Raw genomic sequence first — 533,776 nt, 5'->3', positions numbered from 1 at the left:
GTGGGGCTCAAAGAAAAGAAAATGACCCCCGCTAGTTCTGGTGCTCGTCTGAGGACAGGAATTTAGCGCAAGACAATCCACTGCAACACGGACTAAACCCTGTGCACTGCAGATAAGATAGGATTGTATCTTACAACGTCAAGGCAAACCGTTATGTTCAACCGTCATGCTCATCACTTTAAGCAAGTTGGCTTGCTTTTTGCCTCGTTATTATACGTAAACATGCAGTATAACATAGTGAAACGATAATTTGAACTTTATTAATTTTATTTTTTGGGTGAACTATCCCTTTAACTATGATTTTATCGATGTTTATCTGTGTTATTGATGTATTTTAAATATCTATTTATTACTGCTTATTATACATGTTCATTGACATTTTAAAATGTTTTTTTATAATATAATATTTGAATTAAATTGAATATTTTGGATACAACTATTAAATTATTGTTTTTATTATTATTTTACTGACTTTAAGTGTCAGCCTACTTATAGACAATGCCTCTCTTGGCACTGTGCATGTAAAACACTGTTTTGTGGGCACTAACAAGTGAAAATAGTTAGGTTAGATACGTTTGAGTAGGTCTGTTTTGTTAAAAATCGATAGCTGTAATGCTTCTGTGCAGAAAGAAACCCGTGAGCCACGAAGGCAAGTTTGCGAGCAGATTAGACTAATTTCCACCTATTAGACAGCCTAATCAGCTTATCGTGTTTTGTATTGCATCACTTATAGCTCTTAAACCTTTAAAATAGAGTTTAGGAAGATGTATGTAACTACAGTCATTAGCTTTGGTTAACTATTGAAGCCTTTTCTCTTGTCAAACCCAAGGCTCAACGTGACCGCAGACTTTATTGAACACTGCTGGCAGCAGCGACGTCTGTGTCCGTACCATTCTTATCAATGACAGCATAATCTCGTATCTCCCTGCTCCGTCATAAAGCTTGTATCTCCGATAAACGTGACTGTGGGAAAATGTTGTGTTAATGTTGGTACACAACAGTATATGGTAGCAATATATGGTATAATAACAACTTTAACGATACAACGTTTAATAACTCAAACAAATACGCGTTTTTTTAATTTCCTGAAAAATAATGGTTTTGGAGATACGAGGATTCCGCCCGACAGCGACGATATGTGTGTGTATATGTATATGTGTGTGTGTATATGTATATATATGTATATATATATATATATATATATATATATATATATATATATATATATATATATATATATATATATATATATATATATATAATATAATGTGTGTATATATGTATATATATATTTACATATATATAATATAGATATTTACATATATATAATATAGATATATATAATATAGATATATAGATATATGCTCACCGGCCACTTTATTAGGTACACCTTACTAGTACCGGTGTGGTCTTCTGCTGCTGTAGCCCATCTGCCTCAAGGTTCGACTTGAGTGTTGTGTGTTCAGAGATGCTCTTCTGCATACCTCAGTTGTAACGAGTGCTTATTTGAGTTACTGTTGCCTTTCTATCAGCTCGAACCAGTCTGGCCATTCTCCTCTGACCTTTGGCATCAACAAGGCATTTGCGCCCACAGAACTGCCGCTCACTGGATATTTTCTCTTTTTTGGACCATTCTCTGTAAACCCTAGAGTTGGTTGTGCGTGAAAATCCCAGTAGATCAGCAGTTTCTAAAATACTCAGACCAGCCCGTCTGGCACCAACAACCATGCCACGTTCAAAGTCACTTAAATCACCTTTCCTCCCCATTCTGATGCACGGTTTGAACTGCAGCAGATCGTCTTGACCATGTCTACATGCCTAAATGCATTGAGTTGCTGCCATGTGATTGGCTGATTAGAAATTTGCGTTAACGTGCAGTTGGACAGGTGTACCTAATAAAGTGGCCGGTGAGTGTATTAATTTTTTTGTATATGTTAAAGACCGTTGGATTTGAGATCAAATGATTAATTGATTAATATGAGATGATGGATCAGAATTTCACTTTCATTGCTTTTCATGTGGTTGCTCAGTGTTTAAGGACTTGATCAGAAGGTTGAGAGTTTGAATCCCAGGACCACCAAGCTGCCACTGCTGGGCAGACCACCCAGTTTTTGGATTAGCAAAAGTATAGGAACAGGTAGTCTTAAAGTAATTAGCACTTATTATTTGGTTGTACTAACTATATCAGGCCAATTATCCACTGACAGCATCAAGCTGTCGCTTTCTTTTTATTTAATTTTTTATGATGTCATGTTTGATTTCGGGATTTTTCTTAAAACTCTGCTGTTCATCTGTAGATCTTTAGCCCAAGTATTTTTGGTGTACAGCAAAAAAAATACATATAGCCCAAGCACTCATTGTGTATTGCAAAAACTATACATATACATATCATCTGTAAGACATTTCCACCTTCAGAACAGCTGATCATGGGATGTTTCTTGCTTGTTTGTTTATATACAATTCCCTGTAAATTTTAGAGACTACTGTGTGTGAAAATCATAGGAGGTCAGCAGTTTCTGAAATACTTATACCAGCATGACTGGTACCAACCTCCATGCCATTGTGAACATCGAATAGAAGCCTTTATTTTGTCATGTACACATTACAGCACAGTGAAATTCTTTCTTCGCATATCCCAACTTTGGAGGTTGAAGTCAGAGTGCAGGTTCAGCCATGATACAGCAGAGCGGGTTAAGGGCCTTGCTCAAGGGCCCAACAGTGGCATCTTGGCAGTGCTGGGGCTTGATCCCATAACCGCTCAAGCCACCACTGCCCTCAACGTCACTGAAATCACATGCATATGTTGTCCTGTTGCCACATGATTGACTAGATGACTACAGGAACTAAAATACTTCAACTAGCACTTCTTTCCTTATCTTTCGCATTTTAAAAAAAAAAAAAAAAAAAAAAAAAAACACCTTTGACACTTTTTCATTGTAACTTTGAACAAATGTTTTAAACTCATGGTATCTTAAATATGTAACTTAGTGAGCCAGCATTAATGTATTCAATGTTAGAGATTTAAGCACTTATGTACGTCGCTCTGGATAAGGGCGTCTGCCAAATGCTGTAAATGTAAAATGCTTAAAGGGGTTTCTAATAATGATGACCGTTATCTTTTGGAAACTACATTCACTCATGGAGTGATTTTATTCATGTTATTTTCAACTGTCACTGTGATTATTTTTCAAGCCAGTGCATTATTTTGTTTATAGGTTCTAGCATTTTGGCAACAAGGTATTTGACTAGGTTTTGCTCGGATGGTAATTGTGTTTCTTTATGTGGGAACAGGAATACAGAAGCTTGTATTGGAGGGTCGTGTTGGAGAAGCCATCGAAGCCACACATCAGCTGTACCCCGGACTCCTAGAACGCAACCCAAATTTACTCTTCATGTTGAAGTGAGTTTCTACACACACAAGCCTTTATGTCTAGGTGTCTCTTACTTTTGGGGACATTTACTGAACTAGTTGCCCTCAGGTCAATGGCATTATAATAATGCAGAGGCTGAGCATATGTTAGCTTGGCTAATCTCTATATCTCTGTGCTTTTTAATGGTATTATATAAGCGTTTAATTCTGTCCTAACCCACAAATGAGGGCCGTACAATATAAATAACATCATTCCTGATTTTTGGAATTGGATACCTTGCATATGTAGTGTTGTTTCAACAATTAATTTCTACTGGCCAATCAAATATTAAAACAAAACTAGATTTGTAAAGTTCGTCGAGACAAACTTTGATGTTGGCTTTGCACAGTCAAAGCCAACATCAAAGTTTGTCTCGACGAATTGGCTAGGGTGCCAATACTTTTGGAGCGGACATGAGCATGTGACATGATCCGAATACCCGTGAGGCAGTTCCCCTCATTGTGCTGAGTGTTTTGATATGTCACATGTCCATGTTGTGCAAATTTTTTAATTTCACGTGACATCACGTGACGTCACGTGACGTGGCCAGAATACACGTGAGGCAGTTCCCCTTATTGTGCTGAGTGTTTTGATGTCTCACATGTCCATGTTGTGCTAATTTTTGATTTCGCTTATTTTGGGGACGGGGCTATACACGTGACGTCACGTGACGTGACCAAAATACACGTGAGGCACTTCCCCTCATTGGGCTGAGTGTTTTGATATATGACATGTCCATATTGTGCTCATTTTTGATTTCGCTTATTCTGGGGCGGGGCTACACGTGACGTCACGTGATGTCACCAGTATACCCGGTGGGGTGCCAATACTTTTGGCAAAAAGTGGCTACTGAGGGTTTGGACATTTCATGTCAATACTGCAGTCATTATGGGATTCTACTTATTATTATACTGCATAGAACACAGGAGAGAAGCCGTGCCTGAGCTCTGTGCACGCTGCGTGTGTGAAAGCTTAGAGGAATTTTAGGAATTACCCATTCAAGTCTATGGGACGTTCCATCGTCGACTACGGGAAAACCGAAAGTTCCGTCAGAACGCCGAGTCCGGAACTTTGTCCGGAGTAACGTCCTAAAGAACCTGTCCGAGTTTGGTGTAAATCGCTCAAAAACTTGCCGAGTTATAAACCTCCAAAGTTTATAATGGAAGTGGATACGAAAAAAGGCCACTTTGAGCTTCCGTACCGGGAATGCCGGAATTCCGATCGCTTAGAAAAGTAATAGCAACAAACTTCAGACCAGGGTCTACGACATATCCGAATTTGGTGTATGTGGCTCGAAAGCCCTAGGACGAGTTACTCTTGATAAATTTGTGGCTAAGAATAATAATAATAATAATAATAATAATAATAATAATAATAATAATAATAATAATAAGCTTATAAAGGAAATCAGAATGTTGGCTTCTACAAAGCCAACATAATAATAATAACTAGATTTGTAAAGTTCGTCGAGACAAACTTTGATGTTGGCTTTGACGGTGCAAGTATTCGCAAAGGCCGGTGCTTTTTGGAGGCGAGTGGACATAAGGGTTAGTGTTACTTTTGGAGGCAAGTGGACAGAAAGATTGTGAAAGCTACTGGACCGCTAGGGTGCCAATACTTTTGGAGGCGAGCGGACATGAGCATGTGACATGATCCGAATACCCATGAGGCAGTTCCCCTCATTGTGCTGAGTGTTTTGATATGTCACATGTCCATGTTGTGCAAATTTTTTATTTTCACGTGATGACACGTGACGACACGTGACGTGACGTGACGTGACCATAACACACGTGAGGCACTTCCCCTCATTGGGCTGAGTGTTTTGATATGTCACATGTCCGTGTTGTGCAAATTTTTTATTTTCACGTGATGACACGTGACGACACGTGACGTGACCATAACACACGTGAGGCACTTCCCTTCATTGGGCTGAGTGTTTTGATATATGACATGTCCATGTTGTGCAAATTTTTGATTTCGCTTATTTTGGGGGCGGGGCTACACGTGACGTCACGTGACGTGACCAAAATACACGTGGGGCAGTTCCCCTCATTGTGCTGAGTGTTTTGATATGTCACATGTCCATGTTGTGCTAATTTTTGATTTCGCTTATTTTGGGGGCGGGGCTACACGTGACGACACGTGACGTGACCAAAATACACGTGGGGCAGTTCCCCTCATTGGGCTGAGTGTTTTGATATATGACATGCCCATATTGTGCTCATTTTTGATTTCGCTTATTCTGGGGGCGGGGCTACACGTGACGTCACCAGTATACCCGGTGGGGTGCCAATACTTTTGGCAAAAAGTGGCTACTGAGGGTTTGGACATTTCATGTCAATACTGCAGTCATTATGGGATTCTACTTATTATTATACTGCATAGAACACAGGAGAGAAGCCGTGCCTGAGCTCTGCGCACGCTGCGTGTGTGAAAGCTTAGAGGAATTTTAGGAATTCCCCATTCAAGTCTATGGGACGTTCCATCGTCGACTATGGGAAAACCGAAAGTTCCGTCGGAACGCCGAGTCCGGAACTTTGTCCGGAGTAACGTCCTAAAGAACCTGTCCGAGTTTGGTGTAAATCGCTCGAAAACTTGCCGAGTTATAAACCTCCAAAATTTATAATGGAAGTGGATACGGAAAAAGGCCACTTTGAGCTTCCGTACCGGGAATGCCGGAATTCCGATCGCTTAGAAAAGTAGTAGCAACAAACTTCAGACCAGGGTCTACGACATATCCGAATTTGGTGCATGTGGCTCGAAAGCCCTAGGACGAGTTACTCTTGATAAATTTGTGGCTAAGAATAATAATAATAATAATAATAATAATAATAATAATAATAAGCTTATAAAGGAAATCAGAATGTTGGCTTCTACAAAGCCAACATAATAATAACTAGATTTGTAAAGTTCGTCGAGACAAACTTTGATGTTGGCTTTGACGGTGCAAGTATTCGCAAAGGCCGGTGCTTTTTGGAGGCGAGTGGACATAAGGGTCAGTGTTACTTTTGCAGGCAAGTGGACAGAAAGATTGTGAAAGCTACTGGACCGCTAGGGTGCCAATACTTTTGGAGGCGAGCGGACATAAGCATGTGACGTGATCCGAATACCCATGAGGCAGTTCCCCTCATTGTGCTGAGTGTTTTGATATGTCACATGTCCATGTTGTGCTAATTTTTTATTTTCACGTGACGACATGTGACGACACGTGACGTGACGTGACCATAACACATGTGAGGCACTTCCCTTCATTGGGCTGAGTGTTTTGATATATGACATGTCCATGTTGTGCTAATTTTTGATTTCGCTTATTTTGGGGGCGGGGCTACACGTGACGTCACGTGACGTGACCAAAATACACGTGGGGCAGTTCCCCTCATTGTGCTGAGTGTTTTGATATGTCACATGTCCATGTTGTGCTAATTTTTTATTTCGCTTATTTTTGGGGCGGGGCTACACATGACGTCACGTGACCAAAATACACGTGAGGCAGCTCCCCTCATTGTGCTGAGTTTTTTGATATGTCACATGTCCATGTTGTGCTAATTTTTTATTTTCACGTGATGACACGTGACGACACGTGACGTGACGTGACCATAACACACGTGAGGCACTTCCCCTCATTGGGCTGAGTGTTTTGATATGTCACATGTCCATGTTGTGCAAATTTTTGATTTTGCTTATTTTGGGGGCAGGGCTATACACGTGACGTCACGTGACGTGACCAAAATACACGTGAGGCAGTTCCCCTCATTGGGCTGAGTGTTTTGATATGTCACATGTCCATATTGTGCTCATTTTTGATTTCGCTTATTCTGGGGGCGGGGCTACACGTGACGTCACCAGTATACCCGGTGGGGTGCCAATACTTTTGGCAAAAAGTGGCTACTGAGGGTTTGGACATTTCATGTCAATACTGCAGTCATTATGGGATTCTACTTATTATTATACTGCATAGAACACAGGAGAGAAGCCGTGCCTGAGCTCTGCGCACGCTGCATGTGTGAAAGCTTAGAGGAATTTTAGGAATTCCCCATTCAAGTCTATGGGACGTTCCATCATCGACTATGGGAAAACCGAAAGTTCCGTCGGAACGCCGAGTCCGGAACTTTGTCCGGAGTAACGTCCTAAAGAACCTGTCCGAGTTTGGTGTAAATCGCTCGAAAACTTGTCGAGTTATAAACCTCCAAAGTTTATAATGGAAGCGGATACGAAAAAAGGCCACTTTGAGCTTCCGTACCGGGAATGCCGGAATTCCGATCGCTTAGAAAAGTAGTAGCAACAAACTTCAGACCAGGGTCTACGACATATCCGAATTTGGTGCATGTGGCTCGAAAGCCCTAGGACGAGTTACTCTTGATAAATTTGTGGCTAAGAAGAATAATAATAATAATAATAATAATAATAAGCTTATAAAGGAAATCAGAATGTTGGCTTCTACAAAGCCAACATAATAATAATAATAATAATAATAATAATAATTATAATAATAATAATAATAATAATAAGCTTATAACGGATTTCAGAATGTTGGCTTCTACAAAGCCAACATAATAATAATAATAATAATAATAATAATAATAATAATAATAATAATAATAAGAATAATAATAAGCTTATAAAGGAAATCAGAATGTTGGCTTCTACAAAGCCAACATAATAATAATAATAATAATAATAATAATAATAATAAGCTTATAACGGATTTCAGAATGTTGGCTTCTACAAAGCCAACATAATAATAATAATAATAATAATAATAATAATAATAATAATAATAATAATAAGAAGAAGAAGAATAAGAATAATAATAAGCTTATAACGGATTTCAGAATGTTGGCTTCTACAAAGCCAACATAATAATAATAATAATAATAATAATAATAATAATAATAATAATAAGCTTATAACGGATTTCAGAATGTTGGCTTCTACAAAGCCAACATAATAATAGGAAATCTTACTCACAGCAATGAAATAGTCCACACAGCCTGTTTATTATTAGACACTTGGAATCTACCAGTGTATTTCACTTGTTGCCATGTTTTTTCATTTGTTTTACTGAACAACCACAGTAGTATTGATTTAGCCTCAAACATTTAATCAGTTGTGTTGGTAAGATCCATGAACATTTTAATATCATTTTTCCATAAAATTTCTTGGTAATTGGATTGCCTTCTTGTGAAGCAATAGAAGGAAACCTGATTACCAATTACAGCCTCCAGTGCAGCACTAAACTCAGACCCCATCCGTAACTGAGACTGTGTGTTGCTTTTCCTTCACTTAAGTTAATCGGTGAAAGTTTCATTAGGAGTTATCAGGTGGTGACTTGAGTAGTGAAATCCTGCTCTTTTTCGTCTCTGGATCTCAGACCAAAAAGTCTTTAGTGTAAAGGAAAAGCCGTAAAATACAACTAATACAAATAAAAAAGGAGCTTCTGAGGAACAGAAACACTAGCTCTGTAATTGAGAGCTAAGGAAGAAAAAAATGATTAGATGATCCCAATAGCCAATCATGACTGTATGCGAGCTCTTGTACAGTATGTGGAAGAGAGCAGATGGTGCAGTTGCTTTTGTCTTGCGATGCATAAACAGCAGATTAAAAGAATGAGGCTGGCTGGTTTCATGTACATTCTTTGTTATTTAGCAAACATACAGAGATGTTTAAGTGCTGTTATTACCAGGTGATGTTAAAAATGAAAATTTGAAAACACAATCTGTAGCTGAATCTAAAATATCTTTCTACGCCGCTTGTGAAGGCTTGATGTAGCTCTATTATGTTATTATTTTGCATGATGGGTGGGATGTGGAAGCTTAGTGGCATGTTTCTAAGGTGTTTGGCTATTGATCGGAAGGTTGCGAGTTCGAATCCCAGGTCCACCGAGCTGCCACTGCTGGGACCCTTAACCAACCTTTACGTACTGCTATAAAATGAGAATAAATGTAAGTCGCTTTTGATAGGGGCTTCTGCCAAATGCCGTAAATGTAATTTAAAGTAAGTAATTTAAAAATTACCCCAGAATATGGCAAATGTCAGACTTTACTTGGACATCATGGAAGGAATCAATTAAACAAATCTGTAATCTGAAACAATAGATTGCTTTAATGTTAGATTGCAGTTTGATTGCAAACTGTGATGATGTGTCTCTAGGAAAAGGCCTTTTGGAGAGAGCAATGCCCCATTCACACTTAGCATAAACATCCATTGAATCACAAGTGGACGCTCAGTCATTCACACCCGGTATTATGAATCCATCTTCAGTGATCACGCTGCGTGATCAGACGACTTACATCGTTTGCGCTAAAGAAAGGCTGTCAGTCGCAGTTATTATGTCATTCTTTATTTTCAGGCTTGTACATGAATGAGAGATAAGATGCGAAATGAAAATGAACAGCAGCTGCTTTCGTCTCTGCTGTTATAGCATTGTTTTTAATCCATTAGCCTGCTGGCAGAGAACTGTACTGTTCCAAACAGTCTTGCTATAATTACAAATTTTCCAGCTTGGGCAATGACTCATTCAATTAGTTCTTCCTGAAGTACTTAATTTAGGACTTAAAGAAATAAAGCTCCCTGTGTGCTTTTCTTACTGCTTACCTCTCGACAGAGTTTTTAGACTGATGGTATTCTTAGTCAGTGACCTAGTTTTAGGCCAGTGGTGGCTCAAGTGGTTAAGGATCTGGGTTGTTGTTCGAAGGATTGGGGTTCAGGCCCCAGCACTGCCAAACTGTTGGGACCTTAACCTTCACTGCTCCAGGGGCACTGTGTCATGACTGTATCATTCTCTGCCCTCTGACCCTGAGAATTTTACTGTGCTGTAACGTATACGTGACAAATAAAGGAATCTGTCTATCAGTATCAGAATGTAGTTAATGATTGTTCTGTAAATCACTTCAGCAAAGGATGACTGTCAAAAGCCAGAAATGTAGAGACTCATTTGACGCCGTTCACACCAGTACGTATTGCTGACCACTTGTTAACCCGATCACCCAGCACATGTATTAAAGGCACATGTGATCAGGACCTAAGACTCAGATAGTCACTACTAGACAGGAGCTCAACCAGAGGCATGTGTGTTTTTGTGATGTGTCATTGGCAAAAAGACTGCTTCTTTTAGGATAATGTTGGAGGAATAACTGCTAAGCTATGTGAGCTGGTTCTTTTTTTTTATGTAGCCAAGCTGTTACAATACAGTGTGGCTTAATCATAAAGCTTCCATGGAAACATGCTTTCAACATCTGAGCTGTTGGATAGTGCGAATGGTGAGACGTGGGTTTGAGTCTCAGCTGTGCGCATTAGACATGATTTTGAGGATCCACCTGAAGATGTACTGCATTTATTAAAGGAGCCAATCAGTTATCAGAATAAGAGAAAATAAATCTTTTTAGTGAAGCTTAGACAGATGGCACAATAAGATTGATGTAGCGAGCCAGAAGAGTCAGCTGTTATTAGGGAGCCCAGGCAAGTGACTTGGAAAAATCTAAAAGATGACATAATATTCTGAAATATCAGGTCATTAAGGCTCAATTCAGACAGCAGGTAAAACTACAGACCAAATTCGATTTTCTTTTGTTAGGTTGTTTACACTATGCTTTCATGGTGTCCTGTGTCTCATATTAGTCTGTAGAGATCAAGTTAACCCAAATAATATGTACAAAGGAGCAACGTGTCACATAATGTGCTCAAGCTTGCTATTTAAAGACCCATCTGATTTTGCTTGAACAGAAATATCACCTCAATTATTTGAGCCAAAATGCCTCAATTTTCCTTTACTGCTATCCTCCATTTTTCTATTTTTGGTAGTGAGAGATTATGATGATCATCGAGTTGGGTTGATGTCTCGTACATAGAAGGCTGTCACGTTTGGGAAAAAAAAAAAAGATGTTTTGCGCCACTTTTGCCTACTTTATAAACAAAACAATGAGATATTATGTTAAAATAAAAAGATAGCACTCCAACTTTTGACTTCCACGTTATAATCAAAGACGAGAATATGTTCTGGGTGGTCTTAAGGCCTTCTATTACATAGCAGGTCAGTGGTATTATTTTTATTGAAGTGGTTAATTGTCGTAACTGATAGCAGCCTGGATTCAGATGGTGTGTAGTATCGGTTACAGATAAACATATGCTAGCTGCAAAGGCTGCCTGATTGAATATAGAAGACAATGATGATTTAGGGTCTTTACACTGACATTATTGAATGTTATCAGGCACCTCTTTGAGTGATTCAGCATAATAATACGTGCTGTCCGTAGCAGTACAGACAGTGTGAGAGACTCACTTGCTCCCTGCATCACTTTGACAGTCAGTGTGACAGATTTCACAAATATATCTGCACTGCAATGCTATGAATGGCAGCTAGGCAGTGTTGAAGGACTGTTTCAGAGATATCTGTGCCCATTTTGACACACGATTGGCTTGAAGATGTCGCACACACACACACGCATGAACGCACACAGAGTGATATAACACGGCCGTGTTGTCTGTTTCAGGTGTCGGCAGTTTGTGGAGATGGTGAATGGTACAGACAGTGAGGTACGATGCTTTAGCGTCCACTCCCCCAACACCCAGGACAGTTATTCCGGTTCCCCAAGCCTTAGCCCCCGGCACGGAGCCACCAACCCCCACCTGCACAGCACAGGTGACACACAGGGTTTTGTTTTTTTTTTTCTTGACATGACTCCTTCACATTAAGTTATTAGTGTGTGCACTATTATTTTGCTCAAACCTTTGAGTAGGTCTCGTTAACATACTTTATCTTAGGACATTACATAGACATAGAGGCTGCTTTTAAAATCTTTTTGGCATCAATAACAAAATCTCATTTGAAAACGTGCATAAAAATAGTAACAATGAGTGTTTAACCTCTAAACACCTAACACAAATTAGTGGACACGAAACCTTTACATCCCGCATGTTGAAAATCTCATTCTGTATTTAGTCCTAACTTTAATGTTAAAATAATCTCCATACTTTGGGAAGGTTTACCATTAGATTTATTTTTCATTAGATTATTTTGTGCTCAATGTTTGTAGAAGATCTCACAAATGAATGTGGAATTCAGCTATCAACATACTTTTGACCATCGAGTGTCTTTCAGACTTGTGTTATTCTTTTCTTGCATTGTATATGAAATAAAATGTACTGGAGTTCATTTGGATGATGCGTAAATTTACACTTGTGTAACATTTTAGTAAAATAATTTTCAAGCAAATCCAAAATTGCAACATGTAGCCTGTCACAGGCATGTAGACGTTTTTAACATTAGCTAATGACTTGCTACAGCGTTGTACCTGTGTTGCACTTTGCAGTGATTTTTCAGTGTTGGTCCCGTGAGCCCAGAGCTGAGATTGACAGTTGTGTGTTACTAACTGCTAGTCACATAGCTTTACCCCATGTGTTGGTGCTTGTTGTATAACAACATTCTGTTCTAATGAAAATTAGATGATGGTTAAAAGCAACCTCACATTGAAAGCATGTCTTGTCTTGGAGTAGTAATTGAGTAGTATTTGCTTTTTGGGTGTGCAGTGTGAACTGTGCACTTTATAACCATGTTCCACATGTCCAGGAGCAGACAGTCCTACGTGCAGTAACGGTGTGACGGCTTCTAACAAAAACAAGGGCCACACCAAATACCCCGGAGCTGGCTCCGCCTCCTCTTCCCCTTCCTCCTCACCATCCTCCGTCAACTATTCTGAGTCCAACTCCACAGACTCCACCAAGTCCCAGCCACACAGCACCACCAGCAACCAGGAAACCAGGTAGAGCAGGAGCGAGAGAGTGGGCATAATCACATGAAGTTGAAGCTTTCGTTCATGTGTTTTGATGTGTCATTCATTTGTACTGTATAGATTTGTCACTCAGTGCTGTTTCTCTGTGTGTGTGTGTGTGTGTGTTTGTATGTGCACAGTGACAGTGAGATGGAGATTGAGGCAGAGCACTACAGTAACGGAGTGGCTGAGAACTCCTCCTCTCACATCGTAAACGGCACCTACAAGCACCAGGAGATCATGCAAGGGGATGACAACAGTGTGGGAAATGGAGTAACAGGTACACACAAGTAGTAACCTACTTACCAAAGGGTTTTTTAAGTTCTTTGAAAAGGTAGAAAGAATTGGTGTCAGTACAGTATTTTTGGGCCTAGTTTGTACCATAACATTATTACACACATTGTGTATAGTAGATACACTCGCTGTGCACTTCAATAGGAAAACCTGCACATTCAGGCAGTTGTCTAATCAACCAATCATGTGGAAACAGCACAATACACTAAACATTGGGATCTTTGTCAATACTTTGACTGTGGTATGGTTGTAGGTGTCACATGGGCTGGTTTGAGTGTTTCTCATGCTGCTGATCTCTTTCAAATTTCATATGCAACAGTCTATAGACTTTGCTTAAAATGCTATGAAGAAAAAACACATCCTGTGAGCAGAGGGTCTGCATGCTGAAGCACCTTGCTGATGAGAGATCAGAGGAGAATCACTAGGCTGGTTTATGCTGACAGGAAGTCAACAGTTATATAAATAATCTATCTTTACAACCATGTTGAGTAGTTCTAAAGTCACTGAAACTTTGGACTGACATTTCCCAAAATTACAGCTTTCTCCTCCAAAATCTTTAGCATGTTCAAGAATATATATCTGACTGAGCTGCCTTTTTCCATAATGAACAGTCCAAGTTAAGCTCTTGGTGAAATTAGATGCTTATCACTGTTGATGTATTAGATGAAGAAAAGAGACGTCTGGTGTCAGGATGCTGGATTTAAAAGCAAAATAAATGATTTTCATGAGTTCTATTATGAATTGCATAATGTATTACAAATTCAATCTGCAGCATCTTAGCCACCTGACTGTACTTATTACTAGTAGTGGTTCATATGCAAAGGAAAGTAAATGGGTTTGATGCCGTTATTTAGACGTAATTAAAACGCAAATAAGGCATATTTTTGTTAATGTTCAGAGGACATCATAAAGTAGAAATATAGTTTTTTACTTCAGGGCAGGGTGTGTTTCTTGTTTTCTTGTAAATTATATTTCATTGTTTATTAATTTAACTGTCAGCACCTAATATGACCCATTGTGTGACTGCTGTGTGTGAAATTCCCAGCATATCAGCACTTTATGAAAGACTCGGCCCACCCCGTCTGACCCCAACTACCATGCCAAGTCACAGAGATCATACACTTTCTTCATTCTGATGTTTGATGTGAACATTAACCGTAGATCTGTATCTGCATATTTATCTACATATTATATTTGCACTGTGGTGCTGCCACATGATTGGCTGATGACAAAACAGCATGAGTGTGCAGGTGTTCCTATTAAAGTGGATGCTGAATGTATATCTGATGTACACCTTATCATCAGCTGCCGTCGCAATTCTCTCACACAAAATGCAAATGAGCTAATTAAATAAAACATGCAGGACTTTAGATTAGTTTAGGATTAGACTTAAGATATCTAAAGTCCAGTATCTCACGCACAAATGATGAATGCAGTTTCTGCTGCATGGATTTACATGTTAAGTGCATACGGCAGTCCGCAGCATGCTTCACAGTGCATCGGTGAACGGAATCACCAAAGAAAATAGAGTTAAAAATAGAACTATAGAGTAAAATATGATAGAGATCAAATGTAATAAACCTATAGTAAAATATAGTAATCTATGGAAAAATGTAATGAGGATAAATGTACAGTATACATGAAACATAACCTAATTTATACCAGTGTTGTTTTCATTTAGTTAAAGGTATAATACAAAGTTTTCCAAACATGTAGCATTATTCTGCTGTTTTATTTGCATTTTTCTCCATAAGGCTGTTGGAGCTGGTGCAGTTCTGAGGTACTCACCTAACCCTGATTCTGACTGAGGTGCCCTTAAATCAAAACAGCAAAATGCTGAAAGCACTCAGTGTAAGGGAGCACACAGTGTTTTAGCTGCTGAAAGATGATGATCATGAACTAACCTCCAAAATTGTACGATATGTCTGTGTGGTTGTTCTGCTTGTGATTCAGTTAAAGGTTCTCCGTCACTGTTCTTTTCTTTTTTTTTTTTTGTGGTGTTACTACTTAAACTACTCAATTTGTTTAGATTTACAATTAGATTATTTCACTGCAAATCAAGCAGTTTTATGGCTGTTATGGAGGTATTCCAATTAAAATGACAAGCACTCTGACCAGGAAACCGTTTGAGTAATTTGTGTAGGTTTGCTTTACAGATTTGATCGTTTACAGCTTGATGAAGGGCCACTCTGTTTATACAATCTGAGATTTGATCACTGCCAGAAAACCTCCAGAATTGTCCTTGCAAATAAAAAAATGTCTGATGACATTCTAGAAGTATTGTGTGCTGTGTTCATACACACGCACACACCTATACACACACACACACGCGCGCACACTTTTTTCCAACATCGCCAATGTTGTCCATTCATGATGTTTAGATTGCACCTTTATTCATTCAAGACTTTTATCCTTTTTTCCTTTTGAAGATGACCGCTGCTTCATCTTACCCCTATCTCTCTCTTCTTCCTGGAAACAAGCTCTTCTGTATGCAGGACAGACCTATGCAGAGGTCTATAACGGAGGCTGGAAAGCCTTTTTCGACCATTTAAATCATACATATCACAACACAGTTAGTCTGTGGTAAAGGATAAGCCACTTGATGCATCATTCAGCATTTAATTGTACTGCAGTGTGAAAAGCAGAGTGAATAGCATTTAGCATTTGCATAAAAAAATAAATATGATTTTGTCTGACCTTTGAAATGAAAAAGAGCAAAATAGATACAGAACCTACTACTGACATGCACAAAGGAGATACTGAACTAAATGCAATGATCTTTAACAAACACTGGTTAGGTTCCTTAAGTAAGGGAGAAAAATTGTGTGTGTGTTTGTGTACATACAGTCGTGAAAAATTTAGGACACCTCATAAATATTCAGTTCTTTATTAAGAAATGCCAACATGTCAATTTCTGCCCTTTTTTAATTTGTACCTGTAAATGAAGGTGATTTAATCGAATGTGAACAACAAAAAATCACAAACAAAAACAAAAGAAATCAACAGAAATGTTAATTTGATTGGCTGTCCAGACCTGTTTTTAAATGTTCTCCACTTGTAAATGATTTTCAGACAGTGGAATGACTGATTAACAAATTCTTTTAAATTCTATTTATATCCCTTTCCAGACTCATAAACATCAACATTCTTCTTTCTGAAGGCCTCAGAAAGCTCTTTGGATCTCACCATGGTGATACCTCTCACTTCAACAACTAAGAGCAAACCAAACTAAATATCTGAATATTTGAATATTCTTCAAATCCTTGCTCTATAACAATGTTCTAATAATTTGCACTTGATCTGATCCACTTGTAGGATATTTTATCCTATTTAAGTACAAATAATTGTGGGGTGTCCTTTTAGATTACAATTTACAGATCATTAAAATTTCATGGGGTGTACTAATTTTCGCACATGACTGTATATTATATTTAATTCAAAGATCATACTTTGTCTACTTAATAGACCTCTGATACCACACTAGTTATGACTCTAGTTCTAAATTATTTGAAGAATATATGTAGCGCTCTGTGGAAACACTTTCATGGATTTTGCATATGATCTGTGCCTAAACAAGCTTGTCTCGTATTCTTCCTGCTTTTAGAGGACAGCTGTGGCTCGAGGCAGCTGTGTGGGGGTAACCAGGCTGCTACGGAGCGCATGATCCAGTTTGGACGTGAGCTGCAGGCACTCAGTGAGCAGCTCTCACGCCAGTATGGCAAGAACGCTGTGCACAAGAAGATGCTGCAGGTACAGAGCGAGGGGACTTAAGATTAAAACTAAAACTTGCCTAAAGCTAAGTGAACACAACATGAATTTTAAAAACCCTTCCTCACACTGCATGACTTTTAACACTAGCGATCACTTGTTTGGTGGATGAAAGGTAAGCACACTACACAAGATGATCCGGAAGTGTGTTTTACCCCATATTGTGTATAATATTTGATTGGACTTCAGACAGAGTTTTATAATCATGTATCGTTCTTGATTGCGAAGCGTTGTATATTGCTTATGCTCAAAAACTTATAGCTCTGCTTTTTATTATTTTTAATTGTAGGGCCAGGCACCAAGGCAAATTTCTGTCAATATTGTGTAAATTATGGAAAAATTCATTTTTATAAACATATCAAAAGTACTTTAGTATTTCAAAAGTATAACTACCAACTACATTGTGTTTCACAGCAGCTAAATTGGCAAATATTTCTATTATGGGTTTTTGTAGCTGTTTTATTTTCCTAGCTTTTCACTGTTAAAATATTTAATTTGTGTAAGGAAATGATAATCTAAACAGAATTTTAAATGTGGAAATGCTGCTTTGTGTAGTAGACACTTATAAATATAAAATAAACTATATGGGCAATGAGATGTGGACACCTGACAATCACACCATGTGTTTGTTAAACATTTAGTACAGTAACCTCCACCTTTTTGTGGGATTTGTGTTTGTTCAGCCAGTGAGATCGGGCACTGATCGCTGTTCCACTTCATCCCAAAGTTTCAGTGGGGTTGAGGTCAGGGCTCTGTGCAGGAAACACTCGAGTTGTTCCATTCCAATCTTGGCAAACTATGTTTTCAAGGACCTTGTTTAGTGCACCAGTGGCATTATCATGCTGGAGCAAGTCTGGGCCTCTTAGTTCCAGTGAAGCTAAATGTTCATTCAATAGCATACAGAGACGTCCAAGATTATTGTATGCTTCCAAATCAGTGGCAAAAAGTCTCATATGGGGTGATTTCCACAAAACGTTGTCCATATACTGTTTAATAATGCAAACTGTAAAGTCTTCAATTATGTTGATGTAACATTCTGCCATATTACCCACTCCAAATCTTTTACAGAATCCTGTTAAACATTCTTATTGGCTATGAAATTAAGGCTTTGATTTGTGTGTGTGCATGTGTGTGTGCGCGTGTGTGCATAGGATGCATTTAGTCTACTGGCATACTCTGACCCATGGAACTGCCCAGTGGGCCAGCAGCTGGACCCCACACAGAGAGAGGCCATCTGCTCTGCTCTCAACAGCGCCATCTTGGGTAACAACCTACACACACACAGTCTTATGTTGTATTGATGTTTATTGAATTTTTTCAGTAGGTCTGGATTATTCTAGAAAGTGTTACCACCTTATAGCTCCAGGGTCTCCAGGTTTACCCCGAGGTTCTTCTCGAGATATTTTTGTGACCACTCATATTAGAGATAACATCTCTGACACAGCACATAAATGGCATTTATATATATATATATATAAATGCCATTTATGTGCTGTGTCAGAGATGTTATCTCTAATATGAGTGGTCACAAAAATATATAATCCTTAATCCCTAATCTCTAATCTGTAGCATCTTATTACCTCACTATCATTATTAAATATTAAACATTTCTTCTCCCTTTTCAGCATTTGGTCCTTTTCTCCTCTGTTAAAGAAACTGTAAAGCCTCTTCACTACTCCTAAGTCCTTTTGACTTTATGAGCTGTTTTAATGGTTAAGATGCTTTATGAATACTTTTTATCTTTACTAGGACCTTCTCTTTAACTTTAAGGGGAAATGACCCACATTTCTAAGAATTTTCTTAGGATTTCGTGACTAGGAGAAACTGTTTGCACTAAGAATTTTCATGAATAAGTGCATAGATTAGTGAAACATATGCTTGTATAAGAAATTACTGAATTTTCCAGTCTACTACATTTTGGTCCAATCTGCTACACACTTAAAGACTTAAAGGATCTTTGGGTGGGTCATTGATCACACTGTTAAGCATGGCTTGTGAAAAAGAAGCCCTGTGCCTTTGGGGTCTAGAGAGAAACCTAAAATGTTCCCCATACAGACACCGAAGTACAATTTTGGGTGCTTGAAGTTTCATAGCAGTACTTACAAAGTTATTTATTTCAGACATTTTGAAAAATTCAGGTAAATGACCAACTCTAGTACTGAGATTCACCTCTGTCCGTCTCTCTGTCTGTCTCTGTCTGTCTGTCTCTGTCTGTTTCTCTGTCTGTCTGTCTCTATTTGTCTGTCCAACAGAGTCTCAGAATTTACCCAAGCAGCCCCCCCTTATGCTTGCACTGGGGCAGGCCACAGAGTGTGTGCAGCTCATGGCCCGTGTGCGTTCCGGCTCCTGTTCATTTGCCAGAGTTGACAACTTTTTGCACTAGCCCAAGTCCAGGTGAGAGATACAGCACTCTGGCTCACACACGCACACACACACGCGCACACACACGCACACACACGCACACACTCACTCTCACACACACACACACTCTCACACACACACACGCACACACTCACTCTCTCACTCTCTCTCTCTCTCGCTCTCTCGCTCTCTCTCTCTCTCTCTCTCTCTCTCTCTCTCTCTCTCTCTCTCACACACACACTCACTCACTCACTCACTCACTCACTCACTCTCTCTCTCTCACACATACACACACACACACACACTCTCTCTCCCTCTCACAGGCTGTGAATGGCTGATGCTGGCTGCTCTTTTCTTTGTAAAGCTCCACAGGCCAAAAATCTTATGTATATGTCATTTCATTCATAACACCTGGATGCACCTGCTCTTGTTGAATAACAAGCCTACCCTAGACTTTATCGTAGCTCCAGTCCTGTCGGGTAACTGTTCCAATGTTGTCTTGAAATGGCTCCTGTCAATTGTAACCCAATCTTCAGCTGACTGGATGCAGTGTACCTAGAGTTTGTGTGTTCCTAATTCATTGCATCACCTGCTGTTCTAAATAATCTTCCAGGTTTATTACATTGAATATTAAACTGTGAAAGACACTGTTGCAGCCTACTTGGGCGAACAAGATGAATACTACTTTTAATAATCCCTGAAATAGAAGGTACACTGCGCATGCATACTGTAAGGGACCAGCAAGAATAAAGTGAATGTTGACACTGGATTACATTTAATATCTATGGATATAGACGTGTGTCTGCAGTGTCTTGTTTAGGATTCAGAAAAACAGTTCATTAGGAATTTGCAATGGTAAAGACTTCATTCCAATCGTAAGCATAACCAATGTGCCTCTTCAAAGTACACATTTCAGTCCCCTAGTGTTACATTTATCCAGGTGTGTAACCAACTGACATTGTACAACAAGGTATCATCAAATGGTGGAAACGCACTAGGGTTGTTTTGTTTTATTGTTTTTTTTTCTTCTTTCCTGATGTTTCGCTGTAATAATGTGTGTGTGTGTGTGTGTGTTCCATCAGGCAATGATCAGGACAGTTATGAAGAGGACTTTCCAGCTTTCCGGGTTGCCATGAGGAACACACTTGTTTGAAACGGTGCATTCACTTGCCGCAGGCAGTTCGGATGAGAGATGACTAGTAACATGGAGGAGAGGCTTCTTTTTAATTTTAGTATTATTATAATACAAACTGTGTGACACTATTTAAAGGCAATTAATTATTCTGTTCTATTCTAGTCACTTTTTTATTTTATTTTAGTTCCTGTTTTGTCAGTTTGTTGTGCTCACCTTGACATTGAACCAGAATTCCCTTCTTTGTTTTTATGGGTGGATTCAGTGCATAGTGTTCCATTCACACAGCATATCGAGGGTAACACATAGCAGTAAAGTCTTCTTCAAATTCAAAGAAGCAACACACCTCCCTATTCAGAACTCAGGTATTTCCTATACGTGTCATTCAGCATGTAGAAGGAGGTATTGCTGCAGCAGCTAGCAGTACTGTGTGACTACTCAGTAAGGCTTTGCTTATATACAGTATGAATATCAAATGTAATTTTACTGGCTACTACACCGCAGGTCTGTTTTGTGCAGAATTCCCATGCGTCTCGCCTCCAAGCTAATAGTTCACCTCTGGCACCAGCACTAGTGTTTTTCTTAGATGCGAATCATACAGACGCATTGCAGACCCAGACTTTCTAAGATTTTTTTTTTTTTTTTTTTTTTTTTTAAACAAAGCTCGGGTCTCTCTCACTTTAAAAAAGGCTCTATTTTAATGATGATCTTTATAGAGTACACTTCAGAACATGTAAATCTCCAGCTTTTATCGTTTTTGGTCAGCTTTATCGAAATTTAACCTTTAGGTGTCTGTGTGTGGCTGCAATGAATAAAAATATGACATTTTTTTGTCAAAGAGTACCAACATTATAATTTCATTAATATGACTGCAGCATTAAAGCTTGGACTAATTTGTTCCACTAATTCCTACATTTTGTATCCACTAGGATAGTGTTGATAAACAGTTTTACTCAAGTTACCGACTCCATCTCTACTGATTGTGTAGTTGTAGCTGTTAGACTGATAATGCCGACTGTTGGAGACGCTGTACTTCAACTATTATAGAGCGGAGGATTCGTAAAATGAATGAGGGATTTGGGGTTTCAGAGGTTCTTTTATTTTCTTACCTCTTCTTTTATTTTCTCCATCACAAGCTTTGTTCTTTCCTTCACATTTCTCCTCAGTTCTGTCATTCACTGGCTCTCGCTGTCACAAGCTGTGACAATATCACTACACACAATACTGACTCAGTCACTGCAGGACGTGACCCAAGCGTTTCTCCTTTCTGTCAATTAGATCAGTATGCACTCGCTGTCCACTTGATTAGAAACACCTGCACATTCACGCTGTTATCTAATAAGCCAGACACGTGGCGTCAGCACAGTGTGTACATTCATGTAGATACGAGCCAGCAGCTTTAGGTAATGTTCACATCTAACATCAGATTGAAGAATTAGTTAGTGTGACTTTTATTGTGGCATAGATGTTGGCACCAGAACAGCTTTTTTTTGAGGATTTCATAATGTGCTGATTTACCGTGGATTTTCACACATGGCCGTCTCTAGTAGACTTTACCCAGAATGGTGAGAAAAACATGGTAGGAATGCCAGATTGGATTGAGCTGCCAGGAAGGAACTGAATACAGGAATCTAAGGCATAAACTCATACAAACTGTCCAATTTCAGTGCTCATGAAAGACTAAGATTGTTCTTGGCTCTGGCAGGAGTGGAACCTGATGTGGTCTGGTGCTGTTGTAGCTCATCCACCACAAGGTTTGATGTGTTGTGTGATCTCTCATCCGTTCACAGTATCTATTTGGTTTTTCATACCCATCTGTGTAAACGCTAGAGATTGTAGTGTTAGAAAATTCAAAGACTCAGACCAGCCCTTCAGTATTCAGCATGCCACAGTTAGTCACAGAGATTGCACTTCATCTTCATTCTGATGTTTGATGATGAACATTGACTAAAGCTCTTGATCTGTATCTGCATTGTGCTGCTGCCACATGAATGATCCGTGTGAATATATAAGTGTTAGTAAAGCTGTGTGGTAGTGAGTGTATACAAAATGTTACACAAATACATCGTTTTTATTTTTACTCATTTTTTTTAATGTTCTCTGGATTTCTGACCTTAAACACACCCCAGTTTTTTTCTCAGAACCATCCATTTCTTCAGCATTAATCACTTCACTGCAAGCCACCATATGATTGTTACATCCGTTATTTTACACCTATATGTTCTGTTGTTTTTGGACGTATTGTATTGTATTCTCAGTTATACCTCACTCAGATGGCAGACATCCCTGTTCACATCAGAAGCAGTAGTAGAGACTTCACAGCCTGCATTTGGTCGGACTTTTCCGGACCGAGGGTTCCGAACTTTTCATGAATGGTCCAAAATTTTGTTTCTCATCTTTGGTCATGGAGTAAACCAGGCCTGCACACATTAGTAACTCGTCCAGCTCAACCTAGATGAGGCTTGTTAATCAGATGGTGAGTTAAAGCAGGCGAGGTGTGAGCAGGGAAACTATCCAAATGTGCATGTGGTGCTCCAGGACCAGGACTGAGAAACACTGTTCTAGAGGTTACATACATAATCTTTAAAGTCCACCTGGTTCAAGCATAAACATGAGCTAAACACCAAACTGTGGTTCACGAAACATTATACCATTCTAGCCACATGTTTTTGATGTGTTTGTCCCTTAGGTCATACTTTGTGCACTTTCCAATAGTGTGTTCATTCAACAATACAAGTTGTCTTTTCTTATGACTTGATGGTCCTGAGTGGTGTTGCATGGAGACATCGTGTGTAACCGAGCTAGATCGAAGAGCTCATACTTTTACTGATCTGTACATAGTAAAGCCTGTGTTTTAGGGGTGTTTTTTTAATGGCAAACCAATATCTGCAGGAGCTCATTAGTGGTTATCCACCCATTTTAAAATGGTCAAACAGAGAGCTGAACTTTGATCAGGGACCTACTCTATTACTCTATCCAAATGAAGGAAAGATTTGCGCTGATATCCTCCTAGGAAATAATTTGTCCATTTTTGCTTATTCGTGTAGTGGCATCTCTGCCTCAGATAACGAAATAGCAGGACAAATAGAACTAAGCTGAATACAACAAGCTGTGCACAATTTTACTTCTGTTATTATTTCAAATTTATTTGAGTTTTGGTTTTAGCCATTGTGAATTGAATTAGCCTCTACTTAGCATGAACCTTTAAATATGTTTTAAAAACAAAAATAAAAAAGGAAAACAATAGCTTAAAAAGAAAAAAAACATACATATGTACTGGCAACATGTTAAAGAAATATTGTACTCATTTAATTTTGACAGAATTATTTTTATTAAAATACATCCATGAGCATATGATTGTCTCTTGTGTTATTTTGCATGTCTTGTTTCTTTGTATGCAACAAAATAGCACAAATAATTCTTAGCTTTTTGATCTATGTGCAGCAGGTGAAAGAGAAAGTTAGGGTGAACAATTCAGCAGTTTATGAAGTGGTTTTCAGAGTTTTTCTTCTTTTTCTCACTATATGGTCTTGGGCAACGGTTCTCAATGATGTAGTCAAAACAAAAAAGTATATAAATCAAATCCAGCCTAATACATCTGAATTCTAGTGAAAGATGAAGAGCTTCTTGAAATGATAGGCAATTGATTGATTGATCACTACAGTGGTGGCACTTAGGAGCCAGGGGATTCTGCTGAGAGCAGATTAACCGTATGGCCAGCTCTATAAGTTTAAATGTGCCTATAGAGCTGCATGTGAGCTGCAACTCTCATGTGAGCTACACTCGCTGAAGAGAGACAGAACTCCAGTCAGCTCCCCAATAATTCTGAACTCATGACAGTGAAGCGGATGGTAATGTAGGGTAAATGTGTCTCGAATTATACAGTTTAGATGATTTTTGTTCTATTTAATGCCACATTCGTAACAGTGCCTGAACTTTTCCACGTCAGTTTAGCTACAACTGGAATAGGTTTGGATGTGAGACCAAAATCTTCAAATCACAGCTGGACCCTTGACCAAGGCATCCTTAAATGCTGAGTTGTATAAATGAAAGTTTCTCTGGATGATTGCCAAATACAGTAAATGTAAAAACTAATAATGATAATAAAAAGAAAACCTTTTATTTTCCAAACAGACCCATTGCTAGTAATTAATCCTTTGTGACCCCTGGAGAGAAAAAAGGTTGGTGGCCTTTATATAGGCAAAAATAAATTATATATACACATCTTCAGTGACCATTTGTTTGCACTTTGTTTACATGTTAATTAGGGTCATCAAAATATTTGCCACACATTTTAATAAAAAACAATTTTAAAAAAAGTTGTTCTAAGACAAATATAACCAGATAAATAAAAATGTAAGGTATAATACGAAAGCTATAGGATATTTTTAATATTTGTCTTCTTCCACAGATTAACTGTAGAGGGCGCCATAGTGCTTCTTATTAGTTATTTTGGTGCAGCTTTAAAATGTGAATGGGCTTCGGGTCATGGTGTTTTGATAGCTATTCCTAATTTCCAACAAAGTGAATGAGTGTATTTTGATGAAAAGGTTTGGAGTCAGTGAGAGATTTAAACTAAGGGATGAAAAAAGGCTCTGCTGACATTCAACACTTCCTCACTTCCACTTATATGATAGACAGGAGTTAATATAGAGCTTCCATAACACAGTAACTACCTACATTTATATTGTCAGGTTTTGTATGATCTGGGGAAAATCTGATCATATGGAATGCTTCTGTTCTTTATTCACGTTGAATAATGCAATGTATCATATAACTGACAAGAAAACATAAAGCTCTGAATTGGATATTTCCATATTCTGTTATTTTGAGATATTTTATACATTATATATATATATATATATATATATATATATATATATATATATATATATATATTATAAAATTAATATTCCTGTTTAATGTGTGCTGCTTTTGAGTTTTAGCATGAAGATGCTTTGTAGAATGAGTATTATTTATCAATTTGTAAGAATGTTCATTTAAACAGGCAATTAAACCCTAAATAATTCAAACCAATTTATTTGTATAGCGCTTTTAACAATTCACATTGTCTCAAAGCAGCTTTACAGAAGTATAGAAACAGAAGAGAAAAAAAAAGAAATAAATATATATAAGAAGAAAAATAATACAAATAAATAAATGTATACATTTAAATTTTAAAATGCATTTAAAAACATGAAATTAAACTTTAAAATACTATATAACTAATATATCTAGATTTCCCTAATAAGCAAACTGGAAGCAACGGTGGCAAGGAAAAACTCTCTGAGATGAAATGAGGAAGAAACCTTGAGAGGAACCAGGCTCAGAATGGAACACATCCTGATTTGGGTGACACTGGACAGGAAATAATGTAAATGTAAACAATGTCATTTCTACAACAGTTTATAGTTGTGCAACAGAGAGCCCCTGAGGAACTAATGGTTCAGCGCAAACTCTTCACCACAGACCCAACACTAATTCCTTCCTGCCAAAGTCTTCACATGATTGCTGATAAAGACCAGACCATACAGCTGACTGACACAGCGAAGGCATGACACGTCAGGATTGATGAAGTAGCTCTAAATAAGACAGCAACCATGCATTGTTTTGAATACTTTTATTTCCATAGAACAATTTAAAATTTCGCATATTTGCATTCACAGTATGATACACCTCCACCCATCGGATTAGGATAAAATCATAGATTTCTTCAGATTTCTATATGCTTCATCACACACGCAAAAGAAATAGAAACATCTTCTCCTGGATTCCAATATACATACAAAAGTACAAGAATAAGAAAAATACTTTCCATATTTTACACATATACTGTATATATACTGCGCTTTTAATAAAAAGGGCTCGTTTACAAAATTGTAATTAATTTTCTCATTGTATATATACATATACATTTACATACATAAAAAATTAGGTTTATGGTACTTTTTATTTCGGTGGCTGCTATTCCAATTTGTGTGCCGTTCATATCATTAGAAACTGATTAACGAGACAGAGAGAAATATATGAATTTTTTTTATACTGCCGTACAGAAATAATAACCAGTGCATTTGCAACAATTTCTCCTAAAAATAAATCCTCTTAAATAACCTAATCAGAGTATGATGACAAATCTCCAGTTCCCAGAAATACCCCTCCAGCTGTCTGGTCCCTTTTAAATGCCCTTCCACTTCGATTGTGTCCATCTTTTAGTTCATATTCACTCCAGCTGTCCCAGTGAATCAGAGGTGTTAGATTTGCAGACGTTGTGTCTGGGTATGTCAAAACAAACCCGGTTCTGCAGCCTCTCTCAACTTGAAGACCTGCTTAAATATAACTTTAATGTGACAGAGTGGAAATAAATATGATGAGGTGGAAATAAAAAGGCTCCAGTAATGAAACTACACCTGCCAGGAACACACCTATCCACAGGTCTCTAAACACTTTGGCATATTTTGTGTTTTTGCTGGTCACATTTCGTCTACTTTTAATGTCGTTTACTTTTACGTTGGTGAAAAGTCAACATTTTTGATTCAACTCCTTCATTGTCGAGTTTTTTTTTTTACGCGCACACACGCGCACACACACACACACACACACACACACACACACACACACACACACACACACACACACACACACACACACACACACACACACACACACACACACACACACACACACACACACACACACACACACACACACACACACACACACAGAGAGAGAGAGAGAGAGAGAGAGAGAGAGAGAGAGAGAGAGAGAGAGAGAGAGAGAGCAGGATAGGACTGAACAAACCAGCTCCCCAGTCAGGCTGAATTTTAGCCTTTATGAACATGAAAGGAATTTACTTTAAAAAAAAATAATACAGCACATAAGACAGCACGCAGACAGCTGGGTCCACACAAGGTCAAGGCGCCCTCTCTCTATCTGAGGCACGACTCAGTGTGAGTAAAACATCTATTATAGATATATTTCTAGGGAGAGTGGATAACAACCCCAGGTAGGCGACTATAGGCAGCCCGCTTCAAAAAGCAGAGACGCCACCCAAGTCTGGGGGTCAAGCAGCTATCCCTGGGTTCAGAACTCTTTAAGCAGCTTGAGTTGAGACAGGTCTTAGGTAGATGGATTCCTTCTGAAACAATGTGTATTTTGAGAGAAATGAAATGAGTCAGATGCTGAATTTCAGTGCAGAGGAACATGAACACAGCTAAGTGAGAATGAGTGGAATCTGATAGCAGGAGTTGATAAGAGTGTGAACTTATCTTTCAAACATCATTAGAACTGGATTTCCGCCATTTCCTCATGCAAGGTGTAGGTTACTGCATTGTTCCTCTTCCTTTTTTGCTGCAATATGCTAGATGGTAGGCAACATTTGGTGTCTATTTGCTATGAATTTTAAAACATAGGACAGACTTGTAAGGCTGAATCACATTCAGCAGCAAATTACACTCAAAATTACACCATCAAAGGCATGTTAAAGAATAGGGTTGTATGGTGAAAGGCAGACTGTTAGTTAGTGTAGAGGAGAAGCAAATGGGAAAGCCACAGCTAGAATGTACATGTATCACTGATGCTATAAAAATGACATGGTGTGTCCTAACAAAGTTTCCTGGAGCCTAAATCACAGATATCAGAGATGCATAACACATACATCATGGAACAAAACCGCACTATTACAGGTGCGTTATTAAATTCTTCATCATTCTTCATCATACTAATGCTACTATGCCATTTTGACATGCAGGAAGCATCAGATAAACATTCCAGTGTTTCTGCAGAGTTCATGTGATGGAGAACACAGACTCCACCAATACTATAGTACGGGTGGAGATTGGACTAGGCATCAAGGCATCAACACCACTGTGAACAACACAGAGTATGTGTTTGTGTGCTAGTTGCTGCTCCTTCATCAGTTGTGGCACAATGTATCTTTGCTGTATGACATGAATGATCTTTAGTTCATTTATTCTGTAAAAATGCGACCATAAGTCCATAAGGCACTTCCATGGGGTGCTGTGCACATAGTTAGTTTGGAGATGGTCCACGCCACGTGTGCCACTCACCAGCTCCACTATGGTCACATTCCCCTTCAGCTGGGAAGGTGAGTTTTTATAGAGATCAACATCATCTTGATGTTTTGTGACAGTAGGTACAGTACCATAAACATGTAGCCTTCACTTTGTACTAGTTGTGCATAAAAGTCTTTAATATGATTAAATATTATGAGGTGTTTCACAATGTGATGAAGTTGCCGTCCTCTCTCATGCTCTCCTGGCTGCTGCTCGTCTTATTGGGGCTGCTGTTGTGCGAGCTCATAGAGCTGGTACTAGGCAATGAGACGCTCTGTGGGAGTGACCTCTGACCATAAGAAGAAACAATGCCATTTCCGTTGGTAAGATGATGTGGCGTGTAGGCAAGCAAGTTGTCACTCTCGATAATGAGGTCGGAGTCGTCTTCATCACTGTCTCCTTCCAATACACTGTTGCTGTTACTGTACTGGCTAACAGTTTGTGAGGCAGGACTAGGAATGGAGTCCTGGGAAAGCACAGATCCTCCTGAGCCACCAGAGTTGTTGCCAGCTGAGGTTTTGCTCGATCTGTGCATCACGTTGTTGCGCTGATTGGCTGGTTTGACCGTCACAATAAGGTTGTGACTGTTGGCCACCATCATGTCTGTAACCTGGTCCAGTGATTTGCCAGCCACGTCAATGCCGTTGACTTCCAGTATCTCATCATTGACCCCGAGCAGTCCTGTGCTCTCGGCCAGTCCGCCCTTAACCAGACGTGAGATAAAGACACCAGGCACTTTCTCAACGCCCTGTGAGGTGACACGAACGCTCACACCATCGCGAATGTAGAAGCCCAGAGGTTTGTGGGTGCCATGCTTGTGCAGACGTACACGGCGGTGTGTCTCAGGCAGGATGTCCACATCGATGATGGAAGAGATCTGGCGGAAGTCCTGCGGGAAGCCGATCAAAAGACCCGATTTACTCTTCTGTTGGGTAGCACGCAGACCTGCCAGGCCTTTCTTTCTTCTCTGCAGAGAGTTTGTCCCAAAGACCACAGGCTCGTCCACATCTATGGGTCAAGAAGAGAAAGAAATTGGTTATGCTGATGAAAAGAAAACATTACTTTCATCTGAGCCTCAGTGTGAGTCAGGCACAGAAGGGATTCAGATGATGCATCTGCACAAACTGGTACAATTACTTTAGGCTACTTGAGTATATAAAAAACACTATCTGTTCATCATGACTAAGCATATTCTATTATATTCACTTTCTTTCCCAAAAAATATCTGAAAATAACAGCAATGCAGCATTACCAATGCTAAAGTTACAAAGAGCAGCCAGGGCTAAAGAACACAATACATGCTAATAATGGCAAGGCAGACAGAGAGAAAGATGGATGTATGGATGAATGGATAGAGGGAGGGGGAAAAAGCACTCACAATATATCTGTCTCATTCAGTTAAAAACCTTGGTCAGTGTGTTTTAGAGTTGTCTCATCTCCAGGGCATTAACATGACCAGTTTGTAATGCTAAACATATGAGAGCATCATTCTAGAGTAAAGAGAGTAAAGTGGCTAGTATAAAAGAATAATTTGTCTTAGTTTTGCACTGTGGGAAAAAGACTATGATTATTACAACCCACTGGAGAAAAAAAAACAAAAGTCATTTACACCTTCGTTCCGAAGAGTGACTAAATCAATCAGCTGTGTGTGTAGGTTTGTGTTTATTTTCAGCATGTAGAGAACATTTAAAGAATATCTTCTTCTGGAGTTAAAATGTAAGCTTTGTGGTGTTACCAAAATATTCCTGATTAGTAGAAGTTTGAGATTTTTTTTTGTGTTATATAATCTATACGTTTTAACGGTTCAAGTATTATTCTGAGAGAGCATTCAAACGGCTGCTTTCCAATCTGGCCCTATAAAGATAATAATTAGTGGACAAAGACGATTTCAGTCACATGTACTCTAGAAGACTCTAGAAAAGTACTAATCCCTCAAATGACTCCTACTGTAAGTCTCAGACTCAGCTGAAACAGCTCAGCACAATTTTCAACTAATCACTGTAACCATATTCTACCATATTGTTCTATACTAGACAAAGGGGGGCTCTTCTAAACCTCACATAGGTATTTAGATTAATTAAGCTGTCAGACCACAAAACATGGAAGGGTCTGGACCTGGCTTATTACATATCTAATTTATTAGCAGGGTGCAGTTCACATCTAATCTGGTAAGTACGGGTTAAAGTAATGGGCAGACTGAGCGAGACACAGTCTGCCCTTTGACCCTCACTTTAATGAGAAGCAACATATGTCCCCACACAAGGGACACATTCTGATCGATATATGCTGAGCGTGGTGCATCCATTGTAGCAGAGACAACAGAGAGTCTGAGTCTGAATATGAAAATACATATAAAATGCCCCTATACTAGGACACTGAAAAACTAGAACTGGTGCACTCCTTGGTGCATAAATGTTGTGTTTGTCTAAATGTGGAATTTATTTATTTATTTATTTATTACTATTTGAAGTATAAACTGAACAAATAAATGTAACATGCACAAACCATTCACATAACAATGACATATACTGTAAGGAAATTTTGATGTTCTCGTGCATAGACACATTTTCACAAATTTAAGAGTTAATTACTAATTATTACAAATAATTAAACAAATAAAATGTTCCAACATGTGATTTGGGCTTTCAGGGGCAAAATTTTGAAATTTTTAGATTGCTGTGTGACTTAAATTGTATTCTCTGTGCATAGCAAGAGCCTTAGGCTGCCAGTCTCCCTCCATTAGACTGAGAGCGTGGACTCCCGCAGTGAGGAGAGCAGTGTGTGTTATTAAAGCTGCACAGGCCTGGAGGGAGGGAAGGAGGGAGTCTCGTCCAGCCAGACAGGGGGTCACAATGTTGGGACGTGAGCCGCTTTGGGGGACGTTAGGGAGAGTCCAGGTGTCACCCTTCTCTGCATGAGCTCATTTGTGTATTACTGATGGAGTATAAAATAAGTATAGTGTGTGGTTGTTGGTGCGATCATACTGTCTGTTGTAAACATTATGTTAATTGAGGTAGTAATGTGATGTACCACTGAGAGAGCAGATGCTGATGCATAGAGTAGCGGTGCTCAAAGTGGGATCCGAGGACCCCAGGGGTCTGCAATTATTTTTTACTTTAGATACTATGCTGGAAATCAAAAGCCTTTATGACTGATGAAATGATTTAATCAAAAACTCAAAAGAACAATGACCTACAAAGAATGTTGTCTCGGACCTTCTGTGTTCTGATGGAGGAAAGTTCAGGTACATAAAGCTCTATAGCTCTAAGAAATAGAGACAATTTTACTGTATATGAAACATCTGTTCATAAAAATACTGAGCATAACCCCATGTATGGGGTACTTAGACCTGAAGAACACACGCACGCACGCACACGCAAACACACGCACACACACAAATTCAGGCTGCATTCACTAGTGTCCTTAATGAGCCAGATACTCTCCACATCTGCTCTGCTGCTCTCATCAATCACTTCATCTGTACCTCATAATAATATTAGGACATTACAAATCAAGGAACCCACCGCTCCAGTGACCTTGTGTGAGTACTACCAGAGAGGATACACGCAGGCGGGAAGTCGGAAAGAAGAAGTTAGGATGTTAGCTTCCTTTCTAATCTGCCTCTAAACCACTCAGACGCTCATTTGAAATCACTAAATCTAACCACATTACTGGGTCTTCTATGAAATTACTCCTGTCTAGAGTGCCAGAGAACATGCAATACCCCAGAACAGACACATACACACTTCTTATGGCTCTTTGTATCTGTAAAATCTCATAAAATTCTCTGTAAATTCTCTGTAACTGAATAGAAGGCCATCTCAGGTATTAACAAACACTCTGGCTAAAGGTTGCTGAGGACAGATGCATCTGAATTGTTAAGAAATAAGAAAACAAACGTGGGTCAGTGACAGAACTGTAAAACTATCATTATCAAAAATCCGTGGTGCCAAGTATTGAGGAAAAAAGAACAATATAAGCAATGAATTGCAATCATGCAGCCCAAACCTGAGGGCACAGACAGTGCAGATCTTTCTAAACCATGCTCTTGGGATTAGTGAGTGGGATTAGTAATGAGTGTATCCAGTGAATGGGCTGGGTTTAATATTATAGATATGGTACTATATTTACTTAGGGGTTCCACCTCCAAAGAGAATGTTATGCTAGTATAAGCTAGCTTAGCGATGAATGTTAACACTTCATAAGTGAAATGACAAGTGGGTGAACTTTATTGACTTACAGTCTATGTGTTCGGCAAGGAAATGAAGTAAAATAATATTAATATATAAGTATGATTATGCTGTGCTCTTGTTTATATTAACTGATTGATTGTTGTGGTGATGGCTCAAGTGTTTAAAGCTCTGGGTTGTTGATTGAAGGATCAGGGTTCAAGCCCCAGCACTGTGAAGCTGCCACTGTTGGGCCCCTGAACAAGGCCCTTAACCCTCCCTGCTCCCTTGACACTTTTCACAGTACACTTTTGCATCATTTTTTGCACTAATAACTGCAGACAGTTACACATATGCAGTTTATTCATGCCAGTTATTCTACATTCATATCACTGTATTTCATCAGTCACTGTATCATTCTCATATGCTGCATTTTCTTTTATATTTTGTCTACTTATCTGCCACTTGTTACTCAACTTTATTTCATTTTCCATAAATGCACTGTATCATGACTCCCCATTCCTCCCCATACTTTAGCTTTGACGCCACTCTATTTGATTCTTTTATCATTATGGACAGTCATTATGTTTGTGTATATAACCAATAAAATTTTAATTTAAATTGAGCTGAGGTGGTGGATTGGCGCTTATCCAGCAAAACACGGAGCATGAGGCTTTTAGTGCTCTGGTCATAAAACACTATTTTATTCTATTTAAATGAAACCTGAACACCTTTTTCAGATTAAATATGTTTCTAAAAAAATATTTGTAATGTGCTTAATGACTGTAGCTTGGTGCAATATTTTTCTTATTCCTGTGAGAAATGAGAAGCAAGTTACCCTGATGATGAATACATATTAATAGAAATATCAATATAAATGTAATAAATTTATACTTAGAATTTAAATTTAAATATAAATTTAAATTCTAACCTACCTTTTGGTCCATTTGTGTTAAATCTTCACCAGCAACAATTGCATCCTCAGATTTCTATGCTTGTTTTTCATTGTGGATTTCCACACAGACCCTAACCAAGCTCAGAATGAGAAGATGTGAGGTAGCAGTACTACCAAGCGTCACGTCGTCACCTCATTTAAACTTATCATTAAGTTGTCACTGCAGTCACAATGTTAACTAAATTTGCACTATTGGACTGTGTTAGACAGCACTTTTGCCTCGCAATTTTAGAGTTAGGAGTTTGAATTCTACCTCTGCCCTTTGTGCATGGAGTTTGCATGTTCTCCTCCAGGGCTCTTTCCCTAGTCCAAAAACATGTGTAATTGGCTAAATTGACTGTAGTGTGTGAATGGGTGATAGTGTGTGTGATTGTGCCCTGTGTTGGTTTGGAGGTAGTATATGGTGCCCCCTGCCTCCCAGGCTCCGTCCTAGGACAGGTGAAACAGTTACTGTTCTGCTTTGGACTTCACTTGCAGAACAAAAGTCTAGAACTGAGTAGATTGACATGATCTAATTATGACCCTGAGTCAGCCGCTGTGCTCTGAAAATCTGGTTGCAGTGTATGTTTGATTATATTACACGTCATCAAAGGAAAAAAATATTCCGGCTGTTGTATACAATGCCCTTCCTTGTCTCTGACTTCATCTGGTTTGTGTCTCTAATCTGCAGTCTAGTCTCAGTAACGTGCTGCGTTCATCCAACTATGATCAAATGACATGTTGGTTATCGTGCTTTTCATAGATTAATTTGCTAACGAAACAAACCCTTTATACATCTCTGCAAGTTGACATTATCTTCTGCATTACACTGACACTGCTATATTGAATGTCATTTTGTCTGTAACGGGATACGTCAAAGCAATAGACTGATCAACATCTATGAGAGTGTCATCTCTGGGGAAGCCCGCATGAACGTCATTAATAATTCTTTATTAATCCCTGTAAATTCTATACTGCTGCCTTCTTTCTGATCGTCACCTGGCCTTGGCGTGACCTGCAGAGCATAAGTTTAGACATGGTATTCCCTGTCCATCAGATGTGATCCTGGAGGCCAGCATCAAGCACATTAATAATTACAGGGAGGAAAGTGGAGATCAGCTGGATCACTTCCACCAACCTGCTGTTAGTGCCGGCTATAATAGAGACATCTGATGCCATTGGTACATCTCGGAGTCTCGCTTCTTCAAGCCGTGAATCGCTTTACATTTATGATCACATGAAAGTTCCCATGTATGTTGTCAAATTCTCTGCATCAGGTTTTATCTTTTTTATTAAGAGGAAAAACATCTGACAACAAAAATGTGTCTGTGTGAGAAATCTTTACACATTTTAAAGGTAAAAAAACATTTTCTTCTATATTTTACAAAAAACACTGATACTACTGATACTATATTTCTTGAAACGAATTATATTTCCCTTCATCTATTTCAATATCATCATAGACATCAGCGCTAAAAGTCACTCACAGCATTTAAACATGACCCTCTGTGTCATCTTTTCACTCAGCTGATCTCTTTTAGAGCTACAGTCGGTTTTAATAATCACTCAATAATTCAGTTATTTCTAGCCTTTTTGGCTTGATTTCCAATATTTTGTATTAGGTTATTAAAACATCTTACAAACAGCGAGTGTAGATGCTATTCTCTGTTTTGATGTGAGGATGATGATAATGATGCAGGAGCATGGCAGACTTTCGAGATCGGATTACAAACATTGTGTAATTAAATCACACTTCTTTAGACAGACTGAATGTTTTTACACCCAACTTTCTTCAGCCTGCTTTTTAAACCACATAATCTTAACCAAAAAAATTAAACAAATAAACAACTAAGAAAGAATATTACAAAATATTTCATCCAAATTCAGGGTAATTTTTGATTTGTTAAATAGTTTTAGTGTTTCTTTAAACAAGTGTTTTAGTTAATATAGATAAATATCATGTTAGAATGTTATTTCGAAAGAGCTGAGCTTTCAGATTGTTCATGAGTTTCTCAGGGCAAAGCACAAAAAGATTATTTCTTTACAAGTCTTAGATGAAAATATTCAGTTTCAGGTATTGGAGCAGAAGGAAGTAACAGTGATATAATCTCACTTTGCTATTGAGCCATGCAGCAATTATATTAATGACCTGTTTTTCATACCACCTTTGTCAGGGTGTGGTGTTTTACAGTATACCAGGCATACACAGGCACACTCCCTCACGTGTCTGGTCTTAAAGTGTATGACCTCACTCTGTGTTACGACCATCTGGAGACTGATGCTTGGCCATATGGCCACTAAGACTACCCCCTCTTCCTAACCCTCCTTAGTCTTACTGGCCAAGTCTCACGTGTAATAGAAATGTTCTGATATGCAAAGTCACATGTTTTTGTATGCTGTTGTATAAGTTCATTAATGATAACCAGGAGAGAGAGAGAGAGAGAGAGAGAGAGAGTCTATAAACCAGTCTGTGGGGACTGGAAAAATGGGGTTTTGTTTGGGATTATAACAGGCTAATGAGGACCTGAGACACGTGCAACATCCTGCATTCTGAACAATTATCTTGACCTTGTATATTTCTATTAGTAAAGATCTAGATAAATCCTGAGCCTCCATTACATGCTACTTTACACCAATACTTCCTATACCATAAAATATAGCCTTAATGTTGATATTTTTGTCATTTTAGTCATTTTAAAGAGCACACAGATAAGCTCAAAACAATACAAACTTCCCCTGTGACAGCTTCTCTTCCTCCGCTGAGGTTAAACAGGTAAAGCTGAGCTTCTCCTTTCTCACTTCTCATTCTGTCTGTCCTGCCCCAACCATTCAGAGCTGAGTAATGGTACAACTGGCGTGCCTTCGGATCACAGAGCGTTAATTTATGGCCCAGAGCGACAGTCCTGATCTTGAACCGATATCCCTGTGGCCATGAAAACACATTTGTCAACGTGTAAAGCGTGACTGATCCAGAAACATCTCCCAGCAGGTAAACATATAGAGCATGAATTCTCCTCCTAATCTACACATGGACAGCTGCCAAGCAAAGCAAGCATTCTTCTCATTTTCAGCATACAGTGAAGGCCACACCCACACGTTGTGAAACAGTATGTCTGTTTCCACTCCTTGTCCACTGCACTGTCCTCACACAGTCCTGCCCACGCTCGCGTCCAGATTTAGGTATGAAAAGGAAGGAGGGGGAGAAATGGACAGAGACTGGGGCCACTACTGCACAAAGCTGGGCATAATCACACCACGGCTCCTTATTTCCCTAAAGATTTCTCAGACCTCATTCAGAAAAAGACTTGAATCTGATGACGAATGTGCATTACACTGAGCAGTGATGTGTGTGCAGGCCTTGCGGTCTAAAATCCAGTCTAAATTTAGCCTGAACCAGTTTATCCAGGAGACATTTCAAAATTCAAATAGCAGGAACCCAGGCTCCCGGTCCCGTCTCATCCGTCTCACCCTTTCTCTTTCACATAGATTATTTTTCCTGCTACCCTCTCATGCTTTTACCTAAACAGTGGTTTGTATTTGCACGGTTGTCATGGTGATCCGAGCTCAGATACACGCACCTGTTCAGCAGGCAGGCCGATCACCTTACGTACCCTTTCTGCTCTTTGATCAGCTAGCTTATTGTTTTGGCAATGCAGTGGCCTGGAGAATGCCAATATGGAGCTTCTTACAGCCTGTAGGAGAAGCGCCAGAGGACACCGAGATATTGGCGAATGTGGAAGAGGAGCAAACTTGTTCCATCACTAAGATATCAGGTTAGCCGAGAGAAAAACGGAGGAGGAAGGTTGTAGAGAAGTAGAACATAAAAGTCTGCACTCTCACCATGTGCCAGGTGCTCTGTCTGATCGTCCAACATGGCACGAATACAGAAGAGAGAGAGAGAGAGAGACAGAGAGAGAGACAGAGACAGAGAGAGAGCGAGAGAGAGAGAGAGAGACTCTGAACTAGCCAAGAACAAACACCTGCACAACAGATGCTGTTCTGTGCCACGCTTTCTCTCTCATTCCACACCTTTCTGCTCTGAATGTTTCTTCATCTCACTTTCTCCCTTCCTCTTTGGTATGTCGGTTTCTAGCTTACTATCCAAATTTCATTTGAACCTTTCTGGGTTTAATCCTGTTTAACACAGTAAGACTAGTTTATTTGTTTGTGAGTTGATATTTTTGGTGTTAGGACCCGTATTGAAATTTCATGCTGCTGCTGCTGCTCTTATCTAAAAGCCACCAATAGGAGGGCAGCATATGAAATGTTTATGTTTTGCCTTAGCTAGCCACAAACTCTCTAGCAAGCTAGCCTCACCTCTTTTTAACGTTTTCTCTTGGGATTAGATCGTTACTACTATTATACCAAAGGCTTGGTTTCTGCTTATGCAACCCCATTTTCTTCTGTAAGCTGAACATTTTCTTTTCTCACAGGTCTTTTTTATTCGAGCATCTCCACTGTGTAACCTGGAATGAAAATTTAAGATTATTGCCTGTCACTCTGAAAGAGATCATCAGTGTGACAACAGAGTGACAAGCACCGGTCTCAAATTTCTGCTGAAATCAGTCGGTCTAACGACTGTTTTCTGGTTCCTGTACAGATTCAACTGGCTCAAAAATCAGCCTTATCTACATACCAGTATCCCTCTGATCATACTGTAGGACTGTGAGTGGCTAGTATCAGTATCTGTATAACTACAACAAGCCTAAAAGATTCGCAGATGAAAAAAAAAAATCAGAAATATATTAGTGCGAAAATGGCAACAGGAAGAACGAAAACAAGTACATTGTTAGAATATTTTGCATTTTGTTCTCCATTGTCTGCCAGGACTAAATGCACAGCCGTCACTCCACAGGATTAACAAGACAACTACAACTGTTAAAAAGTAAAATAAAATACTTAGAATTAAAAATAAATCTAAGGTACAAAATAGTCTGTTGTGGCCACAAGTTACAGCCGCAAATGGTGTAATCTGAGCTCCTGAAGTAATATGTTGTGGGAACATACTGACTACATGGTTAATGATTAATAATTTGGTTAATGAAGTACAGGGAATAAAACTATTAACTCTTATTTTCAAAGCGAATGGGATACCAATATGTCTGATTCCAGTGTGTGGTTACGCATCATTCCACTAGCTGAAGTAATGTGGAATATTATCAATCATTTCCATGCCTAGGCTCTTGTGGCCACAGTGATCTACTGCAATTGATTTCTGTGTCTCACTCATTAAACAATACAATAATTGTGACGATGTAATTACTTTGTGGTCATGAAATAATTCTCTAGAAACTTAACTTGTGGCCTCTGTACGTTAATTCACAGTCACACCTTATTACAAGAGAACACAATGTGACCGCAGCAGCTCTGTGATAGATGGATAGATAGATAGATAGATAGATAGATAGATAGATAGATAGATAGATAGATAGATAGATAGATAGATAGATAGATAGATAGATAGATGTAAACTAAATACCTGATTTTAAAAAACTAAAATCAAAATCAAGCGAGAGCAAAAGCAAAAAATCTAACTACATTCCGTTCATTAAGTCTGGAGTCTATCCCAGAAGACACAGCACAAAGCAGGAGACACTTGGGACAGGGTGGCAACTCATCACAGGGCACAATAAACACACACACATACACACTCGCATACACACTCACACGCACACACACACACATTCACACACACTTACACACATGCTTACACACGCACACGTACACACACGCACGCACACACACTACAGATAATTTTGAGATGTTAATCATGCTATAACACACATCTTTGTATTTTTATGGATAAATTATGCTTGCAGTTTTAAATGTATATACATTATATAATCCTGTACTGCAGAATTCCAATGAAAGTGAATTTCAGTATACAATGTTTTTTGTCAGTGGTGATTTATATAGAAAATGAATCATGTATGTCATGTATCACACACACACACACACACAGTTACCATGTACAGATGGAGTGACTGTTTGACTACATACACATTCTAGGAACGTGTGTACCTGCACTTTCCCTGTAATATTATATATATTTATGCAGTTTAAGCAGTAATGTGTATAAGGGCACACTCATCCCTCTGCTTCCTATAATCCTTATACTCAAATGCTGCCTAACCTTATCAGAAACATGCAGTGCAGTGATATGAGCTCTTATATAGCATTAAGGTACAGTATAATGGACACAGACACAGGTTTAGTCTTGGGTCTGGCTACATTGGATGATCAGTGCAGACACTGTAATGTTGGAACACTAATGTTGGAATGTATGTGAGAAACAACTTTAGAGCACATCTCTTTAATTTGCCTGTAGAGTAGATGCCTCCGTGGCCTGCTGCTCCCCGTCTGACAGGAGAATTCCATTATGCACCGCCCCCAATTGTCTCACTGCTATGCTGGATGAGCTCACCCTAAAAGCACCATCAATCTCCTCTCAGTTTCACTTAGGCAAATCACTCTAATGTCCCTACCGAGAGAGGGAGAGAAAGTTGGTGTGGAATAAATAATCAGGGATTACTGATGATCCCAACAGTACAGCCGCCACATCATATCAGTAATGTGTCACTCTGCTTGTAGTCTGGAATGATAATGATATCAAGTAAGTGGCAGGATCGGTCTGTACCGCTTTCTGGCTGTTTCTTGGTAATATTTTTGTTGACTGCGCTGCTGGAAAAAGCTGATGGCAGACAAGTATTTTTAGAAAAATCTGTATAAGGATATCATGTAACTGCAATTATTGGATCTCAACATTTTTAATTCAATGACAATAGACATCATCACAAAAAAGCTTTACAGAAATCAGGATGGAGACTTAGATCTGTAATGAGCAAGGCAGACATAGGACTGGGGCTATTCAATACGTCGTTCATCTAATGATATTTACAAATCATTCCTCTGGCAGAATATCCATCCATCCATCCATCCATCCATCAATCTATTCATCCTTTTATTTTCTATACTGTTTATCCTACATAGCATCTAGGGATACTCATTACAGTGCACAATTGCACACTTGCCCGTTCACACACTACAGACAATTTAGAGTCTGTAAAGTAGAGTAGAGTCCCAACCCCTGGAAGTGTGAGACAAACCACTAAATCACCATGCAGTCGTCAATAATAAGACAAGTGATGAAAGTGTTACAAGATTTATCTTCCAACAGTTGACAGGAAACAAGTGCCAGACAATGTGAAAGCCACAACTAATCCAATGGCTGCTCTCACAAAGTAATCCAAGTGACCACAAGCACAAGGGTTGAAAACAAGACCTGACATAAAACTAGTGTTACATAATTAGAGAGTTGCAGTTAATCATTCAGTCACTGCAAAAAGGATTAACACATAAATGCAAGTTCCAAACTATCACCGTAGTTTAATATACAGTAACCTGTAAATCAAGTTTGTCCCTCAACTCAAAGCCTGACATTCCACGACATCATAAACACGAGTGCTTTTTAAAACCACATTCCTCAGAACACGTCTGGCCAGTCTGCAATTCCTGTTGTGTTTCCTTTGTGATTTTCCACACTTCGACAACACCTACTACTGTATACGCCTAAAAAAATCACCAAACAGACTAGCATAACACGGAGCTGTAATTTGTGTTAATGGCCCACATACACTGCATGCACTCACTGTAGGAGAATGTAGTACTGATGACTCTTGTAACGCCCTGTCGTTCATTATCATCAAGGATGAGGTGTGGGTGGCGATGGTGTGGGATGTAGTGATTGACAAATTCCATTAGTCAAATGATTCTCTCTTTTGCCACAAGTATGAACAGATGATAGCTGTACTGTGTTGCCTGTGTGTGATGCAAAAATTATACAATCAGATATATCTATCTATTAAATGAAAGCTATATACCTTTGTTACCCTTGTGTTGTGCACAAACACAGTTATCATCTTAACTCAGAAAAAAAGAATCAACACACTAAAGCACAAAGAAGTAAGAGGGACTCAGCAACATGCTAAATAGGAACTTGTGCTAGTGTAGCAAAAAAATGTTAAAAAATGTCCAATGCAGCAAAAACAGTGCAGTGTTATCTCATGGAGGAGATAAAAGTAGGCTCAGCCAATGACAGTGTTCCATTCAGCTGCTGCTTTTCTGGAGAAAAGGCCTTTCTAAAATTTTTATTTAGAATAGAAGAATAGAAGCTAAAGCTCTTGTCAAACTGTACATTACAGCACAGTGATGTACATGTAGATTACTGTACATTACAGCACAGTGATGTACATGTAGATTACTGTACATTACAGCACAGTGATGTACATGTAGATTACTGTACATTACAGCACAGTGATGTACATGTAGATTACTGTACATTACAGCACAGTGATGTACATGTAGATTACTGTACATTACAGCACAGTGATGTACATGTAGATTACTGTACATTACAGCACAGTGAAATACTTTCTTCGCATCTGAGAGTTGGTCTTGCTCAAAGGCCCACCAGTGGCAGCTTGGCAGTGCTGGGGCCTGAACCCCAATCCATAACAACAAAGAGCCTTAAATGCTTGAGCCACTACTGCCCTCTGAGCCACCACTGCCCACTGAGCTACCACTGCGCCACCACTTGAGCCACTACTGCCCTCTGAGCCACCATTGCGCCACCACTGAGCCACCACTGCCCTCTGAGCCACCAATTGAGCCAACATTGCCCACTGAGCCACCACTGAGCCACCACTGAGCCACCACTGCCCTCTGAGCCACCACTTGAGCCACCACTGCCCACTGAGCCACAACTGAGCCACCACTGCGCCACCACTGAGCCACCACTGAGCCACCACTGCCCTCTGAGCCACCACTTGAGCCACCACTGCCCACTGAGCCACAACTGAGCCACCACTGCGCCACCACTGCCCTCTGAGCCACCACTTGAGCCACCACTGCCCACTGAGCCACCACTGCCCTCTGAGCTACCACTGCCCTCTGAGCTACCACTGCCCTCTGAGCCACCACTGAGCCACCACTGCCCTCTCAGCCACCACTTGAGCCACCACTGCCCACTGAGCCACCACTGAGCCACCACTTGAGCCACCACTGCCCACTGAGCCACCACTGCCCTCTGAGCCACCACTTGAGCCACCACTGCCCTCTGAGCCACCACTTGAGCCACCACTGCCCACTGAGCCACAACTGAGCCACCACTGCCCACTGAGCCACCACTGCCCTCTGAGCCACCACTTGAGCCACCACTGCCCTCTGAGCCACCACTTGAGCCACCACTGCCCACTGAGCCACCACTGAGCCACCACTGCCCTCTGAGCCACCACTTGAGCCACCACTGCCCACTGAGCCACCACTGCCCACTGAGCCACCACTGAGCCACCACTGCCCACTGAGCCACCACTGAGCCACCACTGAGCCACCACTTTCCAGGCCAGCCAACAGAGTTGTTTAATAAAACATGGTAATATTAAACAGAAATCGATTAGCAGACAGAGAGACAGTGAGAGAGAAAGGCAGGTCGAACCCAAGCTGCTTCTTACACACAAACAAATAAAAAAAAAATGGACAAATCATTTTTGTGATATTAAGGGTATATATATATATATATATATATATATATATATATATATATATATATATATATATATATATATATATGTGTCTGTGTGTTAGATACAACTCAGTCCAGCTAAGTGATGAGGGGGTGTTTAATTGCCATGCTTAATCACTTCATCCACAGAGCTGTTTGAAAATGTTCTTTTCTGAGTCAGCATGAACAGGAGGGCCCTGGGTGCTAGAATAAACAAGGATGTTAATGAAAAGGCCTCTGTCCTTCAGTGCATGCATAATGAGGTTTCTACATAATAACATAAATGTGTCTGAATTCCTTCTCTTCTGTCACACTTCTCTTCTTTTGTCATATACAGACAGGCGACAAACTGAAAGAAAAAAGCGTCTTCATAAAGAGTGACCACAAGGCACCAGAACAGCTTTAGTGTAGCCTGGCACAAATTCTACCGAGTATAGATCTGATCACTGTGAAGACAGTAAGATGCGAGATGCAAAGAGTCAAAACTGACCCACCCACAACTGAGACCAAAGCAAAGCACCACACCTTCCTGGGTTTCACCCTTCCTTTCTTTTATTCTGACAATCCAGCTAGTTGTGTTGAGTTCATCACTGTGTGTGTGTGAGAGGGAGTGTGTGTGTGTAAGAGAGAGTGTGTGAGAGAGAGTGCTGAGAGCCGAACATAATGCTTTAGCAGCGATAACCTTTCATTCAGAACAGTTAGTAAGACCCACACATTGTCCTTCAACCTCTCTCACATACTGTACATACACACACACACACCATAGATCTTCAGCTTTTAATACACAGTCTAATAAGGCACTGGAAATAACAAAGCCTCCCTTGCTCATGGTCCATCAAACACAATGTGAGGGGACTGAGACGACTGAACCAGGCTCGTTTATGTTTGCTTCTAAACACTGCATCGTGTTTTCTTAAAAGTCCCTCACTGATAGTAAACAGCCACACATTCACTAAAGAGATAATCACTACAGTAACTGAGCCACTGAGGCATTACAGCACTGTACATACAGCAGAAATTGTCACAAGGGGCATCACTGTGAAATCATGTTTTTTGGTTAAAGCCCATAAAGTTTATTGGGCAAAATATTTATAGACTCATTATCATAGAAGATGGACACGGTATACTCTGGGTGCTTTTGTATATTCATAAAATGTTTTACAGCTCCAAGTGAAAAGCTTTCGCCCTATCATCGAGTAATCACGAGTTCATATCCTGGCAAAGCCACAGCGATTCATGGCTAGAAGCCTAAGAGAGCATAATCCACCCAACATTAGTGTTTCACCTGCCAATCAGAGCAAAAATAGCTAATCGTGGGCATTTGTAAGCTCCTGTATGCTGAAGAGGCCAGTCAATGCTTTCATTTGAGTGCATTCAGCTGCCCTATGACACAGCATGATGCACTGGCTTAGCCTCATGTGTTTCAGAGGAAGCTGCAATGTGTTCGGAGAGAACAAGCTAGTTGGTGGGAACTGGTGATGAATAAATTGGGCAGAAAAATGGGATTTTAAGATTGTTTTACGGAAACATTAAGGTAAGGAGGAATGCTGGGAATTTGCAACGTGATTCCAGGATTGTTATACCACAGATTAAAGTTAAAGTGATCAGAAACACAGACTGATTTCAGCAGTAATGGAAAACTGGGGTGAGAGAGAGAAGGAGAGAGGGAGAGAGGGATAGAGAGAGCGAGAGAGAGAGAGAGAGAGAGAGAGAGAGAAGGAGAGAGATGTGCACCGTGTGTTTTTGTTGCCCTCTGAACAGCTACCGGCATTCCTCTGATCTGGCCCAGATCCAGACTTATGGCTGAGACGGGTCTGACTGGCACAAACTACCTCAGATCCTACCCCTATCCCCCTTAAAATCCAAAGCAACACCATCGTTTGCACTTACAACAGCATGATGAAACCCAGTGATGAGTATTAATGTTATACTGATTTAGGAAATGAATAACTTACCATCTCACTCCCTCTCCGACCCTTAACGTTAACCCTTGCGTGTGACTAGTTTAAACTTTGTCCATCAGTCTTCACTATCCAACAGATACACAACCAAGGACACTTTTTAATCCCTGTTTTCTTTCAATTGGGATATTTGTTCTCCCAGTAGCTCTGCCATCACACAGCAGCTACCATACACATTTGCATGTGCTTCCTCCATGACACATGAAATGCTGCTCATGCTCTCCCATAGAACACCACGGAGGTGCTATCTTCATCCCTGAGCTCACAGATAACCAACACAACTTTGTGACACCGTCACTAACATAATCACATCCCTCTTGAAATTCCAGACATGGATGCCTATGGCATAAGTTTACCTAAAAGTGTCTTTCACAGAAATGACCCTGATTGTGTTATCCACACAACAGTCACAAAACCCAAATGAGTCTAGCAAAACTTTGCCCTTCATTCCCTAAGTTACAGCTCCTTACCTCTCTTCTGGATAATGATCCTCAGAAGAGGATTGGCAGAAGACAGTGCTTTGTGGAAGTTGTCGTCATTGTTGATGGGAAGCAGGTCTCCGTGGACATCAGCGTAGCCCAGTAGCACGTCTACACCTGGAATATGGTGCACCTTCTGCAGCAGCCGGTAGAATTCCTGGAAGCTGACGTTGCCGTTCCTCTGTAGTGCAAATCGCCGGTATTCTGCTTCAAACTACAGCGAGAAACATAAATGTTGTCAATCTTTCAGATGTCAGATCAGGAGCAAGAGAAGACCAGCCAAGAGTCAGGCTGTAGAGGCATATGGCATTTATTAAGTGGACACAAAAAGTGAAGTAAACAAAAGAAAGTGATATGCAATAACAGGGTGATCATCAATGGTTTCTTCATCTTCAGAGTATTTTGTTATCTTGTTCGGTTTTGGTCTCTAAAAACATACACAATAAGATAGACCAAACAAGATAGGAGGATGTCTCCTTGGTGCTTCTTCACACAACAAGGTCATAATACATGTTCTCAGAAAAACATGTTTACACACATAGAGCTGATCATATTCTTTTGACTAAAACTAAACTAAACAATAAAAAAAATCCACACAAACAATCATCAGACATGAGAACAGGACATCAGGATCGAACAGAACTAACCTAATCTCTATCTCCTGTGTGATTGTAGGGAATAATTCTTTTAAAATGTCTCTCTGTTCTGAAAAATCATCAGACAGCCCAGTTCCCAAAAGCTCACTAATGCTTTTAGAGCCACCTGTAAAATTGTTTATGAGAAATACTTTTATAGCGCACAACAATTCTTCAGTCCAAAGAAATTGTAAAGCTCTAAATCTGTCCTTCTGGAATTAGACCTACTTTAACAACCGGAGGATTATATAATATATAATCCGTGCGTTATATAATATAATCTGTTCTTTCTTAGTGAAGGAAGGTAAAAAAAACTCTGGAATATTAATTTAATGCAAAACAATTACACGCATTAAAACAAACTGACTGAAAGAATGTTTCTGAAATGTCATCTGTTCAGAAGATGATTCAGTTTTGACTCATAAATCAGTGAATCTGAATCGTTATATACTTTAAGACAGGCTGAGATTACTTCGATTTTGATATTGATGGCACAAATACACACACGCATGCACAAGCATGCACACAAGCACACACACACGAAGCATCTCTCCTCAGTATCAATTTGAAGGCCACCTGCACCCTCCTATCTCACTGATGTGCACTTCACTGAAGTGAAAGCTGAAAACCAAAGATCAAGACAAAGATGGACATCAACACACACACACACACACACTGAGGGAATCCATATGAGGAGTACCTCAATGCTAGTTTTGATGGGGAGTAAAACAACAGAACTTACACACACACACACACACTGAGGGAATCCATATGAGGAGTACCTCAATGCTAGTTTTGATGGGGAGTAAAACAACAGAACTTACACACACACACACACACACACACACACACACACACACACACACACACACACACACACACACACACACACACACACACACACACACACAAAAAGGTATGTAGATGTTTTAAGCATTGTGGGGAAAAAAACAAGAGAGGCAGCATGATGGCAATGAAAGTTATTAACACGGATTCAAGTATCTAAAAATAGCTTCTGTATAAAGTCCATTTACACAGTGCAGCTATGGGAAATGGGGGACAAGGAGTTCTACAGAAACCAAGCTGTTCCCTATTTACTCACTGATTTATTTCAGGACTGTATGGCTAAAAAACACACACACATTTATTCCTGATCATTCATTCAGATGAATTAATTTAACAGTCAACTCGGTCATATGAAGCTTCTTTATATGTTATATTTCTTATATATCTTTATATAGTCTGTATAAATTTAAACATTTTTCCAAACATCGCTTTATTTCAAAGTAAGAAATAAGGATATTAAGTAGAAATAAGTATTACTACTACTACTAAATATCTTTTTAATAAATAGAAATTGTCCTTTTTATTCAAATATAGCAATATTCTTGACATACCGTTGGTTGTTCGTAAATATTTTTCAATTCAATTAGTCTGGAATTTTGAAAAGAAATCTGTAAAGATATACAACAAAGATGACGCACTGAGAATGGCTAATAGTCTACAGTATTCACAAATGGTCTTGATTCATGTGAGCTGATTTCTGTCCTATAATGTTTTGAAATACATCATTTGACAAATAAAGTTAAAAAGATAAAAAAGGGGATTATTTCACTGAAAAACATTTTTGCCTCTACACAAAGCAAACGTGCACACACATTACCCTGATAAAATCCTGATAGTTAGATATATAGCAATCAAGAACAACCAGGGGGATTATACCTGCCGGAAACATGCAGAGTATGTGGGAGAATATGCAAAACTCATGACAACTGCTTTCTCTAATGCTCACGCTAATGCTGTTTCCTCAGAGCCACACACTGGCTGTGTTGCTAATACTAAAATGCTAATCAACTGTGAACCACATGACTAAATCCATGCCAGGATCAGTCTCAAGCTGCACTCCATTAAAAAGTCTCTTAGAAGAAGCACTGTGCCATGGCATCTATTCAGATTCCTGAAACACTTTTTTAAAAAAAATCTTTCTGTGATGAGATCCTAAATAAAGACCCTGCCATGACTCATGAGAGGAAGGAGGGAGAGCTGTCAGTGTGATATAGCGCCCAAGCTGACACAAATTGGTTTAACATTTAGCATTGCGTTTGACTCACTAAAGATCTACACATGAAAGTTTGAGTTCCTTAAAAATTCTTCCCTCATGAGTGAGTGATGGAGGGGGAGAGAGGAAGAAGGTGAGAGAATGGTTAATGATACTATTCCATTTCTTTGCACTTGTGCATCAGTCGTGAGACAGAATACAGTACAAACATATAACTCGAGGGCTCTTAACCACTGACCAACCACGGCTCCTCAACCAAGAGAACGTCCACTGCTAAGTCCTGCTGAAAGCACAACCATTAGCTGAGGCAACACCACAACTCCAGGCCTCCGTCCCAGCTTTCAGCCTGTTTACTCCCTTCAGCTGTCTCCACATCCGACTTCCATTCCTTGCCTAAGTAAAGTGGTCTCGGTCAGAATGAAGCCTCTAATTTCATAAGATGCTCAGAAGAAAATCACATTTTTTTTCTATTGCTATTCTTAGTTTTTACGTGTTACCACAGCACTTGTCTAACATTCTTTCAGTATTTAGCGTAATACAAGTATACAAGTACTGCAGGCCTGCTTTCCTGAAATACACACACACCGAAAAAAACGATGGCAAAGTGTGTGTGTGGTTTTTGGGCCAAACGCACACACACACTGAAAAAAACATGACGGCAAAGTGTGTGTGTGTGTGTGTGTGTGTATGCTTTGGGGCAAACGCGCATACACACACTGAAAAAAACATGATGGCAAAGTGTGTGTTTGTGTGTGTTTTGTGGCAAACACACACACACTGAAAAAAACATGATGGCAAAGTGTGTGTGTGTGTGTGTGTGTGTGTGTTTTGGGGCAAACGCACGCACACACACACACTGAAAAAAACATGATGGCAAAGTGTTGGGACAAACGGAAGCAACATGTGTGTGTTTGTGTGTGAGACAACAAGTGAATCATAATTTTCCAAAGTATTATTATATTAAATACATCTGATCATCTTGTTTTTTCTTTTTTAAATGTATGTATCAATAACTAAGTAGGACTTCATCTAAAAACAATCGTTGGACTGTAAAAATCAACGTTGCGATTTGGTAAAAGCGTTTGAGGATTTTTAATCCTGAATTAATTACAAACAAACAATCACCTATGAGAACACAGAGCTACAGACCTTGATGATTAATAATAATAATAATAATAATAATAATAATAATAAAATATTACAAGTTATACAAATCCCAGTCATCTCAGCAGAGGCATGCATAAGACAGGTGGGTAGCTATTTTTCCTGCCTGGATGGTGTGTGTTATTGAAGGTACATCATGTGGTCTGGTCTACAGGAGACTCTTCTACTGCATCATCACTGTGCTGCATCTGAGCAAACCAGTGTATCCACACTGGGGCGTTTACACGCACAGTAATTCTTATATTCTGCTAGAGAGACGGTTATGAGTAGGTCTGGTAGATATGACGTGCTAGAAAGCAGTCAGTTCGTTTCTTTATCCCTGCAGTAGATCCAGCACAGACTGGTGCGTCTCTCGCATCACGTGTCAACAACACACACCGTCGCATTCAGCACCATCAGCGTTCCTTGTCCTGGACTCTGGTTACTACACCACACTGATACTGTCACCAAACGCACCACTGGATCATTTCACTTACTTTGCTTTTCACCTCCACCACAGTGTCGGTGTTTTTCTGCGGCGTCCTCTGGTTCCTCGACATGTTTATTCCCCGTGTGGATCCTCAGCTTTAAAGTCGACGCACCTGTGACTGACTCAGCTGCCTGTAAGACGCATTAGGAGCCTGAACACGACGCAGATCCGCCACTCTGCAATACTGCCGGAGATACACGGGCTCGCTCGTTACAGCGTCCACAAAGGGCGGGGTTACGTGCCTTCAATAACAATGACGTCAAGCGGCCACGCTGTATACGCAGGCGAAAGGGAAAAACTGGCTCCTACTGAAATATCGGCCGGTTTGCCGTTTCCATAGAGACCTGGAGGCGGGGCCAAGTCAGTTCTTGCTTCACACCGCCGTCACTTTAAATATGTCACTAACTATTTATAAAGAACAATCGCCAGAAAACACTGGGGAAAGTGATGAACTTTCTTACTGAAAGATCTTTATTACTGTGCCAAGGCTGCTGCCTAAACCTATTCCCATTCTCATAGACTATAAAAGGAAACGTATTTACAGCCAGCTTCAAGCCAGGACCAATGTAATCTGTTTTAATTACAGTACAGAGTGTGGATATACAGTACAGTCAAACTTCACTTTATTATAGGAAACACCTGTTCACCTGCACGTTCATGTAGTCATCTATCAGCCAATCAGAACAAACAAAAGAAACAAACAAACAAACAAACAAACAAACAATGTGCTATGTTCATGCAGTGATCAAATCAGCCAATCACGTGGTGGCAGAACAAACAAACAAACAATGTGCATTGTTCATGCAGTCATCTAATCAGCCAATCACGTGGTGGCAGAACAAACAAAACAAACAAAACAAACAAACAAACAAACAATGTGCATTGTTCAATGTTCATGCAGTCATCTAATCAGCCAATCACGTTGTGGCAGAACAAACCAACCAAACAAACAATGTGCAATGTTCAATGTTCATGCAGTCATCTAATCAGCCAATCACGTTGTGGCAGAACAAACCAAACAAACAAACAATGTGCAATGTTCAATGTTCATGCAGTCATCTAATCAGCCAATCACGTGGTGGCAGAACAAAACAAACAAACAAACATTGTGCAATGTATAATGTTCCTGCAGTCATCTAATCAGCCAATCACGTGGTGGCAGAACAAACAAAACAAACAAACAAACAAACAAACAAACAATGTGCAATGTTCAATGTTCATGCAGTCATCTAATCAGCCAATCACGTGGTGGCAGAACAAAACAAACAAGCGAATAAACAAACAAGAAAACAAACAAACAAACAAACATACAATGTTCAACATTCATGCGGAGAACTAATCAGCCAATCACGTGGTGGCAGAACAAATAAAACAAACAAACAAACAATGTTCAACGTTCATGCAGTTATCTAATCAGCCAATCATGTGATGGCAGAACAAACAAAACAAACAAACAAACAATGTTCAACGTTCATGCAGTGATCGAATCAGCCAATCACGTGGTGGCAGAACAAACAAAACAAACAAACAAACAAACAATGTTCAATGTTCATTCAGTGAGCTAATCAGCCAATCACGTGGTGGCAGAACAAACAAAACAAACAAACAAACTAACTAACTAACTAACTAACTAACTAACAATGTTCAATGTTCATGCAGTGATCTAATAAAGCAATATATATTGCTTTATGCTTTTTGTAATATTGTGCAGCACTTTGGGCAATTGAAATTGCAGTAAAATGTGTTATATAAATGAAAAAGTTGAAGTTGAAAGTTGAATCTAATCAGCCAGTCACATCGTGACAGAACAAACAAAACAAACAAACAAACAAACAAACAAACAATGTGCAATGTTCAATGTTCATGCAGTCATCTAATCAGCCAATCACGTGGTGGCAGAACAAAACAAACAAGCGAACAAACAAACAAGAAAACAAACAAACAAACAAACATACAATGTTCAACATTCATGCGGAGAACTAATCAGCCAATCACGTGGTGGCAGAACAAATAAAACAAACAAACAAACAATGTTCAACGTTCATGCAGTGATCAAATCAGCCAATCACGTGTTGGCAGAACAAATAAAACAAACAAACAAACAATGTTCAACGTTCATGCAGTGATCAAATCAGCCAATCACGTGTTGGCAGAACAAACAAAACAAACAAACAAACAAACAATGTTCAATGTTCATTCAGTGAGCTAATCAGCCAATCACGTGGTGGCAGAACAAACAAAACAAACTAACTAACTAACTAACTAACTAACTAAGTAACTAACTAATTAAATAACAATGTTCAATGTTCATGCAGTGATCTAATAAAGCAATATATATTGCTTTATGCTTTTTGTAATATTGTGCAGCACTTTGGGCAATTGAAATTGCAGTAAAATGTGTTATATAAATGAAAAAGTTGAAGTTGAAAGTTGAATCTAATCAGCCAGTCACATCGTGACAGAACAAACAAAACAAACAAACAAACAAGCAAAACATCTTATACAGGTCAGCTAGCATTAAAAATCATAATGGCATTGATGTTGGGGTCAGATGGGCTAATTTGAGGATTTCAAAAATCTCACACACAACAGTCTCTAAAGTTTACACAGGATGGTGCAAAAACAATAAATAAAAAAATTCCTGTAACTTGAGGTTCTGCAGGCTGAAGCACCTTGATGATAGGAGAGATAATGTCCAGACAGGTCTGAGTTGAAAAGAAGTCTATAGTAACTCAAATAAGATGTTATACAGCTGTAGTGAGCAAAATAGCGACTCAGATCACACAACACAACAGATTAATCCTTGATGTGAACAAGCTACAGACAGCATTTGATGCAGTACAGTGCATGCTCTCTGTCGCAGATCACTGCAACTCCTGTCATCAAGGAACAAGCATCTGGGTCTATCATGGACACAGACTCACTGAAACTGGAAAGCCAGAACTGGAACAGCCAGGTATTTTTTCTTTAATCTTTAACTGTCCAGTTTATGTGAGTCTGTGCCTTAGAGTGGCTCTTTCTGTCCTTTCTCAACAGTCTTGCACCTGATTCTAGTTTAGAGCTGCGCAACACTCAACTCCTTTAAAATCTGTGTTTGGATTGTAAGATTGCAAGAAAGTCACTCTTAATCAAGTGTTATTAACATAATGGTGAAAATGTGATGAATATCCATAAACAACCAGTGAACATCTCTACTTGTTGCCTATAAAGGACCAGGAATAATTCAAGGCATCCAAAATAAACACGCACATGAACAGACAATTCTCTGAGGTAGCAGAACATGTGAACATTTACTGCTATTTTATCTTTGTTAACTCATTTCATTGTGCTATGTCTGCTCTGTAGGAAGTCCATAGAATAGCTGAGGAGGATAACTAGGAAGATATTCAAATGCATGTTATGATTCATGAACAGTCACCTTGACATGTTTTGTCCCTGCTATGACATCATGATTGGCTCTGTCTCATGTCTTTCAGTGTTTCATCCCTTTGTCACTATCACGCAATGCATGATTATTTGTCAGAAAGCTGCCTGCTTCCTGGTCATGCATGAAAGCTGATTACTTTAACCATCATCACTTTTCTTCAAGTATTCATCCTGTCATACCGGATATTTTTCAGCAAACCCTACTGATTAATGTTAATTAAATGATTATATGGTAATGTATTAGGCATCTTGATTAAATATTAATCTCAGCGTGTCCTAGCCACAGCACAGAAGCTGTTGACATTACTGTGAGCTTTAAATAAAGAACATGATTCTTAAATGACATGAACAATAGCAATATTAGGCTCCATGCACCATAATATTCAAACTTTAGTCAGTATATGATCATTTATGTCTTAGATGTCATCCAGGGTGTTTTAGAACCTGATTATACTTGCTAACATTAGAAATGCTAGAATTTGAACAATCAGGGTCATGTTAATTTCTTGTAAAAGTATATTCTAAAAGTCAATTTTGGGTAGAAAAATGTATAAATATATTTACATTTATACCCGCACATGTACACACATACCTTAGAGCCTTTTTTCAGTACTTCTGATCTTTCAGAGTTTAAATATTTCCTTACAGATGGTTAGAATTGACAGATAAAAGGCTTTGTCATGCTAAATCAGTGTTTGCCTGAAAGTAAGACTCACATACATTTTCCAGCTGCAGAGGTGAAGGATGTCTAAGAATGTGAGCTATTTGAAAAAGGCCTGTTTGGCAGTGCAATAGATAAGATATGCAGCACTCCTACTCCAGCCCCTCCCTACTCAACCATATGTTCACAGAGAAGAAAGTGATTATGAAACTTAGCTTGGACAGAAACTACTAAATCACTTCACGCAGAAAAGCTTGTAGAAACCTCATCAAAACGTTTCCATGAAATCATCCTGTAGAGTACAGGTAAATCACTCTATAATCACATGACAGCTGACTCATTGCTCATGTTTGAAAACCTTTCGTTTGCCCCGTAAATGTATCTCAAGTTCTTGAACATGATGTAGGTCTCTAAATGCTTTGTGTTGCCATTTAAGTGTTGTTTTTTTTTTGGTTACAAATAGTTTCCTGGTCACATTACTGTATTTGCATGCTGCCAAGTCCAAGTATGCACCAGACACAAAGCAGCTAATGTTGTGAAGAGTTTCTCATTAACCATATTTCTGGAATTTCTGTTGTTTTCTTCGTCATTGTGCACTTGTCTATTTACTTTTGATACGATAATTCTACATAATTCTGTAAAGCAGCTGTAGACATTGCTCAGCCAGGTCAGAAGTACTAATACAGAGGGGGGTTAAATCTTGCGATACGCAGTATAATCATTACACACTATTTTACACAACCTCTGTCACCTGGAATAAAACTAGATATAATAAGCTATTTTTTTTTTTTTTTTTTTGAAAACTGAATAGTGTTTGTTACAACATGATACCACATAACTATGAGTTGCTTTTAAGGTCAACTCCTCTTACCTAAGTTTCTATGAGAGAGTGAGTCACCACAACATAAATATGTACCGGCTTTGTTCTGATACAGTTTCATGGTATAGGGTAATACAGAACAGACACATTCTTTTCGGCATATGATTTTTATTTAAATTGAAAGGTTTACTCTGTTATTTTATGTCTTGGTGAAGACTCTCAAGTTTAGAAACCTTTAAAGACCTTCCAGTTATAAAGGCTCTATCTAACTCATTTGAACAAAAAATACATCTTACACAGACCTCACAAAAATGTTTTGACATGTTTTAAAGAAATTATAAAAGCTTTAAGGTTAAAAAAAAAACATTGTCTGCTTTCACATTATTGACTGTCAATGCTTTGGTCTATATATTTTTTAAAAGCTCATTTACAGGGACTAAGGCTAATAATTATTTGAACGTTTACTGAAGGAGTCACAATTGTCATTGTGTTTTAAAGGTCAGTAAGTTAAACATGCCTTTTTGTCTTATTAACAGCGAGAGAGAAAAAAGAGAGAGAGAGAGCGAGAGAGACAGAGAGATACCTTTGAGAAAATGACAGCGTTATTAGAAATGAGAATTTGACAGGAATGTTTCATGACGTTTAAAGTAACTATAAAATGAGTCATGAAATATCTTCTTTAATTATTATATAAGTTGCAATTGTCAGGAAATTACTGTGGTATTTTTTAACTTTTATTGGAGTTTTATTTTAGTGCTTTTATTGGAGTGGCTGCATCACACTACCCTGGACTTGATTTTTTCCTATAACAGCTTTTTTCCCTATTTGAGCTTTTACGCTCAAAAGAGACAGTCTTGGATAAAAACTGGATTTTAAAAAAAAAAAAAATTCAGGAATAAATTCTAAATTCTAAAAATAGTGTATCACATAGACATAGCTCATATAAAATAAAGAATGGGTTAAAATAGTGATCTGTGTTCTCGCTTCTAATAGTGACGAGACTTTCTACTGACAAAGCGGTCGACTGATAAGCAAGCTGAACCATCCCAAACAACCAGACAGCTTTACATAATCAAATGTTGCAGTAACCAGTTGTCCTTTCAAATACAGGCTTTATTAACACACAACACACACAATAATCTTAAACGTATTTTTCACAATTGTTGTAACCTTGTTGTAAAAGCTGCTTAAGTAAAGCTGCCCCAAACATCTTGAATGCAGATGTTGGCAGAATTTCACTGAAGGATTTTTTGACCCAATCAATCTATACATGAGAGGAGTAAAAGGTTTACATTAAGCACACTCCCCAGGTCAGAGCTAGATTTAGGAAACGGTCTTTTGTAATAGTAAAATATTGCAATATTTCTGCTCCACTTTTGGAATAAGGAGAACCAGTGCTGAAAAAAAGGCGCTAAAATAAAAGAGCAAAGTAAAGCGTGGGTGGTTTAATAGGAGCCTGTGCAGGTTGTGAGGGATATGATGTGGAATGTTGTACAGGATTCCTCAGTGAGTGTGTGTGTGTGTGTGTGTGTGTGTGTGTGTGTGTGTGTGTGTGAGTAATGCTGTCAGAGCGGTCGGTGCGTCCTAGGGCGCCACATTCTCTCAGCGCTCCCACGTCTCCTCAGCATGTTACCAGACTCGACTCGCCGGCTCATCAGCCAGTCATCTGCCTTCCAAACATTCCTCAGGCTTAAAGCTTAAAGAAAACACCAGAAGAAAAAGAAGGAAGGTACAATTGGTCTTTACAAGGCTGACCCTTCCTTTTCACTTACAAAAGTGGTCAGATGAGTCACAAAAACTCCCAAAATCCCTAGAGAGCTATGGTCACAAAATCTGTATCATGTATAATCAATTTTAATTGAGTCCATGTAATGTGGTGTCTATAAACAGAAGTGTATAAAGTAAGTCCTACATCTGTGTATTTTTAGCACACTGACAGCACTGACATAATGGACTGACTGAAACAAGGTGTCATTTTCTACATTCCTTGTTTTGTTATCTGCTTGATTGAAGCAGACATTTGTTTTGTTACTCAAAAAAACACTTTCCTGTGGTAGTCATCTTTTTCTTTCCATTGTTTAAAATATCTTAAAATATGTGGTTAAAGTATTGGTCTACCAATCGGGAGGTTGTGTGTTTACATGCCAGGTCCACAGCTACCTTACATGCCAGGTCCACTCTTCACCCTCAATGGTATAAAATGAGATAAAAATGTAAGTCCCTCTGGATAAAGGCATCTGCTAAATGCTGTAAATGTAAAATCTCATTTACATCTATTTGTCCTTCATATTACATTCATGTTATTTCTTTTTGTTATGTCATTTCTTTAAGTTCTTCCTGTTTATCAAGCTTTATTTTTGAGCACATGATATATAGAACTTGTAGCTTTTATTTAAAACTATGAAAAGTTTTATTAATAAAGTATTTTAAGTACGTACTAATTCAAAGCATTTCAGTCATGAAGATGAAGATGAAATAATGAAGCTGCTCCGGTTCTCTGAAATTTAGGTGAAGCATGTCATTGTTGAAGAAAAGCCCAAATGTAATGGGGAGCAGAACTTGTCCACAAAACTTTGTGTATGAGAAGGAAATCTTATCATGAGTGAAATATGACATAGTAAATAAGTATACAAGTTGAATAAGTATTACAGGTTCTGAAAGTACTGTTTAAGTGTTCACTAAAAACTGCAATCTGCTTCAAATATTCTCTTACCTTCACATTACATACAGTGGTATATTTACATATTACACATGTAATTAAGATACCTGTGAATCGGTTTGAGGAAATAGATTCAAGGGTTTTACATGGCAGATTATTTTCCTGTGTAGCAGATTGTTTCAGATCTACATCACCATTTCTAATCAGATCAAAATTCGTAAACATACTGAGCAACACATTTTTAAATAATGTGCCTTCATGAATTAAACTGCTCACAATGAGAAGATGATCAGCTGGATGATAACATGTGAAACTTCAGGAACCTGAGTGACTGGACCAGTACATGATACATCCTGTCTCTGGTTTCCACAGTTACTTGTCTAAAATAGCTTCTCTTTGTTCACTCTCTCTCTCTCTCTCTCTCTCTCTCTCTCTCTCTCTCTCTCTCTCTCTCTCTCTCTCTCTCTCTGTCTCTCTCTGTCTCTCTCTCTCTCTCTCTCTCTCTCTCTCACACACACACACACACACACATCTACTAGTATTGTATATGTATCCTCATCATCTTTCATTCATTATCAGAAGTTGATGATTTTATTTTACCAGAATATTACTAATAATAATAATAATAATAATAATAATAATAATAATAATAATAATAATAATAATAATAATAAGAGACCTATTGTTTTTAGTTTTCTATTTTTTAAAGATTTACAATCTGAACAATGTTTTAATCACAGACATTGTAAGCTGGGGTTTGTCAATACAGTGATAAAGCCATATTTATATTGTTATTTGTTGGGTTGTTGTTTGACTGGAGTGTTTTTATCACACTACTTTCCACAGCATGAACAGACGACTACTGGCACCAGACTTTTCCAAGAGTATTAGCTGACTAGCCCACGTCTGCCATCTAGTGCACAACAAATTTCAACAATTCATCCAGCTTTTTAGTGCACCAAAAAAAAAAAAAAAAAAAAAAGAGAGAATCTCAGAGAGAATCGCACTTTACCTACATATATGTTTATGTGACTCCGTCCAGTGTGTATCCTGCCTTGATGCCTGATGACGCCTGAGATAGGCACAGGCTCCCCGTGACCCGAGGTACTTCGGATAAGCGGTAGAAAATGAATGAATGAATGAATGAATGAATGAATATGTTTATGTGTTCTCGCAGTAGAAAATGGCACAATTTATATTTCCCCCAGATTAAATATTTTTCTAGACAAAACCTGTGAAACAAAGATGGTATAAAAATTTTCAAAGGAACAGAAAAGTTTTTGTATGTCAAAAAAAAAATCACTTGAAATAGCATTAAACTTACTAAAGGAATCAAGTCAAATATCTGCATTTAAATCTGTATTTCTCTTTGTGTGTGTGTGTGTGTGTGTGTGTGTGTGTGTGTGTGTGTGTGTGTGTAGAGTAGTGTAGTGTAGTGTAGTGTATTCTCACCTTGCACCTACTGTCCTCTGAATCCACCCAGAGCAAGATAGAACAGTTCCTGAAGACAAATGATGATGCAGCCTATTATTTACTGTAATAGTTTCCTTTATTTTATGATATAAAATAAAAAATGTAAAAGCCTACAAATAGGTTTTCAGAACTGATGAAAAAACAAGACAGAATAACCTACTTATAAATACACACAAGTCTATCAAGCAGAACAGATATACATTTAAAGGCAACAGTGATCACATGAAATATTGTTTAGTTCTTTACTTTTTTCTTTACTTTGTTGTTTTAAAGCACACAGAAACGTCTTTAGTACGTTATAAAAATACATTACATTACAAACAGTAATGCTAATGTACAGTACCTGAGGAGCCTTATGAATATTGTCTGAGAATCTTGCTGAGAGGATCTCGACAATTGACAATTCAAGGTTGTGTACTGACATACAGCACAGAAAGCATAGCTCACAGTTTTGTTACAGCATCTGGTGAATTGCCATCCTTTCTACCTGCTCACCATTTTACTCTGTACATATAAGTGTACAATAACAATAGCCCTGATAACACATGATAACACCTGTGTGTGGAAGTGAGTTGGAGATTTTCCATCATTGCACTTATTAAAAGAAGAAAAAACTTCCAAAAGAAGAAAAGACTAGAAAATACAATTGTGGCTACCTTTATGTTACGTAATTTGCTGTGATTGACAGATGTTTAGCTACTGATACCTATGTCAATTTCAAAACTGATAAGGTGCCAGGCAAAACCTAGGGTAGTAGGGCATTGTTTATCTGAAAAAGTAAATGCTAACTTTAGTTAGTGATAAAAGTGAATGTAATTGCCTGTTCACCCTCAGGGCTTCCTGCTTGTGCCACAGAGAAGTTAGCAGAGACATCAGCAGTATATCTAATGAAGAGTGCTATAACCAGAGCCATAAACTTATCCTACACAAACAAATTGTTCCAAATCCCAAGGTTAATAGACTCAAAAGAGCAATTAATTCAGTCAGGCATTTAAAGATTTAAAGCACATTGCAAAACAACTTTTTCATGAGTGGAAACCTCCCAAGCCAATCTCATCCAGAATGGGGTCAGTTTGGCTACAGACCTTTCAACAAATCAGGGACTTGAAAAAGACCCTTTAATTTTTAGATTAAGCAAATGAAATCAAGTGTGCCTCCTAATTTGTATGGTATGAAGACCTGCAACCACAATATCCCTTTGTGTTTGGTTATTCAGACTACTCAACACTGCTCTAGAGAAATTGGATGCTTCCTATACTGTATGTTCACAGACTACTGCAAGCAAGGTGAACATCTCCCAGGATGGAGAGATGGCCATAAACTAACTGAAGGACCATCTGTATGTTTACAATGAACTACATAATCCACTGGCAGATTAATTTTCTAGTTTTTCAGATTAATAGCTCCATCGAGTTGAAATGTCTCAATGTGAACACCTCATTGCCTTGTACATGCACCTAATTCACCTCAGCTGTATGAAAACCTCACTAGATGGGAAAAATGCATTCCCTTCCCATCTATTTACCAAGCTGTAGGGTTTTAAACAAAAAGCACAAAACAATCCAACAATTTTATGTTATTTCACTACTTCCTAGCCCTTTCCACCCATACAGTTTTTCCTGTTAACATTCTGCTAATTTACATTATTTTATTCGTTAAGTGAGCCAGAGTTGAAAAGTTGATTTGTCAGATTTCCGGGACAAGACCTTGTAAAACTTTTTGTAATGATATTTTAGGATGTGTTTGCTTTTGGGTGGAAAGTTAAAACGCAACTCAAGCAAAAGCTAAAAAAAAATCTAAAACAACATCCAGAAAATGAATGAAATAGAAAGTTAATAAAGGAAAGGAAGGCAGGGTGAGATAACAAAACAAAACAAAACGAAAAAAAAAGGGGGGGGGGGGTGTCCCCTTTGGATGTCTCCTTTTCCTCTGGTACTTCAGTAAATCAGTAAAAACACAGGTTGAAATATTACAGGAAGCAAACTACACACTCTGCATTGTGAAATTTCCACTCACTCCAGGTACAGAATAATGTAATCATGGAAAATTCTTACTAAATAGAAGGTATGTTATTTATTCCACTTTACAGATGTGCAAGACTTGCATTTACTGTTGTTTTGCTTTGTATCAATTCGTCAGTGGATCACAGCAACATCACATACATCCAGATTTGTGCTAATGGACATTTTCAATCACTAAATATATTTTAGCAATCCTGTTAAATCGAATCCAGCCATACTGAGTTGGTCCCAGGGTATGCAATGCATTATTTTGATGTTCAGGACCATGAAAATATACTGCTGCATGGCTGCACTTGAGCGTGTACTAATTTGCATACCTGTGATCCCCTACATGATTATTTTTTCTATCTTTGTTTGGTTATGATAGATGTTGGACTGTTGTTTCATGATTATTTGTATGATGAAGGCTGGTGGGTTTTGCTCTCATTTAGCCTGTACTTTAGATAGCCAAGTCCATGTTTGTTCACTGAGTATGCTTGCTAATAAAAGAGCAGGTGCATTGTTTTCACACTGCTTCCTGGTCAAGCTTGTTCCATGCTGACCAAACAATACACACATTTTTATGGTATTTAGCTGGTCTCTCAGGTTCGGCAATCCATGATCATGTAAGGACCAGCAAATCTTTGCTCATTGTTACTGTTTTCCAAATTGCCTAAACATGAATAACAACCTTTAAAAATCAGGGAAGTTCAAATTGTAGGCTATTCAGGATCACAGCAGTTACACTTCAGTTTACTAATTAAATAATATATATACTTCCGCACATACCACTAGACTAAGGTTTGATGTAACAATAATCACCTTTTCTTTCATATTCAGTGTTTGAGGAGAAAAAAGTATCACTACAAATAAATTATTTTAGCGTAAATGAGCACAGGCTGCTCAGGAAATCAGTAAGAGTGAAAGGTTATTAATTACTGTAGTAAAGTATTTAATTATGTAGGTTTTAAACACTATAATCTAGCTGTTCATGTTGATATTCAATCAACATTAACAATCCAGACAGGGATTTGGCTGTGCTGCATACACTGAACTCCTGCTTGCACTCTGAACACAATGCAAACAACAAACATACTACTTAGCCATTATGTGATAATACAATACTCTCTCTCTCTCTCTCTCTCTCTCTCTCTCTCTCTCTCTCTCTCTCTCTCTCTCTCTCTCTCGCCACACATCCTGAGACACCACTGATCCTGACCCCTTCTGCTCTCCAGACCTGCCTAATCCATCCTGATTCTAGTTGTAAAGTAGTTTCATCACTTGAAGCTGAAATCATGGAGATGGCTTTGGACTTCAACTCCCACAATCAGTTTTGCACCATCAGTAAACAGTTGATGATTTCAAAAAGACAGAATTCTTGTTAAACCTGGAATAAATCTGACCGATTTGATCACATAGGACCAGGGCCGGCCCTGCGCATAGGCAGAATAGGCAAATGCTAAGGGCGCCGCCCACCATATAAATTATATATATATATGTATATAGGTATATATATATATATATATATATATATATATATATATATATATATATATATATATTATTATTATTATTACCTGAGAAGTATTTTATTTATATATTTATTATATATATTTTATTGCTGTAAGAAAGGCAAGGAAAGCAAGGTCTCCGTAATATAGTTTTTTTTATGTAGTTTGTGTGTTTCCAAAATATTTTCAAAATAAAGAAAAACAGGACAAAGCTGTGCAGTTTGTTTCTGTGTAAGTTTATGGACAAAATGATCGGAACACAATTGTCTGTGATTCCAGGGGCACCAGGTGAAATCTTGCCTAGGGCAGCAAATTGGCCAGGGCCGGCCCTGCATAGGACACAGTTATAGAAAGGAAATGACACACTCATCACACTCTGGTGTCACCCAGATGAGAATGGGTTCCATTTTGATTTTGGTTCCTCTCAAGGTTTCTTCCTCAGATCGTCTCCAGGGAAATTATTTTCTTGATCATTAATCAAAAAATTTATCAGGAATATCCTGAACTGATATATTTCTGTTTAGCCGTTTTGGGACATGTCCAAGGTTAAAAGAGCTATAGAGCTAAAATAGAACTGTATTGAATTCTGCTCTCTTTTCATTAACCACAGAATGATATGAGGTTTAGTGCATTCTCAGACTTAGAGTAAATGTTCATTAGGGTTCAGTGTTGTTGTTTCATTATGAAGTGGTTATTTAGCGGAACCTCCTGCCTCTGTTGTACACATAGAGGAGAGGAAAGAGAAGAGATGACACGCAACACACACACAAACACACACATACAGTATACACACACACACAAACACACACACACACACAAACACACACACAGACGCACACACACAAACACGCAAACACACACAAACACACGCACGCGCGCACACACACATTAACACATGCACACACACACACACACATACAGACACACACGCACGCACGCGCGCGCGCACACACACACTTGTTGCAGACATGACAGCACCATTCAGTTAGTTTCACGCTGACATTTCTGTCGCTTACTAATGTGAACTTTGGACCGATTTTCTAAACTTCAACAACGACTTTTTCGGAGAAAAGCCTTCATTAATAAGGTAGGACACAGATCTATATGTGTATAGATATATATTCATGTTTTATATGAAAGCGTGAGTTCTTGGAGTTTTAGGAGAAAACACCGACAACGTACTTACTTTGTGTCTGTTATCAAGAAGTTCAGGTTTAAGTCAGTTTAAAAATAAATAAATAAATAAACAAACACCTTTTAGCTTGACTGCAGGTGAGAACAGTTTGCAGTGTTCAGGTGGAACTGAGAGGATCCTGAACCAGCCTGAGATCCCGTTACATAGAGGAGGATACAGAAGAATGTCCAGTATCTTAACACACTCTCTCTCTCTTAATCCTGTCTACAACTCAGACAAAATTAAATAAATTAATCAACACCTGCTTTGTGTAATTAACACATACTGGTACAGTATCTTTATGTCTAGAAGAGTGAATAAGTGCTTGTAGTGTTGAATTAACACTGATCCAGAACTGGGTTTTCCTTACTGTGCTAATACTGGTATAAAATACTGGATTGGATTGAATGTTTGATCCAATCTGTTTTATTTTATATATTGCCATATTTTTGCTGTGAGGGTGTGATATACTAACTGGTATACTGGTATGACACAGACACAACTTAAAGCCTTCATGCCTCTAATAGTTTGCATAATTGCCAAAGAGAAGGAGGTAGAGTTGATTTGGTAACTGAATGGATGTCAGTGTCAGGAATCCACCGATACACAAGAGCTCTGTTATCATTCACTGTATTAAAAATAGAAGAAAAAAAGGGATTAGTGCAACTTTCAGCATATAGTGTTTCACACTTACAATGATGACAACTTGCTGGGTTGAAAAAAGTTATGTTATGTATAGTATAACCTGTATAATCCATGCAAACTTAATCCATGTAACTTATTTTTAATACAAACTTAACTTAATCCATGTAACTTATTTTTTAAGGAAAAATAAACAAAGCATAATAAATTCTTATAAAGAATCTACAGTTTAAAAAGTTTTGACTTGTCCTGGTAGGAGAACCTGAACATATTCATCCATTCTCTCAATTCATTTTAGGGTTGCTCCTGTATTGTCTGTGTGTTCATTGAAATAATGCCCTGTCTTACCCTCCATCAGCTACATTATTCTTAATTGTGTGCTTCCGTAGGTTTAGTAAGATCCACTGTACAGTACAACGCATATTGTTCATCTTAATTCTAACATATAGGGGTTGAATACAGACACATCAGAGGTTATTTCGTGTGATGCTTCAGGATGAACGTCTATGACCTCTGATAGCTCTCTGAGTATTTGAAAGAGTCAACATCATTTATAGCTCCTTCAAGAGAGTCTGAAATTGATGTGCTAGAGAATAAGTAGATTTGATAAAATCAGACTCTGAATTCTGCATTGGAAAATGCTGGATCATAAAACTCCACAGTGAGCGTTTCCAATTTGAACACATCTTCCTGGGTGATGATGTGTTTTGAAGGCAGAACTTGTGGAATTTTGTATGGTTTCCCAATTTGAAAGGCATATAACCACTTTGGGACCAGGTTGTCTGTTTTTTTTTTTTTCTAACTGCCTCACTAGCTAAAACAGATGGAAACCATGGCATGCATGATATATTTGGCTAATGCATGCTGAGGACCATAGGAAAAAAGCAATGTCTATCAGTAATGGGACTTCTGGTTTTGCAGGGTAGGTGATGCACATGTTTATGAGCTTTGGTAGCTTTTGGGGCCCAAATATTCCTTAAATAACAGTAACATTCCACAAGTCAGTAAACCAAGTCGTACCACACATCTCGTGCTGTTTTTCACAAAGGATGTGTTTAAAAGTGGTTAATCCCAGTTAAGTGCTTTCATTAATAGGTTAAGCCAGTTGTTCTGGTTATTTAATTGATTGCAAGCAGTATGAGTATGATTTATGATGTGCTCTGCTAATAACCTAATTAATATAACCTAATATTTCACTGAAACTAAAACTGCTGATTGATCATATTGTAAGAACCTAATTAATAGGATATACTTTAAATTGCAGAGGCTTTTGAGCCACATTATGCTTTTGTTGACATCACATTTGTTGAATTAAAGGCCCAGTCCAAAAGCTTTGTACTGCTGATGCTTGTATTTACAAGCAGATCTTTTTGTCGATCAAAATGAATCCATTTTGCTGCAGATTTCCAGTCAGGCTCAGTATATTCAAATGTTAACTGGTTATCAGTCATCTTGGCTTGTGTTTTTTTTCTACTGATTATGTAACTCTCAGCCAAACACAATCCAAATGTACTTCTTCAGCAAGTGGAATTTCTGTCCTATATTTTTATTAATATAATATGAATATAAATATTCATAAATATTAGTTTATGCTTATAATTATTAGAATGGAACCAATCTAAGCTGTTAAAACAGTTATTTTATACTCATTTAAATTGTGTAGTATGAATTTTATGGTCTTGAAGGATTGTTCTTTGGGTGAATTATTAATGGGTTATTAAGGTGCTTATAATAAACATAGGTGAAAAAGAGAAGTCTGTATTGTCACATGTACTAAAATGATTTTCTCAAGGATTCACCATAAGCAGCTTAGTGATTTTGGGGCTCACAACCTTCTAAGTAGTAGCTCAGAGCTTTAGCCACTGAGCCTCCATGGCTTGTGATATTAGTGAAAATGAACATGAACAAGTTTTTAAATTGTGCCAAAATGCTGAGGCTGAGAAGAAATATTACTTTGCTGACTAGTAGTAACTCTGAGCTTTATTAAACCTCTCTGCATTACTATTATCTGATACCTACATACATAAAGGGATGGTAAGATGATGAAGTCCATATTCAATATTCAGTGTTGAGAGAAGAGACTCCACATATTTTCCTTTTAAAATGATTTCATTCCAGTTCACTCCTTCTTGAGGAAATATAAGTGTCATGTGCGTGGCTTTGGTATGTGTATAGGTGTGGGTAGTACAAGTGCACCTCCTCCAACAGAAGCTAAAGAGATAAGAGATGACCAGGGGCTAAGAATGTGTAAAGTAAACACTACTGTGTGCACTCACATGCTGTTTTAATGGTACCTATTCATTCACATATTTACCTTCCCAGCAACTCAGTCTTTATAGTCCTAAACAATTTGAGACATAACACTGTATTCCCCAATAAGGAACTTGGTCCAGGGTGCGGAATTGGTTGAAAAATAATGTTAAGTAAACTGTGATTGTTTTCTATGAAATGTGTTGTTGGCTGTGTTTGAGGAAACTACAGTGTGGTAACTGATACGAGCTATAGATTATGTGGAAGAGAGCAGACGTGAGTCTGCTATGCTATTCAAACACACCAGCTTTATTGAAGTTATTTGGCAAATGGGACTTGCCTTCTTCTGTGATGTGTCATGGTCACCTTTCTTTGTCTTTGCATTCTCAAACACACACATAAACACACAAAAGCTATTTTTCCCTCTTCACCCAGGAAGTGCTCTTATTTATAGCAGGGTTAGCTGTAAGCATCCTTGGTGCGACTATGTAGAAACGTACTGTAAGCACACAGAAATTGGTCAGACAATGAAGCACAGAAATGACCTCTATTTGTCCTCTGTGTGGTTAACTAAAGCCAATGATTGACTCTTTCTGTGACAGTAAAAATGCTTAGACATCACAATATATACAGTATGCAGCTGATTTTAGTCAGCTCACTGACCCTGAAAAGTGTTGCTGATTTTTTTTTGCTGTTTATCAGTTTGCCGTTCTCACGCTGTCTTGTTTTTCCTGGCGTTTCTTTTTTTCCTGCTGTCACTATATCTGTGATTCACTCTTCTGCCAAACAACAACCCCCTGCCCCCACCCCCACCCTACACGCACATACAGTTATATCAGTTATATCAGGGGAATTTGGCACGTCTGTCCTCAATAGTGTCAGAGATGAGAGATCGGGCTGTCAGATCTGGAGAAGGCAAAGAGGAAAACGTTTTGTGGTCCAGATGTTCTGGGTGAAGAAGGTGGTGAATCAGATAATAAGACTCCTCTTCCTGCTTGATAAACTGCCAAATAGCCAAACTCAGTAGAATGGCGGTGGTGCTACTGAGAGGTGTGTTTTTCTGTATTAAAACTGGAGGAATAAAGTGCAATTTCTTTGTTTTGTATTACACCCCATAATGCAATGCAGTTGTACCACAAGCTCCATAAAAAATGTAACATAACATTTGCTTTGGCATCATGTGGGTATTCAGTACAATTTATTTGTATAGCACTTTTAACAATTTACATTGTCTTAAAGCAGCTTTACAGAAGTATAGAAACAGAAGTTTAAAATTAAGTAACTATATATCTCTAATATCTATCCCTGTCCCTAATGAGCAAGCCTGAGGCGATGGTGGTAAGGAAAAATTTCCTGAGGTGATATGAGGTAGAAACCTTGAGAGGAACCTGACTCAGAAAGAAAACCCATCCTCATTTTTGAGACACTGGACAGGAAATTATGTAAATGTAATTAATGTCTGTACTACAACAGTTTATAGTTGTACAACAAAGAGCTCCTCGGGAACTAATAAGTCAGCACAAACTCTACTAATTCCTTCCTGTCGAAGAATTGAAATGATCACAGATGAAAGTATAAGCCCTAACCATGCCCGTTTTATATCTTTCATGTAATAAGGAAGACCTAACTAGAAAATTTGATGATTAATTTCATAGAAAATGTAAGGTACAATGTATGAATTGATTACGGTTTGTAAAACTTGTCATTTGGTGAATCCACAATTTAAAAAAAATTAGTTTCATCATGTACATTTAATCATTACAGATCTAAAACACTTTCACAACTAAACAATAATATATAGTTATAAATGATTGTGTGTGTTCAGTTTGATCCTTCACTCAAGTGTTGCACAATAAATGCTTGGTAATAATTATGGTAAAATTGCCTCTGCAGGACACACTGTATGACCAGTTTGTGGACACCTGACCGTCTCACCCATATGTAGATATTCCTCAGTTCTGGAATGGGGCCCAAAATCATTCTAGCATGAACGTTTACAGCAACATGAACGTGAACATCCAGTAAAGACAAGGCTGTTGTGGAAGATCTCAAATGTTTCCTGCAAAGACACCTGACCTAAGCCCCACTGAACCCCACGGAACCCCACGGAACCCCTCTCCTCACCCAGCATCACTGCCTGACCTCACTAATGCTCTTGTACCTGAATGGGCATAGATTCCTACAGCAATGCTCCAAAAGTTAGTTCAAAGTCTTCTCAGAAAACTTCGGAATAGGGTGTTCATCAAGCACGTATTTTGCATGCTGGTCAGTTGTCCTCATACCTTTAGTCATATAGTGTATGGCAGAAAGGTACAATATGCAAATGAGTCCTGTTACAGGTGAGCATCCTGTATTTTCAACAATTTTCTTGATTATTCTGTTATTTTGCACAGTTAAAAAAAGGAAATGATATCAATAGGCTTTCTTTAATAATCTGCAATGTTTACATAGAAAAGTGCCTACGTTGCTGGTTTAGAGACATAGGACAAATTTATCACTTCATGTTCCTGCATCACCATGACTGCTTTTGCTTCATTCATTGTTGAATCCTGCTCTTTGCATGTTCATGTCTAATGGAAAGACATTGAGCCGAGCTGGAAGTATCTCGGGTAGCATTCGGACATATACACACAGCACAATGACAGGAAACGTGTGCTCTGACTTTCCCTTTTCTGATTTGAACCTAACTGTCTATGTGGACTTGACATTTCCTGAATAAAGGGCATTATGGGTGGAGAATTAAACCATAGATCCATTTGCTGTATTAACTCTGTAAATAATTACCCTTTACTAATACTTACTGCCTTCTTAGTTGAATATTATACACCTTTTCACTGTTTTTCTTTCAGAAGCCACGTCAGCATTTTGTCTGTTTTGTACACTTTTAACACAGAATTGCTCAGTTAATTAAGCTTGGAAAAATGCAGATGTGTCTGATAATTCATTCTGTCTCATTCTGTCCCTTTAATGATTTTTACTGTTGTATTACTCAGGGCAACTTGGGGTCAGTGAATATCTGAAAATAAATGGTTGTTTAAAACATCACACACAAATGTAGATGTCACATGCCTGTTATTCTTTTGCATTAATATGTTCGTGGTTAGTGTTGCTGCCTCACAGCGGCAGAGTCACATGACGGTTTCCATCAGTTATCTGGTTTTCTCCCACTTCCCAAAAACATGCAGTTGGTGGATGGGCTACACTACATTCTTCTCAGTGCGTGTGGGTGTGTGTGGGTGTGAATGGTGCACTGCAATGAACTCATATCTCACAGAATATATTCCTGCCCTGCACTCTGTATTCTTGGGATTGGCTCCAGAACCACATGACCCTGTCCATACCATAATAAAGGGCTGTAGAAAATGTCACAAGGTTATGTTTGCCATATCTCGTTTTAAGTGTGCTTGTAAATCAGAGTTGTTGTGTTTTTTATAAACAGATCATAGGGAAGTGCATGGCATTTTGAGAAATATTTTATGGATTGAATGAATCCTGTGTGTGTGTGTGTGTGTGTGTGTGTGTGTGTGTGTGTGTGTTTGTATGTGTGTGCATGTGCTCATCAGACCTTTTTGTGAGACTGTAGGCCATTTACAGCCACATTTCAGCCTGCTGTAACAGATGTTGCCAGTCCTCCAGAAACTTCATGAACACTTTTACTAGGGTTATAACAGTACTAATAAATCACAGTTGTGTACTCAGGCCTTCTTGTACAACTAAGCACACACACACACACACACACACTCAAATAAATGTCCACTGGAGGGCAATGTTGATTAACCAATATAAATGTTACAAACGTCTAAATTATATTCAAAACAATTTATTCTTATTTGCTTTGCAAGAGTTTAAATGTACAATGAATCAATTAATGTTGACTTGTTTTAAAATGCATACGACATTCACTTTCCAGAGTAAAAGATTTTAAATGTATCTAACATATATAATAAATGTATAAAAGACACATCGTTGAGGCAAGTTTACTGGCAAATTACAGATACAGATTAGTATTCCCCTTTTAAGAGGTTTAAAAAAGTATAAAGTAAAAGCCAAATTCAAGAGTTAACTCTGAATTCTGCCATGTAAAGAAGCTAATGCTATTTCTATTCAAATAGCTAAACAAGGAATTTCACTAGTTTCAGCTAAAATTACATAACTGTGCTGGTATGATTTTATGAATATTCCATTAATTCCTAAAGTCAGATATGACATCCAAAGAATTCAGACTTTGTGACTGTTGGATTTAACTTCATGATTGATTTAGCTGAGGAGGAGGATATGCATGTGTCATTTCATTAAACTTTACAGTAAGTCGCACAGAACTGAGACGGGAACAAAATGAAGCAATAAAGCTCCCTGAGATCTCAAAATTCAGGTTGCTCTATATGACGGAAAATTGAGATTAAACCTGTCTGCCAGGTCATTTCCTTACATGGCCTGAGGAGCCACTCTGAGACCTGATAAACACCAAGCTTAATAAGGCTCTGTCTTTTAGGAGGAGCAGGAAACTTGGTACGTCACCACCAGGAAACCAGTGCATGGAAATAAACCAAGCAATAGTCTCTTTGTGCTGCCTTCCTTGTTTGCTGTTGTATAGTGGGGCTGGACTCTGTTGTTGAGGGCTATTCTCAGTCAAACAAGGGTCATGTCCTGAGAAAAAAGATTTTGCAAATGGTTTTCTGAGCTGTCAGAGAAATGCTCTAAGCACTTTTTTTTATCTGCTCATACAAGAATGAAAACATGAGGTAAACGCTGCCCTGAAGGAGATGGCAATGAAGTTTCTTTAGTTTGAGGTTTTTCCTTTTCTGAAGCTCTTTATCTTTCCCTGCATGCTCCCACACATACAGAATGAACATGACTGAAGGGGTCAGGATGAAGCCTACAGAAACAATGTGCATGATCTCATCGTTGGCCTTTGCTAGTTAAAGGCTTGTGCATCTTCAATGCAAGCTTTTTCTTTCTCCTGCACTCTTTCATACACTTTCTCCTCACTCCTGCACTCCTGCTACCTCATCTTGTTCATCCCCCCTGAGCTTGCTGACAATCAACAGTCCTTCACCTCTTTCAATAGTAGGGTTAAAGTGAGCCCGACTGAGTGGTCCTTTTGTCGGGCTTTAATTACAGGACCCGGATTGGGTTCGTTCCCTGCATTCAGTCCGGTTTTTGCTTCACTGGGTGCTTTGGCGACAGGCCCAGGCATAAGTGCCCACTTCTGTAAAACAAATTTGCACTTTCTTGCACTAATTGTGCAGTTTTATCAAGAAGTTATCAAGAAGCTGACATAGCGAAGGACACTTGTCCTGCAACATTTCAAATATCCAAAAATCATATACACACTCATTCATATACATGTACAACTACACACACGGTCATACTCATGCTTTCTCACTGCTGACACACTCTTGTTGCCTCCGGCTCAGACGAGATGCCATCATGCGCACTTCCTGACCTACTGCTGTGAGCTCACTCCAGGGATGGTGGCTAATATGCATCCCCACCCTCTTTTAATTGTTGGAGGAGTTCAGAGGAATTCAGGCTTGGGGGGGAGAGATTAGCAAGGCTGAGAGGTCAAGGACCCACTCCCCTAGGGTTTGAGACACAAGTTAAACAGGGGTCAAGTCATAAAGAGGGAAATTACACAGTCTCCTCTAGGGACCTGATGTAAAACTCTCCTGGGATGAAATAAGAATCTGTCTCGCTCCTTGTTGCGCTGATCCACAGTACACGCTGTAGATCAGTTGCAGTTTTATAAATACTAAGAACCTAACAATAACACAGTAACTGGTACAACATTTACAATGTCCGGAGTTTGATAAAGAGCAACTCATAAGTACTTAATACAGTTATTGCACACATAAAATTCAGATCCCATACATAACTGCATAACTGACATGTCTTAGTAATGCATCTCAGACCTTGAACCCTTGAAGTCTTTTTATTGTGCGTGATGTCGACTCATAGCACATTATCTCTTGCCCACACCAATACACTAATATTTAATATGGATTACAAATTTAGAGCTATATTAAATATATAAATTATAACAGTATGAAATAATTACTCTCTAAAATGCTCCAAAAAAAATATAGTATTTCTTGTTTATAGAAAATCTTATTTTATATGGCATGTTAATTATTCTGATAAAATTATGCTCAAATTTGTATTAACTAAATTATATGTAGACATATCAACTTGTGTGATCTAGATTTATCCCTGCTCATGATTTTCTTTTCTTTTTTTCTTTTTTTTAAGTGTTCAGCCAAAAAAAGAATGTTTTTACCTTGTCAGGTTTAATTTTAAGTGATTCTGCAGTAATGCACAGTCAAAAAATCCTTTTACATAGTATGTCTTGTGCTGCTAAAATTGCTGAACTGCATTAACTAACAGAGGAAATTATGTTGTGCACAAAGTTTAGTGTTTTGTGACACAAAATGAGAGAAAATAACCCTGACTCTTTTTGGGCTGAATGTTCAGTGGTTACAAATTTGAATAATTATCATTACAATGATTTATAACAGTTATGCATAATATATTGACTGAATATAGTATTTGGCTATTAGTAGAGGTTTATTTAAATTCTTTTTATTTTCATATTATATTTTTTATCTAAATGGTATTTTTGTATTATTTACTCTTTTTTCAGAAAAGTAAAAGTGCTTGGTTTATCAAGCAGGATGTGACCTAGATAATCAGTTTCCTGGAATGAGTGTTTTACAAAAAAAGAAAAGCAGACTTGAAGGCATGACATGTACAGTATATAGCTAATTTCAGTAATCCCAATGAGCCACTTAGAAATGATCTATGAGAAAATATTTATCTTGCATGGCTTGCATAAAAAACCTCCAGTGCTATAAAATAATAAACTCTGTCTGTCTCTCTCTGTCTCTGTCTCTGTCTCTCTCTCTCTCTCTCTCTCTCTCTCTCTCTCTCTCTCTCTCTCTCTCTCTCTCTCTTAAAAAATTAAATATTTCCTTAATCTTAATTAGAGTCTTAATCTGCTCATCCCTAATTTAGGAACATTTTGAGTCTTTGTTCTATTCAGTGAGTAACTACCAAAATACCCAGTTTTCTCAAGGCAGGAAGTGAGCACTGTGGAATTGCCTGACACAAATACACAAAACGTCCATTTCCCCAAGGTAACTTAACTCCCATCATCAGATCTGCAAAATGGTGTGTTTGTGGTCTGGCACATCTTTGTGTACTAGCCCTAAAAATACAGTATGGTCATACTGTTTCTATTTACTTCCCTCTAACTGCCAGTGTGACTGCAGTGATAACCACCTGGATACATTTTAGTGTGCACGTGCACATAGGACACAGATTATTCAATAAATACCACTGTCATACAACCATCTTTTCATATCTACACCCTGTTGGGTCGTCTGCGTAATATGTTGTGCATAGGATAGATTGTTAGTGATAATTTCCACCATGTTTTGTTTCTCTCAGCAACATTTCCTCAGAACATTCACATTCCCTGCTGTCTAGCTTACCAGTATGCCTGTGCATATGTGTGTGTAAGTAAGTCTCCATCACCATAACGGATGTTCTGCCTGAGAATGCTGATTTAGCTGGGCTCTACTAACATGCAGACAGTAACTCTGTCAGTCATCAAATCATTTTACATTTTAGTATATATTACACACACTACTGCTGCTGTATATTGTACAAAAAGCATAATATTGCACAATATTGCTATGTACACTTTATGTACATAACTGATCAGTCATATTCTATATTCATATTTAATACTCATTCTGTCTATATTGTGTCTCATCGTCTGCATTGTCTTGTATAGTTTGTATAGTATAGTGTTATTTATGTCTGTACTTTTGTTTACACAAACATCTGGAGCCAAATTCCTTGTGTGTGTCAACACACTTGGCCAATAAACCTGATTCTGATTCTGATACTGATACTGATACTGGAGTTGCCTCCATTTTCTTCTAGTATCTTATCAGTTCAGGTTCTACCTTTGTCCTGGGCTCTTTACTGACCTTGTAGTTAAACATTGGGTTTCTGCCCAAGTTTCTTTTGCCATATTTTGTCAATCAGTTGTTTGATTTTGCAGTGTTTCCTGAAAGTGTACTTCTTGTAGCCAGTGTGCACACATCTGATCCGTACACCAACAGTCTGTCAGAAAGAAACATGTCACAAAAGACATCAGGGGCTCCAATGTCTAAACTGCCCCAAAAGGTGCTGGACGTTATCACCATTACCCATAGACACACAGTATGCCTGTCTCTCTACCTACTGTGACCTGTCTGATCACTGCTGTTAGCATTGTGTTCACGTCAGCATTCTCCACATTCCTCAGGGTTCATGTTGCCCATTATTTGTATCATAAGTGTGGTGTTGTTCTTTGGGTGAAACAGAATCCTAATTACATATATACTGTAACTGGTTCTGCTCCCTCAGATAACCACTGGGGTTCCCTGGCAATGACTTGGTGATAAGTCTCCAAAGGAAAGATGACTGTATAAAAATGGTATTTCTTGTAAACGTTGTATTATACATGTCTTTAAAGCTTTGTTGAAGGCCTTGGCATACATGCACATGTATTTTTGTCCTGTATATTTATATATTTTGTAACACTATTATTTGTATCTGTATATTTTATTATATATGTATATATATATATATGTGTATATTGTATTCATGAAATGGAAATAGAAAATTTGCTTGCTTGCTTCAGTGTGTGTGCTTTTGTGTGACTCAACTTGTTGAAACAGATGGCACTAACAGGTGGTATAGAATGGGTGTTTGTGCATATCCCTGTATCATGGTGGACAAGTGGGCAGCCCATCTGAGGCTGGCACAATATTTGAAACAAATGTACAGCAAATGAGAAGCCTCTCTCTCTCTCTCTCTCTCTCTCTCTCTCTCTCTCTCTCTCTCTCTCCTTCTGCCTCAAACACTTCTCCCACTTTCTTTGCCTTCTTTAAAATTGAGTTATATAATCTCTTCAGTCAACATTTGCTCTGTCATAGAAAAACCCTGAATCTTTTCATTTAATTTTGCAAAACGTTTTCAACCGTACTCTCTCCCTCTGATTTTCCAGCTTTGGGGAAGATATGTGCCAATGAGAGCAGGTGAGAGAGCAGGGGTCTTATCTCAGTATCTCTGAATGCTTCTAAGTTCCTTATTGTCTATTTATTCACAATGTCCAGCAATGTGGCTTTTGCTTTTAAAGCATAATAACATTATGCTGTGAAATAGAGGAAAGAGCAAAGGCAACATCTGAGTAAAGGCTGGATGTTTTGAAGAAACAGATTGCTGAAAAAAACCTGAAGTTGGCAGAACAAGAAAGTTAGTTCAAGAAAAAAAAAACAAAGGAAGTGAAGTTGAATGTTTCAGCCTTCTCATAACTCCTGGTCATGCCCAGTGGGAGTGTGGTGAAACAGGTCAGGCACAACAGGGTTCAGAGCTCACTAAGCAAGAAAGCTACCAGGGCCATTTCACTTTCAGCCACACAGCGGCAGGGCACATTCTAATGTCTAATAACAGAAGCTGAGTCATGCTCATCAAAATGGTAACACCACCAGCACAGGTCTCACACTCAAACACAGGAGGATAGGGAGCAGCAAGTGTGGGAAAGGAGGGCAGCTTTCTGTGATAATATTTTATCACTGTATTATTTATTTGTCTAAATGCACTGTCATCCATTGCCCTAGATGGATTAGCTCTTTAGTTCTGAAAGTGTGTGTGCGGTGCCCTGGGTTGGACCGGTGTGAACTGAAAATCCTTATACCTTATACCTTTTCTGCACATTTTTAAGGTCTGGTTCACTTCTTTGTGTGTGTGTGTGTGTGTGTGTGTAAGCTGTCTAGATAGTTCTGGGTTGATATGTCAGAATTGAAGTCTTTCCTTTTACAGGAGGATGCTGGGACGAGCTTTCCAAAGCTACCCCACTGTGTATGAGTGACAGATAGTGGCAGGAGATTTTAGACACAGAGAATAAAGAAGGTGACTCTGAATAGGTTGAGGATGAAGACGGTGATGAGAGAGTGTGTGGTGGTGGCAGGGTTCTATTGATCCTAAAGCTCAGAGGGTCACACAATCTCACAAAGGCAGCCAGTGTGGATTGACCGACCCTTTAAACAAATGACATCATGCAGCTTTGCTGACAGCTGACCTGGGCTTCTGAGATGAGGTATTTGAGGGCAGACATAAAGTGAGGGGGGTTATTGTTCAGGGCTTGCTTGTGGGTGCTTGGTATGGGGGTGTACTGAATGAAAGAAAGTTCTGAATAAGTTATCTCTGTGGTGGTAAATTTTAATGTTTATTTCTGTTCACGTTGGTACATGTGAATGAGAAAGTGAGCTTTAATAATAGTTATTCTGCACCACGCAGATTACATGTGCCACGCATGTAATGTACCTGTACCTGATTGGTGAACATTTAAAACATTTAATGAAGATAAATGAATCTTATTAGAATTTAATTCTTACTTTTGTTTGTGAGCTTCATATTTGTTCACCTGAGATTAAAAGCCTCGTGCTCCACAGACATTTTCATTATTATCTCCATGCACACCATGAGTGTGCTACTCTCAACATCAAGATACAGACCCATAGCTTGGCTCATTTTTATTTTCTTTCTAGTTTTTATTGCAAACAAAACACAAATACTGATTTCTGTATTCAAATACCTGCTCCTCAAACAGTTATTGTAGTCCCCCACCACCACTAGCTGCTTGTCATAGTGGAGTCTGCCTTCTTTCATGCCTAAAGTTGGTGTATGTTGTATTAATACAGATTTTCTGCCAATTCTGACCTGATGCCACGACACAGCATTACTCCTTTATTGGTGTGACTCAGCAAGTTTTAAGACCATGAGGACATAGAGTATGTTTATCCCCTGGCACAATATTATTATTATTATTATTATTATTTTTTTTAACCAAAGAATATTCTTTGCACTGTAATCTTAATTTTCTCAGCAAAGTTGCTTCTTCATTCCTCTTTCTGTCCTCCACAGGTTACAGCTGACATTATGCAAAAAAACAAAAAAAAAAAACATTGTATAAAGCACACATTGCTAGATGGAACACATCATGTACAGTTGTTGAAAATAAGTAATGGATTGTTGCTTTTCTTGCTGTTTCCATGGTAGTGGTCAGCTTTCCTCTTCTAAGGTCAGTCATGGTTATGGCTTATATGGTCAGCTTTGTGATCCATAACCGTCCGACTCTGTTCTTATGTCTCGGCTATTTTAAGCCGTGTTTACTAATTACCATGTAGAGAATCCAGTTCAGTAGTTCCATAGTTCCATTTGGTTATCATTGAAACAAAGCTGCACCAGAGCTGCATCAGAGTTTAGATTTCCCTCATAACATTTGGTCCATAGGGAAAAGAGGTCCCCCCCCCCCCCCAAAAAAAAAAAAAAATGTAAGAGATCAGCTTGATCCATAGAACTCGTTTGAGAAGGTTTGACTTGAGATGGAGGCTCCCAGTGTCCCTCCCATCCTCCCTTCCCCCCCTCCTCTGTGTTTAGATCCCAGTGCGATTCTCTCTCTAGTGTCTGTGTGCCAGTGTGTGCCACAGAGAACGCAGCCATGTGCACGCGCACAGCTCTCGCTTGTCCGGGTGCTTTCGTGAATTCAGGACTTTGATATGCGACGATTTTCATATCGCTTCCACTTCTCGATTTTTTTCCCCTCTCCGTCTGCTCTTGTGAGGATTTCGCGAATGTGGCCGTGTGGTGTTACTGATGCACGCTTTTTCTCTCTGCTCGCTTTGTCCACACCCCTCACACACAGATAAAGACACAAAGTGGCACTAAGGAACTCCTGCATGCTTTTGCTCTACTGGATAAAAACGTCTGAATTCAACACTTCTGGATTTTTTATTTTTTATTTTTAAATCATCTTCTCTGGATTAAACCTTCACGTCGATGGTACCGACTCAGACTGCAGACATGTACGTGATTTTAATTGCACGTTCTTAACACTGTATATAACCTATGATGATGTAACTGGTTGGATTTTTGGCACCACTTACTGTTTCTTTACGCAAATTCTTCCATAAGGCTCCGGTTTTCTTATTCACTCGCATGCTGTGCAATGGGACAGGATTAACCTTTATCCTAGATCAGAAATGTGCACAGACAGACAGATAGACAGACAGACAGACAGGTGTTTCGCTTATATATTTGTTACACTTTCTCTACTGCATTGGTTGAAAAATCTAAGACGTTCTTGGAGGAGAAGGGAGAAGATCAGGGCTCCAGATGAGTGTCCATGACAAAGAACGTGTTGTTTGCTGTTTGTAATGGATGTGACAGAGATGTGGAGTGTCCACGGATATTAATAACATGGGGCTGGAAGTCAGGGGTCTGCTAGCAGTTTGGATCCCAGGCAGCGAGGCTCAGAGCGCAACAGAAAGCGGTGCCAGACGCGAGACGTGGCTACATCGAAACTGACGTCTTTTTTTGTGTCCAGTTGTTTTTCTTTCTGCTTGAAAGTTCTTGGTTGCTATTTCCAACGGCTCTAATCCATTACATACTAATCACCCACTATGACGTGTTTTTCCTGTCTTCATACACAGGGAGATGGATGAAGAGCGTTTAAAAAACAAAAAACCTTAATTTTTTTAAATGAAAGCAGTGGACAGGACGCTGTGGCTCCGTTCTGTTCCATGTGGTAGCACTCTTTTCCAACACCCACTCTCTTTAAGAGAAACCAGAGAAGTCCTGAACTTCCTAACAGCCACGTTTCATTCTCAAAAAGTCAGAAATGCTGTTACTTTGTACAGCTTTACTGTTTCTGATCATGAGAATAAGAGAGAAAGAAAGAGAAACTGTCCATGTCGCTGTAGATTCCAGGGTCTACATATAGCCTACATGGCCTTATCCCATCCATGTCCTCAGGGCACAGGAAGTGTGGGAATAGTTTCTTGGGAAAACTAAAGCTGCGTTTATACAATTTTCAGCCCCTAAAATGGAAATCATAAAATAATTATATGAAAGAGATTTGAAATAGGAGGTAAAATGTGACTGCTGCACTTTAACTACATGCGTGCCATTAGAATATCTAATGCCAGCTTTTGATAGGCTGTCTGTTGACATTATGTAGATATTAGGTGAATAATGGTTATATACATCAGGCATGACATTAGAATCAGTAAAATAAAAGTGGAATGAAATCTGGGGAATTTGGAGGTTAAAATCTGTCCTGTTCTTCAATCGTTCCTGAACAATCTTTGCGATGTGGCAGAGAGCATTTTCCTGCTGACAGGAATACGGCCATTGCCATTAGGGAATACTGTTGCTATGAAGGGGTGTACTTGGTCTACAACAATGTTTAAGTAGGTGGTGTGTGTCAAACTATCATCCACATAACTACTAGGACCCAAGGTTTCCCATGAGAACATTGCCCAGAGCATCACACTACCTATGCTGGCTTGCCTTGTTCCCTTTTGCCCTTTATCCCCCAGGTATGTTATGCACACAAGCCCATGATGTAAAATGTGATTTATCAGACCAGGCCATCTCCTTCTATAGCTCCATGGTCAAGTTCTGATGCTCATGTGCCCATTAATTGCACTTTAAAAGGTGGACTAGGGTCAGCATGGGCACCCTGACCGGTCTGCAGCTACGCAGTCTCATACACAGTAAGCTCTGATGCACTGTATGTTCTGACATGTTTCTATCATAGCCAGCATTAACTTTTTCCGCAATTTATGCTACAGAAGCTCTACTGTGGTATCGGACTAGATAGGACCTATGTGCAACAATGAGCCTTGAGCTCTCGTGACATTCTCACCGGTTCACCAGTTGTCTTTCCTTGGAGCCCATTTGGTATGTAAAAAGTTGTGTGTAATCACTGCATACCAGAAACACCCCACAAGACCTGCCAATTTTGGAGATGCTCTGAACCAGTTGTCGAGCCACTTGCCCATTTTACCTTTGGGGGTTTTGGGTTTGTTCTGATTGGCTGGTCATAATGTGTGTCAAAGAAACTGCTGCAAGCATGCTGCCGAAGGCTTTAATGTAATTAGTGCAACAAAAAAGGACAACAGACGGTCTGCATTGTTTTATTGACATTCTTCACATAACAAGCCAAGTAAAGGACAATATTTTTGAGATAAGAACAATTTCAAGAACGTTCTAAGGCCATGAGGACGCCATGAGTAGAAGAGATCACGTATTAGACAGAGTGATGTCTGGTTCCAGCCTTATTGTTTTGTAACTCTTGTCAACTCTCCAGTGTATGTACAATGTGTCTATCTTTTTGGTGTGATGACTTCACTTGAGACTTCATGGCTCAGCTCTATAGTCATTTGGAAAAGTTTGCTTGACTTTGCGTTCATTTTTGCTGTTGCATAATCGGAAAATCCAGAATGAAGAAGTGTTGTGGCATCATTCTGTTGTTCGTAGCTCTTTAAGTTTGAGATATATTGCACATAGTATAAAACCATTAGAGATATATTGCACATTGTAAAAAGTGACACGTTTTAAAGTGTACTGTAGCTTTACGGCTGGGTTTATGTGATGAGAAACTCATTTTTATTTAGTAATAATTGATTGGAGATGGTCATCACCTGCACGTTAATGCATGGACTCTATGGTCTGCTTCCATGGAGGCTGTCTGACTGTTGGCACCTATATGACAACATGTATAGGTTTGAGAACGTCTGGAGGTGTGTGTGAGTAGAGCAGTACTGCTATGACTGTCTTCAGTACCTGTATAATGTAAAAAAACAGTACATGAATGTAAAAATAGCAGGCGCCCACACACACACACACACACACAATCACGTCACTTTACATCCCATTTGTAAAGTGTACTGTTGCTGGTTTAAAGTGCTTTGGGCTTTTAATGCTATTTGTGACTTCCTGACAATTCTTGTTGTGTAACAAGAACTAATTAAGTATACTGTTTGCCTTATGGTCTATTTTTCTCTCTCCAGGTCTGTCACTTCCAGCTTCACACCCTGTAATTTATGCAGTGTTTACATACCCCTATTGTCTGAATTATGTTACGCACGGTAACCAAACTTGTGTTCAGTCATCACACAATCTGTCATATTTACCACAAGTTCACAGAAGACCACATAAATAACTTTGTCCTTTCCTCTTGCTGTAGATATTTAGCCAGTGCTGGATGCAGAAGCTTTGACTAGTTAGACATTGAAGCATAACTCCAGCCCCACTGAATGACTTCCAGATTCTAGATAAACAGGAAGTTGCTAGAATTACAGGGCTCTGTGAAGACAGTTATGGTCATGAAGGATGACAAACATACGGAAAGCTAGGATTATATCTGGTCAAGGGAACTTTGGGGAGCATAAAACTTAGTTTTTAACATCCTAAAAAGACGAGTATGATGTCATTGTCCACAGGAAGACCTGTTTGACAAAGAGCAGTGGTCTGGTTAGATGTGACATGTGAGGCCTTTGCTACAAAGACAAATAATCTAGAATATATACACCCTGTTTTATCCCGAACAAACATCTGAAAAAGACAGGTTCTGTTGAGTTTTATTTGGGCTGAGAAGTGTGCTGGATTTGTATCCCACTGAAGAGAACTTCTTTTCCTTTTCAGGAAACTCTCACTCTGCTGTGAGTTGCTCATTTCACCTTGATATCGTATGAGAACAATTTCTATATATGAGAACTTTCAGTGTCCCACAGCATCACACACCAGTCTACAGCGATCTCATAAAAAAGATAAACAAACATGCCTTTTTTTTTTTTGGTCCTTGAAGACCCAATTTTGCTAAACAAATTACTAAAAATGGACTTCAGATATGGATGTTTCTGAAACACATCATCGAAGTGTATTTGCGTGTGTGTGAATGTGTGTGTACTCTGCTGTGTGTAATTCCTGGCTGCACGCTGATTCAGACTTGTGTGTACTGTTGTGTGTGTTCGTGTGGAGTGTATTTCTGTAGCATGTCATTACCCTCTGAGCGACTGGTGTGTTATTACGGAGTTGAAGCTGGAGAGAAGCAGACAGAGGAAGCATGCAGCTGTGCATGTGACTCAGCCTCTCCCCAGGCACACACACACACACACACACACATGCACACACACACACACATGCACACACACAGATGCCACATCGTAAACTCCATCCATGTTGGAGCTGAAAACAAACTAGACCTAGCATTTGTTTATTATACAGTATTGTGTTTACTTTGTTATTATGTAATTCATTTTGTTTTGCCAAAGCTTTGGGTTTTAAGAGGAAACTACATTTTTCTGAGAATAAACAGAGGATGCTGCTAATGAAAGTAAATCTGCTGTATCCCTTAATGCTCGCAACCATCTGATAATGACAAAGCAAACATGGCCATTAATGCTTCTTATTCAAATGACTTTTTGTTTCCATGCTACCAAACACAGTAGATTTCACTTCCTAGTCACATTGCCATCACCTGGGACACACAGCAGTTGTTTCTGACATGACTCATGCGATTACGGCCTCCTCTCTTTCTGACTCTCTCTCTCTCTCTCTCTCTCTCTCTCTCCCTCTCTCCCTCTCTCTCCCTCTCTCTCTCTCTCTCTCTCTCTCCCCCACTCTCTCTCTCTCTCTCTCTCTCTCTCTCCCTTTCTCTCTCTCTCTCTCTCTCTCTCTCTCTCTCTCTCTCTCTCTCTCCCTCTCTCCCTCTCTCTCCCTCTCTCTCTCTCTCTCTCTCTCTCCCCCACTCTCTCTCTCTCTCTCTCTCTCTGTCTCTGACCACAAAAGCCTGTCATTTCCTTGTGGTTTATTAGCAGTTGATGTGCTTGCTGTCATATGACTGCTTGTTTTAGCACATGAATGCTTTAGCTTCCCTGATTTTCTTCAGCAGTGTTATACTGGTGATCTCAAAGCTGACGCAGTGCAGGATTACATTCATTTACTTGTAACACTGTCCTGATAAGACTCGATCGAAATCGAGTAAGAGAAAGATTTAAAGTTTAGAGCACTTTGCTGTCTATGAGCCACTCGTTTTAAAGCATATAGATAATGGCCTTTTTTGTTTTTAAGATTTCCCTCGCTGACATCATCACCTCATGACGCAGCTCAATGCTCTTGTGATAACCTCCAGGCTTTTTTCCCCCTCACCTTACACATGCTTCTAACTCGTGTTCCCCTGAGGTGTAGAAGTCTAGTACTAGCAAACAGATTCCTGTTTCCAGCCACATCACATGTCCTGGATCTCCTCTGGGCTCTATGGACTGCGGTTAGTACGAGTACTTCCAGACCATCTGATATGAAATAGAGGAAGCATCATTTCTTTTCATCAGCAATGAAGTGAAACTCTATCTAGGTGTTTTTTTTTTCTGTCTCTGTGAGTTAGAAGAGTTAGAGGATCTGCTAATAGTGTTGGACTGAATTCACTGGTTTGTTCTCATTTTGATGATGTCGTTATTTGTTCACTGCTTCTGTTTATCTGTAAAAAAATTAAGATTGACACACTTGTGGCACATTTAAGTAACGGGAATTAAATCGGTGAGTGTTTATAAAAAAAACTTAAGATTCACAAAATAATGATGCAACAATGGTGAGTTGCAGAATAGGATTTCATGTCTGATCTGCTTTTGTTCCTAGTGCATTTTTTTTAGCAGCCTGGCTGATTCCAGACTGATTCCAGACTTCTTTAGCGTTAAAGTCTGGGAATGGCGTCATAAAAATATGGCTGCAAAATGTTTCACTCTGACACGTTGCAGTGAATATGAATGAGTTCTTCCCAGCAACATGGCACTTCATCATCCATATCTGCAACCTGCCTGAGTCCTTAGGTCGTGTGTTTATTAGAATCTTACACCTCTGTGCTGAATGTAAATGGTGTATCAGCTCCACTGCTGAGACTTTCTAATATTACATTTTAGAGCATGTGTATTCAGACACACTGGATAAAGGTCTTTATTTTGTCTCCTGCAGCGTTGTTGAATTCTTAAATATGATCAGAAGCTATTAGCAGTATTCCTGCCTGTGGTTTTTATTTACATTTACGGTAATGGGCAGAAGCCCTTATCCACATCTGAGCAATTGAGGTTTAAGGGCCTTTCTCAGGGGCCCAGCAGTGGCAGCTTTTGGTGGATCTGGGACTCACAACTTTCTGATCAGTCCAACACCTTAACCACTAGGCTACCACATTGTTGTTATATTTTTTATTATATTAATGAACTGACAATGATCAGCCATAATATTAAAACCACCTAGCTAATTGTCCTTGTCCAAAAAAACTCTGACCTGTTGAGGCATGGACTCCTCAAGAGCTCTGAAGGTGTGCTGAGGTATCTGGCACAAAGACTTTAACAGCAAATCCTTTAAGTTGTGAATTGTGCCTCTATGAATCAGACTTGTTTGTCCAGCACATCCCACAGCTGCTCAATCGGATTGAGATCTCATCTCTGTTCCTCACACACAAGATCTTCTAAACTTACCTTTTTTCTCCATCTAACACGTCTTCAACACCATCACACATTGACGAATGACTGTCCACATGCTGCCTAATATATCCCACCTCTTGACAGGTGACACTGTAATGAGATAATCAAAGTTATTCACTTCACCGCTCAGTGGTTTTTATGTGTGGTTGATGGGCGTATAAAAATAGTGGATATAATTAAAAAAAATATTTACGAAGGAGAGAGTGTATAATATTTGATATTGCAGCTTTAAGATATAAGAGATTCAGTTAAGAATTCTTGTTTCATCCATTGTATTATTGAAAAGAGAGAAAAAAGAGCCTCTGGTGAAAGAAGTGTAATTTATAGCTGCTGTAACATAAGAGATAACAGAATCCTTCTTCAATGTTATATGTAAGTACAAGTGGTGAAACCATCTGATGTGTCATTCATTAATATAGAAATAAACTGAAAATGAGCTTTTCTATCTATTTTTCTGTCAAATCTCTGTGGTGAAAGTGAAAACAAATACGATTGAGTGAAGTGATTTTTAGAAAATCCAGGAGTGTGTGTGTGTGTATGATGCAGCATGACATCCATAATGAGGTCATGAACTTTGTTAAAGGATCATTTTTATGCCTTCTGGGTTTTTTTGGTCTACATGATGTCCTGCACCACCATAAACCCACCCCACTGTATATCTGCTCCAGAAAGCAGAGTGAACAGCTTATGGTTATAATATTTTATGGCTCATGCTATTTTTCACAGCATTTGGTGACAATGATTAGGGTTAAAAAAAGTGCTGGACCACATACAGCTCCACTGAATTATTAGCACATGTTCTAAAGGAAGCGACTGATGCTCGACCGTCTGGAAGAGAGAAGGTTGCTGCTTTGTAAGGGATCACCGTGTACAAGCGAGCATCTACAGTATAAAGCAACATATTGACAAAATTGTGAAACATTTTTCACATCTAACAGTGAAGACGCATCTAATCAGTGCCTCGTTGCGTCAGCAGCTGAGCAGTTTCAAAGTTTCGCTCACTGTTTAAACATGTAGAAGTTTTCTAGCTCTATATCTGTGGCATACCACACTGCAGTGGAGCAGGATGCCAGTCTATTTCTGGAGCATCAAGTGACTAATAAGCCTCTTAGTGAGCAGGTGGGGATTAAACAGAAAAGCTTGGGTTCATAAAGGTCTTAGAGCCCAGTTCTTTTCAGCTCAAGCTGCTGTGTATTAATATTATATCAGTCATTTGCTTTAGAAATCTATTTGTACAGTATGTCTTATGCAGCAGGTGGAGCCATTTTAACTTTTTATTTTTGCCTGAATCTGAAGAAATATGTGATTTATTTTATGCCATGCTTCATAACCCTTATAGTCACACTGAGAGTTCAAATCCTCCTCGTATTTATGAGTCAGGAAGCCGGTATTATGATGTCAGGTGCCGTCAAGTCACTTCGGTTGGAGCAAGATGGACGTGTACCTTCTCTTAATCGACTACAAATATACAGCAAGGTTTTTAAAATTGTAGAAAATGAAAACAAAGAATATCAATTCATGAATATCCTGACATGTCACTGCTAAATAACAATTAGTAGAGTGTTGTTTATTTTACTTTTTAGATCTTCATGTTTTCTTATTAACACACCTTATCTGGGATATCAAGAGCTCAGAAAATGCAGAAGTAGCCACTCGTTATTACGACTATGTGGTGGTGTTTAAGTGCGTTCGACACAGATTTACGATCATTCCGACCTGACTTGAATACTCCAATCTACTGCAATATGAATGACAGCAATTCAGTCTGTTAGTTAAATCTTTTAGGCTTGAAAACACACACTTACAATTGTGCTCCAAGGCTAATATTGATTATTAAACGATGACTGAAAGTTCGTCTCATCTTAAAATGCAAACGTACTGTTTTATGTAAATCTTCGTGTCGCACAAAGGTGCTAATGAGGTTTAGGAACCTATATGAGCTGCTGTTTTAATGCTGTACCAGTAGTAATAAAGTATTTGCTCAAGGCACTGAACTTCAGGTTGATTTATTATCATTCCACTGCTCCAGTGCACATTTAGAGTAGCACATATCACACTGCTTTAGCCAAGTTTCTGCCTGTTAGACTCAAAGGATCAGCAGTGCAGATGGATTTATATTTTATCTATTTAAACCTGTGATGTAGGAAGAGTAGCTCATCTGTAACAGAAGAACAAAATGCCTCACAGCTAATTTCAGTCCATCAGACTGGAGCTGCACCTATTTGTATACTGTTTGTGGCCAGTGAGCGTTTATCACCACCACTATGGTGCCTGGGGCTCAGACCTACGACCTGCTTAGCAAATCTGACTCCCCAAGTCTGTGAAAAAGATGCTTTTTGTTTTTTAACTGTAATGCTTCCAGAGCAACTCATGCTTCAGAACAATGATTTTTGCTTTATGTAAATGTAAAGGTATTGATGTTGCAGGTACAAGAACTTTGCCAATATGTAATATAACGTTTTCCATTTCAGTAGGTCTTCATTGTAGGAGAGTATCCATAAATGGAAGTGGAAATGTGTGAGAAGGATAAGAGGGTGAGGATGAAATCTTCACTCTGGGATTACAAAGGCAATAAATAAGGGCTAATAATAGATGAGTGTGCTTCCTTACTTTTCTTCCCTCTCTCACACCTACACTTATCAGTCCAAAGACAGGACATGGAAACAAACCTGGTTTTGGCAGACTTTTAATCACAAATATTAATATGCTCAGTGAGTGATGGGGCATTTCTGACTGTAGTCATGCTCTACATATGGATTACATCTCAGAGGAGTAGGTAAGGTAGAGTAATTATTTATTTGATCCCCATTAGGAAATTTGGTGCCACAAGAGCAACAGGAAGGACTTAACACAAGAGCACAGTCAAGATGTACATAAGAAAGAATGAATATACATAGACACATAACTCTCCCAAGTTATATACAGGCTGAGTACAGTACAACTACAAGTACAGTAATCATAATTAAAGTCATAACAAAAGTGGCAGTGCATGTGTAAAGCTATTCCAGTTTACCTTTCATTAAATCAATCAAGTTTTGATACTCAGTTCAGTGAAAAACAGTTTTTGGAAATTTGGGGAGTATACGCACAAAGCTGCTTTACTGGAGCTGAAACTGGATAAAGATTTCGACCTCTAATGAACAAGCTAGAGGTGACAGTGCCATGGACAATCTCCATGAGCTGAGCTGAGATGAGGAACCAGGCTGAAAGGGATTTTCATGAATGAGTGACACATGGGTAGTGTGATCATAAAGCATTGCACTTCTAAGTCATACAAGGCAGGATGTTCAGAATGAGCTTCAATTATTCAGTATATAACTCATATAGCAGAAGTTCTTGGATAGGGAGAGAGAGATTATCTACTAAAGAAAATGATGAGGCTCATACTGTTTTTGGGAACAACAGGATTTACGGTATCTATGTGGGAGATACTAGTCTGATGGAGCATCAGTAACAGCAGAGAATGAGACACATGTGACACTGTCAGGAAGCTCCAGAAGGCAGATAGTAGGAAAAAAGTGTTCCTCTGCAGTCCTGACCAGGATCAGTGGTTACAAAAGCTAAAGAACAGATGGATGGACAGATAAATATAATTGAAAACAATTTCTCCTCTATACATTTTATTTAGATTGTTTCAGCGTGTATGTTGTTCTTTGAGTATTGGCAGCACGAGATTGTTATTTTGTAACCTGAGGCCTGCAGGTGTGCAGAAACACATGAAGCAGCACTGGCATGTGGGTTATGGGGGCTATGTGCCTTTTATTAAGGAAAAGCAGGAGGCAGTTACAGTGTGCTGAAAAGTACTCAAAAGTGCTCGAGAGGTGGGCATGTACTCGTACAATAACACCATATTTGTGTGTGTGTGTGTGTGTGTGTATGTGTGTGTCAGCCGTTGACTAATCCAGTTTATTAGCAAGCCAGTTGTCACTTCCTGTAATGTGTTGTAGGATAAATGTGCTTTAAGGGAATGAGGGCGCAGCCACGACTAACCACAACACCTGTTCTCCATAAAAATCCACACCATAGACCACTGATATAATGAGTCACCCTGCGTTTTTATTTTGTATCTAAGCTTTGGCCATCTCTCTTTCTCTCAATTTAGAGCTGCATCCCAGTCCACCTTCTACACACTAAGTAGGATGCCAAAATGGCAATCACCATTTATGCACTGTTTATTTATGTGTGTACGGTTTGGGATACAGCCGTATGTAATGATCTAGTGGCATCATTGTGACATTATCAAGTACTAAGTGAAAGAGCAAACTATAGGTGCGTCCCAAATCGCAGACTTATGCACTGTTTTACACCAGTTTGCTGACTTGAGCAGAATCCTGCTTAAGCTAGGGGCATCTTATATGTGTGTTTGGTGTCATTGGGTATCACCTCGGAAATGACTTATAGGTAAACTTACACTAGACTGTAGAGCATTTTGTGCATAGTGTAAGTCTATAGTATGTCAATTGGGCTACAGCTTATTGTTCTTTTTAGTGGTTTTTATCTTGCATGCTAATAGTTACACTGTTGAGTTTGTGCTATGTGATCTTACAGTGTTGTGTTTGTGAAACACAGATTCTGTGGTCAGAGACTTGTGAAGGCTCTTGTGTTAAACAGAAATCTGGGGTAGGGCTGTTGCTTCAAAGGTAGTTTTTAATTAAAGAAAAATAAAGGAAAGAGATACATTTTCAGGAAACCGTGAAGAGCTGGGTGAGATGAGGATGAAGCGAGTGAGCACATGGGCTAGTGACTCAGGTGCTGTCTGACTCCTGACTCCCAGGTGGCCCTTTTTCCAAGCGATAATACAGCTGTGACTGCACAGATAAGAATCCCTCTGGTGATGCCTCCAAAACCCCCAACATGCCCCTTTGTTTGTCCTGAAGGCTTAATCTTTAGAACTCACCTTGTCACCTCATCAGCAGCAGCTGGTCAAATGTTCTGCCTTTGTCTTTACGTTCGCAGATTTTCCTTCCACATGTGTAGGGCGTAAGCAGAAATTTTCCTTCACTTAATGCTTGCAACCTTTTTAATTCATTGCAGGAACCTTATCGCAGTTGAACACAGTCCGGTTCCATGAAAGAACAAATCTGCCTTTCGGTATAGAGCTATAAATTCTTTGAATTAATACACAGAGTGATGTTTTGACTCTGGATTTGCTGGGATAAAGTCACAGCCCTGGGATAAATCCCTTTGATTTGGTTCCATGTGTTGACGTATGTCCCTCCGAAGCAGGAAATTTGAGTAATGGCATATTGAAGTGCTTGACTGGCTTGCACAGAAGCCAGTAAGGTTTGAACTACAACACACTCCCACTGAATCTAAACAAACCTGACACTAGCTCAGTGAAGGAGCCAAATATGGAGAACAGTAAGGAGAATAACGAGAGTGTCACAGATGTAGAAGCTCTACTCTACATAGCTCTGACGGAGTAAAAAGCCAGAGTCATTCTCACACTGTTTTCCAGCAAATTAGTTAAACATTTGCAGTAAGTCACATCGTAGCGATCTCCAACAAACTCCAACATTTTCAAAACTTTTCCGAACTCAGTTGGTTAGTGTAGATGTGATTGACAGGGGAATGTGTATGTGAGTCTTCAGTCAGCTCTCTAGGGCATGAATCATTATATCGTGTCCTTGTTTAAGGATTCATTTAATGATTGATAGCCTTCCAATATTTCTAGCTAGTGGTTTTTTTTTTCAAATGGTAAAACACTTGAAAGTTGTCAGACTCAACCAACTATATTTAGAACATCAAATAAAAAAAAAAAAAAATCACTAACGTAAGTAATTATTTGAGAGCATCAACAACGATAACAAGCTACTTCTTATTATAGAAGATGGCGAGTTTGTCTGTTTTTTATTTATGTCGTCATTTCCGGTAAGTCAACATAGTGAGCATCGGAGCTTCCTATATTTTTTGCTGTGGATTTTAGCGAGTGAATGATCTAGTGCACTATTTGAGATCGAGGCCCTTAAAATGCTCAAGTCTTTGATCAGTGCCCTGCTTTCTGCCATGATGGATGACACCCAGGAGCCCTTTACAAGTGTCATCTTTTTTTTGTAACATTTGAATCACTGTAATGTAGAATATGAAATAGAATTGTGTAGAACTCACTGACACAGTGTGAATGATCTCTGCACAGCGGCATTACATTTAATATGTCATGTCTCGTGTGCTATAACACTGATAATGCCTCACCTAGCTGTTTTTATATAGCCAAAGGAAAAGTATACTCTTAATATTCAGTTCAATTCACTTTATTTGTTTAGCGCTTTTAACAATTGACATTGTCTCATACACGCTTTACAATTTATTTAAATTAAAAGTTTAAAATGAAGTTACTATACATCTCTAATATCTATCCTTAATTAGCATGCCGGAGGCATCGGTGGCAAGAAAAAACTCCCTGAGGAAAAAGAAACTAATATGAGGAAGAAACCTTGAGAGGAACTAGACTCAGAAGGGAACCCGTCCTCACTGGGGTGACGCTGGACAGGAAATAATGTAAATGTAAATAATGTAATTTGTATAAGTAATAATTGTCAGTAGTTGTACATTTTGTACCCGTTGGGAAGTAAATGATGCTGTGTTTGTCGTTCAGGTCAAATTGGCAGCTGAACTCTGCCATACACAGATGGTTTGTTTTGTCTGTTAATGGACTGTGACACACAGAGTATAGAGCATGATGGGATTGCATGAGCCAGGTCTTTGTTGGTAGCGTGTCCACAGCAGCTGTTTCAATGTTATCTAAAATAGAGGGTTAAGATGCAGGTTTGCACGTGAGCATCTGTGTGTTTATCAGGTGTGATACAACTTACCTGTAGAGTCACTAAGTGACAATTTTCCAGCCTTGCACAATGATTCGTAAACATAAAACCTAATACACAATGATTCCTTTTATTTCTGATCAAACAATAAGACGTTTATCTTCTTTACCATCTATAGTATCTAAAGACAGTATAGAATCTTTAGAAACTAAAATCTCCTTTTTAATACTTCTTTTCAAAACTCTCATATGAAATATCAAAATTATTGGCACCCCAACAAACATTTGAAATACGTACAAGCAAATTGTCATGCTTCATTGTTTTTCATTTGCTGTCTGTCCTTAACATCTCTGTTGCATATCCACCAGTCACAAAGATGTAACGAAACACAAAATACAACCGTATGGTGGTGTCTCAGCACAATAAATATTCAATACAGCAAAAAAAAAAAGGATCATTGACTGAACATGTCATCATTACAGTAAAAACCAGTGTTTGTGTGATCCATGCTGTCTGACTCTTAGCAGCACATAATAAAACAAAAGCTCTGCAGGAAAATGTACAAAATGTCACATGGGTAATCAAACATTAGCACTTTGGCCAAGCAGTCACTGGCATGAAGAGGTTGCCAGATCTCAGAAAAGCAGAAATTAGCCTAGACACTTTGGCCATGGGTAAAAGGAAATCTTTTTCTGAGTTTTTTTCACTTTACCAGCTGAGTGTTTTACCTGCAGCCTTGTTTAAAATTTCACCCAAGTTGCCAAATTTTGCAAAAAACTAGAACCTTCCAACCCTAGTATTGTGGCTCTGAAGTCCTACAGCTCAGTAGCTCAAATGTGCTTTTTCTATAACGATTGGAGATTCATAGCTGCAACAACAAACATCGTGGTGATTCTTTTTTCTGACCCACATTTTGATTAGCCAGGAATAGTAGAGAAAGAGAGAGAAGCTTGTACTAGTGCTAGCTTGTGAACGCTTCACTAATACATAAAGCTTGTGAAATACAGTGTTTGAATTCTTTCTTTCTTTCTTTCTTTCTTTCTTTCTTTCTTTCTTTCTTTCTTTCACCCAACAATGTGATTATTCTGTGTATTGTATCGCTTTAATCAGTAGCTCTGACAGTGTTGCCTCACACCATCTTAAACACTGCTTGTCTCCTGTTACAGTGGTTTACAAAGCAAAGGGAATGAGCGTTTGTTGGGCTGGAATATTTTTATTTTTAATATGCACGAAATCTGGATGTCTGAGATCACTGATTAGACTACAGCAGCTTTTTAAGAGATGGCCAAGAGAGTCAACCGTATCAGAATGACTGAATGACTGGAATAATTTGATCATTTAATTTGATGCTGTTTTATAGCCAAAACAGGTGAGTGGTGCAGAAATTCCAGCACTGCTTGTGCTGTACAAAAGTTAATCATAAAGTAAACTGTTCATTCATAAAGTAAGCTGTTCATCTTGGCTGTAAATCCACTTTTAGTTTAAAGTCTTTCAAGAATTTGTGTAAGATTTTTCAGGCTTAGTGGCTCCAGCTTTACACATTGTGTCTGAATTCATGACTAAATATCATTCTATAAATTATTCTGTAGGTGAAAGGAACAATCCTTTGCTGCTAATTTCCTGTCATGTAACAACATGTTGGCCAAAGGTTCACCTGTCATACATTCAAACCGAGACAGTGGGTCAGGTAGCGTCTGTCCGCAGACAGGAAGTGAAGCCGCGCTTTGTACTGTGGGTTAAACAGGCAGCATTTTTGTGCCGAATCAAACTAATCACTCAGTGTCTCTCTGTAGGTAAGTAACAGCTGATAATCTTTAAGAGCATTGTTTAGCTCAGACACACACCTACATCTCCAAATGTATTTAAATGTAAAGTTAAAATTAAAAGTGCCTCCTCTGCCCTGGAGTAAATTGACAGTTCTGATCCCATTTTAGTCCTTTTGGTCTGTGCAGTAATGCATCATATTTTAGCTGTACATAAAATAAACATCACACCGTCTATCATAACCAGATGTGGCACCTCTGGCTCTGTTCTACATTTACAGCATTTGGCAGAAGCCCTTATCCAGAGCGATTTATATTATCTCATTTTTATACAGCTGAGCAAATGAGGGTTAAGGGCCTTGCTCAGGGGCCCAACAGTGGCAGCTTGGTGGACCTGGGATTGAACTCACAACCTTCCGATTGGTAGCCCAACACCTTAACCACTAGGCTACCATATGCCCATATGTTCATATACCATATGTTCTAGCGTATGTTCTGAAATTGTGGTGTTCTGCTTCTCTTAACACACAACAGTAAACAATTACACAGCTCTTTTATAGCTCCTTCTCTTATGTGTACACGCATGCACGCAAACACACACACACACACACACACACACATACTGTACACACACATACACGCAGCACTATCTGTCAAGTTGTAATAACAACACTACCGGATTACTGCCATTTGCTGTTGTATTTGATGTCATGATGATGTCCTGACAGTCACTTAGTGTATCCTGATAACCATCTTTCACATCTCTCATCCTTCCTTATCCTTGAGTAAAGTGTAGTATTGTAAAGAATGCTCTAATTAAAGACTGTGGTGTTTCTTGAGTGTGTCACTGACACGCAGCTTCACATAATTCCACCTGTAAGTTCGGGCACTGACAACCAACTTAAGCAACAAGCTGAAACCTAACCTTATACATATACACACACACACATACACAAGCCTGTCTTTTCCTACAGCCATGACGAACATGTACATCCACAAGGCTGTTTTTATTCTCAAAGTTTTGTCATGTGTTGTCATGTATCTTATGTGCTTAAAGTCACTCACTAACTGCTGAAATCTTCATAGATCTACTTTATAGCTGTAAATACTATCTGTAATAGCTCTACCCTCACCTTTGGTCTTCAGTAGCATTTAATATTTAATATTTATTATCAGTACAAATACTGGCCTAACAATAAACAATAAACACTCAACATTGTTAATATACAGTTTGCATTTATTAATAAATGTGTGTGTTATAAGCACTTGCTCACATACAGAAACTATACTATGTTTTATATCATACTGTTGGTCAACTGCTCACATCACCTGTTTAAATGCTTTAAGTTTGAGTTGCTTGGAATTGTGTTGTATCATGTTACGCAATAATATTTTGTTGACCTAGCTACATTTGCGTTGTGGTGTTTTATATGTTGTCTCTAAAAATTTTGAATGGCAAAGACGTACGATGGTCCACATGTAGTGGTGGTACAACAATGTCTACACAATGGTAGAAATGTCTACACAATGGTAGAAAATGCAATAACAAACGAAACAAAAAAAAAAAGGCAAACCAGAAAGAACGAAACAAACCAAACTTTTGTTCTTTGTGTTTCTTTGGTCTGATGTTGTATATGAGACACTGCAAACATGGTTTTATAATAAATCGTACATTTATTAGTGTTTTTCATTTATACATTATCAGTATTACTTATTACCTCTGTGTGATCCATTAATAGCTTACGACAATTTTGAAATGTTTTCATTTGCCTTAAGCAGATACCATATAGCATGTTTGAATTTTAAGTCAACTGATCCTTTAGTCATAACTCAGTATTTGTGTGTATGTGTGTAACGGGTCTAATCATTATATTAGCTTTTCTTATCTAAATGTAAATGTATTATTGAACTGCGGCTTTGGCACTGGAGTATAATGGAGTAGAGCCTCTGTCTGTTATGACTGCTTATAGTAAACCTAATTTCTATTTACAACATGTATATGACTAAAGTTTAATTTCCCTGAGTTGGAGGATAAGATAATCATAAACCTTAACTTTGTGTTAGTATCTATAACAAACAACAACTTATTATGGCTTTAGCAAGAATGTTTCTTTAAATGTTTGGTCTGATATCACACTGTATTTTAATCTTGAGTGAGTAAGCTTCAGTTTCACATCGTGTCATTTCATGTTTGACTCATTCATCTCACCAGACTTTTAGACTTTTGGGTCGGTGCTTCCTGGTCTAAATGAAATTGTTTTACAAAGCGATATGGTGTCTGAAACTCTGAAGAAGAGGGCGTTATCAGGGGACATGGCAGAGGGACTTTTGCTGGGAGAGGGAGAGGCAGGAAGAGTGTGATGTAAGATGTGGAAGCATACAGGAAACAGAGGGAGGAGGAGGAGGAGAGAACCAGAGGGAGCCTTCCCTTTTCCTGGAATAGCCAGTTTCAGTCTTTCTGCCTTTTCTCTCTCAAAACTTTCAGTATCAGTATAGAGGATGAAGCAGCAGAACAGGACACTGATTTCTGCCTGAAAGTGATTGCTGACATTATTGGGAAACAACCTGAAGCAGCGTTCTCCTTTGGTCTAAAGTAAACGAAGGCTGAAAAACATGTACAGTGGATATGGAGGTACTCTTAAACTCAGAAGGATCTCAGAGAAGTTTGTGGCTGATTTGTGGCTGACTAGGTTCCTGTCGGTTATGACAGGACTTTTTTTTTTTTTTTATGCCGTCTATGCTGGATAATCTGTGATTTTGGTCATTTGTGTGTTTACGTGTTGTGGCTTTGGCTGATCCTTCATTTGCTTACTTCCCCTTGCACAGTTTGGGTGCTGTTGTTTACAAGGAAAGATGTTTGATTCTGAAGTGATCTGTCTTTTTTTTTTTCGTAGCAATCAGTATTGATTTCATGAAAGCCAGATTTCAATACTTTATGTTCTTTAGATGGATGAGAGAACGGGGTGGTGTTGGGGTTTGAGCAGTTGGGAATGGGGTAGAAGCTATAGGTATTGAGGCAGTTAATCACAATTTTGGGTTTCAGCTCCTCTCATTGACAGATGCCATTTTGTCTACATTCATGTCTGTGTGAAATTGCTTTAAATTCTCCAGCTGCGTCTGACACCTGAGGGTGGACTAACCTAAACAGAGCAAGAGGTCAGCAAGGACAGAACATGTCCTCAGGCACGCAGCTCAGGTTTACCATGCCTTGTGTTTGAAGGGGCTCTAAGTGCACTCACTAAAGTTAAGGGTCACTGGTTCAGCATAGCCACAGGGATTGGAGCTGTGAGCGTAGGAAATCATTAACATAGCAGCTTTTTGGAGTTTGACATACACAAACACTGAAAATGTCTCCTCTTGCCTAAAGAGTGAGGAGGCACCAGAAGAGGATACAGGCACGGAATGGAATAATGAAAGGAAGGATATTTTGGGTGGGAAGGAAAAATGTTTCCGTGTTAGTAAAAAAGGAAATAAGCAAATGAGCATAATTATGTGGTCAATAACACCATATATTTTACTATTGTAGGAACATTGTTTTCTTCTTTATTGTGTTTTTTATATGTAATGTTCATTGACAAACAGCAAATTGCTCTTTAACTGTAATGTTTTGCTCAGTCTGTCAATGAGTAGCCTGCAGCTTGTTAATAATTATTACAATTACTGAAGAGACAGCAGAAAAGTGGACACGATACTTCAGTCTCTCCAGAGGAGTCTGGGTATCTGAACATGCCTGTTAGCATGCTGTTGTTTTTGGATAAAACCTTGCCTTTGTCTTTATGTTTCTTGTGAGCTGACTGCTAAGTACTATTACATGCTCTGGGCACAACAGCCAGCTTATCTGGAATATGAATGGAATGTGGAGTCGCTTAAATAAAAAAAAAAAAAAGCCTGGCTTCGCTTTAAAAAAAGCCATTCATTTGTCAGCATGTTGTCAGTCATATTAATGAAACTCAGCCCTCATTTTATCAAATGCAAATCTCTAAAAAATATATATATATATATATATATGTGTGTGTGTGTGTGTGTGTGTGTGTGTGTGTGTGTGTGTATATATATATATATATATATATATATATATATATATATATATATATATATATATACACGTGTATACACGTGTGTATATATATATATACATATATACGTATATATATATATATATATATATATATATATATATATATATATATATATATATATACGTATATATATATATATATATATATATATATATATATATATACGTATATATATATATATACACACACACACACACACACACACACACACACACATATATATATATATATATATATATATATATATATATATATATATATATATATATATATATATATATATTTTTTTTTTAGAGATTTGCATTTGATATATATATATATATTCGACATAAAAATGCCAGACACACATGCTTTGTTTTTGTGTTTTCATGTATTACTGAAATTTGGATAATGATTTCTATAGAAATGATTTATTTTCTCTGTATGTGCAATATGTCATATTATTCATGTCAGTATGATATACAGTCAGCTAAGTTTCTGAAGTTAGTGCTGAGTGAAGTGATGAAGGATTTCTCAGGTCCAAATATTAAATGTCTTTGCTCGAGGAACCAACAGTGGCAGATTGGTGGTACTGGTATTCAGATCAGTAGAGCAGGACTCTAAACACTGAGCCACTACAGAATTTTGTCTGTTACGATGAGCAGTGTTATGATGAGTTTTTGAGAGCAGCATGTTAAACCAGTGTGTACCACAGCCTACAGTTTTATCCTGGGCTAATGTCTTGTTTGGAGTATTGTGTGTCTTATCAATGAGAAGTAGTATCTCAGTGGTTGGACACTGTGGTAAAATCCCAGCACCGCCAAGCTGCCAGTACTGGGCCCTCGAGTTGTATAACTGCCCTGCTCAGTTGTATAAGTGAGATATACATAACTGTACAGTAAGTCACTCAGGAAAAGTCTGCCAAATGCTGTTAATGTAAATCTCATCAGCTCCCAAAAACATTCCAGTAAGTGAACTGGTGTCTCTAAACTTCCTCTGCAATTTAAATGTGTGTGTGTGGGGGTGTGTTTGCATGAAGTTCTGAGCTGGAATGACTTCCCATCCAGGGTGAATTTCTGCCTCACACCCAGTGATTCCTGGAATAGACTCCGCATCCACCAGCAAAAAGCAGTGACTGAAGAAGGAAGCATTAATATTTTTTCTTTTTTTCTTTTTTTTTAAATAGAATTTCTTGCTGTTGAAAGCCTATAGCCTATAAATTGTTATTCAAATTTATTAGCATCTGAAATAGAGTTTTTTTTTGTTACAGTTTTTATGTTTATTTTAAGCACAGCTTGATGAACGTTTTAGATGAAAATGAGGACTTGGCTAGCAAATTATATCCAGGAGGCATGATGATGCTCATAAACACATAGCAGACATAGAATGGTTGTGCTATTCTAAACTAGACTTTGGTCCGTTTGTCTGACTGAGCTGTTTATTTTATTATGCTATTAGAAAACCTCAAACTAGTAAAAGTTCTTTGGTTTCTCTCTGCAGAAACCCTTGAATATTCTATGTAGAATGCTATTTATTATTATAACAATGTACTATATTATTATTTAATAATATAGTGCATTATTCTGGATTTGACAGGACAGCAGCTTTCCATAGAAAAAACATAGACTGAGTGGGAGACATGTTCCTGTTCTTGTAAGTCTTGAATGTTTATGGGATTAAAGAGGGCACCATTCTAATCCATTAACACTGGAGCTAAAGTGTACACTGAAAGAAGGCTGATTCACTAGTTATGTGGTTATATAAAACTTTGCTAGGTCAGCAGTTAAGCCCAAGTGGTGCTATGACCCCTGGTACTAAGACAGACACATTTATAAGGAATTGAGCTGTCATGATAAACAAATGTCACGAGACATTGCAGCTTGTCAGGAGAGTACACGATGTTGCTCTACAGGGTAACATGTGTCCTGTCCCTGTGTGTTGTGTTATTGGGCAGTGTGTGGCCCCATGCACTTTGTTTTCTGGAACAGTCCTGGAAAAAGGCCACAGCATCAGAACAATATAAACACCCTGACGCACAGGTTTGTGAATTTCACAGTTATTTCAAAGCCTCAATTATAGTAGCCAGTGGAACATCATAGGCAAATTCTCACATTTACACCTTGATTCAGTGATTCTCATCAAATCCTGAGTTTGTGCCCAGAGTGTCTTTTCTTCTCAGGTAGGCAGACAGACAGGAGCTCATGGTTTGGAACCTGAGGCGTGTTTTTACCCCTATGGAAGCTTCTGGGATTTTTCACGGTAGGAGGGTGGAAATCGACAGGTTTAAGCGTTAGGCAGGCTGACAATGACAAGGCGAAGATGTGTCGCTTGGCTTGTTTAAGTAGGAACAAGCAAGAGGTGGCCAGTCCAGGTAAAGGCATACATATTAATGAAATCATTTTGTTATTTAAGTAATTGTGATATTTAACTGTTTTGGAAGACTTTATTAAAACGCAAATAGTAAAGAAAGTCTTTTTTCTAGAAAGATTTTTCTAGCCATGGTTGCTATCATTTTTTGTACTTGCTCTGTTATTGTTATACTGTTATATGTTCAACAACAGGAGTAAAATGGCTTGAGACTGTAGGCATGGTCCCCAAATGGTTTCTGTCATTGGTCAGCTGGAAATGCTTGTTTTTTTAGTGCTTATATTACAGAAGAATTAAAGAAGAACTGCTTGATTTCTTGTTGATCTGACCGAGGTAAGCAGTGTGGCTGTGCCCTAATGGCCTCAAAGCTTAGTTATTGCCCTCTACATGCCATTCCAAATAAAAAACTCTTAATCAGTAAACATCATAAACTTTTCATGGCCACCTCTGTCTTCTTCTATGTAGACATTTATATTTCATGACTGTAGGACTTTTATCACATAATGTATTATGTCTTGACCTTTCTGAGTTCAAAAAGCTCAAGTGGTAATATATATTAGGTGATGACTGGTCTTGACCTCTAGCTTTGGTAGAGAAATCCATAAGCATTTCACCAGTAAACATGGCCAAAAGCTGCCTACTTAACCGAAAGAGGTGATTTTTGACTGACATGGCAGATGCCTAACTGCAGACATTTCCCATAGCTCATCGGGAAGCGCGGGAAGAACTCGCACACAAGTTTCACACAAAACTCTTGAACAGTCTTTAAAGACAGGATTCTGCTGTTTTTAGAATGAAAAGTTATGTTTGAAACTCAGAAGTGCAACATTCTGAAGATGTAGCCAGAAAACTGTAAAGACCTCTGATGCTAGTGGCTTAGGTTGAAACTATAGCAGCAGCTCTGTGTATAAGATCTGGACGGTAACAAAAGAAGCAAACCTTGCTTTTCCCTCCTGAGGCCAATAATGTGCCTGTGTTTCCAGTGAAGTTCTCATATCTATTGGCTTTCTATTCCCCTACATAGGCTATGTATTGCATGATAATGCTTTCATACCTTTTCATGCTCTGTATGTCTCAGAAATCACTCTGAGATTTAGGAAAATAAAAAGGCTTGTCACTAGTAATGCCTGTCGGAATTGAAAATACTCAAATACTCTCAAATGGTAAAAAGAAATACTTTAAAATAGTATTCTAACAAAGTAAGGGACTGGTAATTGCCTGTGAAAATTTGCAATACTGGATCGGTATTGGACGCTGAACTGGATACAATTGATTAATATTAAAATTAAGAATGATTGATTTGGGTGATTTTATTTTGAAAATATGGTTTGTCCATGAATCAGGGGAACGCTGGATCGAGCCAGATTATCAGCTCAGATGCTTCTGAGCTTTTGTCTCTGCATTAACGGTGCATTGTTTCAGGCTGGGTGATTCCAAGGTTTGGTACCTTTCCTGATTCAAGTCTTCCATGATGACTCTGCTTCGGTGGAGTGTTTTGAGGGTTGTTTCTGGACTGACTTTGTGACTGAGGTATAGGTCAGCAGATATAAGTCTAAAATAGATACAAAACAGAGCAGGAAGCTAGTGACAGTTTATCTAGACTAGAAAAGATTTGACATGTTTAGCAGAAGAATTCAGCCCTTAAGAAAGAGATTTTGCATGGGTGGTGTCCAGGATGTTCCACAGTCATTCAGATCGGCTCTACGCCATCTTCCTGAGCCCCCCTTGGGCCATTGTTTCCAGGGTGGAAGTAGTGACCCATCATGCTCTCACCAGCAATCTCTCTCTTCACATGAACAGGAACCACCGAAAGCCTTTACTTAGCAACACAACACAACCTTAAGAGCTCACTCTGTATTGGAGCGTTGTCAAGCAGCTTACAGTTGTTTACATCCCGGTTTTAAAGAAGAGAATCTTCTGCTGTAGTCTGACACGCATAACTTACTGACATGTTTATATAACATATTTCGTTATGCTGTGTAACAAAGCCGTTTTAGCCGTTTTAGGTGTGCAAGTAACAAATTCTGTCATTTTGATGCAGCTGTGGTATATTCTCTAAACTTTGTGAAAATGGAACAATAGTTGTGTAGTTGAAATGATATTGAGGCACAGGAGATGAGTGATTTTGGTAATGTTATGGAAAGCTCTTTGTTTTCTTTTAAACCACTTTGGTTTTGAACAGACCACATTTGTCATGTAGGCATGATCTTCAGTTTCTAAAAATCTATCAAAAAAGATTTCCCCACCTTATTTACAAGGACTCTTATGCATATAATGCGCTTCCATAACTGTAATATTAATAATAATAATCATAATCATAATCATAATTTGTTGCTGCTCAGTAAAAAAAAATCTGTATCCATTCATCCATTGATGAGATTGATCAGTTTGCCTGCTGTGCCTTAACCATCTATTCACATTTGCTTTGTGTCCACAGGGAGCCCCTCCAGATCAGTGTCCACCATGTCCCTGTCTGTGCGGCCAACACGCCGAGTCCTTGCCAGATCCATCACTAGGAGCCAGTCCTTTGCCGGAGTCAACTCCCAAGACAAGCTCTACAGGTCAGTGTATACCTAAACATACACATGTAGGTTTTGCATCAGGAATGTGAGAATGTGTAATCCAAAAAACCTGGGAATAACAAGTATCAGGCAGTCAACCATGAGTCCGGGCTGGGTCATTTCATCATGGGTCTGGTCAAGAACAGTCTACTATGAACCTAGGACTGTCCACCATGAGTCTGGCCTGGGAAAGTCCACCATGAGTCTGGGCAAGAACAGTCTACTATTAGTCTGGTAGAGTCCACCATGAGTCTGGCCTGGGACAGTTCACCATAGGTTTAGTGTGATAGTCAACTATACTGTATAATGCTCAACTAATTGCAATATATCATATAAATGCTGCTATTTTTTGTATGTTTGTTTTTTAAAGATTGTTTGGGGGTTTGATTCTTGGCATGCTATCTCTGTACTCCAGTTTCTTCCACCAGTCCAAAGACATGTATTGTAGGCTGATTAGCATTTCTATATTGTCCAAAGTATGTGAGTATACGTGTGAGTGTGACTGTCCAGGATGTCCCCCACCTTGTGTCTCAAGTCCCCTGGAATAGCAGTACAGAATATGAATGGATAAATCCATTATACTGTAAGCCCATCTAGCTATATCTATCTGTATACCCTCAGGTGACAAAATGCAAAATCTCATAACATACTGAACGCAGTCACACTTGTATGATCCAGGTGTCGGTCATATTTTTATTTAGTGATCACAGCTGACAGGATGTCCTTTCCAGCCTTTATCCTCCAAAAAACAAAACGTCAACCCCCAAAAGCTGGCCACTTGAGTTTAGCATGCAAAGGAAACTATGTCTTTTCTTTAGTATGGGAGTGTTAGAGAGAGAAAAATCTTTTTGAGAGATGTTTTGAAAGATCTTCTTTTCCAAACATACGCAAATGGCAGTTTTTCTTTAGATTAAGAATCATAAGAGTAATAATGTCACAGCAATTTCCAGAAAAACAAACAAAAACTTTTCTCTGTAAGATTAAGTTCTGTCTGCTGAAAATCTACTATACATTTGCTAATATTAGCCAATTTTTTGCATTATAAATGCAGACGTCTTCTGTGCTTCTACACACATTCCATTTTGTTAAATTAACTGACTTTTTTATTTTTTGTATTTCTGTATAACTTCTATCGATTTGTTGTATTTTTATTTTTTTATTTTTTGGAAAATTAGCCTTGCTATTATTACTTGTACCACTGCTAGTCTATTGAATGTTTGTATTGTATTATTTGGAAAATGATAAGGGGTGAATGTAAATGACTGAAAATAAGACTGCATTTGTCTGCAAGTTTGTCATCTGAAACACGAGTAATTTGATTGCTGCTTCACCAGATACAGAGAGCTGTGAGAGTTAACTATATTACAAATAACCAGATATTTTTAAATTTAGCACATCTTGAGTGGATCATTAAGTATGTTTTGTAGAGTAGTGTTGATTTGTATTTTGTTAGAGATGTTTATTTGTTTCTCATGAAGAAACTCTTTGCTCTCTTGTTTTTTTTTTTTTTTGTTACCTGGGAGGGAATATATGAAGAAAAGAGGATAAAAGAGATGTGTGTGTGTGTGTGTGTGTGTGTGTGTGTGTGTGTTTTAGGAGACTCTCGGTGTTCCGCACTCCAGCGTGTTCCAGAAAGTCTCCCTCTAGAGGAAGCAGGATGTTCACCCTCTCTGCCAAGTCACCTCCTCCGAAGGTGCCCCAGCCTGAGAGGTTGGATGAGGTGTATGAGGCTCTGAAAAGAGGACTTCAGTAAGTATACACACACAACAGATAACATGACTGCACAGCAGCTGCCATCAGTGCTTCAGAATCATGATCATCGTTTTGTTTGGAAGTTGGCAATTCATGTTTCCACTTACAGCTAGTGTTTTAGACCCTAAACACTACAGATGAGATGTGTCTCTTCTGAACAGTATCTGGGAAAAATAAATGCCCACTTCTCTGTTCGTTTGTCTTGTATCAGATGATAATGATGTTTTCTTTCTTCAGAACTTAAATAGTTCTTGTTCTTATCTTATTCAGAGATTTTTTTAACAAGCCATGTCACTAGTTCACTAATCAGACCAGGGTGGATAAATATAATGAAAAGTCTATAAATGTCTGTCTAACATTTCCCCCTTCTGACCTAATGGTACCTGAGGTATTTAGTGGTTAGCACATTTTCCTAGCACCTTCACGTTTGGTGGTTCAATTCCTGCCTCCGTTCTGTGTGTGCAAAGTTTCTATGTTCTCCCTGTGCTTTAGGGGTTTCCTCCAGCTACTCCGGTTTCCTTTGTCAGACCAAAAAAACGTGTTGTATGATGATTGCCGTCTCTACATTATTTGTAGTGTTAATGTTAGTATGTGTGCAAAATTGTACCCTGCAATGAGAATGTCCCCGGTCCTGTGCTCTGAGTCTCCTGGGAAAGACTCCAGGTCCTCAGTGTCCCTGGGTAGGATAAGCAGGTCAGAAAATTGATGAATTGATTAGGTAAACTGCAAGGAGAGGATCTCCAACAGATGCTGAGCTGGTTCATGTTTACAAACCCTGGCTCGTTGGGCTACAGCCACTTTGTCATTTGTTTACTGGCTTTGATGCAGTATTTTTTATACTCAGTACTCAGTTCAGCCTGTTTAAATATTGGAAGGCCTGCATCCAGACCACAGTCCGTTAGTCAGATGACCTCTGAAGAGGGAATTGGAGTTTACCAAATAACTTGAAGCTGACATAAACAATCTTCTGGGGAATAAATAATGATTGGTGTTGCACTTTCTGAGTTTTGCTTCATATGGAAAACTCAGAAAGTGAGAGCAAGGTTTTTAACCTTTTACATGCTTAATCTCATTTGAAAACAAGTTATCTAAAACAATCGTGTCTGGAAATGTACAGTACATTGTTATGGGTCAACTATTCAATACACACACAGATGCGTGTTGAAAAGCTGATTTCTGTGCTTGCAGATCTTACCTTCAGGTCCATCAGATGGAGCTGGACAGTCTGAACCATCAGATGAAGGAATCTAAGAGAAACTCACGCCTGGTAAGAGAATGTTACTAACAATTACGCAATAATAATTTTAATGTTTTATAATTTAATTTTAAAATTTTAAATCAGCAGCAATCACATAATCACAAAGTCACTTGCATACTCTGAGGAGCTTGTGTTTGACCAATCAGCAGCTTTCAGCATGGCAGGCTCCACCTTATTCCTGGTACTTAGTCTGGGTCAACACAGGAACTAAAATAATTTCTCTGGTGGAAAAATGCCTAGAAACATGCATAGAGGTCCTGAAAAATGTTCTAAAATGTTCTTATTTACTTGGTGATGAAAAGCCATGGCTAGCCTAAATAAGAACATGCTTGCAGTCTAATGCTAATAAATGGGGAGGGGTTGTGTTTGCTCAGTGGTTATGGAGTTGGCCTATAGAATGGAAGGTTGAGAGTTTGACCCCAGGTCCACCAAGCTGTTACTGCTGGGCCTGTAAACGAGGCCCTTAACCTTCAATTGCTCCATTGTATAAGAAGAGACAAAATTTGTTACTTTGGATAAGGTCATTTGCAAATTCCATTAATTTAAATCTAGTTGGCATTTCATTTGAACCTTTTTTAAAATTTTCTTTCTTGATCTTTCTTTGCTTCCAGGGATTTCTTTATGAACTGGACAAGGTGAGAGACACTGTCTTTTACTGCTATTAATCTTAAGAACTCTGCATTTAGTAATTTTAGTTTAGTCATTACTTTAGTGATTTGTAATAATTACTTACTAATTCTACTGAATCACTGTATGTGATGTGTTTTTATCTACAGCCTATGCAATATACATGATATATATATAATGTGTGTGTGTATGTATGTGTGTGTATGTGTATATATATATATATATATATATATATATATATATATATATGTATATACACATATACATATATACTGTATGTATACAGGGGGCTTAGTGGTTAGCACGTTCGCCTCACACCTCCAGGGTCGGGGTTCGATTCCCGCCTCCGCCTTGTGTGTGTGGAGTTTGCATGTTCTCCCTGTGCCTCGGGGGTTTCCTCCGGGTACTCCGGTTTCCTCCCCGGTCCAAAGACATGCATGGTAGGTTGATTGGCATCTCTGGAAAATTGTCCGTAGTGTATGATTGATTGAGTGAATGAGATTGTGTGTGCCCTGCGATGGGTTGGCACTCCGTCCAGTGTGTATCCTGCCTTGATGTCCGATGACGCCTGAGATAGGCACGGGTTCCCCGTGACAGTTCGGATAAGCGGTAGAAAATGAATGAATGAATATATATATGTATATATATGTGTATGTGTATATATATATATATATATATATATATATATATATATATATATATATATATATATATATATATATATATATATATATATATATATGTATGTATGTATGTGTGTATATATATACATACACAAAGCGTGTAGAGAAATGTTTTAGGGTAACTTGCAGATTTCTACCACCCCTCTGAAATTGGTATACCTTCTTTGTGACAGAAGCGAGTCGTATTATTTAATCTTTATATTTTTATTTTTCTAATAATCGAATATTTTTCTTTTTCTTTAATATAAAATACATTCTGCCAGTCTCTTAGGGTGTACATTATTATGCAATATTAATGTTCAGTTCTATTTTCTGCAGCAAGTGAAGGTGATTGAGAGGTTCATGCGACGACTGGAGTTCCACATCAGTAAGGTACGCATGCTGTATATTTAGAATGTGACAGCTTTAATTTGCTTATTAAATATAGGAGAATGGTATAAATAAATAGCTAATTAAGAAGACTGATCTGTATGGCTGTGTGTTGGTGTGTGTGTATACACATGTTTACACATACACCATATCTATATCTTTGTTTAATGGTTTATAAAAGGATTATGGTGAATGTGTACATTGTTTTATATGAATTTGTAATGCATTTGAATATTAATAGACTATACTTTTATAGAGAGTGACTTTGAAAACTCAGGAAGATCCCAAGAAGGCTGAACAATTTGGTGATCGAATCTACTGTTAGGTTTTCAGATAGACTATTAGATAGTTATATATTGTTATATATTTAGGAAAATCACAGGTGAAATTAGGTGTTTTCATTCATTTCAGAGTATGCAGTTGTTTTGGCTTTTCAGTGTTTTCAGTCATTTCAGAGTTTTCAGTCTGTTCAGTGTATACTGTTGTTTCAGTAGTTTCAGTGTATGTGGTATTTTCAGTAGTTTTACTGTATTCAGTGTACTCAGAGGTTTCAGTATATTGCGTAGTAGTTTGTTGCTGTGTTGTGAAACAATCCTTTTTCTAAATACAAACAAGCAAGATTTGTAGCTAGTTATACAAGAGCACAGTCTGTTTATATCATCATCCTGCACATTTTGGCCAAAGCATGCAGCCGAATGAATCTGTCAGAAACATATATCTGATCATACTCAAATGACTTGGAAGTGGCAGAGCAGAAAAGCACAGAAGTGTTTGTTCTAATGTCTGGAGCTGTTTGGATCCTAATGATGCCACAGCCATCCATGGCAAAGGGTCCAAGGGAGACAATTGGTCGTGCTCTCTGTGTTGGATGTGATACTCTCTTGCCATGGCACTCACAGAGCTTTAAACTCATGCATGTGGAAGAGGGTGGATAACACTTTACTCTGTGAGTAAAGTCATGCATTTGGCTGGTTTTACTGTACATGACTCTTTATCGTTCACCCTTTACAGCTGTTGTATGAAAGGAAGCTGGCTGGTGAGTGCAGGAATTGTTTTGTAAAATTCATTTTTCTCATCTGTAAACATGTTATGACTAATAGTTCAAATGAAGCAAATGAGGTAGTATGTGTGACGGCAAATGGACATGTACATGGAGATACGCAAAGACACACATCTCTATATGTGCAGATGAAGCAAATGAGGAAGTATGTCTGGCGCGCACACACACACAGATACGGGTCAGAGACAAGGGCCAACTTTAAACAGAGTTCTTCCTCTCACTGTGCAGTCATACTTTAATTTTACAGGCCAGAGGACACCCAGACATCTGGTGCACAGGAAGTAGCCTTCATCCTCACTTCCTCTTCCTCTTCTGTTCTTGCAGATTTGTGTCATCTGTAATAAGTAATTATTACATATTCATCACATCCATTTATACCAATATTGTAAACAGTATACTAAAAGCTTGTGTGTGTGTATATGACAATAACACGTATAACCATTATTAATGGACCGGATATGTGTTTAGCGATTTCCCTTCTCTGGTTAAAGTATGTATTTGAAAGAAGACCAGCTGTGAACGCTATAAACCAGACTACTTCGCCATAAGAACACTAGTCTAAATACCTCCAGATGATGAGTGTTTGTGTGTGAGTGTCTCTCAGTGTAGTAAAACTGAAAAGCCTTCCTTTCCTGCTCTTTCCTTAACTGGGGATAAAGCCGTATTTTGAAACCGTTCCAAATGTTCAAAATGTTTCTGTTTGTAATGTTCTTACACATGTGTGTAAGAAGTGTTCAGCTTTAGCAATCGTCTGGGTTTTGTCTGCACACTGGATGTGTACACATACACACACACACGTGTCCACCTTCCTGCTAAGCTCTCGGTGTGTCTGCATCTTTAATCTCACTCTCTCACAATACCAATCATGCCAGAGTGTTATCAGAACTGCTGCATGTAGTAACTTTTTAAAGGCCTTTTAATCCTTGTGTGAACTTGCTGAATGGAATTTATACTAAATCTGCAAAAAAAAGTGCATTTATAGAAAACCTGCTTAGCACATGGACGTCGTAGAATAATCCGTAAGTGTTTTCGCATAAATAAACTCGTTACACTGAATGGAAAAAAACAAAGCTGACAAAAGACTTTGTGTTTCAGTCTTTTTTGTTAACAGCTCACTAATCCCTTTTTCTCTGACAAAAGCTAAGTTGTCGAGGCTTTCAGTATGTTTACCTATTTACACCATAATAACAGGATAAATATTCTTATATCTTGTGATTGAATAATAGTCAGGAAACTCCAATGTTTATGGAAAATTTGATCAGCAGGATAAGTGGTTTAAAATCTGTAGGCACATGAACAAGATTAGAAATTATCTTAATATAGGTGTGTGTGTGTGTGTGTGTGTGTGAGCTCTTCGAGAGAGTAGTATAATGACATGAATAGATGGCCATTGTGTTAGGTTTTAAATATATTTGCCTTGTGTTAACTTTGCTTTAGATAGAAATGCAGCTTTTCTTTGGAAAACTAAAAAAGCAGAAATAATTACTTTTAGTGGCTAGTAAAGAACTAGGTGTAAAGTTAGTATTAGTACTAGCTACACCTAATCAGAGACTGCTGTTTGTGTCTGCAATATGTAATGTAATGTATCCAAGTTAATCTTCAGCACCTTGCTAGTTTCATATGATCTCTACCTGCCTGCTTACTTTACTCTTGCTTAGATCCATAACCTGCGCAACAAAGAAACAAGACATTCAACGTTGAATTTTAATAGAAATTTATGAAGTTATCAACACAGCAAAACAGCTGCACTAATATAGATTTTTTTTTATAGATATGAACTAAAATGACCAATAAAAATTAGTAGTCTCTTGTTTCTATAGAGGTGCATATTATCTCAGAAGTGCTACAGTTGTTTGTGTGTGTGGGGTGTGTGTGTGTGTGTGTGTGTGTGCGTACGTGCATGCGTCTGTCAAATATGAAGAGGTTGCCTCACCCTCTTATATAAAAAAATTGCTGGCTGAGGAAAGACTCCACACACACACACACACAGACACACACTTCTGTTTCCTTATTTATTATAGTGTGTCATGAAGTGTGGGAACTGTTCTATGTACTGATTAAAATCAGTGAATTGGTGAATAGAGAGATAAGAATAAGACTCTTATTGCTCTCAGTAATCTTACTAGGACACACATATCCCTGATCAGCACAGCACACACTTTGTCTGACCTATAAAGTAAATCCAGATCAACTTGAGTAAGTGCTTGATTACTATAAAGTTTGTGTCTTGTGTACAGTACGTCAGTGACCAAGTGTGGGTGCTGACTGCATGAGGAATTTCCTGTCTGTGCCACTGCCTTGTATTTTGGTGCGTTTACCAAAAGCATTGCAGACAGATCAATAAAGCATTAATTATGTATATCCGGGTTAGTAAAATTGATAGTGATTAAAGCCTAATGAAAGTAAATACAGATCTTATTTGTTTGTGTGTGTGCGTTTGAGAGAGCCAGCAAGAGGATCTGTGGATATTTTTGTGCTTTAATCACCAGCTACGTACTAACTGCACTGCAGTTAAGTCTTTATTCTGTGTGTATTTATACCTGCATACACACACACATCACTGATCACTGGTCCTAATAAAGACTATTGCAGATTACTTCCAGAGGTACAAACTATTTACTCTTTCAGAGTAAATAACTATACTCAACTATACTCACTATTTCGTCTTTTTTCAGAATCAGAATCAGAATCAGGTTTATTGGCCAAGTGTTTGTGACTCTTAAAAGTACAGACATAAAGAACACTATACTATACAAACTATACAAGACAATGCAGATGATGAGATACAATATAGACAGAATGAGTATTAGATATGAATATAGAATATGACTGATCAGTTATGTACATAAAATGTACATAACAATATTGTGCAATATTATGCTTTTTGTACAATATTCAGCAGCAGTAGTGTGTGTAATATATACAGACGATGTGATAATAATAATAATAATAATAATAATAATAATAATAATAATAATATATAGTGTGCTATCCAATATGACACCCAAACTTTTAACCTGAGAGGAAGGACAGATTGCAGTATTGTCAATATGTAAAGAGAAACAGTTACATTTAGACACAACTGATCTAGTGCCAACAAGCAGAGCCTCAGTTTTATTGCCATTTACCTTCAAAAAGTTCGCTGAGAGCCAGTCTTTAATTTCAGCTAAACAGCTTGACAAAGACGGCAGAGGAAAAGAACCAGTGGGTTTGGCAGACAGGTAGAGTTGGGTGTCATCTGCATAGCAGTGAAAATTAGTACCATATTTCCTTAAGATATCACCAAGAGGAAGCATATATATAATGAAAAGAAGTGGGCCCAAAACAGAACCCTGGGGAACACCAGTGATGACTGTAGATGTTCTTGAACTAAAACCTTTTAATTGAATACGCTGACTGCACCCAGATAGATATGACCTAAACCAAGACAGAACAGTGCCAGTAATACCAATGGAAACTAATCTGTCAATAAGTAAGTTATGTGAGATAGTATCAAAGGCAGCGCTCAGTCTCAGTGCTGTGGTGGGGACGAAAACCGGATTGAAAAGTTATTGTTGGACAGATGTTCATGAATTTGAGTTGCAATACACTTTTCAACTACCTTAGAGATAAATGGTAAGTTTGAAATAGGACGAAAATTTTCAAAATTGAATGGATCACCCCCTGGTTTCTTAAGTATGGGTGTGATAATAGCAGATTTAAGAGATGGAGGTACAAAACCAGAACCAAGTATAGCCTGACTGACAGTCCTGGTAATGCATTACTTATAGATATGAAGCAGTGAATATAATTATGGTGAGTTGTTGATTAGGGTGATTAGCTGGGGAAAGAAACTGTTCCTGTGTCTGGCAGTTTTAGTAAGCAAAGTTCTGTAACGCCTGCCAGAAGGGAGGAGCTGAAAGAGGTTGTGTCCAGGGTGTGAAGGGTCAGTGGTGATTTTTCCTGCCCGGTTTCTGGTTCCTGGGGAGTGGGCAGGGGGGCACCAATTATTTTTTCTGCTGTTTTTACTGTGCATTGCAGTCTGTTCCTGTCCTGTTTTGTTGCTGCACCAAACCAGATGGTGATGGATGTGCACAGGACAGATTCAATGACTGCAGTGTAGAACAGCATCAACAGGCTCCTGTGGTAGACCATACTTCCTTAGTTGGTGTAGAAAGTACATCCTCTGCTGGGCCTTTTTGATGATGGAGTTTATGTTGCACTCCCATTTCAGGTATTGGGAAATGGTAGTGCCCAGAAACTTGAAGGCCTCCACAGATGACACCGGGCTGTTGGATATTGTGAGGGGGAGTAGTGTTGAGGGGTCTTTCCTAAAGTCCACTATCATCTCCACAGTTTTGAGGGTATTTAGCTCTAGACTGTTCTGACTGCACCATAGCACCAGCCGCTTCACCTCCTGCCGGTATGCAGACTCATCGCCATCTTGGTTGAGACCGATGAGCATAGTATCATCTGCAAATTTCAACAGTTTGGTCATTTGAAGTGCAGTCATCAGTGTAGAAGGAGAATAGCAGTGGGGAGAGGACACATCCCTGAGGAGCGCCAGTGCTGATTGTCCGAATGCTGGAGGTGACGCCACCCAGTCTCACCTGTTGTTTCCTGTCTGTCAGGAAGCTGGTGATCCACTGACAGATGGAAGAGATACAGTGAGCCTTAGGAGTTTGGAGTGGAGAATTTCCGGAATTATTGTATTAGAAGCCAAACTGAAGTCGACAAAGAAAATCCGGGCATATGTCCCTGGGTAGTCCAGGTGTTTCAGAATGTAATGCAGTCCAGTGTTGACTGCGTCGTCCACTGATCTGTTTGCACGGTAGGCAAACTGTAGGGGATCCATCATCTGTTTTGTTTCAGTCTTTAGGTGGGCCAATACCAGCTGTTCAAAGGTCTTCATGACAACAGATGTCGGAGCGACAGGCCTGTAGTCATTCAGTCCAGTGATGGAGGGTTTCTTGGGGACCGGGATGATTGTGGAGAGTTTAAAGCAGGAAGTTTGAGCTTAATGTAGTCGTCATGTTTGTCCTTGAATTGACTTCAAATATTCAGCAGATCAAAAAGAATGAATGTAAAGGTTTCAGTTATGTTTAGGTGGAAAAAACACTGCCACCTGAAAACTTATCAGTCAATCTTTTATGTTTTGTTATGTGAAATGTGACACACACACGCTTATACAGTATGCGTAAATGTATGTACTGTATATTCATTCAGATTGGCTTCACAGTCTTAGCATCAATCTGGTCATGCATATATGCTCATGTGACCTGTTTAAAAAAAACTGATCAATACTGAAAAGTCAATGATGTGACATTTGAAACAATCTCTACACTGAGTATAGACCTCACATGCTTATGTGTCTAACTGCTGTAAGACACTGTAACAGGAAGTAAGAGCAAAAAAAAGTGGCATATAGTATCTTTGGTGGTGGTTTGAAAATGAAAGTAAGTCTGAAACAGCATTTTAATGAATATGTATTGTTTGGTTAGCATTTGCCTGGATATGCATTTTAAGAGTATTATAGGTTCACCACTTTGTCTCTACTTTGATTTAAACCATGATATGTTGTCATAAGATTGTGTCATTGTGTCATTTCTTATATAAGGATCGACTTGAACTTAAATTTCTCAATACTTAAATTTCTTGAACTTAAATTTCTCAATTGAACTTTTTCTCAATACACAATGTTTTTTATCTAATATATATGTATATAGATGAAAATCTATTTTATTGGAAATTTAGCCTACATATGGCTTAAATCTAGAAAAAGAAACTGTACTAAATAGTTGTTAAGCAAAGTTTTGTGGTATTTTAACTAAGTTGATCTTTTTGATCAGAACTGATCTTGTGATTAACTAAAGTTCAAGAAGTTCATCACTACTATAGTAGTGTCAGCTTTATAGATATATAGATCTTAAGGCTGTGTAAATCCACAGACACACACACACAAAACTGCTGATGCCAATCTGTATTCCTTATATATGCAGATTGACGAGCTGTATGAAGCGTACTGTATGCAGCGAAGACTGCGGGATGGAGCCAATAAGATGGTAAAGGCGTACACAGCTTCACCAGGTAGCCGAGAAGCCAGAGAGAGTCTGTCAGAGGCCAACAAGGGCTTTAAAGAATACACAGAGGTGAGTGGCATTCGTGTAATCACATGAGAGACAGTGTGAAATTCTGTCATTAGTAATGTAGTATAGTGGTTATTGTCTCACACAGTCAGGGGCAATTTTAGGGTCAGAGCTTTAGGGGTGCTGAGCACCCAATGAGCCCCACTGCCACCACCCACCCTCTTTTCACACAAAAACAAAAAATATGTCTATTGAAAAATAACTCAATTTAACATTGATTCAACTAACTCCAAAATCCAGATTTTTTTTTCTTTTTTTTAGCTTGCTTAACACTTTTCAGAAGAAAAAACAAGACAGAGGTCATTATGGACTGTCCCTATTCTCTCACCTGAATCTGTCTTTTTTCTTTTAAAGAACTGTCGTATGTCCATTGCTCACTGGCAGGCCACACACACACACACACACACACACTATGGATGAGTCACCCAGGTCCTGTGCTACTCCACAGCGGCGGTGACCCGCTGGACTAAAATAGTCTGAAAATAAACAATCATTGTAGGTGTACCATGGTGAATCAGGATACTGACTCCAGTACTCACCGATATGGTTTCGGAATCGGAACAACTCTAGGTAAAAGGAAAGAAGTGTGAGACACAGATTTGGAGCAACTTGATTCACAACTACATAACGGGTTCTCTGCGTGTGCTGGATGACGGTCATGCTGAGCGGTGCAGGTACAGCGGAGAAGTAGTAGAAGAGAAGAGGGTGACACCATTTGCTAAGGGGGATGTTTTCATTTTCATCCTTAACACATACATTTTAAACCACAAACTACGGAGTATATTTTATTATTTATATTATTATTTATAATTATTATTTAACCTTTTAAAAGACAAACATTTTAGAATAACAACATTTCTTGCTCCAAGTTTTAGGGGTGCTGAGCTCCTTTTTAGGTGTGCTTCAGCATTCTGCTTCTGCTTTTTCGGGGTGCTAGCCTCGCCCATGCACACAGTCTGGTCTAGCTGTGGCTTGGATCTACCTCATTACTATATGAGGATTAAACTGAATTGAATACAGTGAATATTTAGGTACACAGTCATTCACTGTAGCCTGCCTGTAAATCTATCTGCTTTATTGGCCCTCTTCTCTGCAGCAGTAAGTGAAAACGGACCAACAATATTCCACTTCTGACCAAATGTTCCCTAGAACAACATCGACAGTGACATGTAACTGCACTGCTGGGTCACTTTGTGCTCTGCCAGAGGACTAGACTTATAGTGTGTAGAAATCATCCTCTAGACTTCAGCTGGGGTATTCATAACACTGGATATTTTTAGTTTTGTATACTTTTGTTTTTTTACCCTATCGGCAGTTTGTTAAAAGCCTGCCAACACAGTGTACCTAATACACTCAACCTGTGCAACACACACTGTCAAAACCAGTGGGAAAGGAATCAGGGCATCTCTCATAATGCCAGTAGAGACCATACTGACTGCTCCGAGATCAGCTGAGAACTGTTTATAACTGTTAATTATGTTGCCCCTGAAACCGAGGGAGCAGTTATCTTAAGTATTTATTATGTTTTTTTTGTGCACTCCATCTAGTGTGGACTCCAAATGTTTGTGCAATAACTTATGATCTAATTTAGATCCGTCAGCAATCAGCGTGTTATCTGAACATGTGCTTCAACAGAAGACATTTTGCATGAGGCAAATCTGACCTTTTGTACAAAACCGTTTACATCACATCACACATTTGCTTTCTTTTAAATAGGGACTTGAATATTATATGCAAGATATTGAACTTTACTTTTCTTTTCATCTTAAAATTTATAAATTATTTCTGGGAAATAAATGGGAAAAATCAGATATTCTGTGTGGTGAGACTTTTAGACCCAACTTTCTACACATTATCCATGAGTAAAGGGGAGAGATGGCTACTAAATCACTTTTGAATATAAAATATATGAATATTTTTTATTTAATAATATTTATTTTATGAATAAGTCTCCTTTAATTCTGTATCTGAAAATGTGCCTCTACAGAACATGTGCCTGCTGGAGAATGAGATAGAAAACCAGCTCGGAGAGTTCCACATCAAAATGAAAGGTATGACAGTTTTAGTTTTTTGTTTTTTTTCCTGGGAGGACTTGTTTGAGTCCTTTTGAGTGTGTAACTATTACTTTATGAGTCATTGAATTTTCCTTTGAATAAAGTATACACACAATCTGCACATTTAAGCCACACATAAACACACATGAGCTACATGTTGAGAGGATGTTTATCCAGTTTGTCACTGTTGCAGGTCTGGCTGGTTTTGCGCGCCTCTGTGCTGGAGACCAGTATGAGGTCAGCTTGTGTTTTTCTTCTATCACTCTTATTTTTCCTCCTTTATTTTTTCTCTTTTTATTGTCTCTTTGCTCTGTATGTTCGTTTTGTATGCACCTTATTGTTTGTCTTGTGCTTGGACTGGTGAGAGTTAAAGAGCTAGAGAGGGAGAGAGGGGGAGTAATGTACACATGAGACACATTTGTGCTTAGCCTGAAGAGCCTTTTATTTCTGGAAGTGGAGGCAAATCGAAGAAGGAAATGTGCTGTCACGTCAGTGTCTACCTCTGTGTGATTAAAAGGCATGTGGTTTGGGATTGACAGACCTTGATTAATGAGCTCATCGAGTGAGTGAGTCAGCACTGCAGTCTGTTTAGTATGACAGCATGTGATCCAGGGGAGAGCGAGGAAGAAAAGGCAGACTTGGACAGATGGAGTGATTGAGGACTAGGGGTTGGGAGGCTGTTATTTGAAGAGGTAAGACTTCTCTGTCCATGTGGCAGTGGGTGAAAAACGACATTCCCACACACACAGGACTCATGATGAAGAGATCAGACAGATTCATCAGTCCACAGCACTATTTTTTTTTCTTCAGCTCATAACAGCTCAGCAAGTCATATCAGCTCAGATATGTGTCTAATCCTGGGTCCTATTTGTGTCCATCCCACTCAGATCTTTATGAGATATGGCAGACAGCGCTGGAAGTTGAGGGGTCGGATCGAGATCAACGGAAAGCAAGTGTGGGACAGTGAGGAGATGGTTTTCCTCCCACTTATCACTGAGTTCCTTTCAATTAAGGTACAATCAGTCCATACATGCTCAATGTCCTTCCTTAGTGGTACACAATTTACAGTAGAAATGAGTAACACATTTAAAAAGGCCATGATACTTTGAGCTTAAACATGTTTGGACAGTGAACAAGTCTTCTCTATCTGTTCCAACTTCCTCTATATATGTAGTCCAATATATTGGACAGTACAAAAAAAAGAGGCTTTCAGTAGATTTTCTTTAGGTAACATTTAAATGATCAGGATGTTTTGCTTTGCTCACAGCTTTATGAATGATAAGAGCTTTTACCGTATAGTTTTACTAATGCAGTGCTATGGCATCAAAATGCATTTGAAGACATAAATAATTCATAAGAAATGCCCATTCTGCATGTTTCTAAATCCCACATTCATCTAAAAAGGTTTTGACATTGGAGTAGTCTGGAGAAAACACATGTCCTTGCTTCATCGCGTATAATGGCTTTTCTTATTGTATCGGTGTCCAAGCTTATCCGGAAAGGGTCGGTGTGGGTGCAGGTTTTCATTCCAACCAAGCAGAAGCCACACCAGCGTCTACTAAAAGCCAAGAACAACTGATTAAACAGGTGGAATCAGGTGTGGCTTCTGCTTGATTGGTACAAAAACCTGCACCCACACCAGGCCCTTTGTGGATAAGATTGGACACCCTTGTCTTATTGGTTGTGAATTTAGTGATTGAATAATTTTTATTTATTTAAATGCCCATGTTGGGGGCACGGTGGCTTAGTGGTTAGCACGTTCGCCTCACACCTCCAGGGTCGGGGTTCGATTCCCGCCTCCACCTTGTGTGTGTGGAGTTTGCATGTTCTCCCCGTGCCTCGGGGGTTTCCTCCGGGTACTCCGGTTTCCTCCCCCGGTCCAAAGACATGCATGGTAGGTTGATTGGCATCTCTGGAAAATTGACCCTAGTGTGTGATTGCGTGAGTGAGTGAATGAGTGTGTGTGCCCTGCGATGGGTTGGCACTCCGTCCAGGGTGTATCCTGCCTTGATGCCCGATGACGCCTGAGATAGGCACAGGCTCCCCGTGACCCGAGGTAGTTCGGATAAGCGGTAGAAAATGAATGAATGAATGAATAAATGCCCATGTTAATAATTACACCCCAGAATAAACAAACTACACAAAATATTTTGTGTATAGTAGAACACAAACAACCCTTCCACTTTGTGTCGAACCCATACCCCCGAGGAACATCTCTCCCCAACCCTATGAGTTGGCCATTGAGTTGGCTCACAGAGGCAACTAATGGTGAACCTTCAACATGGCCACATCATGTTGCTCTGTATCTCCATGGACTTATTTATGATTCAGTTTTTCATTCTTTTTTTTTTCCAATAAATTAGATCTACAATGACATGAAATGATGTATGGTTCATAGGATATTGTAGTGTAGAATTTTTCCCCAAACAATCAGAATGCTCAACAGAAATTTGGCAAAGCCTAAAATAATTAAATGATACACTACATCTTCTCTGAATGCAGCAGATCAAACTAATAATAATTAAGATTCATCCTCTGATTGCTGCCTATTGATATTATGCCCATAATCATATTATTACATTGTTTACTTCATTGGCATTCAACTGAAATAGCTAAGGCACAGTTTATAATTGATGAGCAGTGTATAGATGTGCTTTTCTTTCATACAGCCAAAAGATTACATTAATGCACATTGAAATAAATGAACAAAGCGAACATGTTCTAACTCTTTGTTACTTCTTGTACTGTACTTTCCATTTAACTGCTAATTTATTCAAGTGTGTGTCTGTGAGACAAGGGGTTTTTAACGAGCACCTGAAAGTCGAAGCGTGATACAGCACGAGGAAACGCATCACAAACAGTTTATTTCTTAAGTTCGTTACCTTACATTTAGATCAACAGGAGTCTATTTTATGTGTCAACTACAATGTTGGATTTTTCCCCATGATGATGGATGATGAAGGGATTTGTGTCAATTATTTTTCAGTTTTTATTTTTCAATTATTTTTCAGTTGTTTTTTCAAGAAACAATATTAAAAATACAATAATACGAATGATTTTGTTAGAAAAAAGATCAATAGTTTCTACAGGTGAACAATTTACACTGCTTAGGAAATGTAATCAATCCAATCACTTTTATTCATTTTCCTGATGGATTCTTGGGGTTGAGTGTAGAATCAATCAATAAATCTCTGTCTGTCTCTCCGTATCATGCTTCCTTGCATGCTCTCTTGTTCTCTTTTCATCTAATTTCACATTCACACACTTATTCACACTCACATTGAAGAGTCACATCTGTCTATAAATTGATATAACAGTGTGAGCAGCTGGAATTTCACTTGTTTTTCTTCTTCAGTGGTTGCATGAGCCACACAGGAAAGGAGCTCACCGTTCCCTCATCAGAGCGAGAGAGAGAGAGAGCGAGAGAGAGTGACAGAGAAAGAGTGAGAGAGAGAGAGTGACAGAGAGAGAGAGAGAGAAAGAAATCTGTATTGGATAAGAAGGAGTTGCTTTGCAGATGGGATATTGAAAGCTGCAGAAGAAGAATGGAAAAAAATGCAGCTGATGTATATTCAAGACATTTGTAGAGGAGCCCAAATATCTCAACCTACATGACTCTACAGGAGACAATAAGGGCACATTCACAGCTGCTGCACTTGAATTAGTTATCTTATATCCTGCTGTGTCTGCCTCTTCAGTCCAGCTCATTTGGGCAGGTTCGAACACCTTCACATTCTAACTTGTGCAGACCAAATCTTCTGACAAAACACATGATACAGTCTCAGCATGCTAACAAACATATGTTCTCGGCATTTAATGCAGGTGGGGGGAAAAACGTTCTGCATCATATCAATACATGATGTTTGTGGTGCATGACATCTTTACACTGACTTTGTATAGTGTGTGCTGATTATTTAGTAAATACTGTAAGACTGTAACATCATCCTCTGACACTCTAAATCTTTACATAACTGATGATGATGATGATGATGATGATGATGTCATCTCTAAATGGTGGTACGTTTGGGCAGTGTGTCCAGTGATGTGATCAGTTTCCTCAGTAGTCGTGCACTGAATAACACACATTTCTTGCCCAGGTGACAGAGCTGAAGAGTCTGGCCAATCATGTGGTTGTGGGAAATGTCTCGTGTGAGACTAAAGACCTGTTTGCTGCCCTGCCACAGACCGTAGCTGTGGACGTCAATGACCTGGGAACCATCAAATTGAGCCTTGAAGTTACATGGAAGTAAGAATACCTTGTGCTCCTGTGCTGTCATAAGAGTTCTTATGAAAAGAAATAAGAAATTAACAAAATAAAAACCTAAAAAAAGGCTTGCCTAGCCCAAAACCTACAGCTTTCTGCATTTTTAGTATTTTGATTGAACAGATATCAATTACAATTTAGTAGGACATCTAATCTAAATTTCAATGAAAAACAAATGAAAACGATAAAATGCATCTATGCAAATGCTATCTTTAATGGGATAGATTTGAGGATGTGTGTAAATGTGTCTAAATCATAAAAATTCCCACGTAATCTTAAACACAGAATTGGAATTATGATAGTAATGAGTATTTTGTTGTTAAACCCTTAGATACTGTTTATATTCTATACCTTCACATCATGGTCCAGGTCCGTTTTTTTCCAGCCCCAGGATCCCTCCATAACCAATCTTTCGATCAAAGTTTGAACAACCGAACTATTTACATTCTCCATTATACAATCCTCAAATAATATTTCAATTATTTCAATATTCAATGTTTCGAGAGTGTATTTTTTAGGTTTTACACCACCCGTTTATAAAGAAAATACATCTGCTATCACACAATGTCGTGTCCTTTTTAACCTACGATATCCTTAAAAGTCGGACGGATTTAAATATATTTCCATGAAAATTAAAATGTCAAGAACATTCTGGAACCGCGGGGTATATTATATAACCATCTATAACCAATACAATCAAAATACACCGGTTAATAAAACTATAGCTAATTGAATATTATTATTCACATTCAATGCAGTATTAGGAAACCTTGTGTGTGTTATTCCAAAGTGTTTTGGTATTCAATCACCTCTGATTTTGGCTAGATGTTAATTTGTTTTTTTTTCCTGTCCCACACAGTCCATTTGACAAAGATGACCAGGCTTCCACAGCCAGCACAGTGAGCAAGGCTCCTACAGTGAATAAACGCTTCTCTACCTATAGCCCCCCAGATACACCATCTCTTCGAGAACAGGCATTCTATGTGAGTGTCAACCTCCTCATAATGTCCTAGCCACTGAGCTGTACATACTCCTCTGAATATGCATTTCTTCTCATTTCTCTGTGCCATTCTATATTTAATGCCTTTAACAAAAACCCTAAGAGAGATTTAAGAGATTTAGGTTTCTCTATAATGTCTATAATGTGGTGCATCAAATTTATGAGCTAGACGTTATTGTCGAAACGGTTTGTTTTCTATCCCAAGTATGAGTCAGACTACAACATGATGAGTCAATCAATTGAAATAAAGCTAGACATTATGGACTTCTTTCTTGTTAACCCCTTTTATTGTCATTCCAAGTTATAGTTCTCTTGTTCTTGAAATATGAAATTCTCACTGTTGTAATAAGTTTGCCCACATCTGGGTAAGTAGATCTAGAGTAGTTGTGGATTCCTAGTGAATCCAGTTCTTAGTTTGTTTTCATCATGCTACGATGCAGTCCGTCCCACGGAGTTTGCCATCCAAGCAGTGCTGGTCCCTCCTGGACGTGTTCCGGGACGCACTGGCCGAGAAACTGTCTCAGACGCATAGCTGTGGTGATGTCTCATCCATCAGCTTTGGACTGTCTCGCTTGCATACCCACGTAAGTGCTGCTAGTCGCTAGCAGCGATTATCTAGTAGACATATTGCAATAGGTTTATAGTGTCTTTGGCTGGTATATCGTTATAGATGCAAGCGCTTCTATTAGCAAATGCAGCTTTGTAGTTCTGTGTGGCTTTAGATCTGTCACTAAAGCGGGTTCTTCAGTTGGTGGCAGCTCGCAAGCTCTTAGTACTTAGGAGTGTTTTGTTGTGTTTGCATTGATGCTTTGTAGACTGCCGTAGAAGTAGTAGTACACCATAATAAATTGGTTTTAGTTATGTAAAGTAGAACTCCTTAGCAAATAGTTAAATAGTAGTTGAGCATTATTGGCTTGCATTCCATTACACACACACACAGAATCTAAATTAGCATCCAGTGATTGTCATTCTTTTATGTTGTGGGGTGACAGAATGGCTAGGAGCAGAAGTTAATTAGAGACAGCGTGTTCGCTCTCTGGGCCTGATGCCAGGCTCCAGTCAGCCTGAATGTGTACTGGGAGAATGATCACACTAATGCCACTCGCTACTCATTCCAGTAAGCTGAAATTAATTAGAAGAGACAGCGTCCATCTAAAGCACATGATTACTGTTTTCAGTTTTAATGCTCATATGCTTTTTTTTTTTTTTTTACTTTTCTTTTTATATAGAAGTACAAAAGAAGACATCATTCATTAAAGTAAAGCTCTTGGCTATTTATTTTATTTTATTTTATTTTATTTTATTTATGGATTTTTACCCAATCTTGATCCACTGCATCTGTAGAGCATTTGCAAATGTTTCTTTGTAAAGTTTTAAATTCTATGACTACAGAGTCAAATGTTAAATTATGCACACCCTCAGGACAAAATAAACAAGGCCAAGAGATTTATTTCCACCAAGAAGATGTTCTTTCATAATTGCAAGAAATTTAATAACAGTGAATGGCAGGATCTTGATGGCCGATGACGCCTGAGATAGGCACAGGCTCCCAGTGACCCGAGAAGTTCGGATAAGCGGTAGAAAATGAGTGAATGAATGAATGAATGAATGAATGGCAGGATATAAGCATGAAAAAATGATCCTTTACATTCCTCCTTCTGGCTGAGAGGATAGTGGCAAAAATTCTCCTTAATTCTTTTTTTTTGTTTGTTGTTGGATATGGTGATTTAATTTAAAAGGTATATGTCACTTTTCCGGGGGGGGCACGGTGGCTTAGAGGTTAGCACGTTTGCCTCACAACTCCAGGGTTGGGGGTTCGATTCCCACCTCTGCTTTGTGTGTGTGGAGTTTGCATGTTCTCTCCGTGCCTCGGGGGTTTCCTCCGGGTACTCCGGTTTCCTCCCCCGGTCCAAAGACATGCATGGTAGGTTGATTGGCATCTCTGGAAAATTGTCTGTAGTGTGTGAGTGAATGGGTGTGTGTGTGCCCTGCGATGGGTTGGCACTCCGTCCAGTGTGTATCCTGCCTTGATGCCCAATGATGCCTGAGATAGTTCGGATAAGCAGTAGATGATGAATGAATGAATGTCACTTTTCCCTATTTTTCAGTGGTATTGTCTAACTATTCAGTCAGTAAAATCTTCCCTCTTATCTCTGATTTGAGGTTTTTAGAGCTTACAAACCTCCTTGAAAAAGGAATTCATGAAAGCATTTATGAAACCAATGTTTTTTATGCCAATTGTCTGTTCAAGGAGTTTTAGATAAACAGGTTTTCAGTTCTTTTCTCAGTACAGGGAGACATCAATGCAGCTGTCACCCACAAACATGACAGAGGTTACATTCAAAATAATTGTACTTTTTTTCCTCCTTAATTTTCTCCTTCTGTGCAGAACATGTTGAGGCGGCAGGAGGAATTGGAGAATGGTACAGCATGGTCAAACTCTTCCGAATCCTCAGACGATTCATCGAGCCCTCAGCTCTCCCAGGGTCTTCGTCATGCACAGAAGAATCTGGTGCAGCCTGAGGTGCAGACCTCTGCTCCTGCCATTGATATCTCCTTCGCCCCCCGCCAATCATCTACCTCCACGCCCACTCGGCTGGCCAATCAGAAAGAGGAAGATGAAGAAGAGGAGGAGGAGCAAGACGAGGCGCTCCGAGCAACTACCATCGCGGTCACCCCGGGGCCTGCTTTGACAGCAACTGTGCCCAATGGTCATGCCCGTTACTCACGCTCCCTGAGCCATATCAGTGAGAGCAGTGTGGATGCCGCCTTGAACGAGAAGATTGCTGGGGAATTATTGGAACCCGGTGTAGTCGTGGACACGCCCCTGAGGGCTGCGCCATGCTCGATCAATCCTGAGCCACAAGCTGACCACTGCACTGTTGACCTAGTCATACTGTCATCATCCAGCTTGGACACCACAGCGCCTGTAGCACAGGAGTGCTCTGATTCTGCTCCTAAGTATGAAGAACCTACAACACGTCCACAATCTGATTCCTGCACCAATAGTGAGGAGCACTCGACTTGCGTCTCTGTTCATCCCGAGGCCTCGGTGCAGCAAAGTAATGCTCTAACCCCCAAAACTGATTCCATAGAAAAGACCCAGGACCTACCCAAGACACACACTGTGTCTGTACAGGATAAGACGTCTGGGACTGAAGTAGATTCTTGGCCAGGAGATGTTGGAAAGATGGAAGATACTGAAGCAAAAGACAGCGGTCTGGATAAGGCCCTCACTGCTCTCCTTTCGTCTCTGGATGACTACAGGGGTCAGTTTCCAGAGCTGCAAATGCTGGAGCAAGAGCTCCGCCTGCTGGAGGAGGCTCTTACTGTGAGTTAACAGTGTGCTGTTCTTGTGCATGCTCTTACATTGTGAACATGCTCAAATATTGTTAAGATCAAAATATATGTTTAAAGGAAACTTGGTGTTGCAGCAGGGACTCACAGTTCCAGGGTCCCTGGTTTCAATCCTGACCTCGGGTTTGTGTGTGTGTGTGTGTGTGTGTGTGTGTGTGTGTGTGTGTGTGTGTGTGTGTGTGTGTGTGTGTGTGTGTTTGGTGTATTCTGCCTCATATCCACTGTTCACGGTTGAGGCTGTGAATCCATGGCACACTTATCCAATGGATGAATGAATAGATAAATGAATGAATTAATTAATATAAGACTGATAAGGTCCTTCATGCTGGTCCTTCATGCTGGTCCTCACAATTTTGAAGATATTTAAAGATATATTAATATTTTATTTATTTTTAAAATGCTGTAATGCCAAACCATATTTCACACACATTATAGTTAGTGTTAGTTTTCTACTTAACTTTTCCTGATCAATGCGAGTGCCTGTGACAAGAACGCATGTGTGTACGCTTCCATTCTGGTCTCAAATTTGATTTGTAGCCTTTCTCAAGATTTGTATCTGCTGCCATCTGTGTGTTCCCTGAGGCCAGTGTGTTATACAGAGTATGAAGATCAAAGAGGATGTGAAAGTAGTTATGAACTCTAGTCTCCATAGGGACCAGATTGCACCCTTTCCTGCGCCTATGTTTTTGAATATGTTTTTGTGTGTTGGATTCAGGGTGATATAATGCTAGAAACTCTTTTAGAAAGCTTCTCAACATTTGTGAAGTTTTTTTTGTTACATTTAATATATAACAGTTAATTTGCCATTGACTAACTATTCACAGATTACTAAACAATATTTGAGCCAAAAATGTTTCTAGAAAGATAGAATTATAGAATTGTTGTGTGTGTGTGTGTGCCGAAGGGCCGAAGTCGAAGTCGGGCCTCCAGTGTGAGCTTGACGGTGGAAACTGCTCTTGAAAGCTTCAGTTTTCTCAACACGTCAGATTTGGATGACGAGGAAGAAGATGGTGACACACAGATTGTGACAGACAGGTCAGAGATGCTGAAATTTCTTGCATTTTCCTGTGATGTACACTGCAATTTCTTTTTCCAGGCGATGGGATGTGATGCACATCAAGGTAAAGCAACATTGCCATCTGGTGGCTGACCAAAAAAAACTGTACACTTTGACGCCATTTTTCATTTTTTCCATTTTAAAATTCAGCAAATAGATACGGAAGCGTATTGCATTCACTTGAGTAAAAAAAAAACTACTGTTTTTCTGAATTAACGACTTAATGTGGATTGCATGGAAGTAAACATGTCCCGTGTTATTATTTGTGTTATTTACTTATTAATTATATTATTGAAGATATTATTATACTGTGTAATTACTGTTAATTAGTTCACTCCACTGTTCAGCTGGAGTGCAAAACTTGTCTCTCTCACACACTGCTGCATTAAGGTATCTACATATGACCACAAAGGCTGTGTGTAAATTCTGAAGGCTGGAAAATTCTGCCTTAATATTGCACCAAAATTTGTGTTATGGGACACGCTGAGTCTAGGTGTAAATCAAGTGAGACTGTTTCAAACATGACCTGCTTTTACATTGTGTTTACATTGTCACAGGTACTGCTTTACACAAGACATAAACACCATTCAGATCAGGAAGCTAACCTGACAGGACATCATTCTTTTTTGTGTACTGTATGTGCGTGACAGAGTCACGATTTCAGCGATGGCAGATGAACAGTGTCATTTAAATTGTATTTTATTTATTTTTTTATTTTGTTTAAATGATTAGACTGAATGATTACTCAGACCATTCATATGGTGTGTGTGTTTGTGTGTGTGGTCCCATGGGGCTCTTCAGTTCCAAACTCGCTACATGCCCACAAGAGACGCACTACAATTGACATGAGCAACTTGCTACTGTGAATGCTGTAGTCAAAGCAAATATCTGATAAACTAGCTATGTGAATGCTCATGATGGTGTTATCAGGCAGATGAGTGTTATCTGAGATAACTGAAATGACACCTATACTCTACACATCTCTATTGAGAAGGTACACATGCTGCAAATTACAAAATGACACGTTGGTGTCCGGGGAGTCAGGGAGAGTTCCCACCAAATCCACCCTTCAGTATCTCTAGTATTATTATCAACATCTATCAAATATACTAGATATTTGATCTAACTGTCTTTATATTCCTAATACTTTGTACTATATACTGACCTGCTAATAAAACTACATTAAATTGACTAGCTCTGTGTGTGTGCGTTCGTTCACAGCTCTCAACCAGTAGCAGGTGACAGTGTGGTAGTGGATGACGGTTGTACACCCTTGAATTGTTGGGACACTCCTTCTGTTCCTCTCAGCACTGGCCACCAGGATCTAGATCAGACTCTGCTCATCCATTTACAGAACTGCTCCACCCAGCTGCTGGTGAGTCCATATGATCAAACCTAAAGCAGGCTCACTCTTGCCTACTATGGAGCTGCTGTCTAGCAGAAGTAATAAGATATTTAAAAAATGCAGTGAATTCAGATTCTCCGTATGACTCGCCGCAAGCCAAGATGTATGCTTCGACGTCAGAATATTACATGAAAAATGCGGTCACTCGTAACACAGCTAAATACGACCGATATTCTAACCATCTCAACTATAGACTTATTTAGTCTATATTTATTATTTATAGACTATAGACTATATTCACACTATCATTTTTGTCTCTCAAAAATTCTTTAGAGAGGAAACTAATAATAGATTGCATACCTTATCAAATCAAAGTGCAAATTATACACACAGACAGACAACGTTCAGTTCAGTGTTGTTGTTTGAATGAAACAACTAGAATAGTTTTATTATTAAGCTAATGGTCTTAGATTTTAGGTCTTAGCCTCCCATCATCCAGGATTCGTTGGACTTTCACTTTTAACATATGTATTATATGTTGTATTCAGTGTTTGTGTGAATAACAGTCATTTTGAGTTACTGTTTGAAGATCTCCGTGTGATGTTTATGCAGAGGTTGGGTACATTTGGGCCTCTGCGCTGTGGGGAGATGTACGCTCTGGATCGGCTGCTCCGGGAGGCTCGGGTGATGGAGCTCATTCGTCTAGCTGTCCAGGATACATTGAGGAGTGACAACCAACCCGAGGAAGGTAAGTTAATCTTGAGAACATGTAATTCTTGGAGAAAATGATGATCAGCCTAAATTTACATTCTATGCTCATAACTTCTTTTTCCTTATACTCTGGGTGGTATGTGTGTGTGTTTGGGAGCAGTCGTTCCACAATTAGAGCAGTGCCAGGGGGCTGTGTTGCTATGGAGGCTCTGTACGACCGGCTGTGGTGTGTTCAGCACCTCCACAGAGGCCTTCCTCCAGACACTGAAAAACACCTACACAGGCCGAGTACCGGAAAGGGGAGCCAACCTTCCAGACACAGGTGTGTGTGCGGGTGGGTTTTTACTTTCTACATCGAGTGTATGTAATAAATCTCCAGGCGAGTGCTGGTTTCCAAATTAAAATAGCTTTGCAGTGAATCATCTGATGTATGAAATGTTCTGAGCAGCCAGTCGACATCGAAGAAATTCTGCCGAATACAAAAAGGAAGAAATTTATTTGATTTACATTTACAGCATTTAGCAGACGCCCTTATCCAGAGCGACTTACATTTTATCTCATTTGTTTATACAACTGAGCAATTGAGGGCTAAGGGCCTTGCTCAGTGGCCCAGCAGTGGCAGCTTGGTGGACGTAGGAATCGAACTCACAACCTTCCAATTGGTAATTCCAATTTCCAACCTTAACCACTAGGCTACCACATGATTTGTTTGGGAATTTCTTTACAATTAATCAAAAGCACCTTTATACCTCACTCACCTAATCCAAATATATCTCAGAAGTGTCCTCTAATGTATATGTATATAAAATAAATGTCATGTCACTTCTTTCTGTTAGTATTTATGCATCTAGTGGAAAGGATTTTGGAAAAAAAGCTGCCCAGGCGATGTGGAGGTGCAGCAAAAGAGATTGTCACAGTTTTCCAGTTCTGGAGCTACCTTGAGGCTGAGGGTGTGAGTGAACTGGAGACACATGTAACCGAGCTGGCTGAGGAGGGTACGTTTATATACATACATATATATATATATATATGTCTGTTTCTCCCCAGTGTATGAACGTCTGACTAGTTCATGTTCTGCTTTGCCTTTTACCTCATTTGACAGCAATCTTTTGACCATTTGAAAACAATTTAGCAACTTTGAATTCAGATGCTTGCCACTCCCATTCTCTCATTATCACCCGATTTGCCTTTTGTCTCTCTCTTTTCACTCTTCCTTTCTCCCTCTAATCTCCCCACATTAACACCCGACATGTTCCTTCCCCCCCTCTGGTTTCGGCTGCAGTCTGGCTGGTGCAGTGTCTGCAGTCTGGGGATCAAGATGTTCTGCTGAAAGCCCTGAAAAAGCCCCCAGAGTGCAGTTTGAAGCGCGAGGGCCTGCGTGCTGTCAGCGCACTGCTCAGGGACCTACGGGGGAAGGTGTGCAGCAGCGCCAGCTCTCTGCTACGCAGCCTCGCCGAGCAGCCACGCCACAGAGAGAGGGTATGTCGAGGGGCCCAAAACTGCTTCTGTAAGATAAGAGTTAGTTCTACTAATATGGACAATTATTTCATTAAATCTAATATTCCGTGTGGGTTCTTTCTGGTAATAAATATATGGGTAATATATTTCATAATAGAAATGGTCTAGAAATAGGTTAAAATAATTGTATATTTGTTTTGCTGCAATCTTATAAATGCTATGATATTATTTTTGTATGTTGAGGTGTTTTAGTGGAGAATTTACATTAAACATTCAAGTTGCATCAAATTGGTTGCTGCTTGCTACACCAGCAGTCCTCAAAAACTCCACATTCATTTTCTAACATTGATGCAGGTTTAATTTTTTTATTGTTGTTTTAAATGTCTGACTATGCTTACTGAATCGCTCTACCTGTGTGCGTCAGGCGCTTGTGAGTTGTCTGGAGCTGCTGGAGGATGAAAGTGTTGAGACCCGTGTGTGTGGCTGTAAAGCACTTGCATGTCTAAAGGTCAGTTTCTTAAGCTGGAGAGTCATTTTTCTCTTCCGCAGTCAGGGGCTAAACATTTTACATAAATATTATATATATATTACATATATTCCATTGACTCTTTCATTACAGATTTTTTTAAATGAACATGTGATCCATCTATTCATTTATTATGTTGATTTTTTTTTCAATGCTTTTATTTCCAATACAAATAACTTTGTGACTGTCACACAAAAATGTCACTCTACTGAAAGTGTTGATCAAATTGTAGGCCTACATTTTTTGTGTGTGTAATTTGTATTAAAAAAAAACAACTCTTCACGGTATTTGTTTGCCAGGCCAAAGAGAGCATTGAGCAGCTGGTGTACCTGTGCCGCACAGACAAGGAGGATGTACGAGATGCCGCAAAACAAGCTCTGCTGGCGCTGGGTAGGTTAGCCTTCAGATAACAGAGCAACTCTACAAGAAAACCTGCAAATTTCAGTTCTTAGCACCTGTTTGATACCTTGTTTTTTATTGCTGTGTGTGTGCAGGAGAGGAGGGGAAAATGGCCCATCGGCATGTTGAACAGGATGGAGTCTCTCGAATTTTTGCGCCTGGCAGCATGGCCAGCACTGCATTTTAAGCACCACCAACCTGAAGAAATTACAGACCAATGTCTTTTGCATACACAGACTTGTATTCATTTCAATGGAGGACTCATGATCAAACATGGATCACACTGCTGAAGTGCAAATAAAGACCCAATCACCTTTTTTTACACAGTGACTGCCGATCAATCAGTCCAAACAATCAGCGGACAAAAGGACACGTGAATGAATCTGATTGATAAGCTACAAATGACATTCAGTTAAAAGATACAATGGAAAGGAGATGATGAACAAGCAAAGAAATGGGCTTCAATGAGTGTTTTGCTGCCTTATCACTCAGCCCAGTGGTCTTGCCTTCACAATTCACAAGTACTGGGCTTAGATAAGTGCATGAATTCATATTACATGCTTGGATTTTTTTTTTTTTTTACTTGGCTTCATGCTCACTGATAAGGGGAATGGACTTTTCTTTTCTTCTTTAACAAAAGGGTGCACTTTTTAATCAGATGAGCATTTGCTGAAGCTTGGTTGTCTTAACAGAGCGTGCTAGTGTTAAAAGGTTTGTCCGGTGTACGTGGGACAGAGTTTTAGGTTGTATAGAGTGAGTGTACATGTTTCCAGCGAAGAGTTTCAGTATAACTGCCATCATTCCATACTGTCACTATATATGCTTTACTGATACGGCAATCTGTGTACATCTTTTAATTATGTTGTCATTTTTTTCCAATTTTAAAAACAAATCTTTACACTCAAAAGCAAATGTAAAAGTGCTTTAAGTGTTAATGACTCCTGAAACTTCATGGTGCATTTCCTGAGATTCAAGTAAGAGGAATTGTGTCTGAGGGAGATATCTGCTGTAAAAAATAGAGGGGTTATTTTATACATACATACATTTATTTATATATATATATATACATACATTTATTTATATATATATATATATATCTATATATATATATTTATATATATTATATATATATATATATATATTATATATATTATATATATTATATATATATATATATATATATATATATATAATTTATATATATATATACATATATATATATATATGTGTGTAATATATATATATATATATATATATATATATATATATATATATATAATGTATATAGTATATAATAAATATATATATATAAATATATATATATATATATATATATATATATATATATATATAATGTATATGTATGTGTATATATATATATATATATATATAATGTATATGTATATATATAAATTCTTATTGGTATGGAAAAAAAATTCACATACACGGACTATGTTGGACTTTGCCTTGCAATAGTGTGGCGCATGTAATATTTAGACCAGACCCATTGCATAGTAAACAAACATTCAGAGCGTTCCTTGAGTGCTGCTAGACACAGGTTCAGTGCTGGAATCTCAGTTTTCGTTTACTAAACTTTTAACTGAGTTTGTTACGACTTTAGAAGAAGACAAATCCTCCTCAATGTACAAGTGCCTCATGTCTGGGGGGTGACCAGGTTTGTTCAGAGTTTATTTAAACTGAAAATTAGCGTTGGATGACAAACTGTAATACAGATTTAATTCTATTTTTTTCTTTAAAGATTGTACTGCATTGAGAGGTTTTTTTTTTTTAATAAGAAAAGTTTATTGTTGGACAAAGTTCTTATCAAGTGCAAAACAAGACTATTAAACTCGAAGGGAAAGAAATTCTGTTGTTTTTGTTCTTTAATTAATATGAATTATAAATTTAGCATCGTATATTTTCCACCATTTTATTGATCCGTTTTTTGTTAAACATTTTATGAACGTGATAAAGATGTCTGGTGCTGTTATAAGATAGAAAGAAAGAGAGTACAGACTAAGATTCTGGTGAAAACAGGCACTGAAATCCGTTAGTGAATAACGCAAGAAATTTAAAAGTGCTAGCGCCCCTTTTGGCCAATCGGCACAGCGCTGTGTTTACACCCCTCCCTCCTCCCCGTCGCCACCGCCTCCCTGTGTGCCGCGCATGCGCAGCAACCGCCTCAGGCCGCCATTTTGTGCGGAGCCTACTCTGCAAAAGCGGGAGAGGATTAAAACCAGCGAAGGGGAAGCACGCAGTTGTACTTCGTCTCGTACTAAACGAAGAACGGATCGCGGGTCTTGTGTCGAATTCAACGAGAGGATAAACGAGCAAAAACAGGTAAAATAGTGCCACTTTTCCGAAAGGGGGGAGTTTTGCAGGATCTTTAATCGGCCTCTAGGTGTCACGATGGGGCTCCTGGTCCAGGCGGCTGGCGGGGGGTGTTTGTCTCCCTCTATCGTTATCGAAAATTTAGCAAAAAACACTTATAACCCAGAAGTTCGGGGTTATGCCCGATTATTAAGTGCTATTGAACTTATATTAGACGGCATTTCGACGAGATGCTTGATTTGAACACTTGTGTGTTTGCGCCACTCTTTAGGCCAGGCGTCCATTTTCTTTTTCTTCTCTTTGTTTCCGTGACAAAAACCCGCCGTTTCTTGATAGAGCAAACAGCTTAACAAACAAGATAAATACCCCTCCCTAAACATCTCTAGTTTTAAGTTTTGTACTGCACAAACATCACAGATATGATTATAATACCAAACTGGAATACATATCTTTGTTTTTCGGTTATTTTGTTGTCCTTTAGCACACTGGCTAGCTCATTAGCATTAGCAGTTTGTTGGCGCCCCTCCTCAGCCTGCTCAGCCCTTCCTGGCCCATTACACAGCGCACACATACACTCACGGTGATCTGCACTACTAAAGCTTCCACACGATGATCTCGATATGTAGTTTCCTTCTCTTCGTCTGTCCTTGAATTGTATCACGGTGTTGACCAGAGTTAAACGCCGGAATTGGCAGCTAGCTTTGGGTTGTTTGCTAGCCACCTTGTTGCGCAGATGAAAATCGGACGAGGAAGACGCGACGCTCAGTGAAGCAGTCTGCTGATTTTGGGTAACTCTACGCATCTTGTGTCCTCGGAGTCCTATCTAAACAGCTTTTTCCACGCTTAAGGGCGTCTTAAAACTCAGTGATCGTTGATCCCAGCGCAGTGCTGTATACGTTCATTGACCGCTCGCTTATTGAGACACTAGCAACCTGAAGCAATACACGACTGAAGGGATAAAACTGTGGAGAGCTCCCTCTACAACCCGGTTGGTAGCGGTACAAAACGCTGTTAATCAGCTCAGAATGCCCTCTTGCTGTAGTGGAAAATCTTTCAGCATAACTCGATGCGTGTAGAGTTGATGAATGATACTTGTACATCACTGGGTCATTTAGGTGCTTTCACCTCGCATGGTTTTGTACAATAAGTAAGACCAGGAAGTGATGGAGTCCGTTATAGCAGGACGCAAGACTGAGAAAATGTTTCTGGATCATAAACTGGCAAAGTAGGTTAAACAAAAGTTTGCACAGGGTCTGTGTTGCATGAGAGCTGAAACTAGCATTTGCCCATCCACAGGAGATAAAACACCTGTTAACGGCTTACTTATTGTGGTTTGATTTACTTTTGATGTTTGTGAAATGGAAACGCTGTATATGAGAACTAACCTACAGCACATCCTGTTTAAAATTCCTCATTGTATTTTTCAAGCCTAACTCTTCATTTTATTCTGTATTTTGTTATGAAGAAGGTCAGAGATAGCTCGTTCACCGAATGCAGAGAATTGAAGAGGCAGGAGAATAGAGAGATGAAGTACACATTTACGGTACAGGTAAATTCAGCAAGGCAGTAAGTTGTAACATCACACAGACATGCAAGTCAAACTCAGTGAGTCTCTCTCTCTCGTTTCTTGCGTAAGGTTCTGGATTTACGTGCTTTTGTTTCTCGAACTTGCAAAATGTTTTTAAATACATACCATGCCAGGAATGCATAAAAGGTTCAAAGTATGTAAGATGAATAGCCACACCTGAGACATCAACACTACTAGGGTTTATTTAATTCTTGAACAAAACCCTTTTCTGTTCCCCCCCAAAGGTATTACCCATGGAAGGGGGACCGTCTGAAGCCGTAGTGGACGAGACAGGGGACGCCTTCAAGGCCAAGGATTGTAAGACGTATCAACGACGGCGTGAGGACGAAGAGGTTGAAGCGGATCTACTGCAGGCCGCTGGTCTAGAGGCAGTAGATCAGTCTGTAGCTGAGGGTGAGGTGACCGATGCAGTGGTCGATGCACAGCAGCAGCTGGTTGAAGGTGTGGTGAGCGTAAATAGTGGTGTAGAAATGATGGTGATGGATTCCCTAGACCCGTCGCTGCTGCAGATGAAGACAGTGGATGGTACCATGGCCACTGCTGTGGGTGTTGCTGGAGCAGCCCACGAGGCCACGGTCACCACAGTAGATGACACACAGATCATCACCCTGCAGGTGGTCAATATGGAGGAACAACAACTTGGTCTGGGTGAACTGCAACTAGTGCAGGTGCCTGTATCTGCTGTGCCTGTCACTGCCACCACCGTGGAAGAGTTGCAGGGAACATTGGTGGATGCTACTGCCATGCCTAAAGATGGAGAGCCTGTCATCTGTCACACGCTACCACTCCCAGAGGGCTTCCAGGTTTGTCAACACTCATTTATTGTAGCTAGATATAAATTTACCTTGTTTTCTGTCTATGGTATGTTATCTGTGGGTTTCATGAGGCTTGTGTCCACAGGTTGTGAAAGTAGGTGCCAACGGTGAAGTGGAGACTGTGGAGCAGGAAGAGCTCCATGGCCATGAGGAGCAGTCTTTGCAGCAGGAAGAGGAGGAGATTCCTGAATCCCAGAATGATGATCCTACTTGGGCCAAGGATCCTGACTACACACCTCCTGTCAAAAAGACCAAAAAGACAAAGAAAAGCAAGCTGCGTTATAACACAGAGGGAGAGAAAGACATGGATGTGTCTGTTTACGACTTTGAGGAGGAGCAGCAAGAAGGCCTGCTCTCGGAGGTTAATGCAGAGAAGGTTGTTGGCAACATGAAGCCTCCAAAACCAACCAAAATCAAAAAGAAAGGTATGTTATTCCTGTTCAGTAGCTGAAATGTGTTTTCTTTTTAGTGTATATAATGAACAGAAATCCCCTTGGGCTTTTAAAAATGATTTTGCAATGCGTGTGCTTGTTCAGGTGTGAAGAAGACATTCCAGTGTGAGTTGTGTAGCTACACCTGCCCAAGACGCTCAAACCTCGACCGGCACATGAAGAGCCACACGGATGAAAGGCCGCACAAATGCCACTTGTGTGGACGTGCCTTCAGGACTGTAACTCTTCTGAGGAACCATCTCAACACACACACAGGTGTTTATTAGTTTCCATACTCGCTTCTGCTCTTATTTACTTACGTTTTAGCTGAATTTTTTTTTTTACCCTCTTTCCTGGACAGGCACAAGGCCCCACAAATGTACTGATTGTGACATGGCGTTTGTAACTAGCGGTGAGCTTGTGCGACATCGCCGCTATAAGCACACCCATGAGAAGCCCTTCAAGTGTTCGATGTGTGACTATGCCAGTGTGGAGGTATGTAAAATTAATAATTTTGTAGATAATATGCAGAAGATTTTTGATGTTCGTAATACCTTTTTAAAAGAAAACGATTGGTGAGTTTACTGAGACAGTATGTGTCAATTTCAGTGGTGTTCTGGTAAAAGCTTCAAAAAGTAATTAAGGTTTTATTTTTTTTCTTTTAGTTAAATTTTTTTATGATTCTAGTTTCCTAGTCTTAAGAATATAACAATATATTGTTACTTTTTAAACTAGGTCAGCAAGCTGAAGAGACACATTCGCTCTCATACCGGAGAGCGTCCATTCCAGTGCAGCCTGTGCAGCTATGCCAGTAGAGACACCTACAAGCTGAAGAGACACATGAGAACCCATTCAGGTTTGACATCCTTCATTCCAGTGCTCAGTTTACTTGGCCACTTAAGCATGTTGAGAAGAATTTGTAGTTAAAATCAAATGTTGACTAATGGGGATAATAGGTAACATTTTATATCTGTCTGTATTGTGTTCAGGAGAGAAGCCCTACGAATGCTACATCTGTCATGCACGTTTCACCCAGAGTGGCACTATGAAGATGCACATCCTGCAGAAGCATACCGAGAATGTGGCCAAGTTCCACTGCCCTCACTGTGACACAGTCATTGCCCGCAAGAGTGATTTGGGTATGATTTTTCTCCTTCTGCTAGATTGTACCATGCTTAAAGGGGATTGGTGTGCATGCATGTTCTTCATATCTCATACATATCATATGACATCTCAGGTGTGCATCTGCGCAAGCAGCATTCCTACATTGAGCAAGGCAGAAAGTGCCGTTACTGTGAGGCTGTGTTTCATGAGCGCTACGCACTCATCCAGCACCAGAAATCCCACAAGAATGAGAAACGCTTCAAGTGTGACCAGTGTGACTATGCCTGCCGACAGGTCAGTCAGCCCAAACAGTGCTCTTATATTGCTAGTTGATAATATGCTGCATGTCTGATATTATGCTATGATATTTACAGTGGGGAAAACGAAAATAATATGTGTTCTCTCTCAGGAGCGTCACATGGTGATGCACAAACGTACCCACACTGGGGAAAAGCCATATGCCTGCAGCCACTGTGAGAAAACGTTCAGACAGAAACAACTTCTGGACATGCATTTTCGACGCTACCATGACCCCAACTTTGTGCCCACTTCTTTTGTGTGCAGCAAGTGTGGCAAGACCTTCACTCGCAGGGTATGCCAAGGTTTTGCTACTTGCATGCTACTTATGCTTAAAAATGTTCCCTAACATGTTGTTTATTTATTTTTTTTTAAACCTAGAACACCATGGCCAGACATGCTGAGAACTGTACTGGACTGGAAGGTGGAGATGGGGAGAATGGTGCTCCAACCAAGAGAGGCCGTGGTGGCAGAAAGAGGAAGATGCGCTCTAGGAAGGATGATGATGATGATGATAGTGGTGAGTTACAATACTGTGGTAGTTTAACACTTCAGCTGCTCAACCAAGTGTGTAAATGTGTGGTCTTCAGCCAAGGGTAAGTTGAACTGAGGTACATGGAAACTTTACTCTGTATATTCTGTGTTAGATGATCAAGGAGAGCCTGACTTGGATGACATTGATGAGGAAGATGAGGAGGAGGAAGATGTTCTCGATGACGTGGAGATGGAGGTAGAACAGGCTCCACCAACTGTCCCTGTCCCAGCCCCTGCTGAGCCGCCTGTCAAGAGGAAACGTGGTCGACCTCCCAAGAATCCTCCCAAACCCCCCCCTGCTAAGAACACAGCCATAGCACCCACTGGTAATTCACATTCTATGTTCATCTGTGAGCTGACATGAAGGCCAAATAATTTAATTATGAGAGACTTCAACTGCAAAAAAAAAAAAAAAAGTTGTTTATATTTTGGTGAAAAAGACCACGGTTGCAGACCGTTGCAGAACTTTGGAAACAAAACCTTATAAAGCGTAATCTATGGCAGTATCTGTTGGCAGCAAGTTGACCTTCATCAGCCTTGCATTGTTCAGTGTATACATACTTGTGTAGCTATTATTTTATCTTATTTTTTAATGATTTGGATCTTTAACAGAAACACCAACAGTTATGATTTGGCCTAAAATATCCTTTTATAAATTACTTATTCATTTCTCTCTGTGCAGCAACTGCCATTATCCAGGTGAAGGATGAAGGCACGGGAGCCATTGAGAACATCATAGTGAAGAAGGAGCAGGATGGTCTGGATACTTCAGTGGCAGCATCAGCAGAGCCAGTGGTGGAGGAAGTTGAAGCCACAGAGGGGGAAGTGGAGGCAGAGCAGCTCTCCGTCCCCGAGGCCGCACCCAATGGAGACCTCACCCCTGAGATGATCCTCAGCATGATGGACCGGTGATGTGCTCTCCCAGGCCCAATAACCACACTCTTGTATGCGTCCTCTCCCATGCTGTCACTTCCCTGCCTCACAGGACACAGCCTCCTTTCTGCTGTGTTCTTCAGTTTCTGATCTGTAGAATGAAATATCCAATGTTCCCTTTTCACTCTTAATATTCACTTAAAATTTTTTTTGTTGATGTTACATGCTTTTGACTCATGTCAACTGTGCAGGATCCTTTTCTACATCTTGAGTTATTAGTCTGATTATTGTCCCTTGTATACCATCTAGTGTCTGTGTTGCAGGGTTGCAGAGATGCTTAATTTGGAATACAATAACTGTTATTGGTTCCTCATTTTACTGTAGTGAACTGCGCACATTTAGATGTTTTTGCTGAATTAACATGCCAATATTCTTTCAGCATCTAGACTATTATGTTACCATGGCAATATTTGGGGAAAAATTGGTGGGCCTGGTAAAGCCTTGATATTTAGACTTTCTATCACTGTAGAATGGGCATTTTACCCAACAAATATCCTTTTAATATCTGACACATATGGCAAGTTTTATTCTCTGTTGCATTTCTTATTGCTTTCAATGATTACAATTGATTAAAAAAGGCAAAGAGTAGAACTATAGTGATATTCTTGTTTGGCCTGGGAGGATTTCCATCAATCACGTTTGAAATAACTAAAAATATGAGGTGGATAACATTGTACAAAAGAAGAGTAACCTTGGCTGGTCTTGCGTGTAAATACGTTTTTTATTTTTGTTTTATGAACATTTTAATCTTTTTCAAGTGAATTGATGACCTTGAATGCTGAAACGAAGACATTTTAAACAGTAGTCATTTGAAAACACGCTCCTGAAGAATTTTAAATCTTTACAAGGGTGTAATGGCATAAGATCATGTAAATGCCCCATTCCCATTTAACTTGGCATTGTACAGCTTCTAATGTCCCCTGAGTTTGTGTTTTCAGCTTTACAGGGAAGGAATTAGATATTCTCCTTTATGGTTAAGGTAGGAGGAAAAGAGTCTAGAGCTTGTTTCTGTCGGCACACATTTACATATTGGTTTCGAGGTAAGCTTAGCTCTTGAGTGGTGTAGTAGTAATTTAATCTGGTGCCCAGGGTTTAGCTACTGACACTGTAAAGGAATGACAGAGGACAGGTGAGGAAAACTGAACGTTGGCCAATGCTAGATGAGCACGGAGTCTTGTAACTCTGCAGGCTATGCCCTAACTGGCAGATTAGTATGACTGCTGAAGTTGTTCATTAATAACAAATCAGAAAAAGGTCTCTGTCCATAGCAAATTTCTCACATTTCTGTTCGCATCACATTGGAGTCCATACAGCTTGAGCTTGATGAAGCCATTTTGATGCATTCTGTTCTGGAAGAGCTGTTTGCATAAAGTTAGTTCTAAAGAGTTCATTTTCTGAAGGTTTTTTTTTTTTTTCAGATTCAGAATGTTTTCTCTATTTGTACTTTTGCATTACATTTTGTTTTCTTTTGTTAAGCTCTTAATTTTAGTTTGATGCTTTTTTTCCTTTTTGTACCTAGCTGTAACTGTGTGAATTTTACAGTTGTCAGAAAACCAACATATAAAGACATTTATTATGGCTGGGTGGGGCTTTGAGGGAATAGGAAAAATGTGGAGAATGTATTGCTGTACAGCTAATAAAATAATATTGTCCTATTCCGGTGTGTGTGTTTGTTTATTCTACTTAAAGGTTTTCATTGCTGTGTAGTAATTAAATTTGTTAATCAAAGGCCAAGAGACTCAAAGCACTGCTTAGCTATAGTTGGCTCTTCTTACTTCAACTGTATTTTCTTATTGCCTTCATCATGCACATCCCTTCTTTTTTCAATAAGTTTGTGAACTGACTTCTCAGTGTTTCTTTTGAACCATGCAAGCAGACAATTCAGAGTCTTTGTTACTGTCTTCTGCAAGGGGATGCTATTGTGAAAAATTCTTAGCTCTCAGTAGAGAATGAGGGACAAGTAATATAATCACATCACTTCTAGTATTAAACAATTTTAAAATTCAAAACCACTTAGGTTGAGCAATAATCAGTAACTCAAGCCAATTAGCATTAGCATCTTATTAGCAGTAGATGCTAAGCAACTAAAAAGTACTCAAGATGCAAATTTTTTATTTCATATATTTTAATCAAAGCTAACATCTAAATAGCATGTTGATTGTGGTGCATTCGTACTTTAGTCCTTTATCATTGTTTATATATATATATATATATATATAATGACATGTTTGCTCTGACAGTCTACTGTAGAATGTCTCTATAGTAATCTCCGAGAAAGTATCACTTTTATTGTCTGAAGTGTTTTCAGAAGTCATTTGAGAACACGTAACGTTTTGTAAAGGCACCTTTGAGTAGCGTAAGCCTAAAGTTGTCACTTCCTGTTTCAGCCTGTGGTTTTTGTACCATGAGCATTAATCACAGTGCAGCAGGATGTGAGTATATGTGTGTATTTCACCTGCACTTTGTAAGATCTGCCGTTGCTGGCCTCCTGTGCACCCTGTTTATGCACACAGTGAAGATTAAGGTGTAATGGCGTCTCCAACAGAGGTTCCCTTTTGCCTAAAAGGTAAAAAGCTTTGCTATTGCTTTTTGATGATTGTTAATTTTACAGTTTTTATAGACATGGTGTCACTGATGTAGCGTCAGTTCATTGGCACTGTACCATCATTAAGTTGGCAATTTATTTCTTTTATCTGGTAACTTTAATAAAGTAATTTTTATATATGTATATATGTATATATATATATATATATATATATATATATATATATATATATATATATATATATATATATAATTAATATGTGTGTGTATGTCAGATGGCATCATTCAACTGCTGAAACCTCAGAGGATCCAGTTTATGAGGTTTGTGCAACTCAACCAGTCCAGGGATCGCTCAGAAGGCAGAGTCCTTGTAAGTCTACCTTTAATATTCAGCAATATACTTATGTTGATGGAATAGAGATATTCTTCCACTCTGAAAGAGAACTATTGTTGGAGTTTTCTGTACAGGGTACTTTAGGTGTAATTAGCTTCATGTATCCTATTAACTGTTTTGTGCTAATAGATTTGGTGTATTTTTCTATACATAATGTATTCAAAAGCTACTGATAATAGGTCTTACATGCATTCAGTGGTGTATTACTCTGTGTCTTTTTTGCTGTTTTGTTTTAGCTAACAAGGTAAAGTTAGCTGGCTCATGGCTAATGCTGACTGTTTCATGTTTGAAACTCTGCTGGTTTAGGGAATGATATGGGAACGTTATCCTGCAGCTTTAATACACACCCTAGTTTTTCACATTTAGACCCCAAGTGAACTGTAATTTACAGCCATAGAGTTCACCGTTTTATCTGTTTAGTTTTAATGACAGTGAAAACGATAATGATAGATATTGTATCCCCTATGTTTATTATTATTTAGACACAGCACCTTGCATAAGTATTCACCTTCTTCAGACTTTCCATATCTTCAAAATAAAATTACCTGGATCTGAAAATAATCCATTTAAAATAAATATTTAACATCCTGCAGCTTATTATTCAATCCACTGAATATTTTATTTTTCAATCCACATACATATTTTAAAAATGGCACAACCAAGATCTTGCATATAAGAGGCTGTCAACCATTTAGCAATTATTAGCAATTAGATAAGGAGTGTGTTAGTAAAAAAAAAAAAAAAAGCCATCGGTAACTCTTAAAAGCTGGGTTTTAGAGTAGTGAGAAGAAAGTCATAATGGAAGAAAGCCATCATATCCTCTTTTTTTGCATAGAGTGCAAAAAAAGTGCAAAATGTGCCAGAAACCTAACATCACTCATCACTCTGAGAATACCATTTCCACAGTGAAGCACTGAAGACACTGGTGGTTGCATCATGCTGTCATAACCTGTACTAATCCCCACTCATAGAAAATGACATAATATGGCTATCTGTGTATGGCTTGAGTACATTCCCCATCAGACATTAATGGAACAAACCTTATGAAAATTGAAATATGAATGGACTAATGGACATGGCTTTCCTCCGGGTACTCCGGTTTCCTCCCCTGGTCCAAAGACATGCATGGTAGTTTGATTGGCATCTCTGGAAAATTGTCCATAGTGTGTGATTGCGTGAGTGAATAAGAGTGTGTGTGTGCCCTGCGATGGGTTGGCACTCCGTGAAGGGTGTATCCTGCCTTGATGCCCGATGACGCCTGATATAGGCACAGGCTCCTCGTGACCCAAAGTAGTTCGGATAAGCGGTAGAAGATGAGTGAGTGAATGAGTGAGTGAGTGAGAACTTGACAATAGCTGAAACGTCACGATGAAACGTCAGATTAAGCACAGGTGTTCAAAATTAATGGATTAAATATGGACAATATATGTGAGTTAAACAGGCACAGTTACATATCAGGCAAGGGATTTTGATGTATGAGGGATAAACTCTATTTTTCACCATCTCTGTTAACCACACTGTTCTGCAGTTGTTGAGCTGTCAATCCACCAGCAGATGGAGCTCTGTCCAATCATTACATTATAGTTCTCTCTTTCTCACTCTCTCTCCATCTCTGACAGGTAATGACACAGTGGAGAGCTACTGTATTTCTCAACAAGCAGCCAGTGAAGGTGAGAAAGAGAGCAATCCTGACAAAAACAATGATAACATTTGGGCTTGAATCCCATTTGTAAACAAACCAAACCCTGACTTTCGGTGACATAAAATCATGAAACAATATGTGAGATAATACCAAAATCATGCAACAATATATATATACACACACAAAGTGAGACTCAATAGCAAATAAACTATACGTACAATTATGGAGGAGATATGAAGTTACGTATAGACATATTTGGACTGCGACTGTCATGTTCGTAATGTTTAATTATACAATTCTATTTCTATAGCACCTTTAATGCTGAACATTGTGGCAAAGCACTGTTAGAGGAATATATAAATTCAGGATAATGATTATACATTTTTAGACCTAATAAGCAAGCCAGAGGTGATGGTGGCAAGGAAATCACCCCTAAGGTGATATGAGGAAGAAACAGACTCAAAAGGGAACTCAACCTCATCCGGGTGACACTGGAGGGTGGGATAAAACAAAAAACAAAATTCATCTATAATTATGTGTATTAAATGGTCAAAAAGTGCAATTCTGTTTGATAAACCACAAACTCCATCCAGAGTTACTATGTAATCAGAGAGGTTACTACACATCGTGTATATGCAACATGGACAAAATTAACTGGCTAACTAATGTAATAGCTAAAATAATAGGGACAAATTGAAGGAAAAACATACATTGTGTCACAGTAAGTAGTTGAGTCTACAATGCACCTTGGAAGGTTTCTGAACCTGTGCTTACAATCGATATTATACAGATACTAGAAGTTATATATCAACATAGAGGAAACACAACTAGATAAATCAGAATCAGAATCAGGTTTATTGGCCAAGTGTGTTGACACACACAAGGAATTTGGTTTGCACATATCTGCAGTTATCTAATCAGCCAGTCAAGTGGCAGCAGCTCAATTTCAAAATCATCATGCACATTAAGATCAAGAGCTTCAGTTAATGCTGACCATCAAACATCAGAATGAAGAAAAAGCGTGATCTCTATGACTTGATGTTGGTCTCAAACGGGCTTATTTGAGTATTTCAGAAACTGTTGATCTGTTTCACACATAAAGGTTTCTGATGATTTGTTGTGAAGCACCTTGTTGAAGAAAGAGGTAGAGTATGACCAGAGTGGTGTAAGTTGTCAGGAAATCCACAGTCTTGCTTGATTCTTATTATCAAAGTTTATAGGTTAACATGCCATATACAATTAGCCAGGGAATCAGTTTATTATACTTTTGCTAAAAGGCATGTTGAATTTATTAGACAAATTCAACAACAAATTCAATTCTACTCTCCTGATACTCTGCTGTGAAGGGATTGTCTAAAGTCTAATCTCGCCAAATCTGGTTTATCCATGTACATACTGTAGTCAGAGATTTTTCAGTAATACCGTCTGATTTGGCTAATAAAGCCAATGTAGTGAATTCAGGAGATTTGCATCATCACTAGAACAAATTCCTTGGCCATTGTATGCTGCTACATCCAGGTTTATGATATGAACATAAACAATTAAAACATTTTTTTGCATGTGAATCAATACAGAATATTGTGTACTTTATTTACTATTTGCTATATAATAGTATTTTCTTCTACATGAGACTGATGAAACAGTCGTGTTGTATCTGTTGTAAAATGCTATTAACCTAAACAGTTTTACAGGGTAGGAATGAGGATGTGGTGCCAAGAGTAAAGCAGTAAACCTAAGCAAAGCTCCCATGACATTGAGTGAATAAACACAGCAGGCACACAGCAAACACTAAAACTCTACCATTTATCTTGTGTTAGCTGAAAGTGCACAAGAAGAGCATAAACCTTGCTGGAGTGCAACGTCATGGTTAGATGATGAATGATAAAGCAAGACTAATGAATTATGCAGGAGTTGAGATATGTGTGAAAAATGTTGAAAGGAAGCGGAAGTATGTTTAGGTGGTCTCTAAACCCAGTTTCTGTATTTGAGTTTCATCTATTGACCTTATTCCTAAACCCTGTTTTCCTTCTTCCGCAACACACACACACACACACACACACACACACACACACACACACACACACACACACACACACACACACACAGAGTTATTTATTAACTCATTTGATGTTTTCTGAGTGTGTATATGTGTTGGTCTGGTAGTGTGTGTACTGCTGACTGTAGTAAAATGTCTGGCCGCAGGTGGAGAGCTCCTTCAGCTATTTAGAGATCTATGCCATCAACATTGAGAGTCACGATCAGGTAAATGCTCATTTTTTCCTCTAGCTTTTCCCCACCACTTTGTCTCACAGCTAGAATACCAGCAGGTATAGTCATTTGTGCGTGAATGTTTGTGTGAATGTTTGATGTCTCCACACTCTGGTCTTGTATATTTTTAGATATCCTGTTTCCCACACAATGAACAAAAACCTGTTAGTAAGAAATTACTCATATGTCCATGTTTCCTATTAATATCTAGGACGATGCTTGGGTACATATTATTTTAGAAAGCATATGTATACTTTTGGCTATTGCACACCTTACATGAAACTCATGTTAATACCGTGAATGCTATATTCATGGATTTTCTGATATATGCTGTATTTATATAAGCTATATACATTGGGAATGTTATACATAGTGTTAGACCCACTCTCTTCAAAAAACCTAGGAAAAAATCTACAAATTGTCTAAAGTGGATTATTTGTTACTTTTGGGAAGCCAAGAACAAAAGCAAGTTTGTAAGTAAAAATACACTCAGTGGTACACACTAGAGACTAAGGCTGAACATGTTCTAGCCCAGACTGTAGACAAACAGCCTGTATTTGTAAGTCAAGTGATTACACCTGGTCAAATTCCCCCTAAATTTTGTGTATTTTAATTTATTTAAGCACATTTCACTTTAAATTCCTTTGGAGGAGAAGCTAGAATATGCAAATATCTGGCAACCTTGACAAAAATAAAAAATTTGTGTGGTTTGAATGAAGGAGCTGGATAATGACAAATGCAGTATGGTTGTTTACTTGCTATTCAAAAGAGACTTTTCATTTACAGACTAGACTTAAACACTGGACTATCAAACAAGCAAATCTGTTATTCAGTGAGTCTGTCCTTATGGTTTATAGTTTTATGCCTATAATAAGAACTCATGCTATAACACTACAATATAATGCTGTATAATATAAAATATAACGTTTATTATTGCTATATTTCTCTGTTACTCTTACTATGTTATGCATATAGGTCAATAAATTACGTTAGCAAACAATACTGTTTTTTAATACTTGATTGAAGCATCATGTCTATCCTTTATTGGCCTATCTCAGGAGACGTGCTTCTGATGTTTATTTGTAATTACTTTACACAATGCAATTATATTTGCTCTTTTGACACAGCTGTTTAGAATTATCTAAACTATATTCAAAGCACACATAATGGCCAGCTTAGTAAACATGCCTTTTTATCCACTAAAGACCTGGTAGTTATAAGATTTGGTTGTAATGTTAGAGTAATTATTATTGTTGTAACTGTTGCCTGTGGAGGTTACTCATACTTAATTAGGACATAGTCATACAGTTCTAACACTAATCTGCATTCATATTTACATTTATCCATATGATTTCTTCCCTTGCGCATCTGTTTATATAATTCAGAATTTCTGTTCTTACTATATTTCTTCTTTTTTTTTTCTTCATTTGGTGTTACACACGTGGACAAAATTGTTGGTACCCTTCGGTCAATGAAAGAAAAACTCACAATGGTCACAGAAAAAAATTTCATCTGACAAAAGTAATAATAAATAAAAATTCTATGAATGTTAACCAATGAAAGTCAGACATTGCTTTTCAACCATGCTTCAACAGAATTATTTAAAAAAATAAACTCATGGAACAGGCCTAGACAAAAATTATGGTACCCCTAACTATTTTGTTGCACAACCTTTTGAGGCAATCACTGCAATCAGACAATTTCTGTAACTGTCAATGAGACTTCTGCACCTCTCAGCAGGTATTTTGGCCGACTCCTCATGAGCAAACTGCTCCAGTTGTTTCCGGTTTGAAGGGTGTCTTTTCCAGACGGCATGTTTCAGCTTCTTCCAAAGATGCTCAATAGGATTGAGGTCAGGGCTCATAGAAGGCCACCTTAGAATAGTCCAATGTTTTCCTCTTAGCATGTTTTTTCTCTGACCATTGTGAGTTTTTCTTTCATTGACCGAAGGGTACCAACAATTTTGTCCACGTGTGTATGTCTGTGACGTGGACAGTCCATAAAGCATTTCCCTACTCAACTGTAGGGTTGTGAATGTGACAGAAAATTTGAATTCAAAACAGCTTAAATGTATTGGGCTTCCCTATAGTAATTAAAATAGAAATTTGAGCTTGCTTCAGCTATATCCTGTTTAAGCTGAATGTTTATGCTTATCAATACATATGCAGAAGTGTGTGAAACTTATTTCTGCTTAAATGACGCATTACATTACAGCATAGTACATGTGAAATCCAGGCTGCTTTGTTAGCAAAAGGGGAAATGTTTTAAATGTAAGGAGTCTTTTTCCTCTGCACTTAGTTTCAGTGTGTTAGTTTACAGTGGAGTGTGTGTGCGTTGGTTTGTGGTGTGTCATTATGATCTGTGTAGACACACCTCCCAGGATCTCTTTGCTCGCTGGCCTCAAGAAAATCTCTCACTGATCTTCTGTTCTCCTTTTCTTAAACTGTGTTTCTTTACATGTATCTAAACCTGTTCTCTAACTAACCAATAGACCGCGATTAGGATTCAGAGTTAATTGCAAGATAAATGCGAGTTGATTTTCTCTTACGTTGTTTTTCGTCCTGTGTGTATTTTATGTATATCAGGTGACTATTGAAACACACAGACAGACTTATTCTCTCAGCCTGATGTCATTGGAGGATCTAGAGGCTGTGGTCAGTCATGTGGCAGCCTCACTTAAGAAAATCTTCCCCGATTCATCACCAGGGTAAGTATTTAACCAGCATGCAAACATCGTCAGGCACTCAGAAGTTTTGTATTACTTTGTGGTGTTGAGGAAATCATAAAATACAGAACCTACACAGTCAGTATTTTTGATGCTGTTTGTATTACAGAACATTTCATCTTTTAATCTACATTACTTATGATCCTTTGCTTCATTTTGTTTTGTTAATTCTGGAAATCAGTTCATTCTTCCATCAATTCCTCCAGATTGAAAACGATGACCTTTAGCTTTTAGTGGCAGCCAGTGCTTGTAAATTGCACTAGTGGTCATGAGTGATAATAACAGTTATTATAAAATGCTAAGTTTTTTTTCATCTAGTTACCCAAACTGTTGTTTAGTAAGCTGTTTAGAAAGATAGAAAATATGTTCAAAGCAAACAAAGTGGCCAGCTTAGTAGACATGCCTGTTTGTCCATTAACAGAACCGGTGTTTGTAAGACTTGTTTTTAAAGGTTAATGTCAGAGTAATTATTATTGTTGTGACCATTGCTTGTGAAGATTACTCATACTTGAGAAAGACTCATATAGTCGTACTGTTTTAGCACTAATAATTCTAACACTAATAATTCTAATTCTAATAATAACTGTTAATTCTGAAAATCACTTCCAACACTTCCTCCAGATGGAAATTAACGACCTTTTAGTGTCAGCCAGTGTTTGTAAAATGCACTAGTGGTCATGAGTAATAACAACAGTTATTCAAATCTGTGGCTGGATAATCACTTATGTGTCTTTAAGAAGCAAAAAAAAAAACAACAGCAGTGCACCAGTTTGGAAAGTATGAATAAATAAAGCTTAGTGACTCATACTGAGACTAACAACAGCATTTCCTGCATTTATGAGGATGACATTTTGGGGATCATTTCTTTCTTTCTTTCTTTTTTTTGTTAGGAAATTATTAAAGAAAATTCCTCCTGATCTTCACGAGAGGTTATCGGGACTGACCTCTAGAGTTGAAGAGCAGCTGAATGGAGCACAGAGGCCATGTGGTGTGTAGCATCATCATTGTTATAATAGACTATATCGTAGTTCATTGTAGTGTAGCAGATTTACAGTATTTGTAAATGTGCTTGAGATCATATAGCCCTCAAATGCCTCCTGGAGGTGTTTTCAATTCTCAGATAATGAAATATTTCTAGTAATGTTACATAATCTCCTTAATGGCTTAACTCATTGTCCTACAGTGTTTATGTTTTTGTAATTGCTGGCTTTGTTCTTGGTGGGTTGCTGTAGGGGGATTCTCAGACACATATGCTGCGCTATGCGACTTCAACGACTTCCCATGTCGCGAGGAAGTCCAGTGGGTCAGAATGCATCATTAGTAACGTTAAAGATTGTTAAAACATAATTATGCCTGATAGCTCAGAACTTTGTCCTTAATGAACCTTACCTTTGCTGTGTAGGACGTAGACAATATCTACCATGTTCAGAATTGTCGGGAATTCAACCTTCTGGACTTCAGTCATTTAGAGAGCAGGTAAGTGTCTTCTCTGACATGTTATATATTTCATACTTTTTCACGTGTAAGAAAACCCTTTTTATCTAAACTAATCCTACTCTGTTAGCTTATGTCAGTACAAATCAATGTTCGTATGAGTGAACTATATTTTCTATAGTACTACGTTTTCTATATTTGCATAAATGTTTCATTCACTGTGATTCTTTCATTTAGAGATCTGGCATTGGCTGTAGGTGCTCTGTCCTTCAACCAGTGGTTCACCAAGCTCTACAGCAAAGATTTTAAACTGGTACAAACTGGCAGACATTTAAAACATACCGAAATGTATCTAGCTTTGTTCTTTTCTCACTGCAGTATGCTGAGTTTATTGTTTGGTTTGTTTGGTCAGAGAGATAGCAATCATGAACAGAAAGTAAGAAATGTTCCAACTCTGTGTGTTAGCTTGACTCACTGTTAGATTGAAGTCTTTTTCCTCTTTCCATTGTGTGTGTGTGTGTGTGTGTGTGTGTGTGTCTGTTTGTTTGTAGACACTAGATGTTCAGGAGCAGGTGCTTTACCTCATTAGTCGGTCCACTGCTCTGCAGGAACTAAGCCTGGAGGCCAGCGGACTTAAAGTGTGAGTGCAATCTGGCTTCCCTGCACAAACACTGACTGACACTAGACAGGAATTACTATTTTGCCGACTGAAAAATATCTCATCTCTTATCTTGTCATTTTTGTCTTATATAGAGCTTTCACTGATGGAAAATATATAACTGCTTGCATTTAACAAAAAATCTGATAAAGCAGATGACATTTTTTCAGTGAATTATCTTAGTATTTCCATCACAATATAGCATTTTAACAGAAATATATAAATGAAAAAGCAAGCTTCAAGAAAACATCTAAGAGTAACTTAGTATATTGAGAATTATACTGAAGCTATGGATATTGTGACTGGTTAAATGACATATATAAATTAACATCTTTCCAAAGATGCCAATTAAATACTGTTGGTTTCAGTTGTGTGAACGTGTAATGAATATGAACCCAACTAGTCCACTGTGCTAATAATTTTTAGAAAGGCTCAGATTATTTTGCTAAGGCATTCAATTATTATTAACTGTCTCATTAAAGTTTTCCCAACTAAATAACTACTACAATTTCTGTCATTTAATACTTGGCCTTTGGTTACACTTTAGTCATTCTGTGCCCACAAAATTGTTCAGTTTGCCTCAACAGTACTGTCTTTTTCACCTTTAGGTAATAACAAGGACAATGGGTCACATTTTTTGGTAAATCAGGGCCTGGCTATGGTTAATAATGAAAATGATAGTTTCAAAGTTTTCCTACTTGATTCGGATTTTTAAATTAATAATTATTTACCCAGGATATTTACACCCTTTTCTCTCTATGAATTATACTTTAGGGATTTTGCTACGAAGATGGCTTGTTCTCTTCATGAGCAACCTTCCTCTGCACTGCGTGCCATCAATCTGTCATCTAATCCTATCGAGGATAAAGGTGCTTGTGTTTTTTCTTTTGTTTTGTTTTGTCCAGGATCAGTTTGTAATTTGTGTCTACACACAAATGAGGATGAATGAGGAGTCAGCAGCAGTGAATGCAAACATAGCAGCAGTTTGTACATGAATCGTTTTAGTGATACTTTTCCATGATAGTGTATGTTCTCTCTGACTGTTAAAATAATGGAAATTATAATTCTGGTAATTCTCCTTATTTCTTCTCCTCCCTATATTTCTCTTATTACTCAGGTATATTGGTGCTCAGTCAGAGTTGGGCCCGACTGTCTCACAGTCTCAGTCAACTCTATCTGTCTAAGATCTCTCTCACTCCTAAAGGTACTTTACAAAGCTTTCAAACTCCCATGCAACGTTTTGCCAACACAAGCAAAGCCAATAAAGTGTTCTTTATAGGAGATTAAATTCAATCAAAAAATCATACATATATACATTATAATTATATCTTTGAAGATTACTTCTCTGAATAAAATACACTAAAGGATTCCACAGTTTGCATACTGGAGATAAATTTCAAATCAAACCTATGATGCTTTGATATACAAAAGTATAATAAAGTCCTGTTTGAGGTTTTCACATCCTTCTCTCTGGCTATCCATTAGGACTGGGAAGTATCGCTCAGGTGCTGAACCAGAACAAATCTTTCTCAAAATCACTTACACATCTGGACCTGAGTGGGAATTCAGGATGTCTGGCTACAGAGGATGCTGTGGTAAGAAACAAAGAGATAGAGGTTAAAGGAATCCTTTAAAATAAACAGACGAATTAAAGGAGATGACTGCACATGCTATTGGTCAGTTATTTAGGAGAAACAGATAAGTTGATGCACAATTTGGGCACCCTTGCCATTTTGTTGATTTGAATACCTGTAACTACTTAGCACTGATTAATTGGAACACACAATTGGTCTGTAAAAGGAGAAAGATATTAAGGAAAGAGAAAATGCAATATTATTAGGTAAAATAAAGTAATTTTAATACTTTTTGTGTTGCATTGACTATATTGAGTGATAAAAAAACATGTCTATGAACAATATACATGGTGTCAGTGAATTAAATAATCTGAATGCGCACAGTGTCTGAGATCTGGCCTTCTTTTCTTCTAGGGTCTCTTCAAGTTCCTGTCAGCCCCCAACATTGTGTCCCATCTTGACCTCAGTTCTACCGACTGCCCGTTGGACACTGTGAGTAAAATCTCACTTCATTATCTTCTGTGCCTCAACCTCCTGTAGAGCCACATGTTGACCGCATAGCTTCTTTTCATGTCAGAAAGAGGGCTAGGTGGCAGTTATTATTAAATATTATTTAGGTTAAATAGAATCCTAGGTTTTTAACATTTCACATTACATGCATTTCACATTAAAAATGAATCCTGGGTGATCATAATCTGATGTTTCACACTGTACATTCCTAATATGCTTTATCGTATGTATTTTTATATTTGCAGTGTCATCAACCATGACTGGATAAATACTGCACATGATTGATTAAAATAAGAGCTTGCCTTTCACTTTAGCATCAGTGCCCTTTAGCTCAATCTGACTGCAGAAAGCGGCGCTAAGCCAATTTCTAATTTACAAGTATGAAGCGTTCCTAACACATAGCTAAACAATACAGCTATAACAAAACAGCTGTAATAAAGTTCTTATACAGTAAAAAAAACTATATTCATATATACCCTAATATCTATAAAGCCATATCCCCAAACAACAATTGTGTGTAAACTTTGTGTCTCTAATTTTTATTGGTGTTCTTCTCTCTCTCTCTCTCTCTCTCTCTCTCTCTCTCTCTCTCGCTCTAGCTCTTTGTGTCTCTCTCTTCTGGTTGCTGCACTACTTTAACCTACCTCAACCTCTCCAGGAACACATTCTCCCATAGGTAAGGAAAGCAAGAAAGCGTTACCACACATACAGATCAGTTTTGTTCTCTAAGTAGACTGACCTATCACAGAAATAAATGTAGATGAATGGTTTATTGTATGTTATGAATACATGCTAAAGCAGAGTGTCTGTTGTAGGAAGGTAAGGGAGGTAACACGAAGTGTGAGAGACTTTTTCACAAGGAGCATGGAGCTGAAGTATGTTGGATTGTCTGGGACTCGACTACTTCCAGAAGCCCTGAGGTACCAGCTACAGTTGTATGCAAAAGTTTAGGAACCCCTGACAATTTCCATGATTTTCATTTATAAATATTTGGGTGTTTGGATCAGCAATTTCATTTTGATCTATCAAATAACTGAAGGTCACAGTAATATTTCAGTAGTGAAATGATTAACAGAAAATGTGCAATATGCATCAAAGTGAAATTAGACAGGTGCATAAATTTGGGCACCCTTGCCATTTTGTTGATTTGAACACCTGTAACTACTTAGCACTGATTAATTGGAACACACAATTGGTTTGGTGGCTCATTAAGGCTTGAACTTCATAGACAGGTGCATCCAGTCATGAGAAAAGGGATTTAAGGCCAATTGCAAGTTGTTGTTCTCTTTGACTCTCCTCTGAAGAGTGGCAACATGGAGGCCTCAAAACAACAAGAAGGCAAAAGAGCACAGAAATTCCAAGATTCCAAGATTCCAAGAAAAACACTTACTACCCACATTAAAATTTGGTGGAGGTTCCATCATGCTGTGTGGCTGTGTGGCCAGTGCTGGTACTGGGAATCTAGTTAAAGTTGAGGGTCACATGGATTCCACTCAATATCAGTAGATTCTTGAGAATAATGTTGAGGAATCAGTCACAAAGTTGAAGTTACACCAGGGCTGAATATTTCAACAAGACAACGACCCAAAACACTGCTCAAAATCTACTCAGGCATTTATGCAGAGGAACAAGTACAATGTTCTGGAATGGCCATCCCAGTCCCCAGACCTGAATATCATTGTACATCTGTGGGGTGATTTGAAGCGGGCTGTCCATGCTCAGCAAACATCAAACCTAACTGAACTGGAGATGTTTTGTAAGGAGGAATGGTCCAAAATGCATTCTTCCAGAATCCAGACACTCATTACAGGCTATAGGAAGCGTCTAGAGGCTGTTATTTCTGCTAAAGGAGGCTCTACTAAATGTTGATGTGATTTTTCTGTTGGTGTGCCCAAATTTATGCACCTGTCTAATTTCGTTTTGATGCATATTGCGCATTTTCTGTTAATCCAAAAAAAACCTCATTTCACTACTGAAATATTAGTGTCCTTCAGATGATAGATCAAAATGAAATTGCTGATCCAAACACCCGAATATTTATAAATGAAAATCATGGAAATTGTCAGGGGTTCCTAAACTTTTGCATACGACTGTATCTTAAGGCTATTATTACAACCTGCTTCTAGGGTTATAACACAGTCACACTATATGTGTTTGATGCAACAAATTTCTTTCTTTTTTTCTTTCTTTCTTTCTTTATTTATTAAATTACATATGTTCTTTACCACTATGCAAATGCAGGTGAGTGAGCTTTAACAACACAATGGCAAACAATCCAAAACAGCAGGCAGAATTGAAGTTAGCAAACAAGCACAGGTCAGGCGATCAGCAGACAGCACAATATGGGTCAAGCAATCTATAGGTAATGAGGCACACAAAAAAGGGTCAATCCACTGGAGTATTTACAGAGAAAAATTATGATTGTCCTGGGCTTACCCCTGGAATGAGGGCCAGGACAGTCAGGCTGGGGTCAAGGATTTTGTTCGTTGGAACTCTGGAACTCATGGAACATTGTTCCATGGGCCTAGAACCCAAATTAATGAGCTATTTTAGTGCTCATTTTGTACATTAAGTATTGACTTTGTTTGCTATGTGGGTTGTCCCTTAATATCGAGGGGGTGGTGGTAGCGTTGCTAAACTGGCTATTTTCAAGCGGCGGTTGAAGACCTACTTATTCAGGAAACACTTAAACTAGCACTTCTTTCATTATCTTTTGCATTTAAAAAAAAAAAAAAAAACAAAAAAACACACCTTTGACACTTTCATTGTAACTTTGAACAAATGTTTTAAACTCATGGTATCTTAAGTATGTAACTTAGTGATCCAGCATTAATGTATTCAATGTTAGAGATTTAAGCACTTATGTACGTCGCTCTGGATAAGGGCGTCTGCCAAATGCTGTAAACGTAAACGTAAACGTAAACGTTGCAGCAGGCAGGTTAGTGGCAAGAGGGCTTGGCATGACTGGTTTATGATTGTAGACGTCAAAAGAAGGGGCAACACACTAGTAACGGGGAATTTCCTATCTGTAAGTTACCTCACTAACCTGTTTACATAGTCTGAATGGCCTGATGTACTGGGATTGAGTTTCTTGCATTGAAATAGACAAAGGTAGGGATGGGCGGTGAGCCAAACCAGAAAGACACAGGTGAAGAAGAGTTCTTCTGTGGCAGTGGTAGAGGGGAGACTAAGAAGTGTAATAAAGGACACAAAGATGGTGGAGATAGAATGGAACTAGCATGGTGGTATTACTTTGGGACAGATCAGCGAGAAAATCAGTGGTGAGGTGGGAACAAGGCCATTGGGGTGTGGGCAGGGTTGTAGGGAATTTGGAGTGGGCACGAGCAATGCAGAAGGTGGCAGCATGGTATATGTTCAAGGCCACATTGGGCCTTCAGTACCTCTCTCACTCAGCAACCGGAAGGTCCATTGAATGAGTTACCAGTGGAGAAGGAAGTGTGCAGAAGGACATACAGTACATTTGTTGCTGATGAATTTAACCACTGACTCAATCCAGTTGACAGCTCCCACTACAGAGTTGAGGAGCAACATTCAGCTGCTCCTCAAGGTCAGGTTGAGGCATGACTGAGTAGATGCAGGGAAGCACATAGAGAATTCATAGAGCTAGGGTGATAGGACAAGGTGAACTGACAGCAAGTGAAAAATAGAGATGAGTGGGCTTTTCGTGGGTTCAGTCGAGGCATTTCTAATATTCTTGATTTTTTTGCATTCCGTGTAGCTCAAAAATGGGTGTTCTAGCCCTCAAGCCAATGTATACACTCCTCCAATGCCACTTTGACAGCCAGTAATACATTCAGCTGCTGGCAGCTTTTGGTGAAAAAAGAAAACTGGATGGAGCTCGCTCTTTTCCCCAAAATGCTATGACCGGGCATCCCCTACCCCTGTTTCTGAGGCGTCTACCTCCACAATGAAAGGCCTTGATGGGTTACGCTGCTTGAAGATGGGGAAATGTGTGATATTTTGCAATGGGGAGAAGAAATTGGAAATTAAGGAAGTGTTGCCGGGCAGTTCACCTCCACTGCAACCTTGGCTTGGTCCATGGCCTGTCCATTTGGGATAATGATATAGCCCATGAATTAGATGGTGCTCTGGTAAAACTTACATGTCTTCCCCTCCATGTACAGCTGGTGTTGCAGGAGTCTCTGGAGGACATGGCTGACATGGGATGCAAAGGAGGGGGAAAATACTACATTGTCATCAATGTACATGACCTCACATTTTCCCAGCACGTCCCTCAGCAGATCATTAATGAGGCACTGGAAATCAGAGGGGGCTCTAGAGAGTAGATATAGCTTGACATAGTGTTTAGAGTGGTAACTTGAGGTGGCTTTCCACTGATCAGCTTCAGGGATATGCACTAGCTTGTAGACATTAAGAGGCTGAGCAAATTTATGTTTATGGCATTTGGCAGATGCCCTTATCCAGAGCGATGTACAAAAGTGCTTTGAAGTCTCTGTGAATACATCAACACTTGTTTACTAGGTCACAGACTTAGGATCAGCCTAAAGAGCACGGTTGTTCCAGGTGGCAGATACAAGTGGCAAAAGGTAACCCCTATAATCTATGTAGTGTCTGAGGCAAGCCCCTTTTTTGCACACAAAGGAGAAGCCCGCTGATGCCAGGGACATGGAGGGTTTGATATAGCCCTCTTAGAGTGCTTCTTCTATATACGTCTTTATTGCTTGCTGTTCAGCAACAGATGGGATAAATATGGCTGTGAGGGGGGAGTTACACCGGGCAGTAGCTCAATGGCACAAATGATGTGTTTGTCAGGTGTTCCTAAGTATGTTAATGAAAGTGAAAGCTACGTGACATACAGCTAAGTATGGTGACCCATACTCAGAATTCGTTCTCTGCATTTAACCCATCCAAAGTGCACACACACAGGAGTGAACACACACACCATGAACCCACTGTGAACCGTGAACCGTGAACACACATCATAAATGTACATTTATAATTTTTCCGAATGTGTATTTTTTTCATTAAATAAAAATCAATTAAAAAGAGTCTAAAACCTCTGTCTAAAATCATACTAGTACTGTATGTATAATTCTGAAGGATTGTTGAGTATGCATTGAATTTTATTTGAACAAACCTGCAGTGAACAAACCCAGTTAAACACATGTATGTTTCTTATACTTCTCTTCTGAAATATTAGATCTTAAATTATTTTACACTGTGATAATGTAAGGGACATAAATGTAATGTTCATTTGCTTCATTAAATATCTTTAATAATCTAGGGCAGGCAAGTCAGGTTTTATGTATTTTGAACTGTACATAATTGCATGTTATATATTAGGTTATTACTCCAGGGCTTGGCCACCAACAGTTATCTGTCTGAGCTGGAATTGGATATTAGCAGCTGTGAGGTATACTCGTACAAACACACACACACACACACACACACACACACACACACACACACACACACACACACACACACACACACACACACACACACACACACACCATGCACACAAAGTATTCTGCTGGCGTTTTGGTCGGGTTGATGGGATTCTACATGTTATTTATGTGCAGCTGAAATCCAGTGGAGCACAGGTCATTCAGGAGCACATCTTTGAAGCGAAGGCCATCTGCAGCCTGGATCTGTCTGACAATGGTACAGCCTCCATTTATCTCATTTTCTGTATAAAATCTTACATATCTTTTTTGCATAATCATCACATTTTCATTTCTCTCTTACTAACTAATTTCAAGAAAGACAGGGAGAAAGAGACCTACATAATAATCTTTGTAAATATTACACATTTCACAAACCAATCAGGGCTTCAGCAGCTCTGCATGAAGTTTCTGGTGCTACTTCTTAAGCGTTATTTATAGACGCCTAATCTGTATCCGGAATTCCTTAGGCATAGACGATACATACCTAATAAACTTATTAAAAAATCTCAAATTATTAATTGGTTATTCATGTTAATGACTGTTATTAATAGCTATTATGAATTATTTAACGAAATGGAAACTCATAGTAAAGGCCTTTACAGTATGTGAAGTATGAGGCAGAGAGCTGGCAATAAATTCAGACTAGACCAGACTAAACGACACTTTTTCTTGAGTGTGTGTGAAAGTCTGGGTTATTTCAGGAAGTGTGCATGACAAGTAATTAGGAGACTGCGATTAGTGAACATGTGACTGATCTTGTCAGTTAGAATTCTGAGTTTGAGACAAACGCAGGTTCAGATGTGACAGTGTTGCCATTAATAAAACTCTGGACGTCACAGAGAGGCTTTACTCTAAGAAGAATACAGAGACAGAGATTACTACCCACTTATTACTAAATAACTGATTTGTCTGGGAGCTAATGTTATATCAAGCCAAGCGTTTTTACTGCACACACACACCCAAGGCCATCTGACACAGTATAAATCCACAACTGAAGCATTTGACAGGATTAGAGCTGATGTTACTGAAGCACATATTTGTTTATATGTTCCCAGATAATACATAACCTTTATGTGAAAATATAGTTTATAGCACTATTTGATGCTGATATTATGATGATGATGATGATGATGCATGCGCTATATTTCTTGCTCATTTCTTTGTCTATTTCTGTTTGATTCACAGGCTTTGAGAACGACATGGTGACTCTGGTGCTCTCCATCGGCCGTAGTCACTCAATACGGCACCTTGCCCTCGGACGCAACTTTGCCATGAAGTCAAGGTAAGGTATTGATGAAACGTCTTCTGTAATGAGTGGAACATAGTAATCTTGTTGAACTACCTACTTGTTGACACATTCTTCACAATCAATGTTTCTATCCATTTATTCATCCTGTTCTTCATTCCGTCCTGCTATCCCATTCAACATTATCTTCCTCTCTTGGTAAACTATTTCTCAGAGCTCTGACAGATGTTCTGCATCGAATCGTACAGCTCATCCAGGAGGAGGAGTGTGTGAGTAATGGATCTTTTCACCACAAGAAACCCTTCATCACATACACCCCCATGCAGCCGTTATTAACGGTGGAATGGTAACAGTTTTGGAAAAGGAGATTCAGATTCTTTCTTAATGGTGCTGATTCATAATGTTGATTGTCCATAGTTGCAATAATAAACACTGTTATTGTATCCCAACTAAGCTGTGTATTAAGGTCATAATATTACTTTAACTGTATTGCCTGTACCTAATAACAGACAATAGATGTAGAATAACTTGTGTGCTTATGTAGGTGGTGCCATGTATTGTGTACAACACTAGAATGGCTGTAGGAGTCCTCAGGGATGCCAACCCCTCCTCCTTCCAGCAAGGCAGGAGTTTTAATCACCCACAATGTCTTTCCTCTGAGGCATACTGCCTTGTTAATTATCCATCTATCTTTAAGACCAACTGTGCTACAGCTGGTCTCGTCCTCTTTCTGTCTTTCTCTTCATTAATCATCTGTCAAATACCAAATGCAAGTCACATACATACAGAAACTGACCATTTAAACACCTTTTTTGACATTTCTTGAGAATATGGATCCTTGTAAAGGTTCTTCTTGAAAAACACTAGTTTTGTGTAACAGTACAATAGTTATGTAGTATGATAATAATAATAGTTATGAACTGAATAAGAATATTTGTTAAATAAAGCTAATAATCACTGGTCAGCCTGTCTGAAACACCAGATTAACTGGTTTCTCTGTTCTGCCAGCCACTGGAGTCTCTATCAGTGAGTGACTCTAAGCTGAAGACAGGCACCACCATCCTCATCAACAGCCTGGGCAGCAACTCCAACCTCTCCAAAATTGATATCAGTGGAAACTGTATTGGAGACACTGGTGCTAAGATGCTAGCTAAAGCTTTGATTATCAACACCAAACTCAAGTAAACCTCATATTTGCTTCTACTTTGTTGTATGTGCCCTAGCTTAACTTCTAATTGTTACATTCCAATGTTATGAACTGTTATGGAATACTTATTTATTGCACTAATGCAGTGTTCTTTTCGGACACAGAACACTGGTCTGGGACAGAAACAATGTGACTGCTGCAGGCTTTATGGACGTGGCCAACGCTCTGGAGAGGTGTGTGTCTTTGCGGTGTAACTGGAGGTGGACTGGAAGTTCATTTTGATTTTTGATTATTAAAATACAGCGTGTATGTGTTTGTGTGTGTGTCTGTGTGTGCGTGTGTGTTTAGAAACACCACACTACAGCACATGTCCATACCAATGAGTGATATGACTCACTCCTACCGAACCAATCCGGAGAAGACTGAAGAGGCAATGAGGAAGGTTAGTAAAGGATACTCACTTGCTCTATACCATAAATATGAGTGTAGAAGTCTAATTGTACTGTGTGTGTGTGTGTGTTTGTGTGTATGTGTGTGCAGATCCAGACGTGCTTACAGCGGAACAGTCAGAAGCTGTGTATTAAATCAGATCAAATGCTGAATCTTCAGCAGGGTCTGAAGACCAGCCGCTCAGAACAGGTTCAAATATCACAGTTCTTATTGAATTAAAATAATAGTTACATAGAATTTAACACTGAATAAAGTCCATATTCACTTCTACAACATCAGGCCCTGATTATTACTATCTTCTAGCAGTTTTCTCCTTTTGGTTATAATTCTCCTGTAACTTAAGACCATTTACAGTTTATTTTCATGACCATAACCTGCATCATAAAGTAGAACAGATATTACAAGAACAATATTACGGTCGGTCTGAAAGTCAGAACACAAGATCAATTGGACTTCTCTTTGTGGCTAGACAAGACAAGACAGTGTGCCGGTGTAATTACACATAAAGTATACATGCAGCTGTAATGTAATGACTGCAGATTTATGCACTGTTGTACATCTTCTATAAATAATACAGTATGTGTGTATGTGAGTATGTGTATCTCTTCTTGTACCTACATACCAACTAAAACAGAATGTCTGTTAGTGTAAAATGAGACATCTGTATAACTCCTGTATATGCTAAATCAGTCCAATCTGCAATACTCGCATAGTGGAGTTAATAACATTCAGACACAACCAGAACAAAAAGACTATTTAGAAAAGCATGAGTTCATACAAATACAGTTACATTCATCCTGTCATTCGTGTAGTAACCTGAAACATATCATTCTGTTTCCAGAACAGTCAAAACTGTCACATGATACAAAACACAGCCACAAGATTTACTACTGTCATTTATTATTGAACATCCAATGCAATTGCATGTATTGTTTATGTGTAACTACACATTGGCACTTTTGTATGAGTTAATATCACTATCTTTAACAAAAAGACTGCTTGTTGGATTTAAATGTCTAAATGTGAGGATGCGTGTGTTGCGGCCTTTAGACCACATCCTAGATAGAAACATAGCTAATAAGAATATTCTGCTCTGCAACCTTTCTAACTATCTCTGTCTCTTTAGCTAGTGCAGAATTTCTGTCAAAGCCTTCAGGAGACCATGAGACCTCTGGCTTGCTACAACATCCAAGAAGTCCAGAGCGATATCCTGTCTGCAGAGGAAGCTCTCCAACATGCCAGGACAGCCATTGTAGTATGATCCAACTCTTACTCTACTCTATTTATACAGATCCTGCTATTAAGTATATTAAAATGGGACAATATGATGACTTAACTGAGTAATCTGTGGAGATGTAACCTGAGCCTTAATTCTTCAGTTTCTACCCAAAATATATGAGTTGGGAAGGTCGCCATCTGCTGGTGTGATGGTGCAGCACATTTTGGATGATACAGCCAAAGCTATTACCAGTGAGCTGACTGAGGAAATCCAGGTACAGTGCAAAAGCTGCTTATCCCTTAAACATTACACTTGTCTGAACATTTGCTGGAAACCTTGTAATGTGTTACATAGAAATAATGTCCTGTGTAGTAGTGTGTGAGAGATTGCTTTGTCCTGAGAGGTATGTCTGGTTGCAATGTCCTGGGCAGGAGCAGGCTCAGGCCATGCTGCAGTCTGCACAGTCCGCCTGCCCTCGGATTGTCCAGAGGACAAGTGTGAGCGAGCAACTGGCCAATCGTGTGTCCAACAAAACACGACAGGCTGTCCATTTTGTCCAGAGCATAGTACAACAAGCAGAGAGCAGCATTACAGAAAAGCTCAGGTAACACACACACACACACACACACACATACAGACTAAATGAATAATAATAAATAACATTCAAATGAATGAAAATATTCCCCACAATAACACACATTACATAATAAGGCTGCACAATTATAAGCATTTATAAGCATTTTAATGAACTTTTTCTAATTGTGAGCATGATTTATGGCTTCATCAGTTTAAAGTTATAATACCGGTAGTTTAGAAGTTCACTGATTCCTGATTCCAGTGCAGGAAATCAAGAGATGACAGTCTGTCTCTGTTTAACTTATTGTGGTGGAAAATTAATTTATTCCGTACAGTTCTTTTGTTAGCTACCATTTCAATGGTCAAACTTTGATTTGTGTTTTATTTTGTTTTTAAAACTGTGTGGAAAAATGTAAATGGTCACGATTTCATGAGTCACTTTAAAAAAAAAATACTTATGGATTAATGATTTTAAATTAAGTACAGAATTTCCACTGCAGGGGAACATTTAAGCTCAACAAAAAGTAAACAGGTAAATAATAGCAGGTTTTTATTAAACACATTATATAGAAATACATACATGTAGAAAGTTCATTTATTGTAGTAAGTGGGACATTATATAAATATATAAAACTACATGAGGACATAATCACTGTTGTGGGGTTGTGTTGGGGAAAGATTGTATGTATAATCCTCAACCCCAGTGTATTGTGCATTGCTTCTATTACAACGTATAGTATTAAACCTAGGCTTCATGTAGTTTAACATAGTTTCATTATCGTACAGCTTTAAAGGCCTTAAAGAACTCCAGCACTTTTGTAAATATGCATTGTGCTTGCTGCCTCTGTTTGAAATAACTGCCATCCTGTTATGTTTCTCATCTTGGTTTTACTCTGAGTAATAAAGTTTATCTGTTCATGTTGTCTTTCTTTAACTCTCCATCTATCCTCCACCCCTTCTTTCCTTTCTCAGTGAACTGAAACTGTCAGTCAGCGTCTCTCTGGTGGAGAGTATCATCGAGGAAGTTCTGCAGGATTTGTCAGTGGCGCAGCAAAAACTGGTGCGTTTAAATATGAGAATGCAGGCCTCAAATTCTGGAAGTGTGTGCATGCATGCATATGTGTGTGATGTGTCTAATCTAATCTTGTTTATTTCAGGAGAAGCATTTAAAAGAGTACTCCCAACCCGTTAACAGCAAAACCAATGTCCCACAGCTAAGAGTGGTGGAGCAAGTGTTCCCTACTGATGAGGTCAGTTAGAGGACACAGAATCCACATCTCTTCAACACACATTGAACATCACAGTCTGCAAAATCATATCTGCTGATTGTGACTGGTAGTGTCATTAAACATGCTGTAAAGGTCTAAAAGAAAAGCAATATGTCTATATTGGCCCAAGGTTAAGGGATATTACTGACTAGCAATATGAAGTATTTAAAAAAACATATCAGATTGATATAATGATGCACTTATATTATCTATATCTGTAATAATTCTATAATTAAAAAAAACCCTTGTGTTATTGACTATACTGTCATGCAAAGGATTGCTTCTGGTTACATTTTTCTGCCTGAAAACTGGGGCCTCATGCACAGCTTTGGGATTATCTGCACCGTATCTGCCTATTTGAATGAACTCATGAAGCATGACAAATTTTAGTTCTCCTTAAAAAGGGAAATTGTGATTGACACTTAAAAAAATAAATGAAACATATACCCTACATAATTCAATACTTAATTCAAATAAATATTCTAGAATGTGACATAAGACATTCATTTATTCCTGCATTCATTTAAAGTATTCAAATAACTAGTACTGTTTTGCCATGATGAAAAAGTATAAAGCTCATTGGTTTTGTCTTGTCTTCAGTATGTTCCTGTTATCTGGAGGAACAGTTTCTGCACCCGAAGCATCCGTCCTGCCCCATCTGTCAAAAGTAGGTCCCTTACATTCTTAAATGTATACAATATATATAGATGATAATTAAGTTTTCCCTTACTTTTTTAAGCGGTATTGAGTATTCAGTTCAATTGAGTTTCAACACTGAAACTCAAAATCAGTTATTCTAAGATGGCATTGGATTAATGTTGAGAAATATTTTTCAGAAAAATAAGAAACTTTAAAAACTTGCTTGTGTAAGTATCCAGCTTTACACTCTTGCTCCAGGTTGTTTAGGTTGTTTTAGTGATGCTTGTGGAATGCAATTTTCACAAAGTTCCACAGATTCTTAGTGAATCTTAGATCAGGACTTTGACTGGGTCACTATAGGACCAATTTAACTTTTTGTTCTTAAGCCAGACTAATGTTGCTCTTTGCTTGGGATTATTGTCCCACTGAATGGTGAATTTCCTCCCAAGCTCCAGTCTTTTTTAGCAGGTTAGCATTATTTCCCTATATTTTCCCTATACAAGAGGTATCCCCTTAGCATGATGCTGCCTCCACATTCTTCACTGTGGGGATGGTTTGTCTTAAAGCATGGGAGGTTATAGGTTTGTGCCACACATTGAGCTTTGAGTTTTGGTCAGAAATCTCTATCTTGGGTTCATCTGACCACTAAACCTTACTCTTATGCTTTCTGGTAAATGCCAGACATGCTTTCAGGTTCTACTTTTTGAGTAAAGCTTTCTTATTTTGCTTGTATCATAATGTACCAAATTTACAAATGTAATATGAGAGAATTGGTCAAGGGTCTGAAATTTTTTAAATGTCTGTTTATAATTGTAATAATAATAACTTTCTTGATCCATGTCAGAAGTCTGCTCTTGTGATGTCAGACAGTGCATGTTATAAAGATTAGCTGTTACGAATCCTCAGAGACGCTATTAGCTGTAGGTTTTCATGTGGGATGTGCCTTATTAACCGTTGTGGAACAGGGTAAATCTGCAGCTGCTCTTAACCCAAGTACAATCTTAGTGAAAGTTTAATAATAGAGAGTTCAAATCCCATTGGTGAGTGATCTGATGTGCCTGAGCTTGTTCGCGTTCTCACAATTTCTCAGCATTATTGACAGAACAATTGTGTCAGTGTGACATTTATACACACTGGCTACTGAAATGACAGGCTGTTTATTTGCTTTATAGGCAAATAATCAATTATATCAAGGATGTGGAATACTCAAAAGTATTTCCTTATGTTTATGTGTGTACATTGTATCTGGTTTGTACTGCATGTGTATAGGTTAAATAACAATTAGCCTCTTTTTTTCAAACTGGTTATGAATGGATTTCTAAATTAATTTGTTCATAAAATAGCATTTAAAAAGCATTTGTGTAGATTTTACATATAAGAATTTTCAATAATGTAAACCTGAAAGGATGTGGTGGCTCAATGCTTAAAGCCACGGACTTTTGATTAGACAGGTTCTACACGTTCACCTGCTCGAATACATTCAAAGTCAGCCAAATGTTAGGCTACAGTACACAGTACATTGTGAATAAAATCTGCATTATCATTATTGCATTACTTTCTAATTACCTTAACTTCATTAAGAGATTGATTTATGTGCCCCATCACGTGTGAATAGAGTATCCCTTTATTAGTGTCAAGGGATTTCCTTTACTTATCTGCACAGGTTGAAAAATGGGTGGCAAAATGAGTAGAATGGGTTGTATGCTTGTGAATAAAATATCAGCCGTGGAGTGAGTGCTTTCTGTGGCTAACAGAAATCGTTTTGATCACAGCTCACTGAGTCTCTCATTGGGAATAAGGGAGGGAGAATGAAGGGACGACTAGCTAACAAACAGGAGTGTCCTTCTTCCTCTCTTGCTTTTTTGCTATTTTTTCCATCTACATCGAGCCTCTGCTGCATCACCATGCCAATTTGGTAATCATTTCCTTATTCTGATAAACCTTGTCTGTTTACAGCTCCCACCTTTATCACACATCCCCTCTGTCCTGTTTACTTCATACCCTCTTTGGATTAACACATTACAGGACTGGATTCATACATACGCCTCGCTCACTATCTCTCTGTTTTTGCTTCTTCTCTCCTCCCTGTATCTCTCTCTCTCTCTGCCTCTCTGTGTCTATTTCTCCCTCTCTCACTTTCTCTGCAGGTCTGCTGGAGACGGAAGGCGAGCAGCAGGCACGAGCGAGTGCGCAGTCCCAGCAGGAGATGGAGGGAGACAGAGAGTCAGGAGGAGGAGAAGGAGGAGGGGGAGGGATGTTGTCATTGGCGATGGGCCTGTCCGTCACAACAGGCCACACCCAGCTGGGGAGGGAGGTGGAGTTTGGTGGCTGTGGCGCTGGTCCTGTGGCTGCTCGTAGCAGCAGAGAGCCGCGGCGTCCTGAGCCCTCACCTCCTCAGCCCCCTATGGACCTGCCCAGCGAAGGCCACACGCTGAGGCACTACACCCGCTCCAGGCCCCGACCCAATCGCCACCACAGGCAGCCACCCAGCAAGCCGCAGGTACAGGGGGATAATGGGGTGCATGAGTGCAGAAAAAAAGCAAGAGCAGGGAAGGGGGGCAGAGAGGTTCGGCTGCAAGCAATGGAAGCTGACTGAGAGGGATGGAGAGAATGGAGAAGGGAGATCGGAATGAGACGGAGGCAGGCGAGGGATGAAGTGAGATGGGGGAGGATGGAAGACTAGAGAAGGGGGAGGGATGGAGAGAGGGAGATGGCGGCACTCAGGTTGTTGCAAGCAGCCACCGCAGCAGCAGCCAAGGCTGCATGTGTGTGTATGTCTGTATAGAACATGCAGTAGCTCCAGGCTCTCTCTGTCTGTAATTCCTTCCCCTTATTTTCCTCATGTTTTTTTAATTTGCTTTATAATAATGCTATAACATGGGTGGAGAGAAAATTTGGATGAATAGAAATGTACAGAAAGAGAGAAAAAAGGGTGGTTAGAGACATTTTGGGTGTGTGTATTTTTCATTGCCATTTTTAAGGTGCTGTGTGTGATTCCCAGCTGGGTGGTGTGTGTGTGTGTGTGTGTGTGTGTGTGTGTGTGTACTGTCAGAACAGGGAATGGTCTCTCTTCAGTCATTCTGGTTGGGTCCTCTTGGTGTTACTGCTGTATTGTCTTAATTATTAATGTTCCCACATCAAGGAGGTTTTTCTCTCTCTATCTCTTTGCCTGTCCCTTTCTGTCTTTTGCGCTGCCTTTGATATTCTCTGTCATCTCTCTATCATTAGGAACGGTGGATCTGTATATTGACGTAATTCACAGAAAGTGTCACAGTGTGTGATGGTTTATGACTGAATAAATAAATAGCATTTTTAATATTTATTATATATATTTATGATCTGTGCATACGCCCCCTTGGTTTGAATAACCTGGTTAAAAAATGCTCCATATATGGTAGTGTGTGTGGTGTGACTGTGTGTAGGGAGGCGTGTTTGGATGAGTGTGTGTTGAGCCGAGTTTGAGCTACCAGTCAGTCAAACAGTAAAATGCAGTCAGTGCACTGTTTTAAGACCCTACCATGTTTATTACCGTGATTCCTCTGACCATTAGAGCAGTGATTACACAAAAATTAAGGATTTCATTGGAAGTGGAACAGATGAGCCATCCATTATTCTGGCAATACTTTTAACAGTACACACTTGTCTATGTGTGTATACATGTGTGTGAGAGTTGTTTTCTTCCTGTGTATTATCTGTCTTTTCCACTGATGGCTGTATTTCCTGGTTGGTGACTGATCAAATGGTTGCCATAGTAATAGGTGCCGGTCTCATAGCAATGCAAAGTGTAGGAGCTCTCTCTCTCTCTCTCTCTCTCTCTCTCTCTCTCTCTCTCTCTCTCTCTCTCTCTCTCTCTCTCACTCACTCTCTCTCTCTCTCTTTCTCTCTCTCACACACACAAACACACACACACACACACACACACACACACACACACACCCTTTGGTTGCTTCAGTGCTGTAAGAGTCATAGGCACAATATGCAAAAGAATACTGTATATGAGCATGCTGTGTGTGTGTATGTGTGTGTGATTGAGTATTCACATGCTCTAGCACATATTCATATATCCAATAGTGGGGCTGTATTTGCCTTTGTGCTACATATCAATCAATTTGTCTTAATAATAACAACATCATAGAGCTGCTGTTGGAAACAAACTGTCATGGCTACCTGTTGGTATGTTTAATTTATAGGCTGTACATAGTGCATTGTTACTGTATACCAGAGTGTGTGACTGGTAGCTGCAGTGTTGTTGCTGCTTCCTCTCAGCCAGTGTCGTGAGTTGGGAGATTTCCATTGCTGTGTTGTCATGGATACCTGTGGGTGTACATGTAGAGCTCGGTTTTGTCACGCCAAACTCTACGTGTGTATTTTCAAGAAAAGATTAATCTTTTTTTTTGTTGATGTGTTTGTATGTATCACTGGGTTCAGTGTGCAGTCAGGCTGACCGGCTTTGTTAGATCAGAGTCTCTGGAGAGGTTGTCTCTTCTCCCCTGGTTCAGTTCAGATATAGAAGGAAGCATGGAAACACTGTCACCTCTGCCTTAGACCACCTGAATATGTGAGTGTGTATTTACTGGGGAGGAGTGACAGTAGCCGTGGTGTGAGGTGAGAAGCTAAAATCTAATATTTATCAATAGCTCAACAATGTCATTGTAATGGTTGAGCAATACATTATATAATCATCAGTGTCAAAATAAGAATGATGTGGGGCAAACTATTATACACACCACACACTTAAAGGCAGACAGGCATCAGAATTCATTAATGCTGTTTCATTTGTGAACGAATCAGTGTTTTTGAACAATTTGTTTAAGTGAATGGGACTGGGAATCGTCTGTCATGAACGAAATGAACAAACCAGACACCATTCATTCAGTTCATATGTGATTCTGACTGCACACACATAATTTGTAATGACTGATGATGACCTTACACAATAAACATGACTGAAAGTACTGCAAATGTTGTGCTTTTTATTGGATTTTTTCAAACTGTGCAGTTGACAAATTCTTGGTAAATATAACAGATCTGCTGCTGACTTTTGAGGTGAAAACCTCATAATAAAAACACCATTAAACACCAAGTCTCTGTACATTTGTAGACTTGTATATATTTATAGCAACAACAAGGTTCACAGAACAAATCAGTGAATGAATCCGAACTAATCTTTTTGGTGAATCTTTTGAGTTTTACTTTTTCATCCAAATGCATTAAAAAAAAAAAAAAAACAGAACGCTAGAATAAATAATCCTTGTTATTCACATTCATTACACCTGCTGCTGTATATCACATGAGGCTTCTCGATCACAGCTAATGAGGTATTACTGAAAAATAGCTGCAAAAATTGAGATCAATCAGAGGTTGCTTCAATCTGTGTAATCATCTAACACAAGTGTTACTGATAGGCTGCACATAGACTATAACTTTTCAGTAGAGCAAAGATTAAACCTCTGAAACTCACAGGGGCTTACGTTTGCGAACACAGTTATATCTGACGCCCTTCCTAACTAGTGGTCCACAAGTGAGTGAGTATCCATATTGTGTGGCATTTGGGGAGTGGGAATAAAGACAGTGTCTCGGGGGAGAGTGTAGTATAGTATGGAGAAGTTGTGATGGTTTAACAGTCACATCTATAGGTTTGTGCGGCTTAAATAATGTGTGTCACTTTTGTCTCTTAGGTTCTTTAGACGTCTTCAGTAAATAGCACCTTACACCTGCTTTAGTAGTCTCAGTCTGCATAAAGCTATCTATCTCTTGCCATCTTGCTATATTCCCAGCTCAGCATTCTTCTCTCTCACACACACTTGTCTTTTTCACGATACTGCATGCACAGGTACATTTTTAGTCACGACTAAATTTCCTCGCTAACACCCTCACACCCCACATCCTAAATTATAAACTTGTCATTAAACCTGATCAGTTAAGTGTCTTAAGCAGCTGCATGATCCCTTGCTTCTAGCAGACAATTACAGTGAAATTTGTGTTGACTTGACTTGGCGTCCCCTTGATGGTGGCTTCCCAGAGTGATATCAGTTTCTTACAGAGACATGAGAGTATCTAATATATAACTGCAGGTTAAACTGTGAAAGTCTATTTAGAATTTGAAGATTTGAAAGTTTTGGCTGATGAATTCACCACGATTAAAGTGCAAAACCAGCTTGTTCCATGCCTTTTCCATGCCTCCCAATTTCACCAGCATGAGTTTATCAGGGGCATAGCATATTAATAGCATAGACAACACCAGAAGAACTGAAAGGTGTGCGGAATTCTAGCCTCTGTCCTTCAAAAGTCCTACATAAACGCTGAAGCTGCTCCAGGCTGTTTCATAATTGAGGCTAAATCTGACTTTCAATGAATCTGCAGAACTCTGCTCTGAGAAAAGTGAAACCATGATAACAACAAAAAAAGAACACAATGTTCACTTCCAGCATCCCACTGTTTTACAATCTTCCCCACAAAATATACAACGGTACACAGCTTTGAAATTTCCCATCCTCAGGCCTTAACTCCTGCCAAACGAATAGAGCAGGTCTCGGTTGTTACAGTCACAGCAACATCTCAAATCGGAGGTTGAAATGATTATTATAAGACTACAACTGGTCTCAGGTTAGTATAAATGAGGCTATATTGTTCTCCAGATAAGCTCCTGACTTCTGTTTTTGATTATTGTTACTTGTACGGTTTGTAGACTCTTTATGTCTAAATGGAATATGGCTGTGTTCACTATGTATTTCTGGTGTGTGAGAATGTATTAATTATGTGGGGAAACACCTTGCCACTTTGTCTTCTTTTTCTGAAGATGCAGTGGAGTGATGAAGATCTGTGCCTTCTGATTGGCCAGTAGGCAATAAATGCTTTATAATCCATTTCTCATGTGGCTTGTAGCGCTGCATTTACATACAGTCGCTTTTGCTATGCTGCGCTCTCTCTCTCTCTGTCTCTGTCTCTCTCTCGCTCTCTCTCTCTAGCTCTCTCTCTCTCTCTTTCTCTCTCTCCCTCTCCCTCTCCTGCCTGCAATGCACACTCTGCCCTGATGTTCCTATGTATTCCTGGTGTATCGTGTTTTTATGTATATATGTGCTCATACATGGCTAAATGCATACAATTTATACGTACAGCGGGTAAAATAAGTATTGAACACGTCACCATTTTTCTCAGTAAATTTATTTCTAAAGGTGCTATTGACATGAAATTTTCACCAGATGTTGGTAACAACCCATTCAATCCACACATGCAAAGAAATCAAACCATCGATGTCTGTGAATTAAGTTATGTTTAATAATGTTAAATGACACAGGGAAAAAGTATTGAACACATGAAGAAAGGGAGGTGCAAAAAGGCATGGAAAGCCAAGACAATCAGTAATTAGGAAGCAATCCTGCCCCTTGTCAATGCAAATTAATATCAGCTGATTCTGTCCAAACTGATGGCCTATAAAAAGGTCTCCTTACCAAGGTATCACACAAGAAACATCTCATGATGGGTAAAAGCAAAGAACTCTCTCAAGACCTTTGCAACCTTATTGTGGCAAAACATTCTGATGGCATTGGTTACAGAAGGATTTCAAAACTTCGGGGCCATAATCCGTAAGTGGAAAGAACATCATTTCACCATAAACAGGCCACGGCCAGGTGCTCCTTACAAGATTTCTGACAGAGGAGTGAAAAGAATTATCAGAAGTGTTGTCCAAGATCCAAGGATCACTTGTGGACAGCTTCAGAAAGACCTGGAATCAGCAGGTACAGTTGTTTCAAAGAAAACAATGCTCTCAAAGAAAACAATTGTGCTCACCACGCAAGACTCCACTGCTGAAGAAAAGACATGTTGAAGCTTGTTTAAAGTTTGCTGCACAACATTTGGACAAGCCTGTGAAATACTGGGAGAATATAGTCTGGTCAGCTGAGACCAAAATTGAACTCTTTGGATGCCATAATACACACCATGTTTGGAGGAGAAATGGCACTGCACATCACCCCAAAAACACCATACCAACAGTAAAGTTTGGAGGTGGGAATATCATGGTGTGGGGCTGTTTTTCAGCATACGGTACTGGCAAACTTTATATAATTGAAGGAAGGATGAATGGGAAAATGTACAGAGACATTCTTGATAAAAATCTGCTGCCATCTACCAGGATGATGACAATGAAACGAGGGTGGACATTTCAGCAAGACAATGATCCCAAACACACAGCCAAGGAAACTCTCAATTGGTTTCAGAGAAAGAAAATAAAGCTGCTAGAATCACCTGACTTGAACCCAGTTGAAAATCTATGGAAAGAACTAAAGATCAGAGTTCATAGAAGATTTGAAGACTGTTTGTGTGGAAGAATGGGCCAAAATCACACCTCAGCAATGCATGCAACTCGTTTCTCCATACAGGAGGTGTCTTGAAGCTGTCATTACCAACAAAAGCTTTTGTACAAAGTATTAAATGTTTCAGTAAGCGTGTTCAATACTTTTTCCCTGTGTCATTTAACATTATTAAACATAACTTAATTCACAGACATCTATGGTTTTATTTCTTTGCATGTGTGGATTGAATGGGTTGTTACCAACATCTGTGAAATTATGTTCTTTCCACTTACGGATTATGGCCCCGAAGTTTTGAAATCCTTCTGTAACCAATGCCATCAGAATGTTTTGCCACAATAAGGTTGCAAAGGTCTTGAGAGAGTTCTTTGCTTTTACCCATCATGAGATGTTTCTTGTGTGATACCTTGGAAAGGAGACCTTTTTATAGGCCATCAGTTTGGACAGAATCAGCTGATATTAATTTGCATTGACAAGGGGCAGGATTGCTTCCTAATTACTGATTGTCTTGGCTTTCCATGCCTTTTTGCACCTCCCTTTCTTCATGTGTTCAATACTTTTTCCCTGTGTCATTTAACATTATTAAACATAACTTAATTCACAGACATCTTTGGTTTGATTTCTTTGCATGTGTGGATTGAATGGGTTGTTACCAACATCTGGTGAAAATTTCATGTCAATAGCACCTTTAGAAATAAATTTACTGAGAAAAATGGTGACGTGTTCAATACTTATTTTACCCGCTGTACGTATCAACTAAATATAGCTTGGAATATTTGGAATATTATAGACACTGTATAGACGATATAAGAAGTTAAATCCTACACTGTGGCGAAGGCTTACTTTTTGGGGAACACCATTTCTCTTAGTATTCTTACTAAGTCTATATTGAACAAGATGACACAAGCTCCGCACTTTACTTTAGGATGCTCCCCCACCCCCCACCCCCCGTGTTAATTTCGTCAGACGAGACGAGATGAAATATGTTCGTCAACAACCTTTTTTTCATGACTAAGACGAGACGATAACAAGACTGCACCACTGTCCAAAAACGCTGACTAAGACTAAATTAACATGCATTATTGTTGACGAAAAAAGACGAGAAGAAAATGTTTTGTATAAAATAAAAACTAAGATAAAATCTCTCTTCATTTTCGTCTACAATTGTCTCTGATTTTTCATCAGCTGTTACGCCTTTAAAATATTCAGAACGAGTTCGCGGCTTCGCTGTTGCTCAAGTTACAGGTCCGCGAAGCGGATCCCGCTTATTATATTGCTACCTACCAAATAAATCGTTAATATTTGACTCAAAATGATGATTTAAAAATGAGTTTATTGATTTAAAAACTATTGTATTGTTTCCTCTAAAGAAAATAGTGCGCTCCGTCTCTACGGTTAGAATCCTGTGTGTCCATGGCAACGCTCTGTTTTTCATGGCAACGGTGTGTTATAGTTCGCAGCGGTCTGTCAAGAAATAAAATAGTGTGTGCGTAGAAAGAATTCATCCACACGCCGCTCAAATAAATAAATAAATAAATAAATAAAAACTCCTGAGCGCAAGTCCACCCTAGGTCTAGGCTTTTTGTGTTAAATTATATTTCCTGTCGCTGCACAGGCTCTTTTATTGTACATGACAGCTTATGTCCCGATGACCGGTCTTTGCATTACGATTAAAAGCAGCATCAATAACGTAAAAAATGTGATGTGCAGTCAAGTTCGAGTGTATGCACTGTTTAAACGAGTGTTCTCAACTTCTCACTGATACTTTTGTGATTCACAGAGTTTTGACAAGTTTTATTGCCTTGATATTGTTTCTTATTCAAAAGTGGTGACAGAAAAAACTCAGCACCCCCAACCTGAAACCTCTTCCCTGTCACAATCACATTATAATCAAAATTAATAATTAGGCTTAAAAGCAAATGTATATGTAAGGGAATCAAGCTTAACAATTACATGTAATATTGCTCCAAATATCATCAATAATGGAGTGTGCAATACATACATATATATATATATATATATATATATATATATATATATATATATATATATATATATATATATATATACACCTACAGTTTTGATCTTAGGCTTTTCATTAAGTTATTTATTTCCACTATAACACTTCTGTTCCTGATATTATTGCATTTAATGAGGCCTCGTTGTATTTATTCTTACAATAGATTCCAGATGTGGTCAAGCTACAATTTTCTGACTAAATCTAGACTAAAATTAAAAGACTTAGTCGACTAAAACTTGACTAAGATACCTTGAGTTTTCTTTTGACTAAAACTAGACTAAAATGACGAGACTTTTAGTCGACTAAAACTAAGACTAACAAAAAAGATATGTGAATGACTAAATATGACTAAAACTAACAAGGACATTTGGCACAAGACTAAGACTAAATTAAAAATAGGTGACGAAATTAACACTACCCCCCACTTATGAAACTGACAGTTCCATTTACATGCTTTGTGGGCGTTTATCAAAAATGATTTTAAAACACTATAATGATTGCTACACAGATGCTACATTGCTATTTTGAGACCCGAGTGTATACTCATGATAGCAGTGATATGTCAGCTTCTAAATATACACTGAAACTGTCCAGCCTGTAAAAACAGAAAAATAATCCTTAAACTTCTCAAGAGCCATCAGTAGGTCCAGCTTTACTCTTCTTAACAAATAAAAAAACAGGTTTTAGTATTTAAAAAACATTACTATTGTATCACTATATTAAACATTAGTGATCATTCTTCATTCATTCATTTTCAGTAACTGCTTCAATGTGGCAGATCTGGGAGGACTGGGATTGTGGTGGATATACAGGGAAATTCTGGATGGGATGACAGTCCGTGGCATGCACATTATGTTTTGGCGAGGTGGGAGGAAACCAGAAAACCCTGAAGAAACCATGCTAACATAGGACAAGTTAGAATTGCCAATCTGCCAATTTTTGGAAGTGGAAGAAAACCAGATATCCTGCAGGAAACCCACACAAGCACAATACAGAGCACAGACATTAATCTGAGCTCAGGATTGAGCCCTGGACCCTGGAGCACTGCTACTTACTGTGCCTTCCAAATAATTAGCTCAACTGATAATAATTTTATTCTGCAATGTGCTCAAAACTATAATTTTAGCAATCCTATAATTATATTAGTGTTTTAAGTGTTTAGAGGCACTTGCGTGCTTAGAGACAATAAATTTTTTCTACTACGGTGAGTAGTAAAACAAATTACTTTCAACAAGATGATTTGCTTTTTTGCTATGTAAGGACTTATTTGCTATGTAAGGATCAAGTTCAGATTAATTCAGGAATCAATATCTGCTCCTTTCTGTTATTACATTTTTGCCATGGCTACAAGACACAGACAGTAATCACCATTGTTGAGCAGGCATACGCCCATTCTGTGTGCCAGTGTGCTACATGTGGGTGTATTTTAGGGGTTTAATTGCTTTAGGAGGAGGGGGAACAGAGACCGAGACAGACTAGAGCTGGGTTTGGTTCTCTCTTGGGACAAGAGAGACAGATGTGCCAGTGTAAAAGCCAATAGAAAATCAGCCTTGCATATATATATATATATATATATATATATATATATATATATATATATATATATATATATATATACATATATATATATATATATATATATATATATATGTATATATATATATATATATAAATTTGTTGCATATGTGTGTGTTTGTGTAGGTGAGTATGGGTGCGCATGTGAAAAGTGTATATCTTTATACAGATATGATATAAAGAGAGAGAATGTGATATGTATATTTGGAGCAGTGCACATGGACAATTGAAACTTTGCTGCTGAGAGCTCCTTTTCTTAATTGTTTGACGGAATCAGTGTGTTTTCAGTGTTTCGACCTTGAATAGTCTGTTAGTCCTGGAAAGTGACCTTGTCTTTTCCTGTCTATGTGTGTTTGTTCATTTCTGTATGGGTGTAGGAGCAGGCAGCTGAGAGTGAGAATGATGCCAATGAGAACATGGGGAGAGTGGATGAGGGCGTAGAGGAGTTCTTCACCAAGAAGATCATCCCTGATGACCCCCTGTGAGTATACACCTACATTGATGTAAATGTCACATGCACAATAAACATAACATACAGTTCACCATTCATCGTGTTTATCCTCTGCTGACTTTTAGAAAGCACCAGAGGGAGGAGCCCCTCAATAAAGCACAGCCTGCAGAGTCTACCTGTGGCACAACTTCCCTTCTGACCACCACATCAACAACCTCCACGGCCACCACAGCCCCCGCAAAAAACATAAAGAAGAAGTTTGGTGACTTTTTCGCCTTCAAGAAGGTCCGTGCAGGTCGAGGGGCCAAAAGCGATGGTGCACCGGAAGGAAAGGTCAAAAAGACTTCAATAGCAGACCTCATCCGGCCACTTCGTGAGGCTGCACGTGCCGAGAAAGAGCGTGAGAAGGAAAAGGAGAGAGACAAGGAAAAAGAGAGAGAGAAAGAAAAAGAAAAGGAGAAGGAGAAAGTAGAAGAGGAGATTATCCACAAGGCACCCAGCACTACTCCCACCGTCACAGATTCATCCCCCACAGTACCAACTGTAGATGGCAAAATGGCACCCTCATCCCTCTTCATGCCACTTTCTGCTCCACCAGCTGCCCCTGCCGCCACCCCCAGCCCTCTTGCCTCCTCGCCTGCCAAAACCGAGGGAGCCCCATCCCTGCTCCCTGTTGCACCTCCAACCCCAACCAAAACTCCCAGTCCAGTAACTACTCTGCCCATGGATGGAGAGAAGAGCCGGACCCTAGAAAAGAGCCGGACCCCTGATGGGGAGAGGAGACCCAAGGCTACACGCCGCTCACTTCGAGAGGGCAAGTCTCAGTCACTTATCTTGCTTACAGGGCTGGAGCCAGGGCAAGACTCTGCAGCTACACAAGCTAAAGTAAGTAAACACTGCTGTTGTACTTAATTTCAAGGCAAGCGAAGGCAGAGGAGTTTCATGATTTGGTCAAATGCCCCTGAATCACCTCAGCTGTGGTAGTATTTTTCTGAGGTGTAAATGGCTGTCAGTCAGGGTCATCATAGGTTACCAATGTTGACCAAGGACCAAGGATGGTCTCGCAGGTCATCACCCTTGAGGGGGTCCACACTCAATATATGCTGTGTGAAATTTATGAGGTGAAATTCTGCAATTAGCCAAAAAAAAAAACAAACAAAAAAAAAAAAGCCTAAGAAAATACAGAGGGGATCTATAATCTAGAACATGGAATATCTCTCAGATTGCATCCAAGATATTATTGCACCATTCATTATTATCAGTAATCATGAGCTGACTTCATAACATATTTGTATTACATTAAATTTGATTTAAATTATTGGCCTCTTTAGGGCTTAAAGTTAACTAGTATTATATTTTATGCCCGGCAATCAGGGATTGCCTTAAAGAATTGAGCCAGTTGAAGTAGTTTGAATACCTTACAAGGATACCCCTTTTTCAGCTCCCTCTAGAGCTGTATCAGGCATGTCCCTCTGGACTAACACCATAGGGGTCCTGCTGAAGAGATTATAAATCACACTTGGCTTGGAAACCTCTGGGTATCTTCCAGGAGGAGTTGTAAACTGTGGGTGAGAAGCTGAGCTGACCTTCTCAGCCACAAGGAAGAAGTGAATGAAAGGTCCATAATCCTTGTCTGAATGATCTGTCAACTCAGCATACCACAGGCAAATTAGTGCACCTACTACATCACTCGTTGGGATTCTGCAGTACAGGAATCTTCTCAACACATTTGAGGTGTCAGTTTCACATAGTTAGAGAAACAATACCTGATAAACAGCTACAGAAAGTCCTATGCTGTCAGTGGCAAAGCGGAAATGATATTAAGCTCTACCAGCCACTGGTCAGCACTTGACACATTTATGGTGCGTCTATGTGTGTGTGTGTGCACTGTCTCTGGTGCTGATTATAAACACTATGTTAAAACACTTTATTTTTGAACAAGGAATAAATTTGGCTACATATGTTGTGAGAATATCATAAGCCTGACAGGAGTCTGCTCAATAATTACTATGAATATTGTTACAAATAGATGATGTCAGTCGTTTTGAAAGAAGGATGTAATGCTTTTGTATGTTTCTCTTTTTTGCTTTCTCTTTTCCTGAATATAATTGGTACTTCTTTATACATCTTTTTACTTAATTGTGCACTAACAAAGAATGACAGTTATCATTGTTATGTCATATGGTTGAGCTTCCATTTTATGTATTCCATAAAATGCTCTATTGTGTGAAAATTTATTTGGATTCTCTGTATGTACAAACTTTAGCCTCAAAGTTACTACAATATGTGACTCACTTCCGAACAGTTTTTCTGTTGGAACAGAGCACCATTTCATCAGCCATGTATGTGCTGTATTCAGTCTTATCTGTAGCAAGTTGCACCCTGTAGTTCTCGTCATTGTGGTCAAGCCTGCTTGCTTTCTTTCTTTTTTTAGAAACACTCATCTGAAAGCTCCTCCACTTTTGAACAGCGGCTCCATGTTATGTTGCACCGCATGGGGGTCGCCAAGACACCTCCCTTCGACTCCAAAATGAGTCAGGTGTGTGTTTTTCTCTGTGTGATTATGCCTTATATAAATTTAAACACTAGGTAACCGCAGTTATATTTGACAGAATACAAGATAAACTCTTTTACCTTACTTGCCTGACACTTATCTAAATAGTAATGTAAATGTTAGCACAAGTAACAAGTAGCCTTCAGTGTGTCTTTCTGATGAACTAAAACATTATGTTATGAAAAGAAGAAAGCAGTTAAAATAGTGATAGCATGTTAGGAGTCACCTACTCTGAAATTCCTCTAGGAACTATACTGATTTGTGCTGCTAACTGAAAATTGTAATATCTACTTAGCTGCTTAACTACAATATCAGAAACACCATGCCTTGATAAATGGGGGATTTTTCAGCAACGGACATTTAAATCAAGGCCTTATTATCCTCTTCCAGAGCAAAGATGAGGAACTGAGGAAAGCCAACTCAGAAGGTAGGCCCTTCTCTAATTCCTCACCCTTACCTAATGCAGCTGTATAGGATGTGTCTGTCCACCGTGGTAACTGGAGAATTTTGCTGCATTCTGAGATGTGCTATATGTGCACTTCTGTGTGGCAATGAGACCAGCCTCAAGCTGCATTAGATGTAACTTGTGCTATGTGTTATCATGCATGATGGATATCCCTGTTTAAATGTCATGATCCTCTTTTAGTATTTAGAGTTGAACTACCCCTCTGCATATATATTAGAACAACAAGGCCAGTTTTTTTGATTTGTTATGAGGACATTTGGGTTTGATATGAAAAGATAATGTGAGGAATATGACATGATAAGTATTTAGCAATCATTTCCTGATAAACAACCTAAAACATGGCCATTTTGCTGTTTGCTGAGCAAAAGTATAAGAACACCTAATATTTGGTTGCATATCCTTGACTTCATGTCTGTGACCCACTGACATCACCACTGACTTCATGATATTTTTAATTTATGATGCTTTTCCAAGCTTGTACTGCAGTTTCTTTCAGCTGTTTGTTTTGAGGGGTTTCTCCCTTCAGTTGACTCTCCAGGAGGTGAAATGTTGCTCAATAACGTTAACGTCTGGTGAATGACTTGACCTGTTTAAAACCGTCCACTTTTTTCTCCTGCTTAAGTCATTTGTTGTGTTGGCAGTGCATTTTGGATCAATGTCTTTCTGTATGATGAAGTTCCTCCCAATTAGATTGGATGCATTAAATTAGCAGACAGAATGTTTCTGTAGACTTCTTAATTCCTTTTGCTGCTACCATCAGGAGTTACATCATCAGTAAAGATTAGTGAGCCTGCCAGAAGCAGCAAGCAGAAGCATGCAAGCCCAAGCCAGGACTCTACCTCCACCCTGCTTGACCGATGAGCTTGTATGTTTTGGTTCACAAGGCCTCCAGGAACCTTTCATCCTCTACATTTCCATCACTTTGGTAGAGGCTAATCTTTGTTCTAGAACTCTGTCTTAGTTCTATGGCTTATGTCTGTATTTCCGTGTAAATGTCAGTCTGGCCTAATTCTGACTGCGGATTTGTGGTTTGCATCTCGTGGTTTGTCCTTTATATATTAGCTCTTAAAGCCTTTTAAACAGTGGATTGTGATACCTTCACCTCTTCCCTGTGGAGGATGTGGGTGATGTCACTGTTGTTTTGGGGTTTTTCCTCACAGCTCTCAGAATGTTTCTGTCATCAACTGCTGCGATTTTCCTTGGCTGACCTGTTCGATGTCTAGATGTTAATGCACCAGCGGTTTCTTTATTTCTTATGACATTCCAAACTGGGAACAGTACTGACTATGCCCAATGCTTGTACAGTGGCTCTGATCCATTTTCCATCTTTTTTAAGCTTCAAAATGGCTTGATTTTCTCAGATAGAAAGCTCTCTGGCCTTCCTGTTCCATTTCAACAAATGATATCATTAAAAACTAGGAGTAGACATTCATAGCTATTAATTATTTAGACATTTATTCTAACAGGGCACCTGGGAAACGAGGCACCTTTCGCTTAAAGCCACCCATTTTTGAATTCAAGCAAGAGAGGCCATGTTCTAAATTGCTTAACATGTCTAACTTACTAAATTACTAAAATCATGATCTGTCATCTTATATTAATCTTTTGATCGCAAACCTGTATGTCTCCATTGTATTTCAAATAAATAAACCCTTTCATTTCAATGTCTGCAAGAAAATGTGATACAGCATTAAGCTCTACAGTGAAGTTCCTCAAATTCTGAGGAATGTGTTGCCATTTATTTACAGAAATATGTTTTAGTTTGATAGACTTCCCATTACTTAGCTATGTTATCCTAGAAATGTAGCTAATGTTTTACATTTTTTCAGATGCTCTTCTACAGAGTGACTTACAAAACATGGAAACAATTGAATCTGTAGTAATGCAAAACACACAGAGAACTGCAAGCATGCAGCCCTTGAAAGACTAGAAACTAATCCTGATTTGTACATCTAGTCAGTAGCAAAAAGGACAAATTCAAACCAAAGTGCAAGAACAATTAACCAAAATAAATTCAGAAAACCAAGAAGTAATAGAAAAAAAAAATAATAGAGAAAAAGTGGAAGCTTGTAACTACTTTTGGATTACGTGGAAGCGAGGATTACGAGGATTTTTTCTAAAGAAAAAATAAATGAGAACTTTTTACTAAATTGTTCCTATAAATCTTACCCACTTGGCAATAATATTCCTGAAGAGCTGGATTAACTGAATACGTTTTTGAGCTGAACTGTGTGAGAAAACATCAGCAGCCATGTTATCTGTTTCCTAATTATGGCAACACAAGCATAATGAAATCACTTTGGGGTAATACGGTGTGTGTATAATGATTTGTCTTAATAATATGTGGCTTCCATAAAGCATGACGGTACACGGAATTCTAATACCAAGACATTCATGTGACCCCAGATCTCATATCTCACACATAAATAAACACAAATAACACCACTGAGGTTCACAGTAGTCTGTCTATATGATTACACGTTCACATGAAGCATGAGGGATGAAATATGCAATGGCAGGAAGTGAGTGTAAGAAAACACAAAAACTGCTTCGCACATTAGATACATATCTTCCTGCTAAATGGAAAGTTGAGCTTCACACAGTTCGCAATTGTAGCTGTTTAATATTCTGACACTGTTAAATTAGATCAAATGAGATGTATCACCATGAGTAAGAGCATGAGTTTTTTTCTCGAACGATCACATGAAGGGATGTTATTAAAGAAAAATGAACAAAAAGGCTGTATATTTCTATTTTGGCATCACTATTGCTGTGGTGAACCAGTATATTTGCTTTTGAACCTGTGCAATATGAACTTTTAATCTTGCCATTAATCCATTTGTGACAAGCTTTTTTCTTTATGTCAGGGGCAATACTGGACAGCCAGCCTGAACCTCCACCCATGAAGCCACGCACCATGTCCACCTCTTCAGGTGACAGCACACCTAATTAACTTTTTTTTCCTGACTTGCCTTGTTTTATTAAACCACTGTGCAATATTATTAAGACATCTTTATCTGCTATCAGACACCAGACGGCCAGTGCGAGCAACCAACACAGAACGCCCGCCACTCCCAGAACGACCTATAGGCCCTTTACCCCCCAAACCACCCCTGAAACCCACCTTTATAACCCCAGGTGAGACTCCTGCAGCCTCCAGGACCATCTCACCAATCCCCAGGCAGCTCAGTCCATCTCCAGATACTCCAGCAACATTGGTGGAGAGCAGAACTTCCTCCCAGGCTCAGACAAAGGAGCCTCCAACTCCTTCTCCACGAAAAGAGACACCTCCAGCCCCTTCACCACGGAGGGTGCGTAGCACAGACCCCCAGGAGAGAGCAGAAAGAGCACAGTCTGTTACTGAAGGTATGACATGTACAGGAAGGAATATAATGGTCTGAAATTCACATTGTGTGCTTTCTTAACTTCAGCAGCCTCATTTTTCTTTTCTTGATGTGTTTCTAAATGATTAGAACCTAATTTCCTATTTCCTAGTAGGAAAACATTTGTTTGATCAAAGAGGCATCAGTTTCTACAGTAGATTAGATATTAGAACCCTACATGCATGTTGAATGTGGTCAAGCTAACAGATTATATTGATATACTGTGTATATATATATATATATATATGTATATATGTATATATGTATATAAAATTACCTGTTTGTCCAACACATTATTGTGAAAGCCTGGAACACCAAAGCAGCCTTGACTATGCCAAATGGCATTTCCAGGTCAACACAGTGCCTCCTAGTGGTGGAGAATGTAGTTTTTATAACACTCTCTTATACTGATTAGGTTATATGGTTTAGGGGTAGATTATTGATAATCATTTTGACAATCAATTATTGATTATTGATAAAAATAGCACTCATACTTTTAAAGATTGTAGTAATTAAGTAATTATATGTTAGCTACATATAATGTATGTAGATGACAGAAACCAATGGGAGAGGGAAGTTAAACTTTACATTTGCAGAGTTAGGCCACTGTAATCAGTGCAGGAGCGAAGATACATTGATACAGTGATTAATTTTTTTATAAATAAAAAGCTAGCAGATACAGGAGAGGTGGAAGGTTGAATGAAGCCTTGTCAAACAGCCTCCGGGATGAAATTATTCAAAGCCATAGCTTCAAATGCAAGTAAATTTGCTTAAAAGTTGTGGTTGTTCCCACTAGTAGCTCCATTCTCAGTCCTCAGGTCAATAGTCTGACAGCTTTGTTTTCATGGCAAACTACAGAACATCTGCATAATTTCAAACTCTCTATATGATTTGGGAATTTCTGCTGTGGCAAGACATCACGGTGTGTGTGCACTTTGGATGGGTTAAATGCAGAGAACGAATTCTGAGTATGGGTCACCATACTTAGCCGTATGTCACGTCATGTCATGTCACGTCACATGGTACAGACAAGGTATCTTATTACAGTAAGGGAAGAAGCGAGGACTATTCTCATGGTGTAATTTACATAACACAAGATTAGGGGTTTGATTAGATTTCTGTGACACAGATAAAGGATTTTTCTCCAACATGTCTGCTGTATTTTCCATTTCCATTGATGTTTCATTTCTTGATGTACTGGAGACTTAACAGGACTAAAAAATAAAGAAAAGCACTCTGTGCAATGAGTTGAACTGACATGCATGAAAATGTGTTGATTGGATAAGGAGACTACTCAGGGCTTACTCTGGTTTGAGTCAAGTTCTCTCTGAAGAGTGTTTGGTGCATTCTTGAGGGTACAGTCAGTTCTTTCATGGTGGCCTAACATCAACTTCTGTCTTCTTCAGTAATTTTCAGCAGAAGTCAGATGAGCCCAGGTACGAGTTCTACTCCTTGGTCTGATGTTAGTTTGCAGAACCTTTTGGGACTTTGTCTAAGGTTATCCCGTTTCATAGAGATACTGCTAAACATTAAATAATTGGCCTTGTCATTCCAATATCTTTGGAGTTGCATGTATAGTCATATGCAAAGTTTTAGGAACCCCTGACAATTTCCTTGATTTTCATTTATAAATATTTGGGTGTTTGGATCAGCAATTTCATTTTGATCTATCAAATAACTGAAGGTCACAGTAATATTTCAGTAGTGAAATGAGCTTTATTGGATTAACAGAAAATGCACAATATTATGGTGGCCAAGAAGTGCAAAACATTAACAAATCCAAAAACAAATTAACAAATTTATGCACCTGTCTAATTTCGTTTTGATGCATATTCAATATGCATCAAAACTAAATTAGACAGGTGCATAAATTTGGGCACACCAACAGAAAAATCACATCAACATTTAGTAGAGCCCCCTTTAGCAGAAATAACAGCCTCTAGACGCTTCCTATAGCCTGTAATGAGTGTCTGGATTCTGGAAGAATGCATTTTGGACCATTCCTCCTTACAAAACATCTCCAGTTCAGTTAGGTTTGATGTTTGCTGAGCATGGACAGCCCGCTTCAAATCACCCCACAGATGTACAATGATATTCAGGTCTGGGGACTGGGATGGCCATTCCAGAACATTGTACTTGTTCCTCTGCATAAATGCCTGAGTAGATTTTGAGCAGTGTTTTGGGTCGTTGTCTTGTTGAAATATTCAGCCCTGGTGTAACTTTGTGACCGATTCCTCAACATTATTCTCAAGAATCTACTGATATTGAGTGGAATCCATGTGACCCTCAACTTTAACCAGATTCCCAGTACCAGCACTGGCCACACAGCATGATGGAACCTCCACCAAATTTTAATGTGGGTAGTAAGTGTTTTTCTTGGAATCTTGTGCTCTTTTGCCTTCTTGTTGTTTTGAGGCCTCCATGTTGCCACTCTTCAGAGGAGAGTTAAAGAGAACAACAACTTGCAACTGGCCTTAAATCCCTTTTCTCATGACTGGATGCACCTGTCTATGAAGTTCAAGCCTTAATGAGCCACCAAACCGATTGTGTGTTCCAATTAATCAGTGCTAAGTAGTTACAGGTGTTCAAATCAACAAAATGGCAAGGGTGCCCAAATTTATGCACCTATCTAATTTCGTTTTGATGCATATTGCACATTTTCTGTTAATCCAATAAACCTCATTTCACTACTGAAATATTACTGTGTCCTTCAGTTATTTGATAGATCAAAATGAAATTGCTGATCCAAACACCCAAATATTTATAAATGAAAATCATGGAAATTGTCAGGGGTTCCTAAACTTTTGCTTACAACTGTATATGACATTAAGGTCAGAAGTCTTTTGCAAAGTGAGAGTGCTTTAGTGCTGGTATATATTGAGAATACTGTTAGTGAAATGAGGAGCAGTTACAAATGGATCTGGATTCATGAGAACAGCACGGAATCAGTGAAGCTCTGGGTGTAAGACATTAGTGTATAAGAGGACATCCTGGACTGGATGATGGATGATGATTTTCTATATTTTCATTTTCTATCTGCCTTTAATCAGTAGATCTATGTAAAACTGATCTAATTTATTTTGGTGGCATTTTACTAATTGAATTTTAATTTTACAGTAAAATGGGCTTTTTGTCTGACTAAAAAAATGCATTCTGGTTATTTCCTTAAAAACCAAGTGTTTTGTGATTTAATATCAATAATTTGATGATATTTCATAGTTGTAGGTGGGAGAGTTGCACAAAGTTGCACAAAATCATGGTACACAGAAGCTTACAAAGACTGTCAGAAATCTACAGTCTAATTATATAATCTACTATCTAATGATAGTTGCAAAATCCTGCAATACAACAATAATAAAGAAAAATGAAATAGCATGGATATGGGATGTGGTAGCCTAGTGGTTAAGGAGTCGGACTACTGAACGGAAGGTCATGAGTTTGAATCCCAGGTCCACCGAGCTGCCACTGCTGGGCCCCTGAGCAAAGGCCCTTAACCCTCAATTGCTCAGTTGTGTAAATTGAAATAAATTGTAAGTCACTCTGGATAAGAAGATTGTATCATCATCAGAAATGTAAATATAAAGGGCTGGACAAGATTATATTGGGCATGTTTTCCATTCTGCTTCTCAGATGTGCTTTTGGTGGTTCACATAACTTAAAAGAAGTTTGCTTAAAGTTAGTTCATTAAAAGGTCAGTATCAGGACATTATTGATATCAAATTACAAACATAACTGGTTTTTGTGCTTTTTCTTACTGTGAAGTACGCCAGTTGATGGCAAAAATGTTATTACACTTTTTGTCAAAGATCTGAGCTTTATTAGTGTTAAGGTGCTCTCAGTAGAGCTCGGACTTAAGTCCTCACTGATGCTTGTGAAAGCTATATAGAGATCTAAATCAGGTCTCTGGTTTCAGTCAGTGGTAGTATCACTGTTTACTATCCAGACACTGTCCACTCACAGAATGTATTACTCCAACACAGAGACCCTTAATTCCCTAGATATCCATCAGTGTCTAAACAGATTTACACTCTTACAGTAGGGCCACTGTAACTGGCCTCATCTCTGTTTTCCTACAACACCTCCCCTGATGGCAGATCTTAATGCTCTAAGAGTCAGAAGCCTTCTATAGGGTTCAGCTGAAGACAATTTAATTACCTCCATCAGCTGAAACATGTAATTCAATGCCTGAGAGTCGGCTGTAGCAAATGGACTAAATGGTTAAAGTGCATGCGTTGTTCGGTGTCTGTATATTTGTTCAGTCAACATGTAATAAATGGCCTAGCTATAAATGTGTTTATATTAAGTGTCTCTACTACCTCCTATAATTATATATAAACCATGCAAGCTTTGTAACTGTAATAGAACATTAATGGACTGATAAGATTTTAGCAACATGATTTATGCAAATGCACAATGCAAATGTATCAACTTCACATTTCAACTCAATTTTATTTGTATAGAGCTTTTAACAATAGACATTGTCTCAAAGCAACTTTACAGAAATATAGAAATTCTGAATAAAAATGACAAAGTTTAAATTTGAAATTTCTATTCATCTCTAATAAGCAAGCCAGGGGTAATAGTGGCAAGAAATAGTTCCTGACATGATATGAGGAAGGAACCTTGAAAGGAACCTGGGTGACACCAGAGAGTGTGATTATTATAAATTATGTCCTTTCTAATCCTGCCTTGATGCCCAATGACGCCTGAGATAGGCACAGGCTCCCCGTGACCCGAGGTAGTTCGGATAAGCGGTAGAAGATGAATGAATGAATGTCCTTTCTATCACTGCTTATAGATCAGGACAACACGCATATTGACTTTTATATTCTTGTACAACATTTGTAACAAATTCAGAGAGATTGGATTTACATACAGATTATGCAGGATTTGTGTAGTGATATTAGACTTTAGAATAACTGTTAAGAGTTCCTGTGTAGTTAGTAAGTATGCATGTCCGTGTGGATTTCATTTTGGTTCTTAGATTTCCTCCCACCTCCCAAAACATGGCAGTAGGTGGACTGGATATTCTAAAGCCTCTGGGTGTGAATGTGTGTGTTTATGTGTGTCCTGTGATGAACTGGCAGCCCATTCAAAATATATTCCTACACACCCAGTGTTCTTGGGATACGTGTGAAATTTACCACAAACATGACCATGATAAAGAGCTTATGAAGTTGAAAGAATACTCTCCATCTTGTTACAGTATCAGATCACTCTGGTGTCAGCCAGATGAGGACGGGTTACATTTTGAGTCTGGTTCCTCTCAGGGTTTCTTCCTAGTATCACCTCAGGGAGTTTTGTTCTCGCCACCATTGCCTCCGGCTTGCTTACTAGCGATAAATATAAATTTGATTTTTACTGAAATTTGTTATATTTCTGTAAAGCTGCTTTGAGACAATGTCCATAGTTAAAAAGCTCTATACATGTAAAATTGCACTACATTTTTGGCAGAAGTGGCATAAATATGTTATTTATGTGCCGCTTGCTCAGAATCTTACATAACTATGATAACCAGGTTCTGAGTACATGGAAGTAATGACGTATATTTTTATTTATCTGAATTCATTATTATTAAGTTGGTAATTAAATATCCTGCATATGCACGTCTTTATTTAATACAGTGAGTTACTCACAGTTTGTTTTTATATGTTCTATGTGTTATGGGTATGGATATAGACATACTACCCTCTTTCCTCTTATAGAAACTCTCCCCAAACCTTGGCCTCGCATGAAGCCCTCACCTCAGCGCCGAGCCGTCTCCGTCCACGAGGATGCCCTACTCCAGCACGCTGCCCTGCTCGACCCCGAGGGTGAGCTTTGTTTCTCTTTAAGTAGCCAAACCCCAACCTGCAGTAAAAGGGCATAACCAATATAGTAAGATTAAGATTATGTAATTAAAAGACAGTGAAATCTGGTGACCAGTCAGTTGTTTATTAATGTTTATCGGAAATTTGGGAAAAAATGTTTACATTTTGAAACCTTTAGTTGTACAGGCACTAAAATGTAGTGACTTTATATTCTACAGGCACTGAAATGTAGTGACTTTATATTCTACAGGCACTGAAATGTAGTGACTTTATATTCTACAGGCACTAAAATGTAGTGACTTTATATTGTACAGGCACTGAAATGTAGTGACTTTATATTGTACAGTCACTAAAATGTAGTGACTTTATATTCTACAGGCACTGAAATGTAGTGACTTTATATTGTACAGGCACTAAAATGTAGTGACTTTATATTCTACAGGCACTAAAATGTAGTGACTTCAAATTCTAGCGCGGCCAATCTGACATGGCTGGGTCTGACCTGCCATGACTCATAACCCTCAACTGCTGTTTTATCCTGTCTCAGTTGGAGAAAAGATGCAGCCAAAAGAGCAAATGTAAAATGCCAACAAACAATTAATAGTGATGAAGATTTAACTGCATTCTACACAGTTACTCCTAAACAGTCATTCTGAAAGGAACAACTAATCTGTTCTTCACACGATTTCATGTGCTGTTATTAAAATTTACACAGTGGTTATTATAGCTATTATACAGACAAAAGTAGCTCTGATGTGTTTTTATTGCTACCTGAGGAAACATAAGGTGTAAAAGTGTATTTCTAGTTGAGTGATTAAAAAAATAGTCTCCTCAACCACATGAGGAAGGTTCCACTGTGTCATTTGTTTTTGAGAATGAAAGCCTTTATAGAAAAATTAGACGTATGTGCTCTGAATGGCAGCTACATTTAACCCCTAAAGGAGAATCTTCCATAGTTCTCGCTCCAGCGAGGGCAGGATATTGTCATGGTCACTGCAGAACAGACCACATCCTAAGCTTCAGGGGGAAAAAATCAAGACTATGTTTCTGGTTTTCTTGACTTAATACTACTGTGATGTAACAGCCTTGAAGATTCTTGAAGAAGTGAAACAAACAAATTCCTGAAGGCTACTGAAGCAATTCTCCTCAGATTTCTCTAAAACCCTGGTCTTAATCTAGGGGTCACAAAGCATAGTGGATAGTGGGGATAGTGAAGACAATGTGTGGAATATAAGCGTGGGAAATAAACTATTATTTTAAACAATTTTATACGTTGTGGTTTAGTCATCAGAGCTGGACTGCTGATTAGACATAAAGCAATTTCAAGCCAAGAAACAAGTACAAGTATGAAGCCAGACTCATGGAGGAAAATAGATAGCATCTTATCCTCAGCCCTGATCAGCCACAACTGGACCATCTTACATCCTGTATTTAAATCCAAGCATCCCGCTGAGTCAGTAGTCTGAAGTACTGAAGCGTTATCTATATAACATTTGAGCACAAGGAATCAAAACATTTTCATTCTTAAAAATAGGTCACTCACAAAACGGTTAAAAACTATTGCTCTAATAAAATACTCTTAATCTCTGATGTAGTTCCTGACATGATGTATATTTGTTTGTGTGTTTGTGGAGGAGAGAAAAACCAATGCGAAGATGTAATGAAGTCTGTTTTGTGGTTGTACTGTGGTCTGTCTCAGAGCTGAAAGCTGCATTGCCGCGACTACAGAGGTCACCCATACGGAAGCGGGTAAACCTGGGGGAGCTGGAGCCCTGCTCGGAGGATTTACCCGAGGGTGAGGAAGGTGAGCACAGAGTGATACAATTAAGAGGGAGATGGATGAGAGTGTCAGCAAAAAAATGCATTAGTGATGAGTCTTTCATAGATCAGCTCTCTCTTTTAGGAGAATGTTGACAGAGAACTTGCACACTTGTTTTTATTACATTTACTCTTTGCCTATTAGTGAAAGTAAGATTTCAACTCATAGACCTGAATAACGGAAAAGGAAAATTTATTATTTTCTTTGAATAATATCTAAGAACCACAACTAGAATTAATTAGATCGCAGTTGATTTACTAGGAAAAGTTACTAGAATCTCATCATCCACAAACCTCACAAATATCCTTTGTTGATAGATGTGTGTGTGTATATGTATACACACACATACTGTATGTACCACATACACAGGTATATATTTGGCATCTGATGAACAGTCAGTTCTTGAAGTTGAGTGGAAACAGGAAAAATGAGCAAGTGTAAAGAATCTGAATGAATTTCTAATTGCAAATTGTGATGTTTACATGACTTGGTCAGGGAATCTCCAAAACAGAAGGTCTTATGGGGCGTTCCCAGTATGCAGTGGTTAGTACCTACTAAAAATGCTCCAAAGAAGGATAACCAGTGATGCCTGATCCAACAGAAGAGCTTCTGTAGCACAAATTGCTGAAAAGGGTAATGCTGGATATGATAGAAAGGTATCAGAACAAACTTACTGTATTGTTCTGTACTGTATAGCTTACTGTATGAGGCTGCATAGCTGCAGACTGGTCAGAGTGCCCACGCTGTCCCGTTCCCCACTGAAAGTGCCTACAATGGACATGTGAGCACTGGAAATTGACCACAGAGAAATAAATTCAAATCCATTTGTATAGAACTTTTGACATTGTCTCAAAGCAGCTTTACGGAACCATAAACATAATACAAAAGTTTAATATAAAGATTAATATAAATTAATATAATACAAAAATTCAAGATTAATATTAGATATATTTAAATGTATTTGTATTTATCCCCAATGAGCAAGTCTGAGGTGACTAAGGGGAACCCATCCTCATTTGGGTGACATTGAAGGTGTGAACATATAGTCTGACAAATTTTGTATTGATGAGGAGGTTGTTGTCCTCAAAGACCACATGGAGTTGGCATCTCCTCTTAGGATAGCAGAGTCTAACTGGATCCGGTAAATCTCTAGATGTCTCAGGATCCTCACACGGTTGGCCTCATCTCAGTGGAGGTCCACAATCTTCATGGCACAGAAGACAATTTGGAGCTGGTACAATTTGGATGCCTCGGGATGGGTAGAAAGAGAGAAGCAGTGGAGAGGAAGTGGAGAGGAATTAGTGTAAAATGTGTGCGTGTGGTGCAACAGTATATTAACGATAACGTTTAAGATATTTTCACTTGTTTATTGTTGCTTGGTCAAATATACATATTTTCTGAAGCCGTCTAAGCCCTGTTAAATATTTAAATCTTTTTTCTGCTCTACCCAAAGTTAAAACTGCAGCACGAGAACACCACAGAGGACAGGCTGAAGAGACAGACAACACTACTGCCAATGATGGCCAGCCAGAAAAATGTCTAAGTGGGATCGGTGAGGAAGAGACTATCCTGGAGAAGGGGGAGTCGGTCTCTGAACAGCACACAGCACAGGGAGAGTCATCAGACCAAAGAACTGAAATCCCCTCACCTGAGACAAACATGGACTGAGCCCTGTGCAAATTTTATTTTCTATCATGTCTACCATTGCCTTGCACGTCACATTATGTACAAAAGAATGAATTATGAACAAATGTTTAAAAAAAAAAAAAGAAAAAAAAAAAGAAAAAAAAGAGTAATTCAATACATATACTTGTTAATAATTATTAAAAAGTGAATACTGTTGTGTCATTAAGAGTCTGGGGATTATTTGTTTTAGAAAGTATGAATGAGGTTCAGTACACTCACTACACCGTAAATGTACGGTTACTTTGATAACGCTAAATATCCTTCTTTAACCTGCTGCATACGCTGCTAATTAAACAGCATAATTATTAGTATTTCTAGTGCAAACGTCCAACTGCTGTATAGACTGAACAACTTTTTTCCTAATCATTGTACATGAAGTTTGTTGTGGGGTTGTGTTTGTATCGTAAAACACTACTTCAATACCAATATCTCAGCTCATGATATCAACTTAACCAAATTCATTTGTACATGGTGAGACAGAAAGGGTGGAGCATAACATTCACTTTGTCCTATGGCACTATAGGTGTGGCTATTCACTTCATTTCCTATCATCAGCTAGCAGCCTCCATGATAGTTATTTTTAAAATGTGAACCTGCTGCTACTGTGGTTTTCCCCTAGAATACAGACTTTGTGACTGGAAGAGCCCACACACATTTGAGTCATGGCCGCGTGTGTGTGTGTGTGTGAGAAATATATATATATACTGTATATGCATACTCCACAGTAACACCACATTCCTCCATGTCCTGGGCATGGAGCTGCGGGGTTTGGCTGATGGAGGCAGTGAGAACAGGACAGCCATCTGTGGAATTGCGGCAAGCTGAAAAGGTAGGGAACAGAGGGAGGATTAGTCGAGAGAAAAGCTGCTCAATCTGTGTTGAAGAAGGTGCGAAGAGAAAAGCCGGGATTGTTTTTGCAATATTGGGCTCATTTTCTGGTTCAGACACTCACCTAGAGGTGACCTATTTTATCATGGACCTGTAAAAGGAAACATTCAAAAAAAAAAAACACCTCCACATTTCAGTGGCATGGATGTGCAAAATAACAATTAACAGAAGGGATTTATTACAGTATTAGCGTGTTTTTTTTTTGCAGGCACTACTGCAGAATTAATAACATGACGCATCGACTAGAATCTAAACTCTTTTATTTCATTACATGAAAATGATGAATGAAAAACAGACATCTTACAAAATAAGGAAATCATAAACCCATACTATACATTAAATAACGAATGTGATTTGCAGTAAAAACTAAAGACAGATGAGGAAAACAATGCTGAGTCACTAAGGAGGGTCTATGGAGTTTAGGAAAATATCTCCATATGTGAAATTTACGTAAAAATCATTCAACATTTCAGCTTCTGTCTACTTTAACGGTTGAGGACCTCTTTCATAGTCTACACTGTTACCAAGGTTTGTAAAAAAAAAAAACACCTTCACCTATGTAGTCTGTTGTTGAAAAATAGGATTAAAGAATAAAGACGTGTTAGGAAAAGTCTACATTATGCAAATTAGATCATGCTAAAGGGTCATTCTTAGTATGCTTTTGTTGTGCAGCGTACCTTTAAATAAGTCCCTCACCCGGACAGATTACCTGAGCCAAACTGCTACGACACAACAGCAGCTGAACCTGCTGCTTACTTCCACACGACTGAGCGATCTATTCAGCAAAACTCCATCTGCTTTGCTGCATCCACTTCACAGGCGTCTATGTAATTGAAGTAGCCTTTTATTTCTAATGACAGTAAGTTAAATTATTTTATAAAACTTTATGCTGTGCTTTTTGACTTAGGAGTCATTTAATTGCATAAAGCCTTTTCAGGACAAGATCAAAGGTCACAGTAGGTAAATTATACAATACATTTATATTAGCATTAAAATTTCTTTGGTGGAAAGCAAAACTGACATTTACATGAAATATACGAACAATGCCAATGGAAGAATAAACACTCACTGTCCAAATTAGCAGGTACACAAGTAAATTAATGTAGTCTAATGTAATCTAATCGTCCCAATTACAGTATGTGGCATAAGCATGATATATTAAATAGCCATGGCATGGTGGTGGTGGCAGATGGGCTGGTCTGTGTCAAACTGCGGTTCTCCTGGGATGTTCACACAAAGCCTCTAGAGTTTACACGACAACATGAAAACCATTAAAAAAAAAAGTGCAGGCTGAAACACCTTGTTGATGGGAGATCAGAGGATACTCAGAGTCATTTAGAGCTGAAAAGAAGTCAATAGTAACTCAAATAAGCAGAAGATACAACAAGAATCCATCATGGAAGAAGTCTATGGTAAGCACGGACACTAGACAGTTGAAGACCAGGTGAATTTGTTCTTTCCATTTGGGGTTGAACAGGTTCCCAGTCATGTCAGTGCAGAGCTGTCTGGTCATTCTCCTCTGCACTCGCTCATCAACAAGGAGTTTCAGCCTGCAAATTCTCTTCTGACAAAACCTCTAGAGACCATTGTGTTAAATTCCCAGAAGATCAGCAATTAAAGAAATACTTAAACCAGCCGCTTTATTGACAACAACCACAGAGCTTAGATGTTTGATGTGATGGTTAATTACCTGAAGCTGCTGCGTGCAGCTGCATGATTTTATGAGTTACAGTGCTGCCACACAGTGAATGACTACGTTTAAAGCTGTTCCTAATAGAATGCTTAGTGAATTTATAATGTACATGTTAAATAATGTAAGTGTGTAAAAACTGAATGGCAAAAAAATTTTACATTGTACATTAGAACACTAAATGCGCAAAGAAGTTCAAAATGTCATGGAAAAAAAAACAACCTTTAGGATATAAAATTTTTTGCTAAGTGTACACTGAAGGTAAAATATTTCAACAATTACAACATGAATGATGTTCAGGTTTTCCAAATGGGGTGAGATCATGATGATGATGTTCACCTCTGTAAAACACAGAGAAAGTGAGATTTTGTTTAGAGAAGTCGAAAAATGTTGTTCTGAGGAGCTGCTTGCAGCTTTTTCCTGTAAGGTTTGCCTGCATGATTTATCAGCAAACCTACAAGTAAGACATCTTCAAAGGACTTGTGAATCAAGGACAGCTCTGATATTAAACCCAGCTTGCCATCTGTCCACTGTTCACAGAGAAACAAGGTCCACCTAAAACATTTGAAGGGAGAAATGGCTCTCTGAAATGTGTGGGTACAGAAGTGGAAAATAAGGCCTCAGTGTTTTTGCATATAACATCCAGGGGAAGTGAAGCAGGTCCAGCGCTCTCACAGTCTCCCAGGCTCCTCAGTGCTACAGCGTGGCCAACACTCTGAGGAAAGAGATAACAAGAACACAGAAAGACTGTCCTACTCCAAACACGAAAGCCTCCAGCGAGATCATCCTCTTCCCTGCTGCCATGTAGACCCCTGCTATGGCTGCACCTGGAACAAGCCACAAGAAACTTCCATCACATAATGTACCAAGTGCTACAGCCAAGATAAAACAGTCAGTGTACCTCATTCATCAAGCCAGACATGAAGATCGAATTCATTCAGAAAACGCTTGCAAAAGAATTTCCATGCGTGAAATATGATAGAAGTTAAAGAAAAATATACATTTCTATCCACAGAGCTCCTAAGCTTGTGTAAACCTGCGTATAAGAACAATCACTGACGTAAACCTCAGCTGAAAACCCTAGGCATGAGTTACTGTTAAAACAGAAAAAACAATCATCCATTTGAGAAGAAGAGTTAGTGTGTAAGTATTTTATTATTTACTCACAGGCTTTGAACAAGCTGTCTGTCAAAATGAGTGAGCAAATACAAAGCCAAATACAAGCACCTTATAAAAATGAAACTTTACTAAACTCCAATGACCAAACTAGAGCTCTTGATTTTTAATCCAGTATTTTATGAAAGGCTGAGGTACATACTGGTGAGCACGCCTCCCAACAGAGGACCTATAATGGCCATGAGCATGATGGCGAGGGGAAAGAAGCGTGCTATCTTATGTCCGCGTAGAGTGGCGAGGGCCAGTAGAGCTGCGGGAAGGTGGAACACCAGTGAAGACACTCCAGCCCACAGGAACACACCATACCACATCTCTGAGAACAAGGGGAAAAGAAAAACATCATTATCAAAGAACATGCTGTGTATACAGGCAACTAATTGGCATAAAATCCACTTGGCCTAATTATTTAATAATTAGTGACCCTGTTCATTGATTTGCTTTTATACCTGTAGTGTTGGAGCAGACAATTATACAAGGTCATGTAGCTCAGGCAAGACGACTGAGGACATCATTATGTAAAATAAAAACATGGTCACCTTCACAGAGACAGTTTAGAAACTTATTTTTAAACTATTAAAAAGTATTGAGGATCAGCTCATATTCAGAGCACAGACATCAATATAATATCAAGCAAATAATACATAGATAATAAAAGGTAGATCAATTAAAAAAAAACCCACACAAACAGTTTCAGTTAGAGAGCTACAGTATTTTCAGGACATTTTTAGAACTGAGTTCACTTTCAAAAGGCAGCAGACGTCATGAACTCAGTATCAAAGGTTCTACAATTTTAGTTTAAAATGAGCCTCATGAGCCACATACTCAGGCACATTTCTCTGTCATTTTGTACTATACATATTGTGAGTAATGTGTGTACACAAATTTCCAACAAGAATAAGTGTACACAACCTAAAAAACACATGTACACAACCTAAAAAACAGACTCTTCATGCACTAAACCAGGGGTGGCCAACCCACTGCTCCCGAGCCGCATGCGGCTCTTACGTTCATATCGAAGTTTGTATTTGTGTCTTTTTAATGTGCGTGTTCAATACGGTATTTGTGTCAAACGTGCATGTGAGTGGGATGAAAATACCTCAAAGTTTCCCAGTAGGAGCAAGATCATTTGAGTAAACAATGTGTGTCAAGTTCACTCTCAAAATGGCAGGGAAAAAAGGTGATCATGTGTGCCAATGTGTATAATGTGGCTCTTTGCGGTAACACAGTAAAAAAATGGCTCTTGGTCTCTGACTGGTTGGCCACCCCTGCACTAAACGCTCGCAGCATTGTTTACGTAGAGGGAAAGGGGAAAAAATTCATCACAACATGCCAGTGGACAAGACATCTTTGAAATTAACCCACACTGTGTGATTTATTTTTCAACAAAGCTAGTGGCTTTACATTGATGTCATTTGCCATCAACTGGAAAACAGCTTCTACTTCCTGTTAACAAAAAAATTCTGAGTTCCATCTGAGACAATACTACCCTTTAAAATTCACTCATAGAGTACATAGATTAATTCCATTTCACACTTATACAGTATAGACAAATTGTATGTACGTATGTACATGTCAGTTTGTTACACTGTGGAGCTTCTGTCACTAAAACAAATTCCTCGCATGTGAAAACATACCTAGCAATAAAGCTCTTTCTGATTCTGATTCAATGCATAATGTGTGGTATGGGGCATAGCTTTAGTTTTTATGTGGTTTTATTTATTAAACATCAACATTTTACTAAACTTGTTTGTGTGATTATTAGCATCTAGTTATAAAACTCATGATATCCAGTGAATTTTGACTATATTATATTAGCAGAGCTGACAATCTTTAAGCTTTGTGCGTACGAGCACTGCAATTTAAGACATCAGAGTATGCTTATACAGGTTAACACTCAACAGATGCCAAAAGAGCAGTTCTGTGTCAGTCAGCAGGCTCATATCTAACCTTTCTACAATGTTGGGCAGTATAAATATTTTATACGTTCAAATTGTTAAATCATTAAATCACTCATCTTCTACCGCTTATCCGAACTACCTCGGGTCACGGGGAGCCTGTGCCTATCTCAGGCGTCATCGGGCATCAAGGCAGGATACACCCTGGACGGAGTGCCAACCCATCGCAGGGCACACACACACACACACACTCATTCACACACTAGGGACAATTTTCCAGAGATGCCAATCAACCTACCATGCATGTCTTTGGACCGGGGGAGGAAACCGGAGTACCCGGAGGAAACCCCCGAGGCACGGGGAGAACATGCAAACTCCACACACACAAGGTGGAGGCGGGAATCGAACCCCGACCCTGGAGGTGTGAGGCGAACGTGCTAACCACTAAGTAAATCAGGGCATATATAATATATATATATCGTCATCTATGTATTTGTAGGTTGAAAGTTGGTACACATAAATGCAAAGCTGTTATATTTATTTCATATATATTTTAAGGTCATCACCATACCAGCTTCTGTGGTCTCATGACAAATACAAATATTAAATAACTTTTCTCCACCCACTCCAACCCGCCTGCACTCGCCTCTTCACCTCTTTTCCACACTCCCATCACACTGGATGTTTGACCACAAATACTTAAACTCCTGCACCTTCTTGACCTCAGCCCCCTGTAACCTCACTGTCCTACTTCCTTCCCTCTCGTTCATACACATGTATTCTCTCTAACTATGATAGACTTTGATTCCTCTTCTTTCCAAAGCAGACCTCCCTACTCTCACTACAGATCACAATGTCATCCACTAACATCATGGTCCATGGAGATTCCTGTCTGACTTCATCTGTCAATCTGTCCATCACCATCGCAAACAAGAAGGGACTCAAAGCCAATCCCTGATGTAGCCGCCCCTCCACCTTGAACGCCTCTGTTTGATCTACAGCACATCTCATTGCTGTCATACTCCTCTCATACATATACTGAACTACTCTGATGTACTTCTCTCTCACTCCTGACATTCTCATACAGTAAATAGCTCCTCTCTCAGCACCTTGTCATACGCTTTCTCTAAATCCACAAAGAAGCTGTGAGGCTCCTTCTGACCACCACTGTACTTCTCCATTAAAATTCTCAGAGCAAAAATTGCATCAGTCGTACTCTTTCTGGGCATGAAGCCATACTGCTGCTCACAAATATCCACATCATTTCTTAGCCTAGATTCCACTACTCTTACCCATAGCTTAAAGTTTATACCTCTGCCTTTGCTACAACTCTGCAACTCACACTTGTTCTTAAAGATCGGCACTAGAACACTTCTCCTCCATTCCTCAGGTATCTTCTCACTTCTCAAAATCCTGTTGAACAATCTAGATAGAAACTCCACTGCTGTCTCTTCTAGACACTTCCACAGGTATGTCATCTGGACCAACAATATTCACCTCTTCCCCCTTCTTTTTACTCTCATTTTCCTCATTCATCAGCAACTCAAAATACTCCTCCCATCTTCTCTGCACACTCTCCTCACCTGTCAGCACATTTCCATCTCTATCTTTAATCGCCTTTTACTGGGTCCATCTTAAAAACAGAAGTCTTTCAAAGTTTATCCTGATTGTCCAGCATCATTTTTAATTTATTTACTTTGGTTTATTTCTAATAATTTATCATTCTTCCCATTCTGCTTGCCATAGATACCAAGATGAAGTTAGCTTTAGGTTGGACATTTGACCAATATTCAGTGGTGTGTCACTTAGGGATTACCAATTACCAATTGAATGAGACAAAACCCAGGAGATTTTTTACACAATAGTTTCCCTGCCACCAAACCCAGTGACTCCAAACCTAAATAGAATTGTATTACTACACGAGACAAATAAAACACCACTTTTCATTGCATTTGAGGAATGCACAACCCTCGACTGGATGGGTTGTGTTATTTGTCTAGCATTTTAATACAATTCTGCTTAGGTTTAAGCTCAAAATACGGATTCTTCAATAAAATTAATGTAAAAATAAAAGACGCCCTCAATAAAAAAAAAATTAGCTACACCGTGGCTAGCTTCGTTAGCTACACCGTGGCTAGCTTCGTTAGCTACACCGTGGCTAGCTTCGTTAGCTACACCGTGGCTAGGTCCTAAAATCGTTTAACAACAGATCAATGTAAACAAAAACGCCAGAATAAAATGCAGTTCTTACCTGAAAAGTCACACAGGGACGTGTCGTTTCTCCCACAGGTAGCATTTTTCCTTGGGACCAAATTCAAACTTAGAATTTGTTGTACAAATCCTATTTCCGGTAAATTATAGTCTCCCTGCATTTCTCACAAACTGTACACTGCGACCATTAGTCAAATCACTCCAACGTCCAAATAACACCATTAGAAACTCGAGGACTGTGTATTTCCAGCACAAATCATTAGCAACCGTGCTAATCTTTCGCAACCTCTACTGGCTAGCTACTACTAACCAAAACACAACCGCTGACGTCACACAGTGCGCGACCTTGTAGCGTTTCGTCTTTAATTTCATGCAACTTCAAAGAGCGGAAAAGCACAAATTGCACATAAGGCACATTGTATGCCACTGAAAAACACAGTAGAAATTATTGCAATGCATAGAAGACAAACGATTGCTGCTATTGCGGTTACAAGAACCAGATAAGACACAGTTTTGTCCCTTTGTGCATTCCGTAGAAGAACTAGATCTGTAAACCATGTGGATTTAATTATTCGGCCATCTAAAGGAGGAAACAGATGGGAAGACCTCAAAATAACATGGCTCCCTAATAGGAGTTTTAGACTTGGAGAAGATGAATTAGATTAAAAGGCATTTAACAGGACTGTGAGGATTATTATTGTGATAGAACACTGATTATCACTGGATAATTAAGATCTATACATTTATCTAGAATACAGTGTATGGACAAAGTTTGCAGGAACCTGACCATCACACCCATATGTGGTTCTTCCCCAAACACAGAATTGCAAAGAATTAGTTTAGAATTCTAACATAACTTCACTGGCACTTTTAGGCCCTAAATTGTTCCAGCATAGCAATGCCACAGTGCACAAATCAGTGGTCCAGGTCCATGAAGACACAGTTTGATAAGATTGGAGAATAAGAACTCAAGGATTTCTTAAGAACAGCACAGAGCCCTGAACCCAACCCCAGTGAACGCCTTTGGGATGGATTGCAGCTATTTGTGATGCAGCCCTAATTGTTTCCCCATTCTCATTTTACAAAATACAGTCTCTACAACATAGTGCACTGTATTATTACCCACAATTCACACTGCTTACTGTACAGGATGAATTCTGAAGCTACATTCATCATCCAATTCAATGGAAACACATACACCTACACATTTATAGTTAGTCATCCAGCAAAACGATCATCTGGCTGCAGCACAGTGCAACCATCATGCAATGATACAGGCCAAGAACTGCAATTAATATTTATGTTACACACCAGAATGAATTAAATAAGTGTTACATCAGTAAATACACTTATGGCATGGTTGTTAGGGGTGTCCTTCTTATCCTCTAATGTCCAATATGGGTGCAGGTTTTCATTCTAATTAAGCAGAAGCCACACCTGATTCCACCTGGTTAATCAGTTGATTGTGGCTTCATCTTGGTTGGTAAGATCGCTTGCACTCACACTGGTTTGAGTATTTCAGAACCTGGTGAAATCTTGGGATTTTCACACACAACATGTTATTTTGCTCTATAAAAGGAGCTGGAAAGGAAAGGGCTGGTCTGGGTGCAGGATTTCATTCCAACCAAAACAGAGTATTGAAAGTCAAGATCAACTGATTAAATAGGTAGAATCAGGTGTAGATCCTGCAGGACCGTTATGAAACCTACACCCACCCTTGCTTGAGTCTATTAAAAGCTGTGTAATAAAAAAACGTGCAAACAGATCAGTGGACGACACAGTCAACATTGGACTGCACTACATTCTGCAACACCTGGACTGCCCAGGGACATATGACCGGATTCTGTTTGTCGACTTCAGTTCAGCCTTTAACACAATAATTCCGGAAATTCTCCACTCCAAACTCCTTAGGCTCACTGTATCCCCGTTGGATCACCAGCTTCCTGACAGACAGGAAACAACAGGTAAGACTGGGTGGCGTCACCTCCAGCATTCGGACAATCAGCACTGGCGCTCCTCAGGGGTGTGTCCTCTCCCCACTGCTATTCTCCCTCTACACTAATGACTGCACTTCAAGTGACCAAACTGTTAAACCCCTGAAATTTGCAGATGATACTATGCTCATCCGTCTCAACCAAGATGGCGATGAGTCTGCATACCGGCAGGAGGTGCAGCGGCTGGTGCTATGGTGCAGTCAGAACAGTCTAGAGCTAAATACCCTCAAAACTGTGGAGATGATAGTGGACTTTAGGAAAGACCCCTCAACACTACTCCCCCTCACAATATCCAACAGCCCGGTATCATCTGTGATGATCTGTGACTACTCCCCCTCACAAGTTTCTGGGCACTACCATTTCCCAAGACCTGAAATGGGAGTGCAACATAAACTCCATCATCAAAAAGGCCCAGCAGAGGATGTACTTTCTACACCAACTAAGGAAGTATGGTCTACCACAGGAGCCTGTTGATGCTGTTCCACACTGCAGTCATTGAATCTGTCCTGTGCACATCCATCACCATCTGGTTTGGTGCAGCAACAAAACAGGACAGAAACAGACTGCACAGTAAAAACAGCGGAAAAAATAATTGTTGTCCCCCTGCCCACTCCCCAGGACTTGTACAACACAAGAAACAGAAACTGGGCAGGAAAAATCACCACTGACCCTTCACACCCTGGACACAACCTCTTTCAGCTCCTCCCTTCTGGCAGGCGTTACAGAACTTTGCTTACTAAAACTGCCAGACACAGGAACAGTTTCTTTCCCCAGGCAATCACCCTGATCAACAACTCACCATAATTATATTCACTGCTTCATATCTATAAGTAATGCATTATCAGAACCATCAGTCATCACATCATCTGTATATATTACACACACTACTGCTGCTGTATATTGTACAAAAAGCAAAATATTGTGCAATATTATTTGCACTCCCACACTTTATGTACATAACTGATCAGTCATATATTCTGTATTCATATTTAATACTCATACTGTCTATATTGTATCTCATCGTCTGCATTGTCTTAGTTTGAGAGTCACAAACAGCTGGAACCACATTCCTTGTGTGTGTCAACACAATTGGCCAATAAACCTGATTCTGAATTCTTTTGTTTGCACTGTCTTTTGTCCTGCACTGTCTGTCTGTCTGTCTTGTCCTGCACTGTTTGCAGCAGGTTGCACTTTATGTGGATAGGACTAACTTACTAAGTCCTTAGCTCTGTGTTTGTTTTATGTAGCACCATGATCCTGGAGAACCGTTGTCTTATTTCACTGTGTACTGCAACAGCTATATGTTGAAATGACAATAAAAGCTTCTTGACTTGACTCTTGACTTGGATGAGCTTCAGCAGCAGAAAAACCACATCAGGTTCCACTGATGTCAACAAAGAACAAGAATTAGAGCCCAACGTTGGCTCAGACTCTCAAACTGGACGGTTGAAGGACAGATAAATCTGATCACATTATTCAGTCAATAGGCTGCGTTTCACTTAATAAACAGTGAAGTTATATGAACGAGTTCAAACACAGAGGTGAAGCAGCGCCAGTATCCAGACCAGTGGATGGCGGTCATACACCTTAGTGTCCAAACGGCATTCATTCAACGACAAAGCCTTGCACTTCCTATAGTCGCCATTCTTTCTTATTGTATATGTATCTGGTGAAGGTTTTTTTTTGGCGCCGGTTCTGTGCGACATGGAGGAATAAACACAAACCTTTCACACCTCTTACTCACTGCGCATGCGCCTACTAGCAATACAGGTGTTGTTTTTTTTAATGTATTGATCTTTTTAGTTATATGATATTTTTCGAATAATTGTAGAAGAAAATGATGAACTATTCCGATTACGATTCGGAGGATTATTCTTCAAATGAAGATGAAGACTACGTTCCTTCTGGTGAGAGATTTGTGATGTTAGCTAACACACGTTTAGCATGCGAGCTAACGAGCTAACGTTATTTAATCACGTTATAACGGTCTGAGGGAGTTTCTACATGTACAGTGTAGGATTTAAACAGTGCTTCTGTTTGTCCAGTCTGTTACTGAGGACCACAACACTAACACTGGGTTATTATTAGTCCACATTCTGGTCCATGTTGATGTGACTGTATCATGTAATTCCTGCAGTTATATCAGATGCTGTGAATCTCTTGTTCTCTCACATCCCAAAGGTGTTCTGCTGGATTCAGATCAACGAGAAGACTGTTGAAGTACACTGAACTCATTGACATGTACATAAAACCTGTTTTTTTTTTGCTTTCTGTCCTGTTGGAATCGTCATGCTATGCAATTTGGTCATTAGAAGATGGCTAAATTGTGGCCATTAATCAGATGCAGATGATCAGCAATAATTCAAAAATAGTCTGCAGCATTTAAGGCACAGTGGAATTCTTTTCTTCACATACCCCAACTGAGGAGGTTGGGGTCAGAGTGCAGGGGCAGCTATAATACAGCACCCCTGGAGCAGGGAGGGTTGAGGGCCTTGTTCAAGGGCCCAGCAGTGGCAGCTTGGCTGCATTGTGAGATGCTTTTCTGCTCACCACAACTGTACAGTGCTTATCTCAGTTGCTGTAGCCTTTCTGGCAGCTCCGATCAGGTTTGTCCTTCTCGGTCGATCTCTCGTCAACGAGGATTTTCCATCAGTAGAACTGTTGCTCGTTGCATGTTTACTGCAACTTTCGCTAGAGACTGTGTGTGAAAATCCTTAAATCTCAGCAGGTCTAGAAATATTCAGACCAGCCCGTGTGACACCGACAATCATGTCACAGCCAAGACTGTGGGCTGGGCTGGGCTGGGCTGGGCCGGGCCGGGCCTTGAACCCCGATCCTCCGATCAACAACCCAGAGCCTTAACCAGTTGAGCCAGCACTGCCCCATGTGAATATTGATGTGTGAATATTGAGATTGTGAGATGCTTTTCTGCTCACCACAACTGTACAGTGCTTATCTCAGTTGCTGTAGCCTTTCTGGCAGCTCCGATCAGGTTTGTCCTTCTCGGTCGATCTCTTGTCAACGAGGATTTTCCATCAGTAGAACTGTTGCTCGTTGCATGTTTACTGCAACTTTCGCTAGAGACTATGTGTGAAAATCCTTAAATCTCAGCAGGTCTAGAAATATTCAGACCAGCCCGTGTGACACCGACAATCATGTCACAGTCAAGACCACTGAGATCCATTTTCTCCATTCTGATGGTCAGTACTTGAAGATGCTGGATGTATCTGTGTTTCTAATAAAGTGCTCTCAGAGTATGTGTGGAACAAAGTGGTTGAGAAGCATGACGGGGGTTTGAGAAGTAATAAGAATTATAAATCCAGTCTAATTACCCATCCAGTCCAATCCAAAATCTATCCACTGGATAAGTAAACCACCTTTCTTACACTGAGCTACATCTCATTACTCTTTACAAGCTACAAAGTGCAACAAAATTATAGATTGTATTGTTGTCCCTTGACTTGTTACCTGTGAGAACATCTGATCTGTCTCACCTCTGATCCTCAGTTTGTTTGCTTATGTTGGGCAGATGACAACCTGAGTGAAGATGACTTGAATGAGTGTGAAAAGGAAGATGGCCTGGATGCAGAGGACCAAAGCCAAGTATTGAGCGAGCAGGTCAAAAAGAAAAAGAAGTCAAGTAAAGGTCTTTCTGCAAGGTACAACATAACTCCTGCCTTGAGCATTGTGTGAATATCCTTGAAAATGTTTTTGCACGTATATATCATGTATAATGTTTGTTTTTACTGAGATTTACAAAAGGAAAGCGTTCAATGAGGATCAAACCAATTGGTTCAAACGTCATTTCTTAATGATCTCGCATCTGATCACTTTATCTATTATGTCAGGAAGGAACTGTTCCTGTTACTATTATGTCCATGTAGAATAGAGAGCTGTAAACAGTAGTGGGAGACACTGCACACATTCAGTATTATAAATTCTTAATATAATATGGAAGTAATGATTATGTACACACAAATAATGTATGCAGTCCAAGTGTCCTGAGTGTCATTGGGAGGTATTGCACATTCAGTACAGTACAGAGTCTAATAGTACAGTAGAAGTGCATGGTACATACAGTTGGTTGTGCCTGTGGTGGTGTTACTGAACGTTTATAATGTTAATTTGTTCATGGTCTATATTCATCAAATTTGCTCAACTCACTCAGATTCCAGTGTCTTTTGTTAAAAGCGCTATACAAATAAAATCATGTTGAATTGAACAACCTGGGGTGGTGACGCATCGAAGCCTCGGGTCACAGCAGAAAAGAGAACTTTTTTACGGTTCGATAATGACACTAGGACTGCATTGGTGTAAGAGAATTTTTATGTCATAGTATTATACCTATTTTACTGTACTGGAGCAGACATCATTTTCAGTAGTTAGATTTAATAGCAAAATATCAACAAGCAGAGGGAGCTCTTATTATTAAACAGATTATTAAACAAAATATTTAAATATAAATAAATATACATGCCAATAGATTTGATTTTTAATTGCGATTAATCGCACTCTTTTTGTGTGATTGACTGTGATTAAGTGCACACTTTTATATTGAAATTAAACATACTCTTTATTTTGTTTAACATGTTTATTTTTGACATTTTACAAAATTGCTGTATCCAGGAAAGTTAACTATACGGTTCAATCCCATTTCGATTTCCTGCTTACCAAACTAAAACAGAACACACAGAAGCTTAGTTTTCTAGTCAGCTGCTCAGGCATACGGCTGGCGTTTGTCTACGCACACGCCGTACACACCGATCCATTGTGGGTCGTTGCACACTACTCGTCGGTTTGCTAGTAGAACCTGTGATGTGTTTTGCTTTTAATTGATATTTTAAATTTTTTTTTTGAGCTTTTGTTTGTCTCGATGAACCAATTTCTTTTAAAAATGACTGGTGCTTGCTCCACTGTAAATGCAAATTATTTCAATGATGTTCCTTTGTGTATTTCAGTAATTTATTTGTGGTATTTGCGTTCAATTATTTTCACGCGATAAGGATTTTTTTAATAATCGCATGCGTTAATGTTGTCAGCCCTATATATTTATATATATTATTAGTGTAATATGAATGCGTGATGGGAAGGATGGTTGTGTAGCAGCCACCAGGTTTGCCTTGTTCTCCACCTGCTTCGAGGGTTTCATCCATTGGTTCAAAGACATGTGCTGTAGGTTGACTGGCGTTTCTTAATTGTCCTGTATGTGCACTTCCATTGCCCTGTGGTAGGTTGGCACTCTTTCCAAGTTGTCTCCCTCCTTGTGCCCTGAGGCCCCTGGTATAGACTCCGGTCACCCTGTGTAGGATAAGTGGTACAGAAAATAACATAACAAATTTAACAAGTCACTGTTTCTGTACATTGTAACTGAGGGAAATCAAAAGGTAACGAAGGTCGTATTCTGCCGTTTTCACCATTACCATCCCAAACCTAAAACAAGCCACCTTCTTCTTCTAATTCATGAGTCGGATTCGGCTTTGTTCTGATTTTTTTCAGGAAAAGGAAGAAAGGAGGATTAAAGCTGGAAGAAGGAGATGAGGGTGGCACCATCAAACTGAAAGAGGAAGAGCTACCTGAAGAAACATCAGTAGCAGACTCCACCCAGAATAAAGAGGATGAGCAGAAGAAAAAGGCGGACAACCTTTGGGCTAGTTTTTTAAGTGATGTCGGCTCGAGACCAAAATCCAAGGCTCCAGCTTCACCACCGGTGAGCGATAATGAAACGTTCTAACAAAAGATAGAATAGTTTAGCTTTTTATGGTAATTTTTTTGGCCAAAGAGCTTATAAAGTGAAATCTGTGAGTGCAAGTTTCATAAAGACTTTGTTGTATTTTTTATTTCCAATTAATGTTTGATGACCCAAGGTAAAATTAACTTCTTACTCTGCGACTCATTCAGAAACCAAATTTATGCACAACTTAAGACAGAAAATATAAAAGACTTACAAATTACAAAATAGCACAAGAAGGAGGGGAGAAAATAACAACAAAAAAAAACCTACCTTACAAATAAAAAATGTGTGTTTTTTAATCATTATGTAAGAGGCCCATGTTTGTATCCTCATCTGCAGATGTGTGTATGAAAAGTTAAATATTTTAAATATTTAATTTAACTATAGAAACCTAAGCTACAGCTCACTGGTGTGTGAATGCATGCAAACGGGTTCAGTAAGCTACGGGCTCAGTTTTCCTCTAAGGACTCAGCTTCAGTGTGGAAAGGTCTGAAAGCCATCACCAACTACACGACACCATCCCCCAGCACTGTGGTGAATCAACAACTGGCAGACGACCTGAACGAGTTCTACTGCAGGTTTGAAAAAGCCCAATTCTCACCTCCTGTAACCCCTGACTCCAACACACCTAAAATTCAGTTCAGTGAAGATGAGGTGTGTCAGGTCTTCAAGAAGAACAAAAGAAGAAAGGCACCAGGCCCAGACAGCGTTTCACCAGCCTGTCTGAAAACCTGTGCTGATCAACTGGCCCCCATCTTTACACGGATATTCAACACGTCACTGGAGCTGTGTGAAGTCCCCTCATGCTTCAAAAGCTCCACCATCATCCCCGTCCCAAAGAAACCCAAAATTACCGGAATTAATGACTACAGACCTGTGGCTCTAACGTCTGTGGTCATGAAATCATTTGAAAGACTGGTTCTGGCTTATCTGAAGGACATTACTGGACCCTCGGCAGTTTGCCTAAAGAGCAAACAGGTCTGTGAATGATGCAGTCAATATGGGACTCAATATGTTCTGCAGCATCTGGACAGTCCAGGGACTTATGTGAGGATCCTGTTTGTGGACTTCAGCTCTGCTTTCAACACCATCATCCCATCACTCCTTCAGCCCAAATTAACCCATCTCTCCATGCCCTCCTCTGTCTGTCAGTGGATCACCAGCTTTCTGACAGACAGGCAGCAGCTAGTGCGATTGGGAAAACTCAAATCCAGCACCCGTACCATCAGCACTGGTGCCCCCCAGGGCTGTGTCCTCTCCCCACTGCTCTTATCCCTGTACACGAATGACTGCACCTCTAATGACCCCTCTGTCAAGCTCCTGAAGTTTGCAGACGACACCACACTGACGCCTCATCCAGGACAGTGACGAGTCTGCCTACAGACTTGAGGTTGAACGGCTGTCTTTCTGGTGCAGTCTTAACAACCTGGAGCTGAACACGCTCAAGACAGTGGAGATGATCGTGGACTTCAGGAGAAACCCCCCTGCTCTCCCCCCACTACCCATCATGGACAGCATTGTTACAGCATTGTGGTCATTCAGATTCCTGGGAACCACAATCTCCCAGGACCTGAAGTGGGACATTTACATTGACTCCATTGTGAAAAAGGCTCAGCAGAGGTTGTACTTTCTTCGCCAGCTGAGGAAGTTCAACCTGCTACAGGATCTGCTGAAACAGTTCTACACTGCTATCATTGAATCCATCCTCTGCACCTCAGTGACTGTTTGGTTCAGCTCAGCTACCCAATCTGACCTCAGAAGACTACAGAGGGTAGTCCAGACTGCTGACCGAACCATTGGCACAACTCTGCCCACCCTCCAAGATCTGTACTTCTCCAGAGTGAGCAAAAGGGCAAAGAAAATCTCTCTGGACCCCTCACATCCAGCACACTCCCTCTTTGAACTGTTGCCATCTGGTCGACGCTACAGAGCCCTGAGCACCAGAACGACCAGACATAGGAACAGTTCCTTCCCTCAGGCAATCCATCTGATGAACACTTAACATACATCTGATGAACACCTAACATACACAGAACAAACCCTATTCTTACATTGTTTACAAGTACTCATTTATATTTGAATTTGCACATCTATACTTCAATTTGCACATTTTTTTCCACTGTACATACAACTGTCTATTATATATGTATTAATTTCTTATCATTGCCATTCTGTTTACACTGTGGAGCTCCTGTACTAGAAAAAAATCCTCGTATGTGAAAACATACTTGGCAATAAAGACCTTTCTGATTCTGATTCTGAAAGTCTTTTTATTATTTGTGTAAGAAGCCGGATTTTGACTGACAAGCATTTTGTAATATACAATATGTTGTGTTTCACTTTTAACAAACAATTTATTTACTGATAAACTGCCTGATAAACAAGATCACATGCGACTGTACTTCAAAGATGCAGTAAAATTACAAAAACTGTTTTTCTTAAAATGAAATGGAATCATTTGTGTTTTCTGGAGAACTCTCTTAATAACACTGTTGTTCTCACTTGCCTGTAGATCGCAGCCGATTCGGACAAAGTTACCAAATCCAGCACAGTGTCTTCACACAAAGAACCGAAAGCCTCAGAGGCCTCCAAAATCACAATAACAAAGGTGTTTGACTTTGCAGGAGAAGAAGTTCGGTAAGTCCTTCAGTAAGCTGTTGCTCCTGCATTACTGATTTCCATCACAAGGTGGCAGCATAGCATGTTCAATGAATAGAGATGAATTGCAGGACACTCCTTTTTAATCATTCTGAAAGCAAGACGAATGTAAGCACAATGGACCATATTCATATATTCAGCTCTTTAATCTGTATATCTGGTCTTTTAATGATAACAGGAGGGGGCATCTTATTAATGAACAATTGAGAGAGAGAGAAAGAGAGAGAGAGCAGATATCTAAATTTTCTTTAATTTCACCGTTATATATAACTGAAGGTTTCAGCTCCCACCACTAAACCACATACAGCATCAGACTGTAGACCTGTCGGCATCCACACTGACATAGTGACCCATGGGAAGGTGTTGTGTGCACAAACCATATGGTCACTTAAAGAGCTACAGAGCATAATGCTGCAGTATTTTTCTGCATCAGTGCAAAACGTGATCTTGCTTTTTATCATAACTGACACTGTAGACTCCCTGAACTTGCACCTGACACACGCGTCATCTTACGGAGCATGCATCGAGACGTCAGTAAAAATGACTTGTTCTTGAATCACCGTCTTTTACATAGCTTTAGCACGTTTAGCACAATTGTGTGCAGTCGCTCAAGTTCTTGTAGTAATGTGCGTCACATCTCTACAGGGTTACTAAAGAGGTGGACGCTGACTCCCGGGAGGCTAAAAGCTTCTTCAAAAAGGAGGAGAAGGATGGGATGCAGCAGACCTCTGTGTGTAAAGCTTCAGCTGAATCCTCGCTCACTGCTGGTCCCAGGTATCATCACAAGCACACCGTACACCGTCTGAAAGGTTCATCAGTGTGTCTCTCCTAGGAAACGCTTAGAGGGGGTGTGATAAAAAATCTCTACAAAAATTCCAAGTAGGAACCTAGAGTTGAGGTCATAACAATATTTACCATGCATTCTGTCTTTAGGGTCATTTACATAATAGATATATCCAAATTTATATAAACCAGTTTATTAATACCGTGTGCTGTTACCTGTATAATCGAAGCCAACACGTCATATACGCTGCAACTTCAAGAGGATGATGAAGCACTAAATGGAGGAAGAATATCGAAAAACAAAACAACACTTTACACTCTACATCATTCAAACTTTACCCTCCCTAAATGTTGTGTACGAGTCCCTCAGCTGTGCTCGGTAATAAAAGACGGAGGCTTTTCCTGCAAACACCGGGCAGTTTTACTGCTCACGACGAACAAGGGACTCATGAACAGCTATCACAGAACATAAAAACAGTTGCTGATCATCCAGGTAACAAGATGCTTTCTTAAGAATCAGGCGTATGGAAACTTTGGAGCTGTTGGTTTGTTTGTTTAAATTCAGGTGTTTTTTTTTCTTGTGGTTGATGTGTAAACAGGTTACTCAGGACAGCACTGAATACAACTTATTTTATGATCCCTTTAAATGTTGAATTATTAACAGTGTGTAGATTCTACAAGGTGTATATAAACCTAGGAGCTGTATCTCTAATGGAGTTTGTGTATGCTCAGTTTTAAACTGGGGTGGGTGTGTAAACAGGCAAGTGTTTACTGTTCACCACCCTCCGATTTTCCCGCTCTTTGTACACGGTTGCCATGGTGCTTAATTGCAGATGGACAAGTTCATATTTCCTCTCGGGCAGTTGGCTGGAGCTGCACAGGAAGTTCTACTTTCCGCTACAGGAAGCGCTGTGTGTCCAGATACTCTTCCGGACGAGACGGACGTTGCACCCGTCTTTCATTTCATCCTGCTGCTAATGTCTTTTGCTCACTTTTATCACAACAAACCCACCCTGTTGTTCTGCCTCACATGCACTCTGTGTCTGTGTGTTATTGTCTGTGTGTCCATAGACTACTATAAAGTGAGAGATCAGATTCTGTATGTTACTCTTCTGTGCTTTTAGTTGTGTTTTCTGCCTAAATATGGTAAAGGGACAGAAATGAAACAAACTCCTCCTTAATCTGTTTAGCTGTCTCGCTCTCTTGTCTCCGAGACCTGACTCAGCATGGTGCCTTTCTCTGTTTCTTCACTTTGCTCAGTCTCACTGCACCTTAACACAAAACTGCTGACTTTTGTTAATCATGCTTCCCTCCCTCCCTTCCTCTCTCCCTCCCTCGTTTACTCTTCCTTCTTTCCTGCAAATGTTTAATGTTCAGCATATTGTAGAAAAATGTCTCTTCCTGATCTCTGAATATTCTTTGTTGTAATCACAGTAACAGTGCACGCTCACGCATACACTCATGTGCAGTATGCAGTCTCGTCTTCCTTCCTGTTTCTTTGTTTGTGTCTGCTCTTGTTTGTGTCTGTGTGTTTATTGGGCAGGAGATGAAAGTCATAGTGTAATAAGGCTGCAGGGGCTAAGTGCTATCGATTAGAAGGCCAACCAGATTTACTGCCACTTGTTCAGCACTCTGGTGATTGGTAGATTGATTGTGTGTGTGTGTGTGTGTGTGTGTGAGAGAGAGGGAGAATCCTGCACATAATAGTGCAGTCAGGTAAATGTACCTTTACACCATCTGCATGCGCCCCAAAGGATATAGTATTTGTGTTTAGCTGATCATCCAGAGTTGGTTGTTTTTGTCATTCAAAACGTTTCAGAATAAATAGATAGATATTTATTGATTTTTTATTTATTGACTTTATTGATCCCAGAGTAAATTCAAGTTTGTTTGTTTTTAAGATAAATTGTACAAAATGATAGATAGACTGTACAAATTGTGATGTACCCTGAACTCGCCACTGCGGAACAGACTTGGAGTTTAGATGCAATTAAAGTGCACCAAATGTATGTGAATGTGAAGCGTATATATATATATATATATATATATATATATATATATATATATATATACATACATTTTTTTTCTTTTAAGCATTATCATATGAATGGAAAAAGAAATATTGTATGTAGCAAGTAGCAAACGCTAGTTCAGCTCATAGTTTGTGGAGCTTGTGGAGTTTTCACTTTGTTAACTAGCTCTCAATTACGTCCATTTTAGCAAACCGCAATCTTGTAGAATACTAGTTGGATGGACGGATCTGGAATGGTTTGTAACATTTTCTCAGAGGGAGGGGGTGTGTGGTGATTTTATGCAGGGATTTTGATAAATTGATTGGATTCTAGTTGTATTCGCAAGCAGAATTTTCACCCAGCTCTGCTGTATTCAGACTGTTCGGCCACAGATAAAGATCTGGGTTGTTGATCAGGGTTCAAGCCTCAGCACTGCCAAGCTGCCACTGTTGGGCCCTTGAGCAAGGCCCTTAACCCTCACTACACCAGAGGCTCCGTATCATGGCTGACCCTGGGCTCCGACCCCAACCTCCAAAGTTGGGAGATGGCAAGAAAGAATTCCTCTGCACTGTATTCTGTCTGTCTGTCTCTCTATCTGGAAAAAGCTCTAGATACGCTCAGATGTAAGTTTAGCCACTCAGACTGTTCTTGGCATTTCCTAAAATAATTTCATCATCTTTTCTTGTCTGTTCATTTTCGTTTCCAAAGTGCGTATGACTAGCAGAATATAGTTTAGTGCTGGGAAATGCATGTCCTCTAAGGCTAATGACTGCCATATGTACTCCAGTCTCAGTTCTAATTATAGAGGTCCATCTCCTGACTCCTAAAATATCCCCTTCCTTTATTATTACAGAACACACACACACACACGTTTCACCAAGGGCAAGTGTAGTGTTCGTGTTTGATCTCTAGTGACTGTGTGGGAATTGTGTGAGTCTTCATATTCTGTTTGACATACTGCTTTCAACTCTGTACTTTTTTTTCCGGTCACATTTGTAGTAGCTAAAAAATGAACGGAAATAAACGACATTTCGCTAGGAACAAAAACAGAAAATATACTCGTTCTTTATTTCTCCAGAATCGAATTTATTTAAATCGATTTATACTTAATAAACTTTGGAAAAATTTCTATGTGATTTGTAGAATAACTCTTTACACAGCTTTGTTGCTGATGAAACAGTGTCTATTAAATTAACACCGTTACAAACTATGGCTGGGTTCTCAACAGAAAACCTCATTATATTAAAATATGCTTCATTCAGATAACAAAGTCTTATTTTTTTTCTTGCACTATGTTCATGGGAATAAAGAGAACAAAGCTAACTCGCACTCGCCAGCTTTTTTTTTTTCAACCCTTAATTGCTTTTATAGGCTTTTATAAAAGGTATACGGAACTGAAACACGAGCATGGAAATGTTGATTGTTTTTTTTTGTTTGTTTTTTTTTTTTTTTTTTTAAATTTGTTCATGGTCAGCTCAGATGTGTCTTTGTTGAACACCTTATTTATATAAGACTGTGGGGGCAGTGATGGCTCGAGTGGTTGTTGATTGTAGGATCAGGGTTCAAGCCCCAGCACTGCCAAACTGCCATGGGACCTTGGGCAAGGCTCTTAACCCTCTCTGCTCTAGGGCCACTGTATTATAGCTGCCCCTGCACTCCAACCCCAGCCTCCTCCTTAGTTGCGAAGATAAAAATTCCACTGTGCTGTAATGTATATGTGGCGATAATAAAGGCTTCTATTCCCCCATTTCATTTCATATGAAGTTTCAGTGAAAAGTGCTCAGAATTGCTGTATAGATTTTGCCCTTTAAGAGACGAGTTGTCTTAGAGGTAAGGATTTGAGGTTCTGTGGTAACTCCTTAGTAGTTAATCCTTATAATGTCAAAACTTCAGGAAAAGTCTGCATTATTGTTAAAATTTTCATAAGGACAGCGTTGGTAGGATTATCAGTCAGCTCTGTTTTATTGTTTACTATTGAGTGTGTGTGTGTGTGTGTGTGTGTGACACAAGTTGACTGTGTTTCTTTCAGCAGGAGTTTATTTTATTCCAGTGAAGCAGGTGAAAGATGCTGTGTGTGTAACAGAGGAGTGATCAGTGAAGTTATTGTTGGCTGCCTCTTTAAAGCTGAATGATGAATTTTATGGCTGGATTTGTACAAGCATTTGGCATCACGTTTTTCTCCCATCGGCTCTCAGCAGCTCAGATCAGTGGTACAGTTTCTTTTTCACTATGTGACACGAATACACTGTGTCCCCATCTCTGCCAAAACCCGTACAGATATTCTTCTGTGGCTTTGTTACACATGCAGGAAGACTAGATCGCTGGAGACATTGTATCTGAGACCTCACACACGTGTATGGTTTGACTATAAGCCAAACCTATTTATACCACAGTGCTGTCAAATTCTCGGATAAGAAAGCATGGATTAATTTTTTTAACCAGCTCAGTTCTGGCTGTAACTCACAAAATAGGAAAAAAATTGCAGTTATTTAATGAAGGCAAGTGTGCAATTATTTATATTGTGTAGCTTTTTGTGGGGAGACATAACTTTTATGCTGGTAGTTTTTTTTTAATTAACTTTAGACAAAAGAAAGCCTAGTGGGTGATTTTTTATAACATATACAATTATATGATACGCTGAAAAACAGGATATTATATTTCCCCCCAAAAAATGTGATCTTGTTGCTTGTACAAAAATTTCAACCAGTTACAAACGAGTAGAAATGACTAAATTGAACGATGTAGCGTGATCAAACCTCCTGAGGATGTCGTCACTGCTAGAAAGTATAAGTGGTGTTGCTAAAACGCTAAAATAAATGCTAGATGTTGGATATTTGAAGACTAATTGTGCTCATCATGTTTAATCAAGTCACTTAGCTTGTTTATTTCAACGTGATGACTAACTTATCTGGTGGATTTTCCTTCACATTAACCTTAAAACATTAATAATAAATTGTAATTGTTGGCAAATCTCTGTGGTGATATTTGTCTGCTTCACATAGAACCATATCACACCACCATGGCATGGATAGTTTCCTAGGACAGCATGGCCTATGTTCTTTATTTCTCAGAAGAGCTGAATCCTAAAAGTCCAAGCACCATTCTTTTATCTCTATCCAAATATTTGTTTTTTAATTTGTCCAAGATGACCCTCTCATCACTATTCATTGAAAGGAAATGCTTCAAAGCAGAATCCCTTCCACTTCATGTAGATCATCGTTGCAAGCTCAAGGTTTGTTCTCTTAGTGTGTTCAGAATGTATCCAGGCCAGTGTCATTTAGTCCCTATTGTCATGCGTAGAGCTGTCATTGCTGACCGTCAGGTCTCTGCTTAAGTGATTTAGCACTAACAGCATGGCTTATGGGAGGAAGAGAATTTTCTCAGTTCCCAGTACACAGCTGTGTCAGTGGAAAAAGACTGAAAGGCTTTTGGGGGACAGCAGGGTGTTGCACTTTAAGAGACTGTGGGAACAGATGAACTAGCCGTGTCCGTATATATTGGGGCCCTGGTTTTCTCCTGCTCAGTTTCTCTGCCTTGCACTGGTTTCCCTCAGGACACTAGTTTCTCACAGGACTTCCTTACAGGAAGGAGACTGAGGTTGTTAGACTGGCAGAGATTACGCTTCCTTGAGCTTATCTGGCACACTGATGGGAGGCTTTAATTTTGCGCCTGAGCCATTTTAATGTAGTGATTATGTAAAGCTAGTGTGAACATGGAATGTGGTAAATGCTCTGAACTGTTGCCCATGTTTAAGAATCACAGCGAGTAACAGGATGGCACTATATATTGTTTACTAAATGGTGCATTGTTGAGTTTGTAGAAACCTGCAATATGAACACTAATCAGCCATAACATTAAAGCACCTTCATAATATTGTGTAGGTTCTACCGTCTGCCACCAAAACAGCTCTGACCTGTTGATGCATGGACTGCACAAGAGCTCTGATGGTGTGCTGTGGTATCTGGCACCAAGACGTTAGCAGCAGATCCTTTAAGCCCTGTAAGTTGTGAGGTGGGGCCTACACGGATCAGACTTGTTTGTCCAGCACATCCCACAGATGCTTGATCTTATTGAGTTCTGGGGAATTTGGAGGCCAAGCCAACACACTGAACTTTTGTACCTTAAACTATTCCTGAACAATTTTTGCAATGTGGCAGGAAGCATTATCCAGCTGAAAGAGTCTAATGCCATTAGGGAATTTGTTTGCTATGAAGAGGTGTTCAGCAATGTTCATGTTGGTGGTAAATGTTAAAGTATAATTAAGTCCACAGGTTTCCCAGCAGAACTTTGCCCAGAGCGATGCAGAGTGATTGGATCAGCCAGCCTAGCTTTCATCACACAAATCTTTAAGTCTTGGGCACCTATGACCCTGTCCCTGGGTCACTGGTTCTTCTTTCTTGGACCACTTTCGTAAGTTCCTGATATGCAGTGTTCCAGCACTTTTGTTTTGAAGTGGAATATCCCCTTGTTCAGTTCACATGTTTAGAGATGGCAACTTTAAAGGTGTCTTAATAAGACAAAATAAAGCAGCCACAATGAGCCCTGTTCCTGGAGTTTCTGTGCCTTTCACTGTTTACCCTTCTCTAGGACACCCATGTTGAGTCAGGAAGCTGTTAATTAGCCGATTTGTTGGATCAGTGGTACGAGAAGAGAGAACAACTGAATGTGGGGAGTCGTGGTGTTGCAGGAGCAGGAAACTGAGTGCCCTAGAGTGATAGGATCCTGGCTGTGTGCGTGCGTGTGTGTTTGTGTGTGTCCGCCCGCACATGTGTACAGTACACTGGGCACTAACACACACACACACACACACTCTACATCCTGAGAGAGGTTTTTGTCACACTGCCCTGTTTTTCGCAGTTACCCAGGCAACTGTCTGAGGAACACGTGTGGTTTACCCATCTAAAGGTTTCTGGGAGTTTGGACAGTGAGACTTATTACTCTTGGTGTGTGGCTGTGTGCTCACTCAGGCCTCCTCCCTGCTCTGAGGCTTGGCAGTTGTGAAGGGGTTGAGGAGATATTGTTTTGTAACCGGCTGAGAAAGAATGCAAGGAAGAGGAGTAACAGGTTTTTTAAGATGCTGTTACTCTATACATGCACACTCCATCATCCTCCATCTCTTTCTCTTGTAAGAGTTCATCTCTCTTAGTGCATGTAATAACAGCTAGAAAGGCTTTCAGTATCATGCACATCTCAATACACACTTGTCGATGCAATGATGAATTATTTTCAGTGAAATGCTTTACTGACCGTTAGAACATCAAAACAATAGGAATAAAAATGTATGCATATATTAATACTGTTAACATAAGAATATAACAATAAAATAGTGTATTATATAGATGCGAAAGGGTAGAACTATGAATATAGGGTGGAAAAAATGTATCTATGCATAGAGTTCATGGTATATGATGTGAATAATTGTGGTGAAATATATGCCGAGGGGTAAAAAACAACAAAAGAGCAGAGGTAGTGTTAGTTGTTGTTGTGTAGACAAGTCCAGGTTCTGATTATTGTGCTTGCTGAGGGTCAGAATGGCCTGCAGGAAGAAGCTGCTCCTCATTCTGTCTGTGTTTGGATGGTTGTGAATGAAAGATGCAGTTAAATGATTGTGTATTGCACCTTTGAGACGTCTTGAGGCGATTTGACAGGAGGAAATGTCAAGCAAAACAAACAGTACTGTGCACACAGGTTAGTGCTTATTAATAAAAAAGTGCTGGCTGTAAACCATTGGAGGACACACCTGGGTTTGATGGGCTAGAGTGAAGGGCAGAGAAAAATTAGAACTTGACCTATATATTAAATCCGATAATGCTTGTAATACAGATTTATAGATTTTATAGTGTTGAGCAATGACCTCCAAACTCATTCATAGTATTCATACCCTTGCTCCTTAATGTCCCTGTCATTCAAAGATTGGGCAAATACCAAAATAACGCAAGATTTAGAGAAAGTGGTGCTTGGACCCTGCTGAATGCAGTGTGAGTGAGAGGACTAGTGAAGGTCTGCGAATGTGAATTTGTTGTATTTTGTATTTTGGCTAAAATGAATAGGCATGAGCACATCCAAGGCTGAAAATGGCTTTTCATGTTGAAATCATTTTCTCAGTAAGAGTGGAGTAATATGTGAAGCAAAACTGCATGAGTAAATGCTGAGGGTAATTTTGCCTAATGCGCTGTAATGAGCCTAATGTGCTGCAGTGTTTCCTGGACCCTAACACACCTGCTTCAGCTCATGAAGAGCTCCATGATAAGAGCATGAGCAGCGCCGATTTGTGCACTCAAAGGCTACTCCAGAGAGAGGAATCTGAGGTTTTATTGTAATTTTTCCATTTTCCTTTCAACCATTTGCATTTTTAGTGCTCATTTCAAAACTTTAGCTTTCCCCAATCTGCTATACAATCTACTTTACACTTAGTCTCATTCTTCCCTTCAGAAATGTGCTACTCTGCTTATGTTTGGTTGTTATTTATGGCATGTTCATACTGTATAAATATGTTTTAACAATATGATGTGAATGGTGTAAATGTAATAGTTTTATTACTTTGGGGGGATGCCGGAGTATATCACTTATGCAGATTGTGTGCAGTGCATAGTGATGTCGTTCTTAAATAAAATGTCGTTAATGAAGTCTATTTTAACTTTATCTAAATGTGTGTCTGATCCAAGTGACGGTTAAGTGAAGGGTAGGTTGGTTAGTTGCATGTCCTGGTGATTCACTGCAATAGGCAGGTGGTCCGAAGGTAAAAAGTCTTTGATCTTTTAGTATTATGCGCATACAAACACACACATACGGTGCTGTTGTGTGTGTGTGTGTATGTTTGCACCTGTTCATTAGCCAACTCTTAACAGGTGCACTATTTCTTTTTTGTCTATGAAGATTAAATCTGTCCCTCAGCCTGAGAGAGACAGAGCAGGGTGGGGACACCACAAGCTACACATGTCTTAGTGGACTTTGAAGATCAGAGAGAGGAAGATGCGACTAAGAAGAAAGACAAGGGCTGAATTGGGGAGGATATTGACAGGCACACACACAATGCTTTTTGATTCCAGTTGGCTGCACTTCAGTCACACGTCCACTTCCTCCAGCTAGGGCTTTGAGTGGACCTGCTGACAGAAGAGTGACCAGAAGCCACTTGGGGAACTGTATGTTTATAATGACTTATTTGCTACATAGAATTATTTATATGAAATGACGATTTGGAACATATCTATATATTACAGCACAGTACAATTCTTTTCTTTACATATCCTAGCTTGTTAGAGTGGCAGCTTGGTGGTGCTTTTACATTTCCATAGTTATACAGCATTTCAGAAAGGCAAACTTTTTTTTTAAATGACAGCATTGCAAAATTGTGGTTTAAAATAACCAGTTCTGTTGTGCAATGTGGCATTATGTTGATCTATAAACGCAAGATAGAAATGAGATGCTTCCTGAGACAACAAGAGAAAGATATCACAAGAAGAACCACGCTTTAAAGAGAGCCCATCCTCATCCGGGTGACACATGATAGTTACATTTCTATTTACATTTACATTTGGCAGACGCCATGTACAGAAGTGCTTTTAAGTAATGTATTCATTATTGATGAAGACATTAACACAGGTTCACCAGGTTACAGACTTTAGATACCATCAACCTTAACTGTTCAGCTAGTTCAAGTGTTTCAGAAAGAGCTAGGTCTTTACCCGTTTTGATTAGAATTGAATATAGATTTATTCTAAATGTAATTGTTGTGCGTTTGTATTAATTTTGTTAAGCATGTCGGTCACTGAGGCTATCTGCTCCTGGGCTGACTTCTAGACGATATCACTTCCCTCATTCCCAGGGCTAATAATCCATCAGCATCCTCTCTGAGCAGCAGCGCTGCATGTAGGTCAGCGTTGACACCTCTGGCCTGTCTTTAAGACGTTCAGCAATTGATTTTACTAGACTACACTGGCAAGCCTGCTTCCATCTTTTTCCACTGGCTCTTCACAATGTACTATAAATCTTGGCACCGTGTGTAAACCCAAATAAACCACTTTGACCTTGACAATGGCCTTAATGCACACCATAATAATGATAGACTTGTCTTCATTGTGGTCACTGTGACTGCAGTTATTTTTCAAGTTGATGGGATATGAATTAGTCTTCAAAGTGAAGTTTGTTGTGTTTGTGCCAGAACTTGTGAAATTTGGCTCAGTGTGTGAGCGATGAGCAGTGAACGTTATAAGGGTGGCCTTGAGCAAAATGGAAGGTGGACAAAGCGGAGGAGAGGCGATTAATCCATTTCCTGTCCTGTAATGTTGGACTAGGGCTTGTTAAGCAGAGTTTCTGCACATGTATGAGACACAGAGTGAGAGAGATGGGGACAAGCCTCTAGTCATGGGAGAGCTCAGTCTGCAAATAAACTGCCCCAGAATCACAGACTGTCAGACTCCTATCCTGCATCTGTGATTGTGTGTGTGTATGTGAGTAACTGTGCCCTTCACAATTGGCTCCATTTTGGTTGAACTAAGTTGTGTTTGTGCTCAGGATCATATCCTGCTCTGCCAGACTCCACTTAACCCTTCTTTCTTACGTTCTCACTCGCTGCTGTCACACACCAGGCAGGATCGACTCGCAGCAGAGTCTTGATTATCTATTGATTCTCTGCCAGACTACTCACACGTGTGTGATCAAGGTACGCATGCATGTGTGATCATCCATCTCAATTCATCCTTCGAACCAAGCTGGTGCAGCAGAATTAATCTTGTCATACAAAATATTGTGAGTATAACGGATGAAGATCTCAACTCGTATCTGTCCACAAGGGTCACATGAGGCACAAGATGCATATTTAGCATGGCTTTATATGCTTTGTTATAAACTTATGTGTCTGTGCGCGCGCACTTATTTGTGTGCCCTTGATAGACTTGGTCTTGTGTGGGAATAGAGCTCCACTGAAACAGCTGGCAAAAAGCTGTGTAATCATGGGCTTTGTGATATGTTTTAGTATACAGGTGTGTGTGTGTGTGTGTCTCTGTGTATATACACATGTGCCTGTGTGTACACTAGAGCACTGGCTCATTTATTGCCCCTCTAGTCTCTCATCCTTTCTCTGCCTTTTATACAAATGCCTACGTTTGCACATGCTGATCTCCTGAGAACTGAGCTGGGTTTGTTCCTTACTGAAGGGCAGCAGAAAAAACATCCAAACCACCGGCGTGGTCCAGAGAATCTTTTCTCTCTCCCTCTTTTTATCTTCTCCCCTTTACCTCTGATCGATGCTGACACCATCAGCACAGATGGCAAATGCATTCTGTCAGGCAGACTTGAGCCCTGTTTTTCCTCAAACTTGTCTGTCTCTCCTCCTTTACTCTTTCATGCTGCTTCTTCTTTTGTCTTTGGCCTAGATGAACGTATTTCTTTGCGTTTGGGATTTTATGCTATAAGACAAAAGAGGGATTGTTGTGTTGTTTAAACAGCAGCAAACAGAACAGAGCTGTGTGGAGTTACAGGGCTAAATATATACATCACTGTACCAATGGAGCAGGAACATGAACTGCACTCCTGTATTGATTACTAGACTAATGTGTGTTCTTGTGATATGACCTTCCTGATGCGTGATCATATTAGTCATGCTGTTCAGTAGCACATTGTATGTTGTATTGATGAACGAGCATAATGTTTTATGACTTGTCGTGAAAGAAATACGCTTGGCTGTTGGTCCAGTTTTTGGATGGTACCAGTACAGTGTGGAGAATAACTTTGTTACTGATTTTATGGTGTAATATATTTTTTCATCTATTTTGGGTTTTTCTTTTTCAAGTAGTTTATTGGGAAAGAAAAAACTTATGAAAGCGTTTTGTTTCTTTGCAGTGTTTGATGTATGTAGTGTTTTGTACCTTGACTTGTGTGTAGTGCAATAGATGGTGATGACAGATATTGAAGCAGATCTTTGAAAAAAAGCAGCTACTTTTCTTGTCATCATGAATGATACCCTGAAAGTGTTGAGAAATTGTAAATAGTTTCATTATGGTCAATTTAGGAAATGTTTACATGGGGGAAGTGCTAGCTTAGTGTTTATAATGGGGAAATGCTAGACTAGTGGTTAAAGTTTTGGACTACTGATGAGACGGTCATGAGTTTAAATCCCAGGGCCTCCAAGCTGCCACCCTTAGGCCCCTGAGTAAGGCTTATAACCCTCAATTGCCCAGCTGTATAAATGAGATAAATGTAAGTTACTCTGGATAAGGGTGTCTGCCAAATGCCATACATGTAAATGTATATGAAGTTGGCCCTTTTTTTTTAATTTATGTTCTGTAACTAAGGTGTTGCTCAGTGAGTGATGTACCATAACACAAGTGAGGAGGTGTTTTCTGTACGATCTGTACTGCAAGGCTCCTGAGTTAGACATTTAACTGTAGAGTTCCTGTAGTGTGTACACTATGAATTCGTGGCTAATGTATATATTTTTTATTAAGCTTTCAACACATTACAGAATAGTAACAGACACTCACTGAGGAGTATACAACAAAAGCAAAATTATACATAAGCTGTCAAGCTCAGAGCACCGTATCACAGATCCAAATGATCAATTGAAACAATAGAAACCAATAAAAAACTGGGGAGAGATTATCTGAGTCATCAATGCAGCTGTAGGAACACAATGTCATACCAAATTGCAGAATGTCACAGTTAGAGGCATTTAAACAGTCAAGGTATGGTGTTCATATACTATTGAAAGTATCAGTGAATGATACAGGTCATGAGTTCCAGAGGAATAATCTCTCTCACCTTTGATTGGAGGGAGGCTCATCACTGATCCATGACATCGGTAAATTCTTTCTGGCAGCAAAAGCCATCTTTTTATATTTATCAGTAATAAGCTTGCAAGCCAAACCCGGAAGAAGTGGCAAAGGATCCAGCCATACAACCGAACCAATAATGTTCAATTGAGCTACAACTCCGGACCAGTAAGCCTGGATCATGTGACGTTTCCATATCCAGTTTAATCTCCTATTTCAGACTTGCATTTAGGGCAGAGCGGTGTGTGAGATGTATTTTTGTCTGAAATGAGATGAAACATGTATTCTGCGCAAGATTGTAAGCTGAACGGCTCTTGCCCTATTACAAGCTGAGAGCCTGTTAGCTTGGAGCCAAACTGTCTCCCATTCCTTTTCTGGAATAACCACCCCAACTTCTCTTTCCCAGATCAGTCTGAGATGCGAAGTAATTGCACCATATGAGCATAGAGCTTTATAGAAAAGGGGAATGAACCTGTATGTAGGAGAATTCAGAAGGATATCTTCGGTAACTGAAAATGAGGAATTAGAGGTGAGTGTAGTATTATTGTGGTTAATAAATAATCGCTAGGATTATTAAATACACATTGGCTACAACAGAAGAAGACCTCATTAGGTTGTACTCCTGTCAGCCAAGACTAGGAATCTGAGGCTATAGTAGGCAAAGGCTCACTGAAATTGGACAGTGATGAATGTTAGAGTCGCTAAAATCACATTGTATTTTCTCATTCTGATGTTTGATGTTAATGTCAATCGTAGCTCTTGACCTGAACCTGGATAAGCTGATGCGTTTCAGTGCCGTCAAATGATTGGATAATTACTGTGCAGGTTTGCAGCTGTTCCTATTAAAGTAGCTGTAGAGTTATTACACAAGTGTTATATAAGCGCAACCCAGAATAGAAAATATACAGGGCTCATGCATTCGCATACATATGGAGCATCATTCCAGATGAGCCAGGAACTGAGCAAATTGTACAAGCAAACCATAAATCTAGTAGCACTGGAGAGCCTGAGTGCCTAATGTACCTGTGAGGAAGAATTTAGTATGAAGTAAACTTTTAGGGCGACTTTTTTGTACAGCCATTTCTCTATTTGCAGAAAGATAAAGTTGATGGCTGATTTTATACTCACACACACACACACACACACACACACACACACACACACACACATCCCTAAGAAATTGAATCTCGTTTCAAAAGAAAGCCTTTTTGCTGTGACTCACCTGGGCGTGAAAACATTTCATCCTTGGGCCCTGTTTCTCTCCAGCATTATTCCGTCTCCTCTCACCTCTCGACCCCCACCCCAATCACCCCCTTTTTCGCAACATCCCCCTAGCCTGATGGTTTCTCTTTTCCCTGACACAGATCATTTAACATTCCATTACTGCAGCCAAGCTCAGCACCAGTGTCAAAATGCCTCCTGTATCACTGAAAATGAACATCTTTGTTTCAGGAGCATTAGAAATCGCTCCATTAAAGCATAAAAAAAGTTGCTATCACCTCTAACCCACATTGCCCCCTGTGCTTAACCCCTGCTTGTTTTTCTCCCTTCTGTGTCATGTGATCTTCATGTGCCTCATATTTGTCTGTTGTATTTTGATGCATTCATGCTGGTTTCTGTTGTGATGATGCTCAAAACACTTTTTTTTTGTTTGTTTGGTAAAGTCATTTTAACTTCCTTCTCCATCTTCATTAAAACGTGTCCTTTTAACAAATATTTTCCTGTCTCTTTTAGCGCAAAGAGACCAGCGGGGATGGGCAGCGTCCTGAACCGCATTGGAGCAAAGAAGCCTAAAATGAGCACTCTGGAGAAGTCCAAGCTGGACTGGGACTCGTTTAAATACGAGGAGGGCATCACTGAAGACCTGGCCATTCATAATCGAGGAAAAGAAGGGTGAGCCTACAGTAGTTGTATAATTATACGACTTCTGGTTTTTGCCCATAATCATTTCTAAAGTTCGTCCTCAGATGGGGATTTTTTCACACCAAAGTCACTTCTCTGCCATGTTCAATTTTGTGGTAAATGTGCAACAGTTTAAATGATCGAGTTCTTTTAAAGATTCTTATTTGCATTGCATTACATGGGGGTTTGATTCCCACCCTGCTTGTGCAGAGCCTATTCATCCACTAAAGCATTTTTAGTGTTTAAAGAATGAGAATTGTGAGGCTTTTATTGTAAATCTGAACTGAAACCTTTTTCCCTCTCACCAGCTGCTGGAGCTCGAACCATACTGACTTCACACCTGCTCTCAGTCACTGACCACTGAAGTTTGGGATGAGTGAGAATAGCTTTATAGAACAGCACAGTGTACATTGAGTTGTTCGGACCTCTGTTTTAGCTGTTGGAAAGATGACTGGAGATCTAACGTCTGTATGTGCAAGCAGTAGATGAAAAACACTACTGTTCTTAGTTCAGGAAGAACGTAGTTTTGATTTCTCCAGCACTGGTACAATTCAAAAAGTGACATTTCTTGTGATGTCTGCTGACAAAGTCATGTTTTGTACCAGGTTTTACGTCTACAGAGCGCTCTATCCTCAAGCTTCAGCCAGACGTCTGAAATTGCATGTTTTCATTTAAATAGTACATACACATAGATACTTTACATTGGCTTTGTTTACCTATAATTAAGTTATTTCAGGCAAATGTGTGTTTAAGAGTGCTCTGCATGCTGCTCAGAGAGGCTTTATGTAAAGAATCAGAGACCTACTCACCCATATGCATGCAGGGCTGTTAGTTTGATAATCTGTTTGCACGAGTGTCATGTGCGTACACACACACACACCTACCTCTTTAGACTGCTCACCACACAGGCTTCTTATTGCAGATTTTATGATATTAATGGCTATGAAATTAAAGATGATTTCTGAATTTTAGAGATTTTTGTTAGGAGATCATGAGATTGAACCCTGACAATGCCACATATCTATAAAAGCATTCTCAGCCCTGCTCTCTGGAAGGGACGTAATGTTAAGGCTAACGTTATTGCCGTTACCATTATTATGACAAACAGATCCAGTCACAGTTGTCTGTGAGCTCATGCACATGGCGAGTCAGTGCATCTCCTCTGTGTGTGTTATGTTTTCTGGTGACATAGCATGAGCAGTTAGTGTCATGTGTCTTTGAGAACAAGTGTCAGCCCTCGCCTCCTTTGATGGTAGTTGTGGTGTGCTATGAGATCTAGTTTCTGCTTTAAAAATTGGTAAAAGACCTAACTGGGAGAAAACAGGGTCAAAATTGAGGTTAGTTGAAGTGGCTGGAAGACGTTCATGTTCAGTGGAGATTTACATTTACGAGGGGAACCGATTTTTGGTGGCATGGCAAGTGGTGTGATGCAAAGTGGGCAGTGCAAGTAGTGCAAAAGCACATTAGCTCATTGATTTCAGATAGTCACAGCTTCTAAACCTGTGCTGCCTATGAGCTTGAAGTGAACCTTAATAGAATATTGCAGTGTTTCTCGCCATAAAATAGACAGCGGTGATTGCAAAGAGCAAACATTTCTCAATTCTGTCTGACACCAATAAACCTGTGATGTTATTGATGTACAAGCGTTTCCTTTTGGTGAAAATGGACAGTATATCTCATTTTAATGGGACATCATTTGTTTTAAGGTTAAATAAGTGGATTTTATGCGCATTCTGTAGCTATCCTTGTTCTTTGCTTGGCAATCCTCTGATGTTGATGAGGAAACCATGGCAACTGGCAGTAACCTAATACAGGAATGCCCACCACTGACCAACATAGAAGACAAAGAAGATCTGTGAATGCAGGGTCCTATTGAAATGGACTTTTCTTTTCTTTCTTTTTTAAACCTACAACAAATTTCTAAATGTCATATAGCAAATCAAATATATTCCCTCATATGAAACGCATCACTGTAGCCTTTGATATTCCTTTTCTCTTTTTAAGCCTCTTCAGGTCTCATCAGCTTTGCAAAAGGACTATTATAAACAGAGTAAACAAACAGACAGACTATGAATGTAATAACACCTGGGTTCCCTTTGGGGAATCGTTCTATCCCCCAGTCCTTTTATAATTTACTGAACCCTGACATGAGTGTGCTACCTCTGTGAAGCTAAATATATTACAGCACATTCATAGACATGTCACTTTTATGGTATTTTCAGACATTCTAGTGTACTCGGGGCACGTATTACTTTTCTTGCATCAAACTGTGTGTATGTTGAGATGATCACTGTCCTGATATCATTTGACTCTCCTGTCATCCCTTGAGTTTCTCAGTAATTACAAGTCGATTAGTTGGTTTATGATGACTAGCCAATTGCTGAGTTTCATGCCCTCTCTCGGTATGTCATCATCATCATCACGCATTTAAATCTCTTTCCTGAAGAGCTGAAGAGTCTTTCCGTCTACCGAGGTCTCCATAATCACCTAGCCTGCAGCTGTTGTGTGAGCTAGCTAGGGGTTGCTTTGAAGGCTGGGGCTTATGGGAGTAGAGATTTACTTCAGGGATACTATTACACAATGACATCATCTATACACATGTCACAAGACCCACCTCTTACAGTATATTGAGTTTAACCCCTTCAGTGTCTCAAGGAGATGCATCTCAGTGCACAAGTTAAACAGAGATGGGCTTTTTGTTGGCGCTGGTGCAGAATGTGCTCCAAGCCTCAATAGACTGTGGTTGAGAGGAGCCCAAAATTAAAAACCTGGGCCGGGGTTAAAAATACGATTTTTCTGACAGACCAAATTAGTGCATGCTTCTGGTTCTGTGTTTCTGAATCCTTTTGGGATGGATGTGGTTTGGAAGGGGAAGTGGACATGGTGTGGAGGGTGTGGTGATGGACATGATGGAGCTAAAAAGTGCTTGATGTGCTTGTGGGGCACAGACTCCAAGGTCTGGGATCATCACAGTGTAGGATTGACCGATTCTGAATCTGCAGTGAGGAACCGACTTTGTTGGTTGATGTAGGTTTCTTTCTGTATTCTTTCAGGTTCCGTTCCTTTTTTTAGTGGATAATTACCATCAAGGCTTGTACTTCCATGAGGGATTAGCATAGTGAAGAGATCAGAGCTAGGGTTTTCTTCCGGGAAGAGACACAAGGGAGCAGTCTAACCAAGAGGGAAATCCAGAAATCTAGTGTTTACTGAATGAGGAAGCCACACAGTAAGGTGTCTGTAAAGGGCTGATGAAACAAATAATGGGATACGAATCTAATCCAGTCAGAACGCACACATTACATATAGTTAATCTGGAGCACGAGAACAGTATATTCAATGAAGCCCCCCAGCACCCCCACCCCAAAGAGCCTCCATGTGTGAATGCAGTTGGTCTGTGGGTTTCTCTCTCAGCTGCTCCCACTAAATGTGCTCTCAATCCTTCTATAGAGCTTTTGACAGCAGGTTTGTTTCTATTTTGAGCAACATTTTCTAGACTCATTTTACAACACTGCCCAAAAACATTGCTCAAGCACCTGCAACCAATTATAGTGAAATGATTTCCAAAGTGTGCTCAGTTCTTCTCGTCGTCATGCATCATATCATCATAAATAGCATTTCATACACTTGTTCATCAGAGCTATGTGGCGTTACATATTATTATTTGAATTTTTTTGGACAGTTTCATTAATAGGAAATTTATTTGTGTCTGAGGGTAAATTTGCCTGTTAAATGATTAAATCGGTGAAAAAGATTTGAGACACCAAGCTTGACCTTATTAAATATTAAATGATTTATGCTTGTTGCATTGATGAATTTAAATAGTCAGAAGTGGTGGAGGAATTTTTACAAATAATCCGTCCTTCCATCTATCTATCTGATATTCTTGTTAGCGCAGTATCTTAAGGACGCATGGCTGAATGTTTATAGAATTGATATTGGACATTAGTGTAACCAACAGATGAACGATTTGATTTTTGGTATGGATCCAAACAGCGTCAAGGTCATAGCAGGGTCAAATGTGCTTCACTAGCGTTCTTCCTGTTTGAGGTAGAGTTTAATGGTATTTACGGCTTCCTTGACATCCAGTTGTTTAGATACGTGTTTAGTATAAAGAGCATAAATCACAGATTTGGTATTGATTTGATTGAAATTCAGGTTTTCAGATATATGACCTCATAATATGTGGAAGTTCATCTCAATTTCATGCAGGCAGGAATTTATCGGACAACACTGCATTGTGTTTAAGGCTTTTCAAAAGTGCCTTTGCTGTCTCTATAACCAAATCTCTGCACCTTATACTTAATATTATTTAGAATAATAGGTTGTGCTGGTGTGTTAAATCTCATGAGAATGAACAATACCATAGAAACAACCTCCTCACTCTGGATGGCTTGACACTTATGAGTCACATTAAACCATAAACATCATGCAGACTTGACACTCGTACAAAGCGATACATCATCAATCAAAATCACTTGTGCAGGAAACAAGCTCCTGTGTTTAAGCAAGATTCCCATTGCTCAGACTAAAAGAAATCACAAGAAGAAATTTCATGTCATGAATCTCATGGCAGCAGCGGTAGGCTGTGTGAGGGCGCAGTGGTGTTTAACAGGAAACATGGCGAACACATCACACTCACCAAATTATCATCAAATTCAAGAAGACTGAAGGGTTAAAGACCAACCAGGAAGGAGATGTCCGCGTACATCCACTGACCGATATGGTGCTAGCATTCTGTAGATTTAAATAGATGTATCTGTTCTTTACGCTTAAGATCCTTAAACACTTAAGATCCATCCACAGTCTTGTTGTCGGCTGTTGCTCAGATGACGTGGCTCCTGCTGAGCATGATCACTAAGCTTATATGGAAAAGACAGCGTGCCTTATTAACATTATTTCCCTGAAATGTATTTTGCGGCTTAGCAATTTGACATGAATTGCAACCAATTGAAACAAAGAAATTGCTTCCTGTTGCACATGATTAATCCCACTTCTTTCTGTCTAAGCAGAGCTCTTCTCATCTCGATCATTTGTGTTGCTCATGCGGAGCAGTTAAGGAGCAGGCGCTGTTCAGATTTGTATCACATTTAGGAGACGTTACAAAGGCAATGTGAACGTAGCATGAGGTTTTATGACATTTAAGATGTGTGTCAGCAGTGACTGCATGTAACAATAGCCATTTCTTTATTCACTCGGTTACACAGGACACAGCAGAAAGGAAATGCTTCATAGACAGGAAGTGTTTGCATGATACATTTTAGTTGGTTTGTGTGCGCGCGCGTGCGTGCGCGTGTGTTTGCGTGTGTGTGTGCGTGCATGCATGCGTGTGTGTGTGTGCATACAGAGATAACATCTTGAGATAACAATGTGATGCAGAGAGGCATGGTTGCTATTTTTTTGCAATTCATGTTTATTAATTAGCACTCTGTGAATGAAATACAGAGCCTGCTGTATCGGAATACAATGTAAAGCACCATAGTGGTGTTGGACTGGATGTTTGACAAAATTGAAAGTAGATCCAGTTTCTTCCATCAAATGCAAGAATGTGTGTGTGTGTGTGCGCGTGTGCGTGTGCGTGTGTGTGTGTGTGGTCGCTATAATGAGCTTCGCGATTGCAAACTGCAAAACACAGACTTGAAGCCAGAGCACTACATTTGCATCCATATCCAGAACGCTCCAGTCTCAAATATAACACATCAGCATATTTTGTAAGTTGTATTTGCAGCTTAATGAATCATCTCTGTCAATCAGTGAATCCTTTCAGTCGACCAAGACTGAGTCCTGTTCCAGCTCGTTCTATCAGCTTCCAGCATTTCAGTGCATGCAGCACTATTGTGTGTTGGATGAGTCTGAAGAAAAATTCTTCAGAACAAAAAAAAAACATACAAGGATGTTATAATATAAAATAATGATTCGTTATTTTACAACAGTTTGTTGTTCAGCTCATGCAGACGTCTGTTCAGGCTACACAGTGCAACTAAAGAAATCCGAACGAATACTTTAACTGCACAGTCAGTGAAAATACAAAGCTTTCATCTCTCCTGCTTTGTCTGTTTCTGTAGGTATATGGAGAGGAAGAACTTTTTAGAGCGGGTGGACCAGAGGCAGTTTGAGCTGGAGAAAGGCGTTCGACTTAGCAACATGAAACAATGACCGGAATGGACAACGTGTATCCAGTAACCTGCATACACAACATGGACTGTTCACTCTGAGCTCAGAGGCAGAAAGCACAGAGTGAAGTCCATCATTCACTCTTGTCTTCTGTACACTAAACTGAATAAAGAGGAAACAATAGTGAAAAAGTGGCAATGATAGGTTCTGGTGAGATGAAACCAGATACATGTAGTGTAGCTTAGGTATTAGATCAGCCAAGACGTTTTTGATGTCCACATTTTGCTCACCAACGATACAGATATTTTTCAATTATAAATAGTTAATCTGCTCACTGTAGTTTATGCTACTGGCAAAATAAATCTCTTTCCCAACTGGTCATGTGACTAATGGTTTTCTTTTTCATTTATTATTATTAAAATGCTTAGTTAATAAGTAAGATAATAAATGATTTCAATATGTACTTCCTAAATCAGTGCAAATTCTAGGCCCAGTGCAAAACTAATCAAAACAAATTTGAACACAAAATGTCTTGGCTGCAGTTCACGTACCAGCTTCCCATCACGTAAAACGCAAAGGTCACACAGCCGTCACTGGCACAAAAAGACAAAAGTTGTTATCCATCAGCGTCTCTGCAGAGCTTCTAACGCACAGGATTCGGAGCAGGCAACTACCTGATCTGTGTGTTGGATGAGAAAGGATACTAAACTTTCTTCCTAAGAAATTCTGAGGGACTAGTGTTTAATATTAGCCACTGTTTTAGACTCTGGATTCTTGTCGTTCATTTACTCATCTGGTGTTTAAACTCTTTCATGAAGTGAGTCAAGTGTGTTACTGAATGGAAACCATAAAAATACACAGTGCATTGGGTTCACAGGACAAAGAGCAGGGATCCCCTCTGACTCTGAATAAAAGATCAGCCACAGCTTAAAATGAAAACGACTTTCAGGGATCCTTTCAGGATAAATAAACCTGTGGTGTTTGGATGTTTATTTGTTTCTATATACATGTTTCTTATTCAGACAGTTTGATCTCTCCTGCTATAAATGTCTTTTTAAATCCACCAGCTTGTATTTGGGTCAATATCTTAAATTATTATTCTGTCCTGATCTCAAAGGAAAGACCATCATCATAATAGTTGCCTCAAACTGTTTAAACATATTTGCCATGTAGAACAGATGCCCTGTCTTATGGCTTCTCAGCATCCCAAAACAAATACTCATTAAGAGGATTTCTCACGTCCTTTTTCTCCATTGCAACAAATTCAATTCTACGCAATCACCTAAGGTCATGTTCATGTTCCTCTTTTAAATGAGATGTTGCATATACTGACCTCTACTCAGGAGTTAAGGCTCTGACATTAATGTTACTCATTTCATCACAGTTTGCCACAAGGTGATGTTTTATGTACAGTTAAATGTCCACACACCATCCACTTGCACACATTCATGCAATTATTATGTAATATATAATGTCATGTGGAAGCAGTAAAGTACATACATTCATGAGCACTTCAGGTAAAAATGGCTGAAAGCTGAGCTTAGATGGATGAGCTACACAGCGGGGGAAAATGCGTCAGGTTCCACTCCTTTAACCTAACAACAGGATTCTGATGCTACAGAAAGCACAGGACATTTAAAGAGAAACTTCACCTAGTCTTTTTCCAGTCTGTTGACAAAAAATGACAGTGACAAGAAACCAGATACATGTTGTGTAGCTTGTGTATTAGATCAGCCAAGATATGCAGGGGTTCCTAATAAATTGTCTGGTGATTGCATACATTAGTGAAAAGTAAAATGACCTCTTTAAGACATTTTTCAAGGTATCTTCTGTTTCCTCATTCCTAACTCACCTGGGTATGTTATGGTATGTTTCTGCTCTTTGGATCTGCCTGATCCATCCTGATGCCCTACTTCTGGCTGGAGGCTCATCATCTGCTACTGCTGAGAATGGCCCAACACGAAAAGCCTGGAGATACATGGGATAACTGTGAATAGCACCACTTAGAAACAATGGAGATGACTTTGGAAATGCACTGAAGAGTCCATTCTGTGAAGAGTTAACTCGAGCATGATGGACTTCATATTAAAACTATAAATAATACTGATTATGTAGTTACTCTCACTCATCACTCATCTTCTACCGCTTATCCGAACTACCTCGGGTCACGGGGAGCCTGTGCCTATCTCAGGCGTCACTGGGCATCAAGGCAGGATACACCCTGGACAGAGTGCCAACCCATCTCAGGGCACATACTCTCATTCACTCACGCAATCACACACTACGGACAATTTTTCCAGAGATGCCAATCGACCTACCATGCATGTCTTTGGACCGGGGGAGGAAACCGGAGTACCCGGAGGAAATCCCCGAGGCACGGGGACAACATGCAAACTCCACACACACAAGGTGGAGGCGGGAATCGAACCCCCAACCCTGGAGGTGTGAGGCGAACATGCTAACCACTAAGCCACCGTGCCCCTATGTAGTTACACTTTCTGACCATATAATGTACAGGTATTGAAGGGAAATGATTTATAATCACACTCTCTGGTATCCCTCAGATGAGTCTGGTTCTCAGAGTGTTTTTCTTTTCACCACTGCCTCAGGCTTGTTTATTAGGGACACATTTATAAATGTGGATAAAATGTATTCATAAATCTTATTTCCTGATCCATTGAGCCTTGTTTCTGTAAAGCTGTTTTGTGACGATGTTGACTGTTTAAAGTGCTACACATATACAGTAAACTTGAACTGAATATGGTTGATCTAATGATTTTGTTTTCTCCAGACAGCTTCTGGTATCTGGGGATGTATCAGTATCATTTCACTGAAAAAAGAACTGTTTTGTTTATAAAGCTTCTCCCATCTATTACTAAGTGGGTCCTATGGTTGTTTACTTCCATTTCCACTGGAAGCCAGTTGGAGCCACAGCCAACATTTTATCTCCTTGTTGATGTAATTGCATACCCAGCATGGTGTTGCTCTCTCTCTCTCTCTCTGTCTCTCTCTCTGTCTCTCTCTCTGTCTCTCTCTCTCTCTCTCTCTCTCTCTCTCTCTCTCTCTCTCAGCAGTGTGCCCTTTTTCTGTACTAGTGGATGGATGTGCTACACGTGAAAACGCAAGCTGCTTTAATGCCTGTGGTGCAGGTGTGTTGTCCGTCTGCGCAGGTGGAGTACAGTGTATTATACACATCAGTCTCCTCACTTGGTGACTCTCCTCCCACAGCTGCTCAGTAGCCTGCACTCAAAATGGCCTCCTGCCGAGAGAAGAGAAATCAGAGATCATTTTCACACCCACCCTGATGCCTACTGCATACGTATCGAAAAACAAAGCACAGAAATCAAGCATGTATCCCAGGTTTGTTGCATTCTCTTGACATTCAAGATCAATATTCTCATCTTTATTCCAGCTCACCTTGCCATTACTCTATACGGTCCTTACACTCGGTTAATCATATGCATATATGCAGAGACACAAGGAATCATTTGGCTTTCGGATTATTTCATGAACTGACATGCATTCGTTTAAAAATGTGACAAAAAATAAAAAAACGCATATTTGCTTTTGAACTTCACCTAAAATCCTTAACGCCACAGAATTTGGCAGGGAAACCTTCGGCTCTTTGAGTCATGTACAGGTTTAGTTATTGTAATCCTCTGCCATGTTGAAGTGTCTTCCCAGTTTTGAATGTAATGTACTCTTGGACTTCAGGAGACTGCAATCAATTTTCATATATTCTTAATCAGTAATGAAATTCATTTTGACAATTTCTCAGTGTCACTGATTACTTTTTGATTACTAGCTCTCCATGAACATGTCTGGAAGTATTCCCTTGTCTCTCTTTTTGAGGCTTTGCATTCACATTTTCCCAGCCTTCCCCTTCAGTACATCGCTTGTTTGTTGCTTTTGCTTTTTTGACCTCAGCCTTGATTTTTAGATGTTTTCATCACCATGAATATAATAGATATTATAACCCTCCACCTTTATTACCTCCTTTTTTTTTTACCACCTCTTTCATCGTCTTCTCCTCCTCCTCCTCCTTGTCCTTCTCCACCTTTTCACTCCCTCTTTCTTCTTTTCTCTTTCACCATCTTTTTTTCTTCTTCTTTTCCTTTACCAGCTCCTTCAATTTAATATTTTTCCTTTTCCTCCCCCGACTTCTTTTTCAATACAGCCCATATTTTAATATCACGTTCAATATTAACAATGGACGTTGGACAAAGCAGCTTTACAGGAATATAAAAATTGAAATGTAAAATTATAATTGTTACATCCTCCGCAGCAACGAGCAGCCTCGAAGTGATCGGGCTACAGACAGAAGTAAGACATCGGGATGGATCAGGCAGCTTTGGAGAGCAGAAGTGGTCAGGATCAGTTGTTTCTCAGGAATATCATGTGTAGCTAAAAGAGAGAGGGGCATAGAAAGAAAAACAGAATATGCTTGTGATTACATAATGGTTAAGAACTATGTACAACCAGTAAGTCTGTGCTTGGCAAATAGCATTTCAATGAATGTGTAAATAGATATTGTATTCATATGGCCAAACACTGTGAAGTCTATCTGTTGTGTGTCACACTGGATTTTGTCTTCTTTAATTGTACTCCGTGTATGATCAAAAGAAAATCCATATTGATGAAGTGAAGTGTTCAGATTTAGACCCTTCCCTTCCCTCTGTTTCCTTCCCTCCCTACTGTGACTTGTATAACAGCAGACTTATGAGGTGTAGGTAGCTAGGCAGGATGCCTGATGTATATTTGGCACAAACGTTACCTCCAGGCATGTATGACACTGTCTGTCACCAAGACAGCACTTCAAATGAGAGCTGGACATACAGAAATAGACAGCAGCGTTGAGAGGATAATTATAAACAAGCACCGTAAAGAGAGTCTAAAATAACACTGGGGTAAAATCTTCCAAATGCCAATAATCTTCCAGCTGCCACTAGACAAAAGACACATCAGAGGTGTACTTTGGTCTTCTGTTAGAATCCTGCTGGAAGGATGATTTTTATATACTAGAAAAGAAATTTACTTTAAAAGGACTATTCTGGTGTTCTCCTTACTTAGGATTCTGACAACTGGAATTCTACAGTAGTCATTTCTCTGAAATGTGTCTTGAATTAGTGTCCTAACTCACCATGCACTCTGTATGACCTATAAAGTCATCTTAACAAAGCCAAAAGTGTTTCCTGGCAGCCAATATATCAATGCATGCTCCACACAAGGGGTGCCCATTTCCTTTCTGGGATCTCGACCAATTTGCTTTGTTTGTTACCAACACATCAGGGTCTAATTATCAGATGCTACCGAAGACCTAATCATGTGTGTTTGATTAGGTCTGGAACTGTACTCTTCAGTGTAGTAGAGCTCCAGAAATAGGTTTGTGCTGCCCTGCTCTACGCCGTGACAGTTCACTTTCTGGAGTTTTTCACTAGTGCACTATTTAGTTCTAAGCCAGAATCAACACACCTGTTCTTAATATTCACAGGACCGACTGTGGGCAGCATATGTGGCACTCCAAAAGCATTGCCAGCCCCTGTTCTATACCCTAACTGCACTAACAGACCAAATTAATTTTCCTTCCATGATCTCTGGCACTGGCGCACACCAACCCTTTGATGACTGGATGATTAAAAGGTAAAAAAAAGCAACATGAAATGGGAGTTCGAATTCATTTCCCTTTTACAATCATACTATTTCAGCATGAATAAATTTGACTGTGCAGGACTTTATTAGGTGGCTTGGTGTGTCTTTGCTTGAGTCATTAGTTTAGAAAAAACATTCTCTTGAGTTCTAAAGAACATGACTCCTGTTTAAGGGTTTTACTATAATGAGTGCTTGTTTAGACCCATCAGATGTGCTTGCATATACAAGGCTTAGGGTCCTATTTGGACACCAAATCTAGGTATTAATTTAATATATCTCACATGTCTCAATTTAGAGAATGTTTTTCGCTACGAGCCAGCATTTATTTATTTTTTGCTAATAAAAAAAGCACGTCTTGTGGGTTGTTGACGATACGCAGTGGTTAGTACCTACCAGCACAAATAGCTGAAAACGTTACAGTTGGCTATAAGAGAAAGGTATGAGAACACAAAGTGAATCAGCTTGCTGCATATGGGACTAGAAAACCCTTTAGGGTTCCTGATTTAAACTCTACACTAGGGTTACATTTTAAACTGCAAAGGAAGCTCTTCTCTGGCACCGGACCAGACCCACAGTGCCCAGGACCCTGTCACCAGTTTAGCAGTTGTCCTTTCTTAGACTTTTACTAGGTACTAACCACTCCAAATTGACAACACCCCAAAAGACTTGTTGTTTTGGAGATGCTCTTTACCCAGTTTGGCCCATTTAATGTTGCTCAAATCCTTAAACTTGCCCAGTTTTCCTGCTTCCATCACATTCCTAATTCCACATTTCCTGCTTCCCTTGCTGCCTAATGTATCTCACCCCACTGAAACAGCCATTCTAACGGGTCATTCAGTGTTATTTGGGTCACCTAAATTCCATGAAGCCCTTTTTGTAGAGCTACTTATTATCATAGCCCTGCAAATTATTATGAATCACACAATTCAAGCAAAACAAAACAAAAAACAAACAAACAAAAAAGTCCAAAAACAAAACAAAATAATAATAATAATAATATAAAAATAAAAAAAGGCAGAGCCAATAGTTATACTACACAGAACAACTGTTCTATAGAACATGCCACATTTTTTTGCCAAATGTAGCCCATGGTATTCTGACAGTATGCTGAAAGTACTTCCTTTTTTATATTGATTGTTTTACTATATTTTATCTTACTGGACTCCATTAAGTAAATACACTAGTAAATGGTTTAATGGCCTAAACAAAAGTGTCTGCTTTGTTCTAGGTTTATATACATTATGTGTGTATTTACAGCCTTTGGCACAAGCCTAGATCCAGATCTAGATTTACACGATCACAATATTCTGAACAAGGTATTTAAGAGATGGTTCTGCTTGTGTTTATAAGCGAGTCTGTACCTTTAAAGAGAACTTGATTCCATCATAGAGAGGGAGAGAGAGAGGGAGAGGGAGAGAGAGAGAGAGAGAGAGAGAGAGCAGGCGGCACCGTGTGGCTTCAGCTGCACTCCAACAGCCGCAATACGAGCGCGTCGGAGAAGCGTCTCAACAGCATAAGCAAATCCTCCCGATCACTGAAACCACAACCCTACTGCACTTCGCCTGGAGGACAGACGGATCTGGAGACACTGTGGAACCAGGCATCGGAGATCTGGCTCTTTAAAAGCTCTTCGTATGAGCTGGACTGCTGTGCCAGACGCAGTGGGCTTTTCCTTTAGAGGTGATCAGGAAATAAAGTTCAGGCGTCAGATACAGCACAGGCGCAAGGGCAAGCATGGAATAAACAGAAGTTAAAGCTTAAGAAAACCTCTGCTTCCTTGTTTATTTAAAAATCGCAGTACACAGCAGCTCCATCGGGTCAAAGATCTTCAAGCAAGACTCGTGTTGGACGGAGAAGGACCTCAAGATGTCCATTCCGGTAAGCAAATAAATAACATCTGCCTTGTTTTATAAAGCTGAACGCAGTGACACGTCTGTAAATCTAATGCCAGTGCACAGAAGCAGCATTTCTCTACGGCTAAAGGACTTGGATTAAAGCGTTCTAGCCGGTAAAGTTGTGCTTTTGTGTGTGTGTGTGTGTGTGTGTGTGTGTGTGTGTGTGTGTGTGTGTGAGAGAGAGAGAGAGAGAGAGAGAGAGACCTGAACAGAAGGAATCAGAGTTTGTGTATGAATCAGAGGCTGATTGTGTTCTCACTGTGCACCTGTCATACTGTTCATACAGCACAGGGTGTGTAGGAGAAAAGTAACACACCCTGTACAGTGCACACTGCTCTCATCTACCAGGAACAATTAGAAAATCACAATTAAACAATTAAACCCTGATGTAGTGTCCAGCTTCAGAAGCGCGCACAGGGCAGGTGAATGAAGCGCACACAAGGCCTACTGTAGTTTAAGTGTAGGCTGGTTTTAGGACAAGGTGCCTTTAGAGAGAGCAGTTTAGTGACTTTGAGTGACAAGTTAATTAACATGGTTGGTTTTGGATCAATTGTGAAACAAATGCATAATGAATTTAGGATATAGAGCTGCAGAAAACCACCTGGTTAAATCAAACACCTGTATTGGCTACTGACTATAATGGAAAATGAAAATGTCACGGAAACATTGTGCATCTAGCTTATGCATGCATCTACTTTTCAGTAGCTGTAACCATGTGTTTAACTTTACCTGATACTGAGATACTAGCTCTCTGAGAGGGACAGGAGGGACACAACCCTGTATTACAGGCACATAACACTGTTTATAGAGTTAATAGAGATAGAGAAGCCAAACATCTACGCAGATTTCTTGTGTTCATGTCAGTTTACAGCTGTTGAGGTGTGTAACCTTGACGACAGACGTCAGCAGCAGGTGAAAAGTAAACACAGTTGTCCGGTACAGTGTCCGGTACAGTGTCACGGAAACTCTATTAACATTTCCATAAGTGCTGTGACATTTCATGGGCCTGTACCCTGTCGTTCAAAAGGTACCCATAGCTAAAGCCATAATACTGAGCACTATTACAGTGTATTGTGGGATTTCCTGAGCAAATTGCATATACTACTCTATAAATATACAAGCAACAATCTTTTGCACATTCTTTCTCCACCATACATATGTGTTGTTAGTAGAGTAGTTGTTATCACTTCTTTTTTCTATTATAACATTGTTTATGCCATACATTAAAATGAAAAAGCACAGCAAACATGAATTATTTGGGAGGCTATACCTGGGAACACTGAATGTCCCAATAATAATAACCATAATAATATTAATAATAATAATAATAATAATAATAATAATAACAATAATTATGATTATTGTTATTATTATTACTATTATTATTATTATTATTGTTATTATTATTATTATTATTATATAGTACAGTATAGTAAAGTAATTTACAGGGGCATATGGACATGCACACACAATCTTAGGAAATAACAAAATAAAAATGTGTTGCTGATGCAGTGAAGCTTTTTGCAAGGAGATGTTTGGGTAAGTTTTATGGAATGAGTCTCAAGTGTCTACACTGTGTGTAAAAAAAAACCAGAGGTAATACCTTCATGAGAGAGGTATTTTTACCTTGTGGTTTCTTGGTAATATGAAAAGCATCCTTTTTTGACTTACTAGCTTCAAGAAAGAAAACAATAGGCTGGTGATTTAATGACTGATTATAACTGATATAATGCAAGTAATAACAAGTAACTTGTTTCGAGGATGTTCCACAACATTAAATGTAGCTATGAAAGTATAATATATATGTAATTCTTTTTTTAAATAAAGACTATAATTGGTGATAAATTACTGAATAAGAACAATGTGCATGTTTTATACTAGTACGATAGTACTTAGTGTATACTTTTAAGTATAAGATAATAATGTTGTTTTTACTCAAGGTTAATAAAGGTTGAAATGCAATAAGAAAGTGTCATTTCAACCATTTGATGTTCATTAATTAATGACCAGAAAAGACCATATAAGAAATGAGGGGTTTGACATATGAATGACATAGTGTGATAAACACAGTAGCCAGATCCTGCATGTACTGTACATGCAGCACTCAGAGCATCTAATACAAAGACTGCAGTCACACTCACACATTGGAACAAGATACATACTAAGGACACTGAGCTTGTTGTGTACAATGGTTCAACTGTATCTTTTGCTCAAGTGACTCCAATAAAAATTGTGTAACCTGTAAAATGGCCTTAGAGTAAGAACATCTCTTCACTGTGCCAACTTGGTTGTTACCAGTTGAATATGTATGTGACTGAAAGGCATTTCCCTGTAGCAAGACATTACTCTTCAGTAGTTCTTCAGTACAACTGCATGTACAAGAATTCTCCTTATTTGCATGGCTGCATAAGTTCATGCACTGACACGAACCTGAACAGACTCTGAAACACTCATCAGTATGGATATTGATGGAAGATGGCTTTTACCTCTAAGCATGAGCCTTTGAGCTTTGCATTGAAAGTTTTATTTCATGCATAAACAATACCCCTTCCTCACCCCCAGGTCCTTACATTAAGTGTTCATGCATCAAGTGTGACTCTAGAGTCAGTTGCCACCAGCGTTTGTATCAACATGTGCATGGTAAAAAAAACTAATCAGATCTCTGTGCCAGACATTTTCTGGCTCTCTTCTCCACTCCTGCAGTTCAGTTTGGAAAGTTCACATCTCTTTCTGCCAGTGGAGTTGTGTAGCGGGGGGCTAAGTGGGGCCTCTGCAGGGAACACAGCAGCCAGACACACACATATACACACACACACACTGCTCTGAAGCCTGACATTTCGTGCATGTCATAGATGATGCTCCACATACATATTAATAATCGGCCAAGGTAAGCCTTTGCATTTCAATCATCCCAAATCTACTGGAGCAATTCGTGAGGGGTTGCCCTGGCAACTTGATGCCAATAGCCAGGATTCGTCCATGTGTCTCAGATTGGTTTTGGGAAGATGCAGATGATGTGGCACATTTATAATACATTATAAGGTGTAGGTTTCTGGCATGTCCTATTGATGGAACTAAAGGATGCGGTACATGCTTAAGCTTGCATGTGACATTGCAACACACGCATTCCTCTAGAGATATGTTTCACTTCACCCTATCTCTATATCTCTATCTAGTTCTTTCTTTCTCTCTCTCTCACACACACACACCCTGATACACATCAATGCTCTCAGCTTAGAGGCCTGCAGCACATATGGTAGACACATCTTTATTCGTGTTTAATGATTGAGGAGCTCTCTGCCTTTCCCAAACCTACACAAGCACACACACGCACACACAGAGACACAGGAAGAGTCTTTATCCAGCGGTCAGCTGGCACATTCATTTGTCTGCGGATGACAACTCAGCAGATATCATTTGTGTACTGAACAGCTGCAGGTATAGACATTATGGAATCTCATTGTGGGTATAAATCTTTATATCTCCAGACGGCTCTTTACATTTTGCTTGTATAGTGTAAGCATCTTATAAAATATATTTGCTCATTGAGGAACGTTTAATACTGTAGAGTATAATACTTTAGATAGAGAGGAATCTATCATATACTCCAGTGAAACACACACATACAGAGCAGCTGAACATTGTTACAGCCACCCCAGGAGAAATCCTTTCCCTTTACCAAGTGTGTGTTGGAAAAGACAGATTAGTACACTTATTTGCATGCACTGCATACATCTACGCAAGAGCTAGAAAGATATATTTAAGTAAAAGGAGCTGCCATGTTTTTTGACATGTCTGGGTGTGTACATGATGTGATGCTGTGGAGGATGACTGCATGAAAAAGTGGTATTAAACTCACGTGCTTGTGCTATTCTCTGTCAGTCTCTCGGTGGGTGCATGTGTGTGAGTGTTGGTGTGTTTTAATGTAAAGGGGGAGGGCCTGTGAGAGTGAAAGGGAATCTCTCTCTGATATAACATGGGAAGGGAATGCAGGGTTTGGAATTACACTGTGTATGTGTGTGAGAGGCTGTAGGCTGGCACCAGAACATATTTTGTAGTCTGGTCACATGATCACACGTTCTCTATCATACACACTCACTCGTCTCGTTTTGCATTATGTTCTGTTCTGGACTATTTTTCAGTATGCTTGTGTTCACACTGAGAGACACAAACAGATGTCGTACACAAAAAATTGTTCTTGATTGAATATAATCACATGCATTGAATATATTCACATGCAAAAATTTGCATCCATCCAGAACAAACTGAAGGAGACGTAAAAATGCAATTTCTAAGTAATTTGTTGTGTTGGATCTCACAGACTTTCAGGAGTAGAAAAACAACAAATATGTTTGGAAGGTATTAATAGTGAAAAGAAAACTTTATATATTTTTCACCACCAGCTGGGTAACTTTGTTAGCTCACCTGACCTTCTGTGTGAAGTTTCTGTTACTGTTACCTTCATGAATCTGAACATACCTTCAGAATGTTTTTGCATGGTGCCCTACAATGAGCAGGAATCATGAGGTGAATTCCCGTCTTGTTTGTGACTTTATCCATGATAAAGCTCTTACTAAAGCACTAACTTCTTTCTGGCATGTTTTGAAAAGAAACAGAACTATCTCGGCTATACAGAACAATCACAGTAGATTAAAATGAGAAGTACACAAGAATAGAGAATGTTTTTTAATTTTAAGCGCATTCTGCTGTTATGTTTTACAAACCACATGGTTACAAAATGGCTTGTATTTGAATGAAGGTAACAAATTGCTAATAGGAAATGAAGTAGTTATTTTCCCTCCTTTTATTCCATGTACCCCATTGCTTCATGTTGCACCAGTTTGTGGGTTTTCTCTTTATTTTCTCAGGGAGTTCCAGTTTCCAGGTGTGTGTAGGTGCATACATGTACTACGGAGGTACTACGGAGTGTATTTGTCGTGATGGTGAGAACAGCTCACTGTGAAATCTAAGCTGAGCCCTGCAGATTTCAGAGCCTGGTGTCATTTTACTTAGCATAGCGTCAGACACAGACGTTGTTTCACTCCCGATAGGCTGCAGAGGGACCATGGCACAGGCAGGTCTGACCTCTCTGCACTGAGAATTCCATTGTGTGGTTCCATCAAGAGTATTAGGGATTGTGAGAATGTATCAAGCAGAGCTGGTCTGTTTTGTAGCAGCGACTCGGCCCCAGCTGCGACAGCGTCTGTGTGTGTGTGTGGTGTATGATTCTGCTGAGTTGCTAATGAAAGACAGAGGTATCTGGCTGACTCCATTGTTAGGCTGTGAACTCAGCATAACCCATTCTGTTGCACTTAACTGTAAATCTCTCTTGCTCTGCTGTAAAGCTTGTGAGGACCTACATGTGTGTGTTTGGGTGGCTGCATCCGAGATCGCAAGCCTACGTGTGTGTTCACAGACATTTGCATGCATTGTTTGAAGATTTTGTTTACTGCTCGGGGCAAGAGAAGTAGAGTATTCCTGTGCATGTGTGTATTTGCGTGCGTATGTCTGTGATATGGGCACTTGTCTGCAGTTTTTTTTTCTTGTGGATACTTATTTGCTGCAGCTGGGAATGTGAAAGAGAGAGAGAGAGAGAGAGAGAGAAAGAGAGAGAGAGAGAGAGAGAGAGAGAGAGAGAGAGACATTGTATGTTTGCCAAATTGTCCTGTCGCTGCTGCTGTAAATCTGGGAAGCGATGCGCCTGGTAGGAGTGTTAACAACTGCTCATCGATCATGCCTGGCCTGTCTCTCAGTGGGCTACATGTGTTGGGTATGGGGTGGAGGAGCAAGCACTTCACTGGGCCTCACTTATCCCTCAATCGGCCAGTCAATAAAAGAAAGAGAGAGAGAGAAAGAATGTGTGTGTCTGTGGATTGATCCTCATTTAAAATGCAAGCAGACTAGTGAGCAAGCAGCAGTGGTGCGTGTATTAAGGTAAGAGACAGAGGAAACAAGAGCGAGAGGAAAGGCAATACATGTGAAGTGTCAGACAGAAATAGGGGACGAGCAAGTGCTGGTGAGAACGAAAAAGAACGTGACCGAGAATTGAGAGAGCAAGTGATGACGTCAGGGATAAGAAGATATCTAACTGGAGCAGGGTTGCTGTGAATGATGAATAATAAGCAAGAGGCAGTGCACCTGTGGTTAACGTGTACATTTCAGTCCAGCAAGAAAGCTGCAGTACAAAATGTGACATTATTCTTCATGCTGTAATTTGGACAGCAGTGAATGGAATCAAAATCTGTTTCAAAAATAATGCCGTGTAATAGCGCATGAATAAATATAGGAAATCACTTCCTATTGCTAATCATAAGTACAATAAACACACAGCTCTTAATGGTCCAGTCTAGATTTCAGCTAGCAGTTACTTATGCAGTGGAGCATCAAATTCATCTGATCATATGAATGGGACTATACAGGAAGGATAGCGGGTGTGCTACTTCTGAGGTTGGCCCACATGGGATTGTTCTGGATAGTTCCACTTAGAAACCATGAAGATGTCTATGGACTGCAGTTGATATGAATAGTTTTGCTATGATAGCTTTAGAAGTGCAACTGCCACGAACAGTTTTGCACTTAAGTCTCCATCAACAAACAGTTGATATCTTCAACAAGACAGACTTCCTCCGGGTACTCCGGTTTCCTCCCTCGGTCCAAAGACATGCATGGTAGGTTGATTGGCATCTCTGGAAAAATTGTCCGTAGTGTGTGAGTGTGTGAGTGAATGAGAGTGTGTGTGTGTGCCCTGCGATGGGTTGGCACTCCGTCCAGGGTGGTATCCTGCCTTGATGCCCAATGACGCCTGAGATAGGCACAGGCTCCCCGTGACCCGAGGTAGTTCGGGTTAAGCGGTAGAAGATGATTGAATGAATGTTTATGTTCAATGTTAAAATCATTAACAGTGTTAAAAAGTGCTAAACTAATTAAGTTACAAATGAAGTGTTTTGAATTAAACAACAAAATGCCCAACTGAAAAATCTAATTTAGATAAACTCAAGTATTTGACAGACTGAAGGTTTACTGTGAGACAAATGTCTGTTGGTGAGCGTTGAACATAGCTACCAGATTATACTCGCTAGATAGCTAAAAATAGAATGAAAGTATAAGCATCTTGCTTATTGTGTGAAAACTTTTAAACACATCCGGTATCAGCAGTGACGGTGACAAATAAATGTTAGCTCATGTTGCTAGCTACATTTACACACTGAGGCTTTTTTATGAGCTTCTCCCTTTAACGTGTCGTTGTTACTAGCATGTTAAATAAATACAGTGTTTAGTATTTTCATCATAAAAAAGCATTTATAAGTGTATACTTCCTTATTATTTGGTAGGAGGTGGAGGACATTGAGGAGAGGAGGAAAAATGGAGACTAACATGACAGGAATAGTAGAGAGGAGTTAACATGACAGTAGCTGCCGTGATGAAGACAGGAACATGGAGCTGAGTCTGTAGCTCTTTCAGCATGCTTTCTGTTTAGCTGTAGGGCTTATTTTTATTAATACTTATTTAATACTTATGTAGGGCTTATTTTTATTAATACTTATTTAATACTTATGTAGGGCTTATTTTTATTAATACTATGTCTAATCTAACAGCATCATCACAATACATACACCTGTGACATGCAGCAACCAAACCAGCAGAGATCGTTTATTTTCAGTGAGAGATTTCCGGCGACATGAGCAACTGCAACCTTTGGCAAACTTTATGCAAATATTGATCGACTCAGTCGTGCAGCGACTTCCAATAAGAGTGAAGAGAGTAGAGCACACGTGATCCATGGCAAAGAGCACACGCTGCTTCTCCTTCTTTTCAGATATGATGCATTTATACACTGCTGAACTATATATACAAAAACTCCTTCTAGAGGGTTTCATTTTAGCAGCAAGAAAGTCGATTTGGAATGCTAGCTCCGCCCACATTAGTAATAAATATTGTTACTATGGCAACCAGTAGCCATCGACTGGAGACTCGCAGCAATGTATGTGTGAACGAAGCTTTATGTTCCTGCCCTTTTGAAGGAAATGAATCACGGCACATCATGTTACACAGGACATAGTTTGTAAATGATTAAAGCATTGGCTTTTGCCTGATCTTGCAGAGGGGTGCAAAATGGAACCATTTTAAATAGCAATTTTATCTGCTCTAAAACTCATTTAATCTCAGCTGCTGCTTATGTGTCGAGTCCCAGCAGTTAAATCTAAAGCATTGTTTAATTGTTTACCAGATTTTCATGTTAATGATGAATGACAATAAAACGCTGACTTATGAGACTGATGAGAGTTGACTTATGATTTCATAGCAACTAACATTGGTATTATCCTCCATTGTAAGTGAATTATTGGCTATTGAGGCTTTCAAAGCTGCTGTTATTGCTCCTAGTTTGCATGTCACTCATGCCCTGAAGCTCCAGAAACAAATGAATATTTGTGAAATGAAGTCGGTTAATGACTAGTCGTGTTGAAATGCTCTGTAGGGCATGAAAATAACCTCGCCCGTCTGTGCTTTAATGAGCTAGAGAGTGTCTGTGTCTTTATTACGTTCCTGAGAGACCTGAGTGTGTGTGTGTGTGTGTGTGTGTGTGTGTGTGTGTGTTCTGTGTTGTGTAAATAAATAAATTAAAATAAAAGAATGTGGACATGTAAGGTTATAGGTTTATAGTTTATAGGTATTGTACAGGTGTACATGAATTTGCATGAGACACAGTAAAGGTTTTGTGTGTGTGTGTTTTGGAAAAGAAGGCCATAAAAAATGTGCATGTTTATGCGTGTTTCATGTTTACGTAATTGTGTTTATATGCATGTGTGAGACATGAGTAAAGGTGTGTGTGTGTTGTGTGTGTCCTAATCTATGCTGTGGCAGCATGAAGCAGCTGTACTGTGTGTTTTCTACTGTTTGAAGACCTACTAATCTGTGTGAAGGTTAACTGCTCCTTGCTGCTAAACACAGGGCGAATTAAAGCAATACTCTGCATAATGTATGCACCAGTCAATTCCATTTCATTATTGATGGATTGCTACAGATAAAAGGAACATTCCAGAGCTTTCTTTCATACCTGTTGTAATAAAGCTGACGATTCCGCTGAAGGCAGAAAGTAGTATGTGAGCCGAGGTGAAATCATAATTGACTCGGTTCCAATAAACTTACAGGAGTCATGCATAATTAATGTAATTTATTTTCACCAGCCTGGGAATAGATGAGCAGGGCTTTCTGTGCCCTCTTTGATACAGCATGACCTCCATTGCTACCTAAACACCCACACACAAACAATGCAGCATTATGCTCTTGGAAATGTCTCACTCGAGGCTTGTCAATGTTTTCTCTCCCTTGTTGACCTTTTCTGTGGTGTGAGCTAGGTGGAGGTGTGTTCAGGGTTTTAGAAGCAAAGAGTGGAATGTGTGTGTGTATGTGTGTGTATATGTGTGTGTGTGTGTGTGTGTGTGTGTGTGTGTGTGTGTGTGTGTGTGTGTGTGTGTGTTGATCGTAAATGGTAGAAGGTAATGAGTGAGAGAATGAGCTTGAACAAGCCAACCAAATCACGCGAGCAGTGCACCGGGAATCCATTTCATACAGCCGCTGTTGGTTGACCTTTCGCTGAGGAGTCGTCCCTCTCATCAGTGCTGAAGGATTAATGCGAGCTCCATGTTTTTAAGAAACGTCAGCTTTCCCTATTCCCTGCAAGCGAGTCGACCTTTCCCTGCCTGGTGGCCTTTCTAGCGCCAATCGCAGGATTAAGCTTCAGGATAATGGAAGGATTCCACACCTTATTACCACTACTGCAGTGGCAACAGCAAGTCATTTATAGCCAACAAAAGCAGCTCTATTTGATAGAAAATTGATTCAGGGAGATGGGCTTTTCGATTCTTTGCATGAGATTGTGGCTCTTCTGAGCCTCATGCCATAGTAGGAGCAGGAGCAGAAAAAATCTTCTTAGCAAGTGAAAGCATTTTGAATATAGATAAATTTATCTAACATTTTCCATTATGAGATTATTCTATAACAAAAATCAGATTAATTGATTATTAGGATATTTGAATTCATTTCAAGCCTGATTTGTTTTCTTGTTAAATGTGTAAATAATTATCTTATTTCCAACATTAATGTTTAGCCAAATAAACATTTTCTTAAGCTGAAAAAAGCTTGTAATTAGTAAAATCTAGTCACTGTTGTGTGTGAAAATCACAAGAGAACAGTATCTTCTGAAATACCAGCCCTTCTGCTACCAACAACCATGTCACAGTCCAAGTCACTGAGATGACAACTTGACATTTTATCATTGCACTGCTGCATCGTGGTCGGCTGATGAATTAAACTGCAAGATTAATATAACAATGCCTGTTTTCTGGCCCATACTTTAACTACTCCATAAATCTTAACCAAGTATTGAAAAGATCTTTAACATGCCTCTTGCTTCCATGTAAGAAATGTATTCCCACATTAGCACACACAGCCATATCTTGAGTGTTTAGTAAGCACTGACTCTCGTCTTTTCCTTTATATTCGACACAGCGTGTGTGTATCTCGTTCGGCAATGTCAGTGAGAGAGAACGTCTACTCTGCCAAGGCTGATCTGCTCACGCCTCTGCTACCAACACTCAGCAGCAAGGCCAGCACATCCTCTCAGCCACTACTATAGCTGACTGCAGCAAACGCATCAAAAAACATTAATCCTCTTCAACTGATTTTTTATACTCAGGCCTGTATTTCATTCTAGTCAGCAGGGTATAGAGTTTTTATGATCTGCCATAACATACCCGTAATGGGAGAAAATGACAGATTACTGTAAATTCGGGTCCAAGGGCTGTGAGGAATGCCATGGATTTGGAAACGATGCCCTTTAAAAGCACAGACGTCAGTAGAGCGAAGGCAAAAAGCAACACATGGATTTGATGTAACTCAGAGCGGGTGGGAAATCCATTTCATGTTCCAAACATTGCAGCACCATTCAGGCAGAACTTTTTTTGGTATTTATCAAGGAAGAGTTTTCTGGAGACTAATGATAGAAATGGCCTCCTAATTTGAGTTTGGGAGATTAGTCATGAATCATCACAAACCGGAAACATCCATCCAGAACTGCATGCGATGGGACGACCACATGGATTCCCCGAGATCAGCTAACAGGTACTTGTAATAAGCATGTCTATGTGAGGAAGTATTTGAGAGCTCACAGATGGTGTTGTTTTGTTCTGTAAACTGATAGGTGTCAGGGCTTAAGATGTGTTTCTCTAGTATGGTTTCCAGTACAGGTGGCTGCTAGCATCTGTACTCCACCAAAACACTGAAATTATAGGCTTCAGGTGAAAGCACTGTGTTTTTTTTTTTTTTGCAGAGTCTGTAATTTAAGGGGCATGAGGAAGCCTTATTGTCCTATTCTGTAGGATCAGAGATGAATAGCATGGGGGAAACAAGGAGGTTCAATATAGACACTAGTAAATCATCCCAAAGCAGAGTTACCCTTTGATTATTTTGCCCTCTGAGAATTTATGTTTGCTCGTTGTCTAGATGAGCTCCATCAATGAGCGACTCGAGTACCATAAATCTTAGCTGTTCTCGGGCTTTAGGGCATGTATTTAACTTGAAATAGATGTTCGGACTTGGGAACAGATAGACCATGCTTTCTTATAGGTCACTTGTGTTGGTGCAAGTGACCACTTTGAAGGTGGACAGCCCTTGAAGCTTAGTGACTGCCGAAAGGGATTGTGGGTGCTTTGTAGCACTCTTTAGGCTGAAATATTTAGAATCAACTTGCAGAAACTGACAGGAATTTTAAATTTAAGAGAATTTTCTGTATCTGCATGTGCCCTGTAATGTTATGTCTGATAAAGAGGGGGCAGGTTTGAGAGGTAAGTGCCAGTCTGATCTTTTTAAGATCCTCTAAAGCATGAGCCATCAGTTCTGGCCCATGTCCTTTGCCCTCCTTGCCTAGCGTGTAATCCGTTCGGCTGCCATCTCTGTGGCAGACAGAGAGAATTGGTTTTGAACCAACAGGGCAAGCAATTTACTCCTCATTCATAGACCATTCTCCACCTTATGAGAAAAAAAATAAAAGATAGCAGAGCAGGGATTGGAAAAGGACGGGGGTGGAGCTGAGTTGAAAATAAAGAAAAAAAGCAGAGACGGACTGTAGGAGGAAATGTGTAAGGAACGTGTTAAGATGGGAAATTAAAGGAGGAAGCCACATATATAGTGTGAGTCAAGCATGTACTGTCGGAGATAAAAAGATGGAGGATGTGTGCGAGAGAGAAAACACTGAAACTCTCCAGAAACCAACCCTCAGCAGTATCACATTCAGTGTCCAAGACTAAAGAGTCTGCAAAGCTCATCACTGTGTTTTCCAACATTCCATCCTATATCATAAATTCACATGATGTCAAAGGATAAACAAGCTCACTGTCCGTTTATCACTTTATCACTCTGTTCTTCAAAACCAAAACAGTCTTTGCTGAACATTCCTGCAGTGTTACCACTACGTTGTCTGCATATTTAAGCAATAGTGAGAGGTTGGAAAGCTGGACCTCGGTGCTGGAATGCAGCTTTAGTTTCCATCCGTCTCTTTTCTTTTCCCTAAATTTGAGCCCAGAATTTTGGTCCCTCAGCAGAGACTTGAATTTCCACCAGCCTGGGCTAAACCGATGTCATTTCAGTGCTCAGACTGATGCGAATGGAGCCGTTTGCAGTGAGACATATTGTGGAGATGTTTTTGCCAAACAGTCTGCACTTAGCACTTTTTGGGCTGTAAGCCACTCAGATCAGCCTTGGTCTTGGGAGAAGTCAACATACACACACACACACACACACACACACACACAGACACCCCTCTACCAGTCCTTCCAGGAGTTTAAAAATGCTTGATTTTGCTGTGGTAAAATGTGTGATGCAATGACATTTTTGTGCTTTTTTGGGAAAAAAACTACTTGAATTGGCAAAACTGTAAACACAGGATTTTTTTAAACTACTACCACTGATGATGCATATGTAATTATTTTCTATTATAGCTGCACTCATTGTACAATTCACATGATTTTATGTTTTTGGCTGAATATGTGTTGATGTCACATGACATGTCTTGGACAAAATCTGTGGAAAATCTCAGAAAATCTCACTAAATATCGAGTTGCACAATTGCAAAATCCTGACACACACACACACACACACACAGAAAGACATTAAAGGAGCTGGCCTCCTAGAGTCAATCCTGGTTCACGCTATAGACTCTCCCTCAGAGGCATGGAGGAAATGGGCAGAAATGAGACTGGTAGATATCATACTCCTACTGGCTCAAGGGCAAACAACCCCCTCTCTTCCTCTTCTAACATAGATTTGCCCACTGGAGTGGCACTTTATGCGTTAATTACACCATGTGGTCACCATTCATTTGAATTTGTTTTCAATGGTAAATCTGCAAAATTCATTTTAAATAAATCGATTTTTGCTGTTCAGTTTGGTCTGTATCCTGTTTATCATTGTCCAGGTTTATTTATCCCACTTATTCATCTGTCTTCTTGTCCTTGTATTTGTCCAGTCCTCACCATATGGATGTCAAACAGGCCCTCCCATCACCTGATTAAAACCTCCTGAACTGCATTCAGCCACTGATCAGTATGTGCTCAAATGGCTGTCTGATGGCAGATTGATGATGCATTAAGGGTGTGTTTCAGTGACTGAGTGATGTGATGTCAGTGAAGGTGTGAGGACACACATGCACACAGATGCACGGACGTACACACACATCCTCTGGCTGTTGACACATTGATAGAAGAATGGAGGTGGTACCGGTTGGAGGAGGTATTGTTCATGCCTCATGCGCTTTTCCTCTTCCTATGTGCTGATGTGGCCATTTGACACTGCTCGTGTGTGTGTGTGTGTGTGTGTGTGTGTGTGTGTGTGTGTGTGTGTTTGAGAGAAAAAATAAAGGGAAAGAATAAGACTAGAAATATTAATCTAGGGTGGAAGATTATGTTGTGTGTGTGTGTTTGTGTGTGTGTTTGTGTGTGGGTGTGTGTGTGTGAAAGATAAAGAGAGAGAGAAAGAGAGAGAGATCACAAAATCTTTGATGTCTCAGTTGTGTAAGAGCTTTTCAGAAATGAGAGAATCCTTATATGTATATATGCACATCCCATTTTTCTCTCTCAGACCAATTCATGATCCTGATTTATTATTTCATGCTTTACCAGTTTAAATAGCAGTGACCCACTGAACCTGAACCCCACATCAAGAAATTGCTTACCACCTGATCCTGTGCTAAAATTTTAAATGACTAACAACCTCCTTGATACTACTACATGTGATAGGTCTTTGAGTTTTTTGCTGTGTTGTCTGCTGGGAAATCTCTGGTTAGTGGGATTGGCTAGCAGATTACCTGTTGGACGCCTGCTTATCTTTCACAAGCAGAAGTGCTCAACATGCAGGCTTCATAATGATAGGCTCCCTGTGGTCACCCGGACCAAATTACAGGCATTAGTTTGGAGGAAAGGGCACTCTGTATTACAAGCCAAGAAATGTTGACACCATCCAGTTTAGTGACATGAGTCTAAAATATTTTCTTCAAAAAGTTTTTTATAAAACTAATTTGAGCTAAATTTACCCAAAAAAACCCTGATCCCAGTTTACAGAAAAAAACAAAAAACAAAACTATACATGCTAACTTAAGCTAGGTCCTCCAATCTCCAATCCTCCAATCTCACTGTATTCATTTTTCTTTTCAGATGTTTTGTGTCTATGAATTTCCTCCTTTTCCAGAATGTACTATTAATTACTATTATTATTATTATTATTATTATTATTATTATTATTATTATTATTTAATATTGTAGAATTAATAGATAATAATATAGATCATTTTTGCTATGTTGTGGTCTTGCACTAGACTAAATGATGCTGCTGATAACATGATAAAAGTCACGTGTTCGTGTTTAGAAGACAGGCTGTGTAGGCGTGTGAAACTGAACACTTAATTGGTCTTTGCACTTAGCATCACTTTGATGACAGATTTTTCCTAGTTGGCTCAATTATCCTGTTTGTCACTGGTCCTTTGATATTAGTAACTCTTAGTAAATCTTGATTGTTCTGGTGTGTGTGAAGGTACAAGATGCCTTTGATATCCAAGGGTCAGGAGCAGCTATGCTAGAGGCATGAGAACATGGCTGAGTGATTTGCTTTTCCTTATCTCGCAATTGGAGACAGCAGATCAACACTGAGCATGCGCACTGCACTTGTGTCCACAGTCAGGAAATGGGCCATGTGTTTGTCCAGACATAGGCTTAGATGTGTTTGTGTGTGTTTGTATTTGTGTGTGTGTGTGCATGTGTGTGTTTGTTTGTATGTATGTATGTATGTATGTATGTATGTATGTATGTATGTATGTATGCGTGAGCGAGAGAGAGAGAGAGAGAGAGAGAGAATGTGTGCATGTGTGTAAATACATGTGTGTATTTCATTTGTTTTAATGTTTAAAACATTTGAAGGTTTAAAACGAATATTGCTTTGTTTTGTGTGTGTGTGTGCATGTGTGTGTGTGTGTGTGTGTGTGGGTAACTACTGGAATGTTAATCTCATGCTGCTTAATGGAAACTGGCATATGTGGAAGCCTGTTATCAAATAAACAACGAGGGAGAGGGAGAGAGAGGGTGAGGGAGAGTGACAGAGAGGGAGAGGGAGGGAGAAAAAGGGAGAGGGAGGGAGAGAGAGAGAGAGAGAGAGAGAGAGAGAGAGAGAGAGAGAGAGAGAGAAGCCACGTAACCAGTAGCACTGTGGCAGCTTTAAGCAGCACGAGACACAGGATAATAACTGCACTGGCAGGACTTTTTGTTTTGGCACTAATACAAGCAAAGTACTATCAGTGTCCTGCCCCGAGCGCATTATATTGCTGCTCTGTTATGTAAAACAGTGAAGCTATTATGTAAATTCGGTGTAATTGGGGCAAAATAGTTCATTACTAGCATTTGGGAATAAAATAATACTGTGTTTGGGGAAAATCATAAAGTGAGTTTTCTGTTCTACAGAAATGTAACACCAGAAGACAGACAATAATCAATAATCAAACAGAAGGATTCATTATCAATTATGACAGTGAATCCTGCTGTAATAATATGTGACAGGTTTATATTATATACACAGGGACATGTATGCAAACAGTAAACAGAAACTAAGGCCAAATATTTAAAAAAAACTGCTTAAGAAGCATATGCTGTTATTTAACAAAGAACAAGTTATAGTCTTTGGAATGGTGAAGCTTTTTGTTAGGAGACTTTTATTTAACATTTATAGAAGATTCTCAGGTGTCGATCAGTACATATTCCATATTCCAGTCAAAAAGAGAGGCTTGTACAAGAATTATAGTTCACGGTTATATAGTTATAGTCTTCTTTTGAGGACACGGCATAACATTTTCTCAATCAGTGGACAGTTCTTAACTTAAACAAGAAAGCCTTTATATTAAAATTAGAGTTAAATTCCCGGTAACACCATCTCACTTTTTTGACCATATTATACATAGTTATTGAAGGGAAATTATTTATTAATTGGACTGACTCTTCAGAATCAGAATCAGGTTTATTGGCCAAATGTGTTGACACACACAAGGAATTTGTTCCAGCTGTTTGTGACTCAAAAGTACATAAATAACACTATACTATACAAACTATACAAGACAATGCAGACGATGAGACACAATATAGACAGAATGAGTATTAAATATGAATATAGAATATGACTGATCAGTTATGTACATAAAGTGTACATAACAATATTGTGCAATATTATGCTTTTTGTGCAATATACAGCATCAGTAGTGTGTGTAATATATACAGATGATGTGATTACTGACAGTCCTGATAATGCAGTACTTATAGATATGAAGCAGTGAATATAATTATGGTGAGTTGTCTCCTGGATGAGGATGGATTCCCTTTCTCATAACATCTGATGGAGTTTTTCTTGCCACTGTTGTTATATATTTCTGTAAGGCTGCTTTGTGACTATGTTCAAATACAAATCAAATTGAGCTGAACATTCCGTTTATACATTTTTAAAATGGGTAAAAATTAAGATGAGTCCTTCATTATAATAAATTAATGATGGCAATTGCTAAATTATTGTGGTATGAGAGAAATAAAACACTGAGCTGTTATAGGAAAATAATCCACCTACAACGATGCCACCCCTTGAAGATTATTTTCCTATAGTGGCATGGCCTGTCGTTTTAATCTTAGTTTTTTGGTCCACAACACTCCCTTTAAACCAATTAATTGAGCTTAAAGCACTACAAAGACCCTCTGGAAGTATTTCATTATTGCTGCTGAAATGCAAGTGAACTTCGCTATTCTGACATAAAAAAATCACTGGTCCTATCTTTCAAAAAAACATTTTTACAACAAACATTTAGACGTTTCAGTGCTGCTAAGAGCGTCCCACTGACTGTATACCAGAATTTACTAATTCACCAGGTTCATGTGGTGAATTCATCCTGTCCATGGCTCTTTGCCTGTGAGTTGTGGTTTAGTTCTTGAAGTCTTGAAAGGCCATCAGTCTCTCGTCCCAGGAGTGCTCCTTTAATGAGGATGCTTGCTTCACTATTGGATCTGTATGTTTCATATTGCTTTCTGTTCACTGAGAGAATTCTGTATATGTCATTTCTGTGAGCAGCCTTTTGGATTGTGTCTTTCCTTCACATGTCCTGATTCTTCAGTTGCGACCGAGCAAAGTTGTTTTTTTTACCCGTGGATTTGATGACTGCAGTGACATTTTCACATAGAGAGCTAAATTATGCTACATTTTTTCCCTCTTTTCCGTTTGTATAGATGGAACTGTGATAGCTTGTCCATAATGAGGGAAAAGATTGTTTTTGTGATTACAGTGAAAACACATGGGTAGGTTTTCTCCCGTTACAGAGTCTCCTTGAAAAAGGCCCAGTAGATTGCATTCTGTCTTGCTCCTCTGGTCAGTCGGTACGTTTATGTCAACAGTAGGATTGATGTGCCATGAATTTCCAGCTTGAGTGTCCGGTCTAGCAAAATTGGCCACAGAGGATATCAAGTGTTTTGGTCTTTCTCTTCTGGTCTGCTGAAGTGTCCTCACCTGCCCATCATGCTAACCTCGTCTATATTTCTCTTTGGATGTGTCCTAAAGTTGACACATGATGACCAATGTTCTCGATGATCTACTGGGAGAATAAGGGTCTAAAGTAGTGTAGGTGTTCTTCAGCTCTGGTTGTGTAAAAGACTGTGTTTGTACCAGAAATGGTTTTGTATATTAAAGCACATGCCGGTCTTTGTGCTGTGTGTGTGTGGGAGAGAGAGAGACAGACAGACAGACAGGACATTTTTATGTTAGTTGGGACCATTTTATTCCAAATGGATAGGAATATCTGATACCTTTTGGGGACATTTGGCTGACCTAAAAAAACAAACAAAAAAAAGGAGTAAAAACATTTCTTTATGAAAATTGAGGATTTAGATTTAGATTTAGCCAGAACAAAGCTTTAATTAGCCGCATTAGTAATTATAAAGATCCAACTAATTAGTACTTAGTAATTATGTAATTTTAAGGACATTCAAATTCAAACATGAGTCTTTACATGTGCATGAAAATGTGTGACACGTCTGCCTGTGTGTATATAATTATGGTAGAGATAATCAGAGCTGTGCTGCAGTTAAAGCTAAACCAAAGACAAGTGTGTGTGTGTGTGTGTGTGTGTGTGTGTGTGTGTGTATGTATATGTGTGTGTGTGTGTGTGTGTGTGTATATGTGTTTGTATATGTATGTGTGTGTGTGTATATGTGTGTGTATATGTATGTGTGTATGTGTGTGTGTGTGTGTGTGTGTGTGTGTGTGTGTGTGTGTATGAAATTAATATTGAACATTGTCAAAGGTTTATTGTCAAATATAAGGCATTAAACCCAATTTTTTTTAAGCTTTAATTGTTCTTTTTCTCTTGGCAGATGAATGCTGACCGCTAGCAAAATGATCATCCAATAGAACAAGGCTGTTTCAAGCTTGAAATTTGTAATTAATTAATAAATGTCTAGAAGTATCTAGAAATAAGTGGAATAATGTTATATTTAGTTTATAGTACTATTATAATAGAAAATCGCAGTCATTTTTTATAGTGCTAGTTTAGTTTAATGCTCTTACTCTCTGTTTCACTTGTGTGGGAAAGCAGTGCACTCATGTTTCCTCTTTCTGGCAAATATTCAATTGTTTCATACATTTGAAAGTTTCATTGTGTCCCTGAAGCATTAGTGGTAGCACTCGATGTAGAGACAGTGATGAATAAGGTGCACTTAATTGTTTAACTAACAGCAAACCTGCACTAACACGGATAATATAGCAATAAATAAGAGCCCTGTTAAGCATGCATCTGTGTGTTTTGTTTACAGTAAATAGATTAGACAGAGTAAATGCACACATTTTCTGTCTTCAAGGTAAAAAACTGCTCAACATCAGTTCTGAAGACTTAAATTGCTAGAGGTGATATTACTTGTCTATTCATTAAAAGTGCTGTGATGACAGGATATTGGGACGAGTTTTCAGGGAAAACCTGTGAGTAAAATGTTGTTTTGCTCATTTCTGCTGTCTGCACATGTAAATAACTGTCTGCTGTGTATGTGACCTGCTCTTGTAATTGGCTGATAAATGTAGGTATCACGTCTGTGAAACTGTGTCCTTTGATTAAGTTGCTGTTGCCCTTTACACACTGTGATTTTCTCTCTTTTGTACAATGTACACACGTTTCAATGGATCACATTTGCACAGTAAATAGCAGTGTGCCTGAATAGCTCGGTCTAATCTGTCGGTACTCAGTCACGTCTTAGTGCAGATGGAGACGAGAAGAGAGGAGTGGCACAACACCAATGGTGAGGGAAGCAAATATTTGACTTGCATATTCAGGTTAAGAAGTGGAGCCTGGCATCTCTGTGAACCCGTCTCTCTCCCTCTGTATTTCTCTGTTTTTTTTCTTTCTCTTTAAGTGCCATTGGTGGACAGTTTTGTTGTGTGCAGTCTGTCAATTTTGAGTAATTGTTATAGTATTAGCTTCTCTGAGAGATAACTGCAGAGGTTTGTTGAACTCCCTAACTCAGAAATGACTTCCTCCTCCATACAAACACGCACCTTCTCCTACACACCACCATACACATAAACACAAACTTCGTTCATTGGCTGAGTGTGACAGGCGACGTTCAGTGATTTCAAGTCAATGTGTGTGACAAAAGCTCATCGGAACTGTTTCCAAGCACAGCTGGTGGACATGGACCTGGTGACGTGGACTAACAAAGGAGCAAATTGCCAATGGCTGCAAATTGCAAATTGGCTTTACTACTGTACAGTATGCGATTATCTATCATTGAAAAACAAACAATAAACAAAACAAAAAAACCTTTCACAAACCTATGAATTTACTGAATAATTGTTGATAGTGCAATAGAAAAGTATTAGCCCTATTGTTGGGACACCACGAGCACGCCAGAGCCATCCTTGGGAACAAAATTGGCTGTGGAAGGGATAACATTCTCTCTCTCTCTCTCTCTCTCTCTCTCTCTCTCTCTCTCTCTCTCTCTCTCTCTCACACACACACTCTCTCTGTCTCTCTCTCTCTCTCTCTCTTTCTCTCAGTCACTCGCTCGCTCACTCACTCTCTCTCTCTCTTTCACTCACACACTCACTCACTCACTCACTCACTCACTCTCTCTCTCCCTCACTCTCTCTTTCTCTCTCTCTTTCTCTCTCTCACTCTCTCTCTCTCTCTCTCTCTCTCTCTCTCTCTCTCTCTCTCTCTCTCGCTCTCTCCTTCTCTCTTTCTATGCCTCTTCACAGTACCACTAGCTAATCAAGGGTTTCTGGAAACTCTATATATATATATTATATATATATATAATTCAAATTGTGCCACACACACGTGCTTATTGTCTCTCTTTCTCATACAAATTTTTGGATGAATGATCACTGAGGATGAATCTTCAATGCATGGGCAACAATATGGCTTAGTGAAGAAATGTATTCATTTCCTCTTTTAAAAAACAAAACAAAAAACCCCAGAGGATTAAGAAGGCGTTGTAATTAGGTCCTACTAACTAAATGAATAAATGGACCAATTAGAGAATTAGAGCACAGAAGCATGGATTTTGACTGGTTAAAGAGCAATAGACAACTATAGCATTCATTGGTATTACAGTATTCATGTGTAGTCTGTGCTGTTTTCCGAGAGTCTTTTCGAACTGAGATCTGCCAGCATGTTAAAACACATAATCCAGAAGAGGTATTTTATTCCAAGCTGCCTTTTGGAGTGATTGAACATAATGGCTGCGTGGGCATTTTAGATCATGCATATTCTCTGACTAGCCAGCATCAGCATGTCAAGAAACTCCATATATCATCCTGAAAATTCAAACACACACACAAATACACACATACCTACACACACACACACACAGCAACGTGGAAGTAGGCCTGTGTTTCTCATTAGCCTACTCCACTTCTGCAAGGGTAAAAACGGATCTGCACGCTGTTCTCTCAGCCTCCAGGGAAACGCTGTTCCTGCATGTTGCTTTCTATCGCCGACCTATACTGCACCGCCATGTGTATTCAAGCTGACGTGTGTGTCTTTATTGTATGTTGGCTGCGTTTGTCGGAAACTGTGTGTGTGTATAAGTCTGTGATGTTTCTGTTGATTGAAGGACTGTCACTTTTTAGTATGTATTTATATCTTGAGAGGGACCAAATGTCCAAACAAGGACAGGAATATTTGGCAGTTTTGATGATGGTGGTCGGTTACTGAAACAAGTTAAGTTAACTTTTATTGTCATTTCGACCATATATAGCTGATGCAGAACATCGTGAAATGAAACAACATTTCTCCAGGACCATGGTGACACATAGAACAACACAAAGCTAAGGACTATAAAGTAAAGTGCATAGTATGCAACCTAGTGCAAATAGACAGACAGACAGACAGACAGTGCCAACAATATTGTTAGAGAGCTACTTGAAATATACATAAAATATAGTGCCAACCTGAGTACAGATAGTAATGGCATTGTGTAACTAGAGCTTAGTAAACATCATGACGGCTGTAAACATATGTACACTTTCAATAGCAGCATGAGTTTTGTGCAAAACAGCATTAAAATGACGGTGCATAAACAACATGTTATCAGTGTTTGTGTTGATAGTGTTGTGAACATAGAATTATTATTGAATGAGTGTGTTTGTTTGTGTGCAGGCAAGTTTGGTGCAGTTCAGTTCAGCTGACATGTGCATATTGCTCCTGAACCATGAGCCTTCTTAAAAAGACAGAGCTACATAAAAGAACACAGAGCTCACAGCATCTGTTATTTAAAAAAAACTGTGGATAAAGTTATGGTTAGCTTTAGATGTAATATAGAATTATTGCAATAATGATCTCAGTAGATGATTCTTAGGACAGTAAGGAAACTGTGTGTGTGTGTGTGTGTGTGTGTGTGTGTGTGTGTGTGTGTGTGTGTGTGTGTGTGTGTATGTAATAACTGGCCATTTGGGAAAGCTCTGTGTCAGACGAGTTATCCAAATGTCTGCTGTATGTAGCGTCTGAGCTGTCAGTATGTCCTACAGCGAGGGTGGTGTATGTGTGTGTTGAATTAACTCTCTGCTGTATTAATGCTCATTGTGTTTAAATATTTCCAGATGGACCCAAATTAACACTGTAAATACCTTTTTTAACACAGTGGGTGTTATTTCAACACTGGAAATGTCAGCACAGAGCACTACACACGTCTATCACTTTCCCCCTCTCACTCACTCACTAGTCCTCACTTACAACACTTTTAGACTTTTAATATATTGTTTTCATATATTGATTACTAAAGTACTTGATCAGTCTGATGCCTCTCTTTCTGAATAGTTAGTCTTTCTTTCTTTCTTTCTTTCTTTCTTTCTTTCTTTCTAGCGAGTCTTGTACATTTCATTAATAAACAAGGTCAAAAAAACAGAAAGAATCCATTTGAGTCACATGGCACATGACCAACCGCAGAGGTTTTGACATCCTGTTGGCAAACCTGCATGATTATCTTGTTTACTCACTGCTAAGTGCTTCATACAAAACTCTTTAATAACTTTTCAAGACGACAGTTCGGTAACTGCAATGCTAATGATGTTTGCTTTCCCAATGAATTTGATTTGTACTGGAAGCTGCTACCCAAACATATGTATACATGGAAATGTGGAGAGCCATTCAGATCTTTAACATTCTGAAGACTGTGGCCAGAAAAATTAACAAAAGATTTTTGCTGCTTTGTAACCAGTGAGTAGAGCATCTGAGACTGAGACGAGGATTACTATCTGAAGTTCAGTTTATTAGTATTTATACAGAGGACAGCATAATGAACAACATGCTTTATTGCTTGTAGCTATTTGTTCTGAGTAGGTATCTCCCTCATATGTTTAGTCATTAAAAATGGAGCTCCCATTCAGTTCATTGTAATTGGCAGTAAAGCAGTTGTTTGTACTCTGAATACAGTTAATTTGTTCAAGAATTGCCTTCCCACAATTCCCCTGATTTATCCGTGTTTATTAGGTTTGTTTTATCATGGCAACCCATGGTATCAATAATTCCAGACAGGCTGTACTTTGATGCTGAAACTGACTGATTTTCTGACTAAGAACAGTCTGTTTCATAAAGGAATAGTGGAATAGGTGGAACAGTCTGTGATGAGAAACTGACTCTGTAAAAAGACTATATCTTTGTTTTGCTGTCTTACTTAGTCTGTCTATTTAGTGCTGCTCTGCTTTTGGCTGATGTTTATGTTATGTTCCTCACCATGCTCCTCTCAAAAGCCTGTTTATCACTTGCCATCAAAATACACTGCTTTAGCTTTCAAACCATTTCATCGAAAAATGAGTGTTATATCAGGAGTGCATGTGAACCTGGCAGTTCTGCGTGTGGGACAAGTTGTAGGTGTCTGTGGTTAAGGGCAGATATTTTAGTTCTTTATGAACACATGTCTGTGTGTGTGTGTGTCAGAGGTCAGAAGTACTTCAGGTTGAAGTTAGCGTGCTTTGTGTAATTTGCAGTGATGCATGTTTGCAGAAGAATGTCGAGTGGGTTATCAGTTATCTGTGGAACTAGAGCACATAAGTTCTACTTTTTTTCTCCAAATAGAGTCATTTGTTATTGGTCGCCATGGCAACTCTCATGGCCTTGCCAGCCATTGTCAATAGGGTCAGCAAAGCCATTGTCAAAACTAAACATCACCTAAATCCGTTAGGTAGTACATTTTATAGTCAACTCCAAATATCAATAGCACAACATCCTGTGAGCTCATGTAGACCCACAATTATTCATGTCATTTGTGAGGAATATTACGTAGGGCACCATTTGGAACACGTCTTGCAGTCGTTGTCACCACTTTTATCTGACTTTGTCTTGCCTTTTTTTTTTTTTTTAATTTTCAATAGCTGTTTTTACAATGAATCCTTTCCAAAGAATCCTGGATAGTACACATAGGCATTACAGCACAGGAAGTCTTCACATATCCCACATTTAAGCACCCCTGGGGCAGAGAGGGTTAAGGGCCTTGCTCAAGAGCCCAATAGTGGCAGCTTGAACCCTGACCTTTTGCACAACAACCCAGAGCCATAACCACTTGAGCTAGCACCCATCAAAAATGAACCTACAGACAGGTTTTTATGGGAGGATGGAGGAAGCTAGAGCATATGGAGGAACGTGTGAAACTCTAGAAAGACAGTAACCAAGCAAACCCGAAACCACTGCATTGTTGATAAAAGAAGAAAAAAAAAGGTGAGATGAATAGCCCACAGGCTGATGACATCATATGAGAGTCAATTAAGGTGTGTGTGTGTGTGTGTGTGTGTGTGTGGGTGTGTGTGTGCGCGTGTGTGTGTGGTTACTGGTCACAAAGATATCCAAGTTTATTATCTCAGATTTATTATCTCAGATTTATATATCTTCTATATAAACTGGGAAAAACATTTAAACACACCTTAGTGTTTTCTTCTAGTTTGTCTAATAAGCAGTTGTTTATTGTAATTATTTGCACATTACATTTCATTATGATATTAAACTCGATCCAGTCATCCTTGTGGCGCTCTTTGTGGGTTGCTGAAAATGTGTGCCACATATCCTTTTTTCCTGTGTGCAAGACAAGACAGGCAGATTGATAGAAAGTAGTTTACATATGAAGCAACTGAAAAAGATTTTGGCATCGTTGTTTTGTTTGTATTCTGGTTGGACTATATGAGTGTGCGTGGCCTCATCATGTTACAGTCTAATATACAAATAGACTGAGAATATAGAATGGGAGCAAGTGGCAGACAGGTTCAGTAGTGTTTATATTGCTGCCCAGGTGTACAGCTGGGCAAACATAAGGTAGATTGACTTCTTTTTTACCTGTATGGAGCCAGCATCACATATTGACATATTCACAACGCAATTCTGTACAGTTGCTGTACACTGTACAATGTCAACATAATGTAACAACCTTTTATATTTTTCATAAAGTTTATAACACAAATAATGTATATTCAGTTATTTAAGTATTGTTTTAAGCATTATTGTCATGATTATATTGTGTGTGTGTGTGTGTGTGTGTGTTACTCAGTCTATGTGTGATAATATTGCACAAAACGGTAATCATATTAGAGAGAAAGCAGATAATTAATACAATATTAGTTAAGAATATGAGAATGTTAATGTTGCCAGACAGCTGCTAATATATACACCACTTGTGTGCACACATGTACAAATACAGAGATGTTTATATACTGAGGTTAAAAAACACTTATTATTATATAGTTGGGAAAAGCCAAGTCTGAAACTAGTCCATTAATTTTAACAGTTTAGAATCCTGATGAATTGTGGGACAAACCTACTTTTAACAGAGGTTGGTGATCAGAAGCACTTGCCAAAGAGGTGAAAGGAAAACTAGATATGAACTGGCCTGAAATGCATCCGTGCCGTGATGGACTGTGCCTTCGTCGACCATCTGGTTACAAATAGGTGATGAAGTTATAGGAGGTCAGTGTCAGTGATGTATCACTGACTGATGTAAATAGTGAAATATTTTGACCACTGTGTGAAGTAGCAGCTAGTGAATGATATTTGGATCTGTAGCAGAACAGGTGAGAGTTTCAGAAAAAACTCCTCATGTTGTTAAAGAACAGCAGGATCCAACAGGTTAAGAATGCACCAGGGTGGAAAGTGCACACTAACGCAGCTATGAATATATCTGCATATAAATGTCTTTCTGAGCATCTTCTCATTACTGTTCAGCAGCACAGCTCAGATCCACTCAGATTGCCTGAGCCTGTTTTATAAACTAATTTTATCTCTCCTTTCACACTAGACACTCCTACTGTTCTGTTCCTGCAGAAACTAAGCCTTATTTTTCATCCTGTTTTGAGGCTGGAGTTTGTAGTGTGATTTTCAGGCCCGCAGGCTCAGACGGAGACTGACATGTTTGTGATTGTCTGAACGAGTGTCTCATCTACACTGCTCCCTCCTCCTTCCAGGTGTTCTGTAAAATGTTCAACTGCCTGCAGGGGGCGTCTGTTGAGGTAGGTACAGCATCAGCATGGGAGAGAAGCGAAATGAGTTGATTCTCTTATGTATTAACATTACAGGGAGCTCTGAGTGTGATTGCATCAGCCTGAAGTTGATTCGATTTAGCAGTGTAGTAATGTTCAAACCAGCCTGGGCTAATCTGTTTTTGGCATGGGGATCTTTTAAACACAATGTGGTTTTATGGACTGAACCTATACTTATACTGTAACTGTGTTATGGTAGTGTAGCATGTTATGTGCAGTGTTGACTACTAACTCCTCTTTATCTTTTCTTCTCTCTTTATCTCTCATGTTTTGACACACTTCTAATTGAGGGCATGGCTGTGATGAATCTCTTCCCCTAAAGTGTGTGGAAATTAGCAGCCCATGAGTAACAGCTTTTCTCAGTTCATAAACTAATCCTCATCTAGGATCTACAGCCTTAATAGGCTCTCGCACTGAATATGTGACATTCTGTAAAACAGTATTAATTAGTTAGTTGAAAGCTGGTTTGTGTGTAAGTGTGATTAAATTCACAGACATGAAGGCTGCTTGGTTAAAGCTTTATGGACTAGTCTGAGGCCGTAACACCCACAACAACCCACAACTACTGCGCATACATACAAGAAGGTGTCAGAAGTTAGAAGTGACCCCTGCTGGCTGGTGATAGCATGTCGGTTTCTCCATTGCTCACACCAGGAACCCAATTATCTCATAAGATTCTTCGCAAACTCCAGGGGAAGAGGTCAGCTCCAAAGAAGAGGGTTCCATTATCCACAAAAAGACATGCTTGAATTCATATTTTTAGATCACAACCAGGTTGTCTTTTGAGGTCAAGAGAAAGTATGTCTGTGTCAAACTTCAGCCAGGGTTGATGTACAGTATGACAATACAGGCCCATCTATTTCCTCCTTTATCTAAGCTCAAAGAGACGTGGGTTATTAACTACTGGTTAGACTTTTGCTTTTGAATAACACTAATCAGGCAGTGCCTCTGAAAGCATGGGCTTGCCAGTCATTAATAACATAGCAGGCTTCAAATGAGCTATGTAGATAGTTTTCTGCTCATTAGTGGCTGTTATATGTACAGTTACACACACACACACACACACACACACAGTATACATATGTGTGCTGCACATTTTTTATTAAAGCAGCTCCTGACTGCTGAGGAGAACACTATTTGCCCTGCTGACCTCTCACCCTCCTGACATCAGCGATGTCATAGACAGAGCTTTTGTGAAAAAAGGGCATGACCTCACTCTCTCTCTTTTCTCTCTCTTTCTCTGCTATTGCTGAATAATGAACACAACAGAAGAAGTTCCTCATGCACATGCCAAAATGTTCTCCATTTCTCTAAGGTCACTGTCTATCTGCGGTGGCCTTTACCTGAGCAGGGACATTAGCTGTGCCCCATGTGGAGTTCACCTGATTCATTACTGTTTCCTGTACACTCTCGACACTTTAGATTAAACCCAGAAATTGAAAATAACCTTCTTATATCACATAACTGTACCCCTGAAACTTCCCTTAAGGGAACGGGTGGTGACATAATTTTCCAAACAATGATAGTGTTAAGCGGGAACAACAATGAAAGAGGTTCAGTGTCAGATTTATTTACTTGGTATTTGATTCTATGTAAGGAGTCATACAGCAGACAATCAAGTTAAATATGGTGAAACAATTTGAGGTATAATATTTATTACAGTAGTTTGTTATTTGCAGCAACAGTATGGAGACATGATTAAGGTGTTGTTTGAAGCTTAAGAGTTTTAATCCCAGGACCCCCAAGATGCCACTGCTGGTACCTTGAGCCAGGACTTGTATAAATGAGATAAATGTAAGTTGTTCTGGAGTGTCTGCTAAATGCCGTAATTGCAACAAAGTTCTTGTGTTTTTGTTCCAAAATGTCAGCTATCTGGCTTGAGTGACAACTCATGATGGTTGGTTTGCCCAATGATGTTGTAGCTCAACCCATATTTCCATGCACAATATGCTTAACAATCCTTCAAGAACAGTAGCCAGATTCAGTGCTGATATTTAGTTTGCAATATTGCAATGCAAAGAACAGCAAATTTGGTATTGGATTTGTTATGGCAACATGCTGTACTGCAATAATGATAGTATTTAGTTTCTGTATTCATTATTACCTTTGATACAGAGTATGAATATGGTTTTGAGGTTTAATTTGGCTGCACAGCTGTGTCACTTTTCATCTCTCCGCTTCATGCACATATCAATTTGAATCTTATCTCTGGGTCGCTGGAATTAATCAGGTATAATGACTGTTCTCTTCCATCTGCCACACTGGGGTGCAGAGTTCAACATGGGTGTCTATGTATTTCATGGCTTCAGACTGAGGTTATATCTCAATTATTCAATGATTCATTATTTCATTATTTTATTACAGATATTTGTGTTAGCATACAATATTTTAGAGTATTTGTCTAATTTGTTGGAATGCCTCATTATAGCATTTTTATATAGCCTTTCCTCTATTAATGTAAAATATTCTGTTGTATTCATGAATATTTCAGTATCACTCTGGAGGAGGCTGTGTACGAAGCATTTTATAATAGCATTTGTTCTACAGAGATAAAGAAAGTCTCACCTTTAACAAGAAATGATGCTTGTAAAAACTTACTTAGACTCACACCTCCAGGGCTGGGGATCTGATCTGGGGATGGATGGAAGGGTGGATGGATGGGCATTCTTATCTTGAGTGTGTGATCTCTTGAATTTCATGTCCTTTAATACCCAACATTCTTAGGTCTTTACTGCAGTGCCTCCATAATACAACTTCATTATCAACCATTTGGAATCGTTCCAGCCTCATCCTACACCATTACAAGCAGAAGTGGACACCAGATATCTGCTGAATTCCAGGAGAGTACAATTTCAACTCCTGTGTTGGGGGTCTGACACACCAAGGCCAGGTTTAATAAAATGCAGTGAATGCGTATTTGTGAGTGTGTGAGGGTGTAGTGTGTGGGTGCTTCATACTTGTACAGTATCTAACCTGAACTTCACTTGGAATCAGAGATGTACTAATGACATGAAGGTTGCAGACTGAAAGAGAATATAATCTACATCTAACAATGCAGGTTTGCTTACCAAATAACAAACTCATTTAGTTGTGTGTATGTATTTTGTATCCATGGTGAGCAGAGGAACTGCAGCCTGACACATTTCTCCTTCCTCTGTCTGGTTTGTGCTCATTATAGCACAGTGAGATTAAAGAATAGTCATATATAAGACTGTCGAAAGAAGGGTCACAATATCTGTTCATGACATTTCCAGGTATGCAACAGGACATACTTCCCTGACTGAACTAAACAACAATCTGCTTAGATGATTCAGAATCTTAGATGCATGACATGCGGTTAGGATTTTGGAAGGCCACACATCAGTGCGACTCTGTGCAACACAATTAGACCCATAAATCCCCATGGTTGAACACAGGAGCAGAAACCAGCCTTAAGCCAAGTATCCCTTGTAGTATTTGTGCTGTGTCTCACACAAGTCAGTGCTAGTCCAAGCAAAAGACATTCTCCCAAGAGCAAACCCACACAGAGTGTCTCATATTTAGCTACGTTTTTACATTACAAAGGTTGGACAGCTCAACAAATTCACATGAAAATGGCATGAAAATGACAATGAACCAAATCACCTACTTTTGTAGTAACTAGTATACAATCAGGGTGGAATGTGTAAACTAGCTGTAGCTGTGTGAAGCTAAGTGAAAATAAAAATATTCTTATATGCACCAGTAATAGTATAGTTACAGGTTTTAGTGGTTTACAGGTTAACCATTTACACTATTTAGTGTAGATGGCTGCGATTTGTATCGTAGATGTCTTTTCCACAATATTGTGTCTTTATGATTTAAAACAAGAATACAGGTTAATGCCTTCTGGTATGGTAAAGTTATAAACTTCCTACTTGTATAGAACTGAACCAGCAGTGTAGTATTATATATATAGATGTAAGGTGACAGGAGGCAGTCCATAGTTAGCTTCGGTAGGCACTATTTCTTCTATATCGGCTTGGTGTGTCATGACCTTAAGACATGTGATCCATCTCCTGTAGTTTGTATGAAGTCTATAATCTATGTAAGAAGATTGTGTATGTGTTCAACTGATGATTCCTGTTTACACTGCTCTTATCTCATATCCTGTATACTTCCAGCACATGTGTAACTTTGCCTTTATGACTGTTTTCTGTAATAATCCAAATCTTGCTATATGTTTTCTAGAAAGGAATTCCTTTTTGAATCTGGCTCTGGCAAAAAGTACTGATTGTATCAGATTTGTAATAGAGAAATAAGCTTGTGGAGGGAATGTGACTTCATTGTTGACCTTCGACTCTTGACCTCTACTCTTAAAATATTTTTATTCTGACTTCCTGACATAGTTTCACACAGCCATAGCGAGTTTATTCTGCCAAACCATTTTCACCAAGTCCAATTGTATAATGTAGAAATGTATTTTATAGAAACAGCGTTAAACATACATGTCTTCAATACATGGCTTGTGTGCCTCTGTTGTTCTGTACTGGACTACTATGTATTGGATGCCATTTATTAACAGATTTCCAGGTTTGGCTGGTTTATAATAACACCACTGAGAGGTGTTTGGTTCTTAACCTACACAACATATGTCCAGGACATGAGAGCTAAGGTTACACTCAAGGGCAGAGAACAAATTATGTTAGATATGCTATAAGCATATAATCATACTCACACATACCAAGGCAATCTCAAGGGTAGATAACAGTTGACCACGGTTAAACAAAAATATTCAATTATATTTATGGGTATTTCAAATGTTTCTGGAGGAGGCTTTTTCAGTAGTCCAGCAGCAGCAACAAAAATCACAATCATAACTTCCCTTGAATTTCATGTCCTTTAATACCCAACATTCCCAGGTCTTTACTGCAGTGCCTCCATGTTCTCCAAAATATAACCTCATTATCAACCATTCGGAATCGTTCCAGTCTCATCCTACACCATTATAAGCAGGAGTATACACCAGATATCTCCTTACACATCTGAATTCCAGCAGAGTTCAATTTCAACTCCTGTGTTGGGGGTCTGACACACCAAGGCCAGGTTTATTAAACTGCTGTGTATGCGTATTTGTGAGTGTGTGAGGGTGTAGTGTGTGGGTGCTTCATACTTGTATCTAACCTGAACTTCACTTGGAATCAGAGATGAAACCCAGACAGGAGGAGTTGATATTGTGTATTGAATCAATGAATGTGAAATTAAAACTACTGTAGCCGCTGTACACACACACACGCGCGCACACACACACACACACGCACACACACACAAATATGCAATAGCTCTTACACTGTAGACTTGAGAATAATTCAGATGCTCATATTTAAAGAAGTTCTTTACCTTGTAGATATTTAATTGTAGTTAGTGCCTGACTGCTTCCAATTAAACAAGGAATTTTTCACCTATTTGAAGTGTTGTAAAAAGTAGGAAATGCCTTCAGATCATAATTAACCTGTCCAATTGTAAAATGGCTATGCGTGGGTGCACAATAGCACAATTACAGCTAATGTCTGATGACTGCTCCTACACAATAGCCAGACAGGCCCTTACCCTTCACTAATGTTATTAGCTGTCGTAGAGGTGACCCTGGTTCATGTACACACTTAGCACTGTTCCATTCAGAAATAGGCTCCTTGGAACGCTTTGTAAGAAAAAGAAAGATACCCTTCCTGAAAGCCCTGGCCGGAATGTGGGGGTTTGTGCTGGCGTTTGCATGCAGCATTCCAGCATTCCTGCTAGTGGGGGAGGGGAAAATGTCGGAGGGCAGATTTTGTAGGATTTTTGCTATTGTTTTAATTGTGTGGGGATTGACGTCAAATCACATGGAAGTCTGTTTCATCGTGGTTGAGTTACTGAGGGCAGCCATGCAATTTGTCACTGTTGCTGTTTATGCTAACCTTGAGGTGTGTTGCTGATCTCATAAGATCTCCCTGGAATAGTCCTGTCTGAGAGAGAGAGAGAGAGAGAGAGAGCTACAAAGAAAAAACAGTGAACACTGCTTATTAATCATTTTCATATTTGGTTCTGGATTTTTACTACTTATTTTATGTTAATTAACATAATTGAACAACTTGTCTTATTATTATTATTATTATTATTATTATTATTATTATTATTATTATTATTATTATTATTACATTAAATGTATTCATTTAATGACATGATTAAAAAAATAGACAAATATTTCTCTTTTTAAACATGTTCCTGTAATATTTCCCCTGCTTTCTATTTAATTTTTATTTATTCCTTTAGGTATTTAGGTAGATTCAGACAATAATGAGCACAGCTACTTGTTAGTGATACACGCCTCCAGTGTGTAATGCATTTAATGCTTCCTGGGTTTTAGCCTGCATCGTTTGATTCCACCGTTTCTTCACTGAAGGTATGTGGGCTTTCTGGACATTCGTAATCTACCGACACACATAACATCAAACCTTAACCACTGATGCATCGATGACACATCAATGTGTTTCTATAGCAACTGCTTTGCTGTGACTCATGGGCTTAGATCTCATGTGAAACCTGATGCCAAATCATCCTCATCATCATCTCTGGGGTACGAAAGGAATGCCTATCTAGTCATTAGTGTGCTCTCTTATTCTGAGCAACCAGTGTTGGAGCATGACAGATGATGTCCTGATATCGATCAGCATAGGCAATGTGTGACCCTGTGACACTGTTGATTGACAGCGCTTCATTATCATAAGGATAATAATACATAATAATATAATATAATACATATATCATAATAATACATATATAAACAAGGATACAAGCAGACAGAAAGATAATTTACATCACAAAAAACAAAAAAAGATACATAGATAGATAGATAGATAGATCTTTAAGAAAATAAATATAAAATAAATAAAGATTCATTACAGTTTGTGAGTGGAGAAAAGGACTTTTAGGAAAATACAGAACTACTGATTTCAGATACAAGTCAGATTTTCCTATTGATTTATTTCTGTGTACATGGATTTATTTTCGTTAATCTACATTCGTTGATTTATTGATTAAATCACTGAATTGTTTATTCCTCATTTGCTTGTTTTTCATTCTGGTAGATCTGCTTTTCTATAACAATGCAAATTGAGTTTTAAAAAAAAAATTAACACAATCTATAGCAGTCACTCTGTCTTACGTTCTGTTTTTTGGGGTTGGATAGAGGCCTTAGAGGTGTTTCTCACACTGTCACTCATTATGAGAAACACACACACACACACACACACACACACACACACACACACACACACACACATATGGTAATATCTCCAGAGTACCCTGAGTTTACTATGCAAACCCAATCAGCTTTCTAGTTCTTCTTAGCTGCAGATAATACCATTTTCTTCCTGCCACATTAAAGCTAATCTTTTTATTGAAGAGAAGCAGGAAAACATTACTGTGCTCCCTTGTGTGTGTGTGTGTGTGTGTGTGTGCGTGTGCGTGTGCTCGTGCGTGCGTGCATGTGTGTTTGTATGTGTTACACAGAGAAAGAGTTACACCGAGACACAGAGGGAGAGAGAGAGAGATCTATAGCCCTACTTTTGATTAAAGTGAAAAAAGAGACTGATCCACTTTTGCGTTTTTTATAATCATTTTAGACTCTTAGTATGTTCTGCAGATAAGTGCACAATATTTTAATAAATATGCAAATAAACAAAGTTATATATGGGAATTGTAATTTGTGTCAGATATGGGGTAAATGGGATCTGTATTTTTAAATGCCAGTCTAGGCTTTTGTTTTTTCCTGTTTATGAGCAGCCAGAGATGTCTATCTTTGGGATGGAAGAGTCCCTAGACAGAGTTTGGGCAACATGCCAGTGTGGAAAAGTCAGCCTGTCAATGTCTTTGATGTAAGACCATTCAGGACAAATGGTTGTCCCACAACTGTTGCTGGAATGTTTGCTGGATATATATGTGTGTGTGTGTATGTGTGTGTGTGTGTGTGTCCATCTGTGCTTTTGCATGCGAATGCAAAATGCTACTTTGATTTGTGAGAGTGCATTCATTTGTGTATTTGTAAGAGTGCTGCAGAAGATTCACTTCCTTGACATAAACAGATGAAACAGCTCAAGATACGGACTTTGGAATGAGACTGACAGTCTCACTAAAGAAAGAGTCCCTTTCTTGTTGTGTCCTTCAAAGCTGCATGAATATTGCTGTTGGCCAGGGGCGGATGTCAGAAAACAAGGATATGCATTGTTTCACTTTGTCACTGAAGTCAAAACCGCAGAAAACAGAAGGATTCTCTCCTTCAGGAGCCGGGTGCTGTTGTGCTCTTTTATGCTGACAGTAATTTCACATTAACAGCATCATTTATGTCAGATGATATTAACAATGCATGGAGCTAGTATGTGAGCCTGTCAGAACACATTTACAAACAAAATTTAGAACTAATTAGAACTAGAACTAATTTATCAAGGAATAGCCTACATTCACTAGAAGGGTAGCATTTCCTTGTAAATATTGTGAACTGCTTAGCCTAGCAGTTTGCACTAACCTGCCATGTCAAACATTACCATCTTCTCTCTATTAGCGGTTATGAGATAGATGAGACGTCATCTCACACTGCCTCTTTGTTCTAAACAAACACATAGTCTGTACACGTCAAGCTCCAGCAGCCCTACTGACCTCCCTGAGTTGTGTGTTGCAGACTGTGCTGGAATTCAGCGTCCCGGTGCGGAAACATCCAGAAGGAGGTGGATTGAGGGTAAGCGAGAGAAAATAGAAGTGTAACCTGGATTTAGAGGCAGATGGGATTTCCATATTCTAAAAGCATGACCCACATCATTGCAGTGAACAGTTCTGAAGAGACTGGGGCAGCTCTGGTTGTTGTTTGCAGGTGTGTGTTGTGGCCAAAAGTGTTGTGGACACTGTGCCAGGCTGGATAGGTGCTGGAAGGGTCTGTGATTAAGTTGGTGTAGTGAGTGAGTGTGTGTGTATGGAGTGGAGTTGTGTGTAGGTGTGAGGAATGCTCTGGCAGGCAGACCTAACTGACACTGGGCCATACACACACAATGAGCCCACTGTCCCACACACACCACACACACACAAGAAATCTCAGAACTGCAGACAAAGAAGAAAAGTCATGTAACATATACTGTCCAACAGGCTGATAATATTATGCATGTTTTACATGGCTGCAGTCAGGTGTGGTTGAGGTCAGAGAGGTTAATCTGGGCCTAGAAGTGACTGACTAGTTAAGAGGTGGTGGGCAGGTCTCAGAGGATTGGGTCTCATTAGCTGATGAAGGACGGCTGAAAAGGGGGTGCTAATTGAAACAGTGCCTGACGTGACAGTGTAATCTTTGTGGTGACATAATAACCCCCCCCCCCCCCCCCAAACACACACACACACACACACACACACACACACACACACACATGCACACACACTTACATAAGTGACAGACAGCTCTGGTCACAGCTCAGCTCTCTGTGAGATCTAGAGAGAACAAGGGGCTATCACTAACATCCCAGGAGAAAACGCTCTGGATTCTGGAGTGTGTTAAACTGAGCGCCTTCTTTTTATGTTTGATCAGCCATGTTCTTTATTTCAAGACATTTAAATTCTGTTTGATTCACTTCTTGTTAACGGTTCCCACTCTTCTTCATCATGATGATGACCACCATCTATTAGCAATTTAAAGATGTTAAAGGTGATAAAGGGTTAAGGAATTGCTTTTTGTCTCATCAGCTCATTCATTTTTGCACTTCTTACTACAAGGCTGGTTCAGGGAGAGATAACATGGCAGTGACAACAGCATAATCATCAGTATCTATCTATCTGTCTGTCTGTCTGTCTGTCGGGATAGAGGCATCACATCTCTCCGTTAAATGTTGCACTTTTTCTTTCAGTGATATTGATTGTGTGAGAGGTGAACCCAGTTTGACCTCTTGACCTGGACCCTCCCTTGCATGAGAGTTGGACAATGATGTCATGCGTGGATTACCACCTTTAGACGGCAACGAGAAAGTTGACTACAGAACATTCCCAAAACATCTAAAAGTGAACCCTACATAACATGACTGTATTTGTTACAAACATTGAGCTTAGCAATAGCAAGAAAACGAAAACCATTATTTGCAACTCAAGAGTAGAATCCCAGCTGGATATTGTGTCTTTGGGCAGCAATCATGTGCAAGGGATTTGCAGCTAAGTATTAAACGTGAGCATGTTCAGTTTTTTAACTGGTGTTCTGAAATATGGAGGTTTATGGATGTATAAAATGAGAAGACTGTCCTAAAATCATTGTAAAAACTGCTAGCAAACAGAAATTGTATTTCTGAAATCGTATTTACTGCAAAAGATTGTATCTCAAATGTTTTCATAGTGAAAAAAGTATGTAGTATAATTTATCTTCAGAAGAACTAGATGTTCTAATATGTTAACATGAACATGAACCCTTTCCTAGAGGCAAAGATGCCATATTTTTAATATTAATATAATAACATATTATAACATTGTAATGTAAGAACATCTAGAAATATAATGTTGTCCTGAGGGTATGCAAACTTTTTTGCACTGTATATAGAGTTAGATTTTAGAGCTACTTACTTTGCCGGAGATATTTATCGCTTAAAATGACTTTATGTTGTCTTTTTTTTAGTTCATATCAGTCAATCTTATATTCACAATGATCTTTTTTTTTCGTTGGTTAGGGATAGCTGCAGTAGAACTGAGGAGTTTTATGACACAAGGAATGGTCAAAGAGTCTGAACAGCGGAGAAAAGACAGGAATTTTGTGAGGTTAAAGGAAAAGACACAGACAAAGTAGTAGTAGGGGGAGGTGTGTATGTGTGTGTATGTGTGTATGTGTGTGTACGAGAGGGAAGAAAAACTAATGTCTGTTTCCCTTCATGAGTCTACATGGAGGTTCCTTAAACATTCCTTACAGGCTGAGAAAGTGTGAGACATTAACATAAAAAGAGCTTCGTCGGCCAATAGGATCCTGGAAAGGAAATGTCAGGATTGAGGCAGAACCGGGATGGTGTCAGGTTACAATTTGCCCTCCCTACTGAAGCCTGAGAGCAAGGGAGGGAGTGAGGGAAGGAGGGAAAAAGAGAGCAAAGGACAGACAGAAAGAGGGAGAAAGAGAACTATATAGGACACTCTCATTCTTGGACACTGAGATCACGGAATAGGACGATGTGCTACAGTCTGCTCTGACTTTTTTTTTTTTTAAACTTCACAGACGACAGGGAAGTTTGGACTGGAGGTGGTTAGTCCGAAGGATTTTTTTTTTGTTGTTGGCTAAAACTCAGGGCTGTTAGACGGTGCCTGAGGTCCCAGCGACTCACACAGCGGGACTAAAAATGAATTATCTGGTGAGTGAATGTGTGTGTGTGTAAGTGCTGCACTCAGTGCTGTGTGACTGCTCTAAGTTGGCTGGAAGAAATAGTCCAGCTGTGGAAGAGGACGGGGAGTTATCAGACCAAGGCGTGTGAAAAGACTCAGAGAAAGGAACTCTAAATTCTTTCATTTTACTTCCCTTTGTCACAACTCGGTAGGGGTCTGATTGTGTGTTTTGTGTCTGTGTGTGTGTGTGTGTGTGTGTGTCTGTATTCTGCGTCTTTTTGAGGATCTGGGAACAACCATATATGACCTGACACATCCTGGTTTAAGTCACTTGTATATAAACCCCCCAAAAACTGTAATTAAAGAGTACCGTCACAGCAGTGAATAAACATGCAGAAGTACCTCTGTTCGGTTATTGTTTGTACAGCAGTCTTTTCCTCAATAGGACTAAGCTGAAATGCTTATGAGAAAGAGTTTCGAACAGACCGTACCTATAGGAAAGAGCCGGAGCCACAGAGACATTGCGCTGCCACTGGTGTGCTCGGACTGCTGACTCAGGAGAAAGTTGAAAGATTAAGGTTTTATTATGGATGTCAAGTGCATAGAAAGAGAGAGAAAAAGAGAGAGAGAAAGAGAGGGAGAAATGGATTGCCTGGACCAGGCCTGAGACTTGGCAAGCAGTATCTGTTCCTTGCTATTGTTTGAAAGTGCTGGCATGCACTTAGCTTGTAAGGGCAGGAATGACACAAGGCTTTGGTATTTGGAAATCAGACCTAGTTCCATTGAAGGAGGACTTTGCTCCCTATGTGCCTGGACCGACCCCCTGCATGGCATATGAATATTTCTCAATCACACTTTCACAGTGACATTGATGACTTTTTAAAGTGTGATAATGCTTTGTTTGGGCATCTAGAATCAAAGGTATTCTTGAGTTATTTGGATCAAGCTAATTTTAGAGTCCTAAAATTAGCTTGATCCAAATAAAGAGTTTCCGGTTTACAAATGTGACTAGGCTGTTCTTCTTTCCATTACTAAAAGCAAGTTGTGTTTATGCGTTTTCATTCTTAGTTACTTCAGGATAAAGCCAGAGTTTAGTACAGCTCCCACAACCTTAGAAACTAGTTAAAACCCCCTCAGCTGACGGAACTTGGTTCATCAGGCTGATCCTGAATCAGCATCTAAATAAAGAGTGCTGTACAGCGGTGGGCATGAGAGTAAGAATGGTGAAAGAGAGAGAGGGGGGGCATTTTTAACCTCCCGCAGTGCAGAAAGATTTCTCCCAGTGACTCAGCCTTGACTCATGCCCAACCTCTGGGGCTTAAGAGGGTAGAATCCCCCACCTCCCCAACTCCTTGGGGTTCTGACAGTCCAGACTCCATCATTAGTAGTTGATGCCAGTAGACGGACTTCTTTAATTCTGAGCTGAAAACAGTTCATCTTTATTGGGCTGGTCTAAAATTCATAATAGATGGCATTTACTCAATGGGAAGTTTTGCTTGTTGACTCATAGAAAGATGTGTTCGTTCTAGCTGTAATTTAACTAGATGTTTCTGCTTCGAGCAGTGACTAAGACATGTTGTAAGTCATTTTTATGAGTAAAATGTCTTGGACAAATATAGATACGGTGCTTGCTCAATCATCAACCTGGGCAAGTCTACAGCCAAAAATGTGTCATGGTGCTGCTTAGAAAAAGAGATGTTATTGGGTTGGGATTTACTACAACAATTTATACTTTTTTTTTTTGTAAGAAGCCATAGTACAATATTATGTAGATGACCGGTCTATGACTTTGTGTATTTAAGACAATGAAGTATTTTATTTTACTAAAGTTTAGGCTCACAAAACATCCGACTCCTATTTATACTTTTCTATCTCACATTCTCTGTTTTTCAGTTTACATCCATTTATGTCAGTCTCAGTCTGTTTTCTTTCTCCTTCCATTTCTGTCAGAAAAACAGACAGAGAGATCTGATATAGCACACCGATTGCAAAGCTAATGGATTTCTGCCTGAAAAGATATTCACCTAAGGCCTAGTCTTTTTGTGTGTATATGCAGTAGCTCTAGGGTTTCTTCTTTCATATGGGAATGTTTGATTACTTTAGCGTGACTTGAGTTATAGAGAGGAAGAAACAAACAATGCGTAACTCGTATAGTTGTTTACCCGATAGCCTTAAGTTAATCTACTGTACTGAAGCAATCAATCCTAGTTGAACTAGAATGCAAAAAGCTTAAGAAGGATCTAGCTACATGCTGTTATTGGTGTAAGAGGAAATCTATGAATTACAAAAGATTAGACAACTGCCTTATGTTATTTGATTCAGAATTTTTTTCCTAGTGGTCTTTTTCACTGAAACACTGGACTGAGGTCACATTGACATGATGAAGACAGTGACATGCTGCAATCTTAGGACAAACATTTTGGATTCATCATTAATAACCGGCAGAATTCCAGCCATGTTTATGTCATGATGAATGACTCTGACTCAGGGCTCAGGAAGAGATTGTTAACACAACAATATGCTTTGTCCTTGATTCTGTATGTTGTTTTTCATGTTCTGAAGTTACACAAAAGGAGAAATCCACCTTGCATGACTTGCAGAATTATTCAATACACCCTGAATGGGTTCCCAGTCCGTTTCGGGTCATGATGTGCTCACTCAGCCTCGTTATATTGTACTGTTCAATATAACAGCCAGTCATTAGAACGTGACATGGTTAGTTTAAGTTAAGTTGTTTAGTTTACTTCTTTCATCGATATATCGACGACTTCTAACTGTTTAATTAAGAATATTAGGTTACACAGTGAAAGTGGCACCAGTGCTATTTACCCTCTGCTTCATCTCAAACTAAAGAGACTGGTACGGCAACATTTTGGCAGTTACGGTGTCCAAACGTATTCATAAGATTTCCTTTTCTCACTAATATTCGCCATGGATTGTCACTTTGTGCTAGTCTATTTAAGTTGAAGTTTAAAAGCAGAGGAAAAAAGATCTAGTGTAGTGTGTTTTAAAGGCTTCCAGGCATGTATATCACCCAAATAACACCCACTGTGTTAGTAAAGTAAGGCAAACATGGGCAGCAAGCCAGAACTTGACTGTGGCCTGCAGCTACAAGAATGTGAGATGTTTTGTTATGAGTGACACACACACACTCACACCCTCACTTACCTAGCAGGAAAGGAGTGTCCGGAGTGCTGCCTTTGTTTTTCTGTTGCCTCAAGGAAAGCAGGAAGGGCATGATAATTCACTCCTCACCAGTGAGACTGTTATTCTTTGAGTGTGTTCAGTGTAGCGAAATGTATTTTTATATGTGTGGAGATACTTGGGTTTAAGACAGCTGTATTTTTGTGTCTTCATTTGTTTGTTCTTGGTTTTGTCTAGTGAGCAATGAATCCCTGTTTTTTTTGTAGACAGTGCGTGATGTACCAGGTGTGTGTGTGTGAGTGAGTGTAGGAGAGCTGTATGAAAAAGCAAAATGTGGGGTAATGGAGGTAGAGGTGGATAGAAGTTGTGGAATGCAGAGATGTGCCTAGACCTGAAATTGTACTCAAAAAAACACCATACACACTTCCTAGATTCCTTAAATCTGTTCCTAATAGTTGGTGCACCCAAAAGCGAGTCACTGTCTGTGTTCCTCTTTCTTTTCTTCTACATTCTTCGACATGCACTCACACACAGACACACACCTACTCACACCTACACACTAAATATTCATTTTTCCCCACACACATTATTTTCAGTTTCTCTTTTGGCCTGTTGTTTACTCTCAGGTTTAGTCTTAACCCATCCTACATGCTAAAAAGTCTCACACTCAGATTGCGTTTGGAATTTGTTTGGCGTTATGGGTTTTTCAGTTCAGGCTCACCTTTGTCATCTTGACGCTCCACTATGTGTGTGTGAGTCTAACACACACACACACAAACCACCAATCGCCAAGACTGTGCCAGTCTTAATTCATGACTCCCTAAAACAGCAAGGTGACCATCAGTCACTGTCTGATTAACACCTCAGGCTAATCGGCAGTTTGTTGCCGTTTTAACCCAACTCCTTAGCCAAAAGCCAAACCTTAAAAATGACAGAACTACCAGGGCAGAGAACCTTAATTAAGAGTAATTAACAATTATCATGGGTTGGTTTTGTTTATAAGATCCTGAACCTTCTGCATTGTTTGGTCAGACTCAGGTGTCTATAAAAACAATGCTGTTTTTGTGTTATATCCAATTGTTTCGAAGCTAATAAAACAGTTGTTCACACACACACACACACACACACACACACACACACACACACACAGACGCACGCACATACCACACACGCACACATCACACACCACACACACACGCACACACACACACGCACACACACACCACACACACACACAAGCACACACAAACACACACAGATTTGTCTTACTATCCTATATAATATATAACATAATTATTAATGGCCATAATATGCTACACTTAAAGCTTTTAGCTCATTTAGTTTTTAGCTCATGGGTAAATATCCAAATGTCCCCACAAACCCAAAAATATCAGATATTCCTGTCCCCATGTCCATTTGGGTCCTGACCATGCTTCAGCAACACATACACTCCCCCTACTCTTTTCCCATCCATTGACCTGTCTGCACTGAGCGCGCTCCACCAGCTGCTACATTATTTCCTGTTCACTTCCCACTAAACAAACCCATACAGCCCATTTCCTTCCCTCTCTCCAAATCTTTGCACCCCCTATCCTATGATATATTTACTTCTGTACATTACTGATCTGTTTCACTTTCTCTCATGGCTCAGACCCTGCACTGTTCTTAACATCTTGCCCATATCCTGCTATATCATCCTTTTAAATGCAACGAGAATTTACTCTATTGGATGATCAATTTCTTTTTTCTTGTCTCTTTCCTCTTCTTCATTTCATTCCTTTTGTTCTCTCCTTGCATGTGCATACTATACTTTGGTCATCAAGAAATAGAGAAGCATTCGGTCAGCAATTGGTTAAGCTTTTTGCACATCTCACTGTGTTTCTTTTTATCAACTAAATTTCTGAGTTTTTCACCAAGAGCAGTGTAAATCCAATCCCTGTGCTCTTCCACACAGTCCCTGCTGCACAACTCTTCTATGAAGGTACATAATAGTATTGTGTGTTTATTATCCAGACTGTGCTTGCATTATTGCAAATGCCATAAAAACGAATCTCGAAACGAGATTACACTTGGTCATTGTGTCACAGAGTCGATCATAATGACATTTGAATCATTTCTTAAACACTTCCTGTGTTCAGAAAGTGGGAGCAAGAAACAGTAAGGGAATTGTTGAGTGTGAGAGAGTAGTAGACCGAGTAGAAGTTTGGCAAGCTTCAATAATGGAGACAAAGTTCAGCTCCTTGTGATGTCATGAACCCCGAGAGGCTTCCTCTTCCAGGCAGGAAGTTACAAATGTCTGATTTTGTCAATAGATCACAAATCGTAGCTCTATGAGAATGTAAAACGATTTAAAAAATAAAAAATATATACTGTGACAAAGAAAGACAGACTATCTAGCCCCAAGGCATTATTTTCACTACAAGTATTTCTGGGTTGGATCTTATCAATATTTCAGTGGTAAATAATAATTTTCGAAATGTTCCCGAAAATTAAACCAGATTGGCAGAGAAATTGCACCTGAAATTCCTGTGCAAAAGCTTTCAGAGTGCTTTAAACTGTCTCCAAGGAGAAAGACTGGCGAGTCAAAGAGCTCTTTCAACTAGTCTTGAGAGCTTCTCATTATTTTGGCATTAGTGTGTGTGTGTGTGTGTGTGTGTGTGTGTGTGTGCGTGTGCGTGTGCGCGCGCGCGTGTGTATGTGTGTACGTGTGTGTGCATGTGTGTGTGCCAGGCCTGGACGGTGACGTCTCATCCAGCTGCTAGCCGGCAGTAAGCCACTCTGGTTTATTATTTAGCTCTCAGGCCTAAGGGAGATGCCATAGTGAGTCTGGCAAAACAAGCAGTGCATTCATCATTGAGATATGGCCTGCATGCGCTTCTCCTCACTTCTTCAGTGCAATACACAGACCCAGCATTCATCACAGCCCTGCCACTGTAAGCGCAGATCTCTTCGAACATACACACACAAAGTACGGAGACTTGCATTCAGTCTGGGTATTGAGATCACATTCATGAATACTGTTTCACGTACTGCCACTCACTATTGTGGCACAGAGAAGAGTGTGTGTCTGGGGAAAAGCAGGCTAATAAGGAGATTCTATCTGTGGAAAAGTATGCGTCATAGGAATGAAGACAAAATGTGAAAAAGGCATGATAAGCGTAAAAAAATGTTTTTCCTCCTGCCCTTACCCATGCCAGGAGGGTAACAAGCTGGTAACAAGCTAATCTCGAACTCGACAAGCTGCAAACGTTTTGAAGGTTACATCGCCTGACTAGTGAATGAACTGACTATCACTGCACAGACAGAGACTTATTGAAAGTCAATGTCTCTTCTCTTCTTCTTCCAATCCATAAAATACAAATAGAGATCTTGCCCACCAAATTGAACTTTGCTTAACAAATTTTTAAGCTATTGTTAACTAATCTGAAATTCAGACAGCCTCACAATTAGCTAATCACATGTTTGTTTGGCTGGAGGACAAAGGTAGTGGACCATTTGAGTCATTGGTGTTTACTGGAGCTTCATTAAGCGGGCACATTGAGGCATGCTACACGTGCCAGGCTATACCATTCCCTACTGCTGGTGGGGGGCCTGAAAGCAAACATTTGTTTAGTGTAAATGGCAGGCAGTGCTTATGGGTGGCTCTTTAAGACTTGGGACAGATGGAGTCCTTGTTGTGGAAGGCAGAGACTCAGAGATACTCACAGTATGGCACGAAACAGTATGCCACTTTTATTTATACAAACATATACACCTGTCTTTCTATTTGTGTTTAAAGGAATCGCCATCCAAAAATACTTAACTTGCTAATTGTGATGTAGTGTCAGTTATATTATGTTGAAATATTCATTTTCTTTAAAATAATTTTTATGAAATCTATGCTATGTTCAACTTCACAGTAGCTAGAATTACACAGTTACTCTGTTTATTCCACTAGCATTGCTACAAACTGTGATGAAACATTTGTTTAGCTATAGTTAAGTTTTTCGGAACAATAGAAAAACATTCCAAATGGGATTTTTCAATATACATACACATATAAAGCAAAGTTTTGCTTTTTTCGGTTTTAATAAAATCTTTTTTAAATTGTTTGTACCTAAAGGTGTTATGTGGGGGATCCATGTTGTTGTACATTGAACCTTCTTGAGCCATTTTATAAATCTAGAATTAAACATGTCCAATGATTTCAATGAGAAAACCTTTTCTCAATATTTTACTTAAGATATAGTTTATAGCTATCGGCAATCGCTAAATAAATATTGTAAACATGGATAAACAATTATTGTGTCACTGTTGGTTTAAAGTGTATGCAAATCAAAATATGCTCTAATGAGAGTGTTGTTGACTTTTATTTTCTCTCTCTCTCTCTCTCTCTCTCTCTCAAGCAGAATGTGTTGGCCAAGGCTCTGTATGACAATGTGGCAGAGTCTCCAGATGAGCTCTCCTTCCGAAAGGGTGACATTATGACAGTGCTGGAGCGGGACACACAAGGCCTAGATGGCTGGTGGCTCTGCTCACTGCACGGGCGCCAGGGTATTGTACCAGGAAACCGCCTCAAGATTCTGGTAGGCATGTATGACAAGCAGCAGCACCAGTCTTCCAGTTCCCCAATATGCTCATCTCAGAGCCACCTCAGCATTCCACCTAGTGCCTACACAAAGTCTTCACCTGCCGCTCAGTACACAGCCATGCACCCAGCCTGTACCAGCCCACCCAGCCTGTATCAAGTGCCCACTGGGCCCCAGACTCCACAAACCCAACCCAAAGCTCCACCTCTCACACAAAAACAAGGTGCTGGTAAATATCACCCAGCTGGACAGGAGATCTACCAGGTGCCACCCTCCATGGGCACACCAGGCCAGGAGATATACCAGGTACCACCCACAAGTGGCGGACAGGATGTATACCAGGTGCCCCCTTCTTTGAACCAGAAACAAGAGATCTACCAGATTCCCCCTTCCATGGAGAAGAGAGGCTGGGACACCCCCAAGACCTTGGGAAAGGTAGGGATAATGCACACTCAGACAACCCAGAGCAGGAAACAAGCTTCAGTTTTAGTTAAACATATTATGACTGGAATCTAATCCTAGTAACATCTTGTAATATAAACACCGTAGAGACAACGGTTTCTGTTTCTGCTCAAGCAAAATAAAATCCGGAGCTTCTTCTTTTTCTTTTTCTTTTTCTTCTTCTTGTCACCACACAGCACACATAAAAACCAAACAGAAAGAACATGAAGGTTTGAGATACACAGAATTTTCTCTCAGTTTAAAAAAATTTACATGAGAAATCAGTAATTAGAGTGCAACCAGAAAGAGACTGAAAGAAACAAAGAAAATGAGTTTAGAATATGGTGTATAAGCAAAAATATAATGTAAGTAATACTGCAGTAGCATTTATAGGTGAGGACTATGGACATTGTAGGGTTGAAAAGGTGAGTAGGCAATTTTCAGCAGTTATCTTCAGGTCTTCAACGATGGGCAGCACCACTCCCTGTGTGACCGCCAGGAGCACAGAGCAATATGTCAGGTATATCGGCAGTAGGAGTGAATGAAGTGAAGTCAAACAATAGTGGAATGGAGAGGAAAGAGATGTGACACAGCTGTTTCACCAGTGTGTCCTGGAAACCTCCACGCACCTTCCTCCACTCAATGACATATATTTGTTCAAGGTTCATTTTGAGGTCCGTTCTGGCAAGACTATCATACATTTACTATTAATTACATAACAGATGAAATAACTTGCATCATAGTAGTAATATCACAGTTAAGAGTATAACAACCATAGATACCATAAGATCTAGTCAAACTCTGGCGGTGTCTTAAGAATATAACAAACATAATTCCTTTAGACGAGGGTTAGCAACTTAATCACTGAGCTAACTCTACCACCACCACCACCAAAACCATGTTTTATGTTCAAGGTGTCTCACACTGGGTTTTTACAGCGATGAACACTTTGAGTGAGTGTGTGTTTGTTGTCGGACTGAATGTGAATCATCCAAACTGTGTATTGTGCAAGCCCATGCACAAATGGCGTCTGTGTAATGACCAGACACTGTGAGACATCTTCCAAACACTCGCTTAAAGAATAGAGAAGCAAAGGACAAGGTGCATACGATGTGTCATTGCAGGAGTCAAGCATTGAGATAAGAATTGAGTGTAGTGTTCGGTAGCCAAGGCCAGGGTTGAGATTGTGGCTGAGGAGATCAATGTAAAGCTCCTCTGGGGTTTGGTGTCATGCTAGAGCTCACATATTAGTGATAAAACAATCATTGTGCTTAAAGTCTGGCTCACATCCTACACATAACAAATGCTCCATGAGACTTCCAGAAGGTTTCCTCTGTTTTTCTGCAAGGTTCTTGTAAACACCCCATTTTAGATTGTAGCCAAAATCAAAAGATGGTCTATTCCATCCTGCGTAGATTTTTAGTGTATTTCTGTTTTGAAAAACGTTGCTTCAACCAGACTTAGACTTTGGTTTCGCTCTTATGTTTTTTTTCCTTGATGTCCTCTGGTGTCCTTGTGCCCTCTCCTTTCCAACCATTGTTCCTGCCACTTTCTTTTAGATAAGGAGTTCACGCTGAGAGAACAGATGGTGAACACATATACGCAAAAATTATATACCCAAATAAAAGATAGTAAAAGAACCAACCTTAGTCTCTGAGTTCTTCTAGATGAAAACAGGAAACTGTATTTACCAGATTATACTGGTGTGTGTGCGTCTGTGTGCATGTGTGTGTGTGTGATTATGTGTATATACATGGGGATGTGAACTCTTTGAAGAATAACAAGCTAACATGGGGGCATGTCCAGTTCAGCTGCCTGGTCCCTGAGGGGTGAATGGCATGTTTGGGGGTTGACTGCTAAAGCAGCAAAAGCAGCTGGGGGTGGTGTCACATCAAAGCAGATTTCAGACTGGGTGTGTTGGCACACGACCCTCAAATCTCAAACATGCTCTTCTGGGAGACTGAAATGCCTGTACATTCTGTCCATCAAAATAGTCTTTTTTTTTTCCCTTGCTTATTCTCTCCTGTTTTCTTTTCTTTATATTTTTCCCATTATTAAGTCAGCAGAATGCCACAAAGCCAGCTTAAAATCCACGGTTGGCCTAATAAATGTAAAAAGTATACGTATACATAATTGGTGGCCTCAATTAGTTAGAACATTGTATATTATTCTGATTTGTTTTGGAGACAAACCTTTCTCACGTACTTTTTTCCACCTGCAAAATCATATCACATACAGTAAGACAACTCTAATCCTTCTGCACCTTTGACTAAGATGCTGGTAGAATTTCCTAACGTATACCTCAATGACGCTAACACACTCCCTGGTTGCTTAGTTACACATTAACCAGAAGGATGTGGCAATTACAGCTTTGTGTGCACATTGACCTCTCAGAGTAAACAGAACCATATGAAATCTGAACTGAAAGAAAGCTTAACATTGTGAGAAAGGAACAAATGGCCAACACATGCATGAAAGACTTGATCTGATGAGCTCTAAACACTATACAACCTGTTCCCAATAGATTTGTTTAGATTTTATAGAAGTATGAATGCAACTTTTATTATAAAACCTTTGCTTTTTCTCATCAGAAAACAGATAAATAAGTATTAGTAAGAAATGGAGATAATGCAATAATCACTAAAATCAGATTTTAACCCAGAAGGGTGATTAATACTGTAGAGGGCTTGCACTATAATATTTAATGTTTTGATCAGTTCTGACTATATGAAATGTGATCTCATGTCCACAACTTAATGACACTTGTCTCCACAGTAATGTTAACAATCCCTGTAAGAGTGGTGTTATAGTCTTCTGTACTGTTCACAAGAACTTTAAAACTGCGTGTGTGTGTCCGTGCGTGTGTGTGTGTATGTTTGTGTGAGAGTGATATATACCTGTGATAGAAATACCTGAACCTGTGCCAGCGTGTTCCCTCTATGCTGCATCAACCAGACAAAACCAAATGAATTTCCCCATTTAGAAACTCAGTACACACACAAGCACGCATTTTACATTTACAGAATTTAGCCGACGCCCTTATCCAGAGCGACTTACATTTTTTAACTGAGCAATTGAGAGTTAACGGCCTTGCTCAGGGGCCCAGCAGTGGCAGCTTGGTGGACGTAGGACTTGAACTCACAACCTTCCGATTGGTAGCCCAACACCTTAACCACCAGGCTACACATGAACACACAAGCACACACAAGCGCACACACATGCACACACATATACACATAACACACACACACATACATAGACTGTATGTAAAGCTCTTATAAACCTCAAGACACCTTAATATATACATTTATTTGAGTTTTGTTATTAGGTAATGAGGTTATGAGGTCACGTGTGAACAGCTCTATGTCTCAGGTGACCACTTGTGATCTGATGTTAATACCAGTCTACAATTCCACTTATACGGCCCTGTCACAATCTCTGCTCAGAAAGCCAATGCGTAATCTCATGTGGACTGACTGTGTGGCAGTCCACTGCTCACCGGAACAGGCAGAGGGATTGGAAGAGGGGAGGAAGAAGGGTGTGGAAGCTTATCTGCAGCAGCTCTTATTAAGAATAGAGAGATGCTGGTGAACACAAGCAGAGACAGAATGCATGTGGATTTAGACTCTGGTGAGACAGCAGTCTGTTGAAACTAGAATCGTACTGTAGTGTTAATCTGTGATAATAGGCACCCACATAGAGTCTTGTATGTGGTGTGTATTTCAGTGTCACAGCCCGCTTCTTTGTGATCTAACTGTCAGTATAGCTCTGAAACTCAAAGGTGGTTGTGTTTATCTTGAGTGTATTTTATGTGAATATTTTCAGTGTTATTCTGTTCCATTATGACAGCCAGACACACACACACACACACACACACACTCACACACACACACAGGGCATGGAGTATATGTGTGTGAGTTGTGGGCATTCCCCTGGGAGGGCTGTAATCTTCTGCATGTCTCTTTTAGTACATTTCTCTGTGCTGGAGATTCATCCTTCTGACTGATTGAAGAACAGCTTGCACTTAAGGAATGCGTTTAGCTTAGAATGATAAGTGGATATATGAGGAAAGACAAAGTTAGATAGAGAGAATGGCTTTTGAATGGACAGAAAGACTATAGTTTGCGTCAGTATTTTCATTTGGGAAACCAGGCATGTATATGTTATACAATAATATACAATGTCATCATTCTTTCTGCTGAGCCCTGTTGGGGTCGCCACATGGTCCGCATATTAGAATAGGCAGAGGCTGGATGCCCTTCCTGATGCAACTGTCCCATTTTATCCGGGATTGGGAACGGCACTGAGAGTTATCTTTTCTGTGACTGGGTTATCTCCCTGCCTGGGCTGCAGCAATGAGAGCACAGGATCCTGCTGCTAGAACACCAGGAGGCATACAAGAATATACAATATTTTTACATAGAACGACATATAAATAAAATAACTGCTGTATGTTGTTATTGCCAACAATAAGACCAAAACTAAGAGTTTAGCTTAGTCTTTTGGGTGTGTATGTGATTGCCACTTGCTCCACCTGCTGCTCTCTGCCTGCTGGTATGTCAGGTCACAAGAGTCTCCATCTGTGAACCCACACACACACACACTCACACACACACACACACACACACACACACACTCTCACACACACACACACACACACACACACACACACACACACACACACACACACACACAGAGCATCACTCCCTCTCCACTCCCCACAGGACAGAGTTAAGGGGTCAGTGAATGTGTGTCATTCAAGACAACTCTCTGCTTCTTTGTCTAGTGAGATGTCCTCCGTTACCTGCTGTGGACTCATTTTCTGCTCTGCTAGCTTGACACAGAAAAAAAAGGAAAGAGTTACTAGGAGTTACTAGGAAAGAGGACACCAGGCCAAGAGTTGTTGTGGTGGGTGAGGATGAAGAGAGGGAGGAAGGCTCTAGTTTCCCATGTGGAGCCACAGCCTGTGGCCTTTCATTAGCTGCCCACAAAGGCAGTGTGGGTTTGAGACAGAGCCGGAGGGAGGATGAGCCCAGAACTGCCTGTCAGTATAAACATGAGGGCTCTTGCTGCCTCTTTATTTGTGCTTCATTGGTTCTCATCAAAGGCCTGAGATATTAAAACAGGGCACAGGACTGGCTTTGTACTGTAGTGTTGAAAAATCACCACTTGTGAGTCTGGCATAACACACACACACACACACACTTTCATCCATTGATGATGAGTGTGCATTTTAGCTATGTGTGTGTGCATGTGTCATGTTTGTTTGCTGTAGTAAACAAACCTTCAAGCTCTAATTGGTTCCTGTTAGGCAGCTGCTGCAGGGCTTAACTCCATGTTCACCTCTTTAGTGATCATTATGATATTTTACTGTCTCTCCTCTCTTGAAGGGCAAACATGAAAGGAGACTAGATCTGCTTTTAGTTTTCTAACAGAAACCAAATGTTACAGAATGTCTGTCCAGCTCATCTAACCGCTAACTAGAATCAAATAAAGCATTGTTCATACTGATAGTATCTGATTACTAGTATCGGAAATTTTAATTATACTATGTGGGTTTCTGTTAATAATTCACACAAGCGCTCTCTCTCTCTCTCTCTCTCTCTCTCTCTCTCTCTCTCTCTCTCTCTCTCTCACTCACACACACACACACACACACACCGTTCTCAGTCTCTGACTAACCTTTGATCGTAGACAGCAGGTCTGATGCATTCTACAAGGACACACACTCATCCTATTCTTATTAATGGGTGTTGCAAATAAGCTTGATTGTTGTGTTGCCAAATGCAAAGTAAGAGTTTGTGTGTATGTGTGTGTCTGTATGTGTGTGTGTGTGTGTGTTCAGACATCCTCACATTACTATTTCCAGTACATGAACAAAGCCACAAGTAGAGACAAGAGTGAAGAGGGCAAGAGTGAAGTGTTGTTAAGTATAAGTAGCATTCAAGCATGCAGGAGATAAATTGGTTTGGTGAGACAGAAAGGGAGAGAAATGCAGAGAGTAAATGAGGATGCACCTCAGGGAGACCAGAGTAAAAAGAATTGAAAAACAACATGCAGTCTGCAGAAGAATATAGAGAGCTAGATTCTTAGAACTGACTCCAGGTCTTATAGAGACAAAACTAGAAGGGGTTTAAACAGGAAGATGATAGTAATGCATTGTCTTTACAGAATGCAACAGCAGCATGGAAGAAGTGCTTGGATTAACACTTCCCCTAATCAACTGTTTGACTGAACAATTAACATTGGCTGCAACCAAATAATGCCGTTTTTAAATAGATAAAAATGTATGCTATCTTGAAACTACAGAAGTTGGAATCCACTGTTGACAAAACAATAAACAGAATGTAAGTAAAATCCCAACAGTTTTAAACCTCAGTGAAATCATCAGGCTTGCTGTTGTGTCTTAATCATTGGTTGTACAGCTTTTGAAAAATGAAACATTAGTGCAGATTGAGGACTAAAACAGCATGTTACTGTTTTCTGCTCACACACATAGCACCAAAACAACTATTCTGTGTTGTAAAAAACGAATTGTGCTTTACAGAGCTTAAGTGCATCTGTTAAGTGCTAATGTGTGTTCAGTTTAATTGAATAAGTTATTTAAATCTGACATCGTGATCTGTATATAAAAGACTCTTGCCATTTGTACGATTTGAGTCATGCATTAGTGAATCTTCTTATACACAAACTCAGGAGCTTAAGATTTTTTTTTTTTTATCTAAGTGAATTTTTTCATAATTGTTCCTGCGAGTGATTTCTAATTTTGTTTCTATTAATGTTTTTTAAACAAGGCCCATTGTTGGCCCTTTCTTCTACTCCCACTGCTTCTTGTTGGTCCATTGTTGGACTGATACCAATAAACATATACAACTGTAACTGAGTACAGGATTCACTGATAAAAGGAGAAGCATGTGAAGAGTGTGAGGAACAGGATGATATCCCACCCTACACAGTCATGGCAGTAATGTGGAGAACGTTTGAGTGTCTCAGGACTGTTAACATGGCTCTGTGTGGATAAAAGCTGAGGTCTGTCTGTCTCCCTGCAGATGCCCTAATTCAACACACATGGCACGTGCCACGTGGCACTCACAAACTGACACGTGCTCATACACACAAGTGCTGAATTAATTAGCCACTTATTAATCTAGCATTTGGTGGAAGGAAGGAGAGGAAGACTATAAATCTCTCACTTTGTCTCCTTTACTGCTGCTGTTGGTCCTGATCTAGCTCAGACAGCAGCTGTATTCTCTATAGCCTCTTTAAATTTGGCTTTAACCATTCTTCTGGCTGAGTAGGGGATTGCAGCCTCACATGTCAACTACACACTAGCAGTGCCCACATTAAACCAGCCATGAAAATGGAGAAAGATTGACTTCAATCAAGCTGCCATAAAAAAAAAAGTAACTTCAGTGAAGTTGCAATAAAAACCTTGAACCCAAGAGCGAAAATCAAAGCGAGTTCGAGTGGGTACATTCAAGTCACAGCTGCTTGGATGCCCTAGAAAGGCTGCTATATGTAGGAGTGAGTATATGTGTGTAGCTGAGGAGGCAGCTGCTTTGGCAGCATGACACCCTGCCACACAACTCAGCTGAGAACTCTGTGGAATATTTGCATTTATAGCCTATTCTGCTCACACACACACACACACACACACACACACACACACACACACACACACACACACACACACACACACAAATTATAGACTGGTGAATGTATTGGCACAGTTTAATTGTGAACCTCAGATTTGTTCAGTTTTGTGTTTTGTTAAAGTTACATCTTGGTCTAACATTTAAACAAGTACAGCCTTTGATTTAGTTGCTTCTCTAAAATAACTCTGTCCAACATATACCTGTATACTAGTGCAAGATACTAGGACATATCTGAATGTAACAGTGACATAGAGTACTTGATTGGCTTTATGCTGAGGACTAGAGTCATTTCAAGGACAGATAACTTTACCAAGTACTCCAATAATTATCTGACCTAAAATACCTTGACACTACCTTGAATGCCTGATGTGTGGTCATATGCTATAATATGGCAAGCACCAAGGGTAAAGATTCCCAGCATGCATTTCTGACTTTGTACAAATCAAAAAGTAAGTCTTTCTCTTGTGGTTGAAATGGTTTAGCCTCATCCTGCCCTTTTCCCCATTCTCACAATAAACAGATGCAGACACAGAGAAGGCTGTAAAACATTTCATCTCTGTCTGAATAATGGCAATGTGAATGCCACACACACACACACACACACACACACACACACACACACACACACGGACCCCCTACCTGCACTCGGTGACCTAAAACAAAACCACTGAGATACGAGGACAGCTTGCTCCACAGATGGCCAGTGTGTGAGATGTTGGGGTTAACAGTGCTCTGTCATGCACAGCCTCTTTGATATTAACTTGTGTGTATTGGGTCAGTACATACAAATGCATGAGAAGGGAGGGAACATTTTGTTAAAATTTACTGATTGAAATCATTCTTTATACTCAAAACTCACGTAATGTGCACAGACGGTGCTTTGTGTTAAACTACTGTGGTTGCGTTTTAACTACAGAAGCTGAAGCCAGTTTAAAATAAAGATGGACACACTAATTACATCAGAGAAAATATAACCAAATCATATGATTTTCCGAATTATAATTATTATACTATTATATTGCCATTATTGTTTATTATAGTCTAATCTGATTCTACAGCTAAAGGGTCTGGTTTATTTCACAGCCTCATCATTGTTATAATTTAATTCAGTTTGAGTTTACATTTCATCAGGTAGAAATTTTATTGTTACTCCCTTTAGTACTTTTCAGAGAGCAGCAGTTTTTAAAGTGGCTTGTATACCAATGTTCAGCAGTCACTGTATCAGATGGGGTCACAGCTAGTGTCATAGGGAGTCCTTAAACTTTGCAGTGATGTTTTGGGGACTGATGATATGCAATCTGCTTCTCACTTCAGTGACGACCCTTACACACATGGTGGGGTTTTGTGATTGTGACATTTGATCAGCTGTCATAGCGGTCAGACGGTCAGTGCTGCACTATTATCGCCCCTTGTTGAGCACGGCACCGCAGAGAACCCATGTCTCTTAGTGACATCATTGTTAAGGCAACCAAGCCATGAATGTTGTGACAGCTGGTCCCCACCCTCCTCAAACATACATACTCACATCTCATTCATTTACAAGCATCCTTTTAGTTACATTGATGAGAGGTTGTGTGATAGTCAGTGGACCATATGGCACTCTGCCAAACTCATTGATAATTCACATTATTGATTGCCGTTTCTTTCGAAAAGCCCTTCAGTGGGTCTCAGTGGGCTCCTGAAGGTGCTTAGGGTGGAAGTCAAAAGTGAAAGGCATTTAAAGGGACTGGCACGTTTAGCTGTGCAAATGGTGAATAATTTGACTTTTAATCTATTTAAATGCTTAGGGGATTGTTTTCATGTATAGCTCTAGGGGTCAAATGATTATCTGCATTTCTCTGTGGTTTATTTTAATCCGTCTGACACAAGCCTTAATTGTTTCCCTCTTTTTAATTTCTTATTTGATTAATATTCCAAAAGATGTTATTTAGGATAGAAGTGCTTGATACATTATTAATGAAACCTCGGAGGGTCTCCTATTTGATACGTTTTTAAATTTTGCTAAATGGAAAAAAATAATAATAATCTTTAAATTTATAGTCCATCCAACACTAAACAATTCTGTTTTTATGTGAGGTTAGAGACATAGCAAAATACTTTTTCATCCATTGTATAAAACAATAATAGACTGTAAAATATAGACTTGGAAAATATCTTTTTAAAAATATAATATACTGAATAGAAATACTGTTGCATGTGTAATATATTAAAAGACAAAGAATGCATTGCATCATAAAAACAATAAACTATAAATAAATGTGTAAGATAACAAAATATAAAAGAGTCAAGTAATTGTTATTCCCAGTTCATATCTTTTCCACTACTTATTGTAAAATGCTATTCTATTTCCTTAATAATTCCATATTAAAAAGCTTACAGTCTATCCTGTGTCACAGCAACAGAAATGCAGAATATGGTATCTAGTGTAAGAGAATATTTGTGAATTTTATGTAATATTTCCTTACACTGTATACTATAGGAATGGAGATATTTAAATAAGATGAAAGGGTGGCGTTGATGTTAACTGGGTTAATTTATGTTATATATGTATATATTGTATATGAATCCTTAATATGATAGCTCTCTATTTTTCACTTACAAAATGACTCTATGGTTTATAATGGCTTCTAACGGAGGAAGTGAATTCTAACTAGAGTGAGCTGTTTTAACCCTGGACCACTAGGACACACATTCTGGTATTATTTTGGTACGCCGGTGTTATTTCAGAATTTGCACTACACTTGTGAGTGTGTGAGGTCACACACCTGCAGAGGCACCTCAATGTGTGTGGAAGTGTGTACAGCACCGTGGAGAATGTTTTCATTAGCTATAGCCATGACTGGAGAGCAGTGGCAGAGTAGGGAAAGAGAGGCGGAGAGAAACTGAATTGTGACGGTTTTGTCAGAAATAAGAAATAATGTGTCATTCTTTAGTCACTCGTTTTTGGCTTGTCAGAAGACATGAGTAAAATAGGGAGCTGGGAGGATGGGATGACACACTTGAGGAGTTTGAGTTGAATTAGCAGTGACATAGTGTCAGATTTGTTTAATGGCTAACAACTTACACACAGCTGGTGACATGCCATCCGCAGGGGAGCAACAGCAAATATTATTACAGGGTTACAGACTTTTATTATATACACATAAAGTTGATGTTCAGTGACTCAGTTCAGTGCTACAGGATAAGGGTCAGCACTTGCAATGTTTACTGCATTATAGAGCGCATGCATGTAAGACATAGGAAACAGATTAGTTTTAAACAGGTAAAGAATGATTTGTATTCAGATAGCTTGACTTGACCTAATGTTCTAATTACCATCTCTGTGTCAGGCTCTTCAGCCTGCCTGATTTCCATCACTAGAAAAAAAAAGGTAATAAGAATGAATGACAGGATCTTCTGAATTTTTGGCAGTGATGTGTAACGCTGAGAAAACAACAATCGTCTAAATTTCACAATTCTGTTTATGTATGGTTATCCCAAAATTTGTTTTTAGCTGGCTCAGAGAAATAAAAAAAAAAATCAGCCTAATCTGAATGGCAAAAATCTGCCCCTAAACCCCAATGCAAATACCCAGTTTTAGTGTTTACTTCACTGAAATGATTGTGTGTTTGTGTGTGTGTGTGTGTGTGTGTGTGTGTGTGTGTGTATACATGTAGTGGTGATGGGATTTTTTTCTGTGATATGGTGATATAGTGTGCCGTCTTTCTATAAAAAGAAAGGGAGTGCATAAGGCATTGAATGAATGGTGCACTGGTCTGATTGAAGTGCTGATAGGTCTCAGTGACTCCAAAACCTCAAGGGATCACTGTCATGGATGAACTAGACCTACTAAGAACTCTCTCTCACACACACACACACATACATACAATGATATAGCTAAGGATCTCTACATGCATTTAGTTTACAGTATAGAGTAGAATATGGCCACTCATGAGCATACACATTGTCATATTCTTATGAACGGGAGTGGTGTTGTGGCCCATGTGTCAGTATTGCAGTGTTGTGAGGGCAGTATTATGGTCCTGGACTGTAGTCAAAATAAGGCGATGACTGTTTTTCTTTCTCAGGCTGGGAAAGTTGACACAGTTTTGCCACCATAAGAGAGAAAGAGTAAACAGGCAGACAATAGGACAGCTCTTGTTCCCACGGTGACCCCCAAAGACCCCTGTTCAGATTACAAATGATAGGGAACAACATGGAGTAAAGGTCACTGGAGCAGACATTAGTGCCAGTAATAAAGTTTTAGAAAACAATTGCTATAATACAAATGCAGTCTGGACCCCAGCTGCCATCTGGGGTAAATTTATTTCCTTTGCCAGTTGTTGTAAAGATGAGTGTAAACCAGGCAGAGAAGTTTTGTGGCTTCTGATGACAGATATTTTTAATGTTTTATTATTTGTTCTGTCTCTGTCTCAGGTGGTGGTGCCCACACGCGTTGGCCAAGTGTATCTGTATGACACAGGGAACACAGAACAGGATGAGTATGATGTCCCCCGACACCTGCCTACCTCCCAGGACATCTATGACGTTCCACCTACCCGTGGCCAATATAACCAACAGGTAACTGAAGATTACTCAACAGTATTAACATCAAATGTATCAGATAGGATGAATTATAATCACCACTGAGTATACAGTTTTTGTTCAAATTAAAATATCCACACAACCTCTGGCATAGTGTTGGCATGTACATGCTGATGTAACACCCAAGATGCTACATAGAACAAAGACAGAGCTAAGCTAACTAAGTAGGTCCTATGCACATAAAGTGCATCTGTGCAAACGGTGCAAAACAAAAGACAAAAAAAAAACAGTGCAAACAAACAATACAACACAATGCACAAAAGACAATATACAAAAGCAGCACTGATCAGTTTACATACTGTATGTTCTATGCTCAAAACGTCATCTAAGATTCAGTAAATATGGTCTATGTGACCTAACACACAGTCAGTTTCCAGGACAGAGGGATTTTTCACACCCAAAGACAGCACAACCCATTGTACTTTCACTTTATATACAGCCATAAGCAGTGCGTCAGGTAGATGAGCTTTCATAATCCCCCGAAAAACGAAGGTCAGGCTGTGACTGTAGGACAGTTTTTGAGCTCAGTCCAGCCAATACTGCATTACTGTAGTAAAATCCTTGCTTTTATATCTAGTTTTATATCTGGTATTTTATATCTAGTTTTTCTATCTCATAAACATGATTGACATGAGTGTGTAGGTGTGCAGGTGATAGACGGCTGACTTTTTCCTCCGTTAGCTTAGACATTCCACCAGGCGTCATTTATCTATAAAGTGCCTCCATTCCCATTAATGTTTGATAAGCTTGACCTATATTAAATCCATGCTATCGCACTGTCTCTTTTGCTTTCATTCTTTTTCCCTTCTCCTCCCTCCCTCACTCTTTCTCTCTTATTTTTCCTCTCAGACTGTATTGTCAAACTCATATTGGATTGAAGTTTATTTTTGGAGGAGGTCATGCATTACTCGTAGGGGAAGCACATATTTCAGTGGCTAGAGGCATTCGAAAAAGAAGGTCGATTTTGTGTGTGTGTGTTTCTGAATTTCTTTTCAAACTGTATGAAGCAAAATGTCCTGGGAGTACAGAGTATGTCTGAGTGAAAGTCTGTGTGTACACTCTCGAGCTTGAAATGGCTGTCAGCAAGATCTGTCCCTCAGTGCATTATACTGTGTCACACACAGACACACACACACACACACACGCGCGCACACACACAAACGTGTTCGACAGGCCCATAGCAAGAAACATACACACACGCAAGAGTGGGGAGAGAAGAGAAAGATACAGAGAATGAAAGTACAGATACAGAGAAGGAAGGAGTGAGGGAGAAGAAGATAAAGAATGCATTGGAGAGTGCAGATAAGACATTGGTGTGACAGAGAAGGTGTTTGGTTTGTGATCAGACACACTATAGGGATAGAAAATGGTGAGAGAAAAACTGTGGCAGTGGTTTCTCTTATATGTGTCAGTGCTCCCTCAAAATCTCTCTGTTCTAGTAGGACATGGAGAATATTCACTTATTCTTTCCTTTGTCAACTTTTCTCCATGCGTAAGCCAACAAGGTGATATCCGTGAACTAACATGGATAGCATGTGAAATATCAGTGAAAGAACAATATTTGTGTACAAACAATACACACAGAAGTTATGATTATGGATGTGTGTAGATGGAGTTCATTAGTACATGCCATGTTTGTTTGTCTTTAGAGTCTGAGTTGTCTTGCAACTAGTCGACAGCTTTCACAGAGCTCTGATGTCACCAGTTTTTGGTTCTAGCACAAAAAAGCCTGCAGAACTGGGGTGCCAGGAAACTGTTTAAAATTAGACACAAGCACCTTGCCAGTGGAAAAGGGCTATATGGCAGGTAGCAGAAAGACAGGAAGACTGGTTTGAGGGATGGTGGGGGGATTAAGTCTAGCAAATCTGCTGAGTGTTCCCATCAGGTCCAGTCTTCTGTCACGCACCACTGATCTCTCTTGTGCATGTTGGGGTGTGTAGGTGTGATATGGGATTCTAAGTGACAGTGAAGCGCTATCGTGTTTATCATGTGTATTCTACCCTCACTCTTTTTTATCCAGCTACATCAATAATGTCTGTTCCAGCATGATATGGAAGAGAATGGTGGGAGGAAAGGAGGAGGAGGAGGACAGGGAAATAAATATCAGTGATTTTATTAAAGCTATTGGGAAAATAGGATGTCCTTAAAACTGCCAGAATATTTTCAGTGTATTTGGTGCTGTTACTCAGTAATAATCAGTGTTTCAATGACTGATTTTATTTTCAGGTATATGACACTCCTCCCATGGTAATGAAAGGACCAACCAGCAGAGATATGCAGGGAATCTATGACACCCCCCCAAGTGTGGAAAAGAACCAGCTGCTCTCCCAGCAAATGGTGAGACATTCATACATATACACACACAGAGACATGGTTCAGATAGGTAAAACTAATGTAGGACAGCTAACATCATTGAGCTCTAGAGATCTCTAAAAGGAGGCATATATGTTAGTTTAGAGATGTGTGGTGTGTTAGAACAAGGTGAAATATGATGCTCAATGCTGTAGGTTATTGCATATAATAGGAATGCTGCGGCTTATCAAATCCTGCACAACGAGTGGAAAACCTTGGCTGTGACCCAGCAGGTCATGGTTCTGGTACCCACTAGTTTTATGGGCACCATAATGCACTATAATAAGATGAAATAACTGTTTGATTTTGTGTGTAAAGTCTGATTTAGTTTGCCAGGCAGTTTATATTACACCAGATTTATTTGTAATGAGCAATATGTACTCCTTTCCAGGTGTATGACTTCCCCCCGTCTGTAAGCAAGGATGTTCCAGACGCATTCATTAAGGAGGAGACCTACGACATCCCACCTCATTTTGCCAAAATGAAGTGTCCAAGCCCAAATGCAGCCAATCCTGAACCACCAATACCCGAAGATGTTTATGATGTGCCACCCCCCCAGCTAGCTGGCAAACCACAGGCTGAGGCACAGGAGATCTATGACATCCCCAGCAGCCTGCACCGGGGTGATGTCTATGACTTCCCACGTGAGCGCCCACCAGTTGCTGAGGAATCAGGGGACTACATCTATGATGTACCACCACAGGTGGTACGTGATGCAGCAGGTGCTTCCACAGAAGAACTGACAGTGAGCTTTAAGCGCCTATCTGCTTCCAGCACAGGCAGCACACGCAGTAATTTGTCCACTTCTTCCCTGGACACAGTGCCAGTGCGGGACAGCACAGTGCCAATCCGCTTGCTTTCCCTAGACCTTGAGCAGGCCATGGAGAGGCTGTCACGCCTGCAGCAGGCTGTAGATACCTCAGCTTCGATGCTCATGTCCTTTGTCAGTGGTGATTGGAGGAGCCCTGCCCAGATGGATGCTAATTTGCCCTCCATTCGAACTGCGTCTGAATGCTTACGAGCATCAGTCAGAGAGCTACTGGAGTTCTCTCGTGGTGCTGTGGCCAATGCTGCTCAAGCCACTGACCGCACGCTGCAGGCCAAACTCAGCAAGCAGGTGCAGAAGATGGACGAGGCCTTCCAAGGTCTGGTAAAGCACAGTCAGGCACTGGATGCCCTTGGCTGGGCTCCTGCTGCTCTCCCAGCACCGACTGCCAACAGTGGTGGGGACGACCTGGACCAGCTGGTCATGTGTGCTCGCGCTGTGCCTGATGACACCAAGCAACTCGCATCCTTCCTGCATGGCAATGCGACATTGCTCTTCAGACGGACAAACAGGCAGCAGCAGCAGACCTCAGAAGTGTTGGGCCAGCTGAGCAGCAGCAGCTCTAATGTCTCAGGCTATCAGACAGGCACACCTGACCGGACCAACATCCAATCACGTCCCCTGCCCTCACCGCCGAAGTTCACAGCTGAAGAGGAGCCTCCTGAGCGGCCCTATGAAACCACAGAGGAGGGCTGGATGGAGGACTATGACTATGTACATTTACAGGTACAAGAGCCAAATCAAATTAGACCTCAGATATTTACCATCAATAGTATATAAATAAGAATCATATGGCAACACAAGTACCTTGTTACTTAATGCCTTATTGCTGCTACAGCTATACAGTGTTTTCTGTATAACTCGTTTAACCTGCATAACCACAGCAAGGTTGCTGACCTATAAATTTATTTAAAAAATGATCAGTAACACCTAAATTATTACTCAATAAAGAGTGATGTGCTACATATGGGGAAAATACGAGTGCTGTGGGGTTTTCTGGTCATACCTTCCTGAGGTTGTAATTGTACCTGGCTTCAAGTTAAGGTGTGAATTCAGGGTGCAGGTGGCTTCTCAAATGGCTGCACTGCCATCAGAGTGAGAAATGGCCTCCATGTCCTTCTTCATGTGGGCTGCACTCCTAATCCCCTATTGTAGTGCTTAACGTGTCATCATCAATCACTCCTGACCATGTTCTAGCCTGTTTTCTCAACATAGCCCATCTTCTCTTATTCCAGCTGCATGGACTTTACTGTTTTTATTCTTATTTTTTTTATATTTTTTTGCAGACACTATTTCTAGACATTTCTCAACCAAACAGCTATTTCTTGATAATTGTCAACTAATATGGTGGCAAACAAAGGGATTGCAGATATTGCAGATGAAAGTGACTTTTCTGCTTAACCCACACCACCTCCTTGTGGCTATATAAGAAATGACATATACACCAGAATCAGTGCAACGAATCTGTTTAAATGGGCATCTCAGGGCAGAATAAAAAAAATCCATTTACTATACAAGATGTATTTTAGCAGGTTTATGTCTATGATGAAATGCAACCATAATGGATTTGTTGTCATTTAGGGTAAGGAGGAGTTTGAGAAGAACCAGCGACAGCTGCTGGAGAAAGGCAGCATCAACAGACACAATAAGACCCAGCTGGAGCAGCAGCAGGTCAGTCACTAACTAAATGACTTTTTGATAGTATAGCAGCCTGTAGAATGTCACCGAACGGATTTGTATTTTAAATTATGCATTTTAAAGTTGAACTTATTTAAGCTCCATTAACTAGCAAGTGATTCTATAATGCTGAGGAAGCAGATAAACCATAAAGCCTTTGCAAAGTGCATGTGAACATAATGACCTGAAGTGAAAGGTGATATATGAGAGTGTCCTCAGAGTGCTGATCTAAATGCATCAATACACCATGCCATATAATCAGAGTTATAGAGCATATAATGAAAAAGGTGCATTGCAAGTAACACCGTGCTGATGGAATTAGTACTGATTCACTGGGTTCTGGTTTCAAGGCTGGATATAAATGCTGGCTCGGTAACATATCACATGTTAAATATGATGTATAGTCATTTGGTGGTAAACACTAATTAAGGGGAAATGTACAGTACATTAGTTCCATTTATGGTCAAACAGCCATGCATATGCACTGAAATATACAGATGTTCTGTTAAATATATTTCCCCATCATTATTATTTATAATTATTATTATTATTTATTGCTGATCGTTCACACAAAGTTCTTCTACAGTAAAAACAGTATGGAATTAAAAAAATATTAAAAATATTTTAAAAATATTTTTTTAATTAAAAAAATGAAAAATATTTTATTTGTGATATTGGACTTGATTTAATGTTGACCTGCATAAATAATTTCTACATGGCTGACTGAAAATGGAGTTAACGTACTGTAAATTTTCCCTTCATTATTGTTTGCCACTTATGCGGGCATTGTTATATGGCACCAATATGCATGTGAGCACGTTGCCATCCTGTCTGATGTTTTGTATAACAGAGTTTTGATAGTGGTATTATATTGTAAAGAGGAATGATTGTGGAAATAATCCTTTTTCTCTCCTTTGCATCCATCCTTGTAGCTCAAGCAGTTTGAGAGGCTGGAGCAGGAAGTCAGCCGGCCAATCAACAATGACATTTCAGGCTGGACCCCGCCCCCACACTACCCACCACCGTCACGCAGCAAGCTGTGTGCAGGTGACCGGCAGCTGCTGCTGTTCTACTCCGAGCAGTGTGAGGCCAACATCACTACGCTGACCAATGCCATTGATGCTTTCTACTCATCCATCAATAACAATCAGCCACCCAAGATCTTTGTCGCCCACAGCAAGTTCGTCATCCTCAGTGCCCATAAGCTGGTGTTCATCGGAGATACAGTCTCACGTCAGGCCAAGTCCCCCGAGGTGCGGAGTAGGGTGGCACAGCACAGCAATGCACTCTGTGAAAAGCTGAAAGACATTGTAGTTAGCACCAAGACTGCTGCCCTACAGTACCCATCTCCAGGGGCAGCACGGGACATGACCGAGAGGGTTCGTGAGCTTTCTGGCTGTACCCAGCAATTCCGCATGGCCCTCAATCACCTGCTTTCCATGTGAAAACAAACATGGGAGTGTACAGAAACACTGAGACCACACATGCATGGAGTCCCACTACGACTTGTTCCATGTCCATGCTTCGTGCTTCGTATTCCCCCAAAAAAAGACTATAAACACTGTCAGCGAAAAGTGCTATGAGTTGTAAATTAATTTATGTAAATATAAGTTTCTGTAAGAAGATGGGGCAGTAAAGGGGCAACAAGAAAGGATGAACTGTATCTTTTTTTCTGAACGACAGTGGAGAAAAAACCTGATAGTAGTTTTTAGTTATTATTCACTATTATTGTTATAATGTAATTATTGTCCTGATTATAATAATTGTTATCTTTCTTATTATTATTGATGAGATATTAAGGGTGTCTAGAATTTTAAATGTGTATGTAGAAGTACTTAATGGCATTTTTCATCAGTGATGAGGATTTTTAATAAATGTGTATGTTAGCATGAGGGAAGTGATGGCAGCAGATGTGCAGCGCTTTGTCTTTTTTAATCAACAGTGCTGATTCAGGGTGGGAGCAAAGGATTATGGTGAGCTGACTAGCAGACTGTACACACAGACTGCGGACTGCCTAAATGAGTGAACGGTCATTCAATTCACTTTATCTGCTAAAATATTATAATGGAACAGACTCAGATATATACACAAGCAAGGGTAGAATTGGAAATCAGTGCTTACAACTCATGTGGGAAAAGAGTAGATCTTTTTATCTGTTAAGTAGTTTTATTCTCAACATACTTGTTATTCTTTTCAGTATGCTTGCTCTCCTTTCTCCCACTCTGGTCATAGTCTGTATTTTGAACAGGTTTTTGTGACTTGCTGTGCACTGTTCCAGATTTTTTACAATGTTCTAGATAAGGCTTCGTATCTAGCAGCATGCCAAAGGCGTTCTCCATTGCAGTTCTACACCCTGCTGGACAGGGTCATATTAGCCAAGGGGTTCTGTTTAATAACTGAAAAAGATTTTTCCCTTTTGGCACATTCCTGACCTTTAATGTCTATAATTCATGATGGCAGGTCTGTTCCTATGAGTAGGCTCTTTTTCTTTTAATAGCTGCATACATATTTTTAGCCACCTTATAGATAAACACACCTAGTATATTAAAATAGTACATTTTAATGAGCCCCTAAAGATGAGCTAAGAGTAAGGCTTTTTCACTATACTGTAATGTGGCAACAGCTATGTTGTATTTTCAATCACATTTTGCAAGATGTTTGTCACTGGAGGGCAATTTTGAGAAGAATCCCACCTGCCTCAAATATTTTCTTGGCTTTTTAACACCCTATTGGTTATATTTTGAATATCAGAATATGCGAGCAGAATTAAGTTGGTGAACGTGTTTTACCTTTAAGTACTACATGTTGTGCATATAGTCAGAATCCTTATCCAGTCTGAAAAAATGGAGCACAGTGAAAATAAATATTGACTTGGTATTTGTTGTAATGTTATTTCATTCCCGAATCTGTGTTTAAGGATTTGGAATATCTTTGCGATGTTATAAACATACTGTAAATTGCATAACTGGAAAATATATGTTTAATATATTTTCATTAAAAAAATTGATCAAGCCAGTCTTATGTCTGTCAAATTCAACTTGTACATGAAAAATGGAAATATTGTTACATCAACAAAATAGTCATAGATTCAAAGTTACTAGATATAAAGTGTAACCATGCTGCTTACTTTAGAATACATTACAGCACAGTGAAATTCTTTCTTCACATATTCCAACTTTGGTGGTTGGTGTCAGAGCATAGGGTCAGCCATGATACAGTGCCCCAAGAGCAGGGAGGGTAAAGGGCCTTGCTCAAGACCCCAACAATGGCAGCTCGGAAGTGCTGGTGCTTGACCCACGATCATCCAATCAACAACTCAGACCACTATCAGAAATTATGCAGTCGATATTTATTTGCAAAGGTCAGCACAACCCGAATACAATGGCTGAGCCTCGCTTTTGGCAACCCACCTCCTTGATCATTGTATTACCCCAGCCAGGTAAGTTTTGTTTATTATACAAATCCAAGAGTCTGGATTGCCCACAAACCTCTTAAAAGGAATATCTGTAGCTAGAGGGCGTTGCATTGAACAGCCTACTTGTTAAGATGGTCTCTTTGAATATTGTATCTACAGTTAAGTTCACTATGCTTTATGAACTACTACCTATCATACAGTTTAGAGCTCAGCTTAACTCCTAGTAGTCATATTAAAGATTAACACAGTTAATAAAGAGCAAGATGCTTAGGCAGTTCTTCACTCTTGCTGCTACTGGCAGTAGATTAAACCGCGACTCTTACTGCTGAGGTTGTTAGGCTTTCTGCATCTCGGTTGAACAATTCAGGGTAAAACTAATTTATTTTTCAATATAAAACAAATCAAATTTAATGATTCTTTCATTTTTAATATAAAACACAATGTAATTAGAAAACGATGGAAACGTCATGTAGTCAGGCCATAGAAGGTGAGCATCAAAAATATCATAAAAGGACATAACAAAGTTTGACAATAACAATGTTTATTAATTATTATATTAGTTCCCACACATCAATGCACAAGACCGCTGTGACTGACTTACATTTACATTTACATTTACAGCATTTGGCAGACGCCCTTATCCAGAGCAACGTACATAAGATTTACATGTATAGTTCATTTTTTTAAATAATATATTGTAAAACAATTGGTTAAGTTAAAATCTTCTTTTACAGTTTTATGGTGCAGATGGTTTAAACAATTTTTTAAGTCATTTTCAGTATTAAAAAAAGAATAGGATCCATTTGTTATCTTAATTCTTAACAAAATAGTAAAAAGCTATCTAAGCGCTAAACACTATCTATCTATCTATCTATCTATCTATCTATCTATCTATCTATCTATATATATATATATATATATATATATATATATATATATATATATATATATATATATATATATATATCTCTGTCTGTATGTCTGTCTGTCTGTCTGTCTGTCTGTCAGTCTGGTACTGCACAACATCTATTATTGTTACTGCTCCTTGCAGTAATGCAGCTTCTTCAGCTAGAGTTATTCCAGAAAACATTTCATATTTCATATTTTACTACCCTCCACAACTTTTCTCTTTGTACAGAAATCATACAAAGATGTTTAACCATTCTGAAATTTTATTACACAAAATTCATATCCAAATACTTTTGTTAGCTTCCAAGCATCACGTAACATTTAGTCAGTACTATAGTCAAAAGTCCTTAAAGTTATTTCTTACATGAAAACATGAAATGAAACTTTATTACTTACTAAATATAATAACCAAATGGCAGGTGGGACAGAATACTGTAAAAAGGACCACACAAATCTGTTTGGGTTATTTTGAGGAATAGTGAAGTTTCTATTTCTACAAAGCCAATGTTCTAAAACAAGCTAAACACTTCTATCCACTTTCAGACTGAATGAAAATCAATCTGTTTTAAGGAAGTAAACATTTCTAAAGAAATGAAAATGACTTCACAAAGCAAAAAATACAGAATAACACAACAGTGAAATATGTTGAAGTAAATGATAAGAAAACCTACATATAAATATAAATATATAAACACTGTTATATGAATGCAAACCTAAACTTTAACACAAAATTGAGTCTCCTTCTAAAAGTAACACAATCCACTACATATATCAGACAAAAATAAAAGTAACCAGGTTTCAAAGTGCTTCACAAAGCAATAATATACAACAGTTTAATAAGAATAAAGAAATTCTACACTGATAATAATTTTACATTTGGTGAAAATCCAGTCTTAGTATCATGACAGACAACAGGATGACAGATTTAAAGATAAAAATTAGGTAACTGTAAAGTCTCTGGATTAAATCCTAACAAGACGTGACAGCACTTATTGGTTACATGAACAGCATAATATCTTCCAACAGTTATTCAAGTTAATTGTGAAAAACATTTGCATGTACTCAATTTGTTACAGTAATTTCTGTGTTGTTTTTCTTTTCTTTGTGGAGCCTCTTTTTCTTGAAGATCCCTGATGCAAATGCATACAGAAAGGGGTTCACACAACAGTTAAGTATAGAGACAGTTTTGCTCAAATCTCCTGTTGCTCTACGAATCAGTTTCCATTAGTTGTAGATAGCTGAAAAGCTACCACTTACCTTCATTACCTTCATTACCTTAATTTACCTTACCTACATTTAACACATCTATATATCCCCTTTTTGGCCTTTCTCTTGACCCCTTACCTGGAAGCTCCATCTCTAACATCCCTCTACCAATATAACTGCTCTGCCTCCTCTGTACATATCCAAACCATCTCAATCTAACCTCTCTGACCTTGTCTCCAAAACAGCCAACCTGAGCTGTCTCTCAGATTTGCTCATTTCTAATCCTGTCCATCCTCGTCACTCCTAAAGAGAACCTCAACATCCTCATCTCTGCCTCTTTTCCTCACAGTCTCCTACCCATACAGCAGAGCTGCTCTCACTACTTGTACCCCTTTCCTTTAATTCTTGCTGACACTCTTCTGTCACACATCACTCCTGACACTCTTCTCCACCCACTCCAACCCGCCTGCACTCGCCTCTTCACCTCTTTTCCACACTCCCATCACACAGGATGTTTGACCACAAATACTTAAACTCCTGCACCTTCTTGACCTCAGCCCCCTGTAACCTCACTGTCCTACTTCCTTCCCTCTCGTTCATACACATGTATTCTCTCTTACTATGATAGACTTTGATTCCTCTTCTTTCCAAAGCAGACCTCCCTACTCTCACTACAGATCACAATGTCATCCACTAACATCATGGTCCATGGAGATTCCTGTCTGACTTCATCTGTCAATCTGTCCATCACCATCGCAAACAAGAAGGGACTCAAAGCCAATCCCTGATGTAGCCGCCCCTCCACCTTGAACTCCTCTGATTGATCTACAGCACATCTCATTGCTGTCATACTCCTCTCATACATATACTGAACTACTCTGATGTACTTCTCTCTCACTCCTGACATTCTCATACAGTAAATAGTTCCTCTCTCAGCACCTTGTCATACGCTTTCTCTAAATCCACAAAGAAGCTGTGAGGCCCCTTCTGACCACCACTGTACTTCTCCATTAAAATTCTCAGAGCAAAATATTGCATCAGTCGTACTCTTTCTGGGCATGAAGCCATACTGCTGCTCACAAATATCCACATCATTTCTTAGCCTAGATTCCACTACTCTTACCCATAGCTTAAAGTTTATACCTCTGCCTTTGCTACAACTCTGCAACTCACACTTGTTCTTAAAGATCGGCACTAGAACACTTCTCCTCCATTCCTCAGGTATCTTCTCACTTCTCAAAATCCTGTTGAACAATCTAGATAGAAACTCCACTGCTGTCTCTTCTAGACACTTCCACACCTCCACAGGTATGTCATCAGCCTCAGAGGCTTCCTCTCCTCATCCTTTCTAATCTTTGCTATTTCCTGCTCTACAATATTCACCTCTTCCTCCTGTCTTTCCTTCTCATTTTCCTGATTCACCAGCTGCTCAAAATATTCCTTCCACCTTCTCTGCATGCTCTCCTCACCTGTTTGTACCTTTCCATCTCTATTTGTAATCATCCTTATCCAGGTGTAAATCCTTCCCAGCTCTTTCTCTCTGTCTCACTAATATGTACAAGTCCTTCTTGCATTCCCTCATGTCTAACCTGGCATGTAACTCATCGTTTGGCCTTTGCCACTTTCCTCTTCACTCTGTGCTCGATTCCTTGTAATCCTTTTCTATTTTCTTCTGTCCTTTTTACTTACGTTCTACTTCTTTTTAGCTAGCCTCTTCCTCTGAATGCTGTCCTGTACTTCTTCGTTCTGCCACCATGTTTCCTTATCTTCTTTTCTCCTTCCAAATGACACACCCAGCACCCTCCTACAGGTCTCCCTGATCAACTCCACTATAGTTTCCTAGTCATTTAGAAGCTCATCTTGACCACCCAAAGACTATCTCCACTTCTGTCTAAACTCCTCAAAACATTCTTTCTTTTTTAACTTCCACCACTTGGTCTTCTTTTCTATCTTTTCTCCCCCTCTTCTTCCTGAAAATAACAGACATCTTACACATTATCCAATGCTGTCTGTCTACACTCTCTTCTACCACCACCTTGCAATCTCTAATCTCTTTCAGATTGTCTCGTCTACAGAGAATGTATTCTACCTGCTTACTCCTACCTCCACTTTTATATGGAACACTATGTTCCTCACTTTTCTGGAAATAAGTGTTAACTACAGCCATTTCCATTCGCATAGCAAAGTCCACCACCATCTGTCCTTCTAAGTACCTTTCCTTAACACCAAACCTGCCTATCACCTCCTCATCACCTCTGTTTCCCTTGCCATCATGCTTGTTGAAGTCTGCTCCAATCACTACTCTCTGGTAATACTCTCTATCACCTCATCTAACTCACCCCAGAATCTCTCCATTTCTTATAACTCACAGCCTAGTTGTGGAACATCACCCCTTCAGTTTCTAACTTCAAACTGATTACCCTGTCTGACACTCTTTACACCTCTAAAACAATCCTTACAAACTCCTTCAGGATCACTCCTACCCTATTTCTCTTCATATCCACACCATAATAAAACAACTTGTATACCCGTCCAATACTATGTACCTTGCTTCCCTTCCACCTGGTCTCCTGCACACACCTACCTTCCTTCTCCCCATCATGTCCACCAGCTCTCTACCTTTCCCTGTCATTGTACCAACATTAAGAGTCCCTATTCTCAGACCTATACTCCTGCCTTTCCTCATCTCTCTTACCTACGAACCCTTCACCCTGCTATTTCAAATAAGAATATCTGTAGCTAGAGGGCGTTGCATTGTACAGCCTACTTGAAAAGATGGTCTCTTTGAATATTGTATCTACAGTTAAGTTCACTATGCTTTATGAAATACTACCCCAGCATACAGTTTAGAGCTCGGCTTAACTCCTAGTAGTCATTTTAAAGACTACACACAGTTATTAAAGAGCAAGATGCTTAGGCAGTTCTTCACTCTTGCTGCTACTGGCAGTAGACACTTTTGTACGTTGCTCTGGATAAGGGTGTAAATGTAGTTTAAACCACAACTCTTACTACTGAGGTTGTTAGGATTAGCTGACTGCAAGTTAGTGTGCTAGTCATCTTTCCAGACAGGCAGCTTTTTTTCTAATTTCATGTATATGATGTTGAGATGCATTCTGGATAAACAATTCTTGAAAAGGAGTAAAAAAAGAAAATATTTAAAAATAATTCTTTCATTTTTAATATAAAAGACAATATAAATATAAATATTTTATTTTAATATAAAAGACTACATGTAGTCAGGTCATAGAAGGTGAGCATCAAAAATATCATAAAAGGACATAACGAAGATTGACAATAACAATGTTTATTAATTATTATATTAGTTCTCACACATCAACACTGCTGTTACTGATTTACATGTATCATTCCTTTTTTAATACTATATTGTAAAATAATTGGTTAAGTTAATCTTCACAAAAGAGTTTTATGGTGCAGATGGGTTAAACCATTTGTTGAGCTATATTCAGTATTAAAAAAAAATAGGATCCATTTGTTGTCTATTCTAAAATCCTAACCACAATTAAAAAAGACTTCATTTCATCAATTCCTAAATAGAATAACCAAATGGCAGGTGGGACAGAATAATGTAAAAAGAACCACACAAATCTGTTCTTGGTATTTCAGGAATAGTGAAGTTTCTATTTCTACAAAGCCAATGTTCTAAAACAAGCTAAACACTTCTATCCACTTTCAGACTGAATGAAAACATATAAAACATACATATAAATATGTAAATGATAAGAAAACCTAAACTTTAAAACAAAATTGAGTCTCCTTCTAAAAGTAACACAATCCACTACATATATCAGACAAAAATAAAAGTAACCAGGTTTCAAAGTGCTTCACAAAGCAATAATATACAACAGTTTAATAAGAATAAAGAAATTCTACACTGATAATAATTTTACATTTGGTGAAAATCCAGTCTTAGTATCATGACAGACAACAGGATGACAGATTTAAAGATAAAAAAATTAGGTAACTGTAAAGTCTCTGGATTAAATCCTAACAAGACGTGACAGCACTTATTGGTTACATGAACAGCACAATATATTCCATCAGTTATTCAAGTTAATTGTGAAAAACATTTGCATGTACTCAATTTGTTACAGTTATTTCTGTGTTGTTTTTCTTTTCTTCGTGGAGCCTCTTTTTCTTGAAGATCCCTGATGCAAATGCATACAGAAAGGGGTTCACACAACAGTTAAGTATAGAGACAGTTTTGCTCAAATCTCCTGTTGCTCTACGAATCAGTTTCAGTTGATTGTAGACAGCTGGAGACGACGTCTTGGTCACAGTAGTAGCAATGTCAACCAGGTTGATGATATGTACAGGTGTCCAGAAAAGAAAGAAGGCTGCGACAATACTAATCACAAGCCTTCTCATTCTCTTCTTACGTTCTTTAGCATGTTTACCTCCTTGTAGCTGTGTCTTGCAGATCCAGCAGTAAGATGCAGCTATAATGGTGAAAGGGAGGACATATCCAAACAGGACCTCGAGTACCAGAACTGTAATCTTTCCCGAGGGTGATGTTATGGTCCTCTGGCACCTTAAGGATCCCCTCTTGAACTCAACACTTTGAGTTATAAGTATAGGCAAGGCAAAAACTGTGGCTAATATCCAGAGCCCAATTAACAGTAAGTTTCTACGAGCCTTCTTCAGTCTTTCCAGTGCGCCGAGATCAGGAATTTTTGACATAATTGTGTGGTAGTGATGAGCAGCCATCATAGTCACAGTCAACACACTACCATACATAGCACAGTAGATTAAATAGGTCAGAATTTTACATGACCAAAGGCCAAATGTCCATCCATTCAGCAGACCAGAAACTCCAAATGGAGCTAAACTAAGAACCAAAGAATCACATATAGCCAGGTTTAGCATTAGCTTCACAGTGAAACTCATGCGTTTGTTCCATTTGAGAGCAATGTTGATGATAACTGCAATGTTGGTGGGCAATCCGACCATGCAGCACAAACTTAGAAATACCGCAGCGCCTACCTGCTTGCTGCCCACAGTACTGTTGTTGACAAAATCAGATGTCTTATTGATGGTAAAATTGAGATGCTCCATGGTCAAGCAAATACACAGCCAAGATTAAAAATCTGTTGTTTCACAATGAAGTTTACAAAGCACAGTTGCTCCCCTTGTACAGCTACACTGCTGGTGTAAAACTGATTTAAACCATCACTTCCTTATACATGTTAGAAAAGTAGGTTAGACCAGGAAGCAGGATGAACTAGAACACACCTCTCTCTTAAAATAAATGTGATCTAACTCACTTACAGTATGATACATGTTCAATTTTAAGCTCAAAAACATGAACAATACATGTTATTATTTATTAGTCCAATTATTAAAAACAAACTTGGAGACTACTATATACTTCTAACACACCACTATCTATCTATCTATCTATCTATCTATCTATCTATCTATCTATCTATCTATCTATCTATCTATCTATCTATCTATCTGTCTATCTATCTATCTATCTATCTATCTATCTATTACTGCACAACTATTCTAATCTATTATTGTTATATATCTCTTATTTCAGATTTGCTCAGTGGTTATAATGAATTACCAAATGCTGGTGAAAAGTTTATAATTGAATTAAAAATGAATTGTCCTCTAATTATTTAAATGTCACTATCATACATAATTGGTGTTCTGGACATAGAGATTTTATTCTACTTAAATGTTAAACCTGCCCTCAGTTAACTCTTATTCTCATAATTTTCTGTGGCAAACCTTAGGGGAACTCCAACTATGGGAGTGTTCAATCCCTCTGGTGTGTTGCACAAAAAAATAAGAAGTCTGACTTGTTTATAATCATAGAAAAACCGAAACTACCATAAAACAACCTTTACCCAGGATAACATGGAGACTGAAGTCTTGGCAAAAATCTTCGCTTGTGTGTGCTAAAAGAAAAATAAATAATTTTATGAACACAACAGTAAAATAAAGAACAGTGTACAGTGAATATAGACCAGGCTTAGACCAGGCTTATTCTAAGTAAAATAAGAAAAACAAAAGAACAAAACCACTGAATGTATGAATAGTTACAATTACATAGTGTCTAATTATAAAGCAATCACAGTAAATGCTCACTTGGAATAAAAAAACATTTGAGACTAATCTAAAAAAAATCTTTTGTACAAAATGACCAATACGTTTAATGTTGTTAACTTAAAAAATAAGGTAAACCGGTCTGTGTTTGTGTCTGATTGCTTTGACTATAGGCATTGGAGTGTAAACTCTTTAGATCTCTATTGGCATCATCAAAATGTAACTGAGATTTGTTTCTGTAGGACTCAGAGAATACTATTGTATCTATACTATTCATCACACTTGGTAAAACTCTATATTTTAGAAAAAACAAATGAATAAATATCAAATGATTGCTGCAATATTACACTGTTCATACTGTGTTGTTGGACAATGCAGTCTGTGTGAAGCTTATCTGAACTGCATTAAAGCTCAGTGTTTATGAGCTCCTATGGCTTCATGTACACTCTGTTTTAATGGGAGAAAAGATTAACACAATTTCCTTGCACAACAGGCTTTTAATGCATCATGTTGAATTTCACATCGAGTTTGATGATTACGGAGACCTCCAGTGGAATAAACCTCACATCCAACTGTCAATAAATTAAACAATGATAAACGACAGACATCTCAAACTTAAACTTATATGCACCAGTCAAACACACAGACTGAGACTCAGTCCAAAATGCAGTAGTCAATCAGCAAACTATACTATTGTATCTCTATAATTGGTAAATACTATAAATAAATGAAACATATAACATTATGTTTAATAATTTACATCTTTTTAATTTAGAGGTTTCGATATCTAGCTATCACTGCCTTCTTCATTATAATTTAGCTAGCTGGGTAATTTTGGAGACCTGATTTCAGAATCCGAGTATTAAACAGCTGGCCAAACCAACATATGAAAATAGAACATACTGTACACCTGACACCAAGGTGGTGGATTGAACTTCCCCTAGGGGTTATTGGCTATTTGCCAACGACAGTTGAAGACCTAATTATTCATTAATCACTTCAACTAGCACTTTCTTCCATATTTGTTGTATGTGTTTATTTAAAAAAAAGCTTTGAACAGTGATTTAGGCTCATCTTATCTTAAGTCTGTAACCTAGTGAATCAGAGTTAATGTATTCAATGACAGAGACTTAAAAGCACTTTTGTAAGGGCGTCTGTCAAATGCTGTAAATGTACATGTGCATACACAGGTTTGACTTTAATAACCCTTTTTTAAAAACCACCAGACTCTCCTGATTCAATGTGATACATTTCCTGTCTGAAACAGTAAGGACATGAGTTCAGCAGTGTTTTCGTCATATAGAGGATATTTCACTTGTGCTGTTTTCAGCAATTTCCTCGGTTTTAGTGAAGTAACATAACTTTCCTTTGTGACTGTACTGACTATTTGCTACCACTGATTATGTTTCTCTGCATTCTTGACACAAATGTTATTTTTTGGTCACTTATGAATGCTGTTCATAGACTTCAGCACAATCATCCTTCAGCGTTTAATTATAAAGCTAAGCCTGCTGGGCCTGAACATGTCCCTCTGAGAAACTGAGCCTGCTGGGCCTGAACACCTCCCTCTGGAACTGGATCCTGGACATCCTGACTGCGAAAACAGTCAGTCCGGATTGGTAACAGCATCTTCAGCATCACCACACTAAGCACTGAGGCCCCTCATGGCTCTGTGCTCAGCCCACTGCTGATTAACAACTGTGTAGCAATGCAGAGCTCAAACCCATCATTAAGTTCATTGAAGACACGACTGCGGTGGGTCTCATCATCAGGAACGATTAGTCAGCACCAGGTGCAGAGCCAACAACCTGTCTCTGAATGTTGAAAGTGATGGTAGTTGACTTGGCAAAGAAAGCCAAGAGCACCAAACACCTTGGTGTTCACCTGGCGGAGAACCTCACCTGGTCTTTCAACACCAGCTCCATCACCAAGAAAGCTCTGCAGTGTCTCTTTTTACAAACTCTAAGGAAAGCCCATCTCCCCCCACATCCTGACCATGATCTACAGAAGGACCATCAAGATGAAACTGAGCGCAGTCTCTGTCACGCAAGCGCTTTTGATTCCGGGAGATTATAACTAATTTGCGGGCATCGGGGAGCCACTATCAATATGCGGAAGACTCCCGGAACTTCCGGGACACTTGGGATGTCTGCTAATATAAACACTGTTTATATGTTGTTTTTTTTGCAAAATCACTTTAATGAGGCTACCAACTGCTGTTATTTTATATTGTTTTCTGTAGCACCATGGTACTGGACGAACGTTGTACTGCGTCAGCTATATATAATCGAAATAACCATAAAAGATGCTTGACTAAAATCAATATACATTACAGCACAGAGAAATTATTTCTTCTCATATCCCAGCTTTGGTAGTTGTGGTCAGAGTGCATAGTTTCTAAATATGAAATAGATAGTTTATGGTACCATGTCCAAAGATCATTTATTTTATAAGAAATCATTTAAATAGATGAAGCTGTTGTCACAAATACAGTATATTAAAATATTTTGCTTCACATATCCCAGCTTGTTAGGAAGTTGGGGTCAGAGCACAGGGTCAGTCATCAACAGTGATGGCTTGAAACCCCAACCGAAGATAATTGCTAAGCAATAACCCAGTAGTAGTGGACAGACACAAAGACATTTTAGAATGACCCTGCCTTATAAAATAAACAGTATGTATTAAAAATCTGTTTTCAATTGTGACAAGTGATTCTTTGTTCTAGTATTTTTTAAATGTCAGCCATTCTTACATCTAAATTCTGTGTTTTGGATTGTTCATTTTGGAAAATTCTTAGTTGGCGCACTAGAAGTTCGCCTGTTGGAACATGGCGACGCCATTTTCATGTCTGACTCCTGGCCCAAAGAGGCTCTTCTTTTGCTACCATGCTAATTCACTAGCTAATATGGCAACTACCTTGCAGAATACAAGTTGTATTAGACTTTTTCATCTTTATATACAGATTATCTAATAATCGATATGCACATATATTCTAATTAATATTAGGCCTTTTATCTCTTAGGGAAAAACAACACTTTTTTGTCTTTCTGACTAGCATTTGTTCATCTATGTTTTTGTGTTAACGTAAAACATTGCACCGTGTCGCAATCTGACACACAGGAACTGACATACATACACACGCCGGAAGTAGTTTTACGGCAAAGAGCGGTGTTTTCATTTTGCCTCGAATAGCTTTGTTCATTTTAATAGCAATAAAACATTCAGTGCACAACAACGTAGATTTTCTAAAGTGCATATACGTTAATCATCTACGAAAAGCATGTCAGTTGTTCCTCCGAATCGCTCGTCTACCGGCTGGCCGCGCGGAGTTAATCAATTCGGAAACAAATACATTAGCCCACCGGCTAAACCGCTAACCCTGGAGAGGACCATCAACCTGTGAGTTATTGTGCTGAAATACAAATCCTACTTTTATTCAAACGAACCAAATAAGGTGTATTACGTGTAAGTGTGCCTTCCTGTAGAGAAGAAATGTTTATAGACTTTTTAACTAATATTGTGAAGGCAGCAATGATGCTATGCTATGCTATTAGCATGACGGCTATCTAGGCGATAGTTTGTGGTGATTTGAAACGTTTCGGTGTTTTGCTCTAGATATCCTCTGACCAATTACACGTTTGGCACGAAAGAGCCTCTGTATGAAAAGGACAGTTCGGTGGCCGCCAGGTTTCAGCGCATGAGAGAGGAGTTTGAAAAGATCGGGATGAGGCGCACGGTGGAGGGAGTGCTGATTGTACACGAACACAGACTGCCTCATGTCCTGCTGCTGCAGCTCGGAACCACATTCTTCAAACTGTAAGTCTGGGACCTGGAATAATAAACCTGGCCTATAAATATCATTTAATATGGTCGAGTAAACATGTGTGGACACCTGAACAGCACAGTAGAACTTTTTTAAACTGTTTAAACTGTCTAATGGTTTCAGTCGTTTTGCACATACTGTACAATATTTCAGTCGTTTGCTGTTTTTGCACAATTCTATACATTATCTCAGGGACCTGCTGCTAAGAAACTGTGTTCATTCTAGTATTACTGCACGCAATATTTTCTGAACATATAGTATTTACATACAGTATTTACACTGGTCGGCGCTGTTTCTGTTTATTGTCTTTTGTGTATTGTCTTTTTTGTACTTTCTGTATTGTCTTGTAACTTTTCGTCTGCACTGTCTTTTGTCCTGCTCTGTCTTGTCCTGCACTGTTTGCACCAGGTTGCACAGTTTCACTTTATGTGGCTAGGACTACTTACTAAGTCCTTAGCCCTGTCTTTGTTTTATGTAGCACCCTGATCCTGGGGAAACATCTCATTTCACTGTGAACTGCAACAGCTATATATGGTTGAAATGACAATAAAAGCTACTTGACTTGACACAAAGTTGGATGCACATCATTGTCTAAAATGTCTCCACATAATTATAGTCATATAGTGTAAGAACTTAAGAGATTTGTTTCTAAAATGTTTGGAAGTACAATGTACTGTTTGGATTGCACTATATGGTTTCTTTCATTTAGTATAATGATGGTTAGCTTTCATGGCACAAGATTCATTCGTTCATTCATGTAAGGGCTTAATCATAGTCAGGGTCATGGAATAGATAAGGAGTTGAAAAACGACATACGGTGGTGTGACTTGAACTTCTAGCTAAATATCACATTCACAAGCCATACAGACACCATAGATATCGGTGGCCGTCTGCAAAAACCATTCACATTGTCTAATTTGGACATAATCGTATTTCTACGGTTCTGAACGCTGCAAGTTTAACTGACCTGATATATATTTCTCTTTTGCATGTGTGTCAATCAATTTCTAGCATCTTATTACACTGAAAGCCAAGGTATATATTCCACATATCTCTACATTTATAACTTAATATACTTGTGAAACGATGTGCTTTCAGGCCTGGTGGAGAATTAAACCCAGGAGAGGATGAGGTAGAGGGCTTAAAGCGGTTGATGACAGAGGTATTGTTTTTTGTTTTCTCTTCATTTCAACCTGATCTTTTAATTGTCTTTATATATATGATCCTTTTATATAAGAAAGATGGAAATGTAAATGGGAATTTTGTTTTTTTATTGATGCATTTTAAAGAGACATCACAAGTATGACATCAAACTCACAAATAGTCAGCAGCGTGTGACAACTTTAGAGAGATGTGGTGTTCGCCTGTATTCATCCCAGCATAGCAAAACAAGGAACAATTGGTGCAACAACATTGCATAGGAAATGTTCCATTTAGCTTTAAAGCTCCACTGAAGAGGACTTGTTCTTTGGCTAGATCTTGGGGCGTCAGGACGGTGTGAAGCAGGACTGGGTGATTGATGACTGCATTGGAAACTGGTGGAGGCCGAATTTTGAACCACCACAGGTTAGTGATCTGTTTGTCATGTCCTCTGTATGTACCATACTGGAATACATAGAAAATGTATATTATTTGTTTGATGAAAAATAAACACTCAAATTAAGACACTAATTTTTTTTTTTTAACATCTATACTGGATGTCTTCAGTACCCCTACATTCCAGCACACATCACTAAGCCCAAAGAACATAAGAAGCTATTCTTAGTGCAGTTACAAGAGAAAGGTAAGACCTAACAACAACGTTATAGTTCTCTATACTTTCATGCACATGTAGTCATGACTGTTGTGCTTAAGCTTCAGTTGTATTCCAGCATTGTTTGCCGTACCAAAAAACTACAAGTTGGTGGCAGCCCCCTTGTTCGAGCTTTATGACAATGCTCCTGGATACGGGCCCATTATATCCAGCCTCCCTCAGTTACTCAGCAGGTGAGAACCCATAAAGGTTCAAATTACCGTGTTGTAGTTGTAGACTGTGGATGTCACTGTCAATAAGAGTTTTACTGTTTGTTATCATTTTATTAAGTGGATCTCAAATAGAAATAACTGGAAAATAATCTGTTCTAATTAATCATTCATAATAACATACAACAATCATGTATTATTGGATGATTTTTTTTTTTACTCTGTAGTTACTAAGAACTGCACCTAGCGTGTTTACTTTGTGTAACAACATTTTATAGCTGATAAATGAGAATTTAGTTTTGAGCTCCACTCATATTTATTAGATATGCTCACTTCATATATACAGCATAATAATGATTATAGTAAACTCACCAGACACCTGATACACCATCTGAGATTCAGCCACAGAAAAATATATTATTGTCTCTTTTTTAATGTAAGCTGATGCTAATGTTGTACTTAAACCAGTTTTCTCTAAAACAACATTTAATTTGCTCTCCATGTTCAACAAGAATGTGGATCTCTGAAGTGTCTAATGGCACAGTTGGGTTTTTTGCTTCTTCACTGTGGAGAAACAGGTAGAACAGAATAATTCAGACCTGTTTACCCAGAAGAAGAGCAATGTGTAGTCATTACCATTGAAATTATCGGTAAAAAGTAAGAAATGTTTTCTTTGTTTTTAACATGTTTTAATTTGACACTTTGTTGTTGGCCTATTTAATATCTTCAAAAATATTAACCCAGCATTTCATTTATCCATTTTCAAACTTTACAAAATTTACAGATCTGGTAATTTCAAGGGAAAATAATGTATTATGCCACCCAGATGAAGACAGGTTCCCTTTTGAGTCTGGTTCCTCTCAAGGTTTCTTAATTTTATTCTCTCAGGGAGTTAATCCTTGCCACTTTTGCCTCTGGCTTGCTCATTAGGGCTAAATTTATATCTAATTATAAACTTTGTCATTTTATTCAAAATTTTTATACTTCTGATAAGCTGCTTAGAGTCAATGTTCATTGTTAAAAGCTCTATTCAAATAAACCTGATCTGAACTGAATAATCTCATTGTACACTCAGAATTGTGATGAAACAAGCAGGTTCCTCAAATTTCCAAACAGTTTCTTGAAGAACAAAAAGCTCATCATACATTAATAAGAACTTTACATTTAGCATCCTAATTCTCTTATAAAGTATTGCCATGTGTTGATTTGGGTCACTCACCATCAATACTCTAAACTCCCATGTCAAAAGGAGCCCTATGAGGTAGGCAAGAAATAACATTACTTGCCTTTTAGTGTGTAATAAGCCAAAGGAAATCAGTTAGCCAATTAAATTTATGTAATAAAGTACATAGTTACTCAATAAGTATGTCATTAGTTAACCTCAGCACCATCAGTAGTCATCACCCCAAACTCCAGAAATGTTTATTTACACACTTGTTGGGAGACAGTTCTGTAATCTCCCTCAGAACCATGTTATAGCACACTGCTGGGTAGAAAAGCTGCTGGAGTCTCTATGAAAATGAAAAGCATGCAGTCAAATCAGACAAGACATGGTTAATATCTACAACTGTTCCTCCTTCCTCCTAAACAGGTTTAACTTTATCTACAACTGATGGGCGCACAGCTCGCAAGGCTGTCTCTGTGAGTGCAGTCACAACATGAGAGAAAATAAACGGACTGGGGATGAGAGCTACTTTCTCTGACCTGGAACCAGAGGAGAATTGGCTATTGTCCAATGCTGTTTTGAAATTTCATGTACTTGTCCTGTGTTTTTTTTTGTCTATTTTCGGGTTGCTGCATTGCAATTTTAGAGTTTAGTATTAAATTACTTATTCATTTACCTAAATGCCTCTGTTTTATGTTAAGTACAGTACATGCAATGCCTTTACTAAATAAAATGTGATTCAGGATTTTTTTTAACTTTCACTTTGTTTTTTTTTTTTATAATAAACTGCCATCGTAAGATTGAGTAATTTGATTATTTGACCTGTGAATGAAAAATTAAGGATTGTGTTGTCTTCATGTATTGGTGATTCTCTTCCTTGTGCATGTGTATACATCTTTTGAAAGTATGAATCATTACATTTACCCTCTTTTTAATGTGCTTTTGTCCACATGGCCTTGTCCTTTCCTCCTCGGGAGAATCCACAGTGGCATGTTAAGGGTCATGCCATTATTCTGTAAGCTCAAGTAAAGTTTTTTTTTTTTTTATTTTATTTTATTTTTTTATTGAAAAATCAACAATCACAAATACAAGAATGTATACAGAAATTCTCCATTTTCCTTTTTCAAACAACAAAGAGCAGACACTCCCACCCCGCCACCCAAAACAAAAACAAACCCCCAGACAAAGACACACACACACACACACTCACGCGCGCACGCACAAACACCCCACATCCCCCTGTTAAAACAACTGAAGAAACGGAAAAAAAGGTTATGCATACAGTCCAATTATTGACCGAATTAGAACTCTAATCAGGTAACACCTGTAGTCTCCTAAAGTAAGAAATAACAGGTTGCCACTTGCAAAAAAAGGTATCAGTAGAACCCCTCAGTGTATATTTTATTTTCTCCAACTTAAGAAAGAACATCAGATCCTTAAACCACTGAGAGATGGAGGGACATCTTATTGCCTTCCAGTGCAGAAGTATACAACGTCTGGCCAACAAAGATGAGAAGGCTAAAACATCTTTGTGTACAGAACTCAGTGATACTGACTCATTGGTAATACCAAATATAGCGATCAGAGGGCATGGCGTCAATTGCACTTCAAATATGGAGGACATAATGCGAAAAAACCTGTCCAGAATGCGTGTAATTTTGGGCACAGAAAAAACATATGACTTAGATGACAGGGGTCAAGTAAAGTTTGTTAGATCTGGAAACAGCTAGCCAGAGATGTAGACTGTTTAAATAATGAAAGACAACACTTTGAGAAACCATTTTATTTGCTGTGCGCTCTGTAGCTTGTTTGTTTTGGTGTTTGGTCTAACACATTTTTAGGTACTTTGTGTTCATTGCATTATTTTTCAAGGTCACAGGAAAACACTTTAGCCACTTTCTAAAATCTTGAGGGAAGCTAAGAAAACTTGGCCATAAAGTCGGGTTAAAACATGAAATGAAATCCTATATTATACTGCATTTAATTTTTAAAAATCTTAGTCAATCAGCTCCAAATGTTTATTATAGAAAGTGCTATGGTTATGTTCACTCTACAGGCAAACCTGGGCCTCAAATCTGACCATTTTGCTCATATCTGACAGAAACATCTGTCTTCTCCATGACAGTGTCTGAAAATCACTAAATTTGACATTTTCAGAAACACTTTGAGCTTTATTCATGCGTTACTAAAATGCGATACAGATCTAATGGCAATGCAAGCTCAGCCTGGACTCCACTTTGCCACTGCAATAAAAAAATAGCATGAATCTTGAGAGTTACTCAAAGTTTCCTAGGATTAATCAGTGTGCAAAAAGTAGCCAACTTTATTGGTTAAGCTTTTCAAGGCTTACAGTGCTCAGACAAAAAAAAACAGTTATAGGGCTAAGAGTGTTGTGGCATTTGCTATTTAAAGCTTGAAAAGATCAGTTTTACTTTTTTAAGCAACTGAGTAAGCACTCAAATGCACAAACTTCACTTTCTAGAATCCTCAGCGAATCATATCATGACCTGCAGCAGTCAATAACACAAACCACATCACGTACTGACACATGACCAGTATTCCTGTTTACAGTTTAATAATCACACTAATCCCTTTACATTTCCAGCATTTGGCAGACACCCGTATCCACACCGACTTACTTTTAACCTTATGTTATACATCTGAGCAATTGAGTGTTAAGGGCCTTGCTCTGGGGTTCAACAATGGCAGCTTGGTGGACCTGAGATTTGAACTCACAACCTTCCGATCAGAAGTCCCAACACCTGGCTTACATAACCCAGACATCTCACTTGCAAAGTCTCACTCCTGGATTCTCCCACTAAAGATTCTGATTAACTTTGTTCTCAATCCCTAATCACTTGAGCATGTCTACTTCTCCCTCTGAACCTTTTGACACACATTACACTAAACTGTATTGAGCATTTGTGACTGGTGTAAAAATAACACATATTCACAAGATACTGTGCCAGAACTTTATTTCAAGAATTAACAACATTTCTAGCCCAAAATTAGTTTCTCTCGTGAAGGTATTGACATATCAGGGTTTTTCCATGTATAATGATTACATGGTTCAGATTTTTAAACACAACACACTTTGCTGATTGTAATTACAGACAGAAAAAAGTGCAGTGTGAAAATATAGCAGCATTGAATTATAATTTTTTTTAACAGTCCTTTTATTAACAAATCTGGGAAAAGTGCAAATATGAAGTCAGCAAGCCGGATTCATTTTTGACCATTTCTATACATTAGAATACATTGATCAATTAGAAGTGCAATTCATCAAGTAAAAAAGAAAGAGAAAAAATCAACAACAAATGGAAAAGAAAAACACTCTTCAAAATCAGTGTAAAAAGCCTCTTAAAGTAGAACAGCTGTAATAAACATGAAAACAATCCTTGCTATTTCTAATACAGTAACCATTCTTAGTGCAATTATTATTATGCCAGCCATGTTTTCAACAAGTATTCACACAAAGGATTTTGTATGTAATATAGTTGGACTACTGTGTGTCTGTCCATACATACCAGTGGTTACATACTCTATGTATTATGTCTTTGGGAAATGACAAAAATCACATATTTTGCACTTTCACTTTTCAGAAAAAACAAATTACTTAAAAGAAAAGAAAAAAGATTGTGAGAGATCTATGGAGGTTTCGGAGTAATATGGCTGCCTCAGAAAGATTTAAATTCTTTCTCAGCAGTGTAGTAGCAAGCAATCTTTCACTCCAGACTCATCCTCCAGATGGGATTAGTTTTACTGGTTGCTGGATATAATAACATTTTGAAACATTTCCATCTTGTGTACAGATGGCTGCAAAACCTTAACATTTCTGCAAGATCAGGGTTGTATCACTTATGCTCATATGATCAGACTATGATTATTATTATCAAGTTGGATTGCACTTTTTGTGTTCTGTTCCTAATTTTCTGATTTTATTTTCTTTCCCTTTCTAAAGCTACATCCACACATCAGTGGGGGGAACAACTAGCATTGCAAATCAGTTTTCTTGCCGCTAAAATGAAACATTCTGGAGGAAGAGTGTTTGTATCTAAATTCACCAGTGTACAGTATAATATGCTTCATATCATACAAGATAAAGAGAGTTATAAGCTGAATTTTGTTCTTGAAGGACAAGAAATCAAAACTTAAATACTCTTTTCCTAACCTGTGAAGCTTTGGAATAATAACTTAGAAAGCCACAAAAATATAATGTTGAATATATCACAGTCATCTGTAGAATTATAAGCAAATAGACTAGACTAGAGTATGCTGTATCACTAGCTTCCAAAACTAATAATGACATGCACCAATACTGAAATGGAGCATACTGTACATCATAGACAATGATGCCCCTGTGTTGATTGCAGATATATAGTTTGCTACTGAGTAAAAAAAATTGACATGTATTTCACACTGAAAATCCCTAGACCTCTCACGTATATACAGACAGATATAACATTCTTTATGTATATAGAATATAGAATTAAATACAAATACAGAAATGGAAAAAATATGTACAACTAAGTATTATTGGGGAAAAGCCAGCTCCACATGCAGCAACTCCAACACATAGTAAAGTGCATTCAATTTTGGACCACATTATTTTACAATAATGCATATTCTCACACTGGCTGCAATGTGGTAAGGGAATATTACTGCTCCCTTAAATACAACATAGTGCTATCAATGCCCTGATTGCTTTTGGCCTTGTATTATAACTGTACATGGAACAATTTGCCATTGAACACCAATGAATTAATCTTGATCTGTTCTTGAGAAATTCACTCGTGAATAATTGTTTCGTGACTATGATATACAGTGAGGAGAAAAAAGTATTTAGGCACTTTTGTTTTGGCTATTTAATATATATTCAGTGCATATATATCCAGTACAAATGTATACACACTTTGTACTTATAAATATTAACACGATAAATACTGTTAGTATTTGTAAGCATACACTAATATATCGTCGCTGTCGGGCGGAAACCTCGTATGTCCAAATTTGGTCAATTTCATATTTTTTCACATATTGATGCTATTGGTCAGTCCCCACGTGGGTCTGTTATTTTTACAAGTTATTAACCAATTTAAAGCCTTGAAAATCGCTTGAGCGCAAATCTCATAACTCCATTGGACACTTCAACTGTCCACCTCTTCCTCACTCCTCGGGAGCGCTTCGTGGCATATTTCTCCTCAAGAAGAGGACACGTCTTCTGAGGTAAATGTCTTCAAATCACTGGGCTCAAAGAAAAAAAATGACCCCCGCTAGTTCTGGTGCTCGTCTGAGGACAGGAATTTAGCGCAAGTCAATTCACTGCAACGCGGACTAAACCCTGTGCATTGCAGATAAGGTACGGCGTTTTTTTAATTTCCTGAAAAATAACGGTTTTGGAGATACGAGGATTCCGCCTGACAGCGACGATATGTTTAATAAAAATGTCATCTGAAAGTATTCTGATACTGTTATTAAAAATATACATATGGTAAGGTTACATTAATATAAAATGCAAATCTTGCTAATTCCAAAAAACCCTTGCAAATTGTACTGGGTGTCAATTTTTTAAAAAGAATTGCTATTGGTCAGGATTTCATACAAGATGAACAATCACGCAACAATCAGCAACAAAACAACAGTAATGAATAAGGTGAAGGCACTTCACAAAGGGATAAATAGCCTTCAATGGAGCCTACAGAGCCACAGCCAAGATCTTAAACATCCAAGGCAGTACAGCTGCTTTAATAATAGGCAGATCCAAATTTTATGAAACCACAGCTAATCATCAACAATCAAGATTCCACAACATGTTCTCATGCTAATGATAAGGAAATTATCATTTATCAATTATCAAGAAAAATCAGCAATCACTCAAAAAGATTTGCAGGATGATCTGAAAGCTGCAGAAACAACAGTTACACAGAGAACAATGAGCAATGAACGGCACTGCAATCATCTCCATGCCTACACCACATTTAAAGATCCTCTGCTATAAAAGAAGCACAGAGATGTGCAACTAAAATTTGCACACAAGCATGTAGAGAAATAACTCTAGAACGTCAGAACGTCCAATCCCAAGAGGAGAAAATCATAATATGGGACTGCTTCCCTGCAAACAGTACATCTCACTGAAGTACACATGGATGGATTTGATGTACAGGAATAACTTAGTGTAGAATTTAATCCCAGTGTCCAAAAAAACTGAATTTGGAGAAAAGAGCAGCCGATCAACAAGGCAATGACCCCAAACTTACACCCAAATTGACTGAATACCTTATTGTCTATCAATCTTTTTCAAACATTCAATATATGGTCAAAAGTATATTATTATTATTATTATTATTATTATTATTATTATTATTATTATTATTATTATTATTATTATTGTGTTCAGGTATTTCATCTACACCCATCAATTTAAAGGTGCATAAAATCAAGCTCAATTAATCTACATAGACAAACAATGACAGTAAAATGGGCCCTAACTGTAAGTACTATTATTGTGATATAGGAGCATCTATTAGTGGTGAAAAGCACACCGACTCTGGACTCTGGAGCAGTAGAACCATTCTCTGGAGTGATGATTCAACTATCTGGCAGTCTGATGAACCTTCCAAAATGTATACTGCCAACTGTAATATTTGTCTGGGCTGTTTTTAAGGGTTTGAGCCCCTTAGTTTCAGTGAAGGGGAACGTTAAGTCTACGGCATACAAAGACATTTAGTGTGCTGACAATTTGTGGCAACAGTTTGGGGAAATTGACCTCAACTCCATTGAACACCTTTGGGATGATTTGGAACACTGATTACAAGCCAGGCTTTCTCATCCCCTCATCCACTGAATGGGCAAAAGTTCATACAGACACATGCCAAAACCCTGCAATAAGCTTTTCCAACAGAGTGGAGGCTGTTATAGAAGCAAAGAGCGGTCCAGCTCCATAACAATATCAAAACCTTTGCTTGGGAATGTAAAAAAACCCATACAAGTGTCTTGGTCATATAGTGTATCATAATGTCTGCTTATAAATACAAATTGTTTTCATACACAGTCAAAAGATATTTTGTGTGCAAATTTTAAACAGATATATATACTGGAAGTATATCAAAACAAACCAAAACAAAAGTGTGTAATTTCCCCTCAATGTATAACCTAAATTAGCAATGGCAATCTACAGTATAAAGGTATTCTCAGAAAATGGCACTAAATCATATTGTCCAAGATGTCCTATGGAATGGGAAATTTGAGAGCACAGTAAATGTGCATTACAAATTATGGTGGTGTTTTAATTATAAGCCTACTTAAGAATTAGTCAGAGTTCACTTTAATGAGAGAAAAAAAGGGAGGAAAATCCATGCACTAGCCAGATGAATTTGCACATCATGTAACTCTGCAAGAGAGCAAAGGATATTGTTAACCTACCAAGAGAGACAGAAAGGAGACAGAGTCTAAGATAATGAGGGTCCAGTGTTTCAGAATCAGAACCCTTGTCTCTATACTGTCGAAGAACTAAATTGAACAGTGAGCTGTCTGTCTGTCTGTTCAGATCTGGTGCTCTGCCATACGCATTCCAATTTAGCTGTAGCACCTCTTTGTGAATTCACCTATCCACTGCCTGTTGGCCTCTGCCCACAGTACTTGCTTTACCAACCGAATATCATTTGCTATTTACTGCCCATTGATGCTTGAACTAGAACTCAATCCTGATATTGTCTTTCCACAATAATATACATGAGCGACTAAGGGGTTCAACAGCCACACACGCACTGATATCCTGATATCAAGCCTTGTTCTCCTCTAGCCTTGACTTTCAGGTTTTTTCTATGCCACCCTCAGGTCTGCTCTGACTTTCATCAAAATGCTCTTCTTGTGATTGCTTATTAGCCATAAATCTTCTATAAATATACTTCTATATTATCGGCAGCTCCATCTGTCTTGCTACTTGCTTCTCTAGACTGTCAGCATCACAGACAATATTGATAGGGAGGTACACATCCACTTAATTAACACCTTGGGCGCTAGAGTGAAGGGCAGGTCTATGAATGGGTTTGTCACTCCACTTAGGTTGAAGCAAAGAAATTCTGTGTTCCACTGCACTTAGAATGTAGAAATATGGACCATTCAGCTCTATGATCACTGATTTTTTCATTTTTGTTTACTGCCTGCATCACATCTGGTATTCTCAGGATATAAAAAGCCATCTTAATGGGATATAATTTGACTCCTGTATTTGGGGTTGGTGGACAGGACAACTGTAAACAATACCCAGTGGACAGTGTTCTCAGTAGCCACCGATCTGTTGTTACAAAACAACATTGATTTAATGGTAGAGGGATAAACCATCCCACCACTGACCACATATTTTTCAAGCCTTCCACACTCCTGATGAATCATGCTTTGGAGGTTTGTGTCCTGAATTAAACGTATCTTTGTGTTTTGGTGAACTGTAGCTGTACTAAAGTGCATCCTGCATAACTCCTTCTGTCTGACTTGTGGTCTTTGAAAACCACTTCTTTGGAAATAAGTTAAACTTAATAAGGGTTCCCCCTAGTATTAACCAAGGAAAAGCGATCAGCCAATGCTTCCTGAAACTTTCCCAAGTTCCCAGGTTTATGAGCCTACACAATTGCATTTGTTTAAGCAAAACTTCTTTTCCCATTAGTTTCAACAGACCAAATAACCCCATACCCCACTGATATGGCTCCTATAACTTGAAGTCAGTATGATCTCTGTTCCCAGTGAATCTCATGTCATGTGTATTTTCTTTTTAAAGGCCAAAATCAATTGTGCCATGGTGTTAGAAAAATGACATAAAATATATAGTTCTCTTCTATTTGGATTTGACTACATTGTCTCAAATTACTGCACACCAGTGTCTATACTGTTGACACTGTTTTCATCCCTATGGTTTCTGCATCTTCCACTGCAGCCATTATCCCTTGCACCTTATAACATGAAATTGGTAAACTATGGAATAATTCAGTGTTATACCACAAACCCTGTCAGAAAAACTCCAGAATGAAACTCCCCTAGCGGCCTGGAATGTATGGAATTACAACTATGTGAAATAGGCATCATTTTCTACAAGCCACTGAAAATACCATAAAACATACTTCATTTACACCAGTAAATCCAGACCCATCATCTCACTGTGGTTATTTTATTCACTAGATAAAAATATTTGCCTTACATTTTGCAGATTCCTCCCTTCCACAAACCAGAGCAGTTTATTTTAGCGTAGTGTTTCCACATATCTAGACAATGCTGTCAGCTAGAACTAAAGCTATCCAAATTAAAATGGATTGAGCAGAAGGTGATACCTGATGGTCCGGGAAGCGGAACTTGTGCTAGATGCAATGTCAGGATTTTATTGTTCCTCACAGCCATTAGTATTGCACACTTCACCCTCCTGGCACTGGAACATGTACTGAGACATAGCAGCAGGGACAAGGATGTTGGCTAACTCCTACACATAAAATACACAGATAGACAGGATGGTACAACTGCCTAGCTAAATTCAGTATGAACTGATTTTTAAGATGATAGTTCTGTATAACCTTCAGGGGTGAAACCTACTATCTTCAAATGATCTAAAGTAGAGTAAGTCACTTACTGATTTGAGATTTGGGTCCATCTCTGTGAAGTTCCACTCATTCATAGGCATGCTAAACGTGAATGTCTTTAAGAGAGCAAAAACAGTTAATGATTAAGAAATTGATTTAGATTCAACAGTAAAATGTAATTATTTATTTGATTATTATTTTATCAATAATTTTAATGTAGCATACAGAAACTAAAATTCCAATAATAATTTGATGTTTTTAAGTATTAAATTAGGTTTTAATAATTTCTCAAATCTAGATGCAAAAATACAGTGAGGGAGAGCTGTGAAAACCCAGAAACAAGAGTCAGTGCCACGACAATCAACCTCCACAAGAAAGGGGTGAAAATATCACTATCCACACATAGTGGAAGACTAGAGGAAGACTTTTAAACGTATACATTATGCACAAACCACAAGATGGACACCACAAATCAGCAGTAAAAAGATCATAATGGAATCCACGAAAATAAATAAATAAATAAAAATACAGAAAGGAGCCACAAAGGTTCTGGAACCAAAATTAACCACTAGCAAAGTTATGGAAATACCAAAGTATGGAGAAAGAAAGGAGCTGCTCATGATCTAAGACACAGCTCTTCAGTCAAGCAGGGTGGAGTTTAAGCCTACATTATTATGGTGTGGTTACTGAATTCCCTGGGCATTCATCACCAAATCTATTTTAAAATACTACCCTTGATGGCTAATTTCTAATTTCTACATTTTTCTTGCCTAAACACTTCTTTGATCCTAAAGAATGAGTATGTAATGAACCAGAAGTTTTCAGCAGTGTTTACAATTAAGAAATTCAAATGGCCATTAAGTGGTGTATTTATTGATATTTAAAAAGCATTGATGTGGCCATATGTTGTACCTACATCCACACTGGTAGAGCTGGACTCCATACTATGCTGCTGGTTTCTCAGGAGCAGCTGTAGTTCCTCAAAGCTTATGTCCACATTTTCAACAGCTTCAGAGGTTTCTGGCCTAACATATATTGACAGAGTATTAGATCATACCTAAGAATATAAAATTATTTCAAACATATCCAAACATTACACCAACCTGTCCATGGTCTTCTTGGCCCTCCTCTCTGCAGAGCCTGACCCTCTGCCCTCTAGGACGGATTGTACCATGGCCAAGGGAAGCACAGGGGGTTCAGTACACACACCACAAGAAACGTCCTCACTCCACCTGTGCACACCTGGACTCACTGGCTCTTCCTTAATAATCATTGGACATCTTTCCCTAAATGAACAGGCCATACTATAATGTATAATAATGCACTATTTATTTAATACAAAATGAGAACTTTTGATTTTAAATATATTCACACTACATAGGTTAGCTATATAAAATAATCACTTCTTAAAGTATGGTAAAATGAAAGTTCTTGACACTTCACACACATTGATTTTTTTATTCAAAAAGAGCAAATATGTATACCGGGTTTCCTCCATTTGAATAGCCATTGCAGTAGGCTGTGACATGTCAGTAACATCAGAGATGATCGGCCCTACTGTCATAGTGTTGCTAGTGGAACCGGAGGCAGCATCTGTAGATGGCTGACAGTGAGAAAAAAAAAGTAATACCTTGTAGGAGAATGTAAAATTATCTTTTGTTATCCCAGGGTGGATTTTGTAATATCTACACATTATACTTAAATTTATACTTTTGAAAATGCTACAGTTATAATGATCTGTTATTTCCAATATTATTATTATTAAAAATTAAAATTAAAATTAACATCATGAGTGATACTTCAATAATAAATTATTTGAGTGATATTTCAAGCGGGGGGGGCATGGTGGCTTAGTGGTTAGCACGTTCGCCTCACACCTCCAGGGTCGGGGTTCGATTCCCACCTCCACCTTGTGTGTGTGTGTGGAGTTTGCATGTTCTCCCCGTGCCTCGGGGGTTTCCTCCGGGTACTCCGGTTTCCTCCCCCGGTCCAAAGACATGCATGGTAGGTTGATTGGCATCTTTGGAAAATTGTCCCTAGTGTGTGATTGCGAAAGTGAATGAGTGTGTGTGTGTGTGTGTGCCCTGCGATGGGTTGGCACTCCGTCCAGGGTGTATCCTGACTTGATGCCCGATGACGCCTGAGATGAGGCACAGGCTCCCCGTGACCCGAGGTAGTTCGGATAAGCGGTAGAAGATGAATGAATGAATGAATATTTCAAGCATAAACATAAAGGGGTCACTGTTTATTATTATTTAACCCTCTATTATATTCAGCCTTTTCCTGTAATTTAATTAAATTTTATTTGTGAAGCACTAAAAGCTATAGTAATGGACACTGTCTCAAAGCACCTTTACAGAATTCTAAAAATTCAGAATAAAAATTACATTTTAATTTTAAATTAAATTAAAATTATATTTCTCACTAATGAAGATATCAGACATTTTTCCATGTCTCAAGATTTTATTCCTAGGTTTGTGCATGTGCACTCATTAAGGTCATTACAAAAGAAGGACACGTTGAAGTGAACGCAGGGTCAAAGCAAACTACAGTGACATTCAGGCATTGTATTTCTGTTAGGGCCTCTTTTTGGCAATGCTTCCAAAAACTTCTTGTTTAGAAACTTCACAAACCAAAAAAATTACACTTTGGATTTATGAAACTCTGAAACTTTAAAATACACTTCCTGCTTCAACAAACTTCTGATTTTCAATGAATCCTTTAAATATTCTCTATTGCTCATACTTGTATTCTACAGTATATTACCGATTGGATGTAGAAGGCCTCTTGTATTGATTCCATGGAGTGGCTGTGACTGAGTTTGGAGGTAGGAGGAGTGGTGGAGCCATCATCTAACATCAGGGGCCTACAGAATAGGAGAAAAGTCAGAAGAAAACACAGACGTAACCTTATTATCCCAACAGATTTTTGGACTAATGGAATTAGTCCATAAATAGTGAACCGATATGAGAATGTATTTATTGATAGAGATTTCTAAGCACTTCTGCAAGTCGCACAGGATAAGGGCATCTTGCCAAATGGTTTAAATGAAAATCTTTTCTTTCTTGGTATGTTCAGGATAAAGTGTTTCTTAAATTTTTTTAAATATGCTAAACAAAAGTTGTATTATATTGCAGTATATTATTAGATTTCAACCCTCTCACCTGATTAATTTTTATAGGACACCCTAGCTGACAGTGCACTTCTTCAGAGAGGGTAGAGGGTCACGCGCTGTGGTGTGTGTGTGTGTGGGCAACACAGCTCAGTAAATCTGATTCAGCATTCAGCTCCATTCAGGGCAGACGAACCAGTGAATTGTGTCACCTGACCAAATCCAGCTGAGTTGGCCATTTGCACAGCTGTGTTTATTAGGCCAGTATGTGTTGGTTTGTGATTTTCTTTTCCTTTTGTTAATGTGTGTGTGATAATCCAAGCACAGCTGCATCATCCTAGCGTGATTAGGTATTAGTCTGAATTGAGAATGTGTACTCACAATTTTCTCTTCATTCCCACCGTGCTGGGAGGGCTCGCTTGCATCTGGCTGACCAGAAACTGTATCAGCTAATAACAAAGCCAGAGAGTGATTCAGCATTACTGAACTCATCAAACACTGAAGTGTCTACATGCTTCATGTGTGGTGATTTTATTTATTTATTTATTTACTTATTTATTTATTTATTTTTACCTTGTTCATAACTTTCTGCTGCTGTGTGTGGTTCTGTCTCAGTGACACCACCTCCCGCCATAGTACTTCATTCTGCCTACACAAATAAAGAGATATCCCATTAATGCTTAAATAAATTCAGATTTATCATAGCTTTGTCACAGTGTATTGCCACTACTGACACACAAGCCCATTGATCTACCTGAGGGTCCAGTGCATGATCAATGCACATGACCTTCACTGCAAGCCACTAAAAGGTCAGGAGAGTTCTATTCAAACAGCATGCACAAAGCACAGGCACAATGAATCGAGACCAAATGTAGCTGAAGAATGAGAGTGAATGTAGGCAAAGGGTCAAATCATTTTGGGGTGAGAATGCACTCTGTTTGTTATTACAGAGGTACGGTGGCCGAGAAGTGCAAAACAAATTAACAAAACCTCGACCACCGTACAGAGGAGAGCACAAGCACTAAATCAGTTCTCCTGTAGAAGTCTTTATACACATATATAATCTTTTATGGACTTAAAAGATTATTACTAAATGTACTAATACATTTGCTAGAAACTACCACATTGGATAAAGAATGAAGTTCTCAAGATATAGATATCAAAAAATTAATTCGTTAATAATCCTTTCACTTTTCCTAGTGGAAATTGCACTGCTAGCAGGCTACAAAGGTGAGTACAAACTGTGAGATACAAACTCTCCAGTCCTGGGTCTGCTACAGCGGGTCTGTCTCAGTCAATGTTTGGAATGTTCCAGGAGCCAGAACTAGGGGGCGTCCTTGTAAGGTATCAGAACCATGTCATATGACTTCTCCTAATGTAGAGATACAGTAGCACTAGTTCAAGGTGCTCCCAGACTGCAGAGCTCCTTACCCTCACCCACAAACTATGACAGAACACAACATCCCAGCAAAGATACAGTACCTGATTTCTTTGGCCTGTACTCATCACCATATTCTTTCAAAAACTGTCCACAGCTTAGGACAGGGATGCAGAGCATAATCCTAATGCAAACAGTTTCACCACCACTGACTGCAAATAATAGCTAATTTAAATCATGTACAATACGTGTGTGAAGAGGTTGGGCTCTCACTGTTTCATATCTTGCATCTGGCACTCCATATTCTCTTGTTGGCTGCGAAGAACCTGTACTTCATACAGGAGCTTGCTTAAATCCTCCTGCCTGAATTTAGTCTCCTCACTTTTTACTATAGACACCTGATAGGGAGCACATACGCAAATAATCAGCTTGAAGAATCAACAGTTCACGCATGCCAGCAAAACCACTGTGACTATGTGTAGCATTAAACTTTGTATGCATATAGTCATGCATTAGTCATACCTTGCGCTTGATGTGCTCTAGCAGATGTTCATGACCTTGGAGGAAGTACAGATGCTGAAATTCTGTATCATCTCTCTCTGGCTTTACCAGCCCACTCTGTTCAATGTTCACCACCTTCCTGAAGCCATCTGAAACAGTGAGATATGATACACATATATACATACATATACATTAATACACATACATGTGGATGTGCAGGTCAAATATAGGTTTGAATAATAGCTATGCTACAGCTTATGAAGATAAAAAAGCTACAGAAACAAGCTATCTGAAGAAGGCTAATTATTAGAGTCCAATTAGAAATATAAAATAGTGCTTAGCACACATTTTCTTTGAATAGGAAGGATGTACAGTTGCTATACATATTTATTTTGTTTTAAGACTGTATCATGGCTAGAATTATAGCTAAATGCAACATTTCAAGTGCCAATGAGCTCTGTTACTGCTATGTTGTGTAATAGTACGTACACATGTTGAGTTGGCGCACAAAGCTGGCCATGTTGTTGTGCTTGAAGTATTTGGGCAGAACCTCTTTGGCAAACCTGCCTTGGTCAAACACATGGAAGCTGGTACCAGTCTAGAGAGAAGAGACCAAGCAAAAAATAAGTCTATGTACAGTATTAATGGACTATCAAATATATTAATTAAATGATAAAGGCAAATGTCATGTTTTTTTCATATGTAAACAATGATGTCTCCTAAAACAAGATTAGAGTTTAAGTTGTATTGTGTATGTGGAAATCGATTGGAATAATTCTGTTAGTTATTGTTCAAAACACTTCATGCAGCTGTGTACAATTTTGATATGTTACAAAGACCCACTGCAGTGAAAATAACAGATTTTTTTTACATTGAAGGTGTTGACAAGCGGTTCCTTTTGATTTACTTGCTTATTTATTCTCAAATAAATTATGTATAAAGTATACACATTCTCAAATATTTCTAAAAAGAATGAACAGGTTTTAGGAATATGCTTGTGTTGACCCTGGAGATTAATAATAATATAAAAATGAGCTAAGGACACACCAAGAAAATGACTGTATCATGACATCTGGTCTTAAAAGTGAATATTAAATAAGTAACACTATTCCTGTTTGCTAGAGTCTCAAGTTGTTCTTATCACATTCCCTTTCTCCCTGGTTTCCTTACAAACCCAAATAATGAAAGACAATGATCTGGTGACCTTCAGGCCAGCAAGCAATGGTCTAACGCATTTCTTTAGGCATTTCCTTACTTTTAAAAACATTTCAACAATTTAATGTACACTTTGTTTAATATTCATTACATGTGTGGATTACATTTAACCTATATTAATTAACTTGTTAATATCTATCTTTTTAGTGCATATTTAACAGGATGTCAGGTTCCCAAGATGAAAATGTGATAAACTACTAGATATAATCTCTTATATGCAGCAGGTGTCTATTGCTGTCCACTTATTTATTATAAATGAGGTACACAGACTTGTTTACTGACCAGATTGGACTATTCATGTAAAATGTATATTGTACATACTACATCACTAATTGCCATTCAAAATTTATGATGAAATTGTTTTTTATGTAAAGCAGTGTAATAATTTTCAGGGTCATGACAGAATTGTAACTTTTCTTCCGAGGCATAAATCTTGGGAAAATGCCTCAAGCAAAATTGTAATGAGGTTTTTGCATAGTCACACAGAAATACAAAAAATCTCACCATGTAAACACAGAACGTCAAAGGATTTCATCATACTTGCAGCATATAATAAACAAAATCATTACTAAACCTGTCACCCACATTTGTAAGGATATTATTCAGTGTATTATGTATCTGATGTATCACATTTAATCCACATGATGTGATAAAACTATTAGTTTTGATAATAGCATCACAAAATTGTTCTTGCCCTTAAAAATGTCAAATATATTTTTTAAAAATGACAACTTTAATTTTTGAGAAAATTGTACATTGTGAGTGTGTCAGCAAAAGATTTTTGCTGCTAGATCCATCCAATGCCTACATTATATGCTGAGCTAGAGAATGTGTTATTCAAAAAAGATTTAATTTCAGGACTTAAATGTACTCTTAGATCAATAGGAAGCATAACAGCTGACTCACAGTGCTCCAACAGATGAGATGGTTGGTCTCCGGGTCTTCCACCAGTGTCCACAGCTTGGTGAGGAATGCCGGGACGTTGTTGGCATAGCCTCCATCCACACCTATGGAACCTGGTGACTCCTGCATATCTGTGCTTAGCCTTAGGCCTGGGTGTCTGTACTTGAGCAGTGTGTAAATAAATATACATTTGCTAGCCAAGACTGCTCAGTCCATTTCTGGTCTTTGTCCTCCCGAGCTCCTGATCCTGTTCCTCTCTCGTTCTCTGTATCCCTTGCTGGCTCCCTCTCTCTGGCTCAGTCATCTGGCCATATCAGGCTTGTGTCGTTCATGTAGGCTTGTGTCAGCATAAAGAGAGGATGCAGCCTCATCACCACCTCTCCAACAAAAGAAGCCATAGGAACAATGCATGGTCGTACAAAGACTAGAATAATACTACACTGTTACACCAAACACAATGCTCCAATAAAACCTGTGCATGAGCGTGTTGTGTGAGTCATACGTGAGTTTGAATTGCTTTTTCATCTTTTTAAGCCTATTGTTTAGAAATATGATTGCAGATATTTAAAGTTTTTATCCAATGAAATCTTGAAAACATACAATTAATTTATATAAATAAAATATTAGTCTACCCACAAGTACATGTTTTTGTTTTTGTTTTCATTAATGATGTAAAATAAAGCTTCAAAAGAATCTGAAATAATTTTTTAAAACCAATATTAAAATGCACAAGGGTACAAAAAACCAATGTTGGCAAAATTACATATGCAGAATATAGAGTACTATATACAGTGCTGCTTTTAATAATATAAGCATTATATTGAATGTTTTTTGGATATTACTGAAATCGAAAATGGATTGATAAAGTTCCTGATATACATATGGACTGTGCAAATGATTAAAGTATACATATTCAAGGACTGCTGTTTCACTTATATCAGCTTATTAGGTTGTTTTTATACAAATATGAGATTAAGACTATTTCTGGATATTTTAAGCTGAAGATTGAAATGGTCTCATTCTATTTGTAGATAATTTAAGTATTTATTTCTAGAAAAAAGCCAAATAATATTTAAATACTAGCCTAGTGGTTAAGATGTTGGACTACTGATCGGAAGGTCGTGAGTTCAAATCCCAGAGCCAGCCAGCTGTCACTCCTGGGCCCCTGAGTAAGGCCCTTAACGCTCAAATGCTCAGCTGTATGAATGAGTCTGCCAAATGCCTTAAAGGAAAAAATATATATATATTACTACTAGTAATATTATTAAGGGTCGTTCTCATTTAAGGAGGCATCGTTCATCCCGAAAGCATTTCACATCACCACCAGCAGAGGGAGCCGTCCGCAAGATTGATATCAAACAGTGTTCATGCTAAAGTAAAGTACAGCTCACTGTAAGATAGTGGATTACAAGAAAGTGAATCTCATTTTTAACATACACATTCCTCCCCCTTAAGAACACATTGTACAATCTTGTATATACTGTATGATAAGTACACATTTTATCAGATAAACTTACTATGTGGTGAGGTGCACACTTGAGGTGTACAAATAGTGACAACAGCCCCTAGAGCCATATGATCAATTCAAACCCACACTATGAGTCTGAAATATTTTAGGACAATAATCAAAGAAAAGCCAGCACCAGGAGGGGATTAACAATCTAAACAGTATGTAGATTTAGAAACAGTCTAGAAACAGTAAAGGTTGTGCATTAATTCCTCAAACTGACCTTAAACTGCTTTTCAGTAAAATAACGTTTTGATGTTGAATTACTATATACAAATATATATTTGATTGAGACTTTTTCAAATAACCTAGTCAGTACTTATCTTATAGTCTATTAAGTGTTTAGATGGAGCAAGCTACAGCCTGTCAGCATTATACATATTACATTTGCATAAAAAGAAGTAAATATGAAGAGAATTAACTATTTCACTTTAAGTCCATCTGAGGCCAAAAGTGATCATAAAAGGATAAAAAGATCTCAAACTCAATTTCTTTGTAATTACAGCATTTTCTTTATGTAAAATAAATAATATCAAAATAATATCTAAGAATCTTTTATTTACTGCATCATTTTCTGTGGGTCAGCCTTTTTTTTTTTTTTTACACATATACTTTAATAGTATTTGATGCCATTGCCTCTTAATTACTTGAACTTGAATCAATAGTCTTCCACTAGCCTCTCACAATACATTGCTAAAGCTTTTTTTTAATATAACCTTTTCTTCTAAAAGAAGTGTTGTAATTTAGACACACAGTTTGTGTGCCTCTTTGCCCAGTATTGCTTCAGTATTTCTAAATAATCTACCTTCCTAATGATGACATCTATTTTCTCAAGTGCATCATTCTCTTTCCCAGCAAGACAACCCACGACATGATGCTGCCATCCCTATGCTTCACAGCTAGATGATCATTATGGCCAAACATAATTAAAACCTGCCCAAAGAAAAACACTCCTCCAAAGGGGTGGTGAGTACCAGTAAATGTAAGTCTGTCTTTTTATGCTGTTCACCAAATGGTAGATACTGTACATTTACTAACACCGCTGATGCCTCAAAACTCCTTCACAAATTCTTTTTTCTTGAGGTTTAGTTGAACCTTTCAAACCCAAGTATGGACATTCTTATGGTCCAGATAGGGGTTCACTGGGCTTCAGTTAGGTAGCTGCTGGCCCATTTTTGGGGGTGTGGCAAGGTCTGATCTAAATATGGTGCAGGTAGCCATTGGAAAGCAGTGGAGGGAACTTAGTAATGAGGTTATGTAATATTACACTGGATGACTGAAAACACAGCCTGCATCCTGAGGAGTTTCAGGGGAAGACCTGCCAAGAAGCAAGTCGCACTGTTCCAGTTTGGAGAAGAAGGACCTCGGTGGCCTTCGTAGACAGAAATGGACAAATGCTCCTGAGTTTTTTAAGGAGAAACCTACATTTAATTTTATGGCATTTAGCAGACAACTTACAATAGTGCAATTTTAATTTACACAACTGAGCTACAACTGGTTAAGGGCCTCGCTCAGGGGCCCAGCAGTGGCAGCTTTGTGAACCTGGGATTTGAACTCATGACCTTCTGATCAGTAGTCCATAACCTTAACCACTAGGCTACCACATTCCACCCACATGACCAGCAAGATTCCTGACATTAGCAGAGAATGAAAGTTAATTGTACTGAATGACAGTACAATTGGATCTTAAAAGCAGAGTTGTTATGAACATATACAGTATGTACAAAATAAATGTATAAATGTAAAAATGTGTGATTACTGTTGGCCACAACTAAGCAAGTAAATATAAAAGAGTAAAATGCCTCAGAAGTAAATAGGCCCAGTCGGCTGGTCATATTGCTTCACTATGTCAGCCCTAAATGATCTTCTATAGACTGGTCGAGCAACAGTCTATCAGCATTAGTGCCAATACAGCACCTAGTAGATTCATTTAGACAGTGTCTAACATTTACAGTTTGCTGTAATTACTTTTGCTCTTTAGTTTGCTATTGAGTGCCATTGACTTAGTCCACCATTTAGGCTGTGTTTATCACAGGGCTATTAAGCTAGCTTTAGGCATCTGCCACGTTAGGTTTAGTTAACATCAATTTACTTCAACATCAAATTGTGATGGCTATGTTGCTATAAAGATTAAAAAAATTAATAGAGAGAGAGGGAGAGAGAGAGAGAGAGAGAGAGAGAGAGAGAGAGAGAGAGAATAGAATGTTTTATTGGATGTTTTATACAAAGGGGAAAATGATGTGTGTTTTGTTTGTGTGGGTGTGTGGGTGTGGGTGTGTGTGTAAATAAAGTAACTTTTATGAGGGTTCAGCTGCATTAATCCCTAGATTTATCTTAAATTATGAACAAGAAGACAAATAGTTAACTCTACTGTATAGTGTATTTCAGCCTAATACAGACTCTGTTCTAACGAGTGTGTTACTATCACAGTTGAACTTGAATGCCCCTGTAAAGATGCAGTTACACCAAGACAGCATGCCCTATTGTCGCTGATGGGATCGTCATTCTTCACTGCTGAACTAATGTGTGCCATGGGTCTGTTTTTAGCCACAGTCTAATGGACAATCTTCTATCCGTCAGCAGTGTGGTAAGTGAAAGACAAAGGGAGAAAGTGTGTGTGAGTAGGGGGTATAGGGTCAAAGATTGGTTGGTTTAGCACCACTGCAACTGCCTCCTATTTCTAATTCCTTGTCCTGCTCTTTGCCAGGACCAACTGTTATAGAACCACCCCCCCCCCCCCCCCCAAGGTATGACTTCATTTTAATGTCATCTTAACCTCATTCCCAGATTGTGCCTCAAAGAAAGGTGCAGACAGTGTCAGTGTTTGGTGAATGCAATATACAAAATGGCATTTTCAACAGAAGCACAAGCAATGCAATAAATACAGAGCAGTATAGGATATTACATATCACATAGTCATTTCATTGCTTATCATTTACATTTGTTCCTAAGGCAATGTAATAGTTAAGCTAATGGCCATGTATTTTTGAATCAAAATGTGTTTTTGTAATAAAACATTTTCCTACTAAATTATATATATATATATATATATATATATATATGTATATATATATATATATATATATATATATATATATATATATATACATATATATATATATATATATATACATATATATATATATATGTATATGTATATATATATACATATACATATATATGTATGTATATATATATATATATATATATATATATATATATATATATATATATATATATATATATATATATATATATACATACATATATATGTATATGTATATGTGTATATATATATATATATATATATATATATATATATATATATATATATATATTTAACTATAACAGTAGTTATATAATTTTTAATTATTAACTTAAAGTTAGTCTTCAGGGTGGCATCTATATTTACTCGAGAAGATGCCAAGGATATCATTTAATCAAGTATATTATTATAAAATAGCTATAATTTATTGTTTTATAATGTTATTGTCTTAATTATTTTGAAAATAATAGCAAAAATGAGAAAAAACCCACAAATGTGAGCAATTTCCTAATTGGTATTGTGCATGTGTATATATACTCACAAACACACAGATACGCAGGCACACACATGCATACTCCACTGAAAGGTGAACTAAATAGTGATGTTGATGTGTTGGAAGCCAGAAAAATAGATCTGAGCAAATTTGACATGGGCCAAATTCTTTTAGAAGAATGGGTCAGAGTGCCTCAAAAATACCATGTGTTCTGGGATGTCGGAGTTGTTGTAGGGCATGGAAACTGAACGTCTGGCCGGATCCCACAGAAGAGCTACTATAGCAGAAATTGCTGAAAAAGATAATGCTGGATATGAGAGAGTGATTTGCTAAGGTGTCAGTACACACAGTGAATCACAGTTTGCTGTGTATGGGGCTGTGTAGATGCAGACCAGTAATAGTGCCCATGTGAAACCTGCCCATGTCTGAAAGATCCTACAAATGGCACATGGGCATTAGAAGTGGACCATGGAGCAATGGAAGAAGGTGACTTGGTTAAGTGAATCACATTTTCTTTTAGCAATAGAAGACAAGAAGAATAGAAAATGGCAAGCCAGCAGAGGCAGTGAGATTATCTGCTGGTAAAACCTGGTTTATGGCACCCACATTGATGTTTCTTTGACACGTGCCACCTACCTAAAGATTGATACACACCAAGTACCTTCAAAGCAGTAGTATTGGCTAATAGCAGTGCCCTCTTTCAGTGGAATAATGCACCCTACAGCACTGCACTAAAAAAAATTGTTCAGAATTGGTTTTAGGAGCATAAATAGATCAAGGCATTGATTTTTCCTCCAAATTCTCCAGATTTCACTCTGATTGAGCATGTGTAAGATGTGCAGGACAAACAAGTTCAAGCTGTGTATGCCACACATCACACCGTACAGGACTTAAAAACTCTACTGCTAACATCTTGGTGGCAGATACCACAGCACAGCTTTAGAGGTCTGGTGTCCATGCCTCTCAGGAGTACATGACTGATTGGAAACTGTTGCCTATCAGATTCTGCATGCATGACATGATGCACACACTTGTATTATTGATGATTTGATTGACAGGGGAAATAATATCAATTTATATGAAATTTCCAGTTGGTTTATTTCTTGCTGAAGTAGATTAACTGAATCACACAAGTTCTCCTAATTTAATATTCTTGCCATATTTTTACTTTTATGGTTGTGGGAATAGCCCTGCTTATGTGCTGTGGACTTAAAGACTTTTAGCAGTTTATTGGCTAGCTGTAATGAATAATCTACAGATGATTATAGTGTAACAGTTCTGTGCAGAGCAGTGTATTGATGGATAACAGTATGTTGGTGGGCATCCTAGTTTCATGGCTATTTGTAAGAAAAAAGGAAAGAGAGGTGTAAGAGAGGAACCTGTTGGAGAATGGTTTGAGCTGTCTGAATGCCAAGCAATTTACAAATCACTTACCCTAGTCATGGGGCATAAATGGCCAGTGGCACATTTGTTGGAAACATTTTAAAGATTTGAAGCCTGCAGACAGATGACCAACAACATGGATTGCTCCTCCTGAAGCAATTTGAGTACATTTCCTACAAAACACAACAATCTGATAGACAAGGACCTAGAATATATTCTGATCATTTTCTAGGCTGAGTAGACCGGGTAAGTCAATCATTTTCTTGCATGTGAAATGTTTTCACATACAGAAAAAGAGTGGCTTTTAAACTCAAGCTTTCCTCTGCAAGGACGAGCTTAGAATCATTAATATGACCATAGATTATTATAAACAGCAGATAATTTATTGCCTCCAAAGTTGACAAGCAATTTATCTGAAACTGTGCTGTCAGTCTGTGAGTCATGTGAGACAAAGGAAGAGTTGATAGTATGATTGTGTGACTGACCCTGTGCACTTTTGTTAGGGTTCATCTCCCTGACTCTCCATGAAGCATGACTGGGACTGCATTGCAGATCATCACCCTCCACATGTGGATCGGAGAATAATGGGAGCTTGTGAGAATGATAGCAGAACAGTGCTTGTGGTAGGATTCAGCCTCATGAATGATGTGTGCTATCTGATTTGGGGTCTGAGGAAAGGTTAACAAGAAGAATTCAATTGCACTGTAGTGCATGCTCTTTGGCTGTGGTTGGCAATAATAACAGCTTCCTCAGTATAGTTTGCACCCATCTCACATACCTTTGACTGAAAGGCTAGATCGAACCTGGCTAACCTGGCTCTCAAATATATTTTTGTGTGCTGGACATATAGCATGGGGCTGTGGAATGATCAATGCTGCTATCCATTGTTATCAGTTGTTTCACCAAATTAGCTGGTACTAATATCAGGTTCAGACACTCCAATTAAGTACTAAAAAATAAATTATATTTAAATATTAGTCAACAATGGACAAAATTACACAGAAAACATATTTTTCCAGCAAAAACCAAAGATATTTGTTCTTCACCTTGTTGTGCAAATCTTTCAATCTGACAAGTATTCATTCACTAATTGTAAGTGATGGGTTCAATGGAAAGAAACTGGGTGGTGAAGAACTTTATAGGCTTTAGCTAATACAACCCCCCCTCTCTCTCTCTATATATATATCTATATCTATCTATCTATCTATCTATCTATCTATCTATCTATATATATATATATATATATATATATATATATATATATATATTTTTTTTTTTCTTTTCCAAAAATCTTGCTGGATTTGATATATGTACTGTAACATGTATACAAACTGTCAAATCAGAATACAAAAACAAATAAAAAAGTAATTGTTGGGACATATATTTAAACCTGGCATAAAGTTTCTTTTTTCCTTTTTATGTTTTTAGTAACAGGCATAGTGGTGAGATATTTTAAGGGCCTGAGCTCTACTGATGTTAACTCTGAATCCTAATCACAGGAATTTTGGATAATGAGAGCAGCCTCATGCAGAGTAATTGCAGCTCTGTATTCTAACTGGCACAGAATAACAAATGACTGCTTGGAATAGCCTACCACACAGTCCAAGACTAAACTAGTCATGTTTAGTCAAAGAAAGTGTCCTAATAATCATATTTTAACAGGCTTATTCATGTTATTTATGTTAAAATGTAGCAAAAATATGTATTGCATATTGATGTTAGATTATATACAGTAGCTTTCTCACATTTCCTGGTACAACAACATTTTGTAAAATGCACTAATTGGCATTAACTTTTCCTGCCCTCCTTAGGCTAAGGCACAATGTAGACTAATACCTAAGGCACTGTGCACCACATTTGTGAGCCAAGTGATACACCTTACAGCACTCTACAAATGTCAATCTGAAGAACCATTCCCTATTGTGTCCAGTACATGCCTTATGGGTCTGTTTGAACTAAACAACAATATCACTATAGCCTACCAAATGGGCTGGAAGCCCAGTCCTACTGTGATGTGCTATTCCATGAAGAGGGTTTCAACATTATGTCAACATTTATCTCTGAGTATACCACAAGGTCAACCCTCACCCCTCATAGTAGTGTGTGAATGGCGAACATCTCCGAACACCTTTCCAATATGCAGTGGGTCATTAGGTTCCTTATTATCTTGTGGCAGGGGTATTCAGGTGTTAGTCACTACCCCTGATGGTTAGAAGCAGTGAAACAGAATTCTAGTTACGGATTCTACTTACACTTAATAACAGCCAGTGTTCCAAGTCATTCAGCACTACAAGCAACCAGCAGAAACTTAGCAAGAAGTTTCCAGTAAAAGAGTGATGAGATTTGAAAGTATTTATAACCAATACTATGTAACTGTTACTATGTGGAAAGTTTCAGCATGTATGCACTTAGGGAAACAGGAAGACAATTTGCCAATCTATATTTTCTGTACATATTAAAATTAATATAAATATTAATCTCAATACTTATGGTTCTGGGTTACTGATAAGGTTGGGACTTAACCCTCTCTGCAAGGCCCTTAAACCTCTGTGCTCCAAAGTTGAGCTTCTGTGCTCATACCCCAATGTCCTAACAAGCTGGTATATGCAGAATATGCAGACAAATAATGGCATTTACTTTCTTAAACACAAGAAATGTGTTTTCCTGCCACCCCTGCCAGTATATTATCTGTGAAATATTCCCACTGTAGATGCTAAAACATTATTGTCTTTTTTATTTGTTTACAACTGTTTTTAAAAATTATACATAATAAGACAAAAAATGGCACTGTGGAATTCGTGATTACTTGGATTTGAAGTGAACCTAATAGAGAAATCTTTTCCTCACAGTAACACTTCTATTGCAGTCCACATTATAAGCAGTTTTGGAAAGACTCCAGCTCAGCAGTTACATTAACCTTGGTCACAATTTGGATAAACAAAGTCTGCTTCATGAAAGCAAAAATGCATTCAGTATGCATTTTGGGCCTACATAGTCTTGTCTGACAGTGTATATACTAACCACATATGACTTGAGAACTGAATAACTGCATCATGTGCTTCAAAGCATGCTGAGAAATTAATGATTACTCAGCTTGAAAGGAGCTACCAGTATGTGTATGTGTCTCTGTAATCCTAGCTTAATAATAAAACACCAGATTCCTTCAGCCTGTAAATATGAAGAACACATGAACCTTGTCTGAGGAAAATAATTTTTTTCATTTGTCAGTATGCTGGTGAGTCCAGAATGGTTTATGTGTACAATCAATCTTACTTGAATGGCAGAAAGATTGAAGGCAGGCCCAGGTTTGTTTCTGTATGTATACAAATGAACATCATTTGATGGTGCATATGCAATTACTCCCTGGTATTTTTTGGCAGTTGATCTTTTAATTTCCTTGCTTGCAACTACACTCAGACTATCACCTATGAACTGAAATAAAGTCCAAAAGTGTAAAAACTATTAATGTAGCCTGTGACTTGTGAACACAGCAAAGTGTGAATTAAGTCCTGCCACGTCTGGCAACGAGTTGCTGTATACATACACCTTTATATATCTTTCTGCAGACACTTTCTGCCTGTTTGTGTTCTCCTCTCTCTCTCTCTCTCTCTCTCTCTCTCTCTCTCTCTCTCTCTCTCTCTCTCTCTCTCTCACACACATATAAATATAGATACATATATACATATACATATATACAGTATATATGCTGGTTCACTAGGTTACATACTTAAGATACCATGAGTTTAAAACATTGTTCAAAGTTGAAATTTTATTTCCTGAATAAGTAGGTCAACCTCCGTTTGAAAATAGCCAGTGACTCAGCTGTCCGGACCCCTAGGGGAAGTTCATTCCACCACCTTGGTGCCAGAACAGAAAAGAGTCTTGTAGTATACTTGCCTCTTACCCTGAGAGATGGTGGAACCAGTCGAGCAGTGCTGGTAGATCGGAGGGTGCGGGGTGCAGTGCGAGGAGTGATAAGGTACTTTGAAGTAAGAGGGAGCTGGTTCGTTTTTGGCTTTGTAGACCAGCATCAGTGTTTTGAATCTGATGCGTGCAGCTACCGGAAGCCAGTGGAGGGATCGCAGCAGTGGGGTGGTATGCGAGAACTTATGCAGGTTGAAAACAAGCCGTGCAGCTGCATTTTCGATCATTTGCAGAGGATGAATTGCGTTCATAGGTAGACCTGCCAGCAGTGCGTTTCAGTAATCCAGTCTTGAAATTACAAGAGATTGAACAAGTACCTGAGCAGCCTGTGTGGACAAAAATGTCAGAATCCTTTTAATGTTGGAGAGAAGAAACCGACATGAGCGAGTCACATTAGCAACATGAGAGGAAAAGGACAGTTGATTGTCCATGGTTACCCCAAGGTTGCAAGCTGCGGCCGAAGGGGAGATCAGATCGTTGTGGTGGGATATAGCAAGGTCATAATCTGGGGATGAATCACCTGGGATGAACAGCAGTTCAGTTTTGCTAGGATTGAGCTTTAACTGATGAACAGTCATCCATGATGATATTTCTGCCAGACATGCTGAGATCCGATCAGAAGCTGTGGTATCTGAGTGTGGGAAAGAGAAGATAAGTTGTGTATCATCAGCATAGCAGTGGTAAGAGAACCCGTGTGAGGAAGTAACTTCATCAAGATAGTGAGTATACAGGGAGAAAAGAAGAGGACCAAGTACTGAGCCCTGTGGGACACCAGTGGAGAGTTTTCATGGAACAGATGTCACTCCCCTCCATGTTACCTGATATGAGCATCCTTCCAGGTAGGAAGAGAGCCATTCCCAAGCTGATCCGCAAATCCCAAGACTCCTGAGGGTGGACAGGAGAGTCTTATGGTTGACCGTATAAAACCCTGCTGAAAGGTAAAGGAGGATAAGGACAGATGACAGTTTGGCTGATCTAGCAGCATGTGGTGTCTCAGAGACATCCAAAAGGGCTGTCTCTGTGGAATGAGCTGCTTTAAAGCCAGACTGGTTGGGATCTTGGATGTTGTTCTGTGAGAGATAGACAGACAGTTGATTATAGACAATGCGTGCAAGAATTTTTGAAAAAAATGAGAGAAGTGATACCGGTCTGTAGTTACTCATGTCTGATGGATCCAGAGCAGGTTTCTTTAGGATGGGTATAACCCTTGCTCTCTTGAACGTAGTTGGTACCTTACCAGATGCTATAGATCTATTGATGATAGTGGTAATGAAGGGCAGAAGGTCTTGCGAGATGGTCTGGAGCATAGTGGAGGGGAGTGGATCCAATGGGCAGGTGGTAGGATTGCAAGACTGGATGAGTTGCAAAAATCACTTCTGTTCCTACAGTTGAGAAATGCGACAACGAAGGAGTGAGGGAAGCCATACTGTAAGATGTAAGTGCAGTCGAGGCAGAAGTGAAGGTCCTGCAGATTTCCTCAATCTTCTCATGGTAGAAGAAGCAAAGTCTTCTGATGTCAGGGAGGATGAAGATATGTATATAGTACTATATATAGTATTGTGCAAAAATTGTGCATGTGTGAAAAAATGGAATTAAAATGAACAGAACAGAAATCCAAATCAAATCTTGGTGTGACCACCATTTGCCTAGAAAACAGCATCAATTCTTCTAGGTGCAGGTGCTAGCTCCTCTATAGCTGCACACCATTTTTGAAGAAACTCAGCCGGTAGGTTGTCCCAAGCAGCTTGGAGAACTAACCACGGATCCTCTGTGGATGTAGGCTGCCTCAAATCCTTCTGCATTTTTATGTAATCACAAATTTACATTTATGGCATTTGACAGACACCCTATATATGACTTACATGTATCTTATTTATACAGCTGAGCAATTGAGATTAAGGCCCTTACTCAGGGGCCATGATACAGTATACTTGATGATGTTGAGATCAGGTGTCTGTGGAGGCCAAAACATCACTACCAGGACCTCTTTACACCAAAGATATTTTTAAATGACATTTGCTGAATGTTTTGGGTTATTTTGGGGCCTGTATTTCTCAGCATTGAGGACACCATTTATCCTGAGTAAATCTCCAACTCCATTTGCAGAAATGCAGCCCCAAACTTATAAGTAACCTCCACCATGCTTCACTGTTGCATGCAAACACTCATTATTGTATTTCTCTCCAGCCCTTCGGCAAACAAACTGCCTCCTGCTACAGCCAAATATTTACATTTTTGTCCCCAGTCCAGAGCACCAGCTGCCATTTTTCTGCACCTTAATGCCTATGTTTTTGTGCATAGTTCACTAGAATCACTCAGCCTTATTTTCAAATTGGAGGTATGGCTTTTTGGCCTCACTTCTTCCATTAAGGACCACTTCTGGCCAGATCTCTCCAAACAGCAGATAGGTATACCTAGGGCAAACTGGTGTCCACTAGTTCTTTGCTGTTGATGAGAAGTAAGCATGATGTGTCTTTCATCTGCTGCATTATGTTTTCTCAGCTGACGACTGTGTTTACGGTTCTCAACATTGCCCATTATATTTGTGCTTCTTCAAAATAGCTTGAACAGCATATCTTGAAACCCCAGACTGCTTTGAAATCTTTGCCTGGGAGAGACAATACCTCATGTAACTGCTGCTATAATACTGTGATCATTCCAGCATTTCTGCACATGCAGTATTGTTGAACATACAGTATTTACACTGGTCGGTGCTGTTTCTGTTTTTTGTCTTTTGTGTATTGTCTTGTATTTTTTTGTTTGCACTGTCTTTTGTCCTGCACTGTCTTGTTTGTCTTGTCCTGCACTTTGTCCAGGTTGCACAGATGCACTTTATGTGGCTAGGACTATTTACTAAGTCCTTAGCTCTGTGTTTGTTTTATGTAGCACCATGGTCCTGGGGAAACTTTGACTCAGTGTACTGCAACAGCTATACTGTATATGGTTGAAATGACAATAAAAGCTTCTTGACTTGACTCTTGACTTGATCTGGCTGATGCAGTAAAGCTACCTTGTGTCTTGTTGCTATGCTCAGTCTTGCCATGGTGTAAATCCTGTGACATGAAACTGTCTTCCATAACCTCAACCTATTAATAGAGCTTTGCTGTTCCTCACCCAGGTTTGAGCTCTTACACAGCTGTTTCTGTTTCATGTAATGATTGTACTTCAACCAACATATGAAATTGATGATCATTAGCTCCTGCTTGGTATAATTAGTTAATCATACACCTGAGTCCGATCCTACAAAATCCCTGACTTGAGTGTATAAGATGCTGGTTTTAAGACAAAGGGTAGACACACCAACTATGGATTTAATTTAGATTTTCTTCTGTTCACTCGCTTTGAATTTTATAAATGTATAAAAATAAACAATGAAAATATATTATTGAAAGCATTCTTACTTTACAGCATTTATTCACACCTGCCTAAAACTTTGCACAGTACTGTGTATTCCTTAAAACATGAAAACAATAGCATGAAAATGATTGCCTATAAAATGTGTAAACCTATGTAAGGACTTAAGCAAAAATGCAAAATGGATATAATTTTGATGTTCAAAAAAAGTAGTTGAGTGAATTATAGGTAGCAGGGAAAGTGTGGTAATAAAAAGAATCTTTTATAAAAACTACAATATCAATAGTTTTTGCAGGCACACTTGGATTGCCTTGTGAAAGATACCTTATTCAATCGAGTGTTAACAACATAGGAAGTCACCATGAAATCATGGAAATGTTTTTGGATATCCTCCATAGTTTTGTTAGTTCTATAAGCTGACCACATGATGTGGCATATACGTGAGTCTAAATTTGTGTTAAACAAAGTCCATGCTCATGTCACAAACAGTAAAAATGAGGGTGCTGGAGCCGACATTGACTGCTAAGAAGAATCAGATGATGGCAACTGCAGAGGTGATCCTGATGAGAGTGGTGTTCATAAATCTCAGAAATCATCTTGCAGTCTTTCTTTCAGCCATATCATTGTGTACACTCCATCCTCTCAGACACCACTCCCCAGCAGTCATTAAGGCCAGATCACTGCGAGCAAGATATTACAGCTAATCATGTGCATCACTAGTCAACTGAAAAAAATTAGAGAGGAGAGTCAGAGAGAGCCATTTTTGCACTTGTCAGCAACAGAGGCTGGAGCAATCTAGTGTCCCTTTTTCTGATCATCCCATACCATCTGCTAGGCTGGATGTCTGTGTTTCATTAGCACACTAACTAGTTCTCTTTCTATCAATCTTTGTTTTCACAGTCTTTTAAATGCCTTTTTATGTTGCATCTATATATTTGTAAAACCCTGCTATGTTTGATGAAATAAAAATAATAAAAATTAAACAAACTGCATCCTATTATTGCTGCTGCAAAATATTAACCAATAACCAGTAACCAAACAATAACCTTTTGGGTTTCTGCTAAAAGAAACATGAAAAGCACTGTGCTTACTGTATGTTAACCTGACATGCACTTACTAGTGGTTCTAAATAAAAAATGTCTTTCAACATCCCCAAGCTATGATAACATCAGAAGTGTGGCCACTTTTCTCAGTAGTAGTGTAACATTAATGACATGAGTGTGCAATTTCCTTCAACTTATCATATTAATATTTTGTGTGTACTGAAGAATGATGGGCACAGCATACACTTAGCCCCACAACAGCAAATTAGACAACACCCTAATTTGCTCTGTCATATGTGTGAATAAAATAGCAAAGTAGTAAATGACACACTGAAATGAATATGTATATAAAACAATGAAAATGCAGTGAGGTGTAAAAGACTTCTATTTTTGGGTCAGTCATAAATGTTAATTTACATCTAGTAGTGTGGGTTATGCCCTTCTACAGCCCTTCATTTTGACCATAATTATAGAAGAGTCAATAGTAGGAGTCAAAAGTAGTTGGATAGTAAGCTGTGATTAAATTACAAACTTTTAGAATGAATTCATTGGGTTTAAGAAAAATATTGTGTTACATATAATTGTATTTAACAGTTCAGGAATAATAACCATGTTTATATAGTCCCTCCTAATCTAGTCCATTTAGACTGTCAGAAATCTGGATCATCAAATGCTGAGATGTTTTGCCAGGCTTTTACTGTAGCAGCCTTCACTTGTGGGTCTTTCTGCCTTCAGTTTTGTCTTCAGTAAGTGAAAACATGCTCAGTTAGATTGTGATCTTTGCCTTTAAAAGCTCAAACTTTGTTTGCGTTTGCAGTTTCAGTTTCAGCTATTGCTGTATAAATTTTAGAATTAATCATGCTATTTTGTTTTTGTATTCACATCATCAGTAAACACCATTGACACAGTTCCATTGGCAGCCATACATGTCCATGCCATGATGACAGGTGATGTATGGTTTGGATCATGAGCCCTTTCATTTCTTCTGCATATTCTTCTCTTTCTCTCAGTCTGGTTAATCTTTAACTTCAGATAATCTTGGTTTAATCTCTCCAAAGAATCTTGTCTGAATCTTGACTTTGCTAGATGTTGCTCATAGGTTTTTCTTCAGCAAGGTCTGACTTCTTCAATCAAACATTAAATCCACTTTTCCATGTCTTTTGGTGACTCACCTGTGCATTTATTCTTTATCAGAATGCACAAAATTGTTGATTTCCCCTCTCCTAAAGTTGCTGCTATCTCTCTGTTTTGTTTTCTCAGCCTAATGATGTCCTTTCATTCACTTTCATTGACATCTCTTTGGATAACATATTAAGAGTTCAAAAGAACAGCTACCAAATTCAAAGTCATTCAATATTTTTGGTAAAAGCATTGAATTAAACCTGGAAGTTTACTTTTCAATCCCATCTTGATTGCTTTCTTTCATATCCACCTAATTTTTTAAAAATTACAAAAATTCTGTCACTTTCTGAATACTTTTGGACCCAACTGTATACCCGATAATGTGTTACAATAGTCAGTTAAATAATTAGAACTCTAGTGGCATACACAGTAAAAAAAAAGCACACTGTACAATGGTAAAAGAACAAAAGACTATTATGGTTGTATTTACTAAAAGGTGTCCTTCACCATTTAAAAACTGAAAACTTTGTATGCTTTTTCACAGCTGCTGAAATAAATTTTCAGATATCACAATGTAAATGCTACATAAAAATTCTGTCAGAAAAATGTAATTGTTCTAGACCTTTTACTTTTTTTTTTAAAACATTTATGTAGAAACTGAAAGTCACTTGTGGTTATTAAGCAGTTTGTGGGTATTTCCTATATGAGCTACTTTCAGCTTTTGATTTCAGCTGCTGTTTTACTACAGGGCAGTTTGGATGTTTGTACTCATGAGTTTTCCCAGCCTATCTGTGACAGCCTGACAAATTCCCAAAATTTGTCCCAACATGGTGAGACTAACTTCAGGCTAAAAATCAATACCTGCTTCAGACTATTGTTCCCTTTTTTGGTTTCAGTTCAAGACCATGGGTTGCAAGCATACACAATTAATCTAATATTGTATAACATTAAAGGCTTATATGTGAAAAAAGTAATTGCATGTGCAAGAATGGCACACAAAAATGGTTTCGATCTATAATGATGGGCATTATCTGTGAAAACACAAGCTCTGGCTGAATGGTGTAATGGAGCGTGGGTGTATTCAATCAGCTCTTTCCAGTCTCACTTTGCTCACTGGCCTTTCCATATCTCCCACCAGGACAGTAATATAGGTCTTTTAGGCTGTATAACTTTCTGCTAGAACTACCTTTAATCATCACATCTCTCATCACCTGACATTACAGCTTCCAAAATATTTTTGACTCAGATTTAAAACAAAGGCTTCAAGTTTAGCAATTGTGTTAAAAAAAATTAAAAATGTTTTATCGCATTGTGGAGTGTTTTTATTAATTATCCCGATTAACCACAAAAAGGCTATTTTAGTTTTGGTGTATTTCATATAATAAAAGATTACCAGCACAAAGGGTTTATTTTACATGCCTGTCCCAGTTTACCCTTCTGTTCTTCTATTACTCAAACATTACTCTGTTTGTTACTTCTACAGTACACATCCTTCAATGCCATTTACTTTGAAGTGACTTCAGAAAAGCATGCAAATCTAGTAAGGTAAAGTGTGTTCATTTGAAGGTCCGGTTTAATCATGTTAGGATTTAATTTCACTGCATTATCAACAATTGTTGTTCCTGACTGTGCATCAGGGAGTCAGGTGCCTTCATGTAATGCGTGTTATTTGCTCCATCACCTACAGCCTCGTCAGAAGAAGATACTGCACTATGTTCTGCTATACGAGATCACTTGAAGATGGTCAGCGGTTGCTTTTAGTTTATTATTTAGTTAGATATTGATGTTGCAGGTAAACAGCGACCACACCTTGCTTTATACTGTTTCTCTGTGAACCACCGGTCTCTCACTGACCACACTCATCATTTTCATTCTGCAGTGGAACATAAGACAGCGGCTTACTCATTTGCATAAGGAAACAGGATTCCGTTTGTATGTCCGCCGTGTCATAAATCCACTTTGTAGGCAGCTTAACGCCGCGCGCGCGACTACAGCAGCCAGCGCGCTCGTGCCCTCCGGCGCATGACGTCAGCGCGCGCACAACACTGTGGAGAGCCCGGCGACGCGCGCGCGCTCTCTCTCTCCGACGCCGAGCCTCCATTTGTGAGCAAGCAGAACGATGCAAGCTCTTGCTCCTGTTGCCGCCGCCCAGTAAAGAGAACCACTGAGTACCTACAGAGCTCCTGTTTACCTGACAAAGCCAGGACCGTACCGAAATTTCGCAGACAACACCCAGATTGGGAGAGACAGAGAGAGACGTAGAGAGAGAGAGAGAGAGAGAGAGAGAGAGAGAGAGAGAGAGAGAGAAACAGAGAGATACAGAGAGATACACAAGCTCTCATTTCCGATTCGTTCTCTCACAACGTTGCTCGCAGGATTTAATGCTCTAGCTGTAGTCACCGAGAGAGAGAGAGAGAGAGAGAGAGAGAGAGAGAGAGAGAGAGACTGACTGACTAGGAGAGGGACAGGGAAGAAGAGGTAGCCTTTCGAAGGGGGAAAACGGATTGCTCGGTATTTCCGCCGCACCTTTTCACTATTTTGGAGCACACGAAGAGCCGAGGTTGGTCTAGTCATGGGATGTACACTGAGCGCCGAGGAGAGAGCAGCTTTGGACAGGAGCAAAGCGATCGAGAAGAACCTGAAGGAGGACGGAATCACCGCGGCCAAGGATGTGAAACTGCTCCTGCTAGGTAATGAAAGCACCGTTTCCCACGGAGAGGACACGATCATAATGTTTCTGTAGGGAAGCCTGCACAATTCTCATGGCTCATTTCATTCATTTATAAAGCAGAGAATGGTACTGGACTTCCATTAGAGCAGACTGTCTCATTCCCTTGTGTGTCTTGTGTCTGCAGGGGCTGGTGAGTCCGGGAAAAGCACCATCGTCAAACAGATGAAGTAAGTGCCACGGATTCTCAATGCGATTTCTGGAATAATGTGTACTAGTAGCTACGATTGTACACGCACTCACACGCACACTTCTTGCCCAATGGCGAATCCAAAGGTCCGCCATGTTTTTCATGTAGCTAAATGGATGCTACACTGTAGCTGTGCCACGATCCATTTTGACGTGACCATTTAATGATCACGGACGTGCTGTTCATGAACATGGTGCTGAAAGCCCGGTTCATTGAGCGGGACCGTGTAACCCTCTTTATTAGCGGATCTGGCTCGCCAGACATTTTTCTTATATGTTAAGTAATCTTTATGTTAAGTAATCTTTATGTACGTCCTGATCTCGGGTTTGGTGACATGTAGCCTATAAGCGGCGTCTTGTAGCGTTGAGATTTTTCAGTGCGGCATTTTATCTGCACGTCGTTTCTTGTTGTATTTTCTTTTATTTAATTAAAAAGCTGAGCGTATTTGACCCTTTTCGGGCTGCTTGTGCGTCAGTGATCCCCTGTGATTTTATTATTTTATTTTTAAATTTTTTTTACAATATCTACAATATCTACAGTAAATCGGTACTGGACATAACGCTTTAGGCCCTGAATGAGGGGGCTATAATATAATTTTATTGTGGGGGGAGGGGAGGGAGGGCTGGTGACAACACCCCAATTTGTTCAGTCATGTCTGTTTTCTAGTAGCCTTTACAATAAAGAAACCTTAAGCCTATCCTTAAATCATAAACGCTACGGAGAGGTAAAGGCTATGTCTTATCGCATTTTGGTAGCGTTTCCTAGTTCCCTCCCTCCATCTCCATCCCCATCTCAACGCTGTCATTCAATGAACAGGTTCCAATAGGCTGTGGCAATAAACTGGATAATGGGCTTGCAAAATGTCATTTTCCATGTTTATGGGTCCAAGTAAAGCGCGTTTAGTAGGCCATCGTTCAAAAGCACTAAAAAGAGTGAACGAGCGGGTTAAATGTTTTCATCTGGATGGTCAAGGTTCGCGGGAAGCTGCCATTTTCCAGGATTAGCCCACGCTGTGTAAAACAGCCCGTAGGTTTTGCATGGCATTTTAACATGATTCTGCAATCACAACACAGCTGTGTTTAGTGGCCACGTCGTTTAGAGGAGTTCAAATGACAATTTTTGCTAGTGGGTGGAGATGGTCAGCTTTAGTGTATATACGAATTTCAGGCGCCTTGACTGGTGGACAGCGCCCAGTAGCACCTCGTCGTTTCCGTGCTCCTTCGGCTCTCTTCGTTTGTTTTCGGCTTGTCGGGTCTTTCCGTGGTCGGAATTATTGAGAGAGGAGTGGATGTCCACATCACTCCATGTCGAGCATGTTCAGCGATGGCAATAGGGAGGGATTTCCTTTAGAGATTCAGATATTAGTAATGAGAGAGAGAGAGAGAGAGAGAGAGAGAGGGAGAGGTGGGGGCGGAGGCCATCTTTAAAGAAAAATCATGTGGCCCCTAACATGCAGCAGGCTGGCTGACATCAATGCATAAGTTCTGAATAACATAGTGATTTTATAAAACACAAAATGGGAAAAAAATTAAAACTAGCTAAATGTTGTGTCTACTTTTCTGATTACTATTTAAATAATCGATGAAACTGCATGAGATGTTATAAGAAACTCTTGTGATTGTGACTGATGTAAAAATTATGGTTATACAGAATGAGAGTTGTAATGTAATATCTCCAAGGATCTTGTTGTCAAGAGCATGTGATTGAATTTGCAGTCAAGTTTAGGACTTGGCTGTAAGTGACAAGTCAAGGAATGAGATGTGATGATTAGGTTGTTTCAGTAGGAAGAAGAACTGTTCATGTGACGTGTGTGTGCCATAGCAAGGAGGTCATGTTGATAAACCCTGTGATTATGGTTAATTTCTCCAGGCACCATGGCATCTATTTTCTTTTTTTAGTCCAGCATGGGACAAGAGTGTTTAATTTGAAACTTATTCTCTCACTCACACACACACACACACACACACACACACACACACACACACACACACACACACACACACACACACACACACACACACACACACACACACACACACACACACCATATTCCTCTTTCTGTATCTTTTACATAATTATTGCATTTCCACATATAGTAATCCGTGGAGAGTTAAAACTCATTATTAAACATGGTATATGCCTTGTATTATTACCACTGCTACCATGGGAAAATCAAATGTCAAATCATCATATTCTCATCTCGAACCCTATCTGATATGCTACCAAGCATTTTTTGCTTTGTCATCTATGTGTCTTTTGCCAGTAATCTAGGCCTTGTAGATATTCTGTTCACAGTGGGCTAGAATTTCAAGTGTTTATTTTTTATAAAGCAGCTTGTACATTGTGTGTGTTTTAAACACCCGGCCTGTTGTGCTTTGGGTTAATTGAAGCAGCTCAGGCTCTGAGGATGAAGGTCTTGCTATGAAGTGGAGTGGACCTCAGGGATGATGTGCAAATATTCTGCATATATACACGTGTGTGTATATATATATATATATATATATATATATATATGCTGAGATTTTAACATGTAACAAGCCATTTTTGATGCTAAAGAAAGCAAGAAATAATGTATTTTGTTAATTAGTACTTTACAGTAATCTAAATACAGTGTTTGTGCTTGCTTGTGCAATGTCAGAAAGCATTGTTAAATGCAGATGCTTGCTGCTCGTGTGACAGCTGGTTGGACTGCTGCTTTTGGCATAATTAAATTGGCTTTGGAGGTCAATAGCATGACAGTCCGGGGCATATGTGATGTAAAAGCACTTTTACTTGAAGCCTGTTCATATGTAAGAAGGCATTGAGGAAAAGGACACTGCAGTGAAGAGCTCTGACGCTTTCCTGTCGTAAAACAGTCTCCGTATTGTAAGACTGTAATACAACAGCAGCCATGGCTGAGTTAAAGCTACACTTTTTTTTTATCTGATAGCATTTAAGTTAACTGCTCAGATGCTAGAATATTCAATAAATTCACTCAAGATTAATTGATATTTGTTACTGGGAGGAGCTGTGTACAGGTCTATAATGCACTATTTGCATACAGAATGCTGGTCATTTATTTAGCTTCTGTGTACAGGATTATGGGTTTGACTATGAATAGAAGAAATTCATATGCTAACAGCCAGTAACCTGATTAGCTAGTGTACTACATTAGCACAATGTTATAAATGACATTATCTTCTCTAGTCTCGGGTCTTTTCTTACTGTATGTTCCTGCATACAAAAAGTTACTATCAATATTGATTAGATACTATGTTTGAGAGTACACAATCATTTTGGTCAGAAAGCAGAATAGTAGAATTGTGGTGTTGAGGTATGACTAAAGAATGTCTAGAGTGATGTAAGAAATGAAGAGAGTCTAAGAAATGGTAATTTCTCATTTCCCATAACTATTTCTTTAGTGAAATCTGGGAGTAAACATGCAGAAACTGTTTTAATTTCTGCAAATTGTAGCTGGTTACCTTTGCTGTTTCTGTTTCTCATTTATGAGGAAGTGTTGTTCCCAGACGTCAGCACGTCAATAACCACATTAATGATACCAAGCTATGTAGAACCATGCTAGGGAGCCTTGCTGTAACAGGTGCATGTGTGTGACCATGTGTGTGCGTATGGGTGTGGGTGTGAGAATGAAAAACTGAGAAGAATCATCATTATGTAGAAACAAAGAAGGAAGCAGTTGCACGAGGAAACATTCAGTTGTTGTGAAAGACTAGTTCACTATCCACACAGCTCTGGCAAATGAATGGTACTATGGTATCCCTCCAACCTTCTAATTTTGGGGGTGTCCTGTGCAACCTTTTTGATGTAATTGGATTTGATTAAGCCAAAGCAGAACAAATGCCTCTGCCCCCACCCCCACACCAACCCCCCAGACCTTTATTGCAATATTCACAAACAGAATTATCCTGCATGACACTCATTCCCTCTTTCTATCTCTTTGCCCCCACTCTGGAATGTGGATTAACACCAGGGACACACTGCTGACTGAACATTTTAGAAACTATACTCCTGATGTTCTACATTTGTTTTTATGTAACATTGTGGAGTTTCTCATTCACTATTGTAACTAGAAAGAGGCGTCTGCACGTGCATGTGTGTGTATATTGTCTGCTTCACCTGACGATTTTGCATTTACTTTGCCTGAAGTACAGTTGTACCCAGGGATGCAAAACGTGTACAGTAATGGTGCTATGGAGAGTTGCGAGATGAATGTAGATAAAACACGGGTATATATGTACACATACCACTAGTAAAAATAACTTCCAAGATCTATGTATGCATTATAATAGGATAAAATGAAGAACACATTAACATTTTATAGGGTGGAGCTTATAACCTTATTAACCACTGGGCTGCTGCTGGTTTGTAGAATAGTAACTAATAATAACTCGCTTTGCTTTCTTTAAAAAAAAAATGATGTTCTGTGTAATCAGTCTATTCTGTCTTTGGGTTATTTCCTTTTCTTACAAATGTGACTTTCATTAAGATTTCAAGTATTTAGAAGAAGCTTCTCAGGAAGGTTTCTTCAGAAGCTCTTGGTTGCACAATTCCACTTGACTATAAATTGTTGTAGAAAGGACATTATTTACATTTACCTTATTTTCTGTCCAGTGTCACCCTAATGAGGATGTGTCTGACTCTTCTGAGTGTGGTTCCTCTCAAGGTTTCTTCCTCATATCATCTCAGGGAGCTTTTCCTTGCCACCATTGCCTATGGCCTTCTCACTAGGGATAGATATAAGAGATGTATAGTAACTTAATTTTAAATTTATAATTTATTCTGTCTCTTTCTATACTTTTGTAAAGCTGCTTTGAGACAATGGCAATTGTTCAAAGCTCTAAACAAATAAAGTGAATGGAATTGTATAGCAGCCACATACTGTGGGAGTTCATTTAGGGGGATGGGTAGGGTGCGGTGTGGGGTTGTGTCCCTGTCTTTCTCCTTCTGGTAGATCGTTGGTCCATCCGCCATGTGCTTTCTCTCTCTGCTTGTCCACAAGCTCTTGGTAATACAAGGCTCCTTTGTTTAACTGAAGTGTTTGTGTTGGGTGGTATAAGCAGATCCCCAACCTAATCCAAACAAAAGTGCTTTATGTTATTGAGGAGGGCTGTTATCTGTCTCTTTCACTTATTTCCGGTTGTGAGGTGTGACATGTGATGTGTCTAATCAATCTCAACAGACAAACTGAATCTCTTATTAGTAGCTGTGTAAAAGTTTAATTTTTTATGGAGTGCTTTTCATGACTGTATAAATTTGTATTTTGAGAGTGTCAAAATAGCATAAGGTAATGTAAGTACACCCTTTGTAGTGCTAGTGTGCCACAGAGCGAAGTGTAAATAACAGGTTTGCATGTGGGTGTTGACGGCACCTGTTAGCTGGTATTATATGTGTGCTCCAGTAGATGTACTGCATGGGGGTGTTTGAAGGGCATTAATTGCAGCAAGTTGTGATTGTGTTTTGTTACGTGTGTGTCAGTTACTTTTACCTGGAGAGCGTGTGTGTGGTGGTAAATTGGACCTCGTGTCAGCTAGCTCCCAGTAGCGCTTAACCCTAGGGAAGCCTGCCTGTGTACACATACAGTGCCCACACACACACACACACTCACAGAATAAATTATGCTTAAATTGAATTGAAGTAAAACTGCTCTGTCTACTTAACTCTAAAATGGATATTCACACATTCTGTGTATTAGATGAAGACAAGCTTAAACTAATCAGGGCATAATTACTTGACAAAATACTTTGCTATTCTAAGCCATTGTTCTGTTTCGAAAACCAAAAAGCAGAAATGCTTTCTGCATCTTCACTTCTTTATTTTTGTATGCGCCAAAAAAAAAGAAAAAAAAAAAAAAAGTAGAAAGTCATCCCCACTAAGTTAGAGTAATCTCAAATGCTCCAGCACAAAGAGTGTGCACTTTAGAGGAAATGGTGTGTAAACTGTGGACAGTGGATAAATAAAAGGAGATGGTACCTGCTGCCCTAGCAGCTTTCACAGGCTTTTGGGAGTGCTGAGGATGTACCTTCTCAGCCCATTTATCTTCTTTCCCACTTCCACTGTACACCAACTCTCTACGTCTAGTTTTACCACCTCTGTCCTCTTGCTCTTTTGTCATGAGAATGTATGAGAATGTCTGCTCTAACTGGAGGAAGACGGATGTGTAAAATGTGTATAGGAGTTTCAGTAGAGATGCTATAATATCAATAAAGAATGAGTTATAGTTCCTTTTGAAACTGCTACCTCAGCATTAAGTAGGTGGGAAATACACATTGACGGTTAGAGGGGATGTTGCCGCCCAGCAGTGACGCAATCACTGAAAATGGCTTTATTCCTTTCTTTTTTTTTTTTTTTTTTTAAAACAAGAGACTTATGCACTACATTGTATTCCGATCATTTCTGCCTGTTATTTGGAGGAACCTTTCTATTTCAGGTCAACACAGTGGTGCAGTTCCTTTTTTTGTTTTGGGCAACTGTTGAAATTGTCAATTGTTTATTCGGAAAGAAAAATGCTAACAAATTGTTTGTGAGAACGCTGATTTTTAATTATTGTTTATAATTAACAGAAAATGTAAGAACAGTCTGTGCAGTTTATAATCATGCTACTTTTTTGGCTAATTGCTAGATGTTTTCTGGTAGAGAATCTTGAACAACACTACCTGTGTGAATGTATATCTTTATCAGAAGAAATGCTTTCAGCGTTTGTCTCCACTAAATCATGCAGCCAGTGTGTGAACAGGAAACAACCGCTTGTTTGACAGACAAGCCAGCAGATAGATAATATCCTCCTACTGTTTAGGGAAAAAACAAGAACAGTTCAGGTTTTTAGGAGCTTATTTTGGGGTCATTTTCCATATCAAAGCATAAGCAGGCTTAAAGTGCTTAAAGTGGGCGTGGCTGAGTGGTGAGTACGAAAAATGCCAAGCGCTGAACATGACTGGAAAAAATAAATACAGCAACATTTTTAGGATATGAAAGACTGAGAATTCTTAGTGGAATATATATGAAGATTTCATATATCTAGACAGTTTTAAATACTAAAAATGCCATAATGGTAGCACAGTGGTTAAAACTTTGGGCTTCTGATTAAAATGTTGTGAGTTTGAATCCCATTTTAGAGCTTAGCTTGGGGAGAATATGTAAGATAACATCTAAAGTTCCCGAAGAAGATTGACTCAGTTAATCAGGTAGTATTTCTGCCACATCACCAAGAAACAACACGTGCTACGCATCAACATGGTGTAAACCTAGCCTTCGTGGTGGCGGATATAGTCTACTGATTTTCTTTGATAGTCATGCCACAAGAACAGTTTCTGATCCGGACATCCCGCTACTGTGGTTTGCTCATTATCCTGTTTTTGATGGCACATTGGTCAGCTCTTCTGCCGAAATCGATGGTGGATGTTGATAGCCTAAGATATGTACATAAGAGTGGGGTAAGACTCATAGAGGCACGTGTACAGAAATTAGATTTAATGCTAACTTTAATGCTAAGGCAGCAGTCTTCGTGTCCTCGATGGCAGGTCTGTAGCTCAGTGTAAGAAATGTATGAAAACCCAATAATGCAGCGTTATATAAAAGTAAAGCCAGGAATAAATCACAGAATCTGGCAACAGAGTATAGGGATGCACTATTTCACCATCACATAAATAACCTAATAACAATAAACTGATTGCACAATGTGTTGATTGTCGATGTACTGTAGCTGCTGCGGTTTTACTAAAACCTTCAAAAAGAGCTTTTATATAATGGAGAAATGTACAATATCCATTTTAGGGTCTTTCTAATCGTACACCCAGTCTAATGCAGGATTATAGGATAAGGGGAGATGAAGTACTGCAGTGTGCTGTGGTGGCAATATATCCACCAAATGGATTACATTCCAGTATGCAGCATAACAAAAATGACATCTCATTAAACAGTACACTATTTACTTTAATATAATTTACTCATTTGGGTAAGGCTACAGTGTTTGTACAGAAATGTATATACATAGCCACACTGTAGACAGATTTATAGCATTTCCCCATAAGGGCTGTATAACTGGCTTGTCTGCTCTCCTACATCATGGTATTAACACTCAGTGGTCTGTTTACCATTCTTGCCTTCACACAGGATGAGGGGAAATGAGGGGAGAAATGAGTGTGAGTATGCTGGTGTACATTACCAAAAACTCTTCTCATGTCGAGTGAAGTCATGACAAGAGACTTTTCTTTTCATTTCTACAATATATATAGCTGATGAAGTACACACTGAAATGAAACGGCATTCATCCATGCTCCTTCTCTGACCGTTCACCTCCAAAATTATTGACACCCCATCTATCCACCTTGCATTCAAAGGTTTTGGTGCTCTTTCTGTATGAAGGTGCTACAAAAAGCCACAGAACTTCATCCAATACCATAGAGCTAAGGGCTAAAGAGTCCAAAGAAAATTAACCAAAGACATAAAATGCATGCGTCATGTCTTGACCATAATGTTTTGATCTATAGCTAATGGCTGTCCTGTTATCTCAGAATGTTGCATTTGATTTGTACAGTTTTTAATTGTACAATGAATTTTAGAATATTCATAGTATCTTATATGCCAGTTATTAGCAATTTAAAAAATAGTATGTATGAAGTATTCGCATGTTAATAAAAGAGGGGGGAAATTTAACAGGGACTAAAATAACCAATATTTTTGTTCAGTAGGCCGATTGTACATTGCATAGGTTTTTTCCGCTGGTAGAAAGAAGGAATTCACCCATTTTGTTAGCCAGCAAACCGGACATGATACGTCTGTGTGTGAGTGTGTGTCTGTGCGTGAGTGTGTGTCTGTGCGTGAGTGTGTGTCTGTGCGTGAGTGTGTGTCTGTGAGTGTGTGTTTCTGTCTGTGAGTGTGTGTCTGTCTGTGAGTGTGTGTGTGTGTGTCTGTGAGTGTCTGTGTCCATATGTCCATGTGTCTGTATGTCTGTCTGTGTGTGTGTGCGTGCATGCTTGCTCGTGCGATTTTGACCTGTATGATTATTAGTACAGAAAATGGATGAATGGTTCTCTACACATTTATCATTCCACCATTGTTAAAGTGTAGATTTACCTCCAGCTTCACACTTAACAGTGGACATGCTGTTAATTAAGGCAATGTATTTAGATTATCCTAACAGTGCAGTTGTGGACCGTGGGTTGATGGAGTGCGTGATGTAGAATATTTTCTCAGCGTCTCAGATTGAGGCAGTTATAAATAGAAGCACTGCCCTTACTGTATGTTCGGGCGGAGCAGAAGACAAGATAAGTAGCTGTGTCCTGTGGGAGTGATGACAGGAGCCCTGCGCAAACAGCCACTCAGGACAAAGGGGTTCTTACCAATGGCACATACCAATGGCTGATAGATAGGAGAGTGCGTGTGTGTGTGTGTGTGAGAGAGAGAGAGCAAAAATGGTTTGATATGCTTCCTTACATATACTGTATCTCTGTAAAGCATCACTTTATATTTTTTTGCCAGTGCCTGCTGTCTCTGACTTTCTGTATGGAGGTGTTTCATGTAAAGTTAAATTAACCTTATATGAGTGCTTCTGATGTGTGATTAACTATAATCATGTTTTTTTTATTTTGTTGCTAGATGTCCACACAAATCAGGAGGCCGGAATATAGGAGGTTGAAGCACTGTGTGTTAGTGTGTGGGACACATAATATACAGTATAAGTGACTTTGAGAGTGTGTCTGCATGTGTCTGCTCATGCAACAAAACTCAGTGGCACTGTAATAAGTCCCTCTGTGTTTCTGTAATAACTGTCAGCAGGATATCACTCTGGTCAGCTTCCTCTCCATTTGGGGGACAGATAGCTCAGGGATGAGGAACATGAGTGAACAAGACAGGCTCTCCGAATAATCAGCGATAAATACAATTTCTCTCTCTCTCTCTCTCTCTCTCTCTCTCTCTCTCTCTCTCTCTCTCTATCTATCACACACACCTCCTCTCCTTTTTAAAGACCTTCTCAGTAATAAGCTCCTTTGAACTGGAGGTAGTGCTAACAATGTCTATCATCCACCCACGTCACCATATTGAGGGGCGCTTCCTCTGCTCTCCTTTCAAAGATCAAGAGTGAGAGAAAGAGAAAGAGAGAGAGAGAGAGCGCTTGCCTTACACATACTCCTGATGGACCTTAAAGAGCTCCTTCGAGCCTTGGGTGTGAAACTTGTGGGTTGGTGAATTAGGCTAGCTCAGTTGGCAATCTGCATGTGCACAATTAATTTTCAGTGAATCATAATCGAGATATTTTCCCTGAGAGATTTGAGAATACAGCTGAATGATCACGGCACAGCAAAGCAATTAATAAACAAAATTCAAACATTGTTCGTTAATGTTACACGAGCGAATGGGTTTTGTGTGAATCACAGGGCAGCGAGATGAGACCGCACATGACTTCTGACTGCTGTCACGGCAGCATTAATTTCAGTTCCTCATGATTATGCTTTACTGAGTTGTTACTTGTTGACTGTTAGACACAATACTAATCCTATTAAATAATAGGCACAATCACTGCAGTAGAGTCTATTTTTTTTTTTTAGAGTAGATGCTTTAACCAAACATAATAGCTTCAGTGAACACACAAGTGCTTTGGCTTCACTGACCTCTGAAGGAGGTAGTCTTTTACATTGCAGTTCCATGGAGGAAGCACTAATTTTAGCAGTGTGCAGGAAAAGGATTTTATGTAATAATTCCCAAGACCACTGTAAAATAAAAAAAATGCGGTATAGTATAATCCTGCTTTTATGTGGCTTGACGTTTTTACCTTTTATGGATGGTAGTTTAGATATTTCGCTAGTAGCCAACTTAGGTTGGCATGCAAGGTAGATTGCAAAGGGAGGAAAAAAAACCCAGTGTACTAAAGACATGCACAGACTTGATCAAGTGCCTCTAGGAAATAAGGAACAGAAAACAGCTACAGACAACTTGCTAACTGTACTAAAATGGAGGATTTCCTTTGTCACCAGTCTGAAGCTACCTTTTCAGTCATGCCTTTTTAGGAGGAAGAGATGAACAGTACATATTCTAGTCTGAGTGTGGCTTTATGCTTGGTTTTGCTCAGGTTCTGTAATAGACTCATGTTGCCTTGTGTTTGTGTCTACTGCTAGAAACAGCCATGGTAATAGTATCCCAATCTCTTCTAAAGCATGCAGTGTCCTAACATGAGACCTTCTGTGCCACAGCCAGCCAGAGCAATGGGGACATTTGGAAGAAATATCTACTGACATTTACCAGATACATGAGCTTCAAGATAGCTTCCAGCATTATCTTAGCGTTCTGTCACTGTTCCAGTCCTGAAGTGATGATGCCCTCTGGATTAGTGTCATTATGATCCATTTTTCATTCTTCTAAGGAAAATGACATGTTGAACTAACAGACTAAAAAGACTGAAATCACACTACATTACTTATATTGGACATTTGTTGTGTCCTTCATATCTGTGCATGACTTTTTTTTACAGTTCACTTATCCAGGCTCAGGCATATTTGGAGAGAATCAGGCCTGAATGTCAACTGTAAACTGATGGTGTTCTCAGGATGTAGGGTTGTAAATATAGAGGAGTGTGTTTTGCGGCCCTCATAGGGGAGCTCCCACACACAATGCTGCGTAGTCATAAAAAACGTGCACGACGTGTCCTCTAGCAGTAACATAGTGACTAAATGTGTGAGAGGACAAGACCGGAAACAAACGTGTCAGCGATGCTCTACATTCAGTCTTGTATATAAAACAGATCGATTTTCTTTCTTCTCTTGGGACTGGAAAACCAGTGGCTCTGTGTGTTATTTATATTCTGACTTTCAAAAAGCTTTAAATCCAAATTGTTTAGCTCCTGAATAATAGAAGAGTTACCCGAGAAAGCTAGCACTGCTGTGCTCAGTGAGTTAAGAGGAGAGAAATGGAGACACTGGCAGCTGGATCTCATGCCGCCATCTTGGCTCCGATTTTTTCTCTGCTGCTTTGATTGATTGGACAGAATATAACATGATAACGGGACAGAATGTAAGTCAGAACGTAAATCTTAATTTTTCACATCACCTTTTCAGTGTAATTACTAAAGCATTGTGTTTTTACTAAAAAAGGAAACTGCTGTGAAATTTGGCCTAAATAAATCGCCCTAAGTCTCAGCTGTAACGTTTTTTTTTTCCAGAGTTTGCTTTAAAGTATGGCTCAGTCAGCACATTCTAGTATAAACTAATATAAAGATATCAAAGTGATGCTTAGTATTGATTTGATTGTGTTTAAATTCCAATTTTACATTAACATTTCTGCTAGTTTATAGGATGACATACATCTGTAAGACATGGAACATCTTAATATCAGAAACACAATTATGACTTTGGAAATTAATCATGCCAAGTCTCAAGTCATGTCCACAAGTCATCATCAGTTTCATCTTCATTTCTGATATTTGTGTCAGAGCTGCTGACTCTACACTAAAGCAGGACAGTGCTCAGTGGAAGCTAACTGCCTGACAATTATTAAAATGTTCTTTCTTTTTGTTTCTTTTCTTCCATTTTTTGCAATATAATAAGGAACTTGCATTAAAAGCATGACCAAATGTAAGAAAGTTGGTTGCTATTTAACTTGTCCTTTCTGATTATAACTTTATATATTTTATTTTGGCAAATGGTTTTGTCCAAAATGTCAAAACATTTTAAGTTCCCTTTTTCTGAAAGATAAAGCGAGGCATAGAAGGCAGCAGCATGTGATCTGTATGGCAAACTCAACCTATTGTGTATCTTGTGGGGACTACAATGTAAAAGACAACACTTATTATGAGACTAGACGTTGCATGATTAACATACTGTGTTGTGGCCCATAAAACATGTCTTTGGTAAGAACTTGTTCATCATGAAATACATCAGTACTAGTCACTTCTCTGACTAGTAATCTTCCTGCAACTAAAGAATTGCTGATGGGACAAAAATAATAATCCTCACAATCATTCTATGACTTGCTTGGGTGTCATGCTCATGAGGGTTACTGACTGTACATCCAGCCTCAAATAAATGTGGCCTTACTTTCTTTATCTGGCTTCACCTCCTGCATTACTTTTGGCCGTCAAAAAACTCCTCAAGTTCCGGTGGTGTTGTGGCTGGCAAGTTGTCCTCCACAGGACAGTGTCTCCTTGTTTGTTTTGGAATGACCACTTCTTACAAGCCAACCACATCCCTCCCACCCAAATATGCTTCACTGCAAAGTATATCACATGTTGGCATATCCATTTCAAAATGTCTTGGCAGCAGAACCTTGATGTTCATCCCAAGTGGTTGAGTGGAACTTCCTTGAAACATTTCCAGGCTCGTGCCTGCAAAACAGTGTATAGTAATGTTGATTGTCTGTTACTGTAACACACATGAATAGTCTGGGATTGTTTAGCAACCAAATATACAGCTGTTATAGGGCACCTATTTGTTCATTGTGCTGTTTGGAAGCCGCCCTTGTCATATTTGGCAAAGTTAGCCAGTGTACCATGGAAGTGTGACACTAACCCTGCTTCTGCTTATTTTCCCACAATGATCAGTAAAGTAGGGCTGAAATCTTGCCTTTCCAGCACTGTAAAATTCCAAAGATTTTTTTTTGCAGCTGTTTTTAACTCTATTATTCACCAAGAATTCTCAAAGATACTCATTCACTCACAGATTCCCTCAGGCGATACATCTTCTACTCACCGCCTACTTTCTTTAATTAAGAAAGAAGGTTGGGGGGGGAGTGGACACCCATGCATCCCACTAACGAAGACTCTGCTACAATTTTCTGGATACCCCAGTTGGTTTAGACGAGAGGGAGGTAATCCTCTTCATTATAGACAGATAAAACCATTATTGGATAATGGCACAATTGTTAAATCAGACGGCAAGGGAGAGAAAGATAGAGAAGAAGAGCATGAGAGAAATGCACTCCAAGTGCAGTCATGTGTTAACTCGTAGGAGCTATGCAAACTAAACTCGATAAACATAAACAGCCTTAAAGTCATATATGCTGTTGATCTTGCAGCATTTCTTTGTTGTAGATAGAGGCTTTTAGTGCAGAGACTCTTATCAGAGGTCACAGGAAAGAACAACATCCCCTGAACCTCAAACGAGCATTTCTGTTTCGATTTCTTTCATTTTACTGACAATTTTGTTCAGAAATCCCCCAATAACAAAAAAAGATATAGAGATGGAGACCTTTTAACCTTCCCTTTAACTCTTGATTGCTTAAGATTGAGCAAACACACACACACACACACATACACACACAAACACTATCTGACTTTGGAAGAATTTCTGGGCTCAAGAAAGGTTAATGCTTTGGGTTCTTTTCTTCAGTAAGCACTAGGGACTGTATTCATAAAGAATCCAAGAATGATACCAAGCTCCTAATTTAGCTTAAAAAAATTATAATTATGAATCTTATCTTAAGAGTGATTAAGGACCAATCTCATACAAACACTTAAAAAAACTTATCTTACAGAGGAGGGGGAACTGACCCTGTTGCTAGGTATGACACATTTTTTGAAGACTGTGATTGGTTGTCCAATAAAAAAATAGGAGCACTTTTCAAATATGGTCTATTATACACCTTCAATTTGTCTCCATATTAAGATATTTGAGATTTTATCGTGTAGGGATTACATTCGTGATCATATTAGAGATGTGCTAACATCTGTATGTTACCAATGTAATAAATGTAAACATCTCCGACACAAAGCAGAAATGTCATAGTGCCAAATTATATATGTCTGAGATGTTAGGTTACCTCTAAATGCCATTGTGGCAGATACATATATACCTTTCAATCCTTTTCTCCTCTGTTAAAGAAACTCTAAAGCCTCTTCACTGCTCCTTTTGAATTTAATAGCTGTTTTAATGGTTAAGATGCTTTATGAATACTTTTTATCTTTACGAGGATCTTCTCTTTAACTTTAAGGGGAAACGACCCACATTTCTAAGAATTTTCTTAGGATTTCGTGACTAGGAGAAACTCTAATCATTTTCATGAATAAGGTCCTAGATGTTGTCTTATTAACACTGACAAACATTCTACATTATTATATGTCTGGAATTCCTACGTTTCACTATGTAGTGGAATTCTGACATGCAGCCATGAATAAGCAAAACCCTATCTCATATAAATGTAATCCATGCCTGTCTTCTCCACGCGTCATCTTAATAAAATAGATTTTATTAAGATGACATTCCCTATATAGAGTTTAACTTTGTGTAACTGGGCATACATTTTTGAGTAGTTTTGACATGCCATTGACATTGGAGTACCTTTCGATACCAGATACTGATCTGACGCTGACTCCCACTAAGTAATCATGATGATTCTCTGTAAGCTTCTGTCATCATATTAGAGAGATGTTTTAAGATATATGACATCCATCAAAATTATTTGTGTCCTGTGTTCATGTGCCAGATTCCATGTTGTCAGACAATGTCAAATTCATTCTTGCTATAAAATGTGTCCCTGGATCAAAATGCAGATCTGAAGATCCTGGATTTCATTAACATGTATATTAATATACATGATAATGAATATTAATACATGATATTAATGCAATCATGTACATGAAATATACATTATGAATGTACATTAAATGTACATTAAATACATGAAAGATGTCATATATATTGGCAGAGATATGAGACATGAGGCATTAAGAAGCTTTGCTGTATGCATGTGCCTCCTGGAATGTCAGTTTTTTCTAAAGTGCGTTTGTGTGTATATGTGTGTAGGATTATCCATGAAGATGGCTTCTCTGGAGATGACGTGAAACAATATAAGCCTGTGGTGTACAGCAACACCATCCAGTCCTTGGCTGCCATTGTTCGTGCCATGGACACCCTCGGCCTAGAGTATGGAGACAAGGAGCGTAAAGTGAGTAGGCTAAAGTTAATACTTCCACATACTTACACACACACACACACACACACATGCGCAAACACATTTTGTGGATTTGCATACACAGTACAAAACATTTTCAAGGCAGAGAGAGATGGAAAACAAAAACAACAACAATAAAAATACCCAAGTGACATTCAGCCATTTCTGTTAAATGCATTGATTTGTCACATCTACCTCAGTTATCAATCTTTTTTCATGTCAACAGCAATTAAAATGTTTTTAAGTGTCACTACTGAATGTGTAATGTGAAATGTGAAAATGTATTTTTAGAAAGAGCATTGTAACGTTTAGATATTAGACAAAGAATAATCCGTGTTGACTGAAGTCCCTACAAACACGCCCACCTCACAACTAACTAACATCATCAACTGGTGTGGATATATGTACTGTATATTTTCATGCATATATGTCACTAATTGTCTTTCTAAAATGGTGAACATTAAGGCTGACAATGTTCAGACATATCCTTTCTCTCAGAAGGAATGAATTGCAAATCTTTCTCTTAGTATACACATAGTGCACTGTACATGGAATATGACATTATTTGATGCATTGTAAAGCACTTACTGTACACAAGCAGTATAAGGCCATTTTGGATTCAGGAGCCTAAATATAGATTTATTGAGGACAAAGCTAGCCTACATTAGCCTGCAATATGCTACAGTACTGTGCTGGCATTGTGCCTGCTCTCTTAACCAACTGTAGGCAGCCTTGTAGTGAACTGGAAATTTTTCCCAATTCGAATACATGTTGACAGCTGAATTCTGATTAATTCAGTTACAGGCTTATAATTTTGCACCAGAGCTGTAAATAAATAAACAAAACAGAACATGCCCATTCTGTACTAGTAACTAATCCATAATGGGATGGCATATTACAGCTGTGTGTAGTGAGGTTTCTACCGTGAAGTCGATTATTTTAGATCAAGATTTTTCTTCCTCTTGCATTGCAGTGATTTGCCAAAGATGACAAGTTTTACATTTAATTGATGAGCAAAACATTATAAAACACTTTGTTGACCATTGACATTACCATAAATTGTTATGGACCATCTAAGAGTTAGTTCCTGTTATCACTTGCATTATAACAGTTATAAACTGTATTTCCTTCATCAGGCTCTCTCTCTCTTTTTTCTTCTTCTTCTTTCCACTGAAGTTAACAGGACAATCCATAACACAGAACTTTTTCAATCGCAGTTTATATTATCACCTGTTATGAACATGCATGTTCATAAACAGTCCAAAGACAAATGTGTTGAATTACGGGACAGAAGTGAGGGAGCATGTTATTGTATGTAGTGTCTAGGTCACAGCCTGAGTATGGAATCGTGACGTTATATTTCTCTCGGGGATTCAATCTTCACCCAGACACAACCTCATAATACTAACACCATTAAATGGCTGTACTTCAAGTTCAATAATTAATGTTAATAATCAATGTCTACAATTTAGAAAATTTCTAAATGTAATAGATTATAATATTCTGACAGTCTTCTGAGCCTAACGTACACTGAAAGAATTTGACTGTAAAAGGTTAATGACTAGATTTCTCGACAGTGAGGACAGTATGACACACAGGATGATACTGTACCATTATCCAGCTGACTGCTGAGGTACACACTATAAGAACGGTCTACTTACTTAATGCCTAGTGCCCAATATGATGAGGGATGTGGTAGCTCAGTGGTTAAGGTGTTCGACTACTGATCGGAAGGTCATTGGTTCGAATCCTAGGTCCACCAAGTTGCCACTGCAGGGCCCCTGAGCAAGGCCCTTAACCCTCGATTGCTCAGGTGTATAAACTGAAATAAAAATGTAAGTCACTCTGGATAAGAGTGTCTGCTAAATGCTGTAAATGTAAATGTAAATTCAATATAAAGGACAAAGGGCAAAGTTCAATAATCCCAAACCAGTATGTTGCACATTGTCTCCAGCATTGATTAAACCAACCACCAGCAGGACACTTTATCCCATAATTCCTTTCTTGGAGAGCCATGCTGCTATTTAAGTTGCGTGACAAAGCCCTTGCCTGACCTGACCAGGAAGCAGCGATTTATTTTAATCGAAATCGCTATCCAAAATATCTTGTGGTTATTGACCAAATGATATTTTCTCTCAGGAAAAACTAAAAGTAAAGGTTCTTTAATTCCAGATTAGTTTACAGTGTTGTAACAGAACTTGGACTCCGGAGCCCTGAACCCTGCACTGTGATGTGACTGAATGCAGTAGCATTGTGTGTGCGTGTGGAATGCATCAGGAAGTGTTTAAGTGTGATTTCATGCAGCCACGAGCTGTGAATCTCTTTACACCATTGTTATCATTAAAGCACGAGTGTCACAGAATTGTAGCTACATAGTTCCTCTTATGTGACACTACAGATTACTGGCTCATTTAAACAAAAGTGAATTAACTTCCATCAGCAGCAGCTTGATGCTTTGTGTGTGTTGCTAATTTAGACAAATGTAGTCATCAAGACTAAAAAGGGGCAAAGCCACACTGTCAGGGAAAGGAGGTGTGGAACCAGGGACCATGGACAATTGCTGTTACACCACTGTGTTGTTGAGAAAGAAATCATTCGTTCGTTTATTCATGCCTTTGTCTTCAATAACCGCTTTGTCATGGTTAAAGCTGTGGTTAAAATGCTGACTAGCCAGAAAAGCCTGCAGGGAACCGTGTAACACCTGACAGTGTGAGTAATTGTGGTGGTTTTAGGAATATTTTTACTCCATCTGCATTTGAGCAGTAGTAGCCATTAATCCAGATCTTTCAACAGGTGTGGGTCAGATGCAATATTCAGAGTGATGGTGAAAAATCTGCCCTTCTGCACTCGGTACAATTTGAGTAGGTTTCCACCAATTTAGTAAAGAGTCATTGTGCTAAAGGACACTGCAGGGTGAAAAAGTAAAGAAGGCTGTTGGATGCGTCAAGTGACTCTTCACTTGTGTCCAAGTTTCGTGTCAGAATCAGATGTACAATGTTTGACAATGCCGCAGTCTTTGCTGTGAGGTCTTTGCAGTGTCTATTGACACAGAACAAACTACAGCTTTCAAGGCCAATGTCCTCTGGCTGTGATGGCCAACCAGCTTACACCTCTTTAATCAGGTGTGAAACTTTCACTGGCCCTTTCACAGACTCTCACCATTCCTATATTCATATAGCTGTCTGTCTGCCTGTGTCTCTCTCTGTCTCTCTCGCTCTGTTTCTTCCCCATCCAACCCACCCACTGGTTTCCTCTGTGTGGTTTTATATTGAGTAACACTTTATCCATTTGCAATAGTAATCTTTTTCTTGCCCCTCTCTCACCAATGATAAATGATTTTCTTCACTGAGCAAACTGCATAAGAATAAGATGCACTAGAAATGATTCCTCCAGTAAACAATATAACCTGCTTAAGGAAGTAGAGGGAAATTAATTTGTGGCTTGGTGGTCACACTCTTGATGTCTGTATGTCTGTAGTATAAAAAACTGTGCATTTTATGTAGATAAACTATGCTGTCACACAGCGATAAGTGTGTGGACGTGGACTGGAAGTGTACCAATGTGTGTGTGTGTGTGTGTTGGGGGGGCTCTGTGCCCAGCTCCTGGCCTGCATGCCACACCAGATGGGTTTTGTCACACTCGGCCTTGAGTCCTCAGTGCTAGAGGACGACTCCAAATCCTCCTCAGTGTCCCCTCTGGGTAGAACTGTTTTGCTGATTAGCCCAATACAATTGTGATACTAAAGTTTCTTAAAATAGAAGCGAGAAATGATATAGGAGAAATTATCTTCTTGTGATGTGAAGATCTTCTTGTGATTCTTCTTAATGTGAATATTTTTTAAATTGGTTTTTGTGTGTTTGTCTGTGTGTGTGTGTGTGAGGGTGGGAGGGAGAGGGGGGGAGAGAGAGAGAGAGAGAGAGAGAGAGAGAACAGAAAACTAGTGAGAGGAAGGCAGGTGTGTGACAAACTCCCAAGCTTCATTCTGTTGGTGCCAATTTGTATAACAGCAGCAACCAGGGTGGGAACTAATAAAGAAGTAGAGTTTTCACTTATCTTTTATATAATATCTCCGGTTTTTGCTCATTTCACTTACAAAGAAACAAAAATCTACTTTATTCTGACTGCACTTCTTAATAAATGAGTGTTTTCTTTTACATCTACTACCATTGCTCAGCAATCTCGACTAGCAAATGTCTTTGCTTATTCACTCTAGAGATTCAGCAGCAGACAAAGAATAAATATCAAATTCACCAAGCCACCACCAGTTTTACTTAAAAGTATGATGAGCTAATTCTGGTCATTAATACAGACTATGGAGAATAAAGTCTTGAATCTGTGGGATGGATGGACTTTATGAATTCTCTTTATTCTCTCCTGATAAGGTCACTGGTGATTAAACAATTGGAGCATGTTATGTTTAAACTAACGTAAGTAAAGGAATTTTAAAGTCAATGGATAAGAGTTTTTTGCTTCCATGGTTGTTGGATGAATGAAGATTAAAAAGCTAGCATTATTTTAGTAGTACCTGTTTGTCTGCCAGGTAACAGCTAAAGTAATTGGTTATAGTCAGGTAATTAGCACAGGCTGGGTTTCAAGTATTCCAACATGCTTAAATGTCATGATTTAACCAAACAGATAATAGACTAGAATATACCATGCATTTTTTTGCGCTAAAGTGTGTGGGAAGAACATTCTCCTTGATGGAGAGTTAGCTTTTTAGTTTATTTTTGAGGGATATGGCAGTGATGGACATGGAAATAGTGTTGTCATGGACATACAGGGGTTATATTATACAGGGGTCATTATTGTATTGTGTAGGCTACTGTTAAAAATAAATAGTGTTATCACTTTTTTATTTTCCGTTGCTATATATTGTCTGGGTTACATACCGGTATGAAACAAGTTGTGCTCAGCAGTGGTAAGTTTATGACATGGTTGAAATGGGTGACTTGTTAGACGTCCAAAGGGGGCAGATCGTGGGAGTTCGTTTAGCAGGAGCATGGAAGAACTTCATCAGCAAAGAAAAATAGTGGATGAAAATCAAAAGTTAATGATGGACCGTCGAACACTAGGAAGGATTGTGTCCAAACAGCACAGAACTACTGCAGCAAAAGTGATAGCAGAATTATCCACCTTAAAGACCCGGCTTCTACAAAAAAGAGAACTTCATAGAGCCAACATCCATGGAGGAGTTGCAGTTGCTAAACCAATAATCAGACATCAATGCAAAAGAGTACAACTTGGACTGGGGGTGGATCTGTGAAGATTTGAGAGACCATATCTTGGTATTCTGCTGGCCTCATCATTAGACTACATGGGTGTGTTACTGCCAGCAAGTATTCCAAGTGATCAGGTGCATCCTATGGTCCAAATGATGTTTTTAATGAGGATAATATGCCCAGCCAAAACACACAGCCAAAACAGCTTGGCATTGGTTTAAGGAGATACAGTACAAACTTCAACATCTGCCCTGGCCAGCTCAGTCACCTGACTTGAATATCATCGAACCAATGTGGGGAATTGGTGAGAAGCACATTTTCATGCTCCATCCTCTCTGAAGAAACTAGAAGATATTCTGCTAGAGGAATGGTATAAAAATTCACTAGAATATATACATGATCTGTCTTAAATGCAAATGGTGGTCCTACACCTTATTAATAAAGAAATATGTAAACTTCTTCGTCTGACCTATTTAGCCTCACACAAGCACACACAAACCAGCGAGTCTTTGTCTGTGGCTATATTTGTCAGTTGACCCCCGAGTAGCAGCACAAAGAATGGTATGTGTTGCCATGGTGATCCTTTGTTTTGGTGTAATTTTTGATTTTGTGATTGTGTGTGTGTTGGTGTATGGTATGGTGGTATATTCCTCAGCATCTTCCTCTTCAGTTCATCTCAACGCTGTGTAAAATCCCAAAAAAAAAGAACTGCTAGTATTTTTGACAAACTACCTGATGGAAAAAGTCAGCTGCAATAAAAGAGGTTGTAGGTTGTAGCAGGAAATGAGTAGTGTGGTTTCTGCTGCTTGCTTTTGCAAGTATGCATGTGTCAGTGTGATGTACTCCCCATATGTGATCTTAGCATTGGGTTTGAGGGCATTGGTTTCTTAAAACACACAATGTTTAAAGATTATTTCACATAAAAGCGACCTTTATATCCATGTAAGAGGAAATTCATTCTGTCTTTAAAATGTGCACAGAAGGCAGTATGTGCATTCCAGGTCATTGTAGAGGCACTCATAAAATTATTCATAAAGTCCCATCTTCAGTGTTACAGTACATTCACACATCTTTTCACATTTTAAACCACTTTTGACGAATCCTGTAGTCTCTTTGAAACCTTTTCTGCATTGCTTATGGGAGGAATAGAGAGTACATGGAATAATCATATGTCGTACCAAGTAGAGATTGGAATGAGTTTTCATTTTCATTGATAAAGGGGCAATTTGATGAGAAGCCAGGGTTTTGTTTACTCATCCAAGGTATATAGCAAATCTTAATACAAGATAAATGACGCATACCATATTTTATGCCTGTACAATGGTATTGATCCAAAAGATATCTGAAAACACATTCAATTCAATTCACAACATGCACATTTAAATCCATAGCTTAAAAATTTTTAACAGTTGATTAATGAATCTCCCAGGAATTGTGTGTGCTCATTTTACACTCACAGATGTGATTATTACAAAACACCGGTACAGCCTTGACGAATGAGAGCTAACGTGTTCATTGTGCTCAAATCAACTTGGAGAAAGTGTCTCAATTATTTATTAGGAATATATAATCTAGTCTTAGGAGGGAGTTCTTTTTATTTTGCCATCGGACTACAATGTAAGCGCCCAGGGGGTTTTATCACTCTTCTAAATAAATAATGGAAAAAGAAAATTCTACAGTAGTATTAAAATACTTCTGTTAATGAACATCTCTAGCATTCTGGCTAAGGCAAAATAACATTTGGGTCCTCTTTTTATAATCACAACCATTTTCAATCATCTGCACACACAGGTCATTATTTCTGCTATATCATAATCACTTATTTTATTAATCTAACCCAAATACACTTTTCAGTGTATTTTGGTGTTCTCTAGAGCCATTTAGATTTTTTTGTATTGCTGGTATTTTTACTGAATTTAATTTTGTACTTTTTTTCTTTTGCGTATTCTTTGAGGGAACTATGCCACCTACATGATTCCTTGTTTGCCAGGAAAGGATGAGTTAGCTAGGTCATACAAATGACCAGCGATGCGTTGTGTAATGAGTCAGTTCTGGCCAAAACTGTACCACTGTTACTTCCACATTCCCTGAGATTCAAGTGTCACGTGCTATTAATGAAATGGCCAAAAATAAAGTGATCAGACTAACAAACAGCACCTCAGCCAGATGGTACCCTGTTAGTCTGCTCTTCCCATCTTCACCACCCAGGACCTTGCCATTGTCATTTGTGTGTGTGTGTGTCTGCACGTGTGTGTAAGAGAGTGAAGGGATGACAAAGAAGGGCAGTGTGAAGTGCCTTCATCTGGCTGACAGGTGTTTGATTCTGCGAAAGCCTTATAACAGGAGAAAGCATGCAGGCTGAAGAAATTGACAGATTTTTCCCTACAAACCATGACTGAAGCTGAGAAACCGTAATTTATTTAGATTGATTATTTTTTAGAGGTCAGAGGTTTTTTTTTGATGGTTTTTTGTATGTTAAAGACGGCACAGAATGTTTGGCATGCTTCATGTTGGGTCATATTTGAGGAGTGACACTCCTCAATCACTCGCCAGTGCGTTCCAGATTTATAGGACCAAATTGCTGTCTAAAGTTTCTGCTACCTATCTGATGGTTCTTTTTTTTAGACGATCCTTGACTTGATTCACTTGCGTTGACATCTCTTTAGAACACTTTCCCACAACAGTTCCCTTAATTATCTATACAATACAAACTCAACCCTTGAAATCTACTCCTGTTCTTTTATATCCTTAATTGTCATCAAATAAGGAAACGGGTCAGACCTGGACATGAAACTGCTTATTGACCAATTATCCAATGACATTTGAGCCTGAAAAAATGGCTGTAAATTCTCATTTTAATGCAATATTTTTGTCAAATTTATTCAGAAAGTTTGAAATCTGTTTTATGCTATCTGGAGCCATGACTATGACCCCATGCATTTCTCTGCCAAATAATATACCATGGGAGCACGGTGGCTTAGTGGTTAGCACGTTCGCCTCACACCTCCAGGGTTGGGGGTTCGATTCCCGCCTCCACCTTGTGTGTGTGGAGTCTGCATGTTCTCCCCGTGCCTCGGGGGTTTCCTCTGGGTACTCCGGTTTCCTCCCCCGGTTTAAAGACGTGCATGGTAGGTTGATTGGCATCTCTGGAAAATTGTCCGTAGTGTGAGAGTGCATGAGTGAATGAGAGTGTGTGTGTGTCCTGCGATGGGTTGGCACTCCGTCCAGTGTGTATCCTGCCTTGATGCCCGATGACGCCTGAGATAGGCACAGGCTCCCCGTGACCCAAGGTAGTTCGGATAAGCGGTAGAAAATGAGTGAGTGAATGAATGAATAATATACCATTATACCAATTCTTTGCCCAACTGTTGGTTTGGTAGACCTTTGTTAATGTTATATTTAGGGCATAACAGCGTGAGAATGAATTGTGAAACCTCATTCATGTGAGGTAAATTGGAAGGAATGCATCAGGAGAATCTGAGTTGAGGCAATTTAACAAAGAGAAGTGACTTTGTACAACGCATTTATCTTTCATTTTCTGAAGATTTACAACAGAACGCTGTGGTATATATTTTGAAATGTCAACCTACATGTAATCAAGTCTATCTGAAAGCATGTTTTTGGAACTGCTGGAATGAGCTCTGTGTTTGTCCACATTCAATGTTCTGCCATGTTTGTGGATTTTTCAGAGTGCAGGATTTTCTTGGCGCTGTTCTCACTTGCAGCCTTTAAATACCAAAAGCCTTTGGGCCAGTAATTTTTGATTTGAATGAGTTGTGACTTTGACTTGTTTTTAAATGGCCCTTCTTCTCTGCTTCCTCTAAGCTGTCTTTGTCTTGGTTGCCAGTACTGACCCCTTGGCGTCATATGATCTGCTCTATGAAAGTCAGAGCTACTGTTCAAAATGGATGTTCTGGCTAAAAACAGGTTCATCACACCCTGTTCTTGTCTCATCTCGTTTGTCAGAGCCAGTCTCCAGTGGCAGATTGTAAGAGGATGAACCAGAGTGGTGGGGGGCAGAGCAGCATTCTGGCTCTGACATAAATTGATTAAATGGTCAAAGCAGTAGGTCATTAATAAGGAGAATAAAGTGGTCATGAGAAAATGTTCTGGCATTTAGTTGAGTCTGAATGATTCTCTGTATACTTAACAGACTAGATTGACTCTTGAGTAAGTGTAATGTGCTTTAAAAGAGAGACATCTAAATTGTGGACCACTGACAGGAAAAATAAATACTGTTTCTGACAGAGGGAAGTAGGGTCATCATGCAAACTGGGTGGATACAGATCACAGCTTCTACTTTTTTTTAGTATTGAATTTAAATTTGACTGGACTAGTTTGTTTATTTAAGAAACTTTTTAATGATGTGCCAGTGTGTTCATGCCAGATGGCTGATGCTGAGATGCACTTGGAAACCTCCTCTGCATTTCTGCCATCTTGCTGTGTTTCTGTCTCGTTGGCTCTCCTCTGACGTCAGAGGAGCAGTGGCTAGAGACATAAAGGTGAACAAAAGAAGCTCAGCTCATGACGTTTGCAGACGGCTATTAGATCTGCTGTTTGTCAACATTACATCCACATCATCCACATTCACCAACACTGCTATTCATATAGGTTGCCAGTAATGGCATGAACTTTCTATATTACCATTTCCAAATCTGGAGTAATATTGAGAGGAAATATATTTTATTATAGTGGTGAATCTATGCTATGGGTGATGTTCTCTTCAGAATAAGCAGGAAGGTCCTCACCTTCCTCACCAAGGTTCTCACACTAGGCTTGGTTGCTTTTACCATGCAGGAGCACGATTGTCCCACCTCACCAACGCCTCAAGCTCAATAGCCAAAGCACTCTTGCACAGCACGATGGTAGTGTCATCATTGTAGTGTCACGTACTTTGTTGCTTATTTGGAGTTGTTTGGGCATGGGGGCACATTGATCACTTCAACAGCGATTTTCACTGCACGTGTCAAAAGGTTTAGACAGAGGAAGCTGCTCCTGACCACTTGAAGAGTATGGAGTGATCACACTAGTCGAAGGAACTGGTCATTCGGAGCTCAAATGTGCTTGGGCATGGTACAAATCAGCTAATGTGAGTGCAGCCTTAATCTTTGCATATTCCCTCTTTTGCTTTGCAATTACTTTATTTGAAGAGAGTGGGATCTTATTAACTCAGACAGCCAAGTGATGTTTGTGCCTCTTCTTTCTTCACTCCCAAGATCAAAGTCATAGGCATTAGCCATCACTAGCTTCACTCTAGTGCTGACTAATGCTTGATCATCCACCGACTTGTCCTATCTCTTAGGATGAGCAGGACTGTGAAGGTTTAATAGAAGAGTAGATTTGAGTAGGAGAGTAATGGTAAATTGTGTGTTTGAAGTTTAGTGGTGTCTCAGTTTGTGTTTTTGAGAGCTTCTGTTGGCTGAGTTCTTACACTTTATTTTTTATTCCTCTTCCTGTATTATTTTTATTTGCTTGTTAGTGCAAAGCTGCTGGAATAACAAGGAATTCCTCTTTAGGACAGTAGGCTGAGGCATCAGGAGGCCAGTAAAGGAGTTTCATCCTCTCCAGTTGAGAGCTGAGAAGCAGCTAGCAAACAGGGATTCTAGTTTTATTTGAAGTTGGCTATTATTGTGAATGTCTAGATGCTAAGGATGATGATGAATGCTGGAAGCAGGCCTTGATTATCTGCATTTTGTGGAGTAAACAGCAACAACCATCATCATACAACCTTATGTTTGTTGCAGACACAGTAATATTCTTCTCTGTGCCTGGTTTACTATTGTGAATATAAGGAGAGTCCAACTTTCTCCTCTCTCTCTCTCTCTCTCTCTCTCTCTCTTTCTCTCTCTCTCTCTCTCTCTCTCTCTCTCTCTCTCTCTCTCTCTCTCTCTCTCTCTCTCTCTCTCTCTCTCTCTCTCTCTCTCTCTCTCTCTCTCTCTCTCTCTCTCTCTCTCTCTCTCTCTCTCTCTCTCTCTCTGAGCCAAAACTGACAGGTCAATGAGAAGCAGTGTGTGCGGTGAACTAGACTAATCCCACTAGAAAACAGCTGAGGCTCAGCCGTGCTTCTTCACCAGAGCCGACAGGACAAGGGGGCCACAGTGCTCTCTTAATGGACATGCCATGCACACACTCACTGCCTCTGCTTCTGAGTATGGGAGCAAAATGGAAAGCAAAGGATAAAGAGAGTTAAGGGACAAAGATGCAAGACATAAAAGAGAGCCAGGGAGTTAGTACGGCCCATAATGATAAAGGAAAGAGATGGAAGAATTAAAGTATGTGATGTGACTGTGAATGTACTGTACTTGCTGCTGAGGGGGAAAGTACTGACTGGATATGCTCATGTAGTACGTGTGTGTGTGTTCTGCTATTGTATATCTGTCAAGACATGAAACATTCCTGTATGTGTAAGAGGAATTGTGTGTGTGCTGCCTCAAAGAATAGATCAGCCCCTAGCTAGCTTGTACGTTCTAAATATAAAAGCAGCATGTCATAATGAGCCCCAGTTGAAGTCTTTATTTACGAGCCCTAATGATAACTCTGAGCACCTCTGTGTGTGTGTGTGTGTGTGTGTGTCTGTGTGTGTGTGTGTGTGTGTGTGTGTGTGTGTGTATACATATGTGTGCACGCATTTGTAGAGGAGAGATAACATGCCGTGCTGCAGACATAAAAGTATAAAAGAGGTTTAGAAAGAGCTGCACTTATCTTGCTTCAGGCCCAGCATAGAGGAGAAATGAGGGGAGTGGCATCCCCCTCTCCCTCCTCCATCTCTCCCTCTGTGAGTGTTTTGTACAGCCAGAATGGACCAGAAGGAAGCGGCGGGAAACTTTCTCATGCCGCCTCTCTGGGCTGCCCTACTTTCTTCATCAGTAATGCGTTTCTGCCTTCTCTTCCATGTTTGTTTCCTTAATAAACTGCCAGAGGAAGAGCATTTTGAGTGTAGCTCTGAATAATACAAAAAGATTGCATTTATAATTGATGAAACACTGTAGGACTTGGCTAAAACTTTGGGGTTTAGTGAGAGAATGGTTGGGGGTAAAGGGTGGCTGGCAGGATGGTGGGTTTACGGGGATAATGAGGGATCAGCGTGAGAGATTTGATGAAACAGATCACCCAGGAAAAGGGAGGTTAGTGGCTTCATATCTATTGATGCACAAATAAATGTGTACAGTGTATGTTTATAGAATAACATAACCATTTTATTAGTAACACAGCAGGTTTGTGTACCACATATATCTGCATGATTTTAGCCTATTGTGGGCACCAAATAGCATTTGCACATCATGTAAACAAATTAAAGGCTAAAAAGTATATGTTTAAAAACTAAAAAATCAAAGTAACATTTCCATCTAGATACTCATCTAGAGGAGGCTACAGTAATATGCAAGCAAATGGAAACAGCGTACAAAAATAGTAAAACCACCATGGGAGTGGACACATGAGGATCGCTGCAAAAGCTTCTCATATAAAACAGGCTTGTACTGCTGAGATGACTTTGGAAAGGATGCTGCTGATTATGACATTGCTGACAGGTCCTTATTTGAACGACTATATTTTCTTTCTGATCTTTAGACTTTACAAGGACAAACCTATCATGATCTTAATAGGTCAGCATAATCTTAACCTTTTCCTGCCCTATTGTAAGTGTACCTTTAGTTTTTTAAATTGATATGCCTATTAGAGCCCAAGTCTGATATCTTCCTCTCTGACAAAACACATCATTTTCATTCCGCTGGTCTGCATAGCCTCACTTCTTTCCCATTAGAATCAGATAAATTAGTTACCTTAAGTCATTTTTAACTCTGAACATGTTTTCTATTCTATAAGTCCCCTTCACATTCTGGCAGTCATGAAGAAAATCTGTTTAGAAGAAAATCTCTGGTGTCCTTTTGATAGACAGGTAAACACAAGCAAACAAGTATGTGGACTAACCTATCAAAGCAAGAAGGTGTATGGTGTATATCCCTATCCGGTCAGCAAACTTTCAGAAAATCTTTTTATTCACAAAGTTTCACAAATGGCAGCAGTGCTAAAGAAGAAACTGATGATTAGATAATTAAATGATGCGCTCTGTTGAGATTTTACCAGCTGTTATGGCTGGAGCTGTCTGAGGGCTAGACGTAACATGTACATCTACAAGAAAAGTACACGAATCAAATGGCTGCTAATTAAAGCATAGAGAATGAAATAATCAGTAGGCACAAAATGCCACTTTTCTCTCTCACTAAATATCTGATCAGCGGTCAGTGCACCAAAATAGCCATTACCCTTTGCCATAAAATAAAGCTACATTTCTGCCCAGTTTTTTTTCTCAGTTGCCATAATTTTTCTTTATCATCAGATTCACAGTTCATAGAGAGTTCAGAGTTCAATTAATTGAACACAATTTTTTAAATCAACCAGGAATAGATCATCACTTTATTAGAAATAAATTATTAGATCATCACTTTATTAGAAAACAACCAATTATCAGTTATCAAATCTTTTAATCTTAATTGGCCATACTTCATCAGATATGTTGTCCACTGCTGGCTTTGGGATCCAAGCAGCCACTTAGTGTAGGGTCGGCCTTGAGCAGGAGGTGAGCTCTTACCCCCCGCAATAGCTGCAATTAAACTGAAATACACCCACATTCAGAGAACTTTATTTACATTTACAGCATTTAGCAGACGCCCTTATCCAGAGCGACTTACATTTTATCTCATTTTTATACAGCTGAGCAACTGAGGGTTAAGGGCCTTGCTCAGGGGCCCAGCAGTGGCAGCTTGGTGGACGTAGGAATCGAACTCACAAACTTCCAGTTGGTAGCCCATCACCTTAACCACTAGGCTACCACATCCCTTTATCCATCATAAGACAAGCCACATAAACATTCAGATCTTCACACTGTCTAGCAGGGTAGTGAGTGTTGGCAGATTGGCGTAGAATCAGTGAGCGGTCCATTTTAAGAGAGCTAAAAGCTTTTTGAGGCTTAGTCACCAACATTTAGAATAATGTCCCTTGTAAGCTCTCTCTCTCTCTCTCTCTCTCTCTCTCTCTCTCTTTCTTTCTTTCCCTCCTCCCTTCATTTAACTCCCTTGAGCTGTAGCCTTTAAACTTCACTGGGCTAAATTTAGCCTTGACTGCTGTCAGATGCAAGATATTTAACAGAATACAGGAAAAATATGATAAGAGAATCATTCATGAGAACATGGTTCTAAATTTCATTCATTTATGCCTTTGTGTACATGTACACTAAAAACATGTAAGAAATGTGTGCTAGAAGTATACATAAAACTATTGAGAGACCTTAAACTAAGGTGTCCATAAAGCTGATTGTGAATTTCTTTGTTTTTGCGTGTTCATTTGGTGAAGTTTTGTGGATCATCGCTGCTGCCGTTAATAAATGTTTTTTTAAAAAATCTCATACGCTGCTGCTCTTCTTGTTTTTTGGTATGTTGTGAGATATAGTCCAGGACGTCTTGTACATTGCACAAACAAAGCTACAGATCTAGATTGAGTGCATGGCTTACTATAGCTTAAGATAGATAGAAAATGATAATTAAAAAATAATAGGTGAAAATAACAGGGGCTACAGCATCCTGTTTGAGATTGACAATGCACTTTAATCTGGGCAGATCCCAGCTTCTTCATTAGTTTGTTGATATATTCTGTCATTTTTTTTTTGGTTGTTAGGTTTGTGTGTGTGTGTGTGTGTGTGTGTGTGTGTGTTTGTTCTCCAGATGTGTGTGGGTGTTCCTTCCCCACTGTATGTGAGCTCTCCTCACTGTAATTAGCCTGGCTGCTCTTCAATAATGCATGACCTGACGATGAGGTAGCATGGTGTGTGTGTGTGTGTCTGTGTGTGTGCATATGCTGTGTGCAGTGTTGGCATTTAGCGCTTAATCAGTGCCCAGCACTGCCAGTGGCCTCTAATTGAAGGTTACAAGCAAACGGCAGTACTGACAGAGCAGCGGGTCATGCCTTTCCCTGCACCGCCTGCTCTGTAATCCTCTTCTGAAATCAATACACACCCAACACTCAACCAACATCTACCAGCATCAGTGCTTTGGGAATTGGAGCTCAACTAGCGCTGTCTAACGTATTACAGCAACATAAATCTTACTCCCGCATTACAGAAATGTTGTGCTATGCCATGAAAAGCTCTATATAAATAATGTACTGTAGGATAAAGTGCCATACCATAAAGTGTGTGCAGTTTACAAGCAATTTTTAAAACTCTGATGTCAGGGAGTAAAATGTTAACCAGACTGCATTACGCTAACATTTGCTTATCAGACATAAAATGCTGACTTTTTAAACAAGTTCACACAGATGTTGGTAAATTTCTGATTTTGTGCATCTGTCTCAGTATGTGGAACACATCATTCGATATCTTTATTTATGTTCCAGGATTGATTCCGGGATTTAAACCAAGGCTTTTAATTCAGTCACTTTCTTCTGCATTTGAAATGTTAGTTGTCTTATTCTTAGTAGGTGGTCACTGTCCTGTCCTTTCCTCTTACCGGAACATGAATGAGAGAGCATAGAGATGGGTGATTTTCAAGGAGTTTCTCCCACTGTATTCTATCCTCCTCACAAAATTAATATTTTAAATACATTCTTTTGTGTTCTATATCCGTTCTGGATCATGCTGTAATTTTATTTCCAGGTCAGGGGTAGTTAATACAAAGTAAATAAAACCAGTCCTGAAGCAAAAGACGATTGACCGGATTATGATGAACTAGATCAGACTGCCTCTCACACAGTACACACTATTAATATTCTCATCATTTTGGGAAATATACTTTTGCTATGTTACTGAGACTCTGGGCCTCAAGACATGTTGCTTGACCTCTTCCTATAAATCTCTGCTAACAGTTTTCTGGAAAATGCCACTGTTAATAGGATAGAACACTGGAAATTTATGATTCTAGGATGTGTGTGGTCATTCTACACAACTTGGGAAATGCAGTCTTTCGTGACAAAGCGAGTTTTTAGAAACTGCTGTTTTTGCACGTTGCTGTGTTTGTGTGAGCGTGGGCGAGAGAGAGCGGGAGAGAGCGAGAGAGAGCGGGAGAGAGAGAGCGAGGGAGAGCGAGAGAGAGCAGGTGGAGAGAGAGAGAGAGAGAAAGAGAGTGAGAGAGAGAGAGAGAGAGTCTGAATTATATGAATGTGGGTGTATCGCCCTTGAGTGCTCAGTTATGTTTATACACACATTTGCACGCTCGTACACACTTGTATGTACACTCATCATTGTGACTCACAACACAAAGCCCTCAAGCTCACTTGCTTGAATCAGCAGAGTTTGACTAGGAAACACTCTTCACATGAACTGTTGTGTGGTGCAGTCCCACTGAGTGGAAATCTCTCAAATTAGAAATTGTGTACCCTTCGCAAGAGTTGATTTACTTCAGTCAATGAGGTAGAACACATCATGACCCTGGGGAAAGACGATTACCTTCGGTTCCTCACATGTCTATGTTAGTGAGGCGACCTCCCTGCTCTGACAACCCCTGATCCTGCTTTCAATTATTTACTCCATAAAAAGCTGCATCTGCATGTAGATGAATTATTTAGCCTTAAAATTTCGATGGCAAGAGGGAAGGAAATGAAGCATTGACTGTTCCATTGGGATCAACCCCATATGCATCTGAGTGAGTCCTAAAATGTTAGCACTTCACAGCTTCTGCATGTTCACAAGCCTGCGATTCCCCTCGAAAAGAAGTACAGACAGTTCTGGAAACTCACACTGGGAACTATGCACACAATTGTTTGCAGTTCTATCTCCTGTGTAGCTATATGTTCAATGTAACATTAAATTCCTCTAAACCTTAATTGAAATGTAGTTCAGGGCTAAATGCTGATAATAAGTGAGGGCGTAAGATCCGATGTCATGCTCAACATTCCCTTCTTGGCTTTAATTGCTGTTAGAGTTCAAATTTGAATTCTCTTATTTTGAGCTTCCTTCCCTTGCACATATTGGACTAAGGTGAAACAGGGCCACACGATCATTCACTACATTTACGTCATTCTGTGTTTTAACTGTAAATGTGTGTGTGTTTGTGTGTGTTTCCCCATTGGAATTGAAACTGGTAAGATCAGTGTGTGAATGCAGCAGTAGTAGCAACAGTAGCAGTTTGTGTGAGATGGAGAGTGCTCCCATTGCTAGGCCCATTACAGGCCCTAATGAGCAGGCCTCTGCTCACCCCCTAAGTGCTTCTCTATTGATTAGAAAAACGGAGAGTGAGACAGGAGGGGTAGCATGAGATGACATAAGTAGACGGCCCCAATGTGTCTGGACTCTTAATGGATTACTCTGCCATAATCTCCCTCTCATTCCCTCATTCTCTCCTTTACTTTCTTGCTCTTTAGATATCTCAACCTTACTAAACTTCTCTCTCACACACATCTTGTGGTCCCCTCGAACCCACCACCCCCCACCTCCGCCCACCCCCACCCGGGTTGCGTTATGTTTGATGTTTCTCCCTTTTCTTAGTTTACATATAAATCTGCTTTCCTCCTCCAAAGCTTAACTTATTTTCTCTCCAATATGACTAATGCATGAGCACGGCATCATGCATGAAGCAGAAACCCCGAGGTCTGTACAATAGACACTTAAAAACATTATGAATTTCTGAACAATCATGACATGGCAAATGCCATACTGTAGTGTTTGGTTAAATGAAAGTATTCTTAAATTTGGAGAATATTGCAGATCACACAGGCCTTTTTTTTATTTTTTTAAATGATCTATTTAAATATCTGAAGCTGTATATTCTTGCATATTCCACATACAGTATACTGGTCCATAATATTGTAGATTGTAGATGTACTGATTCTAAGAAAGTCCATAACACACCCTCATGTGTGTGCGTGTGTGTTTGTGTGTGTCTCTTATTGCCATCCATGCAAGCACTATTGTGTGCTTATGCACATCTGAGACTGAATTGCCATGGGGGTAGGGGGTGTCTCGGGTACATGGAATATGTATAGGACCCTTGCTAGTGGCTGTGGGTCGATGCACTTTTTTCTTTGTCCGTCATGCAGTGCGAAGAGCTGAAAAGAGAAAGGAGGTTTGAATCAAGAGCAGTCCTGAATGCTGGTAATGGTTTGGGGTGGGAATGAAGTATAGGGTAGTGGAGAAGGAGAAAAAGATGAAGCGGGAAGATGTGGTTGGAAAGTGCCTTTAACAGGCAACTAGTACAGCGTAGCTTTTAAACTGTTTACAGCACACAGAGCTAAGTCCACAGCTGTTCTTCAAAGCGTATCAATCTTTTTTCCTTAATACAAACACTTAAAATCCATCTAATCTCACACTGGCACGTTTATAAACGGCATTGTATTAATGGAGCTGTATCATCTGTTGTCATTATCCCAAATGATCAAACCCTCATCATTCCCAGAAGAACAATTACATGAAGACATCAGGGAAAACAAGTGAAGCAGTCCTGATTTGTATCATGGCAACCAAAGATCTTCCCACCATTCAGCAGTTGAAAGAGCAGTTGAAATGCTCTAATCCTGCATTCCATAAACCTATTTATTGAATGGACAAGTCAGGCAGTGGTACTCAATCTGGACCTAAAGTAATTTTATATAATGACCTAGAATTTATTGAGCTAGATTTCCCAGTTTAAACATAGCAGTGCAAGCTCAGCATGTGTACTGAGTGCAGAGTGGTGTCGCTTCACTGACTCGTAGACTAGCACAGCCATTTTAATGGAAAAATGGAGTGTGCCTCTGTGTACAGTAGACATTTACTAAGTGGTTGAGTACATGGACTTTCTGCTGCTGCACTAGTAAACACTGGTAAATACAAATGCACATACAGGGTGGATAACTACACACGTACTGTATAAGCAGGGTGTGTTTGATCATCATTCGAACATAGTTCATTGTGTGTGTTTTACATGTTTCTGCTTCATCTGTAGTCCATTTGTCTCTGAATAAGGAAAGAAACAGACTAAACAAAAAGCTGTTGCAAAAAGCTGGGAATCTACTCTGTCATAGGTTGTTTTGTTTTTGTTATTTTTTTATACATAAGATATCTGCTGAGATCTTCAGGAGCCACTTTTCCTGGTACAGGTGACAAGGACGTTTGATTAAATAAATAAAAATAAAAAACTTTAATTTTCTTATCTGTTAACTGACAGTGCAAAATGGGTCATCTGTGGCCATTCACAACTTGTGTTTTGGACCAACTCTCACACCATTAGAGCAACTTTTACACCTTCATTTAAAAAATAATATATATATATATATATATATATATATATATATATATATATATATATATATATATATATATACATATATAATTTTTTTTTCTGTCATTTTTATTGTGCAATTTTACAATCTGGCTAAAGAACCGCATACTGTGTGTCTTTATTTTTTTTCTTTCTCTCTGGGAAGATTTTCATTCATTTTTCCATAGGCAGTGTTGTGCTGCTAGGAAACCGCCAGTTGCCACAGAGACACATTGGCCACTTGGACAGAGGCCGTGCCTTGCCCTCTGCATGCATGCTATTTCACAGACACCTTCTATAGTGTTAAACACATTGGTATATTATGACAGCCTTGGCACATCTAGCACATACTGTTTCAGTGCACTATCATAGTTTGGAGACATTTTTACAATTTGGTCAAGTTAAGCAGATTTAGTAGCCCGGTTAACATTGTTGATTTTGTTTATGTTGGTAAATGATCTTACTGTGGGAGTCTATACAGTTCCTTACTGGTCTCTGTATAGAAACCTTCTCTGTATCTTTTTTAGCTCAACTTCTCTTTTTTCCATTTCCTTTACCCATTCATGTATGTTCAAATACATCAGAAAAGGAACATTTCAGCTGGTGATGTCATCCTGGAACACTGACTGCATTAAATGCAACTCTTTGGCTCTATTGTCTTGTATTAAGCTTTGTCACCCATTCCCCCTTCACCTCCAACACACTTCTACATTATACTCACACACTCCACTCCTTACTACAAGTGCACGTTTTTCTTAGGAGATACAGACCTGGTTATTACAGTGCTTCAGAATTGTTATACCCCATACTACCATTTACTGTGCTTGAGTTAAGTCAAACTTATTACATACTGGAGAACTTCCTGATATAAATACTAGGCTTGGAAGGGAGGGAAGAAAGAAACGTACCATAAAAACTGGGCTGCTGAACATTAGAACATTCAGCTGTCCAATTTCATTAAGTGTGAGCTAATGATTAGTATCACATTCTTGTTCTTGGGTGACAGGAGGGTATGTATTGTACTGACGGACACCCAGTTTCATTTTTTAATATTCTGTTTGGCTGAGTGGGTGTGCTCTATGACCAGGACAGTGAATAGATAAATATACAACATCTGGTCCATTATCATTCAAATAAAGCAGTTTGCTTTGGTAATGAACTACAGCTTCCATATGTCAGGTACATCCAGTTTAATCATGGTCTAATTAATGGATTAATTTCTGAACTTGAAACTGATAATGTTTTAGGTAAATATTGGCAGTACTAATCTAGGAGGCAATATAACTGTACAGTCCTAGTTAAGGAGATGCAGGAAGGCTTTGATCCCATCAGAGAAGCAAGCACAGCACTGCACACAGATATTAATGGTAGGACTCAGCATCCATCACAGAACCCACATACCACAGTAGGGAGCTGCTGATATGGACTGATGCATCTGCTCTCTCAGCAACACCTAGTCTGTTTAATTCTTCATCCAGAGAAAAACCCAAACTTCCTTTTTTTCTGTTCTCTGTTTCTGTTTGAAAGAGAGCAAATGCCAGACATGAAGAAAGGGCACTTTTTTCATTTTCTTCTTTATTTCTGGGGAAGTGTCTTGTGACGTTACCATTTCTTCTCTGTTTCATATCCTAGCAGTTCTTTTGTTACTGTGAGCTTTCAGACAGGTCAATTTTTAATGTCATTCCATTAATGTGTGTGTATACAGTGACTTGAAAGGCCGTGCTACAGAGGCAAGCGTAAGGTAAAAGTAATGCACAAAATGTACAGCACACTACATTAGAGCATTAGTAGAAGCAGAGGTCTCAATATCAACATAGCACCATGTGTCACAGGAATATTATGTTAGTTGCTCAGGGTGGGCGTGGTCCCCTGATGATAGATGGTTGGGGAGGGGGTGATTGAGAGGGCACCAATGCCTGGTGCCCTGCCCTGCCATTAGACCACAACTGGAGTGCTCAGTGGTCTAGCAGAATAACAGCTAAATATTTCATCAAATCAATAATTCATCAGCTGCCATGGAAGGGAGAGAGCAAATGAGAGGAGCAGATGATGGCTAGAGTGAAAGAGGGAGAGAGGGAGATGTGCAGAGATGGAAAGACAAAGAGAGCTAAGAAAATTGAGAGAGGAAAAGAGCAGGAGATGAGCGACTGAGAAAATGTAAGAGAGAGAGAGACTGGATGATGTAGAGAGAATGTGACAGAGAAGGAAAAGAGAGAAGAAAATGGGGAGGGAATGTAATGAGAGAAATGGAAAGAGAGAGCATCAAACCCACAATCGCATTTCCCAGGAAAGTCACGGTAACCATAGGAACTGGAGCTGACTGTCACATGATGCGGAGGAGTGGTGAGCGAGCGGGGGAGGGAGGCTAGTTGTGTGAGAGTGAGTGACAAAGCGAAAGAGAGCAAAAGAGAGATGATCATCAAGAAAGGCAAAGACAAGACTTGTGTTGCTTTAATCCTGTTTCGCCTGAAAGGATACATGAAGCCTTTCTATCAAACATCACATCTGATTCCAGTGTGTCACATAAAGAAAGCAATGTGGGGAAAGTGAAAGCAACGGAGACCCAGTAGAACATGAATAAGTGATCTGCTGTAATGAGATTTTGTGGAAACGGAGGTCTGGCCTCTTCCTCTGAACATGTGCAGTATTGACTACGTACACTGGCCAACACAAACCCATCTCTGGTTTCAAGAAATATTAATAATAGCCACAGTGTATAACAACGTACATTACTGTATTCAGAACATTCACTTGGCCTCATGTCAACTGTTTGGAATATGATCCTTTAAATCATATTACATTGCATTTTTCACTTAAAAAGCCACTATGGAATTCTTATTTACATTCATTTTACTGTTATTTTTTGTGTATCGCTTTATCTGATGAAGTTTCATTTTTCTTCTGCTGATCTTTTAACACATTTTGTATAGGGGGGCTGCATCCTAGAGGGAGGTGTAAAAAGAAATAAGTGCCTAAAATCAAAAATTGCAGAAGTGTAATTTCCAGAAGCAACAAAACATTTAAAAACATTACAAAACATAAAGACAAAGATTTCTGTTTTGATTTTTATTAAACTATTTTATTTTATTTATTTTTTTTACACAATATTTTTACACAATATTATTTAATTAATATTACCTTAATTAATATTAAATAATTAATGAATTTTTTTTTGGGAATTTTGAAATTTACTATTTTATTTGAAACTTTTTAGCAAAAATTAACTCCATAAACTTCCCATTTGCTACATTGTGCGACATTTTAGTCCTTTTTCAGAGGATTTTTAACTAGTATCTTGCTAGTTAAACCTGTGAGCAGTGGTTGAATTGAGGAAGGCACGGAAGAGTGATGCCACCTTTAGTTTTATATAAGTGGCAAGCGGAGCCGAGCTCCAGGACTTAATTTAATGGAAATGTAAATCATATAGCATGGCATAATGAAGACGAACTGCTTTCATTTCACAACTGTAACATGTCAAATCAAATTGATAATTGATGTATATAGCTCTTGAACATTGAAGCAAAATGTCTTTAAAGGTGAGCGGAAAAAAGCTGAACATTCTGAAATACACTCATAGCAACTTTATTAGGAATAGGGTTGCAAAATTCCGGGAATTTTCAAGGCTGGAAACTTTCCATGGGAATTAAGGGGAATATGTGGGAATTAATGGGAATATATGGAAATAAACTGGGAATTTTTAAAAAATGCAGAGTTGCCTATAACAAGGAACTTAAATGTAGTTAAAAAAAACTTGCAGCATAATTGTGTTTAAAACAATAAGATTTAATGCAATTTAAGTTGAATTTGTACCCTGCATTCCTCACTTAAGCGGGGGTTTCACCTCCATTTTCTAGGCCTTGACTACCACAGAAGCAGAGACCTAATAAGCTTGAGAAAAAATGCTTCATTTTACATTTTGATTGGGACTTTTTTTTAAAAGGGTAAGGCTGGGGGATGCTTTCATTTTACAGCAATCATAGGGAAATATGTTTATTACAATTATTAAGTTTATTATGTTTATTACAAGCATAATAATGTTTTTGTATTATGCTTTTGTGTTACTCAATGAAAAAAGCAATTAAAGTTCTACTTACAATTAAATCAGTCAAGACGTCATTTTTAAAATTTGTATTACCTTGCATGCATGTCTGCTTATGACCAAACAAAATGTTTATTTATGTTTGTATATGATATAGGTTAAATACATTTCCCTATATTTCCAAATAATTCCCATAAATTCCTGTAAATTCCCATAAATTCCTGTAAATTCCCATAAATTTCCATAAATTCCCGTAAATTTTCCAATTTGGAATATTCCCAAAATTCCCCAGATTATGTTCCCGTGGGAAGTTTCCGGAAATTTACTGGAAACTTACCTGAACCTTTCCGCCCCTTTGCAACCCTAATTAGGAACCATGCTAATACTGTGGTATGTGGTAGCTCAGTGGTTAAGGTGTTCGACTACTGATCTGAAGGTCATTGGTTCGAATCCCAGGTCCATCAAGTTGCCACTGCAGGGCCCCTGAGCAAGGCCCTTAACCCTCAATTGCTCAGGTGTATAAACTGAAATAAAAAAAAAAATGTAAGTCACTCTGGATAAGAGTGTCTGCTAAATGCTGTAAATGTAAATGTACCGCATATGATCCCATTTTGCCCTCAGAATAGCTTCAGTTCTTCATGGTACAGATTTGACTAGGTGTCGGAAGCGTTCCGATGAATTGCTGGTCCATGCTTACATGAGTGCATCACATTATTGCGGCAGATTTGTCAGCTGTACATTCATGCTTCTTCTTGAAGATGCTCTGGTGAATTTAGATCTGGTGGCTGAGGAGATCATTGATGTGCACAGCATTCATTGCCATGTTTAAGGATCCAGTTCGAGAACTTGTGCTTTGTGACATGCTGGAAGTAGCCATTATAAGTTGGATAAATTGTGGCCATAAAGTGATGCATGTGGTCAGGAACAATACCCAGACAGGCTGTGGCATTCAATCAATACTGGATTGGTATTAAGAGGCTCAATGTGTGTCAAGAAAATATATCCCTAGCATTACACCACCCTCACACCACCAGATTGAACAGCTGAAACCAGGCAGGTTGGATGCATGGATTCATGCTGTTGATGTTGACAGGAGAGGAACCTGGTATGGTTTTCTGCTGTTGTAGCCCATGCACCTCAAGGTTGAACTTGTTTTGTATTCTGTGATGTTGTTCTGCTAACCACAGTTGTAAAGAGTGTATATTGGTTACCATAGTCTTACTGTCAGTTTCAGCCAGTTTGGCTATCCTACTCTGATTTCTCTAATCATCAATGCAGAAGTGCTGCTCACTGCACGTTTTCACAATTTGAGTTTTGCATGAAAATTCTTGGTGATCACCAGTTTCTGAAATAGTCAAACAAGTCCATCTGGCTCAAACAACCATGCTACATTCAAAGTCACTAACATCTCCTCCATTCTGATATTTGCTATGAACATCACCTAGGGTGCTTGACCTCTATCTGCATCATTTTTTGCTTTTTGATTGTCTAAGTAATTCCACGAATGAGCAGGTAAATGGGTTTTCCTAATTACCTCCTGTAGTGTCAGCAAAGTAATATCTATTTAAATAATGGTGATCTTTTTGTTTCTGTTCACATTGACATTGGTGTTACTCAAAAATTCAGAACAATCATCCTTTTCATTCAGCAGCATCTTGGTCAAGTAACAACCAGCTGATATGGAAGGATCGAAAGATCAGAGATTTTAACATCAACCTTGCATTAGACCATATCGTCAAGGAGGGCTAGGACACACATGGTCACAGTGCATTGATAGTATGAATGTCAATGAGTAGTTTTATTTAACTATTTTGCTTGTGGCTCCAACTTTTATTGCATACATTATGATTAGAATAGTAAACGTGGACACATGACGTCTTCTTACATTCAAATTCAAATATATTTGTATAGCGCATTTAACAATTGACATTGTCTCAAAGCAGCTTTACAGAACATAAACATAAAACAAAAGGTTAATGTAAAGAATAATATAATACAAAAATTCAATGTGTTTGTATTTATTCCCAATGAGCAAGTCTGAGGTGACTGTGGCAAGGAAAAACTCCCTTGGATGGTAAAGGAAGAAACCTTGAGAGGAACCTCATCATCATATACACTTTTTCTTACTGTTCATAAAAAGATATTTTATGTTACATCTTGGATGTAGGATGTTTGGTGTCGGTGAATTGCCTTATTGTTCTATTTCCATGACTATTCTTTATATATGACAATATATATCTAATAGTAATGGACCACTTTCAAAATGTGGTGAATAAATGGTCTCTTTGAGAAAATTTGCAGGGTTTATTACTCTTTTACTAAGAAATGTGATACATGTAAGGTGTATGTTGGTGTTACTGTTGAACTCTAAAGATGTGTCTTAGTGTTGGGCTTTTAACTACAACATAACATTTGGAAGGGACATATTTTAAGTTTGTCAGTGTATATTCATCTGTCAGATGGATTTGTTTAAGAAAGATTACATGGCTGCTTAGTATTTGTTATGTTTAAGCCATCAAATGCAGTCAGAAAGCACGCAAATAAATCTCTACACTCAAGGTTGAAACTGCTGTCATTTTGGACATGTTATACTACTGTTCAAGCTGTGCTGGAATTCATCAGCACACTGAATCAGATTGGGGTATTCAGCAGCATCGTGTTGTGTAATTGACACTATAAACTGTGTGTAAAGTCCCTTCTTTTTCATTTGTGCCCTTGTTGAAAATACATGAAACCTGATTAGATAAGCAAATGCTGCAGACAATGCCGCACATTCATGTGACAACACCCGGTTTAATGTTTTCTATGTATAGCTTTTTTTAATACTAGTCAGTTTCACAAAGTGGCTTAACTTCTAGGCTTATTCTAGCCTCATGATGATGTTTAAAAGCCATCTTAATTGTTCCTAAGTGGTACCATTCACAGTAATCTCATGTATCTTTAGGCTGTCAATGTGGGCCGTTGTCAGCAGCAGTGAGTAGTTTCCAGGTGATGAGACTCCAACCAGAAATATTTAGCAGGAGGATGGATCAAGATGAATCTTTTTTTGTCAGCTGATCTGAGTGCCTAACATTTTACAGTAATTAGAAGAATACATCTTGTGGTTAAATATAGGCAATCAACGGTCAGTGAGATGCTTTTGATACATGTCTCGATTGGCTACTTGTGATAACCTGAGACAGATGTCAATACCAGGTATGAACAAGGACTAAAACACACCATGATATTTATGATACACTTTCACATACATGTATGGTCGAATTGCTGATTATGTGATTTTTTTTTTTTTTTTTTGTGAGGAAGGAGATCAATCAGGTGCCTCCAAGCTCTCTAACTACAATCTCTGCACTTTTAAAATCTCAGAATTTTTAACCATTATGGATATAATGGTTAATGTGTGATTGAAGGCAATTCCAGAGCTTTTTCAACTGCCTTTCCCAGCCAGCTATTTTCATCCTGATTTCCAGTTCCTTTATAGACACTTCACTTATTTCTATAGAGAATGAGCATACAGCCTTATTCATTTTCCAAGTGCTTGACCTGTATCAGCACCCTTAATTAGCTTGTCCCTCATATGGGACTAGAGCAGAGGATCCTCTGTATAGGTACTGAAAGAGCAGCATCAACTGTGACAGAATTGACTTGGTGATGAGGATTAGTGGTGTAACACTGAATAGATTCTCTAATCCTTGTCTGAGCAGTTTGGACTCATACTTATGGTGCAACAGTTATGCTGTATTCCTGCATCTTTGTAAGTTGAGTACTTTAGGCTTTTTTGAAAATAAATCACTATGAACAATGTTAAACTTGCTGCCAGTCTCTTGGCCCATATTGTTATTCTCTGCTGGTCACAGACACTGATCTGTGAATTGTGGTCCAACTCGAATCTGGTTGGATATACATTCATTTGGTCAAACCTTGGAACAAATAAATTAACTTATAATACACAACCTTCTGTAATGGCAAGTACACCATCTGATGTGACAGTGCTGAAGACTCAACTGACGTCTTCCATGCTAGTTCAGAACTGATCCGTGTAAATACAGAAGGATAATGATGGCTATGAAGAGTGAACTGAAATCTCTGCTGGCCTATAAGTGCATCCAGCATCAGATTAGTTTCCAATGGAGACACTTGCTTCCAGGAAACTGAGGGTAATATCAGCTCCATATTGCAGCAGTAAAAGTCATAACTGATTTCATGACATTATTGAGCTCCCCAGCATATAACAGTATGTAAATAGGAAGAGTATCAAAGATCATTGGATGGATTGTATTTTTCACACATAGCAATTACTGCCCTGGTTGAGGAAAAACTGAGACCGGGATAAACAGGGCAGGCTTGCACAGTGCTGCTTGTCTCAGGGATCCAAATGTCTAAAAGCCTGAAACCTCTCACACCTTGAATAAATAAATGCTGATGAAGGACATGCCCCATTCTCTTTAGCCTGCGCTTGGCCCTTGAAGAGCTCTTACATGTTTTATTAGAGCCTGATCACAAATTCAATAGGCAATCACATACCGGATCCTTATATTGTTTCAATGGCATGCTGAAAAAAGATGCATGGCTAGTGTCCAAACTGCAACAGGGCTGGCCTACCTGCAGGCCGGAGCACCCCTTTTTTCTTCAACTTTTTGCTCTGGCTTTGATCAATTATTTTTGCATTATTTGTGTTTGGTAACATGCATGTACTGTAACATGACTATGATTTAAATGTGTTTGTAAGCAGCACTGACTGAGTAGGAATTGATTTACATTTCTAGTAGTATTGACCCCTTCAGTATTGCCCCAAGTTTGTCAGAAGCTGTATTAAAAGCAGCCTTTAGTGAAACAGAAAAATAGTTACATGGCCTATAGTGGTCAGTACAATAAAAAACCTTTAATTATTCCCTGTTGTTACCCATTATTCCACAGTACCAACACTGTTAAGTTTTAATCACTCAGCCACAGCCTCCACATTTACTATTTATAGATGTTAAAAGCACCTTTATAACACCTTCATGTTTTTGTTAAATTATGTTTGCTGACCCTGTGAGTGTATTACAGTAATTACAGCTCTACTGTGGCAGCTGTTACTGTTTCTGTTGTAGTGCATTGGACATGCTGTGTGTGTGTGTGTGAGAGAGAGAGAGTGAGAGAGAGAGAGAGAGATACATAGGAGTTCTAGAAGGTTCAATCCTGCTGAGTTCAGAAGACCTCCTCCCAAAGGTCACTCTCACCAGGGGAGGCGGAAAGGGAGCCTCGCCCAGCCAATCACGCGGGCTCCTGCTGACCATGCCACCGCCTGTGGCATTGCTGTTGAAATGGTTGCTCTATCAGAAGCTGCTGACGACTAATACGATGGACTTGGTCACTGTGAGAGATTAGAGCATTGAATTTATATCATAGTCTAAGGATTTATTAATTACTTTAACATTAATGGTAATTTATTTAGTGAGAACTGTACGATTCCCATCCCCTTATCCTCCAGTCCTCTCTTTTCTGTTTGGGCCGCTTTTTCTCACAGGAAACAATGGAGAAAACAGAGACTTCCAACTCCCCATCCTCTCTTATTTCTAGCCTTTCAGTGTGAGGCACTCGCCCCCAATCCCTCTCCCACTCTCTCTTTTCTACTGTGTGTTTCTCACACTCTTTGCATTGGTCTCTCAATTGATAGTTTTGAGAATTTGAGGAAGAAGGCTCAACCCCTTGATAGCAATCGCTTGAAGGCTGTTCTCATCTTATTGCCACAGAGAAGCTAAAAGCTAAATGCTTCTTTCTTGGGTCAGGGTTGTACAAAAGAACAATAGCAGAAACTAAAGGAAGTGTTGCAGCAAAGCCACAAAGTGTTATTGAGTGCAACCCAGGAAATGTGAGTGGCAGTTAATGGAAGCAGGAAGTGAGGCAAAAGTTTAAGAGGTGAGTATGGATAATATACTGATTTTACTCACCTTAAGTGGCTTATGTATACACACGAAGTTGTCAGTGATTATATGAATCAGTAGATGAGTTATGAACCAGTGTTGACTTTATTCCTCCTCTTGTCAACACCCCCTGACCTATCTGCTGCTGGTAACTAGGCCCCTGAGATTTGAGTGGCAGGTAGGAGGTATAGCAGCAGGACATTGAGACATCCAGCATGAAATCTAGCAGTTTGTGCGAATCTTCAGAGCCACAAATTAGGGATTTAGTTACTGTAAAAGTGACAGGTCCTGGATTCCTCTGTTCATGTTTCACTTCTTTGGTCTTTTTTATACCTATTATCAGAGCAGACTTAGACCAACATGCTCAATAGCCTTTTCCCCTGTGTCTGATGGATATTCTGTGTGTGCATGTGTGTGCATTTATGTACAGTACATGAATGTGTATCAGGTTCACAACACAATATGGGCCTACAGGAAGCATGTGGGATTAGTGGACTAGAAAGTAATGACAAGGATCACGCTCTCATACACACACGCGCGCACACACACATGCACACACACAGGGCTTTAATTGCCTTAATTCCTGGTGCTGCCTCTTCTTTCTAGTGGGACTCGACACAGAGCATTAATGTTCCCAGCAGCCGTGCTAAAAGGGCACATTTATAATGATGTTTGCTGAAATCTGTTCTAAGCTCAGCTGTCCCTGTTCTTCTAGTGCAATCATCTTTATGTGCTAAAACGCCACACCTGATCCAGCGACAGTGGGTCAGCATGTGCTGTACAGTGTTACAACTGTGCCCTCTTTACTGTTTAAATAGAACAAGAAGGGTGACGTTGTGCCCGGTGCTGAGACTGCTGTTCATTGTAACTTAGTCAGCACTGCTTGATAAGATCAGTGTTATATCCAAACAGGAATGGACCTGTTGTATTACTTCTTTCAGTCCTATGGGCTTTTGTTTAGAGTAATCACTTAGAGATGTGCAAAATAGGCCACGTATTGCATTGTTTGTTTATTGCAATCAGTTTCTTTTTGTGTGTAAGGACATTAACCGTTTTGCTCTCCATTTCAAGGTATAAAGGTGGTATTAACTAGGTTTGTGCCTTATAATGAGCTCCCTGTTAAATGTGTGTGTTTGTGTGTTCTCTGCAGGCCGATGCAAAGATGGTGTGTGATGTCGTGAGTCGCATGGAGGACACCGAGCCCTACTCTCCTGAGCTCCTGACCGCCATGATGCGCCTGTGGGCCGATTCAGGCATTCAGGAGTGCTTCAGCCGCGCCCGTGAGTACCAGCTCAACGACTCAGCCCAATAGTGAGTATTTCCCCTTAAGTTCTTCTAATTAATGATTAATGTTCTGATTAATGATAGCTGTTTTCAGATGGAAATGAGCAATACCAAATGTCTCCAGTGTTTAATGGGGTGATTTCTCAAAGCTGATTTCTGATTTCTCAAACCACATATCATACACACTTCAGTTAACAGAGTATGGGCTAATTGTGATCTTGGCTGTCGCCTGGCATTAAACAACCCCATAGAGAGAGAAATATGTGTGTTAATGTCAAAACAACAGATACAATTACATCCTGCGCAGAAGAAAGCTGATTTAGTGTGCATGCGAAGGGCAGCCTGCTTGAATAGGATCATGCCGAAAGATGTGAGTCAGCAGTAATTTTCGATCAGGCGCTGTGGTTTGCTTTAATGGCCTGGGAAGTTGGTGCTTATGGAAAGCACTATTTAGAAGAAGACAAATTACTCCTTCGTAAAGATGCCGGTTGAGATGGTGCCGAAAAGCAGGAAATGGGCAGAGGACCAATCATGATGTTCAAGATTCCCACATAAGGTCCTTAGTTTCTCTGCTTTCCAAACATGATGTCTACAGCAACCATTCTTCAGAATCTAAACATTTTTTTTCTTTATTGTGTTTTTTTTTTTTTTTTTTGCGTTTATGGAAAAAGCACTTTTAATGTATCATTTTTGTCTGTTACTCTCCATGGTTACTTCTGAGTCACCTAAATATGCACTGTAGCTCTCACACTGCAATTGGACCTCTAAAATGATCCTAATTAAGGACCAGTGTTCACTTTGTTGGGTAGCTGTAAACTACACAGTATTTGATGTTATGAAAATTGTAATTATGTGCAAAACAGCAGCTTGTGTGTCCTTGACAGATCTGTAGAGGTGCAGTGGCAATTAGCACAGATAAAATTGAGATAATGGTGATGTGTAAATTATGATCACTAACACCATCCAATTCTGGAAATTTCCCTGCACATTTGCAGAACACTGAGCTGTTGAAGATGAATCCATCTGATCTGTTTTAATCCAAAGAATCTGTTGTTCACGTTAGACACCGTTGCACTGCCATACAAAAAGATGGTGGAACATTATATTCTCTTTAAACTTGTAGATTGCAGCCAGGTTTTGGATTGGCCAAGTGACACAGACACTTGCCCGCTTCCTGTTTGCTTTTTTTTTGAGAAGGATGAAAATAGAACGACGCAAAATCGATGATGAGAACATAATAGGGCAGTTCATCTTTTTAATGCAGCCCATTTTAGAGGTAACAGCTACCCCATATATTGATTGACTTCTATTGTAGGTGGAATTCTTTTCATTCTGGTCAGTGAACAGGAACAAGCTTCTTAGAGAATGAGAACAGCTTCAAGAATCGCAGCACTGCCAAAATACACCATAATCATACTCAGCTCTCGAGATCTACAAGATGCTTTGAAAAGATAATACAATAAACCAATGAGCCTAGTTTATTTTTATTTTTTCTTTATATCTCACTAGGACAAACATCTGTGGTTTGTCTGGATGCCTCTGACTTAGTTTTCTGACACAGAAATTGCACTTCCTGCAACAAAAAAAAAAGTTAGGTCAGATTAATATGTAGGCCATATTCAGTATATTGTTCACAATTCTGTGTTCCAAAAACATACTGGAGCTTTTCCAGTTGTCCATAATGCACCATGATAAACAATGTGAAAGGCAGCCACCCATAATGTCCACCCCAAATGACAATAATGCTTTATGTTTAGACAAAGCTTTACTAAAGAATACAGAGAGCAAATATGGTAATGCTCTTTAAAAAGTTGTTACAACTTTTTTTTAATACAACTGATGGTTATGGAACACATCTACTGTCACAGCGTGGTAAGCAAACCTACCTAATCTGTACAAAACTGTTCCATGCAGTGCTCCAGAAAATGTTCAGTGAAGGGAATAGTGAGTAGGGAACAGCCGTAGAGCCTGCAGTGTGACCTATTACAACTGGACTATGAAAGCTTAGATTTTCATCACAGCCAACAGCTGCGTCTTTGAGATCCTGTTGGCACTCTTAAATTAGAGCAGTCTGCATTACCTTAATAAAATAGGCATGATGAGTATGGGACTGAAAGATGATGAAAAAAGCAATGTTTTTAGTGAAATTTTACTTAGCATTTAAGTGGTGCCTTCAGTAACCGCTGAAGGGCCATGAGTCCATCATAGAGAAACTTATACATATACATTCATATAAAACAATTTAATAGTGAAAATTCACCTATATTCCTGTTTTTGGGAAGTGACAGGAAACCAGATGGGTGGACACCCAGAGGAGGAGACCCATGCAGACTTGTGAAGCTATTCAGACAGTAACCCAAGCTTATGATTGAAGCGTGGACCTTTGAGGTCAAAGGCATTGATGATAACCTCTGTTCCACCATGTCACCCAAAAAGCAATTTTCTTCAATTAATTTATGGTAATAAATCAATTCAGTCTTTAGCACATTCACAGATTGCATTGCCTGAATTGGTTGCTAACCCTAGTTTATGGAAATAATTCCTAGTCAGGCAAACTCATACAAACTGTTAAAATGAATGCTTTCTCCATTTTGTTTTTTGAGTGCTACACTACAAAGGACCTCCTTTTTATGTATTTGACAAAGAATCGTCCTGCAACACACAACTACTAATTATGAATGAATTTCACCAAGGTGAATTTAATTATGCTTCTAAAGTTTCACTTTGAAATAACAAACTATTACTGAGTCATGTTAAGTGGTGCATTTATATCTATAACTACAACTACACTGTTCTATAAAGCTACAACTGGTAAATATGTAAAAGAGAGTATGGATAATGTGTATACACTGTCTGCGAGGTGCACAATGCGGACATACAGAGAAGTAAGTACACACAATTTTCCCCTTCGGTGTCTTTCTGGCTTAAGTGCATGGAACATAGCATTTCTCCTGATGAGGTTACGCTTTACTGTACGTTTGCCTGTGTGGGGTGAGGTGGTCATTAGAACATGGTTGCTTGAACCTCCATTACATCTACAGGATGGCCGACATGATTGTGACAATCCACTGTTTAACACTGACCTTCATTTGACCACAGTTTGTGAGGCCTTGTATAGAGGTGTTCCTCCTCCTCTACCAACCCTAACATCTCTGCACCTTTTCAACTTTGAAATATGGTTGAAGAAAATCAGTAGATGACATGGACACACAGCTGATTTCCCGTTTCCCACAGGATATGCTAGACAGTTCCAACAAGATGTCTTTGGCTTGATGCCCTGTTATCGTTTATCCTTCACAGTAACTTTCCATTGTTATCGGCAGTAGCTCATCTCCAGCTCTGTACTTTATTTTCCATTTGCACCTTTGAGGCTATGCTCTCTGTTTTTGTTCCATGATTTTCTCAGTTACTCTTCTGCTTTCTTTGGTATCTGTAACCGGTTATCCGCAAATCAATGGGACAGACTGATATAGGAAATTTTGTTCGAGATGTATTTTGACTTTCACAGTGTTGTATCAGTACAAAAACACTTCAGAATTCCAAACATAAGTTTTCCAACAGAAAGGATTAAATGTTAAAAAAAAAATGTTTGTACAGTATGTAAGGGAAGACAGCAACGTGTTACATAACAGAAAAAAACAGAAAGGCTACTGATGCTCCTGAGCTCCAACGGTAACGTTGATCTTTTCTTTCGTTTATATGAACAAATGTACCATAAATGATCACAACTATAATAGAGGTGTAATCAAATACTAAGATTAATATTACAGGATAAATATGTTCTGATCGGTGGACTTAACAGACTTTGTATCGTTTCCAATAATTCTTCAATGTTTCTGTGTTGTCCTTTCTCATTTCAGCCTCTATTCAAATCTCATCTGTTGCTAATCTCTTACACCCTGATTTAATAATCTGCTATTTCTCTGATCACAAGGACTCTCTCTCTCTCTCTCTCTCTCTCTCTCTCTCTCTCTCTCTCTCTCTCTCTCTCTTTCTCTTGCTTGCTCTCTCTCTCTCTCTCTATTGCTCTCTCTCTCTTTCTCTCTCTGTCTCTGTGCTGATGGGAAGCAGCAGACAGCAGGCTGGCTCCCGTTAGGTGTTGCCAGGCAGAGCACTCAAGAGGCAATAGAGGAAGGGAGGAGGTAGAACAGAGAGAGACTGAGAGAAGAGAAATGTGTATGTGAGAGTGTGCGAGAGGGGGGGGAGTGCTGGCAGGCAGCCTGACTAGAGAGAGCCATACAGGCTTCCCATATTAAAAGGAGCGGGGTCAAAGAATAAGCATTGCACCCAGTCCGTCCTCTACTCCACATCTCTGCTATACCCAGAAACCATCAGCATGCAGTACTACACATGTCCTCCAGACTTCTAAAGGAAAATATAATGCTGTTTATGCTTCAAATTCAAATTCATACAGGATGTTGAAAATATACCCAGATATTCTTATAATCATATGAAAAATAACATGATTTCTGAAGGTTGCTTCTACCCGAAGCAGCTGTTGGGTTGTAACAGAGCTGTAAGCCATGCCTTGTTTTCCCACAGTTATTGAGTTAAATAGGAATATACAGTATATAATTGATTGTGGAGACTCACATTACTTGTCTGTCAACATACTGTCCTGTCAAGAACCACCCAAAATGTCCGTCCGTCAAGCAAACAGTCCTTATAATCATGTATTACAGGGCTATAATCACATATTACAAACTCAGCAAGAGATTCAGTGGCCATTGTTGAATTGACATTAGCGATGAATATCATCAGCTATGGCTCACAGCCAGCCATCATCAAATGCTGCATCATAGGTCAGTTCAGTCTGCACTTCACAAAGGCATTTGATTGTAAGGTATTATTTTTTAAACGTGATGACCAAAGGCTAGTTGTTAAGCAGGTCATCTGAAGAATAAATCAAGTATATCCAATACACATGATATCCAATATCCAATATAATCAATACTCTGTTAGACCACAGTGCTTGAAACAGTTCTTGAACCTGGTGGCATGCATGAGTGTTATTTTAATTGGTCCATTAGTTTTAGCATGTAATCCATCATGAGCATTCACGAGAGCAACACCGTTTAAATTGCAAAGATCTTTATTGTTTCAGCTTGCCTCGAGTCAGTGACTTAAAACGTACTGGTAAAGTTGTTTAGGGCCAAAAAAGTAACACTGTTGAGAGGCTAAATCACCTGACCTGAACTGTTTCACTGAAAATAGGGCTGGAAGGATAAACCCATCCACACAATAAACAGAAACACACCACAAAGTTCCTCACAGAGCAGGCTAAGTGCTCACATGTGTGTACACACACACTCACACACACACACACCAAATGGCAATTTTTTTCAAACAGCTTATGATTAAGGTTATGATGTAACTGATGATGATGATGATGGTGAGCCACAGATTTAGGTAAAGCATTATTTGATAGGATCTAGTGATCTAAGACAATATATAATATTAGTGCATGAATATCTGATTTATTTCCCCAGCTGAACACACATAGGTTATATAAATGCTTGTTTATTTACTGATTGTGAACATTTGACCCTCATTGTATTCAGTTCCCGATGTACCCGACATGGTTCTCAGAAAAAATCTAGCACAAGCGAGAAAATCCAGTCAGCCTATTATTTCTAATAGTTACATTCCATTTGCAGTGTTTCCCATGAAAATCCTACATATAATACAGATTAAAGTATAGAACGATAGAATGTATGACAGTAGAATGTATGTATGTAGTGTAAATGTCGGCCTAACTTGTGCTGTGCTGTACTTGTTCAGTGAAAACACTATTCAAGCAGAACATGGGGAAATAGCATTATAGTGTGTTTGTGTGTGTGTGTGTGTGTGTGTGTGTGTGTGTGTTACATGCTGTACTGATCTTGAGAGGGATGCACAGCCTCTTTTTTTGCCTTGAGACATCTTTGTACTAACCTTAGAAGGGAAGATAAATATTTAAAACATTAAACAATAAGAGAATATAAAATAGAAAAAAGGTAATAAAAACCATGTCCTTTTGGAAGAATAAAGTAAAACGTGATTTTTAAACTTGGTTTTGAATCCAAATTCTAGCTACAAATTCTAAATAATATTTAGCACAAACAATGGCAGGAAATGCATTTTATTGCTAAATACATATGATTGTTAGCAACTAAATGAAGATGGATCTATTAAATCAGGGTCTGGCAACTCTTTTTGAAACCGCTATTTATTTACATTAATATGAAAATGCATACATGTTTTGCATACTGAGATGATTTTCTGCTTGTCACGATTGTAAAGAGTGGTTACTTTTGTCAGCTCGAAACAGCCTGCTGAAGCTTCTCTGACCTCTATAGGCATTTCTGCCTGCAGAACTATTGGTCGCTGGATTGTTTTGTTTTTGTGCCATTCTGTCTAAACTCAGCAGAGGGTTGTGTGTGAAAAGCCCAGTAATTTAGCCTGTCTGTCACCAACAGTGAAGGCACAGTCAAAGTCTCTGAGACATTTTTCTCCCATTCAGCAGTTTGATGTGAACACTTACTGAAGCTCTTCACCTGTATCTGTATGATTGTATACATAGCCGTGCTGTCACATGGCTAGCTGATTGGATGTTCCTATTAAAATGGCTGCCAAAGTTAATTTTTTTTGTTTGTTTGTTAGGTTTTCACAGAATTGTCCTAGGCAGCACTCCACAAATAACTCCATTTATGGAAATTCAGGAACAGTTTAATATAATGACCAAATACCTCATGCAGAGTCAAAAATAGCAGCAGCCAGAACAAAGGGCTTGCTGTCTTTGTAGTACAGTGTAGTGGAAATTTGTCTTTGGAGAACTTATATGTTAATAAAAAACCTATGCTAAGTAACAATCAACTTCAGGAACTCTTGCTATAAATAGAGCAAGTATGCAAGGTTAAAAGGATCATTGAACAAACGGACAGGGGACGTGGAACAGTCCTGTCCCAGTCATTAATGAGGAGCAGAAAGGGAAACAGGTGAGTACAATATACTCTGCAGTCGTAGGCACCCTCATTATTTATTTATTTTTAATATTATTTTTAACATTTTTAATATCATTCTTAGCCATTTATTTTATGCTGCATTATCAGGCCAGGAGAAATTTTTTTCTCACTTTTCTTTTTCAACAAAAAAGGAAGTTTTACAGAAAAATATTAACATGCCAGAAAATAAAGCAACATTATGTAATAGATGACTTTTTAGACAAAATTAAAGTGCAGAAAGTGGACCTGAGACTACTGATGCAGTTCAAGGCAAAGCTGTCTGGTCTGGTAATGTTTGCTGCTTTTTTTTGTAAAGAAAACAATAGCCACCATTTAATGTACTTCTTTTTGAAGGCATCACAAGCTTTGCTGTATGATATGACAGCTGATCCTCACAGTGTGAAATGCCATGTGTTGTGGGCATCCAGCTTCTGTCATATGAGCAAACTTCATGCTGCACTTTTCAGGTAGACATGAAAGAGACTGTGCCCTTATGCAGCCCTTATGCAGCCCTTTAGGACACAAGCTCACAGATTAAACATTAATGATTTCAGTTTAGTCACAGGCACAGTGCCCTCTGTGGTTGTTGCAATACATAGCAGTGCTGATGACTGGTGCTCAGTTGAAGGCCCTTGTGTAGGAGATTTCTGTGTGTAAGCTCAAGGCCTTGGCATCAGAAGAAGCTCTGTCAGCCATTTCACTCTCTGCCTGCTTCTCCTACACCTTTCGCATTTCTGTCTGTGCTTTTTTTTTGTTGTTTTTTTGTATCTAGGCAGGCCAAGTCTTCAGGGGCAGAAACTAATGAGCTGCAGTGGGACTACTGTGGCACGGTGCAGCTGCAACTGTGGCAGCATGGGCACAACCCCATGTCATATTACCATAAATGTTATTAAACAGTGATCACTCATTTATTAATGACCGATATAAACACACAATCCCATAAGCCCCATAGGTGTTGTTCAGCTATGCTACACGTTACCATGGCTTTTTAGGGCAGGGTGCAGGTGGACGAGGTGTCATTTTGAGACAAAGATGCTGGTGGATTGTTAGCACATGCCTGCCAAATTCTGCATATGCCCGAGGAGTGCATGGCTTTTAAACAGAAAAGGACACTAACCAATGGAGAAGGAGGAAAATGGATGTGTGGCTTGTGTTTTGTGTACACTCTTTCATGTTTAGTACTGTCAGTCTTTGATTATATACAGTATGTTTGATCATCTTTCTCGCTGATGGGAATGTTACGCTTGCCAATTTAGTCTTATTCAATTTTCCATCACCTTTCACAATGAGCAGGATACCAGGCACAACTGAACAGTAACTGTGCCCTTAATCGTTGCCTTACCCTTCATCACCTTTTGTCCAGATGACATAGTATGGTTATGTTAAGAATTTCATTGTAAAGCTGTTTTAAAAGAAAAACATTAAACTTTTCAGACTAATTTCATGTAAAAATAAGAAAATAACATTATTTATGAGATTTAGATTTGACACTTGCAGGTCTGTTTAATATTCATAGGTCAAAATCTCAGCAGATATTTTTAGTGGCATCTGCTATGAAATTGTATCTAATTTGAGATTTACACTAAAATGGTAAATACAGTTGTCTAATGTTAGCTAAATTTCACATACAGTTTAATGTGAGAGCTGTGTATGAGTCGAGAACACATGAGATTGAGGCTACATTAAATGAGCCACATCTGAAGCTACAAGCTTCCAGGAAGTGTTGGTTTATGTTGGAAAGTTCAGATCACCTGCAGATTTATATGTGGTTCATCTCCTGTTTTATGGGGAGAAAAGTGCTTTTGCTTTTTGACTGATCATCCATACTAGTGTCCTCCGTGGCTGGTAGGTCTGATAATCTAATATAATTGGCATAAACGTCACTAGATATCAAGTAATATTGTTAGATCATACAAACTTACAGTAGGAACAACACTTCTATGCCTTTTATTCTTAGACTTTGTTTGTTGATCTTGGCACAGCTTCTCGTACAATAAAGCAAATCATTTCATTTATTTTCAGATAAATACAGAAAACAATGACTTTGTTAACATGTGAAAGCAGACATAGGAATATGATAAATGCATTATTCTTTCATGTTGCCACATTTAAGAACTTCTGCACTGTTAGATTTGTTCATTTGGTAAAAACACAAAATAAATGATATCTCCAGAATCTGAAATACCCTATGCTTTATTCATCTGTTCATTGGGCAAGAAAGCATTTTTGTCTACATCTGACTGTCTGTTGGTCATCGGATTGTGTTTTTATAAGGCTAAACCTTTACAGCAATTTTGTACTAGTCCTATAAGCCAGATCTCCAACATTGGAAAGTGATCTGTTCTATTTAGTGCAGGGATATGGGCCATCAACAAATGAGTGCTGTAACTGAGTTTGAAGGGTGTATAAGGATATGTGTCTCTCTTAATGTCTTTTAGAGTCTGTCGAGAGCAAGAGGTAAGTAGTGCCATGTTAGAAATCTCTCATGATGTTTGTTCAGATTTTGAGTCCTCCCTCTCTCCCTCTGTGTCTGTTTGTGTACAGTTACCTAGATAGTTTAGATAGGATTGGTGCTCCAGACTACCAGCCCACAGAGCAGGACATTCTGAGAACCCGAGTGAAGACCACTGGAATCGTCGAGACCCACTTCACCTTCAAGAACCTGCACTTCAGGTATGTTACTCTCTCTGTTTCACAAACCATATTATCTAGCCTCCATTACAGAATACCCTAAAATACAGTGATGTAACTTATTATCAGTTTAACTTATTAAATGCTGACACAAATCCAATTTGTACACTCTAAGCTCCTTGTACCTTCAGTGAGTAGGTCCAATTTTCTATCATGCTATTTTTCTGCTTTTCTTGAGGGGAAAATAATAATATAAACACATGACAGTAACGACCTAGAAAATTGCAAGCTTTTGTTCATTAGATCTTGTTAGACTAAAACTGATTCCCTTCTGAGTCACATTTTATATTTCATTATAAACCTCCCAACAAACCCAAATCTGTGATATTGTACTAGATTGCAATGGCAACTTTCTTTAAAAAATCATTGCGTCAGACAAACATACATGAAGAGGAGACTCACTGTTTATTTGATCTTTATTACCACTGAGCCTCTGGAGTGCAGATCACTTGTCATATTAACAACAGACAGAAACCCCCCTTTTAATTAAAGCTGTAAACTATACATGTAATCAACTTTTTTCTAATTCAAAAGATTGATCCATAACATCTGCAAAGAGAAATGCTTACCTGACAACGATGAGAGCATTCAGACAATTTCTATAAGATCAATCTGTGGACAAGTCATCCTCCTGGAAGAGACAAATATTATTTGGTCTAAAATATCAGGGCAATTGGGAAAAATTATGATCTCAACAGACCACCTACTGCATAAAGTCTTTAAAACACTGTGAAGCATCTTGACACAAAGTAAACTTAAATGTCTGCAACTGAACATAGTCAGAAACCAGTGTTTCCTTTATACAGATATGTCTAAGGGAGACTCTTTTGCACTAATGAACTCTAAATTCTGTTGTTAGAGGAAAAGTAGGTGAAAGGTAAGTGTTGTTTCCACAGTTGTTAAAACTAGTATTTCTGTACCTGCTGATCTCCTGGGATTTTCACGCTGTGTAATCTGTCATTTACCCAGCCAATATAAGCACTTGCCCAGCTTATGAAGAACTTTTGTCTAAACCAAGACATCCTGTTTCTTTGGAAAGTGTAAACTATGCTTCATGGATAGCAGTTGGATTAGAAGCTATGAACAGTGTGTTGAAATGAAACCTGTGTTACTCTAGTTTACCCAGAATACTGCATTAACACATCAAACCTTGATGCTAATGGGCTACAAGTGTAGAAGACCACGTCGGGTTCCTTTTCTGTCAGTAAAGAACAGAAAGCAGAGGAGGCAATGAGTGCCTGCTCAACAAAGATGGACTGCTGAAGACTAAAAAATGTGAAATGATCTGACGAAAATTAATTTCTGTTGAAGCACACAGATGGTCAGCAGCATGAATCCATGGATCTAGCCTGCCTTGTGTCAACAGCCCAAGCTGGTTAAAGTGGAGTGGTGGTGGTCTTCGTGGCACACTTTTGGGCCCATTAATACCAATTAATCATCACTTGAAAAGCACAGACTATTTAAGTATTGTTGCTGATGGTGGCATTCATAAAGCATGGCACTAAAGCATTTTCACCCTTATTACTGTAGTTTTCTGTAACCCATTTCAATTTATATGAATTTCAGTACTTTGTTTTAATACTGAAGGATTACTCACTCATATCGAAAATGGATCTCGAAAATGCTGGGCATCAGGGAGCAATGCACACTGAATGGGACACCAGTTCATCACAGAGCACCATGCACACATTTATTCATACCTAAGGGCAATATATCTTAGTGAGACTCCCACCAAATCGCATGTTTTTAGGAAGTGGGAGGAAGCTGTAGAGCCAGAGGAAAGTATACCTTAAAAAATGTACCTTAAAAAAATATAAAAATGTAAAAAATATACTGGTTGCTTGTGATTCTCCTGCAGAGTCACATGATCATCAAAACATAGAAGTCTGCTCTGTAAGTACAGATTACAACAGACAGTTGAAAATATTCAAACAACCTTATAAAAAATGTATAACAAGAAATGTATTCAGCAAAACAATACCGATTGAATTAATCAGCATTTATTGTCTTACTGACATTAGTCTGGTGTTTTATTTTATTCGGGTGGTGTTTAAAAATCATGAGTAGCTTTTAACTCAGAGAACAAGATAATCAAAATCATAAACATATTTCCTGTTGTTCTCACTATAATGCCTTAATATTTTGGTGGAATTGGAATAAAATCCACACATCCACACATAAATTTACTGAAGAGAAACATGATTAATTTCAGAAAAAACAGTAGTTCTGAGACAAAAAAATAAGTTGCCATGCTGCAAACACATTGTGTTTTATTAATATTTTATTAGTAATCCCACAAGAGAAATGCAACACTGGTATGTGAAAGACAGAAAAGCATGAAAGTTAACTAGATGTTGCTATTCTGTCCCTAAAACCTGTGAGGAAATGCAAAAGTCTTTTAAAGGAAATGGATGTTCACTGCATTGCAAAGATAAACTAAAATCTGTTTAAATCATCCAACAGTTTCTGATAGGTGTTGACAGCATGCAGCTTGTCCGCACACTTTTACGTGATAAGACGTGCCCCAGCTTTTCAGTGCTGCTTAATACAGCTTTAAAAATGGAGTAGACTGAAATAAATCTGTTAATTTATGCAAAGACTGTATGCATGCCACAAAACACTCCCTGCAACCCTGAATTGCTCTGTATGGTTGTAGAATTAGGCTTCGTGTACAATATTGTCTTCGCTCAAAGAAATCAGAAATCAGATACGCTATTCATCAGAATGATATTATTGATGTTATGAAAAGCTGTTATTGGAGACAAAATTGGTTTGGATCTAATTATGTAAATATGAACTGGATTTGATGTCTCCAGTACTTGTCTGTTAAACAGTGCCTCAATGTCTTATTAAGTATAGAGCAAATTTCTTAATTGATTTCTTAATACGCTGGTTGGAACTTGAGCTGCGTTTGAAGCCTAGTTACATAGACGTTTAGATGAATGACTCTGATGTGATTAAACTCATCATGTAATTATGAAATCCTTTGAGAAATGAGTCACATGTATGTGGGAAATGAAACAAAATATCCCTAAGATTGTAAATGATAAGCATTAGTTTAAGGCTTGTTCAATCTGAATGCTGGTGTATATTTAAATGCGGCAGGTACCAGGTACAGTACTTGTGGGTGAACATGAGATCACGATGCGTCGTATCTTCACAGGCTGTTTGATGTGGGAGGTCAAAGGTCAGAAAGGAAGAAGTGGATCCATTGCTTTGAGGATGTGACTGCCATCATCTTCTGCGTGGCTTTAAGTGGTTATGACCAGGTGCTGCATGAAGACGAGACCACGGTGAGAGATATTAACGACACACAGACTATCCAACCACTTTCCACTAGATTCACAGCAACAGATAAAATTTCTGCCCTTCCTTTACTTGTTTTAATCAAATAACGCATGCTTCAGGGTCATTTTTCTTGTAAAATAGTTATTTCTACCAAATGGACTACTCCATAATAACCAAATGTACCTGATTATTTTAGACTGGCTTTTGCTATAAGCTATTCATTTTGATGAACTATATCACTGAAACAAAATGTATCCAGTAACATGTATATAAAAACATGACCTAGCCACAATACATTGAGAGTATTCAGTTGAGTGCAAAAGTCAGTACAACGCTGTGGTTTCTTTTAACAATCCAAAAAACACAACAAAATGAACAGTCAAACATTTTATAAACATTTTTTGGAACCTGTTTAGGTTTTAAAAAAGGAAAAGTACACTGATCAGCCACATTAAAAAACACTGAGAGGTGAAGTGGTTAACATCGAAAATCTCTTTACAATGGCACCATTCAGGGGTGAGGGTGGGACGGAGTAGTAGGGCGCAAGTGAACTGTCAGTTATCAAAGTTGATGTGTTGAAAATAGGCTAGACAACTGGAGAATTTTCTTGTGGGGTTTTCCGAGTATGTAGTGGTTAGTACCTACCAAAATGGACCAAGGAAGAAGAACTAGTGAACAGGTGACACAGTCATGAGCGCCCAAGACTCAATGATGCCCAAGACCCTTTCACTTCACTAGTTGTTCTTCCTTGGCTGGCCCATCTGGTCAGATCCCACAGAAGAGCTACAGTGACACAAAATGCAGAAAAACTATGGCTATGATAGAAAGGTGTCAGAACATACAGTGAAATGCCATCTTGAAATCTATTTATGGGGCTGCATATCCATAGTGTCCCTGCTGACCTCTGTCCACCATTGGAAGAAGATAGGCTGGATTGATTAATCACATTTTCTATTACACCATAAGGATGGCCGTTTGTGTTTGAGTGTGGATACAATGGAGACAAAATCTAAGCAGGGCAGTGGAAAAAGGCAGTGTGATGTTCTGACAATGTTATGTATTACTTTAACACATCACAATCTTTAAATACAGAAACATTGCTGCAGACCCAGTACAACCCTTCATAGCAACGTTATTCCCTAATGGCAGTAGCCTCTTTCAGCAGGATAATGCTGCCTGCAACACTGCAAAAATAGTTCAGGAATGGTTTGAGAAACATGACCGAGAGTTTGAGGTGTTGATGTGGACTCCAAATTCCCCATAACTCAATAAGATCAAGCATCTGTGGGATGTGCTGGACAAACAAGTCTGATCCGTGTAGGCCCCACCTCACAACTTACAGGGCTTAAAAGATCTGCTGCTAACGTCTTGGTGCCAGATACCACAGCACACCATCAGAGCTCTTGTGCAGTCCATGCATCAACAGGTCAGAGCTGTTTTGGTGGCACAATATTAGGCTTTGAATATCAGGTTTTAATATTATGGCTGATTAGTGTATATGGCAAATTTATCTGCCACAATCAGAATAGATATGTGGAGAAGATTGGACAAAGCAAAGTAGCAGAGTTACAAGAATGAAAAGGATTCAAAACTTTAAGACATTAAATTTGTAGAAGCCCATTTTCAGCAATTGAAGACAGAATTGTACTGTTTACTAAGACATAATAAAGGTGAGTATCTAAACTGGGCTTTGGTTAATGTTTCCAAAATAACTATATAATTGTTTCTGATTAGATATTTCCTGCCCATACACACCCAAGTGTCAACATTTAAGAGCCTTAGAACAGAATTTTATTTACATTTGTCTTATGAAAATAATGCATACTCATTTGTTTATCAGTTCAACCTATGCCTTTTGAGTCATATCAGTTGTTTCCCCGAGTTTCGAGTTTTCTTCACTCTACTGAGTTTCTGATATCTGCACTGTGACCACTGGCAACATTTAGTGCACACAAAAATCTCAGTTACATAATGCTTCCTTCCCAGACTTTGCATGTGACATAATTCTCACAATTATTCTTTGTAATTCTCTAGCAAACTTCCCATCAACTACTTCTATTGCACATGTGATTAAGTGCTTGTTATTTTCTGTCCTGTAAATAAGATTTATTCAATATTTTGTTCTGAGAGGATGCAAATGTATGCACTTGACTAAATATCTTCACGTTGAGGCATATATAAAAAAAAGAATAAATTGCAATATATATTTAACTAGCTTAAACATTACTATCTAAAATATCCAGCATTAAGGATATTATTTTGTACTTTAATCCAGATCTCTGGCTGTGAGTCTGTAGCACTTTTGAACTGTTCTTTGGCCCGGTTTGGGTCTCACAAATCAAAACACAGAGCAGTGTGTTTTTCAGTTCACTTCCTGCATTTGGGTCAAAACAGAGTTGAATCCTGTGCTTACTGCAGTTGTAACACACCGGAGTTCATTGGGAAGTGGATCTCAGAAGCCTTATATTGGTCACACATTAAGGGTTGATTTAAATGGACTAAACATACATTCTATAAGAAGGCACCTTCAAAATTATATACTGCCTTGATTGAATCTGTATAGACCTTTCTTCTAGTTTCAATAATAGTCAAGATGGGAAGAAAAAAAATAAACAACACCCAGGTTTTAGTGGACAATAACTGATAAGAAAATGAAATAAAAACTCCTTCATTAGCATTGCTTGTGAGCTTTTACTACTCATTGAAGGCATTAAGTATACATCAAGTTCAATCTAGAGTCAGTTTTCTTTCAGAATGAAAACTCAATTTATATTTATTGCCCTCACTTTCAGGGAGAAAACAGATTGATTGTGTCAAAGCTACACATGCCTCCAACTCATCCAGGCACACATTTTGATGACAGAACATCATAATATTTTAATGACTTCTGCTGCTTAAGGATGAGGGGGGACACCTGAATTTATGACCTAATGGATTGTAGCAGAACAGCACAGAGCTGTCCATTAGTCATAATGCTTCTGTATTAAAGTGGTGGATAGGCACAGAGACCATGCAGGAGATGTAAGCGTTCGTTATAATTTTTTAGATTTAATTTTTATATTTATATAGAGATGTAAAATGTAGGGTGTGGACAAACATCACACATACTTGTGCTCACATCGTGCACTTATCTTTTATTTCATCTTCTGTATGAACCTGGTCCCTGGCTACTGTCACAAGCTTGTGATCCTTTTTCTGTATTTTCTCGTCCTTTTGAACACACATGCTTAGATACACAGCTCCAAATATTGCCACTGTAATCTTTTCTTCTGTGATGTGCACAAGTCTGTGAATTTTCCGCTGTTTCTTTCTGGAACCACACCGTTCCTCAGACTTTGGTGACTGGATCTGCTTCAGCTGTTTTTCATCCCAGCCATGCGGAGTATGTGTATGGCTGTGACTGTGTATGTGCGGGTGTGGGGGATGGGGGTGGTTGGGGGGGTCAGATCTGTTGTGAAATGACGCCTGTCTGGTCATGCTGATCTCCTTCAGTGGCCTCATGCCACCTCCTCTGCGTGTGCGTGTCTCCCTCCGACCATCTCAGCTCCTCTTCTGCCGTCTCTCACCACGGCTCTGCTATCTAACCAATCGTCAAATGCTAAAAAGCAAAACTGGTTCTTCAGATGGCCCATCCACCAGAACATAACCACAGGTACAGTATGAACCCCACTCCCACCCCAACTGCTACTGGCAAAGAGCAATGTAATGACAAAAAAAAAAAGCAGCACTTTTATTTTGTCTTGTGTGCACATCCTGTTGGTGTTGGTGCATTCTGCTCATTGTAGATCCCTGTTAAAAATAAAGGGAAAAAAATGAATGGTTTCTCAATAAATACTTGTCAAAAACCGCTGCTCTAAATCATATGTTAGCTGGATATTAGTTTTGTCCTCACTCAGTTTCCAGCTATCATTTATCCAATAAATTGCCCAATTTAGTAGCATGTACTTAATATAGACACACATGCTGGAGAAACAATTATCGTAAATGTTCCCACTCTGTCCCCATTATGCTGTTATAGATAACATGATAATGCATCACCTTGTCTGGGGATGTGGCTTTCTCATTAATTAATTTACCTGAAAACTGGAACATTTCCTATTTTTTTCTGATTTCTGTTCTTTCCTTTCACTGCTTATGCTGCCATATAGAGTATTATAAAGAATACAGTGTACTGATAATTGTTTCTGATGATAATAATAGTAATGTTTGATTCTCCTTGTGTGCGTGCGTGCGTGCGTGTGTGTGAACGTGTGACTGAGCCGACAGTCTGACACATTGTTTTTTGATTCCACAGAACCGCATGCATGAGTCCTTGAAGCTGTTTGACAGCATCTGCAACAACAAATGGTTCACAAACACCTCTATCATTCTTTTCCTTAACAAGAAGGACATATTTGAGGAGAAAATAAAGAAATCGCCCTTAACTATCAGCTTCCCTGAGTACACAGGTAAAATTGTCACCTTAACAGCATGCTGTTCTTTCAATTCACTGCGAATGAGATTTCCAAAGGAAGAAAACCAACCAGGAGTCAATAGGTAAAAAAGAAGTAAAAAAAAAAAAAAAAAAGGTGATAGAGTTGTGGCGAATATTGCTAATCTTCCAGGCAAGATGTTTTTTTATTTAAATGGATAATCCTCTTTTAGCTGTAAAGTCTCCATGTTTTTAGTTCACTTATTAAGAAATGCAGCCAAGTCCAGTGCCCTTACTCCCTATCCTTTTTCATAGTATACAAACTCCTACTCATTTACCTTGCCACAGCTTCAGTGTACTACCATATTGCATCATACTGTACATCACAATGTCAATCACAATGTCAGACTTTTAGCCCCATCACATGATCACTGTGTGTCCTACATCAGTCTGAGATTTCATTACATCCTTTTTGTTTCCCCTGCACTGCTTTTGTGCTACTCTTTCATATTTGTATACGTCCAAACTTCTGCCTCTTTGCTGTCTGCTGCAATCCTTCTTCCTTTCTGTGTCTTCTCCATCGTTTCATTCTATGCTCCTACACCCTTCCTTTGTCTTCGCTTCCTGCTTTGTGTTGCACTTCAGGGCCGAACACGTTCTTGGAAGCAGTGTCTTACATCCAGTCGCAGTATGAAAGCAAGAACAAGTCCTTCAATAAGGAGGTGTATGCACATATCACCTGCGCCACCGACACCAACAATATCCAGTTTGTCTTCGACGCTGTCACCGATGTCATCATTGCCAACAACCTGCGTTTCTGTGGTCTTTACTGAGCCTCAAGCCTGTTCTCAGATCAGTTATACACCTTCGTTTTATTCTCTATGTCTAGCTCTCCAGTGGTGGACAACAGAATGAAAGTTAACCAAAGAGCTTCCTCTACAGTCATAAATAAGGGGTTAAGCTCCATTTAAAGATAGACACACCTACTGATTGTCAGTGTGTTATGAATTCTCACATTTCATTTTCTCACATGATGTTTATTAAATGTTTAAACAAGCTGGCACAGAGAAGAGATAGAAATTAAATCAATTTAAATACCCGGCTATCTTTATCCTGGAAATGTTGTCTTTTCTGCCCCCATAGTCATTGATATTTAATTTTAAATTGATCTCTATAATTATATAAATTAACAAAGTAAAACATGGACATATCTTCAGTAATATATTGATGTCTTGATATATTTTATTTTGGCTATTTTTCAAACACAAAGCTCCTTGTAGCATTGTTTGCCTTAAATGGGCATTATTGCTGTACTGCATATATATATATATATATATATATATATATATATATATATATATATATATATATATATATATATATATATATATATATATATATATTACTTTCTTTACAGTACCATAGGTAACATTCTTATATATTGTCAATACTTGAAATTGGATGTTTGACCCAACAAATGATGCCTTGAGCATCTCTATTGTAGAAATAGTGCCGTCTCACATTAGTAAGTAAATAAAAAAACGTCAAATGGTTATGGTTACACTACTGTATATCAGTTTACACTATAACTGTTTTGCTGGTTTATTGTATTATTGCTTTCAATTTCTAAACGCTAGTTTAGTAGAAGTAGAAGGGTTTATTTCTACTATGGGACTGAAAAAAAAATTCATTTGCTCATGATGTACATAGTTAAAATTGTATTTACACATTGATTTATTCAGCAGATCACAGTCTTTGACAGAAACTGAAGATTGATTAGGGTTTATCAAACCACTTGTCATTTTTTTTTAATTGTCTGGTGTTGTTGTGCGTTAAGCTTATGCATCCAAAGCAGTCAATGCATTGGCCATGTGTCATTCTGTACAGTTTAATCATAGTGTCAGAATGGCTCAGCTAATACGCCTCAGGTTGTTTGCTGTTAATTTTGGCCCTTGCCTGTAATTTAGCGTACTGAAAGCCTCCAATCAATCTCTCTTTTTTAATGCCCCCTCTTCCAAATCTGGGCCATTGCTTGTTACAAAGGGTGCGCTGATTGTTTGTCCAAGAGAAAGAGAATTTCACTGGGAGACAGGAAGTATTTTTAATATGGACAAGCTGGCCAAATAATGCAGGAAGTGCAGGTGATTATTTGTAATGGTAAGGTGTCATTAAGAATAATGGGATTGGGTATATCTGGATTTATTTCTGATGAAAAGTGCTGTGGTAGCTATAGATAGCTATAGCTGTAGCTCTATTGTAGTATTCCTTCTTCCATTTCCCTAATAGGGACTGCTTTGAGAAAGTGGAATACTGGATCAAAAGCCACTCAGCACATATAGGACTTCTGTACCTATTTTCCTCGTGGATGTGTGTCAAGCTAGGTAGCTGTTACACTTATGGATGGCCTCAGAGCTATATTTACCATAGATGTTAGGTGTCCTAAATTTCCCATTACTCCTTGATTATACAGTACCACTGAGAGTATCATCACTGGGTCACCTTATGGAACTCGACTGTAAGCCATTTGTAAGCCTTTAGTAGTCATTTGTTCCTCCTTCTAGAAACTCTATAACCAAAATGGCAGCACATATCAGGGTAGTTGCACTGCTGTGTTTCTAAGTAACCAAATTTGGTGCATAAAACACTACAGTGGGGTGAAATTGCGCTGTTTTAACTGGCAAGGCTATTAACTAGTCAGATATTTCCCCCTGATTAAGGGAGCAGTCTTCAGTGAGATGTAGTTTCATGATCGGGCGTTCTGCCGGCAATGACGCAAGCATCTCCTGCTGCTGATCAAGTACACATAAGTGTATGTGTGTGTGTGTGTGTGTGTGTGTGTGTGTGTGTGTAAACATCAGCATGGTGACAGATGAGCACTGCATTCTGAATCAGTGATCTCTCAGCATCTCAGCTGGAAGGTGATTATGTATCTTGTAGCAAACACAAAACAAACTCTCCACCCTCTTATCCATCCCAAAGTGAGAGCCTTTTCATGTTGTCGCAGACCCTCTCCCAGCTCTCTGTTTCTCTTGTTTAATTTCTCTCTGTCACATGTCTAAAGATGCTTAATGAGCATGGCCTTAAAGCCAGCCTTTCTTGCTTTGTCCTGCTGGTTAGGTGAATGATGCATGGCCAATGATGCATGGCCATTGCATGGCCAAGGTGAAAAGGAAATGATGGCGTGTTGGTCCAGAGACTTATGGGACATGAAGTTTTTGGCCACATAAAGAGATTTGTGGGTAATTCAATCAGTGCACATTGAGTGACTAATAGCTGATTGTTCCTGTGGTTTTATATGGGCTACAACAGCTGTTGCTGTGGCCAGACTGCTGTCAGCATGGGCTCTGATGCATGATTGGGTAGAAATAATCCATTTGACATCATATTACCTGATGGATTGTGTCTTATTGCCAGTGGAAAAATACACTTCTAGAATGTTTAAAGAGGATTGTGTTTTTATGTTGTTTCATATTTGTTATGTAAAAGATATTTAAACACCTTGGAAACAATCATTTATATTGATTCATTCAGTGCTAGCATCATTAACACTACCATTATTTGACATTTAGCCAACACGTGATTTGTTATAAAACAGGACAGTTGGATGGTGCTTTTAAATAATGCCATCTATGACTGGAAGAACCAGGATTGGAGAAGTCATTTTATTATAGTTATTAGTGCCAAGTGCTGGGTGCTGGTTTACAGTGCCATCTGTTCACACTTTCTTTGCAAACCACCTAGACGTAGTGTATTCTCCTGACATCTGATCACAGCCTCACTGTGTCTCTGTAAATTTAATGTCTGTCTTAATCTGCTGTAGTTGTGTCCATCACTGCTTTTGATTATTTATTCAACAATGGATGTGTATTTGTGTGTATGTATTTATATGAAACAAATAAAGTGCCACTTGAAATGTATTGTGTGTTGGCCTGACTGTGCCTTGTGTCTAACTTTCTTCATCCAGGTCTCACCATTTTATTCTCACAGAAACTTACACTAAACCAGTTTTATTAATATGATTTGTATCTGAACAGTGTATAGACGTCTGCTTCCCTCGTCCTTCTTGCTACCGTTGAGGGCCACAGCTCACCTACCTTGGCCTTAATCAGCTTTCCTTTCCTATTTTTCTCTGGCTAACCTGTTCTGCATTCTTTCTCTTTTTATTCTGTTCTTTCCATGCAGAATCGCATGCACGAGTCTCTTATGCTGTTTGATTCCATCTGCAACAACAAATTCTTCATTGACACTTCCATCATTCTCTTCCTCAACAAGAAAGACCTGTTTGCTGAAAAGATCAAGAAATCACCCTTGAGTATCTGTTTCCCAGAGTACACGGGTAAGAATGCACACAGATGCTCCCACGTTACAATTATTATTTTTATTTTAGTTGTTTATTTTCCAGGCTAGGATAATGTAACACCACCAAAGCTGGAATGAACTTGACTAGGAATCAAAGCCGAACAGAATGTTACCGAATTTTTAGATAAAAAATGAATGAAATGGTTCTGCCATGAGAATTATGCTTTTCTTAATCAGCTTCCTTAAGAGGCTTGAGAATAATATGACTTGCTTTGCTCCTAGGTTTGATATCCTACACTGATCTGGCATAACATTAAATCCATTGAGAGGTGAAGTGACTGACACTGAGTATTGCATTACAATGACTCCTGTTAAGTCCTGGGATATACAGAATTACTCACCAATTGAACAGTCTGTTCTCTAAGTTTTATATGTTGGGAGCAGGAAAAATGGGAAAGTGTAAGGATCTGAGCAACTGCGACTTGGGACAAATGGCGATGGCTAGACAACAGGATTTGAGCATCTCCAAAACAGCAGGTCTTGTGGGGTGTTCCCAGTATGCAGTAGTTATTGCCTGCCAAAAGTGGCCCAAGGAATAAAAACTATTGAACAGGTGACAGGATCAGGAGTGACCAAGGCTCACTGATGCACATGGGGAGTGGCGGCTACAGTTCATGCTGGACTTGATATAAAAGTGTCAGAACATACAGCGAAATCCCAGCTTGCTGTCTATAAATTTCATTTCCAATAATTCATTTATGTCCGTGGCCTCTCTCAGCCAGATAACACGTACTGCCACACTGCAAAAATTGTTCAGCAATGCCTTGAACCAGATGAAAGAAATGCCTTCCAATTTCCCAGATCTTAATCTAATGGAGAATCCGTGATGTGCTGAAAAAAAAAATCTGCTTCACAGAGGCCTCACATTGCAACTTGCAGGATTTTCTGCTAACGTCTTGGTGACAGATACTACATCACATCTTCAGAGCTCTTGTGGAGTCAATGTCATGGAGGGTCATCGCTGTTTTGGTGGCACAAGGAGACCTACACAATATAAACAGGTGGTTTTAATGTTATGGCTGATTGGTGTATTTAGTCATATTAAGCAGTTATAAAGGTGTGACGCTTCCTAAAAATGTAGAGACTAGTAGGGACGTTATTGGATTTTTGTTATTGTGTACCATCAAATCACATCAAACCAACTGTGGTCTGTGAAGGCTAAAACACGATCCCTTGAGTTAAATGGCAGCATAACACTCAAGAAAGTTCTGTCCATCCTCTTACGTCACTGACAGGTGCCAATGATACTAGTGTGAGAGAGGATGTGGTTGGGACTACTCTGTGGATGGTTAACACTGCTAGACCCTTGAGCAAGGTCCTTAACCCTTGATTGCGCAGTTGTATAAAATGAGATAAAATGTGAGTCGCTCTGGATAAGTGTGTCTGCCAAATCCCATACACGTGAATGTAATGTACTGCATTATTTTCATTATTTTTTTAGCACTGTTCTTAAAGTCTCTCGTTCCTGGAGACAGGCTATTATCCTAAATTCTTGTCTTACAGCCATGTGATGCAAAATGTCTTTGCTTTGTAATGCAAGGAAAAATAGCATGAAAGAAGAGACAGTAGAGTTTATAAATACACTCATCACTGGCAAATGATAGTGAGAGCTTAAGAAGTCATCTATAAAGAAAGATTATAAAGATCTTGATGGCACACAAGGACGAGCCTGGGTCACTCTGACAGAACCTCTTACGATGAAAGGAGACAGCAGGCCTCTCTCCCTCTTTCTCTCTCTTTCTTTCTCTCTCTCTCTCTCTCTCTCTCTCTCTCTCTCTCTCTCTCTCTCTCTCTCTGTGTTCAGTAGATGTGAATGCTACTAAAATCTTTAGGAACTTCTTTCTCATTCCTGTAGCTTCCTCTTTCTTGTATCTCTTTCCGTTTTATTTTCTTCTTCTCAGACTCCTCCACTACTGTATCTGTTCTCTCCTACTTACCTCACTGTTTTCTCCACAGGCCCTAACACTTACGATGACGCAGCTGCTTACATCCAAGCACAGTTCGAGAGCAAGAACCGCTCGCCCAATAAGGAGATCTATTGTCACATGACCTGTGCCACGGACACAGGGAACATCCAGGTGGTGTTCGACGCCGTCACCGACATCATCATCGCCAACAACCTGCGAGGCTGCGGCTTGTACTGAGGCCACTCTTACTCTCTCGAGCCAATTCCTTTGAAAATGATTATTATCAAAAATGCAAGTTGGTAAATAATAATGATGATAATTTTAAAATAGGCATATATATAAATATATAAATACTATACATAAAATGTTTTTAGTTTGTCAAAGAGCTGCCAACAGAACTGATTTCTTATAGAAACCCAGCCTTTATGGTTTTAGAACAAAGTTGGGACCTTGTTTTTTTTGTTTGTTTTCTTCTTTGCTGTTTAATGTTTTATTTTACCTTGTTTTTTTTTTCACTGTGTCTTTTTTTGGTTTGAACTAAACTTATTATTGTTCTGGAAAATATCTTTCTTTTACTATATTTTTATGTTTTGTTTGTTGTCTGTATATTTATTAATTGTATATCAGTCGGGGGGCTGAGCGATACACGTTTTGCCTGAGTATATAATGCTACGCTAATGATGATGTAATTATTGTGGATGCTAATTATGAGGTAATGGGGAAAACATCAACAAAAAAAAAAGCTTAGACAGTTACTCACCAGGGATAAAAGTCAGTCAAAGCCAAACTGCAGTTGTAGCGTGTTCTGTACTTTGGGTTTGAATTAGATTGGGTTTTCATGGCAACATTTCTGTTAGCTGGTCAAAATTATGGAGAAGGTGAACCCCCAGGACTGCACTCTACACGCTTCCTTTTCTCGTTTTGTTGAGTATTGTTCAGTCTGTGTGTTCTGTTACTGGCATGTGCCAGCTGAATTTGCTGTTGGTGTCTGGGGCCATGCTGAGTATGAGTTTGAGCCCCTTGACTAGTTCCTGATTATTACAATTGTCATATCAGTGCCAACCTTGTGAGAACGATGGGTCTGGGAAACTAGCAACACTAGTAAACTTTAATGACAACCTTATTAACACTGTCGTTTAAGGAACTTCTACTTTTTTATTGTTTTATTAATTTATTAATTTATTTATTGATCACCTGTCCCGCACACCTCAATCCCACTGTTCCGCCTTCCCTCATTACTCTTTTCCTATACTTCCTGTTTTAGTTTGTCTTCAGGCTGGGTAACAGAGTCAGTCCCCTCTGACAGGTCCTGACACACATAGCATGACCCTTTGGCCTTTGTATAAAGAAACAGCTACCTGCTTCACTTAGATAAAATCAACAAAATAAATAATAATAAAAACCCACAAAAGGTAAAAAAAAAAATAGCAAAAAAAAAAAAAGTAAAGAAAAAGTAAAAAAGTAAAAAAAAAAAACAATCGCAACAAAGGGAGACCATTGTGTAAGCTGGGGTTTGGGGGGAGGGTGGGGTTGGGACAAATACCCTCATAACCAACAATATGGTGCCGAAAGGATAAAGGCCGTCGGGCTGCGTGTCTTTATAGGAGGCTGTAGATCCTCTGGTTCTAGATTCTTTTCACGTAGACTTAATCCAAAATAATAATTGACAAGAATAAACAGTGATAATAAAGATAATATTAAAGATGACAAGTCTGTAATATTAAAAGTATATTACTTGTGCTTTGTAGCTACAGAACGTTTTTCTTCTTTCCCCCCCTTTTTTAAAAAAAAAAGAGAAATGTTTTTCAAGGGTTTCTGCAATTCACTCTTGAAGCACTCTTACTGACCAATGTTGATGTTGAACTGTACCAATTCCCTTTTGCCTGTTTGCCCTGCATTGCAGTACTTAGCCAGAAAAAGAAAACAGTATATGTATCTTTTTATTTTATTACTTTTTTTTGTTTTGTTTATTTGAACAACCACTTTGTGGTGTGCAGGCCCAAAGGGGTGGATGCACTAGGCTGTACAGACTTCATGCGCTTTCTCTTCCTTATGCATTATTTCTTTTTGGGGGAATTGTATTCAAGAGAAAAAAAAAAAGAAAACCCTTTCCAGGTCTGCATAGAAAAGCACAGCTCTCACTTGACACACGTAGATTTGGAATGATGTATATCACCTCCCTCCACCTGCCGCCTTAGTTTGACTCATGGAAAAAGAAGATGAAGAAAAAAAACACTCAAACCCTGTGTATAATAACATATACCAGTTACGCTTTGGGATATTCTTTTCTCCACATGCCCCTTCCCCCAATTTTCATTTTGGCCTTTCTTTTTACCCTCTCCCAGTGAATGCTTTCTGTGCTGCTTATTTCTCCCTCTACTTTAGTGAATGGTTGTTCTTTCATGTGGGATGTTCGTGCTGGAAAACCAATCGAATGTAGTGTTTACATTAAAAGCCACAGTTTTCATGACTACAAACCTCCAGCTGTCAGGTTTTGATTATTGTCTATCTCTCTTTATTACTTAGAAATGGTTATTACACATGATCAATGTACCTATGGGGAAAAAGTCAAGCTTGTGTTGAAACAGAACTTAACTATTTCACATTTCTTGCGTGACAAAAAGCGCAAATGCACATAGATAGTTTCAGTTAAGTATTAATGAAATGACTTTAAACCTTTCTTGTTAAAGCGCTTGTATCATGGGCTACATGTATCAAACCTGCCCAGAATACAAATGTGGAACAATTATCAAATGCCTACCTCCCCCTTGCAGTGACCCGATGTCAGAGATTCTCCAGAATATAATACATTCTGTATTCAGATCCCTTCTACTCGACTTTACTTAGCTATTTTAGAGCCTTACTTTAAAATGTTTGAATCAATCTGCAAAAATAAACATAATGCAATATCCAGAAGCAGTTTTGTTTCAATCAGTCATCATTGAGATATTTCAAACTTAAATAAAGTTTGTGTGTTAAGCAAGTTTATTGACCTGGAAAGGCAAACATCTACAGTATAAAGCCCCACAGCTGCTGGTGCATGTCGGAGCAAAAAAAAAAAAAAAAAGCAGGCAAGAGATCAAAGGAATGGAAAATATAAACCATACAGATCTGGGAAGGATCCAAAAAATCTAGAGCTTTCAAAGTCCCAAAGAGCACAGCAGCTTCTTAAAAGGGGTTCTGTATTGGCTGTACATACAAATTTAGCAAAAGGGGAGAAGGGCTAAATTCAGGAAGGTGACCAAAAACACAAGTCTTTCTAATGTTCTGAGTGTTTTCTGTGGATATGTTACAGTCTACCAGAAGGACCCTTCACCAATAAGCAGTTTAGGAAACCAAGATTGAGCCCTTTGACCTGAATGGTAAGAGATGGAGCTAGAGAGTAATGCTCATCACCTGCAGTGAAGCATGGTGGTGGCAGCATCAGGCTGTCAGGATGTTTCTCAGAATCATGGACCATGAGGCTTGTCAGGCTCAAAAGAAAGAAAAATTGATCAAAGTACTGTACAGACAGATTATTGTAGAAACCTGCGCATGACGGTTTAGATCTCCAGCTGGGGGTAATAAATCAAAATCCATGGCCAAATCAATCCTTGAGTTTGGAACTGGTCCATGACTAACTTTAAGAGGCCCAGCCCAAACAGAGCCTTCACCCCAAATTAACATTTGGCAAAAGAAAAGTCTTTATAATAGCTGTACAATGATCTTCAGCACATCTGAATTCATTTGGGATTTAATGAAAGATTTCAAAATGTTGGGATTGTGTCATACATGAGATACATGCTCAGAAGAACTGAACTTTTTTTCATTAAGATATAATGTCTGCAGATTGAATAGAAAACAATATTTTAGTCTCATAGACTAAGGGGTGAAGTTTGAATACTTTCTAGCCTATACATAAAAAGTCTACAAGTCTTGGCCTATTAGCGGTCAGCTAATGCAATTTTGACTAATTAGTTTGTTCTCAAATTTTAACTAGTATTATTTTTTCTCAAAATACACAAGCTTTCACTAATAGAATTGGAAACGCTATAGATGTAAAAGACAAATGGCTGATCAGAGCTCAGTGGAGAGCTCGAGGAAGTGTGTCGCAGCACAAGAGACCTCAAAGGAAGTATTCAGTATGTTCCATGTTCTATCCTTTTATCCTTTAGGAGAGTGATAGTCTGTGTAAATGATGAGGTGAAGCCATGCCAAAGACAGGGTGCAGAGCAAAGGAAATACAGAGAATTATCCTGTCTAGTTGAGCCTTCATAAATTTTTATTGCATTTGAATCTTACTTATCTTACTTATCTCATTATGTAGTACACAAATTATAAACTCATTCTGATTAATGCTTAAATATGTAAATATGTAACTATTAAATAAAACATTTAATAAGATCATAGCAATTAAAATGGTGCTATAAACATTTTACAAACTGCGCATTTATACCTGCAACTGTTGAAATGGCTGGATTTGGGATCGCTTTTTCACTTTCTTATCTAATATACTCAACCAAATGAGTGTCCAGCTGGGTTGAAATGAACTGCTCTAGGAACATGGGAACAGTACGTAGGCATTTTCTATATTTCTCCCTAAGGAATTACTGTTTCCACCTCAGAACAGGCTTTCAAAAAGAGGAGCATGCTTCAGCATTAAAGAACCATATTTTACATACACAGACACACAGAGAGAGAGAGAGAGTGTGTGTAAAGAGATGCTTACAAGGGTAGCATGGACGGCTGGGGGAGAAAGACTAAAGATCTGAAGGAGAGGGTGAATGAAATCTTTCTCCCTCTTCTGGCTATAAACTCTGATAGCTGCTTTTTTTTTTTTTTTTTTTTTTTGACAGAAATGACAATGACAGAAATAATGCAACACGCTCACACAAAGGTGTACTAGTACATACTACACAATTCACTATCCATACTAATGCAACCCTCTCTGTCACTGTGTATTTCTGACATCATCCCAGTAAATCTCTGCATCAGGCAATATATGTGTGTGTGTATATATATACACATATATATATATATATATATATATATATATATATATATATATATATATATATATATATATATATATATATATATATATACAGATCCTAAACTATATAACATTAAACCAATAATAGCCATCAATACATTTGCTTATGTAATGTCTAGGTATGGCCCTTGTCCCTCTAAGCTACTTTGCTTTGCACACACATACACACAGTTATTTATAGTGCAGCACCACCATCTGCTTGTTGCTAGGAGACAACCGGGTGCAGATTTCTTGGGCAAGCAATCCCCATCACTTACATCACACACAGTTTCATGCATTTTGTCACCTTCGTGAAAGGCTGGATTTGAAATTTCAAACAAAGACACAGTATGACATACGCAAATACAAGCAATCCGGTATGAGCTGTATTTGGAATTTTTGAAGAAAACGGTGATACTTTTCAAAAATTCTAGTAGTTTTACCTAATGATACATCATTTAATGGCATTGAACTTGGAAACCAATCCAGTGCTACAGTATATAAAATACTATGGTACTAGGTTGTAAGGTTATCGTACCATGACTTTTTTATAACTGGTGCTCTAGAGAGGAATATAGTAAAAAGAACATTGTATGGTCTGTATGTTATTGCTTTTATCCCAAAGGTGATCTACTGAGTCAGTGGAAGATATAAAGGCCTCATTTGTTCCTTGTGCTCTCCATTGATGGAATGATGCACCACATATGCTTTCCTTCCACTTATCCTTTTAGACTTACTGTATTAAACTATAGCCACCTCTCAAGTGTGATATATAATATAAGTTCAGAGTATTTCATTTAATACAATACTGTAAGTATTATCAGGTATATAGGCAATATCATGAATGTAGGGATGTTTATAGCCGTTCTTTACTATACTGCATAAATACATCATCTTATTGAAATGAAAAATCTCTCTCTCTCTCTCTCTCTCTCTCTCTCTCTCTCATCGAGGAAGAAATGTGGTCGGAATACATTCTTGAATGATCGTTGATCAGAGGTCACAAACATTTGGTGAATTCAAATAGTAAAAAAAAACAAACAACAGAACTCATGGCTATGTTTAATAGTGAAAGTATGAGCAAGAGAACGTAAGAGATCTAAACTATTGTGTAGCCTTAAAAAACACTTCATTGAGGCTTTACATCAATAAAAAAACACATCATTGAGGCTTATTTGAAAAAAGCTTTTATAAGAGTTTAAGGAAGCATGAACATTGGACTCTGGAGCAATGGGAAAAGGCCATGTGTTCTGATGAGCCCAGATTTTCTATTCTACAGTGTTGGGCACACCAGGTTAAAGAAGAGAGGTAAATAAAGTGAAGCACCCATCATGCCTACTGTCATGACTTGTGGGAGCAGTGTTGTGATCTGTGGATGCTTCAGCTGGTCAGGTCTGTTTTTGGCAACGTTATGTGCCCAAATCTTCAACCTGAGGTCAGCTCACTACCTGAATATACTGAATGATGAGGTTTTCCCTCAAAAGATTTTTTTCTTCCCTGATGGCATGGGCATATTCCACAATGACAATGCCAGGCTTTATCAGGCTCAAATTGTGGTTCAGATAGCATGAGACATTATTTTTACGCACAGATTGGAACTTGCATGCAGTCAACATTAAAGTCGTCTGTTCTTGTACTGCTGAGACAATACGTTTGATTCAGTCCAGAAGAGTCTGTCGGTATTCTTAACTGAGACGGCATGTGAAAAATATAAGTCCACGTTCGCCCTCTGGTGGAAGAATTTTGAACAACAACATCTCTGTCTCTCTCTCTCTCTCTCTCTCTCTCTCTCTCTCTCTCTCTCTCTCTCTCTCTCTCTCTCTCTCTCATATATATACATATATACACACACACTCATTCTCTCATTATATATATATATTTCTAAAAATTATATAAAATGAGAGAGAGAGAGAGAGAGAGAGAATATATAATGTGTGTCAAAACTAAAGAACAGAAATGTGGTCTAAATTAAACCAGCCTATAAAGGGAGGGAGACATAGACTACAGGGGGCCCTGTTTTTTTCCCCCAAGTCTGATGACATAACCATTATGCCCACTCGCCTCTGAGTATGAGTATGTATATATATATAATTTTATTTCCACCCCAAAATAAACAAGCAGTCACACCGTGGCCTCGTGACCTTGGAGTGGCGCGCTCACAGAGATTTCCCGCCTGAAACGCGAGAGTCTGGCCGTGCTGTTATTTCGCCTAGGCCAAGGCAGACTGACGGACACCGAGGCCAAAAACGGGTCAAGTCTCGCCATCTGATCCCATTCAGTCTTCTCTGTGTGTGGATTGGGCGCTTCCATGGAAGACCAGACATGACATAATATCTAAAAAGTGATACTCTCCTCCACTCAGCACGTGCCACCGTCCAGCTGCAATGGTGCCGAATAACAAGGCGTGCGGGGGAAAGGGGGCAGATCTGAGGAGATTCAGCTGTGATTAATACAAATAAAAAGTTGCATGCATAACAAAAATACTATGCTTTAGACATATAAGGCAACGCAGTTTAGACATAGTGACTACATCTAAAATGGCCATGGTCTGCCTGTTAAATAAAGTCTTGCACCTGCGCATCTTGAACATCCTAATAGCTATAGCTACCATGAGGGTATTAAATTAGCAGGGTGAACTAACGAACTCATGTGAAACACTTTCTTGGTAGATGCTTAAAAAAAGCATATCATCATATACCACTAATATTTTGTTTTAGGTATTTATTCCACAGCTCCGAATCTAACTGGTGTTTCAGGGCTTTATATGGTGGATTTAAAATGAGTTGGACATAATCAAAGCTAAGAGTAAACAAAGTGGTGTTATTTAACAAAGAAATTGTTAAATGTAATTGTTGATATGGTGAGGTTTTGAGTGATTGATTTATTGTTAATGTATGGTGAATTGGGTGTTAGTAAATGTCTGTAAGTTTCAGAGAAACTTCGGAGAACATGGAGAGAAAACATGACATTATGTGGTTTATTTTTTATTGTCATAAACCTCAAGAGAGAAAAGGGAGAGACACTAGAGTGGAGACAGCAAGAGTGTTTATAACTGTTATAACACAAGCGATAAGAGGAACTTGTTTTGTTGATGTTACACAACATTGAATTTAAGTATACACAGATAAAAAAACACAATTTATTGCTCATTATTTATTAAACTTATGATTTCTGTGGTTAAAAAAATTAAAGCAATTCAGGACATGCTGTTATATGAAAATAATAATCCCCTCCCAGAATTTGCATCATCTTATGGATTACATTCCTGTATCTAAACACCAACACAAAAGATTTTTTTCTTCTCTGCCTGCTAGCTTTTCATTGTTTGACATCTGCGTACTAGCCACTATCTACAGCTACAACATACCATATACAGTATAATAAGCCATATATAACAATATACTATAAACCATAACAGTAAAAACACCTAATACCATATAGTGCAAGTTCCTTTTGAGACATGGACTCCTCAAGATCTCTAAGGTGGTCTTTGGTTTCTGGCACAAAAATGTTAGAAGAAAATCCTTTAATTTCTGTAAGTTGCATAGTAAGGCCTCACTGGATGGGACTTGTTTGTCTAGCACATCACACAGATGCTCGATCAAACTGAGACTTGTTGAATTTGGAGGCCAAGTAAACATCTTTAGCTTTTTGTCATGTTCCTCAAACTATATTCCTGCAGAAAGGTGTCACTTTAAAGAATATAGTTGCTTTGGTGCTATTGATCTGCAGAAATGTCTAAGTAACATCCACATGAACGCTTGGATCCAGCAGAACAAGTTTGCTTTCTTCCTATAGCGCATCCTGGTACCATCGTATCCCCATCAAAGCAATGCACTTGCATATGGGCAGTTCAACAGTGTATTTGTACGTGCTTTCGGAGATGGACAGATGTCAGTATAGGCACTCTGACCACTCTGCAGCTACGCAGACCCATACAATACAAGCTGTCCTGACAGCTTTAAAATGTTAAAATGTTAGAGCATCACACTTTTTACAGATATTCCATACTATATGCAAACTTCTTCTTCTTCTTCCTTTGGCTGCTCTCTGTTCAGGGTTGCCACAATGGATCACGTGGTCCGCGTATTAGATTTGGCACAGGTTTTACGCTGGATGCCCTTTCTAGCCCATCCCTCCCAGAGTTAACTCTTCAGAGACTGGGTTAGCTCCCTGCCTGGAAATCGAGCCCGGGCTGCGGCAATGAGACTGTGGGATCCTGCCACTGGACAACCTGGGGGCCCATACTATATGCAAACTATTGGTTCAAAATTGTTGTAATTTAGCTGATCTTTCATACATCATTCTTGCTGCTATATGATAAATATCTCTTAAATAAGTTATGTACCAAAGCTGAAAACTATGTCATGTGTTTACAATCGTTTCAATACATTCTTCTGTAGCTTTGAATGTTCATACTGATGTTTATATTATTGTTGAGTATACGTTTTGTTACAGATAAAGCAGATTCGGCATGCAGCCTTAGAAACAGCATGAATCATCCCAAACAGTGTTCTCAGTCAGTGACCTCGCTTTGTGAGCTTAACTTAATAAGGAGTGTAGGTTAGGAGCAGACGTTACCTCTTCACATCTCTTTTATCTGTTAGATAGTAAATAGGCTACACATCTTTTGTCTTCAGGTTGACATCCCGTTTGATAAGAGACCTTAATCAAGCCCTTTAAGAAAAAGCAACTGATAAACGCCTCCGATCACGAGTTCCAGTCTGCCATAATCTCTTAGCCTTTTTTTTGTAATAGTTATGTAGACATTTTAAGGTCAGAATTGATTAAATATAGATTCGATTTTGACCTTTTTCATGCTATATATCATAGACGATGCGTTGCCATTAATTGTCAGCATATTTTGACTGTGCACAGAACCTATGCTTTGACTTGCAGAGCTATGTTTAGACTTTTCACTAAATTGGCTCAGGCACAAACCAGCAAAGCAAAAACATGTTTAGTCAGCAGAGCAATTAGATGCTGCCAGCTTACTCACATGACATGATTTAATATTTAATAAATATGAACAAAATGCACTTTGTACCAAAATCATCACACAGACAAATGACAAATCTAGCTCAGAAAACATCAAAATATGTGAAACTTTCTGATGTTTGAGACATACACAACAGCTCAGACATGTTAAGACAATTCCAACTATTCTGAAACTGCTAGAGTATACAAAACAACAATAATATTTTTGCAAGTCCTCAAAGGCAAAGCACTCTCAGCTGAAGTCTATTGAAGCAGACGTCTAGGCTGTTGACTGGGAGCGCTCTGTCAGAACGGGTCTCCGACAGTAACCGCAGAATATTTCATTAATTAATGAGCGTTTTGTGGTGCTATTAAAGCACTTGCACGCCCCATCTGGCACTAAGCTCACCCTTTTAACACATTTACTCACTCCAGATCTCAAACTGAGGAGTGATGGAGGACGATGGAGGGGGAAGATGTACGCACTAAAATTGAAGTGCATGCACTATGAGGCCATATCTTCCGTAAGAACATGCTGGTCTGTAAGAACGTTTGTAAAAACAGAAATTGGCATACGTTCATTTATTGATATTGTTATTTTTTTAAGCTTCTTGTTTATGTCCAGCACTTTAGTGTAGAGTTTGTATAAGTAAGCATGTAAGTGTGCACTATAGGATCATGATAAACAGGCAACAAATACGATGTATATGCAAGGTTATATGTATGGAGCTCATCTGAGATGTTGTAAAGTATATATAATATAATAATATCATGCATGTTTAGTTATTAATATATAATAACATTACAGAGGCACCGTGCACACTTAGAAATCAAGATATGTCCTTCGTTTTTACTGAAAGGACATTACAATGTATCATTAAGAAGTACATTGTCTTATGTAAGCTAACCATTTAGTGTAGAATATGAACACCAACCTAACATTGCACACTACAAACCTCTTTCTCATAGCTTTCTGGTTAATATTATCATAAGCCGATCATAGTGCTGAGAAACTATGTAGACGTTAAGAGCTACTACCAATAAGGCCAGCAACAATTGATGCAATCTGTTGATATGGGAGGACCTTAAGGCTTTCAGCTGTGTCTGGTGTGTTTACTTACAAGTTTTTCAGCCCATCTCAGACTCATCCACCAACCCTCAGTTGTGGATAAGTCAAAACTTCAGAACAGACACTAAAAAAAAAAAAAAGTTTTGATAGCCATCAGACACCTCACCTTCACTGGAGCAAAATATAGCCATGTGGTACCTTCTACTTAAACGTCAGGCACATTTAAGGTAAATTATAATCTCTACCCTCAGACAAAAATCCCATGTATTCACGCTTCATGTTTCACACGTGTCTACTGCAATGCTTTTCTTTTTCTTTTTCATGTCCTTTTTTCACATGACTAATCTACATTCGCATTATTGTATGATGAGGGTCTGAGGTGTTATTTGTCACATACACATTCCTGTGATTTTCTCATTTGATTGGTTTATTTTCATGTCTAATCACTTTGTTCACACGAGATCGGGGTTATTTCAGGCTATAACCTGTTAAAGTGCTTTTTCATAGTTTCTTATATTTTCATATGTGGATTTTAAATGTGGGAATATTTAGAACAGTACAAATTGTTATGTAAAGGAGGCAGAAAATCCGAAAATAATTCATGCCATCTGTACATAATAGACTTTAAAGTGATCAGTGCAAGTTGCCTGTTGGAGTATAGACCCGTGAGTTCTTGGAGGTTGTGTAGTTTTTACTATTACTAGATATGTTTGCTAGGTAAACAGTTGTGTTTTTGTAGGACGACCTGCCTATATGACAGGGTAATTGCACGGGCTCGTGGCCTAACTGGCTTCGTGAAGTTTTTCCCCTCGGGGTTGACGCATGCGCACAGAAGCTCTGTAGTGGAGAGACTTGTGAATGGGGTGGGGGAGTATTTCGGGTGTACAGTCATAAGTCGGACTCGGAGGAGCCAGGAAGTAACTGTGAGCCATGCCGCGCCACGGATAAAGTAAAAGCGAGCGCGCGCCTCGTCGTCAGCAGCCAGTGATCTCACACACACACAGACATACACGCGCGCGCGCACGGGGAGGGAGAACACTAGCCGACTACGAAATCGTGCCAAATGTATAGTAGTGACGGACACCGACTGTAGCACAGCAGCTCAGGGAAGGATAGAAATATTCCTGTCGCAAAATAACACACATATTAAAGCAGCGCATCGACTGTGAAGTAGAGAGAGACGGAAGGAAACAGGGTTTTACGGGGAGTTTCGCAGCGACTGTTTCTCTTGCACTGAATAAAGAGACCAAAATCGGCAAAATAGAGCACATAACGTTCAAGATGCCTCGGGTGGTCCCGGATCAGAGGAGCAAGTTTGAAAACGAGGAGTTCTTCAGGAAGCTGAGCCGCGAGTGCGAGGTAAAAACTTCACTGATACATTGCGTCAAAGTGCGGAAACAAGTTCACACTTCTGTCCTAAATAACAAAGCGAAGCCGAAAGTGTCGCACTTTTATTACACCGTTTAAACATCTCTCTGTAAACCTGGAAGTGTTTCACATCGTGTCATTTATTGTGTTTTTATTCAGTCTCTGGTTTGGTGTCGAGTGAATAAAGGATTAAAATCACACAACTTTTCAGCACAAACACACAAACAGCTCATGTCACCTTGTTAAAGCGCATCACTTTTCACCTAACAAACACCGACATTGACTTTTTTTTTTAAATCTTTATTAATATTTTACCTGATTTTTCACCAGAAAGCTGAAATAAAACACGACACGTTTTTTTTTATTATTGTTATATTTCATTTTTATTATTATTATTATTATTTTGTACTTTGTAAAACCAAAGCCGCAACATAATGTTATTAATCATTTTTTAGTCGGGAAATGTACTGAAATTCGCGACATTTAAGCTGTACAGGTTTATTATCCTGCTGGAGAAAAGTGTGCTTTATGAACATGTTGTTGTTGTTGTTGTTTGTGAATCTGTGGACAGATAAAATACACCGGGTTCCGAGACCGACCCCATGAGGAGAGACAAGCCCGCTTTCAGAACGCGTGTCGGGACGGACGCTCAGAAATAGTTAGTATTTATCTCCTCTTATTCTTATTTCCTTTCACAAACACAGACTAGAGTTTAATCAGCGTTGAAATGAAATCTTGAAATCTTTTTAGTGTTTTTTTTACTGTTCATTAACAAACACGAGGCTAATAAACACCCGGAACTCCAAACACTTCCTCATTTTCTCAGTGAACAACAATTAAGCTACTTTTCCGTGTCTGGTTATTAGGAAAAGGTCATTTAGTTTTCCTACTGAAAGGGAAGTTTAATAGTTTTGTATGTAAACACGTGGTTTGAACAGTTTATGTAAAGTTTTTGCAGTCAGACGCTTGATTTTATCTGCAGTTTTTAATTTGAATCGTTTTCAGAAGACTGTCACCTTAATCAGCTGATCCTGAGTCAGTGCATGTGGTGTGTTGTGGTGTGTTTGCTATGTTTTATTACAGTTACAGTTATTACAGGATTTTACAGTCGTTGCTGCTACAACAGTTAACAGTAATCATCTTGGTAAAAAGACAAATATATACAACAAAGTTTACATTCATTTTTTCTCTAAATATTCAGACCTTTCAGATTAAGAACAGACTCGGCTGATATCATCTGCAAAAATGTTTTAAATCTAAGCACAAAATCTATCTATTATAACCTTGTTTTTTACTATATTTATTTATATATAAATGTACAGACTCGTACATGTATGTATGCACTTACCTTGTGTGTAGAATGTCATTTTAAGATATAAGAACATTTTATATCATTCTAAATAAAACATTATTGTTATCATTATGTTTTAGTTACAAATATTATTTGAATACTTAAGACACATTTTAGTTCTAAATATTAAAAAACAGAATCCACAGTCTTGAGACATTAAGTGCAGACGCTTTTTTCTTTTTTAGACGTCTGTACCCTCGCGGGATTATTAAATTACTGTGCCATTATTTTAAACCAGTGTATTAGTCATGCCACTGTTAATGTACGTGAAGGGCTGCATATAAAACAATTTATTGATTTTTCAAAACCTCTCTCTCTTTGTTCGTTTCAATTTCCAACTGACATTTTCTCCTTTATTCATTCGTCTTTTCCATCTCATAGTCAGTCTTAAAAGCCAGTGTGCTGCAGCCCAGCTTGCCATCAGCGAGAGCTGGTAAAATAGAATCAGATGTGTGTAACTCAATACTTCAAATAGGGAAAATGATGACTTGGGTTTTTCTCCCTCTCTTTCTTTTGCCCTCTCTTGCTTTTCCCTTCTTCCCCGGGCCCTGGCTCCAGGCTGTTCTCCTCCTCCTCCTCTACTGCCTTTCTGATGTGCAAAAGAAATGGCGGGCTGCATAATTAATGCCTAGGCTGAGCTTTTCTGATCCTGTTTGTATTGATTTCCCTCTAAAAGGCTTTTGTGGCGACCGGCACCAATCTCTCGCTGCAGTTCTTCCCCGCCAACCTGCATGGTGAGCAAAGGCAGATGCCCAGCCGAGAGTATGTGGACTTTGAGAGAGAGTCAGGAAAGGTAATCCCTTTATCTCTTTTTGTCTCTCAATTCACTTGTGTTCAGATTGGCATTATTAGCACAAGCACATCACGTTACAGTAATACCAAAGCATTTCAAACATGCCATATATTTCTGTTATCTGTTGATATTTATCTAAATTTATACAATTACTCAGCCACAAAACATAAACAGAAAAAACACTCACACAGATTTCAGTGATTCTTCAGTGACTGTCTTTATTCTCAATCTCTGTTTATTTCCACAAGCTGTGGCATTGAACTTGTTGTCCTTCTCTGCCTCTTTATCTCTGGTTGATAACAATTGCTATTTCAACAAATCTCTTCTTCTGATTATGCTCACTCATTTGTGACATAAACCTAGCTCTGCTTTTACTTCTCTTTTTCTCCCCATTTTCGCTTCCTTTAATGCTCTAATCTTTGTGGAGTTTGCTCAGTCTATTCCACATTTTATTGAAGCTTTTCAATTCCCAGTACAACACCAACACAACACATCAGTGTCTGTGCTGAAAAAAGTCCTGGTAGTTTGTAATGCTTTGTAATGATTCCTTTTATACATTTTAAGGATGAAACTCACTGTGTTATATTTTACTTCCCTGGAAAGAAACGTCTCTTGAGTGAAGCATGTCACCATTTTACACTTCAGACATTTAATATGATAATCTAAACTGCTCCCACCATCCCTACTTCCTTAATATATTCAGATGATGTGTGATCAGTTCAAAAACCCATACGAATGGAAAATAAACTCATTACACAATGTATCTGTGTCTTTGTTTCATGCATTACTGTTATCAAAATGTGCCACATCAGCTTGTGTTCTTAATATTAGACTACACTACTGAATATTATTTAATTTTTGCAAAACAAGTTAATTTTATTTATTTATATTTTTTGTCCTTGGCATGACGCAGTGCCTCAAAGTGCTCATGAGCATATGGAAGTGTGTGTACATGATGCTCCACGATGGGCTAGTGCCCTGTTCTCAGGCAGAATTTTTTCTCCGTACCAAAACTACCCAACTAAATGTCTGCCTGTATGCCTTTCTATCTGACTATTTACTACCCCTGTCTGTCTTATTATCCATCCATCCATCCATCCTTCCATCACCTTTTATTCAAAGCCCTAGCAGAATTGAACAATTCCTAAAATCAAGGGAAGCTTGAAAACTTAAGCCAAAAGAATTGTCATGTTTAGACAAACGACAGATTTCAGTATTATACACACACACACACACACACACACGCAACCTGTAATTATAAAAACTATAATTTTGTGACAGTGAATAAATGAAATGCTTCAGCAATTCTTTCCTTTATTAATGAAGCAATTTCTTTCTTTTTCTTTTTTTTTGATTATCATCCCATAATTGTTATTGAGTTATTTAGTTATTTTATAAATTATTTAAAGTGCTACTTTTTTTAAATTTTGTCATTGAGCTAGAATTTTTGGCCATGAATTAGCTGATGCACAGAGCAGCAATTTGAGATGTTTTCTGTGTACTGGATGTCCTGTGAATCAGTTAAAGCAGACAGCGTTCTCCTCCACATTGTTCCCATCAGTATAAAGGCTTGAGTCATCGGGAGCTCAGTGAGTCATATCAGTGTCATATGAGCTCTGCTTTTTCTCTGATATGAACACGATAATTTGTGCCCTTTATAAAACCTCACAACAGTTAAAAAACAAACCTATTTGGCTTGTTTTGCTGCTAGAGAGAATATTAATAAATGCCCTGTTGTATTGCCTATTCAATATCTTAATAGCAAATAATATCAGAAGCATTTAGCACAAACAGTGCTTGTAATACATAGAGAAACAAAGTTACAGTTAACCTGTTTCTACTTTCTCCTCCGGTTTGGGATTGGAATTGTGCTTGTTTAAGACTTGTGATTGGTACACTTATTGGCTTTTGTTTGTGTTTCTCTACTTCACGCTCGGCCAGTTAGTGGTGGTGTCGGCTTTGCTGAAACCTCTCTTCACGGACAGTGGCTTGCCGAGATGTGCTCATTAAAAATGCATCTCAGAGAAATCGATGGACCTCTCGGCCCCAAGGCTGACGGACTAATCTTTGGCTGTTAATTATTTAAAAAGGCGTGACAGGTTGCACATATGTGTGTGTGTGTGTGTGTGTGTATATAGTCCTGTTCTGACAAGGGGCTGAGGATGTGTGGGTGTGAGTGTGCTTGAGTGCGCTGGTGAGGTCAAGCCTTATGGTAACCCAATCTTTTTGCCCGTCACCTTCAGCAGCACACAAAGCCAGTACGACTTTAATGAACCTCACACCGGCTGCTTCTAAAACGTCCACATGGATCTTCTAATTAGATTAGCGTTAAATCTTGAGTTAAATGCATGCTTAAAAAGTTGTAGTGTTTTTTGATAACAATTTTCATTTATGCTGTATGCTTGTCAAAAGGAAATTTTGTTGAAATTTTGTTGCAAAGCAATTAATATTAGCAAAAAAACATTTTTTTCAAAATGACCTTTACTGTAAATCACAAAGCAGTGGTCATTCATTATTAAAATAATTTATATATATATATATATATATATATATATATATATATATATATATATATATATATATATATATTAGTGTTAATTAATATAATATAATAATATAATCAGACGAGACGAGACGAAATATGTTCGTCAACAACCTTTTTTTTTCATGACTAAGACGAGACTATGACAAGACTGCACCACTGTCCAAAAACGCTGACTAAGACTAAATTAACATGCATTATTGTTGACGAAAAAAGACGAGACGAAAATGTTTTGTATAAAATAAAAACTAAGATAAAATCTCTCTTCATTTTCGTCTACAATTGTCTCTGATTTTTCATCAGCTGTTACGCCTTTAAAATATTCAGAACGAGTTCGCGGCTTCGCTGTTGCTCAAGTTACAGGTCCGCGAAGCGGATCCCGCTTATTATATTGCTACCTACCAAATAAATCGATAATTTAACACAAAATGATGATTTAAAAAGGAGTTTGTTGATTTAAAAACAATTGTATTGTTTCCGCTAAAGAAAATAGTGCGCTCCGTCTCTACGGTTAGAATCCTGTGTCCATGGCAACGCTCTGTTTTTCATGGCAACGGTGTGTTATAGTTCGCAGCGGTCTGTCAAGAAATAAAATAGTGTGTGCGTAGAAAGAATTCATCCACACGCCGCTCAAATAAATAAATAAATAAAATAAATAAAGACTCCTGAGCGCAAGTCCACCCTAGGTCTAGGCTTTTTGTGTTAAATTATATTTCCTGTCGCTGCACAGGCTCTTTTATTGTACATGACAGCTTATGTCCCGATGACCGGTCTTTGCATTACGATTAAAAGCAGCATCAATAAAGTAAAAAATGTGATGTTCAGTCAAGTTCGAGTGTATGCACTGTTTAAACGAGTGTTCTCAACTTCTCACTGATACTTTTGTGATTCACAGAGTTTTGACAAGTTTTATAGCCTTGATATTGTTTCTTATTCAAAAGTGGTGACAGAAAAAACTCAGCACCCTCAACCTGAAACCTCTTCCCTGTCACAATCACATTATAATCAAAATTAATAATTAGGCTTAAAAGCAAATGTATATGTAAGGGAATCAAGCTTAACAATTACATGTAATATTGCTCCAAATATCATCAATAATGGTGTGTGCAATACCATGTATAACTTGCATTAAGTCGGTAATTTATATATATATATATATATATATATATATATATATATATATATATATATATATATATATATATATATATATATATATAATGTATGTATGTGTATGTATATATATATATATATATATATATATATATATATATATATATATATATATATATATGTATGTATATATATATATATATATACACACCTACAGTTTTGATCTTAGGCTTTTCATTAAGTTATTTATTTCCACTATAACACTTCTGTTCCTGATATTATTGCATTTAATGAGGCCTTGTATTTATTCTTACAATAGATTCCAGATGTGGTCAAGCTACAATTTTTTGACTAAAACTAGACTAAAATTAAGACTTTTAGTCGACTAAAACTTGACTAAGATACCTTGAGTTTTCTTTTGACTAAAACTAGACTAAAATGACGAGACTTTTAGTCGACTAAAACTAAGACTAACAAAAAAGATATGTGAATGACTAAATATGACTAAAACTAACAAGGACATTTGGCACAAGACTAAGACTAAGACTAAATTAAAAATAGGTGATGAAATTAACACATATAAATATGATGTGTTGTCTATAAAAAAAGTCATCCTTTAAGATGTAGTGGCTGAGGTCATGAAGATAATACCCAAAATTATGGGACTTGACAGGTTTATGACCCAGAATCAAGTTTTAGAGCATACATTTCCTTTCCTCTTTGTTTAAAAGGAAACTCTGTGAGAGACCCCTTGCTGATAAACCTCTTTATTCTCCTTTTTTTTTTCCTGTTTCCCTCTTTCTCACACTTTCTGCTCATCTGCTTTCTCTTACCCTACATACATATTCTCACAAAGTGTATATGACACTAAATTCCCAGTAGAGCCCCGCTGTCAGACCAGAGGAGTTCATGCGTACTTTCCAACCTCTGCTCCTAATTAAACTGATTGTTAACCTTTTGCACAAACACGTCTCTCCCTCTGCACTAAAGTTTTAATAGACTACAACAAAAAGCCCCAAATAAATAGCACCTCAGCTGGAAAAAGCACAAAACATACAGTATATCTAAACATGTTAAAGTCTTAGAGACAGAGTCAACACAGGAAATGTCCAGTATATTGTCTTAAATCAGAAATCAGTCGCCGTCCTCATCATTGTATTTCTTGCTAGGTGTCTTTTTCATTGGCAGGCCAACGCTATGTAAAATAAGCTCTGAGTTGAATTTTAAAAATATCAAACGTACTACACACCAAAATGAAACTAATTATATTCCTCTGACATGCAGACTTGATGATGGTAGAGTGCACAACAAAGCAAACAACTAGAAAAAAAGCAGCTTTTAGTCCAGTTGAACACCGAACCCTGGTGTTGTTTCCCCCTTTGTACAGTATTTTCAGGCAGGTGATTAGTCTCAGGTGCGTTTTCAAGCACTTGATTGACAGGAGAAAGTGAGACTACCCTGAATTCCCCTCAACTGCTTTGAGTGAACAGGCCGTGCGTTATGGGTTGTGGGTAACACTTTTTTGTAGATGTGAGCTGCTAATGTGACCTGTGAGCCACAAACTAAGCCAAAGGACAACATTGTAGTTTTCCATAATACATTTTCAGCCTCTACAAGCCTCTCAGCCTCTTTTTGATTTATTTAATTATGTGCAGTGTGAAACCAAACTACAGGGCAAACAGACCAAATGGATAGATTTTGCTCTGTTATGGACTTAGCACACAGACTAAGAAATGTGAAGCTCCTTTAAAATTGTGTAGATGCTCTTCTTTTTTTTGGTTTATGCAAATGCTCAGGTTCAAATATCATTATTTGATGTCTCAGAATGAGTTTCTTCTGTAGGTGCCAGATGACCTGGTGACACTGAGTAGCTGAGCCTGTATAATTACATAACACAGTTTACTTTACAACAATGTATATATGAAGGTGCATACAAACTGCACAGTCCTAACATTTTCATTTTCACACAGATTTATAGACTGTCTCGTAGTTTCTGAGTTTTTTTTTGACATTCAGGAGGGAGAACACAGCGTAAGCTATAATGGCCGTCATCTGTAAACCCCCTTTCCGCTGTGTTCCTCTCCTCCGTCTTCTGAAACACAGGCGTTGCCAGCAGAAGCGGAGCAAGGCCAGTTTAATCTTGGCCCGTGGCGGGGGGACAGTAGTATTATTCGAGAGCCCCCGCAGCACGGCTTAAGTACAGGCTCCCAGTGTCACTGCACACTAATGGGAACCAGCTGTGGGGGAGGTTAATTTTAGCGGTAGCTAGCACAACCTTGGGAGGAGATGTTAACCCTGTCCCAGCCAAAAGACTTTGCTCTTGAAGCTCTGTACTCCCCAACAGTTAGCTCCTTATTCCCACACACAGTGCATTTAATGAGCGATGTGGAGCGAAGAGAATATTATGGGCCCTCTGAACTTACAAACACTGGGTGGGAGCAGTAGAATACATGTCTCCTTAATTTACAGTAATGCTATTGCTTTGGACACTCTCACAAAGTATTTTTGACTATAGTAAAGAAGCAGAGGAAGTATAGTTTAAAAGAACAAAAAAAACTTATACTAATTATTCTGTCAGCATTTTCTGTACTTTCTGTATTCCCTAAAGCTTTTTCAGTTCTTCCAGACACCTTTTCTGAAATTAGAAATGCATGTGTAATAAAGGTAATTAAGTGGTCCAGTTAAATGTAACTGACAAAAATTGCTACCTTCCAGCACAACGCAGGCAGAAGCGAGACGCACGTCTTAGCTAGCTTTATGAATTTGTGTGATTTATCATTTGATCTAATGTACAGTAAAAAAGGCCCTGAAGCTTTGATGATCAATAATTTATATTAATGTACAGTATATTTCTCTAAAATTGCAGTGAATTCAATATTTGTAGAATAGTATTAATATGATATTAGCAAATTTGGTAATTTTGCTGTTTCAAATACATCCAGTCTTGCTGTTCTGTATTGTCAAATGGATAAAATCACATTTCTACCTGAAAATGCAAATGAGAAAAAAAAATTCTGAAAAAAGTCATTAAAAGGATATAAGATTAAAAAGTTCCTCTAGGTTGTTTGCTTAAATTGTAAATGCATTTTATAACCATCTTGCATGCATAAATATCTTATATATCTTAATAATAAAATAATATCTTAATAATAAAAAATAAAAATAACTTATACAGTTCCTATTTAAAAATATCAATGGACATTTAAAGCAATTTTAAGAATGTGAAAATGGAGACTGAGTGTGAGTATTTTTGAGGGATGGCTCAACCTGTAGATCTGTCAGCAATAGCAGCAATATTTGCGTTCACCTTTGCAGGAGATCACCTTTTCCTGCTAGAGACATTTTGCAAGCACAAAGAGGGGAGAAGCAGTAAGAGCTAGATATGTGAGCCACTCTTCCATATAGCCACTTAAAAGACCCAGTCTCGTTGAAATGTGATCTCCTTTTAGATGCCAGATCTTTGCTTCAGCTGGGAGGCTTTGAGCGACCTGATGCTTGGCCCCCTCTTCTCATCTTCTCTTTCTCTTTGCATTGGTGTGTGGTTTTTTTTTTCCTCGCTCATGCAAAGCAGAAATTGGGTCCGTCTGCTTAGGCCACGCCAACAGTCTGGGTTTCTGCAGGAGGAAAAGCAGCTTTGAGGCCATAAAATAATATGCTTTTAGCTGCTAACATTTACAGCTGTATCTAGAGGCCATCCACCCTGTCTAGGCAATACTTAATCATGATTGAGTTAACAAGTCAATCGAAATGAGGTGTTAAAAAAGTTGAAGGTGCATAAGCTAGTCAGGCTGTTTCAACACTTTGTTTTGAGTGAAATCTGACACGCACACATACTGATTGTAGTTCTACTGAATAGTATATTATTAAGAATAAGTTTGACTGGAACATTTTTCAAGGTCTTGATGCTGCTTGTGAATGCGTGAGATTCTAGATGACATTGTAAAGTTTAAAAGTAGTGTGTGTGTGTTTGTGTGTGAGAGAGAGAGAGAGAGAATATTATGGCCTAGATTGTGCAGACCATGTCTCGGAGCCACATCAGGGCGTGGCATTTTTCTCTCTTATACTCTATAAATCTTTGCCATGGCTGCGTGCATAAGAATGTTTGCTTGGGGGCAGATAGTGCCGGGACGAGTCAGCCTAAATGACTCCATTATGAAAGGGGCTGTAGTCTGAGGCTCACCACAGGAATTGGAGTTTTAATAGTTTTGTGTTAAAGCTCATTCCCAAGCCGTGTGGGTCTGCGTCTGTCAGCATTTGTTTGTGCGTGCGTTTGTGTTGGCGCATTTGTCTGTACGTGCTTGTGTCTACTTTCCATACATTATCCTGCTTTTGCATGCATTTCTGCCACTTTTCCCCCTCCATTTACTAAGCATATCTCCATATTCATGACTGCTACAGAACATTCTGAGTAGCCTTGTGGCGCCAGTTTGACAGTTAAGCCCAAGTAGAAAATAGTATAATTCTGCCTAGTATAAACCTGGCTAGTTAAGAGACAGGTTTGCTGTTACCTGGTCCATTAGGTTGTGATTTTACATCAGTCTGGCTGTGTGATATCGGGGCTCTTATTTAATGTCAGATGGAATAAGCATAAATATAAATACCCGAACAGCCGCTGCATTTTACCCTATAGAGTAGACAAAAATTATTACATGTGGAATATTTTAGCAATGATACTATTATAAAAATGTAATAAGTTCCTTACCACAGACATGGTTCGCTGTATGGTGAGAATAAAATGATTTTTTGGGGCAAAAAATGTATATGGCATGTACTAATAATGAGTCACATACAATATATAACTTATATATGGACTATAAATGTGATTTTGTATAAAAACATAATTGTCATTTTAGTTTCTATATAATATAAGAAAATATTAAATGTATTTGTTTAAATTTTACAGGCATTTACAGACGTTTTATACAAAAAAGACACGCACAACAAAATCCATAACAAAAGGTCCAACAATTATCGTGAGACAAACATTTAAAATTGGACCATGTCTAGTAGAGTTTCTCATGGGGCCAGACACAGTACGGTTTCCATAGAAACGCTGCATGGTGGCGCATTTCCGGCTCACGCAAACGGAAGCCACACTCCCCTTAGACAACTTGTCAGTGACATCATCAAAGCGAGCCAGCTAATTGATTCCTGCTGCCTCCATCTCAGTGATGTTGAAGCGAACTACAGCACTCCACTCCCCCACTCTGCCGTCTGCCTCTTTTTGGGATGTTTGTGGCGAAACATTTCCTTTGTGTATCATGTTTCTGTTCACGTCAAGATTCGCTTCTGTTGTTAAGACACCAATGGACTCTAGAATTAAAGATAGATAGATGTAGAAAGACAGAGAGAGAAAAGAGAATGAAGAGAGAGAGAGCGACATTGAGTCTGTTGTTTCTGTGCTTTTTCCCATTGGGTTTCAATTATAGTGTGCTGCTCAAGTTTCTCCATCCTGTCTGTCAGCCTTCCAGTCACACCATTCCGATCAATGACCTCTCCCATGCACCAACTGAGATGCAGAAAAAACCCCACATCACTCCATCTTTCTCTCATCACTGCCAATTTAATCCAGACGTTCTTAAGATTCAGTCGTCACTAATTTCTTAATTACAGAGCTGCTGTTCCTTTGCTTTGTTGTTTCCTTTAGCAATAAGATTTTTGTAACACGATACACGATGCAGAAGAAATCTCTCTCTCTCTCTCTCTCTCTCTCTCTCTCTCTCTGTCTCGCACTCTCTCTCTGTCTGTCTCTCTCAAATTGGATTTCAAAACAAATCTGAATGCTATTTCTCCAAGTGTTTTTGTTCACTCTGCAGTGTTTACTTGGTTCTTTTATGTGTTGCCATTAGTAGGATCTTGACTTACCCTAGACACTATTAACAGCAATCAAGCAGTGTCTAGGGAAAATGATATGCAGGAGCTCATTCTTACTTCCTCAGTACCATGAAGAAATTTAGACTATGGAAGGTGGTTATGAGTTGGGGCCGTATGCAGTCTGATGATACCGGTGGTCTATTATGTCACAGTATGCTTTTCTGAGTTATGAGGATATACTTTTTTGATATTTACATTTCATATGAATTTCAATAAAGATTGTTCTCCTGTTGCTTAATATTATTAGAAATATAAGGAAGTGAACTAGTGTACCACTGTCTCATTATATGCCATGGCCTCTGTATTTATCAGTATTACAACCATCACTATGATGCTTTGTGTCATGCAAACAGAGTCTTAGGAAGTGAAATTTATGCCTGAAATAATTTTTCCCCCAGAATGAGAACAGTCATTTAATTCCATTTTTTGGCCTTTTTTCAGGCCTTTATATTTTACTTTAAATATACTTTGTATTTGTATATTATACTTCAGTATTATATACAATATTATTTCTCTGTGCCTCAGTGTTCTTGCAGTCCTCATGTGCAGTCATACAGACACATTATTGTTATTGGAGTGTGGTAGGGAGCAGTATGCTATAAAGCTCCTGCTCTGTTATTGTTAGAGCACGCTTCATCTTCTCTCGCTGCACAACTCGGAGGTCTGTTCAGGAGCACAGTGCTGCTGTTATGCTTGGAGCAGAAAAATGCAGGGAGAAGGAGAGAGAGAGAGTTTTTCCTTTTCCATTTTGGCTAAATTGCCAAGTGTGCTCTTTTCTTGATGATGCTGCAGACTGATCTGTTTTGCTTTACTGCTTGTCTCTTGCCATTTAAAAGGTTTCCTTTCCTCTCACTGTTAATGGCTTGACTGCAGTACAAATGTAATTGTGCCCTGAACTTGTCACAGGAAAGAGAAACCCAATTTATTGGTTTAGTTTGGCTAACAAACCTTTGAAGTGATAGCAAACTAAAAATTCTGATATTGTTGGTCGGGACCAGTTAACATTACATTACATTACTGGCTCCACTACATGCCAAATCTGCCATTTAACCATTTTTAGGCCTGTTTTTTTCCCCATTTCCATTTTTTCTGAATTAATGCAAGTTTATGCAAAATCCATCAGTGTGTCATCTGAACACTCTGAGAGATTACAAGTGAGGAAAGTCTGAGCTTTTGTACAGATCAGTTAACGTGGTCGATAGCACACATTTTCTCGCATTTAAATACACACCTAGAAATAGTGCACAATGTTGAATATTTCATATGCAACATATTGAATATGTACTTACTTTGTTTTAATATTCTAAAATGTATTTCTAAAAAAAAAAACAAAGAGGAAAAAGGAATCCAAAATCCGGTCTTATTTTTTTAACAACCTCTGTATGGTTTATTTTTGCAAGGCCTGATTTCCACCAACTGACTAGAAGTAAGATATTTATGCCTATAGTACAGAGAGTAAAGACCAGGGTTGGAGAAAGCGCTTTCATTCAGGAGCTCAAAATTCAATGTATATCCTTTATTATTATTTTTTTTTTTTTTACAAAATGACTACTGAAAAGAGCCACACTCAAATCTAAACATCAGAGTCTTTATAAGTCTTTATAGCATTACTTTCTTTTTGTATATTTTATTTAAAGAGTGATCATGACACATGTAATAATGAATAAATGACAAGAAAAAATCTTATTGGTTTGGAAGTGCCATGAGTGCTGCTGCTGAAGAGCAAACGGTGTTGTTGATTATTCCTCTAGTGTCTGGATGCAGGTGAGAAATATGACAACTCAGTGTGTCTTACTTTCCTGATTCCAGAAACCAGACCCGTGCATTCACCTGGCTGAGCCACTGGTCATCCACCTTTCTGCCATGATTTTCTGTCCTGATAAGTGATCTTCCATACTTAGCTGAGTGAAAGAAGGTCACTTTTCCATAGGCGGAGAAATCAGCAGCCCTGCCTCCAGGAGCCATAAGAAGCAGATTACATGTCATAGCTATGTGGTTTTTATTCATAGTTGCCTGGTCACTAGCGAGATTGAAGAAACTGCTGATATTACTATTTACTAGAGCAGTTTCTACTCTATTCAACAAACAGTGAAAGCACAACAAGCACTACAAGCCATCTCCCAGTCAAATACTACATGTTGTTAATAAGCATGAGCGTCTAGACTCGAGTAAAGTCTTTTACATGGATGTGAGGACAGAACACAATAGCCATAGCTGAAATGGTAGCCAGGCTGTGTTTTGCTCTAAGCTAGAAATATGATATTTTACATCAGAGCCATTTTCCAGAGAGTATAATTATTGTAGATACATGTAGTAGTTACTCTTTTGTCACTGATTCAGTTATTCATTCCTTTTCCTAAGCTGGTTTGATTGCACTTATTTGTCACATAACTAACTTGTCACGCTTTTATATTAAATGGTCTTAACTGCCACTTTTTAACATAGTTTGTTTTAATTGTCGTCATACGTTTACACAGCACATGTTTACATATCGTTCCACAAAACAAAATAACTGAATTCAAAAGTTTCATTTCAAAAGTTCACCTAAACTTGATTCTTAATACCTTCTCATAGGTTTGAAATGTAGCAATGAAATACGTTCCTTGGCACGTGAAACTCCAACGTTCTTTGACTAGAGATTTAATGAACTAGTATAAAACATGGTAGCTAATTGCATTTTATATGTATGATAAGCTAGTTAGCTAATCACGTGTATTAAGTAAAATAAATTGGGGGAATACTTGAAATCAAGTGCTGTTATTATGTTTATTATTATTATTATTATTATTATTATTATTATTATCTGTTAATATGCTTGATGTAGCATATTAGAGTTACTCACTTGATAAAATGGCAGCAAGTCTTTGGATAATGTTATGACGTGTGCAGATCACATGTTACATGTAAAGTTATAAAATAATATTGTTTGAAAGTGGTCAAGTTTTTCATTTTTTCCAGAGAATTTGTTCTTCAACTTTCTGTATTTTTGTGCCCTAGTTTGGTCACCTGTCAGATCTCTCAACTAACTTTTAGGCAAAATGGCTCTTAACATTTAGGCACCTACAGTTAAGGTTGAGTCTTAAGGGTAGCAATTAAGGCTTTTTGGTAATAATATAATTTATTTCTAAAAAATATTGCATTCATTTAGAACATGATTGCTCTCACATCTGGACCCTAGCATTTAGATTTCAGGTTTTCTTGCTGTACTTTATTATTAGTATGATTATGTTTAGGTTGTAACAGTCTTGGTGGTTTTGGGGACAACTCAGCATGAAGTCCTTCTTCTGCTCTCTGAGGGTGTGTGAGCCAGAGCAGTGTGTCACATGCTGGAGTCAGTATTGCTGTGTTCACATGAGTGACAGTGACTTGTGATATTCATGTGAATTTAGATTTGCTCAATTTTATCCACAAGTTCCACTGTAACAGTGATTGACTTAGATGTAGATGAATTATAGATTAGTCTCCGTATAGACAGTCCATACGTTTAGACATCTGTCAGTGGGAGCACATGAAAAGTGCCAAAAGAAACTCCTCTCATCTCCTTAGTTCTGAGATAGCTCTTTAATTTAATCAAAGTCAATTGAGTAGTTGTATTTAGTTTCATTTGTTTGACAGTCACATGAGTTTCTTCTTTAACCCTGGCTGTGTCTTGGATTAGAAAGTAATTAAGGTGCCACCTTGTGCTGTCATCAGCCGAAACTTTTAGTTAAAAGTGTACTTAATGTCTTAATTGGCCTCTTTGGAAGTTTTTGTAAACATCATTATTTCTCAATAGGGAAAATTGAGTTTGTTTTGTTTTTTTTACTGTGTGACAAAAGCGAACATTTGTCCTAGTGCACCGGGAGTGTTTAGTAGTTAGCAGGCAGGTTTCCCTGAGGGCAAATCATTTCATCTCCGTTTCTGTTTGAAAGAAACACATCTGTTTAGTTAGGCCATTGAGTCCCTTGACAATGTCCTCCAGTTTTTATTTGTGGAGGTCTAACATGTGGAGCTGCTTATGTGTGTGCATGTGTGTGTGTGCGTGTGTGTGTGTGTGTGTGTCTGTGTGTTCCCGTGTGGGTTGGCTCTAAGGATTTAATCCTAAGGGCATGAGGTGTAAGTATAGGTTTGGGACAAGAAAGGTCTGGACCTGCCTAATGTTCCGCTTGTGTGTGTGTGTGGTGTGTGTGTGTGTGTGTGTGAGTGACAGGTGGCAGGGGCAGGGACGTTTAGTTTTTTTGGGTGCTACATCTGTGTATGTATGATGTGCAGTGTGTTTCTTTGAAGAAAATGTTTGTTGGGTCATTTGGAATGTGTACATGGGTGTGTGTGTGTGTGTTTGTGTGTTTAACAATAATGCAAACGTTAAAATTCTGCTCTTCTCTGATTACATAGAGATGCATGCTCTGTCTGTTTAACACTACTTTGCCTAGGCGTGCTCTGCACCTGCACCTGGCCACACCTGTTTTTGTGAAAGTGTGGGTGTGTGTGCATGTGTGTGTGGGTGGGGGTGTCTGTATATGTGTGTGGGAGCGACAGAGACATCAACTGTGTATTTCCATTCATATGTAAAGCATTATTTATTCACCTTCACAGGCCTGCATTCAGACTGCTTTCTTTGTGTCAGTTGCTGAAAATAAAACAATAGTGAAAGGAAGAGTGAAAAAGAAAAAGAAAGAGAGCTGCGGACAAAATAAGACATAGCTTTCAAACCATAATAGCATTTTAGCAGCAGGGCAGTTGTGTCACAGCAGCCGTGACGTCCATGCCACGTGAACCTGATATATCCACTGAGATACCGCTGCTGAATTTGGTTCAGAAATACATCGATTAATCAAAAACATACTTTTTTTAAGATCCACATCCCATTTTAAACAATGATTTCATCTTTCAGTTTTTACTTCTGCTTTTTACACTAGTCATGCTTTCTTATGGCTTTAGTAGACAAACTAGACCCAATACAAAAGGCTTCCTATTCACTATGTTTTCTTTTTCTTTCTTTCTTTCTTTCTTTCTTTCTTTCTTTTTTCTTTCTTTCTGTCTGTCTGTCTGTCTGTCTGTCTGTCTGTCTGGTCATGTTCCTGTACTGTATGTTGACTAAAGATTAAAGTCCTGCTTGTGTTTTGGTGTTTGTTCTGCTGGTAGAACAGACTCACTGCTCCTAACTCTCTGGTGAAAGAAAGCATTCAACACTCATTAACACCAATTGAGAGAAGCCTGGGTTAATTTCAGGAACTCCCCTTAGTTCTTTTACCTAGGGTTATGTGATGGGGAAATTTCTCTCTTTCTGTCTGTCTTTCTCTCTCTGTCTTTCTTTCTCTCTCACACACACATACACACACAAACATACACACAAACACACACACACACACACACCGAATAAAATAATCAAATGTTAAGTAAATGCAGTTTAAATACATGTTTTGCCTGAATTACGTATGCATTACACTCATCATTCAGTGGAAAACTGAGTGTATGGAGAAGAGGATCAAACTGCATGTTTGCTATGTGAGCATATATACGAACTTATGAGAGTGTATTTATTCAACTCTCTCTCTCTCTCTCTCTCTCTCTCTCTCTCTCTCTCTTTCTCCATCTCTCTCTTTCTCCTTGACCCTCTTTCTCACATTGTTTTTTTTTCTGCAGCGAGGGAAAACCCAGAAAAGGCCTTGTGAGCCTCTGACTCACACACACAGACATGTCTGAATAACACACACACACAACAAGCTGCTGTGTGAATAAGTCTGTGATCAGCAACTGCTGCATAATTAGTACTTGTGTTAGATCAGCCATGCACACGGAGAGCGCCTCATACTTATGAGGTGTGTAGACACAATGCCCTTCTGTCAGTGTGTGTATATGTGTGTGTGTCCCCTGGTATTCTCTGCTCAAGACTCTGCTCATCTTAGCTTAGATCATTCATTCATTCATCTTCTACCGCTTATCCGAACTACCTCGGGTCACGGGGAGCCTGTGCCTATCTCAGGCGTCATCGGGCATCAAGGCAGGATACACCCTGGACGGACTGCCAACCCATCGCAGTAGCTTAGATCAATTTAACTAAAAATTTTCAATTTTAGATCTAATGAATCCAATAATTTCAAGATCTGTTCAACTTGGATCTCCTCAGATCAGTGCAGATGTGTCTTCCCCCTTTTACCATGATAATATAAAGAGTGTAAGATTCTGTTCATATTTATAGCGCTTCTGTGTTCACTAATGCTGAAAGAATTTGCCTTATTCAGCAGAAGCAGACCCAAACCACACTATAGGTCAATGTCAGGGCTGTTGTTCACTGAATTCTGAGTCGTTCAGCAATAATTTTTGTTCGTAATTGTCTTCTCTCTCATAGTCGTCAAGGCGTCTGGATCTCTGGTAACAAAGCATGTCCTCAGAAATCCCCATGTAAAAATGTTTGGGTGCTGTCTAAGAGCTCTCTCTCTCTCTCTCTCTCTCTCTCTCTCTCTCTCTCTCTCTCTCTCTCTCTCTCTCTCTTTCTCTCTCTATCCCTAACACTTGAGCATGTTCTTGTATTCTCTGTCCTTTTCACCGAGTTGCTTGGCGGCCTCTGTTGGCTGTTGTGCATAATTGTGCTGCTGGTTTTCTCCCAGTTCCTGTGTAGATGTGAAGACAAAGAGAGGTTTGATCCCATAACCTTCAGTTCTGGGTCTGTGTTCTGTTTTGATACAGACATCACATCAGTTAAATGATCGGGTTTAATTCCGCACAAAAACAATGTAAATCCTGAGTCCTTGCGTAGCTTCTGTGTACAGACTGTGTATTAAAGAGTGTATAGAGTTCGGAGTGTGTGAGTGTGTGTGCTTCCCTGAGTGTCACCGACCGAATCGGGGTGGGGTGGGGGTTGCTGTCGGTTGGCTCTGAAGAGGAAGTCTGTGGTTAGACCGTTTTTCTCCATGAAGCAGGGCTTAAAAAAGACTGGCTGTCCTTACAGATGTGGAAGCCATTTCAGGGTGTGTGTGGGTATGTGTGTGTGGGAGGTAGGCCTAAATTTATGAAGCATAGGATTCAGGCAAGCCTGTCTGAGAGCACGTAAAGGAGACCCTACTTGCCCCAAAGCATGCTGGGAATGGCTCAGGTTTGGGCTGCTTGTAAATGAAAGCCCTGTGCTGGTCGGCCCCAAAATAGCCCTTGAAAATAAATTCAAGAATGCAGGCCTGGCTGTGCATGTAACAGAAAAAACAAACTTCACGTCTCACACTGCCTCATTACTCCCTCTTTTTATTGTCTGATTTATTCATTTGTTTACATTAATATAATAATCTTTTCCCTATCAAGCAGTGGCTGGCTGCTTGGTTGTAAAAAATGCTTTTGAGGCATGTGTGTATGCGTGTGTGTGTGTGTGTGTGTGTATCACCTTTAATTGGCTGCATTAATCATTTCCACATGGCCGCTGGCAGCTCCATCTGCCACTGACGTGTGTCCCTCTCAGCTCATCGGAGAAGTGCATTGTGTCACAGGTGGCATGCCTCAGCCTTACACTTCCTGCTGCCTCGTGTCCTTTCTTCAACATTCTGCTTGTTCTAGTTTTCTCACTGGTGGAGGTGTTTGTTAATATCCTGTCAGTCTCAGGATATTTATCTCGCATGCATTGGACTTGTTTCTTTTGCTTTTCTCCTACTGTTATCAGTGACGGGACTTTGTTGAGTATTTTATTAGCGTACATTAGTGTTGTAGCTTAATCCTGAGTTATTTATTCCTGAATGACCAGTTAATCACTTTTTATGTGAAACTGGCTCTCATCTGTACATGATAATAGCAATCGAAATGCAATTTTAGTTCTACAAGCATGTTTGTTTAACGCGTGTCTGATTTTTATGCAGATGCAGCCGAGTGAAGAAAGTAAACGGAATAATGTTGTAATGCAAATAACTTTCCATCTATATAACAGAAGTTGTTAATCACTAGACATTAGCTGCTTCAGTTAGGCTTAGAATATAGGGCCAAATTAGTGACGTGGCACTGCTGCTGCTGGAATGTTCCCTCAGTGTTCAAGCCTTCCCTAAAGCTCTCCTACACACACACACACACACACACACACTCACACACACACACAGTCATCTGTAGAATCACATTAGCATTTGTAAGTAATAAAAACTCATAAATTGCAGCATCAATCAAAACACACTAATACAGAGGTCTGCTGTCTTTGACCTCACATAGAGCGTTATCTAGACATATTACTTTAACTCATCTTACACACATTCCAGCAGTGTGTGCATGCATGTGTGTGTTTATGTTTCTTCCATATGTTTCTCAACACTGCAGGGCATACACTGAAAAAAAAAAGCAAGTTGAATGTACTTCATTTACATGGATCCTTCGGCTTGAATCGAGTAACAGGAGCACACTTCGTTTTCGTACATCCAAACTGAACTGATGTGTATCCACAAAACACCTGAGCTGAGAAGCAAATCCACAACACTGGTGTTTTGCAACAGACACATTACCACTGCACTATTCTTCAGTTCTACACTTGCATGTGCTCAGCTCTTAAATGTAATACTGCAACTTCTTCATGAGATTTCACCATGTAGCTTGTGTGCGTTAATACTACTGTAGAAACATTCAGTCAAGTCATTAGAAACTCTGAGAATTGGGGTTTAGTATAAAAAATGAAACATGTTATTTTAAGAAGTTCTAGTTCAACTCTTGTTTTCATCCAGATTTAAGGATTTAATAAGGAGAGACATCCTCATTCTAAGATATTCACATCTAAATTACAAAGGGGACGCTATACTGTTAAAGTTCTACACATTCAGATGATATATTTCTTGAAAACATTGTAAACAGGAAACAGAGTGAAATCTCAACAGCTTTATCTCAACACAACTGTCCTGAACAAATTAGGGCACCGAGGAGAGGTAAGGTTGGTTTGGACAGGGTTGTTTTGGCTGCTTGAATCAAAAGTCTGGCACAACTCAATCCCTCTGTACACACACACGAAACCCCCCCCCAACACACACTTGTGCACATACTTTCTTGTCGCTTACTTCTACAATCCCAACTATTTTTTTTTCTGCTTATATTATTTACCAAATTCAAAATGGAAATCAAAACCCAGTTCGAAAGACATCCAGTATTTTATTGCTGATTTACCAATAATTACAATAAGCACACTGAGGCCCTCTTTTTTCTTTCTGTCCCCCACCTCTTTTGTGTTTTGTTCTTTTTATCCCAAAGCTTTGTATTCTCTACTCTAACCCCATGCCAGACAAGCAAGGACTTGCAGCAGTGTAAGCATCCATCTGGAGGTGCCACATTACCTACTACTGACAACTCATCGACTCATACTACTGAAGAGGCTTTAATTTAGTTAATCTTCGTCTCATTCCTTTTTTAAACCATATCACAGAGAAGCCAGATGGAGTAGGATGTAAATAAAGACTCGTCTAAAATTGTTTTTTTTAGAATTGTGATTCATTTTTATGTACTTCTTTAGCTAATCATAACCTAGCTTAATAACTAATACTGAGTGTAACACTCCAGGATGTTTTAACATCTTCGAATGTCTGGCATTTGTTGTGATCAGTTGTTTGGTGTCAAACTACAAGATTGCTCACAGATGTCTGATCCCCAAATTGATCACCAGCTTGCTCAAGCTGTCAGTCATGTGTAAACATGGAGGAAATATTGTTTGGACAGACACAGGCAGGAAAGATTGGAAAATAACATAGTTTAGCACATTTACTGTGCTCTTTAAAACCATTTGGATGGTTATAAAACAGGTTGTTATAGAAGAAATGGCCTGTTACTGTGTTGGCTGTATTTTGTCGCCTTCCCACACAAAGATGGATGATAATCTGGATTCAGCGGCAGATGAATTTGATTTCCTCTTGGACTCTTTCTCACTGCTATACTTGAAACTAGTCTCAGAGGCATGGCTCGTAGACTGAGGAAATCACTAGACGAGCATTCATCATGGACACGTGCAGCTGGAATATACATGCTTGCAGCTGGCGACCGGATTATCGAGGCTAAAATCTTGTAATGTAAACCGTCCTCTGCTTTCACACAGTCGCTTACACCTAATCGGACTGATTTACAGGAACAGATAATAGCAGTGATTGGGGCATGGTCGTAAGCGTGGTCTGAGAGTCAGAGCGGTAGAGAAGGCAACAGGACAACTGGAATCTGCCTGTTGATTAAGTTGTCATTTAAAGCCTTAAAGTTTTGATGATAAACATTTTTGGAAATATTGAAGAGGGCAATGAGTGTTCAATTGTGTGACTGCAGCTTATCAGTAACGTTCTTCCAAATTCAGAGATCCTAGACAGCAAAAACTGGACGTTCTTTCTGGGTGCGAGGGGTAATTTACTTTCTGTCTCCTATCAGTCAGAGTGACTGTAGCCATGAGACTGTAGTGTGCTCATGCATGCAGACGATAACCTTCATCTAACTCAGAGGAGCCCCGCGATAGCTTTCACCCTCCTGATGGTAGCTGTTGTATAAAAAGGGAAACCTAACCTGTGGGTGCGAATTGGCTAAGACTAAAGAGAGAAAGAGAGTTTGTTCCCCTCATTTGTATATGTTGCTGGCATTCCCCCAGTGAAAACTGTGTGTTTAAGCAGATTGAGTTATGAATGTTCTCTCTGGCTGGAATTTACCAAGACTTTTTATGTATGTTATTAATGGCCATAATGGTTGTATGGATTGGTGGAAAGAGCTGTTTGAGTTGGATGAACGTGGAAGAAAAGAGTAAAACGATAGACGTATTTATGTTAATGTCTGAATTCAGAGTTTTTCCATGTTTTTGTCGCCTTTTGTGCTAAACTGCTAGTCATTTTAGTGCCAGGCTTTGGAAATAATATATTACTGTTATTTGTTTGAGGCAAATGTTTTAGTCATTTGTTAGCAGTTTGTCAGAAATTTGCTCTCTAATTATACAGTATGGTTGCTCTCAGCAGGGTGCGTGCGTATATGTGTGTGTGAGCGAGACACAGAGAGAGACACAGAGAGAGAGAGAGAGAGAGAGAGAGAGAGAGAGTGTGGTTGTTTGGGCACTGACCTAAATGTTTGAGTATTCATCTTTCAGAAATGAGGATGCAATTTCAGTTAGGCTTTTGACACCATGTTCTCACTGATATTTAGCTTAAATTGCTGTCATTCTTCCCAGCCTTTACTTTGCATATTTGTGTGTGTGTGTGTGTGTGTGTTTTTGTTTGTGTGTTTGTGAGTGTGTTTGTGTGTTTGTGTGTGTTTCTGAGTGTGTGTGTGTTTGTGAATGTGTGTTTGTGAGTGTGTGTTTGTGTGTGTGTGTGTTTGTATGTGTTTGTGAGTGTGTGTTTGTGAGTGTGTGTGTGAGTCTGTGTCAGTTTCAGCTTATCATTCAGTGTGCTTGGGGTTGTTTATTCTGTGGACACTATAGGACTGGAGGGACTGAGTTTGAAGACAATAGCAATGGAGGAAAAAAGGAAACTCAAAAGAGAAAAGAGATATACAGAGAGATTAAAAACAGAGACCAAGTGGATAAGTGGCTGAAAGAGAACATCGACACCACATCATACAGATGTTTACATTCATTCATCTCCACTAATTGCTTTATTCAGGCACACGTTCATGCACCGGTTGGTAATTTAAGTGCTGCCTACTAGCATATTTTTAGGAGGTGGGAGGAAAGTCATGAAGACACGTGGTGAACACGTGAAACGCCACACAGACAATAAGCAGAGCTCAGGAATGAACAGGGCTCCCTGAAGAGGTGAGGCAGGAGCACTACACACTGTACCACGTGACCCACAAGTAAAAGTAACAAACATTTTGTGTGGGTATTTTTAAAAACATATAAATAAATGACATATTAATTGGAGTCGCGTCTGTGACTAAAGCTCACGTGCCATTCTGTTGGGAATCTAGTGCCTTGTGAATGTGTGATCTAAACCAGCTGCTTTTTGTCGGGAGCATATTTAATAAATAAGAAGCCTTTTGGAGTCTTACCTGTTTTAGAGGCTGTCATATAAGAACAAATAAACGAATCCAGTGTCAAAACACATTGTTTTATAAAATTAGATTGTGATATTTTTAGATTGTGATATTTTTGTCTTTTCATGATGAGAAAAAGTGTTATAGAATGCACAAGCCTCCGTTCTCTTAGTTATTTTAGTTATTTAACTGACTGAAATGAATGTGGTGCTTTGCCTGACAAAATATTACTGCTGTAAAATTGGTTTTGTTTGTGAAGTAACATAACATCATAAATGCATGGAATTGATTATTTTGTGTGATAGTGTACTTCATTACAGAATTAGTCAACATGCCAATTAAGTCACATATAAAAATATCATTAAAATGAAGAAAAAGTTCTTATATTCTGAATTCTTATATGTTCTGATATTAGGACTGTTGAGTTGTGTTCATGCTAAGTTGCTTAATAATCAGTAGGAAATTTACCCCGTTTTTCCTGAAAGGTGGCTTTTCTTTAGAACATTGAAACCCTGTTGTGTGCCATGGCTGCCAGTATCAGTAACACACCTTGCAGGATCAAGTAACTGAGTAACTGATTTTCATTTTGGAAACTTAATTAAAAACCTTAGATCTGCTACATGCTAGTTTTAGGAGATCGTGTGAAATAACATGGCCTGCCAGAAAGTCAGGGAATTTACTGTTATGTTGCATGGGGGAATTTAACAGAATTGACTTCTGTTTGTTTATATAATCTGTAATGTTTATGCAATAAGCAGATGACATACAGTGGTGTCTTTTTTTTTAGATTTGGTTGTAACTGATAACGATACGGAGAGCACGAAAGAGTAAGGATACACTTTAAAGACGTGATTAGTTGCTGACAAACTGGAGGGCCCTGTGAGTTAAATATTAACTTCAAAAAGACGGTTGTATAACCACCATTAACACCTGCTTCCTGGTGATGAACAGTATTAAAAGAACTTCTTTCCTCCTGCCTTCTTTGCAGAACAGTCGTTACCGCCTGCATTCCCCAACTCATTTCTCGTCCAACTTTGCTTTTGCAAACATGATTGCAGAAGGTTCAGTATGTTATGAGATGGGATATGAGAATCATCTGTGCTTGCTCATGTCGTGTATGCATGTTGACAACACAACAGATGGCAAGCTTGAAATGTAGCGTAGTGCGAGCAGTACAGAGATTCAGAGAATTGGAAAACTCTCGCATTACAGAATAACATGAGGAGTCGTGATATCATATGCTGCGCAGAAGGGAAAGTAGAGCAGTGTGAAATGTTTCTACACTTTTAAAGAGGCTGCAGGAAGTTGTCTTGTTTGTGAAGCAGGTCACAGTTAGGTAATTGTGTACATAGATAAATGTGTGTTGGATCTGTTTGTTTCATTAGTAGTTTAGATGTATAGCAGTGGACACTGTACTGTATATGACTCCTTTGAGAAAGAGGAGCAGCTACGTATCAGGTACAGCAGTTCAAATGAAAGTAAAATCTGCTATGAGAGTGCACAGATGCAGTCATATAGATAGCATACCTATGATATATTCAACATAATGGACCTCCTGATCAGCATATCTAGCTAACCCTGGGGTTATAATGCTTTCATGGTGCCTTGAAAGTGGCTATTCCCATTTGCAACTTCTGTGTCTATAATGGTAGTCCAGTTATAAACTAAGATAAAAGAACAGAAAAAGTATATTTACACTGTGTGGTGCAATATTGGCTTCACATAACTCCATAAAAAAGAGAAAGAACTGAGTTGAGAAGACTACGTAAAGTTGACCAGCTGAAATGTCACATGACAGAGGGTTTGCAATGATTTTTACCAATTGTAGACAGGGAATTTTGCCTCAAATACAGCATTAAGCGTGGAGGTGAACACTGAAGACCCAGAATTTCACCGAAATACTCCAGAATAGAAATAGTGTTCCAAAATATACTAAAGTAATAGAACAAATCAGCAGATCGTGGCAATGCTGCTGGTGCACAACCAAGTTTGTTGTGGTTTTGTTTAGAGAAAATCTAGCTAAACTGCTTGTCATGAAAATAATCTGAAATTCGATGCCAAAACACGTAATAAACAAAGGTGCAAAAAGGTCAGATGATTGGCAAACAAACTAAACTGGACAAACACTAGAATCAACATTAGACAACTGTAGTCAAAACCAGAGAAACAAACCACATAGGAGCTTGGAATCAACTGTAGAAGTGAGCTATGAGCGAGACAACAGAGTGACTGAATGAAAGTCCAGTCTGTTTTAAAGGTGTAAGTGATTGAATACAGATCTGCTAGTTAGATGTCCAGTGATTGTGAGCTGGAGATTGAATCATGGCTGGATTGTAGTTTTTTGGCTGCTAGGAAATGAAATCCAAAGTGGTTGGCAATGATGGAGAATTCTGGGTGTTTGTGGTGCAACCTTATAGCCGTAATCAGTGAAAGCCAACGTGGGGGATGAATGGGAGAGGCTAATGACAGCAATGCTACATACAACCTACCCCAATAATAACTTGCATATCCCATCCCATTTTTCCTTCGATCTGTCCATCCATTATCTGTATAGATTATCCTACACAGAATAACAGGGAGACTTTCTTTCAAGTCTTTCTCAGGGGACTCAAGGCACAAGGCGGAGGACACCCTGAACACGATGCCAACCCATCACAGTGTATTCATACACTACAGATAATTTAGATTCAGTCTACAATGTATGTCTTTGGACTGAGGAAGAAAACCAGAGTACCTGGAGAAAAGGCACCCCCAATCCTGGAGATTGGAGACTAAGCCACCAGAATGCCCGTCAGCATGCCCAATCAGGAATATGTGTATATATTTGTGGTCCAACAGAAAAACAGGCACTGTGTGAAAGTCTAAAAGCTTCCTAGTAGATTGTTCTGGTTCCTAAGAGCTATCCATCACCGGCCTGAATCAGTGTCATTTGCATAAATCAATACAACACACTTTCTGTCTATGAAACAAGTGAGAAAAAACCACCCAGTGTATCACAGGAAGACGGTGGGAGCGAAGCTATTGCCTGGAGCATAGTGCCAGCTGCTCCTGCTAATGCACCAACAGTGCCAGCTTCCCCTGCAAGCCACTGAAAGGATGTCAGCCTTCTCTTCACCATGAAAGCCTACAAGAAAAATGCTTTTTAAAAAAACAGTAATAAATCATTTTTTAACGTGATTAGCACCCTAGAGATCATAACAGCTCTGAGTCTCTTCAGTAAAGTCAAATGTCTAATGTGCCACTTGTAGAGGTATCCTGGTTCATTCCTCCATGCAGAATATTTAACAATGAATTATATGCTTAGGACTGTGCATGTGGACTTTTTGTATGTTTTTTTTTTTTTTTTTGTGAAACTTTATTTCAGCTCACTGTCTTGTTGAAAACTCTATGACCAACTCTGTACCTCCTGACAAAGGCATCAAGATTATGGTATGAAATGATCCTAGTTATTCTGCTTAGCAAAATTCCTAATGCACTCAGTCTTTACATGCATCACTGATCCATCTTCACACAGGATGCTGGGTATCAGGTGCTGCTTCTTTCTTGCTTGTTTGTCTCTTTTGTTGACAAACAGCACATAAATTAAAACTGGACAGGATCGATACAGAGAAGATTAGAATAGCCCCTGTGAAAGGATAACACACAAGTCCATGAAACGTTTCTCACTTTAACAGGGCCAATGGTGATTTTTAAAGGCTCTAGGTTACTGATCAGAAGGTCAGGGATTCAAGCCCCAGCATTGCTAAGCTGCCACTGTTGGGCCCTGGAGCAAGGCTCTAACCTTCTATGCTTTAGCTGTGCTGTAATCAGGGCTGCCCCTGCCCCTGCCCCTGCCCCTGCCCCAACTTCTGACCATAACACATTATGGCATAAGCTCTCAGGAACTGATTCTTACAGACATTGTTTCTATGCAGCATGTTCGAAATCAGCTAACAACTAAATCAGCTCATCAGTTTACTTGTCTGTTTTTGGTGTTAATTCATTTTCTATAACAGCATGCCTCAGACAAATGTATATATTTTTATAATATATATCTATGTTTATGTAAAGCATTCCACACTTTACATTTCACAGGGACTTGTATGTCCTATGCTCTACAGATGTACTGTTTTCCTGGTGTCGCTTTCTTTAGGAAGATGTTTGTTTAACATTCAGGGAAGGAATTTTTAGCATCAGCGCTTTGTAGCAGTCAGGTAAAAATGTTTGTTTAAGATTTCCAATGACGGTCTATAAGACAAACCACTTTGCTCTTTGAATTTTCACTATAACCGACTGCCTCTTCATGCATTATGCCTTACTTATTTGGTCATTATTTCACTCAGGAAAAACCAGATGTTTGTTCTTTCCACATAGAGTGAAGAAGGAGAAAGAGATACTGTAGTGTACTGTAGAGAAACACTGTAGTTCAGATGTCTAGTAAGAGACAAAGCTTGTGTTGTTTGTGTTTCTGGGAAGAGCATGTTGACTGGCAGAGACGTGTCTAGTGACCCTCCACACACTGCTGTGTGATTTGGGTTTTAGCAGCTCTGTGCATCTGGAGACTTTATACCACTGTGTGGGAACCTTTGCATCCATTTAGGGTTTTGGGTATCCATGGTTTTGGCAGTGTCTTTGCAAAAGTTTGTATATAGTGTGTGGGTGTGTGTGGGTGTGTGTGTTTATGGCCTCACTCACGCTCCTGCACTATTTCGCTACAGAAACTAACAGCAGTCCTGGACTGATAGACCTCACACTTTTGTCTCAGCTTGAATTCTGAGACACGATACTCCTGTGGCTTAAGGCCAACTTTAACCCCTCTAACAACCCCACCCCCACCCTCACCCTCACCCTCAGCCTTATTTCTCTCTCTCTCCTTCCCCTCTCTCTCTTCATGCATCTCACCTACAGCTCAATAACATATCTTGCATATTTACACAAGCATATTTTACTCTCATATTCTCTCTCTCTCTCTCATATTCTCTCTCTCTCTCTCTCTCTCTCTCTCTCTCTCTCTCTCTCTCTCTCTCTCTCTCTCTCTCTCTCTCTCTTTCTCACTCTCTCTCTCTCTCTCTCTCTCTCTCTCTCGCTCTCTCTCACTCACACACACACACACACATGGATGTAATCATGTACTCGGTGTGCCATTGCTCCTGATCAGTATAAATAAATTCAGACTTGGCTTTGCTTGTGTCTGCTAAGAGAGCATCAGTGTAGTCTTTCCTGCCGCTACACTAACCTCTAAAAATAAACAGTTTCATCACAGGAAGTTGATGATCATCACAGAGCATGATGCTAGGGGAACATGAAAAATGAAACAATAACAGTGGATTATATACACACCTTGCACTCATATTTACTTTGTTAAAGCTTTTAAGACTGAGCCACATGTTTTACAATGCAAATTACAATGCAAAAAAAGTCACGTATACTCATTTCATGGCATGCATGCATGGGTTCTGTGTTTTGTTGCGTGGTTGGCTGAATTTTCTTTGGTATTGGCCTCATGTTTATAACACACACATTGAGAGATTATAAAGTCTTGGTCATGTCCGTTCATTGTTTTTAACAGTTCATGTGTATGTTCTTTGCCTGTGTGGTATTGCATTGCGTTTATTTATTACAACCACATTGTGTCTTTGTGTGTGTGCACAGGTGTACCTGAAGGCCCCTATGATCTTAAATGGAGTGTGTGTCATTTGGAGAGGCTGGATTGATGTGCAGCGTCTGGATGGGATGGGCTGTTTGGAATATGATGAAGAACGAGCACAGGTATAACCAGAAAACATACAACAGCAAATAATCTGCAACAATGTCTTACTTTTCAGTGAAGCTATTTCTCAAGCTTATTTTTCATACATATCTTTGTGTGTGTATATGTGTGGTGTGTGTGTGCATTTGTGTGTGTGTGTGTGTGTATGTGTGTAAAGCATGAGGATGCTCTTGCTCAGGCTGCCTTTGAGGAGGCTCGCAGGAGGACTCGTGATTTTGAGGACCGGGATCGTTCACACCGTGAGGACCTTGAGGTGTGTGTATGTGTACGTGTGTGTGCTAACGGTGAATGTGTAATTTTTTAGCAGAAAGGTTAGTGCATGCATACACAAAAGCATATTCTGTATATTTAGAATTGTGGTGGGACAAAAAGTAACCCCATGGGTGTGTATGAATATGTGTTCTATCTTTCTGTGTGCTGTATTTTCTATTGTCCTGCAGGTTAACTTATTCTGCTAGCATTTTCATCACAGCCACTAACATAATGTGTGATGCTTAAAACTAATTGTTACTTCTGTAATGAGCTTATATAAATTAGTACAGGCAAAAAAGCAACTGAGTTATAACTAAGAGTAAATGTGTGTGTGTGTATGTGTGTTTGTGAGAGTGTGCAATCCATGTGCTTTACTTGTTGACTCGTGGCTCAGTGCATGCAGAATCTTTGCTTAGTACAGAATCATTCTGAAGTCGATCCAAACTGAGCTCCTAAGATGAAAACCAAATTGTGTTTTTTAGGACCCTGTGGCATCAAAAATCTGGGACTGATGGCATTCACGGACCAGGGTCTGTCTCTTCTGCTTCTCTCTATCCCTGTGTAATGCACTAAACCATGTCTGTGCCTGTAAGTGTGTCTGTGTGCGTCTGTGTGAGTGTGCATGTGTGTATGTGTGCATGTGTGTATGTGCATGCGTGTGTGTTTTTGTGTGTGCGTTGTGTGACAGAAAGAGACTACATTGGTTTGTCTTTTGTGAAAATGGTTTATTAGAGCATGTGCATGCCTTATAGCAGCTTGATCTGTGTGTTCATGCTTAATATGTGTTTCTGCACTTTCTGATTTATATTATACTACAAAACCTCAGTCATGAGCCATATTCATACTGCCTGCCAAATGTTGTACACCTAGAAGAGTTTAATCCTATTTGAATCACTATCAGTGCCACAGACCAATCCAAATTACACAGAATAGCGATTAAATTAGAAAAGTTAACTCTTTGTAGAATTTGTAAAACGCTTACTCTCAGATATTTATAATGTTTAAAAAAAAAATCAAAAGATATTAAGACTATTGGTAGTCTTCACTCGTAGACAGTACCGGTATTAACTGTAAAACATTAATATTTGCTGTGCTGTAATGGCTATGGAAATCATTTTCAAGTTTATTTCCTCATTGGATCTTACAACATCCAAGCAAAGAAAAACAGCCATAATTCTGAAAATAAATAAGAAAGAACAAGAATAACTGAGACCTGAACTGAGGTCTTTGTCCAAAAGTGACTTTTAACTTTCTGGCAGAGAACAGCAGGTTTTTCTCAAGAATTTGCTCCATCCATTCTTTCTTCCATCCTGACAAGCGCTCCTTTCTCTGATGAAGAGGAAGGCCCCCACAACCGGATGCTACCTCCACCATGCTTTAATGTAGGCATGGTATTTGTACAATAAACTGTATTGGCTTAACGGCAGATGTACAGTTTGGCCTTGCGGCAAAAAAAAAAAAATAATTTTCTTCAATCCTTTTGCTGGAGTTTTCCACGTCATCTTAGTCTCCAGGGTTCTTTTTGGCATAGCTAAAATTAGAGCTGATTTTATAATTTCTTGAGAATTGGCTTATTTTCTTCTATCCTTCCCATGTTACCAGTTTTTTTTTCAAGTCAAGAAAATCTGAAAGGTGGTTAATTCTATATGTTCCTTAATTTAACTGATAACAAGATTGGCCTTTTCTGACAAAATTATTGTTCCGATAAAATCAAGTCTAACATTTCACAGTTCACTTAACATAATAATTAGAATAAAACTTTTTCTTAATTAGCTTTACAAATGTAGAGTATTTAATATGGTGCCAATTAAACAAAAATATTAAAATATTGGGTGTATAAACTGGCAGTGTGTTTATAATAATATATTCTGCTGTCATGTTGGAAAGCCCTCTGAGAGTTGGACAAATCCTTTCAGTGAGCAATCAATCTTATTCTATCATTTTTAATGCATTTTTAGTGGGGAAATAAATTTCATCTGTGACAGCCAAGGCGATCCATAATGTCTGAACCCCTTTAATTATACTTTAATAAACACTTTCTCCTCCTACTGGCCACATAACATCTTTGAATCTTAAAGGATCTTGTGAGAGTGTGGCTCTGGAATTTATCTCTTCTCTCCAGCTCCCTATCCCGATTTATTTACACTGGCTAAGGGAATAATTGTTCAAATCTGGCCAGGATTCTCATATGACATGCAGCCTTGTATTCGAAATGACAGGGCAGGGGTGGCATGCCATTATCTGAGGACAAAGGCGAGATTTGCCTTGCAAATGAGAACATATGTTGTTTAGAGTGAAAAGAATCAGCATGGAAATGACTGAAATGATGTTGAATGTGTGTGTGTGTGAGAGACTCATTTTTCTGTCTGTATGTGTAATATTTACAGCATTGTGTGCATGTGAGTGTGTGGTCCCACCACAGAGATGTATGAATTGGGGGGATGGGGTAAGAGTTTAATGGCCTTCTCTCTGATGGATGGAGAATGGATGGGCCATTTTTCATCTAACTTTTGGCCTTTACTGCAGGTGGGATTAGCACATGACTGATGCTCAGGCCCAGAAAGTATTAATATATCATTAGTATTGATCATCTTCATTAGGAGTGCTGTCTCGCTCAGCCTAAGCTAAGCTCTATTGACTTGCGGTACAGGCAAACACTCCTGCTTGGCTCCATATGATCGATATTGTTTTCTCTAGATATGGACACACACAAAAACACACAGACCAAAGTTTGATGCAAACGTGTAATTCTCTACCTGCAGATGGTAAAATCCACCTAAAAATGTGAAATTTCAGCTTATCAACTTGGGTCATTTTAGGTCAATTACTAGTTCCTATTTACAAAATGATGTCCAAACACTCACACTGTGCACTCACAGTGTACATTACCTGTTCTCTGTCTTTTACATTTAATATCAAATCTGGTAATATACAGACACATTAAATCTGACCAAATTACTGACCAAATTAATCACTGTCCTGAGAAGGTAACCATAAACATTGTAATCATCTCCCGCGTAGACACTACGGTCTTTGGGCTAACTTGTTGCTAAGCTACTCACTAGAGCAGTACCAACAGTCACTCAATCCTGTAAGTGTGGTGGGGAATGATGCTATACCAGTTTGTAAATTGTAAACAAGACACCATGAACATAGCATTTACCCTAACGTATTTTGTAGTGTGCAGTGTTGTGGTTTGTCATGCTGATAGTGTCCCACTTCTAGAGTCATGTTACATTTGTTTTGAGGCCTAATTTAGAGCGTTGTTAATATTTCAGTGTTTCGAATGACATTCTGTTGTACAATTCAAACAGACTATAATTTGTGTGCTTGCATTTTGAACTCGAAGCTCTTTGAATTAAAACATCTTCTCATTTTGCTCTCACTGACCGCGATGTGAAGGAATAATGGCAGCGGAAAAAGCCAGTGAAAAAAAGGCATAATGGGTTTGAGCTACTGCTGATTCATCCTCTTATGCTGGTATGATCATATTTAAAAAGAACTATAGCAGGCTTCCAGCTTTATTGTGTAAAGCTAAAGTTTGTGCATGGAGGTTAAGAAATAAAAGTTTAGATCAGCTCCAGGCTTAGAAGCTACTATAACGGTTAGTCAGGCGGACGATGAGCTCACACGTTGTCTGCCTCAGTGTCTGCCTCTCCTCCTTGCCGTCTGCCTGTCCGTCTGCCTCATCCGTGTCTAGAAGTCTATGTTGGGAGAGATTTAGGCATATGCACATAAACATATGTATCCGTGATACGAGGCAGCAGTCATCTTTTTATTTTTAAATGATTTGACTAATGACTGCCTGCCACTCACTCAAAAAAAACTAGCTTTATTTTTAGTCTGCACAGGAGCTGAGTTCTGCTGCCCTCTGCTGGAGGTCCAATGTGTTGCATGTCGATTTTAGATCAAATCATTAGCCCCTTTTTTCAAAGTCATTCAGAACATTCTGATTTGATTTCATGTAGCTGTGTTTAGATTTTAAGTTCCCACATTATGATACCGAAACATTTATCATGTTTTATGATCCATGTAACATATGCAACATGTGATCATTATACAGTACTGTACATGGGGTAGCATTCAGTTTCATGCCACGTAATCACAACTTTGTATAAATGTCAATTTAAAGCCAGTAATTAGCTTCTGAATTTACAGTATGGTTCTTAAATGGATGCAGTATTGAAGTAAAGTGCAGATGAGCTAACAACTGGCTAATATAAACATGTGCCTCACAAGGCAGGAGTTTGTATTTGAACTTGAAAATGTGCTGTGATATCAGAGAGAACAGCAATGTCCATGTTTAAGGTGTAATTAAAGCATTTTGACTAATGTGACGGTTTTGTGTGTTCCAGTGGTTTCTGATCAATATTACAATAAACGGTTTATATTTCTATTTTCATTTCTGAACTATAGCATACTGAAACCCAGTCTTGTGAGAATATATAGTTTCAATCCTTAAATGAACAACCACTTTATTAATGTTAACTCTGTGTGTGTGTGTGTGTGTGTGTGTGTGTGTGTGTGGCACAGCCCAGGCGACAGCAGGACCCCAGCCCTGGCTCCAACATGGGCAACACTGACGATCACAAGATGCGCTAATGGCAATCAACAATCCAGTGGGCAGGGAAAGGGTGACACCATCTTCATCACCACAACAATCTCACAACTTCATCGCCCCAAATAATTACACAAGAGACCAAAGTCCACATGGGGGGTGGGGGAGGGTTTCATAGCACTCCCTGGTTAAAATGTTCTCACAGGGTATATGATGGTTTGGGTTGGTATTAATCTGGTTATGGGGGATATGTTGTATTTAATTCTTTGCCTCTCCCACTTCCCTGTTCCTTCTTGGGGTTTTGCACTATAAAATACTTTTAAATAAGTTCCCATGATGCCTTTCAGTAAGTGTTCCTACCTACATTTTCTTTCATCCCCTATGCAAGTTATCTTATTTTAATTTTTGGCACTATTGAAATGAAACGGCATTCTTATTCTTTTTTTATTCATATTTGTTTGTGTGAAAGTCAAAATGTTTACTTTTTTTATTTTCTGTATAATATAACTTGTGTGTCCTCGTGCTTTTGTAGGAGAAACCAGCAAATGTTGCTAGTTACTATAGTTTGTGCTGGTTTGGGTAGGGAGAAACCGAGAAAGTAAAAGAAGCTGCTGATCTTGTTGACAAGGAAGGCTTATCATTTGTCATCATCTCCCACGCTCTCAGCGTCTTCCATGCTTTTCTTGTTTGTGTACATCAAAACACACTCTGAAAGCACCCGAGCAGCAGGAAGAACATATTAAGGTCAACGCTCTCCTATTGGCTTCCAGCTTATATTGTTTCATTTTGTCGTGTTTTTCATGTTTGCACCAGTTCAGGATCTTTTTTCTGTGCTTTGTCAGAAAATGTAGGCTAGCTTTCCCTCCTAACTGGTGCTGCTTGTTTGAACTCACTCCAGCAAATATGATCAAAATATGCAACATTACCTTTTTCACACCATGACAAAATATTTTAAGACAGCTAAATATCAGATATTAGATTTGCTCTGTTTTCTTCAGGATTTTGGTCCTTTGGGCTTCTGGAGCTATTGTTAAACAAATACAGAATGAATGATTTACTCAAAGAAGATTAAAATTTGTGTCATTAATAAGAAAAGAAAATCATTCACAGCTGAAAAAAGCTGAAAGTCATGTTTGAACTTTCCTAAAAAAAATACTAATAGCCATAAACAACAACAACAAAAAAATACTTTAATTGATATATTTATTTTAAGTTTTGTGTATTTAGTGTTGTAGTGGGTTATGTGTAAGTAAGCTCATGCTTTTCACCAAAATGTTCATGTTAAGGCTTTTATACATTACTGGTCTAACATGATGTTCCTAAAATGATTGAAGCCTTAAAGAACACAATAAGCAAAACTTAGTGGCCATAATGAATAGTGCTTTATAAAGGACTGAGAGACGCAACGCAGGCTCAGTGCGCTACCGCCAACCCCAATGCACCATGCTTAAATTCAGTTCCGTGTTTTCTTTCTTCTACTCTGTGTAGTCAGCCATGCCACTCCTGATGTAATTTATTACTAAGTTATTCTATTACTTAGACTACATTTAAGATCTGCGCTATTAGTACGAGCTGGGTCAAATGTAATCTTTGTAATCTTAGTAAACCTTGGAATAATGTTATCGCATCACTGATTTTGGGGAAATAAATAGTTATTTGTAGGTTTAAAAGGAAACTCGAACAAGTTCAGGTACAGCACAGTAACACAGATGATCGAGTCAATCATGAATCATTTCTAAGATTTTCATAAATTTATTTGACTTTAAGAATGAAATTGCAGCTCCGCATTACCTCGTGGAAATGATGCTGGTAGAAGCTCATTCCTGGTCAAAAATGCTGTACCCAAGATGTCTCTTAAATTGGTTTTATAAAAAATGTAGCCTATTAGTCAAGCCTAGCCTACCTCCAGCTACAACCAAAAAAGTTTCAATCCAAGATACAGTACATATACAGTACAGTGTGCAGAGATCATCCATGTTAAGGATGTTTCCGCTTGACTTCTGCTTCACCAATACTGCTGGTTACTTTGAAGGTCTCTTTTTTGTTTCATACAGTTCAGCAAATTTAGTGGTCAGTCTCTCTGGTGTTACTGCCATGTCTCGATTCTTCCTTGTACTATCCAACAGGAAATAGGAAACCCTCTCACACTCCCTCTGTCCCCCCTGCCAGGTGTGTCTTGTGTTGTGTGTCAAAATCTGCCATTGCTGCACCTCATAACATTCTGAGATTCTGCATCAACCTTTTACTTAATGCTGGCATTAAGACAAGATACACACCAGGGAATGGATTTTCACACATTTCATTTTTTTTTTTTTTTTTTTTTTTTATTAAATAAATGGTTTATTTTCTTAATTGTTGTTTAAGTTATTGATGGAGGATTGCCTTTTCATTTTCAGGTCATGCTATGAAGAATTAAGAAATTCTGTTTTGTTGCTTACTTTGATCCTTAATTCCATCAGGGCTTAAGGATGCTTTTTCTATGTTATATGGTTTAAGCTTTCCCCCAATTTTTAAAACGGGAGGACTGTTAACTGAAGTGTTATGTTTGACTTGTTTCTAAATAAACTTTTTACAAACGTTATGTGCATGTCTCTGTGAGGACCGTACTGCTTGTAATTGTATTTGTGAAACTTTATGTGCTTATATTTATATTTAAGATTTGCCCTTAAACACCCGTGACCCAGTGAATGAAGTGCAGAGCAGCTTAAAATGTTCCTAAAAGGCTTCCTTACAAGATCATGAGTTTAAATCCCACTACCGCTTACATGTCACTTCCAGACCTTTAACCCTTTAACAACTCAGCTGCATAATGATGACATCAGTTTAAATCCTGGATAAAGATGTTAATGTAAATGAATTCTATTCTGTTAGTTCACTGGACTGGAGAAGAGTAAAATTAATAAACTGGTAGTTTTAGGGGTAACTAGTGACTTATTAGTAAAACTATACTATAGAATACTTGCATAGAACTCAAGTTATACAGTAGGTACAATACAGCACGTTAACATGTAAAACCTTCACTTCACCTTCACTTTAAACCACTAAAAATAGCAAAGTCATCACCTCATGATCATGAACCCATGTGTATAACCTATAAATGGCCATCACTTAGTCATATTATACTTTATATTCCTTGTCCGATTCTTGTTTTCCAAGGAGTTGAGGATGTGAATTTAAACAAACAAACGTATAACATTCCAATCTGTTTCTCTGCTTCATGCTGATTTTGCTCATGCTAAACCTTCAGTAAAGTGTGTCATAGATCTGGAGTAATCAGGTTATTCTAGTCATTCTAACCAATTTAAATTCATAAATGCCTTGCATTCAGAAGCGTACCGTGATTCGCTCTCTGCTGCTGGTTCTCCAAGCTTCCTCACCTCTGAGGAGAGTGCTTATATTTTGTCTATCATTACAATATTCTGTGATATTGAACGTGTGATGCAGCGAGTGCACTACAGACTGGTATTGAAGCTGCACTGAAAAACTCTCAACAACCCAGCTGATTGAACACATTCTGTAGTACATGCTCCCAAACGCAAACAATGAGTGTTCTATTTCACAATATACCAGTTTTAATAGAGCTCTTCTTCATGTTTAAGAGCACATTGAAGCTGCAAGCTAATAACAGGCATACTGGCTGTGATGGCGCATGCAGGAGCATAAGTGCTTCCAGAAGAGAGACTGGTGACCTCAGAAGTGCTTCAGACTGATGAAGCTCTGATTGTAAATCCATGCTGATTAAAGCCTGAATATAAAAGACCTGACACACTGCTTACCGAATTGTATGATACTCTGGAGAGTGTGAAGGTTATCTCTGAAGCTGCATTCATACATACAGCAATTTTATTGCTGCAAGTTTCTAGTCGCTGTACTGTAAAGTTTTGCTTGCAGTAGTAATGTTTATTAATAATATGGGCACTGCTAGCATTAAAAAAAATTTCCATTAAGATTAAACAGGTGTTTTTATATAAAATTGTATTTACACATCATATTGTACTAGAGAAAGGATAATCAGTGTGTGCTCTTTACCACTAATCAGGTGTGCTGCTCATCTCTGGTCACACCCATATCTGGTTGCCAAGCAGTCACTGTAGCTTATGTTGAAAATAAATGGCCTTGAGTCACGTTGTTACTGTATGTGTTGTGTATGTACCTACAATAGGGGCACTCTAAGAAGTGAAAACTATAGCAGTACAATTGCAAAAAAATATATAACTGGGTTTGTTGGTTCATATAAGGATGCAAGTTTGGCAGTAGAGCTGCAGTAGAGCACAGGACCATGGTGTATATAGAATGCTACAGTATATACTGTATACCAGATTTTTCATCTCCATGTTCTCCCCTATATACTCTCACTTGCTAGTCAGCTCTCACCTATCATAACACAGCTAGCAATCAGGGAGGTTGAAGGCTAACACAAGTCTTTTTTAACTGCTGCAAGGGGACATGGATGTGGACAATGAACAATGTAAAGCTGAATGATATTGTGCTGAAGCTTCCACATAATTGGAATGTTTTACCAGTTAAGAGGTTCCTCACATTGGATTAGTTCTATCAACCAGGATATGCGTGTGTGTGTGTGTGTGTGTAAAGGAGAGACTTTAAAAATGCTTTTCTTTCAAGTTTTGTTTCTTACTGGCTAATGCTAATGTCTGCCGTGTCTGAGCAGTATGCTGACATTGACATTGTGATCGACCTTATGTGGAAGCTACTGTAGGGGGCCTAAACATCACATCAAGAAATTTTTGTATTTCCTCACTCTCACTCACTCATTTTCTACCGCTTATCCGAACTACCTCGGGTCACGGGGAGCCTGTGCCTATCTCAGGTGTCATCGGGCATCAAGGCAGGATACACCCTGGACGGAGTGCCAACTCATCGCAGGACACACACACACTCTCATTCACTCACGCAATCACACACTACGGACAATTTTCCAGAGATGTCAATCAACCTTCCATGCATGTCTTTGGACCGGGGGAGGAAACCGGAGTACCCGGAGGAAACCCCCGAGGCACGGGGAGAACATGCAAACTCCACACACACAAGGTGGGGGCGGGAATCGAACCCCCAACCCTGGAGGTGTGATGCGAACATGCTAACCACTAAGCCACAATGCCCCCCTGATTTTTGTATGTATTTATTTATTCGTAAACAATTTAGTTCAGTGTGTGGCATAAGTGCCTTCCGAATGAAGACAAAGCCATTTCTGAGTCCACCGACAAACTGGATTGGTGGATTAACAAAAAGATCTTTTTTGTGAACCGACAGAAAATGAGTTATACAAGGCAGTGCACAGACAGCACAGAGATATGCAGTGCAGGCGTGCTTTGAGTCAGGATCCTTTGGTGCATTATTTTTCACCTTATGAACCTCTTATTTTGCACCTCTACCTGTTTCACTCACAAGTACTGAATATTTTCCCAGTTGCCCTTTTCCTCTCTGCGTAATAATAGAGACGTTGTAACCTCATGATTGTCAAACCCAATATTGTACTCGTTTTAGGCAAAAAACAAACAAACAAACCGATAATACCAGGAAACTTTATTTCCTAGCACTGTCTAGAAGGTGTTTGGGTGCTGTAGCATTAAGATTCCTTTCTTTGAGAGCCTTAAACATGACAATGCTCCTGTGCACAAACTGAGGTTCGTGTAGACATGCTTTTGGATTGGAGAATTGTGACCCTGACCTCAATCCCACTGTTCTTATGGACGATGAAAAAAGCTCATGAAACATAATAATCTCTCTCTCTCTCTCTCTCTCTCTCTCTCTCTCTCTCTCTCTCCATAACTTCACGTTTAAAGCGTTGCTCAGATAAGACTTTTATTTTGAAATATAAAATCTTTACGCACTTCCTCCTGCTATTTGGTAGCCTACAGAACCGCATGTTATTAGATCAACATATAGAGCATAAATGAGTCGCTTTTTAGATTCTTCTCAGTACGCTACGAGTTCGGTAATAAACGATGTAGTATTCAGCAACAGGTTTAACAATAATGTCTGATTTAATAAGCTACAAGCTGTTTTAGTCAGCTTCTAGTTTAAGGTTTATCTTCTACTGTTATTATAAACATCAGCATCAGTCATATGTGTCTCTGTGCTGAAAGTTTGCACCATTTAAACAAGAGATTCTGCGTGTTTTACAGCAGAAAAGGAACTTTCACAGTTAGTAAGGTAACTAAATGAAGCTAATTGAATCTGTAAGTGAACGTTTGATTCGGTTTGTTTATTGTGGAAACTTATCAGATGAGTACAAAATGAGGTGCAAAACCATGTTTGCTGCATTTGATCTTAAATAATACACGTTGTACATTATTATATGTAATGTATAAATATCTCTAAACAATATAATAATCATAAATTTCAAGACACCATAAGAAAGAGGGATTTACAATAATGCTGCTATTGGAGTCTTAGTTTTTTATGGTTGCATTGCACCTTTTAAAAATGCTATTGTTAGAATAAACATTTTATTTATTTATTTATTTATTTATTTATTTATTTAACATATTCTTAACCATATTAACATATCTAATCTGTAGTGAACTGTCTATTTGAATAATGTCAAATTTGTCATTTTTTTCTCTTTTTTCTTTTCCTGTGCAGTGTGAGAGAAGAGTACTTAATTACATAAGACAAAAGGTGAAGGTTAGGATGAATTTCAGGAAATCAGAAAGTTGATACTTGGTATAGAAACTAAATGAAGGGAGATCAGGTCCTGTAAGTGTGTTTTTTGAATGCATAGAACATGTAACACGGCGAGAAGATTAATGTTAAGATTCATGAACATGATTAATTTTATTTTATAGCGCTTAAGGCAATGCAGGGTTTTTGACAATAAGGTGCCTGTGTCATGTTATATAAAGGTGGCTCTCCATTTCCCAACACAACAAACACTTGTGATGGCAAATCTATGAAAGGAAAGTGTTTCAGCATGTCCTAAAGAGAAATTAGTGTTTACATTTGTTTAAAGTCAGAAATCCTATCCAAGAGCAGGAAAAGTGTTAAAAACCCGCTGTGGTGAGATGGCGTTGTGAGAACTAAGAATCAGTTTTGATTTCTCTGAGCTTAAAGCTGTTACATGTGGCAGTGGGATTAAACATTTCTCTTCTGTATGCAGTGGGGCAGGAAGCCTGATCTTTAAAAGGGCACAAACGTATGATGTTTTTACAGAAAACTATGAGATAATATTTTTTGCCAAATGGAACAATATCTTCATGAATTGAGAAAAATCAAGGACGACACGGACAGCTGTTGGATGGTCACAGCAGTCAATGCCGTCAGCAGTGACACTGTACTTTAATGATATGTCCAGAGCATGAGCAGATATTGCACTAAGCAATCACATTCCAGCTCTTTGGGAAGCACAATTTTTGCCTGTCCTTTCCAGGCTAAAGATATTCTGCAATAACTTTTTAAATGAAAAGTTTGATTATTCATGCTGTCTTTTCAACATTGAAAGATACCATTTAACATTTAAATAATTTTTATTTATTTATTTATTTATTTATTTTTTACTACATTGACACTTCGAGTGCTTTCATATGTTAATCTGGAGGTGCCTGAGGAGATGTGACACGAGTAGTCTGCGGATGCCCTTGACAAGATCTCTTAGGAGTCTCTTTTAGTCTTTGGAGATTACTCCTCACTGAATCTGGCCTACCGAAGTTTGAACACAACACCACTTTGAATAAACTTGCCAGACTCTCTAGTGAATACTAGAAGCCTGGCCCAAACATGTCTTCCAGTCTGAGAGGTTATGGAGATGTTTTTCATACATTTGAGTTAATGTAATAACACCTGTGAGGGTTATGTTTTTAAAAAGGTCAAATCGAACAGATTCAAGGTGCAGCAGGTGGAAAACGTAAACAAGGAGTGTTGAAAAACTATGAGAATTTGTTTTAATTATTGCTGTGAAGTTGTATTTTAAAAAAACGTGATGATTCATGCTTAAAATATTTTTGTAGCGTGCCTTTCTCTGCCTCTCCAGCTCCTAGGTGAAGACCTCCCATTAGTCATGGATCTTCATAAGCAAACCAAACAGTAAATATTACTGGTTTAACTGACAGGCCTACATTAGTAAATAACATGCAAAGCAAAGGAAGAAGAATGTTGCATGCCAATTGGAGTTGATGTCTTCTTTTGAGAACAAAGTCACTGTGCCAAGTTTAAGCAGAAATATGCTGATTCATTTCTTAATGTAATTAAACACCATGCTCAGTATGATATGTAGTCACACCGACCTGCATGCTGTCCTGAGGAAATGTGCTGTGAGTAAAAGGAAAGCCGTTAAAGGATCAAAAATGCTCAAATATAATAATGGAGAATTTTGTCTTTTCGGGAAAAATTGAAGGCTTATGCTCATTATTGTCTAGTGCTAGTGATGGTTTAATTGTTGGTGGAAACTGAGTGCTAACTATACAGTAATACCTGCACAGCTGATTGTTAGAGTCTTTTGTGACACTCAGAATGGAAACATTTGGAAAAATGGGAAATGTATTGCTTTTGGTGAGAATTATTTGTACAGTACAAGCAGGAACATGATTGCATTCCTTGCTAATTAGGCACGTAAATGTTTATAAATGCAATTTTACACCATGGTTACATTCTTTCTTTCTCTTTTTTCTTTTCCTGCTGCTGGCAACACTTAAATACTTAATTATTTTGATAGCATAACTTGTATAATTAATGAAAACAATGGTGCATTTGTTATAAATGATGTCTAATGAGCAGTCTCTTAAAACATTTAAAATGTATGGTTTATAGGTTAGATTTCTTTTGCAGAGATGCTTAATTTTCATTATCTTTGTTTTTGTTAGGTTTACATGGCAACAGATTTCTTTGGCTTAAGTTGACCAGATGTACGAATGCATGCTGATTTCAGGAGAAGGTAATGTACATAATCTTCATGACCATCAAAGCCATCAAACACTGTAACAGTTTCGGGTTTACTTACATTAATATTATTTTATTTTATTTTAAAATGCGTACATGTTGAAAGATTATTTTTTATAATATAAAAATTATAAAAAAAATTTATTATATAAAAAATAATAAAATTTAAATGAAGAATTTCATTATTTTTTATAATATAAAAATTATAAAAAAAAATTTATAATATAAAAAATAATAAAATTTAAATGAAGTTGAATGAAATGAAATTTAAATGACTTTGTCCGTATTTGGAGTGTGAACCTTATGCTTTTTACAAATGCATCAGTTTTCTCAGGTACAATTTGTGCAGTTTTATAAGAAAATTGTCTAATAAGTTTTACTCTGGGTGTTGGGGAACGTACAACGGTTCTTCTGTAGTATTACTGTTCCACTTGTTTTTAAAGTAAACCTGTATTTGAAACATATTTGTATAAGATATTTGTACACTACTGTATGGTGTACTTTAGACAGTACTTCTGAGTTTGTTTTAGGGTTAATTAAGTGTTTGAAAACAGATATGCAAAGACCTATACATGGTCCTAACCTATTTTTTGTAATGTATTGAATTTGTATGTTTGCTTTCATAGGTTTAGAAGCCTAGCTTTAGACCAGGGCTTTGCCTGAACTACTTTATTTATCTGAAGAGCATGGGTCCCAAGCCTGGTAGAAGCCGATCCAAAGACCATACCAGGCCCCTAAGAAGACTTTCTCTAGCAAAAAATGCTGATCAGCAGGGTAATGCAAAACTGCAGAAAGGTCCTTCTATTACTTCATTTTTCAAGAACACGCCACCCTCAAAACTGGCCTGCCCGCTGTGTGGCAAGTTCATACCTCGTTTCAAAATCAATGAACACATCGACTCACAGTGTCAAGACTTTCTTGAGGAAAACGACACACAGGCAACATGTGCAAGTGACAATGAGCAGGTGAAAACATCCAGGCACTTTTTAAATAATGCTCCTCAGAGTGCAGAAGAAGAGAAAAATGCAAGCATGCATGAAAATGATCAGGATAGAAAAACAAGCCCGTATTTTAAAAAGAATGGCACGGCAAGGCAAGAATCACCAAAAAAATGTTCTCCCCATGCTGGAGAGCCCAAGATAGTCAGTCTTGGGCGGTTGTCTTCAAAACTTTCTAAAAAAGCATTATTTTCTTTAGAGGACTCCAAAATTCCCAGCCCCCAAACATCTATTAAAGAAGAACCAGTCTTAAATGAGCCAAGTAGTTCACAAAAAGAAAACTTTGATGAGAATGTAAGCCTTAAATCTGAACAACTAGTGATGACTTCAGCATTAACTTCTCAGGTACCAAGTGAAAATCATGTTGAACCTTGTGTTGAAGAAATAAAGCAGGCCACATCAAAAGTAGACTCCTTGTGTCCTGATACTTTTCAGTCAGCAAACATTGCTGCTTCATTGAGATTAATGAAGAGGAAGAAAGAAGAGACTCCTGGTGCAGGTGTAGCCACAAAAATGCAGAAGAAAACACGATTTTCAGGGAAAAGAAGTGCCAAATCTGCAAGTGCTGATCCATTACCAGATAGAAGCAGTGATCTTCAACAAGATGCTAGCAACTCCTCTGTGAACCATGGTTCCCTCAGTCGACCATACTATCTTCAGAACTTCCTAACTGTTCTCGGAACAGTGCTGGAAAATAAGGATGACCGAGCACTCTTCAGTGAGGAGGAACTCTCATCTATCCAAAGGTTCAAGCAGCTATCAGGTAGGGAATATACTGTACTCCTGATTAATCAGAAATCTAGTACAATGTTTAGTGTTCATATGTATGTTACATGAGCCGTATGACAGTTTAATACATATGGATAGTGAATTATCTAATAAAAACTAACTCTTCCTTTCATGTATCCTAGTGCCTGGTCAGATGCTATATGTGCGTCTGTTTCAGAGGAAGTTGAAATGGCTGCAAGTGAGCAAACTAGATTATGCTGAAATTAGTTCAGACCTCAATTCTGTTGTGCAAGAACTTGTCTCCTGTGCCTTCCTCCAGACAGGTTGGTGAACAAGAGTGGGATTTTTTATCTTTCCAACACTAGCTCTTTGCTGTTTAAAGCCCAAGGCATTTAACATCTTGCAACTTCTTTTCTGCCTTAGAGTCTGAACTCACAGAGATCCAAGATGTATTAGATCTTCTACCTGCTCCGGAGCTCCGAAGTCTGGCCAAGACTTTCCACATAGGAGGACCAGGGAGCAGTAGCCAGAAACAGCAGCTGGTGGAAGGGCTTCTCCTTTTGTCCAAACAGCGCTCCTTCTTTTCTCTTGCCCCTGGCCAAAGCAACACTGGTGCAGTCATTCTCAAAAGGTTAGATCTTTGTGGCAAGTCTTATGAGCAGTTATACCCGATTTATTGTTTGGTCTATTTTGGTGTCAGGCATGATTTCAAAATCATAAAGGTTTCTTAAAGGTTTCTATATGGCTTAAAATTATGTGTACACTGACAAATCACACCCTTACTGGCTTGATGAACAATCCTGATTAGTCCCCCGTTCTGATAACCTCCACTCTTCTGGGAGGTTTTAAAGTCAGTATCTAGTTCATCTTCAAAGTTATCAAGGTTCTTATCAGTTTCTTCCTTCCAAGTTCTTACCTGCCTTGGCAAACCAACATTTAGCCATATATTGTACTTTCACATCTCCTGCAGGGCGAAACAGCTAGCAGGCTCCTGTGTTTATCTGTGCCGGGAACCCCGTGCTATGTTCTCTCGTGTCCTCCTACTTTTCTCCCTTACTGACACTCTGGAGGAGGATGAAATGGCATCGGGGGGTCAAGGACAACTCTACACCATTCTGCTCGTCAACTCTGGACGTCTGGCTTTTCCTGCCTACACAGTTCAGCGGTCTGCACAAGTGTTTAAAGCCAGGGAAGATTTAATCAGGTAACAGTATTTCATGTAATATCTTCTAGCTGGTTGCATTCTAAAGGAAATGAGAAAATGAAGCCAGGTTAAAATGGGAAGAGAATTAAGTGACATTCTTCTGAATAGATACGAAGCTGCCATGCGAACCCTTCAAGAGGTGATGACAGCAATGCAAGCTGGCTGCTGGGAGGATGCTTTAGCCCTTTACACTTCTGCAAAGACTAGCTGGCAAAACTTGAAGCAAACTTATGACTTAAGGTTGGAGCCACAAAATTGCTTTTTGTTTTCACGCATTTTCTGGATTCATTGAGGAGATTCATAAGCTTGTGTTTGTGTGCAGTTGGCAGGAGCAGTTACCTTTGTTCCTGCGGTGCTTTACAGTCGGTTGGACATATACACGTATACTGTCTCGAGGAGTTGAGATACTACAAAGGCTGCGTCGTTATGAGGTGAGTGTGTATCGATAGCACAGAAACAGGAAGCTGAGACATTGAAGGCTAGTGTTAAAATGCCCAAGCTACTGGCAATCAACACTGTTTTATTTAACTATTGTTTTTATGCCTTTAGCCTATAGTGCCAGTGCTAAAATGACAGGAAATTTATATTTATTATGCTAATGAAGCAATGCAGTTGCTGTGGCTTAATTCAAAATGATTGAATAAATTAGAATGCATGTTACAGAGGGCAATGGAGCTTGTATGATGGAGTAATAATGATATGATTTATTGACATATTTGCCAAACTTCTTGTAGTTAGGTTTCTCCTTTGTCCCTGTAGGATGCAGTGGATGAGCTACGTTCTCTGCTGTCTCAGTCAGTGTTCTGTCCAGACAGCAGAGGGCGCTGGTGGGACAGATTGGCACTCAATCTCCAGCAGCACCTAAAATGCCATGAGCAGGTATCATGATCCAGATTGTGGATGTGAAAACACTTCGGGAGGAGCATGTCTTAAAAAACTGCCCTTTCAGGCACTTGGTTAATTTGATCATACTAAAACATTATCTCACTATTATCTTAAATGATGGCATGAACGTGAGGCCATCAAACATATTACATCCATTCAGTCATATTCCCTAAATAATGTATACATATTTGAAACGGAAATAATAATAATTATTAGTTTGTGTAAATAATTATTATGGAAATCAGTAATAATTGCAAATGAACATAGTAATACAGTAAACACTGAGCTTACTGTAACACTGTGAAGCTTATACGTAACTGTTATGGTGGGTCCTACATTAAAGGCTATCCACGGCATCAGGGATGGATTGAATGATCCACTGGTGCGGACAGGTCACCGTTTGTCACTGCACCAGAGAGCCACCAGAATGAAGGAGTCACCGAGTTTTAAGAAGTTCCGCCTGCTCCTTCGAGACCTTCCTTCCATCAGTGTGCAAAGTGTTACTCATGTAAGTGTATTCTTTATTGTAAAAAAGAAGCTTTTGAACAGAAACTAATGTATACATTTATATTAGTGCTAAGTAGATCATGCACATTATAAACCCAGTTAAAGTGACTGGACATGGTGTAATTTTGAGATGTATGTCTGAAAATCTTCGCTGCCATTATAAACACTGCTTTTGTGTCTTTTTATAAGGTTACTATTCGAGGTCAGCTTTTTCCTCATGAGGGTGGAACAGGCAAATCCGTGTTCCTCAGGCCTGCTGCTGGGCAGGAAGACTCTGGAGAAGGATATGATGCCATGGTTATATGCACTGTAGAGGAGCTGGCTTTGGCACACTACAGAGAACTTGGCTTCGATCAAGGTTTCTAAAGTTTTTTTTTCCTAAGGCAGTAAAGCATGAACTAGATGACTTTAATCTCTGTTGTATGTCAAAGCTGAATATATTCAATTCAATTCAAGTTTGTTTGTATAGCGCTTTTTACAATGGACATTGTCCATATATAGAAATGTGTTGATGATAAATCCATTTAATGCAGGCATTCATGGTGAAGGCTCTACATTCTCTACTTTGTTTGGTCTTCTGATGTGGGACATTGTCTACATGAATGTCTTGGATGTCTTCAGAACATCATATCAGGTATAACATTAATCATATATTTTGCCGTATATGTTATATGCATATTACACATTTCATAATATGAAGGTTGGCAAAAGAAGTACTTTGTTTGCACGGCTGATAAAATACCGTTGCCTTGTTTCTCAAATAACTTTATTTGATTTCCAGACCTGTCCCCTGGACTTGTACACTGACTGTTTCTATGAGAATCGGAAGGAGGCTATCGAGGCCCGGGCTGAGCTGTTGTCCGAGGCATCCACAGAAACATTGCAGGAGCTGCTGGCAGAAGTGTGGAATTCACAGGAGGGAAGAGTTTGTGCACTTGTCAACTGGGAGAGATTCTCTTGTCTTCAGCAAGCCCAGGTTACCAAACACATTTGTTCTTCTGCTTGCTTATGGTTAGGAGTAAAACTGAATAAAGTGCCTCACTTGAATAGAAAAACAGCTTTAGTATTGTACCAAGTCCATTAATTTTGTTGTAGTTCATATAAAAAGAGGTTGCGCATGTAATGATTAGAAGCTCCTAAACTGTGTAAGCTCTCTTCACTTAAATGGATGAGCAAGGTGCAATGAAAGAAATGAAATCTAATAAATATATTAATGGTTAAATACATTTGTGCTGTTTTAGAGCTTAGTAGCATGTCTAGGAGGACAGTTTTTAAGTGGTGTGGTGCTTAAAATGGCAAAGGACTACAGACACAGCAAAGGAGGACTTCCTGACCTGGTTGTGTGGAACACCTCAAATAACAGCTATAAGGTACGGTTTGAAGACAGGAATGTCAGGAAATTACCTTCACTGAATACAGTCTTTTTGATGGTAATTTTAGTTTTTTGAAGAGAATACTTCATTTCTTTTTATTTAATTTCATTTCTTCATTCCCTGCTTTGATACTAGCAGTTACCAGTAGTCATTTATTTCGGTGATTCTGGCTAGACAACATTCACTGGTAGCGCAAGGGGGACAGGCCATGTGACTCTATAAAATTAAACTTAATTTTTTTGCATGATGAGAAGAGAACTGACTGATGTGTACAGATTAGGCTAAATTAGGGAGAAAATTGGTGGGCAGAGGGTTACTGGATGTAAAATGACATTTAGTGTGCTGTATTGGACTTGTTTGTCTAGCACATCTCATAGATGCTTGAATAGATTGAGATCTGGGCAATCTGGAGGCCAAGTCAACCACTTTTCATAGATGCTCTGAACCAGTCAGCTAGACATCTGGCTCTCAGATCCTTACGCTTGAATTTTCATAAACTATGAGAACTGAGTGTTCACTTGCTGCCTAATATATCTCAACCATTGACAACTGGGCAATAAGATACAACAAGATAATGAGTGTTATTCACATCACATGTCAGTGGTTGTAATGTTATGGTTGATGTGTGAATGGATGGATGGATGGATGGATGGATGGATTACATATGAAAATAGGTAAATAAAGTTTCATGATTTTCAGTTAATTTTCATGGTTTCTTCTTTTAGCTGGTGGAGGTGAAGGGCCCTAATGACCGTCTGTCCCAGAAACAACAGATCTGGCTGGATGAGTTACAGAAACTAGGTGCTGATGTTGAAGTGTGTCACGTCACTGCTATTGGAGCTCGTGGAGCGCGACTGGAATAGAGTCTGAAAATGCCTTCACACATACTGCAACACTAATAGACAAAACATTTCACTCATGCTAGTAAATTGTCTCTGAGGATTGTTGAGATGGTCCTTGTGTTCCTATGAGCTGATTTAATGCAACAGTACTTCTGATACTTGCTCTCTGCTACAACTATAACACTACAACACATAATACAGTATGAAGAGACCATTGACTGAATTCCTGTGGCTGCTGCTTTAACTGGGTTTTTCATTGTCTTTTTTATAATGTAATTATTAAACTTGTGATTGTATGTAATATTCTGAATATAAGACGTGATGTTATAAAAAGTGTAATAAAACTACATTTGAAACAGTATCCTGATCCCTGTTAAATATTTTAGTAAAAAGAAATCAAATAAACTAAGAATGTGTCTCTTTTTATTAGTATTGTTTCTGTGATTTGTGGCATTTGTGAAAATGTTCTGCTGCTCAGATTAAACGTCTTAAACAAATGTCTTGTCTGTTCCACATTCTTAGATACAGTATGAACACATTGTGTATCAGCTTTCTAAACTGCATGTTCAGTACTGTAATACAGCTTTTAATGAAGTCATTGCTGATTTAGTACTCTAACACAATTAAAACAATTAATTAACCCTAAACCTCAGACATAGCAACTACAGCTCTGACACAAAATCTAAATGATGAAGATTTTCTTGAGTGCTATTGGTTCCTTTTAATAAATCATGTTGCAGTGGGTAGGGATTCATAGCTCCAGAGTCCCTGGTTTGATCAAGTGCCCAGTTCACTGTCAATTAAACACAAATCTGTAGTATACTGAGTTTGGCTTGATCTCTTCATGTCTGTGTAAGTTTCATGCCACTCTCCAAAACACATTAGTAGTTGAACTGGTGACTCTAACTTGGTCATAGGTGTGAATATACTTATAGGACAAAAGTATGTAGACACCTGACTATCACAGCTATCACTGTCACTTTTTGAATATCTCATTTTAAAATCCTATTCATTAATATTTTATATTTACATTTTACTTGTCAGATGCCCTCAAACATAGATACCTACATTTATCTCATTAATGCAAATGAGCAATTGAGGGTTAAAGGCTTTTTTCAAGGACCCATCAGTGACAGCTTGTTGGTCCTGGGATTTAACCTTCCGATCAGCTACCACTTCTCTAATACGGTTTTGATCCCCCTTTTGCATCCATTCTTCATGGAAGACTTTCCACTAGATAACTGTAGAGTTTTGTGACTATTTAGTGTGTTCAGAATATTAATGAGAAGAGGCACTGATGTCAGGTGATTAGGCCTGGAGCGAATTTGCCATTGTTCAGTTGGGTTGAGGTCAAGGATTTGTGCACGCTACTCGAGTTCTTCCACTTCAAGCTTAACACACCATGTTTATATGGACCTTACTCTGTGCACCAGGTCATGGCAGGTTCAGACTCTTTACAGTTTAGGGAAATCTTAATGTTTAAAAATACAAAGGCGCTTGTGTGCTTCTGGTTTTCTGGTAGCCTGGAAGACAAGTATATGGATGTGATGGTCAGATGTCCACATCCTTTGACCATGTAGCTTATGCATGTGTGTGTGCAGGGTGTGTTTCCTGTAAATGTGACCTTGATGAAGTGAATTAAAGAACTGTTATCATGTATGGAAATTTGACACACACCATTATAGTTTTTACAAAAATGGTGCATTATTCAAGCAAACTCCAGTTAAAATGTGTGAATAATGAGATATAAATGTTTATTTAAAATATTAGTATCATTTCAAATAGTTACCTTCTAACAGCTTAGCTTTAACTAACAGAGTTGTCCAAAGTTAACTTTTTGTCAAGATCAGCTTGATGTACAAACCCTAACACGGGCCAGTGGGTTTTCTGAGCTGGATCATGTCTCTGTTCTCTGGTGTCATGCTGCATTTCTGATGTTTGTTTCCATTTCAACAGTTTTTTGACACAGCACTAAATCCAACTTTGCTATAGATGTTGTTTCCTAGGTGCCTTAAAAACTTTAGCCCTGCAGCAGGATAAAAGCTCGAGTAAATTTGGAAGATTGAGTTTTTGTTATGAAAATTTTGATTATATCACTCATGCAGTACTAAGGTTCATGTAATGATCAGGTGCTGAATGAAGGAAAAATGTATATACAAATAAATAATAGTGGAGACAAAAATAAATAAGCTTGCTTAATACACATAACTATTAGATGAATTTATGTAAAATCATGGCCTTTTGACAGGGGGCACGGTGGCTTAGTGGTTAGCCTCCAGGGTTGGGGGTTCGATTCCCGCCTCCACCTTGTGTGTGTGGAGTTTGCATGTTCTCCCCGTGCCTCGGGGGTTTCCTCCGGGTACTCTGGTTTCCTCCCCCGGTCCAAAGACATGCATGGTAGGTTGATTGGCATCTCTGGAAAAATTGTCCAGAGTGCGTGAGTGAATGAGAGTGTGTGTGCCCTGTGATGGGTTGGCACTCCGTCCAGGGTGTATCCTGCCTTGATGCCCGATGACACCTGAGATAGGCACAGGCTCCCCGTGACCCGAGGTAGTTCGGATAAGCGGTAGAAAATGAATGAATGAATGAATGAATGGCCCTTTGGCTTCTTTTTGTTCTGATGGTCTCAGACCATGTCAGTTATAATGCTTTGGTGATAATGATGAAGTTCTCCATAACAAGGTGTTGCTAATCTCTCTATACTAGTTTTCTTCTCTGAACCAGTGTGACATTTTTGTGCTTTATTTCTTCAAAAGGTGCACCACAAATGCTAAAATGTTCAGTCTTACATCTTATATATAACAGCAGCCAGATTATTGAGTGACCCAATCAGTAAACATCATTTCTTGGACTGAGGATTCAGCTAAAACCTTTCTGCTGCTACATCATCTGTCTCACTTAAATATGAATTCATAACCAGCATGTAAAGAAAATGTTCATAATATATTTCTAGCAAAACTTTAAATATAAAGATATTTCATTTCTATTCTATTTCTTACCGAAATTAAGATTTATGATTGATTTCACTGTGCACACTTAAAAAGAAACTTAATTCAGTAAACTAACCAGTGAAAAACAGTGAGTACTGGACCATAAAAAATTTCAAGCAAGGCTTTTTTCTTTCATCTTCAACCAGTAGAAAACTCTAATGTCTATTTCATCTCACTCTATTCTTTAAGGAATATTAGGAGAAAGGTGTAAGACAATCTGTTAGCTAAACAAAAGACAAGTGCTAATCATTATTACAATTTTTGTCAGAGAAAAGTTTGCACAAAGGAAATCTGGGTATGTTATTTCATATGAAACTCAGGTTTAACGGTATCTTCAAAATGGTCTCAACACTTTGGAATTTAAATTTTCACACATGAGCTATTAAAAGATGTTGCCATCTATGTGGAATTAATAAGCAACCAAAATGTTTAAAGAAGACTCATTTTGACCTTGGACTAGGAAATGTGTATGTGTGTATACTCTATTGGGTGGTGGAAACATGTTTTGACATTATGGACATCTTCTCACATTTATTCCTGAAAAACATTAACAAAAAAGAATTTTACACCTCACTTTGTTGTACTGACAGCCTGTTGATGCTAATTACTTACAGTACAGCACAACAGACCTATTGTCTTTTCTTCTTTTCAATAATTACAGCCATTTAGTCTACCTACTTTTACAATGGCTGGGACTAATAAGAACAAACCTTTTCCATTCTCTCAAGGGCTGAATGTTCTGTATTTATGAGGCAGGGGCTATAGAGATATAGATTGATATCCCTTTTACTTCCTCCATAACTAAGGTTTACGAGGGGGCTGGGCTAGATCAGCACATGAAGACGTACAGTAGTGTTCACAGTACGAGCCATCATTTTTCCAGTAGTGATGCTTAATAAAAGTTCTCTCCAGCCAAGTGGAAATTCAGTTAAAGGAAACTCTATCTATCAAGAGACCCCACTACAACCTTATTACTTTTGCTAAATGGCTCCTTCTCTGGCAATATTATGATGCCTGTACAAGTGAATGGACAATAAAACAATTATATCTATGTTATTTCTTTTGGCAGCAGAGTCAGGTAACCTGGTTATACACAGCAAAACACTGAATATATGTTTGTTCTGCTGTTTGCTGCAGGTCTACCACCATGTACAGTTTCATTTAAGCTGTGTGCTTTACAGTCTGGCCATCCTCATATAACCTCTCTCATCAACAGGATGTTTCTGCCCACAGAGCTGCTGCTCACTGGCGGGTTTCTTCTTCTTCTTCTTCTTCTTCCTCTTCTTCTTTTTTTAAAACATTTATGCATCCGTCAAAGTAACAGATTATATATTTGTCCATTCTGCTGTAAACTTTATTGTATGTATGTTAATAATCATTTGCTGTGCTGCCATATAATGGGCTCTTTAGATGATTGTATAAATGAGCAGATGTAGCTCCTGAATTGAAGTGGTAGCTCTGTGCTTAAGATGTCGGACTACTGATTGGAGGTTTGTGAGTTCAAATCCCAGAGCCAGGCCCTTAACATTCAACTGCCCAGCTGTATAAATGAGATTAATGTAATTCAATCTGAGTAAGGGTGACTTCTAAATGGCTTAAATATTATTGCTAGATATATATTGTTATAGCTAATGTGTAGTAGAACCGGTGCACAGTAGACACCAAATCCAATGCTCCTCTACATCTTCTAAAGAGACAAATTCAACAAATATTAAATCTTAGAGCAGTTGTTTTCGTTTAGCATAGAATGTGCAAGGCTCTGTTTGGCCACTAGGTGCCAGTATTATCACAAAGTGCAGCTTTCTTCAAAAAGCTGAGCAAGTAACAAAGCCTTCACTACTGCTGTACCATCAGCGACATTGTGTTTCACTTTTCATATGTAGTTTTAAACAAACTACCTGATTATGTGCTACAGCTATAGCACCATCCTAGTCCAAATGTGTACAAATGTTATTGTATAAAAATGATTGTAGGGCTAAAATCAAAGCTAAACTGTGCCTTGTTAGTTTTTGAATTGATGAAAACCTGAGTTCATTTTAACTTGTAATGTTGCTTCAGAAACAAAAAACAAAAATATGCTGCAACATTTTCCATGTTCCTGCTAATGCTTTCAATCAACTCACGATCATCTCAGAGGGGCTGTGCAGAGACTGTGCTACCTGTGTCGAGGCAGTGTGTGCTAAGAGAGAGATTCTATTGATTTTAACTGCAAAGAGCCTCCCACACACTGAGAGAAAAAGAGAGAGCGAGAGATAAAGGATAGCGAAAGCCACTCCTACATATTTGCACTTTGGCTTGATGATGCTCTGCTCTGCTGGTAATAAAAAAGATCAAACTCTAGATAGCTGCAGTCAAAAGCAATGCTTTGTTTTGGTATTTCTAGGTTTTTTAAAATATGCTTTTAGTTTTTGTGTTTGTATTTTCCAAGAATATCTCTGTGAACCAACTTGTTTACTTGACAGAGCAGAGGGATTGAATAATCTTGCCGTTTATACTCAAAACTGCAGAGTGTGTTTGCTGAGCTGTTTGGTGAAGTAGCCTACATTACATTATCCTCTGGAATGCCGTGGATCATCTCCTGTATAAAAGTCCATCATCATATTTAAACTCTAATATTTATTTACTAATGAAGACACTGAGAACATATGTATGTGGTTGATTGTCATTAATCAGAAGCCCAGTGTTTAGTCTATTCAAAATCATTCAGGCCTGAGTTATGGCTTGGTGCTGCTTATAGTCCTTGTGGCTTTGGACATCTTGTTTGCACTGCTGCCCAAGGTGTACCTTATTATAGTACCTCAGGGTGCCTGTTTCCTGATTGCCATTTCCAGGGCATTAAATAAACAGCAGTTTATTTACTTTTATTTATTTTTTTTTGATACTTTTTGTCCTGACATTGAGGCTGTGCTTATCCCACAACCCTGCTGGACTTCTATTTCTGAGAGCTAAGTGGCAATTCATACTCTTGCTGGAGCCCAAAGCCACAGCAGACCCTCCTTATTCTCCTTTGGCAAGCAACCCCAGCTCACACTCACTGCTTTCCTAATTTAGTAACGGCCGGGTAAAAATATGTGCTAACGAACAGGGTCTGGTATGTCAGGCTGGCGTCCAAGGGAAGGGAAGGGAAGGTAAGGGAGGGGTAGGAGGGGGTTTCACTTGTGAGAGAGAAGCGAGTGCAGTGAGGCCACCAAGTACAAAGAGTACACGCTCTCATGTTGTGCTGTAGAGTAGTAATACAATAACTGATATTATAACCATGATAAAACACATAATGTGTAACGTAAATCATAACAATTTTAAGTTGATATCTTGTTAATGATATATAAATGTGAATATTACAAAGGTAAAGCAAGATTTAGCATGAACATGGTTGCTTTCCAGGCAGCTCAGTGATGTATAATAAATGACAGGAAAGGTAATATCTGCACTTGGCACTGTACAAATGTTTCTGCTCATTTAGATCATGGGCCCATTAACTCACCATATGAGCAGTGAAATATCTGTCAGCTAATATGAATATGATTTTTTTAATCCAAATTTTGATACCATGGTCATTTTCTTTTTTAATAACAGAGAAATGAGGCTTCTTTAGTGAAGACAGAAATACATTTTTTGTGGGTTTCATTATATTTATGGTGGAAAATAAGTCTTTTGTGGCACAAAGAAAATGGTTAGATTCATTCTTCTTCACACTGAAAAACGCTTTCTAGCACCATTATACTGTACATTGTGCTTCAGGGTTGTATGTGTGTAGGTGCACACACAAATCAATGTCTGAGTGCATGTACTTTTGAATGTCTTTGCTTAGGCCTGTCCCTGAGCGGATGTGTGTATGATGTTTGTTTGTATGTGTGTGTGAGGCCCTGGCCCTGACAGCCTGAGCCTAACTCTGAGTCATCAGTCCATGTGTGCAGCACCATCAAGCAGATCACAAGCAGCAGCTAACATGGCGTCTCAAAACACACACCCCCACCGTCAAACACACACACACGCACACACACACACACACACACACACACACACACACACACACACACACACACACACACACACACACACACACACACACACACACACACACACCAGTTACACAGGCATTCAACTGATGTTTAAAACAACATGCTTGGCATCCAGACCTCCCATGATGCTTTTGTGTGTGTGTGTGTGTGTGTGTGTGTGTGTATATGTGTATGTGTGTGCATGTGTAAAAGGAAAGTGTGTACAGATCTAAAGTTATTACTGATAAATTAATCTGTTACCCATGAAGGAATAAACACATTTTGCTGGAAGGTTTAGTGGGCTGTCCTTTTAGAATACAAACTAGACTGTGTGTTTGGGATATTTACTAAATTCACTATATGAATGAATTCATTTATATATGTATACAGTATGTATTTTCATGTTTAATTCAATGTTTCAGAGCACAGGATCCAAACCTTGGACCTGGAGTACTCATTGCCAGGCACAGTTTAGTGTGTTCCTTATTCCCACCACATCTGATTCAACAATCAGGATTTTCCTTAGTTGTCAGTTATAATCATCAAAATGAAAAGAAATAAACATTTGAAATATATCAGTCTGTGTGTAATGAATGAATATAATATACAAGTTTCACTTTTTAAATGGAATTAGTGAAATAAATCAACTTTTTGATGATATTCTAATTATATGACCAGCACCTGTGTATCATATCTTTGAGTAAAGCTGAAGTGTTTATATTTGGTTGAAATATATTTTCTAAAAACTTTTATTTAAGGGTGTGTTCTAAGTATATTCAGAGTAATTGTCCTACAGTAAGTTCAACAGAGGGCTTCCACATTTGACTATGCCTTGTTTCACCAAAAAACACATCAAATAACTTACACTTCTCCCTTTAGTTAACTAATGACTCTCTTATTCTTGTCCAGTTTTCCAAAGCTTTAGATGTATTACTGTATCACTGTAACCATCACAAGAATGTAGCTTAGCATCAGCACGGAATAAACATAGCCACAGAGTGCAAGATTTGTCTGTTCAAGATTGATTCATCTGGCTCTTATCCCTTATCTAGATCATATTTCAGTTATAGGGAGAGGTCTTTATTCTAAATATCTACTGCATTTTTACCAGGATATGAGTGACCGTTATTTATTCAGTGTTTTGTGGGATTTCTACAGGTGCATTATACTGTGTTTATTATAGACCTGTATATACGGGTCTTGGCTAAGTATGTACGATACACAGCATACCTCTCACAGTATGTTGGGCTGTGTGCCTTACAAAACTGTCAAAGCCAAAGTCAGACTTGCCAACCCCACAAAGAAATAATGTATACAGTGTTTAAACAGTGAAAGCTTTCAGCAGTTCCTAATTAATTCTTAAGAGTCACCTATAAGATGGAAGTAAGGTGATCTTGGAGAGTTGACAATGGTAAAATTATTTTTTCCGTGTTTTAAGTCCTGGCATAAAACAAATAAAAAAACAAAACCATGCAAATGCACCATTGATTCATTTAGAAACATATTTGCTTCAGCACTAGTGTCATAAAAGTTTTGTGTTGTTACACCTAAACCGCTGCTAACACCTAGAAGTGGTAGGGGAAACCTTGACATGATATGACATGACTTCAGTCAAGATAGTGTGAAAAACTCTTCTGGTGGTTAAATGTAGAAATACCACAACACAGCCTCTAACACAGCATTTCAGAGGTGTTAAGTTACAATTTTATTGTTGGTAACACTACATATACATGTAAGTTGTTTTGTGTATTTGTATCAGTTTGAGAACATGCATAGAAATTGCCAGAAGAAGATGACAAAGACCTCTGCTAAAGCAGGTACCATACAAACAAGGACAAATGTGTTTTTGCATGTTTTTGCGAGAAAGCATGGCATTTATAATAATAATAAAAATAATAATAATAATAATAATAATAATAATAATAATAATAATAATAAGTCAGTAGATATTTTTGACAATTTCCTAATTAGATTAAAAGTTATTTATTTAAAAGTTAGGGACTTTAAAATTTGATTTTTGTTTTCATTTCAAGTAAATAAAACTGCCATCCAAGCTTTAGGCTTGTCCACTTCTCCACATTGAGTACAATCTGCTCATGCTTTAGCTGAGGATTTCTTACATTTACATTTACGGCATTTAGCAGACACCCTTATCCAGAGTGACCCATGACCTTCCGATCAGTAGCCCAACACCTTAACCACTGAGCTACCACATCCCATGTTCATGAGTGTTCATGTTCATGAGTGTTGTTGTCCCAAGTTTCCTCCCCATATCATAGCACAGGGAAGGTCAGAGATAAAATTATACAATAGTTTTACCTTCTCAAATTGGATAGTGCCTATGTAACTCATCAACATGGCAACAGTTAAATAAAACATAACTTCAAGCTTTATAGGGCACTTTTTTATAAGGTACTTTTCGAGATGCTGAGAAAAAGGCTGACTAAACTGTGGCCGTGTAAAGAAATAAATCACTGGCAAAGTAAGCCATGTCGCTATTCACCAGTTTGTTTCTGGTGTTTATAGAGCATCATTTCTAAGTGGTGTTCCAGTCAGATTAGTGTAGCAATAGTGTAGCAGCATCATAATTTTGTATATATATTTTTAGCTTGTTTAGAGTTAGGGCTAACATGTATTTTAATATAGACATTTTGTACTTTAGCATGGCCCAAAATAAACCTGCCTGATGCACAAGTTTTTAACTGTATCTGAATCTTGTTTTTATGCATAATAAACTAAAACCAAATTCAGCAGAAGCCAGGACACTGGCTGTAAAATAGCATAAGTGGTTTAACACTTTAACACAGAAATGGATTAGTATGTCTCACAGTGGGTATGCTAATGCACTCACAGCTGCCTCACTTCTGATAAAGAGCGGCATATGCACAGAAAAATGTGTTTGAATGTTTCCAAGTGGGTGATTCAAGGTGGTTTGTGCAAGTGACAGAGCAGTTAAGAACATGAAACTGAGGCCAATCTCTTAGCCAAGGGCAATCAAGCTAGCTAAAGCCGAATCAGTAACAACTGTCAGTGCACCAAGATGAACTGGATTTAGCTATGCAGAAACTTGGTACCGTTCCAGCATCAAGATGTCCACATTCAAATGCGAATTGTGCATTACATAGGACTTTGGTGGCTTAGATTGGTATTTATCTTCTGAAACCATGGCCCAAATTTTGAAATGTAAACAGAGAACAAATGCCCAATTGTTGCAACACCAACGCTTCTAGCTCCCTCGTGTATTCTGTGTTAAAACTGAAGATTATGGCATGCTTTTGAGGTGTTATTGTTGGCCTTTCCACAAAGCCGCTTCAAATCAGTAGGCATGATTTGGTTTTGCGGTCTGTATGTAAATACCATTGTAATAAAAAGTGTATCCAAATGCAGGTGAGGTGTGAATGTGAACATCTTGTCAACAAATGCTGTTTGTTCACTGAAGCAGGCCTTGTTTCAGAGACCCTGGCAGCTCATCCTAGACTCATGCATCTTGAACAGAGAATGGAGCTTTGCTTTAACTTTTTTTTCTTTTGACTCTTACCAAAAAAAACAAAACATTATTTCCAAACATGGAGCTCAGTGATCATGAAAGATCATGATAGATTATGATGTAAAATATCAAACATGCATACGTGCCCGCTTTTTAAGTCATAGACTTGTATCAGTCACCTGTGAGGTTGGTTAGTTGGCTGGTTAAACTAACAAACATTATTCATATATTTACTCTTATTATTATATTTACTTGTTCCTGTGTTACGCTTTGTTTATGTAAAAAAATAAATTGAGCCTGAGACACTACAAAGAAACAGAATACTCCAGTACAATATGGTGAATTTGTTACTTCTGAGAACTTTATGCTCCAGGGTTGGTGCATAACTCTTTCCACAATTTTGATGTAAGTGCATTTTTATTAAATGCAAGACCTTTAATTATTTATTTTACAATGGCTGGTTTTTTTTTTTATTATCTTAAGGTATAAAAAGTTAAAATATAAAATACACTTTGTCATCCATGATGTTTTTTAGTTCTAATTTTAGTTAAAATCATTTACCTTTACATTTATGTCTAGACATTTGTAAAATGTTCATGCCTGTACAATCATCTAGTTACACTTTTACATAAATGAAGTATGGACATAATATCCTTTCTTTTCCACCTCTGGAAATAGGATATATTCTACTTGAACATGTCTTTCTATATCATCATCATGAACATCTGTATGGACTGCATAGACCCTTACAAAACACACACACTGACACATCATACTGTTTACATGCTGCTTACAATCCAGCAAACTGTTTACATGCTGTTTTGCACACTTTTTCTGCTTTTTTTGCACAAACTGTCCCAACATTTCAGCCGTTTTTGCACATATTGTACAACATCTCAGCCATTTCACACATACTATACAATATTTCAGTCATTTGCTGTTTTTTGCACAATTCTATATATTATCCCAAGGACCTGCTGCTAAGAAACTGTCTTCATTCTAATGTTACTGCACGAAATATTGTTTGAACATTTTATTCAGTGTTTAAACAGTTTATTGTCTTTTGTGTATTGCATTTTTTGTACTTTTTGTATTGTCTTGTAACTTTGTGTCTGCACTGTCTTTTGTCCTGCACTGTCTTTTGTCTTGCACTGTCTTTTGTCCTGCACTGTTTGCACCAGGTTGCACAGTTGCACTTTATGTGGCTAAGACTACTTACAAGTCCTTAGCCCTGTCTTTGTTTTATGTAGCACTATGATCCTGGAGAAATGTTGTCTCATTTCACTATACTAAATGTTGTCTCATTTCACTGTACTGCAACAGCTATATATGGTTGAAATGACAATAAAAGCTTCTTGACTTGACTTGACTTGACTTTCCAGCACGGGTGTGTCATATAGACCGCCATAAAGATGAGTTGGTGGACACAAGTACAGCTTTTGACATTTAAACCCATTAAAGCAAAAAGGCAAAACTCAAAACAATAAACTGGTGATGGAACAGCTGAATAGGTATTAAACTTGGTACAGCAAATGAGATAATGTTAAACAAAACTGAGGTCAAGACAAATTAAGCAAATGTGCAGTGAACAAAAATCTTAGTAAAGTTTTTTTTTAAGTATGCTGTTGAGTCTGGGTTATTTGGACATTGATGTGATCACAGACAGATGAGTGAAATTATAATAATCTGTTAAATCTGTGAGAACAGGGATAGAGATTTGACATGTTTGCAGGCTGAGGATCATGGGAATTGGAGTTGCATACACTGGCTTTTCTTGAACCGTTTGTCAACTGCCAAAGGAGGGATGGTTGGCAAATGAATACACATTGGAATGGTGTGAGCTGGGCGGCCGAGTTAATTAGGTATTTTTGGACTGCTCATGGGAGGAATGTTTTGGTCATTCAGTACAAAAGGTACTGAGAAACTTTTCTTGGTTTGTCCCTGTTTTTTCTGGGGATAATACTCAGATATCGAACTTACAGAAACTCAGGTTTTCAATAAATGTCCACCAGACTTTACCCTGTATCTAATATAGAGTGTCCTCTGGTATGCTAATATAATGACAAATGTGCTGGAATTAGATTCCTGCCATTTTCAAGAAAGTAGTCAAAGCTGGGTGAGAGGCAAGAGTCTGAGGTATTTAAAGAAGCAATTACAACTAAGATGATTGTCAGGACTTGAGAGGGAGAAGTCATTTATGAAGGTTGTGGTGAGGTGAGATCATGGATGGTAAGGGACTGATAGAGGAGTTTCCTGCAGTTTGGTATGGGCACAAATTGAACATGATGTGAAAGCATTGATAGAAGGACACCTGGATGTACTGTAATTACTAGGATGTGACACCAGGAGATAAAATCATCTGAGAGATTGGAAGGATCATAGCTTTTGTCTAGTAAACTAGGATCATAGCTTTTGTCTGGAAACTACTGTAGGATCTCTTGAGCAGCCTGAGTTGGGATGATCGGCATCCGAGCTAATAGCAACGATGACGCAGGATTCGAGCAGGATTGTGTGGATTTTGACTTGGGACTTCATGGGTAAGCTGTGACATTCTTGGAACTTGGGCAATAAGACAATGTGATATTAAATCAGGAGGAGAACAGACCCCAATATGACTTGTCTTGGTCTAAGTATATTAGCTGTTTCCAGATATTCAAAGTTCGTGTGGTTGATGTATATTTTATAAATGGTGATTTTCCATTGGTGCCAATCCTCCAATGCCAGTTTGCGAACAATGTTACTTTACTGGAAAGCTTTTGTCATTTATGACATCTATGAAATTCCTGGCAACCCCAGTGCTGATGTGTATACTGTTGTAAGAGAGAAGGTGCTGTCTGAATGCAAGGTATAGGCAAGTACAGGCAATTGTTTAGGTTAAATAATACAGGAAATACAGACCACATGTTTTTTGCTGATGACCTCTGTGGTTAAAGTGGAGACTGCGTCATGCTGTGGGATGCATTTCCACATTAGAAGCCCTCTCTCTTAAATGTTTTTGCCTCTTCATTGAGTTTGTCTTATTTTTCAGTGTGTTTGTGTAATTGAGAAGAGGTGAGGTAAATCAATGATCTGGTAAGGGAGAAGAAGGAGAGATTGGGATAAACTGCAGATCAAGTGACATGGCTGCAAGCTGAGGAGTTTGTAGGGCCGTATGTTGCAGACAGGAATATAACATTGGCCATATGATCAACATTAGCTTGATTCTGAATTAGAATTTATACTTTGAAATTGGTTTGTTTTTTTGTACATTAGGTATTATAAAAGGTAAGTGAAATATCATAGTGACACAGAAATTGTTTTTACTTACATAAATGCACAATGAAAAATAAAAATAAACACAAAAAAGTGTTTCCTGTATGCATTATAACATAATAGAAAAATAAAGCGTCTCCCATTTGTCACATGTCTGCCAGACTGTCTGCAGGAGGTTCTCTGACCTTTGAGGCTCCTCTGTCGTGTTGCTGGAGGTTGGCAGGGGTCGTGTGATGCAGCGGTATCAATAATGGAAGAAAGGAGCCCCCTCCCTGCTGCAAGGCTGGTATATGGGTCATGCAACGCTCTCTGTGGACACAGGGAGATTGATGAGGATCGCCAGGGAGAGTGCCTGAGCTCCAGCCCCTGCACCGTGAGCTCACAGTCGGGATCCCCATGCTCACTTTCCCCTGGCTCCCCTCCAGCACTGCACAACCTGGTGCTCTTTAAATGACCTTCATGTTCTCCTTGTATTGCATGTTCTTCAAAAGTGAAAAAAAAAATGATTGTGCTTGATCTTACTGGCTCATGCCTTTTTTCATTTGTTGTTAGAATGTGATTTTTTATTTTGCATATCCATATATTTTTGTTATGCGCTATATGTACTGTACGTACATATTTATTGTGCATATTTATTAATGGCATGTTTTGTGCAGGGGGGCACGGTGGCTTAGTGGTTAGCACGTTCGCCTCACACCTCCAGGGTCGGGGTTCGATTCCTGCCTCCACCTTGTGTGTGTGGAGTTTGCATGTTCTCCCCGTGCCTCGGGGGTTTCCTCCGGGTACTCCGGTTTCCTCCCCCGGTCCAAAGACATGCATGGTAGGTTGATTGGCATCTCTGGAAAATTGTCCCTAGTGTGTGATTGCGTGAGTGAATGAGTGTGTGTGTGTGCCCTGCGATGGGTTGGCACTCCATCCAGGGTGTATCCTGCCTTGATGCCCAATGACGCCTGAGATAGGCACAGGCTCCCCGTGACCCGAGGTAGTTCGGACAAGCGGTAGAGGATGAATGAATGACTGAATGAATGTTTTGTGCAAGTCAATTATCTTTGTAACCTCTGGACTTGGTGGCACACTGTAGAGAATAAGAAGTGAGGAGATAATGGTAATAGTGATGGAGATGGAGATGATGTGATAATTCTGAAAATTGGCCTGGGCGTAATATATATATTTATATATTATATATATTTTTTACATAAGCAGACCCATGAAACACATCCTGTTGATGGGATAGAACAGAGATGCCCAATCTGACCCAGAAAGGGCTGGTCTCAGTGAAAGTTTTCATTCAAACTAAGCAGAGGTTACACCTGAGTCTATTAAAAGCCAAGACCAACTGATTAAACAAAGGGAATCACATATGGGTTCTCGGGAATGAGAACTTGCACCCACACTAGCCCTTTGTGGAATAAGATTGGACACTGCTGGGCTAGATGATGATATCCTACCAGTCAATAATGTCTCATTGTCTTATATTATAACATTTCCACTCCACTCTTTCAGAAAGGCCCATATGCGATATCGGGGAAACACCATATTTTTGTTTAGTATCAGTTTAGTATAATTTTGTGTTAAACAAAACTTACAGACTCAGGATATGTAGATATAAGTAAGAAATTCAAGAAAAATGGGCATTGAATATTAAGACACAATTATTCTGACTGAGTACCTCTTTCCTGATAAAATTTCCTATCCTGATGAGACTCAAAAGTGAATTCATCCTCATCTGGCTGACAACGGAGAGTGTGATTAAATAATTTCCTCTCTACTACTGTATATACTTAATTTCTGAATGCATTTTAGATTAAACATAAATTCCTTCCTGACAAAGATAAATGTGCAATGGTGGAGATCCGAGCGCAAAATGGCAGCATTGAGTACCTCCTAGTGATGAGACCCTAACCAGAAGTAGGGCACCAGGATGGATTGGGCAGGTCTGGGTAGCAGAAGCAAGGAGGAGCACAAACTCCAGTTAGTCCAGAACGCAGCAGCTAGAGTCCTAACTAGAACCAGAAGATATGAACACATCAATCCTATCTTATCCACATTGCATTGGCTCCCAGTCAAATTTTGCACTGATAATAAAATACTATTATTAACCTATAAAGCACTTAATGGTCTCGCGCCACAGTACCTGACTGATCTTTTGTTTTTTATATTCCATTATGCCCACTGGTGTAGTCCTCAAAAAAAAAGTGGTATACTACTACCCCCGCCCACCTCTTAAACCCCCTGTTCCCTGCCATGCTGCCAAAACAAGAAAAGAAAAAACAACACACAGAAGTCAATATTTGCATTTACATGACATTAACATTAATGCCTTTAGCAGACACTTTTATCAAAAGAAACTCACAGTGCATTTGAGTGCATCTGTGTTCCCTGGGAATCGAGCCCACAACCTTTGTGATGCTAACGTAATGCTCTACCATAATGCACTCATACACTTATATAAAAACTATTTTGTCATTCAATTATGCATTGTTTGTTTAGTTACAGTATGTTCCAAACATCTTTTCTATCTATTGTAACATGGACTGTGGAAAAGTGGCATAGGGTTGATTTTTCTGATGAATCATCTATTGAACTGCATCCCAATCATTGCAAATACTGCAGAAGACCTATTGGAACCCGCATGGACCCAAGATTCACACAGAAAACCATCAAGTTTGGTGGAGGAAAAATCATGGTTTGGGGTTACATTCAGTATGGGGGCATGCAAAAGATCAGGACATCAGTGATGTGTGAGCTGAATTTGGTGACAGTACAGTGTATTACAGTGAAGTTATTGATTGTTTTTATAGTATTTGCTTTTTGGGTTTTGCACTTTGCAGACGGTCCCTTGGAACCTGTCTCTCACTCGTCTGCACATAGAGAATTATGTATTTTGTCCCATGCGGAGAAAAGCTGATTTTGAGGACAATCATACGGTGGCCGAGAAGTGCAAAACAAATGAACAAATCTGAAAACACATTAACAAACCCGAAAACAAATTAACAAATACCAAAACACATTAACAAATCCAAAAACAAATGAACAAATCCGAAAAACACATTAACAAATCCCAAAACAAATTAACAAATCCGAAAACAAATGAACAAATCCGAAAACAAATTAACAAACCCCAAAACACATTAACAAATCCCAAAACACATTAACAAGTCAGACAACCCGGAAGAGGTTGGTAATGTTTGTGAATGGAAACTTACCATCATTGGACGCGACACCTTTCATTCACCTGTATGTCTTTAATGACAGGTGTCTTGTCCAATGATCAGTAAGTTTCCATTCACAAACTATGCCAACCTCTTCCGGGTTATTACATTAACAAATCAGAAAACACATTAACAAATCAGAAAACACAACGACATTTCAGACAACCCGGAAGCGGTTGGTATAGTTTGTGATTGGACAAGACACCTGTCACTCAAGGTATACATGTATATTCAACAGTCTGCCGCAGGGAAAAGTTGGAATGGATGGATGGAATGGATTACTGTGGATTAATTCCGTTACTTTCTTATATTTAAACAGAGAACTTTACACATTACGCATAAGATTCCATACCTGTATATCTTGAGTGACAGGTGTCTTGTCCAATGATCGGTAAGTTTCCATTCAAAAACGATACACTACTGTTTCTGGGTTGTCTGACTTGTTGTTGTGTTTTCGGATTTGTTAATGTGTTTTCGGATTTGTTAATTTGTTTTCAGATTTGTTAATGTGTTTTCGGATTTGTTAATGTGTTTTGCACTTGTCGGCCACCGTACAATCGTGTTGTAGCTGCGTCTCTACATTACTACGATCGAAAAGAGGTGTTATTTGTGTAATAAGAGCGTTTAGCTCATGAGTTATTGACTCGGGGAAACTCAATCTCTGTGAATATACGGCCAACTTTACTTAAGTGTGCTTCAGCATGACACCAGCTTCTGTTGATGAAGTAAACTGTCCTCCCTGTAAACGTTCGGTGAAGTTGTTACACGACAGCTGTCGGGAAAGGGGTTGGAATTCAAATAAAAATGAACCAATTACAACGAAGTTTTGCGAGTTAAAAAATACGATGCAGTTAAAGGGGAAGAAAAGACGAGGGTACATTATGGACGTTTTAAGCAGCAAAACAAGTGGGTATACCGAGGGTATACGCTAATATTAAGCTGTTATAGAAGTCGTTATACGCAAACAGTCCTGGGGAAAAAGTAAGCATACTGCGTATACGTGCGTATGGCCCCGACTACACCACTGATTATGCACCACTTCGATCAAAATGTGCAGGCTATTTGGTAGTACCTCAAGTACAAAAGGCTACAGCAAGTGACAGAGCTTTTTCTCACAGAGCCCCACAGTTATGGAACAGACTTCCAATTAGTGTTCGTTAGTGTTGTTTAAGTCCATGCTAAAAACACATTTGTTTAGTCCAGCTTTTTATGAATAGCTTTTCTTAGGTAAAGGAGCAGATCTGGAGGGTTCATGGGCATAAAGGTGAACTGGGATGTCTGGATGCTGTCGGCTTACCACCGTCGCAAGTCGCCCAGGTTTGTAGACTGTGGAGTGGTGTGACACTTTACCTCATGACAGACCTAATTTCTGTGTCACCTTCTGGCTCTATCCTTTTAGTTATGCTGTCATAGCTAGTCTTGCCGGAGTTCCTGTTTGCAGTTTAAAACTGATTACAATCATACCTAACTATTTTCTCCTCTCTCTCTCTCTCTCTCTCTCTCTCTCTCTCTCTCTCTCTCTCTCTCTCTATCTCTCTCTGTCAAGCTATATTTGCCACACCAGAGCTCCAGAGGACAATCCTGGATATCACTCTGTTGTGCTGATTAAGTTAGAATAACAGACTCGAAACTTTAAAAGGAAAGTGGTGCTTGAAATCATTGGTCTTCCTCTGTCTTCCTTATAGTTCCTTGCAGGAAACAAGTGCAATGGAATGGCAGCAAGCAGGTGTGAATGCCTCTGCATGTACAGTGAGGCAAAGTATTTTGGAGGATGGCCCGGTATTAAGAAGGGCAGAAAGAAGCCACTTCTTTTCAGGAAAAACATCAGGGACAGACTGATATTCCGCAAAAGGTAGAGGCATTGGACTGCTGAATACTGGGCTAAAGTCATTTTCTCTGATTAATCCCATTTCTGATTGTTTGGCCATATGGACAAAAGCTTGTCCGGAGAAGAAAAGGTGAGCACATGAAGAAAAGTTGAGCACAGGACACTACATTAGTCCTGTGTCATGCCAAAAGTAAAGCATCCTAGGACCATTCATGCGTGGGGCTGCGTCTCATCCAAGGGAGTGGGTTCACTCAGAACATAGCTATGAATAAAAATATCCTTTGAGTGCAACTTCTCCCAACCCTCCAAGAACAGTTTGATGATGAACAATGCCTTTTCATTGCTGATTCTGATACTGACATGACAAAATGTAAGTTAAGATCTCAAGAAAACTAGCAGTATTTAAATATTAAATTCTTTGAAACTGTTTTCATTTATTTAAGGATATTTTCTTGTTGTTTGGTCTAGATGTTCCATGTTAATACAATGCAACATGAAACTCCAGTACACCATATTTTCAGTATGTAAATATGATTAAAAAAAAAATTAAAGGCTGGGACAAGCATATATATAATACATTTACATTTTTGTCATTTAGCAGACACCCATATCCAGAGTGACTTACAATTTATTTCATTTTATACAACTGAGCAATAAGGGCCTTGCTCAGGGGCCCAGCAATGGCCGCTTGATCGACCTGAGATTCAAACTCATGACCTTCCTATCAGTAGTCCAACGCCTTATCCACTAGACTACCATATCCCCTTGATACATTTAATAGTATGAATTATGAGTAGGAAAACATGTATTTGAAAGAAGCATGAATAAAAAGAGCATACAAACACTTTTAATTATTTTAATACCCAGTTTCTTAATTAGTCCTTAGGCTTTTACTGACTCAGTTCCAATTGTTACCATAGTAGTTCTTCAATAATTGCTAACATCTACAACAAACTACTATCTTGACTAAAGAAGACTTATTTAGTAACTAATAATACATTTCTCTACATTTCTGACAGAACCTTAATAACATGTTATTAAATTTTCAACCAGTCATCATAAAACATCACATAAATGTCATCACATAAATACATGTACAGTAGTTGATACATGCATTAGTGCCTTTCTGTTCTTACTTTGTAATTACAAAAGCATATAATACATACAAGAAGTGGATAATTCACCACGTCAATTAATTTTACATTTATTGATGCTGATTTACACTGAATTCTTATCCAGCTTTTCCATATAAGGCTTGTTAAGGGTTGATGTATTACATTGTTATGTATAGTGAAATCAATGCTGTCATATTAACTGTCACATTAAATTTCTTATATCTATGCGTGAGCACATCTCACAGCTTCAAGATGAATAAATGTGTGTGAAACTGCTGAGAAAAGTGACACTCCTCACCTACTGTTAGTATGAACAATGCCCTTGTGGAATGGAACTGATCCTTTGTTTCTTCATAGGGGTTTTCATAATACAGATAAATATTGTGGCAGAGGCCTGCTGGAGGGAAATGCTCAGATCTAAACAATCTCTCCAGGTTCTTCTGCTACGATGACTAGATGTTCCATTCTAGACTGTAATAGCCTATACTTCAGCTAGCAAAACTGAAAAATCAATGAGTGAGAGAAGTGTGTGTGTGTGTGTGTGTGTGTGTGTGTGTGTGTGTGTGAAGTGGGAAATCAAGCTGGTGGGAAAACTTGTAAGTCATTATGTTAGAGACGAAGCTAAAATATCAGTGTGAAAACGGGTGCGAGGATGAGCGGGGCCAACCTGGCTGTAGCGAAATGAACCTGACCTTGCGAATCCAACTGATTTTGTTGGCCAGAAAGATGTTTATTTAAAAAAAAAAAGTGAAGAACAAAATAGAGGGGAAAAGGTAAACATTAATTAGATATTTTTCTTTAAAATAAAATACAGAATTGAAAGATTCATAAAGGCTCAGAGTGTCTTCATGTATCTCAAATTGTAATCTAAACTAGGCTGTTAAGCTTGAATACTGTATTTATGTATTGCTTCAAAAAATGATGAAGATTTCTTTATAATAAAAAACATCTATATGAATTTTCTTCATGTTAATCCTTCTCTGTGAGTCACATGTGGTTGTAGTAGGGCACCTAACCTGAGAGGATATTATGATAAACCAAACAGAGTAACTGATGCTAACACATGTAACATCAGCCCCCATAGTCTGAACCTCTACAAGGTTGTGTTCAGAGGCTGACTCTTTACACCTCCAGCCTCACACAGTGCTGTTTCCTACCAAGCTCTTCTTCTTCGTAGTTCATCTGAGGACCTATTGATTCAGATGCAGCACTATTGATTTGAATCATATCTTCTTACTTTAAACACCCACATTCTGGAATGAATTAGCATTATGGTGAAATGTTAAAATGTTAACATCTATAGTCACAAAGCTAATGCTTGATAGTGTTTTTTCACCTTATATACAAAACTTGCTACAACATATAATGGACTGATGGTTATATATATATATATATATATATATATATATATATATATATATATATATATATATATATATATATATACAATAGATAACACATAAGACACACAATTAATCACAGCAACCTATTCAGACAAATCCTAAAAAGAGGCACACTCCTGTACGTTTATCTTCTTTACATCTCTCTTCTGCCTTTGTGGGGTTGGCTTTTACCAGTCCTCAGAAGGCCTGTTTTTCTCTCTTCCTCTCTCCCAGGGGAACTGGGCGGGCTCGCTTGTTTAATAGATGCTTCCACGTCAACTCAGCCCTCGCTCTCTTTGAACATGCTTCAAACAATAGTGAAGGTCGACTACAGTGTGTGTTTTGTTCACTGCCAGCCATGTGGATGGCACATGCTAATGGTATGAGGCAGAGGAGTTAAGGCTGATGTTTTGTTTCAAGAATGGACTCAGTAGCTGTTGGTCATTTCCCAGACATTTGGAAGGGCAGGAGAGGGCTTTGATCTGGAAGCGAGGGTTGTGTATGCAGTGTGAGGAAAAAGGACAGGATGGAAATGTTTCAGATGCAGACAATGTAGCCACATGAAAAGGGCCTTTGTGGCTTTGTGCTTAGTTCTCGGCAGATGGACAGCTTCCCTCTCCTTTAAAATAAACATGAAAACCCTTCTACTGTCCAGATGTCACAATTTAGAATTGTCTTGTAAATTAAAAAGTATACAAAAACCTTCAAACCTGAAAACCTCTTTTAACTTGTTGTTTAACTAGCCAATCTGAAATACATTATGACCAGTCAATTAAGCTAAAGATTCAAATGACAATAGATCAGATTTGCCTGCGTAATTAAACAGGAGTATGTTGTTTTCAATGTCAAAGCAATTCTAATTTTGTCATGTCTGTTGTTTTTATGCTGAGATTTTATATATCATGTCTGCTCAAACATTTAGTTTTTTTCTGCATAATGCAGAATGCTCACTCAGTGTTTTTGTTCTGTTATTTACTTCAACATGGGCACAGCAGTAATAATGTGGCAGTTTGCATGTGTTAGCATTACAAATTTCTAGTTGATTTAGCCAGCAATGATGATGCATGAGGAGCTAGAGTGGTAGAGGGCCATAGCAGAGAATAGAGCTGACAGCTTAATAAGAATATCCCTGAATGTCCCCCATTATGGCACCACACTCCATGGTCTTTATATAATACTAGTAGCAATGGAGCGTCTCATTGCCTCGCCTTTTCCTTATGAAAAATCGTCTGGCTTCCCCCTCCCCTCTCATTGCACAACCAATAAAGCGTATCATTATCTGGGCCTTGTATGAGCTTTCGCCTTTGTGTAATGGCATAATTGACAATATGTCTTAGCTGTTTAATGGAAAATGAAGGAGATAGTTACCCACTTGGAGCTGCAAAGTACTCTGTTAGGCCTTTTGCCAGGATTGTTCACTCCACAATTTCCGAAGAATAAAAGAAGTATGGGATTGAAAAATGAATACCGATGTTTACCACAATTAATAAACAGATTCAGTACTGTCATATGTAATACACAAAAGTCATTGTATTTTTCTTATCCGCTTGTCTTTTTTTCATGAGTCTTTGCAGTGGCATACTAATGAGCTTTGTATGCTAATACTAGGTGTAGTATTAGCATTAGCATATAACTCCTCATATTTGCTTATTTTCTTATCACCACTCGAGGACAGTCCCTGTTGCCCTGCACTTCAAAAGCGTTGTTCCATGAGCTTTCCTCAAGTTTACATTTGCATTAGCTGCCACAAATACAAACTTGATGCTTTTGCAGTGCTCTGCAACATCTGAGGAGTGCATAGAGAGTCAGCAGTTTACTGTTTGACATTTAGTGGCGGATTAGAGAATTTCACGCCGCCTGTCGTCTCACTCGTAATTAGCACGGTAAGGTACTGTGCTCTAGAACAGATCTGCATGTGTAGCATCATTACCGAACACCTGGAGATGAACAGCTTGTGGCTGCTGCTTGGTGTGACCCTGAGTAGGGCAACTCGCTGCACCCAGAGTTGGTGAATGATGGTGGAGGAGGATTTGTCAGATCTGGGGCATTCCCAGGAGCTGCAGTTTGTCTCTGTTGACAACCTGCACTCACCTGAAAGGCTTCTCATTTAATCCTTGCACTAATGTGAATGCTGTGTGACAGCTGATGGCCTCTACCTCATCTTCTGCAGTGTCCTTTGTAATGTCTCTTTGTATCGGCTTTTAAATATGTGCTTTGTCCAAGATCTTCTTCATTACATTTCTTTTATCTACATTCTCTCTTCCTCTGATTAAGAAGCTTATAATATAGATTAACAACAATCCGTGTTTCTGATGGCTAACAGTTGCCTAAATGTAAATTAATGACAGTAAACTAGGAGATAATGTTACCTAGCTATTACTGATCTGTCTAATAATCTACACTTTTATTCTCAAGAGTATTGACTGAAATCTAAAGATATTCTTAAAGTCAGTATTAATAGAAGCATACAAAATCAGTACTATTTTTCCATGTTGTACTGGTTGAGGCTGCCACTTAATCCTGAATTTTATATGAGATCTTTGTAGACGAAAGAATAAAGGGAAAAAGAGATTATATCAATGGCAGATTTATCCAACAGGAAGCATATAGAAGAGGACAATGAGAAAAAAAAGAGAATGATGAGAGTTTGGCCAGGGCTGACAACCTCTGGAAACATTTGTGGTCTTTATACTTCCCTATTACAATATAGTATATTAATCTTCTATGAGATGCACACTCAGCAGAGTATTATACCATGTTCCCTATTCTCTATTATTTCTCGATCTAATAAGTTCTCGATCATCTCATCATTCTTATCTGTTCATAAAGAGCACTTTTCATTTAACAACTTAAACATCCAACTTGTTACTCATTATTCATCTTAAAGCTTATTATGCAGTAACTACTGGTATCTACTCCGTAATTCAGTAAAAAAAATTGTAATGAGAAATAATAAATAAAATAATACTTGCATATATGAGTATAATTGGAAATAAAGCACATTCTGATCCTGATATTTTGATAAGTAGGAACCCAGTAATTCTTGCTAGGACTTTATGGAGTTAAATTACACAAGTGACTTACTGTGGCTGTAGCAAAACTGTAAATAATGAGAGCTTAGCACAATTCAACACAGAAAATGAAATTTCTAGTGAGTATTCCTCATTTCATGATGTGTCCACCCAGGAGTCAATGCTGTGTAGCAGAATCTACACTTTTTTTTACTTTTCTGACCGCATGTTGCCTCAATATGGTTTTTGCAGGTGACAGAAAGTGAAGCTTTGGCCAATGCTTTCATACAATGGGTCTCTGTAGTACAGCCAACCACAAGGAGCTCATTGTGGAGGAGCATCTCAGGCTCTGTTTCTGAAGTCAAGTGAGATGAAAACTAATTGCAGCTGACTGCTTGCAAAGGTTCCTGTTCTTTTTGTGCTGTCTGGTTTTGTCCAGACCACTTGGCAGTGTTTAGTCAAATACCAAGGAGAACTGGAAAGGGAAGAACTGACTGTTAAGGTTTGAAGGCTGAATCAAGCACTCTGTATATTGTGTTATGCTCAGACCCTGGCTATATGAACAAGGCTTGATCAAATAAATACTTTCTTTCCTCACTCTTTCTCTCTTGCACAGTCCTAAACATTTTATAGATACGACTGTGCTCAAGCGGGGTCACTTGCCATCAATTCTATGAGCATTAGTACTTTGTCCTACAATGTCAGTAAAAAACATTCTCTAGAGACAATAAGTAACAATTTAGGTGACCATTTCCTTCATCACATGGCTGCTGGAGCTTGTGCCAGGATCTATTGGGAATATGCCCCTCTTATGGTGGCCATGTTTATTAGTTTCTACTTCAGACTCTTGCCCACAGAGAGGTACATGGTAAACAAGGGTGCAGCAAACTGAATCCCCCGGACTACACAGTTAGTTGTAAACAACCTGCAGGCTGTTTCCCTTCTCTCCACCACCAGACAAATCTTATCAGTAAGATTCATCTTTGTTTATCCATCCCAAATTTGTATTAATGATTAGAAAGTACAAACCTGAATTTAGGATAAATTCTTAAATAAGTCTTGTCTTCTTATCTGTCACACAAGAAAATGTATTTAGTTGTACAGGCCATTCCTCATTGTTGCCATTATTTATCATTTTTACAATCAGCTATACTGTAGTATCCGTGGAGCTGTCTCATGTTTACCATGTCGTAGCTCCAGCTGGTGTACTGAAGCTTATCACCTGATCCTGATTGCTACTTCTTTGCCAGGAATGGACTGCTCCCGGTGCCAGTCTGGGCAAGATGAGGACTAATTGAAAGCGAAGGCTGCCTGGGTGCTGATTTGGATGAACACAAATGTATAGCCAGGGGTGGAATGAACAGTGCTGTGTAGCCTATGCTGGGAGTAAATGCAGCACAAGAGAAAATACATAATAAATATGACACAAGGCTATGCTGAGATTACTTGGATTGAGAAGCAGTCACCCCTATCATTTTAGGATACAAGGTCAAAGCAGAACAGCAACTGAGCCATGGTGAGACAACATTTTTGAATACCTAACAATGGACTACTTTAATTTCTGAAGTAATGAGTTTTGATTTTGTAATTGCATACTGTGCAGACAGGTTAATTATTTTCACTACCATTGACTTTGTGAAACTTGCTTAGGTCTTGGCCCCTGAACTATGTAGTGAAGCTCTGTGGAAGTGTGAATCAATACATGGAGACAAACAGGGACCACCAAGCAGACATTCTTTGATTACCACTTGCAATAATTTATGGGACCGGTTGATTGAAAACATGAGGTTGGGAGGGGCAAATCACCACCACCTTAAGATACAAAGTTGGAGCTGCAGCCACAGCTGACATAAAATTCTATTGCCAAGCATGACACGTCTGCACTAAAAGCAAAGCTTACATTTCCTTATTTCCCTTCCCTTTTCCATCTTAGTCATGCATGCTAACACACACACACACTCACACAAACACACACACATACACACACAAAACTACATACTGTCACAGACAATTACAGTGAAATAGAACGGTAAATCAGTTACTGTTGATTGCTGAGTAATATGTAAAAAACAGTAGTGTGCCAGCATTGTCACACTTGTTAAATGCTAACCATCTTTTTTCATTTATCCTAACATAAAATGACAGGTTAATGACCAAGAAAAATAAGTTTGATAGACAGAAATACAATCTGTATTTCTGTCATCTCTATTCCCGAGTTTCATCCCAAGATAAATACAACACACTATTGTTTACATGGGGGCACGGTGGCTTAGTGGTTAGCACGTTTGCTTCACACCTCCAGGGTTGGGGGTTCGATTCCCGCCTCCGCCTTGTGTGTGTGGAGTTTGCATGTTCTCCCCGTGCCTCGGGGGTTTCCTCCGGGCACTCTGGTTTCCTCCCCCGGTCCAAAGACGGTAGGTTGATTGGCATCTCTGGAATATTGTCCGTAATGTGTGAGTGAATGAGAGTGTGTGTGTGCCCTGCGATGGGTTGGCACTCCGTCCAGGGTGTATCCTGCCTTGATGCCCAATTACGGCTGAGATAGGCACAGGCTCTCTGTGACCCGAGATAGTTCGGATAAGCGGTAGAAAATGAATGAATGAATGAATGATTGTTTACATCCTCATCTTGATCCCTAATTGGTAGAAAAATCAGTGCCCTCATGAGCCCCTTGTAATATGACCAAAGAATAAACTATACATTTAATAGTGTTCATATTGTAACAGGGCGTGGAATAGATCTGTTTTGATGACCATGACATGAAATTATATTTGTAGAAATGACATGAGCACACCCAACTTAACCTTACTTAATGCAACTAGCTTTACGAATTACTTTTGTTGGTAATTCTATTTAATGTCAAGCTTTGTTGGAGGTACTGATGAATTTCACCAGTGCATCAAAAGCTGTATTTAGCCCACCAAGTGTGGATATGCTATAGCACCACCCATTGTTTTATACTCATGGCTCATATACTGTATAAAACAACAGAAAAGAAAAACAGTGATCCATGTAATGAAGCTTGGGTGAAGTGTAAGACTATAAACCTCCAACAGATATTTCTGTTCTGTGAAACTCAATAAATACACTAAAATGTCTCAGTAAGTATAGGCACACCCTTGTGTTCTTTGCAATGTACAATTAGTAACCTCTTTATTATGAACATTTGTAGCATTGCTCATTCATACACCTACCTAAACAATTTGGGAGCAGTAATATGCATACATCCATGCAGGTACAGGTGAAGAAATTCAGGTACTACGTTTAGAACCCTAAGGAACAAGTGCACCTTGATGATAAGAAATTCCAAATCAGAGTTTTATCTGAAGACAGTTACACAGAATCTAAATAACCCCTCCAAATTTTGGAAAGTAATTAAATCTATGTCAGGTACACATGTTGCTTCAAGCCTCCCTGAACATGAACACATTAACACATGAACACATTCTGGTTGGCTCAGATGAAATAAGGGATAAAGTTTCTATGATCAGTCAGTTAAACAAACACTTTATCTGTGCTGGGTCTGCATTTGACAGTTCAAATGTAAATGCACCTGTCCCATGTTCTGCCACCACTGCAACTGATAGTAATCTGGATTTGTTTGATTTTAAAACTATTTCAGTTGCGCAAGTTAGTGAAGCTCTGAAAGGCATTGACCACAAAAAATCTGCAGGTCCTGACAATCTGGATCCTTATCTCCTAAAGGTAGTGGTAGATGTTATTGCTGAGCCTATTACTCACATTTTTAATTTGAGTCTTATATCCAATTCAATACCCCAAATCTGGAAAGCTGCTTATCTCCCTTTATTTAAAGGTGGGGACTCCTCAGAGCTAAATAATTACCGTCCGATTTCCAAACTCTCAATCCTGGCTAAGATCTTTGAATTGCAGGTAAATTTACAGGTCAAACAGTTCTTACTTGATAATAATATTTTAAACAATTTTCAATCTGGTTTTAGAATTGGCCACAGTACTATTACTGCTGCTATGGTGGTAATAAATGATCTTATTTGTGCCTTGGATAGAAAATAACATTGCGCTGCTTTATTTGTAGAACTATCCAAGGTGGTTGATTCCGTAGATCATGAATTGTTGCTAAACAAACTTAGGGATGTGGGTTTCAGTCCCAATGCTGTTAAATGGTTTAGAAACTATTTTGTAGATAGAATTCAGTGTGTCTATGCAGAGGGCCACAAATCTGAGTTTCTTGGGATATCTAAAGGGGTCCCTCATGGGTCCATTTTGGGACCTATTCTGTTTTCTATATTTATAAATGATTTAGGTAAGGACGTTCAAGCAAAAGTACACTTTTATGCTGATGACACTGTCATTTATACATATGCTCCTTCTATAGCACAGGCTGTGCAAGAGCTTCAGACTGCATTTCAGTCATTACAAACTGCTCTGCTCATTTTTACGTCTGATGGTAATTCCATTGAAAGGGTACCCTCATACAAGTACTTGGGTATATGGATAGACGACAAACTTTTATTTAATGTACATATCGCTAATTTAGTTAAGAAGCTCAAATTAAAGATTGGTTTTTATTTTAGAAATAAATCTAGTTTTAAATTTAATGCCAAAAAAAACTTGTGGAAGCTACCTTCCTGTCTGTGATTGATTATGGTGACATATTATATATGCACGCAGCCTCCTCCATCTTACGGAGCCTTGATTCAGTGTATCATTCATCTCTACGTTTTATTACAAATGCAAAGTTCCTTACTCACCATTGTATTCTTTATGATCTGGTGGGTTGGACATCACTGACCACTCACAGAAAACAGCATTGGTATATTTTTATATATAAAGCCATGCTAGGTAAACTTCCAGCTTACCTCTGTACCCTCCTCTGTCTCAATTCTGCTAGTTATCAACTACGCTCTTCCAAGTGGTTGCTTTTTAATGTACCCAGGGTTTGGACATATTTGGGGAAAACTGCATTTTCATGGGCATGGAATAATTTGCAAAAAGATCTTAAATTAGAAATGTGTATATCAATAAATACATTTAAGACCATCATAAAAAATGTGGTAAAGGAGACATGTAGTTGTTTTTCTTGAAGAAGTCCTTGTATTGTATGATTGTATGTATGTATGTTTTTACTATGTTGTGTTTATGGCTGCTACCTTGGCCAGGTCTCTCTTGTAAAAGAGATTTTTGATCTCAATGAGACTTCCTGGTAAAATAAAGGTAAATAATAATAAATAAAGGTACTGCTCGCATCAAATGGTGAAGATGTTATCTCAGTTACTTTGAAAGTGGTGTTGCTGCCGCCAGACAGGCTGGTTTGACAGGCTGGGATTTTCAGAGATAACATCCAGTGAGCTGCAGTTCTGTGGGTGGAATGGCCAACTGACAGGAATGCTATGATAATGCAAAAAGCCATTCTACATCCATGGTGAGCAAAAAAGCATCTCAGAATGCACAGCATTAAGCCAAGTTTTTCCAATAATAAACCCTCCAGGTTTAGCATTAGATTCCAGTTGTTGGCTGATAGGAGTGAAAGCCAGTGGGGCCTTCTGTTGTTGTAGCAAACGATATATATTATTTTTTCCTATTTTGAAAAACAATCATACTTTTAAAACTGGGTTTGTACATCATCAACAGTCCTATTCTTTCAATTCTTACTCCGATTTTTATTATCATGTGGTACACAAGAAAGTCACTAGCTCCACACAATGATAATCATGAATCTAATTTGGATGTCACTACAATGCTTATCATTGCTAGACAGTAGGATTTTGTGAAGACAGATAACAAGTGTCTGCTTCACTTTAATCCCACTTTACAGTGCAACCATGTTGTGGCCTGAAGCAAAATGCTGACATTCTCCAAATTTGCACATAAATGGTTACTGTATACCACCTGAGGAGGGAGAGAACAATACAACTGTACAATACTTTCACTGCTGTGTGGAGTACAGGGGATGTAAAAATATTATACACAGCTCAAATTACAGACATGCTTCAGGAAAATGGCAAAAATATAAACCAAAATACACAAGCATTAAGTGATTTTGAGCTGAAATATTTAGTCTATAGTCTTGCTTCATCAACTTTTTACATATAAAATAAATGTACTTCATGATTTTTTCCCTTAAAATGTTTGGAACACAACAGGCAATACACGTTGAAGCCTCTGCTGGACAGAGCAACAGCACAAAGTCTCTTCCTGTATTGTCTAATAAGATGGGAGGCACTTGTAAAGGGATTTTTGACATGCCTACTGTACATGCATATGTGAAGTTCCCTTTTCTCGACTTTAAATCTAAAGACTGAAATGACCATTGCAAAACATTTATTTTTACACTGCCATTTTTCAGTTGACTTGAATATATGTTGCTGGTCATTCTCATATGGCAAAGTCTATTTATGGTCATGGAGTATTTGGAATACCAGTGTGTATCAGGTGCTTTCTGTCAATCCAATTCAATTAAATATACATAACAATGGACATTGTCACAAAAAGGCTTTACAGAAATGCACATTTTAATTAGAAATTTAGAATTTCTAAATGTATTTGTCATGATTTCTCATGACATGAGGAATAAAGCTCGAGAGGAATCAGAAGGGAACTCCTCCTCATCTGGGTGACATTGGATAGTGTAATTACAAATAATTTCTCATCTTTTACAGTATAGTATATAGTCAAAAAGTGGTAATTGTGTTAAAAGAAACTTGAGCATGAGCAGGAGTATCATTTCTGATATCATTAAAGTTTTAACTTTAGGTCTATTGTATCAAACTGGAGTTATTAACTGTTTAATGATGGAGACTGGACTGCAAGCTGTTTTAGTAATTGCAGTCCTAAGGCTATCCAAGGAAGAACATCCACATTCATTTATATTGTTTCAATGTGGTACCATCTACAGTAATTATCACAGTACTTTATGTATCTACTGTATGTGGGGCCATCATTATTTTGCAAGTGATGAAAACTCCAAGCAGAAGTAGGGCATCAAGATGGATCAAGTAGGTCTGTAGAGCAGAAAGAGTCAGGATCACTTGTAACTCATGAGTAGCAGTGTAGCTTGACAAAGAGGAAGAGAGAGAAGGTGAAGTGAGAGTGGACAAAGATTATTAAGTATGCTCATTTCCTGTAATGGTTTAAGAAAATGTAAATTTTATGCAAGTAGGGACTCCAGCCAGGTTAGCTATCACAACATCAAAATCGGGAGGCATAAGGTGCCTTGAAGGTGCCTTTGGACATAAAGAGGCTAGCTACTCCACTGTTACTAAACCTATGTGAATGAAGGGAGGCCCAGGCCAGGGCTGAGATATTATTCGAAAATCCCTGTTTACCAAAACACAGCATGCCCAAGAATCCTCCAAATCTGCACCTTTACCTAAGATAAAAGCAATTCAATAAAAGCTTTGACTAAAAACAAATATGCTTTTAACCTAAACTTTATCTGAGTCCTAACCACTAATTGGTAGGATTTGTAAGAAGGTACCAACAATGAGCCTGTACCTTTCAATTAAAGTGTGAAAAAAACAATAGTATGATCAGGTACTGAAGCACAAGGCTATTTAAACTTAAGAGCTCAACAGCAGTATTTTTTAATTATTGTAAATGTAATTATGTCATCATATTGCTCTAGTAAGGAGTTCAGACAGTAAGACATTACAATAATCCAACCTAACAATGTAACAAAAGAATAAACTAGTTTTTCTCCATCATATAGTGACACTATACATGTTATGTTAGCAATATTTCTGAGATAAAATAACACTATCCTAATCATTTTAGCTACATGAGCTTCAAATGCATTGTGTTTTCTTTATACCATTTTTTATCCAAACATAACAGTTATGCAGATGGCCAAACGGGTTTATTATTTTTTTTTTCCAGTAAGGTTTGTTGAGGTTTATTGACTGTATCCTGTGTTATTTGTGTTTCTTTTAGCATGGTTATAATAATAAATGATTTTACATGTATGATAAATTATAACTGATCAAGTTACACATACATTTTTGCTTTTTTAATTTTATAAACAATAAAATTAAATTGTGTATAATCTTATTTTATAAAATACTTTTTGCCCATTCTCTTAAAGGGTGCCAATAATTCTGAATTCAACTATATTTCATCTCCTAATTTCCCAATTAAAACAGGTACGGGATAGGTTAAAGGTCAGACTTCTCATTACATTCTAAGGTCTGCCTAATTAGGTAGCCGTACACCAGTGATCCTGTCTTGGTAATATCTCTACTTTGTGAGGCTGAAAAAGAACCCCGTTGTTTCTTGTCTTGAATACCTGCAGGGTTTCCTTCTCTTAATCTCCAATGATTAGCCTTTGCCACTAGGTCCAGGTCATTAATCCCATTCCCCTTTTCAGTGAGTGACAATAATCTCTGCTCACTGGGCTTGGTGACCTGGCTCCATTTATCACTCTGTCACCCAGTGGCTTTTTGCAAGGGGAGAGGACAAGGACCATTTAATGTATCTAGTGAATGTGCTGGAGAAACTGCAGGACTGGCAAAAAAGAGTCAGGTGCGCAAGAGAATGTGGCAGATAGTGTTTGATAGTTTTTACACTGTATTAGCCTCTCGAGACCAAACACTAATGTTATGTGCCTTGTAATTTCTTCTCCCCATTTATATTTTTTAGAACCCTGTAACTGTGGAAATTGATCACTGTCTTCAAACAGGAAGCAGTTTAGGTACTGATTCAGTTCTCATATCATCGGTTCTTTATGATCCTGTTGTGGTCAACAATCCATTAATCAATTCATCTTTAGCTTATACAAAATGCTCTGGTGCTCCTCTGTGCATGCAGCTTTGCCTTAAACTTTTGTGCTGATGCCTACTGTGTTTACTCAGAGAAATGGCAGAACAGCCACAATCAAGGCATCTAATCTCACTTGTGCAGTTTCACAGTATTTTTCTCTATGTGACACCTGCAGCCCCAGAGCCGAAGCAGCTTTTCTGATGAATAAATTTGTATATTTTATAGCACACCCCCTGACGACACACAGATCCTCAAGAGGTCTCTTTCTCATCCTGAGCTATGCCTCTCAAGTCTGCCTTGCACCCTGTGGAGTCATTAGTCTCTTGGCCATATTGAGTCTTTAATCATCTGTAAGCATGGGAGAAAGAACAAGGGAAATGTGGCACGGTTAGTTCAGCCACATCTGACTTTGGCTATACTTTGAACCACATAAACTGCCTGCATTGAATCCAGGTGAGAGAGTTACCTTACATTGTTCAGAGTTGTCTGTTCCCAAAGGGGAATCACTGACTTATATGGGCTTGCAGTTTTTTGTTTTTTTATACAGATTTTTTGATCTGTTTATTTGTCCACAGATAGATAGCAGTGGCTCGCCAGAAGAAGCTTTGGCACCAGTCAATACTCTCCTCTGCATGGATACAGGATATTGTTGGCACTTCTAACAGTCATTGCTTGGAAGGGTGGTAACTTTAGAGTACAGCTGGTCTGAGAACAGCTGGCTGTCTCATTTAATGTAGCAGCCTTGTGAACAATCACGCACATGCACTTAAAAATTTAGTAACTGATGCAACAGCTTGGGCTATGGGGATCAGCCACAGCAGATGCTATAGCCTTATTCCAGACAAAAGTCGCATGGAGCACTATTACAGTAAGAGAGCATGGATGACCTCTCTGACCCTTTCATATATCAGGAACATTGCACTGACATTTAAATGCATACAGCAGCATAATGAGGGGAATTTAACCAGAAAATACAATTTGTATTTTTGTGCCACTTGATAGTATAGAAATATTTTCTCTATATGATATAAATTTAATTTGTTCCATTTAGTTTTTTGTTAATTTAGTTTAGTTAATATTAATATTAGCATATTTTACACCCACAATACATCCGTTAAAGGTAGAACTAATCCAGGGATTACTCAGGACCTGAGCACTACTTTAAGCCATTATATCTTAAAATGTAGTTGGCTATATTGTGCTTAAGAAGTTATTTAGAACCTTAAGCAAATACTAAGGCCCTATTTACAGTGTTTAACAAAGCTGGGTGTTCATTTATTGTCATTTATTTACTATTCAGTGTATGCAACATTAGTGGCTATTCTATTTGTTTTAACCTTGTTCATCCCTGTTATCTGTCATTTGATACCTGATTTTAGATTTAGTTTATTTATACTGTCTAAACCTTTCTGTGAAGAGTTCCTAAACCTTCCCCTGAGACTAGTTCACAGTGATCCCAATGTTCTGGTTAGGGATTCCTGGAGTCAGACGAGCGAAATGACTTACTGTATTAAGAGTTAGACTGTAATACAGGCTGCATGTGTAAATTAAAACAGTGTCAGAGAATGTGTGATTTGTTAAATCTGCTGTGTGTGTGTGCTTGTGTTTGTGTGTGTGTGTGTGTGTGTGTGTGTGAGTGTGTGTGAGTGTGTGTGTGAGTGTGTGTGAGTGTGTGTGTGAATGCATGCATGAACTTGTATATGCAGTTCTAAATCGTTGCAGTGATTAGGACCTATTTGTGTGAGGGACGGCACTGTGCCAATGGATGCAGGCGGTTTTGTTAAGACCCTAGTTGCCCTCTCTTGCCTAATTTAGCTTCTGAGTTCAATACAGTGCTACAAATATTTACTTACACACATAAAATATGTTTTTTTCTGGGATGTTTTGACAAGAAAACTGCAATGGTATGTAAAATGCAATATATTTCCAACAGAGCATGCAATTATAATCTTCACATACTCTACCTTCGGCAGTGAAAGAACACCTTTGTGTTCTTAAGTCTTATTTGCACTGACTGTTATTCTTCTCTTCACACTGCTCTAATCATTTAGCATTCAAACTATTCGTATATGCAGCGAACTTGTAGGGATGTAGAGAATGTACCTGCACTTTCTGGGAATGGTAGTTTAGATTTATGGATCCAGTGGAAACCTCATTGGCAACAGTGCTCACTGAAGGGTCATTTTGCGCTGATGTGAAGCCAGGTCGACCTTTCACCTGTGTGGATAATGAGCTTCCTGCTATTGTGGGACACTTCCTCCTTGCGCACATTTAACTTTGCCTGTCATCCTGCTAGTGCTCCATGTCCCGCTGTTCATGGCCCTATCCTCTGCTCTCTCTGGAGCCCGCCATTGTACATTCACCATTATGTTACCCTATTGTTCAGACTACACCCATTTTAGTAGGATGAACAAAAGCACACGAGCACAATGAACAAGAAATTAGGTGATCATTGCAGTTGTATGCTTTTCCACTTAAGGACTGTCATCAAATGTTGTTAGTCTCCTTTCAAAATTCTAAGGGAAGATCAATGATGTGTGATTAAAAAGAAAGCTGTATTGAGAATCTGCCAAAAGATGTTTGATCAGACCCTGAGTGCTTACCTATGCTACTATTCATTTATTACGTCATTCATTTATCTGCACCCCGTCCAGGATGTATCCTGCCTTGATGCCCAATGACGCCTGAGATAGGCACAGGCTCCCCATGACCCGAGGTAGTTCGGATAAGCGGTAGAAGATGAATGAATGAATGCTTAATCCTCATCAGGGTCTTGGAAGATCTAGAGTCTATTCCAGCGACACTGGGAAGAAGTTCACACTGAATTCACACTGGATGGGACACCAGTCCATCACAGAGCATAATACTCAAAACACCCACACACTCGCTCACACCTACAGGACATTTAGCTTAAACAATCCACCTACCTGCATGTTTAGGAGAGTGGAAGGAAACTGGAGATCTTGGAGGAAACCCACACAAACACATGGAGTATATGCAAAACTCTGCACAGACAGTATCCCAAGCTTATAGTGAAAGGAGCTGTGATGCATCAATGCTGCACACTTCCATACAGACCCAAAATATAAACGCAAAATATATAAAAATAAAAATATAAAAACGCAATTGTTGTATACATACTGTGTGTACAATATTATTACATTTAAAAGCTTATAAATACAAACATACAATGTTTATATGTGCAATTCTTGTCAGAAACAAATTCATTAACTTGGTACAGAAATTGATTTGAAACTGAAACAGCACACAACACACAATTAAAACCATCATTACATTATGATGAACAAGAAAACAAACACAAATCAAATTGTCTGATAAATTAGGATATATAAGAATCATTGTGTAATGTAAAAGTAAGTCATCAAACTGCTGTTAGTTAGTCTTATGGAGAATTACTTAAATTTGATGTTTGATGACAAAAAAAAAAAAAAAATATATATATATATATATATATATATATATATAAAATTTCTTTTTTTTGTTGGAAAGAATCACAATCTTAATGACAGAATGATGCATGTCAGATAAAAGAAATGTGTTACTTTACAAATAATAAAATACTTAATCTTCTGGGTCATCAACACAATATAAATGATTGTGTAGTACTCTATTAAAAAGGACTGTGCAAGAAACTGTTCATTTATAAGCATGAACCACAAGAACATGGAGGAAATTATCTCACAGAAAGCACAGGCAGTTATTACATCTGCAGCATAACAGATAACAGAGTAGATAACATGAAGCTACATTCACACATACAGCTGCTTGAAATGACAAAGCAAGCAGAGATAATTCATTTTCAGTGAGAGCTGCAGACTTCCGGCATTAGAAGCCACAGCAACTATTAGTGAATAGATTTGGGGGCGTGTCCAGCAAAAAGATGGAAAAATGTACCTTTACATAAATATGGAGCAACTTGGTACAAATCGGGACTGAAAACAGTAGATGGCACGTAATCCATGGCACATGCTGCTTCTCCTTCATCTTGTATTGATATGATGTGTATATACACTGGTGAACTTATATACAAACATTTTCATTTTGTTGTTAAGTGGAATGTTAGTTGCGTATTCCACTAATAAAGTTACTACAGCAACCAGTAGAAGGAACACCTATTAATGACTTCATTGTACAGAGCTCTGCGGCTTGAATGCAACTGGTGCCCTCAGGACAGTAAATCTGGTATATAGACCATAAGGCTTAATATTGAAGTCCATATGACATAACACAAAGGAGCTCAACATCGATGATTGTGATCTTTCATCTACACACCCTGTTTTAATGGTATGCAGATGTAACAATCAGTAGCCTTAAAGGACCACTGACAATGATTTCTCCTTCAAACAAAAGTGAAAATTACTTCACAAAATCCTTACTGTATTTATGTTAACATGTTATATGCAGGCTACCATTTTATCATAGCATTATAACTTTATTTTTGAAATATTGCGATTTTGTTTCCTCATGATTTTTCAATGACTTTTTTCCTAAAAATATTACAACTTTGTTCACAAAATCATAGATTATTTTCTAAACAGACATCTTATCTGGTAGTAAATGATATGACTGGTTGTTAACATTTATTTCCTCTGCAAAAATCATATTTTATTGAGTAATACACCTTACCAGTTTTTGTTAGCCATTAATTTTTGCCAAACTTTAACTTTAACTCAACTCGACTTAACTTTAATCATTAATTTTATAAACTACCATATTAAGAAACTATAAAACTCAGCAGAAAACATTTGAACTTAAAAATTTACTTAATCTTAGTTTTAATATTAATTGATCAAGCCTCACAGGCTAATCAAAGATTCAATACACATTTTCTATTCAAAATATAGTGAGCTTTCAACCTAAAACACCAATAAGAATTAATTTCTATACAGTTTCCTAATACGTAATGGAAACTATCGCTTCTATTTATTTTCAAAATCGGTGGAAATATATCCAATGGAAAATATAAGGCAATACACACGTTTCAAGGCCGAGCTCATATCAAAGTCAAACAGTAGTATGCCTCCTTTGCGCTATGCACAATGTCAACTCCAAGGACATTTCTGCTACAGCACCAGAGGGTGATCCTGGGACGGCTTTAACCCTGAGAACACTTGGAGGCCTGAAGGTGCGACTCATACCCACATGGGCTCTGAATACCAGCCCTGCAGTTGGTCAGACTTACCGTTTTTAGAACTGTGTGTGCCTCACGCTGCCAGCCTGCACTGAGCCAGCTGTTTGGTTTTAAGGGTGAGTGAATTATTTAAATCTTGTGACTATTTGCTGAAGCAGGAATGGGCATGACAGAGAGCCTGCAATGCATGTGAAAGAGTTCCCTGTGCTGTCTGCCCATGTGAAATATGAATTTAAATGTCCGCATTGATCGAGCCTGAATCATGCGTGATTAACTTGTCAGGCACAATTTATTTTCACATTAATTTCTGTGAAGTGACAAATATTGGCACACCTTAAGTCAGACTCTGGACTTCCACAAGGCTACAAAAAGTTCTGTGGGAAAGGTTGAAAGAAAGTAGCCTTCCTCTGTACCCTGAACTTTCATTCCTATATGAAGGGGACTTAACTAGTGTGTGACTAGTGGGAGCAGAGAAACGACTACTGCTTTACTTTAGACACCAAAAACTGGTAGGTGTAGTCTCATTGATCTTTACATCTTTTAAGAATTAAAATGATTACTAATTTTAGGGCTGTAATGTTTCTTTCTTTTCTGTCAACACAATTCATTTGATTTGTCTAAGAATGCTTACTGATAAGCCTTTGTATATTGAATTTACAAAAAGCAAAGGTGGGAAAATGTAATTCTGTCATGTCTTGGCATGATTAATAGTGGAAGTATGTGGTATAGTAGGCACCACCAGGCAGCTACAGATCACTCATCATGTAGTACAAACATGACACCTGCCACACCTCCTCTTTCCCTCATCCACCTCCTCTCCTGTGCCTCTCCTTCTCCCTTAGCACCATCACCAAAAACCTTAGCTGGTCGCTGCCAAGTGCATCGTGCCACCGTCAACCTCATAAATCACCCACCAAACAAAACATACTTAATCTGTGACGCACAGGCCTGACACACAAATTTATCACCTGAGCTGGAGTTGCAGTTGCAAGCCACTGTTTACCAGGTGAGAGAGAGAGAGAGAGAGAGAGAGAGAGAGAGAGAGAGAGAGAGAGAGAGCACAGAATAAAAGACTTAAATGGCTTGAATACTGGAATAACTCATATCCACATGCACTGGGGATGGCAGCTGCTATTGGTTCAGTGTGAGGAACAAAAACATTTACAAGGCTGGTTAATCTGAATGGCTGAAAAAGTGCATGTTTCTGCACTATTGCATTGGGAAAGGATGTTAAGGATTTTCTTGCTAAAGAATAAATGGCTCTGTCTTGTTCAGGGATTAAGCTGGCAGAAAGAGCTAGCAGTCTACAGTGGTTTTAGATTCCTGGATACTGAATCATCAAAAGCACCTCAGAACAAATTCTTAGAACCATAATCCTAGAACAACAGAATAAGAAAATCTATAAACTAGCTTTAAGTGGTTTATGTGGTTTTATTCACATTTTGTTGCTGCCTATATTGTACTAAAAAACAAGAAACAAGTTGATTTACAAACAATTGAACCATATTGGTAAAAATTGGATTTTGTTCATTTTACAGACAAAGACTTTTCTGGTGTATAATTTTGCATCTGACAAAATATTCTTATTTGGTTTCCTCAATGTTTATATAAAACTGATTTTCAGATTTTATATGGAATAGTAATGAGAGCTGTCATGGGTATTGCCATTTCAATATGCACATGTGCATAAAAATCACTGGGGCCAACATCTAAAGTAGACAAACAATATGGACTAAGCCTGTCCTCTTGCAACCTTTAAGGCTTCTGGCAGACAAAACCAGACCGATTACAACAAGGGTGTGAGAGCCATAGCAAACCGCAATAGGATTCCTCCCTGTGGATTTGAGCTTTGTTCGTGTCATGGAGTAAACATGCTCATCGTGAAGAGTCAGTTCCAGCACCAGCCTTTTGCAGAACTGAAAATGAGGTAAAATCTACAATAAGTGAACAAGCTTCTACTAGGTGAGAGGGCAAAAAACTCCTGCTATAGGCTTAACCCCAGTTGATTAACCATCGCCGATTAGTGTCTTTCCTTAAAAATAGTCAGCAAAAACAAATATTATACAAAATATTAAGTGAATTAAATGAGTTCATTTTTGTTACTGGAAAATAGAAATAAAAAAAGCTTGCATTCATATTCTTTGCACTGTACAATGTTGACCACATGAATTTGCTGCTACCTGCCATTTTTTCTTTCACATTCATGAGAATGCAACATGACAGCACCTGTTTAACCACTGTAGTAAAAGCATGTCAATTGAAGAAGACATGGCATAGAACAAAATTGAGCCATAGTTGTTTTTAGAAGCTCCAGGCGAAACTTGTGCCAAAGGGAACACCCAGGTTTAAGTCTGCAGTTTTTGGTGGATAAACTGAGTAAAGCAACTACTGTAACATGGAGTTTAATTTATTTCAGAAAGATTCACTGACAAACTCTCTGGACAGAATAGAAACAGATAAATCTGCCAACAAGGTCTGTTTCAGTTCAATCTAAAACCTGATAGTTCTATTAGATGATGTAAACCTTGTTTCTTCTCTTTTACTCCATGACACATTATGGATAGTGATAAGCTTTCAGATAATACATAATACATACACAACACGATATACATATCCTCTTCATATATAATGTTTAATCTGTTTTAAAAAATAAAGTACTTCACAAGTCACATGAAATCAAGTGTAGTTGAAGGCTTACAGGCCAAAGCTGTTGAACTCTGTCTGCATGTGACGAGCCCATTAATTACAAGCCCACTGACCTTTATTTGTGATAGCATGCATATTGTTCATGCTTGCATTTTAATACTCTGACCATCCTTAACCGAGAAAGGGCTTATCATCCATTACATTCGAATGAATCTCGGCAATCTTTAAAGAAATTTAGCTCATGTAATGCACAAGCATGTAAAAGGTCCACCAATAATCTAAAGAAATAACTGGAATGCTACGATTATTCTATTATTTTTTACTGCTGAACACCCAAGAAATTCCATAAACATGAATGTATGCACACAACTCTTCTTGTTTCACAGAAAAACAATCCTGTTGCAAGGTTACTTTATATGACATCTTTGAGTTGATTTCTTATGCACCTGCCTATATTTTAAGTTAATGAGATGGAAAGCTGTGATTTACTGAATATTTTAATTTACATAAGTTTTCTAATCTAGAGCAGATGTAAATGTTTTTCATGCTCATGTTTAAAAAATGAGTTTGTCTGTCAATTCTGAACTAAGATGTAATACTATGTTGGACTGCAATGACATAAGTACATTTATCAACGGCACCTAATTACAGAGTCATGGTATGAATTAAGCATCAACCTTAACGTTGGAGGTTAGTAGTGAAAGGGAAAAATAATGTTTTTGTAGACAATAAACAGGTATAATTCTGTGATGCATAGCCACAGGAAAAAACAATTGCACACAGTGATCTGATTTTACTTTATACATCAACACACTTTGCAGCCTGGCTCTTAAATCAAATTACTAATGGTAAAAATGGATTAAAAGGTCATGAGGCAGGCTGTAAAAGAAAAATAAGCAGTAATGAGGTGGTGTTATTAAGCCTGACTTGAAGATGAGCTGTTACCAACCTGAAGTTACGGCATGTCTCGAAGTGTTCTATTGCTCGTATACCACAACAATTTAATAAAATTATCCATAAAATTTTATTAATTAATGAAATACACCTCCTTAATGAGCTAGTATAAATGAGCTGTTATTATAAAATTAATAACATATGAGAATATGTGGATTAATATGTTATTCTCTGAGAATCACTTGACCAAATATATTTTATCAAATTAAAGTTTCACTCTCTACATATCTACACAAAAAAAATATAAGATTTTCTCCCTGTGTATTTTACAAGAACTCCAGTTTCTTCCACTGAAAAAAAAAAATCATGTAGGTAGGCAGATTGTCTACACTCAGTTTCCCCTAGGTGTGAATGAGTGTGTGAATGTGCATGTTCATGGCACCCTGTGATGGACTGGCATCCTTTCTAGGGTGAATGTTCCTGCTTTGTAGCCAGTGTTTCTGGCATTCTCTTTGGAACCACTACAAACCTGATCAGGAAAAAGCGTTTACTAAGATGAATGTGAATGTCGTACATTATCTACATTTTATATATATACTGTATGCAGAGGCAAACATAAACATTCTGGCCTATGTGGTTGATAAATTTTCCTAAATCCTTCCCCAACCAGTTGCACCATAGTGTATGCTCCGCTTTTTAAGAAAGGCATAGAACAAAGCGTATTGAGTACACTCCGGTTTGCCTACATATTAGTGTCTAAGGTGTGTTCATGTCTCTCAAAAACAGAAAAAAATTACATTGTGTAAAAGCTCATGCAGCCAGAGAAAAGGTTTCAAGATAGATGACCTGTGCCATTACAGCTATACAGTATCATGACAACCAAGCTGTACTGCAACCAACTATCTGGTCAAATTATTTGACCTTGCAATCCCAAAGTACTGTATGTTAAAGGGCACCCGTGTGTCATTTAAATTAAACCAGAATCTCATTCATGCCAATGTTAAAATCAGTATTATAAATGACTTATAACAGAGAGCACCTGACATCATTACAAAGAAGTCAAACATCACTTTTTTTGTTCATTGCATTCCCAATATTGTAAAATGTCTTTCATTTCAGATTTGCTGTGTCTCTGCCATTTCAATCTTTGTTTATCAAGAGTAATTCTGCTAATGCTACCTGACAACAGCTTGTCAGGGTGAATTATTCTGCTGCCATTTTGCTAGATTAATGACATTATGGACAAAATGAAAAATGGGAAAGAGAAGTTTCATTTCTGACCTTGCTCAATTTTTAATGAACTTGTTACAGTTCATGCAGAATGGCTGGCTCGTTGTTATAAATGGCATTATACAGTAGCTTCACCAAATGGTGAGATAATTACAGATCCTCTACCATTTTTGGAAGTGACACTAGGCAGGCACAAAATACAATAGAAAATTAGGAGTGTATGGAGACGGCACTAATCCATGTTCATGGGAGTTAAGAATAGAGGACAACATGGAAATGGTTCAAAGTCGAAACAGTAGGTATTATAATGCCATGGAATTTCTCCTCATTATCATTTGTTTCTGATTTTGTACAACTGCCCACATTTTTAAAAACAATAAATCATCTTTTAAATGAACATAAAATATGGAAAAAAAAGCATTGCTGGGACCAACCTAATGGAAGAGGGTAACTAAAAAACCTAAGCTGATGCCTGTCTTTGAAGCAGACAAGAAAACATAGAATCAAAAATAGAAGCAGTCTTAAAACTTCAGTAGTTTTGATCCTCTATATCTTTGCATGAATATGTGATAGTGGTGGGGGGCTGTGCAATAAGTTGGCATGGCATGCTCAGTGTTAATTACAGGCAGTAATGAGAGAGCTGAACCAGACTGCAAGACACAGGATATTTTTAGAGACCCTACATAGTTATCTAATGCACAGCCAACATCTGCACTGACACAGAGTGCTGTGCCTTAACACCAGATTCAGTTTTTCGCTCAGCTTCATATCTTCACCTGTGGTTATGCTGGAATGCTGGGTGTGGTGAAACGATAATTTCCTCATAAATTGCTGATCACTGACAAGTTCACGAACTATCTACTTATTCACAGTTGGCTGATTCTTCAGTTTATCTGTCCATGCCGTTTAATAAATTACTGAACCTAAATAAAATCACACTTTTCCCCACTAATTTAAAGCATTAAACAAGTCTCTATTCATCAGAAGTGAATAGTACATGAATCAATTCAGTTCATACAGTATACAACATTTGTCAAAATTATGGTTTGATGGACAGGTTTTTCAGTGAAACAAGGCAGAAGGCACCTCACAGCTAAAACAGATTGAGACCATGGTGGCCCATAAAAGACATTTTGGGACTTGGGGCTGGTTCCTCTAATTAGGAAAAAGATAATGATGCATGATGCAAGATAGTGAAGCTAAAATCGTGACCTTCAATTTGAGTGTGACTTTTAAGGATTCTGTCATTCAAAAATGTAGGAATAAAATGACCTGCTCTTTTAGAATTTGTACAGTGAATAATCTTGACTTTTGGAGTTTGTTGTGAAAGGACCATCTCTTTTTAATTGGTGCTATAGTAGCTGTGTACTCAGGAGCTATTTGTGGTGTGAAACAATCTTGTAAATATCAGCTGTCTTCTATCAGAACATGGTGAATACAATTTGTGCAGTTTGTCAGATCTCTTTCACCCAAACCTTATATTGAATATATCATAAAAAAATGATAACAACTAATCAA

At 38.7% G+C, this 533,776-nt stretch overlaps 14 protein-coding genes, 1 non-coding gene and 1 pseudogene across 33 annotated transcripts in view; 11 read left to right on the top strand and 5 right to left on the bottom strand.

The window, feature by feature from the left end:
* Window positions 1-21,384, top strand: part of ranbp10 (RAN binding protein 10) — a 58,465-nt gene extending 37,081 nt beyond the window's left edge. The window contains exons 8-15 of one of the 2 annotated variants that reach the window (XM_060877858.1): window positions 3,292-3,400; window positions 11,900-12,048; window positions 12,982-13,168; window positions 13,318-13,457; window positions 17,076-17,221; window positions 18,391-18,502; window positions 19,492-19,633; window positions 20,683-21,384. In XM_060877858.1, coding sequence (XP_060733841.1) covers window positions 3,292-3,400; window positions 11,900-12,048; window positions 12,982-13,168; window positions 13,318-13,457; window positions 17,076-17,221; window positions 18,391-18,502; window positions 19,492-19,622 — 974 coding nt within the window. In that variant the 3' untranslated portion in view covers window positions 19,623-19,633; window positions 20,683-21,384. Of the gene's footprint in view, window positions 1-3,291; window positions 3,401-11,899; window positions 12,049-12,975; window positions 13,169-13,317; window positions 13,458-17,075; window positions 17,222-18,390; window positions 18,503-19,491; window positions 19,634-20,682 lie in introns of both variants that reach the window. The other variant, XM_060877857.1, reaches the window with a different exon arrangement.
* Window positions 21,385-26,337: 4,953 nt separating this feature from the next.
* Window positions 26,338-50,474, bottom strand: pard6a (par-6 family cell polarity regulator alpha). Its single transcript, XM_060877856.1, has 3 exons — window positions 50,241-50,474; window positions 45,898-46,120; window positions 26,338-29,812 (listed from the first exon to the last, which is right to left on the bottom strand). Exons 1-3 carry the CDS (start codon window positions 50,301-50,303, stop codon window positions 28,968-28,970), a joined length of 1,131 nt encoding a protein of 376 aa, XP_060733839.1. The 5' UTR covers window positions 50,304-50,474; the 3' UTR covers window positions 26,338-28,967.
* Window positions 50,475-63,729: 13,255 nt separating this feature from the next.
* ripor1 (RHO family interacting cell polarization regulator 1) lies at window positions 63,730-131,830 on the top strand. 3 transcript variants are annotated; one of them, XM_060877855.1, is made up of 22 exons: window positions 63,730-63,870; window positions 102,616-102,739; window positions 104,336-104,488; window positions 105,680-105,758; window positions 106,361-106,384; window positions 107,378-107,431; window positions 114,467-114,616; window positions 116,601-116,664; window positions 116,861-116,904; window positions 117,555-117,680; window positions 120,765-120,913; window positions 121,791-121,914; window positions 124,321-125,262; window positions 126,193-126,323; window positions 127,567-127,720; window positions 128,303-128,438; window positions 128,562-128,723; window positions 129,238-129,396; window positions 129,684-129,880; window positions 130,284-130,367; window positions 130,685-130,775; window positions 130,880-131,830. In XM_060877855.1, exons 2-22 carry the CDS (start codon window positions 102,642-102,644, stop codon window positions 130,969-130,971), a joined length of 3,213 nt encoding a protein of 1,070 aa, XP_060733838.1. In that variant the 5' UTR covers window positions 63,730-63,870; window positions 102,616-102,641; the 3' UTR covers window positions 130,972-131,830. The 3 variants fall into 3 exon arrangements, with proteins under 3 accessions (XP_060733838.1, XP_060733837.1, XP_060733836.1); XM_060877854.1 differs by lacking the exon at window positions 63,730-63,870 and adding an exon at window positions 78,367-78,767; XM_060877853.1 differs by lacking the exon at window positions 63,730-63,870 and adding an exon at window positions 96,165-96,385.
* A 378-nt stretch (window positions 131,831-132,208) lies between these two features.
* On the top strand, window positions 132,209-140,472 carry ctcf (CCCTC-binding factor (zinc finger protein)). Of its 4 annotated transcripts, XM_060877849.1 has the most exons (13): window positions 132,939-133,124; window positions 134,581-134,664; window positions 134,928-135,506; window positions 135,604-135,943; window positions 136,055-136,225; window positions 136,311-136,444; window positions 136,685-136,805; window positions 136,939-137,088; window positions 137,187-137,347; window positions 137,463-137,645; window positions 137,732-137,870; window positions 137,998-138,210; window positions 138,567-140,472. In XM_060877849.1, the coding sequence occupies exons 1-13, from the start codon at window positions 132,951-132,953 to the stop codon at window positions 138,794-138,796; spliced, it is 2,679 nt and encodes an 892-aa protein (XP_060733832.1). In that variant the 5' UTR covers window positions 132,939-132,950; the 3' UTR covers window positions 138,797-140,472. The 4 variants fall into 4 exon arrangements, with proteins under 4 accessions (XP_060733835.1, XP_060733832.1, XP_060733833.1 ...); XM_060877852.1 differs by lacking the exons at window positions 132,939-133,124; window positions 134,581-134,664 and adding an exon at window positions 132,209-132,459; XM_060877850.1 differs by lacking the exon at window positions 134,581-134,664 and having other exon boundaries at window positions 132,940-133,124.
* Window positions 140,473-141,249: 777 nt separating this feature from the next.
* Window positions 141,250-192,708, top strand: carmil2 (capping protein regulator and myosin 1 linker 2). 2 transcript variants are annotated; one of them, XM_060877847.1, is made up of 40 exons: window positions 141,250-141,383; window positions 141,637-141,731; window positions 143,375-143,425; window positions 145,600-145,659; window positions 148,251-148,372; window positions 149,281-149,378; window positions 149,623-149,693; window positions 149,793-149,866; window positions 150,062-150,137; window positions 150,376-150,464; window positions 151,257-151,351; window positions 151,600-151,686; window positions 151,968-152,077; window positions 152,471-152,548; window positions 153,166-153,242; window positions 153,382-153,486; window positions 157,892-157,961; window positions 158,131-158,212; window positions 159,181-159,277; window positions 159,456-159,510; window positions 160,250-160,422; window positions 160,553-160,621; window positions 160,737-160,830; window positions 160,929-161,027; window positions 161,965-162,093; window positions 162,218-162,331; window positions 162,489-162,661; window positions 163,606-163,693; window positions 163,791-163,883; window positions 164,502-164,568; window positions 166,688-167,040; window positions 176,825-176,928; window positions 177,024-177,783; window positions 179,333-179,437; window positions 179,843-179,879; window positions 182,786-182,851; window positions 182,946-183,284; window positions 189,007-189,114; window positions 190,811-190,915; window positions 192,384-192,708. In XM_060877847.1, the coding sequence occupies exons 1-40, from the start codon at window positions 141,347-141,349 to the stop codon at window positions 192,596-192,598; spliced, it is 4,920 nt and encodes a 1,639-aa protein (XP_060733830.1). In that variant the 5' UTR covers window positions 141,250-141,346; the 3' UTR covers window positions 192,599-192,708. The 2 variants fall into 2 exon arrangements, with proteins under 2 accessions (XP_060733830.1, XP_060733831.1); XM_060877848.1 differs by lacking the exons at window positions 182,786-182,851; window positions 182,946-183,284; window positions 189,007-189,114; window positions 190,811-190,915; window positions 192,384-192,708 and having other exon boundaries at window positions 179,748-179,880.
* A 1,676-nt stretch (window positions 192,709-194,384) lies between these two features.
* On the bottom strand, window positions 194,385-201,011 carry tmem170a (transmembrane protein 170A). The gene is made up of 3 exons (XM_060877846.1): window positions 200,517-201,011; window positions 196,513-196,683; window positions 194,385-196,021 (listed from the first exon to the last, which is right to left on the bottom strand). The coding sequence occupies exons 1-3, from the start codon at window positions 200,635-200,637 to the stop codon at window positions 195,891-195,893; spliced, it is 423 nt and encodes a 140-aa protein (XP_060733829.1). The 5' UTR covers window positions 200,638-201,011; the 3' UTR covers window positions 194,385-195,890.
* Window positions 201,012-204,150: 3,139 nt separating this feature from the next.
* On the top strand, window positions 204,151-232,815 carry cfdp1 (craniofacial development protein 1). Its single transcript, XM_060877844.1, has 7 exons — window positions 204,151-204,377; window positions 206,000-206,129; window positions 207,967-208,177; window positions 210,714-210,838; window positions 211,505-211,633; window positions 226,158-226,316; window positions 232,388-232,815. Exons 1-7 carry the CDS (start codon window positions 204,308-204,310, stop codon window positions 232,476-232,478), a joined length of 915 nt encoding a protein of 304 aa, XP_060733827.1. The 5' UTR covers window positions 204,151-204,307; the 3' UTR covers window positions 232,479-232,815.
* Window positions 232,816-239,525: 6,710 nt separating this feature from the next.
* On the top strand, window positions 239,526-306,135 carry bcar1 (BCAR1 scaffold protein, Cas family member). Of its 6 annotated transcripts, none has more exons than XM_060877839.1 (8): window positions 239,526-239,963; window positions 275,229-275,285; window positions 285,406-286,020; window positions 298,098-298,241; window positions 300,492-300,602; window positions 301,009-302,169; window positions 303,025-303,114; window positions 304,053-306,135. In XM_060877839.1, the coding sequence occupies exons 1-8, from the start codon at window positions 239,952-239,954 to the stop codon at window positions 304,563-304,565; spliced, it is 2,703 nt and encodes a 900-aa protein (XP_060733822.1). In that variant the 5' UTR covers window positions 239,526-239,951; the 3' UTR covers window positions 304,566-306,135. The 6 variants fall into 6 exon arrangements, with proteins under 6 accessions (XP_060733822.1, XP_060733824.1, XP_060733826.1 ...); XM_060877838.1 differs by lacking the exon at window positions 239,526-239,963 and adding an exon at window positions 266,477-266,524; XM_060877841.1 differs by lacking the exon at window positions 275,229-275,285 and having other exon boundaries at window positions 285,403-286,020.
* A 282-nt stretch (window positions 306,136-306,417) lies between these two features.
* On the bottom strand, window positions 306,418-306,567 carry LOC132851841 (U1 spliceosomal RNA; annotated as a pseudogene).
* Window positions 306,568-311,938: 5,371 nt separating this feature from the next.
* Window positions 311,939-313,824, bottom strand: LOC132851629 (leukotriene B4 receptor 1-like). Its single transcript, XM_060878598.1, has one exon. It carries the CDS (start codon window positions 313,721-313,723, stop codon window positions 312,749-312,751), a length of 975 nt encoding a protein of 324 aa, XP_060734581.1. The 5' UTR covers window positions 313,724-313,824; the 3' UTR covers window positions 311,939-312,748.
* Window positions 313,825-317,846: 4,022 nt separating this feature from the next.
* On the top strand, window positions 317,847-322,778 carry nudt21 (nudix hydrolase 21). The gene is made up of 7 exons (XM_060877837.1): window positions 317,847-318,121; window positions 318,338-318,538; window positions 319,644-319,707; window positions 320,022-320,111; window positions 320,253-320,328; window positions 320,417-320,531; window positions 322,099-322,778. The coding sequence occupies exons 1-7, from the start codon at window positions 318,003-318,005 to the stop codon at window positions 322,118-322,120; spliced, it is 687 nt and encodes a 228-aa protein (XP_060733820.1). The 5' UTR covers window positions 317,847-318,002; the 3' UTR covers window positions 322,121-322,778.
* An 8,239-nt stretch (window positions 322,779-331,017) lies between these two features.
* Window positions 331,018-338,473, bottom strand: hsf4 (heat shock transcription factor 4). Its single transcript, XM_060878597.1, has 12 exons — window positions 338,348-338,473; window positions 336,716-336,824; window positions 336,248-336,375; window positions 335,999-336,123; window positions 334,921-334,996; window positions 334,729-334,796; window positions 334,002-334,101; window positions 332,720-332,838; window positions 332,339-332,521; window positions 332,152-332,260; window positions 331,286-331,351; window positions 331,018-331,138 (listed from the first exon to the last, which is right to left on the bottom strand). The coding sequence occupies exons 1-12, from the start codon at window positions 338,471-338,473 to the stop codon at window positions 331,040-331,042; spliced, it is 1,308 nt and encodes a 435-aa protein (XP_060734580.1). The 3' UTR covers window positions 331,018-331,039.
* A 17,810-nt stretch (window positions 338,474-356,283) lies between these two features.
* Window positions 356,284-429,796, top strand: gnao1a (guanine nucleotide binding protein (G protein), alpha activating activity polypeptide O, a). Of its 3 annotated transcripts, none has more exons than XM_060877834.1 (8): window positions 356,284-356,906; window positions 357,072-357,114; window positions 372,863-373,004; window positions 403,547-403,707; window positions 413,208-413,336; window positions 416,518-416,647; window positions 425,236-425,389; window positions 427,369-429,796. In XM_060877834.1, the coding sequence occupies exons 1-8, from the start codon at window positions 356,789-356,791 to the stop codon at window positions 427,554-427,556; spliced, it is 1,065 nt and encodes a 354-aa protein (XP_060733817.1). In that variant the 5' UTR covers window positions 356,284-356,788; the 3' UTR covers window positions 427,557-429,796. The 3 variants fall into 3 exon arrangements, with proteins under 3 accessions (XP_060733817.1, XP_060733818.1, XP_060733816.1); XM_060877835.1 differs by lacking the exon at window positions 425,236-425,389 and adding an exon at window positions 420,937-421,090; XM_060877833.1 differs by lacking the exons at window positions 425,236-425,389; window positions 427,369-429,796 and adding exons at window positions 420,937-421,090; window positions 421,699-422,372.
* A 9,509-nt stretch (window positions 429,797-439,305) lies between these two features.
* Window positions 439,306-476,476, top strand: cbfb (core-binding factor subunit beta). Of its 4 annotated transcripts, none has more exons than XM_060877832.1 (7): window positions 439,306-439,735; window positions 440,316-440,402; window positions 441,772-441,888; window positions 468,968-469,084; window positions 469,243-469,338; window positions 469,820-469,867; window positions 473,876-476,476. In XM_060877832.1, the coding sequence occupies exons 1-6, from the start codon at window positions 439,658-439,660 to the stop codon at window positions 469,847-469,849; spliced, it is 525 nt and encodes a 174-aa protein (XP_060733815.1). In that variant the 5' UTR covers window positions 439,306-439,657; the 3' UTR covers window positions 469,850-469,867; window positions 473,876-476,476. The 4 variants fall into 4 exon arrangements, with proteins under 4 accessions (XP_060733815.1, XP_060733813.1, XP_060733814.1 ...); XM_060877831.1 differs by having other exon boundaries at window positions 439,307-439,735; window positions 473,871-476,476; XM_060877830.1 differs by lacking the exon at window positions 469,820-469,867.
* LOC132851858 (U6 spliceosomal RNA) lies at window positions 466,896-467,006 on the top strand. Its single transcript, XR_009649074.1, has one exon. It is a non-coding gene; the product is annotated as a U6 spliceosomal RNA (small nuclear RNA).
* Window positions 476,477-479,771: 3,295 nt separating the features above from the next.
* fan1 (FANCD2 and FANCI associated nuclease 1) lies at window positions 479,772-489,786 on the top strand. 2 transcript variants are annotated; one of them, XM_060877827.1, is made up of 15 exons: window positions 479,772-480,069; window positions 482,715-482,785; window positions 483,417-484,551; window positions 484,700-484,840; window positions 484,941-485,148; window positions 485,488-485,721; window positions 485,830-485,961; window positions 486,044-486,152; window positions 486,481-486,600; window positions 486,950-487,114; window positions 487,303-487,471; window positions 487,647-487,747; window positions 487,895-488,089; window positions 488,355-488,483; window positions 489,212-489,786. In XM_060877827.1, exons 3-15 carry the CDS (start codon window positions 483,477-483,479, stop codon window positions 489,347-489,349), a joined length of 2,916 nt encoding a protein of 971 aa, XP_060733810.1. In that variant the 5' UTR covers window positions 479,772-480,069; window positions 482,715-482,785; window positions 483,417-483,476; the 3' UTR covers window positions 489,350-489,786. The 2 variants fall into 2 exon arrangements, with proteins under 2 accessions (XP_060733810.1, XP_060733811.1); XM_060877828.1 differs by lacking the exon at window positions 479,772-480,069 and adding an exon at window positions 480,078-480,095.
* Window positions 489,787-533,776: the final 43,990 nt, after the last annotated feature.

This window comes from Tachysurus vachellii, chromosome 9 (genome assembly GCF_030014155.1).
Source record: "Tachysurus vachellii isolate PV-2020 chromosome 9, HZAU_Pvac_v1, whole genome shotgun sequence".
Lineage (NCBI taxonomy): Eukaryota > Metazoa > Chordata > Actinopteri > Siluriformes > Bagridae > Tachysurus > Tachysurus vachellii.
The sequence above is the reverse complement of the archived record's forward strand: the minus strand, read 5'-3'. Positions and strand labels throughout refer to the sequence as shown.

Coding starts and splice junctions, on each gene's coding strand:
- tmem170a (XM_060877846.1), bottom strand. CDS start 200,637: ATGCAGGGAGACTATAATTTACCGGAAATAGGATTTGTACAACAAATT. Junction 196,684..200,516: donor GTCCCTGTGTGACTTTTCAG/GTAAGAACTGCA, acceptor CCTTGTTCTCAG/AGATGTGGTATGGTGTGTTC. Junction 196,022..196,512: donor GTTGGGAGGCGTGCTCACCA/GTATGTACCTCA, acceptor GGCTTGTTCCAG/GTGCAGCCATAGCAGGGGTC.
- carmil2 (XM_060877847.1), top strand. CDS start 141,347: ATGGCGTCTCCAACAGAGGTTCCCTTTTGCCTAAAAG. Junction 150,465..151,256: donor GAGGCCAGCGGACTTAAAGT/GTGAGTGCAATC, acceptor ATTATACTTTAG/GGATTTTGCTACGAAGATGG. Junction 152,078..152,470: donor TGGCTACAGAGGATGCTGTG/GTAAGAAACAAA, acceptor CTTTTCTTCTAG/GGTCTCTTCAAGTTCCTGTC.
- gnao1a (XM_060877834.1), top strand. CDS start 356,789: ATGGGATGTACACTGAGCGCCGAGGAGAGAGCAGCTTTGGACAGGAGC. Junction 356,907..357,071: donor TGTGAAACTGCTCCTGCTAG/GTAATGAAAGCA, acceptor TTGTGTCTGCAG/GGGCTGGTGAGTCCGGGAAA. Junction 357,115..372,862: donor ACCATCGTCAAACAGATGAA/GTAAGTGCCACG, acceptor ATATGTGTGTAG/GATTATCCATGAAGATGGCT.
- cbfb (XM_060877829.1), top strand. CDS start 439,658: ATGCCTCGGGTGGTCCCGGATCAGAGGAGCAAGTTTGAAAACGAGGAG. Junction 469,085..469,242: donor ATGATGAAGAACGAGCACAG/GTATAACCAGAA, acceptor ATGTGTGTAAAG/CATGAGGATGCTCTTGCTCA. Junction 469,339..473,870: donor CACACCGTGAGGACCTTGAG/GTGTGTGTATGT, acceptor TGTGTGGCACAG/CCCAGGCGACAGCAGGACCC.
- LOC132851629 (XM_060878598.1), bottom strand. CDS start 313,723: ATGGAGCATCTCAATTTTACCATCAATAAGACATCTGATTTTGTCAAC.
- fan1 (XM_060877827.1), top strand. CDS start 483,477: ATGGGTCCCAAGCCTGGTAGAAGCCGATCCAAAGACCATACCAGGCCC. Junction 486,153..486,480: donor AAAGGCTGCGTCGTTATGAG/GTGAGTGTGTAT, acceptor TTGTCCCTGTAG/GATGCAGTGGATGAGCTACG. Junction 487,472..487,646: donor AGAACTTGGCTTCGATCAAG/GTTTCTAAAGTT, acceptor CATTTAATGCAG/GCATTCATGGTGAAGGCTCT.
- bcar1 (XM_060877838.1), top strand. CDS start 266,492: ATGTTCAACTGCCTGCAGGGGGCGTCTGTTGAG. Junction 266,525..275,228: donor TGCAGGGGGCGTCTGTTGAG/GTAGGTACAGCA, acceptor TGTGTGTTGCAG/ACTGTGCTGGAATTCAGCGT. Junction 300,603..301,008: donor AGCTGCTCTCCCAGCAAATG/GTGAGACATTCA, acceptor ACTCCTTTCCAG/GTGTATGACTTCCCCCCGTC.
- ctcf (XM_060877849.1), top strand. CDS start 132,951: ATGCGCAGCAACCGCCTCAGGCCGCCATTTTGTGCGGAGCCTACTCTG. Junction 136,226..136,310: donor CCATCTCAACACACACACAG/GTGTTTATTAGT, acceptor TTTCCTGGACAG/GCACAAGGCCCCACAAATGT. Junction 137,348..137,462: donor GTGACTATGCCTGCCGACAG/GTCAGTCAGCCC, acceptor GTTCTCTCTCAG/GAGCGTCACATGGTGATGCA.
- nudt21 (XM_060877837.1), top strand. CDS start 318,003: ATGTCAGTTGTTCCTCCGAATCGCTCGTCTACCGGCTGGCCGCGCGGA. Junction 318,122..318,337: donor CTGGAGAGGACCATCAACCT/GTGAGTTATTGT, acceptor GTTTTGCTCTAG/ATATCCTCTGACCAATTACA. Junction 320,329..320,416: donor AGTGCAGTTACAAGAGAAAG/GTAAGACCTAAC, acceptor GTTGTATTCCAG/CATTGTTTGCCGTACCAAAA.
- hsf4 (XM_060878597.1), bottom strand. CDS start 338,473: ATGCAGGAGTCACCAGGTTCCATAGGTGTGGATGGAGGCTATGCCAAC. Junction 334,997..335,998: donor CAGATGCAAGATATGAAACA/GTGAGAGCCCAA, acceptor TTATTTGTGTAG/GCAGAATGAAGTACTATGGC. Junction 334,797..334,920: donor AGCAGAAAGTTATGAACAAG/GTAAAAATAAAT, acceptor CTTTGTTATTAG/CTGATACAGTTTCTGGTCAG.
- pard6a (XM_060877856.1), bottom strand. CDS start 50,303: ATGTCGAGGAACCAGAGGACGCCGCAGAAAAACACCGACACTGTGGTG. Junction 46,121..50,240: donor TGGTGGAGGTGAAAAGCAAA/GTAAGTGAAATG, acceptor TTCTCGCTGTAG/TTTGAAGCAGAATACCGGCG. Junction 29,813..45,897: donor GATCATTATCCAGAAGAGAG/GTAAGGAGCTGT, acceptor CTTGACCCATAG/ATGTGGACGAGCCTGTGGTC.
- cfdp1 (XM_060877844.1), top strand. CDS start 204,308: ATGATGAACTATTCCGATTACGATTCGGAGGATTATTCTTCAAATGAA. Junction 206,130..207,966: donor AGTAAAGGTCTTTCTGCAAG/GTACAACATAAC, acceptor GATTTTTTTCAG/GAAAAGGAAGAAAGGAGGAT. Junction 211,634..226,157: donor TCGCTCACTGCTGGTCCCAG/GTATCATCACAA, acceptor TGTCTCTTTTAG/CGCAAAGAGACCAGCGGGGA.
- ripor1 (XM_060877853.1), top strand. Junction 125,263..126,192: donor TGCTGGAGGAGGCTCTTACT/GTGAGTTAACAG, acceptor TGTGTGCCGAAG/GGCCGAAGTCGAAGTCGGGC. Junction 130,776..130,879: donor ACAAGCTCTGCTGGCGCTGG/GTAGGTTAGCCT, acceptor GTGTGTGTGCAG/GAGAGGAGGGGAAAATGGCC.